The sequence below is a fragment of the Geotrypetes seraphini genome, chromosome 1, assembly GCF_902459505.1.
Source record: "Geotrypetes seraphini chromosome 1, aGeoSer1.1, whole genome shotgun sequence".
Taxonomy (NCBI): Eukaryota; Metazoa; Chordata; class Amphibia; order Gymnophiona; family Dermophiidae; genus Geotrypetes; species Geotrypetes seraphini.
This window is the reverse complement of record NC_047084.1, coordinates 213,646,648-214,223,363: the sequence shown is the minus strand read 5'-3', so window position 1 is coordinate 214,223,363 and position 576,716 is coordinate 213,646,648. Positions and strand designations below refer to the sequence as shown.

The 576,716-nt window shown below is 42.5% G+C and overlaps 3 protein-coding genes across 11 annotated transcripts; 2 read left to right on the top strand and 1 right to left on the bottom strand.

The window, feature by feature from the left end:
* Window positions 1–5,749: 5,749 nt before the first annotated feature.
* Window positions 5,750–126,115, top strand: DCUN1D4 (defective in cullin neddylation 1 domain containing 4). Of its 2 annotated transcripts, XM_033945718.1 has the most exons (11): window positions 5,750–5,953; window positions 22,115–22,185; window positions 26,941–26,980; window positions 37,090–37,204; window positions 40,468–40,559; window positions 45,953–46,023; window positions 76,390–76,481; window positions 86,016–86,124; window positions 114,704–114,808; window positions 120,540–120,642; window positions 121,775–126,115. In XM_033945718.1, exons 1-11 carry the CDS (start codon window positions 5,803–5,805, stop codon window positions 121,828–121,830), a joined length of 1,005 nt encoding a protein of 334 aa, XP_033801609.1. In that variant the 5' UTR covers window positions 5,750–5,802; the 3' UTR covers window positions 121,831–126,115. The 2 variants fall into 2 exon arrangements, with proteins under 2 accessions (XP_033801609.1, XP_033801618.1); XM_033945727.1 differs by lacking the exons at window positions 5,750–5,953; window positions 22,115–22,185; window positions 26,941–26,980; ... (1 more) ...; window positions 40,468–40,559; window positions 45,953–46,023 and adding an exon at window positions 53,682–54,009.
* A 37,779-nt stretch (window positions 126,116–163,894) lies between these two features.
* On the bottom strand, window positions 163,895–206,590 carry SGCB (sarcoglycan beta). Of its 4 annotated transcripts, XM_033945682.1 has the most exons (7): window positions 206,487–206,590; window positions 205,893–205,979; window positions 183,086–183,295; window positions 180,176–180,361; window positions 177,099–177,290; window positions 169,980–170,111; window positions 163,895–164,291 (listed from the first exon to the last, which is right to left on the bottom strand). In XM_033945682.1, exons 1-7 carry the CDS (start codon window positions 206,574–206,576, stop codon window positions 164,088–164,090), a joined length of 1,101 nt encoding a protein of 366 aa, XP_033801573.1. In that variant the 5' UTR covers window positions 206,577–206,590; the 3' UTR covers window positions 163,895–164,087. The 4 variants fall into 4 exon arrangements, with proteins under 4 accessions (XP_033801573.1, XP_033801577.1, XP_033801586.1 ...); XM_033945686.1 differs by lacking the exon at window positions 205,893–205,979 and having other exon boundaries at window positions 206,487–206,588; XM_033945695.1 differs by lacking the exons at window positions 205,893–205,979; window positions 206,487–206,590 and adding an exon at window positions 196,147–196,234.
* Window positions 206,362–424,458, top strand: SPATA18 (spermatogenesis associated 18). 5 transcript variants are annotated; one of them, XM_033945636.1, is made up of 14 exons: window positions 206,363–206,772; window positions 229,729–229,834; window positions 238,132–238,247; window positions 243,519–243,637; window positions 252,701–252,796; window positions 271,931–272,065; window positions 303,837–303,905; window positions 328,495–328,753; window positions 328,957–329,115; window positions 352,008–352,183; window positions 363,301–363,424; window positions 381,108–381,182; window positions 387,377–387,425; window positions 424,228–424,458. In XM_033945636.1, exons 1-14 carry the CDS (start codon window positions 206,686–206,688, stop codon window positions 424,317–424,319), a joined length of 1,662 nt encoding a protein of 553 aa, XP_033801527.1. In that variant the 5' UTR covers window positions 206,363–206,685; the 3' UTR covers window positions 424,320–424,458. The 5 variants fall into 5 exon arrangements, with proteins under 5 accessions (XP_033801563.1, XP_033801527.1, XP_033801537.1 ...); XM_033945646.1 differs by lacking the exon at window positions 424,228–424,458 and adding an exon at window positions 399,766–402,268; XM_033945662.1 differs by lacking the exon at window positions 424,228–424,458 and adding an exon at window positions 400,014–402,268 and having other exon boundaries at window positions 206,365–206,772.
* The last annotated feature ends 152,258 nt before the right edge of the window (window positions 424,459–576,716 follow it).

The following is a 576,716-nucleotide window of genomic DNA, read 5'->3' as shown; positions in this document are numbered from 1 at the left end:
TTAAGATAATGATAGAGTGAATTAAAACATTAAATACGTGGTTTGCAGTGGGCGAATACTCAAAGAAAAGTTCCCAAACTGAGACATGAGTGTCTCGTAGCAAATTTTCTACAGTTTGTGCAATGTGTCCATTTTCAAAAGTGATAAATGTCTCGTTCCCCATACCAAGAGTTAGTGGATGCACAGCATATGAAATAAAGTCTGGAATGTCCATAGAATCATTAGTAACCAGAGGTGTGGAGTAGGTTGTCCCATTAATGGTGATGGAGGACAGAGGTGAATGACTACACCAGGTATTATTCAGTAAATAGGTTGAACTGTACAGCAAAGCGTTCTTAGGAAGGTGGCTATCATGAATCCATAGATCCAACAAACAGGAAACAATGAACAGGAAACATTGTGTACAGCATGTGTGAGAAGGTAGAGAAGTCTTTGCAGTCAGGGTGCAGGAAGCTGAATTAGCCCAGCAGGAACCAACAGCCTCTTTAAACTGGTGAGATGCACACTTGGGATGAAATGATGTTTGCACAGGATCTGTCAGTCACTGGAAACTAGTGGTGTTCACCCTTGAGATGAAATGATGTCTGTGCATACAGGGAGGGATAAACCGGCTTGAAAAGAGTCCAGATATCATTCAGCAGCTGTACTCCAGTGTGATCCAAATAAGAGATAGAAAACGAGAGAGAAACCATGTTGCCTGTACTGAATGTATATATATATAGAGAGAGAGACCAGGTTGCCTGTACTGAATGTGGCAACATGTAACAATATTAATGCATTTACTTGGTATAGTTATGGCAAAAGAGAGACAATATTCAGGTACTTAAGGTTCTTAATCAGACATTTCAAAAAGATATGTTTTTGTGTGCTGCATATAACTATTATGGCACTTCAGAGAGACCATAATTCTGTACTGAATGTATATATAAAAAAAATTATGTCAGAAATGTGTACTGAATCTAGTGAGGAGCATAGAATAAACACGGTATAAAGTGAAATCTTTACTTAAAAATATAACCCCTAACTACATTTAGGATATGAAACAATAGGTAAAAAGAACCTTGCCCAATTGGGCTAGTTTAAAAAAAAATATGGGGAAAAGAGCTCTAGAAATGGCCAATGTTATGTATCCTGGGGTACCCCTTAAACTAAAACAAATAGACAAAAGACAGACCACATGGCACAGACAAAACATAAAACACAAAGTTTTAGATGTGAAACTATTCCATCTGTCAAGTGTTCAGGGCTGAATTTAACTCTGCAAATAAATACATTGAGTAGTACAAATAATGCATATCATAACCATCTCATATTCAGAAAAGGCATAAAGCTAATATCTTCTTTGGAATGTTTTTATCTCTGCAGTGATAAAGAGGATCCTTGGAAAACACTAGAAATATCTTTGTGCCAAAACTGGTCTGGGATGGCTATGTATATATCCGAACTGCTGCTAAGAAAAAGAAAAAATATTTTAAATTGGCAGCATCCTCAAGGTCACTTAGAGCAAACTTCATCCATGTTCCATTCAAGCCGACCTGGACCACATGTCTGCCACCTGGGTCCCACTGCACTCGGAGGAGTGGGCACTGCGGTGCAGAAGTCAGGTGCAGGCTAGATGTGTCTTCTTTTGTCTGCACTGTCGTGTCCTGGCATTCAGAGGCAAGGGGCAAATTCCGAAAATCATTAGTCATGTCTAGGACAGAGAAAAATGCACATTTAGGGTTAAATTTCACAGTAATGTCAAAGTAAGAGGCTGCCACTGGTGCTACAGGCTTATTTAGGGCCCGAGAGTGTATAGTGAGCCTAACGGAGCCCTCTGGTTTAGCAAATGACCAAGCTGGAGAGCCACATGCTAAAGAGATAGGTCCACTCAGACCCCTCTCCTCCATCTTAGACACTAGTTCTGTTGCTGGAGGAAGTACTAGATGCTGTGTTTGTGGTTGAGGATCTTCGGCCTCAAACAAAATTTCTGTGTACCTTTTCCCACAATCTTGTGCCCAAACTGAAAGATCTGCAGCCTCTGAGTGAGTTACACTACGATCATGCTGCTGTACTGCCATGCTACACTGTGTGGCTAACTGCACAGGAATAAACTAAACTAAACTAGAATAAACCTCGTGAACCAAAGGTTTAGAAGCATTTATAATTCCTGTACCTAATGCAAGACCAGCCACCTCAACTATTTCTTTGCCTGTATTTTGTGGGATAGATACACACTTTGAAGCTTTGTCATTTAGACCCTGAATCTCACAAATGTCCATATTTTTCTGATCTCCAGTAGGAGGCGCTCTATCTGTAAAACTGATTCCAGCCCCTGTATCAATTAAAGTTAATTTATCCTGACCCTCTATAGTTGTATTAACATTGGGGCAGCTGCAAGTGTCCAATATCAAAGGTGCCACATACCTCAAGCTGAATTCTGAGTCTGACTTCTTTCCCTTATCCTGCGTCTCCAAAAGTGAGTCCACAGGTAAGTGAAAGGAGTCCGGCAGGGCTGTGAAGGTTTGAGTGACCTTGGTATTTGGACACAGAAAGTCAGGACATCCCTATGCACTAGCACTGTTGTTCCTAGCTGTTAAATCACTTTTTACTCTGTCCAATTCTATCTGCATTGTGTGCCGATCCTGTTCCCATTTGATTTTCTCTTTTTCTAATGCTTCTGTCTGTGCTCTGAGCTCATGGAAAGGAATGTAAGTGGAGGTATTTCTGTAACTACCTCTGCCATGCCCTCTATTTCCTGTGTGTGGTGTTTTCTTGTATTGGGGTGCTCCCTCAGCACGCCACCTTCTAGCTTCTGAGACTGAAATAATTTGAGTTGGCTGGGTCTTCCACACAGACCCAAACCTGAGCAGTAAAGTGTCAAAAGGGGTAGTTTTAGGGTCCTCCGAAAACAACAGAAGGTGTTTAGTAATCTCGGGGGATAATAATTCTAATAGAAATTCCTTATGTTCTCTCTGACCATAATCTGAAGAAATGGGCCAGTGTTCATTCTCTTTAAGTACAGCGTGTATTACCTACACCCTATATGCAAACTGCTCCAGTGTATCGGTTGGCAGGGGTGAAAGAGTTCTAAGTACTTGCAAAGAGGTGCAGCGAAATAGTTGTTCGATGCCCATCTTTACAAATTGGTATGGATGAACAAGAGATCCAAATTTATAATAATGTGGACCCATGGCTAGGTGCATAAGCTTATCAAAATCTGCATTGTTCCTTTTGTATGTCAGTAGCCCATTTGCACCATTCATTTATGTTAAAAGGCATAGGTCCCACTTTTTGTACTATTATTTCAATGTCACTGTCCTTCATATGTCCCTGCAGCACTACAGTTACTGGAGCTGTGTCACTTATAGGGGTACTATTGGTATTGCTCTGGCCTGGTAATGAATTTTCCTCCTCTTCATTTGTCGGTTCTTCTTCCTGTTCTACATCTGTAGCTAGTTTACCTTTTCGCTGGCCTGCTACAAAAACAGTGTTCTGTATCTCTATAAACTGACTACATGGATTATATGGTGAAGGAGCACATTTTGACTTTAAATACTTTAATTCTGCCTTGGCCTCTTCTAATTGTTCATTTACAGCTAAAAAGGAATTTGTAGCTTGAACAATTTGGGTTCTTAGCATGGATATATTAATTTGTGCCTCATCTAAGTCTTTGGACAGCTGATGGCACTGAGTGTTCAAGTCAGTATTTTCTTGTCTTATGTTACGAAGTCCTCTACATAGCCCCTGAATGAAAAGGCATTTTCGTTTATTTGTTTTCTTTCTAAACTCCTGAGAATGAGAAACCATTTGTTTCTGAATATCGTGCCATGCGTTTTCTGGAAAATTACCCTCATCTGTCTATACATAATCCTATTGCACAGTGCATACAAGGAAAAAAAAAATTGAATTCTACTTACCCAAATGAAATCATCAGGAAGGACCGAGATGAGCCCCCAAAATGTAAGGATTGTTAGTGGCCCCCACAATATATGGTTGCTGGGGTCACTTGAGAGGTGCCCTTACAAATGCCAGGTCCCAGGTTCAGTTCCCTCACAGAAGATTCACCAGGAGTAGAATCCAATAAGAAACACAGCCAGAGGTGATTGCATAAAGAATATATTATAGAAATAGGCTTACAGAAAAGCAATATTTATAAGCATTACAATTAAGCATTACAATTAAGTAGAGAGCAAAGCAGTTTCCCTGCCTTACAGAGTTCAGAGGCAAAGAGACAGAGTCTGAAGTTCTAAGAAGAGCCAGAGAGAGCTCAAGTGAAACAAGAGAGGGCCAGAGGGCCAAGAGAGGGGTGTGATGCTGCGAGGGGGCTTTTATAGTTTGGAAACTTATTCTAAAAACCAGAATCTATTGAGCTTTAACAGAACTTAAACATGCTAGACAGGAGAAGAATAGGCTGAAGTCATATGTGATTTCCAGTATGTCTCTGACAATAGTTTCTGATTAACTTTAGTTATCTGTGCACCTGTTATCTGTGCACCTGGACCCATTGTCCTAAGCACCCTCTTAATCAGACATTAACACCTTTTAGCTAATCATGATTTAATCAGGGCTACTTAAAACAGTCTCCCTGCCCTCAGGGTCTATCTGCATTCACATGCCAGAGTCAGATTGATAGAATTTCCCATAGGCCTTCGCTGACATTAGTTATGCCAACTGAAAATGCTGAATGCTAGCAATAGCTATGCTGACAGTCTGCGCATGTGTTGGGATTGCACACTAGCAATCTGTGCAGTCCGAAGGTGGGGGTGGGGGGGTTCCTCCGATCACCCTCATTTTAATTTTTGGGTTTTGTGAATCGGTCGTCCCTGCATGGATCGGCCATGGATCAGGCACGGAAAGGATGTAAATGAATCTAGCCCTATGTCCCTATCAGCCATATGGCCTTGAGCTCCTGAATAAATCTGTATTTTAATCATATCACTAACTATGTCATAACACAAAAAGTCATTGGGATTCAGTATAAAACACTGCCCTGGATTAAAATAAAGGGCAAAAAATATATTTTACATAAGAACAGCCTTACTGGGTCAGACCATCCATCTAATCCAGTAGTCCATTTTCATGGTGGCCAAATCCAGATCACAAGTACCTGGCATAAAGCCCCAAACAGTAGCAAATCACTGACGGTTTGCTTACCTAATACCCAATCCAGTTTAAAAGGGGCTAGAAAGGGGTAACATCTGACGTTTAGGACATATGCGCTTAGCCCTAAATGATATCAAGGCATTTATAAACCTGAGAAAGGAACCTCTTTAATCGTCCATAAAACTGAGACATTTAAACTAGCTACGAGCCGCTACATCTGCAAGTGTTACTTTAACACATATTATTTCCCACAAAACAAAAGCTTTAATTCTTTGGTTACGTTAGACTTCAATTCTACTGTCAATGTTGCTCCTCAAGGACCACCATACTATTCTTTCTTCCTGCCTATGGTCCTTAGCCTTCCAATGGGTGTGAGCCCCGCCCTTATGGGGGCGGAGCAAAGCGGCTTCCTTTTTACCATTCTGACCAGTCCCGCTTGGTTGGGGGCGCGGCCTTAATACTACTCCAGTCCAATCAGATGCGTCTGCACAGTGTTGCCTAGCGCACGCGCTCGAAGGCTGGTGTAAGACGAACAGCCCCATCAGCCAACCCGCCGGGTTGAGAAGGCGGTGTCCATGGAGCTCATTGATCAATGAAAGGGTTTCCGTGGGTGGGGCCTGTCTCTTGGCACGAGACAAAGAAGAAGGAGGTGGAGCAAGCAGCCAGCTCCGCCCAATGTAGCAGGGGAAGGAGGTGGGATCTCGGCTGCCGGCTCCAATGAGATGGCGCGGCGGGCGGGGCGCCGGGGATGAGCGTGTGAGCCTGTGTGGGATCGGCCGTGCTCTCGCCCTGTGTATTAGAGACGGGAGATCGGAGGCAGCGGAGGAGAGAGGTCTGCGTTGCTCGAAAATGCACTCGGATGCTGTCAGTAAGTGATGTATTGTACTGTGCGATCACTTTTGAAGAGAGTGCAAAAACAGAGCTCTCGTTTGTGTCTGTTTAGCAGGAGCTTTATCCAGTCCTGTGTAATAAAGCCTTTTCATCCCCTCCCCCCACCTCATAATCAAGCAAGTAGTGAAATTTATCTCCCCTTCCCCCCCCCCTGAGGTGACAGCACTGAATTGGTGCGTCTGATCGACCCTGGAGACTTGCATTCGGGCACACCGTAGATACTGCGGTTGAGATTTAGCCCTAGATTCCGAGGGTCCTTTAGAGAGGGGACCCTCTTTTTTTTTTTTCCACCGTGACTGATGCACTCGCTATATTTTCGTATTGTTTTTGCTGGTACCTCGGCGTTGCGGAGAGGGGTCGGTCCGTTCCGATCCAACCAGGCATCCGCAGATGTGGCGAAGAAGCTGTGACGCAGTTTCCTAAAAATGGGAGGAAAATTGGCGGAAGATGCTGGGGGTTTTTGTATTTAGGTTTTGCGGGGATGAAGCTGCGTAGAGGATGGATGTTGCTGTTCGGGTTCTGGAGGGTGGATGGTGTAAATTTAACGGATTCGCTCCATGTTCGGTAGGAGCGGGGACATTGGTTTGGGGGGAGGGGGGTCGGCATGTGGAATTCTGGGAATTGTGGTTGTGGGTGAATGAGCATCTGGATGGATGTCACGAACCTTTATCCCATTCTCAAACTACAAATCCCAGGGCAGTCTATCACTGGTCCGATAGTTCTATCAAGTCTGTGCAACTTGTGCTATTCCTGTGAAGCTTGACAGCCGGACATGCCTCTGAAAAGAGAGTGAGATCCGTTTCATAATGAGCACAAAAGTTGTTATCCCTTCCCCCAGCAACTTATTGTTACAGTGCGAAAGCAATTTGCTTTACAGGCACAACTTTTTTTTTAGTCTGTTTAGGCTTTGCAGTAAATATAGAATATCTTAGATATTAGTATTAAATCTATTGTTTAAACACATTGAATATATCTAACATGAGCAGAACATTGGGGGTAAAGTTCTTGGTGAACAGATAGGATTGTAGATTTTCAATAGATCAAAAGTGTCAATGTGTCAGTAAGTTGGGCTTATTTTCCTTTCTTGAAAATGCGAAAACAGATATGCAGATTTTAGAAGTACCAATCTGTTAATGCTTGGAGATGACAGACTTTCCATCTGTGTAAGGCTGTCCACATTGCCTTTCTTTTGGAGACAAAACAAATTATCTGCAAAGAGTGCTTGCACAGTATAGAGAACATGTAAAAGGGAAATTTACATAGATTGATGTTTAACCGTTACTTTTCTGTCCATGTTGGTAATGTAAGAAAAGTACAAGATCTGGACCAGTAGCTGTATCCACCTTCCATTCAGTTTGTAAGAAAAGCAAGTCCAGGATTTGGTTTAGTAATCTGGGTATGACTTAACAAAAAATCACCATTGTTTTTTCCTGGTATTATGTTCTTTACTAGTTAAATACTTTTATTTGCACTTACCTTGGGCACCAAAGTGAATGGTAGAAAGCTAATGCAATAAGCCCTTCCCTTCCCCCCTATTCTATAATATTGCATGCATATTTTTGTGTTTAGCCTGCAAAATTGCACATGCAGTTTATAGAATAGTGCCAATTCTGCACACAAGTTACTACTGCTATTTATTTTCTATAGTGTTACCAGCTGCAAGCAGCGCTGTACATTAAACATGCAAGAGATGGTCCTTGCTCAAAAGAGCTTACACTCTAATTATGACAGACATACAGGACAAAAAGGGTGAATCTATACACGCTACTCAGGGAATTATTAGAGAATTACAAGGGGAATGAAGGATAGGGTAGGGGACTAAAGAGGGAATGACAAATAGATGTGGACTCTGTATAGAAGAAGTGGTAGCCACTGGGAGAGAGCAACAGCTGCAGTTGAGTCCTTAGGACCAATCCATGACTCAGAGCAAGCAGGTGGCGGGACTAGAAGACAGAGGTCATGAATGTAGGGCAATTTGTTGGAGGCAGAGTGAGCATTCCATAGGGCACATGAGAAAGGGAGAGAAGACTGAAGGAGAGGAACAGGTATAAGGTTAGTGAGGTTCCACACATCAGGAAGCAGATGGCATGGAGGACCAGGATTGGGATTAACATCCCCAGCAGTGAGCAGAAGGAGTAGGAGAGTGCGCCGAAGCAAAGGGGAATGATGATGGCAATGAAGAAGGCGAGAAGTGCTCAAAGAGAAAGAAGATGGATGAATGGAAGGGTGAGAATGTTGAGAGCGGAGAATAAAGTAGATAACAAGATGGATGGTGAGGGGATAGGAAAAGCAGAAAGATAGTGAAGACCTATGGTGTGGAGAGGAGAGGGAAAAGGTGTGACATTGGGAAGAGTGAGAATGAGAAACAGAATGTGAATTGGAGTCATAAGGAGAGGAATAGAGAAAGGAAAAAGAAATACAGTAAAACCTTGGTTTGCGAGTAACTTGGTGTTCAAGTGTTTTGCAAGATGAGCATTGTCTTGCAAAACGAGCATGTCAAGTACACACAATATACACACATCGCTGAACGTATCACACACAATTCACCCGCAGTTCGAGTGTGCACAACATATAAGCACAACGTAAAGTGCCCCAAAAACTGATTCTTCTCCATGAAAGGTGTCTTAATTCCTTTGTCTTGCCTCTTAGTGCTTTAATTTTCCAACCCTGCCGCCCCATGTTCTTGGTGACGTGCTCGGAGGTGGGCACTGGGACAAACTCATTGGTGATGACGCTCTTTCTGCGTAGCAGCTAGGCCTTTTCTACTTCTACACCACCACCGTTATAGGCCTGGGAAAGCATGGCAAATACCACCTGTGGGTTCGCTGCCTCTGTTCCGCACAGCAATGCCATGCCAGCTTCTTGCACCTTTGAAGGCGATGATGGCGGGCTGCAGCACTACCGAGCCCAGCCCCAGAAGCAGCGGCGGCTGCTGAGACAGGAGCAGCGGCACGGGGAGCCACCCAGGCTGTAGCTCTTCTCCTCTTCCTCCTCCTGTGGGGGCTCGGCGTCCTTCTCCTTTTTATTTTATACAGTACAGTATTTTGTATTAAAGTTTTTGGGTTGTGGACAAATCGTCTTGAGTTTCCATTATTTCCTTTGGGGAAATTCGCTTTGATATACTAGTGCATTACAAGCATGCTTCTGAATCTAATTATACTTGCAAACCAAGGTTTTACTGTATACATGAAGTGAAGTAGAATAGGGAGGTGCCCTCTGGAGGCACATGAAGGAGCACGTTCACACTCCTTCGTCATGCGATGCGTCATGCGCCTTTGGCCTGTATCACCCAGAGAGAGTTTAGCTTAAATAGATAACAAGGCTAGTCACCTGAGTGCTTGCTTGGGAGGGGCTACAGCCAGCCAGCCAGAAGCAGTGGTGGAGGGTCTAGAGGTAGGCAGCAAGAAATGGAAAGGTGAATTTGAGGGCAGATGTTCAGTTTGAAAGGCAGCATTATACACATGATAATTTTGTTAAAGCAACACAGAGCTTTATATAAATGACCCCTCAATGGACGTTAAGTTGTATTTATTGCATGCAAGTGCAAAAGTATCCCAATTGCATGAAACTGTAATATCGTATTGAAATTTTATTTTTACTCATTTATTTTTTAAAATCTCTAGACTGCTTAAACCTAAGCGGTTTCCATACAAAACATACATAATATTTCATCAAATAATACATTGCATGTCATGTTAACAGTGTGTTGAGGCAGAGATTTGGGGAATGTGCCCTGGCCTGTGACACCATTGTGCCCTTTATGGTACAATGGCTGCCTTGATGGACAGGTTCTGGCCCAACCTGATGTTTTATTTATCTTGATGAAACCATGACTTAAGCATCCTATTTCCATTTGTTCCTTTCTGCAGAATAGCTGGGGGGTATTCAGCAAAGCCTTTGACACAGTTCTTCATAGGAGGCTCTTGAACAAACATGACTGGCTGAAGTTAGGATCCAAAGTGGTGAACTGGATTAGAAACTGGTTGACGGCTAGACGTCAGAGGGTGATGGTAATGGAATTTGCTCGGAGTAAGGAAAGGTGAATAGTGGAGTGCTTCAAGGATTGGTTCTGGAGCCGATTCTGTTCAATATGTTTGTGAGCAATATTGCCAAAGGGTTAGAAAATAAGGTTTGCTTTTTGTAGATGATACCAAGATTTCTAACAGTGCACACCCCGAAAGGAATGGAAAACATGAAAAAGGATCTGTAAAAGTTGGAAGAATGATCTAATGCCTGGCACAACCAAAATTCAATGCAAAGAAATGCAGTGATGCATTTGGACAGTAGAAATCCGAGGGAGTTGTATGTGCTGGTAAGCGAGAGGCTGATATGCACGGATGATGAGAGGGACCTAAAGGGGTGATAGTGTCTGAGGATCTGAAGGCGACAAGACAGTTTGAAAAGGCAGTTGCTGTAGCCAGAAGGATGCGAGGCTGTATAGAGGAGTAGCCAGCAGAAGAAAGGAAGAGGTGATGTCCCTGTACAGGTCATTGGTGAGGTCCCACATGGGCTATTGTGTTCTGTTTGGAGGCCGTATCTGACCGAGAATATAAAAGACTTGAAGCAGTTCAGAGGAAAGCAACAAAAATGGTACCAAAAGATGTATGAGAAGAAGCTAGAAGATTTCAACATGAATACTCCGAAGGAGAGGAGGGACAGGGAAGATAGACATTTATCGTATATACTTTAATATAAACCAAGATGTTTGGGCCCAAAAATGGGGGGGTCTCAGTTTATATTCAGGTCAGCGCCCACCTGCCCTCCTCCCAGATCTGTTGCAGGCCTCTGCAGGGCCTGATTGTCCAGCAGAGGGCTGGGACAGGAGGGATCCCTCCCTCCTCCTTTCCTGGCTGATTCTGAGGACTTTTACCTCCCTCCCCTCTACACCCACCCCCACCCTCGGCATAACTTTTAAATGCCTGGTGGTCTTGTAGTGAGCAGGAATAATCTTCCTTTGCTCCTGCCCCAAGAAGGGCCACTTGCTGAATGGCTACTGCGAGTTCTTGCAACAACCTTGCGAGTTCCTGTGGTCTCACGGTTGCCATAAGAACTTATGGCAGCCATTCGGCTAGTGGCCTTCCTCGGGGCAGGAGCGAAGGAAGATCACTCCTGTTCCAGTTCAACGCTGGACCAACAAGGATTTAAAAGGTACACTGGAGAGGTGGGAGGGAAGGTAAAATTTTTTTTTTTTAAGGCAGGGAGAAGGAGGGCTGGGTGCAGAGCCTGGTAGGGAGGGAGGAGAAACATGGTGCAGAATTTGACTGCGTACTTTCACTTGAATATTAAACCCCCTGGTATGTATTTGAGTCAACCTTTTTTCCTCCCTTTTGGGGGGGAGGGGGAAAGGTTACCTTGGTTTATATTCGGGTCGGTTTAGATTCGAGTATATATGGTGAATATTTGGAAGGTATTAATTTAGAGCCAAATCTTTTCCAGTGATGGGTTACATTGGGAAATTCTTTTTCACAGAGAGGGTGGTGGATGTCTGGAATGCCCTCCTGAGGGAGGTAGTGGAGAGGAAAACAGCATAAGAATTCAAAAAAGTGTGGGATGAACACAGAGGATCTCTAATTAGAATACAAATGGGCAGCCTTTCATGGTCTAAATCTCACAAATGAAATGTTTTGGATAGGCTGGAGTGAGATTCAACAGCAACTCCAGTAGTTGGAAACTAAGGACAGTTCTAGGTGGACTTGCAAAGTCTATAGCTCAGAAATAAAGACTTTTTAATTTAATCATGAAATTGTATGCATGTAATTAATAGGGCAGACTGGATGGACCATTCAGGTCTCTATCTGCTGTTTATTATGTTACTATGTTGCTTAAACAACTGGACAATTTTTTCATCATTTATCTCTTTCTAATCTGCTGGTTTATCAGAAACTTATCTATGGTGGTTCCTGGATAGTTGGATTTTTTTCTTTCTTTTAGGTAATATACTGTGAATACGTAATGTATATATGATGTGACTGAAACACTATCTTGGACAGATAATTCTGAAACTAGCACAGGAGGATGGTGATCTCAAAGGTGTATATTTTCCAGAATCCTTTAGGTTGTTGAGAGATTCCCCTAAACAGAAAAGTCAGTGCTTTTATTTTATTCTTGATACCATTTCTATTTATTTAGCATTACTCATTGTATTCAGTACTGTCCAAAAAAGGAATATTTGCTTGTTTCAGCTCTTTGGCTTCCTTTTATCAAGCTGTGCAAGGGTTTTTTATTGTGGGCCGCTGCGGTAAAAGCTCCGACGCTCATAGGAATTCTATGCGCGTCAGAGCTTTTACCGCAGCAGTCCACAATAAAAAAAACCCTTACACAGCTTGATAAAAGGAGGGCCTTTATTTCTTAATAAAAAATGACGGTAGCATGCAGTAATAATAAATATATTTTTTCTCAAATATGAAAATTCCTCAAGGCAGTTCAAGCATGTTTTTTGTCATCTGCATCAAAGCACTTGTCATAGTTTATAGTTTATTATTTATATTCTACCTTTAAACAAAGCGGAATACATTTGGGCCATCAGGCCTTGCATTTTTTTTTTTTTTTTTTTTTGCAGTGTTTGTATTTTGTATGCATTCCTGTCTTATCCATAGGTAGAGGAACTTCATTAAAATATTCCCAAATTGAATCTGTCTTTCGTATGGCCTGCTGCTATTATAGGTTTTCTCCTCCAAGGAGAGAATAATGTGATAAACCTCAGGCTCTATACACAAAGACTTGTGGAGCATTCTGCTCAGGTTTCACTTTCATTTTTACCACTTGCCCTTCCTTCCTCCCACTTGGTTACTTGTGCAGATATATAAAGGTAAGGGGTTGAGTCTGTACATTGATTGTAAAAAAATAACAACCCAAGGAGCTAAGGTCTTTTTCTTAACATTGTGGGGCTCATAATTGAAACAAAAATGTGTAAAAACCGGCTTAAATTGGACAATCTAAAAGACAAGTCATCCAAGTGCCAATAATCGAACCGGGTTTTAGACTTATTTAAAAATGACCTAGGCCTTCACAGTGCTGCTGAATGACCAGAGCTAAAAGGGGCATGTCAGGAGGAGTGTCAAGAGCGAGATGTGGGCGGGACATGGGCATTCCTAGACTTATTCGTACTGCATGTATAACTGAAAGTTTTACAACACTGCCTAGATGGAATCTGGATGCTGTGATTGAGGCCATCTAAAACCAAGTCTAAGTTGCAAGAAGGTATCCAAAGTGACCAGATAAGTACTGCAGGCACAAAGTACAGACTAGAGGTCTGCATGGGAACGGGGATCGCGGGAATCCCTCCCTAACTCACGGGACTCCCACGGGGACCCCTCTCTAGCCAACGGGACTCCCACGGGGATGGAAGGCTTTGAAGCAGGGTTCGTCCATATAATAACACTAGTCTTTAAGCCCGTTACATTAACGGGTGCTAGAATACTGTTCACCCTCTATGTTGCCCCTTCCATTCACTGCCCTCTCTTCTCTTTCCATCCAGTGTCCGCCCTCTCCCTCTCTGTCCCATGTGGCCTCTCTCCATCTCCTCCTTCCTTTTGCCTTGGTCTGGCATACCTTCCTCCTTCCCTCCAAGTCATTCTCTCCCCCTCTGCTCCCTTTCCTCATTTAACTACTTCATTGGTCAGCAGCAGCATTGACAATTCATTGCTGTTGCTGGCTTCAGGTCTTTCTCTCTGGCCGGTCCTGTCTTCATGAAAACAGGAAGTAGGCAGGACCGGCCAGAGAGGAAGGCCTGAAGCCAGCAACAGCAGTGAATTGTAAACGCTGCTGCTGCCTGAAGCACCCGAGGCAGACGCTTCTCTCCCCTCCCAGCCCAACCCCCGCTGACTCTGCGACCCTCCCAGCAAGATGACTTTAATATCAAACCTCCCTCCAGCGTTGGCAGCTGCAGCACGCTAAACAGGCTGCTTCTGCTTTCTTCTGCCGTTGAGTCTCTTTGTTGCATCATTGATGATGTAATCAGTGACGCGGCAAAGGGACTCAACTGCAGGAGAAAGCCCGAAGCAGCCTGTTTAACGTGCAGCGAGTGCCAACGCTGGAGGGATGTTTGTACCGGTGCAGAAGCGATATGTCTCTCCCCCTCCAGTACCTGTGCAGCACTTTGCTGCGGCGCATCCTCCCATGGGGGAGGGGTTTGCATAGTGGGAGCCGGGTGAGAATGGTGATCTCCAGTTGGGTTTTTTTTTTTTTTTTTTTAAGTTTAAAGCCGGCGCTGCAGCTCCTCTCTCGATCCTGGTGCAGTTCGAGAGAGGAGCCGGTACCATTCATGGTGAAGAAGGCCGCCGCAGCTGTGTAATTTTTTTTTTATTATTTGAAAGTCGCCGTGAGCAAGTGGTGACGTAAAATCCGCGCATGTGCAATCGTGTTTTCGCGACGGATCAGGGAACACAATTTTTTTAGTGCGCATGCACGGCCTAGCATTTTATTATATTAGATAAGAAGCGCCTTCTCCAGATCGGACCTTCGGTCCATCTAGTCTGGCGATCCGCACACGCGGAGGCCCTGCAAGGTGTACACCTTGCATAATTTTTAGTCACCCATATCCTTCTATGCCTCTCGTAAGGAGATGTGCATCTAGTTTGCTTTTGAATCCTAGGACGGTCGATTCCGCAATAAACTCCTCTGGGAGAGCGTTCCAGGTGTCAACCGGCCTTAGTAAAAGAGGGGGTTTATAAGTTAATTACCTGAACAGAAAACAAAAAAAAGGGTTCCACCAAAGAGATTTCACAAGGAAAACAGCAGCACAAACACAAAAGAAACTGTGGAACTGATGATCCTGTCAAAAGTAATTGCTGCTTTTTATGGGGACGGGCGGGGATGGAGGTAATTCCTTGCGGGGTGGGTGGGGACGGAGAGGATCCTGGTGGGGAAGGAGAGGATCCTGGCAGGGACGGGCGGGGATGAGAGAGATTTCTGTCCCCGTGCAACTCTCTAGTACAGACCCCCACACACTGCCCCAGTGATCACTGACCCGCTCCCCATAAAAATCGTAATAACAACTTTACATATCTATCTCCAGAACATCAGCACTTGGCAGCCTGGCATAGGAAAGCCTAGTAGAGCTGCACAGAGGTGGCTTAAGTGGTCTTGGGGGTGGGTTAGTGAACCATAGAGAAGAAGGACCCAGGCCCATAAGTTACTCTAATCACTGCATTCATGGTGAAAAATGTGCACCACCCAAAAACCTCCCTAACCCTTTTGTACTGCCATATAAGTGGCTCCTGCAGCCATTAGGGCTATTAGGGTGGTAGATAGGTTGGTCTAGTAGATTCTGGAGGTGTTTTGGGGGGCTCACCATTACCTGTAAGGGAGCTGTAGTGAGATGTTTATGTGGAACTCTTTTTGTAAAGTTTACAGCAGTGCCCTGTAAGGTACCCCACTATGGTGCCATGTCTGGGTGTTCAGTCCATCATTTTTCTGGCCCCTCCCATGCCCAAAAGGTGTTTTTCTAGCCTTTTGTGACTTGGACGAAAATGGGGTATAAAGATGGACAACTTAACGGTCTGGACGATCAGACGGCTGGATGTACAGTTAGACGATTTAAAAAAAAAAAAAGTTGGACATATTTTTCAAAAATGGACCTTTTCCCATGTCTGACATTTGTCTGACATTGGGTGACTTCCGACTTAGGCCCAAAACGGACTTAAATGTTTCTTTTGATTATGCCCCTCTGTATATTTTATTATATTTTTGCTGTAAGAAGCATGATCTTTGCTGACACAAATTCAGTTTGAGAAATGCAAAATCAAGCATCTGTGATATCTTCTAGATTAAAAAATTTACTTGTTATATTATGAATTGGTTAATGGAATTCATTTACCAAAAATTTGTTTTTAAATGTGTGAATATGCAGCTTCATGCTACATAATTAAAAACTAATCTTTCAAAAAAGCATTTTATTTAAAAATCTGATTAAATTTTTAAAAAATCTTAATTAATTTTTTAAAAATCATTGGTTTTGTCCACCCTGAACAGTAGCTTTCCTGGGTCAGTCTTAACAGTTTATAGACCTACTAGTGTTTAAGCCCGTTACATTAACGGGTGCTAGAGTAGATGTCTGTGTGTCTGGGGGTTTTTTTTTTCTTTGTCTCTCTCTCTCCTTGCATGCTGCCTGTCTGTCATTTTTTCTGTCTGTGTCTCTTCCTATGTCCTTAGTGTCCTCAATGCCTCCTTCCTGTGTCCATAATGCCCCCAGTGCCTCCTTCCAATGTCCTTAGTGCCTCCTTCCTATGTCCTTAGTGCCCCCAGTGCCTCTGTCCTACTTAGTGCCCTCAGTGCATCCTATGTCCTTAGTGCCCCCAGAACCTCCTTCCTATGTCCCCATCATTATCTTCCAGACTTTGTCCCACCCCCCGATGCCAGCCTACCTTCCATCTCTCTGAGCAGCATGTTTCCATTTAACCCCCCCACCCCCGATGCCAGCCTGCCTGCCTGCCTCCCATCCCCCTAAGCAGCATGTTTCCATTTAAACCCCAAAATAATAGTTATCACAATATTCCCATATGTATGAAAAAGTGTATATCACTTATATATTAGAAAGTGTCTGTGTAGGAAGAGGCCTCAGTAACGGATCCCACGCACAGTCGTATTCACAGACTGAGATATTCGGCGTGGTTATGCTGCTCCTTAACTCCAATCATCGGCCTTCTTCCTATGTTTATGCGTGTATTCTATCTATAATTACTCGATAATAAATATAATAAAAGTAGGTATTCTTATTAATATCATGAAAATAAATATCTTTTTTTAGCTTTTTTTCGATGCTAATATCTTTTTTCTTTTACAATATATCTACACTCTTTCATCTCGTTACATTCAATAGAGACTAAACTGACAAAAATTTCCAACAAGTCTAGTTTAGTTGTTGTTAAACACTTTGGTAATGAAAAAAGTACTTAGCTTTAACAGTGCTTGTGTATCAGAGAGATACCAACGTGGCCAGCGTTTCGTGGAACTCAACTTATGTCCACTGCTTCAGGGCCATTTTTACATGTACCAAGCCACTGCAAAAAGAGTCCAAAATTAGTGCAAGATAGTCTACTCAAAAGTCTCATATTGTAGCAAGTTCTTACTTACTTTTGTGTAACAAACTAACAGCAGTCTCCGTGGAGCTGAAAATGGCGACAGCCTCTATTTCACAGGCTAGATGACGTCAGACCGACTGACAGCTTGTAGTGAAGCGTAACTAATTGCCGTCTTAGTAACTTAAACGCACACAAACTGAAGTTGGCAATCAGAATAGTTAATAGAAATGTTGCCATTCTATGTGTTTATTCAACCCGTTAGGATATAAGGTATTCAAACGATTGATCCAGCGTTGTTCATGCTGGGCTAAAGATCTGCGAAAATCTCCCCCTCTCGTGTTTGGTCTAAGCACTTCTATAATGGTGGCCCGTAATGTTGAAAAATCATGATTTTTAGCTATATAGTGCCTAGCTAATGGGGCACCCAAATTGTGGTTACTGAGGCCTCTTCCTACACAGACACTTTCTAATATATAAGTGATATACACTTTTTCATACATATGGGAATATTGTGATAACTATTATTTTGTGATATTTTTCCCATTAGGGGACTATACCCTAGTCCATTTAAACCCCCCCCCCCCGAAGCCAGCCTGCCTGCCTCCTTCCAATCCCCCTGAGCAGCATGTTTCCATTTAAACACCCCCCCACCTCCGGTGCCGACCCTACCCGGCACACCCGAAACACCCGTTGACCCTCCCAGCCGACCCTCCCACCGCTAGATGGCCGACAAACCTCCCAGCTCCAGCAGCATCTGAGGCACAGTAAACACGCTGCTTCGCAGATTCTACTGCCCTAATTTCCTCTGCCGCTTCTCTGATGATGTCATCGGGGATGTGGCAGAGGAAATCAGGTCAGTAGAAGGATGCGAAGCAGCGTGTTTACTGTGCCTTGGACGCTGCTGGAGCTGGGAGGTTTGTGTTCGTCTCGCGGTGGGAGGGTCGGCAGGGAGGGTCAACGGGGGTTTCGGGTGTGCTGGGTAGGGTCGGCACCGGGGGGGGGGGGGTGTCACGGTGTGTTACCTGCCACCGGTCGTTAGAATAGAACAACAATGCGCACATGCGTACTCTTACCTGCCACAGACCTACAAATCAGGGAACACGGTGGTAAGAGTGCGCATGCGCGCTTAGCGTTTTATTATAATAGATTTTTCTCCGGAAATTGTCCAAACCTTTCTTAAGCCCAGCTACATTTTTACTGCTTTTACAACTTCTTCCAGCAGAGTTTTTTTAACTATATGCTGAGTGAAAAAAATATTTTTCTTATTTTAAAAGTGCCACTATAACTTCATGGTGTATCCCCTAGTCTTTATTCTTTTTGAAAGAGTAAACAGTTGATTCACGCTGTTTGATGCCAAGACTTCATAGACCTTAATCATATTGCCCCTCGGCTGTCTTTTCTCCAAGCTGAAAAGCCCTAACCTCTTTAACCTGTCCTGCTAAATCATTAATAATTTTGGTCACTCACCCTTCTCTGTACTTTTTTTTTTTTCCCCAGTTCACTCCATATAATTATTTTTTTTGAGATGTGGCAACTAGTATTACACATACTATTCAACGTACAGTCTCGCCATGGAGTGATACAGAGTGAATATATTATAAGATACATTCATGAATCAATCTCCACATGTAGTCTTCCATCATGTTCTCATTATATTGTCCTTGGTAACGGCGTTCAAACTCTAGTATATACTATTGTAAGCACTCACCTTGCTCCTCTGAGTATGCTCCCACATATTCCATGAATGTTTCAAGAATGAGCATCAAGGACATGGACTACAGCCCATTTTACTGTAATTCTTTACCATATTCTCAACCAACTCCAAGTAGTTTTCGGTTGTGTGATTGCCCAGGAAGCCCCAAATCACTGCAACAAAGCTGTTCCATGCCGCTTTCTCCTTCCTAATTAGCTTCTTGGGAAATTCCTTGCACTTCAGGATCTTCTTTATCCGTGGTCCAACGGCAACAACAGCTTTGACCTTTACCTTGGACAGATTAGGGAAGATGTTTGAAGGAACTTGAACAAGGCTGCCGACTCCTTACTTTCTGGGTGTGCACTGAGTGAGTCAGTGGAAGAGATGGGTACTTGTTCCCGTTATGGACCAGCATGGCTTTTATGTTCCTGGATGAGCTGTCAATGAAGAGATGCCATTCTTTCAGGTTGCTGGCAATTCCAATTGAATCAAACGGATTGGTCACATTGTGGCAGAAACAGAGCCCATCTTGATGGGTGAAGAAGGTGAAAAAAGCCTGGTGACGCTTCCTGTGATCTGTGACTTGCACACTTTCATCCAACAAGTTCTGCTGCTTGAGCCTAGACGGCAAAAGCTTGGCATTGGACTAGGTGAGACCAAGATCTTTAATCAAGTCGTTGAAGTCTTTGTTTGGTTTGGAAGTATAGATTTCTCTCATCAGCTGCATCATTGATATTGTAAACTGGATCTATAACATCTCCTTCACTCTCTGACTGGCTTCTCTCTTTGGGAGAGTGGGTATGGAGAGCTCAGGGCAATGTGGCACCACGTTAAATGATGAAGGAATGTCTATGTGATTGCAGATGCATGCTTGCCAGTTTGATGTTTGGAAGGGTACACTATGCAGAAGTAGCAGTTGCTTGAATGGTCGGTGGGTTCCTGCCAAATTCTTGGAATAGCAATCTTCATGGCTTTCTTTTCCCCTCGTGTTAGATTGTTTTGTATGTGCAAGTGATCTTGATATGTATGTACTTTGCTTTTAAATTATGAAGTTCTGTTTCGAGTTTCTATATATATTTTACCTTTGTATATTGCTTAGATTTGACTAATGTGATTTAGTGATTTTATCAAATTTGTAATAAAGATAAAGGATAAATTTATTTCACCTATGACTGTGTATGAGATTCTTTGCAGCATATTTCATTTATGATATATTTTCAAATAACAATGAAAATTTTTTTAAAAATTTAAAAATATATTTTTAAAAATTAAACATTCTAAGAAATTTTATATCAGAAAATTCTGCCATCCTAGTGAGAAACAAAATTGTCTTACCTTCCAGAGTTTTTTTTGGCAGTACTCGCATCTGAAGTGAGGTGCCCAGGGTTTGTCTTGAACCCCAAGAGGTATGCTGAAATATGCTTTGTATGCATTGCACGTCTTAGCAGATGCTTCTATGAAGTATTTTCCTTTTTTTCTTGATAAATTGGCCACATTCATAGCAAAATGCATCTGCTAGGTGTTTGCACCTTGGTAAAAGGGCCACTAAGTTCACTCAGCTTGGAATCAATCTGGAATGCTCTGCAAAAAAAGGTAAATTTCAAAATATCAATGTCCTGGTCACAAAAGCAAAGTTTGAGGGGAATGATATACTGGTACTTGTGGCTGAAGGAGAAACTGCGAAGTCGCATTTTCAATTCTGGTGATAAAAGTAAAGGAAGCGGTGCTAACCTGGCTTTGGGAGCAACTGGAAAACTTCTTTGCAGGAATGCAGAAGCTAGTGAATGCTATAACAAGTGCATCGTCTTGTATGGGGACTGTGTGGAATTGCTCACAGTTACTTCTGTTAAAGCCCTTAAATGTATTTTGCCTTCTTTGATTTCTTGTATAAAAAGACAGATTTCCTTCTGATTCCTCCACAGTATTGCTCACAAAGACATTGAACTTTGTACCATTGACCCTGTGACTGATCCCTAAGGCATTCCACTAATCATCTAGTTTTCCTTTGTGAATTCTGTTTGCTAACTACTGCTTTTCGTGTCGCTCAACCAGGAGTGGAGAAGTAGCCTAATGGTTAGTGCAGTGGATTGAGTACTAGGGGAGCTGGATTTGATTCCCACTGCTGCCCCTTGTGACTCTGGGCAAGCCACTTAACCATTATCCCAGTACCTGAATATAATACGAGTATGTAAATAAGTACCTGTATATAATATGTAAACTGCTTTGATTGTAACCACAGAAAGCAATATATCAAATCCCATCCTCTTTCCCTTACTAATTTAGTCTACCATATTAAGACCCACCCCCGAGCAGCTCAGTTTATTCAGGATCATATCAAAAAGAGTGCTGAATTTTAAATGCATTCAGTATTTGTCCTTGATCTGTCAGACTTGTTTGATATGGTCTCCCTCTTTGTGAAACAGTTATGCCTTTAGTCATCAGCTTGCTTTTTAGGTAATCTACTGTCCTTTCATTTAGTATAGTTGCCATTATGGTTGGTCTATGTTCTAGGTCAGTGTTCTTCAACCTTTTGACACCTATTTGACCAGCGGAAATAAAATTATTTTGTGGACCGACACCAGTCCACGGACTGGCAGTTGAAGAACACTGGGCTAAGTCGTGCCCATCTCCGCCCCAGACCTCGCCCCCATAATAGTACTAATTGTAAAACCATTTTTTTCCATTCATTTTTCATATATACACACACACAATATAATCGTATTAACAACACATAATGGTTAACCACAAAATTAAAATACACAAAGCACACTATGCTTTTCAGCATTCATTCCTACCAGAAAACAGATAATCCCACGCAAATGCAGGACTAAAAACTAAAAGTATTAATATTTACAAAGAAACCCCAAGATGCAAGACTCCGCAAGCAGTACAACCCCCAGAGGAAAAGAAACAAATGCATTTCTTCCTAAACAGACAGCAGATGTAAATCAATCAATCACTAAATAAAAAAATAAAAGCATTCCCTCTACTGTTGTTGTCTCGCTCCCTCCATGCTGTGTAGTGCCTTGCCTTCTGGCCTGCCCTCCAGTGTTATCTTCAGGCTGGTCCAAGGTGCAATCAACTTTGGGTCGGCTCCCTGAGTGCTGCAGTGCACAAAGCTGTAGGCAGCGGCTCCTTGCTCACGTCCCACATCTCATCTGGAAGCCTTTCCTCTGACATTGCGACGTCAGAAAGAAGGCTTCCAGTTCAAGCGCAGGACGTGTGTAGGAGCCTTTTCCCTCGGCTTTGTGCACTGCAGCACTCGGGAAGCTGGCCCGAAGCCGCAACGTTGATCGCACTGTGGACCGGCGACTGAAGAACACTGTGGACCAGCAGAAAATTTCTGCGGAACGGTGGTTGAAGAACACTGTTCTAGGTGGCAATACAAAATTTGTAATGTAAAATTATTTTTTTCTCTATATAGATTTTCAGCTGAACTCTCATCTATCAACACTGGCAAACATTCACAAGATTTACCACACTCTCAACAGGCTGGTAATGTCTGCACACTTTCATTTTAGTCATTGTCTGTCTTTTATATACTATTTGCATTAGAGTGTACTTATAATTTTCTGAATTTGAAAGTGAATAGCTAAGCCAATTGACTCCTGAGAACAATAATTAGTGAAGTGGCCAACCAAAGATTGCTGTTTTCACTTTACATTCCTTTTCAGAACCCAAGAAAACAGTACTTTTCAAAGTATCTGTGATGCTAATCTTTATCTTGACACATTTACTTGGGTACAAAGTGTACTAAATATAAATGACAATGGTCAGATCAAGATATATGGTAGACCAAAAATGAAGAATAATTACACATTGGGTAAGTAACAAACACACAGTCCATATTCTTTCTTCAGAATAACAGTTTTAAGATAAAGGATCCAATCTGTTTGACTAAATGTAGGGTCTTTGATATGTTTGTATTGCGGACCCTTAAAATAGTACAAACTGATTATTTCTTTAACAGCAGGCATTGGTTTTGTGATTACAGTCAAACCTCGGTTTGCGAGTGTTTTGCAAGACGAGCAAAGCATTCTCGCAAAACTTGTCTCGTAAACAGAGTGTTGACTCGATTTGCGAGGCCCCCCCGCGTGAACTGGCATCCCCCGCCTGACAGGCATTGGTTTTGTGATTACAGTCAAACCTCGGTTTGCGAGTGTTTTGCAAGACGAGCAAAGCATTCTCGCAAAACTTGTCTCGTAAACAGAGTGTTGACTCGATTTGCGAGGCCCCCCCGCGTGAACTGGCATCCCCCGCCTGAACAACTTGAAACTTACCCTCCGTCTAGCACCGGCACGCAGCCCACAGGACGTGCCGGTGCCGCTTGAAGAACTTTCTGCCTCTGCCGGGCCTTGACCATGCATCTGCGCATGCTCATGGCCTTCTAATTCTCCCTCTCGCCCCCAAATGCATTTTCATTTTCATAAAGTGCTGTCCTGCATGATAATGGTGGAGTGGGAGAACTGGATGGGTCTCAAAGGAGCTGAACATTTTTTTTTTTTTTTGCCCCCTAGGAAGTGGATAGGTACTGGAAGTACACTCTGTGTAAATGGGGCATGGGTATTCTGCTTTGGACTTTCTGCTGCTTTTGACAGAGGTTTACTGAAGCTTTCCAATAAACAGCAGTCTCATTATACCAGTATTATCACTAAAAAAGATCAGTTTCTCCATCTTCTAGCAGGAATGGATAATATGCTCAAGATGGCACAGCCAGAATAAAGGAAAGGAAATTAGCAGGTAGGACTAAATTTCAGTAGGTTCTAGGAGTTAAACTATTTTATTGATGATGGGTGAAGGCATACAATACAAAAATTGGTCAACTGAATAATAGAGAATCAAACAAGAAACAAAGTATTAACAAACCAAATGAGAAATAATCATCATCAGTTTTACAAAATAAAGAATGTTACCAGTTTGCAGCCATCCCTAATTACAACTGCATTATAATACTACGAGCACATCTGTATCAGGACCCTGGACTTTTATGGGCCCTGGAGATCATTATCTCAAGAACCCCACCCTTCCCCCTAAGGCAGAGAAGAAGCAGAACAAGAAAAGAAAGGAAAAAAGAGAGAGAACCCCCACAGTGGGTATGAAGAACTAGATGACAAGCAAAAACTACCTTCCTATCCCAGGGTCCCCACAGCCAACCCAGCCATTAAAAGCTGAAAGTTTCTGAGAATTAAGAATCCAGCTATGAACTCTAGGAGGCAAAGGGATTTGAACCAAAAGGTATGAGAAGAGACTGGAAGAGCTAACTATGTATACTCTGGAGGAGAGGAAGGACAGGGGAGATATAATACAGATATTTAAATACTTGAAAGGCATTAATATAGAACCAAATCTTTTCCAGAGAAGAAATAATGGTAAAACTAGAGGGCATAATTTGATGTTACAGGGAGGAAGATTTAGGAGCAATGTTAGGAAATTCTTCTTCACAGAGAGGGTGGTAGATGCCTAGAATGCCCTCCTGAAGGAAAAGGTGGAGAAGAAAACGATGATGGAATTTTAAAAAGCGTGAGATAAAAATAGAGGATCTCTAATTAGAAAATTAAAGATGTAAATTAAAGAACTAAGGCCGGTATTGGACAGACCTGCATGGGCGAAGAACGTAAGAAGACTTGAAGCGGTCCAGAGGAGGGCGACAAAAATGATACGAGGCATGTGCCAGAAGACGTATGAGGAGAGACTGGAAGCCCTGAATATGTATACCCTAGAGGAAAAGAGGGTCAGGGGAGATATGATTTAGACATTCAAATACTTGAAGGGTATTAACGTAGAAAAAAATCTTTTCTAGAGAAATGAAAATGGTAAAACCAGAGGACATAATTTGAGGTTGAGGGATGGTAGATTCAAGAGCAATGTTAGGAAATTCTACTTTACGGAGAGGGTGGTGGATGCCTGGAATGTGATCCCAAGAGAGGTGGTGGAGAGGAAAATAGTGACTGAGTTCAAAGAAGCGTGGGATGAACACAGAGGATCTAGAATCAGAAAATAATATTAAATATTGAACTAAGGCCAGTACTGGGCAGACTTGCACAGTCTGGATATGGCCGTTTGGGGGAGGATGGGCTGCAGAGGGCTTCAATGACTGGGAGGGTGTAGATGGCCTGGAGTAGGTTTTGACAGAGATTTCAGCAGTCGGAATCCAAGCACAGTACCGGGTAGAGCTTTGGATTCTTTCCCAGAAATAGCTAAGAAGAAAAATTTTAAAAAAATTTAAATTGAATCAGGTTGGGCAGACTGGATGGACCATTCGGGTCTTTATCTGCCGTTATCTACTATGTTACTGTGTCTGTGTTCCATATATGGTGATTCGGTGTAGGATAGGCTGGGGTGAGCATCAATGTGAACTCCACTAATATGGATATTACTGGCCAAAATTTACGGTAGATGTCCTGCAAAGAACGGAATAGTTGAGCAACTTCAGCATTTGGACCCTAGGACAATACAGTCTACGGCCCAGAAATATCAAAGAAGAGACAAGTTAATCTAATCATGTATTTTTTAAGGAGTGTAACTTATGGACAGCCTGGATGGACCATTCAGGTCTTTATCTGCCGTCATTTATTATGTTACTAAGGTCCCTGGACTTGAAGGAAAAATTTTGTTTATCAAAGAGAACCTTGCACCTGACATCTCTCAAAGAGCATGACGGCATGTAAACGATTCCGCCACACCCAATAGGACGGGGAATGGGCCAAAGTTCACTCTCCCAGAATGCCTGGTTTTTGTTTTTGTTTTAGCCATTAGACCAGCCTTCCTAACGAAAAACCTCCCATATCTTGCCGGCAATTGGAAGACCTTGTATTTATCCAAAAGAATGCCTTCATCACAATAGGCTTTGGAGTGTCCCACCAAATGTTCCCATGATCTACCTGGAGTAATAATATGTAATGCCTTATACAACAAGGACACAGTTAGACCCATCTCCACAAATTGAGCAAAACACTCCCGATGCTTACTACTCAATCTAAACCAAAGACCCTCCATGATGTTGTAATTGTAAATAGGGAAAATGGTCAGTGACCAAGATTCACTGGATTCTATATACATAAAATTTTCACTGCTGTGTATCTGCTTTGTCCCTTAAAATGATTTTCTTGTTTTTATCGTAGTCACTCTTATTAGCTTCATAGATTACTGGGTCCCAAAGGTAGAGAATTTTTCAATCCAGAAAGTTTTTAATTTTTACTACTTGATTTCATTGGAAGAGTTGACCATGTGTATGTTGTCAGCTATCTAAAGGAAATATAAAAACAAGGCAAGAGATGTCCTAGTCAACCAGCATACAAGCTTTATTGTTAAAAAGTCCCGATAAGGATCCAGGTTTCGGCATCAAATGATACCTTCATCAGGGGGCAGTGGAGAAGGAAAGTTGCGGGACTAGTGGTGGGTGAGTTCAGCTTTCCCTGATAAAAGCATCATTTGATGCCGAAACCTGGATCCTTGTTGGGACTTTAACAATAAAGTTTGTTTACTGGTTGATTAGAACATCTCTCTTGCCTTGTTTTTGTATTTTGTCTTTACTCTTTCTAAAGGGAAGTACTCTCTTTGCTTGTAAAGGAAATATAAAAAATGTTTCACTTGAATGGAACACAAACAAAGAGAAGACAAGGTGGATGTCTGAATCAACCAATATCAGTCTTTGTTGACGAACAAATGTTAAAAAAAAAAGTCCCAATAAGGATCCTTGTTTTGGCGTTGCAAAATAACGCTGTCTTCATGGGACACTTGCACATAAACCACTGTTCATACAAGCGCTGAAACAGGATCACCAAGCTGATCCTGTTCCAGTGCTTGTATGGACAGTGGTTTATGTACAAGTGTCTCCTGAAGAAGGTGTTATTTTGGGACTTTTTTTTTTAACGTTTGTTCGTCAATAAAGGCTGATATTAGTTGATTCAGACATCCACCTTGTCTTCTCTTTGTTTATGTATCTTTATCCTAAAACAAGGGGTTCTTTTTTGCTCACTTGAATGGAAAGCATGGTTCTTTATTGCTGACAAGTTAAATCAAGTTGCTGGGTTTTGTAGTTCTGCAATCATTTCATAATTAAACTTAAGCTGTTTCTTGAGAGATAGCTATGTCTATATTTCAGAATGTAAATACTTGTGCTCTACTTTTTTGACCTATGAAGTAGCTTATCTGTTTGTAAATATGTTTTTGTACAATGGTGCTTGAAAGTAGATTGGCATCCTTTCTTCTTTGTAGTGGTGGTGTTGATTCATTTATTGTCCCTTACAGAATTTGACAGAAGACATCGGCCAAGACGATCACCAAACAGGTACTTTGTACTGTACTTCTGGCATGTTTTTAGAAGGAATGAATGAGCCTTTGTGTGCAGCAGTATGCTTTTTGTAGTAGCCACTGTTAGCACAAATGTTTTGTGCTATACAAAGTGAAAATGTGTGGTTAGGAGTGGCCTAGTGGTAGAGCTGCTGCCTCTGCACCTAGAGGTTGTGGGATATATACCACTAGGCTGAGAATCTCATTAGAATCTCAGAGAGAGTGGGAGCCAGAAGGTCTTAAGCATGTGCAGATGCTCAAGGCCTAGCAGAGGTTAGAGGCAGGCTTTTTCGGCACTGGCACATCCTGTGGGTTGGTGCTACGTGATGGTGCCCAATCGCAGTAAGGGTTTGGGCGGGTGGATGCTGGTTCTCGAGTTGAGGTGAGCAAAGCCGGTTCCCAGGGGTGGGATGGAAGCGCACCTGGGAGGGGGGGTTGGAGATGTGGAATGAATCGCCCACATTTCCATTCACTCCTATGGGAAAAGTTGCTTTGATATACGAGCACTTTGGTTTACGAGCATGCTTCTGGAACGAATTATGCTCGCAAACCAAGGTTCCACTGTATTTCTCTTGGTACTCAAGCATTTTTCCCTATCTGTCCTAGTAGGCTCACGCTCTTATCTAATGTACCTGGGGCAATGAGGGATTAAGTGACTTGCCCAGGATTATAAGGAGCAGCATGGGATTTGAACCCACAACTTTGGGGTGCTGAGGCTGTAGCTGTAACCACTGCTCCACACTCAAATCTCAGCACTGCTCCTTTTAACCTTGGGAAGTCGCTAAATCCTCTATTGTCCCAGATACAAAATAAGTACCTGAATATATGCAAACCGAATATATACAAGTCTCCTTCCCTTTTTTTCCCCCATATTAAATTAATAGCCTGTCATTTTTATAACTTCCAAATGAGATAAATACAGTTAGTTTTTTCCCTAATTTTTTTTAGTATTTTTAAATGTTTTTCTGTTTATCTCTTTGGTGGCTGTTCTTGTTCTTGTCTCTCTTCAAGCCTTTCCATTTTTTTCCTACTATTTCTTTATATTTCCTTCCCAAACCAGCTGACATCTGTTATTTCTTCTCTGGGACTTTGCCCTCTGATAGGTGGATATCTTCCCTGCATCCTTTTCATTAAAGACCAAAGCACAGAATTCAGTTTTTTACCATTATAGATTTGTCCTCTTGAGAGCCCCTTTTACCCTTTCATCATTTGATGGTCCAACAGACTCCCTCATAAGTGTCTTGCTTCTAATATATGCTGAGACCTTTAGGCTAAAAAGCCCCAAAATTGGTATCTTGGCTTATAGTAGAGTCGGCACACATTTCTGTCCTTCCTCCCTCCCCCTGCAGTGACCGGCATGCCTTTCTCTCTCTCTCCCCATCCCATCCCCCATCATTGCAGGAGTGACAGCCACTTCAGGTATACTCAAGGAGAGCTCCATGGCATTCTGACAATTGAGGCTATGAGCACAATAGAATGGAGGTAACAGAAACAATAATAAGTAAAAAATACAAATATTTGTAAAATAGAATTTCAATAATAAAACTCGCTAAGTAATAAATTTATCGAACAAAGTGGTCTTAATTAATTTCAAAAAATAGCAATAGGATAACATAGCTTGCTGATTACATTTGCCTACCAGCTTGAAATGCTAGGGTCCTATCTAAGAAGATCTTATATCTATATCCATTAATTTTTGGATAAGCAAATAAGTAGAAGTTTCTAGTTTCTCTTGATGGTCTATGCAACACAAAATGAGGAAAAAGGTAAGCTGGAGACAATCCCAATATCAGCTTAAAGCAGACACAGGAAAATCTGAATAATACTCTTGCCTCCAAAGGCAGTCAATGAAGTAAACGATCATATGGACTAATATGGTCGTTCTTTTCTAAACCAAAAATCAGTCGAAAACAGCTGTATTCTGAATTATCCTTAATTTCCTTAGAATTTTTTTGGGTGCTCCTAAATAGATGATGTTACAATGGTCTAAAATAGATAAAACTAATTTGTGCAACAGAAGATAAGTTGAATATGTTTTTTCATCTATCTTGAAATATCTTCCAAGCTAAGCATAACAGCACAGCGCTTGTTTTATTTTAAGGGTTTTTTTAGCCTCCGTTTGAAAATTGTCTTTCAGCCTGCACTGTGTTATCAATATACCATCTGACATAATGCATCTTACCGATGTGGAAGTGTTTTATTAATTACTGTTGGTTTTCACAACATCTGAGTCTTTTTGGTCATAAATTTCCATATACATTTTGAAGATTAAATACTATCAGTTTGGGCATGTTTTTTTAACATTAATACTAGAATATTTTTCCTAGACTCAAGGGTTTACATACCCTACTTAATACCACTCTTCTATCTTGCTTTAGGTACTGTAATTCTCTGTAGTGTTCTATTTTGCTGCCTTTGTCTTCAGACAGGTACAAAACACTGAGGTAAAGTTGCTTTACAATGCTTTAAAAAAGAGGAAGAAAAAAGTGATAAATTTTCACATATTTCCATCTTTGGTGCTTATTCGAATCAATGATTCTGGTGTGGAATAAGGGTGGGGTGCCTCTGCTTATATTCATATGGACTTATATTCGAATATATATGAAACTTGAAAAAAAAAAAAAAAAAATTGGTGTCTGCTTTTATGTCTAACTTCTTGTCAAATTTTCTCATCCTGTTTGATCACTGCTTTATATCTAGTTCACACCCCTATTTTCTTATCGTTTGGGCCTGCTTTCCATTTTTTTTTTTTAATACCATCTTTTTGGCTTTAGTAGCCTCTTCAATCTCTTTTAACCATGCATGGATATATCTAGCCTGGGTTCCAAGTTAGTATTTTTAAACATCCAAGTCTCGCATTACACTTTTTTTTTTCAAGTAATATGCTTTATTTGGTTTGCCTTCATATCTTTGAAGTTTTTTGTTTAAATTTCATTTTTATTATAAATCTTTGTACTGTTTACAAAACTGTAACAGGAATTTGACAACTGTCATGGTATACAGAGTTATAACGCCCATCCCTCCCACCTTCTAAGTAACTCTGAACAGTAAGGCACACCACCGGTTACATCCCTTTCCTCAGAGCAATCTCCATTGACCACTACTCTCTTGTCGCCTTCCGCTGAACCAGTTCCTGACTCAGTCCGTCACTTTGCAGCCCATACTGAGGGCATTCAGTTTATTTATTAGACATCTGTGTGGAATGCTGTCAAAGGCTTTGCTAAAAACCTAAATACACGAAGGGTCAAGATGGCTGCTGAATCTCTAAGCTGAGCGTCACGCGTTGGTGAGCTCTCTACTTACTTTCGATTTCTTGCCGAATTTACTACAGGATGCCCAAACGGAGGGGTCGGAGCACGGCTGGGGCCTCGCGGAGCTCCATCGGACCCGGCTTGGGCAATATCGAGGAGCTGTTCTGCCGCATGCAGGGCTCCCTACAGTCGGAGGCGCTCCCGCTAGAGACGCCCCGAACAGGCAGAACGGAGGCGATCTCTCAGGGACTTGAGACAACGCTAAGCCCCGACACAAGGGCTCCGCCCCCACGCCCTCAGGTTACCAGCTCCCTGCGGGCGGGGGAACTCTCCAAAGAGGGAGTATGTTCTGCCCTGGAGGCCGTTGTAAATCATGGAGGGAGCAGGGATCCAGACTCTACATTTTCAAGAGAGTCTGTTTGAAGAAACAGAGGAGTCGACAGCAGAGGGGAACGGACAGATCCAGGAGAGTGCTCAACAGGCAGTTTCACCAGAGGGAGAAGTGTCTGCAGCCTATTCTTTTCATCTTCAGAGACCCCATGAGGTAACACTTGAAACTATCTGGGACCTGGTTGCCAATATTCCTAATTTGTTAAAACCTCAATTAAATCAAATAGAAGGAAAAATAAAGCATCATGATAAAGAAATACAAGAAGTAAAACAGGAAACAACAGAGCTTAGAAAAGAGATTGTCAGCATTAACCAGGAGTCATTTAAGTCCAAACAAATTTATGAAACATTAATTAAGGATAATACCAATCTTAGAAGAAAGTTAGAATCCTTGGAAAACTTTTCCCGTGGAGATAATTTAAGATTGGTAAATTTTCCTAAGGTCTTAATGATTACACCTCGGGAGATGCTGAAAAGATATATGATGGAAATTTTGAGTCTGTCTGAAAATAAGATACCACCATTTACACAAGTTTACTATCTTCCTATTAATCAACAGAAACAACAGCAAGAGGTTGAACAGGAAAATTTGGATGTGTCTACCATATTGGAATCCTCGAATACTGAAAAGGCAGTCCCAGCAACCCTATTACTAACAGTGGCATTGGCCCCGGACAAAAACTGGTTACTGATACTTTTCTTTAAAAATAAATTGAAAACATTCTTAGGAATGCAGATACAAATGTATCCTGATCTTGCCAGAGAAACCCAGAGGCGTCGTAAAGAATTTCTATTATTAAAGCCAGGGGTGTTGGCCCTGGGGGCAACTTTTTATTTACGTCACCCATGTAAATGCATAGTGTATTATTCTTCTCAGAAATTTGTCTTCTTTGATCCTTCACATCTGGTGACCTTCCTGTCGCTGTCTCGCTTGTATAAAGAAAAGGACAATAAGATCTAGCCCTAGATGGGAAGTTATTAGGGAACTTTGAGCTCAGCTTAGATTAATTTTAGCATTTTTTGTTTCTTTTTCTTAATTTAAACTGTCCATTGTACATCTAGATCCTCAAAGTGGACTTGAGTTAAAAATTTAAGTAACATAATGGAGTTTTCTTTCTGAAAATATGGATATGTATTATTCATTTGCTTCTTTGTTTTTTGGACTTTAATATGATGATCACGGCTATGTATCCTTAAACTTAAATTTGTACAAGTTTATACTTGATAATTATTTATAAAATGATAAATAAATAAATTAATTAAAAACAAAACAAAACAAAACCCTAAATACACTACATCTAGCATACTCCCTCTATACAATTCTCTGGTCACCCAGTCAAAGAAATTGATCATATTTGTCTGACAAGACCTGCCTCTAGTGAATCCATGTTGCATTGGATCTTGTAATCCACTGGGTTCCAGAAACGTCATTATTCTGTTTTAAAAGCATTTCCATTAATTTGCATACCACAGAAGTCAGACTTACTGACCTGTAGTTCCCTACTTCTTCCTTAATTTCACTTTTGTGGAGAGAACATAAGAACATAAGAAAAGCCCTCACCGGATCAGACCGAGGTCCATCCAGTCCGGTGATCCGCACACGCGGCGGCCCATTTAGGTACTCCTGATTGGAGACCCAGATATACCATAGCCCTCAATACGATTTGCAAGAAGGTGTGCATCCAACTTGCGCTTGAATCCCAGAACAGTAATCTCTGTCACAACATCCTCCGGGAGAGCATTCCAAATTCCCAGCACGCGCTGTGTAAAAAAGAACTTCCTGACATTCGTCCTAAACCTGCTGCCACTCAGTTTCAGTCTGTGACCTCTTGTCCGTGTCACATCCGAAAAAGTTAGCAATGCTTCTTCTTGGTCGATTTTATCAAATCCCTTTATTATTTTAAAAGTTTCTATTAGATCCCCTCTCAGTCTTCTCTGCTCGAGGGTAAGCAATTCCAATTTCCTAAGGCGCTCTTTGTAGTTCAAATTCTCCAATCCCTTGACAAGTTTCGTGACTCTCCTCTGTACCCTTTCCAGTAGAATTATATCTTTCTTTAGGTATGGAGACCAGTGTTGGACACAGTATTCCAATTGCGGTCTGACCATTGCTCTATAAAGTGGCATTATTACATCTTCCGATCTACTCGTGATCCCCTTCTTAATCATGCCCAACAACCTGTTTGCTTTCTTCGCCGCCGCCACGCATTGTGCCGAAGGCTTTAGGGTTCTGTCAATCAGTACCCCCAAATCCCTTTCTTGTTCGCATTTTGCTAATGTCACCCCCAACATCTTATACTCGTGTTCTTTGTTTTTTTTCCTAGATGCATCACCTTGCATTTGTTTATGTTAAAATCCATCTGCCACTTTGTTGCACATGCTTTTAGCTTGTTCAGATCCTTCTGGAGTTCCTCGCAGTCCCTTTGAGAGTCAACAGCCCGACATAGTTTTGTATCGTCTGCAAACTTTATTATATTGCAAGTTGTTTCCTCTTCCAGGTCGTTTATAAAAATATTGAACAAGATAGTCCCAAGAACCGAGCCCTGGGGCACTCCGCTAGTCACTCTCTCCCAGTCCGAGAATTTCCCATTTATGCTAACCCTCTGCTTTCTGTTCTCCAACCACTTGCCGATCCATCTGTGCACTTCTCCTCCTACTCCATGGCTTAGTAGTTTCTTCATAAGCCTTGCATGTGGAACCTTGTCAAACGCTTTCTGGAAGTCCAAGTAAACTATGTCCACTGAATCTCCACTATCCACTTGTTTGTTCACTTTCTCAAAGAATTGTAGTAAATTCTTTGAGAAAGTGAGCAAACAAGTGAATAGTGGAGATTCAATGGACATAGTTTACTTGGACTTCCAGAAAGCTTTTGACAAGGTTCCACATGCAAGGCTTATGAAGAAACTACTAAGCCATGGAGTAGGAGGAGAAGTGCACAGATGGATCGGCAAGTGGTTGGAGAACAGAAAGCAGAGGGTTAGCATAAATGGGAAATTCTCGGACTGGGAGAGAGTGACTAGCGGAGTGCCCCAGGGCTCGGTTCTTGGGCCTATCTTGTTCAATATTTTTATAAACGACCTGGAAGAGGAAACAACTTGCAATATAATAAAGTTTGCAGACGATACAAAACTATGTCGGGCTGTTGACTCTCAAAGGGACTGCGAGGAACTCCAGAAGGATCTGAACAAGCTAGAAGCATGGGCAACAAAGTGGCAGATGGACCACATCCACGTTTCTACAGTCCTCCGGGACCATTCCTGACTTTAAAGAATCATTGAAAGTCAGCCAGCAGAGCCCTCAGGACTTCCCTAAGATCCTTCAGTGTCCTTGGATATACGCCATCGAGCCCCATTGCTTTGTCTACCTTTAGTTTAGCTAGCTCCTCACAAACACAATCCTCTGAAAATCGATCAGGGTCTACCACACCTCTGCTCTCGAGTGTCACCGCTGGTCTCATCAGCTGGGAGCCTGCCTCCAGGCTAGCTCCCAGAGTCACTCCTGCCGATTTCTTGCAGTATCAGCCCCTTGGATCAGGGTTTCCTTGGCGAGATTAGTTTCACAGGGCTCCTCGAATTGGTCCACGAATGGAGTAGGGTGCTGTGGGGGAACATCCTCAGGTGGGGAGAAGGAAACCTCTAAGTCCAAATCTTTGGCCACTTTTCCTGCCGAGGACAATGCAGACTGCCCTCCACCTTCAACATGGGGACTTGTGGTGGTGGCGAACTCCAGTATTGATCACTGTGCTGGGGAAGACGTCCTCGTTGCAGAGGTGTCGGGTCAAGACGCTCCCTTTGTGCTTTGAATGTGGCATTCCGGCTCAAAAGGTAACATTTTCAGAAGGTTTGGAGGTCATGTTAGAGCCATCATCATGCTGCTGCCATCTTGGACCGCCCCCCCCCATATCAAAGACCAATATCTTATCCTGTCTGTCCATCAACACCAGCTGCTCATCTCTATAATATCAGATCTCTTTCAAATTTGTGCTTCTCATGCTTTCTTGAATTCAGATATTGTCCTTATTACCTCCACTGAGAGGCCACCACTTGCATCTTCTACCATCTCTGAAGAAATACTGTACTTGAGAGTAAAGCAGTGTTCACTGTTTTTCTGACTGAGGCCATTTTGGCAAAAAAAGTTCATCATGAAAGCCAAGATTATTGCTAGACAAAGCAGACAGCACACTGGTCTTGAGGGGAGCAGGAAGGAGAGTCCTCCTCTACTGATGTAACTATCCATAGAGGTTCCCTGTTTGATAAGGTCAGCCCAACTGCTTAGATGCAATTGAAATAATTTGTGTAACCAAAATGGCTCCTTTCCACACATTTTTCCCCTAAGCCTGTCTCCCATACAATCCCTATCCCTGTGTCCCAGTTTTTTCTATAACTCCTTCTCAGCTAGTCCTAGTCCCCACTCCTACCTGTACCAATCGCTCTTCACCATCCTGTCTGTCAGAAGCTATGTCAAGCTGGTTCTCTCCCTCCCCACATCATTTTAATCCTCCTATAATTTACTCCATAGATTTGATGGTAGTGCCACATCTGGAACAGCTGTTCAATTTTGTTCTGGCACCCCATGACACTCGGCAAGTTTGAGCTGCTCGGTGCCTAGTGAAATAGAATGACTTGATTGTTTGTTCTGTTAAGTTCTTTGATGTATTGTCTTTCACAATAAAATCAAAGCAGTTTTACAACCAATATAAATTTAAAAGAAAGAGATGAGCTCCATAAAATAACAGGATATGGATGTAGTGCCATTAGCAAGATTTTGGAGAGGGGAAGAGTCGGGGGGCCAGCATTGGCTTGTGAGCCTTGCAATGAAGAACACTGATCTGAAGAAAAAATTCCTTTCATTGTCATCCTATGATCACTCATTCCTGGTGTACCCCAGGGTTCTGTCTTAGGATCTCTTCTCTTCTCTCTCTACGCCTCTTCCCTCGGTGCCCTGATCTCCTCCCATGGCTTCCAGTATCATCTTTATGCTGATGACTCCCAGCTCTACCTCTCTACACCTGAAATTTCACCTAAAGTCCAAGAAAAAGTCTGCTTGTTTGGCTGATATTGCTGCCTGGATGTCCTGCCTTCATCTGAAGCTAAATATGTCCAAGACTGAGCTGTTCCTCTTTCCTCCTAAACCCTCTGCTCCTCCTCCTTTCTCCATCTCAGTAAATAACTGTCATTGTTCCAGTCTTCTCTGCTTGCAACCTTGGAGTCATCTTCGATTCTGACCTCTCATTTTCTATGTATATCCAACATGCTGCTAAGACCTGTCGCTTCTCTCTCTTCATTATCACCAAAATTTGCCCCTTCCTCTCTGAGCACACTACCCGGACCCTTGTCCAAGCTCTCATAACCTCATGCTTAGATTACTGCAATCTACTCCTAAATAGTATCCCTCAGTGTCGCCTCTGCCCGTTGCAATCTGTGCAAAACTCTGCTGTGCGACTCATCTTCTACTAACCTCGCTATGCTCATGTCACCCCTCTCCTTAAGTCACTTCACTGGCTTCCTATCTGCCAACGTATACAGTTCAAGATCTTATTGCTGACCTACAAGTGTGTTCATTCTGCTGCCCCTCAATATCTCTCCTCGCTTCTCTCTCCTTATACACTTCCCAGAGAACTCCGTTTCTCAGATAAATCAATCTTAGTGTTACCCTTCTCCTCCACTGCCAATTCCAGACTTCGTTCTTTTCATCTAGCTGCCCCCTATGTCTGGAATAAATTACCCAAGTTTGTCCGTCAAGCCCCTTCCCTTCCCTTGTTTAAAAGCAGACTGAAAACCCACTTTTTTGACATAGCTTTCAATCCTTAACCCTACTCCTCTGCTCTCCAACCCAACCAGCTGATTAACCGTTCCCCTTAACTGTATCCATGACATTTTGTTTGTCTTGCCTGTTTAGATCATAAGCTCTTTCGAGCGGGGACTGTTTTCTTACTCTTTTTGACTCTGTACAGCGCTGCGTCTAGTAGTGCTATAAAAATAATTAATAGTAGTAGTAGTAGATTCTTTTGTATTGGAAAAGGTCTTCCTCATGCTTGTTTATAACTTGGAAGAATTTGAATGCCTCAAATTTCCGCTGTTCTACTTTTTCAAGTTTGTCTCTCTGTTTCATGATCAAGACCTTGGCTATTTTAGTAGCTGCTCTCTGGACTGATTTGGTCCTGTTTAAACCTTTTTGTAAGTGTGTTCTCCAGAATTGCATTCAGTGCTCCAAATGAGATTTCATCAGACACTTGTACAGAGACATTGTCGCCAACTTTTTCTGTTGACCATTCCTCTGCCTTTGTACTCGAGCATCATTCCAGCTTGTGGTTTTGTCTTTTTAGGTGTTTTGCCACCTTAAGATTATCAGATATGATCACAGATTGTTACTGTACTCCTAGTTTGATTGTGAGGTAAAATGTAATTCCTGTGGCTTTTTTTTCTTTTAAATATAACCTTGCTTGTCTTACGTTGTTCATTATATGTAGGAAGTCTGCGGTCCTGCAGTTCATCGGACTGCTTTAGTAAAGCAATGCCACCGAGGAAAAAGAGGAGACCTGCTGCAGGAGACGACCTCTCTGCCAAGAAAAGTAGACATGATGGGTATGGTTTCACTTTTAAGAATATATCATCTCTTAATGAGAATACCAAGATACCCTGCATGCTGAAATTGTAGGAAATTGGCATAGAAACTTATTTTTTTTTTTTTTTTTTTGTAGTTGACTGGGCCAAAGGATGTAAGCTAAGCTATACTGTAGGTCTGATTTATTTTGGGGTGCTTAAATTTCCAAGGCATTTTAAAATTGTTTTATTTAGTTCATAGTACTTTTACCACCAGAATCTTTGCACCAAGACTTGGGGCTCCTTTTACTAAGCTGCGTTAGGGCATTAACACGCAGAATAGCGCGCGCTACAATGCTGCGCGTGTTAGACGCTAACGCCAGCATTTTTGCTTGCATTAGTTCTAGCTGCTTAGTGCAGGGTTAGCGCGCGCTAATCTGCTGTGTGCACTAAAAATGCTAGCGCACCTCAGTAAAAGGAACCCTTGGTGTCTTTTCTTAATAGCTCATGCTATATTAGTAAGAACATGTACCTTTTTGGGGCCATTGTTAACACAAAAGGTCAAATTGTTAGGTAGACTTGACTGCCTTGCCTTTACCTTTGTCCTTCAGTTGTTCAGTCAAAGTTTTATCAAGAACTTAGGAAAGTTCAGCTTGGCTATGTCCAGCCTGCTCCTTGATCAATCCAGCTTGAAAAATTGAAGATATTCTATGCTCTTTTCTTTCAGTAATAATTCCATTAATTTTCCCTTAAGCAGGTTGTTTTGACCTTTTTCACAGTATAGTGATATTATAATTTCTTCTTTTTTAAATGTGGTATACTATATTTAATAAATACTAAAGTGAAAGATTAGGAATCTCTTATGATAAATATAAATGTTATTCCCATGTGCTATGTATAGGGTCTTCTATGGCAGTTATCCTTGGACAAGCAGGCAGCATATTTTCATATGTCACTTGGGGGTGAGGTCATCCATGGAGCCCAGTATGGACAGTGCTAAAAGTGTACTGTCACTTTAAACTTCTTAAGAAGTTTCAATACTGCCTGCACCGCACACGCATAAGTGCCTTCTCGTGCGACGTTGGCTTACGGTTCCTCAGTTTTTCATTCTCCGCAGAGTGAAGAAGTTGTGTTTTGGACTCTGTCCAAATCGCGTTGCCTTCCCAGTTAGCATATTTGTGCCTTTAGGCTTTTTTCTTTTCTTTTATCTCTAGAATCATGACTACCTTCTACATTTATCCAACTCTGGACTTAAAGACCACTTCAGTCAAGAGGTCACCTCAGTTCTATTAATGCTTACCAGGCTCCTTTCAACTCATCTGCTTGTTTCCTGGTTAATGAAAGGACTCTTGAACTCGAAACTTCCACAAAAACTGCCTCCAGTTATCTGGGATCTCAATATAGTTCTCACCAGTCTGATGAAGCCGCCATTTGAACCACTTGCATCTACTCATCTTAAAGTTTTTAACTTGGCAAATGGTCTTCTTGATCTTTGCCACTTCTGCTAGTCGATTGAATGAACTTTAAGCACTTGTTTGCGACTCACCTTTTACAGTTTTTCATCATGACAAGGTGGTTCTCAGAACTCATCCTAAATTCCTTCATCACAGGATTTCATCTGAATTAATCATTTGTGATTCCTGTCTTCTTTCCAAAGCCTCATTCTCACCCTGGAGAAACTGCTCTTCATACATTGGACTGTAAACATGCCTTGGCTTCCTAGTTACAAAGAAATAAGCCACACAGATCTTCACCTCAACTGTTCATCTCTTTTGACCCTAACAGGTTGGGCCTGCCTGTAACCAAGTGAACTGTTTCCACATGGTTAGCAGCTTGCATTTCCTTCTGCTATGCTCAGATTGGGCTGCAGATCAAGGGCTATGTTACAGTATCCAAAGTCTGAGCTGTGGCAGCATCAGTGGCTTTTTTGCGATCCATTCCCATTTGAGATATTTGTAAAGCAGATACTTGGTCCTCAATTCACATATTTACATCTTGCTACTGTCTAGAATCCTATTCCAGATGAGATGGTCATTTCGGCCAAGCAATTTTATAGAATTTATTTTCTTCCTAATGGCTTAATTCTCCCACCATCCCAATCAGTAAGCTAGGGAGTCCCACATGTGAGAATATGCTGCTTGCTTGTCCAAGAATAAAGCACAGTTATGTAACAGGTGTTATCTGGGGACAGCAGGAAGATATTCTCACATCCATCCCACCTCCCCTGGTTGGCTTCTTAGCTTGCTTACAAAACTGAGGAACTGCGAGCCAACATCTGGTTGGAAGGCACTCGCGAGTGCGCAATGCAGGCAGTCTCAATGCTTCTTAAGAAGTTTAAAGTGACAATATACTTAGTACTGTCCATACCGGGCTCCTAGGATGATATCACCCACATGTGACGTGAGAATATCTGCCCTCTGTCCCTGGATAACACCTGTTACGATAAGTAACTATGCTTTTTCAGCAGTGGCTTAGTAAGGGTTGGGGGCGGACTGCCCTGAGCACTGTCTTGGTGGAGCACTGTCGTCTTGTATATCTTTTTTTTTTTTTTAAACTCTTCGCCAGGAAGAGCAGTATGTCCAACCTGCTGCTCGCACTGGCCTCGGTTCTGCCTCTGAAGTCACTTCCTGGTCACTGAACCAGGAAGTGACCTTGGAGGGAGAGCCAAGGCTGGCGCAAGCAGCAGGTTGAAGATGCTGCTTGCACCAGTGAAGAGTTAGAGGTATTGTGGTGGGGGGGGAAGGGAAGGCACAGAAGTGGAGGGGAGGGGAGCCACTGCCCCAGGCACCTCCTACCCTCGCTACACCATTGGTTTTCAGCTTGGTATCTCCTCAGCTTTTGCATTAGATTAGGTAGCTGTTTGAAATGAAAATGAGAATTAGAGTAACAGGGGCTTTTTCTAGGGCTCAAAAATAAGAAAAGGCTTGCAAACTTGTGAGGTGTTTCTCTCTTCTCTTCTTGCCTATGAAAATTTCAATATATCAAAATAGATTGTGATCTTTGGGACACCATTTGCAGCTTTGATAAAACCAAGGTTTTGATAGCTGTCTGATTTACTTCATTCAAATTTTAGCCTTGGCTCCTCTTGCACTGATGATGGAAGTTCAGCTCTTCAGAGCAAGATACAATTAAAATATTTTATGAGCAACTTGTTTGACCTCTAATTTATACAGGAAGATAAAAACATGTGAATGAATGGACTACTATTAACGATTTTTCAAAATGCATTTGTATTTGTTTTTATAATTTTGCTAAAATCTGCAAGTAGTAGTTCTGCCAGTTATGGTTTGTTTATTTGTTTGTAGCATGTATAGAAAATATGATTCATCTAGATTAAAGATGGAGGAAGATGTGTTCTCTAGCAAGCGGTGCCTGGAATGGTTCTATGAGTATGCAGGTATGTGACTGGGGGGGGGGGGAACTAAAAGTAGAAATTGTTCTCTTTTTCTTCTGGTCTCTGTCGAATTGCCTTATAATCCGGGAAGATTTTCAATTGTTGCCATCTAAAAAAATCAATTAAGAAAATGGATATTGCTATATAAGATACAACAAAGAAAAAAAATTATTACTAAAAATTCATCAAGCCTTTACTAAGAGAGGTTATTACCTAATTTAATAGAAAATAACAGAAAACAATAATTAGGACTAAATATCCTATTACTATATAACAGCGTTATGCAATGGTTTATATTCCTGTAGAGCAGGAGTGTCAAAGTCTCTCCTCAAGGGCCGCAATCCGGACGGGTTTTCAGGATTTCCCCAATGAATATACATGGGATCTATTGGCATACAATGAAAGCAGTGCATGCAAACAGATCTCATGCATATTCATTGGGGAAATCCTGAAAACCCAACTGGATTGTGGCCTCGAGGAGGGACTTTGACATCTCTGCTATAGAGACTGTTTATTCTCAGTATCTTTCAAAAACTGTTCTAGCTGCTGTGGATCCCAAAAATCATAATCTTTATTCTGAAAATTTAACAAAACAAGGAAATTTGAGAAAAAAAAGATAGCTTTCAGGAATATAGTTCTTATTAGCAGAGACAAATCTCATTCTTGCTGCTGTGGGAAGTGGTTTTCAGAAATGGGATCCAACTGGGTGGTCTTCCTGGCTATAAGCCTGTAAAATCAGAACTCTGATATAGAACAATATCAGGTCCCATGCCCTCACAACCTGGAAGTTAAGAAGGTAACCATAACTACGCTGATTCTGTCTGATAACCTGCTGTAGGTCTTTCTGGCTTCTAGAATAATCTCCAGTAGAAGAGAAATTTTGTAGCTTGACTTGAAAGTAAGGCCCTAGATCTATTTTCCTATCCCATACAAACTTTTGAATACCTTTTGCATATTGGTAAAGCATTAATAAAAAAAAAACCCAACAACCCCAAACTCGGGATTCAGCTGCACAGAGAGAAACTACAGGAATCGCCATAATGTACAAGGTAAATCCATCTCTTTCTACAGCTCTATTTTGCTAACTATATGTGGTGTATTGCTTTTATTACTTTTAACTCTGTTTTTAGCACAAATTTATGCATGGGTGTCACATTGGTCAAAATTTTCAAATTCTTACATAATTACTAGATTTCTTCTACTTTTTTACCTTAAAAATAACAAAAATGTAAATGCAGGCAGTTATAGTGGAAGTGTAGCAATAGGCTGAGAAACCAGGATTCAAATACCGTATTTTCGCGGATATAACGCGCACCATTGTAAAACGCGCACAGGGGTATAGCGCGCAGAAATCACGATGATATGTACAAAAACTTTTCTATACCGCGCTCAGGCATATAACGCGCATGCTGCCCGACTCTCCTTTCGCCCGCCCTGACTTTCCGTGCGCTGTCCCGACTCTCCGTTCACCCCCCCTGACTTCCGTGCACTGCCCTGACTTTCCGTGCGCTGTCCCGACTCTCCGTTCACCCCCCCTGACTTTCCGTGCACTGTCCTCCCTTGAAGTCCTGTCCCCCCTTGAAGGTCTGTCCCCATCCTGAAAGCCTGATGCCCCCCCCGACGTCCGATACATCCCCCCCCCCCCCGGCAGGACCACTCGCACCCTCACCCCGAAGGACCGCCGACTCCCCAACAATATCGGGCCAGGAGGGAGCCCAAACCCTCCTGGCCACGGCGACCCCCTAACCCCACCCCGCACTACATTACGGGCAGGAGGGATCCCAGGCCCTCCTGCCCTCGACGCAAACCCCCTCCCCCCAACGACCGCCCCCCCCCAAGAACCTCCGCCCGTCCCCCAGCCGATCCGCGACCCCCCTGGCCGACCCCCACGACACCCCCACCCGCCTTCCCCGTACCTTTGTGTAGTTGGGCCAGAAGGGAGCCCAAACCCTCCTGGCCACGGCGACCCCCCTAACCCCCCCCCGCACTACATTACGGGCAGGAGGGATCCCAGGCCCTCCTGCCCTCGACGCAAACCCCCCTCCCCCCCAGCCGACCCGCGACCCCCCTGGCCGACCCCCACGACCCCCCCACCCCCCTTCCCCGTACCTTTGGAAGTTGGCCGGACAGACGGGAGCCAAACCCGCCTGTCCGGCAGGCAGCCAACGAAGGAATGAGGCCGGATTGGCCCATCCGTCCTAAAGCTCCGCCTACTGGTGGGGCCTAAGGCGCGTGGGCCAATCAGAATAGGCCCTGGAGCCTTAGGTCCCACCTGGGGGCACGGCCTGAGACACATGGTCGGGTTTGGCCCATGTGCCTCAGGCCGCGCCCCCAGGTGGGACCTAAGGCTCCAGGGCCTATTCTGATTGGCCCACGCGCCTTAGGCCCCACCAGTAGGCGGAGCTTTAGGACGGATGGGCCAATCCGGCCTCATTCCTTCGTTGGCTGCCTGCCGAACAGGCGGGTTTGGCTCCCGTCTGTCCGGCCAACTTCCAAAGGTACGGGGAAGGGGGGTGGGGGGGTCGTGGGGGTCGGCCAGGGGGGTCGCGGGTCGGCTGGGGGGGCGGTCGTTGGAGGGAGGGGGGTTTGCGTCGAGGGCAGGAGGGCCTGGGATCCCTCCTGCCCGTAATGTAGTGCGGGGTGGGGTTAGGGGGTCGCCGTGGCCAGGAGGGTTTGGGCTCCCTCCTGGCCCGATATTGTTGGGGAGTCGGCGGTCCTTCGGGGTGAGGGTGCGAGTGGTCCTGCCGGGGGGGGGATGTATCGGACGTCGGGGAGTCGGCCGGGCAAGAGGGCTTGGGCTCCCTCTTGCTCCGATCGTGGATGCGGGTGCGGGTGGGAGCGCGTGCGAGCGGTCGTTCGGGGTGGGGGTGCGAACGGTCCTGCTGGGGGGGTGAATCGGGCGTCGGGCGGGGTGGGAACTATGTTTAAAAACTTTTCTATACCGCGCTCAGGCATATAACGCGCGAGGGGTATGCGCGGTACGTAAAATCACGTATAACGCGCGCGTTATATCCGCGAAAATACGGTACTCATGATCATCACTGACTCTTTTTTTGTGAGCTCTTGCAAGCTATTTTACCTTCTTCCTTAGGTAAAAGCTTAAATTTTAAGCCACCTATGATGGAGAATTTATCTACTGTACACAAAATGCAACTTGGCTTGATTTCAGGTTTGTAAAGGAAAGTAGTAAAAAAAATATATCGCAAGTTATATAAAGCTTTCCATCCCAGTGTCAGACAAGTATACAGTATATTGATCTACCTACAGAGCTGATGATCATGCTGTTGCTTCCTTTTCCTGTGTGATTCAAATTTCTCATTGAATCATGCGGGGGGAGGAGGGGTCAATGTGTTCAGCAAAAAGAAAGGCCCCTTAGATGGAATACACATTTTAGTTGAGCTCTGTTCCAGCTTATGTGCTATTATGCCTTCTGTAGAAATTGCACGTTTGATGCTGTTGCTACTACTGGTCTTCAGGAATTGAGTGAATGCTTGGGGATGTCCTTAGGAAATGGGTGAGTGCTTTTAGAGGGAATCACCAATTGAGATGATTTGGGGGATTGGATGAGTGTTTGGGAGGGGGGTCAAAAGAACTTGAGAGCAGGGATTAGGTTGGAGATTGAAAGAACATGAGACTTGGTAGGAGGGTGAGTGGGTTAATGGGTATTTGGTTTGGATGCGTGGGAAATAAGAGATTCAGTATGTACCCAGGAAATTTAAAAAAAAAGAAGTTTTATTGAATTAAATTATCCAAATACAAAAAGTACAACAAATCCAATAATAGTACAGACAATGTAAAGTCATCCACATGGTTTCTTCACGAAAACTTAAAGCTACAAAGTAAGACAAAACAGAGAAAACAAACCTCCCAGCAAGAATTCAGCAGAGCACTATGGCCTCTATGTGACAATTCATCCCAGACAGGAGCCAAATGGAGACCTTCTCCATTGACCTGGTGTTCCCTTTTTTTTTTTACATCCAAATATTCCAATTTTATCAGTGTTCACATTTCATTTCTCCAGAGGGTGATGATAGGTGTTTCAGATTGCCTCCACAGTAAGAGAATACATTTTCTAGCCATTAAAACTTTTTGCAACAACAAATTTCCCCCCCCAAGACAATCTTTAGAGAGTGAACCTGGGAAAAATGCAGAACATCCGCCCTCAAGGGGATCCTTTTATGTAAAATGGTCTGTAAATATAATCTAACAGAGGACCAAAAGGTTTGTATCCTCTCACAAGACCAAAACATGTGACTCAGACCAGCTGGAGTAGAATGACATTTAGGCCATTGAGCATGAGAAGCAAAGCCTGAAACATAGGCATGATATGGAGAGGAATTTATAATGCTGATGTTTAAGATGTTTCATAAGCAAACGTAGACCATCTCCCGAGATCTGTTCCAGAGAGGGAAGGTCCCTATTCCAGACCATAGTCCCAAGGGGTACTAAAATTGCCCAAACTGACCTGATAAAAAGACAAGCTGGCTTTAGTTTGGTGAGATGGAGGAAGGAGTGGCCTAGTGGTTAGCGCTAAAGCCTTAGCACCCTGAAGTTGTGGGTTCAAATCCCACACTGCTCCATGTGACCCTGGGCAAGTCACTCAATCCTCCATTGCCCCAGGTACATTAGAGTTTTGATTTGAAGAGGAGGGGTATGGAGGGGGGTCTGGGTGGCTGAGGCAGGAGGGTGTGGATTTCCCTCTTGATGGAATTATTTTTATTTTAAATTCTGGGTTATGGGCCATTGTCAGGGGGGGAGTCCCAGCATTTTTATGAGCACAGATGTGTATGTGTGTGTGTAACACGCCCACATCTGTGCCCATTAAAGAAAAAAAGATACTACTATTCCTGCTTCGAGCAGCTGCGGCAGGAGGCTATTTCAGCGCTTCTGCCTTCTCTGCGTATGTGTCAGGTGGTTTCTCCAACAACTGATGGGATGGGATTGCAGCGGAATTGCATGTGGAATTTGTTTGAACATCAATCGCCGTTTTCAATTTGGACTTTTACTGGCCCCATAGCGACCCACTGGTTTTTAACTTCAATTTTAGAGTATCTGGGCCTCAGATTCTTAATGGCAGAGACTTTTAAAAAATATGTAGACTGCATAAATAAGTACTTAAAACATTATGCAGTAGTTCAGAGTTTTATGAGGAATCTAAGTTTTCAGTAGCTGCAGAATAATATAGTTTAGGTGTGTTAAACTCATTGTAATGTAGGGCCTTGCTGGGGGGGGGGGGCATGGGTTGAATTAAGAGGTGCAGATCTGCATAATTTTCTATATATTTGCATATAGAATTTAATAAAATGTGTAGCCAGTTTATTTCAGAATTGGTCTTACTTCACAGTTACATTCAAATTAGACTGGGGACTTGCTAAATCATGTTCTTTCTGTTGCAGGTACTGATGATGTTGTAGGCCCCGAAGGCATGGAAAAATTTTGTGAAGACATTGGTGTTGAACCAGAAAATGCAAGTTCTGAAACTTATTCTTTAAATTTCAGTCCTGATGATCCTGTCTCAATTTCTTTTTATCATCTTATGCTGCTTTAATTAACTAGTAGAACAAAATGGTTTACAATTTTAACAAGTCATATTAATTAGTAAAAAATGCCAGAAAAAAATCAAAGGAAGGAACACTCGCACAGAAAGGAACAAGGGGGGATATAGTAGGGGATGGAAGGGAACTAGGAGCCTGAAGTGTATCAAGACATGTCTCTTTTACTGAAATTTGAACACTAATTTGAAAAAAATGAGTTTTCAACATGGTTTTAAAATTTCTATCCAAAAAGTAGGCTGATGTTAGACCTTTTTGGAAGGGAATAGTGTGTTACACAAGTTTTTTGAAGTGACGTTTTAAAATTTCTGTGACAGCATAGGCTGGTAGAAAACAAATTCCATAAAGATGGTGCAAGAAAATAAAATGCAGAATGACACATGGGTTCCCATCGAGCATATTTTAGTGAGGGAAGGACTAATCTGCGAGTCAATATAGCATGATGTTCTTGTGGAAGTGGGGGAGTTATTGTTTCTGACTCACAAATTGTATTACATTATCTTAAACTTAATCCTGAATTGGATAGGGAGCCAGTGCAGTTTGAGTAGTGGTGTCAGGTGGTTTTACCTTCTGGCATTCAGTAAGAGGCAAGCAGCTGTTTTCTGAGGCATCTGAATACATTTCAACTGGAACTGATGTGTTCCATTTCATCCTGCTAGACTGGTCCAGACCAATTGGTTATGTTTTCCTACCAACAGATGAGTGTAGAAAAGCTGAACTCTTCAAATAAAAGGTGTGGTACAGCCTGAATTGTAAGTACCTTTTTTGCATGCAGGAGATGGTGCAGGTTGGACTAGTGCTGCAGGATTCTTTAGCATAAGCCTCTGGCCCAGGACTGTGTTTCTAGAGGTTGAGTTCCTTGGCTGGTGTTCATCTCTTGGGTTGGTCCACGAATCTTCTTCTGTTTCAACTTGAGGAGGTCTGACCCTCTATAGCAATGGTTCCCCAAACCTTTCCTGGGGAAGACCCCAGTAAGATTTTCAAGAATATCTATGATGAATATTCATGAGACATTTGCATGCAGTGGAAGAGGTGCATGCAGGTCTCATGCATATTTATTATGGATATCCTGAAAACCTAATTGGCCAGGGCAGGTTTGGGAACAATCAGGTTTATTCAAAAATTTGATTTACCACCTTATCAAAATTCAAAGCGGTTTTACATAATATAAAAACAAAGTATAAAAAGAACGTACGTTAAAAACAAATTACAAATAATGCTACAAACAATCAAACGCACTGACAAACATTAACTTACCGGTACGGGATGGAAAAGGGCAGAAATACAATTTGTAAAAAGAGAAAGCAGGGGAGAAGGACCAGAACAAAAGGAAGGAGAACAATAAAATAAATAGTCTAGTATTTTGTAAAATAGGCTAAAATGATTAAAAAATGGCATGGAACAGGTTTCCATTACCATCCTTAGAAGGACTATTATACACCGAAAGCATCTTTTAAAAAGAAAGGCCTTCAAGTTACTTTTAAATTTATCAAGGGATGTAATTTCTCTTATATAATTTGGTGCTGAATTCCAGATAGTATGAGCCATAACAGATGGATAGCAAGTTTTGGTTAGATGAACGTAATGTACGATGGGGGGTATGGGGGATAAGTAGCCTGTCAATAAAATCAGGTTGGCCGGAAGTTATGGTCAACTAGCTTGCCCTTCCAAGTGAGAGCCTAAGGGGGTTCTGCCAGCAGGCAAGTTCTTTTTCTCCCAACCCCCCTTGCCATTTCTCCTTCTGCAGACTTCAGAGGAGTTTTTAGGAGAATCATAAGGAGCTGCCTACTAGCAATAAACTTGCTACAAAACCCTCTCCACAAAGGAACAATTCTTAATTGGAGAGGGGTGACTTGAGAGCTGGTGGGTCTGCAGTGCTGCAGCTCCTACTGTCCAGATATGATGGGAGAGCATTGGAATCTGTGTTAGATTGCTTCAGGAGCTGGTTTTGAAGGGGCATGGTGTGGATGAATTTTAGCAGGAACAGCAACCAGTGTGCTGCTGGACTTCCAAAATTCCACACAACAGTACCAATTGGCATTGGCAGCTAGAAAGGCTCTCCCACCTTGCTGGAGTGTAGGCCCATGGGAGTAGTTGCAGAGGGCCCCTCAGTGGTCCTGGTATTTCACTTTTTATTCGTCCCTTGCGGAATTCACAGAAGGGGCTCTTTTTGGGGCTCCAGGCCCTAGTAGGGTCCATGATGGTCTAATAGTGCAATAGGGGATTGGATGCCTTGTCTGTGGAGGCCATTGGCCAAGTGATGGCTCAGATGGTGAGCAGGACCTAATCCTGCCTGTGTTCTCCATGGAAGAAACCTGGGGGTTAGGGAGGGAAAATGAGCAGTTGGCATTCAAATAGAGGTGCTGTTGCTGGGAGATTTCAACTTGCTTGATATGGATTGGAAGATCCCATCTGCAGAATCAGAGAAGCAGTGAGATCATAGATGCCTTTCAAAGTGCTTTGCTCAGACAAATGGTGATAGAACCCACAAGGAAACGGGTGACTGGATCTAGTGCTCACAAATGGAGAAAAGTGATCATCATACTATATAGTTTGATATAAGAGTAAAAGCAGAGTGCAGATGTACAAAACTCAAAGTACTGGATTTCAGACATGCTGATTTTGGTAAAATGTCATTGTCAGCTCATCAACAGTTTGTTGTTTGTGCCTGAAGTTTGGTCTGCGGACCTGCAAAGCACGCAACTAACCACTGACTGACTTCCAACTGGGTGTGGAAGCACTCAAGCTGGACCTGTAAAATGTGGGAAAAGGTGCTTTTCAGTGATGAAGGCCTTCTGCCTGTTTCCTGAGTGCCTCAATCTCACTGTGAAGCATCTTTGAAGGTTGTGGTCTGGGGCTGCATAGCTGCCATTGGCATTGGATGTCTACACATCATTGATGGAATGGTCAACGGGAACAAGTACTTCACAATACTGCAAAAGTGCATGGTGCCATCACCTCAGCAGCTGTTTCCTGACCCAAGATAATGCACCTTGCCACCACTCCAAACAGTTGATCGACTGGAAGCATCAGAACAACATTGAGTCATTCATCGACAGGCTTGCCCAATCTCCAGATCTGAATCCGATCGAGAACTTGTGGCATAAAGTGGCCTGGAAGATATCCAAGAGACATCCAACATCAAAATGTGGGTTGAGTTTCAGTCACTCATTGCTTCATGATCACCTTATCAAATTGGTTCATTCAGTGCTGACACAGTGCAGAGAGGTGATCAAGAACAGATGGTGGCCCACCAAATACTGATTAGTATCCAGTGCACAAATGATTAGTGATCTTTTAATTTTTCAGGACACACACCAAACTCAACATATATCAAATACACTATGTGTCCCTATATTTTATAAGAAGTATTTTAGGATCATCAGAGGTATCCATTGTGAGCCATTTGTATCAAATTCTTGAAACCAGATTCACCAGCACTTTTTCATCGATCCCCTTTATTTCTTTTTTTATATATATCTTTTTCCTATTTACTGCATCCCTGTATCATAATTTTCACATTATCTCATATTTGGGGGCTCTTATTCACCGACATGATACACGTTTCACGACTAATTGTCTCAAGGTATTAAACCCTACAAAATAAAAGGCGAACAGCCTTACATTCACCTCGTTATAGGTATATAGGTGTGTGTATGTATGTATGTATGTATGTGTATGTATGTATATATGTGTGTGTGTGTATGTATGTGTATGTATATATATATATATATATATATATATATATATATACTAGTGTTTAAGCTCGTTAGATTAACGGGTGCTAGATGACCGCCTCTCCTGCTTTTGAACCTGGGCAGAGGCAGAGCCGGGGCGGGAGGGAGTGACGGTGGGAGAGCAATTTTAAAGCCTCGGCAGCGGTGGCTCCTTGACCAATCCGCGCTTACAACGTCCCCACAGTCGCAGTCTGGCTAGCTCCCCCACCAAAGCCCTTCGCAGCGGCAGTCCCTCCCGCATCCGTCCCCGCGTCCCAAGCCTCTCCGAAGGGCGGCTCCCACGAAAATGGTGGCCCTCTGTCCAAAGCCGCGGCAGCAGCCTCCCTCAAGACACATTTCAAATCTGACATATTGTAATCACAAAACAGAAAATAAAATTATTTTTCTTACCTTTTGTTGTCTGGTCATTATTCATACCATGTAGGGGTCCCAGGCTATGGTTGGCTTTTGATAACTCGCTTGCCAGGGCCCCTTCTTTCTTCTTCCCTCCCTCCATCCCTGCAGCTGAAGCCAGGCACCTCCCCCCAGTGGTCTGAGACAGGAGGGAGCAGTTAGGAGAGGGTCTGAGGGCAAAGAGGGGCTCAACAGCGCACAACCACCTTTTCTTCCCTCCCTCCATCAGGTGCAGTGAATCCACCAATGTTAAAAGGAGCCGCGTCGAAATCGGAGGCCTGCCACTGCCGTAGCACTTTCCCCTCTGCCTTGGTCCCGCCCCTTCTCTGACATATGGGACCACGGCAGAGGGAACGTGTTACGGTGGCGGCAGGGCTCCAATTTCAAAGCAGCTCCTTTTAACATAGGCGGAGCTGAACTGTACCTGATGGAGGAAGGGAAGGAATGGTGGGGCAAATTTCGGCAACGGCAGGAATTGTTTGGCGGGCCAAGCACCGTGAAACTTTGTTTCTTTAGGCAGCCCCAGTTGTTTACTTGGATTCAATGTCAGCATTAGGGTTCGCCGGCCGCCGGGTGAGGAAGGCCGCCACCGCAGCCTCGCGGCTAGGTAGGGGGACAACAATGGCGCTTATGCTCAAGCCCCCGCCGCAGCTCCTCTCTTGATCCTGGTGCGGTTCGAGAGAGGAGTTGTGGCGGCGGCTTGAGCATAAGCGCCATTGTTGTTCCCCTACCTAGCCGTGAGGCTGCGGCGGCCTTCCTCACCCGACTCTCACGGCTGGCGGCCGGCGAACCCTAATGCTGACATTGAATCCAAGTAAACAACCGGGGCTGCCTAAAGAAACATGGTAATCATATTCTGTCCTGAAAGCCCCCGCTGCAGCTCCTCTCTCGATCCTGCTGCAGTTCGAGAGAGGAGCCGTGGCGGCAGCTTGAGCATAGTGCACAGTGAGAGCCAGGGGCGCGCATGCGCAGTCGTGTTTTCGCGACGGGATCAGGGAACACGTTTTTTTAGTGCGCATGCGCGGCCTAGCATTTTATTATATTAGATATCTCAATCAGCTTATGTTACATTTATTTATTGGTACATACCACTTCTGCATCCTGTTTCATTCATCTGAATAACAAGTAAACATGGCGAGGTGTTCTTTTGAAACTTTCAAACCACGCCTTCGGCCATGATGTAATAGAGTGGGCAGTGCTAGTCTGATCCAATGAATGTTGAGAAATCTATCTCGTTATTGAGCCCTGCCAGTTCCACAGCGTTTAGTCTAAATATCCCCAACTCTTCTTTATAGTTCAATCTTTGTAAAACATTGCCACCCTTCCACCCTCTTTCCACTGAATCTATGATCTGCTATTGAATTTGATCTGTTGAATGATTACAATCAAACCAGTGCTGTACCAATGGGGCATCCATTACCTTAGTGGTAATTTTTAATTTATGCTCGGTAAGCCTGACACTTACCGTTCTGTTAGTTCTCCCCACGTATACCTTCAGGCAAAGACAACTATAGAGAAGTGAACTATAGAGAACAGTTGTGGATATTTAGGCTAAATGCTGTGGAACCGGCAGGGCTCAATAAAGAGAAAGAGTGAGCAATGCTAGTCTGATGGCCGAAGGTGGGGTTTGAAAGTTTCAAAAGAAAGCCGTAGCCCTTGTTCAGATGAATGAGACATGACGCAAAAGAGGTATGTGATGAATGAGACATGACGCAAAAGAGGTATGTATCAACAGATAAATGTAACATAAGCCGATACATTCACCGCATTATAGGTATATATGACAGGTCTCCTTTTATTTTGTAGGGGTTAATATCTTGAGACAGCTAGTCGTGAAACGTGAATTCATGTCTGTGAATAAGAACCCCCAAATATGAGATAAGTTGGCTACTTTAAATATATTAAATGTGAAAATTGTGACACGGGGATGCAGTAAATAGTAAAAAATAAAAAAGAAGAAAAAGATAAAATAAATAAGGGGATTGATGAAGTGCTGGTGAGCCTAGTTCCACCAAATACTGAGCCATCCATCACTTACACACAAAATAGCTACTTAAAGAATATGAAAGATAGATGACGTTCGTATGTACTTTTTTGGGCCAGTGAAGTACATTACTTGATTTAAGCAGATAAACCATTAACATGGCAACTTTAACAAACTCAGAAATTTAAGGCCAAGCTAGAATAAAAAGTTGATTTTAATAGCCAAATGTATCCCTTATAATGTGGGTCAACAAAAAATTTAATAGGTCAGAAAGTTGAAAGAATACAAAATTCAGAAGGTGTTCCAGACTTATACACATCACTGTACATTGATATGGCTTATCTTTCAATGTTTATGATACCTATAAGTCTACAGTAGCTTGTTAAATTTTTATCCTTATTTTATTTGGGAGTTTTTTTTCTGGTGTTTAAAAACAAAACCATCTTTTTCATGAGTTTGAAAAATGCTCTTTCTAATAGAGTTGGTTTGAAAATTTTTCTAGATGACATTGTTGTAAAAGCTGGTTAAAAATATCCAATTTTTCATGTTTTTCAAAAAATCACAAAATCTAAAGTGAAATTGTAAAGTAACAAGATTAGCCTTTTACGTGTGTCTGTTCAAAAAATAAAAATCTATATTAGTTCTTTTGAATAGATAGTAAAAGGTTGTATAAGATCGACTTGTTTCATTTGTTTTCCTAATATAACCAAGGAAATATTTTGACTCAAATTTGCAAAAATTTTGCAGGGTCGAAGTATGGCATCAAACAAAAATGTATATCTCCACAAGTATTCCACTGGCGAATCTTAAAACTTTACCAAAGTTAGTTTGAGCCATGTAAGATTCAGCATACAAAGTTTCTTCAAAATCTGTAATGGTGAGGTGGGGCACTTTTCTAAAATTAAACCACTTAACATGGAATGACCCGATTGGGAAATTTTTTAAAAAAGCCAGATGACTTCAGATTAATCTTGCAGTCAGTGCTAACTGAAAATCCACGTCTCTCATGCATGCAAAACACAGACTTTCGTCCAGTATAGAATAAATACAGGCAGTCCCCTAACAACGAGTTATGTTTTTAAAGCTGTTCTTAAGTAGGATTTGTATATATCTCAGACTGTAGATTTTAAGATTCTTGCTGCTTATCTCTTCTCCCAGCTGATTAAAGGACCAACTTTCCCTTCCACACACTGTTCTTAATGTGACCATGCATCATCCCTGAATCTGCTGCTGGAGAAGTATAGGAGTCTATGCCAGTGGAAATACTGCCGAGTCCCCTTCTTTGTCTGCACTTGTTGGCAGAAACATTCACAGCTTTCTCGCAATGAACGAGATCAGTCTAAGGAAATGCTTACCACAGCTTATTCTGTATGTATGGGTGTATTTGCTTTATGGTGATGTTTTTGTTGATGTGGTATTGAATGTAAACTGTATTGTGATGTTGATGTGGTATTGAATGTAAACTGTACTGTTACATTTTGTATGTAAATGTGTAACTCGCCCTGGATAAGGGCGGGGGATAAACAAACAAACACAGGTCTAAGCTCACTTGCTGTGCAGGCACACAATGGAGAAGAGACGACTAAGGGGGCATATGATACAGGTTTACAAAATACTGAGTGGACTAGAGTGGGTAAACGGTTGATAAAATAAGCTTTATCCGTTATTTAGCTCTCAGCTGTGGCAAAGGCAGTGGTGGCAACGTTCCTCTGACATCATCTTCAACCTGCCTTAATTACCAGAGCGCCCGGAAGTGAAATCAAATGACGTCGCGACTGCGTTTTTAAGTACGAGTCATACTTAAGTCAGCATTTGTAACTCGGGGACTGCCTGTAACCATGAACTAAAAATTAAACTGAACCCCCAAGAAGCCAGATTCTGCAAACAGTGCAACACTAGAGAGAAATAAACTGTGCATGTTCCCCTGTACTTTGCAAAACATAAAGATAATTTTTGAAATTTACATACACTGATATATTCCAGACACGCAACATTACAAACTAACAAATAAAACAAAAAATGGAAAATACAGTAAATGCTGTATATCCTGTTCTTTCCTGAGGAAAGTGGTTTTGGCATCTTTTTATTGGACCCATTTCAATAACACTTCATTTCCATTTTCAGTTATTAACTTTGTATTATTAACATCTACACTATCTTAAATGGAAAATAAAATTCTTTTTTTCTACCTTTCCTTTTTTTTTTTATTGGGTTGGTTTCAGTCTCTGGCTTCTGCTTTCCTTTTTTCTCTTAACTCTTGCCAGGATTTCCTGTCTGTCCTTTTTCTCTAATCCTTTTTCTTTCAGCTTTCTTCAGTTTATTTTCTGCCTCTGTCTATTTCTTTCCACCCAGTCCTCAATTTCCCTCTTTTCACTGTCTACCTGTAGCATGCCACTTCTTTCCTTCACGCCATCTGAGCTGAAGCTTATCCCAGAGGATCTCGGAGAGATAAACTCACTGAACTTGTAACCTGTAATATTACCAGGCTGGACTCTGTGATTCTTTAAACAAGTTTTCTTTAATAAAACTTAAAGAAATAATAAACTTAAAATTCTGATGACCTCCAAGGATTCCTTCTCTCACAGAATCCTCGCTTCATCCAGCACTTCCTCTGATAAGGCAAGCTGAAAGTGTTTTAGCACAGACTCTGCTGGGTAATACTGTACTCTAACTTATTCAACCAAGCTGTAATTAGACTAGCAGTTACAAAGGTATAAACTTGATGGGACAACAGTTCTTTGTAAGCCATGTGCTAGCTAACAACGGAGTCTTCTTTTCTACACACACACACACACAAGAAGAAGCAGGAAAAGGGAGGCCGCAGCAATGCACAATGGGAGCATGGGGGCTTCAGCTTACTGAGCCCACAGCAGTACACACTGTTTAACTGCTCTTGTGAATGTAAGGGCAGAACACCAGCTCTCTCATTCCCCCAGTATCTCTCTAACTCTATCCTCTTCCTCCCTCCATCCAGCATATGCCCATTTTTCTTTAGCCTCTCCTTCCATCCAGCATGCACCCTCTTTTTCTCTACTTCCTTCCATCCAGTAACTGCCCCCTGGCATTCCCACTGTTGCTTTTCCAAAACAGCAGCAGCAGTGGCAAATTCAGATACAGCTATCATGGGACCTCCTTGTACATACCCATGGCTACCAGCTCTGCCCTGGAACAAGAAGTGATATCAAAGGTGGTGAACTGACAGTCCTGGATATATACAGGAAAGTTCTGGGCAGCAGCAGTGATGGAAGATGGCAGAATGGTGGTCCCAGTGTTCTGGCTGTGTGACTCTACCAAAAGATGCACACCTATTCAGCTTAGAGGAAACAGTGCTCTTGACTCTGATCTTAGAGAAGACCCTATATCAATTGTATTTCCTACCCATCTACCTATCGCTTCCTGTTAGTCTAGCCCAACATGTCTTATATCTGTTACACCATTTGTTTAAAGTTGTTTTATCTTCCTTTTTTTTTTTTTAATAAGATTTGTGTTGTTATTGGCGGTTTGATTTTTATTCCCCTTTATATTTTATCTGTAAACTTGCTTAGAAGTTTGATAAGCGACAGAATCAAATTTTAATGAAAACTTGAAAACCCTCAAAACTTTTGGTCTAGGCAAATTAGGTTTCCCCTTATTCAAAATATTTCCATAAGGTGGCCAGTCAGATTCTGAAATTCTAATTTTAATTGTGCAGCAAATCCTGTTGCATCCCAATATCAGGTCCCCTAGCCTCTATAGCATGGATGGTAACTACAACTACCTTGAATCTGCCTAATAGTGTGTTGCAGGCCTTTTTGGCTTCAGCTGGAGGATGTCTGTAGCTTAGTGTGGCAGTGAGCACCTAGTTCCCTTTTCTTGACTTGCACAAACTACTTGAATACCTTTTGTCATTTTTGGGAACTTAGTATGTATCACCAGCACAAAGAAGGTAAACTTATCTTTTAAACCTTTAGTTTGTTGGTATTCACTGCCAGTTCTTAAATGCTGTTAATGGATCAAGTTTTCAGAATACCATATCAAATATGCATCAGAGACTTGCATGCTTATGATCTCTCATGCATCTTTGTAGAGATTTCCTGAAAGCATGATTTGTTGGTGGACCCCGGAGTTGTCTTAAAGGGCTGTGACACCCTGAGCCAACTATCGGCTTGGCTCCCTGGTTCAAATTTTGATTCAGGAACGCCACATTCCCTCAGTCTACCTTTTAAATGTAGTTGTCCCCTCATGAGTACCAGCAGCATTTTACTTAATGCTGTCTACACAGCCCTGAAGTTATCCTTTTGCCATGTCCAGCCCCCTTTCATGTAACTTCTGTTTCTGCAGAGGCACAGATGAGGGAAGATGCCAGGGCTGGTGCTCGGGGAGAACAATCGCATATAAAGGTAGACTAGGAGAGATGGCCTGAAAAAGAGGGGGCTTGTCTGAACTGGGGACTGATGAGGCAGATGTTGATGCTCTGAACTAGTGTTTTGAGTCAGCCCTGGTGGCCCCCCCCCCCAAGGACTGGGAGTAAATAAGGCTTTAGTTCTTTTGTGAAGGGTTTGCTGTTCACTTTCTAGCAAACCACTTGTGGTGTCTTAGAATCCTCTGTGTTCTAACCCAGCTGATGAAGGCTCCCTTTTAAGCTGCTAGATTCCTATGAACGGAATGCCTGACCTGGGAGATCTTATTTTGGTGACGGTGAACTCTGTCTGCAGAGTTCATGAGCTCCAGGCTTTGGAGACTGATCACACTATATGAAATTTTCCTTTATTGGGTAGTTTTGTAGTACCTCCAGAAGATTCACCTACCTTCCGATAACCTTCCCCCAAATTACCCACCTTAACACCTTCCAATTAAACAAATACCATAAATAGATTGTAACCTACCCTCTCTAACTGCATTCCATATGTATTTTTCATACAGTTCTTCACTGTCAGTTTAATTTCCATCCTATAAGTTCACATAGAATTTTTCTTTTTTCAACCATCTTTATTTTCTCTTCTTTATTAATTTCCAGGTACTTTAGTTAGATTGTGAGCCTTCGGGACAGTAAGGGAATTTTTTAAGTACCTTCTTACTTCTCATTTATAATCTTAATGTATATTTTCTTCAAACCGCTTAGAACCTAACGGATGTAGCGGTATATAAGAAATAAATTACATTACATTACATTACATATGTGCCATAATTCCTGGCCAGTGCAATGTTAGATTTCTACCTTAAACAGTTTGTGCTTCCCCAAGTCACATACTGCAACATGTACTTTGAACAGTTTGGATTGTAAAAAAGCTTAGCATTCTGTTTAGAGTAGACTAAAGTCCTTAGAAAATCAATCTAGCTTTTGTTGTTTGTTCCCTACAAGCCTGGGCTTGCCATTATCAAATACTAATTGGCTAGAGCAGGGTTTCTCAACTCGGTCTTCAGGGCACACCATCATCAGGTTTTCAGGATATTCAGAATGAGATTTGCATCCTGAGGAAGTACATGCATATTCATTGTGAATATCCTGAAAATCTGATGGGACTTGATTTGCCCTAAGGACTGGATTGAGAACTCTTGCTCTAGCCAATTAGTATTTTTTTTTTTTTTAATTTTAATCTTTATTCATTTTATAAACCAACCCAAGTGCATCATATTATCAACAGTTAACAATATAGACAGCACTTAATGCCATCAAATGATATAATAAGTACATATCCCCAGCACACCCACCCTTTCATACAGTATAAGAACAATACAAATGATCAAGGTAAACAAATTACAACAAATAATTAATTAAATACATATCCACCCACCCTTCCTGGATAATCAACGGGCAAAACTAGTAATCGATCTTTACAAAATTTTGTCAATGGGTCCTAAACCTCCTTGAATTTCTTATAATGTCCCAACTGTATTGCACTCATACGTTCAAATGGCTGCCTGATGCCCCAGCAAATCTGTCTGGAAGCACAGACCTGTACTGAGGTTTTAAATTGTGCCAATCGGGGAACCCCTTCTGAATGGCCTGCTTCAACTGCAACCACTTATACTTGAGACTTTGTGATACCAAATGCTTGTTGCAATTGTGAAAAGTCAAAGCATCTTTCCATCTAACAGCCCGCCTGCAGCCAGTGCTTCCAGAGGATCTTAGACTTGCCAATTTGAATTTTGGAGTTCAACCATAAGGATTGACACGTGAATAAATGAATCGGAATAGGTATTAAGTTATTAATAAATTTCAATGTCTGCCATGTAGCAAATAAAATTCTATTGTCCTTATAAATCCTAGGTAACTTGATGCTTAAAATGTGACACAATCACAATGGGGACAGGAGTTGCCATTCTAAGTAAAGCCAATCAGGGAGATGTTCCTTGAGCTCAGGACGGATCCAATACATACCCTGATGCAGTATATAGGCCTGATGGTACCTATAAAAATTTGGGAAATATACCCCACCCGCCACAATTGGTTTTTGTAAAGATACTAAAGCAATTCGAACAGTTTTACCCAGCTAAATAAATTTAGTAAGAATACTATTTAATTTCTTATAAAAGGATCCCTGAAAATAAACTGGCAACATACCCATTTGGTATTTAGTATTTGACAATGGCAGTCCCAAGTTTATAGGGAACAAAACAACAAAAGCTGAATTGACTTTCTATGGACTCTAGTGCACTCCATAAGAGCATAAGAATAGCCTTACTGAGTCAGACCAATGGTCCATCAAGCCCAGTCATCCATTCTCACCGTGGCCAATCCAGATCACTAGTACCTGGCCAAACCCAAATAGAAGCCTAAACTTGCTCACTCTTTCTTTCTTTTTTTTTTATAATCCAGAATGTGTAAAGTACATGTTGCAGAAGGTGACTTAGTTCTGTAATTATTTTTCCCTAACTGGTTATGGTAGACATCTAATATACTACAAACCCACCCAACTTCACTTATGGCTAAGCCGACCTAACTTCTCTGAGTGTCTGAGCTATAACCACTGCAGCTGGCGCTAAAAAATGCTAGCGCAGCTTTGTAAGGGGGGGGTTTAGAGCAGTGTTTCCCAAGTCTGTTCTTGAGTACCCCCTTTGCTTGTCAGGTTTTCAGGATATTCACAGTGAATATGCATGAAAGATTTGCATACAATGAAGGCAATGTATGCAAATCAATGTTATGCATATTCATTGTAGATATCCTGAAAACCTGACTGGCAAGGGGATACTCCAGAATTGACTTGGGAAACACTGACTTAGAGCTGTGGCATCCTACTTAGGCTTTGGTCCATATGTTCACATCTTATCCTTTGGAAAAGGAATCATACACACCCCTCCCCCGCAGACATTATGATGTCCAGATAGTTAAAATTGGACAACACCTAAGGATTCGCACATGTGAAAACTTACATTGGTAAACCTCTGAGAAAGCAAAGCAGTTATTATCTGAGCAGTATCTTCCATGGGCAGTAGGCTAAGATATTGTGTAATCTTCCCTTTGGCGTTGTACTTCATATTAAGAAGTAAAAACTGGGGGGGGGGGGGCGTGGCTTGGAGCACGCAAAATGGTCGCATAGCAACAGAGCTCCCTGAACTCAGACAACTAAAGGAAAGGAAACAGCTGCTAAGAATCGCTCACCTGCGTTATAAAAACAAAAAATAACTTCTGAAATGGCTACCACAAGGCAAGGCAAATCGGAGAAGCCGTGCACTTCCGGTGTATCGGCAAAAAGATCTAAAGTGACTCCGGTGTCGCCGTCGAGTGTCCCGATCCCGTTGGAAACAGAGGAATTCTCAGATAAAGCAGATATAATGGCAGAGCTATTTAAAATTAAATTAATGCTGACAGACAACGCTGGCAAAATTTCAGAGGTAAAGGAGGAGGTGCTGGGTCTGAGGCAGGAGATCCAGACTGACAGGCAGAGGATGTCTGTGATTGAGGAGAGAATTGAACTGATGGAAACTGTCACACAAAAGTGTGACAGTGAAAGACAAAATGTAGAAAGCTTGAAAAATCAGCTGATAGATTTGGAGAATCGGGGGAAAAGGAAGAACATCAGAGTGCTTGGACTGGCTGAAAATCTTGAAGGGGGAGACACTGTACAGTTTTTAGAGAACTTACTACCTAAACTGTTACAGTTAAACTCCAAGTGGCCGTTGGAAATAGAACGGGCACATAGAATCCCTTCAAAAAAACCAGTGAATCAGAATGGCCCCAGACCCTTGATTTTTAAAGTTTTGAGATACCAGCAAGCTTTAGAAATCCTGAAAGTAGCAAAAGCGAACAAAAATTTAAATTATAAAGGGTCTAAATTGTTATTGGTTCCAGACTTTGCAAAACATACTGCAAACATCAGAAAGCAGTTTCTTATGCTGAGGCAGCAGTTGAAAGAAAAAGGTTACATGTATGGCTTGTACTATCCATCTACAATGCGAATATCTACTGGAAATAAGTCCTGGTATTTTCAAGACCTTGCAAAACTTAAAGAATTTCTATCACAAGAGGAACCGATGTCTACATAAAGGAAAATTGATTAAAGGAAAAAGAGAAAATGGAGAAGACTCATTTTGAAGAGAAGAAAAGAGGGGGGGAAAAAAAAGGAAGACAGAAGGAAAAAAAAAAAGGAAGTGGATTGATACTGGTCCAAGTTATTTTTACTGCATTTTATTGCAGATGAAGAGCTTTTGACTAATTTTTCAATATTGTGAATTTACTGATACATTTTTAATTTAACAAGAAATTAATTATCTATGAGAGATATTATAAATATAATATATATATTTACCTAACTACTAATTACTAACCATCCTGAATACCAATAATTGATTAATATGAGGAAATAAATATAGGATATTACATATGTCAAAAGGGATTATTAATAAAATAGGAAATAATTTTAGACTTTTATTAATAAATATGAAAATATATATTTTATTCAAATATTTATTTATATTGAATATATTATGATTGATTTTTAAATAAGAATGTTATAAATAAATTGGTTAGATGCTAATATTAGTAATATATTAACGCTATGAATGAATATATTTAAATTAACAATGAATATTTAATATACATGGAATTATAGTTAAAATTGAAAATGTTAACAAAATATTAAGATAGGATATATATACTTTGAAAGGAAGATATATTTATAATTTATATGAATTAATTAAGTATGATTCTTAATATAATGATATATTTTACCTAGATACTAATTGATATGAAATACAAAAATTATTAAATAAAGGGTTCAGTCTGGGAATTGGGTTTTTTAAAGAAGAGATAATTACTAAGGAGATAAAGATTTTTAAGATACTATTATTTATATGAATAATTTATATGAATGAAAATTTATTTGAATAGTTATATTTGAATTCATTATAGATAATTTTATGTTATTTGCTACAATGAAATATTAATATTAATGATAATAATTATTAATTGAATGATTGAATATGTATGGATAGAAATAATGAAATATTAAATATGTGGGGGAAAAAAGAATAGCTGAATTTTTGAGAGATATTCATTCAATATGGAGGGATATTAGTTGTCTGGGGGAGGGGGTTTAGGGTCTGCTATACCAATGTGTGTTCCAGATCAGACAATGATTATGGGGGGGAGGGGAGGGAGCATAGAGAGAGGGAGGGGGGTTCACAGTAATAATATATTGATGAGGATTGAAAATGGGATAAATGTAAAATTTGAATTTTTCTTTTATAATCTTATTTTAGGGGGGGAAAGGGATGGGGGAATTGGATGAATGAATTATATTTACTTAATGTGCTGAGGTCTGGTCATCTTTTTTATTTTAGAAATATTTGCTAAAATTTAATTATAAAATAGATGGATATAAAAATTTATTCTATTAACGTCAATGGTTTAAATCATCCTATTAAGAGAAAGAAAGTACTAACGTTCCTTAAAAAGCAAAATGCGGACATATATTTTATTCAAGAGTCGCACCTTTCTGATATTGAATCTAAAAAGTTATCTGGGGGTTGGATTTCTAAATGCTTCTTTGCACCTGCAATGGGGAAAAAAGCTGGGGTTGCTGTCCTGATAAATAGGAAGTGCAATGCTGATTTCAAATTAATAAACTATGATCCTTTAGGAAGATGGGTGTATATCAAAATGGTTCTGGGAAATACAACCCTGGATTTATTAAATTTATATGCTCCTAATTCGAATCAAATGGAGTTTTTCAAACAAGTTCAACAATTACTGTTACCACTGGCTACTTCTAATTTAATCGTAGCAAGGGATTTCAATGCTGTAATGGATCCAATTTTGGATAAGAGACCAAGTAGAATTATGAAATCGTTAGGTTTAGATAATTTGGTTCAATCTTGTAATTTAGTTGATATATGGCGTCTTCTTCATTTTAATGATCAGGAATTCTCTTTTTGTTCTCAGGTCCATAAATCTTTCTCACGAATTGATTATATATTCGTGTCTAATAATATAGCGCAGCGAGTGATGAATGCAGTTATTGATCCCATTATAATTTCAGACCATGCTGGTGTGTGGATTGACTTTATGAATAATGATATAGTACATTTCGATCCAATTTGGAGATTTGATAATGCTTTACTTGCGGATTCGAACTTTCTGGAAGATTTTAAATTAAAGATGAATGAATTTTTTCAAATAAATAATTCGGACAATATTAATGCTGAGATTTTGTGGGACGCATTTAAAGCAACAATAAGAGGAAATATTATTTCATATTCAGCATTTATCAAAAAACAACTTAAAAAACAATATGTTGATCTGGAAAACCAAATTAAAGTATTAGAAAATAAATTAATTAAGAACTGGGAACATAATACATTACAAAGTTTATTAAAAATAAAAGCGAAATATAATAAGATTTCTTCTCAATTTGTGAGGAAAGATATCTTCTATAAGCAAGTTCAGTACTATGGTAATTCAAACAAAGCTGGAAGATTATTAGCTAATTTTCTTAAAGCAAAAAAAAGGGAATCTAAGATTATTGCAATTAAAGATACACAAGGCAACACACACACTAACACCAAAGATATTTTAATACAATTTCTTGATTTTTATAAAGATTTATATTCTTCTGAATCTTATGAAAATAAAGAACAAGAGGGATTAAATTTCTTAAACTCATTTATTGGACCAAATGTTCCGGATCATATAAAACGAAGTTTAGAAGATCCTATATCTTTAAAAGAAATAGAATCAGCATTGAAGTCTCTTAGAGTTGGATCCGCTCCGGGTGGTGATGGATATACTGTTGAATTCTATAAAACATTTCAAAATATCATCTTACCATATTTATTAAATTTGTATCAATATCAAATAAATAATGGGAATATATCAGGTACTATGGCTGATTCGGTAATTATTGTCTTACCAAAACCAAACAAGGATCCTACCTTGGTTTCAAACTACAGGCCTATCTCTCTATTAAATGTAGATGGTAAGTTGATTGCTAAAGTATTAGCAATAAGATTGGCAAAAGCTCTTCCTTTTATTATTGATGTACACCAAACAGGATTTATTGCTAAAAGACACTCATCAAACAATACTAGATTAGCATTCCACTCTTTAAATTTAGTGAAAAATATGAATGATCCAGCTTTTATGCTATCTTTAGATGCAGAAAAAGCATTTGATAGAGTGGAATGGAATTATATGTATCAAGCTCTGGAATGGTTTGGAATAGGCCCCGGTTTTATTAAAATGATTCAGACATTGTATAGCTCTCCTGATGCAAGATTATATATTAATAACAATTTATCAGATAGATTTAACTTGCGTAGGGGAGTTAGACAAGGATGTCCTTTGTCCCCCTTACTTTTTGATATTGTTTTAGAACCCTTATTAATTGCAATTAATCAAACTAAGGAGATAAAGGGAATCCCATTTTCTTACTGGGAATTTAAACTTTCTGCATATGCAGATGATATATTATTATATTTAAGAGAACCGGGGAATACTGTTCCAAGTTTACTTAATCTTCTAGAGAAATTTGGGAAATTTTCTGGATATAAAATTAATTGGAGTAAATCGGAAATTCTTCCAATTAATGTTCATTGTACCAAAGGATTATTTGATTTATATTCATTTATTTGGAAAGAAGAAGGATTAAAATATTTAGGTGTTATTATCAAAAATACAATTGAAGATACAGTAAAAGAAAATGAAAAACTTTTATTAAAAAAAATAACAGAAATGTGTGAGCAATGGAATCCTTTACATCTTTCTGGGTGGGGAAGAGTCCAAACAATTAAAATGATGATATTGCCTGTGGTTTGTTATCAAATGAGTATGATACCAATATTTTTTCAGGGGTCATTTTATAAAAAGTTAAACAATATTCTTACAAAATTTGTTTGGTTTGGGAAAAGACCCAGAATTGCTTTAGTATCTTTACAAAGACCAATTGTGGAGGGAGGGGTAAATTTTCCAAATTTTTATAGGTACCATCAAGCCTATATTCTAAGACAGGGTATGTATTGGATCCTCCCAGATCTCATGGAGAATGTACCAGATTGGCTATATCTAGAATGGCGGCTCCTGTTCCCACTACATCCAGAACATCTAATTAGTATAAACATGCCAAGAAGATAAAGGATAACAGAATTTTATTGGATACTTGGAAGACGTTAAGATATGTTAGTAATCTATCACCAGAACCAATTGCTAAATCATTAAATCAATCAATTTGGGTAAACTCCAGGATCAAGATTGGCGGATACAAAATCGTCTGGAAACAATGGATAATTGCAGGTATACGAACATTGAATGATGTTATTTCAGAAGGAGCAATGCTTAGTTTTTCACAATTGCAACATAAATTTGGATTAAATAAAACACAATATTTTAAATGGTTGCAATTGAAGCAAGCTATTCAGGCAGGGTTCCCTGAATGGAAAGCTCTTAATACTCAATATAGTCTGCAGGTTCTATGTTTCAAGGCGGATTTTTTGGGTCACCAAGCCGCAAAATGGTATAAATTGTTAAATGGATTTTTAAACAAAAAAAAAGAAAACTGGACTTAGGGATATTTGGAGTATTGAGATTGGTCAGACAATTTCTGAATCTCAATGGCCACGATTTTGGACCTGGAGATTAAGATCTACAAAGTCAGCATCTATGAGTCAAACTTGGTTGTTTTTGTTACATAGAACTTTATGGACCCCTACGCGTTTACAAAAAATAGATAGTACTAGATCTAATAGATGCTGGCATTGCAAAGTAGAAGTTGGGACATTAGATCACTTAATTTTTTTTTGTCCCTGTATAAATGCATTTTGGAAACTAATTTGGCCCCAAATTAATGAATTACTAGAAAATCATGTAGGACTCTCATATGATACTATACTATACAGCAATGAGAACTCAGAGTCCGATTTCAGCAAACAATAACAAACTATTATTAATATTGACAGGGGTCGCCATGCAACAAATAACTCAAAATTGGAAGGACTACACCAAATTAAATTTTACATTTTGGTGGAATTCAGCCTGTCATATATACAAAATGGAAAAAACAATAGCATTACAACAGGGAAATATTCATAATTTTAAGAAAATTTGGGAACCATTGACTCGATATTCCAGTGATCAGGTTTCATAGCACATTAGTAATGGATATATTAGATTGGGGAAGGGTGGGAATGTATATTATATGGATTTAAGAAATGAAGAAAGGGAAGGGTTATATTTTATGTGATAAGATGAATTACTTGTAATCACAATTTTTCATGTATTAATTGAAGTTTATGTAAAATTAAATTATTGTAAGAATGAAAAATTTATAAATAAAATATAAAAAAAAAAGAAAAAAAAAGAAGTAAAAACTGAGGTAGCCTCATATGACACTGCAGTTTGGGACATATACACAATAGAGCTAAGACGCTTGGCTGGAGAAGTGTTGTTGTTTTTTTTTTGTTGTTGTTGTTCTATGCACACACTTTGATTGTGTTTCTCCCTTACAGGTGAAGGCTGCTTATCCTACTGTATATATTTTTCTTAATAGTGTTAGGAAATTTTCAGCATGAGTGTGTGTACTTTGAAAATTACTCCAGGGAATCTATATGCACTTATTTATACCTGTTTGTTACCATGTACAAATTTTCTAAGTTAATTTGGCAATGTATGGTCCTCGACTTGGCAACTAAGCTTCAATGCCAAAAAGTTTAAGGTCATGCACCTAGGCAGCAGAAATCCGTGCAGAACTTACACCCTAAATGGTGAGACCTTAGCTAGGACTGCAGCAGAACGAGACTTGGGAGTGATCATTAGTGAAGACATGAAAACTGCCAATTAAGTGGAGAAAGCTTCATCCAAGGTTAGACAAATGATGGGTTGTATCCGTAGAAGTTTCGTCAACCGTAAGCCCAAAGTCATAATACCGTTGTACAGATCCATGGCGACACCTCATCTGGAATATTGTGTATAATTCTGGAGGCCACATTACCAAAAAGATGTGCTGAGAGCTGAATCGGTTCAGCGAATGGCCACCAGGATGGTCTCAGGACTCAAGGATCTCCCGTATGAGGAAAGGCTGAGTAAATTGCAGCTATACTCGAGGAACATAGAGAGAGGGAAGACACGATTGAGACGTTCAAATACATCATGGGCCGTATCGAGGTGGAAGATGATATCTTTTTTCTTTAAGGACCCACGGCCACAAGAGGGCATCCACTGAAAATCAGGGGTGGGAAATTTCATGGCGACACCAGGAAGTATTTCTTCACCGAAAGGGTGGTTGATCATTGGAATGATCTTCCATTGCAGGTAATTGAGGCCAGCAGCGTGCCAGATTTTAAGAGAGAATGGGATAGGCATGTGGGATCTCTTGGGGGGAAGAAGTTAGGGGGATGGGTCATTAGAGTGGGCAGACTTGATTGGCCGTGGCCCTTTTCTGCTATCATTTTCTATGTTTCTAAATGTTTGAAAGTGTATGTGTAAATGCAAATCTTTCCCCAGCACTTTCCCTGGGAATGCCTCTCCCTCAATCCAGGTCAAGTTAGCATTTCTGTTCTGTTCTGTTTGAACTTTGCCCGCTAGGGCAGTGGTCTTCATTAATTTTTAAGCTGGGGCCACTTTGGATTCTAATGAGCTGAAGGAGAGCTGCCAAATACCTTCCCATGTAGAATCACAACACTGCTGACCAGTGCCAATGACATCCATTTCCATTAGCTCATCTTCAAACTTCATTGGGGTGTATCCTCAATGGTTGTGAGCATTCCCAAATGCATTCTCTTTTGTCTACAGGCAGTCCCCGGGTTAAGAACGAGTTTGTTTTTTTAAACCGTTCTTAAATTGAATTTGTATGTAACTTGGATCCTGTACAGTACACAGTCTATAAAAACATTATACATTAAAGAAACAGTCCTCAAAATAAAGTACTGTAGTTTAAATAGAAAGAAAATATAGGAAGTTTACACATACTTTTGTTCTTCATCCATCCCACTGTTCCCACCACCACATTCAACATTTCTCCCTCTCATCTTTCTCTTCCCCATGCATCTGTACCTTGAGTCTCTCCCATCACCCTGTCCAATAGTTGTCTCACCCTCTCTATGCCCAACAATTCACCTTTCTTCATTTCCCCATATACACCATTTCTTTCCCTCTCACTCAGACACCCATGCCCAACAATTCTCCCTTTCTATTTCCTCCCATCAGCATCTCTTTCCCTCACTCCCTCCATTCTTTCATCCTGTGTCCCGGGTTCATGCTCCACCTTACATTCTGTGTCCCATGTTTATGTTCCCTTCCTCCCTCCTTCCTTCCATCCTTTGTCTGAAGTTTGTACTCTCTCCTTTCCTTCTGTGTCTCAATGCGCCCCCTTTTCCTTCCTGTCTCAATGCGACCCTCCTCCCTTCCATCTCCCAATGTGACCCTCATCATCCTTCCCTCCATTTTACATCCCAAATTCATGCTTCCCTCTCATGGGTGTTTACTTCCTTTGGCCAGCTTCCTCTTCCTAGCTGCACTTCTCTTCGCAGTGCCGCAACCGCGGTTCCTGCACGTGGCCTGTGGCTTACTGGAAACCTTCCCTCTGATGTCAGAGGGAAAGCCTCCAGGTCCTTCAAGCATGCATTCCTCCCCCTCCCCCCCAAAGCTACTTTTCCCTTTCTGTCCTAAGCCTGGGTAAAGAGGCAAAGTAGCAGAAAACCCCCAGAAAGACTATCAGGGTCATCAAAGAGGTCCCTGAGGGTTGTCATTGGCCCCTGGGTCTTGAAGAACACTGCTCTAGGGGATAATTTTGAAAGGCATTTATATGTGTAAAATGGCTGCTTATAAAATTGTTTACGGACGCATGCATAAAAATATGCACTGCTGTCATAAAGCACATACTTTTATGCACTATATGCATAGGCATTTCAGAGAGAAGGGATGGCGGAAGGGCAGGAGTGGCACTTGATTTGTGTCATAAGGGTATTTCTGTTACGTCCCTTCCGGATTCCATATGTTCAATCCCAACCCGCAGTCTGGGTGTTGCAGAAATGCACATCTTTTCTGAGCACATGTTCCACCCCTTTAGCCTGAGAGTTGGTAAACAATCCCAGTTTCAATTTCTGCAAGCAGTCCTTGCGGAAGTCTCTTGCAGTTGCTCTGCTTCTGTTTCTTCGCTTAAAGTTTGTTTTGGTGGTTTCAGTGCCTTGAGACCACTCCCCGGTGGTCCCCTGTCAGAGAAAAGGAAGCAGTCTCATGGTGCCGGACTGCAGCTTCACAGAGAGAAACTGGTGGATCTGTAGAGCCAGCCTGCTGTGTGACACCTTATTAAAGTACCCGGGGTCCCTTCCCGTCGGAGTCAGCTGGCTGGTGACTGTCACAGTTTCTAGCGCAGGCTGTGTGCTTCTGGACAGAAACCCACCCAGATTTCAAGGAGCAAGCTGCCTTTCCTGCCCACAACCATGTAGCAGAGGATTCGTGGGAGTGGAGGTTGTAGTTGGTCTCTGTCTGGCTGGCAGTCCAAAGATCTTCAATTTTGTGCATTTGGAGCTGTTTCTAAGGCAGAAAGTCCTTTTCCTCAGCTGCTTTAAAAACGCTGACAGGCAAAAGCACTACAGAGAATGTGAGTACCTCCATTATTTCTTGTGGGAACTTCAGGGGTAGTTTGTGGATCGATTTTAAACTTCATTTTTCACAGTTTGTGAGTAGGGTTCAGGTCCCCTACCTCCCCAGACTCCAAATTGCTATTTTTTATTTTAATTTTTAATTTGTTTTTGGCGTGAATTTGTGGTGATGGTCATTGGATTTTAAAATTGATCTTTTTTTCTAACTTCTATTTCTGCCTCACAAACCCCTCGATTTGACTCAAAAATCTATTGGATGTGGACATTGCGCCAGATCAGTGATTTTGTACTGTGTGCCATAGCACGCTGGGAGAGGGGGAGGGAGCTGCGGACTTCGCCTTGGGCTGGGGAGCTGGCCTGGATCCAGGCCTTCCAAAGAAAATCTTGCCCAGGGGCTGTTCTAGCGTATGGCGCAGTATGCCTACGTTCTGAGTCTGGGGACACTTTTGACGATATGCATGTACCTTAACAGAGTGGGCCTTTTCACCGGATTTTATTTGGCTCTTTTGAATGGCGTAACCTCAGACCCTGTTTGTTTGATGCAGCCAGCGGGCGCATTGGGGCCTTTTCGGTCTATGGCGTCTGTGGCAAAGCTTCATGTTTGGGAGCTCTCTTTTCCTGCTGTGCCAGACCTCGATTGCAGTAGTTGCCATGCAGATTTTATGATGCTTCTGTTTCCTACCACTGTATTTAATTTGGATCCAGCTGATGCCTTTGCTAAGACTGGTCTCCTTGGCTACCCTGAGCATCTGGTTTGGAGATGCTGATCCTTCTTCACATTTTCAGTGGGTTTCTATCCGCCTCTTTACAGCTGATGTTCTGAAAAAGCTCCATTTGGATTTTCCACCTTCTCATTCTCTGGATTCGGTTCTGGTCTGTTCTCCTGTGCCTTTTTCATGAGTGGTGTTCCGCAGGAGTCGGTGCTTGGAGCGCTGCTATTCAATATATTTATAAATGAAATAGAAACAGGGACGAAGTGTGAAATAATAAAATTTGCAGATGACACCAAACTATTTAGTGGTGCTCGGACTAAAGAGGACTGCGAAGAATTACAAAGAGACCTGAACAAATTAGGGGAGTGGGCGACGAGATGGCAGATGAAGTTCAATGTAGAGAAATGTAAAGTATTGCATGTAGGAAGCAGAAACCCGAGGTACAGATATACAATGGGAGGGATGTTATTGAGTGAGAGTACCCAAGAAAGGGACTTGGGGATAATTGTGGACAGAACAATGAAGCCGACGGCACAGTGTGCAGCGGCCGCAAAGAGCGAATAGAATGCTAGGTATAATCAAGAAGGGTATTACAACCAAAACGAAAGAAGTTATCCTGCCGTTGTATCGGGCAATGGTGCATCCACATCTGGAGTACTGCATCCAATACTGCTCGCCGTACCTTAAAAAGGATATGGCGATACTCGAGAGGGTTCAGAAGAGAGCGACACGTTTGATAAAGGGTATGGAGAACCTTTCATACACTGAGAGACTGGAGAAACTGGGGCTCTTTTCCCTGGAGAAGAGGAGAATTAGAGGGGATATGATAGAGACTTACAAGATCATGAAGGGCATAGAGAAAGTGGAGAGGGACAGATTCTTCAAACTTTCGAAAATTACAAGAATGAGAGGGCATTCGGAAAAGTTGAAAGGGGACAGATTCAAAACCAATGCTAGGAAGTTTTTCTTCACCCAACAGGTGGTGGACACCTGGAATGTGCTTTCAGAGGGCGTGATAGGACAGAATACGGTATTAGGGTTTAAGAAGGGATTGGACAATTTTCTGAAGGAAAAGGGGATAGAGGGGTATAGATAGAGGACTACTACACAGGTCCTGGACCTGTTGGGCCGCTGCGCGAGTGGACTGCTGGGCACGATGGACCTCTGGTCTGACCCAGCAGAGGCACTTCTTATGTTTTGGAGCTTATGCTCTTTCGTGCAGGGAACCCTTTCTCTGTATTAAGGCTGTACCTTCCTTCTGGCCAAAGGTGGTCTTGGCTTTCCAAGTCCACCAGGAAGTTAGGTTGCCTGCTTTTTCATCCAACAGGTTCTTAGCGCAAAGATCAGATTTTACATGAATTAAATGACTGGAGGGTCTTGCTCCTTTATTTGGAAAGGACTATTGAGTTCAGGCTGTCTGATTACTTTTTTATTCTCACTGTTCTCACCATGGTAGGTCAGCATACAAGTCGTTGATCATTTGATGGATTAGAATGGCCATTTCTGCAACTTCCTTTGCCCACGGCAAGCAGCTGCCAATCTCGCTTAAAGCCAATTTGACGGGACGGGTGGTTGGTGGGGAATCTCGCACGATTCATCCTGATGCATTTTGAAGGGTGGCTTCTTGGTTCTCTCTATATACTTTTTCCCGGTTTTACCGAGTTGTTGTGGCAATGTGTTCTGATGCTGTTTTCAAGACCTTGGGTTTGAGGGCAGGCTCTTCTGTCCCTCTCTAGCTGCTGTGGCTTTGGTACATCACCTAGTGTATGGAATCTGGAAGGGACGTAACAAAATGGAAGATTAGGTTTATACCTTGGATAATCTTTCTGTTAATCTCTGGAGGATTCCATACAACCCGCCCTCTCTGTCTTCACTCAGTTGTTTGGAGTAGCCTGTTCCTTTCTGCCTTGGTCACTCTCATTACAGGTTTGAAGCTTTTCCAGCCAGTTGGCAGAAACTGGGGGGAGTTTTTATAAGTATACACATTGCCAAAGGCCTTTCATGGTGTTCTCACTGCACACTGCAAGTTAGTGCTACATTGTTCCACAATGTTTTTTCTGAGTTGCCATTGTGCCTGTTATCACTTATTATTTTGCAGAGCAAATCAGTTCATGAATTACTTCTGTTGATGGGGATTTTCCCCCCGTACCTCCTTGTCCTGAATTTACAGGTATGTAACTGTATGACAACCTACTTGCTACCAGAGCAGCAAAACTGGACAGACAACTCACCAATCTGTTGTCATTGACCACAAACTACAAAACCTTCAAAAAAGAAACAAAAACCCTACTCTTCAAAAAATACATAAAACCTATATAACACAACCAGATTATCTCAGCAAAAAAAAAAAAAAAAAAGTTCAATCTACTCCTTATATATTTCCAAATATCATGACAACTCTTATGTTATCTGCCTTATTTATTTAGCAATATGACAATTCTTATGTAATCTACCTTATGTATTAGCAATATCATGACAATGCTTCCTCGCAAGTCCCAACCACAAATTAACGACCACCACCCTGCAATTTAACGGTCTAACCTACCCTATCAATTCCACCATCAAAATTCTTGGAGTCATGCTGGACCGCTGCCTGACTTTCGAAGACCATACCAATGCCCAGGTCAAAAAATGCTTTCACACCCTCTGGAAACTCCGCACCATCAAACATTACTTCGACTTCCCCTCCTTCAGACTGCTGGTCCAATCCCTAATCTTAAGCACCCTTGACTACTGCAATATCATATATTTGGGCTCCTACAAGAAAACCATTAATCGCCTGAGGCTCATCCAAAACACCGCTGTCCGCCTCATCTACGGCCTCAAAAAGTCAGACCATATTAGCCTTTTCTACAGAAAACTTCACTGGTTACCTATAGAAGCAAGGGTCATCTTCAAATTCGCCTGCCTCTGCTTCAAAACCTTAACTGGCTCGTCCCCAATATACCTGTCACACCACTTTGCATTCCCAGGCGCCAATTGCACACGCAATACCTATCTGTTTACCTACCCATCCCCAAAGGGATGCATCTACAAAAGATTCCTTAACAAAACTCTCTCATTCCAAGCTGGCAGATGGACTGATTGCCTGACCACCCTCATCTCATCTGCTCCATCCTATCCATCCTTCAGGAAATCTCTCAAATCTTACCTCTTTGATAAATTTCTCTAACCCCTTCCCTCCCCGCCTAATGACCTATCTCTAACTGCCTCCCTTCCTCCCCGATCTTCCCCTTCCTCCCCCTCCGGCTTCTCCTTCCCCTCTTGGTACTCTCCTGTAATTGAAATTGGTTCCATTATACTTGTCAATCAATTCTCTGTATCCTCGCTATATATGTATAGTCTTTTGCACTATATCTGAGCGGCATATGTACAGTCTCTTTGCATTGTAAACCGCTTCAACTGCATTATACAGTCTCTTGCATTGTATCTTCGCTGTATATATATCTTCGCTGCTTATGTACAGTCTCTTACATTGTAAACCGCTCTCAATTGCATTGTTCAGTCTCTTGCTTTATATCTTCGCTGTATATGTACAGTCTCTTGCATTGTAAACCGCTCTGAACTGTTTGTGGTATTGCGGTATACAAAAATAAAGTTGTTGTTGTTATTATTATTATTATTAATCTGCCTTGAACTGCAAGGTAATGGTGGAATAGAAATCACTAACGTAATGAAATGTTTGTGCTTGGCTCTTCTACCACTACTACTACTATTTATTATTTCTATGGCGCTGGCTTTGGGACTTAAATTAGATTGTTTACTAACTCTCAGGCTAAGGGGGTGGAGCATGTGTTCAGAAAAGTTGTGGATTTCTGCAACACCCGGACTGCAGGTTGGGATTGAACACCTAGCATATGGAATCCTCCAGGGACTAACAGAGAGAAGATTATTGCAGGTTTAAACCCTAATCATCCATTGTAAGTGCCTGTACCAATATAATATAGGTACTTGCATTCTGCATATTATCAAAATGTTTAGAGGAGTTTTCACAAAGAAATTTCATAAAATACCAGTCACAAGATTTAATATGATTAAATGTAATTGTGCTCCAAAGTAACATAGCAGAAATCTTTTAAATAATGGTTTTAAAGACTTCTAATCAGAGTAGGTGTAACTTTTTGAATAGGAGCTTACAGGTAGGCATTTCTACAGAAGCACATAGGGATTTTTTTGCTCTATAAATTAAGTATCATATATGTGTTTCTATGAAGCCTAGGTGCCCTGTTATAAAATTACTTTCCCAATGAGCAGCATTGGAACAGTCCTGATAAAGATTAGGTTCTTATCTCAATAATCTTCTTTCTTGTAAAGAGGTGTGTCATTCTGGATGGATAGTTATTCAATCTGAACTCACAAGCTGTGTAGAAGGTATCAAAGTTTTCAACTCCTCCTTATCCAGAGTATTGTGCTGCCCCCTTCAGTTTGTACCAAAGCAGGCAATAGTCCCTATAAAGATAAACATAAGAGAGAATGGGAAATCCCTAAAAACACAGATGAATTCTGTTCTGCTCTTAACAGAGGTCCAACAACGATGCCCTTTGTAATGGCTCATACAGAGCCTTAGTCAAGCCTTGTAAGACAATGTTCAGGTTCCTGAATGGGAAGGGCTGTCATACCAGTGGGCATAACTTGGATCTAGATTACCTTGTTTCCTACACCAGAGCTGAAACTTGGAGATGTTTTGTGAAGACCTTAGGCCTTAGTCTAGACCAGGACTGCCCAAGTCTGGTCCTCGAGATCTACTGGCAAGCCAGGTTTTCTGGATATCTGCAATGAATATGCATGAGAAAGATTTGCCTGCACTACCTTCTATGTATGCAATTCTCTCTCATGCATGTTCATTGTGGCTATCCACAAAACCTGGCCTGCCGGTAGATCTCGAGGACTGGACTTGGACAGACCAGGGGTAGGCAATTCTGGTCCTCGAGAGCCACAGGCAGGTCAGGTTTTCAGGATATCCATAAATGCTTGAGTACCTGATTGTAAACCGCTTAGATAACCTTGATAGGCGGTATATAAAATCCTAATAAAACTTGAAACTTGGATTTGCATGCACTGCCTTCTTGAGATGCAAATCTATCTTATGCATATTTATTGTGGATATCCTGAAAACCTGACCTGCCTGTGGCTCTCGAGGACCGGAATTGCCTACCCCTGGCTTAGGCCTTAGCATAAGCTGAGATTGTCGATGGCCTTTTGACTCTAAGGCAGTGGTTCTCAACCCTGTCCTAGGGGACCCCCCCAGCCAGTCGGGTTTTCAAGATATCCCTAATTAATATGCATGAGAAAGATTTGCATATTCATTCATGAGAAAGATATCCCTAATGAATATGAGAAAGATTTGCATATTCATTCATGAGAAAGATTCATGCATATTCATTAGGGATATCTTGAAAATCTGACTAGCTGGGGGGTCCCCCTAGTTCGGGGTTGAGAACCACTGCTCTAAGGAGAGTGGTAATAACTATCTCCAAATATCCTCTGTGCTCTAATGCCTCACGCTCAAGAGCCAAGCCATAAGACCAAAGTGTTCTGGATCTTCTAGAAGAACTGGTCCATAAGACACAAGATCTGGGTGTACTGGCAACTTGAGGCTTTTGTCTGTCTGGAGATTGACTAAATCCATGTACCAAGGCTGACATGGCCAATCTGGAGCTACTAAGATTACGTTTCCATGGCAGTATGCTATCCTGTGGATCACTCGAGCTATCATGTGCTATGGAGGAAACGCGTATAAGAGTTCCCTTTCCGGACACAGCTGAATTAAGGCACTCAAGCCCGTGCTTCCGGGCTTGCATCTTTGGCTGAAGAAGCGCACCCCTTTGTTGGTTGCAGGACTGTGGAATCGGTAGCTAAATCCTTCGACTCAGACTCCTCAGTTTCTGGTACCCATGACTCCGACGACATGTACCCAAAATTGTCTCCGACCTTGAGCTCCTTAAATATTTAAGCAGGCTGGCTGAACATGTACCCAAGGGATTGGCCTGCCAGCTGCAGACAACTAGTCTGCTGCGTCTTCCAGGCAGAGTTGCCCCAGAAACATTGGGGACCTTGAGCACTGAAACCTCCAAAATTCAGACTAAAAGCCTGAAAATAAAAAAGTTTTAAACAGAGCACTTCAGAAAGATACCTTCTAGCTTGCAAATAGAAGGAAAAACTGAAGGGGGGTGGCACAGTACATTGGATAAGGAAACAAAGTTGAAAGCTGTGATTGATACCTTCTGCACAACTTGTGGGTTCAGATTGAATACCAATCTGTCAAAAATGACACACCTATTACATTAGAAAGCCAGATTCTGAGGTAATCGTTTTTAGATAATTTTTTTTTCTATCTAAAATGGCTTACTATACACTAGGTTTAGGAATTTGGCATTTTTTATAGTTGTATCTTAAGTGGGCAGAATGCTCTAGTGATATGCTTTCTGTTTTTCCCTACAGGTAGTAATGCTTGTTCTAGCCTGGAAATTAGATGCACAAAATATGGGATATTTTACAATGCAGGAGTGGTTGAAAGGAATGACATCACTTCAGTAAGATTTTTTTTCTCCCCAATCCATTTTGCTTATATTTTTGTATAGCAGTGATAAGCATGCATTTTTCTGATTTATTTTGTCATGTTTTTCCTCATTTGTATTTTTTGTCATATTGATAATCTCTAGTTAACTGAGTCTGGTCCTGTAAGATGATACCATTCTTGCCTTAATCTTTTTTCTTGCCCGTCATCTCATAACTGTCTTCTAAAAAGGTAAGAACAGGTCCTGAGGAGATCTGGATATTTATCAGCTGTGGAGGAGAAAACCAAAATATGGGGGAGTGTTCCTTTCCCAGAGATATCATGAAAACTTCAATCGGAAAAAATGAATGTTCCAAGACTTTTGTCTTGTCTCAAACACTGTAAAATTCCTGTGGTAGAGGTTTGAAACAATTTTTTTTTTTTAGCAATGAGGGGGAGCATTCCTTAAAAATACAGCCACTGTATATATCTGTTGAAATGGAACAGGTAGCAGGGCCTTTATTTTTTTCTCTTTTCATTTAAAAAAATATGCAAATTAATAATAGGAAAAAAAACAAATTCTCTAATTGAGCAAACTTTACTCTCACCAATGGTGTATCCAGACCGGCCATTTTGGATGGGCTCACAGTTAACTTGGGTTGATCTTTCCAAAGCCACCCTTCCCCTTTTAGTCCTGCATCTGTCACTCTCTTCCACCTCCACCTGCTCTGAACCATCAGCAGTGTCAGCAGCAATTCATATCTGCTGCCTGTGCTGGCTGCACAGGTTTCCCTCTGTCTCATTCTGTCTGAGAGGAAATAGGAAGTGATGTCTCTGAGAGTAGGATGTGGCAAAAGGAAGTCTGTGGGGCTGGTTCAAGCAATTGATATGAATCATTGCTATCTCTGGTGACAGGGTAAGGTAGAGTGGGGAAGGTGGGGTTACAGAAAAAAGGAGAGTTGCCAGGCTGAAGGTGGAGAAAGGGACAGTTGCTGGATCTGAGGGTGGAAGAGAGGGAGATGGGAGCGAGGTTAGGTTTACCATATTTTGTTCGCTAAAATCCTGGATGTATCGCCCCCGTTCCGCCTCCACCTTTAACCCATTCCACCCCACCTCCGAAAACCACATTGTTTAATCTCTGGGCCGAGTCTAGGGGCCTCCAAGCATCATCCGCACATGTTCAGAGGGCCCTCCAGACATGGCCAGAGCTTTCCAAAACCTAGACAACCACTGGGTTTTGGAAAATCCGTCCAGGCACCCGGATAGCCCAGGTTTTCCCGGACATCTGGTAACCCTAAGTGAGGTGGCTTCTGCTGAAGTGTTTGGGGACCTCACCACAAGACAAGGTGGACCTGAGACCAGCCAGACCCATGTGAAGGTGCACTCATACTGTGGAAGTCTGCTACTAGCAGGATCAGTCCCTTAGGGACCACTAGCTAGCCAGCCTGCTGAGTTTATTTTATAGCTCAGGGGTGGTCTCCTGCATAGCTGCTTGCATTCCTGATTTAGTCAGGAGTATGAGCACAGGCTGTTTGGGCTCCTTTTCGACTCGGTCAAGATTAATAGTAGGCCAGCTGTGTGGTCCTCCCTCCCCCCCCACACCATACGATGAGATTTTCTGGGGGTTGAGGTTCAGTCCAACCTCAGTCTGACTGGCAGCCCGAAGACCAGGTTCATCCAGCATATCTGTGAGGCAGATCTGTTCTCCCATTTGTTACAACTGAGTTCCTATTCTGAACAGTCAGGCACCACAAGGCACAGATGAGTAGAGTTAATATGTATAGCCTATGGGAAAAATCTGGAGGGGGGTTGTCTTCAAAAGTTGATTTGTTTCTTCAACTAGAGCCTAGGCCCCCTCCTCTAAAACCCCTTTCCCTGTCTTTTTTCTTTTTTGGCCATCAGGGAAGTCTCCACATTTTTGATGTGATTTTCATGGTGGTGGCCATCTTGAATATTAAAAGATCTTTTTTCTAAAGCTTCCAACTGCCTCAGAACCCCTTGATTTTGCTTAAAATCGACAGGGATGGACTCCTCAGGCATTTTTACCCCTATATCATGTCAGGCTTGTGATGGCTGGCTGGCCGAAGAGCGTCCATGTACAGCATATTGTGCAGGGGAGGGACGGGATCCTCGGGCTTAGTCCTCCAGGGCTGGGGCTCTGCTGGGAAGAGGCCCTTTCCAGAGCCGTCCAAAGATGCATTGCCCTAGGGCAGATACATGGGGGCCGCAGAGGCCAGAAACCAGTAGGGGTCCCTGCCAATGTCCTCGAGACCCCCAGTACAAGGCTTCACCCTGTATTTTGTGAGCCTCAAGTACAACGCCTGTTTGAGCTGCCAAGGTTCTCAGCATCTGTGGGCAGTGCACCAAAGACAGTGGTGCAGGAGAGCTCCCTCAGTCAGGTATCTCGGCCAGTCAAAGACAAAGACTTGGACCAGGAGGTTCAGTCTGACATAGACTGGGAGGATGAAAAGTCAGATTCCATGCCACTGTTGTCCCAGAATGAAGTTTCACTGGTATAATCTGACTCGGTGCAGGAGAATGGCTGTCCAGAAGCGGCAGTGGGCCCTGGCCCAGTGGGATGAACCCATGGTGCGCCAGCTTTTCGAAGCCTCTGTGCTTTCTAGCATTAGTTTTACCTTGGTGAGAGAGCTGAAGCTGAAAGTTCCTCCTGCTCTTTTGTCTCTGTGCTCAGGTATTACTGGATGGCTTTGCATTTCCAGTAGCTTTTTGTTCATCCGAAGTTTGATTTGCTGGTGGCATAGGTCACCAAATGCACCTACCTGCCTAGTGAGGGTGATGTGATGATAAAGGATTCACAGGACCATAAAGTGGACTTGCTCTTCAAGTGGCAATGTGAAGTTTTAGCGTTGGAGATTAAGGCATCAGCTGTGACTTCCTTTGTGGCTTGTGCTTGCCACACACATCTGTCTCGAGCATCTATCCTGGAGGAAGACGAGGATCCCCAAATGCTCCTAGCTGGGGTGAATTATATAGCAGATGCTCTGTATGATTTCATCAGAGTTATGAGCAAGGTGTTGCCTATGTGATCTCTGCCTGGCAGATGCTCTGTATCAAACAGTGTTGAATTTTGTTTGTTTTTATTTAGCTCTCCCAAGTCATTTTTTGGCGCCAAAGCACTACTGCAGTGGCCATTTTGGATTTCCCGATTTGATTTTAAAAGGCTCTTACCTTCCTCAAAATACCTAGATTTTGCTTAAAATTGTTCTAGATGGACTCCTCGAGCTGTTTTAATATGGATTCATGCCAGATTTGCGTTGAATGGCCAGCTGAGGAGCACCTATGTTCCACGTGTTACGAGGCACGTGAAGAGGGGGTGGGAGCACTGGGCATAGCCTCCTCTGGTCTCTACCTACATAATGTAAATGTGCATGAGTTGAGTCTCTTACATTTGAAAGGAAACTCTGGAATGAGAAGGCCATAGGATGAAGTTAAAAGGTGATAGGCTCGGGAGTAATCTAAGGAAATACATTTTTTACAGAAAGGGTGGTAGATGCATGGAACAGTTTCCCGGAAAAGGTGGTGGAGACGGAGACTGTGTCTGAATTCAAGAGGGCCTGGGATAGGCATGTGGGATCTCTTGGAAAGAGATAATGGTTACTGTGGATGGGCATACTAGATGGGCCATTTGGCCTTTATCTGCCATCATGTTTGTTTCTAGGGCATCCCAAGTGCAGGTGTCTCAGTTTGGGGGTAAAAATATCCCCTAATGAGCCCTCAAGTAGCGACTTCATGGGTTTGGTGAAAATCAGAAGTGTAGATACCTCTGGACCTGCGAGGAGACGAGGTGAGTTCCTTGGGGCTCCCTGTTCAGGGATTTACTTCAGATTTTCTGAGTTTAATGTTCACAGCCTATTTAAATGATCAGGGGCTGTAGGCACCATCTGGGGTCACACTTGTGATTGCGCAGGGAGTTCTCCTGCTCAGAGTATGGTTCTCCCGCCTAAGAGTCATCTGCAGGACACAGGTCTAGTCGTGGAGGACTGGGGATCAAAGACAACGCCCTTAATACCCCAGTTCTTCTTCACCCAGAGAGTGGTGGAGAATTGGAATGCTCTTCTGGAGTCTGTTATACGGGAAAACACCCTCCAGGGATTCAAGACAAAGCTAGACAAGTTTCTGCTGAACCAGAATGTACGCAGGTGAGGCTGGTCTTGGTTAGGGCACTGATCTTTGACCTGGGGGCTGCTGCATGAGTGGTCTCTTGGGCGCGATGGACCACTGGTCTGACCCAGCAGCGGCAATTCTTATGTTCTTATGTTATGTTCTCAATCTTGGAGGGTGCAGGGTCTCAGACAGGGGCCACCATCCAGGAGCCTGTTGCAGCCCTGGATCAGGGGGAAGATCCGACAGTGTGTTACGTTTTTAAGCCAGCAGCATTGCTAGAGATATTACAGAATCCTTGCAGGAATTAAAGCTTGAGCCCCTGCAGACCTCTGAGGCTCAGCTTTCAGTTATGAGCAGCTTTAAGGTCTCAGACCACATTATTTTTCCCTTCGCATCCAGATATTACCATGATGCTGACAGAGCATTGGGAGACTCCTGAAGGTTCCTCATGGGTTGCCAGGACAGTGACAAAGCTGTATCCGATGGCTCTGGATTTTCATCAACTGTCCCACCTAAAGTGAATTCGCTGGTACGTCTCTGCCTAGTGAAGGAGGTTTAACTTTAAAGGATATGCAAGACCGCAGAGTGAATTGAGTTCTCAAAAGGCAAATTTGAGGCCCTGGCTTTGGGTCTAAAGTAGAGAATGACGAGGGGAAAAAAATTTGTCCCTGTCCCCACAAACCATCTGATCCCATCCGCACAAGCCTCAAATAGTTATGATTTTATACTGAACTTTATTAAAGTATAAAAAAAACAATATTATGTATAAATGTCATTTTATAAATCACAAATAATACAGAGCAAGGATTTTTAAAAAACCCTGTCCCCCTTCACAAATATCCCCTCCACTATCAAGAAAACTGAAGTCAAAGTACTACAGAATGCTACGTACAAAAATCAAGCTAACACAAGGCAGGAATAGTGTTAGGGAAGTGCAACTGCCCCTGGTCAGAGAGAGAGCCCTAAGCAAGCTGGAAGCTAGAGAATCATAGCCTAGGCTTTGTAGTCCCAAGTTATGTCTTGCACCAGCTCTAGCAGGATACATATTTCAAATCTGATATATTCTAATCACAAAATAGAAAATAAAATTTATTTTTTTCTACATTTTATTGTCTCGTCATTTTATTCTTCAAATCATGTTGGTCTCAGGCACTGGTCTCCATTTTCTTTTGACTTCTCTTAACTTTCTTGTCAGGGTCTCCTGACCATTTGACATTTCTTCTTTCTCCATGCTTTCATTACATCCTCTGTCTCTGTGTATGTATTGTTCCCCATGTTCAGCGTCTCCCTTCTCTGTCTCCTATACGTCCTTTTCTAGTATTTCCCATGTGCCCATCTCCCTGCCTTCATCTCTCCTTTCTATGAACCCCTTCCCCTGTGTACAGTATCACTCCTCTACATCCCCCCTATCCAGCATCTTCTGCATTCTTATTCTCCCCATGTCTAACCATCTTCTCTCTGTGTTCATATACTACCCTCATTCAACATTCCTCTTTTTGTCCCTGTTCCTATGCTCCCATCCATGCCCACCATTTCCCCTCTTTTTGTATATCTCCCTGTATCCAGCTTCTCACCTCTCTTACTCCCTTACACCAATGTATCTCTCACACTCTCTCTTTCTTTCCTCTCTCCCTCCACTATATGCAATATTTCACTTACTCTTCCTTCATCCCCTTGGTTCAGCTTTTCTCTTTCCTTTTCCTTCTCTCTCTTCCTCCCTGCAGGTCCTGCACATTTCTCCCTTCCATGGGTCCAACACCTCTATCAAGTTTCAAGTTTATTAAAAGTTTGATATCCCGCCTAATCAGGCTTCAAGATGGTTTACATAATTAAAACAAAGGGGAATACATAAAATATAAAAATAAACAAATGGAACACAGTTAATCATGAAAAACAAATCAAAACAGAGACTGAAACAGAAACATAAGGGAAATAGGGGAAGGAACTACATTATTGCGGATCCAACAGCTCTCACACCCTCCCTCCCTGAACGCCGATACAAAAAAAAAAAACCCACAACAAACTCGTGGCTTTCCTGTGTTGGCCCTTTCGTGCTTCCTGGGGCAACCTACCAGCCAGTTGGAAGCTTCCTACTTTCAGTGCTGCTATGGGAACTTTCATGCCACCGAGACCCTCCTTCTGATGTAATTTCCAGTTTCACCGGAAGTTACATCAGAAGGAGGGATTTGGTGGCAAGAAGGTTCCTGGAGCAGCGCTGCTTGTGCAGGAAGCTTCCAACTGTCTGGTAGGCCATCCCAGGAGGCGGAAGGAGCCAACGCAGGAGAGTCGTGAGTTTGTTGTCTTTTTTTTGCCATCGGTGTTCGGGGAGCCAGGGAAGGAAGGTGCGAGGACTGTTGGATCTGCAAGAGGGAGGGGGCTGTTGACCGTGAGGGGTGGGAAGGTAGGCAGCTTGTGGCTGATCCTTTACTGCAGGGACTAGGCCTTTCACCACTCTACAAGGCGATGAATGGCCTTGTTCCTGTACCCGTGGCAACCAATCGATTTCTCCCCCCTCCCCCTTTCCTGTGGGTAACCCGCGGCTAGCCACTGGAAACGGTCGCCGTGTCATTCTCTAGTCCAGGGGTAGGCAATTCGGTCCTCGAGAGCTGGAGCCAGGTCAGGATTTCAGGATATCCACAATAAATATGCATGAGATAGATTTGCATCTCAAGGAGGCAGTGCATGAAAATCCATCTCATGTATATTCATTGTGGATATCATGAAAACCTGACCTGGCTCCAGCTCTCCGAGGACCGGAATTGCCTACCACTGCTCTAGTCTAAAGGCAGTGGCTGCAGCTTCTTTTGTTGCACATGCCTAGCCTACCCTACCAGACTGCGTCAAGCCCCGTTGGTGGAGGATGACACATAGTCTCGTTTCCTAATATCAGGGAGTGGATTATGTCACAAGAGTTATGAGAAGTGTTTCTGCTTATTCAATCTCTGCCCACAGAATGCTTAGGCTTAGACCAGCAGTTCTCAACCTGTGGGTCGCGACCCTTTCACAGGAGTCACATATTTCCGATGTCCGCAGGGCCGGCACGTCCATCAGGCCAAAGACAGCGTTCTTCAGCCGCCAGTCCACGGTGCGATCAACACAGCGTCTTCGGGCTGGCTCCCTGAGTACTGCAGTGCACAAAGCTGTGGGAAAAGGCTTCTACGCGCGGTCTGCACCTGAACCGGAAACCACCTCTCTGACATCGCAATGTCAGAGGGAAGGCTTCCAGATGAGGCGCGAGGAGCCGCTGCCCACAGCTTTGTGCAATGCAACACTCAGGGAGCCGGCTTAAAGGCGCCGCATTGATCGCACAGTGGACCGGCCCAAAGATAACACCGGGGGGTAGGCCAGAAGGCAAGGCAACAATGGTATGGGAAATGCTTTTATTTTTTTAATTTAGTGATTGATTTGTCTGTTCAGGAAGAAATGCATTTGTTTCTTTTCCTCTGGGTTGTACTGCTTGCAGAGTCTTGCATCTTAGGGTTTGTTTGTAAATATTAGTACTTTTAGTTTTTGGTCCTGCATTTGCATGGGGTTATCTGTTTTCTGGTAGGAATGAATGTTGAAAAGCATACAGTGTGCTTTGTGTATTTTAATTTTGTGGTTAACCATTATGTGTTGTTAATACAATTATATTGTGTGTATATATGAAAATGAATGGAAAAAATGGTGTTACAATTAATACTATTATGGGGGCATGGTCTGAGGCAAAGATTGAGTGGAGATGGGTTCTTCAACTGCCGGTCTGCAGACTGGTGCCAGTCCACAAAATAATTATTTCCGCCGGTCCATAGGTGTCAAAAGGTTGAAGAACACTGGTCTTAGGAACCGAGACACCGCTCCTTTATCTGTCTCCAGGTGGGTCCGCCCACATGCAGATACGCCCACATACATTTATTTGTAATTAGAAATAAATATTTCACAATATATAATTACATATTGTTTTTGTGATTAATTACTATGCTTTAATTATGTTCAATTTGTAACAATGAAAATACATCCTGTATATCAGATATTATTTACGTTATGATTCATAACAGTAGCAAAATTACAGTTATGAAGTAGCAACGAAAATAATTTTATGGTTGGGGGTCACTACAACATGAGGAACTGTATTAAAGGGTCGCGACATTAGGAAGGTTGAGAACCACTGGCTTAGACAATAGGCGGGAGATTAACATTATGTTTCAATTGCACAGGTTGGCAAAATGATTTTAAATTGTTGACAAGTAGTTTTGTGTTTTTGTTAGAATTAAATAGTTGGTCAATTTATGCCTAGAGGGCATCAGATATCTGATCTTCAGATAATTTCAATGAATATTTTAAGTCCCACTTTTGTATATGCAAATGAAAGTAAGATTGAGATTAATATACTCCTGCTGGTTGTTTTAAACCAGGGTTCTTAACCCAGTCCTTGGAACATAATGCTGCCTCCTTGCATGTGAATATTTTATGCATATTCACTTTGGATATTCTGGAAATTCTACTTTACGGAGAGGGTAGTGGATGCCTGGAATGCGCTTCCGAGAGAGGTGGTGGAGAGTAAAACTGTGACTGAGTTCAAAGAAGCGTGGGATGAACACAGGATTTAGAATCAGAAAATAATATTAAATATTGAACTAGGCCAGTTACTGGGCAGACTTGCACGGTCTGTGTCTGTGTATGGCCGTTTGGTGGAGGATGGGCTGGGGAGGGCTTCAATGGCTGGGAGGGTGTAGATGGGCTGGAGTAAGTCTTAACAGAGATTTCGGCAGTTGGAACCCAAGCACAGTATCCTAAAAACCTGACTGGCTGAGTAAATTCCAAGGACTGGGTTGAGAACTACTGTTTTAAACCAAAAACAGTTGTGGCTCCAAGAACCTTTAATTGACATATCTAGGTTATTCTAGTGTTATAGAAGGCAAACAGCCGCTTTATATCCTACTCCATGGCATACAGATAATGTATTTAAAATTTGCTCTTGTGATAGTGTTTTGATGATTTTTTTTTGAGATACGAATGGTTAATTTCTGCAGTCAAACGTATTCCAGTTGACTTTCCTAATGTCAGGGTTTTAACAGAATAGTTAGTACGAGTATATATACCATTGTTTCATTATCACTACTACACCGTGCTAATCTTGCAAGTTTGAAGGAAACATTAGGGTTTGCATTTGGATCTTATTTCAAGTTTACAGGTTTGTTTGGGTTTTTTTTTTTTTTTTCAGAGGCAAACAAAAAATCCAATAGGACTGCAGTGATAAAACGAACAACGAAAAAAGAGAAACTGCAGGAATGGTGTACAAGATGACAAGACTTTTATCAATAAACGTAAATACGAACAAACTGTTTTCTGTTCGTATTTATGTTTATTGATTTTTTCTTTTTTCGTTGTACAGTTTTTTTCATCAAGATAATCTTGAGCTGCTGGAATATAAATTTCTCTTGCTCTTTTGTTTTTTTCCCCCTAGATGTGATACTACAGAGAAGTTGAGGAATTCCTTGGACTACTTGAGATCCTTATTAAATGAGCCTACAAGTTTTAAACTTATTTATAGATATGCATTTGATTTTGCACGGGTGAGTAACCTGGAAACAGGTGTTTTGGGTTTTGGCCTTACAATATTTCCTTACAGTTGCTACTTTACGTATAGTTTTACTCGTAAGTAGAAACCCTTGTAGGCTCATACATGTCCTTTATAACTGTAGATTCCCTCTGGAAGAACAGGGCTATATCAGCTAAACACACGGGTGATAGTGATAGCAATGTGAATCTGGATTCCCCATAGACTTTTGGAAGCGCATGGGGGTTTTCATGGTATGTCTTTTTTGTTTACTTCCACAGATTTGAATTTTGGATTTAAGTAATAATAATAATAATAACTTTATTCTTGTATACCGCATTACCATGGAAGTTCTATGCGGTTTACAGATGAAGAGACTGTACATTTACAGCGAAGTTACATTTTCGGCGATGCTACGTTTACATTTTTGGCGATGTTACATTTACAGTGAAGTTATTTTACAGCTAGGTTACATTTGCAGAGAAGTTACATAGAGCGGTGTTACATACAGCAGAGTTACCTACGGCATAGATACATACTGCAGTGTTCGATAAGGCAGAGCAGAGGCATTTGGTATGGGGAGTAACGAAGACAGGGTAATTAGTTGGATAGAGTGATCCATTTTGTTAAGCCATTTAGTGGCTGACAAGATTGGAGGAGTCGGAGAGTCTGGAGGTAAGTCGAGGTCAGAGGAGGAGGTCAAGGAAGAGGTGGGGAGAAGTTAGAGGAATTTGTCAAACAGGTAGGTTTTGATTGACTTCCTGAACATTTGGTAAGGGGGGGAATTGGAGATGAGGGCTGTGAGGCATTTGTTCCATTTGCCCGCTTGGAATGCTAGGGATCTGTCAAGGAATTTCTTGTAGAGGCAGCCCTTAAGGGAAGGAAAGGAAAACAGGTAGGTGTTTCATGTACGAGAGGGGCCTGCAATTTCAAGGTGCTCAGACAGGTAGATTGGTGAAGAGCCTGCTAAGGTTTTGTAGCAGAGGCAGGTGAATTTAAAGATGATTCTTGCCTCCACCGGCAGCCAGTGGAGTTTAGTGTAATAGGGGCTAACGTGGTCATATTTTTTGAGGCCGAAGATGAGGCGGACGGCAGCATTTTGAACTATTCTTTCCTGGTCATAGTGTAGGCTCCAGTGGAAAGTGTGTTCAAGGTGATTTCTTCTGTGCAGTTCTCAGTGAGAAGAATTCACATTTCACGATGTAGTTACTTTGCTCTTGTTCAGCTTCTTCATTACCAGTGAAATATCTGAGGGAGATAATTTTGGGGCTTTTAAGCTTCTGATTAGAGTTTTTTGGTGTCTTCCTCTGTGTCCAAAAAGAAGTTCAGTAGTCTAAAGTGCTGTTGCTTTTGTAATTTCAAGATGTCTGCTTGTCGGTAATCCTCAAACTTACATACAATGTATAGAACGTGATGTTCTGTTTTGATATCTGCTGAGAGATATAACCTGAGGTCATTGCTTTCTGGAGATTTAGATTGACAAGGTAATTTGGTGCATCTGCACCAGCCTGAAGATAACAGCATTGAAAACCATAGAAGCTGTACTTATTTACTTACTTAATTTTCTATACCTTTCTCCCAAGGGAACTCAGAATGGTTTACATGAATTTTATTCAGGTTCCCTGCCTGTCCTGGTGAGCTTACAATCTATATAATGTACCTGGAGCAATGGGGGGGGGGAAATTAAGTGATTTGCCCAGGGTCACAAGGAGCAGCGTGGCTTTGAACCCACAACCTCAGGGTGCTGAGGCTGTGGCTTTAATTACAGTGCCATACTCTCCCCTCCCCTCTATTGCAGCTGATACCTTGCTGAAATCAAGATATAGGTCTATTGTAGGAAACTGTCTTGGTTTTATTGCTCTATTCTCAAGGAGGTTCCTTGGAGTCAGACTTGGATCCAAGGAGACATATCAAATGGAAGCCTCGAAGTTTGGGTACTGTATTGCTATGGGCACAGAAATCAGAGTGCAAGAAGTCTGTAGCATTGTCTAGTCTCTCAAGGAATTGTTAGGAGGCGAGCTCAACATCCCAACAAGAGATACTTGCAACAATTACTCCTAGAGGAATTCTGTGAAAAAAAAAATTGAAAATTCTGCAACTTTTATTTGTAGTGTTTTGTATAGGAATTCCTCCATCATAAGGCCTGAAATCCTTTCCTGCCTTTCCCTTTCTCAGGCTCCAGCCTTCTCAGGTTCTTCTCACTCCAACTTCAATTCTCCTTTTAAATCCCAACATGACTTATAATTCTGTCTGCCCCTAAAGTCCTCCTGCATGCATTACCCCGACCTCACATTCTTGTTCCCACGTCATAGCACACTCGCCTTTTTACTGTGCTCCAATCCACCCCCATGGCACACGCAACCTTTTAATTTTTTTCTAAGCCCCTTATTTTCAGCCACTCTCTCTTCCCCTTCCTCACTTAGCTCCCATGGCAAAGAGGAAATGACCCGCTGAACAAAAGGTCACTTCCTCCTGTGCTGACTTAGATCCAACTGTTTATGTGAACTGCAGGATCATGGTTCACATAAACAGTCTGGTCTAAGCCAGCACAGCAGAAAGTGACTCACTGTGTAGCAGTTAACTTTCTTCTCTTCCTGCGGGAGCTTAGCGCTGGAGGAGAAAAGTGAACAGATCTGCTTCTGTTCATGATTGCACTGAATTCTACACAACATGTGCAGAATTCTGCGCAAAATCTGTGCACACAGAATTCTGCCAGGAGTAAACAGTCTAGGAGGGCTATTGCTGTTAGAAAAATAGAAAACAGCAGATAAAGGCCATATGGCCTATCCAGTATGCTCATCCATATCATCTGCTATCTCTTTCTTCCCCTAAGAGATTCAGTATCCTTGTTCCCTGCTTTCTTGAATTCATATAGCATAAAATAACTTTATTCTTCTATACCGCCATAACATAACTTGAAATGCAAGAGTCCTGCCCACAAAAAGGTCTTATATTTGCAGCCAGTAATTTTTGGATAGGCAAATAAATTGGAATTCCCAGTTGGGCTATTAACACAAAATGAGATAAAAAGTAATTTGGGTCTGTATAGCACAAAATGGTCTACATAACACAAAATGGACTATATCAGGTTTCAGATTTATTTAAAAATTTGATATACCGCCTTATTAAAATTCAAAGCGGTTTTACATAATATAAAAACAAAGTATAATAAGAACGTACATTAGAAACAAATAACAAATAATGCTACAGTCAAACGTACTGACAAACATTAACTTACTGATACAGGATGGAAATGGGCAGAAATACAATTTAAATAAAAAGAAAGAGAGGGGAAGAAGGACCAAAACAAAAGGAAGGGGAACAAAATATAAATAGTCTAGAACAGGGGTGCCCAATATGTCGATTGCGATTGACCGGTCAACCGCTCAGGCAACCCCAGTCGAACGCAGAGTCGGGTTCCCTTCCCTTCTGTTTTTTTTCCCCTCCTGACTGGCCCGCCTCTTGAAAAACGCAGGCCAATCAGCTCGTTCAGTCCCCGCCGCCCTCCAGGCTGCTGCTGCTGGTGGAGGAGGAAGAGGAGTCCTTGGCGCAGAGCAGGCGGCAGAGGGGCGTAACGCGCTCTCGTCCTTCTTGCAGTAGATGTGCTTGAAAGAGTGGGGAAGGGAGTCGGGTTTAGGTAGCAATCGGGAGGGGTGCTGGTCGTGGAGCCGCTGGCTGGGGACATGTTGATGTAGCCGCACAGGGCAGCTTACCCTCGTTGCTCTCCACGGAGAGTTTGGGGTTGGCCCCGTTGGTCCACATCTTGCTGTAGCCGTCAAGTGAGCAGCTGCCGCTGGGTGACATCCGGCTTTCTTCCTGGCCTCCCGGTACTTTAGCAATTCTTGTAGATTGCCATTGGCCTCAGGAGCTGTCTTCCCTCTGCTATGGTCCAGCCCCTCCTCTGAGTCAGAAGCAGGATCGGGGCAGAGGGAAGACAGTTCCTGAGGCCTATGGCAACCTGCATGGATTGCTAAAGTAACAGCGATCCTCTCTGCAGGCTGCTCCCTGCAGGAATTAGGTAAATGGATGTGGGAGGGCAGGGAGGAACACGCAGGCCTTTGGGGGGGTCAGGGGCAGGCCTTCAAGGGGTAGTACAGGCCTTCAGGGGGGAATGTGCAGGCCTTTGGGGGGGTGCAGACCTTCAGGGGGACAGGCAGGCCTTCAAAGGGTGGGGTGCAAGCCTTCGGGGCCCTGGTGTAGAAATACACGGACGGAGGGAGGGAGGGAAGAGGGGTTTAAAAAGACGTGCATATGCCGGACTTTGGGGGGAAGAAATAATGGGTCTAAAAACAGAGGAGTGGGAGAGAGATGGTGGATTTAGGGAGGGAAGGAACAGAAAGGGAGAGAAGTTGGACACAAGGGATGGTGTGGAGGGGGGGAAAGAGATACTGGATAGGAGGGTAGTTGGGAAAAGAAAGGGACAGATGGTAGACCCTAGGTTGGTGGGGAAGGAGGGAGAGATGCTCGATGAAAGGGTAGTTGAGAAGGGTGGATCTGTGGATGGAGATGAAAAAAAGGAAAGATGCCAGACTTCCAGGGGAGGGAAGGGAAATGGAAGGGGAGGACAGAGATAGAAAATGGATGGTTAGCACAGAGAAAGAAAAAAGAAAAAGAAGGAGACCATGGCAAGCAAGTTATCAGAAGACGTCCAACAAGATTTGAATAATGTCCAGACAACAAAGGTAGGAAAAATGATTATATTTTCAATTTAGTGATCAAAATGTGGCCAATTTGAGAATTTATATCTGCTGTCTATATTTTGCACTATGGCCCCCTTTTACTAAAACGCAATAGCGGTTTTTAATGCAGGGAGCCTATAAGCATCGAGAGCAGCGCAGGGCATTCACCGCAGCTCCCTGCGCTAAAAACCGCTATTGCGGTTTAGTAAAAAGGGAGGGGGTATTTGTCTATTTTTGTATGGTTGTTACTAAAGTGAAAAGTCATTACTAAAGTCGTCTGCCTTGATCTCTTTGAAAAAAACCCCAGAATATAAATAATTAACATTTTCTCTGCGTAGTGTGCTTTGTGTGTTTTTTTAAAATGTTATTGTTGTTAGATCATTTTGATTTGGTCATTTTTAAAGTAGCTCGCAAGCCCAAAAAGTGTGGGCACCCCTGGTCTAGAATAATGTAAAATAAGCTAAAGTGATTTAAAAAATGGCAAGGAACAGATTTCCATTGCCTTCCTTAGAAGGACTATTATACAACATATGCATCTTTAAAAAGAAAAGCCTTCAAGTTACTTTTAAATTTGTCAAGGGATGTAATTTCTCTTATATAAATTGGTGCTGAATTCCAGATGGTAGGGGCCATAACAGAAAAGATGCTAGTGCGCATGGTGTTAGTGTATGTTAAAGAGGGGATGGATAGCAAGTTTTGATTAGATGAATGCAATGTACGATAGGGGGTATTGGGGATTAATAGCTTGTTAATAAAATCAGGTTGGCTGGAAGTTTTGGTCTTGTAAGTCAGCAACATTATTTTATAGGTAATTCGATGATCTATAGGAAGCCTGTGAGCTTTGATCAAAAGAGGTGTGACATGATCGTATTTATGTGCTTTTGAAATAATTTTAATGGCAGTATTTTGAATAATTTGAAGATGTTTTATTTCTTTCTTAGTGATTCCTTTGTATAGTGCATTACTGTAATCCAAGCTTGAAATAATGAGCAAATGAATAAGAATATTTAATGATAATTGATCTAAGACGGTAAAAACATTTAACTACTGAGCTTATTTGTTCATGGAAAGAGAGTTTTCCATCGAAAGTAACACCGAGAAGTTTAATAGATGTGACTATCTGAACAGAGACTGATTTTATTGTTATGGGGCAGGGAAGGGTAAGGCCTTCCTTGACTGGAAAAATCATAACTTTGGTTTTGCTGATGTTGAGGGTTAGCATATTTGTGCTTAACCAATGGCTGATTTGTTCCAGTTTCAATTTAATGGATGAAATATCTGCAGGTTTGTCCAGATCAACAGGGTGAGTAAGTTGAATATCATCCGGGACTATATAACACAAAATTAGATAAAAGGTAATTTGGGTCTATATAACACAAAATGAGATAAAAGGTAATTTGGGTCTTCAGCCACAAGAATTCATATACAATCTTCATTTCTACTGCCTCCACTGGTTGGTCATTCCACACATCTACCACCCTTTCCGTGAAGTATTTCGAGTCTAACTCCCTTCATCTTCATCTCTACTACCTCCACTGGGTGGTCATTCCACACATCTACCACCCTTTCCGTGAAGTATTTTGAGTCTATCCCCCTTCATCTTCATCTTATGCTCTCTTGTCCGAGAGCTTCCTCTCATTTGAGGAAAGCCTAAAAAGGTTAGGGCTCTTCAGCTTGGAAAAGAGACGGCTGAGGGGGCGATATGATTGAAGTCTACAAAATCCTGAGTGGAGTAGAACGGGTACAAGTGGATTGATTTTTCACTCTGTCAAAAATTACAAAGACGAGGGGATACTTGAAGTTACAGTGTAGAGAAGCAGCAGCATTCAGAACAGTGCAAAATGTTTTGCAATGCTCTGAATGCTGCTGCTTCTCTACACAAGAGCACTTTGGACCTGGTGTTCACCAACCAAGTGTTCCCTGAGGAAGGCGTTTTTTTACATTCTGAAACTGGGATCCTTGTTGGGACTATTTGATTCAAATAGACTTTCTGTTTTGTCCCAAGGCGAGGTGTTCTTCTGTTTGCCTGTCCCTCTTGCTTGACTACTTTGCCATCTTCATCTCTTAGCTTTTTCAGATAGCCTGCCGTCATCTTTCTGTGATACTTTGTAATTTATGAAGACTAACCTCTTTTCTGTTACTTTTGAAGCTGCCGCTTTAGAGAACCAAAGCGGCCTTCTATTCCTTTCAGTGAGTGGTGGTCAAAGCTCTGAAGGTAGAGAGTTGTTCTGGAATGACTGAGGTACTTGATCAGGTTAGGTGCCTGTAAGGAATTGACCTTCTGGTGGTGGCTATGGAACTGTGCCTCTGTTATTTGAATTAATAACCTGCGTTTCAAAAATATATATGAGGGTATGTATCCAACAATGCTAAGGGGGTGGTCTATCTTTGACCACCTCTTAATTACCCTCACTTTTATTATTAATCTTCAGACCCTCAGAAATGCCACCAAATACTCAAGTGCATTTCATAGTATCTAGCTTTATGCATTAGATCTACACCGGGTCACTTATAACGATTTTTCGTTTTCTAAATTGAATGTAGTGAACCTTTTAACCATTCATAATTATTTAGTGAAACTAAGAATATTAGTATCAATAATAATAAAACGCAAGAGCGCGCATGTGCTCTTGAAAAATCATGAGTCCTGGCGCCGTGAGGTGTGCTTCTGTGGCAGTATTCTAATTGACACCTCACGGCGCTTTCAGGGGCTGGAGGCGCGCGACTGTGGAGTTTTGTCAGCGCAGTCGTCTTCAGGAGAATTTGCTGTTTGTGGACCGGCAGGTGAGTGGGGGTGGCGGTTTCAAGTGGCAGCGCCGGCATTTTCTCTCCTGTTAGTGGAGAGTGGCGGTTCCGGGGAGTGCAGCCGCTGTTACAAAGTTAAAAAAAAAAAAATACGGCTCAGGGAAGTGGAGGGGGAGAGGGAAAGGGGGCTACTTTGGAGGGAGGGGTGTGCTGGGAGGCCAACAGAGAGAAGGGGGCCAGAAGAGACAGAGAAATACAGGCAGGGGGCCAGGCAGAGAGACAGAGAGAAAGAAAAACAGGGAGCCAGGCAGAAAGACAGAGAGACAGACAAACAAAAAATGGGGGCCAGGGAGAGAGTCAGCCAGAAAGATAAATAGGGGGCCAGACAGAAAGAAAGACAGCCATCCATACAGTGGCCAAGGAAAGAGAGAGAGACAGAAAGAAAGGCAGGGGTCAGACAGAGAGACAGAAAAACAGGGGGCCAGGCAGAGAGACAGACAAACAAAAACTGGGGGCCAGGGAGAGAGACAGGGGGCCAGGCAGAAAGAAAGACAGCCATCCACACAGCGGCCAACGAAAGAGAGAGAGAAATAAAGAAAGAATGACAGACAGACAGTGGGCCAGAAAGACAGCCAGCCAGCAGCCAAGGACAGAGAGAGAAAGAAAAATACCAGACAGATAGACAGCGGCCAAGGAGACATAGAAACATAGAAATAGACGGCATATAAGGGCCACGGCCCATCCAGTCTGCCCACCCTAATGACCCTCCCCTACCTTTGCCTTGTGAATAGATCCCATGTGTCGATCCCATTTGGTCTAATCACCTCCAGTAGAAGACTATTCCAGCGATCAACTACCCTTTCAGTGAAAAAGAATTTCCTGGTGTCACCTCGTAGTTTCCCGCCCCTGATTTTCCACGGTTGCCGCGGGTCCCTTGAAAAAGAAGATATCCTCCTCTGCATCGATGTGGCCCGTGAGATACTTGAACGTCTCGATCATGTCTCCCCTCTCTCTGCGCTCCTCGAGCGAGTATAGCTGTAATTTATCTAACCGTTCTTCGTACGGGAGATCCTTCAGTCCCGAGACCATCCGGGTGGCCATTCTCTGGACCGACTCCAGCCTCAGCACATCCTTACGGTAATGCGGCCTCCAGAATTGCACACAGTATTCCAGGAGTGTGTGGCGCAGTGGTTGGATCTACAGCCTCAGCACCCTGGGGTTGTGGGTTCAAACCCCGCGCTGCTCCTTGTGACCCTGGGCAAGTCACTTAATCCTCCATAGCCCCAGGTACGTTAGATAGATTGTGAGCCCACCGGGACAGAGAGGGAAAATGCTTGAGTACCTGATTGTAAAAACCGCTTAGATAACCTTGATAGGCGGTATATAAAATCCTAATAAACTTGAAACTTGAAACATGGATCTATACAATGGCATAATGACTTCCGGCTTACGGCAGAGACAGAGAGAAAGAAAGAATGACAGACCAACAGAGGGCCAGAGAGACAGACAGAAAGGGAGAAAGACAGACAGAAGGAAAGACAAACAGACAAGGGGTCAGAGAGACAGATAGAAATAAAGAATGACAGACAGACAGGATGTCAGAAAGACAGACAGACAGAAAACCAGACAGCCAGCAGCCAAGGAGAGAGAGAGAGAAAGAAAAAAAAATACAGAGATAGACAGCGGCCAAGGAGAGAGAGAGAGAAAAAAAAAGACATACAGACGACCAGCGGCCAAGGAGAAAGAGAGAAAGAATGATATAGGGACAGAGAGACAGACAGAAAGGGAGAGAGATAGACAGAAATAAAGACAAGACAGCCAGAAGCCAAGAAAAGAAAGAGAGAAACAAAAAAAAAATAAGACAGACAGTGGGCAAGGGAGAGAGATAGAAAGAAAAGGGCCAGGGAGAGAGAAAGAAAGACATACATCCTATATAATGTTCCTTGCTGCCGTGTTTTCTGATCTGTGGCCGGATTCCATTTTAGAACGCGGCAGCAGGGAACACTCTGGCCACTCCACTCCTCCCGTCCTCGCTCACCAACCGCTGGAGGAAGCACAGGCAAGCTCTTTCCCAGCCCGCCGCCCTGTCACTCCTCACACGCGCACGACGCCGAGTAACAGGTCACTGCCCAGCAGAAGCCCCAACACAGCGCCGACCATAAGGGAATTGTGCACAGGAGCCCCGCCCTGACACAACCCTCCAAGACAAGCAGCACGGACATGGAGCCCCGAAGGCAGCCTGAGAACACGTGCCGACTCTGCCGAAAAGGCCCGGCGCATAGCTTCACCCGTGCAACCACCGCGCGCCAACTGAAAAAAACGCCACGGACGCCCACCCGCAAGGCAGGCTTTCAGGACGACGCCTGCAGCTCCGAGCAGCCAGCACTCCTGACTTGCAGCCCGCCAGGAAGAGGTGCTGTTGGACCGGGGGAGCAGGGAAGAGGTGCTACTGGACCATGGGAGCAGGGAAGAGGGACAGGGGGAGCAGGGAAGAGGTGCTACTGGGCCGGGGAGCAAGGAAGAGGGACAGGGGGAGCAGGGAAGAGGTGCTACTGGGCCGGGGAGCAGGGAAGAGGTGCTACTGGGCCGGGGATCAAGGAAGAGGGACAGGGGGAGCAGGGAAGAGGTGCTACTGGACCGTGGGAGCAGGGAAGAGGGACAGGGGGAGCAGGGAAGAGATGCTGCTGGACAGGGAAGTGTAGTGGGGAGGGAAATGCTGCTGGTGAGAAAAGGGGGCTCGGGCTGAAAGGGAACAGAAGAGAAGGGGGCTGGGGGGGTAAAAATGGGTTTGGAGCTGGGGCTGAAAATATGGGACATGTGAGAGAAGGAGGCTTTACTAGCACCCGTTAATGTTAACGGGCTTAAACACTAGTTATTAATAATTTATACTTAACTTAGGTGGTCAATTCTAAGGGATAAGTGCGCCAACATGTTTCACCCTGGGGGGGGTTTCTTCAGGGCTACAATCCCTAGAACCATAAAACCCGTATTGTTAATAATAAAATTTTTTAACCTTAAGAATCCAAGACATTCTAATTTGTATTAAAATAATATATCAAACGGTTCTCACCTTAGTTGAAACTTGTTACCCGCAACGCGACCACCAAATCCCTGCTACCAAGATGGCCGTGGCATGCTGCTCTTCTTCCTAAATACCTCCCCAATCAGCTGTCAATGACGCCACAGGGCGGAGCCTACAGCGCAGCTGTCGGCGGCGTCACAGGGCTGCCACCAATGACCGACAGGGGAGGTTTTACCAACTATTCAATGTTAGAGACAAGTGATTAATATTAAAGCAGGGTGAAACATGTTGGCGCACCTATCCCTTAGAATTGACCACCTAAGTTAAGTATAAATTATTATTAATAATACTAATATTCTTAGTTTCACTAAATAATTATGAATGGTTAAAAGGTTCACTACATTCAATTTAGAAAATGAAAAATCGTTATAAGTGACCCGGTGAAGATCTAATGCGTAAAGCCAGATACTATGAAATGCACTTGAGTATCTGGTGGCATTTCTGAGGGTCTGAAAATTAATAATAAAAGTGAGGGTAATTAAGAGGTGGTCAAAGATAGACCACCCTCTTAGCAATGTCCATTATTTGAATCGCATTAAAGTTCTTTTAAAACCATTGGTTATTTTGACCACCTGTTCCATGTTAACCAAGCCTCTAATGATGAACTGGTACAAGTTTTCAGACTATCCTGTGAAGGCTAAATGGTACTTGTAGGATAAGAATACTTGCCGAGGTTTGGATGGCTGCAAGAATTAGGACTGGCATGCACTGGGAGTGCTGAAGTAGGAACCGAGGAGCAGGACTGGAGAGCAGGCCATAGAAATGGAACTAGTGAAACTGCAGAATAGCTGGACAGATTCCAGTCGATGTATTCCAGGAATCTCTTGTACTAGCACCAATGTATTTTCACTGATGCTCTATATACTGCTTCTAATCAAGACATACCTTGTTGAAACTCACTGGGCTATAACCTCACCAATGAATGACCTGCACAGGGACAATATCACTTCCTGCTGGTTATACTGCTGTATGCAGCCTAAGTTGATACATTTTATTGCAATTTTACCACCTTCTTTCTTCATTCATTCACCACAATGCAGTTTTAACCAGAGACCTCAGAAACACCACTCCACCATCCCATATACAAATTTTATCAATGGGGAGAACCCTGTGTTAAATCCTCATCGGTCAAGGCATACTGCTTTTATAGTTTACTTTATTCTAAAACTTCAGCGTTTAAACTCGCAATAAATATTATCCTTTAATTTTTTTTTACTTAGCTTGGCAGTAGTCAACCTTATATGTTTATTAGTAGACTTAGCGATAGAACCCAACATGTTTCGCCTTAGCTTCGTCAGGGATCCATTCACTGCCGCTGTCATCTGACTCCCATACTATTTTGTGTGTAAGAAGGTGGTAAAATTGTAATACAACGTATCAACTTAGAGTGTTATGTGAATTGACTGAGAAAATCTCTAAGTGACAACTGAGAGCTTAGCCATTTGGCTGTATGCAGCCTAGCATCCTTCTTTTGGTCTTGGCTCTTGTATTATGACATTGTCTGATCATCAGAGAGTAGCAGTCCAATGTCATATGCTTCAGGCTCTCCCTTCTTCACATGGTCAGTTCCTTTAGGATTTCTGCACACCAAATACATCTTTGTACTTCATGCTTTAAAGCTTAACTGCTAAGCATTTGTCAGTCTAAATTTTATAGATCAGTGTTAATGCCTGCTTTCTGAGGTATCTACTGTGCTGTAGATCTTCAAGTCACCTGAAAAAAAAATATTTTTTCTTCACAAATGTTGAACAGAATCTGTCTCTGGACCAATTCCTGAAGTACTTTACTACTCTCCTTCCTTTACTTAGCAAATTCCATTATCACCCTTTTTCTTCTGTTAACTAGTTCAGTGGTTCCCAACCCTGTCCTGGAGGACCACCAGGCCAATCGGGTTTTCAGGCTAGCCCTAATGAATATGCATGAGAGAGATTTGCCTATAATGGAAGTGATAGGCATGCAAATCTGCTCCATGCATATTCATTAGGGATAGCCTGAAAACCCGATTGGCCTGGTGGTCCTCCAGGACAGGGTTGGGAACCACTGAACTAGTTTATAATGCAGTTCACTATCTTGGGACCCTCTCCCAGGGGGTTCAGTGAGAAACGATATCAAAAGCTTTGCTGAAATTCAAATACACCTTATCCAGCACATGTCCTTGCTCTAGTTGTCTGGTCATTTAATTTTTTTTAAAAAAATCTTTTTGGTATGATCTTCCTTAGGTAAAATTGTTGCCTTGGATCTGTTGGTTTGTAGATAATAGAAAATGACATGGTGATTGTTATGCGCAGCTAGCTGTGGGTAACCCGCAGGAATGGGGGAAAGAAAAGACTAGTTGCTGCGAGTACAGGGACAAGGCCATTCATCATCCCCGGAGTAAAATATGTGCTGCAAGTTGCTTCCCTTCCCACCCCTCCCTGTCAGCAGCCACCCCCCTCGTGAGTCCATCAGCCCCCTCCCTCCCTATTGCGGGTCCAACAGTCCCCCCACCCTCGCTCCTGAAGGTGGGTGGGAAAAAAACCAACCAAACAAACCTGCGACTTTCCTGGGTTGGCCCCTTCGTGCCGCCCGGGGCAAGCCTACCAGCCTGTAAGAAGCTTCCTGCATGCAGGACTGCTCTAACTGGAACCTTTTTGCCACCAAGTCCCTCTTTCCGATGTAACTTCTGGCCGGATGGGTAACTTTAGATAGCTGGCCAGAGGGATGCCTACTCCTTCCAGCCAGCTGGCCCTCCTCTTCAAAATGGTGATCTTTCCCTTCCTCAGTGCATCCTGGAGGGGCCTGATGTGCAGATTGGCCCAGTTTGTTTATTTTGTTTGGTTTGTAGACTCCTTAAGGAAGGTACTTTTTTGTACCAAAATGCTGTGCTGATGGTGTTGAGTCTGAGTCTTTATTTTTCAATTAAGATCCCTTTTAGAAGCATCTTGTCTTCTCTCGCTGTTTGTACAGTATTTGCATCGGCGTGAAAACTCTGTTGTTTTCTGCGTGCAGAGACACGTTACATTAGCCATCTTTTTTTCTCTTTGCACAGCCTTTTCTGATTTATTCCTTTCTGTATTTCTCAGCTGCTTGGGGGCTTGAGGGAGGGGGGATTTGCAGCTCAGGCACTGTTGCGCTGGTGCTTTGGGTTGGGAGGGAGGTGGCGTTCTCGGCTCAGGACTGTTGCCACTGGTGCTTCCTATTGAGATTAAGCAGGTGTCTGGTGTGTTGCAATTTAGAAAATTGCTCAAGACCCGATTCTTTGAAAAGAGTGTTCTCTTAAAAAAACCCATTCATTTCTTGTATGACTTGATTATGTTTGTCTATTATATTATGATTTTATTGTGTGTGTTACTGTACCTCACACAGAATTGTTTGATGATGTGGGCAATACATCTTTAAATAAACATATTCTTAAGTCCATTTTATTAACAGCTTATTTAACTTTTCTTTTAGGAAATTATCCAAACTTTTTTTTAAACTCTGCTAAGCTAATTGCTTTTACCACATTCTCTGGTATTGAATTCCAGAATATAGTTACATGTTGAGTGAAGAAATATTTTCTCTGGTTTGTTTTAGATTTACTACTTTAGTGGCTTCATTGCATGCCCTATAGTCCCTAGTATTTTTGGAAAGGGTAAACAAGTGATTTGTGTCTACCCATTCCACTCCAATCAGTATTTTATAGACTTAAAATGAAGACTGGAAGAATCCTTAAAAGAAGGAACTTGAATCCGGGGGGGTGCCCCTGTTGCATTTGCCCTGGGTGCCTGGGAGGATACGGCCTGAGTGAGGGTTGTCATCGGTTGCCACGGTCTTGCGGGTTTGATATATGACCCGGAGCAGTTTGTTGCTGGGTAGGCGCCATTCTTGGTATACGCCGCTGCGCCATAATGTGGTCTTTGAGCCTGGTCGGGGTGAGGGTGTGTTTGCTAGGTGGGAGGCTCATGGATTGGTCTGTGTGGGTCAATTGTGGGATCCGCTCTTAGGCAGTATTAGGTCTTTTGCTGAACTTCAGGATCGTTATGATCTTCTGGCTCGGGATTTGTTTCCCTACTTGCAGGCTGTGCATTACTTGCGGGCCTCAGGGGCCCTACGGGACATACGGGCGGGTAAGACCCCCTTTGAGTTGTTGTTGGGCCCGACTCTCCGGAAGGGTGCCTTATCTGCTATCTATCGGTGCCTTAATGGTCGGGGGGTTACGGCCCTTGCCCTACATGTTAGCTTGGGAAGGGGATTGGGCATCAGCTATTTATCTGGATACTTGGGATATTTGGAGAGAAGTTGCTTCGGCGGGCATTGCAGCATTGTTGGTTGAAAATGGGTATAAAGTTCTTTTCCGGTGGTACTATACTCCTCAGGTTCTGGCGCGGGGGGGGGCGAGTGCTCTTTGTTGGAGGGGCTGTGGGGAGGTGGGCACCTACTTGCATATGTGGTGGTATTGTGGGCGGGTGTGTGGTTTCCTGAAGCAGAGAAAGTGTTTCCAGGAGAAATAGAGGACAGCCTCACCACAGTTGAAGTGGACTTAGACCAGATATACTATCAGATCGACAAACTTAAAAGTGACAAATCCCCTGGACCGGATGGAATTCACCCGAGAGTCTTAAAGGAATTGAAGGTTGAAATCGGAGAGTTATTGCACAAACTTGCAAACCTGACAATCAGAACTGGACAGATACCGGACGACTGGAGGATAGCGAACGTCACGCCAATTTTCAAAAAAGGATCGAGAGGGGAACCGGGCAACTATAGGCCTGTGAGTCTTACGTCGGTCCCCGGCAAGATGGTTGAAGCACTGATCAAGGATAGCATAGTCCGGCACTTGGACGCACACGACTTGATGAAACCCAGTCAACATGGATTCAGGAAAGGGAAATCATGTTTGACGAATTTACTCCAATTTTTTGAGACCGTAAACGAGCAAATTGATAGTGGGAAGCCTGTGGACATAATATACTTGGACTTCCAGAAAGCGTTCGACAAAGTTCCACACGAAAGACTTCTCAGGAAACTACAAAGCCATGGCATAGAGGGAGATATACAAAGATGGATAGGCAAATGGCTGGAAAACCGAAAGCAGAGAGTGGGCATAAATGGGAAGTTCTCCGACTGGGAGAAAGTGACTAGTGGTGTACCCCAGGGCTCGGTACTTGGGCCGATCCTTTTTAATATTTATATCAATGACCTGGAGGAAGGAACATCCAGTGAGATCATCAAGTTTGCAGACGATACAAAACTATGCCGGGCGATCAGATCGCAGGAGGATAGAGAGAAACTCCAGAGCGACTTGTGTCGGTTAGAAACATGGGCGGAGAAATGGCAGATGAAGTTCAATGTGGAGAAATGCAAGGTAATGCATTTAGGCAATAAAAATAAGGAATACGAGTATACAATGTCAGGTGCAACTCTGGGGAACAGTGAACAAGAAAGGGACCTGGGTGTACTGATAGATAGGACCCTGAAGCCGTCGGCACAATGCGCGGCAGCGGCAAAGAAGGCAAATAGAATGTTGGGCATGATAAAGAAAGGAATCTCGAGTAGATCGGAGAAAGTTATAATGCCGCTTTATAGGGCAATGGTCAGACCACACTTGGAATACTGCGTCCAACATTGGTCTCCCTACCTAAAGAAGGATATAAAACTGCTGGAGAGGGTGCAGAGATGAGCAACAAAACTGGTGAAGGGTATGGAGAGACTGGAATATGAGGATAGACTTATAACACTAGGATTGTTCTCCCTTGAGAAAAGGAGAATGCGTGGGGATATGATCGAGACCTTCAAAATACTGAAAGGAATCGACAAAATAGAGCAGAGAAGATTATTTACACTGTCCAATTTGACACGGACTAGAGGACATGGAATGAAGCTAAGGGGGGACAGGTTCAGGACTAATGTCAGGAAGTTCTGCTTCACTCAGAGAGTGGTTGACACCTGGAATGCCCTCCCAGAGGAGATTATTGCGGAATCGACCGTCCTAGGCTTCAAGAGCAAACTAGATGCATATCTCCTTAAGAGAGGCATATAAAGATATGGTGGACTATAAATTACGCCAGGTGTACACCTGGTGGGGCCTCCGCGTGTGCGGATCGCCGGACTTGATGGACCGAAGGTCTGATCCGGAGATGGCAGTTCTTATGTTCTTATGTTCTGGACTGAGGTGTTCTCTCGAGTTTCCCGGATTCTCACTTTGCAGGTTCCGGTGGACTGGAGAAATGCCCTGTTGTTTTGGCACCAATTGGATCTTGATTGGGGAGACTCTCTATTCTGCAAGTTAGCTTTTACTGCTGCCCGGCTGGCCCTTGCATCTTTGTGGAGTCAGGGGCGACCCCCCACTTGGCATATGGTGGAACAGCGCATAACTAACTGGCAACTTCTTTATCAGTTGACGGCTTTAAGACATGGCAAACATCATGGCTATGCTCATATTTGGCGTAGGTTTCGGGCTTCTATAGGGATTAGTGGGAGGGGGGAGGGGGGGTTGAATTGGATGTTTAATTGGGAGTCTGGGACTGGAAGAGACCCTATCATGCCTATTTTTCTTGGTGGGGTTAGAAGATCTTTTACCCAACGGGGTGGTGTGGGCATTGTGCTTTATCCCTGGGGGGGGGGGTGGGAGGGGGATTTTGCTGTGGTTTTGATGGATTTGTGGTTGGGTTTTTGAACTGTTGGGGTTATAACTACTGTTTCATTTGCTGACAGCAATGTTGATCTTTTTCTTTGTGCTTTGCTGTGTGTCATTTCTGTATACATATGTATATTTTTCAATAAAAGCTTTCATTTAAAAAAAAAAAAGAAGGAACTTGAAGAGAGAGAAAAAAAAAATCAAGATCAAGTAGATACAAAGGACAGAAATTAAACCACAGATGCAAAGATTGAAAAATTGTTTATTTTTAGAAAAAATTTCTGTGGTAGCTGGGCTGGATCAAAGCAATAGCTATATTTTGTCCTTCTCCTCCAGTCCTGTACTTACCAGAATTAATGCAGTATGTTATTTACTAGAAGGGCATAGGGCAGTAGGAGGGGATTGTGTCAGTATTTGATACCATAGTCTGAAAAATATCTTTAAAATTACATAGACATAAAAACATGATGGCAGATAAAAGCCAAATAGCCCATCCAGTCTGCCCATCCATAACATCCACTAGTCCCTCCTCTAAGAGATCCCACATACCTGTCATGCTTTCTTGAATTCAATCTTTGTCTCCATCACCTCTACCGGGAGACTATTCTATGCACCCAATATGCATCTCTTTGGCTGCTCTGAAATACAGAGACCTATGATTCTCAAATTGAAAGGTAAATAGAATGCAACACCATCTCCTTTTTTCACAAAAATAAGTAGTTCCCTTGTTGCATCTTATGGGAGACAGTGGTGTTTGACTAAGTGGGCTTATTATAATATATCATGCCAAAGAAATAGCATGGCAGTAGAAGGAACAGGTTATAGGAGAGATCGGATAAGTTGACAGGGGGTAAGGTGTTCACTGCCCTCCAACTATGTGCTTCTTGGTTTGGTTTCCCTTTTGGCAGAGCTACTAAGTCCTGGCTTTCCAATCTCATTCCCAGCACAGCTCTGCTATAGGATGGTTTTTGGGGTATGTGATCTGCGTGGCTGTGCAGGGCACCATGAATGAGGGGATAATGCTATAGTGGTGTGCCACCCATATCCTTTCCACATCATATGAGCCAAGGAAAGAGGAGGGTGGGGGATGGTAATGGTGTTGGCAGAGAATGGATGAGAAAGAAAAGGATGTTTGATAAAGGAGAGAGTAAGAGGGATGTTATACTGGAGTCATCAGTAACAAAGGAGGGGGCATTGTGCCAAAGCTATTACCACCAAATGAGGTGCCACTTTCCCTCAGCCATCTGTTCTTCAAGCTAAAGAACCCTAGCCTCTTTAGTCTTTCCTGATCAAGAAGTTGTTCCATCCCCTTTATCATTTTCGTCACCCTTCTCTGCACCTTTTCTAAATCCACTATATAATAATAATCATCAGTTTATATACCGCAAGGCCGTAAAGTTCTATGCGGTTTACAATAGTTTAAAATAAAAACCCCAATAAAAGAAGTTGAATAGAGCTAAAAAAGTTAAAAGCCAATAATTAGAGACATTAAAATGATCAAAATAGTGCATAATAAAATTTTTACGAATTAGCTGCCTAAATACTTCAAAAACAGATATGTTTTTAGATGTCTCTTAAATTCCCCATAAGTGTCAGTAAGCAACAGCAATTGTTCTAAATCCTTACCCCACAATGCTGTTTGATATGAAAAAAGATTTTGGTTATGTTTTTTAAGTTTATATCCTCTAACAGGCGGAAAAACAAAATTCAGATGTGAGTTTCTCTTACGTCTGTTGGTTGCAAAAGAGAAAAGCTCAATTATATATTTGGGAGCTAAACCAAACAAAGCCTTAAAACAGAAGCAACCACACTTAAACTTCACCCGTGCCTCCATTGGTAGCTAATGCAATACTCGAAAGGAGGGTGTTACGTGAACATATTTCCTCAGCCTAAAAATCAACCTAACCGCCGCATTTTGTACTATTCGCAATCGTTGCATATTCTTCTGGCTTAGTATGAGAGAACTCTAAGTGATGAAACATCAAAATACACCCTAAAGGACCGAAGCTTCCAAAGAGTAAAGAAACCCTTTCTGACCAAAGAGTCCATCTGGTTCTTCATAGTCGAGCCCTGGACCAGTAGTATTCCCAAAATCTTAATGGCAGATTTTAATAGGATAGCTGAATTTATTTATACACAATGATGTTTTAGTATCAAACGGGCGTGGTGAAGCTACAAAAAACTTCATTTTTTCTGAGTTAAGCTTCAGTCTAAATTCAGCCATCCATTGCTCAATTGACTCCGGATAGGTGCATGAGCTGCTGTAGAGGGGGTACTAGATGTCCGGTTTTCCCGGATAAAAGTTATAAAATTAAAAAGCCGCCCGGACTCCCTGCACATTCCTCAAAAAGAGAATATGTCCTGGGAAATCTGGACATCTGGTAACTCTATGTGCTAATATATTCAATTTTAACAAAACCCTTTACAGGAAGTTTGCATCTCCATTAACTACTCTCATACGCATGGCTACAAAGCTCCTGGGTTTCTTTGTATACATCTGGAAAGCACATTCCTTTTCTTAAGAATAATGTTCTAGTTTGTATTTCAAATATATCATACAGATAGATATTGTATTAGTATATTTCTAATTAGACTCAAAAGCAAATGACGCAAAGTACCTCGTTCTTCCACTGTGTCCAAAGATGTTTTCAGTATTTCAGATACATTGAGACTATCTGGTAACCCTAGTGAAGAAGCAAATCTCTCTTCTCCATCCACTTGAGTCTCCAAATCTTTTTCCTATAGGTGAGATAATACAACCTTGCCATTGGAGGAAATACTTCGTTTTGGCAGTTCTAAAATCTCCCTCATATATCCTATATAATAAAAGACTAAGCGCACATGCGCACTTAGGATTTCGTGTTGCCTGCCGCTGTGGTGTGTGATCCGTGGCAGCCAACCCAGCAGCAGGGAACATTCTGGCCACTCCCCTCCTCCCGCCCTCACTCACCCTGGAAGCCAGGCAAGCTCTCTCCCTGCCCGCGTCCTCGGCAGGGAACACACCTCGGCCCTCACTCGTACCCCCGGCGCTGCTGCTGATTCTCCTGTAAAGAGCAGCCTGCGATGGTGGGCGGCTTTAGCGAACCTCTCAGGCTGCTCTCCAACTCGGTAGCACGTTCCCTCTGACGCGATCCCATGCGTCAGAGGGAACGTGCTACCGATGCTGGAGAGCGGCCTGCGAGGTTCGCTAAAGCCGGCCACCATCGCAGGCTGCTCTTTACAGGAGGATCAGCAGCGTGAGAGGAGCCGCCGCCGGCACTTTTAAAGCTTAAAACAAAATCCTTCGGCAGCAGCAGGCCAGCCCGTGGGAAGGGAAGGGGGAGGGGCTGAACGGAGCAGGCCAGATCGCAGGGAGGGGCCGAACGGAGCAGGACAGCTCAAGTAAGAGAAGGGAATTGCTTCACAGGGACCTGGAGGGGAAGGGAAATACCGCTGCTGCTTCTGCAAAGGAAAGTGGGGAGGGGGGAGAGAAGGGAATGGGTGGGTGGGGAAAAATGCTGCTACTACTTCACAGGGATCTGGAGGGGAAGGGAAATATCACTGCTGCTTCTGCAAAGGAAAGTGGGGGGGGATGGGAATGGGGGTGGGGGAAAATGCTGCTACTACTTCACAGGGATCTGGAGGGGAAGGGAAATATCACTGCTGCTTCTGCAAAGGAAAGTGGAGGGGGAGAGAAGGGAATGGGGGTGGGGGAAATGCTGCTACTACTTCACAGGGATCTGGAGGGGAAGGGAAATACCGCTGCTGCTTCTGAAAGGAAAGTGTGGGGGGGGGGGGAGAGAGACAGAAAGAAATACAGACAGACAAAGGAGGCCAGGGAGAGAGACAGACAGAAATAAAGACAGACAGGGACCAGAGAGACAGACAGAAAGAAAGACAGACAGACAAAGGGTGCCAGGGAGAGAGAGAGAAAAATAGCAGGAGGGAGAGAGACAGAAAGAAAGGAAGAAAGAGACAGGAGCAGGGAGAGAGACATAAAGAAAGAAAGATAGACAGGCATATATTCTAGCACCCGTTAATGTAACGGGCTTAAACACTAGTTTCTTTAATAAGTCTCTTGCTGACAAATATGAAATCTGTGGAAAGTTAAGAAATCTCAAATGATTCTTTCTCAGATTGTTTTCAAGATGTTCTCATTTTCAATGAATATTAATAAAGAACTATAAGAGATTTCTGTAGTCTTTGGAAACCCCCAGACTTATCCGGTTCGTTCCCTGAAGTTGACTTCCGAATATATATGAAGGCTAATCTAAAAGTAATGAGACTGCCTCCGTTTTTCTTAGTAGAAGATGTGGCAGTGCTGTCCTGGTTCTTTAAGATTATGAACCTTCTGTTGGACTGCTGTAATCTTTATTGTTGGGTTACAGTGAGAGGAAAAACTTCGTACATTTAGTCATGACAGATGAGGAATATGTGCGAGTATGCTGCCAGTGGTGTAGTAAGGGAGGTGGGGGAGGCGGCCAACCCGGGGTGCCATCTTTGTGAGGGCGCTGGCACCTCTTTGCCCTGCCACACTTGCTCGTACTCTCCTTCCCTTCCCCTAGTACCTCTTTAAATCTTTGCCAGTGTGAGCAACTACTCTGGCCTGCTGCTCACAGAGCCAGCAAATGGCGTCAGAGGGAAAGCAAACACTGGCGCGAGTAGCAGGCTGGAGAAGTTGCTCGCGCTGGAGTACATGTAAAGAGGTATGGGGGGAAAGGAGGGTGTGATTGTGGCATGGGGGGCAGAGAGGAGGGTGCAAGGGGGGGATGCCAGCACCCCAGGCACCTCCCACCCTTACTACGCCACTGAATGCAGCATGACTAATTGTTTCACCACTGTAACATTTCAAGAGTTTCATTGTGCTCTTTCCAAGTTTAAAAAAAATTTCAGTCACACACCTTTGTACTCTCACAGACACGTCTTCCTCATCTTTGACTCAACAATGAAGACTATGGCAGTTCAACTGCAGGTTCAGAAATGTTGATGTATAAGCTTCACAAGAATCAGGACAGTGTTAACGTATCTTCTACTTGGAAAGAAAAACAGGCGCTCTCATTATTTTTAAATCAGCCCTTTATATACAGTGTGTGTGTATGTACATATAGCTTTTTTAAGCTTATGGCATATATTTATGTGTGTTTTGTTTTTTTGTTTTTTGTAATTTGTACACACAGACACACATTATAATATTGTGTGTGTATAATATAAATACACACATACAGGTATATGCTATAAATAAAAAAGCTAACACATTCTCACCACTTCCCAAGTATAACCAGTTTTTCAAACAACTTTTTCAGAGCTTTTTTTCGGGCCTCCACCACTCCACCACTGTCAAATTTCTTTAGCGGGAAGAATTGCGTAAGAGATCCTCACTGGCCCATATTATTCATTTAAATATTTTCACTATTTGTAATACTTTAACTTTCTTTCATAAATATAAAGTGCAAAGTGCTTTATTATTTCATAACTTATCTTTTTAGTTGCTTTTTATATTCAGACCTGGGAGAGACAGATCCAACATGTTTCGCATCAAAATGCTGTTTCAAGGGTCTCCCGTGGCCGATTTTGTCATCTGACTACTGCTGAAATCCTTTGAAATCAGTAGGCGTCGGATGACAAAATTGGCCGCGGGAGACCCTTGAAAAAGCATTCTGATGCGAAACATGTTGGGTCTGTCTCTCCCAGGTCTGAATATAAAAAGCAAAAAAAAAAAATAAGTTATGAAATATTAAAACACTTTGCACTTTATATTTATGAAAGAAAGTTAAAGTATTACAAATAGTGAAAATATTTAAATGAATAATATGGGCCAGTGAGGATCTCTCACATAATTCTTCCTGCTAAAGAAATTTTGACAGCGGTAGAGTGGTGGTACTGAGGCGCAAAAAAAAGCTCTGACATAGTTGTGTTTGAAGAACAGGTTATACTTGGGAGTGATGAGTATGTGTTAGATGATTATTCCCGAGTAGAGGAGTGTTTAAAAATACATCATTTATATCTGAATAAATAAAAAAGCTATATGATGTGGTAGCCATTCTGAACTTAGTATGTGATGGAGTATCAGTTGGCTTCTGCAACACTGATCTAAGATAACTCTCTGAGATAAGGACTTAACTTATGGAATAATTTTATAAAAGTAATATTAAACTAAGTGGAGAAAAAAGATGTCGGTCGTAAGGTACCCTCCTCTTACACAAGGCATTTAAAGGCAGGGACATACAACATAGAAACATGATGGCACATAGAGGCTAATTGACCCATCTAGTCTGCCCATCCACAGTAACCACTATCTCTTTCTCTCTCTGAGAGATCCCACGTGCCTATCCCAGGCCCTCTTGATAGAAACATGACAGCAGATAAAAACTCCACTTATCTTGTATAGCTTCCAGGTTCAGAAATCGACCATCCTCCAATCAGCAAGAACATTTGATCCAAATCCAAAGTCAATTCTCTCCATAACTTGTCGCCATTCTTGAAACTGAAATATATATCTACGAATATCCAAAGTTCTTTTACACCCCAACAGGGGGGAGGCTTCTGCTAACAGCCCCTCATTGGAAACAAAATGGCACACACAGTCCATTTAAAGAGGCCACAAACACCGCCTCCTTCAAGATAACCAATCAGTCCAGTCCTCTTCTCCTACGTCAAATGTGATTTGCTCCAGTCAGCGGATTTAAAAAAAATGTTGACCATTCAGTGCGGACTTTCAAACTGATAGACTCTACTGTTTGTAATTGGAATATCCATTTTTGTCTCGTTGCCTCAAAATTATTTTCAAATCACCCTCTCTTTTAGACAAAGCATCTGCTCTAGTACAGTACAATGGAGGGAGTCAAATATGTGGACATGCTGGAGACAGTGGCCCCACCAAGAAGGCTTCTAGTTTTCCCATCTTTAAGCATAAATAATGTTCTATTAATCTCGTTTTCAGACCTCTTGATGTTTGCCCAATGTAACATAGTTTAAATGGGTATTGAATTAGATATAGCACTCTTCTATAATCACACGAGGATGTTCCTTTGAGATCATACATTTTCATCATTCGATGAGAATAACAAGTAGATCCCTCCAACATAATGGAACAAACTGAACAGTTCAAACCACCAGGGGTCAAACATAGAGGGATCCATTGTGGTAAATATATCCAAACGTGTAGTTAGCCCATTAGAAGAGAAGGTACTCTAGAAAGGATTGTCTTTTGGACCAGTGACCTCTCATGATCCATTTCAAATTAGAATGGAAGTAGAGAAATTTACTAGAGTCTCCAGCTCAAATCTAATGGTGGAAACAATAGTTTTGACAGATCAATAGTCTGATGCTTCCACCTGGTCCTCACTGTATCGATGTTTAAAGCGTTGGTGTTGAAGAATATAGAGAAAATGGATCAGAATGCATGTTTTCACAGATCTAATTTGTCTAAAGAAGAAAGAGAAGCTTTGATACAGTTATATAATGATGAAACTATTGTCATCTGCGGGGTGGATAAAGGGGGTGTAGTTGTGCTATGGGGAGAGATCAATATATGGAGGAAGTCCGATGTCCACTTTTGGATAATGCTTGCTATCCAATGGAGTTAAGGAAGATCCTTCTGACAACATAGCACATCAAATTTTGGTGTTAGCAGAAAAGGAAGGCATGAAGGATTCCTGACTGATAAGGAGTTCATATTTTTGAATTGTGATCGGTTCAGGGTTTCAATTTTTTTCCTTCCCCAAATTCAATTTTATTTCCTTCCCCAAATTCATAAGATTTGAAGTGCTCTTCCACCCCCCCCCCCTCCTTTTCCAGGTAGTCCTTTTGTGGCATCAAGGGTTTCCCTATTGGAGAGGGCTTTGAAAATTGCAGACAAATATATCCTCTACCTCCCATGCCCTACAACCATAACAAAACAACTACAAACTATCCAAAACACAGCACTAAGACTCATCTACTCATTAAAGAAACATGATCACATTACAGAAGCATATCTCCAATCGCACTGGCTTCCGATCCCAGCAAGAATACAATTTAAATTCTACTGCCTACTATTTAAGACTTTATACGGAGACAGTCCAAACTACCTGAATAACCGCCTCATCCACAACACCGCAACCAGACATAGGAAAACTCACACCCCATTCTCATACCCCCCAATTAAGGAGGTCAAACGGAAAAAACTATATGATGGCCTCCTGGCCACTCAAGCAGCCAAACTAGACAACCAAATCGCCAATCTACTGACGGCATCCCTCAACTACAAGACTTTTAGAAAAGAAATAAAGACCATACTCTTCAAGAAAACTCTGAAAAAAGAAATAATACCGCAAGTCTCAAACTCCACCTCTCACTAAAGCCAACTACCCCAAACAAATAACTTTACCCATTTCTTACTCTTTTTGAAAATGACCAATTTTTTTTTTTTTGTAAGTTCTTGTTGTAATACATCTTGGATAATTCTTTTGTAATCCGCCTTGAACAGCAAGGTAATGGCGGAATAGAAATCCCTAATGTAATGTAATGTACCGTATTTTCACGCATATAACGCGTGCATTATACACGATTTTTACAAACCGAGTATAACCATGCGCATTATATTCGTCAGCGCGTTATCCCCTTTTTTTTTTACATAGTTCCTCCCCCCCCCAATGTCCAATTCACCCCACAGGACCGCTCGCACCCCCACCCCGAAGGACTGCTTGCGCTCGAACCCGCACCCCCACCCCAAAGGACCGCTCGCATTCCCACAGCCTCCCCACCCCCCCCATCATGTAGAAGCTGCCTACCGTTGTCCTGCTGCTTCCTCTGCCGGCGGTCCTGCCCCTTCTCTAAGCCCTGCGTCTACGCTGCTTCCTTTTTCAGCGGTCCCGCCTTTTCTCTGACGTCAGAGAAAGGGCGGGACCGCCGGAAGAGGAAGCAGCGTAGACGCAGGGCTAAGAGAAGGGGCAGGACCGCTGGCAGAGGAAGCAGCAGGACAACGGTAGGCAGCTTCTACATGATGGGGGGGGGAGGCTGTGGGGGTGCGAGCGGTCCTTCGGGGTGGGGGTGCGTGTTCGAGTGCGAGCGGTCCTTCGGGGTGGGGGTGCGAGCGGTCCTGCGGGGGGTGAACGGACGTCGGGGGGGGCATCAGGCTTTCAGGGTGGGGACAGGACTTCAAGGGGGGACAGGACTTCAAGGGGGAGAGGAGAGTCGGGGCGGGCTAAAGGAGAGTCGGGCTGGCCAGAGGAGAGTCGGGGCGGGCTAAAGGAGAGTCGGGCAGCGACGGGAGAGTCGGGGCGGCATGCGCGGTATAGGGGTGTGCGCGGTATATAAAAATTTATTTACATAAATTACAGTTTCCCGCGCGCTATACCTGTGTGCGCGTTTTACACGGGTGCGCGGTATATGAGTGAAAATACGGTAATTCAACTGTATTTGGGAAATGTGAAGTCATTCCTTAAAGACGTCACACATTTTCTGGCAAGTATTAGAATCAATAGAAGGGGTTTTAGCTTCTTCTGCCTGCACATTGGTGACATTTGATGTAAGCTCCCTTTACACTAGTATACCTCACGATGAAGCATTCAATTGCTTTGAAGAAGCTTTGGAGATGTTACCATGTCCTCAACAGTTGCCTACTGAATTCATAGTTGGATTTCTATGAAATTGAATTATTTCTATGAAATTGAATTATTTCATCTTTGAGGATAAATTTTATCAGCATAGAATGCTGCTACTCTTTGTGTTTTTGCTAGATACTGAGAGACTTGGCTCAAACTCCATGAAGATGGGATACTGGGCTGGATGGACCAGTAAGGTTATTCTTATGTTCTTAAAGCTCTGGAGTTGCGATGGGGGTGGATTTTGCTCCCACCATGGCTGATTTGATTATGGCACAATTTGAAGAAAGGTGGATATATTCTTCAGTGTTCTGGAGATATGTGGCTTGCTGGATGTGATTTATTGATGACGTGTTTTGCCTCTGGAAAGGTTCTGTTTCAGAATTGGAATCTTTTTTGATATTTTTGAATCATTGTCATCTGAATATCAAGTTTGAGATATAGTTAATGAATATCAGATATCCTTTTTGGATGTTAAGATAGAGATCATTGACAAGAAATTTGTCACATTGATGTTTTCTAAGAAGACTGATAGGAATTCTGTACTCCATTTTTCTAGCATGCATCCTTTTACACATGTAGAACAACATCCAGTTTGCTCCATTTTTGCAATGTAGAAGAACCTGCAGTACAAATGAGCCAATTGCAATAATAAACTCTTTCACATGGGTAGTGCTAAGTACATAATATGCAACAGAACAGGTTGAAACAAAAATATCAGAGGAGGAAAAAGCCTCAGAATCTAGCCTTTCCCACCCCACAATGGTGGTTCAAAGTGTTTGGGGTGATAACCTCATTGGCATAAAAAAACCTCCCCTGGTGTCTGAAAAAGCTCTGTGCGGTGCAATAAACAGCTTAATGCTGAAAAGATAGATGAAAAGATCAATTTATCTGATGAAGACGATTGGCACGCCAACGGTGGCCAGCATTTTACATTTCTACTGCCTCAGGGTGGCACAACCGATCGAGGGCTTTAAAGTGGAACGCAGTCAACACGTCTCCCTGCACTCAAAAGATTGCAAACAGCGGAGCCTATTGGCTTGAATGTCTGCATTGAATGATCAGTGTGTAGGTTGTTATTTAAGTCCACTGATTGGAAGACATCATCAATATTGCATAAGTTCACTGATTGGAACAAATCACGTTTGACGTAGGAGAAGAGGATTGGACTGATGAAGGAGAGGCAGTGTTAGTGGCCTCTTTAAATGAACGCTAGCGGTTTGAACTCTGTGCACCATTTGTTTCCAGAGAGGATCTGCTAACAGGAGCTCCTCCTCTGATGCAGCAGTAGTGAAACAGGGAATCCCTGTTGGGGTGTAAAAGAACTTAGGATATCCATGGATTATATATTTCAGTTTCAAGAATGGCGACCACTTATGCAGAGAAGTGACTTTAGATTTGAATCAGAGTTCCTTCTGATTGAAGGATGGTCGATTTCTGAACCTGGAAGCTGCAGTACAAGATAAGTGGAGTGTTTTTTCTGACTTGATGGTGTTTGTGTGCCTCTGCCTTTAAATGCCAACTGAGGTCTTTTTTTCTCCACTTAGTTTAAAATTAGCATTTCCAGTTTCAGAACAGAGTGTGTTTTGTTTCTGAATATAATTTTATAAAAGGCCGTTAAGTGCAGAAAATCTTATGAAATTATTTTCCACATGGCTCTCCAACACATACAAGAATACTTCATGCATGTTGGTTAGGTTACCCTGAAAACCAAATTTAACATGGGGTCACTTGGCTAGGTATGGGAAGTCCTGTCCTAAACATATCCAGCTAGAAAAATGCACTTGTGTCTAAAATCCTGTGGTTTTTACTGGGATAGAAATCCTGTGGATTTCACTTTGTTCAACATTTGATCTTGTTTGCTTTTGTTTTGAATAGTTCATTTTGTAATTTTATTTATTTTTACTGATTTTCCTCTTTAAATGCAGGAAAAGGACCAGCGAAGTCTAGACATTAATACTGCCAAGTGTATGTTAGGACTCTTATTAGGAAAATCGTGGCCCCTTTTTCCAGTTTTCCACCAATTCTTAGAGGTATGAGAGAGTTTTCATATATTCCGCTTCTTAACTGTACATGTAAAGGAAAAGTTTTCAAAACCATACAGGTAAGTGCAGTGCCCAGGGTTCTTTTGTGGTCTGTGCACAGATTTTTAAAGAGAATACAAGTATGCTTTCCTTAAAAAAAAAATTCCTAAACAAAAAGTAGCCACACATTTATCCCAATGTATTTTTTCTGTGGAAAATATACACACTTTTGAAAATGCAAAATGTTTGGTGTTGCCTTCCCTGATTGAGCCCTACCCACGAGCCTGCCTGTATTTTGTCTTTGTAAAAGTATTCACATTGATTCCCGTGTGTGCTTTTACCTAGGAACTGAGGAAATGGTTGTTGGAAATTGCCTTCTCCTTGATCAGTCATTTGAACCATTGTTCCAAATTTTACTGCCTATTTTTAACAATTGAAAAATGTTTTCTGGTTTCTAACTTACCCCCTCTTTTATGAAACTGCGAAAGCAGTTTCTAGCGCAGAGAGCCACGCTGAATGGCCCGCTCATAGAGTTCCTATGAGCATCGGGAGCAGCGCGGGCCATTCAGCGCGGCTCTCTGCGCTAGAAACTGCTTTCGCAGTTTCGTAAAAAGAGGCCTTAAGCTTTACAAGAAAGAAAAGGTATCCATCAGTAGAGTCGCTTAATTGTTTTAAAGTAAAGTTTTTGCTATGTATGACCTCTGAATTGATAAATTTGTTTGAATATTTGAAAAAGTTGATATTTGAGTTTGAGAAATTTGCTGCCTTTTTTTTTGTGTGTGTGTTCTATATGTGAAACTAACACCCCCTTTTACAAAAGTGTGAAAGAGGTTTTCCAGATATTTTCAATGATATTTCTGTTCTGGAAAATAGGTTTATGCCAGAGAGAACAAAGATGGATTCATAAGTTGAAAACAACTGAACTATAGGGGTTGAACCCATCAGTTGAATTTGCTTTTCAAAAAACTAAATTCAGCTTTTTAAGTCATAGATATTTTTAACCTATGATATTAATTATGAAATGATGCCTGTTTAGAATAGCCCATAGTTTTCATATGAAAAGAAATAGCCAGTAGGCTAAATAGGGCAAAGCATGTTGGAGTTGGTAAACACCAAAGTGGGCACAAACGAATGCATAGCTTTAAAGTAGTATGTTAGTTTTAAGAACTTATATACAGTACAATTATTTTGCTAAAGTAGTAATCTAATTGGAGAAATCAAGATTGGCAGAAGTAGTTAAAAATATACAATTAGAGAATGACATGGCGACAAATTTTTTCCCCCGTCCCGCGGGAGCTCATTTTCCCATCCCGTCCTTGTGAGTTTTTTTTCCTGTCCCGGCCTCATTCTGCAAGCTCCATCCTCATTTGCACAAGCCTCAAACACTTTTAAATCATAACTGCACAAGCCTCGAACACTTAAGGCAGAGCTTACCGGAAGGGGATGGGGACAGTAAGAAAACTCATGGGGACAGGTTGGGGAAATTGAGTTGGGACGGGGACAAATTTGTCCTCATATTCTCTATATACAATCTGTTTGGGCTCAGGATAGTCTTGAAATAAAACTTGGTGTTTTGAATAAAAATGGCATTATTTTAAACTGCAGCTGTGCTACCGCTTGTCACTACTGCAGCCACCTGTTGCCTCAGCTTTAAAATTGTAAGCACATTTTAAATTTTATACTAGTCCTGTAAGATTGCTAGTAATGAGGTGTATCAGCTGTAGTTATCTTTAGGAGAGGGGAAAAGGTATAAGAAAAAAAGGAACTAGTAAAAGTAGCAGATCCTAAGCACTGAACAGTTTAAATAAAGGTGAAGCAGGTTACAGAATTGCTGTCAAGTTCTCAACTTAGGGCTTTGTGATATGAGTTAACTTATACCAAAGAAGTAATTAAAGTAGAGCAACACATTCTCTGTAAAAGCTTTCTTAATGCTTATTTTGAGTTAAGCCAAATGATCAGGTTTGGATTTTTAACACAACCAGTTAATACATAGAAATACCTTGTTTAGTAATAAAGTAATAAGTGGAAAGTTGGTTGATTTTAAAAGTACAAGTAAAAGCTGTTATTTTGGTCACATAATATAAAAGGTTAAAGACTGAGCAAACTAGTTAATTTTGTTCCTTCATAAAGTAGAAACCCTGAAGAAGCCATAATGTTACAAAGGCAGCCATTATTGGCATGAACAACCAAAGAAGGTAATGATAAGCAGAGACAGTATAAATATTAAAACAAAAGGGAGAATGTTCTACAATGTATAAGATAAATGTTGATCACAATAGAAAATATGAAGGAGGTTTTTTAGATGGTACACATCTATATTATGCTGAAAAGACCAAAATGCAGTTTCAGCTAATACCTCCCTCCACCCACTCCCCTTTGCCAGGCTTGAGCTGATACCAATACAGCAGTAGCAGCAAACATAAAATAGATAATTCCAAAAGCAACAGGATCTTCAAATGCAAGATAAGGTAGCTATAAAACCTCTTGGCTGAATGATCAGCCATAAAAGAGTTTTGTCTAGGGGGGAGGGGGGACAATGAACTTATTCAAATACACAAAGACCTAAGGGCTTCAGTAGTAAAGATTTTCTCCAATTTTTCTATTGGAAAGATACGTAGTTGATGGTCTGGATGAAGGGTAGTTCATAATTTAAAAAAAAATAGATTCTGACAACAAGCAGAATGAAAGCTTAATGATGGCAAAAAAAAAAAAAAAAAATGATGTTATAGGAAATGCTTCTCAATGTCCATTCTATAGTAGAATATCAGTTGTCAATGGCTGATATAACCTCAGAAATACCAATAGTTCACTTAAATCCACTTATTCTAAGGTGCTCATATATTCTTCAACTCTTCCACCTTCCTTCTTTAAATAATATCATTCTTTAAATAATATATACTGTTTTGCCACAAGACCTCAGAAACACCACTCCTCTGTCCCACTCCGGGTGTCAATTTCCGTGGAGATTCATGTGTTAACTGCTCACCGGTCTAGGCTCCAATTTAACCATTTACTTAAGCCTCTTATTTTTTTTATTTTTTTATTTTAGTTTTATAATTTACTTATCTTGGTAATAGTCGACCATTATTTATCTTTCAGTAGACTAAGCAGTTGGACCCGACATGTTTCGCTGTAGCTTCATCAGGGATCCACTCATAGCCGCTAACATCCAACCCACACGTACACTTTTGCTTGTTAAATAAGGAAGGAGAGAGTGTTGAACCCTGTGGTACACCACAAGAAGCATTCCAAGCTTGGGATTTCCTATGTACTTTTCTTCGTTTGTTCTGTTGCATACAAATTCCGTGAAACATTTTAGCACAACTCTATGTATACCTAATTCGCTAAATCTAATCCCTGGTTATTTCTACTGTCTAGTTGTCTCAAGGAGAGGAGTGATCTATAAAGTAGAAGTAGGCCCCCATCGCTTTAGTTTTCTGGAACAGCGGATCAGCTTGAAACCCAGCAGACAAAGTTCCACAAGAACCAGGGAATCATCTGGAATCCATGTTTCTGCGATACATACTATTCCTGCTTGGCAACTAGGTATCAGAACTCTTAGAATGAGGAGTCTCTCTTATGTTCTGACCTACAGTCCTTAGTCCTCATGACCTGGAAGTTGAGAGGTTAGAATGAATTCCTTGAACTTGCCAGACAGTGCTGCTTATGTTCTGCTTTTTTCTAAGAGATATTCTACTAGGAGATCATATGGATTCATATGGAAGAGGTTTTGTCATATGATGTCAGGACAAGGCCCTAGATCCCTTTTCCTGCTCCACTTTAATACCTTCTATACCTTTTCAGAATCAGATCTCAAAACTAACTTTATGAGGGTAACTCTCTATACAAAAAGCCCCAGTTGCACTGAGGTGAAGACCATCTCTGTTCAGCCTTTAGTTGCTTGCTTCATGCAGAGTTTGCATCTGCTAAAACCTCTCATGGAGCAGCCTCCTTCCTCACACTCCCAGTGTCTTGGGATCTCAGTGTTGTCCTTACCTACCTTTTGAATCACTTGATAACTGTCACCTGAAATTCCTAACCAGGAAGGTCCTGTTTTGGTATGAGTTCCTTTGGTAAACCGGATCAATGAGCTGCAGGCCTTAGCAGTTGATTCACCTTATACTAAGTTGTGGTTTTTTTGAACAGTTTTGTGCCCACATCCTAAGTTCCTTCCTAAAGTTGTGTTGGCTGTCCATCTTAACTTGTCAATAGTTCTGCCAGCACTTTTCCCCCAAAACTATATGCTCATCAAGATGAAAGTGCACTGTACATTGTGGACTGCAAGAGAAGTGTTCTAAAGCCCATAGAAAGTCCACCCAACTTTGTTTTTGGGGTTGAGGTTTTTTACCCAAACAGGATGGGAGGCTACCATTGGTAAGCACAGTCTCTTGAATTATCTAGAACAGGAGTGTCTGACCTGCGGCCTCGTGAAGTATTTTGTGCGGCCCCAGTCGTGGGCAATGCAGTGTTTTCCTCTGCTGCTCCTGGGTGTTTACCGTCTTGCCAGCTCCCTCCTCTGTCTTGCTGCAGCATTTGTGCAGCCCCAGAAATATTTTTTTCAGCTAATGCGGCCCAGGGAAGCCAAAAGGTTGGACACCCCTGATCTAGAAGATTGCATCTGTTACTTTTGTTCAAGCTGGGTAGACTCTGGCTGCTTCGGTAGCCCACTTGAAGTCAGCCTCAATAATGATCTGCAGAGCTGCAATGTAGATTCAGTCCACGTATTCACAGTCTATTACTACATCGAGCAAGACTCCTGATATGACAGCAGATTTGGCCAAACAGTCCTTCAAAATTTATTTGATGTCTAGAATCCCAATCTACCCTCAGGCCTGTTTGCCTTCTTTTACAGATTCTCTTATACAGTTCTTATATTGGGGGGGGGGGGGGTATGTTAATGTTTATTCAGTTTGATTAACACTCGGCAGGATGAATATTTTATTGCCTCATCCGCTTCCCCTTGAAGTTGAATTTTGTCAGCTATTGCACCAGACAGAGCTGGTGATAGCAGGTAGGAAGGCCCGAGCATAGTGAGCCACTTTCAAATGCTTTTAGAATGATACTCGGTATCATTAAGGATGTTGCCCATCACTGAAAATATTCATTCTGCTGTCCTTGGAGAACACCTACAGGTCAGTAACTTCACTTTATGGGGGGAAAATGTCCACTCACCAAAAAAAGCCGTAGAAACGAGCTAAACAACTTAGATGTATTCAGGGGGAAACCCTTTAACTAGAACGGGCAGGTTAACTTCATAGGCATAAAAACCTCCATTAAATACTAAGCAAAGTCACTGGAACATTTAAACTTTAACTAAACTTATCTTTAAGTGTACAAGACAGCACAGGTGGGGGTGGGAGCCTGTGCTGCCTTGCACACTTAAAGATAAGTTTAGTTATCTAGCTGTTTCAGCGACTTGCTAAGTTTAAATGTTCCAGTGACTTTGCTTAGTATTTAATGGAGGTTTTTATGCCTATGAAGTTAACCTGCCCTTTCTAGCTAGTGGAGTGTTTCCCCCTGAATACATCTAAGTTGTTTAGCTCGTTTCTATGCTATGAGTGGTAATCCCATTTGTTTGCTCTATAATTCTGTTGGCTGTATGTTTTGCTCCTTCCTTCTAAGATAGAGCTTCTAACATTCTAATCCATTGTGTTGTGTTGTTTTATAATGCATTCTGGAATAGAGGTTGAATGAAATGTAGTCAGATAGTAGAAGTAATGTATGCTTTTGTTCTGAGCAGCAATCCAAATACAAAGTGATTAACAAGGACCAATGGTGCAATGTGTTAGAGTTTAGCAGAACAATTAACCTTGACCTCAGCAACTATGATGAAGATGGAGCGTGTAAGTATTGGTCATTTTGTTTTTTTCTTAAACATGATTTTATCAACAGGTTGTAATTCTGTTCTCCCAAACATTTGAGACAAGGTTAAGTAAGGTAGTGTAGTGGCTGTTAGTCCACTTGGATATATAGACATGAAGATGAGCCAGATTGATGCCTTCTTCATTAGGATAACTTACTATGTTTTTAGCTAGTTTTTAAAATGCATGTCTCTTTCAAGATAGAGTTGTTTGCATTAACTAAGATGAAAGGAGGCCCTCTGGACAGCTAGTCAGTCATAGTAAGTTAGTCCAATAAGTTATCACATGCAGTGGTGTTACCTTTTTTATCTCGATGATAAAACATTGGTAACTATAAACCCTCTTAACATGTTTGAGATCAGCTGGTATACAGTACATTGGCAACTTTGTATATGCAAAAGATCAATTCATGTATACACTTCTCCCTCGGTATCCACGGGGGATAGGGGCAGAGCCGGACCGTGAATTGAGAAAAAACTCGAATAACTTCTCATCCAGCTCTGACCCACCCCTGCCTCCTTCCCGCCTCCCCCCCCCCCCCCGGCATCCCGGCCTTACCTGGTGGTCTAGTAGGCTTTCGGGGCAGGAGCGATCTTCCTACATTCCTGCCCCTTGCAGATCACCAATAGGAAATGACTGCTGTGAGTTCCCGTAGTCTCTCGAGACTACGACGGGAGCTCATGGCAGCCATTTCTTATTGGTGATCTACACGGAGCAGGAGCATAGGAAGATCGCTCCTGCCCCAAAAGCCTGCTAGACCTCCAGGTAAGGCCGGGATGCTGGGGGGAAGGCGGGAACGTCCTAAACTATGGGGGGGGAGTCCCCCCTCCCCCCAAAAATTGCGAATATGTGAAACTGTGAGTGTTGAAACCGCGAATAGGGAGGGGGAATTGTAATTAGTTTTCAGGACATAACAGATTTGTAGGATCCCTAGAATGGAGTTTGGAAAGTCTACAAGAAGGTGTAAAGCAAACATTACAGTCTGTATGATAAAGGTTTTTAAAGAATTGGACAAGCCATATACATTTGGTTAAAATGTTGAGACCTAAAAAGGGTCTTTCCTTGGAAATACAATCCTAAATGCTAACTACTTTTTACAATTTTTCCTTCTCAGGGCCAGTGTTGTTGGATGAATTTGTGGAATGGTATAAAGAGAAACAGATGACATAGGAGATTAACTATGCACAGCAGCTCAAGAGTCATTGTTACCAGTTATGTCAACCATTAGCCATATATTGCTATTTGTATTGAAGTGCATGTTGCTTTTCTGCACTGTGTTCCTTGGGCAGGGAACCTTGAGTGTTTGCTGTTTAACAGGCCAGCTCTGCTTACTGTAGCACTGTCCTCTTTGAAGGCTGCTTTGCATTTTGTATTGACACTACAGATTGGTGACTTTGCCAACGTCTTCACTGTGATTATGTGTATATTGCTGTCTAAATTTTTGTATATGTGTATAAAAATGCTTCACTTAGAGATTATTTCTGCAGAAAACATTGTAAAAATAACTTGGTGGCATATTTCTAGTCACTTTTTTCAAGAAACATGTAATTTCTTTATGCTAGGTCTCAAATGTAGCATTTCCAACCACAAATGAAAATCCTGTCTGGATATTGTTACCGCGAGCAACTGTTACCTGTTTAATGTCATTATCTGGACTTGTGACAAAAAAGAGGAATTTTCTTCCTTGCAAATGTATGCCAACAGAACTTTTTTGTGAATTTATTATTTTTTCTTTTGATTGTAGGGGTTGTAAATTTTGCTGGTTTATCTCTGATGAAGAGAAAACAGCTTTTATAATTTTCAAGCTGGTGAAGAGAAATCCGCTTTTATCATTTTCAAGCTAGAACAAATTGGCTATAATGAAATATTGTGAGAAACTAAATTTTAATATTTACTTAGATTTTCAGGTATTTGTGGCAATTTAAATGCTTTATATGGAAACTTTTGATTTTACACTGCTTCATGAGCTATGAGTAAACATAGCAATTTTATCACTAATTGGTAGCTTGCAAAGTTATGGATAATATAGCAACTAACTTTTCTAGCTTTTTTTTTTTGCTTACATTTATTCCCCCTCCTTCATTCAAATTGTTAATTTGAAGAAGTAGTGTTTAATGTTATAATACTTTAAAATCTCTTCCTGACAGTCAGAAGGAAAAGCAGGGGTATATTTTAACACACCTATCATCAAACCTATAAGATATTTTATAAGAAACAGCCTGAGACTTCCAATTCCCACATTTTCCTCCACTGTTTACTAGCAGTTAAATAAATTTTAAAAACTGTTGTTCTGAGCATTTTTCTGCTATGTCTAGATACATAATATGCTTTCTATATCCTTCAGGAAGGGAAACAAATCCCGTCTCAGAAATGTACAAGCAAAGCACTGTGCAACTTTTGGGTAGAAGTCCTCATCTACTTTCTGCAGTGTTTCATATTTTTACCTGCTTCTGGTATGTGTGAATTTGAAGGCACATTTTTTTGAGTGAATTTTTGAAAATTGTGTTGCACATGTTTTGTAATCTTTTTTTTTTTTTTTTTTCTTTCTGAACTGTAGGAAATTAAATCTAATGTTAAGAAACTTGCTGTTTCAGAATTGTGAAAGCAACCCAATTTTTCAGGCATTTTCACTTTGTTCCTATTTTTTGTTTTAAATGTAAAATTGCTATGTAGTGTAATGTGTCTGTTTAGACCAGTAACAGGTTATGTTATGATTTGCTCACAATTGGCTTAGTTACATCTAGCAGTCTTAATGATATTTCTCTGTCCCCTACCATATCACTATGAAAAACAGCCTTTACTATTTTCTGAGCTAACAATAACTTATAGCATCCTTGTGGCATAAGGTGGGGTATGGATTTCCAAGAGTTACGTTGCATGCATTCTTACAGTCTATAATGCTGAAATAGAGAGTATGCTGGAGGAATTTTTGTAGTCTGTGCCATTCTAGGGTTTTTTTGGTTGTTGGGTTTTTTTTTTTTTTGTTTTTTACTAAATATAAAAACAAATACATAAGATGTTGGCAGAAAAGAACCTTTTGATCTGCTCTGTTCTAGTTTTGGCTGTTGGCCTGTATCTGTACCTCTTTGCCCACTGCACTGAGGACTCAGGAGAAACTAGATAGAAATGCTGCTGATATAATTGATCGTGACTAGAATACTTCGGGGGGTTTTTTGTGTCCAAAGGGAGCACACATTAATATCTGTACACTGGAGGCGTTACAAATGTTGGTATTTTCACTGAATATATTTCATTCAGGATTAGGTTAGAATATTACACGAGGACTCCACAATCTTCATTTTGTCCTAGCCTATTCCTTCGTTAGCAAAACACATCAGTGGTTTAGTTTCAGCATTAAACTTGATATCTGTTTTAATGATTTGGTGCTATCAAAGAAAGCATACTGTTCAGGCTGCTGGCTGCATACTACTGGTCAGGCTGTTCAGGAACTGTACATCTACAAAACAATGGGACCGTTGCATATACATAGGGGGAGTGGGGCCAAAAGCAATAATGTGGTGATAGGTTTTGCTGCACCTGACAACTAGAAAGATTAAGGAAATGATTGAATGCTATTGTAACAGCTTTGAAAGTTCAGTGGGATGGAAACCAGCATAATTATTTCTGGTGATGGGCTACAGTTGGCTTCAAAATGAACTCTTATCACACAGATTTAGTTCCTCAGATAATAATGTTACAGTTCCATTGCTGCTTTTTAAGACCATTAAACATGAGGTGAGGTGTGGTTCTTTAAAACTGTTTAGTTAATAAGACAGGTGTTAACATAAGTATATTCTGCATGCAAGAAGATAGTATTTTAAATTAGTGCCACTAACTTAAACCCACTGGTTCCTTAAGAAATAAGTCACAAATGCTTTATCTGTTTTATCTTGGAAAAGTCTTTGGTTTGGTGGCCTTGCCATAGTAACACTGTAAAATGTAACTACAGTAATCCTCATCAGAAAGCTTATAGAGTTAAAATGTAATTACTTCTAGAAGATGGTATCAAAGAGGATTAATATAGTTTGGTGGATTCGTTGACATTTGTGAATTCTAAAAAAAACATCTGTGGAAAATATGTTGCTTTTCTTGCCAAATCAGTTTTGGTCCCTTGTAAAAAAATATATATATATTGAAATTTTAGTTGTTCAGCTTGTATAAATGGAATTGCTTTATTGTCAAAGTATCACTTAGCACAAAATGGTAAATGAATAGCATGGTAACAGATGTTACAGTAACCATTCCCCCACCCCCTTTCTGCCTGCCTAGCAAAAAAGAAATAATTCTTTTATGAGGTGTGTATGGAAAGCTTTTATTACAGGGTTTCCTCTCACAGATACAGTGGCTATAAACAAATGACTTCTGTATTTAGATAGTTTTCTAAAGAAGCAGCGTGTCAAGATGCAGAATGAAGAGTAGGACACTTGCTGGTTGTAATTCTGAAGTTTCCACACAGTTTGAGTGCAGAACATTATATTCCAAGAAGAAAGTTTTTCATAATTACTAAAATGGGTGTCACTTGCTCTCATCAATGGAAGCTAAAGACCTGAAGAAATTACTTGTTCTCATAGCTATACGATGTCCACAAGTCCAGCAAAACCTTGGTAGAAATGCATTTAAGACTAACGGCAAAAGTAAACTTGTGCTCCTGATTTAATTCTTATAGCTGCTAAAATACCTCTGTAAGCCTTATACTTTATCCTTGTGCATCTTGTATGAAAATGTATAGAATTCATCCACCAGCCAAACAGTTGGTTATCTGTAAATGAGACTAAAATGTTGGTTGGGGTTTTTTGGGGGGTGGGGAAGGGATTGGGGAGCATAAATACAATCATTTCTACTGGAAGCTGTTGTCACTTTGTTCTTTGGACAGCAGTTCACCAATAACTGTGAATGCTTTTATGTCTTAAATATTTGCATTATGTACACAAGGTGTGCTAAAGCCACATGAGTCGCAGCTTGACTGAGTACTGTTTAAACCACCTGCCTTGAGTTGGGGTGGTTGGTTTTGTTTGGGTTTAAGTGGAGTTGTCATAAATGGTATCCCACAAATAAAAACAATATTTGTGTTGTTTTACAGAAATTTGACTTTTGACTCGTCAATGGCTTATTTTAAAATTTCAAGGTCTGTCTCGTTACCCTTTATCCTTTCTAATCAGCAACATACTATTTTGGAATTTTCACATTTAAGGTATATCTCAGAAACACAGCTAGGATCATTTTAAGACTGTTTTGTACTTCCACTTTTGTGTACAGTGTACATACTATAGAATGCAGAAGAGTGTTGTGAGAATATTGGAATGTTCTGTGTTGGTGTACACATTTGCAGTACCCTCATTTACTACATCAGTAAATAATAGAAAGGAATATTGCTTGAGGAATAGACCTTAGTAGCCTTGAACAACTTGCATTATAAGACATTTAATGATCCTAATAAAAGTACCATTACTACTAATCTACTTTTTGTCTTGTCTGTTTTTTTAACAAATTGAATTTCTGATGTTGGAACATTTGAGACTTTAGATAACCTTTGACTCAATCCAAAATGGAAGATTTCTAGACTTAGGGCTCAAGTTTCAAGTTTATTAAAATTTGATTGATCGCTTATTACAAGCTAAGCGATTAACAATTTATATAAAATAAGTAGGATTTTAAAAAGTAAAACAATAAATAAGGTTCAGATACAAACAGACAAAACAGACTAACATGATACATAAGGAAGGAGAAAAATGGAAGGGAATAGTTACAATATTTAATCAAGAAATGAGAAAAAGAGGGGGTAGGAAAAGACATACGGAAAGGGAATGTGAAAAATTGGATGAATAGTAATTAAATATAGAGCATTCTTAAACGTTAAAAGCGTCTTTAAATAAAAAAGTTTTTAAAATAGTTTTAAATTTATTGAGATCTTTTACTTCTCTTATATATAGTGGTAAATTATTCCAGGTTTGGGGGGCCATTACAGAAAATATGTCATACCGTCTGGTGCCAATTATCTTCAAGGATGGAATCATTAAATGTCCTTGTGATGAAGAGCGGAGGGATCGTATTGCATTGTAAGGAATGAGTAGCCTATCTATGAATTGTGGTTCATGCGTAGTTAATGTTTTAAATACTAATAGAGAAATTTTATAAGTTATACGGTAGTTGATAGGCAACCAATGCGAATCAATAAGGAAAGGAGTGACATGATCAAATTTTTTGCCATTATGAATAATTTTAACTGCGGTGTTTTGTATTATTTGTAGTCGTTTCTTTTCCTTTTGGGTAATATTCAGCAATAGTGAATTACAGTAGTCGAGCTTCGCGATCACTAAAGAATGTATTAAAATATTTAAAGATTTGGGTTCCAAGAATTTTGACACGGATCGAATCATTCGTAAACGATAAAAGCAACTTTTGACAATATTACTGATATGATCGTGGTATGTAAAATTTTGATCAATTATGACTCCTTTTATCAAACTGCGGTAGGCGGTTAACGCACAGAATACCGTGCGTTCAACCACCTGCCACGCTAGTCGCTAACGCCTCCATTGACAAGGCGTTAGTTTTTTGGTGTGACGCGGGAGTTAGCGTGTGATGAAATGTCCGACGCGCTAACCCCCGTAGCACACCTTGATAAAAGGAGCCCTAAGTCTAGAAATCTCCCATTTTGGATTGAGTTGACAGAGTAATGCTGATTCTGCAGTAGCAAAGAAAAATATCACAGGTTAAGTAGTGATAATATACATAAATACACCCAAGTAATAAACAAAAGAAAGGTTAGGTTCTTACCTTGGTAATTTTCTTCCTTGTAGATGTGTCTAGTGGTCCTGAAACGATAGGGTTCTGTATTCCAATTCACAAGTTGCTTTCAGAAAACTTCCAATTATGTTTTCAACTCAACCTCTTTACCAAGGAGCTGCTCCTGCCCCCACAGTTCATTGTATATGAAAAAAAATAAGACATCCCGATGCATATTTTGGACCCAAAATTAATAAAAGATATGGTCTTATTTTTGGGGAGACATAGTATAACCCATGTGGATCTAACCTAGTTCATGAAAGCTTCCTTGATCCTCTGACCTCTCTTGAGCTGAAGTACCTTACTCCAAGGTCATGTGGAGGAACATAATAATTAAAAAAAGTCTGTCCCCTTTTGGCTTAACATAGAAACATAGAGTATAGAAACATAGAAGATGACAGCAGAAAAGGGCTACAACCCATCATGTCTGCCCACTCAACTGACCCATCCCCCTGTCTATGCCCTAATGACCCAATTTCCTTAACTTGACCCTCGTAGGGATCCCATATAGTCATCCCATTTATTCTTAAAGTCTGGCACGCTGTTTGCCTCGATCACCTGCACAGGAAGCTTGTTCCAATGATCAACCACTCTGTGAAGAAATACTTCCTGGTGTCGCCATGAAATTTTCCGCCCCTGAGTTTGAGCGGGTGCCCTCTTGTGGCCGAGGGCCCTTTGAGAAAGAAAATATCATCTTCCACCTCAAAACGTCCCGTGATGTACTTAAATTTTCAATCATGTCTCCCCTCTCCCTACGTTCTTCGAGAGTTTAGAGCTGCAATTAGTTCAGTCTCTCTTCGTACGTGAGACCCTTGAGCCCCGAGATCATTCTGGTGGCTGTCCGCTGAACTGATTCAATTCTGCACACATCTTTACAGTAATGTGGCCTCCAGAATTGCACAGTATTCCAGATGAGGTCTCACCATTGCCCTGTGATAGTGTGCAATTCTGGAGGGGGCTCAACAAGTCTGCCCACTATAGTAACCCTCCCCCCTAAACACTCCCCTGAAGTGACCCCACATGTTTGTCCCATTTTTTTTTTTTTAATCGAGCACGTTGTTGGCCTCAACTACCTGAAGTAGATCATTCCAACGATCAACCACCCTTTCGGTGAAGAAATACTTCCTGATGTCACTATGAAATCTCCCACCCTTGATTTTTAATGGATGCCCACTTGTAGTCGTAGGTCCTGTGAGGAAAAAGATGTCTTTTTCTACCTCAATACGGCCAGTAACATATTTGAGCGTCTCTATCATGTCACCCCTCTCTCTGCGTTCCTCGAGAGTGTATAGCTGCAACTTACCTAGGCGTTCTTCATATGGGAGATCCTTGAGTCCTGAGACCATCCTAGTGGCCATTCGCTGAACCGATTCCATTCTCAGCACATCCTTTTGATAGTGTGGCCTCCAAAATTGCACACAATATTCCAGATGTGGTCTCAACATGGACCTGTACAACGGCATTATAACTTCAGGCTTTCAGATGACAAAACTAGACGCTGAACTTGGCAGCAAGGAAATGTCCATTCTCAAAAAAAAAAAAAAAGTCAAAAATGAGGTTGGGTTTTTTTTTTTGTTTTTTTAGAATGGCCTACCTACACATTTAGCAATCTACTCACCTAGATTGCCACTATGTCTAGCCCTACAACACATTCCTGCCCAAAAAATTGCCCAAGTCCCCAAAAGTCCAAACCCAGACCTTTAGATGAAGAAGGGGCCAGTCCTTCGCCTAAAAGTAGGATTACAAAAAACTGTGATACCAGACTCCTGTAACTGCCCCCCCTACCGCAACAATCACAGCAGGAGAGATGCCTAATCTCTCCTGCTGTGATCCCCCACCAAACTGGCACAAACTGGCCCTCCTGCTGGCACCCTCCCCCCCGACAAACCTGTGATTGCCGGCAGGATGGATCCCAAGCCCTCCTACTGAAGATGCACCCCCTATCCCCGTGAATGCCCCCCACTACCCCGGACCCTCCCACTAACCTGTAAGTTGGCTGGACGGGTCCCCAGTCTGGCCAGTAGGCCCCCATTCTTGGAATGGTGGGCCTGCCCTTCACGGTGCATTGTGGGATGCACCGATGAGGGGCCTAGGGTCTGATGGGCTCAGGCACCTAAGGCCCGCCCATAGGAGGGGCCTTAGGCAACTGGGCCAACCGGAATTGGGCTAGTTGCCTAAGGCCCATCCTATGGGTGGGGCCTTAGGCACATGGCCCAATTCAGAATCCTTGGTTGGCCCATGTGCCTAAGGCCTTGCCCATAGGAAAGACCTTAGGCAACTGGTCCAATTTCAGTTGGTGAAGAAGAACTTCGTTACGTTTGTACGGATCTATCCCCTTTTAACTTTAGAGAGTGCCCTCTCGTTCTCCCCACCTTGGAGAGGGTGAACAACCTGTCCTTATCTACTGAGTCTATTCCCTTCATTATCATGAATGTCTCGATCATGTCCCCTCTCAATCTCCTCTTTTCAAGGGAGAAGAGGCCCAGTTTCTCTAATCTCTCACTTTACGGCAACTCCTCCAGCCCCTTAACTATTTTAGTCACTCTTTTCTGGACCCTTTTGAGTAGTACTGTGTCTTTCTTCATGTACGGTGACCAGTGCTGGATGCAGTATTCCAGGTGAGGGTGTACCATGGCCCGGTACAGCGGCATGATAACCATCTCCGATCTGTTCGTGATCCCCTTCTTAATCATTCCTAGCATTCTGTTTGCCCTTTTCGCTGCTGCCGCACATTGTACAGATGGCTTCATTGACTTGTCGACTAGTTCTCCCAAGTCTCTTTCCTGGGGGGTCTCTTCAAGTTCCAGAAGCATGCTTGTAATCCAAAGCATCGTATATCAAAGCAAATTTCCCCATAAGAAATAATGGAAACTCAGATGATTCATTCCACAACCCAAAAACTTTAATACAAAATACTATACATACTTGTATTGAAAGACCTCGCTCATTTAGAACAGTCAGTACACTCCTGCAGGATCAAAGAGAGAATCATCGGCTCAGTTGTGATGGTCTAAGCTGAAAGGAGCGATAAAAATGGCTACGGACCTTTATGTGAAGAAAATCAATAAAAACAAGAGAAAAAGGAAGCCGATATGGTTCTCCAACCTAGTGGCTGAGAAAATAAAGGCGAAAGAGTTGGCGTTCATGAAATATAAAAAAACCCAAGAAGAGGAGAGCAGAAAGGACTACAGGGTGAAACTGAAAGAAGCCAAGAGAGAGATACGTTTAGCGAAGGCACAGGCGGAAGAACAAATGGCTAAAAATGTAAAAAAGGGAGATAAAAATTTTTTCAGATATATTAGTGAAAGGAGGAAGATAAAAAATGGAATTGCTAGGCTAAAAGATGCTGGGAACAAATATGTGGAGAGTGATGAGGAGAAAGCAAATGTGCTAAACAAATACTTCTGTTCTGTGTTCACAGAAGAAAATCCTGGAGAAGGACCGAGATTGTCCGGCAAAGTTACACGAGAAAATGGAGTAGATTCTGCGCCGTTCACGGAGGAGGGTGTTTATGAGCAACTTGAAAAACTGAAGGTGGACAAAGCGATGGGACCAGACGGGATCCATCCCAGGATACTAAGGGAACTCAGAGAGGTTCTGGCGAGTCCTATTAAAGACTTGTTCAACAAATCTCTGGAGACGGGAGTGATTCCTGGGGATTGGAGGAGAGCGGATGTGGTCCCTATTCATAAAAGTGGTCACAGGGATGAAGCAGGAAACTACAGGCCGGTGAGCCTCACTTCAGTTGTTGGAAAAATAATGGAAGTGTTGCTGAAAGAAAGGATAGTGTATTTCCTTGAATCTAATGGGTTACAGGATCCGAGGCAACATGGCTTTACAAAAGGTAAATCGTGCCAAACGAACCTGATTGAATTTTTTGATTGGGTGACCAGAGAGCTGGATCAAGGACATATGCTAGATGTAATTTACTTGGATTTCAGCAAAGCCTTTGATACAGTTCCTCATAGGAGGCTGTTGAACAAACTTGAAGGGCTGAAGTTAGGACCCAAAGTGGTGAACTGGGTCAGAAACTGGCTATCGGACAGACGCCAGAGGGTGGTGGTTAATGGAAGTCGCTCGAAGGAAGGAAAGGTGACTAGTGGAGTCCCTCAGGGTTCGGTGCTGGGGCCAATCCTGTTCAATATGTATGTAAGTGACATTGCTGAAGGGCTAGAAGGAAAAGTGTGCCTTTTTGCAGATGATACCAAGATTTGTAACAGAGTAGACACCGAAGAGGGAGTGGAAAATATGAAAAAGGATCTGCAAAAGTTAGAGGAATGGTCTAATGCCTGGCAACTAAAATTCAATGCAAAGAAATGCAGAGTAATGCATTTGGGGATTAATAATAGGAAGGAACCGTATATGCTGGGAGGAGAGAAGCTGATATGCACGGACGGGGAGAGGGACCTTGGGGTGATAGTGTCCGAAGATCTAAAGGCGAAAAAACAGTGTGATAAGGCAGTGGCTGCTGCCAGAAGGATTCTGGGCTGTATAAAGAGAGGCGTAGTCAGTAGAAGGAAGAAGGTGTTGATGCCCCTGTACAGGTCATTGGTGAGGCCCCACTTGGAGTATTGTGTTCAGTTTTGGAGACCGTATCTGGCGAAAGACGTAAGAAGACTTGAGGCGGTCCAGAGGAGGGCGACGAAAATGATAGGAGGCTTGCGCCAGAAGACGTATGAGGAGAGACTGGAAGACCTGAATATGTATACCCTAGAGGAAAGGAGAGACAGGGGAGATATGATTCAGACGTTCAAATACTTAAAGGGTATTAACGTAGAACAAAATCTTTTCCAGAGAAAGGAAAATGGTAAAACCAGAGGACATAATTTGAGGTTGAGGGGTGGTAGATTCAGGGGCAATGTTAGGAAATTCTACTTTACGGAGAGGGTGGTGGATGCCTGGAATGCGCTCCCGAGAGAGGTGGTGGAGAGTAAAACTGTGACTGAGTTCAAAGAAGCGTGGGATGAACACAGAGGATTTAGAATCAGAAAATAATATTAAATATTGAACTAGGCCAGTAACTGGGCAGACTTGCACGGTCTGTGTCTGTGTATGGCCGTTTGGTGGAGGATGGGCTGGGGAGGGCTTCAATGGCTGGGAGGGTGTAGATGGGCTGGAGTGGGTCTTGACGGAGATTTTGGCAGTTGGAACTCAGGCACAGTACCGGGTAGAGCTTTGGATTCTCGCCCAGAAATAGCTAAGAAGGAAAAAAAAAAAAAAAAAATTTAAATTGAATCAGGTTGGGCAGACTGGATGGACCATTCGGGTCTTTATCTGCCGTCATCTACTATGTTACTATGTTACTATGTATACTGTATGTACTCGTATTGCAAGACTCTTGCAGTGTCAGAGAGAGAAGAACCATCGGTTCAGTTGTGATGTGTGTATACTGTATGTACTTGTATTACAACACATTGTATATCAAGTTAAAGTTTAATAAAATGTTTTGCTTCTCTTGGAGAACACTTGCAAACCAAGTTACTTGCAATCCAGGGTTTTACTGTATAACAAAGCACAAATACCAAAATTGTCCTTCACAGCAGTATAATGCTTCCTATATCACAGTCTGAAAATGTCCAGTGGACTAGGAAAAAAATTGTAAATATATACAGTATCTGTCAGATTAAATAAAATATATCATGACCTTAATAATCATATTATGAACTAAAATTATCCCGATTGTTGCTGTTTTCCAGGTATCGCCACCTCTGGGTAGGTAGAACTGATGTTTCAGTCATAAAATTGTCCTCATTATATGGAAAATGAGCAAATATAAAAAGATACTTATAGCAAGCAAGCACTCAAGGACAGCGGATTCATCTCTCCATCCCCTATCTCTCTTGCAGTCCACATCTAGGCCCTTCCCCCGCTCAGGTGACCTCACTAGCCTTGCTATTTAATCTGAACACTCTGGGCGGCATGTTGATCGGCATATGATGCATTGCGTGATGAAAGTGCAAACAAGCACGTGCTCCTTATGGTGCCTCCATATTCTCACTACCTCTTGTATAGCTCCATTTCCTTTCTCTGTTCCTCTCCTTATGGCTTTAATTCACTTTCTGCTTCTCATACTCACTCTCTCCAATCTTACACCCTTTTCCTCTCTCCACACCAGAAGTTTTCACTATCCTTTTCCTATCCCCTCACCAGCCATCTTGTCACCTATCTTATTCACTGCACTCAAGCTCAAGCATTCTCTCTCTTCCATTCATCCATCTCCTTGAGCCCCACCCATCTTCGTCATTTGTTGTCATTATTCCCCTTTGCTTCGGTACACTTACTCCTGCTCACTGCTGGGGAGGTCAATCCAAACCCTGGCCCTCCATACCATCTGCTTCCCCATGTGTGTAACTACACTAACTTCATACCTATTCCTCTCCTTAATCATCCTCTCCCTTTCTCATGTGCCCTGTGATATGCTCATTCTGCCTCCAACAAACTTCCCTACATTCATGACTTCTTTATCTCCCAGTCCCTCCATCTGCTTGCTCTAACTGAAACATGGATTTGCCTTGAGAACTCCACGGCAGCTGCTGCCCTCTCCCATGGTGGCTACCACTTCTCCCATACACCTCATTCTACTGGTCGAGGTGGAGGTGTTGGGCTTCTCTCCTTGCAGATTCCCACCTCTTTCCCCTCTATCCCACAGCCTTTCCTCATTTGAAGTCCATTCTGTCTGCCTATTCACTCCTTTACCTCTGTGGACAGCGGCCATTTATTGTACCCCTCCCCCCCCCCAACAAATCCCCTTTTTCCTTTCTCATGGAATTTGACTCGCGGCTTTTGGGCTTCCTTGATTCATCTCCCTCATTCTTGGGGATTTCATCTTTCAACCTGATCCCACTAAGTTTCTTGCCTTAACCTCATTTGACTTCCAGCTTTGCTCTTCTACCCCCACTCACCGGGATGGCCACTGCCTTGATCTTGTCTTTTCTCCAACTGCTTTCTCTAATTTCTCTACCTCACTGCTCCCCATCTCTGATCTGATAACCTTCACCATTACTCCCCCTCTGCCAAGCACAGTCACCAACAGGTTCCAAAATCTTCAAGCCATCAACTCTATTCTCTCCTCCGTGCTGCACACCCTTACTCCCCCTGTTCCTTGCTGTGTCAAGCATACCAAACCTCAACCTTTGTTCACTCGTGCTGACTTTCTTCACTTTAAATTTATGCTGACCTGTCATTCTGTGCTTACACAGATCAAGCAAGGCTACTACATCCAACTAACTCCCTTTCTTCCAGCCCTTGTCATCTCTTTGCCACGCTAAACTCCTTCAAAGCACCCCCACTTCCAACCCCTACTCTCTCACTCCAGACTATGACTGATTACTTCCATGACAAGATCCACAAGATCACCCTTGAATTCACTACAAAGTCACATCCTTCTCCCCTACCCACCATCCACTCCTCCTGAACTTCAAACTTGCACCACCCCTTCAACCTTCACCCAAACAACTCAGAAAGCTTCTCCTGTCTGGTCCTACTATCTTGTCCCTCAGTCAACTGTTGCTGACTTTTCTTCCTTCTCTGAAATCACATAGGAAGAAACTGCACAACTTCTGCCTTCAGCCAAGCCTACTACATGCCCCTCAGACTCTATTTCCATCCCTATACCCCATCTCACATACTGTTATCCCTCCTATATTCTCAATCTGTTTCCAGTGCAGCTGTCCCTACTACCTTCAAACATGCAGTAGTTAAGCTGCTTCTCAAAAAACCTCGCTGGACCCCACCTGCCCATCCAACTATCACCCTGTCTCCCTTCTGTTCCTATCCAAGCTACTTGAGCATGTTCTCTGTTACTGTGTGGACTTCCTTTCAACTCGACAGGTTCTCGATCCTCTAGAATCTGACTTTCACCTCCAACACTCCACAGAGACTGCCCTTGCTAAACTCTGCAGTGTCTTGTCCATAGCCAGATCTAAGGGCCTTTACTCGATCCTCATCTTTCTTGCCCTGTCTGCTGCTTTTGATACTGTTAATCACATCTTACTCCTTGATATGCTGACCTCGGTGACGGGATAATCGCGTGCCAGATGCCAGTGCGCCGACAATTCGGCGGAAGACAGAAGCGCAAGGGGGAAAAATAATTTTTAAAGAGCTCCGACTCGGGGTTTGTGGTGGCAACACCCCCCCCCCACTTTATTGGTTAGTGTTCGCGCTGCCATTGCGGGGGAGTGTGGGGGTGAAACCCCCCACATTACAGAGAAAACAACTTTTTCAAAAAAAAAATCTGAAAAAGTTCTGTTTCGCTATAATGGAGGTTTCCAACCCCCCAAACTCCCCTCCAACAGCAGTGCAAACACTAACCAATAAAGTGTGTGTGTGGGAGGGGGTTTGCCACCCTAAACCCCCTGTCGGAGCTTTATAAAAATTACTTTTTCCCCCGCGCGCTTCTGTCTTGCGCTGAATTGTCGGCGCTGGATTGTCAGCGCACTGACGTCTTGCGCTCCACTGTCTATATGAACCGCTGACCTTGCTTGGATTCTGTAAATCTGTCCACTCCTGGTTTGCCTCCTACCTCTCCCAATGAACTTTTAGTGTAAATATTGGTGGGTCCTCTTCTGCTGCTACCCCGCTAGCTGTTGGTGTACCCCAAGGTTCTGTCATAGGACCTCTTCTCTCTCTTCAGTGCCCTGATCTCCCATTGCTTCCAGTATCGCCTATATGCTGATGACTCCTGTCACCTCTCTACACCTGGAATTTCACCTAAATTCCAAGATAAAATCTCTGCCTGTTTGGCTGACATTGCTGCCTGGATGTGTCCTGTCGAAGGAGGACACCTCAACAATACCTGAAGCGGAGAAAGTGTTTGCAGGAGAAATAGAAGACAGCCTCACCACAGTTGAAGTGGACTTAGACCAGATATACTATCAGATCGACAAACTTAAAAGTGACAAATCCCCTGGACCGGATGGAATTCACCCGAGAGTCTTAAAGGAATTGAAGGTTGAAATCGGAGAGTTATTGCAAAAACTTGCAAACCTGACAATCAGAACTGGACAGATACCGGACGACTGGAGGATAGCGAACGTCACCCCAATTTTCAAAAAAGGATCGAGAGGGGAACCGGGCAACTATAGACCTGCGAGTCTTACGTCTGTCCCCGGCAAGATGGTTGAAGCACTGATCAAGGATAGCATGGTCCGGCACTTGGACGCACACGACTTGATGAAACCCAGTCAACACGGATTCAGGAAAGGGAAATCATGTTTGACGAATTTACTCCAATTTTTTGAGACCGTGAACGAGCAAATTGATAGTGGGAAGCCGGTGGACATAATATACTTGGACTTCCAGAAAGCGTTCGACAAAGTTCCACATGAAAGACTTCTCAGGAAACTACAAAGCCATGGCATAGAGGGGGATATACAAAGATGGATAGGCAAATGGCTGGAAAACCGAAAGCAGAGAGTGGGCATAAATGGGAAGTTCTCCGACTGGGAGAAAGTGACTAGTGGTGTACCCCAGGGCTCGGTACTTGGGCCGATCCTTTTTAATATTTATATCAATGATCTGGAGGAAGGAACATCCAGTGAGATCATCAAGTTTGCAGACGATACAAAACTATGCCGGGCGATCAGATCGCATGAGGATAGAGAGAAACTCCAGAGCGACTTGTGTCGGTTAGAAACATGGGCGGAGAAATGGCAGATGAAGTTCAATGTGGAGAAATGCAAGGTAATGCATTTAGGCAATAAGAATAAGGAATACGAGTATACAATGTCAGGTGCAACTCTGGAGAAGAGTGAACAAGAAAAGGACCTGGGTGTACTGATAGATAGGACCCTGAAGCCGTCGGCACAATGCGCGGCAGCGGCAAAGAAGGCAAATAGAATGTTGGGCATGATAAAGAAAGGAATCTCGAGTAGATCGGAGAAAGTTATAATGCCGCTTTATAGGGCAATGGTCAGACCACACTTGGAATACTGCGTCCAACATTGGTCTCCCTACCTAAAGAAGGATATAAAACTGCTGGAGAGGGTGCAGAGACGAGCAACAAAACTGGTGAAGGGTATGGAAAAACTGGAATACGAGGACAGACTTATAACACTAGGATTATTCTCCCTTGAGAAAAGGAGACTGCGTGGGGATATGATCGAGACCTTCAAAATACTGAAAGGAATCGACAAAATAGAGCAGAGAAGATTATTTACATTGTCCAATTTGACACGGACTAGAGGACATGTAATGAAGCTAAGGGGGGACAGGTTCAGGACTAATGTCAGGAAGTTCTGCTTCACTCAGAGAGTGGTTGACACCTGGAATGCCCTCCCAGATGAGATTATTGCGGAATCGACCGTCCTAGGCTTCAAGAGCAAACTAGATGCATATCTCCTTAAGAGAGGCATGTAAGGATATGGTGGACTATAAATTACGACAGGTGTACACCTGGCAGGGCCTCCGCGTGTGCGGATCGCCGGACTTGATGGACCGAAGGTCTGATCCTGAGATGGCATTTCTTATGTTCTTATGTTCTTATGTCATCTGAAACTAAATATGTCTAAGACTGAGCTGCTTCTTTTTCCTCCTCCTCCTTTCTCCATCTCGGTAAATAACACTGTCATTGTTACAGTCTGCTCTGCTCGCAACCTTGGAGTCATCTTCGATTTTGACCTTCTCATTTTCTACGCACAACCTGTCACTTCTATCTCTTCAATATCACTAAAATTTGCCCCTTCCTCTCTGAGCACACTACCCCAACTAGTGCTGCCCGATTCAGAATCATTCAGCCTATTGAATCAATTTTTCGATTCGATTTTCCTGCCCTATTGGGGTTTTTTTCCCCAAACATCCTGGTGAGTTTATTTTATAGCCTCTTCACCTCCTTTGCCCTCTACTATCCACACTGGTCCTGTGTGTAAACAAAATAAACCAACAAAAAAGACTTTTCCTCTCTATTAAATCCTAGCTCACGTTCGCAGACTAATACCAGCTCTGGCAGAATACAAATTTCAAAACTGACACATTGTAATCACAAAACAGAAAATTAAATTATTTTTTTACCTTTTGTTGTCTGATCATTTTTCAAATCACGTTGGTCCCAGGCTCTACAACAAACGTCTTCTGATAACTTGCTTGCCAGGGTCTCTTGCCCATTTGTTGTTTTCTTCTTTCTCTGTGGTAATCATCCATCTTCCATTTCTGGAGGTCTGGCATCTTTCCTTTTTTCCACCTCTATTCCCGTAGCTGCAGCATACCCAGATCCACCATCTCTGCTTTTCTCAACTACCCTTTCATGCAGCATCTCTCCCTCCTTCCCCCCTTTCTCTTTCTAACTGCCCTCCTATTCATCTCTCCTCTTCATGATCTCTCCCAAGTCCATCTCCCCCCCTCCACCATCCATCTTCCCTCCTCCACCAAGTTTATTTCTCCCATTCATCTTCTCCCCATCTCTTCTCCAGTCCATCAACTCCCCCAAGACCATCTACCTTTATTTTGAATTTACAACGTGTTGCTGGTGGCGGTAGTTATTTAGCGATCCACTCCTTGCATCACTGTGGCCCGCCCTCAGTGAAAACTTCCTGTTTCTGCTTGGGCGGCCTAATGGAGAGAAGATGCCCAGAGTAGCGGCAGGGTAGTGAATTGCATTCGCTACCGCCACTTTTGCCTGGCCAGGGAGGAGAAATACTGTAAAATCTATCATTACATATTAAGGGCAAATGCTGAGCCCAAAAATACCTTCATTTAAGGCTATTTCTCTTTAAAATAAAAATGGTTTTACATTTGGAACTGAAAGCTCAGATCCCTTATCATGTTCAATATATGCCTCCCTTCAGCTTGTTTAGAGGACAGCTCTGAGTGGACTCCACCATGTGCGGGTGAAGAAAGTGCAGTCAACCCACTATGTGCCTGTCTGCTAGTCTTAAAGGCTCTGCGGAGGTCGGAAGGAGCGGGGGAGAGGGGGCAGGGGGGGCGGTCTTGATCCACTGTGCAGCTACTGGACGTTTGAATATCCCTGGTCCTGCCTGTTCTCAGCTCCTTTCTGCATCGAGCCCTAATGATCTGCTTGTCTTTCCTTCTTGTTCCTCCATCAGACTGGAATTAAGCTTGGGCGGGAAGGAGAGAGCCTTGTTGCCTCCGATCTGCATGCTGAGACCCTTTCGGGATTTCCCTCTGCCACCGGAGTCCTTGCTTCGATGTAACTTCCGGTTTTGCAAAATTGGAAGTTACACCAGAAGCAAGGACTCTGGTGGCAGACAGAAAGCCCAAATGGGTCTCTGGTGCAAATCAGGGCAGCAAGGCTCTCTCTTTCCCGGCAGCAAGCTTCTCTCCTCTCTTCCCTAGCCAGGCAAAAGCGGCGGTAGCAAGGGGGCCAACAAATTGGTAAGTCCAATTTTCTTCAATAACAAACCGATTACAATCGATTCACCCAAAGTGAATTGGTGAATCGATTTGAATCGGGCAGCACTAACCCCAATGCACCTTGTCAACGCTCTCATAACTTCACACTTAGATTACTGCAATCTACTTCTCCCTTGCAATCTGCAAAACTCTGCTGCACAACTCATCTTCTACTAACCTCACTATGCTCATGTCACCCCTCTCGTTAAGTCACTTCACTGGCTCCCTATCCACCATCACATACAGTTCAAGCTCCTATTGCTGACCTACAAGTGTGTTCATTCTGCTGTTCCTCAATATCTCTCCTCACTTCTCTCTCCTTATACACCTGCCAGAGAACTCTGTTTCTCAGATAAGCTGCTCTTAGCTGTACCCTTCTCCTCTGCCAATTCCAGACTTTGTTCCTTTCATCTAACTGCCCCCTAAGCCTGGAATAAATTATCTGAGTTTGTCCACCAAGCCCCTTACCTGGGTTAAAAGCAGACTGAACATAAGAATTGCCACTACTGGGTCAGACCAGTTGTCCATTGTGCCCAGAAGTTTGCTCCTGCGGCAGCCCTTAGTCAAAGACTAGTGCCCTGAGTCTATCCTTACCTGCGTATGTTCTGGTTCAGCAGGAACTTGTCCAACTTTGTCTTTAATCCCTGGAGGGTGTTTTCTCCTATAACCACCTCCGGAAGAGCGTTCCAGTTTTCCACCACTCTCTGGGTGAAGAAGAACTTCCTTACGTTTGTACAGAATCTATCACCTTTTAACTTTAAAGAGTGCCCTCTCGTTCTCTCTTCCTTGGTGAGGGTGAACAACCTGTCTTTATCTATTGTCTATTCCCTTCATTATCTTGAACGTTTCGATCATGTCCCCTCTCAGTCTCATCTTTTCAAGGGAGAAGAGGCCCAGTTTCTCTAATCTGTCACCTTTTTTTATATAGCTGTCAATCCTTAACCCTACTTCTCTCCCCACCATTCAGCCAGTTGATTAACCGTTCCCCTTAACTGCATCCATGACATCTTGTTTGTCTGTCTTGGCTGTTTAGATTGTAAGCTCTTTTGAGCAGGGACTGTTTTCTTCTTTGTGACTCTGTACAGCGCTGTGTAGATCTGCTAGCATTATAGAAATAATTAATAGTAGTATCTTAATGAGACACATAAAAGTGTAATAAATGTGTTTATTTAATTTTGCTATGATGTATTAATATACCCAAGAGCCATCGTGATTGCATAAATTATGTAAAAAGGTGAGTATTCATAAAAGCACCAGAAGTATCATATAGTATATGAAGTGGGAAAATAAAAGGGGAGAAATGTAATGAGCAATGGTGATATTGTATCTTGCAAGTATAATAATAAACAAAATAACTCTCACAATTCAGCAACAAAATGTATCATAAAAAAAATAACAATCTTGCTTGTGACTTATGTTCATATTTGTAAAATAAAACAAAACAACAAAAAACAACACCCTAAACAAAACGACTAATATTTTTAAAATATGCTGCTCTTGTGGCATATCTAAAAGATGGACTAAAAAAATGGGAGTACATTACCCCTTTTTATCAAAAACTTCATTGGTTGCCAGTAGAGTCCAGAGTTCTGTTCAAGTTTTCCTGTTTTTTGTTACAAAGCAGTTTTTGGGATGCTACCAGATTATCTTGCTTCTCAGTTTTCTTTGAACTATTCTAATAAGAGTACACGTAGAATAAATCTATTTAAATACCCTTCTCTAAAATCATATCAATATAAGAAGTTTTTTGATAGAATTTTATCATTCCAGGCCGCTAAATTGAATACATGGCTTGGAAAACCTATATTAGAGGCTAATTCTTATTCTGACTTTAGAAAATCACTAAAGACATGCCTGTTTGACATGTTTACATATTAGTTGTGGTATTGTTCAACTTTTCCTTGCTTTTTAACCGATGTATTCCTCTTTTTGATTGTTTTAGTATGTATTTTATATATATTGATTGTATGTTTTTTACTTTGTTGTGAACCGCTTTGAACTTTTGGTATAGTGGTATACAAAAAACAAATTATTATTATCTTTCCTACTTTTGTCAAGCTCCATTGATCAAAGGTGGTTTTAATGTTGCTGAAGAGAGTCACCTTGCTGCAGCAAAATAATTAGCAGAGAGAGAAGGAAAGAGTCCTGTCAGGAGTGAAGCCGGTCTGCTTTCAGTGTGTCCAGTCCACTGCTACTCAAGCACATTAGCATGTTTCTAGACCAGTGGTTTTCAACCCAGTCCTTGGGGAACATCCAGTTATGATTCTATTACAGAATACTAGCTGTCATCGTTGCCGAGCCCTCTTAAGATATATTAGTGATTTGTGCACCTAGGTATGACAAGAGATGCACATAATGTCCAGAACCCAGCAGTCCAAAGGACTATGCTACAATATGTTGTGGCAGGCTTGTGTCAGAAAGGAGGCGGCCACTGCCACTTTGATACCCAAAGTCAGTGCTTCATCTGTCTTTTAAGAACCACGTCCACCTTGCAATCCTGTGTCCTTCAGCATCACCCCTCCCTTGCAAGGAAGGGAGGTACGCTTAATCATGTGAGCTACTGCAGAATCCACTTTCGGCTGCCAAAAGAGCTATTGGAATTCCAGGGCCATAGATGGAGCCTGGACATAGCCTTTGCCACCTTCAGGGAGCCTTCTTGGGACTCCCATTGGTCAGTGACGAGATGATATCCAGATGAGCCAGAAAGAAGGTAGTCTGTGATGGCAGACTTCATCTAAATGATTGTTTTTCTAGTCAGAACCTTTTAAATTATCTTTTGCTATTTTCTGATTGTTAACCCAATTCTGTTAATTTCCTTTAGGAAGTATTACTCTTCTTGCCTGTTCAGTTTTTCCATGTATACAGCACTTTTTGTAATTTTTAGAGTGTGTTGGAGTGCTAAAATCTGTGTGATTAAATCTATCTGAACTGCTGTTAATAACAGACTGTTTGCCCTGCAGCAGAAGCTGAGAACTGTTCGCTGGCTCACTGCTGAAAACTAATTGAATAAAGTTGGAAGAATGTCATTGACACTTTCTAAATTTAAATTGTCTGTAATCCAAGTCCCTATTTGCACCTCAGAAAAAGTATTAAAATCAGAATTTAGATATTCAAGTCAGGACATCTTAAGTTCCCTGATATCTTAGAAATATCTGTGGACATAGATCCTGATCTTAAATAGTTGATGTTGGTTGCAGTACATTTGAATTGCAATGTATACTGTATAATGTGTGCTCTATGTAAATCTGTTGTTTCATCCAAATAAAAATTTAAAAATCATACCTTTTGAAAGAAATTCTAAAACAGCGTCTCCATGCACTCAAAGATGGCCAATCATAGTGTGGGTTTGGATTTAGCAGGCCCAGTATATGACATCAAGCAACAGAAGTGGCGGCATGGGAGAATCAAACGCCCCTCCGTCATTCCAATTGCGCCACAATTGTGGCACTAAACTTCTGTCCTGACATTCATGAACCCCCCCTCCCCCCCGATCCATGTTGAGACCTTTAATGGATTTTAGCTCTTCAATAAATTTATACTATTTAAATCCTAAATGTAAGATGTTCGGAAAAATTGACTCCACTCTAACCTCTGGTTGAGACCCTCTGGCTCCTCACTACTTAAAACATGTATCCAAAATTGCTCAAGTTGTAATAAGCCTTTTTTTCTGTCAAATAAACCCTCAGGTACATGGTCAACAATAAAAAATTGTAAATCATCAAATCTGTGGATATGTTTTAAACAATGTGTCACCAAAAGGGCTTGTATTCTGTTATGCGACAGGCAGCTTTTATGTTCAGTAACCAGCGTTTTAAAAGAGTGGGTGGTTTGTACTACATAAATCCTTGGGCACGGACCCATGAAAACAAACCACAAAGAAGTGGTACATGATGTAATATGTTTGAGACCAAAGCTGTTGCCAGTGTGTGGATGTAAAAAACTGCCTGTTAATTCCAGAATGATTTTACATGTCAAACACCCTGAGCATTTATAGTGGCCTCCAGTAGAGTCCTTGGAATTGAATGCATTTCCAATGTCTGAGGGACTTAGAAGTTCTTTAAAATTCCTTTGTTGGCGGGGTGTAAACGCCTGGCTATTGTTAATATGAACTCTAAGTATATGGCTCTCTTTATCTACGCTGTTGGTTACCCTTTTGTTCTACTCTGACACCCACTGTACGCAGTAGACTGTTGAATTGATAAGTTACATATAAGACTGGCTGTTCCCATGGGTGGGTGGGGAGGATTTTCTTGTGTGCTGGTTTACTATACGTTTGTTACTTTTTATGATTCTTCTTTAAAATCAATAAACAGATTTAAACATAAAATTCCTTTGCCTCATAAATGTGATTTGAAAGTGAGAATCTCTGAACGTTGGATGCATTTCCATAATATTCCAATGCTTCTGAAGTATTCTTGTCACATTATCGATTTTAGGAGAATATTGTAGAATGCATGTAGCCACATCCTCATCAATGTTTTTGTTCCAAGGCACAAACAATAAATCTCTGTCTCTGGATTCAAGAGGGCCTGGGATAGGCACGTGGGATTTCTCAGAAAGAGATAATGGTTACTGCAGATGCCATTTGGCCTTTATCTGCCATGTTTCTATGTTTTATATGCTTTCTACAAGGTGGCGTGAGGATAACCCCTATCTTTGAGACGAGAATATAATCGCTTTCTTTGCTTTTTATATTCTGAAATATCTGAGCACATTCTATGGTATCTAAAGAATTGAGAAATAGGAAGGCTGCGATTACTAATAGAAAATTGAAAAAAAGCATTTCTAAACACTGGTTTCAATAGAATCTGAGCCCTTCGTGATTAACACATCCAAAAACAAGATCTAGTGTGGATCACTGGAAATACTGAATTCTTATCTCAGAATGTCTTGAATTGAGCCACACATGAAACGATTCAAGCAGTTCCATAGAACCTGTCCAGAGGACAAAAATGTCTAAGTACTTTGGGTATGGATTATTGTGAAAAATGTTTTTAAAAATGTGCATTTTAGTAAAAAATATTTAAAGCCTATGAAAAGTTAGGTGAATCACAGGCAGAGTGGCTCATGTGAAACTAGTTACCACTGAGGCTTTTGAAGATTATATCCTGCATAAAGATTGTAGCTGTGCTGTTCATAATTATACACTGAGAGCTGAGTACATGTATAAGTTTTGGAAGTAACTGCTCCTGCAAGTAAGAAAAATATTTGACCTGATCAACTTATATCTTCCCATCTAGGCACAATTTCTACCACTTTCCTCTTAGTTCTTGATGCGGCTTTCTAAAATACTATGTATCTTTACAAAACAGACTTGAAATAGGGGTTATGTGATGATCAAACTATCTGCATATTAAACAAGTACAATAACTAAATTTTTTTAACTATAAAGAAGCAATGTACTGACATCACACTGGTATAAAGGATGAAACAGTGAAAATTAAGAATTAACAATTGCAGTACTTATATAGGAATGGGGTGGGATATGCATAATTTTTAGAATCATTAATTGTAAAATGGGGAGGGATTTATAATTTTTGATTATATATAATTTATAATATATACTGTTTATAAATTAAGTTGTATTAATGATAGATACAATGATATATAGTAATTAATTATATTACTTGAGATTCAATTATTGTAAAAATTGAAAATTTAATAAATAAAATTTAAAAAAAAAAAGAATGGATTGTGTCAATACTTTATTTTAAAACCCATGATTTTTTATCATCAGGTTAATACTTTAAAATTTATTTCAAAATAAAAATTTAAAATGTATGCAACAGAAATATAGATCTACCCCCTCTTCTACTAAACTGTGCTAGCGGTTTTAGTGTGGGGAGACGTGCTGAATGGCCTGCGCTGCTCCTGACGCTCATAGAACTCAATGAGCATCGGGAGCAGTGCGGGCCATTCAGCGCGGCTCCCTGTGCTAAAACCGCTAGCGCGGTTTAGTAGAAGAGGGGGCTAGTTTCTGAAATACAACTATAAAAATAATGTCACTATAAATTTTAAACATTTAATACCTGATAGTGTAATTCGATTCAGTTAGTAGTTAAATGAATTAAAAATTGCAGCTGTGTTTGGTTTCCAAAGAGTCCCAGCCTCCTATTTAGACAAGCACAATCTTAGGGCCCCTTTTACAAAGCACCAAAGCCTATAGCATTTACTGTGACTTTGTAAAAGACTTCATTAGTAATTAAGCAGCCTTTTTTAAAAAAAAAAAAAAAAAATTAAAGCTTAGTGCTTGCTAATGAAATTACTCATACTAAATTCTTCATGCCCTATTTTATATTTATGGGACACCTGGCACACTAATGTCTGTTAGAATGCACTAAGCTTTAGTAAAGGGTCATGGATTTGATATACTACCTTTCTGTGATATAGCCAAAGCTATTTTCTCTGTCCCTAGAGGGCTCACAGTCTAGGTTTTTGTACCTGGGGCAACGCAGGGTTGGAGTGACTTGCCAAAGGTCACAAAAAGCTACAGTGGGAACTGAACCAAGTTCTTCAGGTTCACCGACTACTGTAATCTAATCTAGTATTTGTTTGTCGCACAAACCTAAACAGGGTCTAGGCGACTTGTAAAAGAAGAAGGGAAGCTTGGGCAAGAGGGGAGGGGAAGAAGAGCCTAGTCATACTAAGTAAAAGAACATGTGCGAGGGAGATCTTGTACTGTACTAAACTAAACCTTAAATTTATAGACTGGGTCATCTTCAAAAAAATGAAGCTCAACTCAGTTAACAATCATAAGGTGAACCAGTAATAATAAAACCAAAAATAAAACGAAAAAAAAAAAATGAGATAAAACTAAATATACAAGTAATGATAAAATGAAATTTAAACATAGCACATTGCTAAATGCTTAGAAAATAAAAAGGTTTTTAGTGCTTTATGAAATGAAGGGAGTTCAAGTCTCTTTTCATAGGCTATTCCTCCACTCCACTACGTAAATCTGGGAACTGAAATACTATTGCTCAGTAAAGCCCTATATATGTATCATATTGATAAGTGTGAAGCTAACCCTCTTTTACAAAGGCATAGTACGTGATTTAGTGCTGGCAGTGGTGGTAACTGCTCGGACGTTCACAGAGTTCCTATGAGTGTTGGAGCAGTTGCTGCCGGCACTAAAACCTGCGCTATGCGTTTGCAAAAGAGGTGCTTTATTAAGAGTAGCTGGAGCCTGGCGTCAGGGAAATATTTTTAAAATTAGTGTGTGGCTATATTAAAACCTCACCCTTTAATATAAAGAAAAGCATCACATAAATAAAATGATTAGAAAAATAACTGCACAGCTTTAAAACCAATATTGGTAGTACACTCAAGCAGTCTGTCTTTTTTTGAACCTGACCATTACTTTGCTTCTAGCTTCTCTATGCAGCAGTGCAGACATCTATATATTAGCTTTATGCAATAAACAGCTCATTTGGAACTTGTCTCCAAACCACAATCTAGGACTTTTAGACAAAAACAAGCCATAGGCCCTCATTTGAGATTAGTATTGTGGGGGGGTTTCCCACCTTTAATTCTGCTCCATCTTAAAGCAGCAATATTGTGCTCAAGAAACACAGAACCTAACTCTCTCCACAGTTGGCACAAAAGAGCCATCAGCTGGGAGTCACCCCACCTTGAGAAGGGGCCAGTAAATGCTGCTTCTGCAGCCACTCCAGTCCCTGCTGGCTGAGATGCTGAGTCCTATGACTGAAGCTGAATCTGTTACTTGTAACCAACCTTTGCATCTTATATTCAGACTTTCAACAGATGGAATGAATGTCTGAATGTTGAGATCAAATGTCACTTCCTGTAGGACAGTATAAAAAATATTTTTAGACAAATTGCAAAATGACTGAAGAAATGAACTAGGACAAAAATGCACCCAGTCAGATGATCTGGATAAATATTGAGGAAGTTAAAAGTAAAGGATCAGAAAAAGTGATTTTAAGGTACCTAGCTAGGATTGCTTTTTTAAAACTTTGAATGAGGTTATCACAACTTTCAGCCCTGAGTGCTGTAACTTTAGATACACTGACAAATATTCATGCAAGACTCCTTCTTATGAGAGTTCATTAATACTGTTTCCAATTTCCTGGCCAGATCTGCACTCTAGGCATATCAGGGCCAGAGACGTGAAGAGGTACAGCTGCAGTCCAAGGGAAGAGAGACTCAAACACTGTACAATGGATTTAGGGTTCATGCTTGCACATTGGAAAGAATAACCCAAATTACAGGTACCAGATGCTAGGGTCCACCTTGGGGGTTAGCGCTAGTGCTGCCCGATTCACAATTCAAATCGGTTCACTGATTCACTTCAGGTGAATCGATTCAAATCGATTTAAATTTTAAAAAAATCAGCTTCCCGATTCGGACCATCTCCCCTTGCCCCCTAAAGCAGTAGCGGCAGCGCTGCTCTTGCTGCTGGCCGCTGCCACACCTGTTTTAGAGGGCGAGGAGGGAGGGTCAGTCAGGAAGTGCTGCTGTCTGGCTTACCTCCTGGCCTCCCCGAAGGACTGCCTCCCCCCCTGAAAGACTGCGCACCCCCCCCCACGGGAAGGCCTCCGTGTTCCCCCTGGCCTCCCCGAACCGTTTACCTTATAGCTTCAGCCTACAGCCAAAGATCGCGGTTATAGCATCTTTGCAGTGTTTTGAGCTGTTTCCTCTGCTGTGATCCCGCCCTTCCTCTGACGTCAGAGGCAGGATCGCGGCCCGATCCTATTCAACATCTTTATAAGAGACTTGGCAGAAGGGCTTTGCGGTAAAATAACATTATTCGCCGATGACGCCAAACTAAGTAATATAGTGGGCAAATGCACAACGGATGAAGATTCAATGCCCAACAACATGATGCATGACCTACTCCTACTAGAGCGCTGGTCTAGGACCTGGCAACTCAGCTTCAATGCCAAAAAATGCAAAGTTATGCACCTAGGCAGCCAAAATCCATGCAAGACTTATACCCTTAATGGTGAGATCCTAACTAGAACGGTAGCAGAACGAGACTTGGGGGTGATCGTCAGTGAGGACATGAAGGCTGCCAGTCAGGTGGAGCAGGCTTCATCCAAGGCAAGACAGATCATAGGTTGCATACGCAGGGGTTTCGTCAGCCGTAAGTCATTATGCCATAGTATAGATCCATGGTGAGGACCCACCTGGAATACTGTGTGCAATTCTGGAGGCCGCATTATCGCAAGGATGTGCTGAGACTGGAGTCGGTTCAGAGAATGGCCACCCAGATGGTCTCGGGACTCAAGGATCTCCCGTACGAAGAACGGTTAGACAAAAAATACAGCTATACTTGCTCGAGCTCAGAGAGAGGGGGAACATGATCGAGACGTTCAAGTATCTCACGGGCCGCATCGAGGCGGAGGAGGATATCTTCTTTTTCAAGGGACCCGCGGCAACAAGAGGGCATCCGTGGAAAATCAGGGGCGAGAAACTACAAGGTGACACCAGGAAATTATTTTCACTGAAAGGGTAGTTGATCGCTGGAATAGTCTTCCACTGGAGGTGATTGAGGCCAGCAGCGTGCCTGATTTTAAGGCCAAATGGGATCGACACATGGGATCTATTCACAAGGCAAAGGTAGGGGACGGTCATTAGGGTGGGCAGACTGGATGGGCCGTGGCCCTTATCTGCCGTCTATTTCTATGTTTCTAGCTGCAGGCTGAAGCTATAAGGTAAACGGTTCGGGGAGGCCAGGGGGAACACGGAGGCATTCCGGGGGGGGGGAGGGGAAGGGTGTGTGTGCAGTCTTTTGGGGGGCAGTCTTTTGGGGGGGCAGTCTTTCAGTGGGTGGGTGCAGGCCTTCAAGGGGGGAACAGGCCTTTAAGAGGAGGTGCAGACCTTTAAGGGGGGGAAACAGGCCTTCAAAGGGGGGACAGGCCAGGGATGGTGGCATAGGCCTTCGGTGGGGGGGCAGTCCTTCAGGGGGTGGGACAGGTCTTGGAAGGGTGCAGGCCTTTAAGAGGGGGATGCAGATCTTTAAAGGGGGGGGACAGGCCTTCAAACGGGGGACAGGCCTGGGATGGTGGCATAGGCCTTCAGGGGGGACAGGCAGGCCTTCAGGGGAGGGGGGCCCTGGTGTAGAAGTACACGGAGGGAGGGAAGGGGGGTTCAAAGAGACGTGCACATGCCAGACTTGGGGGGGGGGAAGAAATATGGGTCTAAAAATAGAGAGGGAGAGAAATGATGGACAATGGGATTTAGGGAGGGAAGAAACAGAAAGGGAGAGAAGTTGGACACAAGGGATGGTGTGGAGGGGGGAGAGAGATACTGGATATGAGGGTAGTTGGGAAAAGAAAGGGAGAGATGGTGGATCCTAGGGTGGTGGGGAAGGAGGGAGAGATGCTGGATGAAAGGGTAGTTAAGAAAAGGTGGATCTGTGGATGGAGACGAAAAAAAAGAAAGATGCCAGACCAATGGGGGAGGGAAGGGAAACGGAAGGGGAGGACAGAGATGGCAGATGGATGGTTAGCACAGAGAAAGAAGAAACAAGGAGACCTTGGCAAGCAAGTTATCAGAAGACAACCAGAGCCTGGGACCAACAAGATTTGAATAATGACCAGACAACAAAAGGTAGAAAAACTAATTATATTTTCCATTTTGTGATTACGTGTCAGATTTGAAATTTGTATCCTGCTAGAGCTGGTGTTAAACCGCAAACGTGAGCTAGGATTTGACAGAGAGAGGAAAGGTCTTTTCTGTTTGTTTATTTTGTTTACACCACAGCACCAGCATGGTTAGGAGAAGGCAAAGGGGGTGAAGAGGCTATAAAATAAACCCACCAGGATGTTTGAAAAAACAAACAAACACCCAATTGGGCAGGAAAATCAAATTGAATCGAAAAACCAATTCAGTAGGCTGAATCGAATCAAATCTTTTTTCCTGAATCTGGCAGCACTAGTTAGTGCCCAAGAAAAGGATTTGGGTGTCATTGTAGACAATACGATGAAACCTTCCACCCAATGTGTGGCAGTGGCCAAAAAGTAAACAAGATGCTAGGAATTATTAAAACAGTGATGGTTAATAAGACTAAATGTTATAATACTGCTGTATTGCTCCATGGTGCAGCCTCACCTGGAGTATTGCGTTCAATTCTGGTCTCCTTATCTCAATATATAGCGACACTAGAAAAGGTTCAAAGAAGAGTGATCAAGATGATAAAGGGGATGGAATTCCTCTCATATGAGGAAAGACTAAAAAGGTTAGGGCTCTTGAGCTTGGAAAAGAGATGGCTGAGGCGAGATATGATTGAAATCTACAAAATCCTGAATGGAGTAGAACAAGTACAAGTGGATAGATTTTTCTCTCCCTCAAAAATTACAAAGACTAGGAGACACTTGATGAAATTACAGGGAAATACTTTTAAAACCAATAGGAGAAAATATTTTTTCATTCAGAGAATAGTTAAGCTCTAGAACACATTGCCAGAGGTTGTGGTAAGAGCGGATAGCGAAACTGGTTTTAACAAGGGTTTGGACAATTTCCTGGAGGAAAAGTCCATAGTCTGTTATTGAGAAAGACACTAAACTGGCTGGAGCTGGTTTAGGGCTCGATTCACTAAACCTTCTAATCCTGTACCAACGATCGCAAAACCAGTTTTACTGGATTAGCGATTGTTCCCCGACCCGATTCACTAAACTGCTGCCCGATCAATCTCCTACCTGATCCAATCCACTCATGCAAATGAGTAAAACCCCATGCAAAATAGCCAAGTGATTGATTCACTAACAATTGCTTGACTATTTACTATCCTAAAACCAGACTGCTGCAGACCTGTTGGTAACTGGTCTGCCGGTGGGGTTTTTAATGGCAGATATTTTGCATGTATTACACAAGCAAAATATCTGACCATTAAAATAAATGAACCCTCCCCACACTGCTGCCAACGGCCCTCCCAAGATAAACGCAGCAGTCCCCCCAAAAAGACTGGAGGGATGCCCACTCTCTCCTGCCGTCGGGCCTGGCTCCCACTCCCCCAAAGGAAACCCCTCCCCCAAAAAAACACAAACAGCAGGAGGGATGCCCACTCCCTCCTCCCACCCCCGGCAGGAGGGATGCCAACTCCCTCCTGCCATCCGCCTCCCCTCCCGTATCTTTTCTTTGGGAGCAGGAGGGGTCAATAAGGGACTTCCTTAGACTCCTACCTAAGGAAGTCCCTTGATTGACTCAGGTGCCACGGGCTCCTCCTAAGGGGGGAGCCTGAGCCAATCAGGGTCTTAGGCCCCCCATGCATCACATGATGCACTAGGTTGGGGCCTAAGGCCTGCAGTGTGCTCCAGGAGCCGGAGGCACTTCTCGTGCTCCCAAAGAAAAGATATGGGAGGGGGAAGGGAGGCAGATGGCAGGAAGGAGTGGGCATTCCTCCTGCCGGGGGTGGGGGGAGGTATTTGCCAGCAGGAGGGAGTGGGCATCCCTTCTGTCTTTTTTTGGGGCTGCCGCAGCCTTTTTTTCATTTTTTATAAAAATTGGCCAGATATTTTGCATGTGTAATACATGCAAAATATCTGGCCCATTTGGAGGCTGCTTCTCCTGTCACTACTGTAAGGTCTGCCCCGACTCAATCGCTCACTGCAAAAACGATAGTGAATCAATCGCTGTGTTAAAATCAGTCAACAGCAATTGAATCGCTATCTTCAGTGAATCTGGGCTTTAGTGACCATTGTTAAAGGCATGGTAAGTTTTGAGAATCCTCCCCTTAGCTCTGATAATTGGCATCCTAATAAGCAATTATTAGTGCTAATAATTGGATTTAAGTAAAAGTTGCATGGCTACATTTCCAAAAAGGGGGCATTCCTAGAATTTACAAATGTAATTGTAGAAGGGAGATCCATGCCTAATTTAAGCATAAGAATTTAGGTGCGATTCCTGGGCATAAGCAACACTAACTTTAAGTACCATTTATAGAATAGTTTTGAGCTTTTTTCAGCACTATTTTTTTTAAAGGTGCCATATATAGAATTTACTCCATAACAACTAACCTCTAGACCAGGGGTGCCCAATACGTCGATCGCGATCGACCAATAGCTCAGGAAGGCAACGTGAGTCGATCGCGGAGCCCATCCCGGGCTCCGTGATAGACTCGTGTTGCCGTCCTGATCTACGGGCCGAACAGCCTTCCTCTCCAGTGTTCTCCCTAGGGCCTTTAGAAAAAAACAAAAAAACCGGCTTGGAGATTTCAGCCCGTAGCGAACTTATGCTCCGAGCTCTAACGTGTGCGTACCGGCTTCTCTTCCCTACGAAACCGGAAGTTATGTCCGGGGGGGGGGGAGAGAAGGGAAGCCGGCACGCACATGTTGAGAGCCCTGAAGCAAGCGTTCGCTACGGGCTAATGCGGGAAACAGGTTAGTGAAGCATTTGTTCTTCTTCCTGCTGGGTCCTGCCTACTTTCTGTTTCCGCGAAGGCAGGACCCGGCAGCATTTCCCCCAATAGGTTGATCACGATCTTGGGCTGATCAGCCTTCCTCTTCCCGACGGCAGAATTGACGTCGGGGAGAGGAATGCTGGTTGGCCGAAGCAGGGAGAGCTTGGGGCCTGTTATTGGTGGCGTTTGGGTCCTGATCCCCGATGGCAATGGCAGTGGCAGTGGCTTGGGGGAGGGCAGGGAGAAAGAAAGAAAAAGGGCAGGCAGGGAGACAGAAGGAAAGAAGAGAAACAGAAAAAAAAGAAAGGGAGGCAGAGAGAAAGAAAGGGCAGGGAAGAGGAAGGAAAAGTTGGGGGAAGGAATGAGGTCTGGAGGAGAGGAAGCATACAGGCTAAAAGAAGGGAAGAAAGATTGTATGCACAGTCAGAAGAAAGTGCAACCAGAGACTCATGAAATCACCAGACAAGGTAGGAAAAATTATTTTATTTTAAATTTAGTGATCAAAATGTGTCTGAATTTATATCTGCTGTCTATATTTTACACTAAGGTCCCCTTTTACTAAACCGCAATAGAGGTTTTTAGCGCAGGGAGCCTATGAGCGTCGAGAGCAGCGCTGGGCATTCAGCGCAGCTCCCTGCGCTCTAAAAACTGCTATCGTGGTTTAGTAAAAAGGGAGGGGGGTATATTTGTCTATTTTTGTATGGTTGTTACTGAGGTGATAGTGCATAGAATCATCTGCTTTGACCTCTTTGAAAAACCCTGGAATAGGAATGATAATTAACATTTTCTATGCGTACAGTGTGCTTTGTGTTTTTTTTATTTTTATTTTATTGTTGGTAGATCATTTTGACTTGGTCATTTAAAAAGTAGCTCGCAAGCCCAAAAAGTGTGGGCACCCCTGCTCTAGACAGTACCTTTCAACCCTCTCCTAGAAGTACACATAGTTATAATGAATATGGAGACAGATTTGCATATATATATATATATATATATATTTAAAAAAAACCCCAACCCTAATGTATGCTAATCTCTCATGCACATTCATAATTTAAGTATACAAGGGAAGGAATACTCTTTTCTGAATTTGTTGAAAAAGGCAAATTTTGAGAAAGCCACTGCTTATTGCTGGGGCTAAGCAACATGGAATCTTGCCATTTTTTCAGTTGGAAACAAGAGACCCCTTTTGTCAAGCTGTGCTGGAGGTTTTTAGCACAAGCCGACATGGTAAATGCTCCAACGCTCACAGAATTCCTATGAGCATCAGAGCACTTGCCTCACCAGCCCGCACTAAAATCCTCTAGTGCAGCTTGATAAAAGGGGGAAAGATTATTAGGCTTGATGGTTTTGGTCTGACCTATCACAGAAATTCTTATGTATTTTTAAAAAATTATTTCTCAAAATAATAAATAAAATATTAAGTTATACTGTTAAGGATAAATAATCCTACATAAGATTTAAAACAGCATTTTATACAATAGTTTAATGCACCCTATCAGTACTTTTAACAGGAGCTTATATTTTATATTAAACTTTAATATTAAATTCCCACTATTTTACATGAGCGAAAGGAAACTTTCTCTGATTTGAATCATTTGCCTGTTTGCTTTGATTGAAGACTAAACCTTAAGGTTCCTCTACTCTCTTGTTTTAGAGTCAGAAAATTGTAATTCTCTTAAATGTTCTGTTTGCAATGTGTGACAAACCCCATGCCAAAAAGTCAGAGTTTAATAACCTGTACAACTGACTTTTTCAGCATTTTTCCACTGTAGAAAAAGATAGCTTAGAATTAAATCAATGGAATAAGGCAAATCCATACTCATGAGAGGGAAAAGGCATTCATCAATGACTGGACAACAGACACTGAGGGTGTAATTCTAACAAATTTACATAATCGGGTACATACTTACATGTTTAGAATATTAGCATATATGTGTGGATGTGTGCACATACACATATGAATATAAAAAATGCACTCAAGTATAATGCTGTAAAAATGTGCATATCTTTCATAGCATGTATTTTACAGGTAGGATCTTGGCAGGAATCACACTTAACATACAACTTATGAAATACTATAGGTTAGAGGCATAATGCCAGTATTTAAGTGCAATTGATGTAAATTATTTAGTCAAGAAAGTCTATTTAGATGGGAAATACATATCAACAGAAATTATGAAAGGTTGGTCAATGTTGAGACCTCCTTGTAATTTTCCCAAATATTCTTATAAAAATAGTTGGGAAAATTACAAGGAGGTCTCAACATTGACCAACCTTTCATAATTTCAGTATTTAAGTGCAAGCACTTACGCTAGTTCTATGCCTGGCATTACTGCCTGAGCTAAAGTATTTATTTATTCATTCTCAAACTTGCCATACTGCTTCAACTGTCAAGCAGAGCGAAGCGGCTTACAAGCTAAACAATATCAGAAGCAAAGAACTCCAAAAAACAGGAAATAAATATTCATACTAGACATGCAAAGACTTCCAGGTGACTGGAGGGCAGTAGTAAACACTAGCCAATGGTTGGGTCAAAAGGTAAAAGCTTGATTGAATAGCCAGGTTTTTAACATTATTTTAAAAAGTTTTAACTGAACATTCACTTTGCAACACCAGAGGCATTGAGTTCCATAATGCAGGGACTGAAAAAAAAAAAAAAAGGTGTTATGTTGGGTACTCTCTAGCTATGCCAAGCAAGGCCCTGGCAGGACCATACAAAGTCATCCAGGGACAAGATATGTACCACAGAGTACAGGATAGTCAAAGATGACAAATACCGTGTTTCCCCGAAAATAAGATAGTGTCTTATATTCATTTGGGGCCCAAAAAAGGCACTAGGTCTTATTTTCAGGTAGGGCTTATTTTTTTCATGTACATGATCATCTCTCCCTTCCTCTCCTTCATCCCAATTTTTCCTCTTTCCTTTCCCCCAGATGTGCAACATCTTTCCTCCCCTCTCTCTGCAGCATCTTTCTATCCCTCCATCCCTCCCATCCCCCTGTGCAGAACCCTTGCCCAGCTTCCATCTTTCCCTCCCTCCCATCTATCCCTTGTGTAGAACCCTTGAGCACCCGCCATGCAGCCGAACCTCCGCTGACCCTCCATCCTTCCCTCCCAATCAATCCCCACCTACTGCAACCATAAATATCTTTCGGCAGAGGAGCGCTGGGCTAGCAGCACTCACAGGCTACTTTACGGCCTTCTGTGTGCCCCGTTACTGATGACATTATCAGTAACATGGCACACAGAAGGCCCCAGCGAGAAGGCCTTTTATTCAGTGCAATCATTGTGGTGCTTTAGTTACAACGCATACCATCTGGAGGCTTAAGGCTTGCACCATCTGTCTTCAGCTTGCTAGTATTATAGAGGAGCTCTGTAAACTTAAGCAAGAATTGGATGGGATTAAAGTAGCTATGATCACCAACATAATCAAACCAATTTACCACCACTGCCTCAAAGAATGAAACAGGAATAAATAGGTCAAAGTAGGCTCAGGTAGACTGCAGCATGCGAGACAAACATCCACCCTCACAATTGTTGGCTCTACGGAATTCCTTTGCTCCATTGATGCTCAAGAAAAAAAAAAAAAAGAGAATTGAGGATGAGCATGGCTGTTTTCTGCATGCAGGCTTCTTGCTAGTCGTCTCTGCTTGCCGGTGGAGGGGCCTTGCCAGCGATTTCATCTTTCACCCGCTCCACAGAACGCAGTCGTGTGCCCATGGGTACTTGTCCGAAGGGGTGTGTCCTAAGGGGCATGCACCTTAGGAGCATTGAACTCTGCTCCATTATTTGAATGGGGAAGAGGAAAGGAGGAGTAAAAGGGAGAAATGGACCGAGTGATAGCAAAGGTCCAATGGACAAACATCTGATACCGACTATGTCATCTTTACCGGTATGATCTCCCAACCTCCCATAGACTTCCCTATCTTTAGGGGGATCTACCCCAACCACCACAACCCACAGTTGGAAGACTTGAACCTTCTCAATTAGATTTAAGTTTTTCTTCTCAAGAATTATCTAAAGTTCAAGAACTAGATATAGTGCAGTCTTCCCAGGCTACAGATCCTCAGATTTTGCCGATTCCCCAACTAATTGTCTTTTCTCATCATACTTTGGAAGATTCTTTGCTAGATAATAAAGAGATATCATTGAAAGATATAATGAAAGCAATTATGAAAATGGATAAGTCTTTGCATGATAATTTTCAGAGTTTCAGCAAGTATACTGAAATTTCTTCAGTAAAACTTAATGAACAAAGATCCTAGATTGAAAAGCTTAGAAAAAATCAATGGATAAGTGTGAAAATGAAATTAAAGTTTGTCAGTCAGCACAGGTTTCAGCAATAAAGAATAACCTTATGATACATTCTAAATTGGAAATCTTTGAAAATATTTCTAGAGCATCTAACTTAAGAATATTGAATTTTCCAGTTACACATTTTCTTTCTCCTAAAGAGTTTTTCAAACTATATCTGAAAGATGTCTTACAGTTGCAGATTGATGAGATAGACTGTGAGCCCACCGGGACGCATAGGGAAAATGCTTGAAGTACCTGTATGTAAAGTGCTGTAAAACTATAAAAAATAGTATACAAGTCCTAATCCCTTTCCCTTATCCACCTTGAAACAAATGACCTGGCCAATAATACCCCACTTGCAGTGCAGAAAGCTTTTCGGAAGCTGAAGGAGAAGTTAAAACCTTTTATAAAGATGAGCTTTTTTTGGAAGTCTACTTATGGAAAAGGGAGTGGAAAGCCTGGTGTCATCAAGAAGGCTTTAGGTGCATGGGAGGATGGGGGTAATACATGGAAACACAAGAGATACTATATTGTAATGATGGGTTGTACCTTACTATGGCAGGAAAAAGAATCCTAGCTGAGAAATTCAAGCAACGTGTTTATAGGCATTTAAACTAGAAGATGGGGATGGCCTATGTATACGGGTCACTTCCAGTGGCTACCTCCAGCAAAAGACAGGATATGATGGTAGTAAAGATATCAATGAAAACAATATTAGCAATTCACTTCATATCAATGCAAAAGGAAATGAGATGAGAAACTATACAAAAATGAGACTGCCACAGAATGGTAGCTGGTAAAGTAAATGCTGCTTTGTTTACCTCATTGGAATGACTACGAGATGGCATTGTATTTTCCTGGGTTAGCATTTCAAAAGATACATGTGTTCACAGACAGCAAGGTACAGACTGGGCCAGGCTATGGGAAAATATAGATCTGTAGTGTCCAGCATACACAAGTGAGGCCAGTATGTCCAGTTTATCCATTTGTATGTCCAGGTTATCCATCTCACTGGAAAGAAATGATCACAAATGTTCCCTAAGCAACAAAAATCAGGATCTGCAAATCCTGATGTTAGAGGCAGACTTGGATATTGGTGCTATCAGAGCGAGATGGTTTAGTGATTCCCATGGATGGGATACAAACATACTAGGCTATAATCTTTTTAGGAAGGACAGAGATGGTCAAAAAGACGGTGGAGCAGCTCTCTATGTAAAGACCAATATCCAAGCACTGAAATGCAGGGGTTCTGGGGAAAGGAAGAAGCAATATGGATCACTCTGAAAAGACAATATGGAACTTCTATCTACATAGATGTCATCTAGAAACCTCGCAAATTGATAAAGATCTTGTTGCAGATATTCAAAAGTTGTGAAAGAAAGAAAGGGGAGGTTCTGTTACTGGGCGATTTCAACCTGCCGGATGCAGACTGGAAAGTTCTGTCTGTAGAATTGGAAAGAAGTAGAGAGATTGTGGATGCCTTTCAAGGGGCTATGCTCAAACAAATGGCGACGGAACCCATGAGGGAAAAGGCCATACTGGATCTGGTGCTCACAAATGGGGAAGTGTTTCTAATGTCCAAATGGGTGTCCACCTGGGAAATAGCAATCAAACGGTTTGGTTTGATATAACAGCTAAAATGGAGGGCGACCACACAAAACTTCAAGTTCTGGATTCAAGTTGTGGACTTTAGTAACACGGGGGAGTACCTGAAGAAAGAGCTGAAAGGATAGGAGGACATAAAAGAAGTGGGAAAAACAGTGGTTCAAGCTGAAAGGAGCAATAAAAATGGCTACTGACCTTTATGTGAGGAAAATAAATAAAAACAAGAGAAAAAGGAAACCGAAATGGTTCTTCAAACTAGTGGCGGAGAAAAATAAAAAGCAAAAGAGTTGGTGTTTGTGAAATATTTTAAAAACTCAAGAGGAGTACAGAAAGGAATACTGGATGAACCTGAAAGAAGCCAAGAAAGAGATACATCTGGCAAAAGTGCAAGGTGAAGAGCAAATGGCTCGAAATATTAAAAAAGGGAGACAAAATTATTTTTCAGGTATTTTAGTGAAAGGAGGAAGACAAAAAAAAATGAGGAAAAAGCAAACATGCAAAACAAATGCTTCTGTTCTGTGTTCATAGAAGAAAATCCTGGAGAAGGACCAAGATTAGCTGGCAAGGTTACATGTGAGAAAGGAAGAAAGTGTTTACAAACATGAAAAATTAAAGGTGAACAAAACCATGAGACCAGATGGGATCCATCCCAGGATATTTAGGGAACTCAGAGAGATTCTGGTAGGTCCTCTTAAAAGATTTGTTCAATAAATCCTTAGAGCCAGGAGAGGTTCTGTGGGACTGGAAAAGAGAGGAGGTGGTCCTTCTTCACAAGTGGTCTACTGCCATTGCATTGTCCGAGAAAACTCATACTGCTTTGCTTTGCAGCATGCTCCTGAACACCTCAAGTGCCAGGCAGATGGCTCAAAGTTCCAAGCGGTTGAACTATCACTTCCTTTGGAGAAGGGGGCCAGCGATTCTGGACCAGACGCCCTTTGCAACGTACATCCCAGCCATATAGGCTGGCATCTGTTATCAGGATCACCCATGCAGAAATGCGAAGGAGAATTCCTCTGGTTAGAGACTGATGCTCCAACCACCAGGCTAAATTGCAATGTGCTCAGGAATCTAAGGAAATACTTTTTTACAGAGAGTAAACTAAACTAAACTAAACTAAACCTTAGGTTTGTATGCCGCGCCATCTCCGCAAGCGCAGAGCTCGGCACGGTTTACAGAGTTAAGAGGAAAGGAACTACAATAAGGGATAAAGGAGAGGGACAAGAGGAAAGAGAGGGACAGAATACTAGAGAATGGGAGGTGATTAGATTTTTGCAAAGAGCCACGTTTTCAAATGTTTGCGGAAGGATTGGAAGGAGCTTGAGTTTCTGAGTGGGGATGAGAGGTTGTTCCAGAGTTCTGTGGTTCTAAAGGGGAGAGATGTTCCAAGTTTTCCTGCGCGGGATATACCTTTTATAGAGGGGAATGATAGTTTCAGTTTTTGGGAGGGTCTGGTGGAGTGTGGTTTTGAGGAATTCCAAAAGAGTGGGATAACGGGAGGAAGGATGCCATGTAGGATCTTGAAGGCTAAGCAAGCACATTTAAAGAGGACTCTGGAGTATACTGGGAGCCAGTGAAGCTTGGAGAAGAGTGGGGAGACATGATCGAACTTGCTTTTTGCGAAAATAAGCTTAGCCGCGGCGTTCTGAATAAGCTGAAGTCTATGGAGGTTTTTCTTAGTAAGGCTTATATAGATGGAATTGCAGTAATCCAGTCTAGAGAGGATAGTAGATTGAACGAGGACGGTAAAGTGAGAATGATGAAAGCAGGATCTCACCTTTCTCAACATATGAAGGCAAAAGAAGCATTTTTTTATCAAAGAGTTGAGGTGATCGTTGAAGGAGAGAGAGGAGTCTAGGACTTTGCTTGAAAACTCAAGCTGAAGAGTGGGTCCAGAAGGTAATGGGATGGAGGTGGGTAAATGATCTAATGTTGGGCCGAGCCAAAGTAGATTTGTTTTGGACTCGTTCAGTTTCATTTGGACAGATTGGGCCCAGGATTGGAGATTCGTAATATAAGTGGATATGTTCTCAGCGAGGTACGAGAGGTTCGAGTCGGTCTCGAGGAGGATGAGGATGTCATCGGCGTAGGTGTAGAGAGTTTCCAGGGGGGATAGATGAAGGAGTTTCAGAGAGGACATGTAGATGTTGAAAAGGATAGGAGAGAGGGGGGAGCCTTGTGGGACTCCGCATTTCGGTTTCCAGGGGGAGGATGAAGTACCGTTTAAGTTAACGGTGTAGGAGCGGAAGCGTAGGAATTTCAAGAACCAATCTAGGACTGTGGAGCTTATGCCTATTTCGGAGAGTTGGAAGATAAGGATATCGTGATGGACGACGTCGAAAGCTGCGGAGAGGTCGAATTGTAGGAGAACAGCGAATTTGTTGCGAGAATGGAGTTGTTGCACCTTAGAGATTAGTGAGGCCAGAAGGGATTCGGTGCTGAAGTTGGGTCTGAAGCCAAACTGGTGGGGTAGGAGGATAGAGAATCTTTCTAGGTAGGATGAAAGTTGAGTGGATATGATGGATTCTAATAACTTGGTTAGGAGGGGGATATTTGCTATTGGGCGGTAATTTGATGGTATGGAGGGGTCAAGGTCGGCCTTTTTCAATAGAGGGGCCAATGAAATATGTCCCATGTCAGAGGAGAAGAGGCCCGATGTTAGGGCTGAGTTTATAAGTTCGGTGAGGGAGGCGATGGCCTGTGTAGAGGTGTTCTCGAATAGGTAGGAGGGGAAAGGGTCCAAGGTGCACTTGCAAGTTTTTAGTTGCAAGTGCACCTTGCAACTAAAGAGAGATTAGTAGATGCGTGGAACAGTCTCCCGGAAGAGGTGGGGGAGACAGAGAATGTGTTTGAATTCAAGAAATCCTGGGATAGGCACATGGGATCTCTTAGAGAGGAGAAGAGATAATGGTTACTACAGATGAGCAGACTGGATGGACCATTTGGCTTTTATCTGCCATCATGTTTCTATGTTTCTATCTTGCGGGAAGAAATGGAGGCAACAGACATTTTGCTCACGACTCTGAAAAGCATCAGCTATATTATCCACTGGTATGTGGGACACGGACTATCACACCATCTACCCCTTTCAACTCTAAAATGTTTCTAATTTCCCAACATATATCACCTCAAGTTCCCGACAATTCTTATGTAATTCCTATGACAATTATGTAAAGTTACAATTCTTATAACCTCCTGATAAATCTTATGTAATCCACCTTGAACCGCAAAGTAATGGCAGAATAGAAATCACTAATGTAATGTAACTATCCTCAGACAGACATCCAGCGCAAATCTGACATGAATCCAAGGAGTCCATCACACCTGTTTTTGATTAAAATTGAGGTGTTTTGAAGCAGAGAAAAGTTTCTGTTTTCAAATTAGGAAATCCAAGATGGTCGCAGCAGCAGTGATTTTAGTACCAAAAACAGTCCGTTGGAGCTACACTGGGTTGAAAAACTAGAGATTTGGGGATTTTAGAGGAGGGAGACCCAGGCTTTAACTCCAGATCCCTGAAAATTCCACTTTTAAAGAACCCCCCAATTTTATTTTAAAGGCTGTTAGCCTGTTACGCACTGTGCCATGCTGTGTGCTGGGGGCTACTTGTGGTGAAACTGCAGACAGCTTATGCGGAGAACTTCTGCCTCAAACAAGCCTGGAATCCAGACTGCTTGTCTCTTTAGACTGCCTCTCGGGCCCAATGACTGGCTTGAGACTTCAACCCCCACCTGAATATCTCGCGCGCAATCAGGAGGAGGAAAGCAGTCGGCCCCAGTCCTCCTCAAAAAACTGCCATGGAGCCACTCAGTCTGAGCTCAAGCCCACTGCAGATGGAACCTGGGACAAGCTTTGCTCCCAAAGGTCTGGTCCCTGAGCTCCTGGACTATTAGTACAGGCTGTCTAAGTGGGTGCACTAAAAGGCAGTATTCCCCTTGAATGCAAACCTCTGACCTTAAGAGTCTGTGCTTTCTTACAACCAGAGATGTCCCAAGATTGTGTCTGAATTCAAGAAAGCGTGGGATAGGCATGTGGGATCTCTTAGAGAGAGGAAGAGATAATGGTTACTGCGGATGGGCAGACTGGATGGGCCATTTGGCCTTTATCTGCCATCATATTTCTATGTTTGGGATCCTCTGCAGCACTGAAAAGCCTCACAATCAGTAAGCACAGAAAAGAATTTAATGAAAAAAATTAAACGTGAGCAGTAAAGACAAACTTATACCATTTTGCTTGTAGAGAGACAACTAAGGAATTGGAGGACAGCCAGTGATATGGGAGATGGAGCAAAAAAATGCTAATGAGGCTCTCTACAACAATTCTCACGGGAATAGATTTGATTACCCAAAGGCTCATGAATAATGTGTCTGTCGCACCAGAACATGAATTTATAAGGTGTGTAATTAATAAGAAGTCTTTTTCTGCTGTCATTTTCTATGTTACAGATCACGGTTGGTTGTCTAGTATGAATATGGGAGAGCAAAAGCATGTTCAGATTCAAAACACCTTACTACCTCCCTAGCAGCGTTCAAATCCAAGCTAAAAGCCCACTTTTTTTAATCTGTTTTAAACTCCTAACTCTCACTCACGGCTGTCAGATACCTATACCTACTGTATCATTTCCTCTACCATAATCTCCCCAACCCTGAAATGTTCTGTCTAAATTAGATAAGCTCTTCTGAGCAGGGACGGTCTATTGTATGTTAAAATGTATAGTGCTGCGTACGCCTTTCAACGCTTTAGAAATAATAAATAGTAGTAGTAGTAGTACCATGTTAGATGAGATTTGTTTCATACCGCATGGACATCATTTGGTTTAGTGATAGATACAAAGCAAGTAAAAGCCAATACCTCTTAAGTTATGGTTTACTGTAAAAATTACCTAATTTTGTAGTAACATGATAGAAGTGGTGATATTCTATATAAATAATTAAAATGCATAATTACAAAATGCTGTAAAACCTTTCAGACATGCATTGTTAAATTTGTATATGTACACAGATGAATTCTCTTCCTGAGTGCTTCCTTACAAGGGAAGCACTTAATACACGGTTCCACATGGATTGTCTGATGTTTGGCAACCCATGTTCCGGTTTTTCACTTGGACTCTGAATAATGTTCCATCAGCACACATACACAGCTTATAGCGCACCCAGTCATCAACGTACAAAAATTCCCCAGTAGATGAACTTGGTAGGCGGGATGTGCTGATCATCACTGTTCCATTAAGGACAATCATGTGTTCCTAGTGAGAAAAACAATGCTAATTAATTTCAGCAACCAACTGGATTAGTGCATTACTTCAATCATTGCAATTAAACATAAAATAGCAAAACATTTTTTCATCTGTAGTAGGCATTCTCCAGGAACAGGAGGCTGCATATGTTTACAGATGGACAACAACTGATGGGGCCTATGCCGTTAATACTCCCTAGACACTTCTGGAAGCACTGCACTGCACATGCGATATGCTTTTTCTTGTCTGCTGCTGTCACACGGGACCTGGTCAGTATAAATTCAACTCTAAGGGAAGGTGGGTGGGTATGTAAGAATATACATCCTGCTTGAACACCTGCTAAAGGTAATTGTTTTCTCTGAGCACAAGCAAGATGCTATATTTTTACAAATAGGAATCCAGGCTGCCTTAAACAAAAATAGCGAACAACAACAAAATGCCAACAGAACTGTAGAATTAGTTACCAACTAATGTTGTATTTACTTTCCTTCATCATTATTTTAGGAAACATGGATATGAAAGAAACGGGCTTAGGGGGATGGAGTTAGATTCTAAATCATAACTATAAGGTTGAGTCACATTATTATGACCACTGCCTACTTCAGGGACACACAGCCAAAGAACGAATGCATGTGTCGTGTGCAGACTTCACGAGTATATAAGGTAGGATGTCAGCAAGTTGCCAATATAGCAACCGTGGCATGTCATGGGTAAAAAGCGTGATTTATCAGTCACTGAAAAAGGCATAATCATTGGCTACTGGGCCAAGGGCGGCAGCATTTTGGAAACGGGGGAGTTTATGAATTGTTCATGGGCTGCTGTGATTAAAGCGTACTGTGAGTGAACAAATGGAACCTTTTCAATGACCTGAAATGGTAACTTTGGGGAAGCACAAGCCATTGATGCAAGAGGAATGTCAGCTGCGGAGGTTGATGCAGGCCAATCGGCATGCTACTGTGGAGCAACACACCATCCAAACGAATCAGGTGGCTTCCAGATGTGTGTCCAAAATGACCGTGCAGTGAACCCTGTTGTAAATGGGGCTCCAAAGCAGACAACTGGTGAGTGCACCCGTGCTCATGAGGTTTCATTGCAAAAACAGCTGCAATTTGCACAGAAGTACCGACTTTGGACTTACACTGACTGTGTCAGGCGTGAAACTGATGAGAACAAACACCCAGTAACCACTGTTGGACGTACACAAGCTGTGGCGGCAGCGTTATAATCTTGGGAATGTTTTCTTGGTATGGTCTGGGTCCCTTGATACTTCTGGAAGGCACTTCTCAACTGTTATGGGTATCTCTCCATACTTGCTGATCAAGTACATCCATACTAGAGAGTTGCACGGGGACAGAAATCCCACCCGTTCCCGCCAGGATCCTCTCTGTCCCCACCCGTCCCCGCAAGGAATTACCTCCATCCCCGCCCGTCCCCATAAAAAGCAGCAATTACTTATGACAGGATCTATGTTTCTATGATCATCAATTCCACAGTTTCTTTTGTGTTTGCGCTGCTGTTTTCCTTGTGGAATCTTTTTGGTGGAACCCTTTTTTTGTTTTCTGTTCAGGTAATTAACTTATAAACCCCCTCTTTTACTAAGGCTGACGTGTCCATTATATAATATGGATGAACCCTGCTTCCAAAGCCTTCCATCCCCATGGGAGTTCCGTTGGCTAGAGGGGGGTCCCCGTGGGCCAGAGGGGGGTCCCCGTGGGAATCCCCTGGGTTGAGGGGATTCCCGCGGGACCCCCACGGGACCCGCAGGATTCCCTCGATCCCCGTTCAGACCTCTAATCCATATATCTTCCCTATAGCCAATGGGATCTTTCAAAAGGACAATGTGACATGTCATACCACCAGAATTGCTCATGAGTGGTTCATAGAGCTGACCAAGAGTTCCAGCTACTTCCCTGGCCTCCGAATTCCCTAGACCTTAATGCAATCGAGCACATTTGGGATCACCTTGCTAGACAAATTCGACAACTGGATCCACCACCATACACCCATCGGCAACTGTCAAATACACTGCAGTTTGCATGACTCCAGATACCTGTAGCAACTATCCAGCATCTTACTGAGTTACTCCCAGTGTCTGGCTGCTGTCTGTGAAGCCAGAGGCAGCTATTCTGAATATTAGCAGGTGGTCATAATAGTGTGACTCAACCATGTAGATTCTGAAGGTCTTTCTAACCAAACTGACTGTTATTTTGGGAATCCTGTACCAAACAGTAATGATATGTGAATGTGTGAATTGAAGTTCATGCTGCAGTTCAGGAGATTTCTTCTATAGAGGCTGATCTCAAGTAGGCTACTGAAGCTGCCATGGTTCTGACATTATGAGCAATGACATGACCCTCCAGAGTCAGTCTAGCCTGGTCATACTGTAAATAAAGGAAACTGTCCACTAGACATTTTGAAAGATCAATGGCAGCTCCCATCCTATTTGGGTCACAAGAAGCAAAGCTTGATGAATTTTCTATAAGAACTTGTGCAATGCACTTTCATTTTTGTGGGCATGAGGTTTTGGGAAAAAATGTTGGTAGGACAACCAACTGGCTAAAATGACACTATCTTAAGGAAGGAACTTAGGATGGATATGTCTAAGATGGATCAGGCACTAAGGCCTGGAGTTTACAAACTGCAGGCTGAAATGATCCTGATTGGTTACTTCAGCTGGTAGGTGTCCAGTGGGCCCAAAAAAGCTTTTATCAGTTGGGTTAACATGATGTTGAGATCCGATGACACAGGCTGGGGCTTAATGAGAGGCTTTACTAGAAGCAAGTCCCTCATGTATTGAACTAAGGGCTGATCAGAAATGGGTTTAATCTTCTTCTACTACTACTTATTTCTAGAGCGCTACCAAATGTATGCAGTGCTGTACAGAGTCACAACAGAAACAGTACGTGCTCAAAAGAGCTTATAATCTAAACAGACAAGACAGAAACAGGATGCCAGGATGGGGAATGGTTAACCTGCTGGTTAGGGTGGTGAGCAGTGGGCACCTTATGGACTGAAAGCTTATATCAAAAAGGTGGCTTTTTAGTCTGCTTTTAAACAAGGTAAGGGAAGTGGTGCAATTATGGTAGGCACCAACTGCACTGAGCTGAACCCTAGCAGAGCTGGCCTTATCTGACTGATGTTTGTGGAAATTACTCAAGCAGTTTTTGTGTAGGACAGTAAACAGGTTCTAGGGCAGGGCTGCCCAATTCTGGTCCTCAAGATCTACTGGCAAGTCAGGTTTTCAGGATATCTACAATGAACACGCATGAGAGAGATTTTCATACCAAGAAGGCAGTGCAGGCAAAACTCTCTCATGCATATTCATTGTGGATATCCTGAAAACCTGGCCTGCCAGTAGATCTCAAGGACTGTAATTGGGCAGCCCTGTTCTAGGGCCTTGCCTTCACACCAGATGACAAACCACTTCTATTTGAAACCATAAGACCTCCTAGTTGAATCTCATCTGGAAGCCAGCACAGCCTAAGAAGACTTGAGTACATTTTTAAAAGGGAAAAACATGCATCAAAATCAACTAATTTGACTGTGAAAAAATCTACCCAGCCAGTTGCCCAGAGTATAAAAAGGCCATGAAAAATAAAGAAAAAAAAGACAGGAAAAACCAACAACCAAGAACCAAAATTGTACTGGGTGACAGAACTAAAATTGCAGAAGACAAATTCCACAGTTATGGAACATCTTATTAGGGATGCTTAGGTTGTGTTGCAGTGTGGGACAATTTAGGAAGATGCTAAAGACATCTTTTTGTTCAGGCTTGTTTTTGCTGTACGATGTAATTGGAGACAGATGCAGGAATAAGAAAAAGTATTGGGATGAGAAATACTGGTGGCTGTTTTTTTGGTGTTTGACAAATTTTAATATGTACATATTTTTATTGTACTCTGCTTAGATTTTAGTTGGAATAGAAATTTTAAATAAATAAATAAAGACTTAAGTGACAAATAGTGATGTTAGCTGATAGAAGGATTATGAAGCACATCTGTACTGCTCCAAAGAAAATTGACCATGCCCAACCCTATCAAACAGAATTTAGATGACCTCCTCAATATACATTATGGAACCCCGCAGACCCTCCCAACAATAAGAGAGTTCAGCTGTAAGAACATATTTATTTATTTAACAATTTATATCCGCATAAAACTATGCGGTTTACACATTGACTACATACATATTATCCTGATTACTCTTTAGTCGCTAAACATATGATACAAACAAAGGACAAACATAAATTTCCCATCCCCCCAGGGAAAAATAATACAATATCAACACAAGTATTATCAAATCATATAACACCAAGCAGAAGCCCCCAAGAATCAAAAATGAAAAAACAAATAGGGCACCTCTGGCCTAAAACCTTAACACCTCAGCTGACCTCCCAGGACATTCAAAAGTTGACTCCTACATCTGGGTAATAAAACTTGAACATAAACCTCCCAGACCATAAACCTTCTGACGCATATAATTACCGCGCACCCCCTGAACTTACAAAGTGCACAAAGTGTGGATTCAAAGTGTGGATCCTTCCCAAAAAGAAGGAGCAGAGGCTAGGGTCCAAGAACAAAGAATGCATATCAAAGCAACCACTCTAGCTCTTTGAAGCAATAATTTATGATGGCGGTCCTGAACCCCTAAAAAATAATATTAAATGAGAACTTTTGGAGGCACTATAAATCCAAAAAGTTAAAGTAGCACACTGACATTCAATTTACTAGAACATTGGTCATAAAATCAATGAAATAGCAATCTGGACCAAATAATAAAAAAATCAAATCTTTCAATTATAAATAATCATTGCTATAACTCAATCCTCCATGCCCACAGCACCACAAGAATACTATCAGAGATGGTGGCACTTGGCTTTGGAATCCACTCTGGATGAACTAGAACCCCTTCAAATAGTGCACAGTACTGGGAGGAGACATAGGCCCTGGTACTCTGTGGAGGTGCGAAAGGCTAAAAGGGACCTTAGGAGATTAGGATGCCAGTGGAGCAAATATCCCGATTCATTTACTCGGGAGGCATATGTTGTAGCTTTAGCTGGCTGTAAAGAATTAGTGTTGTCTATAAAAAGAATACATTTTGATGAGCAGATTGCTGCAGCATCTTCAGGGTCTAAGGAGCTGTTTTCAATTATAAACATGTTGATTGCTCCTAGCACACCTTGCAGATGAGACAACTTGTAAAGCGGTGGTGTCATTGTTTGGTTTGCATTGACTGACTCGATGCTGTAGAGACTTGTGATGCTTATTGAGAAGTGGAAGGCTTCTTAGCAGGCTTCCCCGATGCCGAAGTCAATGCCTTTGGCGTCTGCGAAGACTTGGCACCTTCCATGAATGCGCTATAAAAACTGCGCTTGGAATGTTAGACTCACAGTGTGCCACAACTATGCAGGAATGTTTCAACATGCTTGCTACTTGATTTCCTATTCAGGTAGATAAATTATTGAACGCCCCTCGTATCTGCTTCTTCAAGTGACTTAGATTGGCCATTTCAGATACAAGATGCTGCACTCAGTAGACCCAAGCTGACATCTCATTTATAAGTATGGTTAATATGCCTGTGCTCACAGATTTACTATCATAATAAATTTATGTAGCTTCTACTTGCCTCGGTCTTATTTTGGAGTGCATAGAATCTTGATGTCTACAACAACAACATATACTTTATAAAAATACTCACAGCCTTTAGTTCCATATCACTCTTCATCCGAAATTCAATAGTTTTTCCCATAATGAACACACCTTCATTTCCTCGTACAATGGCACGTTCACCAACTTTAATATTTAGGTCACTTGTAGCATTACTGGTGATCTGAAATATTTTTTAAAAAATCCAAATCAAAACAATTGGAATTACAAGTAATAATTACATGTGAATACTGCAACAAGCATCATTTTAATTATAGGAACAGAAAAAATTATAACAGCCTTAAAAGCAGCTGAAGGCTCAGGGCAAAATAAAGAAACAGAAAAGGCTCATGAAAGAACTACTTATTATTTTTTTTTAGGTAAGTATTGTCTGCTAGAGAAGTGCAATAGATGAGTAACTGCGTGAACCTGCTGAGGCTTCTGAGACAAACCACCAAGGGAAAATGAGGTTCTTACCTCAATAATTTTCTTTCCAGTATAAAGGAATACGAGTCTTAACCAGTTATTCACTTCTACCTATGAGTTTTTGCAGAGGGAATCATCTTCAGCTTCTCAACTTTGCCTCCTTGTGTCAGTGGGCAGTTCCCATCTCTTTAGTTCATACTAGATAATGATGCGGGGAAAAAATTTGTCCCCGTCACCGCCCCGTGACCACCGTCCCTGTCACCACTGTCCCTGCCCCGTGACCACTTTCCCCGCACCGCGATTACTATCCCCGCAGCATCCACACAAGCCTCAGTACTGCAATATTTAGCTTATTCCTTCCTTATAAAATCAAAGTTCTGGCTGCTGAACTAGAGAAAGAGATGTTCAGCTGGCAGGGCTTTGTTTATAAATTTTTATCAACACAACTAATTTACTACTTTATCCTAAAGCCAAAAAAAAATTTTTTTTTCCCCTAACTTTATTGTCTGGTTTCTGCTTTCCTCATCTTCTCACTCAATTCCTTCTCTCTGAGTCTTCCATTTGCTCTGTTACTGTGCCTCTCCCTTCACCCCCCCCTCAAATTGGTCTGGCACCCATCTTCTTCCCTCCGCTCCCCCCATAGTCTGGAATCTGTCTTCTTCCCTTCCAGCGTCTTCTCCCCACTCTCTGTTCCCCATTTCCATTAAGCGTCTTCTCCCCATTCTGTCATCCCCATTTCCCTTCAGCGTCTTCTCCCCACCACCACCACCCTTCCCTCTTGTCACCTCAACACCCTTCAGCACCCCTCGCACGGCCTGAGAATCTCCCTACCTCGTACCTTCGCGTCACGTTAGTAAAGTAACTTGCTCAAGCCATCCGAGCCTGCCAGCAGTCGCGTGCGTCTGTGGGCGGAAGCTTCTCTTCTGACGCAACCGGAAGTTGTGTCAGAGAAACTTCCACCCACAAATGCACGTGACTGTAGGCAGGCATGGCCGGCTTGAGCAAGTTACTTTTTTTTTTTTTTTTTTTAAATCTTTATTAATTTTCAAACTTTTACTAACGTGCCGCGAAGGTAAGGGGCGGAAGGGAGGGAGATTCGGCCATTAGGTGGGAAGGGACCACGCGCATTTCCTCCCTTAACTGCGGGGACAAGGCCATTCACATCTCCACGGGGCGTTGGATGGCCTTGTCCCTGTGCCCGCAGTGAGCAATTCCCCCCCACACTGTTTCGGCAGGTTACCCATGGGTAACAGCCACTGTGTCATTCTCTAGTTCATACCAAAGTAGTTGATTACCTCTCAAAGAGGAGAAATAACAAGGAGGCACAGGGAACTCCCCGACTAAGTCAAGTCTTTTCTGCTTTGCAGAAAACTCATATCCTCAAGTATTATACAGATTGCAAAACCGAGGGAGTTGTTTATATGATCATTTGCCCTTGCCAATTGTTTTACATAGGCTACACTATGAGATCTATCAGGGTGCGGGTTTCTGAACATCTCAGTAAGATTCAAAGGGGGGATATGGAAGCCCCTCTTTTACAGTATTGGCATGCACAGTCACATACTCTGGAGGATCTTAAATTCACGATCTTAGAAGCTCTGCGACTGAAAAGAGGTGGAAATATGACAGCCTATTTGTGGAAGAAGGAGCAGTCATGGATATATCACTGGCAAACGGTAACTCCGAATGGGCTGAACCGTGAGGTTGAGTGATGGGCGTTCCTCCACAAATGAGTGACAGCTTCAATGATAGATATTCTGGGGTAACAACTGTGGGTGACGTCATCTAAACCGGAAGACAGAGAGTCAAGAGAGATATGCAAGATATCCACCACCAGCACTTTAGGTTTGTGTTACATGATGTTATTTAACATTGTGAAACGGCTTTTCTATCTTTTATTTGTTAGGATGAAGTTTTTCTCCCAAGTGTCATCCAGCGAGAGTAGGTTCTCTGAGGAAGCCGTTCTGGCAAAATGCATCAGAACCCGCTGCAGTGAGACAACTTCAGATACGTCTAGACATGTTTTTCACTTATTTAAGCTAAGTTATATACTTTTTTCAAATTTACACGATTTTGAAAAGGACTCTTGAGCCATTAAATTATTTTGAAATTATTTGAAAAACCTTCTAATTAACTAAAGATGGAGCAATGATAGACATTACGGAAATGCATTGTCCCTGCTTGTGATTTCTACACCATCTATGGTTCCAAGTTCCACCTGTTAGTTTTATAGTTCATTTAAGTTGCAAGTGTTCCCCCTTTGTTTTTTTATCACTCCTTTGGGACACTTCTTATTGGATTATCCATTACCCAGTAGTGTGTTAGAGAATCTGACACACTGGCCATAACCCTTTTCCAATATCCCCGATGTCTAGTGGAGTCAGGCAGGAGTGACCCTAGTTATTCCTGCCATAGCTGGCACCAAGTTCAGAGTCGTACTGTAAACTCCTAGCATTATCTCTTCTCTCTATAGCCTCGTTTTTATCCTTCATCTCTTCCTTATAAGAGCCAACTCTCCTTCTAACAATGTAACTTCAAGAACTTGATCTAAATCTTATTGTAAACCGCATAGATGCCTTGCAGAAAAAATTGTGGTATATAAGACACTGTATTGTATTATAGTACAGTGGTGGAGAGGTAGCTCCAGGGAACACCTAAAGGTAACTGTCTGGCTCCTGGGATGGTAAAATAAATCCAGCTTTTTACAAGCCATGTTATGGAATTTCCATAGTAATGAGGTATTTTGTATGCATCTGCATGCTTTAGCATCTCATTACTAATTTACCCCACCATGACTCCACTAATCCTATGTTACAGCAATCTAACCTGTGTTAGTGCCCTTTAACAGGCATTAAGGACAAATAACGTGTGTTAGGGATACTAGTTTATCTATCTTCTCTTCTTTGCCCTTATAAACCCTGTCACCACTTATACTCTTTAAATGAATTGCTACTGTCCTTTGTTAATCCTTTCCTGTGCCTGTTTAGAGTCCACTCGCTGGTCTGCATTATTCTTTTTCACCTCCACATTTGTAAAATCCCTTACCTTGTGATCTGAGGGCAGAACCCTCTTTATAAAACTGCTATAAAGATATTGTATTTTTCTTTAAATCCGATGTTTCTCTAGCTAATGGTGCAGATTAATGTGCTCTGTTCTGAATTTCAACCTTACAGTTCTGGGATTCCTTTTCTCACTATTTTTAAGGAATTTACATTGACTTTTTCCTTTGATGTGGTTCTTTCCTTCCCTATGCAAATTATGGCATTTTATTTCCTGCTTTGCATTATAAATTTTGTACACCACTTTGTGGTGCTTTGTATGAAAAAGCAAATTATGTTATGTACTTAATAAACCATAAACCAACACAAATGTGTATATTATTTTGTGTTCAAGTTGCTCTTATTGGCTATCAGATTCTATGATCACAATAAATTCTAAATCAATAAGTCTATAATGTGTAATCATATATCAATACTGTATACCTTCAAACCTTCTCTTGGATCATCAGAGTTTTAGCCCAGCTGTTCCTTCACATTTTTGTATAGAAGAACTGCTAAGTCGTCATTGATCCTATCTTTTTTGTTTTTATCAATTTTTTTTTCAAATTCTTTATTCATTTTTCCATCTAACATCAAGAACATAATATTACATCATTTAAACCCTATAAACATCTCTTGTATTTCTTTTAACATCTTCTTAAAAACACATTTCCCCTCTCCCACAAACATTTCAATCAAAAATTTCATATAAATATTATCAATTGATCAAACCTTAATATAACTTTATACCTTCTCCCCTCCCCCCTATGTGCAAGTGTACCTTCAATGAATAATGGTGTCTAATCATTGCAATAACTTGTCAATGGCCCCCAAATCTTTTTAAAATTATTATAACTTTTTTGTTTTTATCAATTTTTTAATTTAAATTCATTTCATAACTTAATTAACTTATCTTAAACTTATTGTAAAAGTTTCTTTATCACTCATCTTTTCTTATTTGAAGCTTTGTTGGCCAGGGAACTCTGCCGACATGTTTCGCCATTCAGGCTATTTCAAGGCTGTCCTCTATGCATAGAAAATAGTGTTCATTATAGTAATAATCAAACTTTTCCCAACTTTACTTTCACACATGAGAAATAGTACTGCTAAATTAACAATTTTAAAACTTCCCCGTTATTTTGTAACTACATATATTCTCATACTTTTATTACTTTGTTGCTTAAAGTTTTGTCTCACACTCCCCCAATCAAGTCCGTGTAGTTCTGTTGACAAGATGGCAGTGGTGTAGCTCTTTGCCTATTTAAATTAATGACATTGTACCCTGTTGTTTTAACCTCATTTTCTTATTTCACCTCATCCACTATGCTTAATTCATACCTAATACTCTCCATTCTCTGGAACTAAAGTGCAAATTGTTCTGGTAAGTTTTTAGTTTATGTTTTATAGCATCTTTGCTCTTTTTCATTGAGGATCCATTCGTAGTTACCTCCCTCCCACCCTTCTTCAATCTGATCTACTATTCTTGATTTAATATCTGTCCAACTGTGATTAAACTCCTGCCAATGTTGTACAAGCAGAGCTTGCACTGCACCTGTTGTTATTCTAGATTTGTGCTTGTTTAATCATATATGCACTGGTCTACAGCTCCTGCCTATATACACAAGATCACATGTACATTAACTCATATATACTATTTATTTTGTTTTCTATCCCGTTCTCCCAGAAGCTCAGAACGGGTTACAAGTAGACATTCACAATAGTTTGAAAACAGACTAGTCATAACAACAAATAAGTTACAGTAGACAATAACAGAGCTTATTCTAGAGACCAGACTGGTCATAGCGAAGAGTACTAGGAGAAGTATATTGAGGAGGCAGTTTTTAATGGCCCGATTGGCGGAAGAGGAAGGTCTTTACTGCTCTGCGGAAGGTCATTAGCGAGTCTAGCGACCTGATCTGTGTGGGTAGTCGGTTCCATAGCTGAGGTAGGAAATGGCTATAGGATCTTTTGTATGTTTTTACTTTTACAGTTTGTTGACCTCCTTGCTCTAATTACCTTTTCTGTACCTGGCATTCGCCATTCGTGTCCCTCAGTGATAAACTGACACCATTGACAAGATCAATAGCTTACATGAGAGAGTGTTTTATTTCATCTTTTACTTGCCCACTGTATCTATTTTTCGCCAGTATTTCTCCTGTATTCCTATTTCTCTCATATGCTATCACTGGTGGTGTGGTAAATTCTTCCAAACTTAATTGTACTATATTCCAATGATCCAAGATTACTGATTTTAGCTGTTGAGCTATTCTATTATAAGGGAGCACACATATCAGCCTTTCTTCTTGTACCTCAACATTTTTTTCTCTGAGCATATTGTGCTCTCAAATATGCCTTTGGAATCGCTGCTAGGGTATTTCCTATCAAGAAGTCTTTTTTTGTATTGATACAGTTCAATGGTTGAGCAAGTCCTTCTTAATCTTAGGAATTGACCTTCTGGAAGGTTGTATCTTAATGAATATGGATGGGAGCTATGGAACTGCAGAAGGGTGTTTCTTTCTGTAGGTTTCCTGCATGTCTCAGTGTATAATTCATTACCTCGTCTCATTATCAGTACGTCCAGGAACTCGATGTGGTATCTCTGTATACAAAAATCCCGCAGGAGGACGCTTTGGATATCATCAATACAACTTTAGAGAAGAGAAACCCACAGGAAAGAATATCAACCAAGTTTCTAAATGATCTAGCAAGAATAGTGATTACAAAAGTGTTTTTCAGGTTTTCAGGCAATTATTACCATCAAGTATAGGGAGTAGCCATGGGGGCCATAGTGGCCCTCGCCGGTGACAACACTGTACATGGAGCAGTTTGAAGAAAATAACTTATATCCATCAGTAAAATATGAATCAACCCTACTGTAGAAGTGCTATCTAGATAATGTCTTGATAATCTGGAAAGAACTAGTGGAATTTGTTAGTATTTGAAATGCATGTGATCCTAATCTCCAATTTATCTTATAATATAAGGATTCACAAATACAGTTCTTCAATAAAGATAAGACTTTTATTCCTTGTACATCGTTTCTGCAGTATATTCCTTTGGTTTGGTTGTTTGACTTCTTTACTGCAGATCGGTTGGATTGCTGTTTGTTAAATGTGTACATACACACCCCACTCAACCTCTCTCATCAAGCCACGCCTTCCCAACCCACACAGGCTGTAACAAGTGAAAAACAATTCTGAGGCACAGCATGTACTCCCTTTCACCCTCTTTTACAAAATTACATTGAAAAGTATTCAGGCCACTAGGCCTCTGCAGGTTTTCCATACTTGTTCATTTGAAGAACATGGTTTCCCTCCCTTGTCAACTATTCTGTAGTTGTAAGAACACCCCCCAGAATGAATATTACAGAATCTTTTGCATTTCTCTGGTGCTAGACAATACAGGCAGGGTATACACCAGGGGGTCTCAAAGTCCCTCCTCGAGGGCCGCAATCCAGTCGGGTTTTCAGGATTTCCCCAATGAATAGGCATGAGATCTATGGGAATGCACTGCTTTCAGTGCACATTCATTGGGGAAATCCTGAAAACCCAACTGGATTGCGGCCCTCGAGGAGGGACTTTGAGATCTATACAATCAGATCCTTTAAATATACCGTTTTGTACACTGTTACCTATAAAGCGTATGCCAGCAGTCATTATAGTTATGAAATTATAGGAAGAACACAGTAGCAGTATAACAAATCATACCCTTTCTGTAGCTGCTTTCTGGACATTTAGTGTTTTCACGCCAGTTGGTAAATGAAACTCATGAGTTGCGTAGTCTGTGCTGAACAATGTCTTCTGAGTGCGTGGATCAACAAATTCCATTCCAACATCACTAGTGATGGAGGTTTTATCCTTTTCTACACTAAGTTTTGTTGTTCCTTGCTGAAATATGACCTTAAAAAATGATACATTAGAAAAATAGCTCAGAATAAATTGAAGACAGTTTTAAGAAGCTACTGATCTAAGTACTGCCTATCTTAACCTGGCTAAAATAAGTAAAGGATTCCACAACACATGCACTTTTAACAGACTTGGAGAAGGCATTACCAGAGATGCATTTAAGCAGGAGGAGAAAAATATACAGACAACATTTTCCAATTTATACAGGCAGTCCCCGGGTTAAGAATGAGTTACATTTTTAAAGCTGTTCTTAAGTCGGATTTGTATGTAACTCAGAACTTGTAGATTTTAAGATTCTTCCTGCTTACCTCTGCTCCCAGCTGACAAAAGGGCCAACTGTCCCTAACCAGTGTTCCCTCTAAGGTACAGCTTGCACAACCACACACTGTTCTTAATGTGACCTTACATCATTCCTGAATCAGCTACAGGAGAAGTGCAAGAGTCTATGCCACTGGAAATACTGTTCAGTGAAATCATATGAAGCCACAACCACTTTCTTAGGTACGAGTTGTACTTAAATCAGTGTCTAACTCAGAGACTGCCTATACGTGCTATTTTTCCACTGAAAAAGTAACTGCAGCTATTTTGCAACCATAGCAATTTCAAATGAAAGTTTGTGTATACTTTCCCTTTAAAAATTTGTGTAAAGATGGTGAGTAAAAAGTACACAAACATACTGCAGCAATGCAAGCTGTCTGAACATACCAAGCAAACAGGTTATTTGCTTGAGGGGCTTAGGTTGTGGTTTGGTGGCTCAATTTTTGATAATGTGGACAAATGCAAAGTGATGCACATTGGGAAGAATAACCTGAATCACAATTACCAGATGCTAGGGTCCACCTTGGGGATTAGTGTCCCAGAAAAGGATCTGGGTATCATCGTAGACAATACAATGCAATCTTCCGCCTAAAATGTGGTGGCAGCCAAAAAAGCAAACAGGATGCTAGGAATTATTAAAAAAGGGATGGTTAATAAGACTAAGAATGTTATAATACCTCTGTATTGCTCCATGGTGCGACCTCATCTGGAGAATTGCGTTCAGTTCTGGTCTCCTTATCTCATGAAAGATATAGTGGTGCTAGAAAAGGTTCAAAGAAGAGCGACCCAGATGGTAAAGGGAAAGAACTCCTCTCGTATGAGGAAAGACTAAAACGGTTAGGGCCGAGGGGAGGGGAGATATGATTGAAGTCTACAAAATCCTGAGTGGAGTAGAACAAATACAAGTGGATCGATTTTTCACTCCGTCAAAAATTACAAAGACTAGGGGACACTCAAAGTTACAGTGAAATACTTTTAAAACCAATAGGAGGCAATTTTTTTCCCACTCAGAGAATAGTTACGCTCATAAGCTCCGGAACACATTGCCAGAGGTTGTGGTAAGAGCGGATAGCGTAGTTGGTTTTAAGAAAGGTTTGGACAAGTTCCTGGAGGAAAAGTCTATAGTCTATTATTGAGAAAGACATGGGGGAAGCCACTGCTTGCCCTGGATCAGTAGCATGGAATATTGCTACTCTTTAGGTTTTGGCCAGGTACTAGTGACCTGGCTTGGCCACCGTGAGAATGGGCTACTGGGCATGATGGACCATTGATCTGACCCAGTAAGGCTATTCTTATGACCCGCCATCCCCACTGATACTATATATGTAGTGAGTGTGCTAAATGTTGGGAACCGCCTCTGGATTTACTTCACCCGGTATGCATTTTCCATGCAATACTTTGGACTACTAATGCACGGAAAGTGAAAAAACTGTATTGTTTATTAGTAAAAGGGCTTCCAAAATGTACTATTTTATTATTCCTATAAATTCTTAGTGGCTCTCCAGAGCGTTTAGAGCAGGGGTCCCCAAAGTCCCTCTTTGAGGGCCGAATCCAATTGGGTTTTTAGGATTTCCCCAATGAATATGCATTGAAAGCAGTGCATGCACATAAATCTCATGCATATTCATTGGGGAAATCCTGAAAACCCAAATGGATTCGGCCCTCAAGGAGGGACTTTGGGGACCCCTGGTTTAGAGTAACAAGAAACCATCAGGGGAAAGGTAAACAGGGGCAGAATATATATTACTCTTTCAGTAAACATGTCACTTTAACATTGATGCTTAGTTACTGTAAAAGTTAACATACCTCCAGATTAGAAAAACTGAACCCTCATACAACCCCTTTTGGACCCCAATGCTCATTTGCTTAACATACTATTGTTTTTGGCTATCAAAAATATTTTGCACTGTTGGAAAAATCTATCCAAAGTAGAATTCATGGCATGGTGGAACACTGTATTACTAACAAATATGAAAGTGTAATCGCAGGAAAACATCATTCCACTAGCACATTCCTCAAAATATGGAGCCCTGTTCAAATTTATTGTGCTTTAGACCATTGACAAACAGAGTTTCAGAATATATTGCCATTTTTAACTTATTTAGATAGTGATTCCTCTTGAAAGTTCCATTATATTTTAATATGATTGTTGCGTACCATATGCCGACAATATATGTTTGGTCCTATATATATATATATATATATATATATATATACATACATACATATATACACATACATACAGTACACAATGACTTGTACATATGATATATTTCTTCTTATTTGACATTTGTATTTCTTGTTTTGTACATATGATTTGTTTCTTGTTTGAGTTAATATTTGTACACTTTGTTCATTTATCTTATAAAATTGATAAAAATATTTGGGAAAAAAAAAGAAAAACTGAACTGTACCCATATGCAGCAAATCTGTGTTATAACATATCATGGTCAGGTGCAGAAAGCCAGGCTTGCAAAGCAGAGATATCAGCATGCAGTGAGCTGGCAAAATAACACAATCTGTTTCTTATATGCTGTAGTATTTTAAAATTGTAAACTTACAGGCTGGTTGTTGCCAGTAATAGCCAAATCTTCATTACGTCTTCCTCCAACAGTACTCTTGTATAAAGGATGTATCACACCCATGTCAGATACTTGTTTAAACCGCAGCAATCCAGTATCATGAAACTCCATGCTCTCACAGCCATTAGGACCAATCCGGATTACAACCCAAATAACTATTGTAATCTAGAATAATAACACACATCCTATATCGAATTTGGAAGGACAAAGTACATTACACAAAATAATGAAGTGCTAATAGAACTCTTTAAACAGAAAACAGAAGATCATTTTATGATCAGCATTTACACAGTTAATATATTGAAGTAACGTGATATCTTTTTTATGGACTAACAATGCATTTTTTGATTAGCTTTCCAAGGTAACCCTTCTTCTTCAAATCAGAAATAAGCAAATGTACACACAAATTACCCCCATAGGGGGTAATTCTCTACAAGGCACAATAAACACACTAAACGTGAATTCTCTCTCTCAACAATAATGTGCATAATTGCTGTTATAGAATACTTGTAAAAATCCATATTTGCATATCTAACTTTAGGCACGACTACTTACACTTGTCAAAGGCTGGTGTATACATGTGCCTTAATGCTGTCAGTTATCCACAGAACTAACAATTGGAAGATTAGGTTCTTACCTTTAGTAATCTGTTAGTCCCTGACTGAGGCCAGGCTTTTCAAAAACCCATGTTAAAAAGCGACAGTCTGCTAAGGCAGCAGCTTTCATACTGAATCTAAAAACCCGAGGCATTCTTAAAAAAATTGTGCATGCAAATAAGATCGCTGGACAGCAGCGAAGGTTTCCTACATTTGCATGTGCCCAATTCGAGGAGGCTGCCACCAGCGAAGGAGGTGTGGCCAGCCTGTAGGCAAAGATCGTTCCTGCTCTGCTCCTCTGGTGGCGTGATTCGAGAAGGCTGCCGCCAGCAAGGGGAGGAAGGTAAGGGAGGGTGGAGGGGTTGATTTTTAAATCTTGTATAGGCCACCCCAGATATGCAAACCGCATCCACTGGGCCGGCTTGCAAAACCCATATATAGGCCATGGCCTATATATGGGGAAATACGGTAACTGTAAAACTAATCTGAAAAGTTATTTTTCAAAAAACAAAACCTTCATCTGATTGTAAATACCGTATTTCCCCAAAAATAAGACAGTGTCATATTAATTTGGGGGCCAAAAATGCACTAGGGCTTATTTTCGAAGTAGGTCTTATTTTTTTTCATGTACAATGATCAGCTCTCCCTTCCTCTCCTTCACCCCAATTCTTCCTCTTTCCTTTCTCTCCCCCACATGTGCAGAATCTTTCCTCCCCCTCTGACCCATCCTCTGCAGCATCTTTCTATCCCCTCCCTCATGCAGCAGAACCCTTGCACAGCTTCTATCCCTCCCTTGCAGCAGAACCCCCACTGACCCTCCCATCTTTCCATCTCTACCTCCCATCCGAACCCTGCCAACCCTCCCACCGCAGAGACCGTCGGCAGCATTTTATAAAGGGCTGCTTCATGGCTTTCTCCTGCCGGGGCCTTCCCTGTGCTGCGTCGCTGGTGACATCATAAGTGATGCAGCAGAGGGTATGCCCCGGCGGGAGAAGGCCGCGAAGCAGCCATTTTAAAATGCTGCCGACGCTGCTGTTAGGAGGTATGTCGGTCTTTGAGGTGGGAGGGTCGGCAGGGTTCAGATGGGAGGGAGAGATGGAGAGATGGAAAGATGGGAGGGTCAGTGGGGGTTCATCTGCATGGCGGGGGTGGGGGGAAGCACTGCTGCTGGCGAATCCAGGGACATTCGGGTTAGGCTTATGGGGTCGCTATAACTAGGGCTTATTTTGGGGTAGAGCTAATATTAAGACCTACCCCGAAAATCATGCTAGGGCTTATTTTCGGGGTAGGGCTTATTTTCAGGGAAACACAGTATTAAGATTATACAAGCAAGAAAAACCATAATTTAAATCAAATCCATCTTGCGCAAAGTGAATTCCACAGTTGAGAGCACAGCATTTTTTAGGTACAACTTTTTACCTCCTAATAAGTCCCCTCACCCATTGATAATTCCTTTTTTCTACCTATCCACAACAATTCAATTTTGCTAGAGTTCAGATTTGACTTACTAGCTGTCATCCACTTATCAATGACTGCCAAACTAGGATTCAATATGCCAAAAATTATTTTGATTTGATGCTTAGCTATAGCAAGATGTTATTTTCATTTCTAGTGGATTCCTTCTGCACACCTCGCGGGCACTGGGATATTACATGTTCAATCCAGAATGACACATCTATCTACTAGAAAAGATATTAGCAAAGTAAGAACCTAATCTCTTTTTAAGATTTTTTGGGATCTGAATCTAAGAGCCATTAATCCTATACAACAGTGTATCGCAAACTGTGTGCCTCCTGAGATTTCTGGTGTGCTGCGGTACACTGGGGAAGAAGAGAGGTGCCGGATGACTGTTTACAGGACATGCCTCGTGAAGAGAGGCACATCCTGTAAGCAATCTCCCGACGCCGACACCTCTTCTCTCTGCCGGCCCTTCTCTCCAGCAGGTCTTTCTGCACAAGGCCCATTTGAAGGGCCTTTGCGCATGCGCTGAGGCGGAGCACTGACATCATCACGCCGACACCAGCGCACTTCCAGATATCTCGAGCTGGGAACACTAGGTTTAGTGTGCCCCGGCTCAAAAAAGTTTGCGAGGCACTGCTATACAATATAAAAATATCCAATAGGCTTTTCTGCATCATCGTGGAAGTATTTCTGAGGCAAGATTAGGTCGGGAGAGAAACTAAACACATAGGGGTTTTTTTTTCCAATCAAACCCCATCTATAAATATTGCAAGTCCTAATTTACAAAATGATCCAAATACTGTATCTTTTACATACTTTAACTTATACCTACAATCAAGTTGATGACAGCCAGAATAAATAGGAGAACAATTACACAGATAGCCAAGTTGCCTTTTCTTCCCCTCAAGCCAGTTTTATGAAGACGATCTTCATCGATTGGAATATATCCAGCTTTAAAGTTACTGTTATGTTCTTTATTTACATTTCTCTTCTCCACGGCTTTTTCACGCATAGACTTCTTCACAGGGCCATTGGAACTTTGCTGAAAAAAGGCAAAAGAACATGAATATTCCATAATATAAACCTAAGCTAACGGGTTTCATTCTGATCGAAAGGTAATGTATGGCTCTAAGACAACAAAGCATTCAACTGTCACTATAGCAGTCACTTTGGCAATATTTTCAGGTGGCAGTGTTCAAAGAGCTCTTTGATTATCTGAGACTAACTGAACACTGAATTAGAGGTCTGCACAGGAACGGGGATTGCAGGAATCCTGCAGGTCCCATGGGATTCCCACGGGGATCCCCCCAGGCCTACGGACTCCCGCAGAGATGGAACTGGGGTTCCCGAGGCCTGGAAAGAGAATTAGTAGAAGATAGACAAAATGATGGAAAAACAAAATGTCCCACCAGCTACAACAAGGGAGATGTTCATTTTGAAGGGGGCTAAGCTCAAAGTGTGAGGCCCAGCCTGTCAGTATAGCTATTGTTAGCAATCAGCATTTTTGGTTGCCCTAACCAATGTCAGCAAAGGCCTATGGGAAATTATATCAATCTGACTCTGGGATATAGATGCAGATAGACCCTGAGTGCTCATGCACAGAATTCACATACAGAAAGCATCCAGGTAGACTGTTTCAAACAGCCCTAATTAAATCATGCTTAAAAAGTAACAAACCAACTTGCAGCTAAGAGATGCTAAGAAGATGTGTTAATGTCTGATGCTTAGGATGGACAGCTCAGGATATACAATGGATCCAGGTGCACAGTCATTGTCAGAGGCATACTGGAAATTACATGTGACTCGTCTATTCTTCTCCAGTCTAGCACACTTCATTCAGCTTCCTGGTCAGTGAAACTAACTATTGTTTTAGACAGCATACTAAGGATGGGGATGCTTAACTTCAATAGATTCTATATTTAGAATAAGTTTCCAAGCTATAAAAGGCTCCCCTTGCAACACCCCCCTCTCTTCCTCTATCTCTGGAACCTGAAGCTGGGAACATCACCCCCCACCTTTCTCTCTATACCTCTCTGTCCTCACAGCACCTATTCTCTCTCATTCACAAGAGCACAGAAGCATTCTCTGTAATTGTAAAACTTATAAAGTGGTACCTTGGATTACGAGCATAATCCGTTCCAGGAGCATGCTCGTAATCCAAAATGCTCGTTTATCAAAGCGAGTTTCCCCATAGGAAATAATGGAAACTCGCTTTGATGCGTTCCCCCCCCGAGAACCGGCATTGCTCCCCTCGAAGGCCCCCCCTGCGATCAGGCACCCCCCCCTGTGATCCGGCACCCCCCACCACGATCTGACCCCCCCGACGCGATTGGGCACCCCCCCGCCACGATCCGACCCACCCCCCAACACGATTGGGCACCCACCCTGACACGATCCGACATCCCCCCGACACAATTGGGCACCCCCTGCCGCTTCTTACCCTCATCTGGGCACTCTTGAAGATCGGCCTACTCGTCTGCTGGGCCTTGAGCATCTGAGCATGCTCAAGGCCTGCGAGTTCACGTTCTGAACGTGAACTCGCAGGCCTTGAGCATGCTCAGATGCTCAAGGCCCAGAAGACGAGTAGGCCGATCTTCAAGAGTGCCCAGATGAGGGTAAGAAGCGGCAGGGGGGTGCCCAATTATGTCGGGGGGGGGGATGTCGGATTGTGTCAGGGGGGTGTTCAATTGTGTCGGGGGGGGTGTCGGATCGTGGCGGGGGGGTGCCCAATCGTGTCGGGGGGGTCGGATCGTGGTGGGGGGGTGCCGGTTCGAGGCAGGGGGGGTGCCGGATCGCAGGGGGGGTGCCGGATTGTGTGTGTGGGGGGGTGCTCGTAAATCGAGCCATGCTCGGTTTCCGAGGCACCGATTTTGCAAATGTTTTGCTCGTCTTGCAAAACACTCGCAAACCGGTGCACTCGTAGACCGAGGTACCACTGTATATCTCTCTCTATCTCTTGCTCTCTATCTCTGGAACTTTGCTCTCTCCTTAATTGTAATGTTTATGAATATTGCTTTTCTGTAAACCTATTTCTATAATATATTCTTTATGCCATCACCTCTGGCTGTGTTTCTTATTTGATTCTACTCTTGGTGAATCTTCTGTGAAGGTACTGAACTCGGGACCTGGCGTTTGTAAGGGCGCCTCACTTATCCTCTCCAACCTTAAGTTGTGGGGGCGCGACCAATCTTACACAGCCCCCTCTCATGGTTATGCTACCAATTGTGTTTAGTACAAAATGAAGTATTTGCTGAGTTTGTTTTGGGGTTTCCAGTTCAGTTTTGGCACATTTTTCTTATGCAACCATTGTCCTGAAAAGTGCCTCTCTCAATTCTGCTTTAAATTATTTTGATGCTGTATTGTTTGATTCTTTACTTATTGCTGCATTAAAAATCATTTGTGTATCTTGGAAAGACCTCACACAAGTTACTTATGCCAGATGGTAGAACCAGATTTGTTTGCTCTACAGATACGAGCTTTATATTGCCAAAAAATCCAACTCTTATTTCTTTTAACAAGAAATGGTGGACCCTAGAGTCACATGACCTAATGTCTATTCTAATTCTTTCCGGTGATGTATGCATCTCTTATTTCTGTTCACTGTTATTTGTTTATATTGTATTTTATTGTTGGTTTAAATAAACTAAGACTTAAAAATCAAAATTATCAGAAGTAATTGCTGCTTTTTATGGGGACAGGTAACTTTTATGGGGGGATGGGTGTTGACAGAAGAGATTTCTCACGAGGACAGAGGGGATTCCTCGCGGGGATGGAGGAGATTCTGGCAGGGATGGGAGAAGACAGGCGGGATACTGGTGGGGACAGGCGGGATTTCTGTCCCCGCACAACTCTTTACACTGAATCTAGCTTGAATTCATTATTAGGAAGAGGAAAAATGCTATAAATTATGACAGCCAATATTTGATTTCTAGTGGTCAATTTCTAATCTGCATTTTATGAACTGGTCCAAAAGGTTCCCAGTACAATGCCCAAGTTGGGCCTTCCATACTCAAGGCTGGCTAGGGATGCATTCACAACAAGTTCTGGGGAGAGGGGTTATGTTTATATATTTAAATGATTTCTATTCAGTATCACAAGCATCAATACAGTCAAGTACCAAAAATCAAACAATGGATAAGATACAACACTGTATGTTACATATAGACTATCCCAAAGATCAAATGGCTCGTACTGTGACCAAAAGAATACATCCCCCACCCTTCAACTGTAAAAATACCTATATCGGCACAGAGAACTCACAACAGGCAAAGTTTAACTTCAATATCTCACAGACCCGACGAAAAAAAAAAAAAAAAGGTAAATTCTTTGCTACCAACAAACCTATGGTGCATATGGAATGTCATTGCAAAAAAAAAAAAAAAAAAATGGCAATCAAAAATTATATAACCCCCAAATCATGAATGATTAGAATGATTGATGGCTTGGGCTCTTATGGCCTTAAACTATCCTTACTAATTACTGGATATATGCCACTCCTTTCCCAATCCAGCAGAGTAAAATCTTATATGAACCCACAAAGTAAGCTACAGCCTTAGCACTTTGGGGTTGCGAGTTCAAACCCACACTGCTCCTTGTGACTTTGGGCAAGTCACTTAATCCTCCCCATTGCCCCAAGTACATTAGATAGATTGTGAGCCCAGTGGGCCAGACAGGGAAAAATACTTGAGTACCTGAATAAATTCATGTAAACCATTCTAAGCTCTCCTGGGAGAAAGGAATAGAAAAATGAATGAATAAATACTATGGTTACAGTTAAGTCCTATTGCATAGGAAATTCAAAACAAGACTACACACCTGAGACAACAGATCCTGCAAATAATCCCAGAAGGTAAAATACCTTCTGTTGTCTGGGAGCTCTGAATATACTCTGAGCCTCCCATATCATTAGAGCATGGAATGTGTTTCTCCAATATCAGTGGAAGGGGTCTCCTGAAACCAGTGACAAAGAATACATGTTCCCGCCACTTTACACGTTTTGCCAAAAAGGAAGGGTTATGTTGGAAGACTAGGTTTCTACCTATAATCTTCTTTCTGTTAGTCCCTGTAGGATTCCATATGCTAGGTGTTCAATCCCAACCGCAATCCGGAAGTTGAAATCCAAACACTTTTTTTTTAATTTTTTTATTACTCATTTAATAATTACAATATCAGATGATACCAGGAAAAAAAGGATACATGCATATAATTAAGAATAATTAAACATATAAACAAAATTCCTTTCCAAGCCCACAAAACATGGAAAGACGTACTACTAAATTAAACTACAAAAATAAGAAGAAAATTAAAGAATTGGTTCTTGATTCATCCTTGTGAATCCTAAACCAATCCCTACTATTTATGGGACTAACACTTTTCTGAGCACATGCTCCACCTCTTTAGCCTGAGTGCTAGCAAACATATCCAGTTAAGTCCCAAAGCATGAACAAATCCATGATAAAGAGCAAGGGAGAAGATCCATAGCAATAAACAATCCTTGAACTGGTCTGCTCTGTGAAACATGAACAAGTAATAAACTGCACAAAGGCAATCCAGCGAAACATTGAGGAACAATGTAGAACTAACCTGCTGCATGCAACGAGCACCCACAGAAGACAGCCTTCAGGAAAGCATACTCACAGAAGTGGAAAACTGCACACAGGATCCGTCAACTGTCTAGAAAGACGTCAAGTCTGAAAGGAGAACAATTGAGGCAGAAAGAAGCAGGCTAGTCAACAACTGTGTGCATTCACAGAGGCTGGGTTGTATTGAATCCTACAGTGACTAACAGAAAGAAGGTTATTGAATGTGCAAGCTTAATTTTCCATTCTGTTATATCTTTTCCTGATTCCATACGCTACATGACGTACCAAAGTAATGGTAACAGCTAGGGAGGGACAGAAGAGCCAACCCTCAACACTGAGGTCCCAAAAGAATCAACACGAGTTGCCACAGCCACTCTGTAAAACCAGGTAAATGAAGAGAGGACCACTTAGCCACCCTGCAAAGTTCATCAGGAAGAATTGTGTGAGACTCCACCCATGACGCAGCCACACTTCCAGGCGAGAGAGCCATAAGTGAAATTGGCGGCTGCTTGCCACGGAAGATGTAAGTCATGGAAATGGCCATTCGAATCCATCAAGTGATCGAGGACTTGGATGTCGGCTGACCACGGTGAGCTGCAGCAGGCAGGACAAAAAGGTGATCAGACAGCCCAAAATCATTCGTTCTCTCCAAATAGTGGAGCAAATCTCCTGACATCCAACTTGCATAAGATCTGATCTTTGCGCTCTGAACCTGTGGAATGAAACGCAGGCAAACGAACCTCCTGGTTGACATGGAAGGCTGAGACCACTTTCAGTAGAAAGGAAAGTACAGTATAGAGGACAACTCCTGCGACCATAATACAGAAAAAAGGTTCTCTGCAGAAAAGAGCCTGAAGCTCTGAAATACGCTGTGTCGAGACAATGGCAACTAAAAAGACAGTCTTGATTGTGAGATCCAGAACAGAAGCATCCTTTAGCAGTTCAAAAGGAGCATCACTAAGGCCCTGTAGAACGATGCCAAGATTCCACAAAGGGAAAAGACATGCAAGGGAGGTCTTAAACAAAGAGCCCCTCTCAGAAATCTGGTCACATCTGGATAAGCGGGAAGCGAACTAGGGTCTCTGAGGGCTCTAAAGCAGGAAAAGCCTGCAACTTGAACTCTTAAGGGAGGCCACTGCGAAACCTTTGTCTAGGCCAGGATCGCTGAAAAGGGAGCCCTCTCAGGCTCCACCTGATCCTTAGCAAACCACTATTGGAAAGCCTTCCAGGCTTTGGCAGAAGAAGCCATAGTAGAGGGCCACTTTTAGTGCAAAAGAGAGTCGAGATAACTACATTTGAATAACCGCGCTTCATCAAGGCTGAACGCTCAAGAACCATGCCATAAGACCAAAGTGCCGAGGGTTCTCCTTGGGCACCGGCCCCTGACTGAGAAGGTAGCGATGAAGAGGGAGCTGGAGTTTCTCATCCTACTAAAGACGGATGAAATCCACAAACCACGGGCCACGAGGCCAATCTGGAACTATTAGAAGCACAAGGCTGGGATGCGTTGCTATCTGGAGGAGTACCCAACTGACCAGAGGCTAAGGAGGTAACACATACAGGAGCTCAAGAGCCGGCCAAGGCTGAACTAAGGCATCCAGCCCTAGGCTTACATGCTGTGTCTGTTGATTGAAAAAGTGCCTGGCCTTTGAGTTCTTCTCTGATGCCATCAAGTCTATCTGGGGCGGACTCCAGCGCTGTACGATCAGACGGAATGCTTTCTGTGAGATGGACCATTCTCCTGGATCCAGGACCTGGTGGCTGAGGAAGTCTGCCAGAACACTGCCCACTCTGGCCACGTGGGCCACTGAGAGAGACAGAAGATGAGTTTCTGCCCAGCGAAATAGCATGCAAGCTCAGAACGTTTTAAATGAGTTTATTCAGGCACTCAAGCATTTTTCCCTGTCTGTCCTGGCGGGCTCACAATCTATCTAATGTACCAGGGGCAATGGGGGGATTAAGTGACTTGCCCAGGGTCACATGGAGTAACGTGGGTATGAACCTACAACCCCAGGATGCTGAAGCTGTAGCTTTAACCACTGCACCACACTCTCCCTATCCCGGCATCCGCCTTGGAATCATGGTGCAATTTGGAGTGGCAGGCGCATGCTACATAAAATGTTGCTGCCACTGCAGCTTTCCATTCCGCAGCCCCAGTCTCAAATTGTTTCTTGAGAACTACTACTACTTCTAGAGCGCTACTAGAGGAACGCAGAGTTGTAGAAAGTCACAAAGGACAGTCCCTGCTAGAAAAAGCTTACAATCTAAGCAGACAAGACAAATAGGATGCCAGGGTAGGGATACAGTTAGGGGGGGATGGATAATCTGCTGGCTAGGGTAGAGAGAAGTTTGGCAGAAGGGAGTAGGATAATGGACTGAAGGCTAAATCAAAAAAGTGGGTTTTCAGTCTGGTTTTAAACAAGAGAAGGGGTGTAACGGACAAACTCAGGTAGAGAACAAAAAATACAGCCAGCAGTACTGGGTATCTCAATGCCTTCGCTGGGGAGACGTACGTTTGGTTATCTGCGCCATCAGGGAACCCACCCTCTGACGGGACAAATAACTGGTTAAAATCAGCATCCATTGGATAAAGCTTTGCAATGGTCTGTTAACATCTTAGTAATGTTCTGATATGAGGGAAAGCATATGATCTGAGCCTCAGCACTGCTCATATGTGAGCACTATGTAGCTGAGGACTAAGGAGTCTTTATCTTTAATTCTTGGAGAGACGTTGTACTTATCTCTGAATGTGCCAAGGGCTTAAATAGCCTGCGGAGAGTCAGGTCCTCTCCAAGATCCAGAGTAAAGAATGACACGGGAAAATCTGTCCCTGTCCCCATCCCCACGAGATCTGTCGCTGTCCCTGTCCCATTCCTGTAAGCTCTGCCTTAACCGCACAAGCTTTAAACACATGATTTTAGAGTGTTTGAGGCTTGAGCAGATGAGGACAGAGCTTGAAGGGATGGGCCACGGACAGGAAAAGAACTTGCAGGGACAGGACGAGAAAATGAATTCTTGTGGGGACAAGGAAAAATTTGTCCCCGTGTCTAATCCACAGCCTGCACCTGTTCAGGGTACGGTTCTCCCAGACATGAAGCAGAATCCTCTGCTACTGAAGACCCAGACTGGAAAAGCAAAGACATGGAAACTGAATCCATATTATCCCAGTCTTCTCCCGACTCAGCTCTCATCTCTTGCGCATGGATCTGCTGAGGGGTAAGTGCACCCCTGCTGCCAGCATCATCGTGAACCCCGAGGGTTTCCTGTGGCTGCTGTTAAACAAATATACTTCATACAGCATATTGATGAATTCTGGAGCAAAACCATACCCAGGACATTATGGTCACTCCCATGACCCTTTTTGGGGTTTTGTGACAGGTTTGTGGCTGCATGTTCACTCTTTCGACCTTGAACTGAGCCATCTGGGATCTCACATTCCCCAGAGAACTAGAGGGGCTAAGCTCATGGCTCCCGAACATGTGCTGTGCAGCGAATGGAACATGGATGGTCCTAAGCTCACCATCCAGTGCAGAGCTGGCTTGAATCCGATGTATTCTGGCCTGAGAAGTCCATCCCACCTGATTTTAAGCAAAATAGAGGTGTTTTGAGGCAGACAGAGGCTTTTATTTTCTTTATTTTTTTTTGTGATCGAGGCTTTTATTTTCAAATCATAAAATCTAAGGTGGCCACTGTGGCAGCGATTTTAGCACCAAAAATAGCCCATGGAGGCTACACTAGGGGTAAAAAATTAGTGATTTTAGAGGTAGGAGACCCTGGCTCTAACCCAGACTCCAAAAGAAAAAGAAAAAAAAACCCCCCCACTTCCAGGATCCTCCACCCCACCCAATTTTTTTCCCCCCAGGTTGTTAATCTTGTACTCACTGTGACATACTTGTGCTGGGAGCTGCCTAGGCTGAAACTGCAGCCAGAATGATGGGAGAACTTCCGCCTCAAACAAGCCTGAATACTGGAATGATTGCTTCTTCTGACTGCCTATCTGGCCCTCTGACTGGCCAGAGACCTCAACCCTCAGTGGAACTACAAGAACGACAACTACAAGAATGAGAAGGCATTCCGAAAAATTAAAAGGGGACAGATTCAGAACCAATGTTAGGAAGTTCTTCTTCACCCAATGGGTGATGGACACCTGGAACACGCTTCCAGAGGGAGTGATAGGTCAGGGTACGGTATTGGAGTTCAAGAAGGGATTGGACAATTTTCTGAAGGATAGAAGGGTATAGATAGAGGGCTACTATACAGGTCCTGTACCTGATGGGCCGCCACGTGAGTGGACTTCTGGGCATGATGGACCTCAGGTCTGTCCCAGCAGAGGTATGGCTTATGTTCTTATGTAACCCACATGCGCAGCAGGGGAGAGGAAATGCAGTTGGTCTCGATCCAGGTATAAAGAACAAACAAACAAAAAAACCCACGGAGTCACTTAGCCTGTACTCAAGCCCACCATGGACAGAACCTGGGGCAAGCCTTGCTCCCAAAGGACCGGTCCTTGAGCTTCTGAATTGTTAGTGCAGGCAGGCCAGGTGGGTGCACTGCAAAGCAGTCTGCCCCATGGCTACAGATTTCTGACCTGCAGTCAGAGATGTCCGAAGCTGGAAGCCTCTGCCACACAAACCAAAAGCCTTGAGACTGGATAAAAACTACCAAATTAAATGAAAAATAAACGAGCAGAACAGACAGGCTTCTACATCTCACAAGTAGAGAGACAAACTGAGGAGTTACAGGGCAGCCCAGATTGACTAGATGCAGAGGGGAGAAAATGTTAATGAGAAACCGACAAAAAGCAAGATGTCGGATTGAAAGGAAATGCCTGAGTTGCTCTGGTTCCTCCTTAATCTTCTATATCCTAAGAGGCAATTTTTCCTTAACCCATGCCTAAACGAAGGGAAAAATCAAGAGCTTATCTTGCAGCTCTTGTTCCTGTATTTGTGGAATCTATGGATCGATTTGCGGTCCCGGGCTTGTTATTGGGTGTGGCGTCTTCGCAGCGGGAGCAGGATGGATGGAAGAGAATTGCCATCTCTGCTTGAAGCTGACATCTCTTTGAGCCCTGATGTTCAGAGAACCCCGACGATGCCAGCGGCCATGCTTAAAGATCTTTTTGAGCCCTTTTCTGATAAAGATTTTTTGACTCTGGCTGCAGGGGTAGACCACAGCAATTGACTGCTGAGAATTACAATGCAGGGTGCTGCGGTTAGCACTTCTATTGGGCTGTTCAGTGAAGTGGACAGAAAGCAAGGAGAGCAGGCTGAAACCATTAAAGGTGAAACTTTACTGCAGTTGAGTAAGTCTTTGCCTACTAAACCATCACATATTACTTTGGATTCAATTTGGGACGCTTTAATGGGTTTGGAGGTTTCCTTTTCTCAGAAATTATCCACTGTAATGGCTCAAGTCCAATCTTCTTCAGGCAAATTAAATGGAGTTGAAAATAAGTTACAAACTTTAAAGGTAATGAAAACAAAAAATAAATCTGAAATTTTGAAGCTTAAGGAGGGACAAGTGGCTCTGATCAAAGAAAATGGTTTGCTGCAAAGGAAAATGGAAAACTTAGAAAACCAAACAGAGATTGAAGACTTTGCGATTTATTAATTTTCCTAAACCTCCTTCTATAGCACCACTTATAGGGCTCCTTTTACAAAGGTGCGTTAGCGGTTTTAGCGTGGGCTTAGCACGCACTAAAATGCCGTGCGCGCTAGCCACTACCGCCTCCTTTTAAGCTGGCGGTAATTTTTCTGCTAGTGCACGCTAATCTTGTGCGTGCGCTAAAAACGCTAGTGCATCTTAGGAAAAGGAGCCCATAGTCTTTAAACCGTACCTGACTGAAATAGTGAAGATTCCTAAGCAATCTTATCTTCCATTTTCAAAGATTTATTATTTACCACTATATATTAAAAAAAAAAATCTAGAGAACAAACAATTGCAGAAGGATCAGCAAGTTTTTGATAATTTAACCTATACTCAAAACACTTGAGAATGAAATTTAGGGGTACAGACTGCAACATTGATAGTATAGAAATAATTAATAGTAGTAGTCAATTTCATGTTACAACCTGATAAAGATTGGATATTGAAAATGATTTTTCGTCATCGTCAAGGACCTTTTCTGAATCATAGGATTGGAGTCTTTCCTGATATTGCCAAACAAACCCAGAGACGGCGTCAGGCTTTTCTGAAATTACGTCCCAAATTTTTGCAATTAGGTTTATTTTGGCTCAATTTCCCTTGTAAATGTGTTATTAAATTATAATCAGTGAAGTATGTTTTTTTTAAAGCCTCAACATATTAGTTCTTTTTTGGACTCAAGAATGCTCGTTGCCTCTCATCCACAAGAAACTTAACTTTTTACTTCTACTCCATAAATCTATTTAGCCTTATGGAACTTCCATTCTAAAACAGAGCTACATAAATTTTTTCCTGGAATTGTGCTTTGCTTTCCCTTCTTTTTGAGGACTTGAGAGATTTGTATAAGAAATGTTTATATTTTTCTTTTCCTTTTTTTTAACTTGAAGGATGATTTGTTCTTTTTTTCTTCTATATTTATTTCATTTAATGTATGTATTAGGCTCCTTCAAGAAATTTTTCAATCGTTGCTATTCAAGATTGTAAAATATATTTAAAAAAAAAAATAAAATGTTAATGAGGCTCTCTACACAGAATCTCGCCGGAAGAGATTGACTACCCAAGAGTTCAGGAATGATGTGCATATTACATTAGTAAAACTATTAGTTAACTATTCCAAAATATACCCACCCTCCCCATTTTAAGCAGAGCATGTCAACCGATATTTCTGTAGGCAACTGACAGAGCCGCTGTTCAGGCCACAGAATGACATGACATGGACAGGTGTCGACTTGTGCCCAGTTTAAGTAATGATAGATTTTCTCTGAGCTCATAGCTGAATGTATGTAACACTGTACGCACTCTGTGCCTGGCCCCCGTCCATTACAAGAAGATCCGGGATTTTAAATCTGGTAAACTGTACTGGAGTGCTGCCACTCTGTATTACCGAATTCAAAATCATAGTTTCCAAAGAAACACAGCAATAGAATGGAAGATCTGATCTCGGCTGCACAACCTCCCCCACCTCCTTATTACCAGATCTATTTCAGTCCTTACTATGATCTGGAAAAAGACATTAAATTGGAGGCTTCTACCAATCCAGCCACATCCTCCCACCTCTTCCGCCGTTTCTCCCTCCTGCTTTCCTTTCTTTTACACACTAGCTCTTCACCAAGCAACAGCTATATAATGTGTGTGTACAGTATGTATATTAAAAAAAAAAAATGCAAAACGGTTAACGGACCTGTTCAGTCGCACCCGCCATCTTCACATCACAACAAACCTTCCACCACTCCCTCCGCTTGCAGTACCCGCAGCTGACTGGAGAGCTAGAGCTCGGCCGGCACGAACCACCAGCACTCCGACTAGGAGGGGAGTCTCAGAAAAGTCACCGCCCACAAATGGAGGGCTCCGACCTCCTCCCCAGTTATTCACCCTACCGTTACTCTTAATCTGTGCTAGGGCAGGAGCTTTGGGAGGACCATTATAAGGAGAAGAGGTCGTTGCAGAAGTTTATTTATTTATTTTTTCCACCACCACCAAGAAACACGTTGAATGGTAGCATCGAAAATTTTGCAAAAAAAAAAAAAAAATAATAATAAATTAAAAGAGCAGTCAGAGGATGGGAATTTCGCTGTAGGACGAGCTACGTTCATGGTCAGTTAAAGTGACGAAGTTCATTATAGGACGATTATAAACTTCAAAATCACAGGGTGTATAGAAGCCTCCGATAGTGAACAAACTCTTTGACTGTGTCCAGGAAGAGGTCATTTCCGTTGAGTTTAGTATTCCAAGTAATTTTTTTTTTTTTAAGTTGGCTTATATGACAGGGCGCTCTTTTTCAATAGTTGATTTTAATTTGAGAAGGCATCCATAAAAATGGTCGGGACCTATTCTGAGCTTCAGGCTACGAATTTGTGAACCCTAGGGCAAAAAGAACATAAGAATAGACTTACTGGGTCAGACTAATGGTCCATCTAGCCCAGTAGCCCTTCACAGGGTGGCCAATCCAGGTCACTAGTACCTGGCAAAAAACACAAATAGTAGCAACATTCCATGCTATGGATCCAGGGCTTTCCCCATGTCTATCTCAATCACTGGCATAGCGAGGATGAGAGGCACCCAGGACAGTGGTGCCCCTCCCCTGCCCTTTTTTTCTGCCTCCCCCCCAACCTCCACATGTTCCTTCCCCATCCCCTTCTGCCACGCATGCTGCTTCTCTTCCCCATACCTCTGTAACGTTTGTGGTGCAAGTAGCAACCCCCAAGTTGCTGTCGCGCCAGCTTCGGTTCTTCATCTGATGGCTACGGGTCCAGTAAGTGACGTCACAGGAAGAGCCGATGCTGGTGCAACAGTAGCTTGTTTTACAGAGGTACAGGGAAGGGAAGCGGTGTGGATGTGTGGAAGGGGGAGGGGGCAGAGAGAAGGATGGGTGCCTGCACCAAAATAGACCCCCCCCCCACTACACTACTGGTCTCAATATCAGACTATAGACTTTTTCTCCAGGAATTTGTACAAACATTTTTTAAAACCAGCTACATTAACTGTTCTTCCACTGCAATAGGTGTGTCATTCTGGACAAGCAGGTAATCTTCCCATGGCTGTGAGCCTTTCCCGAAGGAATCCACTCTGAATTTTTTCTGTAACCCTCCTACCTCATAGAGAGCTCTACTGCCACCTATTTTTCCCTTGTGCACGCAAGCCTGAGTGTTTCTGTTCTGCTATGAATTAGAGGTCTGCATGGGAACGGGGATCACGGGAATCCCCCCTAACCCATAGGACTCCCAAGGGGACCCCCTCTGGCCCACGGGACTCCCACAGGGACCCCCCTCTAGCCAACGGGACTCCCACGGGGATGGAAGGCTTTGGAAGCAGGATACATCCATATAATATAATGGACAAGTCAGCCTTAGTAAAAGAGGGGGTTTATAAGTTAATTACCTGAACAGAAAACAAAAAAAGAGTTCCACCAAAGAGATTCCACGAGGAAAACAGCAGCGCAAACACAAAAGAAACTGTGGAATTGATGATCCTGTCATAAGTAATTGCTGCTTTTTATGGAGATGGGCGGGGATGGAGGTAATTCCTTGCGGGGTTGGGTGGGGACGGAGAGGATCCTGGTGGGGATGGGTGGGGACGGAGAGGATCCTGGTGGGGACGGGTGGGGATGGATCCTGGCGGGGCGGGCGGGGATGGGTGGGATTTCTGTCCCTGCGCAACTCTCTACCTGAACTACTCTACACTGTCCTCCAACCCAGCCAGCAGATTAACTGTTCCCCTTAACTGTATCCATGATAACCTATTTGTCTGTTTAGAAAATTAGATTGTAAGCTCTTTCGAGCAGGGACTGTTTTCTTTGTGACTGTACAGCGCTGCGTGCGTCTGGTAGCTCATTTTTTCCTTGCTTCCCTGTTTGTGGGTTCATCTCTACCTGCGGGGAGAAGCAGATGGTGGTCTGCAGTTGACAGGCCAATCCCTTGTACCCGTTAGCTAGCCTGCAGAAGCATTTTTGGAACTCGGAGCCATCCCTGGTTAGTGTTGCTCACTACTACTTGGCAGGAGTTTGAATGCAGGCTGTCAGACATCTGTAGGAGGTTCAGCGGTGTCTCGCAGGGTGCTGGTTGCATTTTTGCCCCCTCTTCTAGCTTTGCGCATCTGTCAGTCCACAGGGGTGAGAGTGGTTGGGATTTCAGTCAGACATTGAGTTCAACTGGCAGCCCAAAGATTCCGTGTTGGAAATTCATTCTGGATGAGGCAGTGATTTCTTCTATTGTACTTTTCCAGCGACCTTAGGGAACTGAGGCAGGCTGCATCACAGGACACACAGTGAGTAAGGCTGCGGGGGGTGGGGGCACGCATCTGTAAATTACACATTTGAACATTTCTGCATATTTGTATAGGTTTCCCCACCCCTAAAATCTTAAATTTGATGGGTTTTGATTTTTAATATTGCTGTTTTTAGCTTTTTGGCCAAAAGTCTGCCAGTGGCCAGCTTGGATTTTAGGGATCTTTTTTTTCCCCCAAAAGTCTCCTGCAACTTCAAATCTCATTTGGAATATGTTTGGCTTTTATATTTTGTGAAACATTACATGTTCAAGATATTAATAAACTTTACTAATTTTAACTCTTAGAAGTCCAGGATCTGGTTCCACATCTTTTCTTTGCACTCTTTTACCCTTAGTACATGCCAGGATTGTGCAAAATGTGTGTCAGATGAGTGTCCTTGTGCCATGTGCTGTGTCGCACAGATGGGGGAGGCAGCCATTCAGAAGTGGCAGCATCCATGCAGCAGTGCGCTTGTGTGTCGCTGGCTCCCACATACCAGTAATCAGCATGCAGCTGTCCAGCAAAGCACCAGCGACCAGCACAATTAGGAAGTGTCATGGGCCCAGGCATTAGCATGATTGTGCGCTGTGGGCCATGACAATCAGCAGGCAAACAATGTAAAGGTACCGCCAGGGGTGTGTGTGTGTGTGGGGTGGTATATATGCTTCATAAGACGCACCCTTATTTCCACCCACTTTTTTGGGGGGGAAAAAGTGTGTCTTATGGAGCGAAAAATACAGTGCATCAAAAGCAGAAAACCTGTGAGGGAGTCCGTGGGACCTTTGGATGATCAAGGAGTAAAAGGTGCACTCAGGGAGGATAGAGCCATAGTGGAGAGACTGAATGAATTTTTTGCTTTGGTCTTTACAGAAGAAGATGTAAGAAATCTACCTGAACTGGAAATGGTTTTCAAAGGTGATGAGGTGAAGGAATTGAAAGAAATCTTGGTGAACCTGGAAGACATACTAAGCCAAATTGACAAGTTAAAGAGTGATATATCACCTGGACCGGATGGTATACATTCCAGGGTACTGAAAGAACTCAAATTTGAAATTGCTGACCTGGTGTTAGTGATCTGTAACCTGTCGTTAAAATCGACTGTAGTACTTGAAGATTGGAGGGTGGCCAATGTTAGGCTGATTTTTTAAAAAGGGTTCCAGGGGAGATTAGGGAAATTACAGACCGGTAAGCCTGACCTTGGTGCTGGACAAAATGGTGGTAACAATTATAAAAAATAAAATTGTGGAACATGTAGACAAACATGATTTAATGAGACAGAGTCAGCATGGGTTCAGCTGAGGGAGGTCTTGCCTCACCAATTTGCTTGACTTCTTTGAAGGTGTAAATAAACATGTGGATAATGGCGAGCCAGTTCATGTAGTGTATCTAGATTTCCAGAAGGCTTTTAACAAAGTTTCTCATGAGAGGCTCCTGAGAAAATTAAAGTGTCATGGGATAGGAGGCAATGTTCAATTGTGGATTAAGAACTGGTTATCGGACAGAAAACAGAGGGGAGAGTTGAATGGCCATTTTTCTCAGTGGAGGAGGGTAAATAGTGGTGTGTCGCAAGGATCTGTGCTGGGACCGGTGCTATTTAACTTATTTATAAATGATCTAGAAACTGGAACTATGAGCAAGGTGATTAAAATTGCAGATGATACTAAACTGTTCAAAGTTGTTAAAATGCAAGCGGACTGTGAAAAACTGCAGGAAGACCTCAGGAAATTGGAAGACTGAGCATCTAAATGGCATATTAAATTCAATGTGGATGAATGCAAAGTGATGCACATTGGGAAGAATAATCTAAATCATAATTATTGGTTGCTAGAGACCACCTTGGGGGTCAGCACTCAAGATAAGGATCTGGGAGTCATTGTAGACAATATGCTGAAGCCTTCCACCCAATATGCGGCAGCGGCCAAGAAGGCAAACAGGAAGCTAGGAATTATTAGAAAAGGTATGGTTAACAAGACTAAAAATACCTCAATATCGCTCAATACTGTGACCTCACCTTGAGTATTACGTTCAGATCTGGTCTCCTTATCTCAAAAAAGATATAGCGGCACTAGAAAAAGTTCAAAGAAGAGCGGCCAAGATGATAAAGGGGATGGAACTCTTGTCGTATGAGGAAAGACTAAAAAGGTTAGGGTTCTTCAGCTTGGAAAAGAGACTGAGGGGAGATATGATTAAAGTCTACAGCCTTCTGAGTGGTGTAGAATGGGTACAAATGGATCGATTTCTTACTGTATCAAGATTTACAAAGACTCAAATAGGCGGTGCTGGGATTGCCTAGAAGAATTGGATGCAGGCAGGTATTCAGACATTGGATGATGTTATGTCTAATGGAAAACTGCTTGATTTTTCACAACTGCAACAATCATTTGGCATTTTAAAGTCTCAACAATATAGGTGGTTGCAGTTGATGCAGGCTATTCAGAGTGGGTTCCCTGAATAGAAAAGCTTAAAAACTTATTATAGCTTGCAGATCCTTTGCTACCAGATAGATCTAGTAGGACATCAGGCCCCCCAGTGGTACAAATTGATTTCTGGATTTTTAAATAAGAAACCAAAAAATAGTCTTAGAGATATTTGGAGCATCGAGATAAAACAGTATATTTCTGTGTCTCATGGCAGAGGAATTTGGCCACAAATTTGGACTTGGAGATTAAGGTGCACAGCGTCAGCATCTATGAGACAAACATGGTTATTTTTATTGCATAGGATTTTTTGGACCCCAGTTCAATTACAAAAAATAGATAATTCTAAATCTAATAGATACTGGCATTGTCATATTAATATAGGGATTTTGGATCATCTGTTATATTTTTGTCCATTGATACTTTGTTTCTAGAAGTCAATTTGGGGACAAATTAATCTCATTCTTGAAGCAGCTATTCCCTTATCTTATGAAGCTGTAATTTGTGGTACATCACTACATATTAAGTCTACTTTAGATAAGTATAAAAGTCGCCTTTTCCTGATCTTGACAGGAATAGGTGTTCAACTGATTACTCATAATTGGAAAAACCATGATAGGATCAATTTCACTTTTTGGTGGGTAAATGTGTGTACCACATATAAGTATGAAAGGTGATTTGCAGAACGTTTGAGGACTAGTAAATCCTTTAATGATGTATGGAGTCCATTGCCTAATTTTATAGCATTATAATAAGGGTCACGTTTCTTTCATTATTATTAGATTTCCTTACACATCCAGCAAGGGTGGGTGGGGGGAGGGAAATGTATTTTGAATAGTTAAATTATTTATTTATAATTTGTAATCACATCATATATATTATTATATTAAGAATGAAGATGAGGATGGGAGAAAATGATCATTTAATGTAATAATTGTATAGTTAATAGTGTGTTTTGTGCAGTTTTTCTGATTTACTATTTGTATTGCACTATCAAAGTTTGAAAATCAATAAAGATTAAAAAAAAAAAAAAGATTTACAAAGACTAGGGGACACTCGAAGCTAATGAGTAATACAGTACTTTTAAAGCCAATAGGAGGAAATATTTTTTCACTCAGAGAACAGTCAAGCTCTAGAACGCGTTGCCAGAGGATGTGGTAAGAGCAGTTAATGTAGCTAGTTTTAAAAAAGGTTTGGACAAGTTCCTGGAGGAAAAGTCTATAGTCTGCTGTTGAGACAGACATGGGACACTACCTTGGAATGCAGCTACTATTTGGGTTTTTGCCAGGTACTTGTGACTTGGATTGGCCTCCTTGAAGACGGCATACTGGGCTAGATGGACCATTGGTCTGAGCCAATAAGGCTATTCTTATGTTCTTAGAGGTTTTGCTGATCCTTTTATACTTTAATAAAATGATTTCAATATAAAATCATAACTATTTGAGGCTTGTGCAGAAGGGATCAGAGTTTGTGGGGACGGAGTGGATACGGGAATCAAGCTCTCAGGGATGGGACAGGAACATGGGGATGGAACAAAGTTTGTTCCTTTGTCATTCTCTGTGTACCAAAAGAATTGTCTGATCAAAGGAGGCATATCGAGGAATGCAATCATTAACTGATGGACCTGGGGTATAGAACACGTCGTGGATAAGTCAAAACTTATTGGCTCCTTTTTGGTGATGACTGTCAACGGCTAGAGTTGCATGGCTAAAAAAAGTGGTGATGAAAAGGGGTCTGTAATATGGCCAAAGAGATTTCCTCCCCAAGCTTAGACAGGATGACATCAGCCATCTGGATAGAGGAGGAAGAATTGCAAATGTAATTGGTTATGAACATAACTGAAGGGGATTAGGAATCCAAATGAAAATCCCGACAAAAGAATGTGTGTTGCCACTCTGTCAGGATGGCCAGTAACCGGGGCTGTATATCCCAGATTCAAACTGGTTGTTGGGGCTAAAGCAACAATTGTGCTGCTTTCCAGGGAGCAAGCTCTTTCTTGAAGCACTTAGACATGGGATGCGCCACCCTACATCCAGGATAGATGTGCTTAAACTTGAAGTCTGTAAAGGGGCATCCCAACTTGTTTTATCTTCAATACAAGTCTATATTAGGGGAGCCACCTGCAGTTGAGGGTGTGGCTGGCAAAGCACAAAAGCAGTGGCCAACAGCTGTGGTCAGAGTAACTGCAGCTCTAGCAGGCAAGGTTGTATCAGGAGATTTTTGTATGTGCATCAACCACAGGTTGTGTCCCCCAGGGCATGTGGAGGTTTTTCTCCATCTTGTCCCTAAAATCCTCATTGTAGTTAAGCCAACACCAACCCCTTTACTGCTGGTACACTTCAAGGATGGTTTCAGCATACCTAACCAAAAGGCCATACTGGGCAAGATCCTCATGCCCCCAACTGATAGCCAGGCACAGGAACAATGAAACCCAGTTCACTACATTTCTTGATATCATCCAGCTCTTGGAAGCAGAGTCTGACTTGGACTTCTTTTTGGACTTTGCCTTGCGCCTCCCTTGCTTTAACTTGAAAATGTCAAAGCAAAGCCATTTCTTGATTTTTCTCTGCATGGACTTGGGAACAAAATCCCAAAGCTCAGCTAATATTGACTGCATGCAACTGTAGTACTATGAAGCCAGGAGGTCCTCTATTGGCCAGTGTGGAATCTGTGGTGGTTGAATCATATTGAGCTGTGGAGCAAGACATAAGAGGAAGAGAAAGATGAGGAAGCAGAATATGAAGAACATGTTACAATATAGGAAATGACTTAAAAACACATTTCTTTATTAAAGCATTTGCCTGAAGTAAAAAAATGTGTCAAACTATGGCAAAATGAGATCTTTTTAAGAATGTCACTAAGTAGGATAATTTTACTGATATTGTCTATTATGATTGTTTTATTATTATGTATGTTTTTATTGGGAGCCGCTTAGGTTTTTAAAGCAGATTATAAATAAATAAATTAAATAAAAAGAAAAGAAATGAAATAGAAGATCTTCTATGTTTATCACCCTCCCCCCTTACACAAAGAAGCTGTTCTAGATTTTTTTAGCCTTGGATTTATTTATTACATCACCAACAACTGTCCCACCATGGCTGCTATTACCATGCCAACCTCACCCAGTGCTTCAGGTGGAATCACAGGAACAGATGTAGTTACAGCTGAAGACTCTCTTAGCAATGATTGCTGTTGCCTTGCCACGCCACTGAACCCTGCACTGTCCAGCCCATGAGTATGAAGGCAGCACAGGAATCTCAGGATCCTCAAAGCATGCCTGTGGAGATTGACATCCTCAAAGCATCCCGAGAAGAGCAAAGAGGTTGCCTATGTCTTCCCTCTCTTCTGCTCACAAAGAGAATAGCCCTCTTATTGGGAATAGGAGTAATCCTATTTGACCCAGTACCAATGGGGTCTAGGGCATGCCCTCCAAGGTGGGGGAAGGCCTCTTGATACCAGGAGGATGCAGAGGGATAATCTCAGTTGTCCATCATCCTAGGTAGCGACATCAGAATAGCAACTCACGGGCTCAGCATCCACCTCCACCATACCTTTGTTTTCCTCTGCCATGAGGAACCAGGACTGCAGAAGGAGCAGGCTGTGGCACCAGCAACTCCAATCCCTTTCCCAACACTGCAGAGGAAACAGCGGCCAGAAGTGACACATAACAGAGCCCGCTGCCTTCCCTGCCAAAGCCAAAACAACCCTGATGCCCTTTGACCTCCCTGGTTCAGCCTGAACAAATAAGGCTCTTCTCAGCCCACCACTATCGCCCAGGTCAAGGGGGGGGGGGGGAGTTCACCTCCCCATTAAATTTGGGCTCTGAACAAGCCAGTCAGCCTTGTTAGCTCCCTATCTTTTCACTACTTTTTATTCTTGAATTTTTTAGTGCTGCATTTTGATTAAAATTTGTAAATGTGATTAAAAGTATGTTGTTTAGGTTTTCCTCCCCCCCTTCCCCCTTTTACTAAGCTGCAGTAGAATTCCTGTGAGCATAGGAGCAGTGTTGGAGCATTTAGCGCTCCAGGCCGTGGTAGAAACCTCTACCATGGCTTAGTAAAAAGAGGACCTAAGTGACTTGCCCAGAGTCACAAGGAACTGCAATGGGAATATAAATAACATACTTTTAATTGTGAAATTAATTGTGATTACAATTTTAATTGAAATCTTAATTTTAATACATACATTTAAATAATGCTCTTGAGAGTAACCTAAAAAAATATTACCGTATTTCCCCACATATAGGCTGCCCCTCTTTAAAGGCCACACCCATGTATAGGCCACAGAAAAGGGTGGCCTATGTTTAAAAACCAGAAGATAAGCTGCCCCATGGCATTAACTGCGGCTTATCTTCCAGTACCTCCCTTGCCTTTTAAAATCTCCCCCCCACACCCCAGGTACCTTTTTCGGAGCCCCTGGATGGTGGACGGCGAATCTCCAGTGGTGCAGGGCAGCCGCAATCTCTTCAGCATCCGGCCTGCCCCCGCACCACCCGCTGAATAGCCGAAGTCAGCTCTCACGGGATTTGTGAAAACTGACATAAGCCACCCAGTCAAGTGGTGCGGGGGTAGGCCTGGATGCTGAAGATTTTGTGGCATAGGGTGCCCCATATAACTAGGCCGCACCCCATACATGGGTTTGTAAAACCCATGTGTAGGCCGCGGCCTATACATGGGGAAATAAGGTAGTTATGTTCCTTCTAAAAGAATCCTTATTTCAGAATGATTTAAAATGGGGAAGGGGTAAAACGCGGACCTGTCGGACCTTGCGATCTACAACCGCACGTCCTTAAAAATCTGAGGTCCGTGCCACTTGTAGTTAGTCTCTGGCTCTGACAGACCTCGATGACAATTTAGCACTGACGGATCCGTCTCAGCATAGGGAGGGAAAAGTATTAGGATCCGTCAGAGCTAAAATGTCATAGAGCTCTGTCAGAGCCAGAGACTAGTCCTGGAGCGGCTCTAAAACGAATCCTTTAAACCGGTTTCCTGCAGCCCCAGTAAATTTAAAAATCTGAGGTCCGCGGCTCTGACAGACCTCTATGACATTTTAGCGCTGACGGATCCTAATACTTTTCCCTCCCTAAGAGAGCTGACGGATCCGTCAGTGCTAAATTGTCATCGAGGTCTGTCAGAGCCAGAGAGTAACTACAAGTGGCACGGACCTCAGATTTTTAAGGACGTGCAGTTTTAGATCCGCGAGGTCCGTCAGGTCCACGTTTTACCCCCTTCCCTTTAAAATGTCATACTTCTTGTCCTATCTTTCCTGGTTAAAAATGTATCCTGACAGACTTGTGTGTGTATGGGGGAAGATAGATCGAGTAGTGTATTTCTCTCCTTATACACCTCCCAGAGAACTCTGTTCCTCAGATGTCACTCTTAGCATTACCCTTCTCCAATGCCATTTCCAGACTTTGTTCCTTTCATCTAGCTGCTCCCTATGACTAGAATAAATTACCCGAGTTTGTCCAGCAAGCTCCTTCCCTTGTTTAAAAGCAGACTGAAAACCCACCTTTTAGATATAGTTTTCAATCCTTAACCCTACTCCTCTGCCCTCCGCTGATTAACGGTTCTCCTTAACTGTATCCAATCCTGTTTAGCTTGTAAGCTCTTTGGAGCAGGGACTGTTTTCTTACTCTTTGTGACTCTATGCAGCACTGAGTGCGTCTGGTAGCCTATAGAAATAATTAATAGTAGTAGTATGGGGGAAATAAGTTCCTAGAATAGAAACATACCAAGTGGTTAGAGCAGCTGCCACAGAACCCTGAGGTTGTGAGTTCGATTCCCATTGTAGCTTCTTGTGACTGCCGGCAAGTCACTGCCTAAAATATGTAAACAGCTTTGATTGTAACCACACAGAAAAAGGGGTAGACAAGGCCCATCCCTTACCTCCCATAAACATATTGACTGCATGCAACTGTAGTATTATGACGGGGGGAAAAAAACAAACAGCGTAAAGAAAATGATGAACGGCGAGGGTTGGCGAAAAGTTTTCATCGCGTGCGAGGGTAGAGCGCAAATAGCTCCGAATCTATATTTCTGGTGAAAATCATTCTCGTACGCCCACTAGAAGAAGGCTGGGGGAGGGGGCTTAAGGCCCCTTGGGGGGCATCATATGACCAAATAATGTGTTTCCCCCAGGAAAGGCAATCCAGGCTCCTGCCTTTTCTTTCAGGCTGGCCAGGGGCGGAGATGGCAGCCAGGGGAGGGGGTTTGGAAAAGGGGAGGCGAACGCGAAGCGTTGCTACAACGAAAAGGCGCACTTTCGCGCAGTCGCGGCGTCCCTGACACCCGAGCCAAGCAAACGTCAAGGTTTGTTTAATAATCACCCTATATAAGTACACTTCAGGCTTTAAGAGGTTTGCGAGGGAAAAAGGAGGCAGTGGAAAGATAACCTGCACCAACAGCTCGTATGCCATTCTAAATCTCTCTTCACCTGACCGAGGGAGGAAGCTTGCGAATCCTCCACAAGCCCTCCCTAAGATATCGTTTTCGAGCACCCAATCAGGAGCGGTAACAAGATCTGCCATGGCTGACACCCTTAGGAGATTAGTCGGTAGCGAAGCGTGCAAGATTTTGCAGGAAAAGCTGGACGATTGGTACTCAAATTATCACGTAAGTTTCCTATGATCTGGAATGGGAAGGGCTGTGTTTTGTTCTTTTAAAATATATTGTCTGGGTGTTGCCATCAGGTATTGAAATATATAGGCTGGTTTAAAGTTTTAATTCGCCCTAAACTGGAATCTTGAACACAGAAAAGCGCGAGGGCAACATTTATACTGCTCTGGATTTATGGCAGGGGTTTTGATTGTAAAAGAAAATTAAAAAAGGACTGTAATAAAAATCAAAAGATAGCATGTAAGGCTGGGTAACAGCTGTCTAGTTAGTAAATACACAGATACATATTTCAGGGGAAGGATATGCACTGTAATTTCGGCTGATACTGTGATTGTACCTGAAGTAATTTCCCAGAGGGGAAAAAAGTTTGAGTATCCAGGGACGCTTGTTGCTATAGTGACGCAAACTTTTTTTTTTTCCTTAGTAAAATTGCACCACGCCTGCAACAGTTTACAAAACAATGCCCTGCTAGCAGACAGCTTACTCGGAGTCACTGATAATGGAGTTGAGATTGGTGTTTGGAATCACTGGCTTTTACAAAGATGATTTAACTAGACCTAGTTCGCGTTTAGAAAGTTTTTTGTGGAAAAGAGGATTGAAAAGAGAATGCTGATTGCCATTAGTCTACCTGGAAAACTTGGAGATAAGGCTCAACAACCAAGTTGTTGGAAATACCTTTTTAAAGGATAACTCACCAAACTTGTGAAAGTTACATTAACAGAGATGTCAGACTACCCAGTTCCAGGCTGGAGATTTTGGCCCCCATTCTGTATAGGTCACCTAAAAAATTGGTGCTGGCCAGGGCGGTGCTAAGTGTGATTTTATGAAAGTTGCACTATATAGAATTACATTTAGCAACATCGCCTAAGCAGCATTAGGTGTTGCTAGGTGTCCTAACTTTTAGGCACACTGTATTTATGCCAGGGTTTTCTTGACTTAAATGCATCCGCCTAAGTCAAAAACAGGTGCCTAACTGCAAAACACAAAATCCACATTTTTCCCCTAGTCACACCCATTTTAGATAGGTGCTTTGGCACCTAACTTTCAATTTACTCCAATTAATGTCAGTTTAAAGGTGCCAGTTGCCAATTATTGCTGCTGGTTTACCCTATTAATTAAGTTAGGTGCCTACCTTGACTAGGTGCACTTTATAGAATTTGTGGGTTTATATCCCATTTGAAGTCTTAGCTTGAGCTGGGGGGTTCTGACCTGACTCCCACCAGCCCACAAGGACCTTCTCTTGTGGACTTTGTGGGGTGGTGGGGGAGGTCAGAAAGGGGAGGGTCCTTGGTTTTGGGGGAGTGTGAGGGGGTGCAGCTTTTGGGCAGTGAGGGGTGTGAGGGTGGTCCGGGTGGCTAAAGCAGGAAGGAGTGGGCATCCCTCCTGCAAATGATCTTCGCGTGTGTGTTTGTGTGTTGGAGCATGGAGGGTTCAGGTAGCTGTGACTTTTGCACAGGGGGGAGATCAGAAACGTGAGGGGGTTCTGTTAGCTGTGAACTTCACAGGGAGTGGGGTCGTGAGCTTGGAGGATTTGGGCTTCTGAGGCAGGAGGGAATGGGCATCCCTCCTTCCTCTCTCTCTCTCTTTTTTTTTTGGGGGGGGTATCATGGCTGACTATAGCAGACCTGTCAGTAATTTTGGGTCATTTGCAGTGGTTGCTAGATTTAGTGTATGCCTAAACGATGCTAGAGCATCAACTGGTGTGCTCATTTTAATATTAATGACTTCATATTAATACTAATGAGGTAATTTGCATGGCAGAGTCGGAGGCTGCAATGAACGCACAGAAAAGCCTGCAGTTAGCCATAGTGGACTTCAGTCAGTAAATTACATCTGTCACTAAACTGATTCAACTGGTGACCATTAGACGGACTTTGAGTTTAGTGCATCCGAATCATAGTGCGCTTTTTACACAGATTTTTCCCATGTGCTAAGGCTATTTTTACTGTAGCAGGAAAATGGCCAACATGTATTTTTCCTATTAATGGCCTTGTGCTAATGTTTATTATCTAAATATTCCCATATATATAAGAGAGGGTATATGACACCAGTAATTTAAACTATATTTAGGAAGAGACCTCAGTAACGGAGCCCACGCACAGTCGTTTTTCATAGACCGAGAAGTTCAACGTGGTCACATGCTCCTTTGCTCCAATCATCGGTCTCCTTCCCACGTATATTCTATCTTATATTCAAAAAAGTATCTATATATTTTTAGTATTTTATTTTTAGTGAAACATCTTAATAATCCTTACTTTAAAAATGATCATAATTCCTCTAATATAATAAATCAGGTGTCTACACTCACTCATTAGAGACCAAACTGACCTAACTTATACACTCCTCATTTTGAGTTGTTGTTAGGCATTCAAATGGAAGAACAAATGCTTATCAATAATGTTTTTGAAAGAAGTACTTAGCGTTCATTTTTTAGCAGCGCTCGTATATCATGCGATATATATATGGGAATATTTAGATAATAAATATTTGTGATTTTCTTCCCATTAGGGGACTCTACTATAGTGTAGTTCACAAACTTGTGCTAATGTTGTCATTAGTGCACAGCCATCAATAAAAATGATTGCAAGAGCACTAACGAGCACCTGTTTTGTAGATGGTATGGCTTATGAAGTTAGGAGTAATATGGATTCACTGATTAGTACAGGAACATCCATTCTACAGCCTCCCTGACATGCTCCTTCCAAGAAAAAATGTAAAATATTTTTTAGCACAAGAGTAATACATGCCAGTTTGGAATTTACTGCAAAATGCCTGAATGTGTTCTGTAGTAAGTCATTTTAAGCTGTGGTAAGCTTGAGCTAGCACTTACCACAGATAAGAAAAAGAACTTCTAAAGTTTGTTTTTGAACTGTCGCTTTATACTGTTATTGTTTAATGCACTAGGAACATTGAATATAGCACCAGACTTCAAAGCCTATGTAGTAGGCTCAATCTTTTCCCTTCTTGATTTATACACTTATGAACAACTTGATAGAAACATTGAAACTTGAAGGCAGATGAACACTGATCTGGGCAAATTCTATCCTGTTTTAAATCTTTTTGAAGATATAGTCTCCAGAATTGTACACAGTATTTTAAACTAGATCACATCACAGTCTTATACAGGGCCATTATCGCCATCTTCTCCCTATGCATGGAGCATGTAGGCACTGATTCCACTACCTCTGATAGGGGAACATTTCAGTTCAGAGTATTGCTCTTCTGTTTGACAAGGGCTCCCAGGGTACTCTCCAAGGTGTTGGTGATGGTCATAATGTTTGTGTGCAAGGAAGGGATTCGAGTTCACCCTTTTTTTATTTGGATTTTGCTCACACATTTGATCTCAATGTGAGTTACATTCAGGTACACTGGATATTCTACTGACTCTGGAGGATTTACAGTCTGATTTGGCAATGGAGGGTTAAGTAACTTGCTTAAGATCACAAGGAGCTGCAGTGGGATTTCAAGCCCAGTGTTCTAATTAAGCTACTCCTAGAGGAGAGAAGTACTGAAATGGGAATAGAGTTATAGGTAATGCTAAAGGTTGTGGAAAATATATTCTGTGAAATTACATAGTGATGGCACATAAAAGTGCTATTATAAATGAGATGGAGAATGACAAAGAAAGTAGGGGTGTGATGAGGAAAATAGAACGTTTAGGTGAAATGTTGGGATCACATTTCAGTCCATCATGAAAAATGTAAATGGGGTACAAAAGCTTAAGATGTGTTCACTCTGGCAGTCAAGTAGGGTATCCATTTATTCTGATAATGGACCATCAGCTCTTCAAGTGTCTGGCTCTCCGTAAAGAATCCAACAGTTCAATTATGTGATGGTTTCCGAGTCTACAACTCTTCCAGTTTGATGTGCAGTATCAGTCTGGGAGGTGGGTCCCAACTAATCTAGGTGCTCAATAAGGCATGGTTAAGCTGAGGGTGAAGGTTTGTGATGGCACATATAAGAAACTGCTAGTGCTGCTTAAGCAAACACCCTCACAAGATCTTGCTAGAATAACTACATTATGCATGGCTGATTCAGTGGAGAAATTCAACTGTTTGGGATAGATTTCTGAGTGAAGTGCCTAAAGTGGCGTTGGATCTCGAAACAAGATGCTGTGTTGAGCTTGCAAATGGGATTTCTTTAGGGAATCATCTGCTTTAGTGATTGGAAGTGGATTGCTATGTGTCATTGGACCACTTTGAACATCTCTATTTAAAAATAAATAGTTGGTAGGGGGGTTGTTTTTTTTGTTGCACTGTAGGAGAAACATTATGTAGTTGAAATAATTCACAATATATGAGTAGTTTGTAAAATAAATTGCTCACCAAAAAGATCAATCAGTACCAAAAGCAAGCAAAATTGAAGATCACATAGAACAACCAGTATCACAAAAAGACAAGAGAGGAAAAGTCCCTCAATCACCCAGGCTTATGGAAACCTACAGTAACTGCCTTTACTGGGATAATGATTATTATCATCAGTTCCAAAAATCTCGCTATTCTTAATTAAAAAAGAAAGAAAGAAATTAACTGCATATATTGCAAAACTGAAAATGTTTAATTTAAAAGAATACTTAACTCCCGATGGAGAATCTGCCATTTTACTTCCAATAAGCTTCATCAGGGGTTAGTGTTCAATCAGCATCTCAGCCATGTTCATAACAAACTCAGTCTTATTCTTTTATTTTGCAGTAACATAGTAGATGATGGCAGATAAAGACCCGAATGGTCCATCCAGTCTGCCCAACCTGATTCAATTTAATTTTTTTTAAAAAATTTTCTTCTTAGCTATTTCTGGGCAAGAATCGAAAGCTTTACCCTTGTATTCTCAAATTAGTTGTGCTTTTCTAGGAACCTTTCATACCAGAAACAATTGCATTAATCCTAAATCTGGCTGCATGGGATATAACAAATATTGTTTAAAACTTTTTAAAGAGAATTTTCATAAGAAATTTATCCCGACTTGTGAATTGTGATTCACTTCATTTCAGTTGCTATTTGTTTGCAATATGGTGCCAGCTTAAATGAAAAATGCCATCACACTTCATTCAACCAATCACAAACCATACAGTGTCATTTTGACAAAGGGCTCTTTTTACTAAGGGCTCCTTTTACAAAACTGCGTTAGGGCCTTAACGCGTGGAATAGCGTGCGCTAAATTGCCGCACACGCTATCTGCTACCGTCTCCTTTTGAGCAGGCAGTAGATTTCCGGTTAGCGCACGCTAACCTGGTGTGTGTGATATAAAACCGCTAGTGCGGCTTTGTAAAAGGACCCCTAAGGTGCGCTAGGGCTTTAACACGTGGAATAGCGCACGCTACATTGCCGCGCATGCTAGACCTTAACGCCAGCATTGAGCTGGCGTTAGTTCTAGAAGCGTAGCGCGTGGTAATTTCCTGCATGCGCTAAAAATGCTAGCGTACCTTAGCAAAAGGAACCCAAAATCTCAATAAATCCTTAAAGGAACTGCTAGAGATAAAACCCCATTTGTCAACAATACATCACAGAAAAACTTTCCATTCAGTGTGGCTGTTCAGCCCGATGGGTTGTAGTGCTTTTAATCTGTGGATCCAATGCTGTTCTTTTTGCAGTAAAATTAAATCTCGATCTGCTCCACAGATACTCTGTCCCACACTATCAATAACAGTTCATTTTAAACTGTTAAAATTGTGATGATTTTCCTGGAGTTTCAACACAACCTTTCTTTAAACTGGATCTGTAAAAATCTTATAAAAGCTGGCTTTTCTTGATAATGACAGGAATAGCCATCCAGATGGTTACACATAACTGGAAGAGTTATGATCGACTGAATTACACTTTCTGGTGGGCAAACCTATGTTCCAGTTACAAGTATGAAAGAATGAACGCGGAATGTTTGGGATATAATAACGCATTCAAAATGGCGTGGAGCCATTGACTGCATTTATTGAGTCACAATAACTGTCATGTACCTTTCCTTTTATTTGACTTCCTTACACATCCTGGGTGGGTGGGTGGGTGGGGGGAGGGGAATGTATTATTGTTTGCTATACTTAATTATCTATATTATTGAAATTAAATTTGTATTTCTTCTTCTATTAATTATGGGGAGAAGGGGGGAGAAAATGATTGTTTTTTGAATTATTTATGTATTTAAAGTGCATTCTGTGTAGTGTTTATGTTTAAATTCAATGTATGGCACTGATTTATTTAAAAAATCTTATTTATAACTCCTGAAATAGGTACTGTAAAGTAGAGGATTATATACCTATACAACGTTACTATTTTAGGGCTCTTTTTACGAAGCCACGTTAGTGGTTTAACGCGCGTAATAGCGCGCGCTAAACTGCCGGTCGTGCTTGCCGCTACTGCCTCCTCTTGAGCAGGTGGTAGTTTTTTGGCTAGTGCGGGGGTTAGCGTGTGATAAAAAGTCGCGTGTGATAAAGCCGCTAACGCTAATGTTAGATCTATTTGTAACTAAACATTACTGGCTAAGGATTTGGTTGGTGATTCGCAAGTAGGTTTTACGTTTATAGTTGAGAAATGGATTACAGATCTGAATTTCCCAATAGTGTTAGAAATTTGTCCTATAGGATATAAGATGCTACATAGTCCTCGAAAAGATAGGAGGGGAGATGGTTGGCTCTAATCTATAAGGATTTTTGTTCTGTTACTTAGAAACAATTATGGATTCAAAGTTGAAGATAATGATATGTCAAATTTCTGACACAGAATTTGCTAGTAACTTGGGATTAATTTTGATTTATAGACCTCCAGGTACCTGGTTATTCATTTATCAGAATTATATGATAATATATAGAATTATTCAACAATTTTTTTCAAACTTAATTATCTCCCCCCCTTTTACTAAGCCATGGTAGAGTTTTCTACCATGGCCTGGTGTACTAAATGCTTCAATGCTGCTCTGACGCTCATAGAATCCCTTTGAGTGTCGAAACAGCGTCGGAGCATTTAGGGGCAAATTCTGTATTGGACGCTGGTCTCAGCAGCCGCCTAAGAAGTGGCTGAGAATCGTACACCGGCATCCTATACAGAATCACATCTGACCTAAGGGAAAGACACTTAACCCTGCCTAACCACCCCAATTCTCTAACCAGTGCCCATATCACAGTTGCCAGTTAGAGAATTTCCTAGGGATCCCTTGCCATCAGCTGATTTGCGGCAAGGGAATCCCCCATCCATGATCAGCTGAGTGGCCATGGCAGAGACCCCCTCCCTGCAAAGTCACCCAGCAAGAGGGATGTCTACTCCCTCCTGTTGCCAAACCCCCGAACCCCCCTGAAGCATCCAGGCAGGAGAGATACCCACTCCCTTCTACCCCCAAATCCTTTACTTAGATCTGTGAAAAAGAGGATGTGTCTGTATAATCCTCCATTGTCTTTGTGCAATGACATAGACATATATTCATAGACATAGACAAATGGCATAGACATTTCCACACATCATACCCTTCATTCTCCCTACTTTTAAATTAGCAATATAATACAACATGGCTATCTATGCATATATGTCTATGTCATATGTCTATGTTTGTGTCACCCTGGGGCTTACATTGTTATATCTCAATACCATGGTGAATTGATCTTCATCTTCCTGTTTTCTATCTTGGGTAATTAATGATTGATCATGGTCCTTGTATTTTGCTTGATGAAAACATCTTTTTAGAATCTTTTTCTTATAACTCCTCCAAATTCTTAATAATCTGTGGCGTGGTATATAAAATCTTGAGCATCACTACAAATTCTTCTATAACGTAAGAATTGTAAATAGGGCAAGCTGTCTCTTAGATGTTTGGGAAGGCAACTGTCATATGGTAAAAAGGTGTTTCTGTTGGTAGTTGTGTGGAATACAGATGTTTTGAATTCAACAGTTGTTTGTTCAATACATCCAAAAAATAAATGGTTGAAAATGAATAAGTGCAAGTGAATTGTATGCAATGAGAACTCTCGGCAGCCAATCAGCTAGTGGCTCTGCACAAGCAGGAGCGAAGGAAGGTCGCTCATGCCGTGGTTCACAGCTGGACCACAAGGGATACTAAAGGTGCACGGGGGAGATGGTAGGGAAATTAAAAATTCTTAGAATCGTCTGGGACCGGAGGCGAGAGGGATCTTTCCTGTCCTGGCCATCGCAGGACCACTAGGTCTCTCGGCAGGCCCGGTGGAGGCCTGCAAGTCATCAGGGGGGAGTGTGTGTGTGGGGGGGAAACAGGGTACAGAACCTGGCAGGAAGGGAGGAGGGGTGCTGGGTGTACAGAGACGGGCAAGGAAGTGAGTGAGTAAGGGGGGTGGATGCAGAGCCTGGCAGAGCAGTGAGGGAGGGGAACAGGGTGCAGAGCCTGGCAGGGCAAGGCAATGCTCTGCACTTGAATTTTAACCCCCTGGTTTATATTTGTCAACCTTTTTTCCTTTTTTTTTTGAAGGGGGGGAAAGGTTTCCATGGTTTATATTTGGGCCAATTTATACGGTACCTTAAAATCACCCTTATGTGGGGGTTTCTTGCATATCTAAGGCCATTTTTACTGCAGCAGTAAAATGGCTGATTTTCCTTTTCTTGAATTAATGACCACATGCTGTCCTTTAGTGCATGACTATTAAACCTACCAACACCTATTTTGTAGGCAGTAAGGGCTCACTGGTAATCGTTTGCTAATTCTTTAGCTCAATGTGGATGTGCTAACTGATTAGCACAAGAGCACCCATTTTTGTCCCTCTGACATGCTCCCTCCAACAAAAATGAAAAAAATATTTTGAGCAGGTCCCATAATAAACCATTTTTAAACCATGGTAAATATGTGCTAGCATTTATCACAGCTTAGTAAAAGGACCTCTTATTAGCATATAACTTAAAGCTAAGAGCATAAATTCTTATCCCATTCAAAAATAAACATGGAAATATTTTTCTGAAAATCAAGTAATCTAAAATGTTATGCAGATTTGTGCATATGCAAAACAGAATTGTTACAGAATCTAACCTCTGTCACCGAATCTTCCCAGGTGCTATCACAGGAGAACTAGGGTAATTAATTATAGGCTATGTTAATTAATCAATCTATTATAACAACCATTTAAGCAAAAACCTACTGAAATGATACACAAACATAAAGGCAACTCTCATTGTAGCAAAAAAGGAGCTTTCTCAGACCTATCCTTCTAGATTGAGGATTATTTTAATCTCTCCCGATTGCTGGCCTCTTTTCTCCAATAGCAGCCTCTCTGCATAAGAGGAAAAGGAAAGCATTCTGGTAAATTCTTCAGTTCCCATGGCAACCTTGGCATTCCTCACAATGGAACAGTCTTCAAAAGTCATGACACTCGCTTAACAAAGACTAATCTGAAGTGCCTCAATTATCTTTAGTTTCTAATTTTTATATGTTTTCATGATACTATTTTGTAGGCCTAATTTCATATAGGGAAACTACCTTCCAAGTAACTTCTGAACAGTTCATCTAATGTCATTCAAATTTGCAACAGTAGAAGAATCGTGATGTTGCCTCACTCTTTTCATTGACTGTACCTTTGAAGCACTGGTCATTTAGAATCCCTTCTATTTTTTTTTTTACATGGAAACAGACTAATTTAATTAAAATCTTTGGAAAGCAAGCTACAGCATGAAGGCTATAGGGAACAGTCAGGGTTTCTTTTGATGGTGGTGGGGCCCTCTCTAAACATTCAAACTATGATCTTTTCATCTCCATCTCTCCTCTTCTGAGATTCCTTTTTCAGGTTTTATCCCATATCCTCCTTAGACTCCTACCTCCTCTGCTCATATAATCCATTCCTTCCATAGGTGTTCTTTTTCATTTGGTTGGCTTTGACCTATAGTTTGAATATATGAGTCTAGGAGATTGTCTTTTATTATGGACTTTACAGATTCAAACAACAGTGTGAAGACATCTGGCAGATGAAGCAGAAAGTTCCTCTCTACTCCTGCCAACTAGAGAAGGAAGGGAGAGGACTGTGCAGGCTAAAGGAATGTTTTAAAAAGGTGCCCTGATTGACTATGCCTAACCACCCCAGTTCTCTAACCAGTGCCCATATCACAGTTGCCAGTTAGAGAATTTAAGGCCGCATCTAGCTGATCACTGGAGGGGTGAAAGCGTGACCCCCGTTCTTAATCTCCCAGTGGTTACTGATCCCCTCCTACTCCCTTAAGAAATGAAAATGAGAGTGGATTCCAGGGTCTATGACAGCTTCGGGTATTATGGCCATTCCTAATCGAGCAGCAAGCAAGTACAGCGGTGTCTCTAGACAGAAATATTTAGGGTGGCAACAGGGGAGTAAATCTAGGTATGAGTGTGGCAAGCCAAAGTGACATTTCCACACACCATACCCTTCATTCTCCCTACTTTTAAATTAGACATATAATACAACACGACTGTCTATGCATATTCTTCTCCTTCCAGTTTCAACTACCCAGTAAAACTGCCATTATTCAACAAATTCCTTCTGTGTGGAGTAGTCTGGATTCTCTACAGAATTGGATGGAATTTCAGTATAAACCTGGCACCTCCAGTTCTGTAAGATAAACTCTATATTCCCTAACAATGACTTTATTCCCCTTACAACTCACCATACAAAAAATATTGAAGTGTACATGCACCTTTCACTGCCATTTTGTTTAAACCAGATGGGTTTTGTTTGTGTAGTGATTCTATAGGAAGTGGAGACCACTAATCCTGAGCATTTAAAATTTTGAGTGATAAGGACTGCTTTCAGATAGGGCCAGATACCGTGTTTCTCCAAAAATAAGACCGGGTCTTATATATTAATTTTGCTCCAAAAATGCATTAGGGCTTTTTTTTCAGGGAATGTCTTTTTTTTTCCCATGTACAACAATCGTATCTCCCTTCCTCTCCTCCACTTCAATTCTTCCTCTTTTCTTTCTCCCCCCCCCCCCCCACACTTGTGCAGCATCTTTCTATTCCTCCCTCCTACCTCCTTGTGCAGCAGAACCCCACTGACCCTCCCAATGTGAGACTGACATACCTCTGCTCTGAGACCACCAAAAAACAGCAGCGGCGGCAGCGCTCTGAATAGGCTTCTTTGCAGACTTCCCTGCTGGGGCCTTCCCTCTGCCGCATCACTGATGTCCCTCTGTCTCTCCTTCTCTGTCTTCTGCCTTCCTCTATCTTTCTCCTATTCCCTAGTGCCCTATTTTCAACCTTTTTGCTGTTTCTTAGCCCCTCACTAACTCCAGCCTCATCCCTTTCTTTTGCTTCCCTTATTTATTTATTTGTTCATTTTTATAGCCTGTCCTCCCCAGAAACTCAGAATGGGTTACAATAAAATAAAATAAAAATTAGGTACTTGGAAGTTCCCTTAACTGTCCCGAAGGCTCACAATCTAACTAAAGTACCTGAGAAAACAATTATTAAATAGTAAAGATATAATATAAAGATATAATAAAAATAAAATCCATTAAACATATTCAGATAGGAAAGATAGAGATAAAGACAAGAGATGCACATCCCAACAAGTATTCAGTGAGTAAAATTAAATTAAAATTAAAAATTAGAATTAAAAAATAAAATATAGAAAATAAAGTAAATTCTAGTCAGACAATAGGATCTGATGTTAGAAGTTTGAATGCAGGCTAGACATTTGGATCAGAGTCAAGGCAGTGCCAAAATGCAGGCATGTCACTTAGATTAGATGCACTCCACATCAGCCGGACAACCCCCATTATCATCCCGGCACATCAGCTGCCTCAAATGGCCAACCGCCACCATCACCGGACCCGACGGCCACTCCCAAAGATCTCAGGGTCCCTCCAGTGAACAGGCCAGTTCCCAGGCAGGACGACTGCTCCTTCTGCTGCACATGCTGGGATCTCTCCACCAGGGCAATTTCCACTAGCCACCTCCTCTGACATGAAGTGACTCCCTCATCTCGGCTGGCCAAATCATGCTCTCCACCTCAGCGCTGGCGAATATCCGCCCTCCTACAAGATGTCCCATCAAGCCACCTACCCTGACGCCAAGCACCGCTCTCCTCTTGGCTCCTCATCGCCAACCTCCTCAATCACGGCGTGACTGTTTGACCCAGCGCAGCGCATTTCTGCCAGTGGCACAAGGAGCCGGATGAACAGCATGCAGGAGGCCCTTCGACTATTGGACCGGAACCAGCGGTCAAACCGGTGAGACTAGTAAATTTAAATTTAGCTATGTAAAAAATAAGAGTGGAGGCCCTGAACCAAGGTAGCAAAGTCAAATTATATCTAATAAAACAGAAGATCAAAGAAAACTCAATAAAATATAAACAAAGTAAAAGAAAGAACAAAAATAAAAAAGAGGGGTGAGGGAGACAGCACAGCTGATGACCTAACTGACCACCATCTTGTTAGAATGATCTTGTCTCCAGGACATTTTCTTACTCTCTATCAAATTTCCTATTACCTCTCTTTTACTATCTTTTAAACCCCATTTCCATCCTCACTCAGCTCCTTCAGGGACCAATCTCCTTCCTCTCTCATACTTGTCCACAGCAACCCCCCCCCCCCATCCTTTTTCATTGCCTCCAAGTTATTCACACGGGTCCTGAATCTATCAATGGTGCAGTCCGGCCTAGTTGTCAATCAACTACTAGGCATCGTTTATAGAATCGCATCTAGCAGTGCCTAACTCAACTTAAACATCAATAGGTGTCATAATGTTAGCCACTGGTGTATTAGGTCAGGGTTTTCCTACTGACATCTAAGTCATTCCATGCCCATTCTCCACCCCTAACCATGTTCACTTGCAGGTAGGCACTAGTAGACACCTCGATATAAGTGCCTTAGGTGCCTTGCAGAGTTCTGCGCAGAACTTAAATTAATCGTTTTTAAATTTTTTAAACTTGACATTTAATGGCATTTTCAGTTACCACACCATACCATTTAAGCTAGTGGTCTCCAACTCAAACCCTTTGCAGGGCCACATTTTGGATTTGTAGATACTTGGAGGGCTTCTGAAAAAGTAGTTAATGTCTTATTAAAGAAATGGCAATTTTCCTTTTGGTTCCTTTTGGCTAAGGGCTCCTTTTACGAAGGTGCGCTAGCGTTTTTAATGCGCACGCTAGCCGAAAAACTACTGCCTGCTCAGGAGGAGGCGGTAGCGGCTAGCGCGTGTGGCATTTTAGCGCACGCTATTCTGCGCATTAAGGCCCTAACGTGCCTTTGTAAAAGGAGCCCTAAGTCTTAATAATAATATTGTCATTTATAGCTAAAGAGACATATGATCAAGAAATTGCTTTATTTTACTTTTGTGATTATGATAAACATACCGAGGGCCTCAAAATAGTACCTGCCAGTCCACATGTGACCTCTGGGCCGTGAGTTTGAGACCACTGATTTAAGCCAATTAAACAGTTTTGAGTTCCAAGTGGAACTCAGCTAGATGCTGTCAGTCTAGTCTCTTATAAAATCAGGGCCACAATATCTCAGCGTTTCCTCACACTTGCCTCCATTTCACCCACTCACTTATACTCCTATTCCATCTAACTACTCCCATTCATATTTAATTTCTCTAAATTCTTATTAGTCTTACTATGCTTAATTACCCCCTCACCAGCTACTCATAATTTCCACTCAGTCTCTCCCATCCACAATTCCCTGGTCTACACTCAATCACCAAGGGCTCCTTTTACTAAGCTGCGGTAACGTTTTTAGTGCACGCAGAATATTAGTGCGTGATAACCCTGTGCTACGCAGCTAGAACTAACGTCAGCTCAATGGTGGTGTTAGCGTCTAGCGCGCGCAACAATGTAGCATGTGCTAAGCGCGCGCTAAAACCGCTAGCGCAGCTTAGTAAAAGGAGCCCTAAGTTCCAGTTCTTCCAAGTCCAATTATTCTGCTCCTTTCCCTTTCAGCTTATGTTCTCCTTACCCCTCCCTCTAAGTCCTATCTAGCTTCTGCTACCCTTCCCTGTACTTTCCCCCAAGTTATAAGAACATAAGAATTGCTGCTGCTAGGTCAGACCAGGGGTCCATCGTGCATAGCAGTCCGCTCCTGCGGCAGCCCTTAGGTCAAAGACCATTGCCTTAACTGAGGCTAGCCTTACCTGCATATGTTCCGGTTCAGCAGGAACTCGTCTAACTTTGTCTTGAATCCCTGGAGGGTGTTTTCCCCTATAACAGCCTCTGGAAGAGCATTTCAGATTTCTATCACTCTCTGGGTGAAGAAGAACTTCCTTATGTTTGTACGGAATCTATCCCCTTTTAACTTTAAAGAGTGCCCTCTCGTTGTCTTTCTCGTTGTCTCTATCTACTAAGTTTATTCCCTTCATTATTTTGAATGTTTCGATCACAACCCCTCTCAGCCTCCTCTTTTCAAGGGAGAAGAGGCCCAGTTTCTCTAACCTCTCACTGTATTGCAACTCCTCCAGCCCCTTAACCATTTTAGTCGCTCTTCTCTGGACCCTTTCGAGTAGTACCATGTCCTTCTTCATGTACGGCGACCAGTGCTGGACGCAGTATTCCAGGTGGGGGTGTACCATGGCCCAGTACAGTGGCATGATACCCTTCTCCGATCTGTTCGTGATTCCTAGCATTTTGTTCGCCCTTTTCGCTGCCGCCACGCATTGCGCGGACAGCTTCATTGACTTGTCAACCAGTACTCCGAAGTCTCTTTCCTGGGGGTCTCTCTGAGTACCGCACCAGACATCCTGTATTCGTGTTTAAGATTTTTGTTACCAATATGCATCACCTTACACTTATCCACGTTAAACTTCATTTGCCATGTCGTAGCCCATTTTTCGAGCATGTTTATGTCAGTTGCAGGTCTTTGCAATCCTGCGTCTTCACTACTCTGAATAGCTTCGTATCGTCCACAAATTTAATCACCTTGCTCGTCGTACCAATTTATAAATATGTTGAAGAGCACGGGTCCATGCACCGAACCCTGCGGCACTCCACTCGTGACTCTTTTCCAGTCCGAGTATTGTCCATTTACCCCTACTCTCTGTTTTCTATCCGCCAACCAGATTTTAGTCCATATGAGTATTTCACCCTTGATTCCATGGCTCGCAATTTTTCAAAGTAGTCGTTCATGCGGGACCATGTCGAACACCTTCTGAAAATACAGATATACAATGTTGACCGGCTTGAAGGGGCATATACTTCTTGTAAGTCTATTCTATTCCTGCTTGTGTAACATATAAAAAAAATCTGCTGAAACAGTTCTTGTTTGTCAAGAGGCCACAAGGTCTTTTCTTTTTCTGTTCTATAGCTGATTAGTTTCACCAAGGTTACCCCCACATCTTGTGCACATCCTGTGCTATGCTGTGCTGTGCGTCAGGAATTAGAAAAGAAGCATTGCTAGACCTCAGACAAGACAGTATTATATGCCATAGATGGAAACTTCCCCCCCTCCTTATGTTTGCTACCTTTTTCTTGTTGCTTTTATGTCCTGTTACCATATATGGTCTTTCCTACAGTCATATGGTAAAAAAAACTGACCCATGTGAAATGCTATATATATATATATATATATATATATATATATATATATATATATATATATATATATATATGTAGTACTCTGAATAAAAGTGATATCCCTTTGCATATTTGCATGTGCGTTTGTGTGTGTGTGTGATTTCTTTCTAAAGAGGTGTTCCCGGATACATCTGTAGTGAGGACAGCAGAATGAGGCTAATACAAATTGGGACCTGGTCATTTCAGCTGGGGGCTCATCCGGGATTGGATTACTGCCGGGACTCTAGTGAGTATCTGTTTTCTAGTGCTCACTGGTCTCTGCCCTCTTCCACGCCCTTATTTGATTATTGAGGTTTTTGGCAAGTCTCTTGATGCTTTTTGTGAGTTTATATTGGGCTTTTGGGAAGTCCATAGTGGTTGTTTTGGCAGCCCCACAGATTACCTGTCCTTTTGGGAAGGACTGATCTAACTAATTCAAATCTGTACAGACTCGCCTGTTCTGCTGTTCTAGGAAAACTTTCTTGCATGTGCTTTTTCTTTCTATCGCATTGTATATAAGTTAAGGTAAGTAAGATTTGTGTATTACCATGCTGTGTTTTGTAATAGGGAAAGAAAGTAGACATTGTACATTTGTATATATACTGTATATATTAGGGGAAAGAATAGGGTTGAGTCCAGATCTGGCTTGAGTTTCTTCTGTGAGCACCCTGCAATTGTGTGTGTGTGAGACGTGCCAGGGGCACGAAGCGAGAGGGAGTCCTTATTTGCGTTTCCATTGTCCTGCGAAGGGCGTGGCCAGAGACGGACGAAGCAAAAGATTTCTGTTGAATGCGGGGTGGCTCAAGGGGCCAGAATGGGGAGTAAAGCAGAAGTGAAAGACCTCCCCAGGCAGCAGTCCTCTGGAAAAGCCCTTAGAGAGGATCCTGCAGTGATAATGATAGTGTGTCCGATATTAAGAGAAAAGATAAGAAGCAAATGATAAGTATTGAGACTCCACCTAGCTTCTGGCCAAAGTTTAGTGCGGAGGACAAATTGGCTATGTCAAATTTTACATTAGTAGAATTGTAAGCAACACTAAGAAAGCTAGAAATGTTTCCTGTTGAAAAAACAAACAAAGGGGATTGCAAAGAGGTAAAAATCTGCCCATGAGACCCCTTAAACTATTTATCTCCTCCCTGTAAAATCCTCGGGGGAGAGGGGATGTTAGGATAAAAAATAATTTGAGATGGTGCCCCATACACAGAGATGGGAGGAGCTGAACATATTCTCCTCTGCAAAATAGGAAGGGGGAGCAGTAAGCTGAAATAGATAAGACTCAGGAAGAAAGAGAACTTTAGTAGTTGAGCCAGTACGAACAGAATTTCCTAAAGCAAGGAGGAAAGTGTTTGCTTTGGATTTCAATAATTTTTTTACTAGTGCTTAGGACCCATTTTGCATATTTGAAAGGAGATTGTCAATTTTTTGTTTATGTTGTGCTTAGCAGAAAGGAACAAGGAATTATAAGCAAATACTGCTTGGGTAATTATGAAGAATCAATGTTAACTGAGTTTGAATATTAATAATAATAATAAAAATAAACAAAACCCAACATTCTGTGTGATAACTTAACTAGGTAGACCTGTGGTTGTAGGAGCCAAGAACTAGTTTTCTGATCTACATAAACAATTTATGAATTAATAGTTTTAGGATATCTTTTGGCTTTAGGAGACATTAGAAATCTTTTATAAAGCAGTGGATATGTGACTTTTGCTAGCACCAATTTAAGGTGGCAGACCTTTTTGCGTTGGTTATAAGAAATACTGTGCATTGTAATGCATGTTTTTATTTAGATTAGATTTTGATATGACAGGAAAAACAAACACTATCGCCTTAATATAAAAAAATCTAAGAATAGGATTATTGCCAAAAGTTACAGCACCGTGCACATTTTGAAGTTTGAAGAGGAATAGGAGCCAAGCACATTGTTCTTAGTTTATGGTTTTAGGGATTGCAATGTATTTTGCCTAAACTAAAAAATAAGGTATGCTAATTAGTTCTGAATTGGTTCAGGCTTTACACAGTCATGCTTGGACTGGATTAACTCTCCTAATCTTATGGTTTAGCAACATTTAGGTAAATTCAAGGAGCTTTAAACACAAAAAAACTCCCCAAAATATTTTCCCTTTGCCCTATTGTTTTCTTCCATCTATGTTTTCTTTCCTTTACTCCTTGTAGTTCTTCTTTCTCTCCTTGTTTCTTATATGTGTAATTCTGCGTTTGTACGTTTTTGAAATTTTTAATCTTTATTGTTTTCATTTGTCTTTACCCTTCTTTTTATTGTTGTCAAAGGCTTAGTATTTGGAATTTAATAGAGTTTTAACAAGCTTGGAAACTTGGTCAAAGAAAGCACTGGGGAAACAAGACAAGATACAGAGAAAGAGAAATTGGTGATGTTGAGAAATTACCAGGGGAGATGGAAAAAAATAATTTGAGTTAGAAACATGGGAAAGGTTGCAGATTCAGGTTTGCTTTGTGGCTAATGTGGATTTGGTGAAGCAAGGAAGCATGATTGTTGCCGAACGTTGCAGACAGGATAGTCTACGTTGATAAACAGGGTATGTGTCACGTGTTTGAAAGTATGTGCATGTATTATGTCCTTATTATAAGGGACATTCTAGTTGGAATAGGCAGGTGTGAGTAAAGTTCCAAGTTATTTTTGTTTAGGTATGAACTTAGAGATGCTGGTTCTGGTTAGGGTGGCAAAGCAGATTTTTGGGGTGGCCTCTGTGTAAGTATAAGGAGTAGCCTAGAGCAGTAGGCTTGTTGGGGATATGTGGGCTAGCTGCCACCCGGGATCACACCCTGCCTGCCCCCCGCTGAAGCTATCGCTGATTCCTCCCTGCCACCCGATTAGCTACATCCATCCCCCACGTCCGCCGCTGCACCTGCTGCCACTACCCGACATACTCCATCCAATCATCCCCCACCGCAATTCCGGGCAAGGAAGGGCCAGGCACGTGCAGCAATTGCACGCCACCAGCCCACAAGCCTTCCCCCGACGTGAATTCTGACATTGGAGAGAAGGTTCCGGGCCAGCCAAGCAGCGATGGCAAAGAGAGATGCAGATTCCACTCAGGATGACAGTGAGAAGCAGAAAAGGAAACGTTTATCTCTGTCAATAGCACAGAAAGTTGAGGTATTGAAGAAGCTTGATGAAGGCATGTCTGTAAGACGGCTGATTGAAGAATATGGTGTGGGAACAACCATATAAGAACATAAGAATAGCCTTATTGGGTCAGACCAATGGTCCATCTAGCCCATTCTCATGGTGTCAATCCAGGTCAAAACCCCCAAAAGATTCATGATGTAAACACTTAGCTATGTCACGTTAAATAAACTTCAGAACCTTCAACTAACTTAACTACAAAGTCTCCAGCCACAGGGTTTAAATGTAGCTATCGACTTGCAACCTCAATACATATCTTATCTTAGGACAACGTCATCCATGAGGGCGACTAAACTGATAAAAGGTATGGAAAATTTCTCTTACGCTGACAGGTTAAAAACGCTGGGGCTATTCTCTCTGGAGAAGAGGAGACTTAGAGGGGACATGATAGAAACCTTCAAAATCCTAAAGGGCATAGAGAAGGTTGACAGGGACAGATTCTTCAGACTGTGGGGAGCCACAAGCACTAGGGGTCACTCGGAGAAATTGAAAGGGGACAGGTTTAAAACAAATGCTAGGAAGTTCTTTTTTACCCAGAGGGTGGTGGACACATGGAACAAGCTTCCGGAGGAGGTGATAAGCCAGAACTCTGTACAGGGGTTCAAGGAAGGTTTGGATAGGTTCCTGGAGGATAAGGGGATAGAGGGGTACAGATAGAACTTGAGGTAGGTTATAGAAGTGGTCAGTAACCTCTTCACAGGTTGCGGACTGATGGGCCGCCGCGGGAGCGGACCGCTGGGCAGGATGGACCTCTGGTCTGACCCAGTGGAGGCAACTTCTTATGTTCTTATGTTCTTATGGAGCCTGGTACAGACAGTATGAAAAGTGTACTGTCACCTTAAGTCTTAAGAAACTTCATGACTGCCTGTACCGTACATGCACGAGTGCTTTCCCGCCCGATGCCTGCTTGTGATACCTCAGTTTTTCATTTTCCATGGAGTGAAGAAGTCTGTGTATGACTGAACTCTGTTCAGTCGGCATTGCCTTCCCACTTTGCGTTTCTTCTTTTTTTAGTTTCTAGTTTTTACTTTTGTTTATATAGTTTCTAAAAAAATTAGTTTTTCTTTTATCCAATCTCGGGCTTCGGCCTTGAGGTTCTTTTCCTGGTAGGACTTTGTTCACTATTGAGTTTAATCTCGCAAACTAGATTTTTCCAATGTTGAAATCTACAACAGGATTTAAAAAGCACTGCAGGTACCAGAGGCCTATTTATTAACTGACCCACATAATTGGTGTCTTCAATATTTGAGCCCTAATCATCAAACTGAATCGTGTATTAAGTGTTCCACCTTGTACAAGCGTTCTATTAAAGCCTGTCATATTCAACGGGAGAAGCTGTTTGGCTTCGCTATGGATATCGGAAAAACTTCAAAAAAACTTTGAAAATTCCTACATTGGCATCAATATTGGGAAATCTCTTAGCATTGGGGCAAGCCAGTTTCTGAGTCATCCTCTTCCCAGCAAACGTTGCAGGTCTCTACAGCATCGAGTCTCTTGATGCAGACCGCACATCAAGTCATCGATCTAAGGATCTGCAGCTTGTCTCTCCTCCTAGGTGTGCATCCTCGTTGAGGTCACCCTCTCTGAGACAATATGCTGCATTGATAGTACTGGCTTGTGAGCCCTTAGTACTGGTGCATACTGCTCAACAGGCATCGCAGGCCTTGATGGCATTGGGTCTCTTGATGCAGGCCAAAAGACTTTGTCATCGTTCTGCTGAGCTGCAGGTTGTTTCTCCCATATGGGGTGCGTCTTCTGCTAGGTCATCCATATTGAAGCAACCTGCTGCACTGATGGTACCAGCTGTTGAGCAATTGCTACTGGTGCATTCTTTTTGAGAAAAGCTTGATGAATTCTTTCAGTTTTTTAGGTCACATTATATGCGCCTCCTACACTCAACTCCCTTGGTATTGGCCCAACCTGATCATATCAATGTGAGGCATCAAGGTACTGATACCACCGATCCATTGGAGCATCAAAATACTGCTCAGAGATCTTCTATGAGGTGTCATGGTTCTATCTATTGGCGCCGATCTTGTTTCAGGTATGGTTCTTCACTTAGAAGTTCTACTTCTTCTCAGTAATGCTCCCCTTTGAGACTTTGAGCTGCTACTTTGGGCCATAAGTCCTCTTCTGTGAGGCATTCCAGACCAAGATGTCAGAGTTCCTCTTTTAGTCGTCCTTCTTTTTTGAAGTGGCATCAGGAACTTCATCGATCCACTTCTGCCTCTTCATCAGACTGGTACCGAAAATGTTGCAGGACTTCTAGACATTTTTTCCCAGAAGTTTCTCAGATTCAAAGTTTGACTTGGAGTATGGGGTTTCCCTCTCTGAACCTGAGTCTGTTGGTGCAGCTATTCCCAAAAGAAGATCTTCTCCTGAAGAATTCTCTTTTGCGGCTTACATTAACCGGTTGTGCAAAGATTTGTCTCTTTCATTGGAGACTGATTCTTCATTTAATGTTGAATTCCAAAATATATTGAATTTTTGTGGACCTTCCCAAAATCGCTTCAAATTACCATTGCATGAACTGTTTAAACAAATCTGTTTCAGAAATTGGGAGATGCCTGTAACTGTCAAGGCTGCTCCAGGGAAGATGAATTCGCTTTACAGAATTTTCTCTACTCCAGGATTTTATAATCCACAACTTCCACATCATTCATTATTACTGGAATCGACCCTGCACCTCCCCCTTCATGGCTCCCCTCTGCCGTGGTGAAGGTGGCTGCAGCTCCTGGGCACTGGGGTGGCTGGCTGGGAGAGGGCCTACTCCCCTTGACAAACCACTTGGCAGGAGCTGGCTGGTGCTGCTGAAGTCAGGCTAGTGGAGGTGGGGGAGGGGGAAAAGGCTTGGTGGGTGCTGGGACTTGGCATGCATGTGACAGGTGAGGGAGGAAACAGAGGAAAGTCAATTTGGCCCACAGGTTAGGCAGGGGTGGGCTTGGGATTGTGGAGGGACAGCTAAGGGAAAGGGAGAAGGAAGTGACAGGCAGACCAGGGTGAGGAGAAGAAAGAGTGAGAACTAGCATGAAGGGAGAGAGTGAGGTGGCAGGGAGAGGGGGGGGGGCACAAGATAGCAAAGACAAGTAGGCAGGCAGTATGGCTAAAATGAGAACTAGCAAAAGGGACAGGTTACGACCATCATGAGGGTTAGGGGAGAATGAGGCAATGGTGACATGGAGCATGGGATGACAGGTGGCTAGAGAATAAAGTGGCAAAAAGGCCAGCCAAGGTGATAGCCTTCCACCTTGGGCAGAGGTAGGGAGAGTGAAGTGGCAGGCTGGATGGGGGGAAGGGGAAGGGAGAGAATCTGGTGACAGGAACAGGCATAAGGGGTACAGAGATGATGGTGACAGGATCAGGGGTAGGGAGAGTTGGTGATGGTGACGAGGAAGCAAGTGAGCCAGTGTAAGGGGTAGGGAGGTTGTGGTCTGTATGTATGAAAAGGACTATTTTTTTCTTTTAGCGTTGACTGTGCAGGATCAATCTGTATTAATCTGGCTTCAGTTTAACAATGGGTATATTGATGTTCTAATGCTCACTGCAGTGTTTATGATGCTCCCCTTTCCTAGGTGCACCCTTGCTTTGTGACTCATGGATTATTACTAAATATTTTTTTTTATAGAGAGGGGGGTGTTAAAAAATGATTGCATTTTATTGTTAGTTTAAATAAACTAAGGCTTAAAAAAAGCGTAAAACTTTCTGAAGTAATTTCTGCTTTTTATGGGGACAGCTAACTTTTATTGGGGGATAGGCAGGGACGGAGAGGATTCCTCGTGGGGATAGGTGGGATTTTGGCGGTGACGGGTGGAATTTCTGTCCCTGCACAACTCTCTAGACTAGGGCATATCTCTTCCTTCATAGGTTATGATAAACACTGCCTCTACAGCACCCCCAATCTTGCCAGGGAACAGAAAACTTGACCTGGGAATTAAAAGCAGGTCTTCAATTGGTTGGCTATTGGGCTGGTCACTACTTTCTCTTTTCAAAAAGTTAGCTTGCTGCCTTGTAAGTAAGATATGAGTTTGGTTTCAGGCTCATTGTTTTCATAGGGTATATTAGATTTAGCATTTGTGTTAACCAGAGGTCTGAGAAAAATTTCAGAGTAATTTTCAAACATTCAAAGTTAGGCACTGTTTATAGAATAATGCTTAGCACTGGGATCTGTGCCTAATTTTATGTGCAAGGATTTATACAATAATTTGGTTTGCCCATGTTTTTAAGGAAATCAGACTTTTAAAGATATGTGATATATTAAAATTGAAGCTTTATGTACTACTGATAATTACTTTATAACTACATAACCCAAATTATGCTAAAGCTTTGTGCTTTTTAACAGATTAATTCATGTGATCAGAATCTGAGCCAGTGCTGTGAACTAATTGAACTGAACTCAAAAGTTCAAGGACAGCTTTTCACAATCCTCAGTGTAACAGCCAGACAAGGTGAGTAAGAGTTGAGCCCTGTACATGTGATAATATTTGAGTTCATTTGACACTATTCCTTCTCTGCTTTTGATATATATGTGAGTAGAAGTAGGGTTGCCAGCAGTCTCGTACCATGTGCACTTCAATCTTTGTGGCTCCGTGCGTCCGTAGCTCCATGGCAGGCAGGAGTGCGCATGCGCACTTACAACGGCCCCACACTCGCGGACCCCAAGATGATGTTGTGTGGTCTGGCCGGCTCCCTTACACTCCACGCCCAAAGTTTATTTTTAAGTTCAAAGTCGTGCGGGGGTGGCTCCTCTCATGAGCCGCACCTGCGTTGGAGAAGGCTTCCGATGCAGGCGGAGATCATGAGAGGAATCGCTGTGGCAACTTTAAACTTAAAAATAACTCCGGCAATGGACTAAGGGAGCCAGCCAGACCGTGGGAAGGGAGGGTGTGGAGAGAGAAATGATGCTGCTGCTGCACAGGAACGTGGAAGGGGAGGGAAATAACGCTGCTGCACAGAGAAGTGGAGGGGGAGGGAATTCTGCTTCGGTTTCTGCACAGGGAAGTGGGGGTAGGGAAATGCTGCTGCACTTGGAAGTGGGGTGGGGAGGGAAATGTTGCTGCACAGGGAAATGGAGGAGGAGAGAATGCTGCTGCGGCTGCTGCACAAGGAAATGGAGGGGGAGGGAATGCTGCTGTGGCTGCTGTACAGGGAAGTGGGGGGAGGGAAATGCTGCTGCTGCATAGGGGGCAGGGAGAGAGACAGATAGAAAGACAGACAGCGGGAGGGAGGGAGAAGTAAAGAAAGATAGACAGCGATAGGGAGACAGAAAGAAAGGAAGAAAGACACAGGGACAGGGAGAGAGACAAACAGACAGACAAAGGGGGCCAGGGAGAGAGACAGACAGAAAGAAAGACAACGGGAGGGAGAGAGACAGAAAGAAAGAAAGACAAACAGATATATATTCTAGCACCCATTAAAGACTTAAAGACTAGTCATACTATATTCAGCATGAAAGTGTGACTGTTGTTTGGAGAGGGTCAATTTGTGTCTGCCTGTCTTTGTTTGTTTATCTGTTCACCTGTACACATATGGAGTAGAAAAAGTACAGCAAGAAACGGTGAGCTTCAGGGTACAGAAAGTCTGAGCCTGCCACCAAAGGAATGGAAGAGCTGGCCTGGGTGCAGAAAATATGGCATGGTGATAGAGACCTTGGGCCACTTGGGCAAGTAAGTGGGAAGAACAGCAAAGCAGCATGCTGGTGGTGAGTTTAGGAAAGAGGAAAAGCTGAAAGCCCGACCCATGGAAAAAGTGACAGGGAGACTAGGCCCCACTACCAGATGATGAGATATTGGGCCCCTTTTACTAAGGTGCGCTAGGGCTTTAACACACGGAATAGCACGCGCTACATTGCCCTGTGCGATAGACCTTAATGCCAGCATTGAGCTGGCGTTAGTTCTAGAAGCGTAGCACGCGATAATTTCCTGCATGCGCTTAAAACGCTAGTGCACTTTAGTAAAAGGAGCCCATTGTCTGCTAAGGCAGTGGGAGAAGAAACATGGTGGCAGAGATCCCAGACCCTCCCCCCTGCAAACCCAGGTTATGGAAAGAAAGCAGAAGACTCAAAGGGCTAGATTCACTAAGCAAACCGATCATGTATCCTGTCACTGCTGTCAGGGCTTCTGCCCTTTGTTTCATTTTTTTTAATGGCATTGATATTTTGCATGTTTTACACATGCAAAATATCTGCCCAATTTTAAAAAAAGCTTCCCAACAGCACTCCCCCCTGACAAAGCGCACCCTTACTCCCTGAACCCAAAAAAATGACAGGAGGGATGATGTTCACGCCCTCCTTCCACCAGACGCTCCCCCCTGTGCGAATATGGCAGGAGGGATGCCTACTCCCTCCTGCCATCGCCAAACTTAAATATGGCAGGAGGGATAGCCACTCCCTCCTGCCATCGACTGCCCCCCCGCCAAAAATAGATATGGCAAGAGGTTTGCCCATTCCCTCCTGCCATTGGCCCACTTCCCCCCCCCGCCGACCCCCCCCTGCTGAACTTGGTTATGACGGAAGGGATGCCCACTCCCTCCTGCCGTTTGGCCCCCCCCGCCGTCAACCCCCCACCCTGTCGACCCCCCCCCTGTACCTTTAAGTCGGGAGAAGGAGAATTGCCCAGTCAGACCCTCTTGCTTCTCCAGCCTGCTCCTGTGCAATGCCGGCATTATGCCCCTCCCTGGTGCATCATGTGATGCACAGGGAGGGGCTAAGGTCCTGATTGGCTCAGACACTTCAGGCCTCTCCCAAGAGAGGAGCTTGAGGTGCCTGAGCCAATCAAGGACTTCCTTAGGGAGGAGCCTAAGGAAGTAGCTGCCAAAACAATGGCCAATCAGGGACTTCCTTAGGCTCCTCACTAAGGAAGTCCTTGATTGGCTCAGGTGCTTCAGGCCCCTCCCAAGGGAGGAGTCCGAGGTGCTTGAGCCAATCAGGGCCTTAGGCCCCTCTCCATGCATCACATGATGTATCGAGGAGAGGCCTAAGGCTCCCATTGCACAGGAGCAGGCTGGAGGGTCTGACTGGGCAACCCTCCTGCTCCCGACTTAAAGGTACAGGGTCCATGGAGGGGCCCATGGCAGGAGTGAGTGAGCATCCCTCTTGTCATATCTAAGTGCAAAGGAGTTTGGTGGGGGGTGGGAAGAAGTGGGCATCCCTCCTGCCATATTTAAGATCGGCGGCAGTGGGGGATGTCTGGTGGCAGGAGAGAGTGGGTATCCCTCTTGCCATATTCACACGCGGGGAGGGGGAGGGAAGTTACGCTGTCGGGAGGCTTTTTTCATTTTTTTTTAATGGGCAGATATTTCACATGTGTAATACATGCAAAATATCAATACTATTAAAAAAAAAAAACAACAACCAGGCAGACCTGTCGGTAACACAGGTCTACAGCAGTCAAGTTGTAGAATCGTAAAACCCGATGCAAAATAGGAGAGTGGTAGAAAACTGGAATGCTCTTCCGGAGTCTGTTATAGGGGAAAACACCCTCTATGGTTTCATAAAGTTGGACAAGTTCATGCTAAACTGGTGAGACTGGCCTCATTTGGAGCACTGGTCTTGAGCTTGGGTCCGCCGCGTGAGCGGACTGCTGGGCTGGATGGACCATTGGTCTGACCCAGCAGTGGCAATTCTTATGTTCTTAGCCCTTTGTTTTACATTCATTCACCATATCAACCTGAATATTAAAATCTTCCACTCTCATTAACCTTGAGAATCTCACTGATAAGTCCTCTGTATGATATTGATGGAGCACTTGTTTGTTGGGTACTAACTGCAGATGGCAGTAGAGCTCTTAGTGAAGTAGGAGGGACACAGAAAAAATTCACAGCGGATTCCTTCTGCATATAGTTTGCTAAGGTTACCATATTTTTCTCTGTGAAATCCTGGATGCATGACCCCATCCTGTTCCGCTGTGGCCATGCCTTGTTATTCCTTCGGCCTGTCCCATTCTGCCCCAAGCCCTGCCCTGTTCTGCTTTTGGCCCCCGTCCCATTCTGCCCCCCCCCCCCCAAGCCTCGTCTCATTATTCCTGACTTCTGGGCTGTGTCTGGGGGCCTCGAGCATGCACAGATACATGTGATATCATCCGCGCATGCTCAGAGGCCCTCCACACATGTCCAGGTTTTGGGAAAGCTCTAGCCAACTGCTGGGTTTTGGAAAGTCCATCTGGGCACCTGGACAGTCTGGTAACTAGAGAATAACATGGTGAACAAACACCATAGCAAGCCACGGTGGGCTGTGGTTTGCCCATGGCTATGGAGATGCCAAAGCTTGACTCACTGCAGACATGGAAACAAAATTTTCACCACCGCGAGAATGATGGAAAGCTTTGTCCTCACAGTTGGAAGCACACCCCTCATTTCTTACCACCATTAACTGTGGCGTCATGGTCCCTCCAAGTTCCGAAGGCCATATTGTCATTGTCCTATTCTTGACTGCTCCCCCTAGAGTGTGACGCTGAGCCGGCAGGACTCCCAATCAGATCTTCACTCTTCTCCTCCCCCCAAACTCTGATGTAAACCAGTATTTCTCAACATGCGGTATGCGTACCCCTAGAGGTACACGAGCTGCTTGTGGGGGATACGCGAGCTGCTTGTGGGGGGTACGCGGCACTGCGCAAGTCTCCCACCCCTTCCTCTCCAATGTGCAGCCACTGTTGTTCATCACCGCTGGGGATCCCATTTGTAAACAGGCCTCCTTCCTGCCATCCAGCTGTATGCTCCCTCCGCTGAAGCCGGCCCGGAAGGCTTCCCTCCAATGTCAGAGTTGATGTCGGAGGGAAGCCTTCCGGATCAGCTGGGGATCCCAGTTACCTAAACAGTCATTCTTCCAGGTGGGCTGCTCTTTCCTGCTTTCAGCTGCACTTGTTCTTTGTGGGGATGCGGGCAGCGGCTCTTTTACACTGCATGTGGCTGACCTGGAAGCCTTCCCTCCGACGTCAGAGGGAAGGTTTACAGATCAGCCATGTGTAGCGTGCAAGAGCCGCTGCCCACGTCTCTGCAAAGAACAAGTGCAGCTGAAAGCAGGAAAGAGCAGCCCACCTGAAAGAAGGACTGGGTGATTTTTAAGCTGGGATGCTTATACTATAAAGTTGCTTTTGGTGTTGCTTTTGCTTTTGCTTTTGGTGTTGCTCCATCTTTTGGTGTTGCTAAATCTTGTCAACAGATTTAGGTTCATGGCACATGAAAATAGTAGAAAATCTCATGCCCTATTTACATTCCCTCCAGCTAAGGGTTGTAAAAGTAAAAAACATCATGGGCATTGTCTTTCCTACCAAGCAGCTTATTATGACAAGATTTCCGTCCATTATTGATTAGATCCACATTTTATGAACATTACAGAAAACTTTTGAAGACTTTTCTTTTTCCAAATTCTTGATCAATTAAATTTCTGTATATCATGTTATTCCTGTATTTTCTCATAGCATAATTTTTTGTTAACCGCATTGAACTTATGGTTAAATCTAAAAATCTAAAAATCTAGAAATCTAAAAAAAAAAAAGTATGACTGAAGGCAGGATGGAGCAGCCCAACTAGACAGCTCTGAAGGGAGTGAATGTGGCCCTGAAGGGAACAAGCAAGGGAGAGAGGGGATATGAACGTGGGACAAAGGGAGAAAGGAAGCAAGGAAGGAGCGTGTTGGGACATGGGAGGGGCACAAATCTGGGTCAAAGGCTGGAAGGTAGAGGGGAGCATGAATTCGGGACACAGAAGGGAGGGGGCATGAACTTGGGACACAAGGGAGGGAATAGAAAGGGAGAATTGTTGGGCTTGAATGTGTGAGTGAGAGGGAAAGAGATGGTGCACATGGAGAAAGGAAGAAAGAGGAAAATTGTTGGACATAGAGAGAGAGAGAGATTGGAGTGAGGTAGAGAAGGATTAGAAGGAAAAATGTTGGATATGGTGGTGGAGAGGGAACAGAGGGACCAGATTGAAGGGGATGCAAGGGGGAGAAATGTTGGACATAGTGATGGAGGGAGAGGTGTGGCATGGTTCTGGAAAGGGGTGATAGAAGGAGAAATATTGGGCATGGGGCTGGTGGGCAGTGGTGAAAAATACACATGATCAAGGGGATGAGAGAGGGAGAAATTTTGGATGTGGCAGTAGAGGGAGTGGGATAGATGCACACTGGATCTCTCTCTTTCCCCACTCCCTGTACACAGGGAAAGGGAATCATAGAATGGTGAGATGATGAAGGCAGGGAGATAGGCACAGGGGAAATACTAGAAAGGGATGTATAGGAGATATAGAGAAGGGAGATGCTGAACATTGGGAACAATACATACACAGAAATAAAAGATGGATGGTGAGCATGGAGAAAGAAGAAATGTCAAGTGGTCAGGAGACCCTGGCAAGTGAGTTAAGAGAAGACAAAAGAAAACAGAGACCAGCACCTGAGACAAACATGATTTGAAGTTTAAAATGACGAGACAACAAAATGTAGAAAAAAATGATTTCATTTTTGTAAGGTTTGTTAGTAGCCCCCACAATGTATGGTTCCACCTGAAATTTACAGGCAGAAGTTTAGCAAGAAAAAATATAAGAAGTCTGTTAGAAGAGGACAGATGCCAGCTGCCAGTTCCAGTCCAGTGTGTACTGGGCCTTTCACCAGGGCAGAGACTGACAAGAAATAGAATTAAAAGCACAAGGTAAAAAAGTAAAAGTTATTAGTACAGATGTGGCGTGTCTCAATTGAGTGACTGTTTTAATTTTGGACCATGCTTTTCTTCAGAGCAGCTCAAATATTCTTACATGCAACACCCTAGCAAGCTTATAATAGCAAATCATACAATGCAAACTGGCACTGGTAACACTACAAAGCTTTTTGATAGTAAAATCTCACCAAATATAAAACCCAAAATATTACTAGAACTTTTCACAAATGTGTCATCCAGTCTATAACAATTTAAGGGTTCCAGAAGGTCTTTTGATTTCTATCTCAGTCTGTCTATCAATCAAAAATACAAAGTCAATTGATAAAAAAAATCTCACCAAGTATAAAACCCCACAATATTGCTGGAACTTTTCACCAGTGTGTCAGCCAGTCTAACGTACGATCAATCTAAGGGTTTTCCAAGGTCTTTTGATTTCTATCTCACTCTGTCTATGCATAATCCTATTGCCCAGTGCATACAAGGAGAAGAAAAAAAAAATTGAATTCTACTTACCCAAATGAAATCAGGAAGGACTGAGATGAGCCCCCAAAATGTAAGGTTTGTTAGTGGCCCCCACAATGTATGGTTGGTGGGGTTATATTAGAGGCGCCCTTACACACGCCAGGTCCCAGGTTCAGTTCCCTCACTGAAGATTCACCAGGAAGTAGAATCAAAAAGGCACAGCCAGAGGTGATTGCATAAAGAATATATTATAGAAATAGTCTTACAGAAAAGCAATATTCTGAAGCATTACAATGAAGCATTACAATTAAGTAGAGAGCAAAGCAGTTTCCCTGCTTTACAGAGTTCAGAGGAAAAGAGAAACATAGAAGCCTGAAGTTCCAGGGAAAGGCAGAGAGAGAGAAAAGGGGGATGGGGTGATGGTTCAAGCTTTGTGTTCCATAGATAAAGAGAAGGATAGACAGAGAAAGAGAAAGCGAGAGCTGCAGATGTGTTGCAGAAAGGAGGCTTTTATAGCTTGGAATCTTATTCTGTGTATAGAAACTATTGTATGTCCCAGTATCTTTCTGTTTAGAATTTGTAAACTGTTTGAAACAATGGTTAATTTAATTGATAAGGAGGGTGTGATACTTGCAGGCATGGTAGATGGGATTAGTCTCTGGCTTCTTTGTCCCATTCAAGCAGCCTATCTTCTTGATAAACAATCCAGTCTGGCTGAATGATGAATGTATGTGAATTCTGTGCAGGAGCACAGAATTCTGCATCCAGAGTCAGATAATTTCCCATAGGCCTTTGCTGACATTAGTTATGCCAACTAAGAATGCTAGCAATAGCTATGCTGACAATTTTCTGTTTTGTGATTAGAATATATCAGATTTGAAATATGTATCCTGCTAGAGCCGGTGTTAAGACATAACTGGGGACTGCCCAGGCTGTGCTTCTTTAGCTTCCAGCTGGTGTAGGGCTCTCTCTGACCTGGGAGTAGTTGCCCTAGTTGCATTCCACTAACACTATTCCTGTCACGTGTGACTGCGGTATTCTGTTAGCATGATTTTTCTGTGTAGCATTCTGTAATAATTTGGCTTATTCAGTTTTTTTGCTAGTAGAAGGTATATTGGTGGAGGGGAGGCAGGGATTGTGTTGATCCTTGCTCTGTATTATTTGTGTTTTATAAAATGCCAATTATACAGAATATTGTTTCTTTTTATACTTTAGTAAAATAAGTTCAATATAAAATCATAACCATTCGAGGCTTGTTCAATATAAAACTATAACTATTCGAGGCTTCTTCGGATGGGATCAGATGGTTTGTGAGGATGAGGCAGTGACCGAGCTCGTGGAGACGGGGACACATTTTTTCCCCATGTCATTCTCTATCTGGTAACCCTATTGTTCGCGGCTATGGAGAGATAACCCACTTGTCTAGAATGACACATCTATCTACTGGAAAAGATATCAAGGTAAGGACATAGAAAAATAATAAAGCAAATAAAAGAGATTATCTATAGTCTACTGCTTGGTATTGCCAAAACAAGTGGTATATTTTATATGAGAGCTAAAATAGAAAACATTTACTATGTTTTTAGAAAACATTAGCTTGCTTTGGATTCATGTTCTTGTTTTCTGCATTATATTAGGTGGACACTATGGTGGTATTGACACAATCAAATCTCGTTTCCTACCATGGCTGGGGACTTGTTTTTCCCTTTCTTCTCCAGAAGTGTCACCTGACACCAGCTTCTCTATTCTTCAGGTATGACAAGCTCTTGATTATTTTGTTTGCTTCTTTTTTTTCAGTACCTATCCAAATTGCCCAAGTATTGTTCCAGTCATTGTCACCTATCCTATCTTTCTAAAAAAGAACAGCAGACAGCACATTTAAAGGACAATCCTATAACTTGCACATACACTTAGACATTACTTGTAAAAGTCAGAGGTGTCACTCAATAAGTTTACACCTAAATTGCTATTGTAGTACAACAGGAATATCAGTCTTGACCAATGGGTATTACCCTCCTTTACTGCGAAGTCTATAGAGAGCCTAATTTACATATTCTTTTGCTCCTCCTCCTCCTCTCACTCTGGGCTGTGCTGGATTTCCTCAGGCTTGCTCTCTACTGTGAAGTTGTAGGACCTTCTCTGTTCTGCTTGCATTTATTTCTTTATTTTTTTTGGGGGGGGGGGTTTCTTCCATAAGTAGGACTTTTTGGTGTTACAGAGTCTTTCGGTTTCCCAAGGCATCTCTCACTGAGAGAACATACAGACTCAGGGCAGAGGTCTGTAGCCTGCAGTCACATGCTATGCATGATTTCTGTGTGGCCGGCCTGCATTAACAGTCTGGAGGCTCAGGGACTGTTCCCTTGGGAGCAGGCTCACCCCAGGTTTCATCTGCAGTGGGCTTTGTGCACTTTTTGTGCACTTTTTGAGTGCAGGTTTTGTGGCTTCCATGGCGGTTTTATACCAGGATCTGTGCTGACTGCATTCCTCCCCACACAACGTTGTATATTCTCCGGTGGGGGTCTGAGGGTTTGGTCCCACGGGGAGACCAGTCTGAAGAAACAAGCCGGTTTTCCTTTTTCAGGCTTGTCTTCTCAAACCACTGACCAGAGGTTCTCTGTGAGCAGTTCCTAGCATGGCACAGTGAGTAAGGCTGTTAGAGTATGGGAAAATTAGTGTGTGTGTGTGTGTGGGGGGGGTTAAAAGCTAGTTATATAGGTTTATAGGTTTATGAGGCTAGGGACAGGATTCCCTACCTCCAAGAGCCTCTTCCCTGGATTTTTTTGTTTTCATTTTTGCCTCCATGGGTCATGTTGACCATCTTGGATTTCCCAATTTGATTTCAAAAGCCTCCATCTGACTCAAACCCTCTCATCTTTGATTAAAAATAGCATAGATGGACTCCTCAGGTGAAAATCCTTTGGATTCATGTCAGATTTGCAGTGGATGCCTGTCCAAGGGAGGTATTTTTTCCACATGAGGCATGGCCTATGAGGGGGTGTGGGAGCTTCGTACTTCACCCCTTCTCATGCATCTGGGGTGATTGGAGCCCATATGGAACATTTCCTGGGCTGTAAAAGTTCAAGAGTTTGTGTCCTCAGTGAAGTGCAGCTATGTGCCAATAGGGAAACCCCATAAGGCATCATGGGAGTCTAACCAAGACACTCCGGGCAATCTGGTGGTGCTTCGCTCCCAAATTCATACTTGTGATGTATGAAGCTTTTTGAACTACAGAAGCTGGCCTGGCCCCTCGGGGGAGGGGGGGGGTGTCGGAGACAGTTGTGCTAGGCTTCTCCCTGCTAAGGGCATGGGGTCCCCTAGTTAAAGCCATGCTTAAGTGTTGGGAGACCCAGGAAGTGCAGGATTCAGATGAAGATGGTTCGGAGTCCATGCCACTGCTTTCTCTGTCGGGGTCCTTCGTACTTGGAGATTCAGCATCTCAGCTTGGTGGGCTAGACCATGATCAGATGGCAGCCCTGGACCTCAGAGAAGACTTGAATGTGCACAGGCTGTTCAAACCATCCACTCTGCAGGGAATTATTACAGGATCACTCCAGGAATTAAAACTGGAGCCACCCCAGACCTCTGCTATGCTGTGCTCACTCATGAGCAGCACAAAGGCGCAGGTGACATGCTTTCCCTTGCATCCAGACATTACCAGGATGCTAACTGACCACTGGGAGGTCCCTGAGGTGCCCCTGAGGTAGACATTACCAGGATGCTAACTGACCACTGGGAGGTCCCTGAGGTGCCCTGAGGGTAGCCAAGCTCTACCCATTGGATGCCGAGTTCCAGCAGCTGTTTAATACACCAAAGGTAGATTCCCTAGTGGTGCAAGTTACTAAACCTACTTTTCTTCCCATGAAGGTGGAGTAGTTCTGATGGACTCCCAGGACCACAGACTGGACTTTGTCATTAAGATACTTAAGAACATAAGAATTGCCGCTGCTGGGTCAGACCAGTGGTCCATCGTGCCCAGCAGTTCACTCATGCAGCGGCCCTTAAGTCAAAGACCAGTGCCCTATTTGAGTCTAGCCTTCCTGCGTACGTTCTGGTTCAGCAGGAACTTATCTAACCCTTTCTTGAATCCCTGGAGGGTGCTTTCCCCTATAACAGCCTCTGGAAGAGCGTTCCAGATTTCTGCCACTCTCTGGGTGAAGAAGAACTTCCTTACATTTGTATGGAATCTATCCCCTTTTAACTTTAGAGAGTGCCTTCTCATTCTCTTCACCTTGGAGAGGGTGAACAGCTTCTCTTTCTCTACTAAGATACAATTTGAGGCCGTGGTGCTGGGTTTAAATGCAGCAGCAGTGGCGTCTTTTGTAGCCCAAGCATGCCATTCAAAGCTTAGCCGGGTGGGAGACTCAGACGACAGCAGTGAGCCACAATTCCTTCTGGGCAGGGGTGGATTATATAACAGATGTGTTATATGATTTTTAGGGTCTTGAGTAAGGTCTCAGTATACACCATCTACGCCTGCAGAATGCTCTGGATCAGGCAATAGGCTGTCGAATGCTAGGTCCCTGTGTAGCCCAACTATGTACCAAAATACACAAAAAAGATTTCAGTTGTAAACTTCAGTTCAGCAATTTTTATTGTAGCCCCCAGTATGGGCACAGTTCAAAAAGTAAATCAAATCTGCACTTGGCGGAGAAAAGAAGAAAGGGAAAACAAAACACTCTTTCCCCTATTTATTAACAGCAGACTTTAATTCTCCCCTTACACCTGGGCTTTCTGGCTCTAAAGTCCAAGGGCTAGATTTTCAAAAGATCATTCAAAAAACACCATCTTTATCAGATGATGTGGTTGGAAAAGTTGGTGTGAAATTAGTAGGTAAGGTGTAAAGATTCTTTGTCCCTCTAATAGGTTTGGTTACTTTATAGTTTTAAATATAGTAGCTTTGTAGCCCGATTTTATCCGAAGGCAGGAATGTTAATTTATATATTTTTCAACTTAGGGATTTGAGCCTTGAAAAAAAACAGGGTGAAACATGGCAGCAAATCTGTCCCTAGCTTAATGACCACAAAGAATAAAATATAAACACTATAATTTTTGGATTTAAAGAATATATACTGATATACGATCCAGTGACTAGTTGACACGTGAATCACCAGGCAAATGAAAATCTTTGAGTGTCGCTGAGGATCTGGGTTGAAATTTCCTGTGAAGAGGTCTTCAATGTTTGTACTTAAATTAGTACAGTACCCCCTCCGAATCCGCAGTTTCAATACCCGTGGATTCGGTTATTCGTGATTTTTGTTAAAAAAGAAACGCTGCATTCTGGACCTTCCCCAGACCTTATCTGGTGGTCTAGCGGCAATGCGGGGCAGGATCGATTGTCCTACGCTCCTGTCTCGTGCAGAGCCGTCATCAAAATGGCTCGAGACTACAACGGGAACTCACAGCAGCCATTTTGATGATGGCTCTGCACGGGACAGGAGCGTAGGACAATCGATCCTGTCCCGCGTCGCTGCTAGACCACCAAATAAGGTTTGGGGAAGGTCCGGGACGCAAGAGGGAGGTGGGGGTGGGTCAGAGCTGGCCTTGAAAGTTATCCGCGATATTTCAATATTTGCGGGCTGGCTCTGCCCCTAACCCCTGTGAATATTGAGGGTCTGCTGTACTACCATAATTGGTAATCAGGGATGTAGACAACAGCTAATATCCCACAGACCAACCTATTTCAGCTCAATGTTGAAACAAGAAGACATCCTTGGTCAGAAAAACTCCCATCTTATCAAAACCTTTCAATGACTCACTTTAAATTTTTCAGAGCACTATTTATCATAATTGGCAAAATATCAAAAGCAAAAAACCAAAAAATGTATCTGTTTGAAGTCCATTACATCATGGCGCTGAACAGAGGATAGCAGAGTCTTAAAGCCTGGAGTGTGCACAAAAATCTTTGCGGTTAATAACCTCCGCTGCCATTAGATTAGTCCACTCCACAAAATGAGATTCCCAACAGGGCCCCTGTTTCACCTGAACTTCATCAGGGAAATCGCTATGAAAACAAAAATAAATTCAAAAATGAATAACCCCCCCAAAAAACAAAAACTTAACTTTCAGCACAACTTATTCTGCTTCATCATCTGTTGCAAAATGGCCTCTTGACAGAAAGAAAAAATGACAGACAGACAGCGGCTAAGGAGAGAGAGAGAGAGACAGAAAGAAAGCGCTACTGCTGGACAGGGGGAGCAGGCAAGGGGTGGTGGTGGACAGCCGAGGAGAGAGAGAGAGACAGAAAGAAAGACAGACAGACAGAAAGCGGTCAAGGAGAGAGAGAGAGAGAGACAGACAGACAGACAGAAATCAGCCAAGGGGAGAGAGAGACAGAAAGCAGCCAAGGGGAGAAAGAGAGAGAAAGAAAGACAGACAGAAAGCAGCCAAGGGGAGAGAGAGACAGAAAGAAAGACAGACAGACACATCTATTCTAGCACCCATTAATGTAACAGGCTTAAAGACTAGTAACCTCATAAAAATCTTAAATGGCAATAAAGGCTCCTTTTACCATGCCGCAGTAGTGATTCTGGCGCGGCAAATACTCTGAAGCCCATTCAATTCTTAAGTGCTTTGGAGCATTTACACTGGCAACATCACTATCACAGCTTTGTAAAGGAAGCCCTAAGTTAACCTGCTTTCAATTATTACTGATCTGCTTATAATTGAAAATGTGTACCAGAAATGTTTGCAAGAGTTGACTGGACATTCATAAAAGATACTGAGAAATTGGACTGTGTTTTTAATTTTAGTTTCGTTTACTGAGGGATTTCTCTAGACTTCCTTTGGCAAACAAATACAACAAAATGATTTACAGTTTCACATTACATAATAGGGGGTAATAGGGGAATAATTTCAAGTGAAGTTAGTTTGTCATCTCTAAATATACATAGTACAGCAGGATTTTTGAGAAGAAAATTTACTGGTGATATCTTTGCAGCATCATTTCAAATATTCGATCCATTTAAATGTCTGACAAAATTATTAAATAATGAAACTATTTTAACCCAACCATACTCAATTGCAGGAATCAATGGATAAGGAAAAGAGACTACGAGAGTTGACGTCTACCCAGGAAAAGGAAATACAGGTGATAGAGGCACAACTGACTTCAACTCGATTAGAGCTGGATAGAGTAAAAGAAGAGTAAGAGACCAACTGTGTACTATTTATTTATATTTATTATACTTTCTTGATCTAATAAAAAAAAGTTAAATAAGCAAAAATAAAAAAAGAGAAGGTAGAGATAGTGTGGAGAACAAAATTAGTGGTCTAGAGCAGTGGTTCCCAACCCTGTCCTGGAGGACCACCAGGCCAATCGTGTTTTAAGGCTAGCCCTAATGAATATGCATGGAGCAGATTTGCATACCTGTCACTTCCATTATATGCAAAACTCTCTCATGCATATTCATTAGGGCTAGCCTGAAAACCCGATTGGCCTGGTGGTCCTCCAGGACAGGGTTGGGAACCACTGGTCTAGTGAGAGGATGAGGCAGAAAGGGTTGAGGATGGGTTAAGCATTGGTAGTGGGGGTCTGCTAGAAAAGCCATGTCTTAATAAAGGTCTTGAATTTCTAATAAGTGAGCTCTAATCAAATTTCTAATAGAAGGTCATTCCACAGTTTGGGATCTAGATAGCTTGGGCCTGTTTCATGGCTGAGATGAATGTCTGAGGGAGGTGGAAGGTAAAGGAGATATTTTTGCATGGAGCGTAACTGTCAAGTAGAAGTATATGGGATTAAAGCCAAAGATGACCTACTTAAACTTGTAACTATGACCTAACTGTATTAATAACTGTACTGATCTACCTGTACAAGCAACTCTATTGAATGTCCGTTTCAAACTGTCCATTGTAACTTCCTGGGTAACTGACCCAACCTCTTGTAATCTGACCTTCAATTGAATAGGTAAAGGTGGAATAGAAAACCTGATTAACATAACTAAACATAACATTGTTTCTGTAGTCCACCAGACTATTTACCATCAAACACCATGGTACTTTGAACAAGTTGTGGCACTTTATAAGGCTAATAGATCTTTACGATCCGAAAATCAAAAGCTATTAATTCCAGTAGTGCAGGGAAATTATGCAGACACTAGAGCGATGACTTTCTGTATTGCTGGTGTCAAAATGGGCCAATTGTGACTCTGTGTAAACTGGTTTCAATGTAAGAAGCAGTTGAAAACTCAGCTGTTTGTTACTGCATTTTTGTTATTTATTAGTCGGCATTTGAAGAAAATAATTTGCGTAACCATGTTTGCTATTGTACTCTTGCAATTTATTAGTTGACAATTGAAGAGAAGAAATTGTTTAAGAACATAAGAATAGCCATACTGGATCAGACCAATGGTCCATCTAGTCCAGTATCCTGTCTTCGCAGAGGCCAATCCAAGTCACAAGTACCTGGCAAAAACCCAAATAGTCATTTGTCATTTGAAGCTGTTTGCGAGAGGCCTGACTACGCTGCACTTTGAGTGATACATTGGATTTGTGATCGCACAGTATTTTTTCCATAGATGCAAAGTGTTCCAATGCCATCTAGTGGATTATTTATCTATACCCTGACATAGGCTTCAATGTTACAGTCGAAACACGGACTGTGTTGGGTACAAGAGAGTCTGAAAAGACCCACAACAGGATATGTTATATGGACTGATATTTATTTATATATGTGTTGTATTGAATAAATGATTTGAAACTCAACACTGTCATAGGTTGATGTGTAAAATTACCGCCCCACTTTCTCTCTTTTTTTTGTCAAAAACCCAAATAGTTACAGCATTCCATGCTACCGACCCATGTCTGTCTCAACAGCAGACTGTGAACTTTACTTCCAGCATCTTGTCCAAATTTTTTTTTTAAAACCAGCTACATTAACTGCTCTTACCACATCCTCTGGCAACGCGTACCAGAGCTTAACTATTCTCTGAGTGAAAAAATATTTCCTCCTAATGGTTTTAAAATTATTACTCTGTAACTTTGAGTGTCCCCATGTCTTTGTAAATCTTGATGCAGTATAAAATTGATCCACTTGTACCTGTTCTACACCACTCAGGATTTTATAAATTAAATTATATCTCCCCTCAGCTGTGTTTTCCAAGCTGAAGAACCCTAACCTCTCTAGTCTTTCCTCATACGAGAAGAGTTTCATCCCCTTTATCATCTTGGTTGCTCTTCTTTGAACTTTTTCTAGTGCCGCTATATCTTTTTTGAGATAAGGAGACCAGAACTGAACACAGTACTCAAGGTGAGGTCACACTATTGAGCGATACAGAGGCATTATAACATTCTTAGTCTTGTTAACTATCTCTTTTCTAATAATTCCTAGCATCCTGTTTGTCTTCTTGGCTGCCACCGCACACTGGGCAAAAGGCTTCAGCATATTGTCTACTATGACACCTAGATTCTTTTCTTGAGCGCTGACCCCCAAGAAGGTCCCTAGCATCCGATAACTATGATTCGGATTATTCTTTCCAATGCGCATCACTTTGCATTTGCCCATGTTAAATTTCATCTGCCATTTGGATGCCCAGTTTTCCAATTTCCTAAGGTCTTCCTGCAGTTTTTCACAGTCCTGCGTTTTAACACCTTTGAACAGTTTAGTATCATCTGCAAATTTAATCACCTTGCTCGTAGTTCCAATTTCCAGATCATTTATAAATAAGTTAAATAGCACTAGACCCAGCACAGATCCCTGTGGCACACCACTATTTACCCTCCTCCATTGAGAAAAATGGCCATTCAATCCTACCCTCTGTTTTCTATCTGATAACCAGTTCTTAATCCACAATGGAACTTTGCCTCCTATTCCATGACTCTTTATTTTTCTCAGGAGCCACTCATGAGGAACTTTGTCAAAAGCCTTCTGGAAATCTAGATATACTACATCAACTGGCTCGCCTTTATCCACATATTTATATTGAATTTTTATTGTAAACCACTTAGATCTGTGATATGCTGAAGCGGTATAACAAGTTTTAATGAAACATAAAAACACCTTCAAAGAAGTCAAGCAAATTGGTGAGGTAAGACCTCCCTCAGCTGAACCCATGCTGACTCTGTCTCATTAAATCATGTTTGTATACATGTTCCACAATTTTATTTTTTATAATTGTTTCCACTGTCAGGCTTACTGGTCTGTAATTTCCCGAATCTCCCCTGGAACCCTTTTAAAAAATCAGCATAACATTGACCACCCTCCAATCTTCAGATACTACAGATGATTTTAACAACAGGTTACAGATCACTAACAGATCAGCAATTGTTCTTTCACTACCTTAGGATATATACCATCTGGTCCAGGTGATTTATCACTCTTTAACTAATCAAATTGGCTTAGTACATCTTCCAGATTCACTGAGATTTCTTTCAATTACTCTGCCTCATCACCTTTGAAAACCTTTGAAAATTATTTCCGGTTCAGGTAGATTTCTTACGTCTTCTTCTGTAAAGACCAAAGCAAAGATCATGGGAGCCCTTACTGCCTACAAAATAGCTGGTAGTAAGGGCTCTTCTGTGACGTCCCTTCTGGATTCCATATGTTAGGTGTTCAATCCCAACCTGCAATCCAGGAGTTGCATAAATCCACAAACTTTTCTGAACACATGCTCTGCCCCCTTAGCCTGAAAGCTAGCAAACATATCCAGTTGCAATTTCTGCAAGCAATCAGTGCAGAAGTCTTTGCTCTGCTTCTTTTTCTTATTTTTTTTTGCTTAATGTTCATTTTCTTGGTGGCTTTAGTGCCTTGAGAGCCCTTTCAGGTGGTCCCCTGTCGGAGGGTGACAGACTGCTGCTTCACAGAGAAACTCTGGTGGATCTATGGAGCCAGCCTGCTATGTATGTACCACCATTTCTAGATTCGGGCTCCTTTTACTAAGGTGTGGTAAGCATTGTAGCGCGTGCTAATTACATGCTAAACACGCGCTAAAACGCTTAGCGCACCTTAGTAAAACAGGGGGTAAGTGAGATGAAATAAGGTCAGAAATGCCAGTATAAAAAAAGTTGCCGACAGTGTTAAGATCAGAAAGCCAAGGAGAAATAGTATGCCTTTAATTGCATCTTAAAAGTCACAAATTATATTTCTAAATGGAGATAAAGAAGCAGAGAGTTCCAGAGAGTGGGAGCCATGACAGAAAATGATGAATTCCTATGAAAGTCGAGGAAGAATTTTTGAAATGAGGGAACAACTAATAACGGTTGTGAAGAACGTAGAGTTCTTTGTGGCGAGTATGGTACCAAGAGACTATATAGAAGGGAGGGAAGACCACTTGATAGAATCTGATGAGAGAGAATATTATATTTAAAAAGAATGCGATATGACACTAGGAGGATATGTTCTGATTTTAGAAGCGGTGTGACGTGATCAAACTTAGAACTGTGGTGAAGTAATGTTCTGAACTAATTGTAATTGATGTAGTTGATATTTCAGGAGTCTGATGAGGATGGAATTGCAGTAGTCAAGTTTGGTCACAACGAGGAAATGTATAAGAATGCGAAGTGAACTATGATGAAGAAATGAGCGAATGGATTGGATTTGACAGAGAGCGTAAAAAGAAGAAAATACTATCTTAGAAATATGTTAATGAAAGCTTAAAGTATTGTCTATTGCAGTGGTTCTCAACACTATCCTAGGGGACCCCCAGCCAGTTGGATTTTCAGGATACCCCTAATGAATATGCATGAGAAAGATTTGCATATAATGGAGGAGACAGGTATGCAAATATATCTTATGCATATTCATTAGGGATATCTTGAAAACCTAACTGGCTGGGGGTCCCCCAGGACAGGGTTGAGAACCACTGATCTATTATAACGCCTAGAATTTTGGTTTTAGGTGAAAATTGTAAGGGCACTCCTTTCATAGTGAAATTTAGAGTTTGGTCTGGTGAATATTTTGAAGAGAAAAGTAACACTGCTGTCTTTTGAGAGTTGACCTTGAGCTTGTTTACATAAGCCAGACTGCAATAGTGTCCAACCTTGCAGAAATGGATGAGTAGGATGCAGGAGAATGCGTATCTAAAGGAAGAATGAGTGAATGTCATCTGCATAAATACAGAACGTGAAACCTAGTGACTATAGGATGAAAGTGAGCGGTGTCAGTGCTTATGTCTCTCTTTATTTTCTTCATTGGGATACTTTTTCCATTTTTTAAAATATGTTTTCTTGGCTGTAATAGCATCTTTCACTTCGCCTTTAAACCATGCCGGCTCTCATTTTCTCTTTTTTCCACCTTTAATACGTGGAATACATCTGGTCTGTGCTTCCACGATTGTATTTTTAAACAACATCCATTCCTGGTTTACACTTCTGATCTTTGCCACAGACCCTTTTAGCTTCTTTTTAACCATTTTCCTCATTTTATCGTAGTCACCCTTGTGAAAATTAAATGTAGATTTTATGACATGGTTTATATTTATCTTTTGTATGTTTTAATTCATATAAACCATTTAGTTTTTTTGTAAATGGTATAAATAAATAACATAACATAGTCGAGATGTAATCAGGTGGTGAGAGTAAGTGGCCTTTGTAAACTAGTTTCAGAAGTTTGTGCTTATTGCTAGCAGTGACAGGGAGCTAATGTTAATATTAACTGAAGATCCACATCTCTATGGAAACACATTGCTTTCTAAGCATTATTTTGTTTACACTCAAACATGGAGTAAATCTGAAGTAAATATCAAGAGCGATATCCCACTGCAAACACACACACACACTCTCTCAAGACATCTCAACATTTTTGACAATTATTATTCTTTAAAAGCAAAAAATTGTTCCATATGTCTGTCTGATTAGATTGTTAATTCTGTCGACCAGGGACTGTCTCTTACATAGTTAATGTAATATACAGCGCTATGTGTGTGTGGCAGCACTATAGAAATGATAAGAAGTAGTAGTAGTAGGAAATACCATTTAAACTAAAAGCTGTACAAAAAAGCCATAAAATCTTTCCATAATGTACAACCAAGATCTTTACATGCAAATAAGTGATTGTCTGACAGTAAGACCACAAATTGTTCATAAATATAATAAGCCCTCTTTTACTAAGCCACGGTAGAAGTTTCTACTGCTGTCTGGGGCGCTAAATGCTCCGATGCTGCTCCAAAGCTCATATCATTTCTACATTGCATAAATGCGCAAGAGGCGAGGCTCATTTGAAAGGAAGCTCTTGAATGAGAGGGCATAGGATGAAGTTTAAAGGTGATAGGCTCAGGAGTAATCTAAGAAAATACTTTTTTGCAGAAAGGGTGGTAGATATGTGAAATAATCTCCCAGTAGAGGTGGTGGAGACAAAAACTATGTCTGAATTCAAGAAAGCGTGGAACAGGCAGGTGGGATCTCTTAGGGAGAGGAGGAGATAGTGGATGCTGCAGATGGGCAGAATGGATGCTCATTTGGCCTTTATCTGCCATCATGTTTCTATTGGGCATATAGTAAAATAAACCAAGCAGAATATCCAAAAAAATATACCACCACCTAAAGATATTCTTACAAAAAGACCCGTTATCAGGGATTATTCAATGCAGGATCCTACTACGGAGAAAAGACCTCAGTGTTCTCCAAGAACAAACCTGGGAAACTACTATGACAATTACTAAGTTGTCATAGGTAGCACATCCTCGGTCAAAGAAAAGCTCTGTATCAAGTGCAATAAGAGCTCAAAATTCTAAATAAATATATTTTTTAAAAGTCTCTTTGCATATAAACCATTTAGTTTTTGTAAATGGTATGCAAAGAGACTTTTAAAAAAATATATTTCTTTAGAATTTTGAGCTCTTATTGCATTTGATACGGAGTTTTTCTTTGACCGAGGATGTGTTACCTATGACAACTTAGTAATTGTCATAGTAGTTTCCCGGGTTTATTCTTGGAGAACACTGAGGTCTTTTCGGGCCATCCACTGAGGCCAAATGACCATCCATTCTGCCCATCTGCAGCATCCGCTATCGCCTCCTCTCCCTAAGAGATCCCACCTGCCTGTTCCACGCTTTCTTGAATTCAGACATAGTTTTTGTCTCCACCACCTCTACTGGGAGACTATTCCACTATCTACCACCCTCTACTGGGTTTATTCTTGGGGAACACTGAGATCTTTTCTCTGTAGTAGGATCCTGCTTTGAATAATCCCTGATAATGGGTCTTTTTGTAAGAATATCTTTAGGTGGTGGTATATTCTATTGGGCATATTCCATAACAGTACACCTAATATTTAGGAACTCCAATGATCTGCCTCTGGTCATGCCCCCTTTTCTAATTCACGCACTGTACTGGTACATACTTTTTACAGAATCACACTTTCTGAATTGTGCATGTAATTTTAATTTGTTCCAATTAGCATCAATTACAAGGTGTTCAGGTACATTAAATAGATTGTGAGCCCGCTGGGACAGATAGGAAAATTGCGTGAAGCACCTGAATGTAAACCACTTTGAATGTGGTTGTAAGACAAAAAGGTGGTAGACAAGTCCCACTCCCTTTCCTTTTCCCTTACTTGCCAATTGGTGCCAATTAGGCCAATTAATGAAGTTGTGCATGTACATCAACTACACACACTGATGTATGCATACAACTTTAGGTGCCATATAAGGATTTGGGGAGGTGTTAAAAAAATATACAAAGCTTGTTTTCTGCATAACTGTCAAAACTTGACCAAGTTCAATAAATTTACAATGAACCTACAGCAAATTTTCAAAATGGCCCTATTGGCACACAAAAATGCTTGGAGTTGTTTTCTCCATTGATCAACCACAGCATCAATGACATCCTGGCTCAAGCTGGCCCCCACCTCAGCCAGATGCTGGTTGAGGTCGTCATGTTGCTGAATAAGACCCTAAATCCAGTAATCAACATGGGTCACAGCTGCACTGTTAGGGGGCCTTGAGTCCGGTGAAATGATGAACAGGGGCACTGTCTTTATTTTGATTTTAGTATTTATACACTGCTTTTAACCTAAGCAATTTACATTCAGGTACTCAAGTTGTCTTTCTCCCTATCTGTCCTGGCGGGCTAACAATCTATCTAATGTACCTGGGGCACTGGAGTGTTAAGTGACTTGTCCAGGGTCTCAAGGAGCAGTGCCAGTGATACACTGAATGGCCAGTAGCAGTTGCTGTGATAGTAAAACTTCATGATAGTACTCGTCATTAATCTTTGCACCTAGGTTCACGAGAAACTGTGCATCCAATTTTGGGCACTCCAACAGAGACCATAATTGATTGCTGAATATCGAGTGAGTAAATAGAAAACAATTGGCAGCAAAATCATAGTTCTTCACTGCAGCTCATTCATAAAGTTGTCCATTTTGGATATTGATAGGTGACTCAACCATGAACGTGTTCTCATCTGTAAACCATTTGAAATTGACTGCATGTGGGGGAAACATGCGAATGAGTTGCTTGGACTGTGTCATACAAGCAATGTGGTTGTTCTTTGTTAGCTGTTATGCTCGCCTCCGTTAAGACATTGTAGGTCAAGATCACTGGATGAATTGAAACACCATTGACTAAGAAATGCCAGATGGACTTGTGACTTTTAGGTGTATTCTCTTAACATATATTCTTTAACTTCAGGCCAAGTCTTGCCGCTTCCTGATTTGTGATCATTGAACCCATTTCTCGTAATTTCTTCAAAATGCTTACCCTCTTCTACCTGTTTTCTGAAAACTCTTGCACATCAGTCTATGATAACCATAACCTTTCTCCAGATACAAATTTTAATAAGGATCAGATCCCCCTGACTCAAAACCATGATAGCTGTTTGTTTAAAACAAAATGGCGTCTTCGAGTATCACGATGATGATTGCTAGAGAGTGGTGATGTTATTTAGATGAGGTGGCTGGTATGAGTGTAGGTTTATTGCACATTTATTCAAGATGATATATCCTAAATTTTATTGAAATTGGTCAAGTTTTGACAGAGTTATGCAGAAAACAAGCTTTGTATAGTTTCTTTTGAATTTGAAACTGTAATATTTATAAATATATATCAAGTGCTGTACACTGCTTCGAACAGTTTACACAGTCTGAGGAGACGGTTTATAAATTAATAGATGAAAATATATGTGTATGTGCATTGTGGTGATTTGTATATAGTTCTTGAAGCTGGACGCATGTAATAGTACTATAGAATATTACATGTTTCATTTGCTAGGAGATATAGATATTGGTATTTTAGTTTCAAAAGATCATCTCTTGCTGTTGCTTTCTCCTGTAAGCCTGACAGAAACTCAAATGGAACTTGAGGATACAAAGACCAAATCAGCAACTACCCTTTTGGCAACAGAGGATGAAATACTTCAGCTAAGAGCAGAGTAAGGAAAACTGTGCTTTTATCCTGTTATAAATGTACTTCTGAACCAAAAATATCATTTATGCAAATTCTCACAAAAAAGTTGTTTGTTTCAGACCAACTTCAATCAAAAATTCTTATTCAAAAATGAGTTATAAAGTCAAGGCTTTAGTCAACAACTTATTAATATTGTTGGGAACCCCCCCCCCCCAGTATTTTATATGGGTATATATGGGTTTAAAATAGTGTCCATAATATTGATGTAACAGACCAAATCTAGCAGCTCCCAAGGTTGCAGTGGTAGAGTTTTATTTACTCCAAACGCCTTATGCATACAGTACAAGGCTCAGTTTTCAGACTTAACTGTTTTGACCTCTCCTTGGGGCTTGTCAGCCAGTTTAAACCCTGTACTGATGGGGGCTCGGGTGTTTTCTCTGGCTTTTGCTTTGCTGTACATGACTGTTTTTGTGTTTTCACCTTTGCCTTGTATTGTGCCCTTTGTGGCCCTTTCCACTTATAATAAACATATGTTTAAAAAAAACAAACAACCAAAAAAAACCCCTATACTGCAAGCATATAACATCACAATAATAGACTCTTAGCCAATTCATCTTTAATGTAGTAACTCAAACATGGAGAAAATGACTTACAGTTCAGTTGCTTGGAAAGAATTGTAGCCTCTCCTAACAAAGTCCTAATTCAACAAGCTCTCCCTAGGATTCTGTGTATATTAGAATTTGTAGTTTGTGGAACTATATTTGCATAGGATTTATCTGTGTTCTGCATTGTGTGACCAAGGCCAGGTGATCTGGTAGGAATGAATGTCAAGAAGTGATATTGGCATCATGGCCCCAAGTAGGAAGAAATTTGTCAGCTCTCCTTCAGCTCTTTTGGACCTAAAATGGCCCTCATCTTAAAAATTATCAAAGACCACTACTAAAGACATACATGCTTCCCTTAGCTCATCCATACTTGTTTGAATACCTGCATTATCAGGGTCCATCTCCTGAGATAAAAAAAAATTTAGCCTTTGCATGATCTTGGCCCACCCAATGTCGCACCTCAATGCTGAAGGACTGGAATCTAAGAAACTACTAGGGAGGGTACTGTTCTCTCCTGATTTTCATCCTATCTTTTCCATCACGCTTTTTGTGTGTATGCAATGGGGGATCATCCTCCACTGCTATTCAGATGTCAATCGGTACACCTCAGGGCTCTGCCTTGGGACCTCTCCTTTTCTCCATATATCTGCGTTCCTTCGTTGCACTGATCTCCTCCCATGGTTTTCAGTATCACCTCTATGCTGATGATTCCCAGATCCACTTCTCTACACCAGATATCTCTACAGGAATCCAGGCCTGAGTCTCAGACTGCCTGTCTGACTTTGCCACCTTGATGTTACACTGCCATCTAAAACTGAATATGGTTAAGACTGAGCTCCTTATCTTTCTGCCTAAACCCACTTCCCACCTCCCACCCCCCCACCCCCATTCTCTATCTCTCCTCCTCCCTGTCTCGGCTCACAACCTCTGCGTTATCTTTGACTCCTCTCGCTCCTTTTCAGCTCAGGTCCAACAGACTGCTAAAGCCTGTCACTTCTTCCTCTATTGTATTACCAAAATCCAACCTCTCCTTTCTGAGCACTCTATCAAAACCCTTATCCACACACTTATCACCTCTTGCTTAGACTACTGCAACTTGCTTCTCTCAGGTTTTCTGCTCAACCATCTCTCTCCCCTTCAATCTGTGCAAAATTCTGACCCATGACTTCAATTCTGTGAGAGCTTCCACACATTACCCCTCTCCTCAAGTCACTTCACAGGCTTCCCATCCATTTCCAAATACAGTTCAAGCTCCTCTTACTGACCTACAAGTGCACTCACTCTGCAGCCCCTCAATATCTCTTCACATTTCTCTCCCCCTATGCTCCCCCCGTGAACTTTGTTCTTTATATAAGACCCTTCTATCCGTACTCTTCTCCTCGACTGCCATCTCCAGACTCCACCCTTTCTATCTTTCTGTGCTGTATGCATGGAATAAACTGCCTGAATCATTACATCAGACGTCAACTCTGGCAGTATTCAAATCCAAGCTAAAAGTCCACTTTTCCGATGTTGCCTTCAACTCCTAACTCCCACTCAACTTAAATTACCTATGTCCATCCTATCATTCTCTCTGCAAAATCTCCCCAACCCCTATATCTCCTGTCTGTCTGGCCAATATAGATTGTAAGCTATTCTGAATAGGAACTGTCTATTACATGTTAATTGTGCAGACCTGCGTACGCTTTTCAGTGCTATAGAAATGAATAGTAGTAGTAATCAGTGCTCCTGTGCAAAGCAACCAAAGACTCAGAAGTCAATCTCAATTAAAGCAGCAGTCATCTATTTGACTCTTTCCTAGACAGCATTGACAACATCCCTCTAAGTCTTCTTCCCAGTCTCCCCATCAGAGGCAGTTTGCTCCTTTTTCACCAATGTTGGACTCTATTATAACAGACCACAGGTGCTTTGAGTCATCTTTAAGGTCTATGCCCTACGTTGGGTCAACAAACCTCCAAGCCACCCACCAAAAAAGTCTCTTTTCAAATCTCTCCAGAAGACTCTCCTTCACGAAGAATTCTTGGCCCTTCTCCAGCAAAACACAATAGACCCTGTTCCTCCAGGAGAGAGACTGGGGGATTCTACTTGAAATATTTCCTCATACCAAAAAAGACTGGAGGCCTTTGACCCATTCTAGACTTCTAAGGCCCAAACAAATACCTGATGAAGGAGAAGTTTCACATGGTATCTCTGGGAACCCTCTTACCCCTGCTGGAAAAGAGAGATTGGGTTTGCTGTCTTGATCTAGCAGCTAGCCTCATACATATAGCAACACTCCTGCCTTCATACATCCTAATATGGCTTCCAAAGAAGGCACAGCACCGAGCTCCTTATCATCAAGTTTCAAGTTTATTATAAATTTGATTGATCGCTTATTCAAAATTCTAAGCGATGAACATATCAGTAAAATTACAAAATTAAGGGGGCAACAAAACAAACAAAGAACTAAACCTTACGAAACATATTGAAGACTAACTTTATAAACATATTAAAACAAGAAGAAAGGATGGGAAAATAAATACAAATTGTTGATAGAAGAGAAGGCAATTATGGTAAAAAACAATTGGAAGGGAAAGAACAATGAACCTCAGAGAAGTTATGGAATTGGAATGAAATTCCTAGTCAAGCTTTCTAATTATCAAATGCATCCTTAAAAAGAAAGCTTTTTAGTTTGCTCTTAAATTTATTCAAATTGTTTTCTTCCCTTAAGTAAATAGGGAGGGAATTCCATGTTTGAGGAGCTGTAACAGAAAAGATGAAATGCCGCCGTGTGTTAATAATTTTAAGTGAGGGAATAACCCTAATCACTAAAATCACTCTAATCACTAAAATCAAACAGTTGCTAAGCTCAGGTCATCAGGCAATATTACTCCAATTTGATATATCCGCGGCCTTTGACTCGGTGGACTCCTAACCAATCTCTCGGAAATCAGAATAACAGGTATTCTCCCCAGTCCTATTCAATTTATTCATGAGCTCGCTGGGACACATCAAAATGAAAGACGAAACTGTACTATCCTATGCCGACGACATCCTCCTCCTCATTCCCATAACCAATAACCATCCTAATATTGCCGAAAAAAATCTCAAACAATATAGATAAAATCCAAACCTGGGCAACGAACAACAAGTTGAAACTGAATGCCACCAAGACCAAAGCCATTGGTTTCTGCACCTCACAACAGAATATCATATCTAATCTCACTCTTTCATCAGACATCACTCTCACAATCGAAAAATCCACCAAGGTACTCAGCTGCATCTTAGACGACACTCTCACAATGGAAGCACAAATCTCTAACCTTCGGAAAAAGACCATATACACTATGCATCAACTGTGACTCACAAGACCATACTTCCACCCACATCACTTTGCTTTGATCGTTCAGATGATGGTCTTACTTCAACTGGACTATTGCAACTCTGCCTACCTTGGCATCAACACCACTCTTATCCACAAACTGCAGCTCATCCAGTACACAGCCGTTAGACTAATCTACAAATTAAAGAAATATAATTCAATCACAACCTTTATCAGGCAACTACCCTGGCTCCCAATATTACCCCAATTATTTTCAAAGCTTCATGTATCCTACACCAGATTCTGTACAGAAACTCAGCAGCCCCTCTCATCCAACTATTCTCTACTGTTTGGTCGACATCAAGAAGAATTCTTAACAGAGTGCTCAGGGGGGAGTGTGGGGAGAGATGAGAGAGGAAAGATACTGAGCAATGGAATTACTAGAAGGTTTTTGTCCTCTGATCTCAAACTTCTAGTAGGAATATATGGAATAATGTACCTTTCTAGGAATGATGGGGTTTTAGTTGTTAATATTTTGAATGTTAATAATGCTATTTTATAGGAGATTCTGTGAAAAATTGGAAGCCAATGAGTTTCTTTGAGAAGAGGAGTCACATGATCAAATTTTTTCCAGTTTGTTATTATTTTAATTGCGGTGTTTTGAATTAGTTGTAGTCGACGGATTTCTTAAGAGCTACTTCTTTATAGAGCAAGTTGCAATAATCTAACTTTGAAATGATCAGTGAATGTACAAGGATATTCAGTGATGAGTCCAAGAAAGGAGCAATTGATCTGATCATTTGTAACCTCTGAAAACAACCTCTTACTACTGCACTAATCTGATTGTGATATGTCAATTTTTGATCTAGAATAACCCCTAAAACTCTAATCTTAGGGACTTCCTGCAATTGGATATTATTTATGTTGATTGGTGAGGAAAGTTTTAGTCCTTCTTTCAAAGGGAAGTGTATTATTTTTGTTTTGTCTCTGATCGCTTCTTTCACCGCTGTAGTGAACCACGCTAGTTCCTTGTTCTTTTTCCTCTTGGATCCCTTGTTGATACGCGGTATATATAGATTTTGCGCCTTGGTGACTGTGTCCTTAAAAAGGGACCATACTTGCTCTTGTGTTTTTACAGTGCTTATCCTCTTCTTATTCTTCTTCCCCACCATGAGTCTCATCCTTGCTCTAGTGTTTTTACAGTGCTTATCCTCTTCTTATTCTTCTTCCCCCACCATGAGTCTCATCCCTTTGTAATTCCCTTTTCGGAGGTTCAGTGCCGTGGCTGTCGTTCTGGATCAATGTTTTGCCCCTGTGTCCAGGTTGAGGTGGATCATATTGTGATCACTCCTTCCCAGCGTCCCTTCTACTTCTACACCTTGCGCTGGTCCTCATAGTCCATTTAGAATTAAGTCCAGAATTGCATTTCCTCTTGTATTTTCCTTGACAAGTTGTTCCAGGAAGCAATCGCCTACAGTATCCAGGAACTTGGTCTCCCTACCGCAGCCGGAGGTGCCTAGGTTCCAGTCTATCCCCGGATAATTGAAGTTGCCCATGATAACTGCGTTGCCTTCCTTGCAATTGCGTTTAATCTCGTCCATCATTTCGCCATCAGTTTCTTTGGACTGCACTGGGGGTCAGTAGTAGATGCTGATCTTCGTTTCCATTCCATTTGTTTCGGGAATTTTGGCCCACAGAGACTCTACCTTATTTTTTGTTTCCGGCGTGTTCTCTCTGGTAGACTCAATTCCCTATTTGAGGTATAGGGCAATACCCCCACCTTTTTGACCCACTCTGTCTCTGCGGTATAGCTTGCATCCCGGTAGCACAGTATCCCAGAGGTTTTCCTCGTTCTACCCTGTATCTGTGATGCCGATGATGTCAAGGTTATCTTTTTGTGCCATAGCTTCCAATTCCCCCAACTTATTCTTTAGGCTTCTTGCGTTCGTGTTCATATACTTGAGTTTGCAGCCTGTTACTTTCTTGCATTTCCTTCCCTCTTGTGTCCCTTTAGATCCCCGTAATCTTCCTGCACAGTATCTTCTGGGTATACCTGTTCCCGAACCATCGACTCTTGGTCGACTGTCGGCTTTCCCCTTCTTCCTAGTTTAAAAACTTCTCAATTTCTCGCTTGATGTTGCTTGCAAGTAGCCTCGTTCTGTCTCCGCTGAGGTGGACCCATCTTTCCTGTATAGCTTGCTCTTCCCCCAGAACGTCATCCAATTGCACACAAAGTGGAATCCTTATTCCTCACATCAGCGCCTCATCCACGCATTGACTGCTTGCAGCTCCATCTGCCTCTTCTCATTGGCCCTGGGTACCATCAGGATCTCATAGGTTCAAGTGATTTGATCATGCAGTTCGATCTTAGCAGTGCTTTTGATTTGGTTGACCATCGTATCCTTTTGGGATGTTTGGAAGCTATAAGACTGACTGGCAATGTGTTAAATTGGTTTAAAGGTTTCTTAGAGTCTCGATCTTATCAAGTATGTTTGGACAATCTTTTTTCCCATAAATAGAAAAACGTATGTGGGTACTGCAGGGTTCCCCTTTGTCTCCTGTTTTGTTCAATCTTTATCTTGCTTCCCTTGGGTTTCGAATTTCTCCTTTGGGGGTAAAATTATATAGCTATATGGATGATATTACCATATTGATACCTATAACAGCTTTTATAAAGGACATCTTATTGCAGTGGCATACCTAGCATATGTGGCATCCGGGGCCCATCATTTTTTTTGACACCCCCCCCATTTGTATGAAAAACATGATTTTTAGTAAAACTGAACAAGCCAGACTAGTACAGATCAATCCTACACAGTCAATCCTAACAGAAAACCATGTCTTTTTGAACACAGAAAAATACCTTCACCTAATATGTAATCAAAAACTAACCCCTCCCCCTTTTACAAAACTATAGTGTGGTTTTTAGCCATGGTGGTAACAGCTCAGATGCCAACGCTAAAAAACGCTCTACAGTTTTGTAAATGGGGAGATAGAATAAAAATACGTTGACAAAGATTAAACTGAAGCATCAAAAAGCTAGACTCTGCATACAATGCAACACCACAGAAACAGCAATGCATCTTCCCTAAAGCAAAAAAATAAAAATAAATAGAATTTTTTTCTACCTTGTCTTCTCTGGTTTCTGCTTTCCTCATCTTCTTGTCACTCTCTTCCTTACATCCACTGTCAACCCTCTCTCTGCCCCTTCTATATGGCATCTTCCCTCCTTCTATTCACCTTCCAGAAACTTTATGCCTCCCCCTTCCATCTCTCCCACACCCCCAAGGTCTAGCATTTCACTCTCTCCTCACCCTCACCCCACTTCCATCAGCATCTGCCCCCTTTCTCACCCTTCACCATGCTTCCATACCACCCTGACCCCCTTTCTCTCCCTTGACCACCCTTCCATACCACCCTGACTCCCTTTCTCACCCGTCACCATGCTTCCATACCACCCTGACCCCCTTTCTCACCCTTCACCACGCTTCCATACCACCCTGACCCTCTTTCTCTCCCTTCCATATCACCCTGACCCCCTTTCTCAAACATCACCACGCTTCCATACCACTCTGACCCCCTTTCTCACCCTTCACCATGCTTCCATACCACCCTGGCCCCCTTTCTCACTGTTCACCACGCTTCCATACCACCCTGACCCCCTTTCTCTCCCTTCACCACACTTCCATACCACCCTGACCCCCTTTCTCTCCCTTCACCACGCTTCCATACCACTCTGACCCCCTTTCTCACCCTTCCATACCACCCTGACCCCCTTTCTCACTCTTCACCATGCTTCCATACCACCCTGACCCCCTTTATCTCCTTCCACCACCCTACTATGCTTCTTTATCTCTCCATTGAAATCAGCAAGGTCCCGCGATGACGACTACTGCTGCCTCTGCTCTGGAAGAGGTAAGTGACGTCGGAGGGGAGCTAGGCCGGCAGACGCAGGGAGTTGCAGCTAGCTCCCGCGATGACTGTGGCTGCCGGTTCACCACCCTCCGATGTCACTTATCTCTTCCGAAGCAGCGGTAGCAGTAGTCGTCATCGCGGGACCTTCGTGCACTTCAGCATGGCTGCCGTATTTATGCTCTGGAATAAATACGGCAGCCTCGCTGAGGTGCTGTTTTCAGCAGCGAGCTTCCGGACCTGGCCGGCTGTGCACCCCCTTGGAGCGTGCACCCGGGGCGGACTGCCTCCCCCTTGGTATGCCACTGCCTTATCGTTTATTCAGTTGATCCATGAGATTGTTGAAATATAGATGAAGGATTTTAGATTGAAGCTTAATCCAGATAAAACAAAATTTTTCTTGGCTTCTCCATCTGATTCGATCAAAGATGACTCTTAAGACTGAATGGCACAACTTATTCTATCTTACCGATTGTAAAAATCTTGGGAATCTATTTTGATTGCAAACTTTCTTTTCATTTTCATATTAATTCTTTAGTTAGGAAATCTTATTTCTTACTCTGGAAACTGAGAACAATTAAGTTGTATTTCAACTTCTTCTTTTCATTTAGATTGCTGGTTCAATCTCTTGTTCTTAGTACATTGGATTATTGTAATGTGCTCTATCTTTCAATATCCAAGAAAAATTTAAAAAGGTTGCAGATTATTCAGAATACTGCTATGTGTTTGATTATTGGACTGAAAAGAACTGATCACATGATGCAATATTATCTTAGATTGCACTGGTTGCTAATAGAGGCAAGAGTGATCTTTAAGTTTGACTGTATATGTTTCAAGGCTCTCAGTGGGTTATTACCTAGTTATCTTATGGATCATTTTAAATTTGCCAATAGAAAACATCTATGTGATCTTCGACTCTTTGATTTTCCTTCTGTAAAAGGATGTGTGTATAGGTGCTTCTTTAGTGTATAAGGCAGCATTATGGGATAAACAATTTAGTATGTATTTTTCTTTCCTTACTTTTTACCTACCATTTAGAAAATCTATGAAAACTGTATTATTTGGGAAATATTTTGATTAACTGTGTTTATACCATGTCTGAGGAAGTACGACCACGTAACTCTCTATTACTGTGAGCTGCATTGGCTTCTGGTTGAGACCCGGGTGATCTTTAAGTTGGGATGTTTATACTATAAAGTTGCTTTTGGTGTTGTCCCATTATATCTTGCCGACAGATTTGTTACCGTGGAACATGAGAATAGTAGAAAATCTCATGCCCTATTTACGTTCCCTTTAGCTAAGGGTTCTAAAAGTAAGAAACATCAGAGGCATTGTCTTTCCTACCAAGCAGCTTACTATGACAAAGATTTCTGTCCACTATTAATTAGATCCACGTCTTATGAACACTGGGTCTGATGGCAGAGGAGTGCTGGGGCGCTCCCTGTACCAGGCTAAGGTACAGGGCTGGCAGGTACGGACCGGGTGCGGTGACTATTTCTTTAGCAAATGCTCTCTTTAAAAAATAAAAAAATAAAACTTAAGGGTTAGTGTTAGGCAGGGGCCGGTCAAATTATTGTACTTGGGTCTCGGGGGCATTCTGGGGTTTGTAGTTTTAGTTTCCTCAGCAGTGGGCAAACTCTGGCCTGGCTCTGATGACCTGATAGTTGTTTTCAGAGCTGTGTAGTCGGTATACAAAACCTTCCAACTTCTTTATGGTATTTCCACTTTGACTCCGATTCTGATTCCCATTCCTTTTTTATATATCTATACAGTATAGGAGTTTGTGGGAACGAGGACAAAGCTCGTGAGGATGGGATGGGGGACAAACTTTGTCTCTGTGTCATTCTCTAGGTGCCACTTTCACTAATATGGATATCATAAAATATATTGCATTGTAATCATCCAAGAACTTGATATGAAAATATAATCTCAAAGTAAAACATATCCTGAAACAAATGGGTTAATCAAATTATCTGTGAAATGAGACATTTAAGCATTATAATATTTGCATGATACAATTCAAATTCTACTGCCTACTATTTAAAACCATAAACGGAGACAGCTCAACCTACCTAAACAACCACCTAATCCAAACTACCTCAACCAGACATAGGAGAACCCATAAACCGTTCACGCATCCCCCAATTAAGAGACATCAAACGAAAAAAACTATATGATGGCCTTCTAGCCACACAAGCAGCAAAACTGGACTACCAACTCTCCAACTTACTGATAAGGACCCCAGACTACAAATTGTTCAGAAAAGAAATAAAAACCATGCTATTCAAGAAATCCTTGAAGACAAACTAACACTGCAAGACTCTTCTCAATTCTCTGAAGCAACTCGCTCTTCTCTTCAATTCCTCTGGAAATGGCCAGATAACTTCTTTTGTAATCTGCCTTGAACCGCAAGGTATTGGCGGAATAGAAATCACTAATGTAATGTTGTCCTGCTATGTCCAGATTGAGTCTGGTGCAGAGTCTGAGGTCAACAGTCATAAGGTTTACCGTAATGTGGTAAGGCTGCAACTTTATCTTTGGATAACTAGTGGACTTTAATGAAAATGAAAACTGGATTTACTAGAATAGGTAATCTTTGCTCAGCAATGGCAAAATGTAATTCTAATTTGTTGATACAATGTGACTATTTGAAAAATTCAATCAGGCAAAGAATTTGCATCTCATTAATTTTCCTATAAAGTCTGGGGTTTCACTAGATATATTTAAAGAAGTTTATGCTGAAGCACCTGCAAATTCGTATTCAGTCATTATTGCCTGTACTCCCGAGCCTCATCTGATGGAAAAATCTCCATCAATTTCTTCCGGGCCTCATGGTTCTAACAAGAGTCATCTGAGCTGCACTCTTACCCTCTGCAGGTAAAGGGGAAGTGCAGTTGGTCTTCAGTGTCTGCATTCCTGCAGTGCTGGGTTTGTTGGCGGGGCCTGTTCTTTGGGGGGGTGGGTGGGGGGGATGTTGGTGAAATGCTGCATTCAAGGGGACCTCTAGCAGTCCCTAGCAAGCCATCTCCAGTCAATAATTTTACACCACAAAGGCATCCATTGTTGATGTACCTAGGAGAAGGGTAAGCAAAACCATAAGAATAGCCTTACTGGGTCAGACCAATGGTCCATCAAGTCCAGTAGCCCATTCTCACGGTGGCCAATCCAGGTCACTATTACCTGGCCAAAACCCAAGGAGTAGCAATATTCCATGCTACCGATCCAGGACAAGCAGTGGCTTCCCCCATGTCTTTCTCAATAACAGACTATGGACTTTTCCTCCAGTAACTTGTCCAAACCTTTCTTAAAACCAGCTACGCTATCCGCTCTTACCACATCCTCTGGCAATGTGTTCCAGAGCTTAACTATTCTCCGAGTGAAATTTTTTTTCCTCCTATTGGTTTTAAAAGTATTTCTGTGTAACTTTGAGTGTCCTCTAGTCTTTGTAATTTTTGACAGAGTGAAAAATCAATCCACTTGTACCCATTCTACTCCACTCAGGATTTTGTAGACTTCAATCATATCTCCCCTCAGCCATCTCTTTTCCAAGCTGAAGAGCCCTAACTGTTTAGTCTTTCCTCATACGAAAGGAATTCCATCTCCTTTACCATCTTGGTCGCTCTTCTTTGAACCTTTCCTAGCACCACTATATCTTTCTTGAGATAAGGAGACCAGAATTGAATGCAATACTGCCACAACAGAGCTAGACTTCTCTTTCCTTTTCTTTTTTCATAGATATATTTCTCAAGCAGAAGTAAAAATGGCAGCATCCTCCCTCTAGGGCACAGGTGTCAAACTCAAGGCCCGGGGGCTGAATCCGGCCCACCTGGCCATTTTATGCGGCCCCCGGTGTGATGCCGCCGGTGTTATCTTCTGGCCAGCTCCCTCCTCCTCCTTTTCTCTGGGGTTGCACTGCATGCAGTCTTGAATCTTAGGGTTTCGTTTGTATACAGTATATTAGTACTTTTAGTTTTTGGTCCCGTATTTGCATAGGGGTTATCTGTGTTCTGGTAGGAATGAATGTTGAGAAGCATACAGTGTGCTTCGTGTAGTTTAATTTTGTGGTTAACCATTATATGTTGTTAATAAGATTATATTGTATGTGTATATCTGAAAAATGAATGGGAAAAAATGGTGTTACAATTAGTACTATTATGGGGTTGGGGTCTGGCCCACGACTTAGCCTGTGTTTTGGATTTCGGCCCCTTAATGTGATTGTTTGACACCCCTGCTCTAGGGCATCACCTTGCCATGATTCACTTTTCTAAGTTTCAGGCTGGTCCAGGAGGAAGTATGGGATAGTGTGGGCATGCGCCTGGAAGCAAGAAGGGAAGAATGGGGGGGGGGGAGAGATGTCAAAGGGGAAGGAGATTCTGGTTACCTTGGTGGGGTCAGGTAGAGAAGAAGAATGGAGATATTGCTATCTGGTGTGCCGCCAGTGGTCATGTAATCTTCGGGACAGCTAGACTGTCACGGGGTTATTCTCCCCCCAGTGAACCTCCCCCAGTTCAATTCAGTCAGAAAACAAAGAATAAGTTGTTAGAATGGTCCAAGGCAAAGGTCTAAACAATTCATTTTACTTCCTGTGCAGAAAAACCCCAAATTTCAAAATAGGACCAGAGCAACACAGTGGGTTACCAGTATGAATTAAAGTCCAAAACCACTTTTAAATCATCAAGACATTGGCAAAAAGAAAACAAACTTTCTTCAGTTCACAAAATAGGAAAGAGTAGCACAATTCCCTTTTAGTGTTCTGGCATAGCCTTTCCTTGCGCTCCCAGCGCCTCACTGCTTAATCAACTAGGTTTTCTCCCTCCTTCCTGGAAAGGAGTTTAGCATTTTATAGACCAAAACAACAAATCGGGTTTCACATCAAAAAGCACTTGTTAGCTTTCTGTTTCTGTACTTTGCACCATTTACAACTGGCTGGAAAAGTCTTACTTTTATTTCCTTCAGCCTTCTTTCCAGTCAGAGGCTGTTACAAAACTCCCAGGTCAGGGCAGAAGGGTATAGAATTTAAACCCAAGCTTTAAACTTCCCACCAGCCCATACTGAATTGTTTCAGCAGTTCTAGCCCCTTCCCCTCCTTGGTGCATGCGCTGCAGCACATCTTCACTGTGTGGAAAAAAAATAAACCACTTCACTTAAAAAAAACCCAAAAATTATAAATTTATTCATTTGTTACATCATATAACGAATACAGGAAATACAAAAAATTCATAATAAAATACAGTGGAACCTTGGTTTACTAACATAATTCGTTCCAGAAGCATGCTCGTAAACCAAATTACTCGTATATCAAAGCGAGTTTCCCCATAGGAAGTAAGGGAAACTCGCTTGATTGGTTCCACCTCCCTCCCCCCCCGCGGCCACCGGTGCTGCTCCACCCCACCCCACCCCACCCCACCACATCCCCAAAAGACCCTCCCACCCCCGAGGCCACTGGTTTGCTTCCATATCCCCCCCCCCCCACGAACCGGCATCGCCTCCCGCCCGCAAACGCTGCCCCTCGCGTCAACTGGCATCCACCACGTGCCCAAATCTGTCACCAGCACGAAGCACCAACCCACAGGAGATGCCGGTGCCCGAAGATCTTGCCTCTTGCTGGACTGGGCCTTGAGCATCTGCGCATGCACAAGGCTTTCTGGCTCTTGTTCTCTCCGAGAATCTCGGAGAGAGGCGGGAACCAGAAGGCCTTGAGCATGCGCAGATGCTCAAGGCCCAGTCTGGCAAGGGGGGGGGGGGCGATGCCGGTTCACGGACGGGGGGTACTCGCAAATCGAGTCAACGCTCAGTTTATGAGTCACAATTTGCGAAAATGTTTTCCTCGTCTTGCAAAACACTCGCAAACCGCGTTACTCGCAAACCGAGGTTTGACTGTAATTACAAACCATTTCGATTTTATCCACATTGTTGGGACTGATTCATCACCAGAAGGCGGTCACTTAATTAAATTAGGAAAAATAAAATGAATCCTCATATAATCAGGCTAAATTTATATTGTGCTACATCACTTATTCTCAACCTCACCAATTTTTTCATTAGAATTTATAGGAGATTTGTCTTGAAGAAAATTTTCCAGTTGATTTGGATCAACAAAGACAAACTTAGGGCTCCTTTTACAAAGCTGTGTTAGGGCATTAACGCATGGATAGCGCACGCTACATTGTTGCGCGTGCTAGACGCTAACGCCTGCATTGAGCTGGCGTTAGTTCTAGCCACGTAGTGCGTGGTAATATCCTGCGTGCGCTAAAAACGCTAGCGCACCATAGTAAAAGGAGCCCCAAGCTGTGCTAGCAGTTTTAGTGCGCGCTAGAAGCTAATGCCTCCATTGAGCTGGCGTTAGTTTCTGGCGCGTAGCACGTGCGGCAATGTAGCGCCCGCTAAAAACGCTAGCGCAGCTTAATAAAAGGAGCCCTTATGGCCTCTTTTACAAAGCCGCGTTAGTGGTTGCGCTGCGCTAACGTCCCCGAAACCCATAGAGATTTAAAGGGCTTCGGGGCTGTTGCTGCGCAGCTTTGTAAAAGAGGCCATTAGTGTTCTCATAAGTCACTAAACACTTGCAGGGAAACTTTAGAAAAAATAAAGCTCCCACAGCTAAGAGATGAGCCTTAAGCTGCAAAAATTGTCGTCTTCTATATTGTGTCTGTTTTGAAACATCAGGGAATATATTCAGTTGCTGCCTACAAAATAGGGCCTTTTTATTTGCAAAATAAAGTTTTAGAATGGCTTATTTTTCCAATTCGGTTCTAAAAATAACCTATAATGTCGCTCTCTTAGCTATATAGTCTTTGGATGATTCTAGAAACTGAGATATATTTAAACTATCAGGAGATACCACTTGATCTATTCCACTGTCCTCTGCAGTAATCTTAGTACCAGTAGGAATATAGTAAAGGTTATCAAGTATAAAACCTTCAACCTATGTGTAATGAATGTACATGTACATTTTTAACAATTCCAAAGGTGAAAGAAAATGAGATTTAGGAAAATTTAATAATCTAAGATTCTTACATCTCATAGCATTTTCCATTTGTAAATGCAAAACAGTTTTATCTTTCATACTGGATGTTAAACATGATTTCATTACTGAGACAGATTTATCCACTCTCTTCTACTAAAGCTAATTGAGCTTCATGGTCAGTTACTTTATTAGTATCTCAGTTGCAAATTGGCATAACTTAACAACTGTACCCTGTAGCGAGTTCTCTATTCTATTCACCACAGTCCAGACATCCTGAAGTATTATAACTTTATCACTAGTAGCAGAACTAACAGTAGGCACTAAAGGCATTGATACTGGAGATAGTGGTGTAGACCGTTTTCCCCCAATTAATCTCTTTGAGTCCAATTCAAATATTTGAGGAGTAGTTGATTCCAGTTCTTCTTTAGGAGAAGACTCATCTTGCACCAGGGAATTTTAAAGCTGGTTGAGGTGGAGGTGTAGGTTCACCAGAGGAGAGAGGCTGATTGAGAATATAAATCAGGCTTACCTACAAGAGGTAATGAAGATCCTGGTTGCAGATGGCGATCTATCGGGCCTGGTAACAGATGTTGGAGTATTCTTGGCCTTCCTCTTCCCATAGTCGCCTCCTACCTGCTCCTTGCTCCTCGTGGTGCTAAAGGAGCGCAGACCACATCCCTTCGGACACACGGCCTTGGGCACGTGGCCGTGGGTCACGTACCTCGGCTCTCAGCTGTTTAAATGTCATGAGAAAGGACCTCCCCAGTCCCCTCATGATGACAGCTCTTGCCGGGTGATGGCCGCAGGGGTACCTGATTAGATGTCAGCGTCTTCCTGGTGAGTGAAATCAGCCCAAAGCTCTTTACTTTTAAACTTTAAACAGATCATAGCAATCTTCAGTTCTACCTTTTACTTGTCAAACAAACTTCCAAGGGAATTCTTTCTTCCCCGTTTTGGTTGCTATTCCCACACTCCATAGCAACTCCCTCATGAAAGGCTTCATCTGATGAGGATTACACAGCACTTTCAGGAGCTTCAATCATCTCCTCGTCTGTCTGCTCAGGAAGGCTGTTGCTCTGTCCTAGATCCTTCCTCCTGAAAGCATTAGGCTTACATTTAAGTTCCTTCTCAAGGGTGTAATGGGGTACTGACTGAAAAGGCTTACCTTTTCTCTCAGTCTCAGCTGTGAATCTGACTTTGCTATTCACCTCTTTGGGCTCAGGTGTTGCTCTTTTTACCTTCCCCTGGAAAACTGCAGTCCAAGTTTTGATTTGACAACTAACCTCTCTTCTGTTAATTTGAGAACCTTTACTTTTGCCCATCTGATTTCCCCCATGTGGCTTTGGGATGCACTGTCATCATCTGGTCAAGGAATATAGATCAATATCTGGGTCTTGCCAGGGGATACGGGCAGTCTAGACTAGAGGTCTGCATGGGAATGGGGATCGCAGGAATCCCACAGGGATCCCCCTGAGGTCAATGGGACTCCCTCGGGGACCCCTCTCAGGCCCACGGGACTCCCAAGAGGACCCCTCCAAGGCTGATGGGACTCCCATAGGGATGGACCCTGGGTTCCTTCCTATCTCGAGGCCTATCTAATTTCCGTTCCGGGTCTGGCGCAGCGCTAAGCTCCCAATGAATCATGTAGGCATGGAGCTCAGCACGTAGGCACACAGACTCTACGTGCTGAGCTCACTGACTACGTGACAGAGACTGTTGCTGCTGATTCTTCGGGAGGTGTCACGAGCAGGCTAGAATGGGAGAGCAGCCTGCATAATGCTAGAGTGGGAGGACAGAGTCCTCCTCCCCCTCCTGGACAAGGTCGCTGCACGAGCAGAAAGCATCAGCACAAGCTCTGCCGAAGTAAGTCTATTATAAGTAGGAGTAGAATTGTTTATTGCCTGTTTTCATTTTAACCCCCCCCACCCCCATCTCCAGATTTGTGTACTATAAATATACAGCACCTTTTCAGAACCTCTTCTGTTTGCCTAAGGCTTGATGGTTCCCTGGAGAGAGCAGTACAGTGCACTTTCCTATGAATTTTTGCAGTGATTTGCAAACCTTTTTTTTTTTTTTTTTTTTTCCAACCATAAAATTTGCTTCAGTTAGTTCTAACCAAAAGTTTAAAATCATAGGCTGAGAGGAGAGCAGCATCTTATTGGAGTGTATCTGTGTTCTGTATGTATGAAAAGGACTGTTTTCTTTTAGCGTTGACTGTGCAGGATCGATCTATATTAATCTGGCTTCACTTTAACAATGGGTATATTGATGTTCTAATGCTCAGGTGCACCCTTGCTCATGGATTATTACTAAATATTTTTTTATAGAGAGGAGAGGGGTGTAAAAAAATGATTGTATTTTATTGTTGATTTAAATAAACTAAGACTTTAAAAAAAATCAAAACTTTCTGAAGTAATTGCTGATTTTTATGGGGACAGGTAACTTTTTATAGGGTCAGGTAACTTTTTTTATGGGGCTGCTTTTTATGGGGACAGGTAACTTTTATAGGTGATTCCTCGTGGGGATGGGCGGGGATGAAGGGGATTTTGTTGGGGGTGGGTGGGATTTCTGTCCCCGCACAACTCTCTAGTCTAGACCGCCCATGCGCTTCCCTGCCCATGACACTGGGGAGCATAGGGAGGGGAAGAAGAGATGTTGAATTCTGGGTAAGGCCTTGAATCACTCTGGTAGGGGGTAGGGGGTAGGCGTGGGGATATGTGACTAAAGGTTTACCTAGGGTATCTGATGTCTTTGGGCCAGTCTTGTGTCTCTAAAAGCAATACACAATATATTCAATGAAACCATTCACTACATTCACTGTTAAATATAACACTTTCAGTAGTTTCTTAATTTCTGGGTAATTCTAATGCTTAGAACCAGAAGATTTTTACTTGTGTCCAGATGGAGACAATTGTTACTAAGAGATTAAAAATTTTTTTTGCTAGTACTTTTGTAGGTATTCAGTTCAATTTAATAATTATGCTGTGTATCCTATTGATGTTAAATAAACAGTTAAAAAAAATTACCATTTGTACTGAACTGCCAGTCATGCTTTTTATGTATTAATTTGTATTGTGCTGTATCTTTGACTGGTTATAATGCTAGTTAACCCTGACATATAACATATTTCTTTTATTCTTTTTCTTTCTCTTACTACTTTGCTTTGTAAATTATGTTATGTAACAGACGGTATTTCAAATGTTGCAAATCTTAGAGTTAAAACATTTTTATTGAATTTTTGCATTGTACCACAAATAACCAGCAATTCACCAGTGATCAAGCAGACAAATCTTAAACTTTAATGATGAGTTATCAAATCTATCACTGGGAAAAATGTGACTTCTGCAGAATGGCAGCAAACTTTCTGAGCACTTTTAACAAATTACCATATTTTTCGCTCTATAAGGTGCACTTTTTCTTCTCTCCAAAAGTGGGTGGAAATAAGGATGTGTCTTATAGAGTGAATACCCAACCCCACCCCCCCACCACCTATTACCTTATTTAGTTCCTCCGGTGGTCCTACTGTTCCCTCCAGCTGACTCCCGACAGAGCAGCGCAAAACCAAGAATAGATGGCAGCCATTCATGTTGCAGCGCGGGACAAGGCAGGCATGCGAAAAGCAAGCGCCTGCCTTTTGTGCTGCTCTGATATGAGTCAGCTGGAGTGAATAAGTGCCGCTTTTGCGCCGCTCTGTCAGGAGTCAGCTGGAGGGAAGGGCAGGACTGCTGGAGGAACTAAAATAAGGTACGGGGGGAGTTCAGGATGAGTATGGAGGGGGGGGGGGCCCTGCCTGCCTGCCTCGGGGTGGGAGGCCCTGCCTTCCACTAGGCCTGCCTGCCTGCCTGTCACTAGGCCACTAGGCCTGCCTGCCTGTCACTAGGCCACTAGGCCTGCCTGCCTGTCACTAGGCCACTAGGCTTGCCTGCCTGTCACTAGGCCACTAGGCCTGTCTGCCTTGTGCCCTGTCCCGGCCTACCACTAGACCACCTACCCTGTTCCCTGTCCCAGCCTACCACTAGACCACCAGAGGGGGAACAGGGTGTAGAGCCTGGCAATGAATGTGGGGTTGGGTGCAGAGAATTTGATTCAGAATGTTTTTTTCCTTGTTTTCCTCCTCTAAATCTAGGGTGCGTCTTCTGGTCGGGTGCATCATATAGAGTGAAAAATATGGTACTATTGAACAATAATATGTTAGTAATGCCTCCCAAATAAAGATTCTAAGTAGGCTTTTACTGCATTGCTAGTTTTCTTGTGTAAAAAAAAAATTTCAATAGGAAATGTTCACAGTCTCTCTTTATCAGTGATAAAAGTTTTGAAAATAGGCCTTACAGATTATGTGCCACTGTGCTGCAGTTAACCTATTTCTCTGGTATTAAGTTTAAGGGCTTCCAAAGAAATGGCCGCAGTTAATGAAAGAAAGTTAAATATTCTGAATGAACATGAACGACAGATTCGACTACTTAAAGATGAGATTAATCTCCTGTCTACTGAAAACTCTCTTCTTCAGAACAGGTATGAGAGTTACTCTGGTTCCAATTAGTAAGAGCAGCTCTAACAGTGGAACGAAATCCTCTATAATCTATCTTATTCCATACAGTTACTTTATGATGTGCAGGTTTCCTTGATCCCTTTCATTTTGCATTATCAGATAGTTAAAGAGTACTTAGGTACTACAAAATTCTTTCAAAGCAGCAAATATGTGAGTTATTTGTGACTGTCATGTACACAATAAATTTTTAGGGTTGCCAGCTCGGTCCTGGGAAAAAATGGCTTCCCCTAACGGAGAAAGAAGAAAAGCACCAAGGACCTCATAGAATGGGACAATGAAATTCTCTTTATTAATTGACCCAACACGGACCATGTTTCGCTGCAAATGCCTTTATCAGGGTTCTATACAAAGTGATAAATGTATAAATAATTAAGACATATGTGTTAACTAAGCATGTTTGTATACATATTGGTTTTATTATGTCATCATTTTTTATCTGTCCTAATAGTACATAATTTTTCATTTGTCTTAATTATTTATGCATTATCATTTTGTAAAGAACCCTCATGCAGATGTTTGCATTTATGTTTGTTTGTTTATTCATTTATATCCCGCCCTTACCCAGAGTTTGCATTGTTCCATCTGTGACGCTTTTGGTGCTTTTCTTCTTTCACTATGTGGTGTGTACTTTGTTTCCCTCTCTCTTTGTTGTCTTCTTCTAATAGAGATCAGTTCTGCTTTATCTTCTCTCCCTCCTCTCCAAGATCACAACTCCCCTGCTGCTCCCAGCCAGATATTATGTTGATTCCTCTTTCCTCCCAGCCTCATCTCACCTCACCTCCTTTGTACCAGCTGTGTTCATTTCCCCATGCTTCCCGATCTCCTTCTCAGTGTAGCAGCTAGAAGAGAGTATCTGCATCAGTAGCAAAAAATGGCATTAGGTAGAACATAAGTCAACATGAGGCCTATGAACTTATTCCACTCACAAGCTGCAATAGCTCCATTCTATTCTTGTCTGCATAGATTTTCTGTTTAAAAAAAGATGGAGCAACTGTGAAGTAGAGAATGATATGGGGAAAAAATTTATCCCGTCCCCGCAAGCTCGGTCTCTGTCTCCGCCCCATCCTTGCAAACCATCTGATCCCATCCACACAAGCATCGAATAGTTTTATACTGAACTTATTTTATTAAAGTATAAAAAGAAAATATTCTGTACAATTGTCATTTTATAAATCAAAATTCTGGCTGCCGAACTAGAGGAAGAGATCTTCAGCTGGCAGGGCTTTGTTTATAAATGTTTATCAACACAACTAATGTACTACATTATCCTACAGCAAAAAAGAAAAGAAAAGAAATATAAATTTTTTTTCTACCTTTGTTGTCTGGTTTCTGCTTTCCTCATCTTCTCACCATTCTATTCCTTCCATCCACTGTCTGCATTCTCTCTGCCTCTTCCATATGGCATCTGCTTTGTTACTGTGCCTCTCCCTCCCCCTTCCCTCTGGCACCCATCTTTTTCCCTCTGCTTTCCCCATAGTCTGGCATCTATGTCTTCTTCCCTTCCATCTATCCTTCCCTCCCCAGGTGGTTTCTAGCATCTCTCTCCTCTTTTCCTCCCCTCATATCTGGTATCTGTCTCCCAATTCAAGAATGTGCCTTTTTTCCTTTATCCCCTCCTTCCATCCAGTATGTGCTCCCCTCTGTCTCTCCTCCCCACATCCTTTCAGCATCTGTTCCACTCTCTCCCCGCCCCACTTTCCTTCAGCATCTTTTCCCCTCTCTCTCCTACCCACTTTCCTTCAGCATCTTCTCACCACTCTCTCCTCCCCATTTCCCTTCAGCATCTGTTACTCTCACCCCTCCCCTTCTCTGTCCACTTCCCTTCAGTGCCCTTCTTGCAATCCTGAAGCCATCTCCCTTCCTCCCAATTGCCATGGTCCAGGCATCTCCCTCCCTCCTTTCCCCTCACTTTCGCTGGCGATTTTCATTTTCTCCGAGTAGCCCGAGCCTGTTTCTCAAGTCGCATGCGGCTGCCCAAAACTCCTCCTCCTGACGCAACTTACCGTTTCCGGTTGTGTCAGAGGAGACGTTTCAGGCAGCTGCGTGTGACTTGTTTAAAGGCTCGTGCCGGTCGGAGACAATGAAGATCCCCAGTGAAGGTGAGGGGAAGGGAGGGAGAGAGGGAGATGCCTGGACCGTGGCGATCGGGAGGAAGGAGGGAGATGGCTGCTGGACCGTGTGTTCCCTCACTTAACTGCAGTGACAAGGCCATTCACCACTCCACAGGGCCTTGTCCCCCGTACCCGCAGTGCCCGTTTTTTTCCCCTCCCTGTTTCAGCGGGTTACCCGTGGCTACCCATGGCTAGCCACGGGTAACAGTCACCGTGTCATTCTCTACTGTGAAGCCTGTGAGTGCACTGTGCTTACAGGCTTTGTGCTAACTTCCCACCATCAACCAAAGCAGACCCTGGGCAGGGGACATGGGGAAATGACTGTTGCATTAAGGAATCTAAGGGTATTGTGAGAGTGTATATTGCCTTAAAGGTAGATGACAGAATGCTGACATTTAAACTGATGACCTGTTGTACAGAAAACAAGTTGAAATTACTGAATCCTGACTAGTCGGGTTACCAAATGTGAGTGGCTGTTGGGAAGGATCTAAGCCATGCAGTACAAATTAGTGGTACAGTCCTCTTCCAGACCTTACTGGTTGACCATTTTTTCATGTGCATTCTCACCTGTGTTGTCCTGAAAAGTGACAAGAAAAGAGGTATATTTTCCCCAAAATTCTATAAATGGTACCTAAAGTTGGGCGCACAAATGCACACCCTCTTATAGAATAATAGCCATTATTAAAATAACATAGGGCCCCTTTTACAAAGCCATGTTAGGTTTTTTATTACTGGCCATGGCAGTATTAGCTCTGACGCGCATAGAATTCCTATCTATGAGTGTTGGAGCAAATACCACCATGGCCGGTGATAAAAAAACAAAAAAAAAAAAAAGAAAGCCTAATGCGGATTCGTAAAATGAGGGGATAATTAGCTAATTGGCACTAAATTGGAGGAGAGTGTGGTGCAATGGTTAGAGCATCAGCCTCAACACCCTGAGGTTGTGGGTTCAAACCCTGCACTGTTCCTTGTGACCCTAGACCAGGGATAGGCAATTCCAGTCCTCAAGAGCCGGAGCCAGGTCAGGTATTCAGGATAGCCACAATAAATATGCATGAGATAGATTTGCATCTCAAGGAGGCAGTGCATGCAAATCCATCTCATACATATTCATGGTGGAGATCCTGAAAACCTGACCTGGCTCCGGCTCTCGAGGACCGGAATTGCCTACCCCTGCCCTAGACAAATCACTTAATCCTCTATGGCCCCAGGTACATTAGATAGATTGCGAGTCCACAGTGACAAATAGGAAAAATGCTTAAAGTACCTTTATGTAAACTGCTTGGTATGATTGTGAAACTACAAAAAGGCAATATACATAAGAACATAAGAACATAAGAAGTTGCCTCCACTGGGTAAGACCAGAGGTCCATCTCGCCCAGCGGTCCGCTCCCGCGGCGGCCCATCAGGTCCGCGACCTGTGAAGTGGTTTCTGACCATTTCTTTAACCTACCTCAAGTTCTATCTGTACCCCTCTATCCCCTTTTCCTTCAGGAACCTATCCAAACCCTCCTTGAACCTCTGTACAGATTTCTGACCTATCACATCCTCCGGAAGCGCGTTCCATGTGTCCACCACCCTCTGGGTAAAAAAGAACTTCCTAGCATTTGTTCTAAACCTATCCCCCTTCAATTTCTCCGAGTGACCCCTAGTGTTTGTGGCTCCCCTCAGTTTGAAGAATCTGTCCCTATTCACTTTCTCTATGCCCTTTAGGATTTTGAAGGTTTCTATCATGTCCCCTCTAAGTCTCCTTTTCTCCAGGGAGAACAGCCCCAGCATTTTTAACCTGTCAGCGTATGAAAAATTTTCCATACCTTTTATCAGTTTAGTCGCTCTCCTCTGCACTCCCTCTAGTACCGCCATGTCCTTCTTTAGGTACGGCGACCAGTATTGAACACAGTACTCCAGGTGCGGGCGCACCATTGCGCGATACAGCGGCATGATACAAATCCCAATCCTTTTCCCTAAATTGACACTAAATTGGAGATAGATAAGAACCAAATGATGTTAACAAGAACTGATTGCTACTAATTTGCAGATGTGAATGTGACTGACTTATTCTTCCATTCACATCCCCATCGGGTCCTGTTCCCTTACCTACTTTGTAAACTGAGCATCTAACTTCTCTCATGTGCAATTGCAGAGGGACAGATTTCACTTTTTTTTTTTTTAATAATGGCGGTATATGAAATAAAATATCTGTAACTGTAATGGGAGGGGCATGAGTGGGTCAGGGGCATTGGAGGAAATTAGGTATGATATTATAGAATACCTGCATTTGTGCTCCCAACTATCATCAGCTGGACATGCCAGTTGTAGGTCAGAAAACTTCTTAGAGTAGGATCACTCTTAACTTTAGCCACACACATAAGTATGTCCTACTATACCAGGGGTGTCAAAGTCCCTCCTTGAGGGCCGCAATCCAGTCAGGTTTTCAGGATTTCCCCAATGAATATGCATGAGATCTATGTGTATGCACTGCTTTCAATGCATATTCATTGGGGAAATCCTGAAAACCCGACTGGATTGCGGCCCTCAAGGAGGGACTTTGAGATCCCTGTACAATACCAACTTAAATGCTCTTTTTAAGGACTTCTCAGATGTGACCATTGTTAGTAAAAGTTCATACAGACAAATCTGATCAAATATCAATTCCTCATGCATCCAAAAAGCATAATGAGTTCATCATTTTGTTTATCAAAATTAATTTTGTACTTCATGTGCTTTAAACTGAAATATTCAAGAATAGCAAAACTTATCTTATTTCATCATGGGAAAGCCATTTGCCGACATAGCTATGTTTTGAATGATGCGTCAGGGCAAACAGACTCCTTCAGCTCTGAGTTGGTGTCCTCAGCTCCTGCTAGAGCCGCTGAAGTTTATGTTTAAAATTGTTTAGATTACTTATGAAAACATGAACATCTGCATATTTTCATGCACAAGTATATAACTGATATATAGGGTCTGATATTTAGCAGCACTTATCTAGGTAGGACTGGCTCCTACCAGTAGCATAGAGAGAGTGAGAGGCGCCCCTCCCACGCCACACGTGTGCTCCCCTTCCCTTCCCCGTACCTCTTTAATTCCCTGGCATGAGCAGCATCACCAACTTGCTGCCTGTGTTGGCGTTGGCTCTCCCTATGCCCCCACTTCCTAGGCATGGGACCCAGAAGTGACAGAGGGAGTACTGATGCTGGCGTGAAGTATGGTGTTGGTGAGGGGGAAGTGAAGGTGTGTATGCATTGGGGGGAGGAGAGGAGGAGTGGGTGCCGGTGCCCCCATCATGATGGTACCCCCACCTCCTTACTATGCCACTGACTTCTATTTGAATAAGTGCCACTCAGCAAAGCTGTATCCAGATATTTAGCACATTATCTGGCAATGCTGCTGGAAATCTTCATTGACTCCTCAGTACTATCCAGGTAGCACCAATACAGTCTGGGTTGAGAGCCAAGATGGAAATAGAAATTATCTGGGTACCAATACTGAATATCATTAGTACCTAGATAACTTCTGGTGTATAGTCTATGCCTAGATATTGAGCACCGTTGTCTTGGTATTGGCCGGCGCTGAATATTTGGGCATAGATTAAAACCTTGCAGTTAGCCTTTAAATCCAAAGCTCATGAATTGTTTTCATTTAGCAAGTAATTTGTACGCTTTTCCTCCATTGCTAAATCCTTTCTCTGCTCTTTCACCCTTTCATTTCCCTGAAACAAACTTCCTGAATTGGTGTGTTATTTCCCCTCTCAAATCCTGATAAAAACTCCCCTCTCTGAGTTTGCTTTTACATCTAGACCACTTTTCTAGAATACATTCTCTTAGGACCTGTTTGTCATGTATTTTTTTTTACTAGATTATTCTCTGTATTGTATATATCAGGGGTGTCAAAGTCCCTCCACGAGGGCCGCAATCCAGTCGGGTTTTCAAGATTCCCCCAATGAATATGCATGAGATCTATTTTCATGCACTGCTTTCGTTTTATGCTAATAAATCTCATGCATATTCATTGGGGGAATCCTGAAAACCCAACTGGATTGCAGCCCTCGAGGAGGGACTTTGACATGCCTGGTATATATGATGCTCAAAGTTGCACTTGCAAATTTGGGTGTACACCCAATTCGTGCATGCAATTTAATTAACAACCCAATTAATGCCAAAAATTGGGTGATAACAATCAATTATTGGCGTTAATGGGCAACAATTTGGATTTGCACATGCATCTTGCTTGGTGCTATTCTATAAAGGTGTGCATACAAATGTTTTAGTGAGCAACTGAAAAGGAGGTGTGTCCACAGGAGGAGCATGAGCATGACAGGGGCATTCACTAAAGATATGCGCAGTATTATAAAAATTTAGAGGATCCATACCTAATTTATGCATGAGAATTTACTCTAGCTTTCAATTGATATAAATCCTCATGCCCAAAGTAAATCTCAGTGCTATGCACTGTTCTATAAATGGTGCCCAGCTCGGAGCACCGTTTAGAGAATAGTGCTCAATGTGCATTTTTTTCGCTGCCCAGTTTGGGCACCATTTACCAAATCTAGTCCTATGTGTCTACAGAGCTGCAAGTTCTGGTAGTACTTTAGAAATTAGTAGTTGTAGGATTTGAAGAAATTTCTAGTGATTCTTCTTGTGAGCTTGGGCAAGTTACTTCACCCTCCATTGGTTCAGGTACATACAATTTAGATTGTAAGCCCTTTTGGACACTTGTGTACCTCTTTGTAACACACTTTGAACTAAGATTTGGAAAGGCAAGTAATTAAATCTCAAATCCAAATATTTACCTATTAGTTTTAAAAAAATGAAATAGTAATGAACACTGAATTTGTGACTCATTATACACCTACTGTTCACAGAGCTGGTGAGGTGCTACCTTAATATCCTGCTCACTACTATTAATATGCTATCATCTTTTTTTTTTTTTTTTTTTTAATCTTTATTCATTTTAAAGCCAAAAATAAGTGCAACATATTATACAGACATTTTACATTTTAATAGCATTAAATTCAATCAAAATTATATTCTATGACAAATACATTTATCATCCCCCCCTTTCTACATATACAACAATTGCACTCAAATTAAAAGTATCTTCCAACCCCCCTCCCTCCCACCCACCCAACCTGGACGTGTATGATCAAAGGCCAAAATCAACATTCACTCCTTACAGAATTTTGTCAATGGCGCCTAAATATCCATAAACTTCCTATAACGTCCCTGTTGTATAGCAATCATATGTTCCATTTTAAACGTGTGGCATAGAGATTCCCACCAGAAAGTATGATTTAACCAATCCCAATTTTTCCAGTTCCTTATAATAAGTTGTATGGCAACCCCTGTCATAATAAAGAGAAGTTTATTATTCTGGGAAGATATTTGGCTTTTAGCCCTCATTAACGTGCCAAATAGCATCTTCTTTTTTAATATGGAAGTTTTCTCGGCTTTAGCTCATTCTGGTGTCAAGAGCCTTTGGCAGGATGAGAATATTCTTACATGTATAGAGTGACATCATCTGATAGAGCCCGTGTGAGAGCATTCACCAGTGTATATTGTGGAAGCATATGAAAGTGTCACTGCACATGTGCACCTTCCCACTGTTGCTGTCATATTGGACCAGTTAAATTTCATTTTTCCATGGAGTGGCATGGATTTGCTTTGGAGCTTTCCATCAGTTCACATCACTTGCAGTTCTCTCTCCCTTCACTTTCCTTTTCTTTGCTCTATCTTCTATCAAACCCTATCGTACTTCCCATACGTTTTACTCTTTTGAACTTTAAAAATCAAATTGTAGTTCCATCCCTTCTACCCTTTTGTATTACTTTGTATGTCAATTTAGTTTACCCTATTTTATATTCAGTTTTTAAATTGTAATAGTACACTTTTTTTGTGTGTGTGTGTGTGTGTGTGTGTGGGGGGGGGGGGGGGTTTAAATGACTTTTTTTACTATTGTACTTTACTTAGTAAAACAAGATAAGTGATTATATAAAGTTTTAATAAAAACTTGAAACTTGAAAGTGTGATAGTGTATAAGCCCTGTCACAGGCCTCTTCACTCAGTATTTTTCCTTGAATAGATGGATCTTTTTAGGTGTTGGGCACTTCGCCAAGTAAATTTTGTTCAAATCGAGCTGCTTGATTTCACCGTGGCTATTTTTCCAGTTATATCCCAGAAGGGTTCCCAGTGGCTTAAAAAGTGCACAAGGTGGAACAGGACCATGTTGCTCAGGGACATACATATCTGGTGCCTGGATCCTAATCATGATTCCTCCTTTTGTAAACTCTATCTGTAGATGTCAAGGAAAGGAATCAGAAATTGTAGCCGATTGATGCTGGTGAAATGGGCGTGCCCTGTGCTAATTGGTTAACATGCGGCCATTGCTACACGCTAACTGATTAGCACAAGATTAGCATGAGAGCCCCTACCACCTACAAAATAGGTAGGGCTCGCATGCTAATTTCAAAATTAGTGCATGGTCAGTAATAGGGAAAATGGAAATTGCAGCTATTTTAGAGTCACATTAAATGATGGCTTCAGCGTGCAGGAAACCCATGCACGAATAATAGCAGCTGCAACTTTTGTAGCAACTTAATAAAAGGGCCTCTAAGTTTTTTCTTATATTTTATTGTCCTATAATTGCTGACTCCCCTATTTTCATTTATTGGATTCCCTTACGATAGTGGTCTTGATATAAGATACACATTGTTTAATTCTTTTTATTGTGAACAACAGCATAACAATATAGCATACAAAAGTACAATGGGTCAGATTCACTAAACTCCCCTACCGATCCAATCCGGGTCTGATCCGTGGCCAGGGGACTGATTCACGATGTGTCCTCATGCAAATGGGGACGATTGGAATCAAGCCCCCAACCAATTGCATGGATCGCTGAATAGCGATCCCGACGCATGCGCAGACCATCTGTAGATGGTCTGTGCATGCTTATAGAGCAGCAACCTTTATTAAAAAATTTTTTTTTTTAAACTTATACAGTGGTACCTTGGATTACGAGCATAGTCCGTTCCAGGAGCATGCTCGTAATCCAAAATGCTCATTTATCAAAGCGAGTTTCCCCGTAGGAAATAATGGAAACTCGCTTTGATGCGTTCCCCCCCTCCCACGAGAACTGGCATTGCTCCCCCCCCTGCAATCCGGCACCTCCCCTCCCACGATTGGGCACCCCCCGCCATGATCTGGCACCCCCCCGACATGATTTGGAACCCCCTGCCACGATCCGGCACCCCCCAACGTGATTGGGCACCCCCCCGCCGCTTCTTACAGCATGGGGGGTTCCCGATCGCGGCAGGGGGGTGCCCAATCGCGTCGGGGGGGGGTACCGGATCGCGTTGGGGGGGTGTGCCTGATTGCGGGGGGAGGGTGCCGGATCACGGGGGGGGAGGGTGCCGGGTTGCGGGGGGGGGGGCGCTCGTAAATTGAGCCATGCTCGGTTTCCGAGGCACCGATTTTGCAAATGTTTTGCTTGTCTTGCAAAACACTCGCAAACCGGTGCACTGGTAAACCGAGGTACCACTGTACTTCGCAAGCCCGTGGTTTTAACCTGTGGGTTAAAAGCACGGGCTCGCACTGCAGGGAAGGCAAGGAGAGTTAGGGCAGAAGCAGGACGGCGAGTCGGGGAAGAAGCAGGGGGGCGATCGGGGCAGAGAGCAGGAGAGTCAGGGGAGAGAGCAGGAGAGTTGGGGCAGAGAGCAGGAGATTTAGTCTGAAAGGATGTGAGTGACTGGTCCATAGCAGTCGCTTGTTTCTTGATCGGCCAGCTCAGTCGGTGATCCAGTTTTTTGTTAGCGAATTGCTGCCTGCCTACTTTACATGCCATTTCCCCTCATTTGCATGCGCGGATCAGATTGGATCAGAGGATGATCGGCCACGAGGTTAGTGAATTGGGTCGGAGGAAAATCAGGTCGCAAAGTGGTCAGGACACGACCGGTGTCCTTAGTGAATCTAGCCCAAAGTCTGTTCCAGGAAAAGTAAAAGTAGTTTGCAAAAGAAGAGCAAGAAAAAAAAAAAAAGAACCATCATCTCCCAACATAGTATTATTGTTTATCTTCCTCCCTTTTATTCCACAACCTTCCCTCCCCCCATGTTTCTCTGGGTCCACACAAACATATGGAGTCCATCCCAGCAAAATAAAAGAACAAGCATGAAGCACGAAGTAGAATATCGGTCGAGCTATACAACACACAAGCTATAAAAACAAACAATATCTTTTCGGGTGAGAACACTCTGTATGTTTACACAGATACACCAAAATGGATATGCAGCATGAGAAATATACTGGTATGGGAAACTGTAATACAAAGGGTTTTTCAACCCCATAGAACAACTGCATAAGGAAGAAAACCATAACAAAAAACAGTTCCCTCCACTATAAGAACAAAAACAGCTCAAGGCCTGTACTCTTATAGCCCTGAGCCCAACTTTCCCATGAGGCTGGGGTACCACTCCTACAGTCACCCAACCTCCCCCACCCAACCATATATCCCCTTTCCTGGTAAGTAAAGCTCCTAGAAGCAGAGTCTCAAGATCTCCCCTAAAAATCGTTAAGAGCCAGACCATAGGCTCTTGGGAAGATATTCTGTAAATATATATACCAGACTTCTAGAAATGCTCATTGTTGCTTAGGTGAGTGCCTGGTATCTTGTAATGCCAAGAGTATTAAAGGATGAAGTCTAATCTTCCAATACCAAAAGGAAGGCCCGGCCTCCGGAAACCAATGGTGTAGTAGACATTTTTTTCCCCAGAATATAGGCTTTGCCTAGTAACAATTTGGCTCCTCTACTGTGTATCCCATACACTACCATTTTATTAAAGAGCACACTTTTCCAGATATAGTGGAATCCACAATATAATAAGCTAGCCAAATAGCCATGAATTTGTTCCCAGAAGGTCTGTATAGAAGTGCACTCCCAAAATGCATTTAAGAAAGTATTATCCACTACAGCGCACTTAACACACACAGCTGTATTTGTATAGCCTGCCCTATGGGCTTGTTTCTGGGATACATATGCTCTACAGAGAATTCGATATTGGCATTCTTGCAGTTCAGTACTATATACAGTTTGAGGGATTTCCTTTATCAGTTTCAGAAAATCTATCCACTCCAATAGATAGTTCAATTCTCTACTACAGGCTGCTGTTAAACTAGAAAAATCTTTACCAGGGATTAAACTAATCAAGGCCTTATGGTGGCTAGAAACCGAAACGGAGGTCTACAACATCCTCTTATAAAAATAGCCTAAGTTTAGTACCTAAGTGTTAATATAACCCAATTTGATCCAAGCCCACTACATAATGGTAGAGTTGGTGATATGCAAAGTGATCCTCCCACCTGAGTGTCATACGCTGTTGCAAGTCTAAAAGAGAATAAAATTTACCACTCTCACCAATAACAGAACAGGTCAGACCAATGGTCCATCTAGCCCACTGTTTCTAACAGTGGCCAATACAGGTCACAGTACCTGACAGAAACCCAAATAGTATCAATATTCTTTGCTACCGATCCAGAGATAGCAGTAGCAGTAGCAGTAGCTTCTCCCATGTCTGTCTCAATAGCAGACTATGGACTTTTCCTTCAGGAACTTGTCCAAAACTTTCTTAAACCCAGCTATGCTGACCACTGTAACCAAATCCTCCAGCAACGAGTTCCAGAGCTTAACTATTCCTTGTGTAAAAAAAATATTTCCTCCTATTTGTTTTGAAAGAATTCCCATATAATTTCATTGAGTGTCCACTGATTTTTGTACTTTTTGAAAGGGTAAAAAAAAATCAATTCACTTTTACCTGTTCTATACCACTCAGGATTTTGTAGACCTCAATCATACCCCTCCAATCATCTCTTTTCCAGCCTGCCTGGATGATATTGCTACCTGGATGTCCTGCTGCCACCTAAAACTAAACATGTTCAAGACCTGAACTAGTACTACTACTTTATCATTTCTATAGTGCTAAAAGATGTATGCAGTGCTGTACATTTAACATTCAATAGACAGTTCCTGTTCAGAAGAGCTTACAACCTAATTTGGCCAGACAGACAGGACATTTTAGGGTGGGAGAGTTTCTAACAGAAGGAATGATACAATGGGTGTAGGTATCTGACAGTGAGTGGGAGTTAGGATTTGAAAGCAGTTTTTAAAAAAATGGGCTTTTAGCTTGGATTTCAATGCTGCTAAAGATGGAGCATGATGTATTGACTCTGGCAGCCTGTTCCAGGCATATAGTATGGCAAGAAAGAAGGGATAGAGTCTGGAATTGGCGTTAGAGGAGAAAGGTACAAATAAGAGGAACTTACCTGATGAATGGATTTCACAGGGAAGGATCATAGGGAGAGATAAGTAATGAGAGAGATTGAGGGACTACAGAGTGAATGCACTTGTAAGCCAGTAAGAGGAGTTTGAACTGTATTCAGAAATGGATGGGAAGTGACGAGGAGAGGGGTAATGTGAACAAGGCAGCTCTCGCAGAATACGAGTCATTCCTCAGCATTTTGAACAGATTGAAGAGGAGAGAGACACTTGAGCGAAAAATCTGAGAGAAGTGCATTGTAGTATTCTTAAGCGAGAGGTGATGAGAGCGTGGATAAGGGTGCTCAGAGAAGAGTGGTCAGATTTTGGCAATAATATAGAGGAAGAAGCGACAGGTTTTAGCTGTTTGTTGGATCTGAATGGAGAAGGAGAGAGAGGAGTCAAAGATTACCCTGAGGTTATGAGCTGACAAGACAGGGAGGAGGAAAGTGTTATCCATAGAAACAGAGAACGGTGGGAGGGGGGAGGTGGTCTTAGGCGGAAAGATAAGCAGTTCGGTTTTAGCCATATTCATTTTTAGATGGTGGTGAGATATCCAAGCAACAATGTCAGACAGGCAAGCTGAGTTTCGAGCCTGAATTCTTGTAGAGATGTGGAGAGGTAGATCTGGGAATCATCAGCATAGAGGTGATATTGAAAACCATGGGAAGAGATGTGTACTGAGAGAGCCGACATATATACAGAAGAGAAGGCCCAATACAGAGCCTTGAGGTACATTGATAGACAGTGGGATGGCAGTGGAGGAGGATACACTATAACTTACACTGAAAGTATGACAGGAGAGAGAGGAAGAAAACCAGGAGAGAACAGAACCTTGGAATTACAGCGAGGTCATTGTATCGAGGAGTAGGTGGTGATCAACAGTATCAAAGGCATCAGACGGATTGAGAAAGATGAGGGTAGAGAACAGACCAATAGATTTAACCAGGAACAGGTCATTCGACACTTTAGCAAGAGCAGTTTCTGTAGAATGGAGAAGGTGAAAGCCTGATTGAAGTGGGTCAAGAATATCTTGACAAGAAAAGTCCAGGCAATGGCGGTGAATAGCACTTTCGAGTAGCTTGGATCAGAAGGGCAGTGAACAGCATGTTTGAGTAGCTTGGATCATAAGAGAAGGAGGGAGATGGGGCGATTAGTTGGAGGGGGATGGGGGGGTCTAGTGAGGGTTTTTTCAGGAGAGGTATAACCATGGTATGTTTGAAGTCATCAGGAACTGTTGTAGTGGAAAGTGATGAATTGAGGACCGATGGGAGGGATGACGGTGGGAGTGATAGCTCTGAGAGTAGGCGGGTGGGAATTGGATCAGAGAGACAGATTGTGGGTTTGAAGGAGGGAGAGAAGGTGAGCAGTTTCCTCTTCAGTGACTTCAGAAAAGGAGGAAAAGGTGACAGGGTTGTTGAAGAGAAGTTGGCAGAGTAAACAGCTGGAAGGGGTGGTGGGGGAGGTGACTTGGTTGATAATTCAAGGTGGATCTTGTGAATCTTGTCATAGAAGAACTGCCATCATCTGGGTGCAAAGTAAGGAGGGGATACTCTGAGTAGAGAGTTGAGTGTGGCAAAGAGACAGTGAGGGTTGCCACTAAGAGAGTTAAATGGTTGTATTCTTGTTTGGCAAGTGAGAAGGTATATTGGAAGGACATCAGCATGAATTTGAAGTATATGAAGTAAGCATGTGTGCAGGATTTAAGCCAAAGGTGTTCAGCAGTTAATGGATGGGGATCAGCCAGGGCTGGGATTTGGCATATCTTACAAGAGATGAAATGGAAGGGGTAAGGGTATCAATAGCAGAAGAAAGAATGGAGTTATAGGAGAAGACACCTTCACCGATAGACTTGTGTGACATAGTAATTGAAAGGAGGGCATCACCAAAATTCGCCCATTCCTCTCTGAACTCACTACCCATGCTCTTGCCACATTCTAGGAACCTCATGCTTAGACTATTGCAATATACGTCTAACAGGGCTCCCTGAACCGCCTCTCCCCCCTGCAGTATGTACAAAACTCTTCTGCATGACTTATCTTCTGACAACCTCGCTACACTCACCTTACCCATATCCTCAAATCACTTCACTAACTTCCTGTCTGCCTTCACATACAATTCAAACTCCTATGACTAACCTAAAAGTGTGTTCATTCTGCAGCCCCTCAGTATCTCTCTTCTCTCTCCTTATATATCTCCCTGAGAACTCTGTTCCTTAGACAAATTGCTTTTATGTAATGTAATTTATTTCTTATATACCGCTAAACTCCGTTAGGATTCTAAGCGGTTTACAGAAAATAGACAATAGGGTGCATTAAAATTATAAGTAATATAGGTTACAGAGAAATATACATTAAAGCAGTGTTTTTCAACCTTTTTTGGGCAAAGGCACACTTGTTTCATGAAAAAAATCACGAGGCACACCACCATTAGAAAATGTTAAAAAATTTAACTCTGTGCCTATATTGACTATATATAAAGTAATTCTCTTGAATAGGAATCAAATAAACACAAATAAAGTATTTTATAATGCTGCCGCTGCCACTGCCGCCATCGGGAACAGGCCGGCACCGAGTTCTCCCTGCTTCTCTTCCCCGCGGGGCCGACCAACTCTCGCCACCCGTCATCAATTCTAACGTCGGAGAGGACGTTCTAGGCCAGCCAGGCAGCGATTGGCTGGCCCAGAACGTCCTCTCCGACGTCAGAATTGACGCGAATGGCGAGAGTTGGCCGGCCCCACAGGGAAAAGCAAGGAGAACTTGGCGCCGGCCTGTTCCCGATGGCGGCGGTGGCACTCAAGTGGCTAAAGAGCCGCAGTTTGCCGGCCTAGGGACAACACTGGAGGGTGGCCAGCTGTGCACCCCCTTGGGACGTAAACCCGGGGTGGGGCAGACCGCCCCCCCCCCACCCTGGTATGCCACTATCTGTACCTCACTCCCTCCCTATGACCAAAAATTCTCCTTTCTTCTATTCCCCGTGTACACAACCATCTCTTTCCCTCCCTTCCTCTCTCCAAAGTCCATGCCTTCTGTGTCCAAACACTCATTCCCTCCCCCACCTCAGCATCTCTTTCCCTCCCTTCCTCTCTCCCAAGTCCATTTCTTCTGTGTCCAAAAACGCATTCCCTCCCCCACCTCAGCATTTTTCCCTCCCTTCCTCTCTCCCAAGTCCATTTCTTCTGTGTCCAAAAACCCATTCCCTCCCCCACCTCAGCATCTCTTTCCCTCCCTTCCTCTCTCCCAAGTCCATTTCTTCTGTGTCCAAAAACCCATTCCCTCCCCCACCTCAGCATCTCTTTCCCTCCCTTCCTCTCTCCCAAGTCCATTTCTTCTGTGTCCAAAAACGCATTCCCTCCCCCACCTCAGCATCTCTTTCCCTCCCTACCTCTCTCCCAAGTTCATGCCTTGTGTCCAAAACGCACTCCCTCCCCCCTTTTGTGTTCCGTGTTTGCCTCCCAGCCCATCTTTGCAACTTTCTCAGCAAAACGAAGCTCAAGCCGCGAGGCTTGTCTTCTGCTTCCTGCCTGCCCTGCCACGCACAAATAGCCGAACGGAAGTATTCTCCGACGTCAGCACTGACGTCGGAGGGCAGGCTTTGCTTAAGCCCTCCCTCCGACGTCAGCGCTGACATCGGGGAACGCTTGCGATCGGCTATATGTTAGCTGCAGGGCAGGCAGGAACAGAAGACGAGCCTCGCGGCTCGAGATGTATTGAATTCCGCGGGTCCCCCGTCCAGCTCTCTCCTGTCCACGTAGGGCAGACCGCCCCTCTTCCTAGACTGGTGGTACTGCCCTGATGGCGGCCCTGACCGTACGGCACACCAGGCAACATCTCGCGGCACACTAGTGTGCCGCGGAACAGCGGTTGAAAAACACTGCATTAAAGGATACAATAAAATAAGATAGATAAATAAAGAATAGGTACTTTGAAATTCCCTTACTGTCCCGAAGGCTCACAATCTAACTAAAGTACCCTTCTCCTCCACTTCTAATTCAGACTTCGTTCCTTTCATCTTGCCACCCTGAATGCCTGGAATAAAATACCTGAGTCCGTATGCCATGCCCTTTCCCTTCCCTTGTTCAAAAGCAGGCTGAAAACCCACCTTTTTGAGACTGCCTTCTACTCATAACTTTACTCCCCCCTGCTTGCCACCCTAGCCAGAATTTCCCTCTTCCTGGATAGCTAACAATTACAAAATAAAAGAGTTAAAGTGGAACTTAAACCTGAGTCCTTGGCTCATACTTCACTTACTTCTAGGCTGCTTCTCTGCTCTGTGTAGACATTTGTGTGGCCATTTGCTAAGATTGCTGCTGATTTTTTTTTTTTTTTTAATTTTAAAAACTTTATTTTATTCAACAAAATGAAGAACAATACACAGGCAGAATGCTAACAGCAGATCAACAATCCCCAACAAAAACACCCCCTCCCCCAACCGAGTGACAGAGCATAATACAAAAACAAAAGAGGAATAGAAAATCAGGTAAAAAGCAAAACATATGCAAGATTCAAAAAAGGCCCCTCCAGGAGCCATAGCTATGCCAAATACGATGAAAAGCACCACAGGTGTCATTGTTCAAAGCAGTCAATTTGGACATCAAATAAATTTGATCTACCCTAAGCAAAAGATCAGAACGAGTGGGCAAATAAGTACGTTTCCAATAAGTGGCCACACAAAGTCTAGCCGCCGTAGCAATCAGGGCCACAAAGTGGGCCTGATCACTATCAAGGCTCCCCAAAGGATAATTAAGTAAAAACACTTCTATGCGCAATAATATGGGTATATGCAGTACATCAATCACCAGTTGTTGAACCATCTTCCAAAAAAGGCACAATCTTAAAACAATCCCACCAGACATGCTCAAAAGTGCCCAGACCTCCACAATTACGCCAGCAGCGCCCATCTCCACAATGATAGAAACGGTACAACTTCTCTGGCGTAAGGTACCACTGAAATAACATCTTATAACCCTGCTCAATTAAGGGAGATGCTAAAGAAATCCTAAGTAAAGTACCATAAAGGCGGTCCCATTGCTGAAAATCAAAGGTCTTACCCAACAAGGTTTCCCACCGATGTTCATATGTGCGAGCCTGAGGCCTGGTATATAAAAGAGCCCTATACAAACGGGAAATAAGGCCCACCCCAGATCCCATCCTAAAGACTTGAAGGAAGGCAGAATCCGCCCCATCCCATTCAGGAATCACCCTTTTTTTCAGAAAGTCCCGAAGCTGAGCATAAGCAAAAAAATCCGTCGCCGGAAGGTCATATAAAGACTGTAATGCAGCAAAGGGGATCAAGTCTCCACCCAATACTAATTGACCCAGGACCCGGAGGCCCTCCAATTCCCAACGTCGAAAAATCCCAGTATCTCTGGCAGGCAAAAAACCAGGGGCAAATCTAATGGGAGTGGCATAAAAATAACGCTGACGCGGAAACCAAGTCCATCAGACCTGGCACCAAGCCTGCAGGGTACACACCATCCCATAGGAAGCCCTTTTCTGCAAATCCTGAAGGATCTCAAAGGGAAGCCAAGGTAGGGCTGCTAATGGATAAGTCGGCTGCAGGGCCTGTTCTAAAGATACCCAGCGTTGAGAGGGATAAGCCCAATGGAACAACACCTGCAATTGGGCAGCATAATAATAAGTGAAAAAATCAGGAACACCCATTCCCCCATGTAACCTGTCCCAATACATACGTTCCCTCCGTACCCTAGGCGGCTTATGTGTCCAAATATAAGCAAAGGCCCGCCGTTGAAGCCTAAGTAAGAACTGTTTAGGAATTGAGAGAGGCAGGCAGGAAAACAAATATAAAAAACGGGGCAACACATTCATACGCAAAGCATTAATCCTGCCCATCCAAGATAACCGTAAACCTTCCCAGCGATCCAGATCCGCAAAAATAGTCCGCAACAACGGAGGGTAATTCAGTTCAAAAAGATCAGAGAGCCTCTGAGAAATACGAACACCAAGGTACCGAATAGACTTAGCCGCCCATCGAAACGAAAAAGTGGTACGCAAGACAGCTACCAATGAATCCGGAAGCGAAACATTAAGCAATTCAGATTTGTCGATGTTAACTTTAAAGCCAGCCACCTTACCGAAGAGGTCCAAAACACGAAGCACCACGGCCAAAGACTGAAGCGGGCGAGTCAATGTAAACAAAATGTCATCAGCATACAATGAGATCTTATGTTCTTCACCACCCACCACAATCCCCTTAATACCCACATGTGCACGAATAGCGGCTGCTAAAGGTTCCAAAACCAACGCAAAAATCAAAGGTGACAAGGGGCGGCAGCCCTGTCTGGTACCTCGACGAATCGAAAAAGAGGCAGTATATCTCCCATTAACCCGTAAGCAAGCCTCCAGGTCAGTATACAATAAAGTCACCCAATGTAAAAAAGCCCCCGAAATTCCCTTCCGCTTCAAAACCGCTAGCATAAATGGCCAATAAACCCTATCAAAGGCTTTTTCAGCGTCTACTGATAATAAAACAGATGGAACAGAAAACTGATGGGCCACTCCAATAAGATCTAACACCTTTCTAATGTTGTCACCAGGATGCCTCCCCGAAATAAAGCCACATTGATCACCATGAACTAGGGAAGGCAAAAAACGTTGCAAACGGACTGCCAAAATACGGGTAAACAGCTTATAATCAACTCCTAACAATGAAATAGGACGGTAAGATCCACAAAGGAGGGGATCCTTACCAGGTTTAAGAAGAAGAGAGACTGCTGCCTGCCGGAATGAATATGGCAAACACTCCTCCTCCAAAAAAGAATTAAACAACCGTATATAAGAGGGTCAACAATATAAGTCTCCATTTTCTTATAAAATAAAGACGAGAAGCCATCAACACCCGGAGCCTTTGAAGTGGCCAGATGACGAATAGCTGCCACCACCTCAGCGGGCTGAATAGGGGAAGAAAGCCAGGCCGCATCAATCTCCACCAAACGAGGCAAAATTACACCAGAAAGAAAAGTATCAATCTCCCCCTCCGTTGCTTCAGACTCCGGAGTGTACAATAACTGATAAAAAGACAAAAATGCCTGATGAATAGCCGCATCATCTGAGCAAAGCTGTCCCGACGCGTTGCGAACCCGCGTGATGGAATGCTGCGCCTGCGTTTGCCTAAGCTGTGTAGCTAGCAAGCGGCCCGCCCTACCACCCCATTCAAAATACTGTTGTTTCCGCCATTGTAGGGCCCAAGCCATTCCCTCCAGATCAAGCTCCTGTAAACCCCTTCGATACGCCGCCAGTGCCACACCACCAGCCACCGACGGGGCTCTTTTATGAGCATTCTCCAATCGTCGAAGACGGGTTAATAACTCCAACCTGCGAGCAACCCAACAGTGATTGCGGTACGACCCTCTCGAGATACAACAACCACGAAGAGTGGCTTTAAAACTTTCCCATAGCACAGCTGCACTAATGCCGGCCACATCATTAAAAACAAAAAACTCTTTAACATCAGTCTCCAACAGAGATAAAGTAGAGGGATCTTTCAACAAAAAATCATTCAAACGCCACAGACGACGACCACCCCTATCCAAGCCAACCTGTAACTCCAAGGTCAGGGGAGCATGATCAGACCACACACGTGATTCAATACGGGAGTCTAAGACCCGCAGAAGAATAACACGAGGCAGCATCCACATATCAATCCTGGTATACGAATCATGCTTTGACGAATAGAAAGTATAGTCCCGATCACCTGGGTGTAAATAGCGCCACACATCTATCAAATCCTGCCGACGAAGAAAGCGTAAAAGAGCCCGTCTATCACCTCTAGCATAATGGATGGAAGAATTAGAATTATCCTCCTGAGGATAGCAGGTAAGATTAAAGTCCCCTCCCAAGAGGAGAGTACCCTCAGCATGATCCAACAGCACACGTTCTAACAAAGTAAAGAAAGCCCCCTGACCAGCATTAGGTGCATAGATATTCAATAAGCTATATAAGTGGCCATCCAACTCAGCTTTGACCAGAATGTAGCGTCCCTCAACATCCCGCACAACCTCTCTCAATACTACCTGTATATGTTTGTGAATTAAAATACCCACCCCCTGAGTTTTTTTTCGGATCTTGTTAGAGGAAAGAAAAACATGAGGATAACTTTTATGGGTAAGCAATTTCTCATAATGGGACTGAAAATGGTTTTCCTGAATAAATCCAACGGCAATATTCAGGCGACTCAATTCCTTAAACAACAGGCGTCGTTTTTGTGGAGTATTCAAACCATGAACATTATAAGACAGCAAAGGAAGCTTAGCCATTCATACAGAAAAAAGAAGTGCTCAACAACTCCAGACCCTTACCACATTCCAGAACACCCAAATCATCCAACCCATTCAATCGCACCCCGAAAGAAACCAGTATACAAACACACTTCCAAACATCCATACTCAAAAGCACTCGGCCATAACCCATCCCACCACCCCTACACCCCCCACCCAACCCCCCATCAACACCCCACATGGTCCAGCTACCAAAGCACCTAGAAACACGGTACAGGAAGTGTAGAAGAACAGCTCCAAAAGGACCCCCAATACAAACCTAAAACAACCCCTGCAGAAGAAATCACACTGCAAAAATAAACATACACATCACAAGAACCCAGGAACAAGTCCCACATATGCAAGAGTTCAGTGAGATGAGGACGAAGCTGCTTCCAAAGGACGACGAGCAGCGGCCGACCTAACCACTCTCTGCCAGCCTAGCCCTCGCACAGATTTGGTAGCAGGAGACCTCTGTGGAAGCGGAGCCATCTCCGAGGCCGACATCATCCCCGCCTCCACCAAGCGAGATTGAACATCAGCCACCGTTATCGCTGAATAGTTCTTGCCTGCATGAGTAAAGGCCAGCCCTATAGGATAGAGCCAGCGATATCGAACATTGCGCTCCTATAATATTCGGGTACAATCTCGATATGTGCGACAGCGGGCCAAAGTCGCAGGAGCCACATCAGGATAAACATCAATGTCAGTGTCCTCCCATTTAACAGCTCCTCCAGAACGCCGCACCGCCCGCAGCACATGCTCTTTGTCCACATAGCGATGAAAACAAGCCACAACATCACGGGGGCGGTTGGCATCACGAGGTCCAGGAATACGATGGGCCCTATCAAGCAAAGGTTTCCCCACTTCCACAGGTAAGCCAGCAGTCTCAAGTGCTTGAATGCAAATAAGATCAATCACTTCCATGCAACGAGAGTCGGATACAGTGTCCGGCACACCCCGAAAGCGAAGGTTGCTACGCCTAGAACGATTCTCCAGGTCTTCCAGCTTTAGAGTGCTTACATCAGCTCGTTCCTCCAGCGTGACAATCCTGCCTCGCAGCTGGGTCAACTCAGCACTATGAGCCTCCACTGCAACTTCTGCTTCTCCCACATGGTTCCCAATCTCTCCCACCTCATGTTTCAGGTCAGCGACGACGCTATGAATATCAGCCCGAACCGCTGAGAGTTCTGTTTTCAATTCCTGGAACCAGCCGCACATCTCCTTTTGAAAAGTCGGCATCGCGGTGTCAGGAGGAGAGCCCACAGCAGCTGCAGCCAAGTCGGGCGCCATCTTGGAAACAGCTTTAGCCGGCCTGTTCGAAAGCGGCGACGAAAAAGCCTTTATATCAGTTTGTTTTTTCCGCGTCGCCATCAGAACCCTGCAGGCTGACGCCACAAACAAGCAGAGGGAAGTGGAAAGTGCAGGCACTCGAATTCGCGCAGAAGTAGCAAAAAACAGCACCGGGGTCCACGGAGCTATTACTCTAGGCTGCCATTAGCCACGATGACGTCACTTCCCCCCAAACTGATTTTCATGTCCCTTGTTTCTTGCTATTCATAATTTGGATGTCACAGTTTATGAAATGTCTGATAATGCATATTTTCAGAGAAGAAAGCTCAACATATTTCCTGCTTAGAAATACCTCTTGTCAGCCTTACATTACTGAATGCTGCTTGCCAGCATGTGAGATGGCCTAACCAGTATGTCAGCAAAGGACTCTGGGATATTATTGAACAACCTGACTTGAGAATATTAATGCAGATAGACCCTAAAAGCCTCTGTCCAGAATACACATAGGAAAATCTAGCCAGCCTGGATTTCCCAAGAACATATGTTAACTGCACTACTTGAATGGAACAAAAGATATTGGACAGACTAATCAAATCTATCATTCCTGTAAGAGTGTCACACCTTCTTTATCAATTAAGGGTCATTGTATTAAATCATGGCTAGAAAATATGTACTTGACAACAATAGATACTATTTTTTTAGAACAAGTCTCAAACCTATAAATACAAGCTAAAAGCCCTCCCCCCTCTCTGGCTGCCTCCTCTCTTGCTTATCTCCCTCTCTCTCTCTCTCTCTCTCTCTCTGCCTCTTCTCTTTCTCCTTTTCTGCCTATTCACACCTATATATCCACTCTTCAGGCCCAGACACACATACACATTCATTCAGGGACACCACATGCTCTCTCTATTTGGGGAAAGCCACATGTTTTCTTTTACACACATAGAAGCAGTTTTAAATCCAACTGTTCACTCGATATTTATAATATTATTCCTATCAAATATATTTTTTATACAACTACTCTTGGCTATCATTGTCATTAATTTATTTCCCGCTGCTCCTCTTGAGGCCTGAACCCAGAATCTCACGTAAACACACAAAAGACTAGCCCAAAACACATGTGTACACAAAAGATTACATATGAGTTCTACCTCTGACATTTTCAAGGCTTGCCTCAGTTCCTCAAGAGGGTCTTCAGCTGGGTAAGTAGAATTATGTTTTTTATTGTTGTGCACTAGTTATGATGTCTGCTGCATAGACAAGGTGAGAGTTTGTATTTTACACTCAAAAGTCCTTGTGCAGTTTTGATTGAAGATTTGATATAGACAGAGTGAGATAGGAATTAATAGACCTTATGTACCATTAAATTGGGGATTTAGACTGGTTGACACAATTTAGTGAACAGTCTCTGTGCACTAGGCAGAGTGACACGCTTGAAAAGTTCCAGTCATAAGAACATAAGAATTGCTGCTGCTGGGTCAGACCAGTGGTCCATCGTGCCCAGCAGTCCGCTCCCGTGGCGGCCCGTAGGTCAAAGACCAGTGCCCTGACAAGAGTCTAATCTTATCTGCATACTTTCTAGTTCAGCAGGAACTTGTCTAACTTTGTCTTGAATTCCTGGAAGGTGTTTTCCCCCATAACAGCCTCCAGAAGAGCGTTCCAGTTTTCCACCACTCTCTGGGTGAGAAGAACTTCCTTACATTTGTACGAAATCTATCCCCTTTTAACTTTAAAGAATGCCCTCTTGTTCTCTCTACCTTGGAGAGGGTGAATAACCTGTCCTTATCTACTAAGTCTATTCCCTTCAGTACCTTGAATGTTTCAATCATGTCCCCTCTCAGTCTCTGCTTTTCAAGGGAGAAAAGGCCCAGTTTCTCTAATCTCTCACTGTATGGCAACTCCTCCAGCCCCTTAACCATTTTAGTCGCTCTCCTCTGGACCCTTTTGAGTAGTACTGTGTCCTTCTTTAAGTATGGCGACCAGTGCTGGATGCAGTATTCCAGGTGGGAGTGTACCATGGCCCGGTACAGCGGCATGATAACCTTCTCCGATCTGCTCGTGATCCCCTTCTTAATTATTCCCAGCATTCTGTTCGCCTTTTTTGCCACCGCTGCACATTGCGCAGATGGCTTTTATCAACTTGTCGACCAATACTCCCAAGTCTCTTTCCTGGGGGAGTCTTTCCGAGTACTGCACCGGATATCCTGTATTCGTGTATAAGATTCTTATTAGCGACATACATCACCTTACACTTATCCACATTAAACCTCATTTGCCATGTTGCAACCCATTTCTCAAGCGTGTTTATGTCACGTTCCAGGTCTTCGTAATCCTGTGTCTTCACTACTCTGAATAACTTCGTACTTTATTTAATTTTCTGCCTGTAAAAGGTTGTAAAAATAAGAAATTCCTTAATCATGTTCTAGCATTCCAGGCAGCTTCTCATGAAAAGGAATTTCATTCATTGTTGCTTTCCATTGATTCTTACAAACATTTTAGGAGAAAATTGAAAATCTATTTTTTCCTTAAATATTTGACTAATTAATCCATTCTTTCTATGTAATATGTTATAATTAATAATTTTTTGTAAACCGCATAGAACTTTTGGTAATGCGGTTAACAAGTATAATGTAATGTAATGTATCATCTGCAAATTCAATCACTTCGCTCGTCGTTCCAATTTCCAGGTCGTTTATAAATATGTTGAAGAGCACAGGTCCATGCACTGAACTCTGCGGCACTCCACTCGTGACGCTTTTCCAGTCCGAATATCGTCCATTTACCCCCACTCTCTGTTTCCTATCCGCCAACCAGTTTTTAATCCATGTGAGTATTTCACCCTCGATTCCATGGCTCGCAGTTTTATGAAGCAGTCGTTCATGCGGGACCTTGTCGAACGCATTCTGAAAATCCAGATATAGAGTGTCGATCGGGTCACCCTTGTCTATCTGCTGTGTACTCCTTCGAAGAAGTGCAGCAAGTTACTGAAGCCGTGCTGGCTGGTCCTCATTGGATCGTGTCCGTCAAGGTGGTCAACGATGCGGTTCTTTATCAGCGCCTCTACCATCTTTCCTGGTACCAAGGTCAGACTTACCGGTCTGTAGTTTCCAGGATCTCCCCTCGAACCTTTCTTGAGGATCGGCGTAACATTCACCACTTTCCAGTCTTCGGGAATCCTTCCCAATTTGATCGACAGATTGATTATTAGTTGAAGCAGTTCAGCTATAACTCCTTTTAGTTCCTTGATTACTCTCAGATGGATGCTATCCGGTCCAGGGGATTTATCATTTTTAAGCTTATCAATCTGCCTGCATACCTCTTCTAGACTGACCGTCAACTCAGTCAGTTTCCCATCTTCGTTTCCTGCGTATAGCATGTCGACTTCCGGTATGTTGTGGATATCCTCTTCGGTAAATATAGATGCAAAAAATGTGTTCAGTTTGTCAGCGATGGCTTTGTCCTCCTTTAGCACTCTCTTTATTCCATTGTCATCCAATGGCCCCACCGCTTCCTTTGCGGGTCGTTTCCCCTTAATATATCGAAAGAACGGCTTGAAGTTTTTTGCCTCCTTGGCTATTTTTTCCTCGTAGTCTCTTTTGGCCCCTCTCACCGCCTTATGGCACATGCTTTGATGTTGCTTGTGCTTTTTTCAGTTTTCATCTTTTTGACCTTTTCCATTCCTTAAACGAAGCCTTCTTGTCTCTGATAGCTTCTTTCACCGCTACAGTGTGCCATGCCGGTTCCTTGTTATTTTTCCTCTTGGATCCCTTGTTGATATGCGGTATATATAGATTTTGCGCCTCGATGACCATGTCCTTAAAAAGTGACCATGCTTACTCAGCGTTTTTACAGCGTCTTAATCTTCTTCCCCACCATGAGTCTCATCCCTTCATAAATCCCTTTTTGGAAGTTCAGTACCATGGCTGTTGTTCTGGATCGATATTTTGCCCCCGTGACCAGGTTGAGGCGGATCATATTGTGATCACTGCTTCCCAGCATCCCTTCTACTTCTACACCTTGCGCGGTCCTCGTAGTCCATTTAGAATTAAATCCAGAATTGCATTTCCTCTTGTATTTTCCTTGATAAGTTGTTTCAGGAAGCAATCGCCTACAGCTTCCAGGAATTTGGTCTCCCTACCACAGTTGGAGGTGCCTAGGTTCCAGTCTATCCCCAGATAATTGAAGTCGCCCATGATAACTGCGTTGCCTCCCTTGCAGTTACGTTTAATCTTGTCCGTCATTTCTCCATCGGACTGCCCTGGAGGTTGGAAGTAGATGCCGATCTTTGTTCCTGGAACATTGCCATTTGTTCCTGGAATTTTGGCTCATAGAGACTCTACCTTATTTTTTGTTTCCGGCGTGTTCTTTCTGGTAGACTTAATTCCTTCTTTGTCGTATAGGGCAATAGATAGGACCCTGAAACCATCAGCACAATGTGCGGCGGTGGCAAAGAAAGCAAATAGAATGTTGGGCATGATAAAGAAGGGAATCATGAGTAGATCGGAGAGGGTCATAATGCTGCTTTATAGAGCAATGGTCAGACCCCACTTGGAATACTGCGTTGGTCTCCCAACTTAAAGAAGGATATAAAACTGCTGGAGAGGGTGCAGAGACGAGCAACGAAGCTAGTAAAAGGTATGAAGAAACTGGAATACGAGGATCGACTTAAGATAATGGGATTGTTATGAAGAAACTGGAATACGAGGATTGACTTAAGAGACTGGGATTGTTCTCCCTTAAGAAAAGGAGACTGCGAGGGGATATGATCGAGACCTTCAAAATACTGAAAGGAATCGACAAAATAGAGCAGAAAAAATTATTTACATTGTCCAATTTGACACGGACAAGAGGACACGGAATGAAGCTAAGGGGGGACAAGTTCAGGACAAATATCAGGAAGTTCTGCTTCATGCAGAGAATGCTCTCCCAGAGGAGGTTATTGTGGAATCGACCGTACTAGGAATTAAAAGCAAACTAGATGCACATCTCCTTACGAGAGGCATAGAGGGATATGGGTGACTAAAAATTACAAAAAATTCAGAAGTTATATATATTACTCGCCAGAGGTGGGCTAAACACTCCCGATAAGCATTTCACATAAAAGGTGCAGAAAAAGCCTCAAAATTCAAATTAACAGCAGTCCACAATCAAAACTTGATAAACATTCAATACTGCTTTATTTCTTATCATAGGCAAATTAATTTATCAAAGGATGAAAAAACCCATCACTGTGCACAGGAAAAGAAAAAACAAAACAGTTTACTTAGCTTTGGAAACATGGTCGAGAACACGCCATAGATGAAAACATCTGGACAGAGAAAATATTGGTGGTGCTCACTAGATGAACCTTTCACAAACCATGTCCTCTTTTAAATTCCAACAAGTCCTTGTTTCGCCTCACACAAGGCTGCGTCAGGGAATATAATACAGCTCAAAACTCTGTTCTCATTCCGTGCACTTCGGCACTAGAATGGCTGTTGCTTAAGAAGCCAAAAAATTACACTTCCGGGAGCAAATGAGCAGTATTGAATGTTTATCAAGTTTTGATTGTGGACTGCTGTTTTGAATTTTGAGGCTTTTTCTCTACCTTTTATGTGAAATGCTTATCGGGAGTGTTTAGCCCACCTCTGGTGAGTAATATATATTACATTACATTACATTAGTGATTTCTATTCCGCCTGTGCCTTGCGGTTCTAGGTGGATTACAAATTATAAGAGATCTGGACATTACCGAGAGAATTGCGTAACAAAGATTATCTAGAGAAATTACATAACAGTGATTCATGTACTTTACATGGTGTGGTAGAGGATTCAATTATAAGAATTACATATATAACTTCTGAATTTTTTGATTTAGTTATTACTCTGGTTTTTTTTCTTGTGTGACTAAAAATTACACAAGGTGTACACCTGGTAGGGCCTCCACGTGTGCGGATTGCCAGACTTGATGGACCGAAGGTCTGATCCGGAGATGGCACTTCTTATGTTTTTATGTTCGTTTGACCTACTCTGTCTTTGTGATATAGCTTGTATCCCGGTAGCACAATGTCCCAGACATTTTCCTCATTCCACCATGTTTCCATGATGCTGATGATGTCGAGGTTATCTTTTTGTCCCATAGCTTCCAATTCCCCCATCTTATTCCTTAGGCTCCTTACGTTCGTGTACATACATTTGAGTTTGCGGCCTGTTACTTTCTTGCTTTTCCTCCCCTCTTGTGTTACTTTCGATCTGTCAGGATTTCTGTCTTGCCTATGATCCGGTAAGTCTTCCCTGCTATCTTCCTGCAAGGTATCCTCTGGGTATACCATTTCTTGAACCATCGACTCTTGGTCGACTGTCAGCTTTCCCCTTCTTCCTAGTTTAAAAACTTCTCAATTTCTTTCTTGATGTTCTGTCTCTGCTGAGGTGGAGTCCATCCTTCCTGAATAGCTTGCTCTTCCCCCAGAACATCATCCAGTTGCGCACGAAGTGGAATCCTTCTTCATCCACGCGTTGACTGCTTACAGCTTCATCTGCCTCTTCTCATCGGCCCTGAGACCGGTAGGATCTCTGAGAACGCTACCCTCGGCGTTCTGGTCTTCAGCTTTCTTAGCATCTGGAATTGGTCCTTCCCTGCTATAGTTCCTGTTGCTCACGTTGTTTGTCCCCACATGAATCAGCACCGCCATATCTTCCTCTTCCACGCTGTCGATGATCCTGTCGATGCGGCTCACTATATCTTCTATCTTGGCTCCTGGTAGGCAGGTCACCAGCTGATCCTGTCTTCCTCCCGCTATGTGGCTGTCAACTTGTCTGATGATGGAGTCCCCCACGATGATTGCTGTCCTCTATCTTTTCGTGTCTCTCTGGCTACAGGTTCATGTCCACGATGTATGTCCATCTCTCCAGCTGTAGGTCCGCGTCCTCTGTGCACTTCCATCTTCCCTCATCCTATGTATGGTGGGTTTTTAGCCTTCGTGAGATTTTCCTTGTCAAAAGGATCTGTATTAATCCTTGATTTTTATTTTTACCTGTGCCTGATGCAAGTATATGAGGTGGTTTACCTTTTCTGATCTGCTGTTATAGGCTTGTTAAAGTGGGTTATATGTCACAGAACTTGGTTTAATGTTTGAGCTGCTTAGAAGAGATTTCTAGTAAATACAACTTTGCTTTGTATGTGGTACTAAATTAAATAGTCCCTCATTTAAGACACCCCACATCTGTCCCTGGTAACAACTTTATTTTGTAACTTTGTCCTTTTATTTCTCTTTCCTGTCAGTATCTGCGCTGGTGAAAGACCAGTTCAGACTGGGCTGGAACTGGCAGCTGGCAACTCTAATCTTCTAACACCTTTCTTATATTTTTTTTTTTGCTAAACTTCTGCCTGCTCCAGGTAATACTCTTTTTGCTCAAAGTGTGGGCATAGGCATGGCCTTATGCTGGCAACTCTTGTCTAACATACTTAACCTCCACTTTTCTACCCATCACTCTAGTCTCCTTCCTTCGTAAGTGGGAACATTTCTTCATCCAAGGTTACACACTTAGGTCTATATATAAAGCAATATAAATATATGAGTTGGGCCCCAGGACTAAGGCAGTCGTCTGCAGCCTCAAGTATGGATGCTTTTGATTTTAAAGAACTAACAGCTGTTGTACAGAAATAGTTTGAGAAAAATGGACCAAAGGGCACATGGCACACCATTCTCAAGAATTCAGAAAGAAAACAAATAAAAGAAAGTGCCTTTTCATCCAATGCATATATGTAGGGGACTCATTAGATAGACATCCATTTTGGATGTTCTGACCTGGACATTCTTTTTAAAATTCCTCTCTTTTTTACCTATATCAATTATTGTTACAGAATTCTGTAAATAAATACAGGCATAGGAACCAGCACTGTGGGTGCTTGAGTCCCCCTCCCCCCCCAAAAAAAAAAATAATAAATTTGAGTAAACTCCTTATCTGTGTCCACAGAGGGGCAATTTCCATTGGGTTTAGCACCCCCAATCATTTTGAAAAGTTGGCTCCTATGAATGCAGGCAGTTATAAAATCAGACCTACAAGGGCAATTTTCAAACAGGACAACAATTTGAGAAGTTAATAAATGTACCTATTTTATAAAAGCAATATGGGTGCCCCCATTTTTAGCCCATGGCCTCCTCATGCTCATCCCTCTCTGTGAATGCTTCCTTATATTTATGTGATAAGATAGTCATGCACATTTGTTATAGAATAACACTAAGAATACAGCTAGTACTTAAGGGGGTAATAATAAAAAAAAACCCAAAAATGTCTAAAAAGTGTCCTAAGTGGCTACTTGGATGATCAAAATGCCTGATTGTCCAAGTACCCATAACCAAAGCTGGTTTTTAGACGTATCTAAAACCAACTTAGGCCTTTCCCCTGCCTCTAAACGCACAGAGAGAAAAGAGGTGTGTTTAGAGGAGGGGAATGGCGGGCAGTGGGCGGGAGGTGGGCCGACCTACACCTAGGCATACAACAAGTATAACCAATACAGTTTAGTCGGCACTTAGACCTTTTTCACTTAGACAAAATAAAACCAAGTCTAAGTGCCGAAAAACGGGCCGCTGAGCTGATAGCTGTTGGCGCCATCAGTTCAGCGGCCCGGCAACCTAACCATCGCGGCAGGAGAGATGCCTCATCTCCCCTACCACGATGCTATCACTCTTCTACCTGAACTGCCGCCTAAAAGCCCTTCTGTTGGATGTTTGTGGCTTAGGCGTTTGTTTGTTTCATTATGGCTGAAAAGCGTAGACGTGCTATGGGGGTACTTTTAGACGTAGTGGAGATTGGGCATTTAGGCAGAGGAAGGCCATAATCAAAACATGGACGTTTGTTTTGGTTATGGACACTTTCCTTGCTTCTGGGTTGAACGTTTAGGGACTTAGGCCAAAAGGGGACTTAGACGCTTTTTTTGATTTTGCCCCTCCACGTGTATAACTGTAATAGTCACACACATACTTGCTATTATTATTAACTTAAACACACAATTGGCAGCTTACTTCAGGTGACCTAATGCTTAGGTAATTCATTATCAATTAAAGGGTGACCTAATTTTGAGGTATACATACCAACCAAGATCTCTCTCTCACTCTCTCTCACACACACACTCTCTCTCTCTCTCTCTCTCTCTCTCTCTCTCACTCTTCTCTTTCTCTCTCTCTCTCTCACTCTTCTCTCTCTCTCTCTCACTCTCTCTCGCTCTCACACTCTCTCTCATACACACACTGTCTCTCTCTCACTCACTCTCACTCTCACTCACTCACTCTCTCACTTTCACTCAATCACTCTCTCTCACTCAATCACTCTCTCTCACTCTCACTTATTCACTCTCACTCACTCAATCAATCTCTCACTCATTCACTCTCTCTCACTCACTCTCTCACTCTCACTCATTCACTCTCTATCTCACTCACTCACTCTCTCTCACCCTCTCTCTCTCTCTCACCCTATCTCTCTCACTCTCTCTCACTCTCACTCTCTCACAATACAAAAAATTAAAATTTCATTCATCCTCGTTAACAATACATTTAGGAAAACCTATCAATTCCTGATCTCTTGAATACAAGCTTTCTAGAACTGGTGCATCTTTAGTTAATTACAACCTGGGCCTTCTCTACCAATCAGTAAAAGGTGAGTGGAAAGTTCACAGTAAGAAGATTAATGTTACAGTCGTACCCCTGCCTTGCCTTCTGAAAATTCTCCTCCTTAGTATAGATTCAGTTATTGACTTTTTTTATGACATACTGTAGAAATCCGTGGTGTGAGAACATGCTGAAGAAAGTTGAGCAAAATGAGGAGGGAGAGGACACTTTTATCAGGTAAAATGTTAGGAATAATTACAAATAAATACGCACAAACCTGGTACAAGGGATCACATTTATTAGATTAACAATACACTTGTGACAAGTTTTCAGAAGTTATAGTCCCTTCATCAGATCAATGTAGAATGATCTAAGGCTATTGCTTCACAAATACATAAGTAAACTCCCATAGGTTGGATTCCACAGATGTGGGGTTTTTTTTTCTCCAAATCAATTAATATGGCAAACACATTACTGTATTCAGGAAACTAATTGCTGGAAATAGTTTGGGCAGAAATATGAAACACTACAATTGAGAAAGGCATAAAAGTTAAGGATTGGAAGATACTTTAAGCACGCATAGTCTGTTATTTAGTTGGTGTTTCAAAACAGATACATAAAGTATCACCTCTTTATGTTTCTGTTTTGTGTATACCATTAAGCTCATATTAGATGCAATGTACATTCTTATGTACGATGCTACTGTTCAACTCATGGGATTTGGCAAATGCATATTTCAGTAGTATTTACACCAGACCAGTCCAGGATATTGTGGGTGGAGGCAAATAAGATATGATGTGATACGGTACTTATAGTCCACCAACTCCCAATATTAGGTTCAAAGCGGATTACAAATCCAAGTAAGAAGGAAAAAAATAAAATATTATTTTAAAGATTGTAGATTACAACAAATTACAAAAATGATTTCTTAAATAAATAGGTCTTCAAACTTGGAGAAATATGTAGGCATTGTCCTAAGTTTAATTATAATGCAATATGTCTAGTGGTCATGAAAGTTAGGGTTTTGTATCTGAACTAGCAAGTTGCTTGCAGAAAACTGTCAATCAAGTTTTCCAACTCCACCTCCTTCTAAGGGAGCTGCTCCTGCTGCCTCAGTTTGTTTTCTGCAAGCAAGTTGCTCAGAAGTGTTTTTGATGTGCTCTGTGGTTTTATTGTTTTTGGATATTTGCTCAGTGTTCTTTGAAGGCTCAGTGCCTGGAGGTTCCCATTTGAGTCCTCGGCCTATGAGAAGATGCAGACTCACAAGGTGGAAGTCTGCTGCTAGCAGGATCAGCCACTCGGGGACACTAACTAGTCAGCCTACTAGAATATTTTAGCGCTCAGGGGCCATCCCCTGCATTGCTGCTGGCATCCTTTATTTAGTCAGGAGCTTGAGTGCAGGCTGTGCATGCTCCTTCCTGGCTTGGCCAGGACTAACAGTGGGCTGGCTGCGAGGACCTCCCCTCTTTTGCGGCGTGGCTTTCTGGAGGTTGAGGTTCAATCCAATCTGGGTCCGACTGGCAGTCAGAAGACTACATCTCTTTGAAATAGAGAAATTTCCACATTTAGGCCTAGATTCAGTAAATGACACCAAATTTGGGTGCCAAAAAAATGCACACTGAGCTTTGTTCAATAAACAGCATTCCAAGTTGGGTGCTGTTTATAGAATAGCATGTAATGTCGGGATCCATGCCCAAATCTATTAAACCCTAGTGTAAATCCTCACATGTAAATTAGGCACAGATACCCTGAATTCTATAATGCTGTACAATCTTACTGAATGCTCTTACCCACCCATGCCCTTTCATACCACACCCCCTTTTCAGTTATGTGCTAAAAGATTTGCATGTACATCTTTATAGAATGGTGTATAGCAAGATGCATGTGCAAATCCAAATTGTTGCCAATTAACACCAATAATTATTTACACTAATTGGCTTATTATTCAAATAAATTGTGCATGCAAATTGGGTGCCATTTATAGAGTCTAGGGATTAGTTACTAAGGGCCTGATTCTATATAGTCTGCCTAAAAAATTCAGCACTCACCAGAATTTCCACATGCAACTTTGAGTGCCATTTATAGAGTCTAGGGATTAGTTACTAAGGGCCTGATTCTATATAGTCTGCCTAAAAAATTCAGCACTCACTAGTATGGTACTAAGTGCAATTCTATAAAAGGCGCACTGCATAGAATCATGCTTAGTGCTGCCCAAGTGGGCTTAGGTGTCGCTAGGCGTCTTAACTTTAGGTGTACCCAATTTATGTCAGAGTTTTCTTTGCCTAAATAAGAACATAAGAATAGCCTTACTGGGTCCATCAAACCCAGTAGCCCATCCTCACGGTGGCCAATCCAGGTCACCAGTACTTGGTAAAATCCCAAAGAGTAGCAACATTCCATGCCTAAGGCGCCTAACTTGAAAACATGCCCACAATCCACCTCTAACCACACCTACTTATAGGTAGGCGCTTTGGATTTGGCGCCTACTTTTTATAGAATCATGTTTTTCAAGTCAGGTGTCTACATTTCAATTAGGTCCAATTAAAGCCAATTAGCGCCGATTAAGCCTATTAACAAGTTAGGCACCTACATCACTTTATGCGGATTGTATAGAATTTGCCAGTAAATGTCTAAAAGCTTTCAGTCTTTGTCCTGCCAAAGGGACTCCATCAAGAGATGTATTAGAGGTCCTCCTATAGCTTTTCTTGTGCAAGAATATTTTAAACTTGATCTCAGTGAAATGGAAACTGCCTGGTGCAGGTCTCAAAGTTGGGAGAACAATGTTTCATCTCTATCCTTCCTTCAGAAAAAGAGAAATTTCAGCTTTCTAAAATTGATGGTGTGGTTACAGCTGTCACTAAGAAGACCAATATTTCTGTTGATGGTGTGAAGGGTACACAGTTGGTAAAAGATAAGGTAAAAAAAAAAAAAAAAAAGCCCAACAAGTTCAGGGGTTGTTCACAAGGATTTCTTCATCTTTGCCAAACTTCTGCTAAGCAAGTTGCTTAGAATTCTGTCAGACAGTACCACTGCAATAGCATGTCAACAAACAGAGAGGCACTATGGTCTATAAGTTAGCTCAGGAGCGCTCCCGAGAGAGGTGGTGGAGAGTAAAACTGTGACTGAGTTCAAAGAAGCGTGGGATGAACACAGAAGATTTAGAATCAGAAAATAATATTAAATATTGAACTAGGCCAGTACTGGGCAGACTTGCACGGTCTGTGTCTGTGTATGGCCGTTTGGTGGAGGATGGGCTGGGGAGGGCTTCAATGGCTGGGAGGGTGTAGATGGGCTGGAATAAGTCTTAACAGAGATTTCGGCAGTTGGAACCCAAGCACAGTACAGGGTAAAGCTTTAGATTCTTGCCCAGAAATAGCTAAGAAGAAAAATTTTAAAAAAAATTTATATTGAATCAGGTTGGGCAGACTGGATGGACCATTCGGGTCTTTATCTGCCATCATCTACTATGTTACTATGTTTCTTTTACTCCGGGTAGAAAAGAATCTAGCTAATTTCTCAGGACTCAGAATCTGCAAGCAGACTTTCTCTGCAGACACTGCTTAAACCCAGCAGAGTGGGAACTATCCTGGGAAGCATCTCAAAACCTAGTAAGCTGTTGGGGGAATCCAATTCTAGAGCTTATAGCAGTGGTCTCCAATCTCTTTCATATAAAGGGCCACAGTGTGAATACGAGAAAACTCTGAGGGCCATCATAAGATTTTACACATACTAATTTTGTAAACGTCTATGTCCTGTTTGTTCAGACTGGGTATTAAACAAAAATTAATCCTAATATTGATTCTACAGCACTTCAGGGATATAGTTTAGACACTCACTGTATTTTGGATTGTCAAGAATAGTAAATTTCATGAGACACTTGAGTAACACACTTAAGAGATTGCAGTTACTATATCAAGTGATTATTAAACATGAAGTACTTGTTCTACTGCGCAAATAGGATATATTTAAGCTTGCTTAAACTGTGACTTGTCAACTATAGCAAATATCATAAATGACATACCCGAGTCTGTATATTGTTTACCAGCATAGCAAATTGTGGTTCATAATTTGTCTTGCACATTTGTAATAGACTTAAGAGGCTGTTTGTAGTTAGTCTTTTCCTTAGTTTTGACTTTAAAATGTTCATAGTTGGAAAAAGTCTGTTCATGCAGATAAGTGAAGCCAAAAAAAATGAAGAAACTTTTCCTGCACATACATCTAAATATGAATCTTAGTACTGGAATTTCCTACAGCTATATGTACTTATGCATATATGGCGCAAGCATAATAGATCCTACGCCTGCCCTACGGTGACCTCCATACATGCCCGGCCTACAGCAATCCTTTTTTGTAAGACATTTCTTGTTCTATCTGAATGGGCAAGATTGAAATTAACACATTTATTTACAGGATTTAAAGAGCATTTCAGCTGATTCTTGGCTGCAATGGAGGACTTCAGGGGCTGCATATAGGCCATGCATTGGAGACTGCTGGCTTATGACAACAAGAAAGAATGCCAGCTTTTCCAGATTTTTCAGCTGCAGAAGAGAATTCAGCACAGAAACCCTAGGTGCTCTGCTGCAACCATGGTTTCAGGAGAGCCTTCTGTATGTTTTAACTCCATGTCCAATGATAGGTAGAATTTTTTGAAGTATTGCATTTCATCCAGGCAGGATAATATGATAGCTCCAAATTGGCCCAGTAGACTATGGTATGTAGATCTTGTCCGTCTTTAAAAAGATTGACCCATTCTTCCTCGCCAACAAAAGGGTCTGCTGCATCAAGGTCCACTCTACTTTATGCTAGGAAGAGGTCTATTTTAGCAGCCTGTGAGAGTCTGAGGAATATTTGTTTGTTGGTATTTTGAAAGATCCATTTCCCATTTTTGCTCTTCAAATTCAACATATTAGTCTTTTTGCAGGATGGTCTTTAAATAAATCTGGTCTTTGGGTCATTGAAAGTTCAAGTGGAGTCTTATACTTGTTTCAGAGGTTGTTTAGAAAATTCTTCTATAATAATAATAACTTTATTTTTATATATCGTAATACCACAAATAGTTCAGAGTGGTTTACAGAGGAAGAGACTGTATACAGTCAGCAATAATACAAAAAACTTTTGAAATTACATTAGCATGTTAAGATTAATCGAGTTTATCTGGGAGAGTTTTAATGTTCCATCAAGATGTGGTGCAATTCCTTTGTAAGATTATTCTAGATTAGAATTAGAATTTTGCACTTCTCTCTCTTTAATATTTTCTAGCTAGAAAATGATGGCAGATAAAGAGCGCATATGACCCATCCAGTCTGCCCATCCATATCATCTGCTATCTCTTCTCCCTCCTAAGAGATTCCACATGCTTGTCCAATGCTTTCTTGAATTTAAATAGAATTGTCAACTTCATTAGCCAGGAGGATTTCAGAACTTTAGACCTTTATTTGTAGGAAACTATATCTATCCATACAGTTCTTAATTTTTTTCCAAAAGTAGTGTCTGGTTCATTTTTAAATTAGGATGTTAATCTTCCTTCATTTGGCAGAGAGGATTATGGCTCTGAATTCTTCTCTCTCTTGCGTTTGTTACATATCAAAAGAGTGCTGAAGAGATATTTGGAAGGTACTAATGAATTTCATAGAACTGATAAATTTCATAGACCTGCTTAGGCCAAATAAGGTAAAGCAGCTCAGTGGTTGAAAGAGATGATTTCTTTTGCTTATCCTTTATCAGAGAAACAGCCTTCTGATTACTTGCAATATAAATCTATCAAGGCAATGGCTTTCACCTTTGGATATTTGAAAGGCTGCCAATTGGCCCTTTCTTCATACCTTTTTAAAACATTACTGTTTAGATGTTTTGGCTAGGGAGGAAATATCTTTTGGTGCTTTGGTTATCAGAGCAGGGGCATTTGCTTCCCTCCCGTCTTGAAGTTGTCTTTGTTAGATCCCACAATTTCCTAACCTGGTCTGTTGCTGATGCTAAGGAAGGAGAAATTAGATCATACCTGCTAATTTTCTTTCTTTTAGTCACACCAGACTAGTTCAGCTAATGCCTGTAAATTTGCATACCTAATTGCTTATTTTCTCTGAGGACAAGTAGGTATAATATTCTCACATGTGGGTGATGTCATCCTCAGAATCCAGTCAAAAAGTGTACTGTAACTTTACTGTAAATCTTTTTAGGACCGTCTGTACCACATGCATGCTGGTGCCTTCCCACCTAATATTGGCTCATGGGACCTGCAGTTCTTAGTTTTCTGAAGAGCTGAGAAACTGTGTTCTCAGAGTTCTCCTAACTGTGTCAAACAATTGCCCTTTGGGTGCTTCCCCTTTGTTTTTTTCCTTCAGTTTTCTCATCATTTCTTATGGAGAGAGTGATTGTGAGTTTGAGTCTCACTGCAGCTCCTTGTGACTCTGGGCAAGTCATTTAACACTTCAATGCCCCAGGTACAAAATAAGTATCTGTCTAAAATATGTAAACTGCTTTGATTGTAACAACACAGAAAAAGTGGTATATCAAGTCCTATCCCCTTTTCAGGTTTTCAGTTCAGTCAAGTTTTCCCCAATTTTTTTTACTTTTTCTTTTCTGGGTCTTCAAGCCACCCCAAAACCTTTTTCCATTCCAAGAGTACCAAGTCTTTTTCAGGTTGAGTTTTACTCGAGCTCTCATGACCATTGAGCCCTTTGACTTTGCGTTGGTGGTTTTTCCCTCGATGTCCAGGGTGCACACAATGTAATAGGACCATTTCAGGCACTGATCCGCACAACTGGTGTGTGCAGTATCTTGATACTGACCATTGAGACATATGTTAGGGAGAAGAGAAGATAATTATAATGGATGGTGGGGAAGGGCAGACTGGATGGGCCATTAAGCCTTTATCTGCTGTTATGTTTCTACATTTCTATGCACCCTCTGCTCTCATATATAGAAAAGGTCGCCTAACTTCAGTTTGAGAAGCTCTTTGGTACAACTTCAGGGACAATGAGCATGGCTGAAAAGTCTGACCCCAATGCCCAACCTTGATCTACTCCTGAATCGACACCTGCACCGATTGCATCATTGTGCTCATTGTCACAGCTACCGACATTGGGAGAGCCTCGTAAGAGAACTAAGAAGCACAAACGTGCCTCAGACAGGACTCAAAGACCTTGATTTTCTATTGCATTACAAACCATTGAATTTTACTGCTTTGTCACCATATCACTTATCCATATCTCTCTATCTCTTACCCACCCAGCCCTCTTTGTCTTTCACCTTGCCCACTTCTCCCTCTTTCTGTGAGACTATCAATTGGAATACTTTTATGTTGCTCTTATATACTGTATACTGGCATTTGTCAACATTTGCTTATTACTGATCTGAGGAATAAGGGTTACCTTCAAAAGCTAATCAAACAATGCACTACATTAGTCCAATAAAAAAGGTATCACCTTTTTTTCCTTTTGTTTTGTTTTATTTCTGTGTTATCTTAAAAAGTAGGCTAACATGGCCACCACACCATTTCACCAATCATGAAGAGCCTTTACTATACCAAGCCTCCTGCCATTGCCTGGGACCTCAGTGTCATTCTCTCCACACTGATGAAGTGTCCTCTCTAGACTTCTTCCCTCAAATATCTGACTTGGAAAGTGGTCTTCCTCATAGCATTGACTTCTGCATGCTGGGTAAGCAAACTTCAGGCACTTTTATCGGATCCACCCTGTACAAGATTCTTTCATGACAAGGTTGTTCTTCAAACACATCCAAAGTTTCTTCAAAGGTCATCTCCGAATTTCATCTCAACCAGTCCATAGTTCTACTTGCCTTCTTCCCAAGACCACATTCTCAACCTGATGAAGCAGCTCTTCACACCTTAGCCTATAAATATGCACTTTGATTATTATTTAGATTGAACTAAGCCTCATAGAACTACCACTCAACTCTTTGTGACATTCGACCCTAACAGACTTGGTGATCCTGTCTCCAAGAGAACCCATCTCCACTTGGTTAGCAGACTGTATCTCCTTTGCATATGCCCAGGCTGAACTGACGCTAAAGGGCTGTGTCACTGCTCATAAGGTCCAAGCTATGGTAACTTCAGTAGCCCATTTATGCTTTACTCCTAATCTAAAACAGTCATTTGTCCTTAATCTGTACCTTCACTTCACACTACTGTTTGGAGGTTTATTGAAGCTGGGATAGTCTGGGCAAGCAGCTCTGCAAAATGTATTCGCTTTCTAAACGCTAACTTTCCCTCTAGCCCTTTGGGTTTTACTAGTCTCATGTTTGTTAATTATAACCCTCTTCCTAGAGGCATGATCCTTGGCAGCTTGCGAGTCCCACATGTGAGAATATTATACCTGCTTGTCCTCAGAGAAAGCAAAGTTACTCACCTGTAGCAGGTGTTCTCGGAGGACAGCAGGTATATATTCTCATAACGTGCCCACCTCCCCTAGTTGGCTTCTTAGCTTTCTTCATAAACTGCAGGTCCCGCGAGCCAACGGGTAGAAAGGCACCAGGATGTGTACAGTGTGGGCAGTCCTAAAATATTTAAAGTGACCATACACTTTTTCACTGTCCATACCGTTTTCTATGGATGATGTCGCCCACATGTGAGAATATATGCCTACTGTCCTCGGAACATCTGCTAAAGGTGAGTAACTCTGCTTTTCTACAATCCTTTATTCTTCAGTTTCTGGGCTCTTGCTCATTAAGTGTTTCATTAACTGTTTTTTTCCAGCAAAAAAAGGAATTTTTTAAACTGTTTTTACAGTTGGTCATGTTTCTACTGCTTTGATTTTAAATACTGAATTGTTTAGACTGCTTAGGTTCCTAATAAGGCACAGCACAGTTTTATAGTCTCTATCTCCACCTGCTGGTCAATGGACAGATAACCCACAAGTTCTTGGACTGGTCTGGTGCAACTAAAGGAGAGAAAATTAGCAGGTAAGGCCTAATTTCTCCTTTCTGAGGAATCTATGGTTAAAATAATTTTTGATGGGAATATTTATGTTCTTTAAGGAGGTCAATAAAACACAATAAAAAACAGAATAATAAATAAAAGACCACCCAATCAAATGTAATCTAATAAAAAAGGGATAGTCAAAGAGTGATAACTTCAATATCTACAGCATTCACTCATACAAAAAAATGTATGGAGGACATCATAAATAATATAGCTTTATTGTACAGGTCAAGACACCTCATATAGCACATTATTCCAGGTCAGGACCACCAATTGTTATTTCAATAGTATATACCTCCATTATATTAAATAAAGTGTCCATATACCACTTTCGTGATTAACTGAATTTAGAAAATTCTTCCAATATCAGAGAGCTACATTATCTACTTTAAAAGTCCAATGCTACATCAAACAAACACACGCAACACCCTCAAAAAAAGAATAGATGTAAGATGGCATTTTGGCTGCAACAATGTGCCTGCTTCCAAAAATGTACTGTCACTTTAAAATTTCAAGATCATCCCATACCACATGGTTGCTGGTGCCTTCCTACCTGTGGGAACATCAGTATTTAGTTTTCCGTGGAGCTGAGAAGCTGTGATTTAGATTCTCTCTTACATCAAACTTTTTCTATTTTTTGTGCCTTTCCATCATTTTTTTCTTTTCATTTTAATCATAACTTATAGTTTTATTTTTATTTCTCTGCCATTCGGTTGAAAATCTTTCACTTTTCACCAGGTTTGCATTTCGGGCCTTTGGGCTCTAGTCAGCCAGTTTTCAGGACAGGAGCTTCAACTTTTTATGGGCATTCCATCTACTCAACCTTTCCAGCCATAGAACTCTTTCACTTCATATCGGCGGTTTTTCCATTGATGTCCAAGGCTCTTAATGGTGTCGAGTGGTGCACTTGACGCCAAAAGACCAGGTATAGACCCACATAATTGGTGAGTTCAGTGCCTAGGTTCTGACCATTGAGACATTTCATGCATGCTCTACTCTTGTATGCAGAAGAGGTCGCTTAAAGCCAGGAAGTTGCAATTTGAGAAACTTTTCAATACAAATTTGTGAACATTAAGCATGGCTGGAGACGCTGACGTACAGCCATGTGCTACTCCAGCACTGACTGCATCGACCATCCATTCCACTTCTACATTGTCAGTGCATCCATCATTGGAGGAGCTTTGTAAAAAATCTAAGAAGCATAAACTTATCTCCTACTCGAAGCATTCATCAGCATTGTCTCTGGCGTTATCTCCATCGATATATTCTAAATATTGATGCACCAATGCCAGATCGCCATTGTTACAGCTGGTGTCTCTTCTGAGGCTTGCCTCAACATTGAGGTCCCTGACGCCTCAACACCCAACACAGCCACGCCTAATGTACCCTTGCCAATATCAGTACCAGCACCATCTCTTTAAGAACAGCTTCAAGTGCTTTTGCAGAAAGAACTAGCTGGGATGCTACAGTTGTACACTGTGCAACCAACTGCAGGGGTTCCCAACCCCCGGTCTGCGGCCCACTAGCAGGCTGTGGTCATCTGACAGCTGGGCCGCGAGAGATCCCTTTGTGCAACATCTTTCCATCCTTCCTTCCAATTCCGCACGGCAGAACCTCATCAGTGATGCAGTGGCAGAGGGAAGGCCCTAGCAGGGAAGGCAGTAGTAAAGCAGCCTGCTCAGTGTTGCCGCTGCTGCTGTTTCGAACGGAGGCATGTTGGCCTCGCGGTGGGAGGGTTAGCGGGGTTCTGTGTGGGATAGGATGGGAGTGAGAGATGGAAAGATGCTGTGCAGGGGGATGGGTTGGTGGGGTCATTGGGGTTCTGAGGCATATGAGGGATGGGAGGGAGAGATGGAAAGATGCGCAGGGGGATGGGTTGGCTGGATCATCAGGGTTCTGCAAGCTCAGGGCTCCCACTGATTTAGCATTATGGTAAGTTATATAATTTCTATTATGATATTATAACTTAATAATAATAGAAATGTAATGTATATTGTGTATAAAACTGCCCTACAAACCTGCCCTGAATCTTCCTTCCCCCCCCCCCCTCTTAATGGTCCATGGAAAAATTTGCTTCTATAAAAATGGTCCTTGGTGTCAAAAAGGTTGGGGACCACTGGCCTACTCATTGACATGCCCACTCTCAGCCCAGTCTGAGTACCGCCCACGCAGTTTATTGAGACATCATTCTCAGACTCCATGGTTTTGAGCTTTTAAATCAAACAACAAAAAGAGGCACTGGAGATGTCTAATCCAACTTGTGGTCACCATGTCTTTTATTAATGGTTTGTACCAAAAAACAAAGATAAATTCCCTAAAATTGCTGAAACAAATAAAGTCCCGACTTGGATCCAAGATTTTAAAATTAAGCACATATAGGTCTCATGCATCCTCTTCCAGAGAGCACAGCATACCAACTCAGTGTTCAACATCTCACTCTTGACTCTTTCCATGATGTTCTCATTAAAGCTCTTCTCAACATTCACCTTGAAGCTCACCTCAACAATTTATATCTGCAAGGGCTGATTTTGAGAAGTATGACTCAGACTTGTCACCAAGTTATTCCAATGACTATCCAGATATCTCTGCAGATTAATTTTATGGAATTCCTTCTGATCCATCTCCTCCACCTCCTCATCGAAAGTCACTTCCTGAAAGTCTATCTTTTATAAACTTTATAAGACATATGGGAGAAGTACTTCCTATCAAAATGGAGTCTGAGGCAGAGCCTTGACTAGAACTCATGGAAGCTCTAAACTACAAGAAGTGATCTAAAGACTGCATAAAAGTTCCATTACAAAATCTTATGAAGGATGCCTTATTTAAAACCTGAAAATCTCCACTCTCTATCCTAGTGGCTCCACACTAACTGGACACTCTTGTCCAGGTTTTGATAGACCACAATTACAACACCAATCTAAGATGTTACAGAGAGATTACTGAGATTCATCAAACCTGATGACTATTATCCGATACGGCACAAATTATACTGCCAGGTACCCTGAGAACATATCAAAAGTGACTTTGTGGCTCTTGGAGAGAAGGTAAAGCAGTCAGGTGGTATTCTTGTCCATCCTCCCTGTTGAGGGTAAGGGCCAGGTCAGAGAAACATGCATCCTGGAGATAAATGCATGGCTATGTGGATGGTGTTGTTGAGAGCACTTTGGCTTCCTGGAACATGGGATGATTTTCCAAGGGCTGCTGAGCAAGGATGGTATACATCTATCAAAGAAGGGAAGAAGTGTCTTCGGTGGCAGGCTGGCTAAATCTACAGAAGAGAGCTTTAAACTAGGGAAGGATGATCAAAGCAACCAGGTGAGTATAAGTCCTCAGGTAAGTAGATTACTGAATACCTCCACATGGATGGGAAAAGGGGATAATGTCTGGAAAGCAGTATATATTAATGCTTGAAGTATGGAAAACAAAATTTTGGATCTAGAAGCAGTGATGGAAGAAGATGAGTTGGATATAGTGACGATCACAGAGACATGGTTCACAGAGACCCATGACTGGGATGCAGTTATACTGGGCTATAATCTGTTCAGGAAAGACAAGGATGGGGAGCATTATCTATAATAATAAAACGCTAAGCGCGCATGCACACTCTTAACACCGTGTTGCCTGATCTGTAGTTCCGTGGCCGGCAGAGTGCACATGCGTGCTTACCACGCATCTCTCTGTCTCGCAGCGGGCTTGCTGGCTCCAGCCAGACAAAGTTCATTTTTTTGTTCAAAGCCCCCGCTATGGCTCCTCTATCGAACCTCACCAGAGTCGGAGAAGACTTCCGACTCTGGCGGGGATCGAGAGAGGAGACGCAGCGTCGACTTTGAACTAAAAAATTAACTTTGTCTGGCCGGAGCCGGCAAGCCCGCTGCGAGACAGAGAGATGCATTGCCAAAATTCAGTCGTAGGAGTCAAGCTTACGTCTGACCGGCTCCCTTACTGCCCCCCCTCTTCCCTTTCCGCAGTCCTGACTACAAACCTGCCGATTCCAGCAGCGTGTGCACCACTCTACACACGCTGCTTCGGGGCCTTCTACTGCCCTGATTTGCTCTGTCGCGTCTCTGATGATGTCATCAGGGACGTGCCAGAGTAAATTAGGGCAGTAGAAGGCCCTGAAGCAGCGTATGTACAGTGCTGCACATGCTGCTGGAATTGGCAGGTTTGTCAGGATCGCGGGAAGGGAAGAGGGGGCAGTAAGGGAGCCGGCCAGACCGTGGGAAGAGAAAGGGGAGGTAGGGGAAATGCTGCTGATGCACAGGGAAGTGGTGTGGGGGGAGGGAAATGGAGGGGGAGGGAATACTGCTGTGGCTGCTGCACAAGGAAGTGGGGGGAGAGAAATGCTGCTGCATAGGAGGCAGGGAGAGAGACAGCTAGAAAGAAAGAAAGACAGCGGGAGGAAGGGAGACAGAAAGAAAATAAGAAAGACACAGGGGCAGGGAGAGACACAGAAAGACAGATAGACAAAGGGGGCCAGGGAAAGAGAAAGACAGCGGGAGGGAAAGAGAGAGACAGAAATAAAGACAGACAGACATATATTCTAGTACCCGTTAATGTAATGGGCTAAAATACTAGTATATTAAATATTCTATTAAAGCCACACAATTGCAGGATCTCCAGGGCAAGGAAGAGGCACTGTGAATCAATTTAGAAAGAGGGAATGGTAAATATATTTACATTGGTGTGATATGCAGACCTCCTTCACAGATGAAAGAAGTGATCAGAAATTTAATAGTAGACATTCAGAATATATCTAAAAAAGGGGAAGTTTTACTAATAAGTGATTTTAACATGCTGGATGTTGATTAGGGTATCCCTATTGCAGGGTCTTCTAGAAGTAGGGAGTAGTTGGTAATGGAACCCACGCGGAAGGGGGTCATACTGGACTTAGTGCTTACAAATGGGAAAAGTGTTTCTGATGTTACAGTGGGTGATAATCTGTCATCCAATGATCACTGCATGGTAAGGTTTAATATTAAGATGGGTATAATAATAATAATAATAACAACAGTTAGAGAGGGCTTATTCAAAAGCAGTGGCATACCAAGAGGGGGGGCTGAGGGGGGGGGAGTGGTCCGCCCTGGATGCACGCTCCAAGGGGGTACACAGCCGGCCGGGTCCGGAACCTCCGCGTTGCTCTAAACAGCACCTCAGCGCGGCTACCGTACTTATTCCAGAGCAGAGTCAGCAACTGCGCTGAAGTGCAGGAAGGTCCCGCAATGACTGTGTCTACTGCCTCTGCTCCAGAAGAGGTAAGTGTTGGAGGGGGGTGGACCGGTAGCCGCAGTCATTGTGGGACCTTGCTGCAACTCCCTGTGTCTGCCGGCCCACTCCCCTCTGACATCACTTACCTCTTCTGGAGCAGAGGCAGCAGAAGTAGTCATTGCGGGACCTTGCTGATTTGGATGGAGAGAGAAAGGAGCATAGCAGGGTGTTGGAAGGAGAAAAAGGGGGTTGAGGTGGTATGGATGGGTGGTGAAGGGAAAGGGGGTCAGGGTAGTATTGGAAGGGTGTGGAGGGTGAGAAAGGGGGTCAGGGTGGTATGGAAGCATGGTGGAGAGAAAGGGGGCAGATGCTGATGGAAGTGGGGGGGGGGGGGGGAAGGGAGAGGAAAGAGTGAAATGCCAGACCATGGAGGTGTGGGAGAGGGAAGGAGAGGAGAGAGATACCAGACCATTGGAGGAGAGAAGGGAAGAAGATGGATGCCAGACCAATGGGGGTGAATGGAGAGATGAAAGGGGGCGGCATAAAGTTTCTGGAAGGGGAATAGAGGGAGTAAAGATGCCATATAGAAGGGACAGAGAGAGGATAGACAGTGGATGAAAGGAAGAGAGTGACAAAAAGATAGGAAAGTAGAAATCAGAGAAGACAAGGTAGAAAAAAAAATCTGTTTTTTTTGTTTTTTTTTTGCATTAGGGGAGATGCATCACTGTTTCTGTGGTGTTGCATTGTATGCAGAGTCCAGCTTCTTGGTACTTCAGTTTAATCTTTGTCTACGTATTTTTATTCTATCTCCTCATTTACAAAACTGTAGAGCGTTTTTTAGTGTTGGCCGTGGTGGTAACAGCTCTGATGCTCAGAATTCTATGAGCATCTGAGCTGTTACCACCGTGGCTAAAAACCACACTACAGTTTTGTAAAAGGGGGAGGGTTAGTTTGTGATTACATATTCCATACTAGGCGAAGGTGTTTTCTGTGTTCTGTGTGTTTGAAAGACATAGTTTTCTGTTAGGATTGACTGTATAGAATTGATCTGTACTAGTCTGACTTGTTTAGTTTTACAATGGGTGCATTGATGTACTGCTCACTGCAGTACGTAAGATGCTGCCTTTTCCTAACACTCTTGTGTGACGTATGAATTGTTACTAAGAATCATGTTTTTCATACAGATGGGGAGGTGTCAAAAAATGATGGGCTCCGGGTGTCACATATGCTAGGTACTTACTAGCTACAAAAACTCAGATATATTGAAAACCAATGTATATATAACCAACACTTTCAATTGGAGACAATTGTGGTCATAAGATGTTATAGTGAGAATATATTTTGCAGAAGCACTGTGAAGTGAGTAACAGCTCTAAATCCGCTCTAAAAAGAAGGAAAAAGCCTCAGAAAAGGCCCTCCCACCGCCACAAAGGTGGAATAAAGGTGGTTAAGCGGTAACCTCACAGGCAAAACCTTCGTTTCAACTTGAGCATTTCGAGCAAATAACTATTACTTCACATATGCAAAAATTCTTGATAGAGGATAAAACCACTTATCTTAAGCTGATCGGCACACCGACGGAGGCCAGCGTTTCACGACAGGCTACATCAGGGTGTGACCCGACCGATCAGTCTACAAAACAAACAAGAAAACAAAAGGAACTATAGCAGTTTCACATAAAGTTTAAACTTCTTGCTATAACAATACTAAAACGTACCTTATAAAGAGCGAAAACAAACGCTTCCAAAAAATCCAAGAAATGGCTTCCATGGGGTAGCTCCGGGATTCTGGGTTTAAATCCTCCCGGTGTCTAAGAAAGACACAGAAAACTTTAGAATCGATTAAGAGCATAAGAAAGAAATAGAAAAGAAAATACAAAAATTTCAAAAGAAAGAAAAATCCTTAAAAATTTCAAAAACACTAAAAATGAACAAACATCCTTAAAGGTTTTGTTTAAATAAAAACGTTTGCACATATATTTTTCTTTTCCTTTTTCAAGTTTTGTTGTTCTTTCATTAACAAGAAATTTCTTTTACCATTTTTCACTACACACACGGTTTTTGCCGGCTGACTCTGTCAGATTCTCAATCTCAGCTCTCACGTCATCATTTTTTGACTCACTTCCGGTTGTGACGTTGTCCACCGGGAGGATTTAAACCCAGAATCCCGGAGCTACCCCATGGAAGCCATTTCTTGGACTTTTTTGAAGCGTTTGTTTTCGCTCTTTATAAGGTACATTTTAGTATTGTTATAGCAAGAAGTTTAAACTTTATGTGAAACTGCTATAGTTCCTTTTGTTTTCTTGTTTGTTTTGTAGACTGATCGGTCGGGTCACACCCTGATGTAGCCTGTCGGTGAAACGCTGGCCTCCGTCGGTGTGCCGATCAGCTTAAGATAAGTGGTTTTATCCTCTATCAAGAATTTTTGCATATGTGAAGTAATAGTTATTTGCTCGAAATGCTCAAGTTGAAACGAAGGTTTTGCCTGTGAGGTTACCGCTTAACCACCTTTATTCCACCTTTGTGGCGGTGGGAGGGCCTTTTCTGAGGCTTTTTCCTTCTTTTTAGAGCGGATTTAGAGCTGTTACTCACTTCACAGTGCTTCTGCAAAATATATTCTCACTATAACATCTTATGACCACAATTGTCTCCAATTGAAAGTGTTGGTTATACATATGCTAGGTACGCCACTGTTCAAAAGTAAAGGTTCTAGAAATGCAGTGGGCAAAACTAAAAGCAGTTATTGTAAGGGTGACATCTTTTTGTGAGGCAAGTAAGTAAAAGTAAGAGGAAAAGAAGGTTGCTTTGGTTCTCAAAAGTAGTAGCTGAGAAGGTAAGGAATAAGAGGCTAGCTTTCATAAACTACAAAAAGTTGGAAGATGGGCAAAAATATCTGGAAAAGTTAAGAGAGGCTGGTCAAGAAGCCAGGGAAGCAAAGATACAATGGAAGAAAAATCGCTGACATGGTAAAATGGAGAGACAGGACATTTTTTAGATATACCAGTGATAGAAAGAAGTGCAAAAATGGCATTGTGAGACTCGAAGGTGAAGGGGAGGAATGTAGAAGCTGATAAAGAAAAAGCTCAATTGCTTAACAAATTTTTCTGTTCTGTGTTCATGGCTGAAAATCCAGGATCGGGACCACAGAAGACAAATACGAATAGAGATGGTGGAGTGGTAGACCTCGATCAATTTTCAGAGGACTGTATTCATGAGGAACTAGCTAAATTAAACTTAGACAAAGCTATGGGACCAGATCATGAACATCTGAGGATGTTGAAGGAACTTAAGGAAGTTCTGGTTGCTCTGCTGACTGATCTTTTCAATGCTTCTCTAGAGTCGGGAGTGGTACCGAAGGACTGGAGAAGGGTAGATGTGGTTCCTCTATACAAAAGTGGAAGTAAGAAAGAAGTAGGGAATTACCGCCAGTAAGTTTGACTGCTGTGGTAAGCAAATTAATGAAAACACTTTTAAAACAGAGAATGGTGAAGTTTCTGGAATCCGATGGATTACAAGACCAGAGGCAACATGGATTCACTAGAGGTAGGTCTTGTCAGACAAATCTGATCAATTTCTTTGACTGGGTGATCAGAGAATTGGATAGAGGGAGTATGCTAGATGTGGTGTATTTAGATTTTAGCAAAGCTTTTTACAGTGTATCACACAGATGTCTAAAACATTGTTTTTCATCGCCAGACCGCAGAAAATTCCTGCCGGTCCGCACAAGGCTGGCAAGATCGGATTGGGGCCATCGGCAGCGTCTGGGCTGCAACGGCAATGAGCGGCATCGGCTCCCCCCCCCCGCGACGCAATTCATGTTCGACAAGGGCCTCCTTCTCCCTCCGGCATCAAGAGCAGTTCAGATCGGCAATGCAGTGCTCAGCCCAAAGCTTCCCTCTGAATCAGCTTCCTGTTTCCGCCCAGGCAGTTTGAGAGAGGGAAGCTTTGGACTGAGCACTGCATTGCCGATCTGAAGTGCTGTTGATGCCGGGGGGAGAAGGAGGCCCATTACCGATCTTGAGTGTCATCGCGGGGGGGAGGGGGCGTTGCCGATCTTGTTGCCAAAATCAGAAAGAAAGGTGAGAGGAAGGAGAGAGATGGAGAGATTGAGAGAAGGGGGCAGATGATGGAAGTGGGGGGAAAGAGAGAGAAGGGGCAGATGATGGAAGTGGGGATAAGGGGGAGAGAGAAGAGGGCAGATGATGGAAGTGGGGGGAAGAGAGAGAAGGGGAAGATGATGGAAGTAGGGAGAAGGGGGATAGAGAAGAGGGCAGATGATGGAAGTGGGGAGAAGGGGCAGATGATGGAAGTGGGGAGAGAGAAGAGGGCAGATGATGGAAGTGGGGAGAAGGGAGAGCAAATGCTGAATGGAAGTGGAGAAAGAGAACACATACTGGATGGAAGGGGGATAAAGAAAAAGGACATATGCTGGATGGGGGAAGAAGATAGAGTTAGTGAGATAGTGGAGGGGTGAAGGAAAGGGGTGGCATGCTGTGGGTAGACACAGTGAAAAGAGGGAAACTGAGGATTGAAAAGTAAGAAATAATTTAATTTAGACAGAGGCAGAAAATAAAAAAGGAAGACCAAAGAAGGAAAGGGAAAGAGAGAGGAGAGAGAGATGCCAGAGAATGGGGAAGGAGACAGAGATATCAGATCTGATCGGAGGAAATGAGAAGAGAGAGATGCTAAAAACCACAGGGGGGAGGGAAAGAGAGATGAAAGGAAAAAGATGCCAGACCATGAGGGAACAGAAGGAAGATGATGGATGCCAGACCAAAGGGGAGGGGGATCTAGAGGCAGGGGGGGACAGACAGTTTCTAGAAGGGCAGACAGTGGATGGAACGAGCAGATGCTGGATTGAAGAGACAGGGCCGGCGCTGGAAGAGTGTAAAGAAGATGAAAGCAGAAACCAGAGACAACAAAAGGTAGAAAAAAAATCATTTTATTTCTATTTTGTCATTAGAATATATCAGATTTGAAATATATATCCTGGTAGAGACATAACTGGGGACTGCAAAGCCCAGGCAGTGATTCTTTAGCTTCCAGCTGGCTTAGGGCTCTCTCGGACCAGGGGGCACTCCCCTAACACTATTCCTATCATGTGTGACTGCAGTATTCTGTTAGCATGATATTTCTGTGTAGCATTCTATAATAATTTGGCTTGTTCAGTTTTCTTGTTAGTAGAGGGGATATATGTGAAGGGGAAGGGAGACAGGGGTTTTGTTGGTCCTTGCTCTGTATATTTGTATTTATAAAATGACAATTGTACAGAATATTGTTTCTTTTTATACTTTAATAAAATACATTCAATATAAAATCATAACTGAGGCTTGTGCGGATTGGATCAGATGGTTTGTGGGGACCGAGCTTGCGGAGACGGGGCGGAAATGTGATTTTTTTATTTCAGTCTTAGTAGTTTGCTGGTCCACAAAATAATTCTTTTATTTCTGCCGGTCCATGGGTGTAAAAAGGTTGAAAAACACTGGTCTAATAAATAAACCGAGTTCTCTTGGGATGATGACAGAAGGTAGTGGTCGATGGAGATTGCTCTGAGGAAAGGGATGTTACCAGTGGTGTGTCTCAAAGTTCTGTTCTTGGGCCTGTTCTTTTTAACATTTTTATAAGTGATATTGCTGAAGCGCTGTCAAGTAAAATTTTCCTCTTTGCAGGTGATACAAAAATCTGCAATAGTGTAGACACCCTGGATGATGTGAATGACATGAAGAAAGACCAAATGAAGTTTGAAGAATTGTCTGAAATATGGCAGCTAAAATGTAATGCTAAGAAATGCAACGTCATGCATTTAGGCTGCAAAAACCCGAAGGAATGGTACAGTTTAGGGGGTGAAGAACTTTTGTGCACGACAGAAAAGCAGGACTTGGGTGTGATTGTATGTGGTGATCTTAAGGTGGCTAAACAGGTTGAAAAGGTGGTAGTGAAAGCTAGAAGGATACTAGAGTGCATAGGAAGAAGTATGGCCAGTAGAAAAAGGAGGTATTGATGCCGGTGTATAAGACTCTGATGAGACCTCATTTAGAATATTTACAATTCTGGAGACCGCACCTTCAAAAAGATATAAAAAGGATGGAGTCAGTCCAGAGGAAGGCTACTAAAATGGTGCGTGGTCTTCATCATAAGGCGTATAGGGACAGACTTAAATATCTCAATATGTATACTTTAGAGGAAAGGTGGGAGAGGGGAGATAATGATAGAGACGTTTAAATTGAAAGGAAGCTCTGGAATGAGAGGGCATAGGATGAAGTTAAGAGATGATAGGCTCAGGAGTAATCAAAGGAAATACATTTTTACAGAAAGGATGATAGATTCGTGGAAGAGTCTTCTGGCAGAAGTGGTGGAGACAGAGACTGTCTGAATTCAAGAAGGCATGAGATAGGCATGTGGGATCTCTCAGAGAGAGAAAGAAATAATGGTTACTTTGGATGGGCAGACTAGATGGGCCATTTGGCATTATGTGCCATCATGTTTCTATGCTTCTAATCTTTGGTCATAGAGTCTGCCTTAAAGTGAATAAACAGTACCAGAACTTACGCCAGTACTCCACTGGCAGAGAAGGCAGAACCTTGGCTAGATTTGGAAGGAGAGTATTGTAAGGTTCCATGCTCACTAATAGAATCTATATGAAATTACTCATTCAAAAAATATATTCCATCAGAACATCTCAAATCTTACCAACGTTTGACCAATGATCTCCTAGAAACTAGAAAATACACAGTACAGTCTATATTTGATGTCTTTGATATCACCTTTTGCATCTCAGCAGTATGCATTATGATTCAGAAGCAGGCATGACTGCGAATTTCTGACCGAGACACCATTGTTCAAGACCATCTTTCTCACATACCATGTATTAGAGATTATATTTTTGGAGATTGCATAGAAGAAAGAACACAAAAGATCAAAACATATAATGACAGCATGACAACTTTGTCAACTTCCAAATCCACGTAGTCTCAAACCTTGAGGAGATATCCAAATACTTCCAAACACTCTTCTGATTATTCTAAGCAGAGGTATAATTAATCTTTCACATTATCCTGAACAATGACTCAGAGGCATCCCAGACAATAAAAGTAGCAAAAGACTCATTCTCAGCCTCAATCCAAACATCAACAGTCTTTTTGACTCCCTTATAGAGAGCATGCTAGCGTATCTTTCTCGTTACCTGAGACTCTTTCCATAGGAGGTCTTCTTCACCACTTTTACCATCGATGGACCCCATAACAACAGATCACTTGGTCCTTCAAGTGGTGAGTTAGGCTATGCCCTAAATTTACAGTGAAAACCTCTGAACCATCCTCCAAGAGTCTCTTTTCAACTCTCTCCAGAAGCCACTTCTTCACCTAAATCTCTCAGCCCTCCTCCAGTTCAATGCTATAAAACAAGTTCCCCTCAGGAGAGGGGCCGAAGGTTCTAGTCCAAGTATTTTCTCATACTGAAAAATACCAGAGGTCTCCATCCAATTCTGGATCTCCATGCACTCAAAAAATACTTAGTGAAGGAGACATTTTGAATTGTCTCTCTGGGAACCTTTTACCACTGTTATAACAGACCGGCTGGCTCTGCTCTCAAGGAAGTGTACACCCATATTAACATTTTGCTTGCCCACAGGATATATTTTCAATTTTGTCTGGGAACACGCCACTTCCAGTACAAAATGCTGCCATTTGAGCTGGTGTCAGCACTGACAGTGTTCAAAGAATGCTTGGTAGTAGTAGTTGCAACCCTCTGCTCATGCGGCTTTCATGTGTTCCCTTACCTAGAAGACTGGTTAATCAAAGCCTCGTCATCGCAACAAGCTCACCAGGCTATCAATTCTGCAGTTAATCTATTGGAACTTCTTGGATTTCAGTCAACTACCAGAAATCTCATCTTCAACCAATTCAAACCTTAGAATTCATAGGAGCTGTCCTGGACACAGTTCAAGCTTAAGATTTTCTACCACAACAGAGTTGAGACAACCTTATTCACATGTTAGAAAGTTAGAAAGTCTTCTCTCTGCAATGCATTACTGTGCGCCAAATGTTATGTTTCCTGGGTGACATGGCATTTGTGGTTCACATGACTCTATTTGCCCAACTACATCTTAGGGAACCTCAGTTGACTCTCGAGACCCAGTGGTCTCAAGCCACCACACACTTTCTCAACAGATACAGGTGACCACAGACCTTCATCAGTCTCTTCAGTGGTGGATGTTACCGGCCAAACTTTCCAGGGACTTTCTTTTCCACACTCCACCACATCAGAAAATACTCACAAAGGAAGCTTCCTTGCTCAGTTGTAGAGCCCACCTCAATGGCCTTCATATCCAAGGAAGCTGGATTTCTCACGAAAAACTCTCATGGAACTTCAAGCATTCTGCAATGCTCTCCACACATTCCAAGATTGCCTTTTCAATCATGTAGTCCTAATTCAAACAGACAACCAAGTTGCCATTTTCTACATGAATAAACAAGGTGGCAAAGGGTCTCACCCACTTTCCCAAGAAGCCATACAAATTTGTTTTTGGGCTATTCCTTGTAGCATATTCCTCAAGGCAGTTTATCTAGCAGGAAAACAAAACATCTTAGCAGACAAGTTGAGCAGACTCCTTCAAGCTCATGAGTGGTCACTCAACTCAACCATCTTACATCAGATATTCGTAGATTGGGGGACCTCAGAAATAAACCTCTTTGATTTCCCCCCTCAACCACAAACTTCCACTCTTCTGTTCCAGACTATACACAACCGTATGGAGTCGGACGCCTTCTTCCTTGACTGGCTTGTCAAGTTTCTTTAAGCTTTTCCTCTAGTCTGGAAAACTCTACTCAAACTTCACCAAGAACAGGCCACTATGATTCTCATAGCTCCTCAGTGGCGATACCAACTGTGGTTCCCTCTCCTATAACTCAATATACAGGAACCCATCATGCTTCAAATCTTTCCAGCTCTGCTGACACAGAACGAGGGCATTCTCCTTCATGCATAGTATCTCTCTCCCAACATGGTATCTGCTTAGCCATGATAAAAGCTCCTAGAAAACCTTCCACACAACGCTGTTACCATTTCAAGTGGACTCGCTTCACAGTTTGGTGTAATCTCTACTTGCTAGATCTGATCATTTGCCCTGTCCCATCGGTTCTAGACTATCTTCTGCACCTTTTCAACTTTGGTCTCAAAACTACTTCTCCCAGAGTTCATCTCAGTTCTATTAGTGCTTTCCATACTTCACTGGACAAAAAGCCATTATCTGTATATCCTTTGTTTCTAGATTCATGAAAAGACTTCACCATACCAAATCACTTCTCAAATCTCCTCCTGCTACTTGGGACCTTAATGTTATACATTCCACTCTGATTAAGCCTCCATTTGAACTACTCTCAACTTTATTTCTCAAGCATTTCACTTGGAAAGTACTCTTCCTCATATCTCTTACGTCTGCATGTCAGGTCAGTGAACTTCAAATGCTCATATCAGATCCACCCTATACAATGTTCTACCACAACAGTGTTGTTCTTCACATGCACCCAAAGTTCCTCCCAAAATTTCATCTAACCCAGTCTATAGTTCTTTCTGTCCTCTTTCCAAGATCACATTCTCAGCCTGGTGAAGCAGCACTCAACACATTAGACTGTAGATGTGCTCTTGCTTATTACTTAGAATGGGCAAAACCTCACAGAACTTCCACTCAGCTGTTCATGTCATTTGATCCTAACAGATTTGGGAGTTCCTGTCACCAAGAAAACCATCTCCATATGGCTGGTGGACTGTATTTCCTTTTGCTATTCTTGGGCTGATGTTTGAAAGCCATGTCACTGCAAATAAAGTTTAAGCAATGACAACTTCAGTAGCCCATTTCAGGTCCACTCCCATTGAGGACATCTGTAAAGCATCCACCTGGTCCTCAAATCATATTTTCACATCCCACTATTGTTTGGAGAATCATACCAGACAGGATAGTTGGTTCGGACAGGCAGTTCTAGAAAATTTATTCTCCACTGAGATGCCAATTTCCCTCCAACTCTTTTGGTTTCACCAGGCACATGATAGTTGTCAATAACCCTCTTCTCAGAGGTATGACCCTGGCAGCTTGGGAGTTCCACATATGAGAATATAATGCTTACTTGTCCTCAGAGAAAGCATAGTTACTCACCTGTAGCAGGTGTTCTCCAAGGACAGCAGGCATATATTCTCACAACCTTCCCACCTCCCCTAGTTGGCTTCTTAGCTTTGTTACTAAACTGATGGTCCCACGAGCTGACTTTGGATGAGAAGGCGCCAGCATGCATGTGGTATGGGCAGTCTTAGTTTTAAAGTCACAGTACAGTTTTTGACTCTCTGTGCTAGTTACCTGTAGCAAGTGTTCTCCAAGGACAGCAGGCATATATTGTGTCATAACCCTCCCACCTCCCCTAGTTGGCTTCTTATCTTTGTTACTGAACTGATGACCCCACAAGCCGACATTAAATGGGAGAGCACCAGCATGTATGCAGTATGGGCGGTCTTGATAAGTGCACTTCATGACTATCCGTGCTAGGTTCAGTGGATGATGTCACCCATATGTAAGAAAATATGCCTGCTGTCCTTGGAGAACACCTGCTACAGGTGAGTACCTATGCTTCCTGAAGCTACAGATAAGAAATCTGTAAAGTAGGAATTGTCTTGACACATTTTCTTGTCTTTTTAGACTTTCCAGAAGTCGTTCAACTAGTCCACTGCCACTGTCAAGCAAGTCACCTAGAGCTAGCAGGCCTTCCAGTCCCTTTCCATCTTTGAGGAGTGAGTCGCCTACCTCTGCCAGACATAGAAATGCTTCCCGCCAATCTCGCCTTATTTCTTGTTTTAATGATATTTATGTCAATGATCGTCTGGATGCACAGAACCTTCTGAGACGTTACATAGATGACTTGGAGATGGTTCAGCGAATTATATTTATTGCCACAACGGTATGAAAATACATTTATGAGCTAGATTACTTTCATGAAACTCTCAACAGTAGTTTTCTTTAAAGATGTTCAAAATGTAGAAAGCTGAAAGATTTCTTGTGAGATCATACACTTTTTATCATTATAGAACAGTGGTGTTCATTTGACATGAAAGCTGTATATTCTTCAAAAGCTCACAGGAGTTTAAATTATGTCATATACAGGAGTCTTTCCATGCAGCTAAGCTAGCCTTCAGACAGTTCAAACTGCGTGTGAGGAAGTCCTTGTCATCCTGCCACACAGGAGCCGAGTCACTTGAAGATGCTGTCATTGATTACCTAGTTCGCAACTTGGATCTGTATGATGTTCAGTCAAGTGTTAATGTGAGTTCTAGGAATACTTTTAATCTCTTGTGATATTCTTATTATCACTGATGCTTATAACTACACCTAATATGTGCCAACTAGGATGAAAACTTACATTGTAATCTTGTACTGATATTATGTATGTTTAACCTGTAACCCGTTCTGCGCTCTTTAGGGGCAATGGTTCCCAACCCTGTCCTGGAGGAAAACCAGGCCAATTGGGTTTTCAGGTTAGCCCTAATGAATATGCATGAAGCAAATTTGCATGCCTATCACTTCCATCATATGCAAATCTCTCTCATGCATATTCATTAGGGCTAGCCTGAAAACCCGATTGGCCTGGTGTTCCTCCAGGACAGGGTTGGGAATCACTGCGATAGAAAACGAATTAAATAAATAAATAATTGCTGTTTTATTAGATTACAGGTTGTACAAAACCATAGGTGGAATTCTAGTAGCCATACTGGTCCTAGAGAAAACTGGAGTTTATGATAGGTTTTTTAATATGTTGGATATCTTTGGATAGCCTTTCTATGTAGATATAAAATTTTCCTGCTTATGTATTGCAGTTGCATCTGTAGAAGGCTTTGTTTTTGTTTTTCAAGTTATCACAATCTATTAGCATTACACAGTGTGCAAACTTGGAGACATGTAGTGGATCATTACTAACAGCTAACACTCGTCAATGCCATGAACATGTATTATATTTCATGGCTTATAATTTTTAGGGCTGCACATTTAATGCATTAATAATATGATTAACATGTTAAATGTTTAACATGCACTAAAAATTTTAATTCATGTTAATACAATATCTCTCCCGTGGGGCTTTTTTTTTGTGCTGAATCCACTCTTTACCTTGTTCCTAGCTGAGGGAGGGTGCAAGGAGAGTAATCGCACATGGGCCTTTCCCCTTCCACATGTTGCAGCCAAGCGAGGAAGCCCCAACCTGATTGCTGAAGTGAGTTGGTCCAAGCCCCACTCCTAAGCAATGTAGCAAACTGGAACTGCCATCTGAAAGCCACCCGACCCTTTGCCAGATTGGCACCTCCTCTTGATTCCCTTCCTCCTTGTGGCCCTTTAGCCTCCAGGTAACTTCTTGGTGATACAACTGTGGGACTTAGCCAAGCTGCTTACTGTAGTCTGAATATCGGCCCCCATATCTCTTCTACTCGTCCCCCATGTTTTATTTTTCTTCCCTAGTTCACTCAGGGTTGCTGAATTTCAATATTGTGAAACTAGAACTTTAGGGTTTGTTATATCATAAACATTTTAAGCTGTAATTCAGCAATTAAAACAAACATTTCATTGGTAATTAATATGAAATTGAAAAAAAATCCAAAATGATTATTAACATATAGAGCCCCTTTTGTAAAGCTACAGTAGCAATGCTGCCACAGTAAATGCACTGAAGCCCATAGGAATTGAATGGGCTGCGGCACTTTTAATGTGGTGTGTTGCTACCACAGCTTTGTAAAAGGTAGCCCAATGTATTTAAGATGTAGGTTCTCTCACACATCTGTATTTGATACTTGTATGTTCAGCATAATATACTAACTCATCAAATTTAGAATGAATCTCTAGAGCTAAACAAATACTATTTAGCCAGGTACACTGCACTGCTGAGTCCCTATATTCTTCTGGTCACTGAGAAGATAATTTTCAAATAGTCCATGTAGCTATAATATATATGAATCATTCTACTACACATACATGCACAGAAACCTATGCTTGTAGTTTGTCTTTGAAAATCGGCTAGCATTAAAGTGTGTTGTGTACTTTGCTCTTGCTATTTGTATGAGTAGCCAAAAAGCATATGCACTTTTGAAAATGTGAGGAGTGGTCTAGTGTTTAAGACTGCAGCCTCAACACCCTGACATTGCAGGTTCAAACCTAGCACTGCTCCATTGCCTCAGGTATGTTAGTCAGATTGTGAGCCTGCTGGGACAGATAGGGAGAAATACTTGAGCACCTGAATGTAAACTGCTTAGCATAAGCAGTACAGGCAGTCCATGGGTTAAGAATGAGTTACATTTTTAAAGCTGTTCTTAAGTTGAATTTGTATGTAACTCAGAACTTGTAGATTTTAAGATTCTTGCTGCTTACCCCTGCTCCCAGGTTATAAAACATAGAAACATTATGGCAGATAAAAGCCAAATGGCCCATCTAGTCTGCCCATCCACAGTAACCATTATCTCTTTCTTTCCCTGAGATATCCTAAGTGCCTATCCCAGGCTCTTTTGAATTCAGACACAGTCTCTTCTGGGAGACTGTTCCATGCATTTACCACCCTTTCTGTAAAAAAAGTATTTCCTTAAATTACTCCGAAGCCTATCACCTCTTAATTTCATCCCTCTCATTTCAGAGTTTCCTTTCAAATGAAAGAGACTCGACTCATGCGCATTTACATTACATAGGTATTTAAACATCTCTATCATATCTCCCCTCTCCCGCCTTTCCTCCAAAGTATACAGATTGAGATCTTTAAGTCTGCTCCTATATGCCTTATGATGAAGACCACATACCATTTTAGTAACCTTCCTCTGGACCGACTCCACCCTTTTTATATCTTTTTGAAGGTGCGGCCTCCAGAATTGTACACAATATTCTAAATGAGGTCTTACCAAAGTCTTATACAGGGGCATCAATACCTCCTTTTTCCTACTAGCCATACCTCTCCCTATGCAACCTAGCATCCTTCTAACTTTCGCCATCACCTTTTCAACCTGTTTGACCACCTTAAGATCATCACACCTAAGTCTCACTCTTCTGTCGTGCACATAAGTTCTTCACCCCCTAAACTGTACCTTTCCCTCGTGTTTTTGCAGCACAAATGCATGACCTTCCATTTCTTAGCATTAAATTTTAGCTGCCAAATTTCAGACCATTCTTCAAGTTTCGCCAGGTCTTTCTTCATGTTATTCACACCATCCGGTGTGTCTACTCTATTGCAGATTTTGGTATCATTCGTAAATAGGCAAATGTTATCTGACAACCCTTCAGCAATATCATTTAGAAAAATATTAAAAAGAACAGGCTCAAGAACAGAATGTTGAGGCACACCACTGGTAACATCCCTTTACTCAGAGCGATCTCCATTGATCACTACCCTCTATCACCTTCCACTCAATCAGTTCATGACCCAGCCTGTCACCTTGGGACTCGGTTTATTTATTAGATGTCTATGTGGAACACTGTCTAAGGCTTTGCTAAAATCTAAATACACCACATCTAACGCACATCCTCTATCCAATTCTCTGGTCACCCAGTCAAAGAAATTGATCAGATTTGTCTGACAAGACCTACCTCTAGTGAATCCATATTGCCTCCGGTCCTGTAATCCACAGGATTACAGAAACTTCACTATTCTCTGTTTTAAAAGTGTTTCCATTAATTTGCTTACCACAGAAGTCAGACTTATCAGCCTGTAATTCCCTACTTCAATCTTACTTCCACTTTTGTGGAGAGGGACCACATCCGCCCTTCTCCAGTCCTTCGGTACCACTCCTCACTCTAGAGACTCGTTGAAAAAGTTAGTCAGCGGGGTTACCAGAACTTCCCTAAGTTCCTTTTAGCTACCACCCCATGAACACAACCCTCTGAAAATTGATCAGGGTCTATTGCTCCTCCATCTTTATTCACATTTATCTTTTGCGGTCCCCCGTAAACACAGAAGAGAAATATTTGTTAAGCAATTAGGCCTTTTCTTTATCAGCTTCTACATATACCTCCCCTTCACCTTTGAGTCTCACAATGCAACTTTTGCACTTCTTCCTATCACTAATAACTTTTGCACATCTTCCTATCACTAATATATCTAAAAAATGTCTTGTCTCCCCATTTTACCGTGTCAGCTATTTTTTCTTCCATTTGCATCTTTGCATTCCTGACTACACGACCAGCCTCTCTTAACTTTTCTAGATATTTTTGCTTGTCTTCCTCTTTCTGCGATCTTTTGTAGTTTATGAAAGCTAACCTCTTATTCCTTACCTTCTTAGCTACTACTTTTGAGAACCAAAACAACTTTCTTTTCATGTTACTTTTACTTACATGCCTCACAAAAAGTTTTGTCGCTCTTACAATCACTCCTTTCAGTTTTGCCTACCGCATTTCCACTCCTTCCAGATGTTCCCATTCAGACAATAATTCCTTGATGTAAACCCCCATCTGAACAAAGTTAGTTTTTTTAAAAGTCTAGAACTTTTGCTTTTGAATGAGCCCTCTCTATACCCATTTTAATATTAAACCGTACCATGCAGTGATCACTGGATGCCAGATGATCACCCATTGTAACATTACATTACATTACATTAGTGATTTCTATTCTGTCATTACCTTGCTGTTCAAGGCGGATTACACAAGAGTTGTCAGAAAGTTACAAGAGTTGTAACATTACATGAAAATTGTCGTAAGTCTTACATAAGAATTGTCGAAAACTTAAGAATTACATAAGAATTGTTGAGAAGAGGGGGAGGAGCTTAATCAAGATGGCGACCTGAAGCTCTTGGACTGAACGGAGGATGCCGTCGAGCCCAGTTTTTTTCTTCACTTACCATAACTATGGTGAAGTGTAAATCCAAGACCCGGGTCCATTCTTTGGAACCCAGGCCACAGTCAGTGTCTGGTCTGATGGACGTGTTCATCCAACGAGGACTCCAAGAGGAACCGGGAGGAAAGTCCTTGGCGCGAGGTTGGGGCACGTTGGAGAGCCCCGACACCTCTTTCGAGGCAACAACTCTCTCGCCGGAAGAGCGAAACACGCTGGCGCAGCCAGTCCCCCGAACTGTGTTGCAGGACACGGGACGCGAGGGAAGTTATGCTGCTCCCTCTGAGAGCTGTGGAGAGGAGGCGGATGAAGATCTCGCAGTCCGGAGAATCTCTGCCGCTTCAGTATCATCATTGCTGCCCAGCGGAGTCCAGGAATTGGCAGGGGAACTGCAAGAGTTACCTTCAAGTAAAACAACAGGTACTGTGTCCCTTAAAGACTTGAAAATTAACTTTTCACTAACTCCCTTGGAAAAGCCACCAGTAATTGATTTGAATTCTATTTGGGATGCGATTTCATCTTTACAAATCTCCCTGGGAACTCAAATTCAAACTTTATCCATACATTGTGCTGGGATATTATCTGAAACTGTGATTCTACAATAAAGAGTGGGCAAATTGGAGAAAAAAATAAATTGGTCAAGAAAATAAATTGGAAATTTTAGGAGCACAGAATCAGCTCCTTATAAAAGACAGTGGAAATATTAACTTTAAAATAGAAATTTTGGAAAATTTATCAAGGAGACAAAACCTGAGATTAATTAATTTTCCGAAATCAATGATTACTTCAGCATTGGATATGCTTAAGAGATATTTATCGGAGGTACTGAAAGTCCCACAAAACTCTTTTCCTCCTATTTCAAAAATTTACTACATTTCCTAGGGAAAGAAGAAACCTCCGGAGGCTCATCAAGAATTACCAATAGATGTTTTAGATTTAACAAATATATTAGAGAAGACAGAATCAGAACAGTTAACTTCTGCTACACTCTTTGTTCAACTAGCTTTAGATTCAGATAGGGAATGGTTGTTAAAGTTGTTTTTTAAATATAAAGATGTTTTGTTTCTGAATCAGAAAATAAGAATATACCCAGATGTCTCCAGGCAAACACAAAAAAAGAGAAAACAATTTCTACTTTTGAGACCCCAGGTATTAAAAATGGGTGCTACATTTGTATTAAGATTCCCATTCAAATGTTTAGTTAATTACAAGGGAGCTAGATATATATTTTTTGATTCCACACAGTTGTCGAGATTTATTTTGGATAAAGAAGTGACAACTGCAAGTACTCCAATCAATATCAAGGAATAATGCTCATAGATAGATACTTGGGTTCAATTCAGGTCGCCTGCCTTTAGTTTCCTTTAAAGTTATTATGGTGTAAATTAGTCTTGGATATTATTGATACTCCTTCCTCAATGTGTGTGGACTAATTAACAGTTGAAGGACATATGTTTAATTTTCTCATTATACTAATTACTTTATGATATTGGTTATTTCTTGGAAACTGTTTATTTTCATTATGACTTTATTGTTATTAAAAAATGGAAATCTAATAAAGATAAAATTACAAAAAAAAAAAGAATTGTTGAGAACTTAAGAATTACATAAGAATTTGTCGAGAACTTAAGGAGTAACATGTTGGGTAATTAGAGACATTTTAGATTAGATATGGGTGGAGTGTGTGGTAGTTGGAGTTAGGGAAGAAACTGGACGTGTTAAACAGGTTTTATGTGTTTTTTGAAGAGTAGGGTTTTAGTTTCTTTTTTGAAGGTTTTGTAGTTTGTGGTCGTAGATAGCAGATTGATTTGTCTTTCTAGTTTGGCTGCTTTGGTGGCCATTAGGTTGTCATAAAGTTTTCCTCTTTTGACATTTTTTTGTTTGTGGGTGTGTGAATAGTGAGTGGGTTCTCCTGTGCCTGGTTGAGGTGGATTGGGTTAGTCGGTTGTTCCAGTAGATTGGGCTTTCTCCATTAATAGCTTTGTATAATAGGCAGTAGAATTTGAAGTGTATTCTTCTTGTATTGGGAGCCAGTGTGAGTCGTGGTATGCTTCTGTGATGTGATCATATTTATTCAATGAGTAGATGAGTTTTAGGGCTGTATTTTGAATTGTTTGTAATTGCTTTATTATGGTTGCTGGGCAGGAGAGGTATAGTATGTTGCAGTAGTCAATTAGTCCAAGGATAAGAGATTGTACCAAAAGTTGGAATTGTTTCCTGTCGAAGAATTTTCGGATATGTCTTAGGTTTCTCATAGTTACGAATGATGTTTTTATAACTTTGTTGATTTGTGGTTGCATGGTACAGCCTCTGTTGATCAGAACTCCAAGAAGTTTTACTGTGGGTTGAATGGGGTATGATATCGAGTTTTTTACTAGGTTTGTTAAGGTTGGAGTTTTGCTGTTTTCTAGGAGGATGAATTTTGTTTTGTCAGAGTTAAGTTTTAGTTTGCGATTTGTCATCCATGTTGCTACTGTTTCGAGAGTTCTGTGTATTGTGCCTGTCATGGCACAATACACAATACACAGAACACACATGGCACCGTGTGGGTTCCATTACCAACTGCTGGAACAGTTCTCCTTATAGAGAATCCAAAATCTCCCTACTTCTAGAAGACCCTGCAATAGGGATACCCCAATCAACATCCTGCATGTTAAAATTACCTATTAGCAAAACTTACTCTTTTTTAGATATATTCTAAGGCCTGGATTCTGTATAGAGATGCCCGTCCCGGGAGTCCTATACAGAATCGGGCCTACATCTGCCCAAACTAAACCTGATTCTGTAACTGACGTCCATGTTGCAGACGCCGGTTACAGAATTGGATTTGTTTAAGCGCATCCGCTATACTTAATCGCAGCAGGGATCTCCTTGCCGCGATTAGTATAGCGGCTGCGGCTAAGGGTTGCCAGTCTCCCCTCTCTCTCCCAATGATTGCGGCAGGAGGGTGCCCAACTCCTCCTGCCCAGAGAATCCACGATCGCTGGCAGGCCACGATTGCTGGCAGGAAAGTGCTCAACCCTTCTTGCCAGTAGGCCCTACCTCCCGAAGATCACTAGCAGGAGGGTACCCAATCCCTCCTTCTGGACTCCCCCAACGACCTGCCCATCAAAACGCCACAACCCCCCTCCCCGGACCCCCCCCCAACAAAACCCAACACTCCGAAACCCCCCCTTAGGCTTACCCGCAAGTTGGCCGGACGGGTCCTCGCACCGTCCAGCCAGCAGGCCCACCTCCGTCCAAATGAGGCGGGCCTGCCCCTCCCCTGCCCCTTCCCTGCCCAACCCACAGGATCCTAGGGCCGGATTGGCCCAGATGCCTATGGCCCCTCCAGCCATAGGAGGGGCCTTAGGCGCCTGGGCCAATCAGGCCCTAGGATCCTGTGGGTTGGGCAGGAGAGCAGTGGGCCCGCCTCATTTGGACGGAGGCGGGCCTTCTGGACGGATGGTGTGAGAACCCCTCCAGCCAACTTGCGGGTAAGCCCAAGGGGGGGTTCTGGGGTAGGGGATTTTGTTGGGGGGTGTACAGGGAGGGAGGTTTGGGTGTTTTGATGGGGGGGATCATTGAGGGAGTCTGGCAGAAGGGATTGGGTACCCTCCTGCCGATGATCTTTGGGGGGGCGGAGCACCTTCCTGCCGGCAATCGTGGGTTCTGTGGGCAGGAGGGGTTGGGTACCCTCCTGCCGTGATCATTGGGGAGGGAGAGGGGAGACTGGCGGCCGTAGCCACGGCCGCTATACTAATCGCAGAAGGGAGATCATTTGCCGAGATTAAGTATAGCGGCCGCGTCTACTCTACTAGGGAGATGCATAAGGCCGCCTAGGTTTGCCTAAGGCTACCGCCTAGCCTTAGGAGGGCATGCGGTCCTCCTTAGGCTCCCGGAGGCACCTTAAATATAGGCGACCTGCCTGGGGAGCATTTTTTTAGAAAATGTGCCTCCCTATTGACTGATTAGACAACTGTAGGATGCCTACAGCTGCCTACAATTGGGATGCACTTTGCAGAATCGGGGCCTGAATGTCTACTATTAAATCTCTATCTACTTCTTCTGTCTCTGGAGACCTATATATCACACCAATGTAAATATATTTACCATTCCCTCTTTCCAAATTGATCCACAGTGCCTCTTCCTTGCCCTACAGATCCTGCAATTGTGTGGCTTTAAAATAATCTTTAACAAAAGGGTCAGCTGTCCCTACCAGTAATCGTTCTTAAGGTACAGCATGTACAACCATACACTGGTCTTAATGTGGCCATTCATCATTTCTGAACCTGCTACAGGAGAAGTGTATGAGTCTGTGCTACTGGAAATATTGCTCAGTGAAATCAAATGAAGCCACAACCTCATTCTTAAGTATGAGTTGTACTTAAGTCGGGCATCTGTAACTTGGGGACTGCTTGTGTATAAAATACTAAAAGGGAAGCTATCAGATCTTGAGGGAAAATAGATGTCAAATCATTCTGGGAAAAGATGGGATATATATTTTACAGACAATTAACTCAAACCCTAACCTAAATCACATAGAATGGGTGAAATCAATAGAAACAACATTAGGCTCTGTGGCTCAACTAAGGGCTCATTTTACTAAGCTGCGATAGTAGTTTTAGTGCGCGCTTATCAAGTGCTGAATTGCCCCGCACGCTGGACCTTAACGCCAGCATTGAGCTGGCGTTAGTTCTAGCTGTGTAGCGCGGGTTTAGCGCATGCTAAAATCCTGCCTGCGCTAAAAACGTTTTAGTAACTTAGTAAAAGGAGCCCTAAGTTTCAAGTTTATTCTTAATTTGGTATACTGACCATCACAAGTATCTGGCCGGTTTACAGTATTAAAAATTTTAAATATCTTAAAAAAAATAAAATAGAAATAAAAATAGGGCAGGTTGAGGTCAAGACAGAAAACTACCTAGAAATGTAAAAAAAAACCAACCCCCATGGTATTCAGCTGACTTGAAACACTTGAAAAGAGGATGTCGCAAATTAGAAAGAGCTTGGAGAAAGTCAAAGAATCAACTACTTAGAGATAAATGGAGGAAGCTACTTGCACAGTACAATGGCCAAATTAAACAACATAAATGTACATATTTCTCAGCCAAGATTGGGTGGATAAACCAGACCTAAGGAAGCTGTTAAAAACTTTGAAAAAAAGTAACCAATTGCTGCTCCGTAAATTCCTCAAATATGGATAAAAATACCTTAGCACTATGGGCTCCTTTTATCAAGCCGCGCTAGCGGGGTTAACGCGCGTGACTTTTTATCACGTGCTAACCCCCGCGCTGGCCTAAAAACTACTGCCTACTCAAGAGGAGGCGGTACTGGCTAGCTCGGCCGGCGGTATAACGCGTGCTATTACACGCGTTAAACCGCTAGCACGGCTTGATAAAAGGAGCCCTATATTTTTCAAACTAGATTAAGATTATACTTGACCAATTCGGAAACACTACAGAAAATCTATTAGAAGATTATGTCCCTAGAAAAAAATACAATAGGTGTACCAACGGATAGAATATGAGCAATTTTTAATACTGTTACAACAACCAAAACAAAAGTATGGGTGAACAGAAGATCCAAAATGGGATGTCAACTAGACCTATGCCCGTCTCATCTGTATAGGGATATGTCAGAAAAAGTGCTCAACCAGTTAGTCAAGATGATTATTAACTCCACACTATCACAAGGATGACTCTCAGAAGAATTTGGGGAAATACTACTTTCACCAATCCCAAAAGGAGAGAATTTAGACCTATCTCAAGATGCAAACTATAGACCAGTAGCAAGCATACCTTTCATGTCAAAACTGATAGTTTGTAGTTACCTAACAACTAAAATATTCTATTACAAGTTGGAATATACTATTACCATCTCAACATGGATTCAGGAACTTACACAAAAACATGTCTGGCCAAACTGGTTTCCAGAGTGAGATTAGAGTCAAGTATAGGCCGTCAAATGCTACTACTACAATTCGATGTCTTGGTGGCATTCAATAAGGTAAACCAAACTATATGAAATAGGAATCTCTAAACATGTACTAAAATGGTTCCAAGGTTTCTTAATCAACAGACAATGTAAAGTTCTAAAGGATGACTCTTACACTGAGTAAAAACCAACTCTGTTCGAGTACATCTCAGCGCTATTGGTGCATTACAGTCTCTTCTGGACAAGAAACCTCTATCTGTTCATCCCTTAATAGCAAGGTTCATGAAAGGAGTTAACCAAACCAAATCATCTATAAAGCCCTCCACCTGTTGCTTGGGAACTTAACATGGCACTCTCTACACTTATGAAGTCTCCCTTTGATCCACTTACAACTTGCTGCCTCAAACTTCTCACTTGGAAAGTTGCTTTCCTCATTCCCATCACCTCTGCACACCATGTGAGTGAACTTCAAGTTCTTATGTCAGGTTCTCCTTACAAAAGATTCTACCACAACAGGATAGTGCTCCGAACTCATCCAAAATTCCTTTCTAAAGTCATTTTAGAATTCCACTAATTTGCCTGCTTTCTTTCAAAAGGCACATTCCCATTCTGGAGAAGCAACTTTTCACACCTTGGACTGCAAACATACTCTAGCATACTACCTGGACAAAACTAAACCTAATAGAACATTCTTCCAGCTCTGTGGCTTTTGACCCTAACAGACTCAGAACTACTGTTAGCCATCTCCACTTGGCTAGTGGACTGTATTTCTGGGCTAACATTGCAGAGCTGTGTAACAGTCCACAATGTCTAAGCAATTGCTGCCTCAGTAGCTCATTTCCACTTTACATCTATTGAGGACTTCTGTAAACTAGCTACTTAGTCCTCTGGAAAAAAACTCCAGAAGTGACGGTTGGTTTGGACAAACATTTCAGCAGAATCTTTTTACTTCCTATGTGCCAACTTTCCCTCCGACCCTCTTGGGTTTCACCAGGCTCATGTTTATATATCCATAATCCTCATCCAGAGTCATGATCCTGGCAACTCGGGAGTCCCACATATGAATATAAGAATAGTCTTACTGGGTCAGACCAACAGTCCATCTAGCCCAGTATCCCATCTTCACGGTGGCTAATCCAGGTCACAAGTACCTGGCAAAAACCCAAAGAGTAGCAACATTCCATACTACCAATCCAGGGCAAGCAGTGTCTGTCTCAATAACAGACTATGGACTTTTCCTCCAGGAACTTGTCCATACCTTTTTTAAAACCAGCTACGTTAACCACACTTACCACATCCTCTGGCAATGCACTTTAGAGCTTAACTATTTTCTGAATGAAAAAATATTTTGTCCTAGTGATTTTAAAAGTATTTCCTTGTAACTTCATCAAGTGTCTCCTAGTCTATGTAATTTTTGATTTAGCAAAAAATCGAGCCACTTGTACCCATTCTATACCACTCAGGATTTTGTAGACTTCAATCACATCTCACCTCAGCCATTTCTTTTCCAAGCTGAAGAGCCCTAACCTCTTTAGTCTTTCCTCATTCGAGAGGAGTTCTATCCCATTTATCATATTGGTTGCTCTTTTTTGAACCTTTTCTAGTTCTGCTATATATTTTTTTAGATATGGCGGCCAGAATTGAACGCAATACTCTTTTTGCACCATGGAGTGATACAAAGGCATTATAACATTCTTAATCTTGTTTAACATCTCTTTTCTAATAATTCCTAGCATCTTGTTTGCTTTTTTGGCTTCTGCCACACATTGGGCAGAAGGTTTCAATGTATTGTCTACAATGACACCCAGATATTTTTCTTGGGCACTAACCCCCAAGGTGGACCCTAGCATAAGGTAACTATGATTTGGGTTTTTCTTCCCAATGTGCATAACTTTGCATTTGTCCACATTAAATTTCATCTGCCATTTGGATACAGTCTTCCAATTTCCTAAGGTCTGCCTGCAATTTTTCATAGCCTGTATGCATTTTAACAACTTTGAACAGTTTAGTGCACATGTGTCAAACACAAGGCCCGCGGGCCAAATCCGGCCCGCCAGGCCTTGCAATGTGGCCCGCACCGCGCTGTCATCACTGCACGCCGCTGCGTTCCATCACAATGACGCGCGGTGACATAGGAGGCTTGTGATCTCGCCGGCTGTACTTGCTATCTATCTCTCCCCATCGACCGCCCCCCCAAGAACCTCCGACCGCCCCCCCAGCCGACCCGCGACCCCCCTGGCCGACCCCCATGACACCCCCACCCCCCATCCCCGTACCTTTCTGTAGTTGGCCGGACAGACGGGAGCCAAACCCGCCTGTCCGGCAGGCAGCCAACGACGGAATGAGGCCGGATTGGCCCATCCGTCTCAAAGCTCCGCCTACTGGTGGGGCCTAAGGCGCCTGGGCCAATCAGAATAGACCCGAGAGCCTTAGGTCCCACCAGTAGGCGGAGCTTTGAGACGGATGGGCCAATCCGGCCTCATTCCGTCGTTGGCTGCCTGCCGGACAGGCGGGTTTGGCTCCGGTCTGTCCGGCCAACTACAGAAAGGTACTGGGAAGGGGGGTGGGGGTGTCGTGGGGGTCGGCCAGGGGGGTCGGAGGTTCTTGGGGGGGGGCGGTCGATGGGGGGAGGGGGGTTTGCGTCGAGGGCAGGAGGGCCTGGGATCCCTCCTGCCCGTAATGTATTGCGGAGTGGGGGTAGGGGGTCGCCGTGGTCAGGAGGGTTTGGGCTCCCTCCTGGCCCGAACAACTAGCGGGGGGGGGGGGGGGTCGCCAGGGCCAGGAGGACTTGGGCTCCCTCCTGGCCCGATATTGTCGGGGAGTTGGGGAATCGGCGGGGCAAGAGGGCTTGGGCTCCTTTTTGCCCCGATCGTGTCGGGGATTCAGGGGGGCAAGAGGGCTTGAGCTCCCTCTTGCCCCGATCGTGTTGGGAGTCGGGGAGTCGGCGGTCCTTCGGGGTGGGGGTGCAGGTGCGTGCGAGCGGTCCTGCTTGGGGTGAATCGGACGTCGGGGGGGGGGGAACTATGTAAAAAAAATACACAGCAGAAGCTGCCAGTTCCTGACATAAAGTGTAGGCATAAAAATCGCAACAGAATCTGCTATCTGTACCCAGCCAGGCATTTATTGACTGACTTTTTCATTCTAACGCAGATTTCCAATAAACTACATCTTTTACTGCCAATATTGATCCCAAAATGTCCAGGAAAAGAAAAGTTGACGGTGAAGGCAGACAATTTAATGACAAATGAGAAAATGAATACGTTTGTGCTTAGTGAGGACAAACCAGTGTGTATATTGTGTTATGAGACAGTGTTGGTGATGAAAGAGTACAATATACGTCGTCATTTTGACACCAAACATAATGTTAAGTATGGCAAATATACTTTGGAAGAAAAGCATAAAATTGTTAAAGAACTAAAAGGCAAACTACAATCACAGCAGCAAATGTTTACAAAGGCTACAGCGAAAAATGATGCTGCAGTGAAAGCAAGCTTTATAGTGGCTGAAGAAATTGCCCGTACTTCAAGGTGTTTTTCAGAGGGTGCCTTTTTGAAGCAATGCATGCTAAAAGTGTGTGAGAAAGTATGCCCAGACCAGATACAGAGTTTTCAAACTGTCAGTTTGTCAAGAAACACCATTGCAGACAGAGTTCAAGAACTCTCAGGAAATCTATCATCACAGCTGGCCGAACAGGCATGCAGTTATCTCGCTTTTTCACTTGCTATCGATGAAAGCACAGACAACACTGATACAGCGCAGCTGTCCATCTTTATACGTGCTACAAAGACCGACCTCTCTGTCACTGAGGAACTTTTGGATGTAGCTGCCATGCATGGGACGACGACTGGTAGAGATATATTTGAGGCTGTGGAGAAATCTATAAATAATTTTAAATTACCCTGGGAAAAGTTGGTGGGGCTAACTACCGATGGCGCACCTTCAATGTGCGGAGAAAAGAAAGGCTTGGTTGGACTAATGAAGGAAAGAATGCAAAAAAGTCACTGCCACACACCCTTGGTTACTTATCATTGCATTATCCACCAAGAGGCTATGTGTGGAAAAGTTCTGAACATGAATGACATAATGACCACAGTCATTAAAACTATTAACTTTATAAGGGCACGTGGCCTGAATCATCGCCAGTTCCAGCAGTTTTTACAGGAGGTGGGTGCAGAGCATGGAGACGTGCCATACCACACAGAAGTAAGATGGCTGAGCAAGAGCGCAGTCCTCAAAAGATTTTTTGAGCTCAGAGAACAAATTGCTCTTTTCATGGAAAGTAAAGGAAAGCCCTTGCCTGAACTGTCGGATCCCGCCTGGCTATGTGATTTTGCTATGATGTGTGACATATGCGAGCATCTCGCCCAACTGAATCTGAAGCTGCAGAGACGCAAACAAGTCATCACGAAGATGTCTGACATGATCACAGCATTCCAGCGTAAACTTCAACTATGGAAGTCCCAACTGGAACAGGACAATCTTGCCCACTTTCCCGTTTGTTTGAGTATCTCAACCACTATTTCTGGTACTTTTCCTTGCAGTCAGCTGGCTACCAAAGTTAGCCGTTTACTAAGTGAATTTGAGCGGCGCTTCTCTGACTTTAGAACACAGCACTCAGGCTTTGACATCTTTGCCAATCCTTTTACAGTTGATGTCAACAATGTGCCCCATCACCTTCAGATGGAGATAATCGAGCTTCAGTCTGACAGTGGCCTGAAATCAAGGTTTCAGGATGTTGAAATTGAGGACTTCTACCCTCTACTGCCCCCTGACTCAATGCCAGAGCTCCGACTTCATGCTGCCCGTATTCTATCCATGTTCGGGAGCACCTATCTTTGTGAACAGATGTTTTCAATAATGAATCTGAACAAAAACAAGCACAGATCACGCATTACCGATGACAACCTCCATGCTGTTTTGCGGGTTGCTACAGCCCAAGAAATAAAACCGAACATTGACTCATTGATACGGGGAAAACGGTGTCAGACATCTAGCCAGAAAACAAAACAATGAGCATTTTAGGTACATTCCAATATTACTGTTTTGCTTGATACCAATATTACTGTTTTGCTTGATAGCATGTGAGTTGGTTAACAGCACTGTTAAGGAAAAGATTGTTCCACTCATTTTAAATTCACATTTCTGGTTAACATTGTCAGTTTATGACTGTTCAGTAAACCATTCGGCCCGCGATTTAGGCTGGATTTTAGATTTTGGCCCCTTCTCTGATTGAGTTCGACACCCCTGGTTTAGTGTCATCTGCAAATTAAATAACCTCACTCATCATGCCAGTTTCCAGCTCATTTATAAATAAGTTAAATAGCACTGGTCCCAGTACAGACCCTTGCAGCACTCCACTGTTTACTCTCCTCCATTGAGAAAAATGACCATTTAACCCTAACCTCTGTTTTCTGTCCAATAACCAATTCCTAATCCACAACTGAACATTGCCTTCTATCCCATGACTTTAATTTTCTCAGAAGCCTCTCAAGAGGAACTTTCTCAAAAGCTTTCTGAAAATCTGGATACATTACATCAACCAGGTCACCTTTATCCACTTTAGGCTGCCTAACACCACTTCTGGCACTTTTGCATTCAGTGGCCTAAAGCGTTATGTAGGCACAATTCTGACGCTTTTTATTTAGGTGCTGGTAGACTCTTCAACCTTGCCATTTTTTTTTTTTGCCGTTTCTAATGGCGTTCTTCAATTAACTTAGCGGCACCTATCTTTAGGTACCAGTTTTAGAATTTCCCGCATTATGCCTGCTTGTCATTGGAGAAAGTATGGATACTTACCTGTAGTAGGTGTTCTCAGAGGACAGCAGACCTAAGTTCTCAAAACCCGCTCACCTAGTTGGCTTCTTAGCTTTGTTACTGAGCTGCAGGTCCCACAAGCCGACGTTGGGTGGGAAGGCGCTGGCGTGCGTGCAGTATGGACATTGCCTAAAGATTTAAAGTATACTACTACTCCCAAACTAATGGAACAGAACCTCTTCAAAATCCAAATAATCAATACAGGTTCCACATACAATTGGCTTGTACTTGTTCAAGAGGGAAAGACCTCAGTAACCTGCTCCATGCACCGAATAAGCAATTCAAGCAATGGTTTCTTCAGCAGGACAGAACCACCATCATTGTTCATAAAACCCTCACAACCAACCGAAACAATTTTTTATAACAGTGACTATAGCACCGTACTCTTTAAATCGGTAAGTGGTTGAAAAAAGTATATATGCAATGCACTTATCTGTTCACAAATAAGAGCCCGACGGGACCCGTTTCGCCCTCCTCTTGGCTTCTTCGGGGGACTTTCTGACAGTGCATTCAGTTTAGACTCTCACTCATCAGACCGGCGCCATTTTTCTGATGAGTGAGAGTCTAAACTGAATGCACTGTCAGAAAGTCCCCCGAAGAAGCCAAGAAGAGGGCGAAACGGGTCCCGTCGGGCTCTTATTTGTGAACAGATAAGTGCATTGCATATATACTTTTTTCAACCACTTACCGATTTAAAGAGTACGGTGCTATAGTCACTGTTATAAAAAATTGTTTCGGTTGGTTGTGAGGGTTTTATGACCAATGATGGTGGTTCTGTCCTGCTGAAGAAACCATTGCTTGAATTGCTTATTCGGTGCATGGAGCAGGTTACTGAGGTCTTTCCCTCTTGAACAAGTACAAGCCAATTGTATGTGGAACCTGTATTGATTATAAAGATTTAAAGTGACAGTGCATTTTGGTAGTGATGTCACCCACATATGAGAGAGTATGTTTGCTGTCCTTGGAGACCAACAAAAGATTTCAGAAACAACTGCCAGGAAACTTTATAGGGATGCAAAATAGAATCCACAAGTAACATCTACTGAAATACAGGCGTCTCTGAAACAAAGTGGTGTGATTTTTTTTTTCCCCCAGAATGCTTGCAGTGAAACTACTAAGTAATAAATTTAAAACAAATCAAAGAAAATATGCATTTCTTCACTCATCGTACAACTAAACTCTGGAATTCATTACCAGAGAATGTGGTGAAAATAGTTTGCTGAGTAGGGTTAAAAAAAAGGTTTGAATAATTTCCTAAAAGAAAAGACCATAAGCCATTATTAAAATGGACTTGGGAAAATCCATTGCTTTTTTCTAGGATAAGCAGCATAAAATCTGACCTAGATTGGCCACTGTTGGGAATAGGATACTGGATTTGATGAACCTTCAGTTTGTCCTAGAATGGTAACTTGTACATTCCAAGTGAACATAAGATTTGCCGCTGCTGCATCAGACCAGTGGTCCATCGTGCCCAGCAGTCCGCTCATGCGGTGGCCCTTAGAGACCAGTACCCTACTAGAGTCTAGCCTTACCATGTAACCGAGTACCCTGCATGCACTCCTCCCAGACCCTGCCCATGTGTACACCCTCTTTCAAACCACATGCAATTGCATTTTGCATATTTTATAGAATAATGACTAGCCGATATGTTGGCAATTACACATGTGCACATGCCTGTATTCTAATCATTTATGCTGGTTCTTGGCTCCTAAATGTTGACTCCCTTTTTCTAGAATTATCCCCTAATTGATGTAGCTTACATTAATTCAGAAGTTAAGGCGTATCAATGGGATCATTTTATGTATTTAAAAGTTTATAAACCATCTAAGGACTAAACGGTGTACAGCAATAAAAGCACTTAGAGACACAATGTACCATAGGTTATTATGGTACTGTGAGGAGCATTTTTGATAGGACGTCTAAGTCTGTGTTTGGATGTTTTGGGAAAGATGTCTGGAAATCCAAAAAGACATTAATTTTCAAGACTGCAAGACTTTCTTTTTTAAAAATAACTTATCTAGATATTTTGACCCTTAGTACATCTATGTTCACATCACACCTTACCTTCAACAATTACACTGGCTGCCAGTTGCATTCAGAGTCCAGTACAAAGCAGTGATGATTTGTCATCAATCCCTGATCTCTATGTACCAACCGAAAATTCAGCGCTATTGAAGGTGAATTTTTACCCAAACCAGCGCAATGACCTTTTTGCTGCGCAGGGGTAAAATTGTGGAACTCACTTGTGGGGCAGATATGGCAATGTGGTAATAGAGTTGCATTCAGGAAACTACTTAAAACACAATTGTTTGTAAAAGCTTTTTGTAGGCATTGATTTTTCCTGTTTGCTGATTTTCTGTGGATCTGATTATGTTTATTTGGGTTTTATATTGTATTTAAACTTATGTATGTAAGATTTTGTATAGAAAATTTTAAAATAAAGAAATAATAAATGTCTGTATTACCATCTGAAGCTGTAGGAAGGGGTGCTGAAAAGTTCTTAGCCCAACCAAGAAGAGAATGGCATAGATATGGTTCAATCAATGATCTGAAACAATGTCAAAAAACATAGAATTTTGTTTCTGCAAATTGGCACTTAACAAAATAAGATAACACACTTTACAGCTATAGTGGCAAAATAACACTCAGAATTTAGGAAGTTGGTTGCTTGGGCTGAGAACTTTTCACATCTTTGGGTGATGGGAGGAGGTCAGTGACCACTGGGGGTGTAAGGGGGGGTCATACCTTGATCCCCACCAGTTGTCATCTGCTCAGTTTGGGCACCTTTTTGATCCTTACTCGTTTTTAAAACAGGTCTAGCACAAACATCTAAATGGTGCTCCGGACGTTTTGTTCAAGGTTTGATTATCCCTGCAGGATGTCCAGGTTCTAAACCTACCCAAAACATGCATCTAATACACTCCCTTACGATTTAGACGCACTGGAGAGAAATAGACCAGAAAGCCATCTGGAAAGTCTGTTTTGAGAATGCCCACTTGGACGTTTTGACTAGTAAGACATCCAAGTACTGGTTTATGCTGTCTTTTGGATGTCTGTCTTTTTTGAAAATGAGCCTGTATGTCAGTAGCGTACCAAGGGGGGGGGGGGCGGGGGCAGTCCGCCCAGGGTGCAGCCTTAGGGGGGGGTGCACAGCTGGCCCGGTCCCTATCGCGCTCCCACCCTCCCAGCGAAAGCAGCATCGCCATTACCGACCCCCCCGCTGACCCTCCTATCTCTCCCCCCCCCAAAGTGAACCTTTCCGACCCTCCAAGCGAAAGCAGGAAACCTCCGTCCAGTAGCGTCGGCTGCTTCTCTGCTTTCTCCTCCCTCTGCCGCATCACTGATGACATCATCAGTGACGTGGCAGAGGGAGGAGAAAGCCGAGAAGCAGCCGATGCTACTGGAAGGAGGTTTGCTGCACTCGCTGGGAGGGTCAGAAAGATTCACTGGGGGGGAGATAGGAGGGTCAGCGGGGGTTCAGCTGGGAGGGGGGAGAAGCGGTCTGCCTCGGTGCTCCATTACCTTCTTCGGGCAGCAGCAGCTTTTACAATTCGCTGCTGTTGCTGGCTTCAGGCCTTCCTCTCTGCCGGGTCTTGCCTACTTTCTGTTTTCATGAAGACAGGACCCGACAGAGAGGAAGGCCTGAAGTGGGCAACAGCAGTGAATTGTGAATGCTGCTGCTGTCTGATGAAGTTCAGGACATCAGGACATGGGGGAAGGAGCAGGGAGAAATCGGCTGCTGGCTTGGGGGTGAGGGTAGGGAAAGAATCGTGGAAGTGGAGAAATTGGCACCATGGCTTTGTGGGGGCTAGGGGGAGAGAGAAAGAAAGGCAAAAATAAAGAGGGAGGCCAGGGGGAGAGAGAAAGAAAGACAGAAATAAAGAGGGGGGCCAGGGGGAGAGAGAAAGAAAGGCAAAAATAAAGAGGGGGTCAAGGGGGAGAAATAGAAAGGCAGAAAGAAAGAGGGGGCCAGGGGGAGAGAGAAATAAAGAGGGGGGCCAAGGGAGAGAGAAAGAAAGGCAGAAATAAAGAGGGGGCCAGGGGGAGAGAGAAATAAAGAGGGGGGCCAGGGGGAGAGAGAAAGAAAGGCAAAAATAAAGAGGGGGTCAAGGGGGAGAAATAGAAAGGCAGAAAGAAAGAGGGGGCCAGGGGGAGAGAGAAATAAAGAGGGGGGCCAAGGGAGAGAGAAAGAAAGGCAGAAATAAAGAGGGGGCCAGGGGGAGAGAGAAAGAAAGGCAGAAATAAAGAGGGGAGCCAGGGGGAGAGAGAAAGAAAGAGGGGGGGGGGGGCCAGGAGAAGAAAGAAGAAGGACCAGAGACTCATGAAATCACCAGACAAAAAGGTAGGAAAAATGATTTTATTTTCAACTTAGTGATCAAAATGTGTCCGTTTTGAGAATTTATATCTGCTGTCTATATTTTGCACTATGGCCCTCTTTTACTAAACCGCAATAGCGTTTTTTAGCGCAGGAAGCCTATGAGCGTCGAGAGCAGCGTGGGGCATTCAGCGCAGCTCCCTGCGCTAAAAACCGCTATCACGGTTTAGTAAAAAGGGAGGGGGAATATTTGTCTATTTTTGTATAGTTGTTACTGAGGTGACATTGCATAAAGTCATCTGCCTTGACCTCTTTGAAAACCCGCGGAATATAAATGATAATTAACATTTTCTCTGCGTACAGCGTGCTTTGTGTTTTTAAAATTTTATTGTTGGTAGATCATTTGGACTTGGCAACAAAGGTAAGGGGAGAGAGGGAGGGGAGCTGCTGAAAGACATCTAGTAATCCTTGCAGGCTTGACTGTGCAGGGAATTATTTTTGTAAAATCATGTTTTGTTATGTTACTGGCATTATCTAGACTTTAATTTCTATGAATGAATAGAATGAAAATGATATAAAATTACTTGCTTGTTTTTATGTGCGTGCGCTGAAGGAAAGTGGAGAGAGAGTGGGCTGAGGATGCTGAAGGGAAATGGGGAAGAGAGTGGGGAGAAGACGCTGATTTATAAATTGACAATTGTACAGAATATTGTTTCTTTTTATACTTTAATATAAACAATTCAAGGCTTGTGTGGATGGAATCAGGTGGTTTGCAGGGATGGGGACCGAGCTTACGGGGATTAGTCCAATAAAATGGTATTTTTTTATTTCTCATTATTTGTTTTATTTTTATTTGTTAATTTGTAAAGTGGTGATTGTTATGTATCAGTTTTTTCAAATTTACATCTACTGTCTTTATATTTTGCACTGTATTAGAGGACATGTGTTACTGTTTTTGTGGTGTTGCATTGTATCCAGGGTCTGGTTTCTTGGCGGTTCAGTTTAACTTTTGTCTACATATTTCTATTTTTAGTTTGTGATTATTCCATATTGGGCGAGGGTGTATCTCTGTTCTGTGTGTATGAAAAGAACATAGTTTTCAGTTGGCATTGACTACAGGATCAATTGACTGTGCGGGATCTGGCTTGTTTAGTTTGTGTTGGTGTTCTAATCTTCAGCGCGCACTAAAAACGCTAGTGCACCTTAGTAAAAGGAGCCCTAGGTCTTATAGGCATTCTAAGGAAGTCTACTTTTGAGCATAGTTTAGGCTTCATATAGACCCGAGTTCTAAGGACGGAATTTAGGCAGTTTGGACATCCTTAATGCGATCTGCTAAATAGCTCTCTGGGTTTTTATTTTTGCTTTATTAATGGTATTTGCTAATTAGAGGAAGCAGAGCACATGAAAAAAAACAGCTTTATGTTTCTTGCTAAAAAGCTACCCTCTTTTTCTCACTAAAGATTGCTCCAATGAGGTCATTCTTGAAACAGGTGGATTCAGCAAATAAAGTACATGACAAAAATATATAGATTGCATACATAACTTCATTTGCAAAAGGTTAAAAACAAAAAAAGCCCCAGATACAGACCTTAGCATGGCTTCTACTTCATTGCAAATGGAAGTTTGCAGCTGCACAATGGTGACCTCATTGTGTGATCATCAGTGTGCACTTACAAGGTAGAATGCCACAATTAAAATATGTGCTGGGGAGCTGGTTGGGATTCAAACCCATGACCTCTGGAAGATGAGCACAGGGCTTTTACTTATTGAGCTATAACAGCTTCCAGGCAGGTGTCTCTGACTGCCCTGTGATATGATAGCTTAGCTGATCCCTAAGCTATCATATCACAGGGCAATCAGAGCCACCTGCCTGGGGTCTACGTCCTTTGGACACCTAAGTACCAATTATCATTTGTTAAGACCCTTAATTGGCTCATTAACCACTTAGATTGCATGCCTAAATGTCTTAAGGTGTGACAAAGAATCCAATATACACTAATGAATGAACATTTCTAATAGGCTATATTATTTCAAACTACAGAAAATTTAGCTTGCTGACTTTATTTTTAAAAAAAATATATCCTGTAAGCTGCATTCTCAGATAGGGTAAAACTTGATCTAAGCATTCTTCCATTCAATGGGCCTGATTTCTAAAAGTGATTTCCTGAAAGTGACAAATAGGAGAAAACCTCTTTTAAATCTGGTTCAATTTTTTTTACTCAAAGCAAAAGTCTTTGAGAAAAGATTTCAGAAAATGGTTTTGTACTGTATATATTTTAATAACTATTTTAATGTATTTTAACAAGTCCTTTTTTTAACCAGGATGTGATCCGTGCCATGAATGTCAATCCTAAAATTTCATTTCCACCAGAAGTGGACTTCATTCTGATCAGCAGCTTCATTCGGGAAGTGTGTCGCATAGTCTTTGCCATGCAGACCCTCGATCCACCCTTGGACATAGCTTTTAGTGCAGATGGGGAGCTATTCAATGAAAGCAAGTAAGAAGATATATATAAATATATATATATATATATACTCTGTTGTAGACCTACAGATATGTGCCTGCATTTGATTCAATTATAAGATAAATAGTTCATGATAAAATTGTAAAGATAAACTGAATTAGAGATAAAGTTATTTTGGGGGACTTTGCTTTCTCCTACCGTGTTTCCTCAAAAATAAGTCCTACCCCAAAAATAAGCCCTAGCATGATTATCAGGGTAGGTCTTAATATAAGCCCTACCTCCCAAAATAAGCCCTAGTCGCCGGCAGCAGCGCTTCCCCCGCGCCCCCCCCTGCCATGCAGCTGAACCCCCGCTGACCATCCTTCCCTCCCAACCGAACCCCGCAGACCACGAGCCATACCTCCCTCCAGAGCAGCATCGGGCTGGCATCACTCTAAACAGGCTGCTTCATGGCCTTCTCTCGTCGGGGCCTTCCTTGTGCCGCGTTACTTATGACATCATCAGTGATGCAGCAGAGAGAATTCCCTGATGAAGGCCACGAAGCAGCCTGTTTAGAGTGATGCCTGTCCCAATGCTGCTCTGATGGGAGATATGGCTTGCAGTTGGGGGGGGGGGTTCGGGTGAGAGTGAAGAATGGGGATGGTCTGCGGGAGTTCGGCAGCATGGGTGGGGGTGCTCAAGGGTTCTGCTGCACAAGGGATGGGAGGGAGGGAGGGAAGGATAGAAAACTGGGCAAGGGTTCTGCACAAGGGATGGGAGGGAAGGAAGGATTGAAGCTGGACAAGGGTTCTGCTGTATGAGGGGGAGGAGGGAGGGAAGGATAGAAGCTGGGCAAGGGTTCTGCACAAGGGATGGGAGGGAAGGAAGGATAGAAGCTGGGCAAGGGTTCTGCTGCATAGGGGGATGGGAGGGAGGGAAGGATAGAAAAATGCTGCAGAGGGAAGGCACAAAGTGATGGCTGAGAGGGGTGGAAAGATGCTGCACATGTGGGGGAGAGAAAGGAATGAGGAAGAGTTGGGGTGAAGGAGAGGAAGGGAGAGATGATCATGTACATGAAAAAATAAGCCCTACCCTATAAATAATACCTAGTGCCCAAAATTAATATAAGATACTGTCTTATTTTTTGGGAAACATATCCATGCTAAATACCTTATGTCATTTTAGCACAATCTGAGGGCCTATTTACTAATCCGAGTTTTTACAGTCAAACTTAACATTTGTTAGATACAAAACCTCAGCCAACAAAACCACACAATAGTAGAGAGTTTTGCGGGGACAGAAATCCCACCCGTCCCCGCCAAAGTCCTACCCGTCCCCACCCGTCCCCGTGAGGACTCCCACCCGTCCCCACCCGTCCCCGTGAGGAATCCCTCCATCCCCACCCGTCCCCGCGAGGAATCCCCTCCGTCCCCGCCCATCCCCGCGAGGAATCCCCTCCGTCCCCGCGAGGAATCCCCTCCGTCCCCGCGAGGAATCCCCTACATCCCCACCCGTCCCTATAAACTACAGAAATAATTATTTCATTTAATTATGCTACTGAATTAAAGGCTCTGGTAGAAACCCATTTAAAAATAAGCAAAAAGACTTTATTAATTTGGAAATATTAATTGGGAAGAATACATACTTTGTAAACGGGTTTCTACCAGAGCCTCTAATGTTTATAAATTTTTATCAACACAACTACTTTATCCTTAAGCAAAAAAAAAAAAAAAAAGAATTTTTTTCCTACCTTTGTTGCCTGGTTTCTGCTTTCTTCATGTTCTCATTCAATTCCTTCCATCCACTGCCTCTCTTCTCTCTGTGTCTTCCATTTGCTCTGTTACTGTGCCTCTCCCTTTCTCCCCCCTCCCAAATTGGTCTGGCACCCTTCTTTTTCCTTCCGCTCCCCCCATAGTCTGGCACCTCTGTCTTCTTCCCTGCCAGCGACTTCTCCCCATTCCCTCTTCCCCATTTCCTTTCAGTGTCCTTCTCCCCCATGTCCTGTCAGGCAGCATCCTTCTCCCCCCTCTGTCTTCCCCATGTCCTTTCAGCGGCCTTCTCCCCCCCTGTTTTCCCCATGTCCTTTCAGCGGCCTTCTCCCCCCCCTGTCCTTTCAGCGGCCTTCTCCACCCCTGTTTTCCCCATGTCCTTTCAGTGGCATTCTCCACCCCTTTGTCTTCCCCAGTGCTTTCAGGGTCCTTCTCCCCCCCTCTGTCTTCCCCATGTGCTTTCAGCATCCTTCCCCACCTTCCTCCCGTTTACCCCATGTCCTTTCAGCGTTCTTCTCCACCCCTTTGTCTTCCCCAGTACTTTCAGCGGCCTTCTCCCCCCTTAAGCGTCTTTTCTTCTCCACTCCACCTTTCCTCCCTCCCTTTGTGGCGCTTTCGCACCCGACCGACAACAGAACAGGCCCGGTTGGACAAATCTCCCTGTCCTGTAGCCGCGAATCTAAATTACCTTCTTACAGCAGCTGGAGTAGTGAAGCTGCTGTAAGAGGTAATTTAGATTCGCGGCTACAGGGCAGGGAGATTTGTCGGCCGGGCCTGTTGTCGGTCGATCGGGGGACCTGACCGGCTGTGCACATTCTCCGGGGCGGACCGCCCCCTCCCCCCTCTTTCGTACGCCATTGCCTTCTTCCTACCTGCCCTGCCACACACAGCCGACCGGAAGTCTTCCTGATGTCAGCGCTGACGTCGGAGGAAGGGAGGGCTTTGCTTAAGCCCTCCCTCCGACGTCAGCGCTGACATCGGGAAGACTTCCGTTCGGCTGTGTGCTGCGACAGGGCAGGTAAGGAGGAGGAGACTACCCTCGCGGCTCGAGAGCACTGCGATCCAACCCCGCAGGAACCCCGCGACCCTCGGAGGCGTCCCCACGGGATCCCTGCGACCCTAGGGGGCGTCCCCACTGGATCCCCGCGACCCTAAGGGGCGTCCCCATGGGATCCCCGTGACCCAAAGGGGGAACCCGCGGGATCCCCGTCATCCCCGTTCCCGTGCAGCTCTCTACACAACAGATCAAAAATATAGCAAACAAGGAAAAAGTTTTAAAAATGTATGAGCGTAAGAATTGTCACACTGGGACAAACTGAAGATCCATCAAGCCTAGTATCCTGTTTCCAACAGTGGCCAATCCAGGTCACAAGTACCTGGTAAGATCCCAAAAGAGTAAAACAGATTTTATGTTGCTTATCCTAGAAATAAGGAGTAGATTTCCAAAGTCCATTTTAATAATGACTTATGGACTTTTCCTTTAGGAAATTTTTCATACCTTTTTAAAATTCTGCTAAGCTAACTGATTTTACCACATTCTCTTGGAATGAATTCCAGAGTTTAATTACATGTTGAATGAAGAAATATTTTCTCCAGTTTGTTTTAAATTTACTATTTAGTAGCTTCATTGCATGCCCCCTAATCCTAGTATTTTTGAAAATAGTAAACAAATGATTAATATGTACCTGTTCTACTCCACTCCACTTACTATTTTATAGACCTCTATCATATCTCCCTTGAGTCGTCTCTTCTCCAAGCTGAAGAGCCTTAGCTGCTTTAGCATTTCCTCATAGGGAAGTTGTTCCATCCCCTTATCATTTTCGTTGCCTTTCTGCTATATCTTTTTTGTGATGCACTGACCAGAACACAGTATTCAAGGTATGGTCACAACATGGAGTGATACAAAGGCATTCTTATTTTTGTTTTTCATTCCCCTCCTGATAATTCCTAGCATACTTTCTAGTGCAATAGGTGTGTCATTCTGGATGGACAGGTAATATCCCTATGCTCACAAGCCATGCAGAAGGAATCCACTCCAGCTTTTGAATCCCTCCTCCTTCACTAGAGAGCTCTGCTGCCTGCTTCAGTTTTTCTTTGTGCACGCCAGCTGGAAGGATTCTTTCTGATCTGCTTTGTATATTTCTTTATTTTTTTCTGTTCTTTTCACAAATTTTTGACAGCTTTTGGTGCTTTGAGCTCCCTTCATCGAGAGTTCAGCTCTGCCTGCATGAAAGAGAAGCAGACTGAGGTCTGCAGCGGACAGACTGATTCCTCTGTGGTACCTGTTGGTCAGCCTGAAGAAACTTTTTTGGACCTTGGGGTCCGTTCCTCTTGTTGCACTACTTACCTACTGCATTGCAGGGGCTTGAATGCAGGCTGTCCGGTACCCATAGGAGGTTCAGTACGGTTCCACAGGGTGTCGGCTGGGTTTCACCTCCACCTTTCGGGTCCACAGGGATTTGAGACTCAGTCAGACACCGGACTGACAGCCCGAAGATTTAAAATTGGAGGAGCAGTCTGTTTGAGGCAGTGATATCTTCTTCCAGATCCAGCTACCTTTGGAGCTGAGGCAAGCTGCAGCATATTTTCCACCTATGAGAAAGATCAGGGAGGTCTTTAAAACTTTTTTTTTTTTTAAGATTTCTGCCCCTTCCCTTAGGTTTCTCCACCTCTAAAATCGCTGTTTTTTAAAATTTCAGTTAAAGCATTTTGGAGCCGTTTTTTTGTTTGTTTGGGTTTTATTTTTTTTTTTGGGGGGGGGGGCACCAGAATGCTGCTACTGAGCAGCCATCTTGGATTTCCCAATTTTTTTCAAAATTCTCTAGAACCTTCAAATCACCTTGTTATGCATCAAAACTGGTTTTGATGGAGTCCTCGGTCTTCTTTACCCCTAATTCATGCCAGGTTTGTGCTGGATGGATGCCCAAAAAGCGCCCTTGCACCTCATGCCTCGCAGCATGTGAAGGGGGATGGGAGCAGTTGGCTTAGCCTCCCCTTTGCTCTCTAGGGTTGAAAAAAGTTTTTTGGGGGGTCTGTTGGTGGGGAGTAAATACCTTTCAGAGCCCTGGAATGGCAATCCTTCTAAATGCTAGAGCGGGGAGAACACAAAGCCCAAGAGATGTAAACTGGAGTCATCTAAAGGAGATTCTGCACTGCCTAATACTACATTTTCTTCAGAATTAATCAGTCTGATGTGGAGAGCTTATCTGGATAGACGAGATCCCCAGGGAATTCTAGCAGTTTACCAGGAGGCACGGGAGGGGGTTTGGGCTCCCCAGGCATATCTACCACAGTATCAGAGCCTGGCCAGGATCCAGTGGGCCTTCTGAGAGAGTCTCAGATGATGAGGGGTCTATTTGTTTGCCTTTACTGTCACAGAGCGAGCCCCCTCTGTCAGGAGATGCAGGATTGCAGGTTGGTGCAAATGCATAAGATACCATGGTGACCCTCGATCAAGGGGATGACCCTACGGTCTGCCGGCTGTTCAGACCCGTCCATGCCAATTGAGGGAGGTGTGGTATTAAATGATATGCAGGATCGCAGAGTGGATGTGTGATTCTTAAAAGACAATTTGAAGCGCTAGCCTTGTGAATCAAGGCAGCTGCAGCAGCTTCCTGTGTCACACGCGCCTGTCATATCTGGTTGCAAAGGCTTGAGATGGCCAATGATGAGCCTTTGCCCCAGCTCCTATTAGCAGGTATTGATGCCCCTGTATAAGACTTTGGTGAGACCTCATTTAGAATATTGTGTACAATTCTGGAGGCCACACCTTCAAAAAGATATAAAAAGGATGGAGTCGGTCCAGAGGAAGGCTACTAAAATGGTATGTGGTCTTCATCATAAGGCGTATTGAGACAGACTTAAAAATCTCAATCTGTATACTTTGGAGGAAAGGCGGGAGAGGGGAAATATGATAGAGACGTTTAAATACCTAAGTGACATAAATGCGCATGAGTCGAGTCTCTTTCATTTGAAAGGAAACTCTGCAATGAGAAGGCATAGGATGAAGCTAAGATGTGATAGGCTCTGGAGTAATCTAAGGAAATACTTTTTTACAGAAAGAGTGGTAGATGCATGGAACAGTCTCCCAGAAGAGGTGGTGGAGACAGAAACTGTCTGAATTCAAAAGGGCCTGGGATAGGCAAGTGAGATCTCTCGGAGAGAGAAAGAGGTTACTGTGGATGTGCAGACTAGATGGGCCATTTGGCCTTTTTCTGCCATCATGTTTCTGTTTCTATGTAATCAATGCTCTCTATGACATTATGAGCAAAGTTTTGGCTTATTTTATCTCAGTCCACAGAATGCTCTGGATCATGCAATGAGCTTGGAGATTTCTCCTCCAAGGCTGCTCTTAGCAGACTTCCTTTCAAGGGACAAATGTTGTTCAGAAAGGGTCTGGATGATGTCATGGTCAGCATGGCAGATCATTGGCTGAAATCTCTACCTGACAGCAGACCACAAGCCTCTAGAGGTCCTGGGTGGTCAACTGTTCATGGTTCTATCGCTTTTGACAGTACTCTGGTGAAACCTCCTCTCACAGATCCAGACAGAAATTCTCAGGTCCCAGGCGAATCCAAGCCTCCAGTTCTCGTTCCACTCAAACCTCCAAGAAAGCACAATGATACCAAGTCCCAAGCAGTTCTCATGAAGATAGGGGGACGGCTCTTGGAGTATGTGGAGGCCTGAGCACAGATCTCATCAGAGATGGGTGCTGGAGATCATTCAGAGTGGTTAAAAGCTCAAATTCGCCCAGCTCCTAACAGACTGGTTTGTGGACTCTATTGGGGGATATCCAGAGAAAGTGAGCAAGGTCGCAGCTACAGTTAGACATTCAGGCCACAGAGTTTTTGCCACCTGAAGATTCGGGCTCAGGCTGATACTCCATATACTTGGTCTTGCCCAAGAAAGGTTTAGATGATTGGAGACCCATTCTGGATCTTGCACACATTAATGTGGTGTTGAAAGTGCTGCAATTTCGCATGGAGACTGTTCAGTCATAGCAGCAGTAGCACCAGTGAAATTTCTGGCCTCGCTGGATTTGACGGAGGCCTACCTTCACATTTCCATCTTTCCGGAACACAGAAAGTTCCTGAGTTTTCATGTCCTGGAAAACCATTACCAGTTGTTGTTTCTTCCCTTTGGGCTGGTGACAGCTTCTCGCCCCTTTACCAAAGTGATAGTGGTAGAGCTGCCCATCTAAGCAAGATGGGCTTGCAGGTTCATCCATACCTGAATGATTGGCTGATCAGAACTCCATTGTTCCTGGAAGGAAAACAAGCAGTGGCTTATGTGGTCCAGGTCCTGCAGAGCCTAGGCTCGATAGTGCTGGTTCCGTCCCAATCCCTGGACTACCTGGAAGTCTTCCTCAACACAGCAGAAGGTTATGTCTACCTTCCAGAGGCATGCAGACAGAAGCTTTGCACACAAATAACAAGCTTGTTGGCCAAACCAGCTTGTCGTAGCTCCAAATGCCCATGGCTGCCACGATTGACATGGTCCCATGGGCAAAGGCTCACATGCATTTTTTTCCAGAGTGTGTTGCTATCGAGGTGGTCTCAGTTGGACCCCCTGCAGATGTCCCTGCCAGGGCCAGTATGAGCTGGTGGCTCCGTCCACAGATATTATCAAGGGGCAAGCCCCTCAGAATTGCCTTGTGGGTAATTGTGACAATGGATACCACTGCAGTTCACTGCAACTGACACCTGATCCAGGGTTGTTTGCCCCCCAAAGGAAGTGGTCAATCAACAGATTGGAACTTCTTGCCATTCAGTTGGCATTGCAGAGGTTGGGGAATAGTCTGGAGAGACAGGTAGTCTGTGTCTTTTCAAACAATGCTACTGCAGTGGCATAGGCACCAAGAGTGCACAACTGAGTTTGGAGGCCTGCTTACAATTCAAGTGTGAGAGTCTCACCTTCAGGCTCTTTCAGTGGCATGTGTAGCAGGAGTGATCAATGTCCAGGCCCATTTCTTTAGCAGGCAGACTCTGGATCCAGGAGAATGGACGCTGTCTGTAACAGCCTTCCAATCTATTGCTCAGCATTGGGGTCACCCAATGTTCCATCTGATGGTGACAGTAAAAAATAAGAAGCGCAGGTCTAGATGCTCTAATCCAGCCTTGGCTGAAGAGCAAGCTCTTGTACATGTTTCCTCTGTGGCCTATGATAGGCTGGATACTTCACAGGGAGCAGTCATTCTCATGGTTCCAGATTGGCCCTGCAGACTGTAGTATGCAGACCTAGTGTGTCTTCAGAAGGGCACAAGTCTCAGACTGCAAGTTCAGCTGGATCTTCTTTCTCAGAGACCTGTGATCTGCCTGTCTCTTCAGACTCACTTTGCTCTTACAGCATGGCTCTTGAGTGCACTGTGTTAGTGCGCAAGGGATACTCAGAGGTAGTAACTGCTACTCTGCTCAGTGCCAAAAAGCCTACAACGAGCTCTGTTTATGCTAAGGCATGGGAAACTTTCCAGCACTGGTGCATTAGAGAGAAGGCAGAGCCTTTCTTTGCTCCAATCTCCGTGGTCTTAACCTTCCTTCAGGCTGGCCTTGACAAGGGATTTACAGTGACATCCCTCAGAGTCCAAGTAGTGAGACTCCTTTTTCAGGATTTGAATGCGTAAGGCATCGTTGACGTCTCATCCAGACATTGCCAGATTCCTAATGGAGATAGTTCAGCTCAGGCCACTGGTAAAACACCTGTTTCCCTCATGAAACCTTAACGTGGTTTTGCAAGGTCTCAGTCAGGCCTAGATGCACTAAAAAGGGTCGGTAAAACCGTGTGGGTCTGCTGTGGTCCGATTTTTGGGCCGATTCCAAAAGAGTGACTGATGTGCAAACAAGTTTTCTTTCTAATGATTTGAGCAGAGGTTTGTTGTATTCCCTGTCCGATCCCACCGATGAATCACTGTTAGAGTGACTCTCACACATGCGCAGAGCCTGCAGGGGAAGCCCGAACAGCTGAAAGGCAGAAGAAACCCTGAAGCAGCCTCCTGCCACTCGGCTGTTCAGGGGACACAGATGTTGTGCATGTTGCCCACACTCAATATTTGCTTCTATTTTTTTAAAAAAAGCCATGCATACTACAGCCATCACACCTCCCCCCCCCCACCGCGGATCTCTGAACTCCCCAATGATGACTGAAACCTCTGCGTCAGCGATGCACCCAGAGAGACAGGAGTGATGCTCACTCCCTCCTGTGTATCCGGGCCACCTGGACACATCCCCCTGCACCCCTCCACCCTAAACAAAGATCCCCCTCCCACCACCCCACCAACAAAACCTCAAAAGACTGGGGATGGGGTCACCTTCCCGGTGCATCCTGAGATGCACTGGGGAGGGGCCTAAGACTCCGATTGGCTTGGGTATCTAATGTCCCTCCCATAGGTGGTGAATGCCTGGGATGCCCTCCTGAGGGAGGTGGCAGAGAGGAAAACTGTGATGGAATTAAAAAAAGCATGGGATGAACAAAGGATCACTAATTAGAATATGAATGGGCTAACTTTCATGGTCTGAATCCCACAAACGAGATGGTTTGGAAAGGCTGGTGCGAGCTTCAATGGCAACCCCAGTAGTTGGAAACTAAGGTCAGTACCAGGTAGACTTCTAAGGTCTATGGCCCAGAAATATCAAAGACAAAAGGCAATTTAATCATGAAATTGTGATTACAGGGCAGACTGGATGGACCATTCAGGTCTTTATCTGAAGGCATTTAATATGTTACTATGTTTTTTTGAGGAGTATGTCTTCCTTCTTTAGCATATTTGAGTTTGACAAATATTGACTAGAGGTATCCAGAGGAAGCAGTTCTCTTCTCTAGAGTCTTTCGCTCGTATCTTTTCTCCTTACTTTCCAATTTACACCTGAATAGCCATCACAATTTAGGAAGTTTATTGATGTGGAATCCTGTTGAAAATGCATTTTGGAAAGTAAGAAGACAAAGGTTGAGAGTTATTTTTCATGTTTTGTGGAGGGTTTTTTTTTTTTTTTTTTTACAGATCCATGGTGAGTGTAGACTCCATTTGACACCTTGTGAGTCTGGGAGTCTGGGAGCCAAGTTATTGAGGTCTGTTTTTCTGTACTTTATCTTTATAATTTTCTTGTTATATTTGTGGTCTTGGGTGAATGGTGGTCCCAACTATACTTCTATAGCAGTACGTTCAGATTAAGATTGGTTTTATCTTGATAATTAACACCCACCTGAGATTTGAGATTAATATTCTATCCAAATGTCTTAAATTTTGGTAACACTACTACAACACTTCATGAGTTCAGAAGAGATTTTGCTGATATTTAGTATATTCTGCAGCAGCTTGTTGCTTAGATTAATAGGCTTATTCATTTAATAAGTATAGATTGTGATGAAGGCATCTTCTATATCCCATGAAATCCCTTATGCCAGAGATCAGTCTATAGCAGTGGTTCCCAAACCCTGTCCTGGGGGACCCCCAGCCAGTCGGGTTTTCAAGATATCCTTAATGAATATGCATAAGAGAGATTTGCATATAATGGAAGCGACAGGTATGCAAATCTCTCTCATGCATATTCATTAGGGATATCTTGAAAACCCGACTGGCGGGGGGTCCCCCAGAACAGGGTTTAGGAACCACTGGACTATAGCCTTTTTTGATGCAGGAAATAGTAATGATTCACTATTTGCAATGCCATGATAAAAGCCAAAAATAGAAAATACAAATAAGATAAACATAATTCTACCATGGTCTTCTTACTTTTGGCTGAAATCTCTCATCAGCCCCAGGGACCTCTTTACAACAACATTGATTAATACTTGCACCAAATACATGAATCAAGAGGAAGAGCTGTGGCTCACTGGTTGAGCTGCTGCCTCCATTCCCAGAGGTTGTGAGATCAAATCCTGGTGCTGCTCCTTATGACCCTGGGCAAGTCACTTAATCCTCCAGCGCCCACTGCTTTGAAATGCCAAAGTGACAAAAAGGCAGTACACAAGTCCCTTTCCTATTACTCCATGTCTGATCTGGATTTAAATTTCTGATCTAAAGAAACAACAATAAGCACTGCAGGGTTTAATGCACCTCCCTAAATTAGGGAGTAATACCTAATCCCTTCTTTTGTATGGGATCAATATGTACCAATTTTAGCAAACATATTTACTTTTGCTTTAGTTTACTTTTCTGTGCTTAAAAAAACCTTTTTAAAATTGGAGGTAAATTTTAATGCACCAGAAGGTGTGTAAGAAGGTGTGTAAGGTGCACTAAAGAAGGTGTGTAAGAGTGTGTTAATGTTAATGAATCTCATTTAAACATCAGCCTCAGCATGTCCAGTATATATGCCACAGTACATTGTATCAAACAGAGAGCAGACTTTTCAATTTCTAAACATTTTATAAGAAAGATCATTCATACAGTGTTTTTCTCGATTTACATAGATACCGTCGCAGTTTTGACTCTGAGTTCTCAGCTCCTCTTGTGGTATACCATGTATGGCCTGCTTTAATAGAAGATGATTGTGTTGTTATGAAGGGAGAGGCAGTTACAAAGAGAGGTTCCCTGGTAAGTGATCTTGCAAAATTCAAACATGAAAAAAAAAAAAAAAATTGAAACCCTTTTTTTTACTTCTACAAAGATATTTCTAGTGACAAATTTCTATTGAGTTGAGTGTTTGGGCAGCTCTGTGGTAGTACTTAAGAGATCTTCGTTCCATTCCTGGCTGAGGTCTTCTGCTCCTTGGGTGAGCTAGGGCTTGGATGCTGCAGAAGTGTCATTCACAGTCCTGTGGGAGGAAGTCCTAGACATCATGCTCATATGTAGGGACCAGAATGTCGCAATCCAGAAGCAGCCTTGTTGCATGGCTCTTGCCTAAGGGTACATATAAAATATAGCCTAAAGGTACATATAAAATATAGCAAAAAAAATCATGGATAGTCATGAATAAAGGCTTATGGACCAGGGACATATTTACCATTGAGCAAGACCCGCAAAATTCCCAAAACTGCACAATGGTAGGGGCTGCCTGCTGCCCTTTGCTCTCCATCAAGCTTTGTCACATCTCTGTCTCCCTTCCTCGATACCTCACTATGCTTCCCCCAGGTATTTGGCATCACTCCCTTTTATTGCATTTGTGTGTGTGGGTCGGCATCACCATGCAGCCTCCCCAACTCAGGTCCTTCAGAATCCCGATAGCTGATGGTAGAGGTAGCCTGTGTGTAGGTCTGCCAGTACTTTTCTTTTGCTGCCCTGCTTCCTTTGATGTCACTTCTTGTGGCAGAAGCAGCAGAGAAAAGATCCTGGCAGGGCCAGGTACAGGCAGAAGTATTTACATTGCTGCATCTTCTGCTTAGCCGCCAGGACTCTGGAGGACCTGGGGAAGGGGAGCTTCAGGGTAATGCGGACCCCTGAGGGGGAAGCAGAGGGACACTGGACTTGAGGGGGGAAGAGAGAGATGGGGGATATATGAGAGGGTAGGGGGAAGAGAAAGAAGTGCCAGGCTCATATGGGGGAGGGAGCAGCAGAAAGAGATACTGGATCTGCATGGGGATAGGGAAAGAGAGAGAGAGAAGAGATAATGGATCCGTGGGGATGTGGAAGGAAGACAGAGACCAGGCCCAAAAAGGGGAGGAAGAGAGAGTGAGAGATGCTTACCCTGGGGAAATGCAGGAGGAAAGGAAGAAGAGAGGTGTAAAGTTAGACATGGGAGGCACAGGGACACAGAGAAGGCACAGGGACACAGAGTTGAGATACTAGGCATGGAAGGAGCATAGGGACCAGGAACACATAAGGGCAGTACTGGATGTGGGGAGGCATAGGGACACAGAAGGGAGAAGGTGCATAGGACAGATAAGGGATTCAAAGGGAAGGTGGATAGTGGACATATTAAAAGGACAGATGATCCTAGAAAGAGTTAAGAGAAAAGCAGAAAAGAGACACTGGGACAAAATCAATACTCGGACAACAAAGGTAGACAAAGTAACATAGTAAATGATGGAAGATAAAGACCTGCTTGGTCCTTCCAGTCTGCCCAATAGTCACACTCATCATCAAGAAAATGTTGAACCAACAATTTAGTATTCATTCATTTTATGTTTATTCAGAATTTGATATACCGCTCCCGCATTTTACTGACTTAAGCAGTTTACAATGTAACACTTAAAACAGAAAGGAACTCCATAGATAGGAAAGGTAGAGATAGAGAAAGATAAAAGATATATACATAATCCTAACAAGTAATCATTATGGGTGAAAACAAAAATAAACCAAAAATTACTTTAAAAATAAAAATAAAGTAAATTTAAGCAAATTAGAAATTTTAAAATAAGGCTCAGTCCTATGCAAGGCAAAGGCAGGACACAATGGCCGAGACGAAGGTGAGGTAGAAGAGGCAGGAGGGTCCCACGGCTGGATCCATCATGCCAAGGAGAGCTAGATTACCAGACAAGCCATGGTAGGTCCCTTGATGTTAAGCCACACAAAGTCAAAGCGAAATCAGGCAACAAGGAACCACTGATTTCTTTATAGGTCACCTCCCCAAATGTGAAGCGTTGCACTCCTCTCAGCTGACTCTCCATCAGCACACTATTTTACTTACTTAGTTCTACTGTAAGATGTCCTCCCCTCTCCTCCACAATAGGCAAGACCTGTATTCAGATAATATGAATGTGGTATAAAATATGCATACTTACTCCTGACCCATCTGTCATATCAGGGACACAGGCTGTAGAAGTCTGTCCAGCAATGACCATATTCTTTTTCTGAATTTATTAATTGCAATATGTAAGCTTTAGGAAATGTGCATCTCTGTTATCTTATATTTCAGTTTCCATTTCTATGACATGTTTTCTGTATAGTTCTGGAATGTGTTTGATTTTGCAGGATTTGTTTACTAGAGCTTTGTCTGAAGTGGTTTACCCTCCCCTCCCCACCCCGTACCCACTACCTTGGGAGAGATATGGTGTTATAGGGGGCCCATCTTACTTTTTTCCATTTGGGGCCCATTCATTCATAGCTACACCACTGCTTATGGCACTAATCATGACTTATGGAAATGAAAAAAGAAGTAGGACATAACTGTTCATCAATGTCTACTCCCAGAGATGCCAAGAGTGAACCATCCCAAAAAGTGAGATTTCTAGTGCAATAGGTATGTCATTCTGGATGGATAGGTAATATCCCAGTGCTAAAAAGCCATACAGAAAGAATCCACTCCAGCGTTTGAATCCCTTCTCCTTCACTAGAGGGCTCTGCTGCCCTCTTCAGTTTATCCTTCTGACCGCGAGCTGGAAGAAGTCTTTCTGATCTGCTCTGTATATTTCTTATTTGTTTCAGTCTTTTGGGGAGGGATTTGATGGATTATAGTGCTTAGAGCTTCCCTAGTCAAGGGTCTAGCTTTGCCTGCATGAAGGAGAAGCAGACTGAGGTCTGCAGCTGACAGGCCAATCCCTCTGTGGTACCTGTTGGCCAGCCTGCAGAAACATTTTGGAGTTTGGGGTCTGTTCCCCTTATAGCATTGCTGTCAGGCATTACCTCCCCCCTTTCGTGTCCGTGGGTCTGCAGGGGTTCGAGGCTCAATCAGCACATTCCCAGCACAAGTCACAGTGAGTAAGGCTGTTACAGCCTATTAGGAAACCTTTTTTTTCTAAGTTTCTGCTCCTTCCATTTAGGTTTCCCCACCTCTAAAATCCTAAAATCACTGGGTTTTTGCTTAAATTAAAGCATTTTAAAGCTGTTTTTTTTGCGTCAAAATGCTGCTGTAGTGGCCATCTTGGATTTCCCAATTTTTTTTTTTTTAAAGCTTCAAATCACCTCTTTTTGCCTCAAAACTGACAGGGATGGAGTCCTCTGGCTCCTTTACCCCCCAATTCATGCCAAGTTTGCACTGGATGGGCTCTCAAAGAATATCCTTACACCACATGCCACGTAGTACGTTAAGGGGGGGGCAGGAGCAGTTGGCTTAGCCTCCCCTTTGCTCTCTAGGGGTGAGAAACGATCGGGGGGGGTATCTTTTGGTTGGGAGTAAATCCCTTCCAGATATCTGGAATGCCGCTCATCCTAAATGCAGAGGCATGGAAGGCCATGGAGCCCAAGAGACGCAAATTGGAGTCCATCTAAAGGAGATCTGCGCTGTCTAATACAGCATTTTCTCTAGAATTTGTTAATCTAGTGTGGAGAGTTTTTCTGGATAGCTGAAATCCCTAACGGATGTCAGGAGATGCACGAGGGGGCTGGGGCTCCCAGAGTGCGTCTGCTTTAGTATTAGGAATGTTACTTTTTTCCTTTTATTTTCTAATTAAATTGAGTTCTTTTCACAATTTTGATTGAATTATATTGTAAACCGCTCTGATCCTTTTTTGGTTATATATGCGGTATATAAAGGTTTTAATAACGGGGGGCGTGGCCTGATGAACATGGCGATCTGATGCACAGACTGAGCTCTCCCGAAGGATGGTGCTTCATATAGACAATCGAGATCATCTCTGACCAATCTGATGAAGCAAAATCTATAAATGGCTGCAGCAAAATCTTCTAAATCTGAGCAGCAACTCTACACTCCCAAGCGGTAAGAGGCCTAAACATGAACCTTGATCACCAGATAAAATGGCGCCAAAATCAATCGATTAACAGAGGAAAAGGATAATTTATGATATTCACATTAAACAATCTTCTTTTGTACATCAGTGTCTTAATTTATTTATATTAATATTTCATTCTTATTCATCCACTATTCTAATCATTTAGATAGTACCCTAATTGAACAATAGAACTCATCTCCAAATTTAATTGAGGTTGAAGTATCATAAAATATGCATTGTTCTCAGTAAAGAGACCTCTTATAACAGATGGATTTTAAGGTTTGATATCACAATAATAAATGAAATAACATTAAAAAAATTAATTAAAGGGTTGCACCCCCAGTTAGTTAGACCGCTCTTTTAATTAATTTTAAAAAAATAATAATTAGGGTTAGGAAGGAGATTTTGAAGTAAATGATTACACCACATGCATTTAGAATGAGGATTTGAAATAACATCTAAGTTATAAGAGGTCTCTTTACTGAGAACAATGCATATTTTATGATACTCCAACCTCTATTAAATTTGGAGATGAGTTCTATTGTTCAATTAGGGTACTATCTAAATGATTAGAATAGTGGGTGAATAAGAATGAAATATTAATATAAATAAATTAAGACACTGATGTGCAAAAGAAGATTGTTTAAAGTGAATATCATAAATTATCCTTTATACCCCCTTTTTCTCTGTTAATAGATATTTAGTTGCGGGTTGGATAATCTAAAAGTTGATCTGTGTGTGTTATTGTGAGGGCCAAAATCAATCGAGGCGCAATTGGAGCTCTTACTCTCAGATATGAGATCCTTTAAAGGTATAATGTCAAAACAAGTTGAGGAAACTCAGATTAGAACAGAAATTGAAATGATAAATGCACAATTTACTGATGCTCGACACAGAATTGATGCACTAGAACAGGGGTGTCGAACTCAATCAGAGAAGGGGCCAAAATCTAAAATCCAGCCTAAATCGCGGGCCGAATGGTTTACTGAACAGTCATAAACTGACAATGTTAACCAGAAATGTGAATTTAAAATGAGTGGAACAATCTTTTCCTTAACAGTGCTGTTAACCAACTCACATGCTATCAAGCAAAACAGTAATATTGGTATCAAGCAAAACAGTAATATTGGAATGTACCTAAAATGCTCATTGTTTTGTTTTCTGGCTAGATGTCTGACACCGTTTTCCCCGTATCAATGAGTCAATGTTCGGTTTTATTTCTTGGGCTGTAGCAACCCGCAAAACAGCATGGAGGTTGTCATCGGTAATGCGTGATCTGTGCTTGTTTTTGTTCAGATTCATTATTGAAAACATCTGTTCACAAAGATAGGTGCTCCCGAACATGGATAGAATACGGGCAGCATGAAGTCGGAGCTCTGGCATTGAGTCAGGGGGCAGTAGAGGGTAGAAGTCCTCAATTTCAACATCCTGAAACCTTGATTTCAGGCCACTGTCAGACTGAAGCTCGATTATCTCCATCTGAAGGTGATGGGGCACATTGTTGACATCAACTGTAAAAGGATTGGCAAAGATGTCAAAGCCTGAGTGCTGTGTTCTAAAGTCAGAGAAGCGCCGCTCAAATTCACTTAGTAAACGGCTAACTTTGGTAGCCAGCTGACTGCAAGGAAAAGTACCAGAAATAGTGGTTGAGATACTCAAACAAACGGGAAAGTGGGCAAGATTGTCCTGTTCCAGTTGGGACTTCCATAGTTGAAGTTTACGCTGGAATGCTGTGATCATGTCAGACATCTTCGTGATGACTTGTTTGCGTCTCTGCAGCTTCAGATTCAGTTGGGCGAGATGCTCGCATATATCACACATCATAGCAAAATCACATAGCCAGGCGGGATCCGACAGTTCAGGCAAGGGCTTTCCTTTACTTTCCATGAAAAGAGCAATTTGTTCTCTGAGCTCAAAAAATCTTTTGAGGACTGCGCTCTTGCTCAGCCATCTTACTTCTGTGTGGTATGGCACGTCTCCATGCTCTGCACCCACCTCCTGTAAAAACTGCTGGAACTGGCGATGATTCAGGCCACGTGCCCTTATAAAGTTAATAGTTTTAATGACTGTGGTCATTATGTCATTCATGTCCAGAACTTTTCCACACATAGCCTCTTGGTGGATAATGCAATGATAAGTAATCAAGGGTGTGTGGCAGTGACTTTTTTGCATTCTTTCCTTCATTAGTCCAACCAAGCCTTTCTTTTCTCCGCACATTGAAGGTGCGCCATCGGTAGTTAGCCCCACCAACTTTTCCCAGGGTAATTTAAAATTATTTATAGATTTCTCCACAGCCTCAAATATATCTCTACCAGTCGTCGTCCCATGCATGGCAGCTACATCCAAAAGTTCCTCAGTGACAGAGAGGTCGGTCTTCGTAGCACGTATAAAGATGGACAGCTGCGCTGTATCAGTGTTGTCTGTGCTTTCATCGATAGCAAGTGAAAAAGCGAGATAACTGCATGCCTGTTCGGCCAGCTGTGATGATAGATTTCCTGAGAGTTCTTGAACTCTGTCTGCAATGGTGTTTCTTGACAAACTGACAGTTTGAAAACTCTGTATCTGGTCTGGGCATACTTTCTCACACACTTTTAGCATGCATTGCTTCAAAAAGGCACCCTCTGAAAAACACCTTGAAGTACGGGCAATTTCTTCAGCCACTATAAAGCTTGCTTTCACTGCAGCATCATTTTTCGCTGTAGCCTTTGTAAACATTTGCTGCTGTGATTGTAGTTTGCCTTTTAGTTCTTTAACAATTTTATGCTTTTCTTCCAAAGTATATTTGCCATACTTAACATTATGTTTGGTGTCAAAATGACGACGTATATTGTACTCTTTCATCACCGACACTGTCTCATAACACAATATACACACTGGTTTGCCCTCACTAAGCACAAACATGTATTCATTTTCCCATTTGTCATTAAATTGTCTGCCTTCACCGTCAACTTTTCTTTTCCTGGACATTTTGGGATCAATATTGGCAGTAAAAGATGTAGTTTATTGGAAATCTGCGTTAGAATGAAAAAGTCAGTCAATAAATGCCTGGCTGGGTACAGATAGCAGATTCTGTTGCGATTTTTATGCCTACACTTTATGCCAGGAACTGGCAGCTTCTGCTGTGTATTTTTTTTACATAGTTCCCCCCCCCCCCCGACATCCGATTCACCCCAAGCAGGACCGCTCGCACGCACCTGCTCCCCCACCCCGAAGGACCGCCGACTCCCCGACTCCCAACACGATCGGGGCAAGAGGGAGCTCAAGCCCTCTTGCCCCCCCGACTCCCCGACACGATCGGGGCAAAAAGGAGCCCAAGCCCTCTTGCCCCGTCGATTCCCCAACTCCCCGACAATATCGGGCCAGGAGGGAGCCCAAGTCCTCCTGGTCCTGGCGACCCCCCCCCCCCCCCGCTAGTTGTTCGGGCCAGGAGGGAGCCCAAACCCTCCTGACCACGGCGACCCCCTACCCCCACCCCGCACTACATTACGGGCAGGAGGGATCCCAGGCCCTCCTGCCCTCGACGCAACCCCCCCTCCCCCCATCGACCGCCCTGGCCGACCCCCACGACACCCCCACCCCCCTTCCCCGTACCTTTCTGTAGTTGGCCGGACAGACCGGAGCCAAACCCGCCTGTCCGGCAGGCAGCCAACGACGGAATGAGGCCGGATTGGCCCATCCGTCTCAAAGCTCCGCCTACTGGTGGGACCTAAGGCTCCCGGGTCTATTCTGATTGGCCTAGGCGCCTTAGGCCCCACCAGTAGGCGGAGCTTTGAGATGGATGGGCCAATCCGGCCTCATTCCGTCGTTGGCTGCCTGCTGGACAGGCGGGTTTGGCTCCCGTCTGTCCGGCCAACTACAGAAAGGTACGGGGAAGGGGGGTGGGGGTGTCGTGGGGGTCGGCCAGGGGGGTCGCGGGTCGGCTGGGGGGGCGGTTGGAGGTTCTTGGGGGGGGCGGTCGATGGGGGGAGATAGATAGCAAGTACGGCCGGCGAGATCACAAGCCTCCTATGTCACCGCGCGTCATTGTGATGGAACGCAGCGGCGTGCAGTGATGACAGCGCGGTGCGGGCCACATTGCAAGGCCTGGCGGGCCGGATTTGGCCCGCGGGCCTTGTGTTTGACACATGTGCACTAGAAGATCTCACAATTAAACATTCAAAAAGTATTGTGCTGGTGTCTAAACATGATCAAGATATTGCCCACCTGAAAAATGATCCGGAGTACCTGGCTAATAGAAGCCGCAGAAAGAATATATGTATTCTGGGCATACCTGAAAATTCCGATGGCCCTGATATGATTATTTTTCTCACAGATCTCATTCCATCACTGTTGGGCCTCAAGTTCGCTGAGCCACTGGAGAAATAGAACGAGCGCATCGAATGCCTTCGAGACCATCCACGAGTTTAAAAAGCCCACGTCCAATTGTGGCAAAAATACTAAGATATTAGCACACTCTCCTAATACTTAATGCTTTGAAAGAGAAGAAACACCTTTTATATCAAGGGAGAAAAATCCTCTTCATTCTTATCTAGTGAAAACGACTGTAGCTCGACATAAAATCTTCCTACAGCAGCATCAGAATTTGAAAGACATAGGTGCAAGATTTGGGCACTGATATCCTACGCATATGAAAGTCATCTATAACAATAAAACATCTATGTACTCGGATCCTTCGGATCTGTAAAAATTCATTGACTCCATCAAAATGCAGAGAGGACCATCATCCTGCACAATATCCTATGATGGGAGCTCCGTAAAGTCAGAATGTTATTGCACGTTGCTTCTCATCTTGCCGTTTGGTGGAACTGGCCATCTGTGCTGATGTCAGCCAATAGTGGTTTTCAGACCCACCCGATCCTATTTCTCCTTCTTTCAGAAGGCACATCTTTGGCTTTTTGAGCCTCTCGTGTTGTGCCACCTTGTTATGTTCATTACTTCAAGAAGTCATTTATCTTTGTATGTTGTACTTTTCATGCCTAATTTCTCAGATTTATTATTGTTATTACCCTTGAGCCTTATCCAGATTATTCTGTACACCTGTTCTAACTGCTTTTAAATGTTGAAATTACATATAATTTCCTTTAATGTCAAAGGTCTAAATCACTGTATAAAATGTAAGAAGGTATCAAAATATTTATGATCCTTTAATCCAGATATTTTAATGCTTCAAGAGACACATCTCTCATCCACAGATAGCTCCAAAACTTTAATTAAAGGGTACTCCTCTCCATACTTTTCACCAACTAATAGGGAAAAAATGGTGTTTCAATTTACGTAAAATCCTCTCTGCAATTATCTATCATATCCCAGGATAATGATACTGAAGTTAGATGGTGTCTTATTTATGCCTCACTTCAAAATACTTCCTTTATACTGCTGAACATTTATGCCCCAGTTACGGATTCCACTGAATTTTTCAGAGCTTTACAGAAATCTTTGGGGAGTAGCGCGGGCCATTCAGTGTAGCTTCCTGCGCTAGAAAACTGCTAGCTCAGTTTAATAGAAGAAGCACTTAGTGATCTGGAATCTAACATTAAAAATGTTGAAAGTCAATACATGTTAGACCCCAAAAGAAATTCACTCTTGTATACTCAACTGCTGAAAATGAAATATGAGTACAATTCAATACTCTCTTGTATTGCTAAACATGATATTTTTATACAAAAATCAGGACACTACCTTGGAGATAATAAAATGGGTACATCTTTGGCAAAATATTTAAAGAGTAAAAAAGAAAAATTTCATATCTCCTCAATTAAAAATTCAAAAAATCATACTCTTACAGATCCTAAACAAATTCAGACTGAATTTGAACAATTTTATTCCCAATTATATCAATCTGAAATTTCATCATCTGAACAAGCTAATTCTCAATTTTTAGACACTATAGGCTCCTTTTCCTAAGCTGCGCTAGCAGTTTTAGCGTGCGTTTAGTGCACGCTAGATGCTAACGCCAGCATTGAGCTGGCATTAGTTCTTGGCACATAGCGTGTGCGGCAATGCAGCGTGCGCTAAAAACGCTAGCACACCTTAGTAAAAGGAGCCCTATCTCTCATCCTGTTATACCTTAACACCTTAAACAAGAACTAGATTCCCCTATCACATCCCAGGAAATTTTAACTACCATATCTAAATTAGCCTCAAATAAAGCCCTAGGTCCAGATGGCATAACCAGTGAATTTTATAAAAAATGTAATTCCCAACTGACTCCTCATTTAATAACTTATTATAACTAATAAACATAAACATTTCTATGTCCTTATTGTCACAGAGTGAGCTCTACCTGTCAGGAACTGCAGGGTCACAGGGCAGGTGTGTGTGCGCTAGATACAGTGGTGACCCTCAATCAAGGGGATGACCCCCATGATCCACCTGCTGTTCAGACCCTCAGCTCTGTTAGAGCTCATCAATGACTCATTGTGGGAGTTAAACTTGGTCTCCCAGCAAGTTTCCTCTGCGCCCTGCTCTATAATGAGCAACGTGAGAGCCCAGTCTTCTTTGCATCCCGGCATCCTGATATCATTGTATTGATCACAGAGCATTGAGATGCTCGTGAAGGGTCCCTTAAGGTAGCCAAGACTATGGCTTAGCTGTATCTGATGGCATAGGAGTGTCAGCAACTGTTCGCTCAGCCCAAGGTAGATTCCTTGGTAGCGCAGGTAACTAAGCACATATCCCTATCAAGTGAAGGAGGCATGGTATTAAAGGATATGCAGGATCACAGAGTGGATGTGATTCTTAAAAGACAATTTCAAGCACTATCCTTGGGAATCAAAGTAGCCGCAGCAGCTCCCTTTGTGACATGCACCTGTCATACCACGTTGTGGGGTCTTGAGCTGGAGGAGGGCGAGCCTTTACCCCCAGCTCCTATTAGCTGGAGTGCATTATGTAGTTGGTGTTCTATACAACATCATCAGTGTTAAGAGCAAAGTTTTGGCTTATTCAAACTCATCCTTAAAAGGGACAAATGTTGTTTGGAGAGGGTCTGGATGTTCTCATGACCAGCATAGCAGATCATCAGCCAAATTCTCTACCTGATAGTAGACCTTGAACCTTGACAGGCTCTGGGCTGTCTAATTTTCGTGGCGGCATGCACTTTCGGCAGTTCTCAGGAGTCTCCTCTTGGAGATCCTTCTACGGATACAGACAGAGATTCTTGGGTCCCAGGTGAACCAGGTCTCTAATTCTAGTTCCACTATATCCTCCAATAAAGTACAATGATACCAGATTCAGAGCTCCCTTGAAGATAGGAAGATGGCTCTCAGACTGTGTGAAAGCTTGGACAAAGTTCTCATCAGACTGTTGTGTACTGGAAAGAGGTTACAAGCTGGTTTTTACAAAACTTCACATCTAATCTAATCTATTTGTGTGTCGCTCATACCTACGAAGGCTCAAGGCGACTTAAGGGAGAGGTGAGAGGGAAGAGGAAGGAGAGGGACAGGAGCAGGGCAGGATTAACCAATAGGCCAAGTAGACACGTGCCTAGGGCCTGAAATGGTCAGCATTGATCTCCCCCCCTCCCCGCGATTGGCAATGTGGTCCCCACCCCAATCGGCAACGCAGCCCTCCCCCATCGACAGAAAGTAAGACAAGCAAGCAATGCGGGTAAGAAAGGCAACGGGAACTGTAATTGTGCAAGCGGTGCTGCTTGCCCAAAGCTTCCCTCTGACGCAGCTTCCTGTTTCCGCCTGGGCACCTGGTGGGGTGGGGCGGGGCACGGGTCCCAGTGTACTTGTGTGCCTAGGGGCCTTCGACAAATTAATCCTGCCCTGGACAGGAGAAAGGGAGAGGAAGAGAGGATACAGGAGATTAAGTGTTGAACAGATGGATTTTCAGAACATTTACAAGAACTTTTTGTAAAAGTAAGTTTTTAACAGTTTCTTAAAATTCTTGTAGGATGTAGAGATGGAGAAAAGCTGACAAAAATCAGAATTCCAAATAGATGATATGATAGCAAATGGTTGTAGTAACTTTTATATTGACAACCCCTAACCAAAAGGAATTCAAACAATGATGAAATGCGCAAAGAACATCTTGAATTTGGAAATTTATAATGATCTCTCAAATAACCAGGAACGAAACCATGTATACTTTATAAGAAAAACATCCTAGCTTGTAAAACACTCTGACATAATATATGACATATGAGGGAGGGTGGGGGAAGGGAAAATTTGATTATTAAAGAAATAGATCATTATATATATATATATATATATATATATACTAGTCTTTAAGCCCGTTACATTAACGGGTGCTAGAACATATGTGTGTGTGTCTGTCTTTATTTCTTTCTCTCTCTCTCCTTAGCCGCTTTTTTTCTTTCTGCCTTTCTTTTTCCTTGGCTGTCCATCACCACCCCTTGCCTGCTCCCCCTGTCCATTTTCCCTTCCTTTTACCTCCCCTATGTCCACCACCACCCCTTCACTGCTCTCCTTATGCAGCAGCAGCCCTTCTCCCTTTGTTTTACCTCCCCCCTGTCCAGCAGCACCTCTTTCCTTCTCCCCCTGTCCAACATTAGTCCTCCGTTCCTTTTCTTCAACCCCCTGTCCATCAGCATCTCTTTCGTTCTCCCCCTGTGCAACAGGTGCTAGAGTAGACGACTGTTTTTTTTTTTCCTTTCTCTCTCTGTGCTTGGATGCTGTCTGTCATTCTTTCTGTCTGTGTCTCTGTCTTGCGCCATGCCTGCCTATCTCTCTGTGGCCCCCTTCTCTTCCCCGGCATGATTGGTGTGTGCCCACAGAACACCCTTCCCCCCAAAGCAGCCCCGTTTCCCAATGCCCCTGCCCCCTTTTGTGCCATGCCTGCCTGCTCCGTGGCCCCTTTCTGTTTCCCCCCTATGATTGCTGTCTGGCCCAGGAAACCAAAGTAGCCCCCTTTCCCTCTCACCTTGTTGAGCCATGCCTGCCTGTTCTGTGATCCCCTGCCCATGACTGCTATGTGCCCCCAGCACACCCCTACCCCCAAAGCAGCCCCTTTCCCTCTTCCCCTGCTTGCCTGCCATGCCTGCCTGCTCCCTGTGCATCAGCATCAGCATTTCCCTCCCCCTCACCTGTTCCTTCGTAGCAGCATGGAGATAAAACGGCTCCCTTAGTTCTTTGCTGGATTTTTTTTTAAGTTTAAAGATGCCTACGCGGCTCCTCTCACGATCCGGCCTGCGTCGGAAGCCTTCTCTGACACAGGCCGGGATCGTGAGAGGAGCCACGGCGGCAGTTTTAAACTTAAAAAAAAAATGCAGCGAACTAAGGGAGCCGTTTTCAAAGCCGCCGCCGCGGCTCCTCTCATGAGCTGCACTTATATTATGTCGGAAGATGAGAGAGGAGCCGTGGCGACGGCGGCAGATTTCAAATTAAAATAATTTATGCGGCCAGCCAGCTCCCTCGAAACCCTCCCCCCCTTTCCCTTCCCGCGGTCTGTCTGGCTGCGTTGTTCTCTCCCTCATTCTCAAACCGTCCGTGCCAGCTGAAGTGGGAGTGGGGGGGACTCAGCACCGGCTGGGTGACTCGAGCCGCCGGCCCCCAGGAGCTCGAGGCCGACGGCGGACATGGCTTGCGTTGCCGAGTTTGGTGACGTACAACCCGCGCATGCACACTAAAAAAAACCCGACAGATCAGGGAACACGTTTTTTTTTAGTGCGCATGCGCGGCCTAGCATTTTATTATATTAGATATATATATAAATAAATATATATAAAATGAGGGGGGTATAATATTTTAGAATGATACGATCAAATGTAAGAATTCAAATGTTTTTAAATGAAATGAATAAAGATTTATTAAAAAAAAAAAAAAAGTAAAAGGCACTCTAACTTTTTCAATCTAAAAATCAGATGAACTTAGAAACATAGAAACATGATGGCAGGTAAATCCAAATGGCCCATCCAGTCTGTCCATCCGCAGTAACCATTCTTCTCTCCAAGAGATCCCACATGCCTATCCCCCACTTTCTTGAATTCAGACTCAGTCTGTCTCCACCACCTCTTCAGGGAGACTGTTCCACGCATCTACCACCCTTTCTGTAAAAAAGTATTTCCTTAGATTACTCATGAGCCTATCACCTCGTAACTTCATCCTATGCCCTCTCAAACCAGAGTTTCCTTTCAACTGAAAGAGACTCGATTCATGTGCATTTATGTCACTTAGGTATTTAAATGTCACTTAGGTATTTATGTCACTTAGGTATTTAAATGTCTCTATCATGTCGCCTGCTTTTCCTCCAAAATATACATATTAAGATCTTTAAATCTGCCCCAATATGCCTTATGATGAAGACCACACATCATTTTAGTAGCCTTCCTCTGGACCGACTCCACCCTTTTTATATCTTTTTGAAGGTGCAGTCTCCAGAATTGTATACAATCTTCTAAATGAGGTCTCACCAGAGTCTTATACAGGGGCATTGATACCTCCTTTTTCCTACTTGCCATACCTCTTCCATTGTACCCTAGCATTTTCACCGTCAACTTTTCAACATGTTTGGCCACTTTAAGATCATCACATTCAATCACACCCAAGTCCCACTTTTCTGTCGTGCACATAAGTTCTTCACCCCCTAAACCAGGGATATCAAATGTAGGTCCTCAAGGCCCGCAATCCAGTCGGGTTTTCATGAGATCTATTCGTATACAATGAAAGCTGTGCATGCAAATAGATCTCATGCATATTCATTGGGGAAATCCTGAAAATCTGACTGGATTGTGACACTCGAGGACCGACATTTGACACCCCTGTCCTAAACTGTACCGTTCCTTTGGGTTTTTGCAGCCTAAATGCATGACCTTACATTTCTTAGCATTAACTTTTAGCTGCCAAATATCAGACCATTCTTCAAGCTTCACTAGGTCTTTCTTCATGTTGTTCACCTCATCTGGGGTGTCTACTCTATTATAGATTTTGATATCATCCGCAAAGAGGCAAATCTTACCTGATAGCAATATCACTTATAAAAAAGTTGAAAAGAACAGGCCCAAGAACAGAACCACTGGTAACATCACTTTCCTCAGAGCGATCTCCATTGATCACTACCCTCTGTCATCTTCCACTCAATCAGTTCCTGACCCAGCCTGTCACTTATGGGCCCACTGTCAGAGGTTTTGCTACAATGTTTTACTATTGTTTGTATATGGAGCTTGTTGTTTTATGCAACTCTTAATAAGATATCACAACAGTAAGTAATCTAAATTCTAGCCCCTAAATGAGGAAGGACGCTTCAGATTAGCTCATTTAGAACCCTTGACAAAGCCTATGTATGGTTAAACGGGTCCCATCGGGGCAGTTTGGGGCAGGCTAGTGATTCTGCATATTAAAGATAAGTGAAAATACTGTTGTGATGTCTTATTAAGAGTTGCATTTAACAAGTTAACAACAGCAAGTTTTTAGCAAAACATTAAGGAGGAGGTGGTAACAAGGGCCAATGATTAATATTCTAATCCATGATGCTATGATAATACACATTAATATGTTTAACCAACGGGTTTCTGAGACTCTTTACCCTCCTTTCTTATATTGGACACTCTGACGTGGGGTGGTTTGTCTTTGTGGATGGTTCTAGTTAACCTCACTTCACCATCTTCCATATCCTATTAGTGATTCACTGCTTTTGTACATCCCTTCTGTCCAGAATGACACACCTATTGCACTAAAAAAAGAGATTAAGTTCTTATCTTGCTAATATCTTTTCTAGTAGATAGGTGTTTAATTCTGGAGCACTTCCCTATCAGTTATCTCCTATGCTTACCTACTATCTCTATCAGAAAATTTGAATCCAAACTGATATTTGCATGTCAGTCAGTCTTTAAGGGTATAAAGACCAAACTATTGCTATAACACTTTGGGGTTATACTTGTGTCACATAAATGTTTCTGTTTTGATTGTTTAATGGCAATGTTTAATATGTTTATTATGATTTCAGAGCAGAACGGAGTTTTCCCATACCCCTCTATGGGGCCATTGCCTGCTTTGGTACAAACTGAAGGGGGCAGTAGAGCTCTCTAGTGAAGGAGGAGGGATTCAAAAGCTGGAGAGTATTCTGTCTGCATAGCTCGCTAGCACTGGGATACTACCTGTATGTTCAGAATGACACATCTATCTACTAGAAAAGATATTGGCAAGGTAAGAACCTAATCTCTGTATACTAACTAGAATTTTAAGTTTGAAAGCCAAAAAGTGAGATTTTTCAGATAGTATACACATGGTATAAAACTAGAAAACTGTATCATATTGCTTTGCAAATGAAAAAATTGTCAAAATATTTGTTTCTCATTGGGGCCTCTGAAAAGAAATTTTCCCACATAATTAAACTGTTACCTAAATAAATGTTCCAGGCTGAAAACTGCATCCACTCTATTGCCAAAAATATGCAACAAAGGTTTCACAGCATGGGGGGGAGACATTGTATGCAGGAAGACATGCTTAGATTTCTTTTTACTGGTGGGACCACTTGGCTGTTATTAAGATTTTGTTGGTGAAATCCACTGTTTATTTCTAAAATAAGCAGTATAAAATCTGTTTTACTCCTTGGGATCTTGCCAGGTACTTGTGTCCTAGGTTGGCTGTTGCTGTTGAAAACAGGATACTGGGCTTGATGGACCTTCGGTCTGTCCAATTATGGTAATACTTATGTTCTTAATTTAATGTGACGCAGTCCTAATTAATGAGACTTGGCATCCTTGCTGCCCTTGCCCCTGCCCAACATTTCATTGAGTTTAAAGATGTAATTTCATAAAATATCCTAATTGCTCATCAGCCTTTTTTCTTAACTATGATATCCTGTGCAAAGATAAATAATTTCTGTGCATAAAAGTTCAAGTGGTATCTGATGTACTGACATGCTACAAATTATGTAATTATTTCTTTATTGAATTTCAAGTTTTCATGATCATAACCAATCATAAACATAGCAACTGTACAATGGAAATTATAACACCACAAAAAAAATTATTACAAAATGAAATAATAGGAAACAATCCTTAGATTGTACAGATAATTAGTCCCTAATAATAGAGAGGGGCGATGATATCAACGGAAATTTTATACACAAATTTTTTTTTAAAAGGTAAAGAAAAAAACAAGTGCTTTACTATGGGCTAACCTTTCTTTTCTTACGAAGTTTATACCTGAAGATCCAATGGGGTACTAGAAGAAGCAACTACTTTACCCGCTATAAATTTAGTTAATTGTGATGTTTCAAAAAATATGTATTTAACACCCTGAAGATTAATTAAACATTTACAGGGATACCTGAGAGTAAAAATTGCCCCTAACTTTATGACCTGGGGTCGCAGAAGCAAATATTGCTTCCGTTTTTTGGGGGTAACCCTCGACACATCTGGAAACATTCCAGTTTTTCTATTCATAAACAATTTATTCTGATATTTAAAAAACATTTTTAACAGCCATTCTCTATCTGAATCCAACGCAAACTGGACGAATAGTGTGGCCAAGATTATGACTTTTGTCTCAAATTTTTCCAAAAAGTTTGTTAGGTCCAAAGTATCCATTGAGAGATCTTGCTGACCCCGCTGACCCTTCTCTGATTTCTTCTTACCAAATGGTAGATACTGACATGCTATAAATTAAGCGTTTGTTGGAGCCTAGATGTGACCTAAGGAGTATGCCTTTGTCTATATTTTTGTGTTTAATACTAGTTTGAGTAATAATCTTATTTTATTGTAGTGGAGTCCTGGGAGGAGCAAGAGTAGAGGTTCAAGCCCTGTTCGAGCTCGCTCTGCTAGCCCTGGTCGAAATATGGTAGGCCACATTTATATTGGTTTCTATATCTTAAATCTAGATATTTGGGGTGGGGGGGGCAGTTTCCAGTGCAATTTATTTATTAAATTTTCTATACCGTTCTCCCCAGGGAGCTCAGAACGGTTTACATACTTTTTATTTTATTTTTTTAATTAATCTTTATTCATTTTTAAAGCTCCCAATAAGTGTAATATATAATACAATCATTTATACTTAAATAACATTTAATATATCATCAAATTCTAAACTACATCAAATAATCCCTCTCCCTTGTATCCAATAGTTATTCATAAGCAAAAGAAATCATAAAATTTCCCCATCCCCCACCCCACCCTGGACATATATGAACCAAAGGGGAAAAAATAATGTTTATTCTATACAATACTTTCAATATTTGCAATATTTTGTTAATGGCTCCCAAATAACCTGAAATTTTTAAAATTTCTCTGCTGTATAGCATTATCCTTCCCATTTTGAAAATGTGGCATAAAGAGTTCCACCAAAAGCTGTAATTCAGCCTCTTCCAATTTTTCCAGTTATTCGTAATCTGTTGTATGGCAACCCCTGTCTAATGAGTAGAAGCCTGTTATTATTAGAGGATATTTGGCTTTTAGCCCTCATTGACATACCAAACAATATAGTGTCATAGGATAATGCCACTGGATTTTCTAACAAATTATTTATTTGACCCCATATTGATTTCCAAAAAGCAAGAATGAATGGACAATAGAATAACAAATGATCTAATGTCCCAGCTTCAAGATGACAGTGCCATCTATTAGATTTAGAGCTATCTACCTTCTGTAACCAAACCGGGGTCCAAAAAGCTCTATGTAACATAAAAAACCAAGTTTGTCTTATAGATGCAGACACTGTACATCTCATCCTCCAAGCCCAAATACGTGGCCATTGAGATGCAGTAATTTAATGCTTGATCTCAATGCTCCAAATGTCCCGAAGACCAGTCTTTGGTTTCTTATTTAAAAATCCAGATATTAATTTATACCACTGAGCGGTCTGATGTCCCAGGAAGTCCACCTTAAAGCATAATTTACATAAATTTATTCAGGTACAAAAGCATTTATCCCTCTCTATCCCGATAGGCTCACAATCTATCTAATGTACCTGGGGCAATAGGGGGATTAAGTGACTTGCTCAGGGTCACAAGGAAGCAGCATGGGTTTGAACCCACAATCTCAGGATGCTGAGGCTGTAACTTTAATTACCTCGCCACACTCTTCCTAAGTACTCTATTAAAGATCAATTGTTAATGTAATTTTAACATACAGAGGCTAATTTTCATTGGTCCAAGGACTACCTAATATCACTTAAAATCTACAAATAAACACAATGGGGTAATTTTATATAGGTTACCCAAATAGATATTTGGGCTCAATTTCAAAACAGAAAGACATTTAAAAAAAAAAATCATCATAAAGTGGCATTTGGACGTGTTAATTGCCCAAACATCTAAATTGCCATTTCCAAAACTTACTTCCTAGACATCTTGCTAATCTTTTTGCCTGCAGTGTGTCCAAAGTTCAAGGGGGCATGTTAGAGGCATGTTATGGGTGGGCATAGCGCTTGGATCTCTTGCAGCGATAATTGAACATTTACCAAGACATCCAGGATACCATTTAGACATTCAGAGCTAAACCTGCTTTTAAAGAATCTAAGGGCCAAGAAGGTACCCAAACTGACCAGATGATCATTGGAGGAATGAAAGCATGACTCCCCACACTCCCCCAGTGGTCACTGACTCCCTCCCACCCCCCTAAAGATGTGAATGAAACAGTACATACCTGTCTCTATAACATAAGCACCTGGTATGGGGCATCCTAGTAGAGTAGGTGTCTGGAGTAACCTGATGGGTGGTATAGTGAACCATAGAGAGGGGGACGCAGGCCTATATCCCATTCTACATTTATGGTGGAAAGTATGAGCCTACTAAAACCCACCAAAATCCTACTGTACTGCCATATAGGTGAGATCTGCAGCCATAATGGGTGTTGGGGTGGTGGACAGATGGGTATAGTAGACTTGGGGACATTTTAGAGGGCTCACCATAATTATAAGGGAGTTATGGTGAGATGCACTCCTGGAACCCTTTATGTAAAGTTCACAGCACTGCCCTCTAAGGTCAATGTGGCCAGTCTGCTAAAAAAATGCTGGTCCCTCCTACGTCCAAATGGCTTGTTTTGTGCATTTTTCATTTGGACGCCTGTGTGAATGGGCAAAAAGATGGCAGATGAGCTTCGACCTGAACAAACTGTGTGAATGGGCAAAAAGATGGCAGATGAGCTTCAACATGGAGAAATGTAAGGTCTTGCACATGGGGAAAGGGAACCCCATGTACAGATATACGATGGGAGGAAGGGTGCTGGGGAAAGGCACCCTAGAAAAAGACCTAGGGGTATTGGTGGATACAACAATGAAGCCAGCGGCGCAATGTGCAGCGGCCTCAAAGAAAGGAAACAGAATGCTGGGCATTATCAAAAAAGGTATCACTACCAGAACGAAGGAAGTTATCCTGCCATTGTATCGAGCAATGGTGCGACCACATCTGGAATACTGTGTCCAATACTGGTCACCGTACCTTAAGAAAGACATGGCGATGCTTGAGAGGGTCCAGAGGAGAGCAACTAGGATGATAAAAGGAATAGAGAACCTTTCATATTCTGAAAGGTTAGACAAACTGGGGCTCTTTACCCTGGAAAAGCGGAGACTGAGAGGAGACATGATACAGACGTATAAAATCATGAAAGGCATAGAGAAGGTGGAGAGGGGCAGATTCTTCAGACTAGTGGGGACAACAAAAACAAGAGGTCATTCAGAAAAACTGAGAGGGGACAGATTCAAAACGAATGCAAGGAAGTTTTTCTTCACTCAGAGGGTGGTGGACACCTGGAACATGCTTCCAAATGAGGTAATAGGACAGAGTACAATACTGGGTTTCAAAATGGGGCTGGATGACTTCCTGGAAGCGAAGGGGATTACAGGGTATAGATAGAAGGTTATTCTACAGGTCATAAGCGAAAAGCGTATGACAGTTTTAGGGTATGAGCACTATCAGGTCTTGGACCTGAGGGGCCGACGCGTGAGCAAACTGCTGGGCACGATGGACCTCCGGTCTGACCCGACAGGGGCAATTCTTATGTTCTTATGGTCAAAAATGGCCAAAAAGATAGATGCACTGAGGGCGCAAGACATCTAGCAGATAAATGTTGAAAAAAAGTTTTCTTAGGATTTTATATACCGCCTATCAATGTTTTACAATCAGGTACTCAAGCATTTTCCCTATCTGTCCCGGTGGGCTCACAATCTAACGTACCTGGGGCTATAGAGGATTAAGTGACTTGCACAGGATCACAAGGAGCAGCGCGGGGTTTGAACCCACAACCTCAGGGTGCTGAGGCTGTAGCTTCAACCACTGTGCCACATGTCTGTGGTTTCAAAAATAGACATTTTCTCCATCCAATTTTTGGATGCAGTTCTCAAGACGTCCAAAGTCAGACTTAGACGCATTATCCAAAATGCCCCTCATTGTGTCTTGAAAATGGGCCACTTAAATATTTGCCTGTAGTTTATATACTGTGTAGAAGAAGCTGCACAATTCATAAAATATATGTATCTCAACCTCTGACATACATGCCCATATCTACAAGACTTAGGGGTGATCGTCAGTGAGGACATGAAAGCTGCCAATCAAGTGGAGCAAGCTTCATCCAAAGCAAGACAAATCATAGGTTGCATACGGAGGGGTTTCGTCAGCCTAAGTCGGAAGTCATTATGCCATTGTATAGATCCATGGTGAGGCCCCACTGGAATACTGTGTGCAATTCTGGAGGCCGCATTATCGCAAGGATGTGCTGAGACTGGAGTCGGTCCAGAGAATGACCACCCGGATGGTCTCGGGACTCAAGGATCTCCCGTACGAAGAACGGCTGGATAAATTACAGCTATACTCGCTCGAAGAGCGCAGAGAGAGGGGTGACATGATCGAGACATTCAAGTATCTCACAGGCCGCATCGAGATGGAAGAAGATATCTTCTTCTTCAAGGTTCCAGTGGCAACAAGGGGGCATCCGTGGAAAATTAGGGGCGGAAAACTGCATGGGGACACCAGGAAATTCTTTTTCACTGAAAGGGTGGTTGATCGCTGGAATAGTCTTCCACTTCAGGTTATTGAGGCCAGCAGCGTGCCTGATTTTAAGGCCAAATGGGACAGACACGTGGGATCTATTCACAAAGAAAGGTAGGGGAGGGTCTTTGGGGTGGGCAGACTAGATGGGCCGTGGCCCTTATCTGCCGTCTATTTCTATGTTTCTATTTCTATCTAGAATAATAAAACCCTAAGCTCGCATGCGCACTCCTATCTGTGTGTTCTGTGATCTGTATGGCCACGGAGAGACAGGCAGGCATGGCACAACAGAGAAATACAGGCAGGAGGAGGCCATGGAGACAGAGACAGAAAGAAAGACAGAAAGACAGGGGGCCTGGGAGAGACACAGACAGAAAGAATGACAGACAGACAACGTCCAAGGAGAGAGAGACAAATTTTTAAAAAAACAGACAGACAGACATCTACTCTAGCACCCGTTAATGTAACAGGCTTAATTAAACACTAGTCTATACATATACATTTCAGAAATAGAGTTTTCAGTAAGGATTACAAAGAGATGGTGTAGCATAAACTGTGAATCATTTATGAAGGTTTTTTAATGTCTATGATGAATTGCCCATGAAGTCTTACTAAAATTTACTGCTGGAGGTGGGGCTTTTTCCTCCATTTTAGTGTTTAATTTTTACTTTTGTTCTGTTTCTGCATTGTGGTATTGAAAATAATGAATGTGGACAAATTACTAGGTCTCATCTAGCTTGCTTTTTGATGGTATTGGGAGAGTTTTGTTGGAAAAGGGAGGGGGCACAATATTTACAACTGGAAGGTGGTCTCTTTGGGGAGGTGAAGGGGAGATGCTGGAACTATGTAGAATTAAGTTTTAATCAGCTTACATTGTTTATCATATATTACAGACTGACTCTTCAGATAATCTGATTTTGCTTTTTTCTCATTTGCATTATTCGTCCTCCAGATTAAGTGGTACTTTATTACTACATTTTCCACAGATTAGAGCAAGGGTCTTCAAAGTCCCTCCTTGAGGACCGCAATCCAGTCAGGTTTTCAGGATTTCCCCAATGATTATGCAAGAGATCTATGTGCATGCACTGCTTTCATTGCATATTCATTAGGGAAATCCTGAAAACCCGACTGTATTGCGGCCCTCAAGAGGGACTTTGAAGACCCCTGGATTAGAGGGTTACGATATAAACGACAGCTCACCTCCTCTTTTGCTTATGCTGCCATTAATTAGAATTTGGAATAATCTCCCTGTTTACATTAGGACTGATATCAATTGCTTAAAGTTTCATAAAAATGAAACTTTAAGCAAAAACCTTTTTATATGACTTGTAGTATTCATGTTGTGATGATATTTTAATTATTGGAGCTCTTTTCCCTGGAGAAGCGGAGACTTAGAGGGGACATGATAGAGACTTACAAGATCTTGAAGGGCATAGAGAAAGTGGAGAGGGATAGATTCTTCAAACTTTCGAAAACTACAAGAACGAGAGGCCATTCAGAAAAATTAAGAGGGGATAGATTCAGAACCAATGCTAGGAAGTTCTTCACCCAACGGGTGGTGGATACCTGGAATGCGCTTCCAGAAGGTGTGATAGGACAAGGTACGGTATTGGAGTTCAAGAAGGGTTTGGACAATTTTCTGAAGGAAAATGGGATAGAAGGGTATAGATAGAGGGTTACTATACAGGTCCTGGACCTGGTGGGCCCCCGCGTGAGTGGACTGCTGGGCATGATGAAACTCTGGTCTAACCCAGCAGAGGCACTTCTTATGTTCTTATGTTGTATTTTCCTGTAGATTTTACAGCCTTTTTGAATATAAATCGCCTTGAACCTTTTTGGTATAGTGCGATTAATAAATTGTGTATTAGATTAGATTAGAAGGTAAAGGACAGAGTGACCTCTATGCAAGTCATCCCATGGACATAGAAATTAAGGTAAAAAGTGTGGGGAGGGGGAACCTATGCATTGGGACGACTTATAAGGGAGTGTATATGGTAATTCCTGTAGTTGAGAGTGATAAGCAGACTTATTTTGTCTACTCTGTGTCTTGCAGTCTTGCAGAAGTCGCAGTCCTTCCCCTGTCAGGAGAAGTGGAACTCCAAGTAAGTGCTCAGTGCTTAATGCCCCATGTTTAAGAAATGCTTGAACCTTCAGGTAAACATGGATTATGTAAACTGTGGATTATGTGTTTGCAGACACAAAATCTGTCAGTCCGATATGCAAACGGCCTTATCTAGTTAACAGAACCTACTAACCAGATAAGTCCCAGTGAACCCAATATTCAGCGGTACTATCCAGATAGTTTCACTGAATATTTTTTCTGATCATTCCAGAACTGTCTGGATAGGTCAGAAAAAGGCTGTCCTAAGTGTATGTGGAGTAGCAATCTGGATAGTGGTTGTATATCACTGCTATCTAGGCATTCAGCAGCAGCCAATCTCCAGATACTGCCGCTGAATATTCATATTATGTACATATTTGTGTTGAACAGCATTTAATAAAGTTCTAACTGCCATGGGCTCGTTATTAATTTCTTTGTGTCTACTGAATAATGACTAGGCTTTCACATAATTTATTGAACCTCACTCCCTCTGAACCTAGAGTCATGCCCTTATTGATACCTAGTTCAATTTAGAAATCAGTGTGGAACTTCTGTATTCAGTTCACTAAACTTTAACCTGGAATCTTTGTGGGTAAAGATATTTGTTCCATGTAACTATTAATGGTACTTTTCTAGAAAAAAATTACCCCTGACTGTAGCCTAAAGTTGTGGAAGGTTTCTGTTTCAAAGTTAGTAACTAACAATGGAACCGATATATATTTAGCAGTAAACTATTCTACTGCCAATAATTACCAGTATGAACAATATAAAATACCTCTATTGGATCATTATCTTTATCATTGCACCCCATAGTCTTTATGGAGCCAGTGATGGGAATTGTCCTTTTTGCCTAAGCTCCTTTCCTGTCCTGAGTTACACATATTGTACTTTGGATGTCTAGTCCAGTCTAGTATACCCCTAGATATTATCCAGTCATCCAGTTTGTTTTCCTCACTCATTTGGCACTTCCAAGCATCACTGTTTTGATTAACCTGTCATCTTCCATGCTACAGATGTGTCCAAATCTTACCAGTTTCCATTGGTTAACAGACAACAATACTCCTACAGACTGAAGTAGATGCAATTAGAATACGTATGCCATTTAAAAGTATTTACCATTTCATAAAGGATATAAGGGATAGTTTATATGCAAAACTGAAACATTTGGAAAGCAGAGGATTCTGCTGTAGGCCCTATTCCAGTATAATAGGGATGGTATGCTAAACCATAGGGTTATCCATCTGTGCCTTCAAGCATACTGCAGAAGATGTCAATCACAGCTTTTCAACTTCTTTTCCTCCCCCACAGTCTCTGCTGCCCCCTTCAGCTCTTCCTTCTTCAGGTGAGCATGAAGGTGTCTATCTGATCTGCTGCATATATTATTGTATTGTACTAAGAGCAGGCTCATTTATCCCACCCTGGAGTTTGAGGGCTGCTTAGGTACGTCACTATGGTTCAGCATATCATCCCTATTGCATTGGAAAAATATATTAGGTTCTTACTTTGATAATATCTTTTCCAGTAGATAGGAATGCTATGCAGAACCCCCTACATAGCAATTTATTTGATGTGCTTGCTTTCTTACTTAAGCTTAATAGTTGGCTCCATAGCTAAGATTTCACTGTCAAGTCGGACTATTGGATTAAGAAGAGACTATATATAGGATTACAAGGGAGGAATAGTTGAGCTCCATATGTGTCTTGCTTACCTAGTGTTTTTCTTGGATTTATTGTTGCTCTCAGAGACTTGTTAATGTTTTAACTACATTATTGTTTCTTCAGTGATTGTTTTAACTTCATCTGAGCAGATCAGACACCTGGTTTCGGGAAATTTCTTGTACCCCTCCTTTTCCTGTCTTCTTCTATCATCAGCTTTGGTATGAACTGAAGGGGGCAGCAGATACCATGGAAAAGGAGGAGGAGTTGAAAAGCTATTAATCCGGATATTAGAGAATGACACATGGATAAATTTTTTCCCATCCCTGCGGGAACTCATTTTCCCAACCTGGCAAGTTCTTTTCCTGCCCCTGCCCCATTCCTGCAACCTCTGTTCTCATCTGCACAAGCCTCAAACACTTTTTTTTTTTTTTTTTTTATTCTTTATTTATCATTTTAAAAATTTTAACAAAATCAAAACATTTTGTACAGAAAGATTGTCAGATCGAACACAAAATAATAAGTAAATCATTAACATAATAAGAACAAAATTCAAATCGGACAATCTCAAGTCCTCAATAATTATGTGATCCAAGATATATATAAGAGTGAACTTTTAAGGAAATCAATTATAAATTCTATATAATAAAGAACAGTATCATGTGTCTGACTTGAGGAATTATTCTATTACCAAGTCCAACAATTACTTAGTTGTTATTGTGGTAGTTGTTGTTATACCCTCTTTTTCCAGACGTTTCAGTGTCAGAAAAGCTGTAAGTTGAGATGGCTCAAAAAACACATACTTATTATCTCGATATCTTACTATACATTTACATGGGAAACGTAAAAAGAAAATGCCACCCAGCTGTGTAACTCCTGCTTTCAACAAAAGAAACTGACGTCTACGATTCTGAGTTTCTATACTAACATCTGGAAACATTTGAATTTTCAAACCCAGAAACTCCTTACTCTTGTTCCTAAAGAACATTTTCAAAATCCAATCTTTATCCGGCAACAATGCCACAGATAGTATAAGAGTTGCTGGTTTAACCAAATCTTTATCTGATGTTTCCAAAATTGCTGTCAAATTTTGTTGAAGGTCTTGTATTTCCTGTCTCTTATCCTCCGAATGTTGACCCTTTACGTTCATAGGCAAATAATATACTCGAGTGAGAGGAGGCAATGATTCCTCAGGAATATTAAATATCTCCATGAAGTACCTTTTTATCATCTCTCTCGGGTTTACTGATAAGATTTTAGGAAAATTCAACAGTCGTAGGTTATTAGTCCGATAGTTATTTTCCATAATTTCCAATTTTTTTCTAATACTTTGATTATCTTTTATTATTGTAGATTGAACTTGTTTAATCATTTTCACTTCATTTTCAATACCTCCCAATTTTTCTTTGACATTAGAAATTTCCTGTTTATTTTCCTCTATTGTCTGTTTTTGAATTTTTATATTCTTTTCACCTTCTTTAATTTGTTTAGTTAGTGAGTCTCCCAGTTTGGAAACTAAGTCCCAAATTGAATCAAGAGTCACTTCAGCTGGTTTCTCATATTTAAAGAAAGTCTCATGTAAAGTTGGGGAAGACTCACCTTGGCTGCCTTCTGTCTGTTGGTCTGGATTTTTTCCTCCTTCTGCTCTATCCGCTGGAACCATCTCTGGACTTAACAAAGCCATAGAGACTTCACCTTGCTGGCTCCCTGATGTTACAGCCTCATGATCAGAGAGTGCTGCTACTTCTGGCCCACTCCTTTCACATGGGGAACTCGCACTCAGCGGTGGGGGAGGTGGACTCCTCTGGTCGGGGCTCAGCGTGTTATCCAGCCCAAGGACTTCCGATCCGGCGTCACTCCACGTCGCAGAGTCCAGCGGGCGATTCCCCGAACCTACTGACTCCCTCTGAAGACGCTGAAGAAAATGTTCAATTGAAGCGAGAGGGGGGTGTTCAAGACGTCGCGAGGCTGCAGCGGCGCTCTTACCCCGTCTCTTCGGCATCGCGACTGACAAATAGTCTGATCGCTGTTGAAATATAAACAATCGTACCCTCAGCGTCTCACCAGGCACTGGTACAAATCAAATCATATATCCTGGATCTGGAGATCTCCTGTATTCGTTCCTATATTCCAATAGGCAAATCAATAATCTCCAACTCCCTGGCTCCTCGTGGCTCCAAGGGGCTCCCAAGGGGCCTGGCGAGCCCCTTAGGGCACGCCCCTTCGGCCACGCCCTGCGGCCGCAACCGCGGCAGCGTTCTGTTTTTAAATTGTTGGAGACGGACCCGGTGACGTCAGGGGTCCGTCTCTGAAGATGCCTGCTAGGAACAAGTGGTAAGAAGCAGAACCGCTGCTGCAGGAAGCCAGGGAGAGAGGCACAATCCCCTCTGATGAAATACTCCGATGCAGGAGATCTCCCGAGTCTCCTGCGGCGGCGTTCTGTTTTTAAATTGTTGGAGACGGACCCAGTGACGTCAGGGGTCCGTCTCTGAAGATGCCTGCTAGGAACAAGTGGTAAGAAGCAGAACCGCTGCTGCAGGAAGCCAGGGAGAGAGGCACAATCCCCTCTGATGAAATACTCCGATGCAGGAGATCTCCCGAGTCTCCCGCGGCGGCGTTCTGTTTTTAAATTGTTGGAGACGGACCCGGTGACGTCAGGGGTCCGTCTCTGAAGATGCCTGCTAGGAACAAGTGGTAAGAAGCAGAACCGCTGCTGCAGGAAGCCAGGGAGAGAGGCACAATCCCCTCTGATGAAATACTCCGATGCAGGAGATCTCCCGAGTCTCCCGCGGCGGCGTTCTGTTTTTAAATTGTTGGAGACGGACCCGGTGACGTCAGGGGTCCGTCTCTGAAGATGCCTGCTAGGAACAAGTGGTAAGAAGCAGAACCGCTGCTGCAGGAAGCCAGGGAGAGAGGCACAATCCCCTCTGATGAAATACTCCAATGCAGGAGATCTCCCTGCCTCAAACACTTTAAAATCATAAGTGTTTGAGGTTTGTGCAGTTAAGGCAGAGCTTACAGGAATGGGACAGGGATAGCAACAAAACTCATGGAGATGGAACAGGGAAATTGAGTTCCTGCGGGAACAGGGTCAAATTTGTCTCCTTGTCATTCTCTAATTGATATCTTCAGCAGTATACTCACAAGCAGAGATGGTTGCGCTTCTATCTACTGGATGGTTCAGCATACCATCCCTATCTACTGGGAAAAATATTATCAAGGTAAGAACCTAATCTTTTATATACAGAAAGTTGAGATTAGAATTAAAATGTCTGCATTGGGCATACTCACTTTCAGCAGTATCTTTAAAAAAAGCACTGCTAAATATGGAGCTTTTTATAAACGATAGCAACATAGTAGATGATGGCATAAAAAAAGACATGTATGGTCCATCTAGTCTGCTTGCAGGCTCGCCACTCTAAAATCGCAGGCCTTCCCTTTCCCAGTGCATCCTGAGATGTACAGGGAGGAGCCTAAAGCCCTAATTGTTTCAAACACCTAAGGCTCCTCCTAGGGGAGGGGCCTTAGCCATATGCAACAAAGATTTCACAGCATGTGTACTTTTAGGTACAAGGAATTTAAGCGATGGGGTGGGGCAAACAATGTATGCTGGAAGGCATGCTCAGATTTGTTTTTACTGGTGGAGCCACTTGGCTGTTAAGATTTGTTGAGGAAATCCACTGTTTATTTCTAAAATAAGCAGCATAAAATCTGTTTTACTCCTTGATTGGCTCAGATGCCCCCTAGGAGGGGCTTTAAACGTCTGAGCCAATCTGGGCCTTAGGCCCCCTTGCCCCAATGCATCCTAGGATACAGAGCTAGGAGCCTAAGGCCCTAATTGGCTCAGACGCCTAAGGCCCCTTCCCTGGGTAGGCTCAAACTGTTAAAGTGGGGAAGGGGAGGGGAGGGGTTAGTTCAGAAGGGTCATGGTGGGGGGTGGGGGGGGTCATGGCATCAGGAGAGAGTGGGCATTCTTCCTGCCAATTTTTATTGAAGAATGGAAAGAGAGTCCTATAGGAGGAGGGGTCGGTTCAATACTGGGGGGGGGGGGGTTTACAGTGGCAGGAAGGAGTGGGTATTCCTCTTGCCTCTTTTTTGGTTCTGGGGGTCATCATGGGGGGACCATCATCGGGGGTAGAGGAAGGCAACAGCTCACTTTTTTTTTTAATGGGGACAGATATTGTGCATCTGTGCCATTAAAAAGAAAAAAGCCCCAACAGCTGACTGGCAGGAGGTTGCTTTGGGGCTTCTCCTTCCATTCAGCTGTTTGGGCTTCCCCAGACTGGCTCTGCAAATGTGTCAGTCACTCTCACAGCGACCGATCAGACAGGATTATGGTGAACCTCTGCGAAAATCATTAAAATACAAACTTGTTGGAACATCGATCGCTGTTTCAGAATCAGCCAAAAAATCAGCCCACAGCAACCCACACAATGAGTTGTACAATCAAGAATGAACATCTTGTCAACATAAAGAACAACCATCTTGTTTACTCCCCTCCCCTTTCAAACTAAATGCCCAACCACTTCTATCTCCCAAAGGATTTGTGTTCTTATAACAATTTGTGTAAAATAACCCATAACCACACAGCCCTTCCATCTCTCCCAACCCCATCCTGGATATCTTCATTGGGATTTCATCAATGACCCACCCTAAGTAAAATATTGCAGCTTATAAGGTATCCAAAATAAAACTCCTCCCCCCTTTGGGACTTAGACTGAAGATAGGGATTCCAAAATGTAAGCGATCATTCCAAAAATGATCTCTTATATTTAAAGGACACTCATACATCCCTCACTTTCCATGGCATTGACGGCAACCGTTCTCTTCCAAGTGGCTGCTCAGTCCAAAGCTTCCCCTTTGATGCGAGCTGTTCAGGCGGAAACAGGAAGCTACGTCAAAGGGGACACTTTGGGCCAAGCAGCTGCTTGCAAGAGAATGGTTGCCGTCGATACCAGTGCCCGTCTGAAAAAGAAAACATTGTTTTTGAAATGGAAAGGTGACTGAAGGTGAAGGGAAGGGAGAGAGATGGGCCAACTAGGGGAAGAGATTGAGTAGTGCTTGAGGTTTATTATCTTCAGCCATCAGGAGCATGTGGGAAAGTAGCAGCAGCATTGAGGGGCAGGATAACTCGATGGAATTAGGGTAGAGGGAAAGAGAGAGAGAGAAGCAGGCAGGTGGTGGAAGTGGAGTGAAGGGAGAGAGAGCAGAGGGCAGACATTGGATGTCAGTTGGGAGGGGAGAGAGGAAGGAGCAGATACTGAATGGAAGTGGAGAAAGAGAACACATATTGGATGGAAAGAGTAGATAAAGAAAAAGGGCATATGCTGGATGGGGGAAGATAATAGAGTTAGTGAGAGGAGGAGTGTGTGGCGCAGTGGTTGGAGCTACAGCCTCAGCACCCTGGGGTTGTGGATTCAAACCCCGTGCTGCTCCTTGTGACCCTGGGCAAGTCACTCAATCCTCCATAGCCCCAGGTACATTAGATAGATTGTGAGCCCACTGGGACAGAGAGGGAAAAATACTCAAGTACCTGATTGTAAAACCGCTTAGACAACCTTGATAGGCGGTATATAAAAAACCTAATAAACTTGAAACTTGATATTGGAGGGGTGAAGGAAAGGGGTGGCAAGCTGTGGGTAGACACAGTGAAAAGAGGGAAACTGAGGATTGAAAAGTAAGAAATAATTTAGACAGAGGCAGAAAATAGAGAAAGAATACCAGAGAAGAAAAGGAAAGGGAAAAGAGAAGAGAGAGAGATGTCAGAGCATAGGGGGAAAGAGACAGAGATATCAGATCTGAGTGGAGGAAATAAGAAGAGAGAGATGCTAAAAACCACAGGGGGCAGGGAAGGAGAGATGGAAGGAGAGAGATACCAGACTATAAGGGGAACAGAGGGAAGAAGATGGATGCCAGAGCAATGGGGGGGGGGGGGGGTCAGGAAGAGAGATGGAAGGAGAAGGCAGACAGTTTCTGGAAGGGACAGACAGGATGACAAGAAGATGAGGAAAGCAGAAACAAGATAACAAAGGTAGAATTTTTTTTTTTTTTGCTTTAGGATAAAGTAGTATTGTAGCTGTGTTGATAAATGTTTATAAATAAAAAATGGAAATATGGTGATCCTTTTATTGGACTAATTTTAATACATACTTGACTAACTTTCTGAGACCGAATTCTCCTTCCTCAGCTCAGGACAGGGTACTGTAACAGCAGTATACTTTACTGACCTGAGGAAAAAGGTTTTGACCTCTGAAAGCTAATTAAAAAAAATATATTAGTCCAATAAAATAGTATTATCTTATTTTCCATTTTTTAAAAATTTTTATTTGTTAATTTGTAAAGTGATTTGTTTTTTCTCTTTTTTCAAATTTATATCTGTTATCTTTATATTTTGTACAGTATTAGGAGCTATCCACCACTGTTTCTATGGTGTTGCAATGTAAGCAGAACCTGGCTTCTTTTTGGCCCAGTTTTTGAATACATATTTCTATTCCCCCCACCCTTTACAAAAGAGCGGAAGAAACATAGAAACATGATGGCAGATAAAGGTCAAATGGCCCATCCAGTCTGCCCATCTATAGTAACCATTATCTCTTCCTCTCTCTAAAAGATGCCACGTGCTTATCCCACACTTTCTTGAATTCAGACAGTCTCTGTCTCCAGCACCTCCTCTGGGAGATTACTCCTGAGCCTGTTACCTCTCAATTTCATCCTATGCCCTCTCATTCCAGAGCTTCCTTTCAAATGAAAAAGACTTGACTCGTGCATTTATGCCATATAGGTATTTAAATGTCTCTTATCATATCTCCCCTCGCCCGTCTTTCCTCCAAAGTATTTATATTGAGATCTTTAAGTCTGTCCCCGTACGCCTTATGATGAAGATCACGCACCATTATAGTAGCCTTCTTCTGGACTGACTTCATCCTTTTTATATATCCTTTTTGAAGGTGCGGTCTCCAGAATTACACACAATATTCTAAATGAGGTCTCACCACAGTCTTATACAAGTGCATCAATACCGTACTTCCTTTTTCCTACTAGCTATACCTCTTCCCTAGCTTTTGCTATCACTTTTTCAACTTGTTTGGCCACCTTAAGATCATCACATATAATCACACCCAAGTTCCACTCTTCTGTTGTGCACATAAGTTCTTCATCCTCTAAACTGTACCTTTCCTTCGGTTTGTAGCACTGGCTGGCATGCTGAATGCTTTGCGCTGCTCTGATGGTCAGAGTTCCTATGAGTGTCAGAGCAGCGCAGAATATTCAACGCTAAAATCAGAGCTAAAAATCTCTTCTGTGCTTTTGTAAAAAGGGGGAGGGGGGGGGGTTAGTGTGTGATTACTTATTCCATACTGGGTGAGGATGGTTCTGTAATCTGTATGTATGAAAGACATGGTTTTCTGTTAGCATTGACCAGCCTTGTTTGGCAAAATGAATCGGGCATGGTTCTTGGGAGCACCTTGAATAAATCTGATTTGAATTCCTTGGTGGACCAGTTGCCTTGTTGTTTCTTTACAAGTTAACATGCATGGAGTGGAACGTACTAGAGGAGTTAGGTTGTTTATACATACTTATAGGTTATTGTTGGATGACATAGAATGAGGCAGTTGAGAGGAGTTGCAAACTTGTTATTAATATTATGCTTCGAATAGTATTACTACTTTACAATACATTTGAACAATGTGAAAAATTCTAGTTGTAGACCTGATGATGAATCAAGGTTGAAGTACACTTTTATATAAGTATTGAAAGGGTTCAGAGTTTAAGGGCTCCTTTTACGAAGGTGCGCTAGGACCTTAACATGCAGAATAGCACACGCTAAAATGCCACGCGCGCTAGCTGCTACGCCTCCTCTTGAGCAGGCGGTAGTTTTTTGGCTAGCACGCACTAATCCGGTGCATGCGCTAAAAACGCTAGCGCACCTTCGTAAAAGGAGCCCTAAGTCTTAGTTAAGTAGGTGAGAAGGGAAGGAAGGGGGATTTGGTCTGAGACAGAAAATATTACCTAAGCAGAGGGAGTGGCTCCATGTGCAAGATGTCTACAGCTTGAATCTCTCATGAAAGAAGTAAAGAAACTTCGAGAGGAGGTGGCAAGACTGAGTAGCATCCACAAGAATGAGAGGTACATTGATGAAATGGTTCATGAAACATCAAAGATTTCCAGCAATGGGGAAGATGAGGCTGGACTCAAATTACAGAACACTGTAAGATTGGTACTGTGACTCCTCCCGTACTTGAACTGAAGAACCGGTATGCTGTTTTAGAAGTGGAGGAGATGAGAGCATCCCAAGCAGAGGAAGAACCAAAGTTGAAATCCCCAAAATTACTGGATCCTTGACCACTAGGAGGCATAAGGTAGTGGTAGTTGGCGATTCCCTTCTGAGGGGTACAGAAGCATCCATCTGCAGACTAGAGATGATGTCACGAGAGGTATGCTGTCTGCCTGGTGCTAAAATCCAAGATATTACAGAGAGATTGCCAAGACTCATCAAGCCTGATGACTATTATCCGATGCTGCTCATCTACATTGGCACTAATGATACTGCCAGATACCCCTGCAAATGTATCAAAAGTGACTTTGTGGCTTTGGGTAAGAAGGTGAAGCAGTCAGGTGGTATTCTCGTCCATCCTCCCTGTTGATGGTAAGGGCCAAGTCAGAGAAGCATGCATCCTGGAGATGAATGCTTCATCCTGGAGATGAATGCTTCATCCTGGAGATGAATGTGTCATTGAGAGCATTTTGGCTTCCTGGACCATGGGATGATTTCCCAAGGGCTGCTGAGCAGGGATGTTATACATCTATCAAGGAAGGGTAGAAGTGTTTTCGGCAGTAGGCTGGCTAATCTACTGAAGAGGGCTTTAAACTAGAAGTGATGGGGAACGGTGATCAAAGCCACTGGGTGAGTATAAGCCTTCAGGTGAGTAAATCACTGAATTCCTCTACATGGATGGGAAAAGGGAACAATGTCTGGAAAGCAATGTATACTAATGCTCGAAGTATGGGAAACAAAATTCTGGATCTAGAAGCAGTGATGGAAGAAGATGAGTTGGATATAGTAGCGATCACAGAGACATGGTTCACAGAGAACTATGACTGAGGTATAGTTAGACCGGAACCATAACTGGGGTGTAGTTAGACCGGGCTACTGATCCAGGGCGAGTGGAGGAGATACATACATCTTAATTGAGTTTGAATTGTAGATCCTTTAATCCAATAAAATTGAATTGGACCTGCCATTTTACCTCATCACTTGGGAGCAGCAGTTTCTTTTCCTCTGGTGTATAAGACTCTGTTTAATACTGAAAAAAAAAAAATTGATTTATGCTGTAGTAGCTGCCTTCTCATACTCAATATCTGGTTAAAGATTATAATTTGAATATTGTTAACTGGAAGAACTGACCTACTATTATTAAGCATACCAGAATTAAGAGCAGGCACTACAACCGTGTTCTAGTGTAATAATAAGAAAACAAAAACTGTGTTCTAGTTCAACAATAAGAAAGTAATTATGGAAGCGTGCCAACATATTTGCAGACTACACCATTAAAATTCTACATTGAGGCATTCCAAACCTGTCCTGTGGCCTCCATAGCCAGCTGGATTTTCAAGATATCCCAATTGACTACACTTAAAATACAATTTCATATGTTGGTTTTCCATTGTATATGGCGATAGCTTACACATGTTCATTGTGGATACACTGGAAAGCCCACTGTACTCTGGGGTCTCCAGGACACTTTTGGGAAACCTTGTCCTGTATGGAGACCATACATTCCCAAGAGATCTCTGTATAATTCATTTTTTCTCCATAAAGAACAGCTTCTATAATGGAAGCTCCTGGCTTGACTGTTCATAGAAGTTTGTAAAGTTGAAACAGCACATACAAATTTGCAGGTGCTATTTAGGCCATGTCATAAAATTCTTTGCAAAAAATATGCAGTGGGAAATTTAGCATCATTCAATATGTTGGGCTCTGTGTCTATTAGGACAGCAGACTGTCATGGATGCTGTTGAAGCATAAATATTTAGTGTGATCCCTCCGCCTACCTTTTCTGATCACACTTATCTTTGCCTGGTCTAATTTATGCAGGGATGCTCAATTTAAATCCTGGAGAGCCAGAAAGAGATCTGATTTTAGGATAGCTAAAATATGCACATTTACCTTGCATTCCTAGATCAAATCTATGTAATTGTATCTTATAAATATATTTTTTGATGTCCTGGAAACTAAAATTGTTTGCACATCTGAAGAATGGTGCTATGTACTCTTGCTTATATCAAAATCTAGACACGGAGGGTCAGAGCAAAATTAACAGTGACTTCTTGATATGTATATTGTTGATACTCTAGAGCAGGGGTAGGCAATTCCAGTCCTCGAGAGCCGCAGGCAGGACAGGTTTTCAGGATTTCCACAATAAATATGCATGAGATAGATTTGCATCTCAAGGAGGCAATGATTGCAAATCCATCTCATATATATTAATGGTGGATATCCTGAAAACCTGACCTGCCTATGGCTCTTGAGGACCAGAATTGCTCTAGAGCTTCACTATAAAAATTATACTCAATAATATATTGACCTCAAAGAAATGTGCTTGCTAATAATTGTTATAGAACATTTCTCTTTGTTTTTTTTCCACTCCCATTTTTTTCTTTTTGTTCACTATCTTTGTGTCTGTCTAGTATATCAGTACAGAACACAAGAAGCTCCTCTCACAAATGATGGATCTGGTTGACAGGATTTGGTACTCAGCATCGTATCCCTTCCTTTTTAATGTGGAGGCTAGGCTATGTCTTGTGATGTTCCCCTAGCACTGTACTTTGAAAACTCAGTGTATGAAACTTCTAAATATTAAAGTCATCTCTGGCATTGAAGAGCATCCAGGAGAAACTTTAGTGTGCCATAATAAATTTATATTTTTCTTTAATAGGATTCTAATAAACTGGACATGTATATGACCCTGTTCATCGGGATCTGTCAAACTTCAGTGGTGCTTCTTTCTGTTTTCACGAGTACCTCAAACAAACCTCACTTAATGTGAATGGCAGTTATCTTTCATTTCAAATGAAGAGCCCAATATTACTAGGGCTTAGTGTGTTTTTATAGTGTCTGTAATATTGTGTATGTGTGTGTGTGTGTTTTTACAATAGACATTAATTCAACAAATTTGATAAGAAATTGCATGACCTTTTGTAATCATATTCATTTGACATTTTATGTACAATTCTTTGTATCCTATGCCGTTACTGTTGTATTGTACAAGCTGAGAAATCATGTACTGTATAACGTTAATGATACCAAATGAATTCTTCATTTTTATAGGATTCTGTATGTAACTTGAAATACCATTATCAGCTTAAGAATACATGGTGTTACATGAACTTTTAAAGGCTATGAGCCTGAATCAGTCTTACCCTTAGGGCATGTATGTCTAAATGTATAACTGCACACCTGCATAAAATGTTTATGTATTATTTTCTTTGGACCATCTTTGCCAAATTTTCATAGTGAAAGTATGCCCACATATTTACATCAACACAGGTTTTCAGAGTTAACTTATGCCCATAAGATATGCATGTAAATGCAAACTGTAAACCTGCCCCTGGGAATGCCTTTGCTCACTCTGGGTAAATTTACATACACATATAAGTTTAGCTGCATTTTGGGTGTGCAGTTTTATAAAAGCCTATTTCCACACATAAAGCATTGTCATACCCATGTATGGTAAGTGCTTTTGGAAAATTATTCTCAGAGGAATTGTGCACCAGCAAAAATTGAACTAGCCAATGAGATCAGCTTTTTCAGTCTTTTTCTAGCTGCAACACACCTGCAAAGAAAGCCGGATCTGGGCCCTATATGAAGAGATGGTATATTTTTCCATCAGTCCCTAATACACTGGACATTACTGACATTAGTATGTGAGAACATAAAGTTAATGGGTAACACAATTTTGTTTTTACATGTTTATTTAGAAGGTATACTTTCTCCAACAGCGGCAATAACCAAGCCATTTTCTTGGGCAAAATGGTGTTTTATCTGCAGAAATAGGTGGTTTGAAAATTGGTCTTAATGTGGTTAAAATTATGTGGTTTACTGTATAATCCCCCAGATTCTATATATGGTGGCATGTGCCCAATTTGCTCATGAAATTTAATTAATGAGCTAATCAGTACCGATAATTGGCCACTTGAAGCAATTATTGGTACTAATTAGAATTTACACTTGCATCTTCTATACAGAGGTGCACATAAATTCTAGTGTGTAGAACCAAAAGGGAATGTGGCCATGGGAAGGGCATGGGTGGGTCAAGGGCATTCTGAAAATTTACAGGCACTGTTATAGAATATGCCCATCCATGCCTAAGTTAGGCTTGGGAATTTACACCAGGTTATAGTTGGTGTATATAGTCGTGAGTGCTGACAGGGCACCAAATATAGAATTTCCTCCAATGTGCATAATTCTACCTGCAAAGACAGATGGCATTCTAGAGGGCATAATTACATTAGAAGAGAAAAATAACACACATTCCTCCAGATTCTTTAAAGGTCATCCAAAATTGTGCATGGAGCCCAAATTCGCATGCAACTAATTAGTTAACAAGCCGCTAATAATTATTGACAGTAATTGGCACTAAGTAGGACCTGTGCATAGTTCTGCCTACAGCTATTCTATCACACTGCACGCCTAAATTGTCTCACTTGTACAGCAAAGGGGATGTGGCCATGGGCATGACATAGGTGGGTCAGGGACATCCTAAAATTTAGGTGCAGTGTAATAGAATACCAGGTTACACACCCAACTTGCAAGCCTGGATTTTCACCAGTTTTCATCAGGCCTAAAAATTAGGCATGATTAGTTCAAAGTCTAATAGATGCTGGCACTGTCATCTTGATGTAGGGACACTAGATCATTTGTTGTTTTATTGTCCCTTGACACTCAATTTTTGGAAATCAATATAGTGACAAATTAATAGAATACTGGATACATTGATTCCATTGTCCTACAATGTGGTCATCTGTGGGACATTGGTGAATGCTAAACCTCCATTAGGCTTCTCATCATTATGACAGGGATAGTCATGCAAATGATTACCAAGAATTGGAAAAATTGGAACAGGCTTAATTTTTCCTTTTGGTGGGAAACTTTATGTTTATGTTATCGATATGAAAAAATGAATTCAGAAATATTGGGTCGTAATAAACTATTTAATATTACATGGGGTCCATTAACGAATTTTGTTAACTCTGATTAGTTGTTTATTGCCTTTATTTCCTATTTGATTAGCACACACATCCAGGGAGGGGAGAAAATATATCTTGTATTATTCCTTCATGGATGTAGTAGAAGGGAGGGGGGGAATATATTTTGTATTGTTATTGATTGATTGTAAGTGCTGTTTATGATAATAATTGAATGTAAAATTTAGTGCACTTTGCTCTTGAATTGAAAACTAATAAAGAATATTAAAAAAAAAAAAAAAAATTGGGCATGAAAATCTGCACTAAGCTCTATTGTAGGAAGGGTGCAAAGCCCAGAGTGCCCTTTATAGAATAGCACTTAGCACTTGATTTTGAATGCCGTTTACTGAATCTAGCTCATTATTTCCAAGGGAAAAGGTCCCTTCAGAAATATCAGATGCATATCTCTGAAGGTGCTATACCCAAGGCAATAATTTAAGCAAAACTGTGTCTAGTTTTGATTTGTTTATTGACACAAACCCCATAGATAAAATGTTTGCTCCTGTGTGGGTTGTTTGATTATTTTCCCTTTTATTCATTTGATTTTGTTACAGTAGTGCAGAAAATGTACAAGGTGCAGGAATTTATTCAATTAAAAGTAATTAAAAAAACATGTCTAATAGCATCAATAAAAGTAATAAAAATAATAATTATTATAATATCCAAAAGATGGTTCTTGTGGTAAGGCGTACTGGACCTGACACTTCTTCCTCAAGGGTCCTATGTAAAATGGTGATATGGTACGGTGTAAGATAATGAGTATGAGAATTGTACTAAACCAGTAATATGAAAGTGACGTGATGAATCAGAATGAATGGTGACAACAATGGTGTAGATTAAAATCACTGGACAGCAGAGAAACAGTGGTGAAGTATTGGTGAGGAAAAGCTTGATAAAGTATGTCCAAGAAGAAACCACTCAGGAAATGAAAAAAACACTAATGTGTCTGTGATCAAAATAAGAACAAGAATTGCCATCTCCGGATCAGACCCTAGGCCCATCAAGTCCAGCGATCCGCACACACGGAGCCCCCGCCAGGTGTACCCTGGCATAGTTTTAGTCCCCATATCACTCTAAGCTTCTCATAAGGAGATGTGCATCTAGTTTACCTTTACCCGTATCACTTTATGTCACTCATAAGGAGATGTACATCTAGCTTACCCTTAAATCCTAGAACGGTGGATTCCTCAATTACCTCTTCTGGGAGAATCTATAAATGGGGTAGGGGGTGTTCAAGCAGAAATTAAGCTTGAACACTGTGTAGGTGGGCATGCTTCTTTGCATGATAAACCTAATAAAAGAGATGTGGACTGCAAAAAAATAATAAATAAAATATAAAATAAACAATAAGAAATAAAAATAGACATACATACCAGAATGTTCAATACAAAAATTTTTCAAGAACCAATAGGGTGGAAATAATTATGCAAAAATCCTACAAATAGAAAACAAAAATTAATGAATGATGATATAATGAAGCTGGTAAAATTAGAGAACAGGAATGTGTGAATGGCCTATGATAGGATCTATGGTGGATTCTTATAGGAAATCTATAGGATCTGTACTAAATGACATGCACATGAATATGTCTCAAGGATGGCAAGAGGGAAACCTACCCCCTCTTCTACGAAACCACGCTAGCATTTTGTAGTACAGAGAGCCGTGCTGCTCCCGACACTCATTGAGTTCCTATGAGCATTGGGAGCAGCGCAGGCCATTCAGCACAGCTCTCTGCACTAAAAACCACTAGTGCAGTTTCGTAAAAGAGGGGGCTAATGCCGCCCATATGGTGATGTAACAGTATCGACAGCAGCTATGTGCAGACTCAGTAAAAGAAGAATATGTTACCACAAAAACCAGCCTTTGCATATAATAATTATTATTTTTATTACTTTTATTGATGCTATTATACATGTTTTTTAATGACTTTTAATTGAATAAATTCCTGCACCTTGTACATTTTCTGCAGTTTGGTTTTGGTTTTTTGCGTTGCATTTTCACTATAGTACCTGTTGGTTCCTTTTCTGCTTTGCCTTATGTTACAGAAGTTGCATGTGTTTCCTGTCTCCTTCACCTGCTTTCAGCAATTGATTTTCTTGTTTTTCCTGCTGCCTAAGTGACACCATTTAATTTAAAGCACTGTTGAAACTTCCTTTGCTGTTTAACATAAGACACACATCACATACAACATGCGTAATTAGCTGACTTTCTAGCTTGAAGCTTCAGTGTATGGGAGAAAAGGAGGAAAGGGTGCATGCACGCACAGATTTGAAAATTCCATTTTGCACACATTCTCTGCTCCCCTGACCTGAATACTCTTAATGTAGCAGCAAAGACATGTTTGGTGAACCCTACATGTTTAGTCATTTTAAGCAGGGCATTTTCAGACAGCCCAATTTACTAGGCAAATGACTTTGAAAATTGTCCTCCATGAGATTATAGCATGTGTGTGAAAAAGCAAATAAATGGAATACACCAGTAATATAGATTTCTCAAATGCCACACCTTAATTGCAAAGGCAGACACCACACACTGATGAATGGTAACCCTATGTACTGTTATTGTATCCTTGTAAGTGATATCTGGAACCTATATACTGTAGCTCTATGAATGTTAAATGTAACCCTATATGTCTGACTTTACAGTCTACATCCCAGAAATATCAAAGAAGAGACAAGTTAATCTAATCATGTACAGTGGTACCTCGGTTTACGAGTGCACCGGTTTGCGAGTGTTTTGTAAGACGAGCAAAACATTCGCAAAATCGGCACCTCGGAAACTGAGCGTGCCTCGATTTGCGAGCGCCCCCCCCTGAGAACCGGCACCCTCCCCCCCCCCCGTGATCCGGCACCCCCCCCCCCCCCCGCTGCCATCGGGCACCCCCCCCCTGCCGCGACCTGAGGTCCCCCCAACCCACCCGAACCCTCTTCTTACTTTAGTGTAGCCTCCGCACTGGCACCTATGTGTGTTCTCCGCACTGGCACTGTGCATGTCCTGTGCGTTGGTGCCGGTGCCTGAAGATCTGCCTCCTGTGCTGGGCCTTGAGCATGTGCGCATGCTCAAGGCCTGAGAGTTCACGACGCACAGGACATGCTGGTGCTGGTGCCGGTGCGGAGGATACACTAAAGTAAGAAGAGGGTTCGGGTGGGTTGGGGGGACCTCAGGTTGCGGCGGGGGGGGTCCTTTGGGGGGAGCAATACCGGTTCTCGTGGGGGGAGGGGGAGCAGCGCTGCTGGCCTCGGGAAGGGGGGGAACATATCAAAGCGAGTTTCCACTATTTCCTATGGGGAAACTTTCTTTGATAAACGAGCATTTTGGATTACGAGCATGCTCCTGGAACGGATTATGCTCGTAATCTAAGGTACCACTATATTTTTAAATTATAACTTATGGGCAGACTGGATGGACAGTTCAGGTCTTTATCTGCCGTGATTTACTATGTTACTATGTATATAATGTAATATTGTAACACTGTGAATGTTAGTTTGTAACCCGCTCTGAGCTCTCTAGGGAGAATGGGATATAAAACCAACCAACCAAATAAATAATAATATGAAAACAAGAAGAGTAACACCCAAGGATAGGACTGTATATTTGGTTTGCGGTTTCAGTTCAGAAAATTTGTTGTGCATCAAGAATATAACCTAAATCATCTTTAAGCGCACACAGCTCCAAATTAAAGTTAATTAACACGTGACAACAAATTTTTATGTTTAGTAACCAAATTGGACAAGCATTAATTAAAAAAATGAACTGAAGAACACACACACACTTTTCTGTGGAGGAGGGCAGGTGTGATAAAATCTACTAAAATAAAGACTGACCAAATGGGAAAATAAATAGCACCTCATAATGCACACACATAGCTCACAGGTATTTAAGTTTGCCTCAAATTTGCATAAATCCAGCTTTTAGGCAAAGGAAGGGCCCCTCCTTCGCCTAATTGGTTCAAAAGCAGTCTAGTTAGTAGTTCAATATAACAATTAGCAGCAAAAGATGTCATTGTACAGGCTGGAAATTTAGCAGGACGACATGTCAAATGAAGCAAAATGACTGCTAAGAGTGGTGTACCAAGGGTAGGGCAGAAGGGGCGGTCCACCCTGGGTGCAAGCCATGTGGGGGTGTTCCTGGCCTTGGAGTCATGGTCCAGGAACTTCCCCTTCTCACGGCTTGGTCCCAAAGCTCTCGGTGGTCCCCGTGGCCTAGCATGATTTCCCTCTTCTCTCTGCGCCGGTCTGATGTTATGCTGAATCACTGCCGGCCTCGGCAGTGATTCAGCAACATTGCCTGCAGATCCTCTTCCTGCTTTCCATCAGCTGCGAGTGGAAACAGGAAGTTGCATCATTGGAGACAGACCACGGCAGATGGAAAGCAGGAAGAGGAGCTGTGGGCAACATTGCTGAATCACTGCCGAGGCCAGCAGATTTTTCAGCGTGACAGAAGGTGAGGGTGACATCAGATCGGTGCAGAGAGTAGGGTGAGAACGTGCTGGGTTGAGGAGGAAGCCTCCTGGACTAACAGAGTAATTTTTTAAGTAGGAGGGGGGTGGTGGTGGTATTAATTAAGAGGTGCCAGATTGGGCATGGGGAGAGCTTATGGGGCCAGAAACAGAAGACAGAGAGAGAGAGAGAGATGGTGGATAATGGTCTGAAGGAAAAGAAATTGGACCTGGGATGGTGTGGAGGAAGAAGGAAAGAGATACTTGAAGGGAGAACTTTTGGGAGGAGAAATGGTGGACCTGGGGGAGGGAGGCAGGCAGGGGGAGAGATGGGATGGGGGGCAGTTAGGAAGAGAAACGAAGGGAAGTTGGATCTGGAGATGGAAGGGAGAAATGTTAGGCCTGGGGGTGGAAGGGAGAGAGAGATGCAGCATCTTTTATTTTTCTTCCATCTCATTATTCAGCATCAAGGGGTGAGGGAAGAAGAACAACAACAGAAAAGAGATGGAGCATGGGGAGAGAGGAAGAGAAATGGACCCTTGGGAGGGCAGGTGGGAAGAGAGCTGGGATAAGAAGATGCTAAGGAATGAAGAGAAAGTAACAGGGTGATATATATAGCTTGACCAGAGGATTCTGAAAATGAGCCTTGTGGATGAGGTCAAAAGGGAGATGAAAGATGAGTGAGAGAACAGTGGTAGAAATGTGGTAATGGGAAGTATATAGAAGGAAATAGGAGGCTGGGAAAGGAGTGAGATAGGAAATAGGAAAGCTAGCGACTGAGAGGAGATGGAGAATTGTCAGTTGGTGAGGCTTGGGGATCTCTACCAGCTACAGCAAGGGAGATGTTTATTTTGAGGGAGCCTAAGCTTAAAGTGGGAGGCCCAGCTTCCTCTCATGGTTATACTATGGATTGTGTTCAAAATGAAGTACTTGCCGAGTTTAACTTTTTCTTTTCTGACCATTCATTTCATGGTTATTACTAAAAATATTTGTTTACATGTGGTGTGCGTGTGTGTTAAAAAATGATTGGTCCTGGGTGTCACATGCTGGAAGTTGCAAATGAATTTGATTAGTGGACTATGTGATGTGTGATTATTGTAATATGATCAAAGTGATAATAAAATCATTTTCTTGTGTGTGAGAAGTGTATGTTTTATATCCTTTCTAAGACTGTAAAAAATGCATGTCCTGCACAGCAGCACTTTCATCACTGGGTTGAAGTGGCTAAATGAAGGGTGGAGAGGTCATATCATGATTGTAATTTATGAATTTCATTTCTGGGATTAATTTATGCTTTGTATTTGTTTTGTTTTCACATTGAGGGTGGTCTCCAGCACATGTTTCACAGTTTAGACTTAGCTCATGGGTGGAGCGATTGGAAAAGAAAGGCTAGGAGGGGAGGAAATATAGATATGGGAAGGTCTTAGTGGGAAAGGACTTGCTACCATTAGTCCATCCTGAAGCTGTCTCTGTCACCACAAGAAATCATCCACTGAGAACAGTGAACACTTCTGGAGGTCCAGCTCAGCAAAGGCTCACATTCCACCTCTACAAATATGGATAGAGACATTGTTTCTGCTGTTCTTTGGGGAGTACAGTTGAAATATCTTGCTGCTTTCCACCCCTTGTGGAGTTTGGCAACTCCTCAACTGATAACGTATGCATTGTATCTCATCATTGCACACTTAAAGGTCCATTCCCAAAAAGGAGTATAAGCGTGCATGTCTGCTAAAAGTACCATTCAGGTGATTTCACTGGTAACCATTCCTTTTAACTTGTCTCAACAAATTTATTTGTTTTTATTCAGTGTGGAGATTTGGGATTTCTATGTGGCAAGAGAACTGATCTCTTGAGTTTGGTGTACAAGAGATCAAAGTTTTAATGTTTCATTGTAAAAAAAATATATATATGGCTTGCCTTTCTGGGCTATAGATTGTAATTGTTCAGTACACCAGCTACATTATTTATTAGTGTTGTACTTTAGCTCCTCTTTTTGGAATATAAATGATTCTGCATTTAAATAAAACAAATGTGCAGTTTTCCACAGTTAAAATCTGAGAGTGACCCATAATCTTTTTGAAACTGAAGGATAGCATTTGAAAGGAAGGGGATCTCACCACATTGTGCTGTTATGATCTGGTCTTTATTTGGAGGTGCTAGGATGTGGTCATATTACACTGCACAACAAAGTTTTTGCTTCCTGAACACTGCTGGGTGTTTCTTATAGAATTTTGGGTGCTGATCATGAATATTACATCAAAAATTACCCATCACGTACCATTTCAGAGAAATCTTCAATTTTGTCGTGATTTTTTCTTATATTTGGATGCAAACAATTTTTTCTCCCATAAGTGTCTTATCAACAACGGTTTGTGCCGCCTGGGTATGTCCATGCATAAAATCTAGCCAGGTTGGAAGCTGTTTTATGGAAGATGACATCCTGGGCATGTCTGGGCAGGTCTGAACGAGCTTGCGCTGTCTCACCATGCTATAATGGTGGCTTCCATACACCGATCCTGCTCATTTGGTTAATATAGATAGTCCGTGTGTGTATATAGTATCAGTATAGTAAAGTATAGTAGTATAGTAGCTGTAGCAATATAACAGTAAGTAAGCTTGATGCTATAGACGTTTTGGTGTCGGGCAATATGTCTCGTCGGTGTCGTAACAGCCGCGACACATTCTGCTATATCTGTGGGGAATATACACTTACGCCTCAGAGACGTTCGATGACTGCCCTTGTAAAGAAAGCCTATCATCTGTATTTTGGCTGCAAAATAGGTGATCAAGACAAGCAATGGGCGCCTCACATTTGCTGTGCGACATGTGCTGTTAGTCTGAGAGCCTGGCTCAGAGGTACTCGAAAGACGATGCCATTTGCTGTTCCGATGATATGGCGAGAACAGAAAGACCATGTGACGGACTGTTATTTCTGTTTGACTAATGTGTCTGGTTTCTCTGCCAAAAACAAGAAGTCAATTGAATATCCTAATCTGCCTTCAGCAATGAGACCCATGCCACATGATGACAGTCTTCCAGTTCCGAAACCACCAGAGGATTGGACCTTAGACGAACCAGATGAAGAAACTGCAGTGCAGGGTTCTAACAGTGACATTGACCCGGATTTTGAACCATCCTCATCAGGCGATCCACATCTGATAACACAGTCCGAATTGAACGATTTGGTCAGAGATTTGGGTCTGTCAAAAGCAAAAGCTGAGCTGCTAGGTTCGAGACTGCAGGAATGGTGTTTGCTATCACCAGGTACGAAAATTTCTGTGTTTCGAGACCGGCATCATGATATAACCAAATTTTTTGCACAAGTCGACAGTCTCTGTTTCTGTTGTGACATTGAAGGATTGTTCTCGGTCTTTGGTTGTGATCACAACCCGGAAGAGTGGCGTCTTTTCATTGATTCGTCAATGTTAAGCCTGAAAGCTGTTCTGTTGCACAATGGCAACGTTTATCCTTCAGTACCTGTTGGCTATGCAGCACATATGAAAGAAACATATGAGAATATGGAAATGTTACTAAAGTATGTCCAGTATACCAGGTATAACTGGAATATCTGTGGAGACCTCAAAGTCGTTGCTCTGTTACTAGGACTGCAGCTTGGCTATACAAAGTACTGCTGTTTCATCTGCGAATGGGACAGCCGAGACAGAGAGTCGCACTATTCTAGAAAGAACTGGCCACTCCGTAAAAAGTTAGTTCCAGGACAGAAAAATGTAGCACATGAATCGCTTGTTGACCCGACAAAGATATTTTTGCCTCCTCTTCACATTAAACTGGGACTCATGAAGAATTTTGTGAAAGCAATGAACAAGGAAGGGGAAGGTTTTCGTTATTTAAGACAGATGTTCCCAAGAATAACTGATGCCAAGATCAAAGAGGGTATTTTTGTTGGCCCCCAGATCAGACATGTTATGAGTGACAAGCGATTTGAAGATCTGTTAGTTGGGCCGGAAAAAATTGGCTGGAAAGCCTTGAAAGACGTTGTTGACAATTTTCTGGGCAATTACAGAGCCCCAAACTACATTCAGCTGGTAGACAAACTTCTCAAAGCATACAAGAGAATGAAGTGCAATATGTCACTCAAGATTCATTTCCTCCATTCACACTTGGACTTCTTCCCCGCAAATCTCGGTGCTGTGAGTGACGAGCACGGTGAAAGGTTTCATCAAGACATAGCTACGATGGAGAAACGATACCAGGGCAATTGGAATCCGTCAATGCTTGCCGACTATTGTTGGATGCTACAACGTGATGCACCAGACACTGAATATAAAAGAAACTCGGGAGCAAAACACTTTTAATTCTGTTTCATTTAGTCGCTTGTGCGAAACGTAAACTTGACTATATATTTTATTGTCAGTAAACATAAAAATGTCTATTTCTCATAGTTCTTACGTGATGCAGTAAAACCAAAACCATATTTGAGCATACCAAGTTGGTACCTGTCATAATCACCAAAAACTTTTCAGGAATCAAGACTTAACCAAAAAATTGTTGTGCAGTGTTATAGGTGCAGAAAGAACAGCAAACCACCAAAGATGAGAAATAAAGGCTTTAATTGCAGCAAGAAACACAATGCCCAACATTGCCATGTTTCACCTATAAGGCTGCATCAGGGGTAATAACTAGAGGGAGATACAGAAATCCTATATAATAAAAGCTTACCGGCGCATGTGATGTTAAAACAGCATGATCCCTGCCGCTGTGGTGTGTGATCCGTGGCCGTGTTCCATTTTAGAACCCGGCGGCAGGGAACATTCTGGCCACTCCCCTCCTCCCACCCTCACTCACCAACTGCTGCTGCGAGGAAGCGCAGGCAAGCTCTCTTTCTGCCTGCGTCCTTGGCAGGGAACACACCTCCCGCTCTCGCTCACCGCTACCGCTGCTGCCGCTGATCCTCCTCATCAGAGCAGCCTGCGATCGTGGCTGGCTTTAAAGAACCTCGCAGGCCACTCTCCAACCTCAGTAGCATGTTCCCTCTGATGCACGGGATCGCGTCAGAGGGAACGTGCTACCGAGTTGGAGAGCAGCCTGCGAGGTTCGCTAAAGCCGGCCACCACAATCGCAGGCTGCTTTGCTGAGGAGCAGGCCAGAAGATGCCGGGATGGAGGGAGGGTAATAAGGGGATCAATAAGGGGCCAGGGGGAGAGGGAAAGGAGGCTGCTTTGGGGGAGGGATGTGCTAGGGGGAGACAGTAAGGGCCATGGAGAGATAGGGATAGGGAAAGGGGGCTGCTTTGAGGAGGGGGAGGTGTGCTGGGGACAGACAGCTTTGCTCTGGGGGGAAGACAAGGGGCCATGGAGAGACAGGGAGAGGAAAAGGGGGCTGCTTTGGGGGGAGGAGTGTGCTTGGGGCAAACAGCTTTGCTCGGGGGGAATACAGATGGGGCCATGGAGAGACAGGGAGAAAGAAAGGGGACTGCTTTGGGGGAGGGGTGTGCTTGGGGCAAACAGCTTTGCTCTGGGGTGAAGACAGAAGGGGCCATGGAGAGACAGGGAGAGGGAAGGGGGCTGCTTTGAGGGGAGGGGTGTGCTTTGGGCAAACAGCTTTGCTCTGGGGGGGAAGACAGAAGAGGGCCATGGAGAGACAGTCAGGGAGAGGGAAAGGGGGCTGCTTTGGGGGGAGGGGTGTGCTGGGGGCAGACAGCTTTGCTCGTGGGGGGGGGGGGGGAGGAAGGCAAAAAGACACAGACAGCGGCCAAGGAGAGAGAGATAAAGAAACACAGACAGACACATCTAATCTAGCACCCGTTAATGTAACGGGCTTAAAGACTAGTTCTATATAAAGTGCTTGGAGGCTAACTGCCTTTGACTAGCTCAAGAAGGGAAGTATATATTTACCCATCCTCCTCAAGTTACTGCTGCTAAAGCAACCTTGTAGGTGAAATGTGGCAATGTCAGGCATTGTGTTTCTTGGGGCAATTAAAGCCTTTATTTCTCATATCTTTATTTGATGGTCTGTTCTTTCTATTGTTTTAAGCATTGCGTATTTTCACCTCTGGGGTTTTTTTTTGTGTGTGTGTTGCACTTCGGTTTACACCCACATTATAGGTGTTTCAACACATTGCTTCACTCCAGCAGTCAATTCACAGATATGTCAAGTGGTTCATATGGGGAGCTTACTCCTGATTTAATGCCGTGGACAAAAAGAGGATAAAAGAGTCAGTTCTCAAAGTGTTGTTGTTGTTCAATACCTTGAAAACAAAAGTGTGGCAAGTGGAGGATAAGAGCTACCTATTAACCATTGCGTTCTGTCAGTAAAAGTAATACACTTCTGAAGCTGAGAGAAGAAACAAAAATGCCATACAGTGGCATCAGCTGTACTACACAGTCAGGCTGTCCGTTGTAATTCCCAGATTGACTAGATCAGTGGTTCTTAAACCTGTCCTGTGAGATACCCAGCCAGTCGGATTTTCAAGATATCCCTAATGAATATACATGAGCCAGATTTGCCTATAAAGTAAGTCAGTGGTCTTCACTAATTTTTAAGTAAGGGCCATTTGGGGTCCAAAAGAGATGAAGGAGAGCCTACAAATATCTTCCTACTTGGCCAATAATGCTTCTCGACATTCATTCTACCAGAATACCTGACCTTGGCCACACAATGCAGAACACAGATGAATCCAATGCAAATACCCATGTTGCCAGACTGCAAAACCAGAGAAATAGAAATGCATTTCTTCCTGATCAGTGCAAAAATATAGACAGCAGTGATGTATCAAGGAGGAGGGGGTGCAATCTGCCCTGGGTGTAGCCCATAAGAGGGTGTTCTGAGCGAGGGGCCAACATAATGGTCTGATTCTGGGTACATCTTGTGTCAGTATTCAGAATTCACTGCCAGCATTGAGCCTTCCTCTCTGCCAGGTCCTACCTTAGAGGAATAATCATTGGACATGGGCTGGAGAAGAGGAAGGGAGATGCGACAAAGAGATAGAAAGGGGTGAGAAGGATAAATCCTGCATATGGTGGAGGGGAGGGAGACATGCATGGAGCAGAGAGAGGGAGAAATGTTAGGGTGGAGAACAGGGAGAGATGGTGCATGGGGAGAGAAAAAGAAATGTTGCACATGATAATGGAGGGGAGGAAGGGAGAGATGCTGCATGGAGAGAAATAGAGAGTTTTAACCTAGGGCACAAGGCAGGGAGAGAGAAAGAGAGAGAGAGAGAGAGAGATGGTAGGGACCTCCCCCCCCAAAAAAAAAATCTAAATAAATAAATAAATAAAATGTTGGATTATAGCAGTGGAAGGGAAGGTACAAAGATGGAAGATGTTATGGTGAGCATGAAGAAAGAAGAAAACATCAAATGGACAGGAGACCCTGGCAAGCAAGTTAACAGAAGACAAACAGAAAACAGAGCCTGGGACCAAGATGATTTGAAAAATAAAATGACAACAAAAGGTAGAAAAAATAATTTTGTGATTACAACATGTCAGATTTGAAATGTGTATCCTGCCAGAGTTGGTGTTAGCGAGCGTGAGCTAGGACCTAAGAGAGAGGAAAAGTATTTTTATTTTGTTTACACCCAGCAAGTCGGGTTTTCAAGATAACCCTAATGAATATGCATGAGAGAGATTTGCATACCTGTCAATTCCATTATATGCAAATCTCTCTCATGCATATTCATTACGGATATCTTGAAAGCCCGACTGGCTGGGGGGGTCCCCAGGACAATTACAAATCATTTAAAACCAAAAGTGAACCAAAGGACCCAACACGGCTCCAATGTCACACAACCGGTGATGGCCCAGCTATGGGTTGCCTTCACCAAACGTGCTGTGAAACATATTTGCAACCCACAAATAAAGGAATTGAAGTACAAAATATTTGTTCACCATAAACAAAATGAACATATTTGCAAAATAAAATTGTAATTAACATGGTCTATGAGCAGCAACTATAAATAACAATTGTTTTATTGAAAAAATAAATTAATTAGACAATTACAAATGATTTAAAACCAATGAACCACTTTTCTTATGTTCTTATGAGAAAGGATTATCCAAACAAATGTTTAGCAAAAACATGAAATGATGACTATGTGATCGCTTTACATATTTCTTCCATAGACACATTATTAATCTGTGTCCTAGATATAGCCACTGCTCTTAAAACTATGCACCATAATTCTTCTCCTCCCCTCCCCCCATTCTTCTATTGCTTGATAGCAGAAACGAATGCATTTTGTTATACAAAGTTCTTTTCTTTACTGGATGGATAGAACCCTTATTGTGGAATGGCAAGAACAGTTGAGAGAGTCTGTTTGCATCCCTGTATGGAAAACAGTTTCATGAGGAAGAGGGTACAATTCTGGCAAAACTAAAGGCTCATTCATATGATACTCTGATATCATCTTGGGAAGAAACTTCAGATGAGTTCTCAGAACTACTCTATCCAAAATAACTTGAGTAAAGGGGAAATAGTATACTAGTGCTTGAATCTCACTAATTCTCCATGCAGACACAATAGTAATGAGGAACAAAGTTTTCTAAGTCGGATACTTAACCTGAGCCAACCCCAACAGCTCAAACAGTGGCTTAGTCAATTGAAACAGGACTAAACACAATTCCCATGCCAAAAGAGACAGTTTTAACAGTGATCTCTGCAGAATCAAAACTCTCATAAACCTTTTAATAATTGGATGTGCTGCAAAAGAATTGCGGTACACCTTGGCTTGGAAAGTGAAAACTGGATTCAGATGCACATGAACCAAACAGAGACTCAACCCCAAGTTAGACACAGCAAATAATCTATGTAAAATGACCACAACATCACAAGTGAATGAGTCCTACTTCCAAACCCCACACCAAGCAGAAAATCTTTACCATTTAAAGTTGTAAGATTTTTGGTGGAATCTTTTCTAGACATGAAAACTATATCACACACTCTTGTCAAACAAAGTGCAACCTTTCAGCAAATTACTCTCAATTTTCACGCTTTCAATACTAGAGAAGTTAGGTCTGGATGTATTGTAAATCCTGATGTTTCCCAGGGATACAAAGGGAGGAGCCTTAAGCATCTGAGTTAGTCAGGTACTTAGGCCCCTCCCCATGCATCCCAGGATGCACTGGGATGGGGAAGGCCTGTCATTTTGCAGTGGTGGGCCTGAGGAGCAGGAGTGAGTGGGCATTCCTCTTGCTGTCTCTAATTTATAGGTAAGGGGGGGGTTGGGGGAATCCCTCCTGAGGGGGGTTGGGGGAATCCCTCCTGATGATTTTTTCAATTTTTAGGAAGGGGAGCAGGGAGGGGAGGGGTCAGTGCAGGAGGGGGGATTGCAGTGGGCAGGAGGGAGGGAGTGAGCATCCCTCCTGCCGATTTTGGCTGTCACGGGAGGGGGGTCGTTGGGGAGGGCCACAACCGGGATGGGGGGGGGGAGCTGGCATAACATAACATTTTTTTTATGGGCCAGATATTGTATGTGTGTAGAACACACACATCTGTGCCCATAGAAAAAAATGAAAAAACAGGCAGACTGACAGGTTAGAACTGTTGGCTTTTCTGGGTCATTTCTAGCAACCCGATTCTGGCATGCAAGTTTAGGGCATTGATCAGATGCCTGGTTTTAATATTAATGACCTCATTTGCATGCCAGAATCAGAGAATGTAGGACCAAATGGAAAACCATGTGGTTAACCTGATTAGAGCACAGGGACTTAGCAATCACGGGGTATGGAGGGCTATGTATGTTAATGCACACAGTTTAGGCAATAAGATTCTAGAATTAGAAACCGAAATAATGAATGCCGACCTTGACGTGGTGGTTCACAGACTCTCATGGGTGGGATATGGCTATACCGGGATACAACTTATTTCGTCTAGGCTTCACTGCTCCACCGCCCACCCCTACCCACGAAAAGGGGCACTCCATTGACATCATCAGCTTTCTTGACCTGACTGAGCACAAAACTTCCACTGATGAGACCCGTTGGGAACATGTCCCCTGCTCTGATCACCTCCTAGGCTCGTTCTGCCTCCCTATCTTCATGTCAGTCCCCTTGAGCCACATACTCTATTACCTACCGCAAAAAAATCACAAGTGAACTATTCTGGTCCCAGTTTCTCAACAAACTCCCTCCTCTTCCCAAACACATGGACCCAGACTCAATCTGGCACAACTGGGTGACTCTTTCCAAAACCACGTACCGTGCCCTTGCCCCTCTAGCCACTAAACCCATCTCCTACTCCCATAAGGCTCTCTGGTATCTCCCATACCACAGGGAATTAAAACAGAAATGACGGGCCATGGAGCGAAAATGGAAAAAATCGAAATCCCCTTCAGATAGACAATCCTGGAGAGAAAACATCAAATTCTACAACTCCGTACTAAAAAAAGCTAGGAAGAATTTCTATGGAGATAAAATCTCCAGGTCAAAAAACCAAAACAGTACACTGTTCCACATCTGGCGAAACCTAACTTCTAAAAATGACTCCTCCCCCTCCCCCTCCCTCCCATCTCCAAATGACCTAGCCAAATTCTTCAACGAGAAGATCACTACCATAAAGAGTTTGTTCCCCCCAGCTATCTCTTACAACTTTCTTCCTCCGAATGACTCTGACCCTATCCCTGCTGACAGATCATGGACTACTTTCAAACCCGTATCCAAAACCCAGATCTCTAAACTTTGCCTCAAACTTAAATCCTGAAAATGCATCCTAGACCCTTTCCCATCCTACCTTTACGAAAACATCCCTGCGCAGGCCATCTCTTCCCTTACTAACCTTATAAATAAAGTTTTACTATCGGGCCTGTTCTCCACAGAAATGGGACACATTGCCTTATCCCCTCTTCTGAAAAAAGCCGATCTCGACCCTTCCTTACCATCGAACTACCGCCCCATAGCAAACATCCCTCTTTTAACAAAACTTCTAGAGACCATAGTCGCTACTCAGCTCTCCTCTTACCTAGAAAGATTCTCCATTCTCCAACACTACCAATACGGATTTAGACCCAATTTCAGCACCGAGTCCCTCCTAATTTCCTTAATTTCAAAGGTGCAACAACTACACGCTCGAACCAAATTTGCTGTTCTTCTACAGTTCGATCTCTCTGCGGCTTTCGACGTCATGCACCATGACATACTAATCTACCAACTTTCTGAGATAGGAATAGACTCCTTTGTCCTAAAGTGGTTCTCAAACTTCCTTTGCGCTCGTTCCTACATTGTCAACACAAACGGCTCCAAATCTTCTCCGTGGACACCATCCTGTGGTGTCCCACAGGGCTCTCCCCTATCCCCTTCAACATGTAAATGACCTCCCTGAAGCTCCTCTATCCCTCCTTGAAACAATATACACATACGCAGACGATATACTTATCCTCCTCGAAACAGACCAGAACCTCACAAACCTCCAAGAGAATATCACTTCATGCATAATGAGACTTCACGCCTGGTCCCTCTCTGCACAGATGAAATTAAATGAATCAAAAACAAAATTACTCTGGCTCGGCCCAAAATTAGTACACCTGCCCACCCTCTTCACACTGCCCACAGGCCCTGCTCTGCACCTTGAATTCTCAAGCAAGGTCCTCGGCATCACTATCGATTCCTCCCTCTCTCTCAATGATCACCTGAATTCCGTGGCAAAATCATGTTTTTTCAGCCTCCACATGCTGAGGAAAGTAAGATCCTACTTTCACCAAAAACATTTCACCGTCCTTGTTCAAACCATCATCCTATCCAAACTCGATTACTGTAATGCCATTTATTTATGCCTAACAAAAAAAAGTCTTCGCAGACTCCAGCTTATCCAGAATACTGCAGCCAAGCTGATTTTTGCTAAACGCAAATTTGATCACATCTCCCCACTACTTACCAATCTTCACTGACTCTCAGTACTTTCCAGAATTCATTTTAAATGCTTCTGCCTGGCTTTCAAGATCATTCAAGGCATCCTTCCGCCCCTAATCCCTCTATCCTTCCTCGTCCGGACGCCTGCTACCACCAGATCCGCTCACAGATATAAACTATCCTTCCCCTCTCTACACGGCATCCTCCACGCTTGCAAACTGGGAAGATCCCTCCAATCCAAAATCACGGGCCTTTGGAACGATCTCACTATCCCGCTGCGGAACCTAGGCTCCCTCCAACTATTCCGAAAACAACTGAAAACCTGGCTTTTCTCTAACATATAACATCTCTTCTCCTGTTTACATCCACTCTATTCATATGCTCTTGTAAATCTTTCTCCTCTCTCTACCTACATTTTTAAGCTTTGTAAATCGTGTCGAGCTCCACTTCTGTGGAGATGATGTGGTATATAAACTTAAGGCTTAGTTTAGTTTAGAGAGGGAAAGTCAGGGGGAGGGGTGGCACTATACATTAAAGAAGACATCAAAACTACCAGAATCACAGATGTCAAGTACACCGGGGAATCCCTCTGGGTGAACCTGGCCAGAGGCAGGGAAAAATGCCTGTATCTTGGTGTAGTATATAGACCTCCAAGACAATTGGAAGACAAAGACTCTGAATTAATTGAAGATATAGAGAATATCACTCTACGGGGAGACGCTGTTCTGCTAGGGGACTTCAACATGCCTGACGCAGATTGGAACTCATACTCAGCAACAACCAGCGGCAGCAGGAGACTGTTAACATCCCATAAAGGGAGCACGACTCAAACAAATGGTATTGGAACCCACTAGGGCCCAGGCGATCCTGGACCTGGTACTCACCAATGGGGATAGTGTCTTGAAGGTCTCGGTAGGAGATATGCTAGCCTCCAGCGACCACAACATGGTGTGGTTCTACCTCAGGAAAGGTTTCCCTAGATCAAACACGAAAACAAAAGTACTCAACTTCCGAGGCACTGACTTCGAACGCATGGGAGATTTCATCCACCGGACACTGCAGAACCAAGCTACGACCAATGATGTGGAAGCTAATTGGTCATCCCTGAAATCTACCATACATGAAGTGACAAGCCTCTACATTAAATTAGTACACAAACGGTGGAGAAACAACAAACCCCAATGGTACTCCGCAGAAATCTCGCATCTCGTCAATGAGAAGAAAAAAGCATTTATTTCCTACAAACGAACAGAGACTAGGGAAGCTAAATTAGAACATAGGGCGAGGTCTGCAGCGGTCAAAACGGCAGTCAGGGAGGCCAAACTTCGAGTGGAAGAGACTCTGGCAAAGAACATGAAGAAAGGGGACAAATCCTTCTTCAGGTATATTAGTGATAGGAAAAAGAACACAGACGGGATAGTACACCTTAGAAAACCAGATGGGAACTGCGCAGAATCAGATTCCGATAAAGCAGAACTACTGAATGAATACTTCTGTTCGGTCTTCACCTGCGAGGCACCGGGACATGGTCCGCAGTTGCAGGCAAGGCCCAGCGTGTAAGACCCATTTCAGAATTTTGAGTTCACACCTGGCGATGTCTACTACGAACTGGCAAGACTCAAGGTGAACAAAGCCATGGGACCGGACAATCTACATGGGTGCTCAGTGAGCTGCGTGATGTCCTGGCAGAACCGCTATCAGGACTCTTCAATCTCTCCCTAAGTTCGGGGAGAGTCCCCATAGACTGGAAAACAGCTAACGTCGTTCCACTGCACAAAAAGGGTTGCAGGGCAGAGGCTACAAACTACAGACCAGTGAGTCTCACATCAATAGTATGCAAACTCATGGAAACACTAATCAAACATAAATTAGATGCAATCTTGGATGAGGAGAATCTACGGGATCCCAGTCAACACGGATTCACCAAGGGTAGGTCCTGCCAATCCAATCTCATTAGCTTCTTTGACTGGGTAACAAAACAGCTAGACTTGGGTGAATCCATGGACGTCGTATACCTAGACTTCAGCAAAGCTTTCGATAGTGTCCCGCATCGCAGGTTGTTGAGCAAGATGAAATCAATGGGGCTGGGAGAAACACTAACTACATGGATCAATGACTGGCTGAGTGGCAGACTTCAGAGGGTGGTAGTTAACGGTACCCTCTCTAAAACATCGGAGGTGACCAGTGGAGTACTGCAGGGCTCAGTCTTGGGCCCGCTCCTTTTCAACATATTCATAGGGGACCTAACTCAGGGGCTTCAAGGTAAGATAACGTTATTCGCTGACGACGCCAAACTATGCAATATAGTGAGAGACGGCAATTCACCCGATAGTATGACACAGGACCTACATTTGTTGGAGCTTTGGTCCTCGACCTGGCAGCTGGGCTTCAACGCTAAGAAATGCAAGATCATGCACCTCGGCAGCAGAAATCCGTGCAGAACTTACACCTTGAATGGTGAGACCTTAGCTAGAACTTCAACAGAACGAGACTTGGGAGTGATCATCAGTGCAGACATGAAAACTGCTGGTCATGTGGAGAAGGCTTCATCTAAGGCAAGACAGTTGTTAGGTTGCATCCGCAGGAGTTTCGTCAGCCGGAAGCCTGAAGTCATAATGCCATTATACAGAACCATGGTGAGACCTCATTTGGAATACTGTGTGCAGTTCTGGAGGCCACACTACCGAAAAGATGTGCTGAGAGTAGAGTCGATGCAACGGATGGCCACCAGGATGGTCTCGGGGCTCAAGGATCTATCGTATGAGGAAAGAGGGAGAGAGGAGACATGATTGAGACGTTTAAGTATATTACCGTCCGTATCGAGATGGAAGAAGAGATTCTTTTTCTCAAAGGACCCTCAGCCACAAGAGGGCATCCGCTCAAACTCAGGGGCGGGAAATTTCATGGCGACACCAGGCAATATTTCTTCACCGAGAGAGTGGTTGATCCTTGGAACCAGCTCCCGGTGCAGGTGATCGAGGCAAACAGCGTGCAAGAATTTAAGAGCAAATGGGATGCCAATGTGGGATCCCTTAGAGGGTTAATCCAAGGGAACCTGTCACCAGGAGTGGGATCCCTAGGATAGTAGACTTGGGGGTGGGTCAGTAGAGTGGGCAGACCTGATGGGCTATGGCCCTTATCTGCCGTCATCTTCTATGTTTCTATGTTTCTAATATGTTCGGTCGCTAAACCAGTCAAACTGGTTTAGCGATGATCATTAGACGATTGGAGGCTTTAGTGCATCTAGCCCCTAGACTCCATTCAAGGGGGTCCAAAACACAGCTGAGACTGTCTGCCAAAACATTGTGTTTTCCTGGTAGAAATCTGGCTACAAGAAATTTTTCATGCTGCAACACTTAATTCTAAATCAACATTGCCTCTCTGCATAAGTGGTAAGATCCCAAATTGCCTTGGTTGAGTATGTAACACATGACAACTTGACTGTATGAACATTTCCACTACGGACTCCCTCAGCACAAACTGAAAAGCCTTCAGAGCATAGCACATTACCCCTAACTAGCAGATTTACGTATATGCAGATTTAATTTTACATGAGACCAAGAATCTTGTATCCTCCGCCGCTGACAATGGGTTCCCCAAATGGAAGCATCTGTGGTCTCAGAGATGTTGACTTGCAAAAGCCCCAACTGTTTATCTTGCAGAACATTTCCTAGGTTCCCCTACCACATAATTCCATGTTTGAAAGCTTCTGTGAGGGGCATTTGATGAAGAGGGGTATGTTTTTTCTGAGACCACAGGCACTCTATGGTGCAACTTCACCTTGAGTATTGAATTCAGTTCTGGTCACTATATCTCAAAAAGAGAAAAGGTTCAAAGAAGAGCGACCAAGATGATAATGGGGTTGTAATTCATGTCATATGAAGAGAGACGGCTGATGAGAGATATGATTGAGGTCTACAAAACCCTGAGTGGTGTAGAGCAGGTACAAGTGAATCAATTTTTTACTCCATCAAAAATTATAAAAACTAGGAGGCTCATTTTCAAAGCACTTAAATACAAAAAGTATCATAGAAAGTATCACAAATTATCATGGAAACCTTTGTGTGCCTAAGTGTTTTGAAAATGAGCCCCTAGGTAACACGCAATGAAGTTACAGAGAGATATTTTTAAAACCAATAGGAGGAAATATTTTTTCACTCAAAGTATAATTAAGCTCCGGAACTTGTTGCCAGAGGATGTGGTAACAGTGGTTAACATAGATGGGTTTAAAAATGATTTGGACAAGTTCCTGAAGGAAAAGGTCCATAGTCTACTACGGGGAAAGCCACTACTTGTTCTGGGATTGGTAACATGGAATGTTGCTCTTATTTGGGTTTCTGCCACATACTTATGACTTGGATTGGACACTATTGAAGACCAATGGTCTATCTAAGGGGTGGTTTTTATTTTTTTTTGGGGGGGGGGCTCACAATGACCCGTAAGGGAGTTGTGAGATGTTTATGTGGCACCCTTTTTGTGAGGTTCACAGCAGTGCCCTGTAAGGTGCCCCACTACTCTGTCGCCGTGTCTGAGTGGCCAGTCCATCACTTTGCTGGATCCTCCCACGTCCAAAAGGTCTTGTTCTAGTCCAGTGGTCCCCAACCCTGTGCTAGAGGTCCACCAGGCCAGTCAGGTTTTTGGGAAAGCCCTAATATACATGGGACAGTTTGCATGCCTATTACCTCTATTATATGCAAATCTCTCTCATGCATATTCATTAGGGCTATCTCAAAAACCTGACTGGCCTGGTGGTCCTCCTGTACAGAGTTGGGAACCACTGTTCTAGGTGTTTGGGACTTGGACGATTTATTAGACAAGAATGTAGTTTTCTTACATACAATTTTGCTTTCCTGGCTTATTGGGGGGGGGGGGGGGAGTCTGTTTTTGATAAACTACCTAAATAGTGCTGCCAGTTTTTTGGGAGTACACCATTTTTTTCCTACATCAAAGTGTGCTCTTTTTTCTGGCAACACCCGCCAATGATAGTTTTCTGTGCGCCAGAAAAGCATAACTCATTTGGACAGGTTTCTGCTCTCTATGCTTGTTGAGTCTTTGAGGCTGTTTTTCTATATTGTTATAAGCATGTGTCACACCCTCAGCAGGAAAGGAAAAGAATCAAATACACACTAGTTGCTGTATACAATTGTTAGTTTGAAGGGTGTTCCCTCATTTTTTGTGGATATTTAAGTTGTGTCAGGCTAGGCAATTAATGAGATCCAAAACAAGCAAGTTGCATTAGGGCCCAAAAATCATGGTGAAATTATCACAACTTTTTGCTGGAGTTATTTCATCGCCCGCGAGCATTGAGTACATAGAATTACGCTGCTTGAGAGGTGGCTTGCAAACTGCATTTGACTTTTACCATGGGATACAGCAACCTGCAATACCAGGATCCTACAGGTTGCAGAATCCCACAGGGAATCAAGGTGCAGTAAAAGGCGATCTTTTATCACACTTTGATGAATTCCCACCTTAGCATTTAGCGTGTGCTAACAGAATTAGCACACATTAAGCTTTAATAAAAGGGCCCTGTACTTTGGAACAGGAGATGCCAATTATGAATGCCCCATAGATTTCTTATCTTCAGTAGCCTAACACAAACCCAATTTTGGAATCGTAGGACATTTGCATCATTTAACCAAAATCATTTTTTTTTTCACTTTTAAGGTGTAAAAACACCATGTGGAAGCAAAGACACCAATAGACCAACCGTGATCTGCTACAATCAGTTGTGTGATCCAGGCCAACTACTCTCATGAGCTTCATCTGTAATAGGAACACTGCAGGAGCAACCTAATTTTTCAGAAGGACACATAATGGAGCCCTACTTAACTGAAGACAAGGCCTATTTCAATCGGTTCAATAAACAAATGATAAACAATCTATTAACTTTTTTTGTTCAGATTTCAAAATGTGCAGTTTCTTTGCAGTGAGGTAGCTTTTAAAAAATGCTTTTTCTAAGTAAAGGCAGAGGATTATAAAGCCTAAAAGTCTGTTGATTCATTTAACAAGCGACTCCTGTATTCACAATCTCTGAGCAGCCAGGCTTTCTAATGATCAAATGCATTCCATGTCATAATACAAATGCACTCATCAGTTTTACATACTTCAAAGTAATGAACAAGCAAATCACAGTTCCACAAGAACATGTTCATACTGCTGAAGGCCACGTTTTGGGTTCTGTCTACATTCAGAACAGACTAATGTCAATAATACACTCAGTAAGCAGGAAACTTAAAAGGGGATGAACCAGAGCTTAGGTTATGTACTCCTACACTGATGAAATCCAGTTTCAAGTCTATATTCAGAAATCTGAGCTAAAACAAAGGAATATTTTAGTAATTTCTTTATGCTAAGAGTGGAATTTTATTCATGAGGGAGGTTAGGCAGAGATTTCTGGGCACATGAAAAACCTTGGAGGGAAGGAACAATTCCCTTTTGGAGTGGTGGGTGTTCAATTCAAATTGACCTCAGAAGTGAGAATAAAGAGTTTGAATATAATCCTTGACTCTTCACTATTCCTGGAACTTCGAATGAATTTGCCTCCTCTCCCCACCCCAGTTCAGCATATCCTCCTTTGTCTTAACCCATCCCACTGACAACATTAAAACAGTTCCAGGGGACCCCGATGACCTCGCATCTCTTCCCTTTCTCTCCATCCCAGTCTGACACTTCTCAATGTACTGTACCTTACAATGCATTTTTCTTTATGATATGATATGGCAGCGATTCTGATGTGACAAGGATGAGACCAAATGGTTTATTTTTTCCTTGCTTATAAAAAAAAAATGGTATTTAGAGTGCAATAAAAAAGTTCAACGTTCCCCCACCTTGTTTTTCCTCAACAATTACAGTGGAATTTAGAAATCAACCTTGCTTTTTCAATTCTCATCTCACACCAGCATTATCACCTTGGACCTTTTCTGGAATGGAATGTCACTCAAGAGGCATATTTGATAGTCTACACCCTTGGCATAGTTTGCATTCCACTCAGATAATAAGAACACATTGATTTATTTAAATTTTGCTGCAATCAGGTTTTTCAAGATGGGGTACAGGAGGCTCCACAAAATGGGAGATGTTAAGGACAGTTTTTTAAATAACACATCCATCCTTTCAGTTTCATTAGTTTCATGGCCAGAACCTGCTATCTGTGGCCATTCTAACTTCAGTAAGGTACTGGATATGGAGGTTAGACTCATTTCTCAGCCTGGAAAACTCCCTCTGTGCTTGTCCCTCATCCAGAGATTTATTTATTTATTTTTTAAAAAAATATCTTTATTCATTTTTAATACTTTCATTAAGTGAATACAAGAAAAAATACATCCAGAGATTTCTTTAAGTAAAAAATTTATAAACCGCCCAAGAGTCTAGGCAGTTACAAGCAATATACAAAATACTTAAAACAGTACATCACATCTCCAATAATAAAAAAAACCCTGCCCTGCTTGAGTCCTACCCTGCCAATAATGCCTGTTTCACTCACATAAAGGCATCAACAAATAACTGTGTCTTCAGAAGTTTTTTTAAAGGTATCTCTGGTCTTACTTCAACACAATTGGCCTGTCAGTACATTCCAAAATTTCACCCTTGCTACAGAGAACATCAAATTTCTAACCCTTGTATGCATCGCAATCTTTTCTCTCTCCGTTGATAATTTCATACCACTTTCAGATCTTAATTCCATTCCTGGGCAGTACAGCTTCAACAACTTGAAAACATCCAGGGGCTTTGCGATATAAAACCTGGTGTACTATCGATACCACTTTATATTGCATTCTTTGCTGTATGGGAAGCCAATGCAGCTGCTTCAAGATTGGCTTCATATGGGCCAAACATGAAGCGCCCACAATCAATCTTGCAGCAGAGTTCATCAAAGCCTGCAATGCCCTACTCTTCATTATCACTACACCCAAATAAGAACATAAGAACTGCCATCTCCGGATCAGACCCATGGTCCATTGAGTCCGGCGATCCGCACACACGGAGGCCCAGTCAGGTATACACCTGATGTAGTTTTAGTCACCCATATCCCTCTATGCCTCTCGTAAGGAGATGTGCATCTAATTTGCCTTTGAATCCTAGCACAGTGGATTCCTTAATAACCTCCTTTGGAAGAGCATTCCAGGCGTCCACCACTCGCTGTGTGAAGACATTTGTCCTGGACTTGTCCCCCCTTAGCTTCAAACCATGTCCTCTTGTCCGTGTCACGTTGGACAATGTAAATAATTTATTTTCCTGCTCTATTTTATTGATGTCTTTCAGTATTTTGAACGTCTCGATCATGTCCCCTCGCAGCCTCCTCTTCTCAAGGGAGAACAGTCCCAGTTTCTTGAGTCGTTCCTCATATTCCAAGTTCTCCATACCTCTTATTAGCTTCGTTGCTCGTCTCTGCACCCTCTCCAGCAGTTTTATATCCTTCTTTAGGTTGGGAGACCAATGTTGGACACAGTATTCCAAGTGTGGTCTGACCATTGCTCTATAAAGCGGCATTATGACTTTCTTCGATCTACTCGTGATTCCTTTCTTTATCATGCCTAACATTTTGTTTGCTTTCTTTGCCGCTGCCGCGCATTGTGCCGATGGCTTCAGGGTCCTATCTATCAGTACACCCAGGTCCTTTTCTTGTTCGCTCTTACCCAGAGTTGCGCCTGACATTCTATACTCGTGTTCCTTATTCTTACTATCTAAATGCATTACTTTGCATTTCTCCACGTTGAACTTCATCTGCCATTGCTCTGCCCATTTCTCTAACTGATACAAGTCGCTCTGGAGTTCCTCGCTATCCTCCTGCGATCTGATTGCCCGGCATAGCTTTGTGTCGTCTGCAAACTTAATGATCTCACTGGATATTCCGTCTTCCAGGTCATTTATATAAATATTAAATAGGATCGGCCCAAGTACCGAGCCCTGGGGCACGCCACTAGTCACTTTCTCCCAGTCTGAGAGCTTCCCATTTATGCCCACTCTCTGCTTTCTGTTTTCCAGCCATTTGCCTATCCACCTTTGTATATCTCCCTCTATTCCATGGCTTTGTAGTTTCCTGAGAAGTCTTTCATGTGGAACTTTGTCGAATGCTTTCTGGAAGTCCAAATATATTATGTCCACCGGCATTCCACTATCAATTTACTCGTTCACGGTCTCAAAAAATTGAAGTAAATTCGTTAAACATGATTTCCCTTTCCTGAACCCATGTTGACTGGGTTTCAGCAAGTCGTGTGTATCTAAGTGCCGGACTATGCTATCCTTGATCAGTGCTTCAACCATCTTTCCAGGGACAGACGTAAGGCTAACAGGTCTGTAGTTGCTCGGTTCTCCTCTCGATCCTTTTTTGAAAATTGGCGTGACGTTCGCTATCTTCCAGTCATCTGGTATCTGTCCAGTTCTGATTGTCAGATTGGCGAGTTTTTGCAATAACTCTCCGATTTCAACCTTCAATTCCTTTAAGACTCTCGAGTAAATTCCATCCGGTCCAGGGGATTTGTCACAACGCATTACAATAATCTAATCTACCTAACATCAATGCCTGCACCACAGTGTGGAAATCAAAGGGCATTAACATTGGCTTCAACTTATACAATGTGTGCAATTGCGCATAGCCCATCTGGATAGTTTTCAAAATTTGATATCCCATTGTCAATGCTGAAGCCAACCAAACCCCCATCACCAACATTTCTTTTTTCACATGGAACTGAATCTCCATCACGTTAACACACTCCAAATCACTCTTCCCTTTATCATTCCCCACTATCGTAACCTTAGTTTTATTTATTTTCAGTTGCAATCCATGCAGAGTCATCCATTTCAAAACATTCTTCATATCAAGGTTCTTAATAGCATCCGAGACAGGTCAACTGCCTTCCAACATTCATTTTTCAACATTCTCACATGCTTAGCATCCATTGTTTCCCAATCTGCCAGTCCTGTTAATAACTTAAGCAAGTTAAATACCTGGGGGTGCTGAAAAGTTCTCAACCCGTCCAACCAGCTTCCTAAATTCTGAGTGTTATTTTGCTACTGTAGCTGAAAAGAGTGTTATCTTATTTCATTAAGTGCCAATTTGCAGAAACAAAATTCTCTGTTTTGACATTGTTTCAGATCATTTATTGAACCCGATGGCTTAGTAAGGGGAGGGGGGAAGTCAGTAGGGGAGTCGGGAGGGGGGGGGGGAGAGGCGGTCTGCTCTGGATGCCATCTTGGAGGAGGACGCTGGCACCTCTCCGCTCCCCCGATCCTTCCTATTCCTCCCCACTGTGTGTGCGCCTTCATTTCCCCCCCCCACTGTATCTCTAGCTGTTCGCTAGCGTGAGCAGCAGCTCCAACCTGTTGTTCGCGCTGGCCTCGATGCTCCCTTCAGATGTTACTTCCAGGTCTAGGAAGTGACATCAGAGGGAGAGCCGACGCCGGTGTGGGCAGCAAGTTAGAGATGCTCCTTGCGCTGGGAAAGCTAAACAATTATGGGTGAAGGGAAGGGGAGTGTGCATGGCAGAGGGGGCAGGGAAGATGCATTGGGGGGCTGGAGAAGGTGAGGGGGCACCACCCCCCTGGGCATCTCCCACCCTCGCTACGCCACTGATTGAACCATATCCACATCATTTTCTTCTTGGTTGGACTGAGAACTTTTCAGCACCCCCTCGTACTGCATGTCATGGGCATAACATATAGGGAGATATTTTAACTTTGATATGTCCATTTGGCACGTCTCTTCAAAGAACTAGCAGATTCTGGGGCCATTGTTGGTAGTGAAAATGAGTATCGATATACCATGCATTATCACACTTGTACAATTGTAGCAAACAGCCATCCATGATACATTTCAGGATCTCAATCGCCTCCCCCCTTTCAATAAATCTGAGCCACAGTAAACAATAAGTGTAGCGTCTGAACTAATTTTATCAAACAGCAGTAAAACATGGCCTTAGCATGCACTTTTGCAGGTCATTCCGGTGTGTGAAGCCTATTTTTACCGCTGGGTAAAATGACTGGTCTGCCTATATTTAGTATTTCCCATTATCGCATGGCTATTAGCATATGAGCCCCACTACCACCTATTTTGTAGGTGATATGGGCTCATATACCTAAACCTGCACTAATTGGTTAGAGCAATGCCCATGTGCTAACTTATTGGCACAAAATATGCCCACTCTCCACCTCCAGACCTGCCCCACAGAATGCCTCAGCAAGCCCCATGGTAAGCCATTTTTTGCTGCAGTAAGCACACATTAATACTTATTGCAACTTTGTAAAAGGGCCCCAATGTTTGTTAAAGAATATTTCTGTGTGGTAACAATAGGACCATGGTGGGCATGCCCCCAAAAGTTAATACACAAACTTTGCACATGCCACAATTTTGAGCCTTCAGCCCCTCCCACTGCATCCCAAAATGCAGTGGGAGGGGGAAGCCCCATCATTTGCAGCATACAGCCCTGTAGGCTGGAGGGAGTAAGGGAATCCTATGGTTTTTGGGGTTTTTTTTACGCTTTTTGGGTGGTGGGAAGGGTTCATGCTTTAAATCCTCCAGTGGATCTTGTCATTTTGGGCACCATTGTGGAACTTAGACACAACTCAAACAGGTCTAACTGCCAGCATCTAAGTTCCCTCTAGGAAAGCTTTGATTATGGCTGGGGTATGCCCAGGTTGAAGCTTGCCCAATTCCTGCCCATAACACACCTCTAAACATGCCCCTTTGCTCTCTGGATACACACCAGCTTAGAAGTACTACTGCACATCCAGAAAGTTGGTTTTGATTATTGGCACTTGGACTTCCCTGCTATTGGGATGTCCAAGTGCAGACTTAGGCTAGTTTTTAGACATTTAAAAGTTTTGATTATGAGATCCATAATACAGCAAACCCTGTGAATTTGCGGTTCGCAAATTGTGGATTCAGTAATTTGCGGAATTTTCCAACCGCCTCTTCCTGATACTAAAGCCATGGTTACACCAATCAGGAACTGCTTTGACACGCTATCTGGTGTATCAAACAGCTCCTGATTGGTGTAACCATGACTTTAATACCAGGAAGAGGCGGTGGGAAAATGTGCCCGGCTTCGTAAGTACAATTTACGGTGCCCCAGCTGCCCTCTCCTGCCTTCGATCAGCTGAAAAACTGTATTTGCGGTTTTTCGAAATTCACGGGTGTTCCTGGAATGGAATCCCCGTGAATTTCGGGGGAGTACTGTATGCAGTTTATAGATTAAATTTGTCACAGTTACAGTGCAAGATTTTTCAATACAAGTTTTTATCCTAATGCAACACATTCCGAGGATCTTGTGTAAATGTACATTTCTTTGTAACCTATCAGTCGTGGGTGGGATAGTTAGGTGAAAAGGTATGTGGGAGGTAGTTGATTCCAGTGAGTTGGTATGAAGTGGCAGTAGGAATGTCGTTTGGCAGTTTGCAGTTGAAGGGCATGGCCAGGGGGGGGGGGGGGGCGTTTTGAGGCTGTCACCAACCCTCCGTAGTGTAGGGCTGCCAGGTGACAAACACAGGGATTCTGGCGTGTCCCCTACAACCAGGGGTACCTTCAGGACTTTTTCAGGTGGCCCTAGGCAATTGCCTGGGCCTAAGAGATGCAAGGTAAGTAACAAGGTTTCACCATATTACCAGCCAACACAAGTTCTTTAGGAAAGAATAAGTTGTTTATTCTGACCCACAGGTCAAAAGTATGCAACAGAAAACAAACATCACTTTTGCAGGTCATTCAACAAAAATAGTAGATTTGCAAAAATAAAGCTTTACTGCAAACTCAAAATAAATCAAAACTCCTTAGGCAAACATAGCCACAGCAAACTCTGGTAACAGTTCAGCTTTTCTCTCAGCTCCCACATGCAGGCAAAATCACACAGCTGAGACGGTTAATCTAATTAGCTCCCTGCAACGGGAGTCACAGTAACTTTCCTACAGTTCCAACAGCACTTTAAACAGTTCAGCCTGCATCTGGTTCACAAACTTGTCTTTGAATGCATAACTTGATTCAGACTTCAGGCAAGTATTATTCTCCAACTTCCTATGCTTATACAGCTCAATATATATATCCCCTTCTTCAGATTTAACTTGGGCAGCAGAGAGAGAAAAAAAAACGATATGCAAAAAGAAAACACAAAGCACAAACAGTTTCCCTGTTGCTGCATTCTTTCATTCAGAATTCCATACCTTCTAACTGGCCTTCTACCCTAGGGCCAGCTATTTCTATCTCCATGCCTTCTACCTGGTCTGGCACTGGATAGTTTGAAGGGGTTAAGCCTTCCTCCAAATCCTGCATGGGATAATCCAGCACGTTCTCCTCTGCTGCCCTGTTCCACAGCTCCTCTCCTGCCTTGGGCTGTGGGAGTGACTCGCCCTCGTCACTCGCTCCTCCCCCTCCTGTTTGTCTCAGCCTGCTTTTAAACAGATCAGAGCCAATCCCCTTCAGCCAGTAGCGGGGGATGGGTTTTGGCTCTACAGCAGCTTTTCTCTGTCTAGGTTTTTCTATTGCAGTTACCTTCCTCGTGGCTTCACTAGCTGCTCTAAAGCCAGGAGGCTGTTGTTGCCAATCTGCCTGCCTCTGTTCCAGTTCACTATCTCTTTGGTTATGGGGGCAAGGGAGGTCAGCCTCAAGGTGAGTGCCAGAATCGATCTGGTCTGCTCTTCTGCATCCGATCCTATCAGGGACCGGACTAGTGCTGGTGCTGGGTTTGTCACATTCCCCCACCCTTAAAGGATGACCCTCGCTTGTACCCTGAGGAGTCCCTATATTCTCGGGGATGCGTGACAGAATATCTACATTGGTGTTAAGTTTTCCTGGCCGATGCACCACCTTAAATTTGAACACCTGAAGGGCTAAATACCATCGTGTAAGTCTAGCGTTATTGTTTCGCATGGTATTTAACCATTTCAGGGCTGCGTGGTCCGTCACCAGTGTAAACTCCCTGTCCTGTAAATAATGCTCAAGAGTCTGAACAGCCCATTTTACCGCTAAGCACTCCTGCTCCACCGTTGCATAATTTTGTTCATTAGGATGGAGCTTCCGACTCAGATACATAATGGGATGTTCTAACCCTTGGCTTTCTTGACTTAGGACTGCTCCTAATCCAGTGCCAGAAGCATCAGTTTGTAAGATCAATGGTTGGTCAAAATCAATAGCTTTGAGCACGGGCCTTTCACACAAACTAGCCCTCAATCTTTGAAAAGCCTGTTTACTCACATTGTCCCAACACAGTGTCTCTGGGCTCCCTTTTTTCAACATGTCAGTCAAGGGTCCTGCCTGGGACGAAAAGTGCGGGATAAACCTCCTGTAGTATCCTACCAATCCTAAGAAAGCCCTGAGTTGTTTTTTGTTGTTAGGAGCCGGGTATCCCCGAATGCATTGCACTTTATCCACTATAGGCTTTATCTGCCCCTTTCCCACAATATATCCCAAGTACTTTACTTCTTGTTGACCTATAAAACATTTTTTTGGATTTATTGTGAGGCCGGCTCCCCTCAGAGCTTCCAGGACCGCCTTAAGGTGTTGCACATGCTGTTCCCATGTACCCGAATGGATCACTATGTCGTCAATGTAAGCGTCCGCGTACCCATGGTGATCCCGTAGCACCTCGCGGACTAGGCGCTGGCAAGTAGCCGCCGCCCCATGTAAGCCAAATGGCATGCGCCTAAATTGGAATAGGCCCCGTGGCGTGCTGAATGCAGTTTTAGGCTTAGCCGATTCGGTAAGCGGTATTTGCCAGTAGCCTTTTGTAAGGTCAATGGTAGTTAAAAACTGGGCTGATCCTAATCTATCCAGTAATTCATCTACCCGTGGCATTGGAAATGCATCAAACTGAGACACCTCGTTTACCTGGCGAAAGTCAATACAAAAACGTGGTGTCCCATCAGCTTTAGGAACAATCACAATAGGGCTACACCATGGGCTTTGCGAGGTTTCTATAACCCCTAAAGTCAGCATCTCTTGTACTAACTCCTCCACCAGAGCTTTCTTTTCCTCTGACAGTCTATAGGGGCGTACCCGTACCACCTTCCCTGGTACTGTTATAATATCATGGGATACTACCCCCGTTTTCCCTGGCACCGAAGAGAACACATCCCCAAACTGTCGGACTACTTCCTTCACCTGATGAACTTGTATCTGTGTGAGGGCAGTTCCTACATTAACTTCCCCCTCAGCCTTGAAGTCCGTAACCTGAGGTCCTAGGTCATCTTCCTGCCCTTGTTGTGCCACCAAGGCCAACACCTCCCGATCTTTCCATGGTTTCAATAGGTTGACATGATAGGTCTGCAGTCTCCCTTTATCATCCTTGACCCGATAATCCACCTCACCTATCCTTTCCACAATGGTGGCCGGGCCCTTCCATTGTGCCAAGAATTTGTGCGGATCAGTGGGTACTAATATAAGGACTTGATCACCTATCTGTAATTCACGTTCTTTAGCCCTTCTGTCATAGTAAGTCTTTTGCTGTTTCTGACTCCACTCCAAGTTTCCTTTTCCGAATTCCAGGGACCTCTGCAACCTATCCTTAAGCTGAGCTAAATATGTGATAACATTACTCCCCGATTCCTCGGGAAACACCCACTTCTCTTTCAACATGTCCAGCACCCCCCTAGGTGGTCTCCCAAACAATAATTCGTAAGGACTAAGTCCCAAAGAATTCTGCACCTTCTCACGCGCCGCAAAGAGCGCAAAAGGAATAAACCTATCCCAGTTCTTAGAGTCTCCTTCTATGCCCTTTTTCAGCATTTGCTTAATTGTCTGATTAAAACGTTCCACCATACCATTAGCTTGAGGGTGGTAGGCAGACGTTTTAATATGACGGATGCCAAATCCCTCATAAAACATCCTCATTTCGCTAGATAAAAAATTACTACCCTGGTCCGTAAGAATCTCCCGGGGAAACCCTACCATGCAAAACAATCCTAACAGTTCTTTCATAATAATGGTAGATGTGGCCTTCTTTAATGGAAAAGCCCAAGGGAACCGTGTGGCTACGTCCATGACTACCAAAATGAAATTATTTCCCCTAGGTGTTTTCTCCAAGGGTCCCACAATATCCATGGCCAACCGCCTTAATGGTTCCTCCACCACAGGTACAGGAATGAGGGGTGCCCTGGCCGGTTTCGCCAAAGACAGTTTTTGGCACGTGGAACAGGACTGACAAAAATTTATCACCGCCTGCCTTAATCCCGGCCAGAAAAACCGTCTTTCTATCTGTTTGATAGTGGCTTCTGCTCCTTTATGACCCGATAACGGGTGATCATGGGCTATCCTGAGTATCAGTTTTCTAAACCCTTGGGGAATCAATAACTGTTGTACCATTTCCCCTTCTAGGTCACCCGGGCCTTCTCTATACAACAAGCCCTGTTTCTCGACCCAGCGTTTACCTTCTGTACGCTCCTTTCCTACTCTCTGCCATTCTTCTTTCAGGGTTGGGTCAGTTTTCTGCTCCTCCCGAAATGTAGGAAAAGTATCCATAACATCCTTGGGGAGCCATGGGACTTCTCTAGTTTCACCCGCCCTATTCATGGCTCTACTTCTTCCTTGCTGTTGTCTCTTGTTCTGGGCCCGGGTCCTACGCTCCTGCCTTTGTTCATATTCCTGAAAGGCTTCTCCCGTAAAGGGAAATATCCTGCCTAACCTCCCTTCAGGTTCAGGATTAGAGGATCCATGTGATCTTGTGTTAACTAAACACTGTTTTTCCTGTAATGCTACAGGGAACCCTTTCCAATCTTTCCCCAGTATCACATCATAAGGTGCCTCCGGCACTAACGCAAAGGAAGTTTGATACACTCTATCTTTATACTTCACTGTGGTAGGCCTCAATGGGTATTGTTTCGTGTCCCCATGAATACACTTGATTCTTACTCTCCCGATAAAATCATGCCCCTTTTCCCTAGGAAATACTGTGTTCCAGCACCGGTGGGCTAACATTGACTGGTCCGCCCCTGTATCAAGTAAGGCCTCCATGTCCTTGCCTCCTATTGATACCACCACCAGATATCTCCCCCCTGGTGTAATCTTACCCTTTTCTAGGTCACAGGTTACCGTAAAACCTTTTCTTTCAACACACTCCCCCTGTCGGTGACCTTTTCCCCCACACCTGAAGCAATAGATGGGAGCTGGATTAAAGGGTTTCTGTATACGATTCTGAGGGTTCCTGGGTGGCATGTTATTATTAGTAGGAGCCTGAAGTGTAGTGTCCCTCTGGAACTGTGTCTGGGGTCTATAACTTGGGCCTGGTTTCTCGGGAAGTCCCTGGGCGTCCAGATAAGCTTCTGCCACAGATAATGTCTGTGTCAGATCCTGGCATCCTTGTTTCTGGGTCCACCCCTTTATGTTCTGGGGCAGAGCTTCTAGGAATTGTTCCCTGACTAACTCAGCGAACATCGCTCGTGGGTCTGCCAAGAAAGGCTGTAACCACCTCTCTGCAGCTTTCGTTAGGCGTTGTAACAGCGCCTTAGGTCTTTCTCTAACCTTTAACTGGAGAGCACGAAAGGTTTGCCTGTAATATTCTCTTGTATACCCCAGAAAGTCTAGGATATGTGCTTTCACAGCTGGGTAACTACTGGCCTGATCCGCAGCAATGGTCTGAAAAGCCGCAAGGGTCTCGCCAGCCAAACATGGCAGAAGGCGCACCGCCCACTGCTCTGGAGGCCAACCTGCTGCAGCAGCTACCCTCTCAAAAGAGTTTAAAAAATCATCTGGGGCATCCTGTGGTGTTATTTTGTTCAAATTCAATAAACCTAGAGAGTTTTGCCCTACCACAGGTAGATTACCCCCAGTCCCCAATACCGGTATAAGCATCTGTCCACCAGTCGTAGGCTTCAATAGCTGCGCCATTAATTGAGACTGCTGCTCCATGGCTCGCATAAAGTCACTGTGATGACGTTCACTAGCCTCCTGGCTTGCTTGCCATAGTCCGTGGCTAGTCTCCAGGCCCTTCTTTAAGTCCTCATTCTGCCTCTGACGTTCTCCCGCAACCACTGCTAACGCCGCCGGCTCCATGCTGACTCTGTAAAAAAAAATGAAAAAACACACACTCCAAGTGCGATACCACACAGTTCTTTCTCCCCGAAACTATCTTCACCAGCCCCTCTGTTGTATATGCTTACCAGAGGTACTGATGCATCATCGCCTGCGTGCTCATTACAGGGTGCACCACCCTTCTTCAGAGACCTATTGGTCCCCCTTTTGTTCCTCGCCAGCTCAGGATGATGGCCTTGACCCCCGGTCTGCTATCCGCACCTCCTGCAGCCGCCAAACTCAGGACACTGGAACCGATATCCTTGCACTGTTTAAGCCGCTTCCCTTCAACAGCAGTTGTAATCCTGGTTCCGTTGAACCACACAATTGTAGAAAGTAAATAAAAAAAAAAATTTTCCACCTTTGCACTCCCTAATCTTCACCTGAAGAGGTACCAGATCCGCACTCCTGATACCAAATTGTCACCAACCCTCCGTAGTGTAGGGCTGCCAGGTGACAAACACAGGGATTCTGGCGTGTCCCCTACAACCAGGGGTACCTTCAGGACTTTTTCAGGTGGCCCTAGGCAATTGCCTGGGCCTAAGAGATGCAAGGTAAGTAACAAGGTTTCACCATATTACCAGCCAACACAAGTTCTTTAGGAAAGAATAAGTTGTTTATTCTGACCCACAGGTCAAAAGTATGCAACAGAAAACAAACATCACTTTTGCAGGTCATTCAACAAAAATAGTAGATTTGCAAAAATAAAGCTTTACTGCAAACTCAAAATAAATCAAAACTCCTTAGGCAAACATAGCCACAGCAAACTCTGGTAACAGTTCAGCTTTTCTCTCAGCTCCCACATGCAGGCAAAATCACACAGCTGAGACGGTTAATCTAATTAGCTCCCTGCAACGGGAGTCACAGTAACTTTCCTACAGTTCCAACAGCACTTTAAACAGTTCAGCCTGCATCTGGTTCACAAACTTGTCTTTGAATGCATAACTTGATTCAGACTTCAGGCAAGTATTATTCTCCAACTTCCTATGCTTATACAGCTCAATATATATATCCCCTTCTTCAGATTTAACTTGGGCAGCAGAGAGAGAAAAAAAACGATATGCAAAAAGAAAACACAAAGCACAAACAGTTTCCCTGTTGCTGCATTCTTTCATTCAGAATTCCATACCTTCTAACTGGCCTTCTACCCTAGGGCCAGCTATTTCTATCTCCATGCCTTCTACCTGGTCTGGCACTGGATAGTTTGAAGGGGTTAAGCCTTCCTCCAAATCCTGCATGGGATAATCCAGCACGTTCTCCTCTGCTGCCCTGTTCCACAGCTCCTCTCCTGCCTTGGGCTGTGGGAGTGACTCGCCCTCGTCACTCGCTCCTCCCCCTCCTGTTTGTCTCAGCCTGCTTTTAAACAGATCAGAGCCAATCCCCTTCAGCCAGTAGCGGGGGATGGGTTTTGGCTCTACAGCAGCTTTTCTCTGTCTAGGTTTTTCTATTGCAGTTACCTTCCTCGTGGCTTCACTAGCTGCTCTAAAGCCAGGAGGCTGTTGTTGCCAATCTGCCTGCCTCTGTTCCAGTTCACTATCTCTTTGGTTATGGGGGCAAGGGAGGTCAGCCTCAAGGTGAGTGCCAGAATCGATCTGGTCTGCTCTTCTGCATCCGATCCTATCAGGGACCGGACTAGTGCTGGTGCTGGGTTTGTCACAAGGCGTATTTCATCCTGGGAGTGGAGAGACCTATTAGGCACACAAGGAAGAAGCTTGGTCATCATGTAGCCCAGTGCCATGTCTTGTAAGGATTTGAATGCTAGCATCAGGCTCTTGAAGACACAATGTTTGGCTATGAGCAGCAAGTGAACTGATAATAGAGCCTGGGAGAAGGGGCCCTGAGCATGGATAATTTTTAGAAGTCTGATTGCCACATTTTGTACATTCTGAAGATGTATGTTCTTAAGAGATGCCACCATATATTATATATAAAAAAGACACTAATAAAATTAAAATACAAAACAGAGACTATCACTGGATTTCCTTCTTACTCTACAATGAATTGTACATTTCACTGTGTAGTAAAATCAGCATTTTTGTTATGTAAAAGTGAAGTCCATGCTTTTCACCACTCGATGTCACCCTTGCATAAAGAATTCTTAAGACAAAACTGCAGACATAGGTTAAAAATATCAGTTTTAGAACATTAAACTTTGCACGCAGTACATGTTAATCTCCTAAGTGCCTTAGGTTCACTGAGCTCATTACATGTATTTATTTTCATCTGGGTGGTGGTGGGGAAAAGTGCATGGGGAGTGAAGAAAGCATTTGATAAATACAGAGTAACCTTAGTTGCAAGCAAATGAAGTAAAGCCAGAGGTAGGGTGGTCTCTGTAGCACTGCACATGAGAGGGTAATAGGTAGACAAGATGGGCCTTATGGTCTTTATCTGACATCATATTCTGTAATTTTCTGCTTTAATGCCAAGAGCATAGTTATATAATGATTCAGCTGAAAGATCAAAGGTCCACTGAGTTAAATTCACATCTGTAATCCAGAGGCATCTGAAATAAACTTATTTTGCATCTGTAGTCAATCTGAGTGCATACAAATTGTTGCTTTACATTCATGTTGGTTTTTATTTCTATAAAAACATTGAGAGTTGTGGATATTAGGAATTCAGAAAAGATTACCTTCAGAGCGGTCTTTTTTTCAAAAATCAACAATTCATAAATGGCATAAAGTGGCATTTGGTTGTTTTGCTAGCTTCGATGATGGACTGGTTAACAAGTGAGGTGGAGGCTATTAGAGCTAAATGAAAATCCTTCAGAAAGTGGAAGAAGGATGCAACTGAAAAATAATTGCAAACAGCACAAGGAATGCCAAGTTAAATGCAAGGCGCTAATAAGGAAGGCCAATAGAGACCTGGAAGCAAAAATCACACAGCAAAAACTTTTTTTAGGTACATTAAAAGCAAGAAACCAGGAAGAGAATTGGTGGGACTGCTAGATGACTGAGGGATAAAAGAAGCTCTCAGGGAAAACAAGGCCATAGCAGAGATTAAATTAATTTTTTGCTTCATTCTACACTAATGAAAATGTGGGAGAGTTACTGGTGACAGAAATGGTATTAAATTCTGATGAATCAGAGAAACTCAAACAAATCTCTATAACACTGAATGATGTAATGGGTCAATTTGACAAAATGATCAGTAGCAAATCACCTGAACTGGATGGTATACATCCCAGAGTGCTGATAGAATTGAAAAAGGAACTTGCAAAGCTATTGTTAGTAATTTGTAATTTTTCTTTAAAATCCAGCATAGTACCAAAAGACTTTAGGGTGGCCAACATGACGCTGATTTTTAAAAAGGGTTCCAGAGGTGCCGGCAAAATGGTAGAGAATATTATAAAGAACAAAATGACAGAACATATACGTAAGCATGGATTAAAGAGAAAGTCAACATGGATTTAGTTAAGGGAAATTTTGCCTCATCAATCTACTGCAATTCTTTGAAGGGGTGAAAGAACATGTGGATAAAGGTGAACTGGTTGATATTGTGTATTTGGATTTTCAAAAGGCATTTGACAAAATAACTCATGAAAGACTTCTGAGGAAATTAGAAAGTCATGGGATAAGAGGTAATTTGCTATTATGGATTAAGAACTGGTTGAAAGACTGAAAACAGAGAGTAGGTAATGGTCAATTTCTCAATGGAGAAGGGTAAATAGTGGGATTCCCCAGGGGCCTGTGCCGGGACTGCTGCTTTTTAACATATTTATCAATGATGGTGTTTTTGGGTATAGAATTGGATTCTGATCGGATAGAATCTTGTTTGCCTGATTTTAAGGTTCAGGCTTTGCATAGGGAGATCAATAAAGCTCTTATGAAGCACAAGTTGACCTTGGTAGATGTTCAGTCTTTGGTGGGCCGTTTGGAATTTTGAGCCCCGAGCGATTCCTATGGAGCGTGTTTTCACCCGTTGTCTCACTTTATTGACCAGAGGAATTTTAAGGAAGCATTATCGTATTCGCCTTTCGTGTGGTGTGCGGGATGATTTGTTACTATGAAAGCCTTTTTTGGCTAATTTTAATGGGGTGTGTGTATGGCCTCAATCTCCTGTGTCTGCTGCTGATTTGCAATTATTTACCGATGCAGCAGGAGGGTCTGGCTTTGGTATTTATTTTCAGGGAGCCTGGTGTGCCTGGCCTGATTGGTGGCGGACAAATGGTTGGTATACAAATGTGGCTTTGCTTGACTCATTTCCTGTGTGGGAAGCGCTGGAGTTGTTTGGTGACCGTTTAAAGAATAGGCGGGTGGTGCTGTATTCTGACAACGTAATTGTATCTCACAATAGCTCCTATTAATTTATACAAAACTGGAGTCCTGGTATCTGCTCCATAGAGTCTAATCTTCAGAGATAGAAGGTAAGTATTTAATAAAAAATTTTTGTCTGGACCTTCAGAGTGCAGCCGGGTACTGAATACTACTGGTTGGTATCGTCTTCATCGGTCCAATTTTTATTGATTTTTATAAATACTTCTATTTTTACTCTCAATTTTGAAATTTTGACTTAAAATATTATTATCACTTATAATCTAACTAGAAGAGAGCCACATAACTTATAGTGGACTGAATCTCGGTCTTGCTGCTTTGGGTATCAACATTCAGTGGCTGGGACATTGTGGGATGCACTGGAATCAACTTATCACCCATTTTGTTTGCAGCGGAATGTTCCTCCTATCCAGATTTGATTTTAGTGCATTTGGATGGGAATGATTTATGTCACATGAAAGGTATAGATTTAATTAGGCAGATGAAATGGGATTTTATGGTGCTTGCATGTCATTTTCTTTTAACTCTTCTTGTGTGATCCCAGATTATTCCTAGGTTGGTGTGGAAGGATGCAAGAAGTGTGCCTGCAATTGAGCGTTTAAGGAAACGGGTGAATATAGAAGTGTCACGTTGGATTGGTGTGTTGAGGGGTATGGTGCTTAGTCATGATTTGTTGACTGTAGACTGTCCAGGTCTTTATAGGCCAGATAGTGTGCATTCATCAGATATAGGTCTGGATATTTTTCTCTCTACGGTTCAGGATTTGTTGGAATCTCTTTATGGGGATTCTTGTGGCTGCAGTTAAGTGGGGGAACGGTGACAAGCTATGGCTGACACCGCTTTGGTGGTAAAATGGGGGTGGGGGTCCTTCCAGGCGGCCACAGGTTGGGTGAAAGGTGTAATAAGTATTCTAAGGTTTTTATACTGTGTGCGGCACTGCCACAGATAACTGTGAGGCCTGGAGACACTGCAGGTCTGGCAAATGGGATATGTGAAAGTGAACATGATTACTGGAATTTGGTGGAAGAGCAGCTAGGTTATGACCGACTAGCTGATGGGTGAAATGAGAGGTGGAAAGGGGGAGTGGCCGCCTAGGAAGAAGGGTGATAAATTGTAGAACACTGTATTGAAGTCTTGAAGTAAAATAAAGCTGTGGCCAAGTTATTGCCAATACATGAGTTGGATCATTATTTATTTAGTGGTGTTATTTGTGGAGTGCAGTGGTGCGAGTGTCAGATGTTATGCCTTTGTATCACTCTATGGTATGGCCACAACTTGAATACTGTGTGCAGTTCTGGTCGCTGTATCTCAAAAAAGATATAGTGGAATAAGAAAAGGCACAGAGAATGGCAACGAAAATGATAAAAGGTTTGAGATGACTTCCCTATGAGAAGATGCTAAAGTGGATAGGTCTCTTCAGCTTGGAGAGGAAATGGCTCAGGGGTGATATGATAGAGGTCTATAAAATACTGAGTGGAGTGGAAAAGGTAGATGTGAATTGCTTGTTCACTCTTTCCAAAAATACCAGGACTAGGGGGCATGCGATGAAGCTACTAAGCAGTAGATTTAAAACAAACCAGAGAAAATATTTCTTCACACAATGTATAATTAAACTTTGGAATTAGATGCTGGAGAATGTGGTGAAATCAGTTAGCTTAGCGGGGTTTAAAAAAGGCTTGGCTAATTTCCTAAAAGAGACGTCCATAGGCCATTATTGAGATGACTTGGAGAAATCCACTGCTTATTCCTAGGATAAGCAGCATAAAATCTGTTTTACTACTTGGGATCTAGCTAGGTACATGGGACCTGTGTTGGCCACTGTTGGAAACAGGATACTGGGCTTGATGGACCTTCGGTCTGTCCCAGTATGGCAATTCTTATGTTCATAAGGCATAGGATGAAAGTAAGAGGTGATAGGCTCAGGAGTAATCTAAAGCAATGCTTTTTTACAGAAAGAATAGTAGATGTGTGGAATACTCTCCCAGTAGAGGTGGTTGAGACAAAAAGGCTGTGCCTGAATTCAAGAAAGCTTCAGACAGGCAAGTGAGATTTCTTAGGGAGAGAAGGAGATAGTTCATGCTGAGGATAGACAGACTGAATGTGTCATTGGCCTTTATCTAACATCATGTTTCTATATGTTGATTTTATTATGTTTGTTATTTTCATACCTCACCTAGGATTTGCTTTTCACTGCCTAACTTTATCCGGACACTTGGTTTGAACTTTGTCACTAACAGGGTAAGCCCTAGCTATGTCCTGACTCTGCTTCTGGACAACCCTCATACTAAATGGATAGTGCCATGGAGGTCTGTGTTGATATTCAGTGGCATTAATGAGTTAGGTATCGCTGAATATGAGCAGTAGAGGTGACCAACAGGATTTAATCAGGTAGAAACCTTCCTACTCGGTTAAATACCGCTGAATATGTACTGCAGAATGTCCTACCATGCTGCACAGACTTCACCAATATATATGCACATCTGTAAAATTTGTGCTATGTAAAATAGTATTTAGATGGAATTTTGGCATTTACATGTGTAAGTGCACATACGAACATAAGAGTTACCATACTGGGACAGACCAAAGGTCCATCAAGTCCAGTCACTGATTATTTGATTGTTGAATATCCGGATGTCCAATTATCCAGATTGCTTCGGGGGTCTCAGCTTATATTCATGTTCTCCCCTGAAGTTCCATTCCTAACATTCTCCCTCCCACTAGTGTTCCTTCTCTGCTAGTACCATGAGTGCACCCCCCCCCCCCCAAACCAGGAGACTTTCACCTGCTGCTAACATGCCCTTGTAGAGTATTCCCCTTTCTTCCCTGAACAGACACCACCAACCCCCTCATGGACCCAGAGGAAGGACCCTAGGCCTTCCTTATTTCCCTAGCGGCTCACTGGGGACAGGAACAATTCCCATTTGCTCCTATACATGCTCTATCAGCGATGAAAATGGCTGCTGAGACTTCCAGCAGCAGTCTCCTTCCTTTTTCTCCCTCCCTCCCTCCTTTCCCCCTGCTCTAGCATCTGTCTCTTTCCCTTCCCCCATGCCTTGACATCTCTCCCTCCCCTTCCCCTTCCATGGTCTGGCATCTCCTTTCCTTCCTTCCTTTTCTTCCCACTCTCCCTTCTCCAAGGTCTAGTATCTCTGTTTCCTCTCCTTTCCTCTCTCTTCCCTGGTATTCCTTCTCTCTCCCTCTTACCAAGCGGGTGCACAATTTCTCTCCCCATACCTTCCACTCCCATCCTCTCCCCTTCTTACCTCTTTATTACCTCCCCCCATTGGCAGCACAGCCTTCACAACTCACTGCTCTTACTGGCTTTGGGTCTTCCTCTCTGCCAGGACCTGCCTACCTTCTGTTTTTGTGAAAGCAGGATCTGACAGAGAGAAAAGACCAATGCCAGCAGAGCAGTGAGTTGTGAAGGCTGCTGCTGCCGGAAGGGGAAGACACTGGCTCTCAGAGCATTCCCTTATGGGCTGCATCGGAGCAGATTGCCCCCTTTTGGTATGCCATTGAGTCTAGTATCTTGTTTCCAACAGTGGCCAACCTATGTCATAAGTACCTGGCAAGATCCCATGGAATAAAACAGATTTTATACTGCATATCCTAGGAATAAGCAGTGGATTTTTGTGGCTTATGTACTTTTGTTTTAGGAAATTATCCAAACCTTTTTTAAACCCTGCTAAGCTAACTGATTTCACCACATTCTCCAGCAGCAAATTCCAGAATTTAATTGCACATTTTGTGAAAAAATATTTTCTCTTGTTTGTTTTAAATCTACTACTTAGTATCTTTATCGTATGCCCCCTAGTCCTATTATTTTTGAAAAGAGTAAACAAGTGGTTCATAATCTACCTGTCAGTATTTTATAGACGTCTATCATATCTCCCCTGAGCTTTTTCTTCTCCAGGCTGAAGAGCCCTCGCTGCTTTAGCCTTTCCTCATAGGGAAGTCATCCCGTTCCTTTTATCATTTCCATTGTACTTCTTTGTACCTTTAATCTGCTATATCTTTTTTGAGATGCTCAACAGAATCGCACACAGTATTTGAGGTGCAGCCGCAACATGAAGTGATTCAAGGGCATTATAACATTCTCATATTTGTTTCCAGACATAGGCACATATATGTCATTGTGGCCCGGATTCTCAATAGGGCACCAATATCAGCAGCCGCACAATGGTACCCTAAGGAGAATCGTGCCTCTGCAAAAGATGAGCACCAGAAATGTAGGCCAGGGTTTTCTGGGCCTACATTTCTGGCCCCTATCTATGCCGCGAATCACACCTAAGAACATAAGAATTGCCGCTGCTGGGTCAGACCAGTGGTCCATTGTGCCCAGCAGTCCGCTCAAGCAGCGGCCCTCTGGTCAAAGAACAGCACCCTAACTGAGACTAGCCCTACCTGCGTACGTTCCAGTTCAGCAGGAACTTGTTTAACTTTATCTTGAATCCCTGAAGGGTGTTTTCCCCTAAGATAGATTCCGGAAGAGCGTTCCAGTTTTCTACCACTCTCTGGGTGAAAACGAACTTCCTTACGTTTGTATGGAATCTATCCCCTTTTAACTTTAGAGGGTGACCTCTCATTCTCCCTACCTTGGAGAGGGTGAACAATCTGTCCTTATCTACCAAGTCTATTCCCTTCAGTACCTTGAATGTTTTGATCATGTCCCCTCTCAGTCTCCTCTGTTCGAGGGAGAAGAGGCCCAGTTTCTCTAATCTTTCGCTGTACGGCAACTCCTCCAGCCCTTTAACCATCTTAGTCGCTCTTCTCTGGACGTTTTCGAGTAGTATCTTGTCCTTCTTCATGTACGGTGACTAGTGCTGGACGCAGTACTCCAGGTGAGGGTGCACCATGGCCCGTTACAGCGGCATGATAACCTTCTCCGATCTGTTCATGATCCCCTTCTTTATCATTCCTAGCATTCTGTATGCCCTTTTTGCCGCCGCCATACATTGCGTGGATGGCTTCATCGACTTGTCGATCAGAACTCCCAAGTCTCTTTCCTGGGAGGTCTTCCCAAGTACCGCCCCAGACATCCTGTATTTGTGCATGAGATTTTTGTTACCCACATGCATCACTTTACACTTATCCACGTTGAACTTCATCTGCCATGTCGATGCCCATTCCTCGAGCCTGATTATGTCACGTTGTAGATCTTCGCGTCTTCACTACTCTGAATAACTTTGTATCGTCCACAAATTTAATCACCTTGCTCGTTGTACCTATGTCCTGATCGTTTATAAAGATGTTGAAGAGCACGGGTCCAAGCACCGAGCCCTGCGGCACCCCACTGATGACGCTCTTCCAGTCCAAGTATTGTCCATTTACTCCCACTCTCTCTTTCCTATGCTCCTATGCTCTTACTTTTGTAACTGGGACAATGGAGGGTTAAGTGACTTGCCCAGGGTCACAACAAGCAGCAGTGTGAATCGACTTCATCGACTTGTCGATCAGAACTCCCAAGTCTCGATTCCACGGCTCGCAATTTTCCAAAGTAGTCATTCATGTGGAACCTATGTAGGTGCTTTACAGTGCCTAATGCCACTTCCAACAATAGCCACACCCATAATGGCATTAAGCACCGTAAAGTACCTACTTAGGTGCAATTCTGGCACCTTTTGAGGCGTTTTATTTTTACCTTTTATTGCCATTTTAAATATCATTTCTCAAATAACTTAGGCACCAGTAGGGCACCTACCAGCATCTAAGTTTCAGTGTCATTTATAGAATATCCCTTTACATGCCATTTTGTGAATGAATTACATGTTTAGTCAGTATGTAACTGTTAGTGTGTACTTTATAAAAAATCTCTGGATTCTGTTGTTCTGCCTGTGTTCAACCAACCAAAATCGAGTATAACTTGGCATACACTGAATGGTTTTGTTGAAAGCCTTTCTAGTAAAAATGTAAAATGTGCTTTAAGTTCAGCTTTCTTTTGTGGTTCATTAAAAGTGAGGATGAAAAGAACTGTATTTGGTTTTGTCATGTGTGTGTATGGTTTTTTTTTTTCAATGTTGAACAAACCACTGAAATAAGACTTGAAGTGTATGGTACCTATCCAGGAAGCAGTCATAAAGTGAAGACTAGAAAATATTTTAATTACAGAACTATCCTGTCACTGAAATGTGTTTATTTCATAGAAATAGAAGAAAAAAAAAAAAAGAAACAACTGACATCTTCTGCAAGTTGTGCCAAAAGAGACATTTGTTTCCTGTTACAACTGGCATATCTCTCCTTTCTTACACTATTTCAGAATTGTGATTTGCAGCTCTGCGACATGGCTGGATATAATCCAATTTAGAAATATGTAACACATTTCTGATAAAGATAAAGCTGTTGTTTGATTTCTGATGATATCTCTGCTTTTAACATCCAAATGCCATTGTATCAAACTAGCACAGTAAATAGCAGCTAATAAAGACCAAGAGGCTCCATCCAGTCTAATTAGTGAGGTGCAGGTTTATATGGTAACTACTGCTCAGTGCAAGCTCCTTCCCTCAAGCTGTGCTTTTTTGGTAGTTCAGTTAGTACAATCATTTCAGTGCTGTTTTGGGCTAAACCACGGTTCCTTGCAGATATCCTAGTGCTTCTTCCCACCATTTAGGGATCCTTGGTGTTTGTCCTGTTAGCCTTTCAAATTCTCTTTACCATTTTTGTCTTCCCCTCTTTCCAAGGAAGTCTGTTCCATCTATGCACTACCTCTCTGTAAAAATATATTTCCTGATATTATTCCTTAATATTTCTCCTTGGAGCTGTGAGTAAAGAAGTAGCCTAAGAACCAGAGGAGTTGGGTTTGATTCTGACTGCAGCTCCTTGTAACACTAGGCATGTCACTTAACCCTCTGTTACCTCAGGTATAAAATGAGTACCTGTATAAAATGTGTAAACTACAGAAAGGCAGTATATTAAATCCCATCCCCTCGGCCTTTTAGGTATTTGAATGTCTTTATCATATCTCTCATGTCTCTGATCTCCTCTAGGGTATTCATATTGTTTTTTCACCTTGAGGCCATCTGACACAGTTTCTCCACTATCTTTCTCAGTTATCTTAACAGGGTTTAAAAAATGTAAAAAACAAACAAACAAACAAACAAAAAACCCCTAGTGGAGATGTGATGCAATTACATTACAATTTAATTATAATTTAATGTATGAGATGTTATAACCACGGTCAGATGTTTCAATAGGTTTTCCCTTTAATTCACATCAACCCAGAGGTTAAACATTTAAATATTTGTATGTATTTATTTGTTGCAACTTAACCCCCCCCAATAACAATTGAGGGTGAAAGAAAACTAAATTGGTATGTTCAACAATTCTTGTTATGAGATGTTGTTTAAACAAGGTAAATTAAATTTAAATATAAATTAATATCAAAGCTAATATACCATTCGCATGTGACCAAATTTACAATGATACCATTATAGCTAGTGATAATATTCAAACCTCAAAAATGTCATGCCTTTCAGCTTAATACCAACTTTATTCCAGGATATACAGAACCACAAGTAAGTATTTGACTAGGTAACTCTTAAAACCAGAATGTTTCTCAGTCCCAAAGTTCAATAAAATACCAAAAGTATATATATACTGTATACGTGTACATAAATATAAAGTGTTAAAAAAACCCTTTTTTACCAGTATTGCCACTTTCTTGTGTTAAGTACTGCTGCATTTTTCTGCCACCTGTCTGGAATCAGCAGGTCCTCTGGAGATCTGGATGGTTGCTACTATCCTATCTGTAAACAAATGAAAGGAAGCAAAAACCTAACTTCCCTAGATGACCTCAGGCTAAAGTCAGTTTCTTTTTAGGCTAAGGCCATGTATTTCTAACCAAATGTGCAAAGGAACAGATAATTCTTCAATCCCTAAGCTGATCCTCCTATGAAAACAAAAAAAAGTTTCTTATATGAAATCAGTTCACAGAATTTCAATATACACATTCACACAATATCTGAGCAACCTCAGCTTGATCTGTATATCCAAATATCTTTGATTCAGAAATAATGAAATTCCTCAGTAATTATCTCAGTTTTGCAGCTTCCTCGATTTTTCACTCCATCAAAAATGACAAAGACTATGGAACACTCTATGAAACTGCAGGGAAATACTTTTAAAACCAATAGGAGGAAATATTTTTTCACTCAGAGAATAGTTAAACTCTGGAACGCATTGCCAGAGGTTGTGGTAAAAGTGGATAGTGTAGCTGGTTTTAAGAAAGGTTTGGACAAATTTCTGAAGGAAAAGTCCATAGTCTGTTATTAAGACATGGGGAAAGCCTCTGCTTGCCCTGGATTGGTAGCATGGAATGTTGCTACTCTTTCAGTTTTGGCCAGGTATTAGTGATCTGGATTGGCCACCATGAGAACGGGCTACTGGGCTATTCTTATGTTCTTATGACCCTGTTAGTATATCAGGAATTCTGAGTGGAAATAGGTCTCTACCATAGAACTTCTTAGAATTCTAAGACAAGAGCTCACTCTTAAGACTTTAGGACGATAATAACAATACTTTTAAGATGACATTTTTACTTTTATTCGCTTTTTTATTTTATCCTACCTATTGTTCTTGCCCTGTTTATTTTCTATTGTTTCCAGTAAGTCATTATGTTATGTTTAATGTTAATAAATATTTGATTTTTGTAAGGCTACATGCTAATTTTAAATGTAAACTGCCTTGAAACTACGTATAGGCGCTATATCAAATTTTAGATAAACTTTGAAACTTTCTGTTCTCAAAAGAATATTTAGTTTAAAAAAAAAAATAGTTTCAGATTCTCCAAGCTTCACACAACTGTATATACTGGTTAAGATCTCAGCAGATTAGTATTCAGAAAAGACTGTAGGAATGCACTCCAACATTGCAGCAGAAAAACAGCTGGATACTAAATTAAATATAAAATGTTTGCTTTAAACATCAATAACATTAGGCAATCTGAGTTGAATTGGTGGTCTTACACAGTGAAGGGATTAAAATTCTCTATTTCCCAGTACTTCTTTTAAGCAACAGGAGTCACAAAAATCCTGTTTAAATTCTGAAACACACTTTAAAAGTTCTTATCAATTTTCCTTTGAAATATAACTGCAAACTTAATTTAGAAATCTCAGTAAATCATGCGAACCAGCAGGTTTCAAGTTTATTTTTAACTTAATGAATCGCTTATTAAAGTTTACTAAGCGATGTACAAATTAAAACAAATGAAATATAAATTTATATCAATTTAATCGATAAATAATATGGGTTAAACAGACTGACATACAAACTTACAGATACATAAGGAAAAGAAGGGCTGAACTACAATTATTATTATTAGGTATAGAAGAAGACATAAACGGTAAAAACAATAGGGAAGGGGAATAAAGAGTTTTTTGTTTTTTTGTTGTTTTTTTTTAAAAAGGAAAAATGAACGTTAAATATATTTATAAGTTAAAAGCGTCTTTAAAAAAAAAGCTCTTCAGATTGCCTTTAAAACGGTTTAAGTCATTTTCATCTCTAAGATACTGGGGTAGGGCATTCCACAATTGTGGAGCCATTACAGAAAAAAATGTCATGACGACGCGTTCCAATAATTTTCAGTAAGGGAACTGCTAAAAGGTATCATATAATTGTTGAAGTTGTCTGGGTCTCACTGTATCTGGGTAGGTAGAACCGAAATTTCAGTCATCATACTGTGGCTTTCTTCAGTGCAGCCGTACCATACAAGGGCATTATAACATTTTCATCTTTGTTTTCCATTCCTTTCCTGATAATTCCTAATGTTCTATTTGCTTTCTTAGCTGCTGCCACACACTGAGCTGAGGGTTTCAACATATCTTCAACAATGACACCTAAATCCTTTTCCTGGGCAGTGACTCTTAACATAGAATCCAGCATCCGTAGCTATGGTTTGAGTTCCTCTTTCCCACATGCATCACTTTGCACTTGCTCACATTAAACGTCATCTGCCATTTTGATGCCCAGTCTTCCACTCTAACGAAGTTCTCTTACAATTTTTCACAATCATCTTTATGATTTAACAACTTTGTGTCATCAGCAAATTTAATTATCTCACTAGTTATTCCCATCTCTAGATCATTGATAACTACATTAAAAAGCATCAGTCCCAGCACAGACCCCTGGGGAACCCCACTATTTACCCTACTTCATTCAGAATATTGACCATTTAAACCTACTCTTTGTTTTCTGTCACATTGGCCACCCTCCAGTCTTTCGGTACTATACTGGATTTTAAAGAGAAATGGTAAATTACAAACAATAGCTCTGAAAATTCATTTTTCAATTCTATCAGCACTCTGGAATGAAACCTCAAGTTAGATACCTTAATGCTGCGCATTGAGTGTCAATTTTATATCAGCATCTGTGAGCCAAGAAGCCATTAGAGAATACAGGTACAGTACTAGCATAAACCCAAACTGGCATACATGGCAGGTGTAAATGAGGGTATCTATTTGCAACAGGCATCAAACTTATTATACTACAGTATAATTTAATTATAACGGATTCGCTTATAACGGAACCTCGTTTATAGCGGACGAGGTCCACTGGTCCCGACCGTGCGCCTTTATAAACATGCAAAATATCATCACTTATAGCGAACTCGTATATAACGGACTTTTGGATATAACGGACAACCAATTTGGTCCCCAGAGCTGCTTTTAGCTGTAGTTTTGTTCGGCTATAAAGGACATGCAAGCTCCGCCTACAAGGCGCTTGGCATGCCAGTGATATAGTATCAAAATGCAGCCCAGAAAAAAATGACAGATTATTTTTCTTTCCAGCACAGTACGACATAATGCTTTAGAACATCTTTTAATATTCTGGTTTTGCAATCATTTCTGCCATACCAATGTTTTGCTGAGTTTTGTTATTCATGTCGCTGATATGCTTGTGCGGTGACTGTTCATTGATTGTATGTTGTTTCAAGCTGACCTAAATAAAGTTTTTTAAAAAATGCAGCTCTGGATATAACGGACTCTGGATATAACGGACTGTTTTTCCAGGTCCCTTAAAGTCCATTATAACGAGATTATGCTGTATTCTGTAAAACACCTGCATAAGTTTGAGACGCTTTCCTATTTCCTATGCAACACCCACATGTATGTCCTCCTTGCACTTACATACTAACCACCAAATTCTACATATTTATTTAATTTATTTTCTTTATAACCCGCTTAAAACCTAATCAAAAAAACAAACCTAATAGAAACAGACATGACAATCATGATATACAAAATTAATAAAAAATTAACCTAGACAGTATGGTACTTCACCTGTTCTCAAAAAGTCTTATGAAAACAAGTACCGACTATCCTAAAATTACATTGTGTGTGCAGATCAGTTCATACAATTTTCACATTCAGCTTAATTGTTTAACGTGCCTAATTGGTGCTGTTAATTGGCAATTAATACCTCATAATTGATGCTAATTGTCACTAATTGAAAGTTGCATGCACAGCCTGGTCAACGTGTTCTATAATATGCCGCGTATCAGTTGTAGTGCGCAAATCTGAAAAGGTTGCATGGCCAAGGGAGGATCATGGGCATTCCTCAAAATTATGCATACTGTTATAGAATACACCTGATGAATGCCGAAATTAGGTGCAGGTATTTATTCTGGGGTTTACTGTCCTAAATGGGTGTGCCTAAAAGTTATGCGACACATTGGCGCTTAGTGCGATTCTATGAGGTGCATGTACCTTTTGTAGAATTGCGTTAAGCAGCATTCCAGTTGGTGCCAATTTTTTGGGTACAATGTATAGAATATGGCCCTAAGGCATTTATGCACTACTTATAGAATATTCAAGAATGTAACTGCCAATTTTAGCACATATGTTTAAGTGTCAAGTTATAGAATTGCTCTGTAGGTCTGTATGAGATAAACATGAGCCCCTTTTAGGTCATGAGGCCCATGCTAAGGTGGATAAGGGAAACCTTACATATGTAAGCATAGTGATGTGGAAGAGATTTGATCCCTACTGATTTCCCCTTTAAAAAAATCATTTATATTCTGCATATCCTACAATTCTATGCGGATTACAAATTATTCAGGTACTCAAGCATTTTCTCCTAACTGTCCCGGTGGGCTCCCATTCTATCTAACGTACTTGGGGCAATGGGGATTAAGTGACTTATCCAGGGTCACAAGGAGCAGTGCAGGATTCAAACCCACAACCTCCGGGTGCTGAGGCTGTAGCTCTAACCACACACTCCTTTTACTTTATATATATCACACTGAATGATTTCTGATCTTTAAACAAAGTATAATATTAGACAAAGGGAACATGAGTACACACATAACATTTTTACATCATTTATTTAAGAAACAAAGAGGCCCTTTTACTAAAGCTTAGTATGCTCTAAATGCTACATGTCCTATTTTATACCTATGGGCCATTTAGGGCTCATAATAAAAAAATTAAGAGGTCCAAAAACCATCATAAGTTGGCACTTGGACATCCTAATTGCCGGGATTTTCAAAACCATTTTTCTGGATATCTTGCAAGGCGTTCTAGCTGCTCTGCATCCAAAAATCCAGGAGGCATGTTGGAAGGCGTGTTATGGGTGGGTTTTGGGCTTGCTTAGACTTGGACGTCCTGCACCTATAATCAAACCTTTCCCAAGATGTCCTGGATGGAACTTAGACGTTCTGAGCTAGACATGTTTTCAAAGCATTTAAATGTCATAACGGTACCTAAACTGACTAGATGACCACTGGAGGGATTAAGTAATGATCCCCACACACTCCCCCAGTGGTCATTATCCCCCTCACCCCCCCAAAAAAAAGAATGAAACAGTACATACCAGTCTCTAGAACAGCAGCATCTGGTATGGGAAAAGTTAGTGGAGCATCACACAGTGTTATAACTAGCCTAGTAGATAGGCTAATGAACCATAGAGACCCATAAGCCCTTCTAACCAGTACATTTATGGTGGAAAATTTGAGCCCACCAAAATCCTACTATACTGCCATATATGTGCTACCTGAAGCCATAAGGGCTTATGGGGTGGTAGACAGGTGGGTATAAATGCATTTGCCAATGCGGTAAATCAAATACTAAATAAACTTGGAAACTTTGGGGGCATTTTGGAGGGCTAACCATAAATTATAAGGAGGTTATGGTAAGATGTACACATGGCACCCTTTATGGCCCCAGTGCTCTATTGGTCGTCTACGTGGCCAGTCCATTACAATGCTGGCCCCTTCCATGTCCAATAGACTAAATTTGGACATTTTCAACTTGGATGTTTCTGTGGTTGAAAATGGAGAATAAAGTTAGGCGTCCTAAGGTTGGATGTCCCGGTGGCCAAGATGTCCCAAGTAGATGATTTTCGCTAAAAAATGTTAGACATCCAGCGGTTTAAAAAATAGACCTATCTCCACCACCTGACTTTGGACACCTTGCAGGTAATGTCTACGTTGGGCTTAGACATCCTTTTTGAAAATGGCCCACCACAGCACTTAGCGCACACTAATGTCCGTTACCATTTGCTATGCTTTAGTAAAGGACCCCAGAGTTACTCAATACCAATATCATCCATGTGAACAAGTAACTTGTCCCTTTGTTAATCAGCCAATTGACCAAATTTAATTGATAATCAGATTCAACTGAGTGATGAGAAAAGCTGATATCAAATTATAGGCAATATTTGGTTGCAATTATTGTTGCTAAACACAGTGCAGCCAGTTATTACGTTTAAGGGACTTTTGCATATGGGTGACATGGGCGGGGTATTGGATAACTTTGATCCTTAAATAAATGAAGTACTGTAATAATTTAAAAACTGTGTTATGTGTTTACTCAGGTTCCCTTTATCTAATATTAATTTGGTTTAAAGATTAGAAACCATTGGTTTGCCATATATGAAATAGGGGAATATCAGGAAGAGGCAAAAACTGTTTCATCTATTTCATTCACTTGATTTCGGAAAAAGATCTGTTATGCAAACTTGTTGGTAGAGATATTATGCAGTGAGGTCCTGGAGGTTGTAGTATGAAGGGGAAAATATGCAGAGGATGTTTCTTTCAATATTAGAAAAAGATTTAGAGATCCTACTCCACATCTTCAGATTCCTTGCCTTGGTGGAGCTTTTTTGAGTCATAATACCCTGAATTATTTGTACTTTAATGCACACTCAGTCATAAATAAGGCTCTTATTATTCATTATTTTATTATAAATTTAAGACCTAACATGATTTTCGTTGTTGAATCTTGGCCAACAGAATTAGAGGGACATCTGCTTGCAACATTTTGGCCATTGACTTAGGTAATAAATCATAGATTCAGAATGAGAGAAAATGGAGAGGGGTTGGCAACTGAGCATTGAAAAAAACAAAACAAAACCCCACAATGGGAAATTTGTTTTATACAGCTCATATATCCAATGAAAGGGACTGAATGTATGCTGATTATGATGAGATGTTACTCAATATTATTTAATCCCCCAAATTCTATCCACTGAGTTGGAGGAATGAGTAAGATTAACATATTATCTGATGCTCCCAGGGAACTTCTTAAAGGGACTCTTGAAAAAACCTAATAACTCTGGTTCATACGCCTATGCCCATTACAAGGGGTGGGGCCATAGGTGGGAGGGGCATAGACATCTGAACCAATCAGGCTTAGGTACCTCCCTCTATATCCAGGATACTGAGGGAGGAGTCTAAAGCCCTGATTGGCTTGACCAATTGACTTGACCAATCAGAGCCTTAGGCTCCTCCCTCAGTATCCTGGATACAGAGGGGGTGTCTCTTTCATTTAAAAGGAAACTCTGCAATGAGAGGACATAGGATGAAGTTAAGAGGTGATAGGCTCCGGAGTAATCTGAGGAAATACTTTTTTACAGAAAGGATAGTAGATGCATGGAACAGTCTCCCGTAAGAGGTGGTGGAAACAGAGACTGTGTCTGAATTCAAGAGGGCCTGGGATAGGCACGTAGGATCTCTCAGAGAGAGAAAGAGATAATGCAGGGGTGTCCAATGTCGGTCCTCGAGGGCCGCAATCCAGTCGGGTTTTCAGGATTTCCCCAATGAATATGCATGAGATCTATTAGCATACAATGAAAGCAGTGCATGCAAATAGACCTCATGTATATTCATTGGGGAAATCCTGAAAATCCGACTGGACTGCGGCCCTCGAGGACCGACATTGGACACCCCTGAGATAATGGTTACTGCGGATGGGCAGACTAGATGGGCCATTTGCCGTCATGTTTCTATGTAATCCATATATGTATATAAATTCTCTGCAACATTTATACTATTTTTAACCCACTTAGAATTCCTTTCTGTGAAGATTTGGCATGATATAAGACTACATATAATATAACGTAACATATTGATAAGGATCAGCCAGCATCATTTTAAAAGACACAGCCACCAGGGCTGGAGCAAGTGGGGTCATGCCTTCCTTCAACTCCTCTGAACACCTAGAGGTGATTCGGGGTTCTGAAGAAGGGAAGGAATGGGTTTTAAAGGAAGAGGAGTTGTAATTGGAAGGACCCCAAATGAGAGGAGAAACAGATTGGAGAAATAAGAAGGTAGCAGTTGCCTCTGGGGAAACTCTGTATGATAGAAGAAGGAGAGTACAATGAATCGAGAATTGCAAATACAAACGCAGCACTCTCAGAAATAAGATACGTTTTTTCTATGCAATACTAAATGCGCTTTAAAGGGAATACATATAGAAGTTTGTTTGCTGACATTTTTGAATTTAGGATGTTACTAGAGCGCTAAAGAATTAGAAATATAAAAGAAAACATTTTTATAAAAATTAATAAAAGAATTTATAAGCAATGTTATGGCATCGGTCGAAGTGCTTGTTTTAATATTAATGACCTTGTTTTAATACTAATGATCTTGTTATACTACATTTGTATAGCAAAGTCGGAGGCAGCAATGAACCCATGGAGAAGCCCGTGGTGAGCCAGTTGGTAAATTACTTTGATACTAAACTGGTTCAATCTGGTTTAGCGTCAATCGTTAAAGACATGGTGAGTGTAGAGCATCTGGGCCCAAGTCTGAAAGAAATCCAGTGGTTAGTGGGGCATTTCAATTTTGCAGCTCAGGCTAGGTTGTCTGTTGGGCTGCGATGGTCTCATTTTTGGGTGCGGATCTCCTGGGAAGACTAGGGGGTTTGGCCATAGGAGCATTTCTGGAGTTTTTTAATGGAGTGTGTGTGTGTGTGTGGCAATAGCCCCAAGTCTTGTCTGTGGATTTGCACCTGAGAAGTGGGATTTGGTGCTTATTTTGGGGGAGCTTAGTGTGCTGCCACATGGCCTGAATGGTGGAGAGCAAATGGCTGGAATGTAGTGCTCTTGGATTTTTTCTTCCTCTGTGTGTGTGGTTCTCTGGATTTGGGGGCATGGGCTGAGTGGTATTGTTGTCTGACATAGGGGGGTTTAGTCTGAGTGGTATTGTTTTCTGACAATGTGGTGGTAGTGTATGTGATTAATCATCAGTCCTTTTGTTGTCTCCTTATGGTAGAGCTGTTGCATTTAATTATGTTGCACTGCTTATACTTGAATGTGCTTTTGGCTGTGAGGCATGTACCTGGTATTTTCAATGAAGTAGTGGAGGCACTTCCTTGTTTTCAGTGGGCTCGCTTCAGAGCATTGGCTCTGGCTGCGGAACTGTACCCAGTGGAGATGTTTAGTTCCTTGTACAGTATGTACTTTTTAACCTTCGGATGTACAGTACACCGCCTTGAAATTTGATTTGGTAGTATAAAAATTTTTTAATAAAACTTGAAGAAGAAGATATTATAGTGTAATTTAGGAGACTAAGAACTGTGGTTTTAGTTTCTTTGTTTCTCTACAGTTTTTACTTTGACCAGGGAAAGGGAGAATTTTATGACACTGACCTCAGGGATCCTGACAATGTAGAATGCTGCTTGAAGCAATAAGTCATTCTACAATGAGCCTTGTTTTTGTTGGGAATACCGTAAGCATACACGTAAGATAAATTCTAATAGCTTTTGACAAAGTAATTTTATTTGGCATCTCTTTTAACATAGTGATTATACGCTGCCATAGTCTATGTTTCCTGGGGATGTCAAAAGACCACTTCTTCTCCACTGATTGACTCGGGCCCTGGATCTTGCAATTGGCAACCCTGAAGGTTCTGTTGGGAAATCATGAATAAGGCCAACACTTTTCCCTAAATGTGGTTGTTGTTAGTTATTTAAGCTCAGTACTGTGAGTTTTGTGCCAAAGCAAAATTTGTGAAATTATATTTTAATTTTTGTGCTTTTGCTATCCCAGTGGCAGCCACGGAAATAATAAAAGCAGCTTGATCTTGGCACAAAAGTGCTCACTTGAACTTTTTCTCCTACAAATACCTTCTGGAACCAATATAAATTTGTGGTACAGGACCACAATCCAGTTAAAAAAAACCCCAACTTATCAAGAAGCAGACACCAAACGACCACTTTCGTACAAAATCCATTTTGGACTTTAGGGGGCGGTGATTGGCCGGCGCTGAGGTGGAGATCGTGGTCAGGCCCGCCGAGAGAGGAGAGATGCTTCTCTTCGGAGGAGGAGATGGCCTGCAGAGATTTTGGCAGAAGATTGAATGTGAGGTGGAACGACGCTTAGCATCGGAGGAGGTGGCCTGCGGGGGTGTCCGATTTGCTGACGAGGGCCTGCAAGGTTGGTGGTGGCAGTTGCCCGGCTGGTGATGGAGATGCGGCTTCATGTGTGATTCGTTCCAGCGATGGGCCGATTTCGTTGCGGCTGTCAGCTGTTCAAGCAGGCAAACTACTACTACGGAAGTATAAGGCAACTGGGGAACAACCCTGTCGAGGACGGCTGACTGCTGAATCCTCTTCTTCTATTTCTTTCTCTCCTTTGGCTTGTCATCTATGCAGACTTCTAATATCAGGACTTAATGTCTGACTTAATTACTTAATATTTAATTTTTTTTTAAGGTAATCCTTATGTTTATCCTCATTGAATAATTGTTGGATTGTACATATCTTGTCTCTATCTCTATTTTATCTTTCCTATCTGAATATGTGCTATGGAGTTCCTTTCTATACTGAATTATTACATTGTAAACTGCTTAGGTCAGTAAATGTGGGAGCAGTATATCAAATGTTTAATAAATATAATGTGCTGTTGCTAAATAAAGGATTATGGTATACACTATTTTTCTAATAATCTCCATCTTCGGTCCAAATGACAACCTGTGACAAGACAGCAAGGTTCATAGGCTAGCCAGGGGCACAGGGTTAAAAATTAGCTTTAAAATTTCAGAAGTAACTTTCACATTGAAAAGTTATTTTTAATAAAATATTTTTTCAAGAGTACTTTTCGGCTCGGTAATGTCAAATTGCTTGTCTAAAGTAATGGGGAAGAGGAGAATAATTTAAGCCTAGAAGTACATAATAATACATTTACAACATAGCATTTCATGGTGAACTGTGAAAGCTATAGACGTTTCTTTTCATTTCCTTCAAACTAATAATTTAAAGTAAATGTTTGTTCTTTTCATCTTGCTTAATATAGAAGCTTTTGATGTGCTTTACCCTATTCTTCCTGTTAATACTACAATCCTGTTACCCGACATGTGAAGGAGCTACTGTAGAATGACAGGCCTCCAGAGGCTGTGCTTTGGATTAACCACGCATTGGCTTCTTTAGGATATTTTTAAACTGTTCTATTAAAGTATATTTTTAAACTGTTCTATTTTGCTATAAGTTCATTAAAAAAAAAATCTACAATCTGATAGTTAAGCCAACAGTGAATGGAATAGGCGGAGTTGGTCCTTGCTGTTTTGTCTGCCTGATTAATTGCACTGTACAGTGCTTTTGGCAAGGTTTTAGTTCAAACTGTTGCAATGTTCTTTCATTCATCTATATCAGGGGTCTCAAAGTCCCTCCTTGAGGGCCGGAATCCAGTCGGGTTTTCAGGATTTCCCCAATGAATATGCATGAGATTTATGTGCATGCATTGCTTTCAATGCATATTCATTGGGGGAATCCTGAAAACCTGACTGGATTGCGGCCCTCAAGGAGGGACTTTGAGATCCCTGATCTATATGCTAGAGGTTCAAGAAAGAAGAATAGAAAAGGCAAACAACATTATTTTAGTGGCTCTACAACGATTTCTCTACTAATTATTTTCATGCTATACAAATAAGGTCAGGTGCCAGGAATGCTTTCCAGCCTACTTTTTCTTCTTTAATGAGAGAGACTTTCTTTTGCTTGCATATTTTCCCCTCTGCATACGGGAATCACTGTGAAGTAAGATTTCCTGCTGGTCAAGGGCTGAAAATATAAGCTTTTCTCAAGACTGAAACAATCACTTCCCTCTTTTTCCTACAGAAGTCACTTTTGTAGCGTGTGTTCATTCTTCATATAGGGTTACCATATAGCTCCTGAAAAAAAGAGCACGGATTCAGGTTTCCGGATGGCAACCCTCCCTTCATGGGGACCATTCCATGTCTCCTCTGAGATTTCAAGTAGTAGAGGGTTCTGGATCTTCTTAGAGGCAGTGTTCAATTCTTCTGCCAAGCCCTGAAGTAAACTAACCTTTATTCCTTTCCTACAAAATGTTTTTTTTACTGAGTTAACTTTAACACCATAGAGGAGAAATGTGTGCTTGAGATCACAGCACTTCAGGCCGCTACCTGGAAGTTATGCAGCCGCTGGTCAATATTCAGTGCTGGCACCTGCGTAGCTAAGAGGGCAAAGCTAGGACTGAGGTACTATTCAATCATTTCCACTTGCTTGGTTTGCTATGTAGGTGCTGGCACTGAATATGAGGGGGTGCTGAAAAGTTCTCAGCCCAACCAACCTCCTGAATTCTGAGCACTATTTTGCCACTGTAGCTGAAAAGAGTGTTTTATTTTGCAAAGTGCCAATTTGCAGAATTGTAATAGGGACAGAGGTGGTGTAATTCAATTTTGTCTTGTCTCACTTGCCTCCTCTCAAATGATCCTGCATTTTCCTCTCTTGCCTCCCCTTGCCACAGGCATCAGTCCCTCCCCTCAAACCCTGATTTGCATTTCCAGGTCCCTCTTTCTACTGTCAGCATTAGCAAGTACAGTGCCACCGTGCAGAGACTCTCAATCATGCCTGTGTAAAGTGGAGAAGCGAGGGTAGGAGGCACCTGGGGCAGTGGTAACCCCCATACCATCCTGTCTGCCCTCCTTTACACCCCATTCTCCTCCTATGCACAGTCATATCCTCCCTTCCCCCTTACCTATTTAAATCTTCATCAGCACAAGCTGCTTCTCTGGCCTGCTGCTCACACTGGTGTTGACTTTCCTTCTGATGTCACTTCCTGCCCCTTGACCAGGAAGTGATTTCAGATAGGAGCCAGGCCAGCGCGAGCAGCACGGCAGAGAAGTTGTTTGCGCTGGTGAAGATTTAAAGAAGTACAAGGGGAAGGGAGGGTGCAAGTGTGGTGTAGGGGGTGGAGAGGTGCCGGTGCCCCAACCAAAACAGTGACCCCTATCTCTGCTGGTTCCTGCCTCTAATACAACAGAAACTGCATGTCAGAGAGGGAAGGACCTGGCTCAACTCAACCATGGTTTCTGCTCAACCATTTTTCTAGGTGCCGACCAATTTAGATGCTGTTTGCAGAATCTGGCCCATAGTGCATAATATCATCTATAGTGCTTGTTTCATATGAATAATAGTTTGTGTATTGGGATCCTGTGTCTTTTCAATGAAATTCCATGTTTAAGTTTGAAACTTACTCAATGCTTCGCTTTTCACTTACTGATATCCCAGATAAGCCACTGTGGTACAGTATACTAAGGCATCCAGATGGACAAGGGGGTGAAGGAATGTATCATGGAAGAAGTAACTAACCTATGAACCTGTAATAATGATCCCTTTGTGTTTAAGAAGCCAAATTTCCTATATAAGGGGCTGGCTTCTAACTTAGAACATAAAAGTCTTAAAAGCAGACAAGGTATGTCTTCATATATCAATATATTAATAAACAATTGTTAAACTGAGCACAGGTTAGTGTATATTTATTTCCACAAGATCTCTATCACTAATGTCACTCTGATTCCACTTATTCCTGCACTCAGTGGTGTAGCGAGGGTGAGAACTGCCCAGAGCGGTAGAGCCCCTCCCCCCAATCTTCTCCACCTCCCCCCCCCCACTGCTGGGCACACTGCTTTTCTTCCCCCGTACCTCTGGAACATTCCTGGCACGAGCAGCAACCCCCAACCTGCTGTCATGCCTGCATGGGCTCTCCCTCTGATGTCACTTGCTAGGCATGGGTCCAGGAAGTGACATCAGAAGGAGAGCTGATGCAGGTGCAATAGCAGGTTGGGGGTTGCTGCTCACATCAGGAACTTTACAAAGGTATGGGTAGTGTGACCATATGGCTCCAGAAAAAAGGGGACGGATTGAGACATCCGGGTTTTACTTCCATTGAAAGCACGTCTCAATCTGTTCTCCTTACTTCCATTGCTTTCAATGGAAGTAAAACCTGGATGTCACAATCCGTCCCCTTTTTTCTGGAGCCATATGGTCACACTATGGGGGAAGGGAAGTGGTGTGTGCGCACGGCAATGGGTGGGGGAGGAGTGGGGTGGGGGAGGCAGAGAGCAGGATGGGTGCTGCACCCCTACCAAGATGGTGACTGGGGCGGACTGACCCCTTTTACTAAGCCACTGCCTATATTAAGCAGCTAATACAGGATTTTTACAGCAGCAGTTGCCTTTTTAACATCGGAGACAATAGTGTGGGTCTGCACTAATATCGACTGAACAGTAAACCCGTGGTGGCTGATTACTTTGTTTTCTCATTACCATACTTTTTGTATGTTTCTGTTTTCTTCTCTATTCCTCTCCTTATGGCTTCAATTCACTTTCTATTTCTCATGCTCACTCTCCCCCTATCCCCTTCCACTCCACCCCAGTAGTCCTCACTATCCTTCTCCTTTTCCTATCCCCTCACCAGCCATCTTCTCATCTACCTTATTCTCTACTCTCAAGCTCAAACATTCTCTCCCTTCCATTCATCCATCTCCTTTCTCTTTGAGAACCCCCCCATCTTCGTCATTGCCGTCAGTATTTCCCTTTGCTTCGACGCACTCTCCTACTCAGTTTGAATGTTAAAATCCCCACGAAGGAGGAAGGGAGACGAAAAGCCAGGAGTCAAACTCAGTGAGAAAGGAGGAAAAGTGGCTTGCTCCTTTGTGACTCTAATATAGGGCTGCGTACATCTGGTAGCGCTCTAGAAATAATTAATAGTAGTAGTAGTAGTAGTATTTCAGCTTAGTAAGAAAGAAGGCCTTAACTCTTCCTTTCTTCAGATACAAATTTAGGGTTAGATTTACTAAAAGGCATTACTTCATTCTAATGTATTATTTACCAGGTCCCATTTTATGCAATAGGATCAATTTACTAATAATGCACATTAACTGGATTATTGCATGCTAACATACAAATACAATTTAGAACATCTAGCCCTAAGATTGTAAGAAATACCTAGAGAAATACCTAGGGCTAGACTCACTAAGGACACCGATCGTGTCCTGACCACTTTGCAATCACTTAACAACCCCGACCCGATTCACTAACCTTACTTCAGATCTGATCTGCACATGCAAATGAGGGGGAATGCATGGAAATACAGGCAGGCAGCGATTCACAAAAAAAAAAATGAGAGACACCGACTGGGCTGACCGATTGAAAAATAAGCGACTGCAGAGGACCAGTTGCTTAGGTCCGTTCTGACTGCCCTGTTCTCTGCCGTCCTGCTCTCTGCCCTGACTCTCCTGCCCCTCCCCGCAGTGCAAGCCTGTGGTTTTAACCCATGGGTTTAAAGCGGGTTAAAACCATGGGCTCGCAAAGTAAAAAAAAAAGTAAAGCAAAAAAGTTTTCAGCTCTGCTGGGCATGGAGAGCCAGCGCATGCGCAGACCATCTACAGGCAAAGAAGATGGTCTGCACATGCATGAGGACGCTTTGTCAATCAGTCCCCCCGGCCACAGATCAGATCGGATCCGTGGCCTTAGTGAATCTAGCCCCTTGTATACCAGAATGTAACTCTCCTAGAAATACCACTGAATAAGGTGCCCTTTTATGAAGACACGTTAGGTTTTTTTATCACTGGCCTCGGTGGTAATAGCTCTGACGCTCATAAGAATTCTCTGAGCCTTGGAGCTAACACTGCCGTGGGCGGCGATAAAAAAGCCTTCGTAAAAGAGGGCTTAAATTTCAGCCAAATCTTAATAAATATTACTATTTCAAAACCCATTGCTAATTTATTCCTCTAAACCCCATAAATGAGGCTCCAGTAGTTCTAGATGGAAATTCTTGGACCTTATAAATGGAGTTAGGAATCCATGACTCTGACATAGTGCAGTGTTTTAAAATCCTTCCCCATTTGTAAGGGTGGGACTGATTAGCACATTCCTTCTCAGACATCTCGGAAGGGTCTTGCAAGCAACACTGCACACCACCTGCCAGCTGTGCTTTGCTGTTTCAGTAAATGTGAAAACACATAAATCTTCACTGCTGAGTAAAAGATTTTGCAAGAGTCAGATCCGGTGAGACAGCACAGATCATCAGAGCCATGAAAGAAAAATCGAAGAGGAGACCACATATACAAGATATAAATAAATACAGGCAAATACATTTCAGTTTGTTACTAAGCATGGAATTTCCCATGTCGACATTTAAAATACTTTTTTTTTTTGCATTGTAAAGTTCCAAGAATCCCAAGTTGTCAGAATAATTTCTTGACTTTGTTTCTGTAACTCTTCATATTTTCTTTGCTCTTAATCGTTCACAGTTGATGGCTACAGAGGAGAGGTTAATGACTTCTAATGTGAGCAAAGCATGATGTTGAAAAAGCCTCACTGTATTCTTCACTCTTATGAAATTAGCCATTTCATGTTGATCTGGGCAAATATTGTACATTAGGTGTAGGAATATAAGATGCAGATATTTGCCCCGATAGTAGTGGTATAAAGGTTCTGTTCTCTGGGTGTCAACAATGTGGGTGCAATCCCTAATGTTAAGGGCTGCCTTGAAGTATAGTGGTTTTCGAAAACATCTTCACTGCTGTCTTTCAGAGGAAGATTCTCAAAACTTGCCTGTAAAATCCGGTGAGTCGATATAGTACCCGTAGAGGATTCTCAGCATAATATAGCATGCAAATGATATTTGTGTGGAGAATCCCCAGTAAGGAGTGGGAAGAACTGTGCCTGGCGTTTTCTCAGAAGAGCAATCGTTAAGCACAGCTCCTCCCTCCTGTCAAAGCTGCCCTCCCTGCCCCAATCAACTGAGATGCAGGTCTCCCCAAGTCCTGCTGGCTCAGCTGATTAACTGGCAGCGAGAGCAGTAGAAAGAAGTGACCCCCCTCGCCCGCTGCTACCTGGATCACCCCCAACATACTCTGACCCAATATTGGCAGGAGGGATGCCCACTCCTTCCTGCTGATGCTGCCGCCACAGGGTCCCAACAGGCCCCCAACACTTCAACAAGGGGGGGTGCCCATTCTCTTCTGCTGCTGCCGTCACTGGACCCTGACAGCCCCCTGACACTCCCAGCAGGAAGGATGTCCACTCCCTCATGCCGCTGCCGTCACCACCGAGCCCTAAAAATCCCCCCTATACCTGGCAGGAGGGATGCCCACTTTCTCCTGCCGCAGGGTCTCCTGCTCTCCAACACGCCCTAGACACCCTCTAGACACCCCTCATACCTTTCAGATGCTGGCTAGCCAGAGGGATGCCTACTCCCTCCGGCCAGCAGGCCCGCCTCTTCCAAATGGCAGGCCTTCCCCTTCCTGGTGCACTTAAGGCAGCAGCAAGAAGACGTGGACATCCCTCCTGCCGGGGGTGTCAGGGGTTGTTGGGGGGAAGGGGGCATCCCTCCTGCTGTCTTTCAATTCAGGGTTTGTTTGTTTTTAATTTGCAGGTGAGTGTGTGTGTGTCTGGGCTGTGAAGCCTTACTTTCCTGAGCCAATCAGAGCTCAAACACTGATCGGAAAGTAAGGCTATGACAGCTCAGATCCTGTCGGAAAATTTGGACCACAAATGTGGCACAATGAGGTTAGGGAATCACCTGGTGATGATAGAGAATCGCTCGGAGTGCTCCTTTTACTACTATTTTAACCTCGTTGTACTACATTTGCATGGCATAGTCGGAGACTGCTAGGAAGCTCGGAAAAGGCTGTTCTGATAATCAGCCGGTAAAATTACTGGTACCCTAAACTACCTAGGACCGGTTTAGTGACCATGTTAAAGGCACGGTAACTTTTGAGAATCCTCCCCTCAGTCTCAGGGATTGCAAGGATTGGTGACAGTTGGGTTTTGAACAGAATGCACCTGGCAAGGAGAAGTTATCATAGGAACAGAGGTTTGTGAGTAGACTTACTGGCTCCTGTGAAACTGACAGTCTCCATGTTCAGTGGGGACTGGGAGTTTCTAGAAGCTCAGCTTTCTGAGAGACTGACAACTCTTGGACTCCCTGGGGAGTGGTCTTAAAAAATGATCTCAACCAGAGAAGATTTAAGATCTGTTCTTGGGTGGGAGTTTTGTATTCTGGTTGATCTCTTGTTCTGAATGACCAAGATCCAATTCCAATACAGAGGATCTATATAGAAATTTATCAGCTTGTTCAATTGCCAAAAAGAAGCGACTGTATGAGGGGGCCACTGAAAAGTTCTCAGCCCAACCAACAAAGTTGGGGCAGTCTCCACTGAGGGCTATACACGCGAGTCCAGTACTTTTCCACTTATGTCATTCTGCCGGAAAAATATGGAATGAAAAAAGTGGAAAAATCGCTGGCTAAATGTATAGCCTTTGATGGAGACTGCCCCAACTTGGTTGGGCTGAGAACTTTTCAGCAGCCCCTCATATAAATAGTTGGAGTTTGTTAAAGAAAACTGGGTTTTGTTCAAGCAAGTGCCCTTTCTTACATTGAAAGAGTAAAGTTAACAGTTTGGATTTTAACCTTTTGGTGTGGTTTGCCTCTTCTTGAAAGAGCAGAGAACTGTGGAAGTGTACTTGCTGTGGCTTGCCAGTGCAAAGTTGGTCCAAGTCCATAGCCCAGAACTAAAAAAACGTTTTATGTGACCCCCCTTCCCAGCAGCCGGGTAAGCAAGGGGCTTATATAAATACCTTATTTGTGTTCTCTCAGCTGTGTACTGACTATATTCTCTTTTGCATCTCATTAACTCATTCACTTTCCAACTGCTTAGCCAGCCACACCATCACTGATACAGACTTTTGTTTTTCACAGAAAGATATTGGCAGGAGATGATAATACAAGTAGTTGCAGGGAGCTGTTCTTGGGGTTAGGGCAGTTTTCGGGATGGTGGTGCATTTGGGCGGTCTATATGGGGGCGAGGTAGGTTTATGGAATGGGGATAGTTTGGAGGTTGGTGTTATAAGAAGAGGGAGAGGCAGTGTGAAATGTACAATTTCCCAAACTGCTATGTTTCACTTCTGTAAGCTTCTGTGCTATGGAAGCAGAATTCCTTTTCCCACAGAACTGCATTGGATTGAGGGGGTGCTTATTTCTCTGGAATTCCCTGGGTCCAATTTGGCCCCTTTTTGAACCCAGTGTGTCTTTTTACCAGTTTTCCCCACTTACAAATTTTCATGTAATTCCATTACATTTCCAGAGTTATTTTCCTGCAGAAACAGATAATTCTCAACCCTTTTGTATAATTCGTTCCAACTTCCATTGAGTTGGAAAGAATATAAATGACTTAACTTGGTGCTCTTTGTACTGAGTAAGATTGATAGGGATCTTATTTTTGTGCTATCTTCTTTCTGCGTAACATAATTCCCACTGCAACTCCTTATGAACCTGGGCAAATCATTTAACCCTCTATTGCCTCAGATACAAAAACAGATTGGGAGCCCAGAGAAAGCTTTGGTTGTACACAGAAAGGTAGTACTGTATATCAAGTCCATGGCCCTATGTATAAAAAAAGACATGATTTTCTGTTAGCATTGACAGTGCAGGATCAATCCTCTACCATAATCTCCCCAACCCTGAAATATCCTGTCTAAATTAGATTGTAAGCTCTTCTGAGCAGGGTCCGTCTATTGTATGTTAAAATATACAGCGCTGCATATGCCTTTCAGTGCTTTAAAATAATAAATAGTAGTAGTATTCTGGAATGTTTGGTTTTTCAATAACTTTATTGATGTTCTAGAGCCTGCCCACTACAGTATTTGTGGTGCTGTGTTTTCCTAGGCATGTCTTTGTTGTATGCCCATATTATGGTATGGTAGAACTGCTCTGTGGGTTGTGTAATATTTTGTAGTACCGTATATACTCGAATATAAACTGTGGTAACATTTCCCCCCCAAAAAAGGTTGACTCGAATATAAACCAAGGTCAGAAATTTGGGTTATGTGAGTGTCATTTGTCAGGGATCATGCCATAAGTAATTATCATTAATTTTTCAGTTGTGGCTGTTTGGAGTCCAGAAAAGCTGAAGGAGAGCCAACAAATATTTTCCTACTTGGGGCCACAACACCAACCAAAGTTTCTGGACTTTTATCCCCACCAGAACACCTTGCCTCAGTCACATATCAGAAAACAGAAAAAAAAAAATCCTTTTCAAATATAAACCCACAAATGACACCCTAATATGCCAGACTCTGCACACAAAAGAAACAGAAAGAAATGCATTTCTTCCTGAACAGTTCAAAATATAAAAACATATGTAAATATTCAAAATTGACATATTTCAATCACTAAATTGAATATTAAAAACATCTTTCCTACCTTTATCTGGCAATTTTATTTTTCTGATCATCATGTTCCATCTGTGTTCTTAACTCTGTTTCCAAGGCCTCTTTATGCATTTGTTTCTTTCCTCTCTTGCCTACATTCATTTTTGGCACTAATTTTCATGTTCAGTTTTCTTCTTCCATGTCAAATCTATCTTTCCAACTCTTCCCTTTCCCTCCATTCATGTGCACCTTTTCTTCCCCATCCTTCCATCCATGTGCCCTATCTCTTCCCATTCCCTCCATCCAGGTGCCCCATCTCTTCCTCTTCCCTCCATCCATCCATGTGCCACCATCTCTTCCTCTTCCCTCCATATATCCATGTGCCATCATCTCTTCCTCTTCCCTCCATCCATGTGCCCCCATTCCTCTTCTTTTGCCCCTCCCATTCAGCATCTCTGTCTTCTTCCTCCCCCCACCCTGGTTCCACCAAATGTTCTCCCCACCCAGTTCTGAAGCCCTCTTCACCAAGAAAACCAAGGTCGTCAGCATGGGAGCGATTCTCTTGGACTGCCCGGGCCTCCTCTGTACTGTTCCTTTGCTGCAGTCCACCTAACTGGAAACAGGAAGTTGCTTCAAAGGTGGGTGGACCGCGGCAAAAGAAAAATACAAAGGAGGCCATTGGTGGTGCCGAAGAATCAAAGAATAGTGGCATAGGTACTCCTATCCTCCAATACCCGCTCCCCCCTGCCCCAGGGGGGCACTTATAGGCCTGATGCTCTAGAAACTGTCACTGGTGCTCTGTGCTCGTGAAGGGCCTTGAGCATCTGTGCATGCTCAAGGCTTGCTGGACTCCCTTTGAGAATACCAGAGAGGGCGGGAGCCAGCAAGCCTTGAGCATGTGCAGACACTCAAGGCCCTTCAGTCCAGCACAGAGCGTCAGTGTCAGCTTCCAGAGCAATGGGACTGTAAGTGCGATGTTGGGTCTGGGGAGAATAAGAGTGCTGGTCATTGGAGGGGAGTGTGTGTGTGTGTGGGGGGGGAAGATAGCAATGTCAGTCATTGGGAGGATAGCAGTGCTGGACATCATAAAGGGTGGAAAATAGCAGTGTTGGTCATTGGGTGGATAGCAGTGCTGGACATCATAAAGGGTAGAAAATAGCAGTGTTGGTCATTGGGTGGATTTATACTAGAATATAAACCGAGACCCTCATTTTTGGACCATTTTTTTGGCCCACAAATCTCGGTTTATATTATACTTCATAGTATGCCTGATACTGAATTTTGGATTTAGATCATACCTTTCTTAGTAATAGCTCAAGGCAAGTTACATTCAAGTACAGTGAGTATTTTCCTATTCCCTGGAGAGCTTACAATTTAAGTTTCTTTCCTGAGGCAATGGAGGGTTAAGTGATGTCAAAAATTTCAAGGAGCAGCAGGCTTTGAACTTTGACCTCCCTGGTTTTCAGCCTGCTGTTCTAACAATTAGGTACAGGTAATGTATATTATCTGTATTGGCGTACCTAATGTTTGGTAATTGAACATCAAACTAAAGTCTACAGAGCTGAAGCCTGGTGGCCATTTGGCAACCTACCAAAAACACTGATAGGTAACATAAACATTGTTTGTCCCAAAATGGTGATGCTTATGCTCTTATGTTCTTATTTTATGATTCCATGAATAGATTATATCACAGAGAACTAAAATTATAATTATTCATAAACATATCAACTAAAAACACGTAAGTGCTTAAAGTGCTTAGACCAAATCACCAATGTGCTCAAGGGTACGAGCATCGGTAGCTACGGGACCATCATCGCACCTCATCAGTCCCGCACTGCCAAAAGATATTGGTATACAGAAGCATACACCCCACGTATAGAACTTATCAGAATGACGTAAGTTGGAAAATCCAAGCTGAACACAGCCAGGTGGTGTTGAATTACTGCTACCTGATGATTGACCCCCAGTGTGATGTGATAAAATAAAAAATAAGCTTTCCCAGCAGTGTTAACCCCTAGACCAGGGTTTCGCTAAGCTTCTTCAGGATGGGAACTCTTAGCAGCTACATAGGGAGAAACACCCCCAACAAAGCCAATAACCCTGTCAGGAATGAGCAGCCCCGCCCATGGACAAAACAGTGTAGGGGATGCCAGTAACCTCAGGATTTCTGTTACAATGCTGCCAACAGGAAGATGGTGGATTGAGAAGCTAACGCTGACTGGGAGTCAATATTTAAGTACTTGCATATATATATATATCTATCTATAATACCACAAATACTATTCCATTGTATTTTGTCATGCATGATTTTGATTTTCCTCTGGAGTGCATACAGTGTGCATAGAATACTATCAGTATTTTTCATTTATTTATTTATTTAAAATTTTTATCACCTACAATTATCCGCTAGTACCGTATTTTCACGCAAATAACGCGCACCCGTATAAAACGCGCACACGGGTATAGCGCGCAGAAATCACGATGATATGTACAAAAACTTTGGTATACCGCGCTCACGGGTATACCGCGCATGCTGCCCGACGCTCCTTTCGCCCGCCCTGACTTTCCGACTCTCCGTTCACCCCCCCTGACTTCCGTGCACTGTCCCCCCTTGAAGGTCTGTCCCCATCCTGAAAGCCTGATGCCCCCCCCCCGACGTCCGATACATCCCTCCCCCCGAAGGACCGCCGACTCCCCAACAATATCGGGCCAGGAGGGAGCCCAAATCCTCCTGGCCACGGCGACCCCCTAACCCCACCCCGCACTACATTACGGGCAGGAGGGATCCCAGGCCCTCCTGCCCTCGACGCAAACCCCCCTCCCCCCAACGACTGCCCCCCCCCAAGAACCTCCGACCGCCCCCCCAGCCGACCCGCGACCCCCCCTGGCGACCCCCACGACCCCCCCACCCCCCTTCCCCGTACCTTTGGTAGTTGGGCCAGAAGGGAGCCCAAACCCTCCTGGCCACGGCGACCCCCTAACCCCACCCCGCACTACATTACGGGCAGGAGGGATCCCAGGCCCTCCTGCCCTCGACGCAAACCCCCCTCCCCCCCAACGACCGCCCCCCCCAAGAACCTCCGACCGCTCCCCCAGCCGACCCGCGACCCCCCTGGCGACCCCCACCACCCCCCCCCCCCCCTTCCCCGTACCTTTGGTAGTTGGCCGGACAGACGGGAGCCAAACCCGCCTGTCCGGCAGGCAGCCAACAAAGGAATGAGGCCGGATTGGCCCATCCATCCTAAAGCTCCGCCTACTGGTGGGGCCTAAGGCGCGTGGGCCAATCAGAATAGGCCCTGGAGCCTTAGGTCCCACCTGGGGGCGCGGCCTGAGGCACATGGTCGGGTTGGGCCCATGTGCCTCAGGCCGCGCCCCCAGGTGGGACCTAAGGCTCCAGGGCCTATTCTGATTGGCCCACGCGCCTTAGGCCCCACCAGTAGGCGGAGCTTTAGGATGGATGGGCCAATCCGGCCTCATTCCTTCGTTGGCTGCCTGCCGGACAGGCGGGTTTGGCTCCCGTCTGTCCGGCCAACTACCAAAGGTACGGGGAAGGGGGGTGGGGGGGTCGTGGGGGTCGCCAGGGGGATCGCGGGTCGGCTGGGGGGCGGTCGGAGGTTCTTGGGGGGGGCGGTCGTTGGGGGGGAGGGGGGTTTGCGTCGAGGGCAGGAGGGCCTGGGATCCCTCCTGCCCGTAATGTAGTGCGGGGTGGGGTTAGGGGGTCGCCGTGGCCAGGAGGGTTTGGGCTCCCTTTTGGCCCGATATTGTCGGGAAGTCGGCGGTCCTTCGGGGTGGGGGTGCGAGTTGTCCTGCCGGGGGGGGGGGGGTGTATCGGACGTCGGGGAGTCGGCCGGGCAAGAGGGCTTGGGCTCCCTCTTGCTCCGATCGTGGATGCGGGTGCGGGTGGGAGCGCGTGCGAGCGGTCGTTCGGGGTGGGGGTGCGAGTGGTCCTGCCGGGGGGGGGGGGATGTATCGGACGTCGGGGAGTCGGCCGGGCAAGAGGGCTTGGGCTCCCTCTTGCTCCGATCGTGGATGCGGGTGCGGGTGGGAGCGCGTGCGAGCGGTCGTTCGGGGTGGGGGTGCGAGCGGTCCTGCCGGGGGGGGGATGTATCGGACGTCGGGGAGTCGGCCGGGCAAGAGGGCTTGGGCTCCCTCTTGCTCCGATCGTGGATGCGGGTGCGGGTGGGAGCGCGTGCGAGCGGTCGTTCGGGGTGGGGGTGCGAGCGGTCCTGCTGGGGGGGGTGAATCGGGCGTCGGGCGGGGTGGGAACTATGTTTTAAAACTTTTGTATACCGCGCTCACGCATATAACGCGCGAGGGGTATGCGCGGTAGGTAAAAACGCGTATAACGCGCGCGTTATATGCGTGAAAATACGGTACTGGGGAAGACAGTGAAGGGGTCCTTCCCTGCTATGTTCAAAAGTGCCCCTATTCTTTTTTTAAAGTAGTATTCATACAGGGGGAGCATAAGAACATAAAAATTGCATACCGAATCAGAGTAATGGTCCATCTAGCCCAATTCAGGTTACAAGTACCTGGCAGAATCCAAAATAGTAGCTAGATTTCATGCTTCCTACAACAAGGAAAAGTCTACTTTAATAGAAGTTAATGGGCACTTCCTGCAGGAACTTGTCCAAATCTTTTTTGAATCTAGATAGGATAACTGCTTAAATAGTTTCTTTTGGCAACAGAGCTTAAATATTCATTGAATTTTTTTTTTTTTTTAGAAGTTCTCTCATTTGTTTTAAATTTATTACTATGTTTCTTTAAACTGCGTTAAATATCCTGTAACTGAGTAAAATTCAGAGTAGCTATAACCATAAACTACAGGTGAATAAGTAGGGAAAGCATGCAGAGCATGGCTCGAGGAGTTTTTTTCCTACTGTCCTGCTAGTGTTTATGTATATTTGTGTGTGTGCATGTTTTAAGAAAGGTTTGGACAATTTCCTGGAGGAAAAGAAATTGAGAAAGACATAGGGGAAGCCACTGCTTGCCCTGGATCGGTAGCATAGAATGTTGCTACTCCTTGGGTTTTGGCCAGGTACTAGGGACCTGGATTGGCCACCGTGAGAATGGGCTACTGGACTTGATGGACCATTGGTCTGACCCAGTAAGGCTATTCTTATGTTTTTAATTTATCTCCTTTCTTCTCATTTTACTAATTCATAACTGAGCAACGATAAGAATATCACTCTCTTTGAAAATTTTCATCCAATCTATATGCTATGCAGATATTGCTGACAAATCTGCCCTAGAAGCAGTTGCATATTTCTGTAATATGAAATTGTAAGGAATGATGCGATCCTCAGAATATAGTTAGTATTAATATGCCTCTAGATGTCACCAAAACTCCATCATTCCCTTGCATGACTAAGTATTATTAGTCTTTATGGTTAAATTCCTAGACAAAACTTAGAGTAAACACAATGATTTTACGGGTTGCTAATTTCCCCCCCCCCCCCCCATTTATAAAGGCGCAGTAAAGGCTGCTGCGTGGCAAACACTCCGACACCCATTGAATCCCTATGGGCGTTGGAGCAATTACAGCGGCCTGCCGTGATAATCATCTTTGTAAGAGGAGGCCTTTAATTTTTCTATTTTTTTCTACAAAATGGAATATTTTGATTCTTTCTGTCTCACTTTGTGGTGACCACTACTGTGCCTGGCTTGCAGAAATATGCCGTAATTGCACTTAAGAATCCTCCTTTCTTCTAAGACTGCAATTCTGAGAGGATATTGATTTTATTGTAGCGTGTCTGTGATAGTCTGAACCTAAGCACCCTACAACATGTTAGAGACAGATTCACTGAAAAACTTACACTCTAACCCTCACATTCTGTGTATGATATCGGTGTGCAGAGCTGATTTGTACGCACAACTTAATTGTTTAAGAAAAGCTATCGGTGTTGAAAACTGGCAATTATCATCTAATATTTGACACTAATTGGCACTCATTAGAAGTTATGTGCACAACTTGGTAGACGCATCATTTCTAATATGCAAATCTGAAAAGGGGGCTTGGACAGGGGAGCAGCATGGGCGGATCGTGGGCATTCCTAAAAGTTAGGCGCTCTGTTATAGATTATGCCTGATCCATGCCCAACTTAGGTGCAGGTATTTAGGCCAGGCTTTTCTTGGCTTAAATGGGTGCACCTAGATGTTATGCTCAAATGTGTGAGAAGTCCTGGCATGCTCAGTGCAGAAAGGAAGCAGCAAGGAGCAGCAGCACTGTAATAATTTGGCTGGCGCTCAGCATCCCTGCCAGTAAAGGTACTATTAGCAAGCTGGGGTGGGGGGAAGAGGCATATGTTGCCCCCCCAATCCACCGCTGAGCCCTCCGTAAGTTGTAGGTCTGGATATGCTACTGCATAGATGACCCTAGAAACCTGTAATCAATCTGCCTCTTCCTCTCTCTCTCACCTCCCACCTGCCCGTAGCCTGTCTGCCCTATTCTTTCTCTCTTTCACTTTCCGTTCACTTTTCGTTCAAATTCCTCATTTGACTCATGCAGAAGTGAGGCAGGACACAGAGGCAGGAGGCTTGGGAGAAAGTTATAAGTGGCAGTTATAAGTAGTACCAGTCGTCTGTCAGCTGGAAATAAATCAAAAGGGATGTAAGAAGTGAGGGAGTTGGGCAGAACTACAAGCCACTTTATGTCATTAGTGAAGGGGCACTTTTGAACAGAGCAGCCATCCCTTAACTGGGTGGATCTGATGCAGCTGCACCAGTTGCCTTCCCCGAAAAACCTATGCTACTGATGATGAAATAAGCATACTGCATACACTCCAGGGAATTGTACACCAAAATAATACATGATAGTAGACAAAATAGCATTTGCAGTATTCTAGTTTAAGGCATCAAACATAGAAACAAGGCCGAATGTCTCATCCAGTCTGCCCCTCCACAGCATCCATTATCTCTTCCTCTCCCTATGAGATCCTACCACCTCATCCACCGGGAGATTATTCTACACATCTACCACCCTTTCTGTAAAGAAGTATTTTCTTACATTACTCTTGAGCCTATCACCTTTTAACTTCATCCTATGCCCTCTCCTTCTGGAGTTTTCCTTCATTAGAGAAAGACTCACCTCCTGTACATTAGTGCGTAAGAGATATTTAAACATCTCTATCATATATGATATCTCCTCTGTCCCTTATATCTTCCAGAGTATACATATTAAGTTCTCTAAGTCTGTCCCCATATGAATTATGTCAAAAACCACTAACCAACGAAGAGATATCTAATATTTTTGTTGTGTTACAGTATGTAAAAAATGTGTCACACATCTATTGTAATGCAAACACAATAAATGAGGGGAAGATAATTCAATAATTATATAGAATGATTAAATCGTTAACTCTAACAACATTCCTAATTGAAATCAAAGCCATAATAACATCTAATACATCAAATCTAAATAAAAAAATTCTAAAAATATCTTCATAAATATTAAGATTTAAAAATTAGACATATCATAAATTATACAAACTTCAGTCTTTGGAACCTCTTATGATGTATATCATTCCAAGTTCCTGTCTTGTATATTGTTGTAATCATCTATGTCCACCATCCCCTACTGACAAAACGATTAATTTACTTAATTTAATTTAAATCCCTATAATTATTATGATTATTATAATCACTAAATTTATTTGACTATATTATCAGCACTAACTTTATTGCAATAATACTTTTAAAAATTAGAAAGTAATAAATCCATCCTGGCTTCTGTATGGGAGATGGGGCTTGAGAGTGACATGCATACTGGCTCTGTTCCTGGCCTATACTCTTGCTGCAAACACTAAGTCTGTTGTTGGATCTTGAATCAGCCTCTGCTTCAAGAAGAAAATATATGTGGGATCCATCTTTGTTTCCTCCTCTGGCCTGCAGCGGGAGGTGCAGCGGGAGGAGCGAAGTCTCAGCTGAAGAAACTGGCTGCGCCTCTGGACCACCAGGCCAGAGGAAGAAACAAAGATGGATGTAGGGCAGAAAGTGAAGGAAAGAAAAACAGCAAATGGATAAGGTACCCTGGATACACAGTTAAGAGCACAGACAAAAACTGGGAAAGATGATTTGAAAAACTTAATCACCAGACAACAAAGTGATAACAAGTATTAACCACTCTGGTCCTGATGAAGCTCTCCTATTGTAAATGAGAGTGAAACGGAGTTCTTCCGTCATTGTTTTGTCCAGAGGTCCGGGTACAAAAAACACATACCCGAACTAAGTATTATCATGGTTACATTATAAAGTTGAAATAAGGATAAATATGAATTCAAGAACTGAATCATATTAGAATGATATAAGGAATGATGTAATACATAAATAGTATATAAAGTAAATGAAACAGAAAATTTGCATATTAAATTGAATAATAAAAAGACGTAAGGACTGATGATAGTTCGCAAAACAGTTATGAGCCAAGACTAGTTCTAAAAAGCTTGAGTGCTTGAGATCCCTGGTCATTATTTCAATTTAATTTGAATCTAGTGTATGGGCTTTTGGATTTAGCATCAGCCTATTTTTTGGATGGAATAGTGTGTTTCACAAGTTTTTCGGAGGGACTTTTTTTCCCCCAACATGTTAAAACTGTGAAAGAGAATAAATTTAGGGCTCCTTTTACTAAGCTGCGATAGTGCACACTAAACCCGCGCTACATGGCTAGAACTAACGCCAGCTCAATGCTGGCGTTAGCATCTGGCGCGCATGGCAATTCTGCACACGCTAAGCGCGTGCTAAAACTGCTATCGCAACTTAGGAAAAGGAGCCCTTAATCTAACCTAATCTTTGATTTTTTAATATCGACTCATCCCAACAGGAGCACTCTCCTCGGTTAACAAAATATTAATAAAATCATACAGGCGATTAGAACAGAAACTACGAGTCTTTTAGGCCAGAATTTTATCTTTTATGATTGATTATTTGAAAAAGAAAGATCATTAGTAAATTTCTGAAATAAATATGTCTTCAGTACTTTATGAAAAGTGGATAGATGAGAGAGAACTCTAAGGAAGGTCATTCCAAACTTTTAAGAATAAGAAATAAAAATGATCGACAAAAATTGGCCATAGTTTTTATTTCTTTAACAGTGGGAAAGCCAAGTTTATATTTCTGAGAGCTCCTAGAATTAGAGATTTCTTGTGAATTAAATGAGACAGGAACCAAAGGAGAACCCCCCCCCCATATAATACCATACATACCATATAATTTCATATATTATGAAATTATTAAAATCAAGAGAACTCCGTACAAGCAAATATGTGAATAAGTGAATCGCACCTTTAAATTTAAATTTATGCAATTAAATAATTGAGTATTATACTGCTTCACTGCAAGTATTCTTATGGACAATTAACCGTAACGACTAGCAACTAATTTCCAGATTCAATTTAAAGATTAGTCACAGTGCCAGAGCTACCTACAACTCCACGAATTGACACTGTCAATCGAGGCCAAACAAGTATGAAGAAATAATTCGAAATATAAAATTACGATTTAGTATTAAATAAAGTTGTGAATAATATTAATATTAACTTGATATAGAATATCAATAGATTTTGAACACAATTTTAATTAATGCATTCGAAATCTACCAATACCCCCTTTTTTTTTGCAGATTGGAAAATTAGTTCAATTAGCGCATTTCCGCACAATTATTCCATGGGCTGGATAAAATCATATTGTAGGCCAGATGTGGCCAGTGGGCCGTACTTTGGAGACCCCTGTTCTAAAAGAACACTTTCACACTCATTCATCTTTTTCTCCTCTAAGCTTTTCATCTCTCCCCTCCATTCCTGTTACCCTTAAATTCACTTCCACAAACTGACATAAATAAAGGCAAAAAGAGTAGTAATCACCAAGCACACAGGTAAGAAAAATGATTTATTTTCATAAGAACGTAAGAATTTCCGCTGCTGGATCAGACCAGTGGTCCATCGTGACCAGCAGTCCACTCATGCAGCAGCCCTTAGGTCAAAGACCAGTGCCCTATTTGAGTCTAGCCTTACTTGCGCATGTTCTGTTCCAGTAGGAACCTAGCCAACCTTGTCTTGAATCCCTGAAGGGTGCTTTCCCCTATAACAGCCTCTGGAAGAGCGTTCCAGATTTCTACTACTCTCTGGGTGAAGAAGAACTTCCTTATGTTTGTATGGAATCTTTTCCCTTCTAACTTTAGCGAATGCCCTCTCGTTCTCTTCACCTTGAAGAGGGTGAACAGTTTCTCTTTCTCTACCAAGTCAATTCCCTTCTATATCTTGAATATTTTGATCATGTCCGCTCTCAATCCCATTTTAGTAACTAACAGGGCCAACCTAAGAGGGTAAATTGGGGGAGGGCAATCAGAGCGGGCAGACTTGATGGGCTATGGGATATATAGGAGGGTAAAGTTAGGGGGGTGGGTCATTAGTGTGGGCAGACTTGATGGGCTTTGGCCCTTTTCTGCCGTCATTTTCTATGTTTCTATGTAAAGCAACACAAGTTTTGGGGTGGAGCTGATGCAGTAGTGGCAACACAAGTCATACACAATTTTTGGCTATGAAACTGCTGGGAGCAGTTAGCCATTGAGCCAGTGCTGGCATCAGTGCACTGCCAGCAGCCACATCCTTTGGCTCACTCTGGGCAGACAGCCAACACCCACTCCTCCTCACAGGAAATGACATCAAATGCAGCTACTGTGCCAGTAGAGGGAATGCATGTGATGTCCCTTCTACTGAGTGACAAATAATTTCTCTAGTTGAGCGGTATAACAAAGGCAGCAAAACAATTTTAGTCCACTGTATATGGTGGTGGGGAGGGGACACATGACTGAAGATTTACCTAAGGTGTCAGATATCCTTGACTTGGCTCTTGGTATGACCACCAAAGGAACGATGCGGTGAGATGACAAGTCAGAAATAGATGAACTCTTTTAGCCCACCGAGAGAGAGAAATTCTTCCTGTTTTCAATAGGTTTCTGTGCTGTAGCATACATGGGTCTGCTTAACCTTAAGAGACAACTTCTGCTCTCTGTAAAAGAAGTTCCCATCCTTCTATGTGAGAATAATGGGACGCTTGAGACAGTGCACATTGAAACATTTATTCTATTGGAAACTTGATGAAAGCTCTTTGGAATCATAGCTGTGCTGGATCTCAGATCAAGCACTGGAAGATGTGAAATGCCCAAGGTGTACACCTGCTCTCAATCCATATTTTCCTGCCTTATATAATCCTCTTCTTTTACAAGACTATTAAACATAGACACATAAACCAGATGTAGCTTTTCTTTTAGGGATACGCGGTCATTTATTTGTTTTTTCATTCAAGTCTTTATATGCAACATAAAATTATTAGGGCTGCACATCGATTAATCACGATTAAACACAATTAAAATTTTTAATTGCATAAAGTGTCCCCCTGCCTCAAATTTCCTTCTATACTCGTACAGTGGCAAATATAGACAGCAGAAGTAAATTCTCAGAACCGAAAGTTTCTCAGAACCAGAGAGTTTCTCAGAACCAGAGAGTAAATTCTCAGAACCAGAAAGTTTTAATTACTAATACTTGTCTTCTGAAGTACTTGATCTGAAAGGTCTTATTTTTGATGGCGGTCATCACTGGCATAGTAAGGTAGAAGGGTTGAAGTCTGGAGCTGGCAATGGAGGAGAAGGGTACGGATAAGAGGGACTTACCCAATGAACGGAGTTCATGGCGGGAGCATAGAGGGAGATAGGAGAGGAGAGATATTGGGAGGCTGCAGAGTGAATGCACTTGTAAGTCAGTAAGAGGAGTTTGAAATGTATACGGAATGGATGAGGAGACAATGAAGTGACATGAGGACAGTGGTAATGTGAGTATGGCAGTTCTGGCAGACTATAAGTCATGCAGCAGAATTTTAACAATTAAAAGTCCAGTTTTCTCTGTCTTTGAAATTTGATAAAAGGCAAATAGCCTTAACCTTCTGTCTGGAGCAGATTAAAGCACTTAGAAAGTCCACCAACTTCTTTTTTATTTTTACTTTGTTAATCTTTATTCATTTTTAAAACTCACAATAAGTGTAACATATAATACAATCATTTATACGTTAACATCAGTTAATATATCATCAATTCTAACTTGCATCAAATGTCCCCCCTCCCTTATACCCAACCCCCTAAATATTCCCACCCTGGACGTGTATAAACAAAAGGGAAAAATTAATATTTGTTCTATGCAGTAATTTCAATCTTTACAATATCTTGTTAATGGCTCCCAAATAACCTGAAATTTCTTAAAATTTTAAAAGTATAACAAAGGGATTCCCACCATGGTGATTGTTCTAATAGGAGAATTAGAGAATATTCTCTTGGTACTCAGGAAAGCAGATGACCGAGATGGTTCAAAAAAGACATATTTAAGAGACTTCCATTTAATAACACATTTGCAAGGGTGTGATTTTTAATTTTTAAGAGTGCATCTATCTGACTCAAACCAGGTTTATCCATTAAGAAACTTTTCTTCCTTTTCTGGGTTTCCTTACTCAGGTTAGGAAGCATTCTAACCTGACAATCCAGAAAGGAAGTACTGTACATCTTTTCTTGAAGAAAACATGCAGAAGCCATTCCTGATCTGACGGTAAAGCCAAAGAAACAATTAATGTGGCTTTAGCTACTGCACTGCATTAGAGGTCTCCATTATCTCAGAGACACTTAAAATGCCAGCCTCAGATTTCAATGTAAGACCTGGGTATTGATTGCACTGGTTTCTTCTTTGCCAATGGCAAATAATACAAATATGTCAATTGTGATATAGACTCCTGTGAAACAAATAACACTTCTTTCAAACAATGATTATCTGAATATCTAACAGTATTTTCCAAGATTTTCAATCACAGTAACGTAGTAACTGAAGGCAGATACAAAGACCTGTGTGGTCCATCCAGTCTGCCCAACAGTCACATTCATTCTCAAGGCAATGTTGAAGCAACAAACTTATTCATTTTACTTGCTAAGTTTCAGCATGTCTTCCCCTCCCCTCTGAGATAGATAAGATCTGTACTCAGTTCATTTGAATGTGGTTTAAAATATGCATAATTGCTCCTGATCCTTCTTGCCACATATAAAACAGCAACTTTAGAAGTCTGTCTGGCAACGGCAACACCGCCCAACACTGCCCCACTGCTGGAGTCGTCGTCAAAGCTAACTCCAGCCCCTCCTGATCCATTTTGACATATTTGGGACACAAACCGTAGAAGTCCATCCAGCATCATCTTCACTTCCCCTTTGCTGGGCTTCCATTTAAGCACCATTTCTGTGGATCGTAAATGAAGTTATAGATTTTGATCTATCGAGTTTTGCGTCCTATACAGAATTGGGCCTACAGCCGCCCAAAGATAACCCAATTCTGTAACCGACGTCCATGTTGCAGATGCCGGTTACAAAATTGGGTTTAACATGCCCAACCCCCCTCCCCGGACCCCCCAACGGCCCCCCCCAAAGATCGCCGGCAGGAGGGTGCCCAACTCCTCCTGCTGGACCCCCTAACGCCCCCCCCCAAGATCACCAGGAGGAAGGTGCTCAACCCTTCCTGCTGACAGAACCTGCCCCCTGACGATTGCCGGCAGGAAGGTGCTCAGCCTTTCTTGCTGACAGAACCTGCCCCCCAATGATCGTGGCAGGAGGGTACCCAAACTCTCCTGCCGACCCCCCCCCCACTGGCCCTCCCGAAGATCGTGGCAGGAGGGTACCCAACCCATCCTACCGACCCCCCCCAATGGCCCTCCCGAAGATCGTGGCAGGAGGGTACCCAACCCCTCCTGCTGACCCCCCCAATGGCCCCCCCTAAGATCGCCGGCAGGAGGGAATTTTGAATGGCAGGCCCTTTTCGAAGTACATAGGAAACCATATGTTCTATGAGGGAAGGAGAAGGCTGATTAAAAGTTCAGAGGGAAAACCCCTCACTTTTCCCTTCTTCTTTACCATAGCAAAAATCGAGCCTAACGTGGACCAGCTATGCTGCTGCTGCCATCTTGGATCCACTCCCATGCTTTTTGGCTTTCCTCATTCTTAGCCCAATGCTCTAACCACTAGTCTAGTTACTCTGTGCATACGGCTTTAAAATCCATTAATAAGAACATAAGAATAGCCTTACTGGGTCAGTCCAATTGTCCATCAAGCCCAGTAACCGGTTCTCATGGAGTCCAATCCAGGTCACTAGTACCGGGCCAAAACCCAAAGAGTAGCAACATTCCATGCTACCGATCTAGGTCAAGCAGAGGCTTCCCCCATGTCTTAATAACAAACTATGGACTTTTCCTCCATAGTAAACACATATTTCAGCCCTCTGACATTTCATGTACTGCAATCATATAGTCAAATGCTATTTTTCATTATATCTTGTAGTTTTTGATGAGTGAATCTGTGATGTAGTTTTTAGCCATTTCTCAACTTGAAAACATGAGTATGTCATTTACTTAAATAATTTTGTGGAATAAAAGCTATTTTCAGGCCATAAATATATTTGATTGATTCTGTCCACCTTTTTGCAAGAATTCATCCGTTCTGCTCTGCCAAAAATCTTTGGCCAAATAATTTGAACTGTACTGCAGCAAAAGGAAAGCAGTAAAACACCATGACTGACAACTTAATTATCAGCACAATTTTCTTTTTGGAACAGGTATTAGCCCAGATGAGCTCTTTCTGATCGAAAACAGAAGCAGAGGCCGCAGCAAACTGGTAGCTCTTCCATTCATCAGCTGGCCCAGACCCAGGAAGGATGTTCACTGTTCAAAATTAGCTGTGGTGGTTTGGTGTGCTTTCTGTTTCACAGAAACAGAGAGGCTCATCCTGAAGCTTGACATTTTTCTATGCCAGAGGCAATTTTATAAAGTGTTTTCTGTGATTAAAGCATGTCTCACATGTTGAAAATGACTCTTATGAAATTATGCAGCTGAATATTTACATATGCAGAGATACTTACAGTACCTCTTCCCATAAATCCAGTCACTCCCTTCAAACCATATGTATTCTAATATATGCTGAACTACATCCACTTTGGTTGTTAACTGAAGATGGAAATAGCCGTATGTTAACTTAAAGACCAAATTGTAAACTAAATATGTCTCTGTATATCTAGCATTACTGTACAAATGTAAATTCATGATTTGTTTGTCTATGCTTTGTGCATGTCAATCTTGTTACCCGTTCTGAGCTCGTTAGGGAGGATGGGATTTAAATTAACTAACGGGGTCTTTTACTAAGGCGTGCTAGCCAATTTAGCGCGTGCTAAATGCTAACATGCCCATTATATTCTACAGATGCATTAGCACTTAGGGCTCCTTTTATGAAGCCGCGTTAGCGATTTAACGTGTGTAATAGCGCACGCTAAACTGCCGGATGCGCTAGCCGCACCACCTCCTCTTGAGCAGGCGGTAGTTTTTCGGCTAGCGCAGGGGTTAGCGCGTGATTAAAAGCCACACGCGCTAAAGCCGCTAATGCGGCTTCGTAAAAGGAGCCCTTAGCGCACGCTAAATCGGCTAGCGCGCCTTAGTAAAAGACCCCCCATACTAGCTAACTAACTAAATATATGCACCCCACCAAGATCACTTGAAGGGGAAAGCTGCATTGTTTCCTTGCTCCAAGAGTTGTCCTTCTACTCTGGCCTCAGCCGCCTCAGTCTTGTTTTAAGTTCACTCTATTTCCTCCTAGACATGAACTGGAAGATATATGGACATGAATCTACCTAGGCAGATCACCATTATGACTTCTAAGAGAGATAAACTATGAGGGCAAGTGAAAGTAAAATGGTGGATGTTTCAAAAGTCGTGCAGGTGGTGAACAATTCATTGATAGTGCAACTTAAGGATTCAGTAGTTCAGGCACTGCAGGTTGAAAAAGCCAAAATAAGGGGATTATAATGAAGCAGGCATCAACATTTATTTCAGTATTTTTATATACCACTTATAACCCAAGTGTTTTACATTTAGGTACTCAAACATTTGTCCCTATCTGTCCTGGTGGGCTCACACTCTTCTCTAATGTACCTGGGGCAATGGAGAATTAAGTAACTTGAAAATATCAATTCTAATAGCAACACCCCACTCAAATTATCACACAAGTATCTCAATATGTTATAATAACAGCCCACACTTATCAACATTCTAGCAGGCAGCTCTGGCCTGACGGGACCCGTTTCACCTCAATTCACAAGCTTCGTCAAGGGTTTACACAAGACTGCTATGTGGCTTTCTTCAACACCACCACCGTTGTATGGGCTGCTGCTGACACTTGTGTGATAATTTCACTGGTTTATTTTATAAAGTAGCATATACATAAAATGCATAAAAAGTAAATAAGTATGATAAATTTTGAAGAGGATTTTTAGGATCTACGATAGAAATGTGGAACCTTGCAAGACTTGGGGCTCCTTTTACAAAGGCGTGGTAGCAGTTTAACGCTCATAATACCGTGCGCTAAACCGCCGGCCACGCTAGCCGCTACCACCTCCTCTTGAGCAGGCGGTAGTTTTTAGGCTAGCGCGGGGGTTATCGCATGATGAAAAGTCACACCCGCTGAAGCCGCTTCGTAAAAGGAGCCCTTGGTCTAGGTAACAGTTCCTGACAACCAAGCTGGTTTCTGAGATCCTTTTCCTCTCCCATATAGTAATTTATTGTACACTGATGAATGGGGTGTTGCCATTAGAATTGAAATTTTCAAGTTGATCCCACAAACCATCTTGAAATGACTGAATATGATTAAGTGACTTGCCCAGGATCACAAGGAGCAGTGAGGGATTTGAACCCAAAACCTCAGGATGCTGAGGCTGTAGCTCTAATCACTGCACCACACACTTCCTGGGAAAGTGTATAAATAGCAAATACAGCAACAAAGGTGACCAATTGGTGTTCAGTCTCTTTTATTGTAATGGACTCGACACGATCGTGTTTCGGCCCACTAGGGCCTGCTTCAGGAGTCTAAATATAAAATTTAATAAATAAATGAAAATTTACAATTGAAAAATGCAATTATGTCAACAATTATAAAGAAGAAGAAGAACAAAGATCAAAACATGTAAATGGACCATATACAATCTACATATATGTGTTCATCATGAAATCATAAAACATTACTTATGGACATTGGAAAAAATTCAAAATAAAGCCTTGTTGTGCACACAACTTAGACACATGGTTTAGGCCAGGGATCTCAAAGTCTCTCCTTGAGGGCTGCAATCCAGTCGGGTTTTCAGGATTTCCCCAATGAATATGCATTGAAAGCAGTGTATGCACATAGATCTCATGCATATTCATTGGGGAAATCCTGAAAACCCGACTGGATTGCGGCCCTCAAGGAGGGACTTTGAGACCCCTGGTTTAGGCCAATATAATCCTGGCATAAATAGGGTGCACCTAAAAGTTAGGACTTCTGGAGGGGCATTTTCAATAGGACAGCTAAGTCTGACTTTTGTCATTCAAAAAAAGAGAGAAAGTTCATGTACTACCGGTGTTTAACATTTATCAAAAACAAGGAAAAGAAACCTCAAACACCCAACTTATAATTAAGTGCCTTTGTGGATTTCCACAATGAATCAAGTGTGTAGCATGAAAAATATCAAACGGCTACCTCATAAATGCTAATTTTATAGAAATAGGAACTTCTTCCTAGTTTCAAATAGCAGCCTCATTCACAATCTTCTCAGACCCTCAGCGTCACCACTCAGAACTCAACGTATCATTGTTCTGAGCTTTACGTGGCAAATCGTCACTGGATCTGTATATATTATTTTATGTTATTTTTTAAGAGCTTAATTTATAGTTTTAAATAGTATTCAATAACTTTAAATTGTTTTTCAATAGTCTTGAAATAATGTACTTAGCTTTATATGCTGTTCTTCATTTAGTAAATGTCTATGGTAAACAGGGTGTCTTAGCTGACATGTTTCGCGGGAAACCGCTTTATCAAGGCTTCACCCCTATTAGAATGCAAAGAATAGACAATACTTTAGTGCCAACTCTTATTTAAGAAACCCGAAATATATTCAGACTTTAAACATATAAGACAGGCTTTAGAAATAAATTCTTACTTACTCTTTCACTGTCAACTTCCTCGAATACTCTATAAAGGAGCCAGCAGCGTACTACTGATTAAATAATCGGGGAAGACAAGGAAGCCAGGCCCACTTGCTGACGTGGGCTCTTGACATCACAAGCCCCGCCCCTTACAGTAACTTTAAATCATTTCTGCGACTCTTCCCCCTAGCTGATTATAGACCAGGATTAAACTAAAGACATCCACTCTAGTTCGATATTTAACCCGTTAGGAATAACAGTATTTAAAGAGTAAATCCAACGTTGTTCCTTGTAATTTAAACTTTCTTCTAAATTTATCCTACCCACCTTCCCTACGTCTACCTGGTCGATCACTCTCCATTTCAGTTGACTTATTTCATGCCCAAATGTTATACAATGTTCCACTATAGGGGCTTGCAAAGATTTAGTTTTAATGCGGGACTTATGCTCATTTAATCTCACATGGATAGGGCGCTTAGTGCGACCTACATATACTAGATTACAGGGGCATATCAGAACATATACAACCCCTGTTGTTTGACAGTTAGTATTAGTTGATGATGTTATAATTCGTTTGGTTTGAGGATCTTTCCATGTCTCACCTTCAATGGTGGTAATGCACCATTGACAATGTCCGCATTTATTATGTTTGCCTATGGTCCGCTCTTGTCTCCGACCAGTCTTTTGATTAATTAAGACTTGACCTATAGTTTTAGCCTTCCTAAAAGAAAACATCGGGATCTCTGCAAAAACATGGTGGAGCTGTAAGATGTGCCAGTATTTCTTCATTTGGGATATCAGTTCCTTTGCAGCTTCTGAGTAGGGGAGTACACAAATTAATCTATCGGGTTTCTTAAATAAGAGTTGGCACTAAAGTATTGTCTATTCTTTGCATTCTAATAGGGGTGAAGCCTTGATAAAGCGGTTTCCCGCGAAACATGTCGGCTAAGACACCCTGTTTACCATAGACATTTACTAAATGAAGAACAGCATATAAAGCTAAGTACATTATTTCAAGACTATTGAAAAACGATTTAAAGTTATTGAATACTATTTAAAACTATAAATTAAGCTCTTAAAAAATAACATAAAATAATATATACAGATCCAGTGACGATTTGCCACGTAAAGCTCAGAACAATGATACGTTGAGTTCTGAGTGGTGACGCTGAGGGTCTGAGAAGATTGTGAATGAGGCTGCTATTTGAAACTAGGAAGAAGTTCCTATTTCTATAAAACTAGCATTTGTGGATTTCCATGCATATGTGGATATAGTTTGTAATCCTGGTGAAAGAATTCACTTGATTTTTGCAATTAATAAATTAAATGAATAAAATAATTAAAAATTAACAAGGTTTTTTGGACCGACGATAAAAACCATACCCCAGTAAGACTCTCATTAGAGGGTGAGGGTTGGGTGTTTGAGGTCCTTTTCCTTGTTTTTTGATAAATGCTAAACACCAGTAGTACATGAACTATCTCTCTTTTTTTTGAATGACATTTCTGTACTTTGTGAGGTTGTAGAACTCTTCAGCAGTTTAAGAGACATTTGAAAACCTATTTATGTACAGGGCAGGATTAACCAATAGGCCAAGTAGGCACGTGCCTAGGGCCCGAAATGGTCAGGGGGGCCCGATGAAGGAGGGCATCAACATTGTTTTTTCCAAACGGCGATGGGCCCATTCAGCATTGATCGGCAACACGGGCCCCCCCCCCCGATTGGCAACGCAGGCCCCACCCCAATCGGCAACGCGGGCCCCCATCGACGGAAAATAAGACAAGCAAGCAACGCGGGTAAGAAAGGCAACGGGAACTGTAACTGTGCAAGCAGTGCTGCTTGCCCAAAGCTTCCTTCTGACGCAGCTTCCTGTTTCCGCCTGGGCGCATGGTGGGGTGGGGCAGGGCATGGAGTCCAGTGTACTTGGGTGCCTAGGGGCCCTCGACGAATTAATCCTGCCCTGTTTTTGTATGCAAGATTCAGTTCCATAGTTTTTATGGGGGAAAGATGATTTTGTTTCCTGTTTTCATTTATTTCTGTAATTTCTTTTCAAAGATGATTCTTTCAAAGATGATTCTTTGAATTTGTACATTTCAAAACTAATGGCCCCTTTTATCAAGCTGAGCTAGAGTTTTTTAGCTTGGGCCAGCTCGGTAAATGCTCTGATACTTATAGAATTCCTATGAGCGCTGGAGCACCTACCTCATTGGCTCGAGCTACAAACCTCTAGCGCAGCTTGGAAAAAAAGGGGAATAATTAAGTAAAAGGTAAGTTCCACCTACAGATTTGCAAAAGGTAGTCCAAAATTTATTTTTAAATTTGCTAGCTGTTGACTTTCTGCCTGCAATTTCTGGACAATTCCCTACTAGCGTTATGTGCTGTAGATGGAGTAAAAAAAAAAAAAAAAAGGAATTTTGAAGAAATACTAACAGCTAAGCTACACTTACCCCCCCCCCCTTTTACTAAGGTGCGCTAACTGATTAGCATGCGCTAATCAAATTAGCACGCGCTAAACGCTAACGTGCCCATAGACTAACATGCACGCATTAGCGTTTAGCGTGTACTAGTCGGTTAGCGCACCTTAGTAAAAGAGGGCCTGAGTTCTAATTGCTGTGTTCAATATTGTTCACATGCTAGACAGATACTGGACTCTTTACAGCTGGAGGTTTGTGAGCCAGCAACAAGCTCCAGGGAGAAAGGCTATAACTGAACCTCATGTCCAAATATTACATGTAAAAAGAACATTCATGTGTAGCACTGAAGGAAAAGCCGCCAGGAGTTCAACATCTGGTTTTGAAAGAGTCCTCGTGGACCCAACCCTTCTAGGATGGTGTAACAGAAGAAAACAGGAAGGTCTATTTATCTTACTGTCTCTCTCCTTTCCAAGTACAGTCTCCAGCTGCTTACATCAACTTCTTTTCCCTGGGAAGGACCATCACATAGAGCCTTACAAAACCATCACCACTCCTCTTTAATGTGACTTTCTTTTTTTGGTTTGAAAGTTGAAACCTTGTCTCAGGTTGTCCTTTGACAAAACACTCAGGCCTAAGTCTCCTTCTTCTTCTCCCAAAAGAAACAGGACTTTCCTGACTTCCTTTCCACAGATGAAAGGAGGAAGTGGGGGCAGTAATTAAGAGCCATGAACTTGTGATGCTGAACATGGAGATCCTGAGACATATTAAAAAAACAAAACAGTAAGATTCTGTTGTCCAGGAATGTGTGTGCTGAAGAATAAAACAAAGTGCTCAGTGTTGGCTGCATTCTAAGAAAAGTCTTATTTGCTCTTAATCTGCATAAAATTAAGCACGTTTAACAGGCTGTAGCTGTGCTTCAAAGTATTACACAGACTGCAGTACTGCCCTTGTGAATCATTTTGACAGCTTTTCAGAAACCATATGTATCCTTTCTTAGTACTTATCATTTTCAGCATAAAAGGACAAATAAAAAGGACTACTGTTATATGTAGATGTGGAGGTGCATTTTTGGTATCACATCTAAATCAGAGTTTAGATGTTTTCGGAAGTATGTCCAAAAATCAGGTAGAGAAAATGGCCATTTTCGTAAAAGCAAAATGTCTATCTTGTTTTTTCAAACATGACCATTTCTAGATGTGGGCGCCCTTAGAATGTCTTATCTTTCTTGTCCATTTTTAAAGAAAAACGCACAAAACAAGCCATTGGGATGTAGGAAGAGCCATCTTTTTTTTTAGTAGACTGGCCACGTAGACATCCCAGCAGAACAGTGGGGCATCCCAGAAGGCATTGCAGTGAACCTCACATAAAAGATCCCAGGTACACATCACAACACCCTTATATTGTATGATGAGCCCTCCAAAACCCGCCCAAAACCTACTGTACCCAATGGTATACCACACCAATAGCCCTTATCCCTGCAGGTAGCACACACAGTATATCTAGGTACAGTGGGATTTGGGTGGGTTTTAGTGGGCTCATATAGACCACCATAAGTGTAATAGTTAGAGTAGGATATGTTCCCCCTTCTCTGCAGTTCACTGCATTGATCACCAGGCCTACTCCAGGGACCTGCTGCTGCTCTAATAGTCTGGCCATACCATCTGAATCTGTCATACAAGCAGGTACGAGTCCCGAAAGTGATGACAGAGAGAGCACCGATGCTGATGTGGGCAGCAACCTCGCCCCAGGGAAGTAAAAAAGGTATAGGGGAAGGCAAGGGGGGCCTTCGCATGGCAAGGAGAGGAGCTGGGGAGCAGAGAGGAGGAGGGGTACTTTGCCCGGGGTGGACTGCCCCCCACAGCACCCCCCTTACTGTTTGGATGTGGTAATCCGTTGGATATGTTTCCATCTGAGATTATTCCATCTTCGTTTTTTACCGCAGGCCAGCGTGCTGAATGCTCTGCGCTGATCTCGACGCCAGCCAGCGTTAAAATCTACTTTCATGGTTTTGTAAAAAAAAAAAAAGGGGGGGGGGGATGGTATGTTTGATGATGTGAAGATTCCAGTATTTAACCAATGGAAATACTTAGGCATTATTCCTGACTCTTAAACCACAAGTTAAGGCTGGGGTGTCAAAGGCTTTTTCTTAAAGATTCGTTTACTACAAAGATTGAGGGATTTTCTCTCATTGGATAACTTTTCTGCAGTGCTAACTCCTGTGTTTGATTATTGCAATTCACTTTGGTCCTCTTTTATTAAGGTGCGCTAAGCATTTTAGCGTGCGTTTATCATGCGCTAAATCAATGCCTGCGCTAAATGCTAATGCGTCAATAGGATAGCATGCAGCTCCTCTTTAAACCCGTGGGCTCGCACTGCAGGGAAGGCGGCAGAGAGAGTCACACTTCCTGCCTTCTCTTGTTAGAACCGGCTCCAAAGCAGAGCTCAGGGCAGAGAGCAGAGCAGGGACAGGAGCCACACGATTCCCCCGGTGCCTGAAACCTCTTCCTACACAGCAAAAGATCGGGGCAGAGAGCAGGGCAATGGAGCAGGAGAGTCGGCAGAGACCTGTGCGACTGGTCCCAAGCAGTCGCTTCTATTTTTGATCAGCCAGCCCAATCAGTGTCCCAAATTTGCATTGTAAATTGCGTCCCTGCCTACTTTCCCTGCGTTTCTCCTCATTTGCATGCACGGATTTGAATCGGATCGCTGGAGAGGATAGTGAATGGGGCCCGAGGGAAATCTGGTCACAAACCGATTGGTTTGCTTTGTGAATCTAGCCCTAAGGCCTTACAACTTGCACAGAATGCTGCTGCACGGACTATTATGCGTGCTTATAAATGTGATCATATTACACCTATTTTGCTTGATCTGAATTGGTTACCTGTTTCATCTTGCAGTGAATTTAAAGTGTTATGCTTGATTTTCAAAGTATTGAGTGAAAATGGTCCTGTTGTGTTACGCTCATTATTTCAATCATACCAGTCATTATGATCACTACATTCCGAGAGCCAAATGCTGCTTGAAATTCCTTCATTTAAATCTGTGACCCATTCAATTTTTGGACGCTCCATGATATCGGTACAGGGTGTGGAATGCATTACCTGCTGAGGATATGGGGAGCTTCTAGTGTTTTGCAGTTTAGGAAACTTATGAAGACAATTTTATTCAAGCAAGCATTTCCTTGAATGTTATTTTTATTTTTAAGGTTTGATTCTGTTGTTTTGTGATTATGTCTTGATTTTATTGTTTCCCGTACAGAATTGTAGGATACTGCAGATAAGAAATTGTTAAATAAATAAAATATTGGACAATCACATAAGAACATCAAATAACAGGCATATTTTATTCCACCTACATTCATAAACCAATATTCAGCATCTCTCGAAAAAAAAAAAATAGGACATCAGTCCAAACCAAAGGCTTTTCCAGACAAAAATTCCCATACTATCTGTATTGTGTTGAACAGAAAAGGCAGCAACAGGCCCAGGCAGAAGTTAGTAAAATGCAATTATTTTGTTCAGATGAAACCCAACATGGCCCATTTTCGGCAACAGTGCCTGTGTCAGGAGTCAGTACTTTCCAGATCCCAATACAGAGCAAACATAGAACTTTTCCCTCTCCCCAGCTGGTGGCTGGCAAGCTGTACAAATTGCTGTCAGTGCCAGTGATGTCAAAGATAAGTTTGAAGGTGTGTCACTTGTTCATTAGATGTGTTTGCTCTGCCGATCATTGCACTGGTTGCCAGTGGAGGCACGAGTAATGTTTAAATTCTCATGCCTCTGTTTTAAATCAGTTTGGGGATTGGCACCTACATACCTGCTATCTCATTTTGTGTGGATAACCAGGAACTGCAACCTATTTGCTTACCCGAAGATTTTAGGCTGTAAACTCAGGTCTTATTTAGATAGGATGCTTGTTTTTCAAGCAAGCAAACAACAGTCCTGGTTGGGTAACTAAATCAGCGGAGCCATGTTGTCTTATGGCGCTTTTAGAAAAGAAATCAAGACAATATTATTTGATAAATTAATCTCTTAATCTGTGCTTTTATCTCTATTTTTTAAACATAATTTTATTCCATCAATTTTATATTTTTAATGTTTTTTTAATACAACAGGTTGTATTCATTTTTTACTATTTTGTATTTCACTGATTGTCCAGTTTTTCTCTTTTGTGGAAACCGCCTAGAATTCTTTTGAATAAGGCGGTATATAAAAATAAAGTTATGTTATGTTATGTATACATGCATTAGAGAAAGGGAAGGGGATTTGATATACTGCTTTTCTGTGGTTCCATTGATTCAAATCAGTTTACATGTTAAAAGTTAGGTGTTTGACTCCTAGCAACTTGATGAATTACGGATCTAAAAAGAAATCGGTTTTGTGCTAGTCTGGTAAGGTCCTCCAGAAGCATCCCCAAGGCTGTTTTTAACATGTCCAGCCATCTGATTGCAGGTCACCCTCTTCACCTAGTTCCTTCGATCTTCCTTAACATTACATCCTTCTCCAATGATCTTTCTCTTCTGACGGTGTGACATAGCTGGTTTCATTTTTTCCAGAATTGATTTGTTAGTTTTTCTGCGATCTGTGGCACACATAAAATCCTTCTCCGGCACCAGGCCCTTATTTTGTGCCTGGGGAAACGGAGAGTTAAGTGATTTCCCAGCGGGAATTGGACCTAGTTCCCCTGGTTTGTAGGTCATTCCACTAGACATTAGGCCATTCCTCTACTCCAATTAACCTTTTTCCCACCACTATCTTGCAGTGGTGTCATTAAGTAGGAAAACTGAAAATCTTGAATGATTTATATGTTACCTGTACAGATATTAGTGTAATGTATGTAATACCCACTGTTTGTTCATTTGTATGACACTGTATTTGATTAAAAATCAATAAAGATTAAAAAAAAAAAAAAAAAAAGTTTTCTCACAATTGCATAGCTATGAGGAAGTCACTGCACTATGGACTAGATCAGGGGTCTCAAAGTCCCTCCTTGAGGGCCGCAATCCAATCGGGTGTTCAGGATTTCCCCAATTAATATGCATGAGATCTATGTGCATGCACTTCTTTCAGTGCATATTCATTGGGGAAATCCTGAAAACCTGACTGGATTGCGGAGCCTCAAGGAGGGACTTTGAGATCCCTGGACTAGATGCTGTAAACGTCACCCAAATTTGGGCCTGATAAAAAATGAGTGCTGAGCTCTATTCTATAAACAGTGGTCCGAGTTGGACGCCATTTATAGAACAGCACAAAATGCCAGGATCCATGCCCAATTTTGGGCGTGAGGATTTACATCAAATGAAACCTGATCTAAATCCTCATGTGTACATGAGCCCCCAGATACTACGTCTTATCTTTAGTGAATGTGCCTGACCCACCTATTCTCCTCCCATGGCCATGCCCCCTCTTGAGTTGTACGCTATAAGATTTATAAATTGGGCTTAGCAAGATGTGCATGTAAATCCCAATTGTTGCCAATAATCGATTGTTAGCTAATTGGATCACTGTTTAAGTGCTCTGCTCACACTTTTGTGGGTAGTGTACACTTATACGTGTAAGTGCTAGTATTCTATACATTTATGCACATAAGAGGCACATAAGTGCGGGGTCCAGGTTATAGAATTGTCCTTTATAGGCAGAAATGAGTTTGGCAGCTCATTATTCCTCCTTTGTAGCAACGTCACATTTTCTGGCGCAGCCCAAAAAATGAGCAATCCTTACAATATTTAGAAGCTCTTTTATTAAGCAGTGGTAAGCATTAATGTGTGCTTACTGCCGGTTAAAAGCACTACTGAGAGTGTCCTGTGGTAGTTTTTTTTGGGGATCCGCGCACACTTTCCACACTGGGAGCCTGTTTGGGGCAGGGACGGGCATCGGCGTGTTCCGTGCTAATCAGTTAGCGAAACTACTTTGCCGCGTGTCAACCGATTAGCGTGTAATTAGCACAAGAGCCCCTACTGCCTAGAAAATAGGCGTTTTTAAGTGCTCGCAGACTATTGGGGAAATTAGCATGTGGCCACTAACAATTGAAATGGAAAACGTGGCCATATTGCAACCACGCTGAGTGGCCTCAGCATGCGGGAAAGCCCCGTGCTAGTGATAGCGCAGGCCACCTTTTGGCGCAGCTTAGTGAGAGCGAAGTTAATGTAACGTAAGAATTAATGCACAGTAAATTGATTTGCACACTTTAACGCTATTTTATTATAATTAATGTGTGGATCAAACAAAAAGTCCAAAATGAACCAAAAAAGAATCACAGCTTTTGCCGTTGCACATCCTTGACATGCACATATATGCCTCAGAAACAGGCATAAATTAGTGGAAGAGCAGCTGTGTGGTACCAGGGTTGCTTCTGGTTGCTTAGTTCGTAGGGGCACAAAAAAGTTAACTGCTCTGATTCTGACTTCTCTAATAAATTCGTCAAATCCAACACATCTATTGCGGGTTCATTTTATAGGGGAATGCCTATAAGAATATCCATAAAGCACCTATGGGCTCCTTTTACCAAGGTGCGCTAGCGTTTTTAGCACGCGCGCTGCATTGCCACGTGCACTAACCCCTCACTACGCACCAAGAACTAATGGCAGCTCAATGCTGGCGTTAGCGTCTAGTGCACGCGGCAATGCAGCCCACGCTAAAACCGCTAGCGCAGCTTAGTAAAAGGAGCCCATAGGTGCTTTATGGATATTCTTATAGGCATTCCCCTATAAAATGAACCCGCAATAGATGTGTTGGATTTGATGAATTTATTAGAGAAGTCAGAATCAGAGCAGTTAACTTTTGCTACACTTTTTGTTCAATTAGCTTTAGATTCAGATAGAGAGCGGCTTTTAAAGCTGCTTATATTTACGTATCATACACTTGTTAATTCTTGTTCTTATTCTTTTGAAACGCAATAAACATTTTTGAACTTAAAAAAAAGCTGTTTTTCAAACATAAAGATGCTTTGTTTGTGAATCAAAAGATAAGAATGTATTCAGATGTATCCAGGTGAACACAAAAAAAACTGGAAACAATTTTTGCTTTTTAGGCCTCAGGTTTTAAAGATGAGTGCTACCATTGTATTAAGATTCCCATGTAAGTGTTTGGTGAATTTCAAGGGAATTAGATATATATTTTTTGATTCTACACAGTTATCAAGATTTATTTTGGAAAAGGAGGTGACAGCTGCAAGTATCCCTATCAATAGCCAGGAATAAAGCTCGTAATTAATAACTTGGGTCCACTTCAGGTTGCCTGATTTCTTTCCTTTAAAAAGGTGACGGAGTAAAATAGTCTTCGATTTTGTTGATACTCCTCCCTCAATGATTGTTGACTAACAGTTGGAAAAAAAATGTTTAATTTCCTTGTTTAATTATTCCTTATACAGTGCTCTCCCATGAATTCACGGTCTGCGATTCGCAGTCCCAGTCATTTGCGGTATTTTCCGACCGCGAATGACTGGGCAGGAGAGGATAACCAAAGCGCTGGCGAATGAAGGAAATCATTTGTGGTATGCTCCAACCGCCTCTTCCTGTACTAAAGCCGGGCCTCACCAATCAGGAGCTGCTTTGACACACACTTGCCGAGTCTCTGGCTGCCCTCTCCTACCTTTCCAGCTGCCCTCTCCTGTCTCCCCTACTAAAAACCGTATTCGCGTTTTTTCAACATTCGCAGGGGTTCCTGGAACGGAACCCCCATGAATATCGGGGGAGTACTGTATAACTAGTTATGTAATTGGATATATGTTGGAAACTGTTTAATTTCATTAAGATTGTTATTATCATAAAAAAATTGAAACTCAATAAAGATTAAATTACAAAAAAAAAAAGAACCCCCCTGCAGTGTTACAGATACAAATATTTATTATCAACAGCAGCTAATAAATTCTAGAATACTTAAGCAACACATGAATGCAGTAATATTTGAAGCAAACAGGAAGGTTTATTTTTTGATAAGTCTCATAGGGGTTCTTTTATTAAGGTGCGCTAAGGATTAGCGCACGCTAAACGCTAAGATATGCATAGGATATAATGGATGCCTCAGCATTTAGTGCTTCTTAAGAAAAGGACCCCATTGCCTTAGTCTTCTATTCCTTGTTGTTAATTGTTATGTGTCTTGTTTGTGGTTATGTAATAATAATAATAATAATAACAACTTTATTTTTCTATACCGCCAGAATCAAACGACTTCTAGGCGGCTCACATTGAAAGAAGGCTGGACAATCAGCGAATTACAGAATGCATTAAGAGGAAATGTTACATAAGAGATTGGAGTTCCAGAATTACAGATGCATGGAGAGAAAAGTTACCTAAGAGAAAGGGGTTATATGGGGAAGGAAAATATGAGAGGTTGGAGATACCTGAGAGATTTCATCAGGGATTGCAGCGGGGAAATAACATAGTGAGAAGGTCATCTGTTTAGGTAATAAATTTGTCGAATAGAGTGGTTTTAATTGTTTTTCGGAATGCGTTGTAGTGCTTTTTGGCTTCATTTATGCAGTTTCCCAGCCAGGATTACTGTCTGTTTGCTTGGTACATGAAGGTTCTGTCCAGGAAGGATTTGTATTTGCAGCCTGTGATCTTTGGGTATGCAAAGATGTTTTGTGTGACCTGTTCTGGGCTCCTTGGGGAGGACGGGAAATAAATTGAATTAAATAAATAGTCGGAACCTTCAAACCAGTTCTTTAATTTCAGGGCTTGTTTCTTGCCCAGAAGAATTTGTAATTATCGTGTCAGCAGAGGGCAGCAGCAGACAGCATAAAAGATTTCTGCAGCCATGCAACATCTACGTTTTCACAAGTTCTCTCTCCCCCCAACCCCACCCCGAGTTCAAGTGGAGTATGATCAAGTGTGGTATGATGCAATCTCAAAGGTACATTGTGTCCACAGATGTACTGCACAAGAAACACATTATGTGCATTTGCCAGCTATAGTAAACCTAACAAACTGAGAACACGATAACCAAACTCTCTGAAATACAAGGTTGAGTTGACAAAAAGAGCTGAATACACTTGTATATGCCTCTTTACATATAATTTTTTAAAATCTTCTTTATTAAGAACATTTGCAGATTTTAAATATAAAAACAAGGTGGCCATAGTCTCCCCAATTATGAGGATGTAAAACAAGAAGAATCCTAGACCGTTAAGGTTCAATTAAGCCTTACTTATTTTTATATTTTTACAATGCATCCCAGAAAAAAAAACATGTTTACCACAGCATCTCATTCATTTATTCATGATTTGTGGTGAAGAAGGAGCAGCATGTTTGGCTTTGAACAAAGCTTTTTTGAACTGCATGACTGTTAACATAAGATTTGGGGAAGTTCCTCTTTGTTGGAATTGCCATCAACACATGATTTTTGGGCTCATTTTTGTAAGTTTGGTGCAGTTGGGTTTTTTTTCAGCTGATGATTGCAATAACTCCTTTTAAGTGACACTCTGGGGCTCATTTTCAAACAAGAAAAATGGGCCAAAAAGCAGCATAAAGGAGCAGATGGATGTTTTACTCAACAAACCCTTCCAATTTGCTATTCTCAAAACCCATTTTGTAGACGGATTTCTATAGTGATTGTCTGTAGCGTATCTAAATCTGAAGGGGGCATGTTGGAAGAATGGTTTGGGTGGGACTAGGGTGATCTGGAGGTTCTTCTGCAATAATCAAACATTTTAGAAAACGTCCAGGACAGTGAATCTTCACCGGTGCAGGGCAATTGCGATCACATCGGCATCCGGCCTGCCCTTGAACCACCCGCTGAATGGCCGACATCAGCTCTCGTGGGACTCGTGAGAACTGATGTCAGTCACTCAGCAAGTGGTGCGGGGGGCAGGCTGGATGCCGAAGAGATCGTGACTGCCCTGCACTGCTGGAGATTCGCAGTCCGCCGTCCAGGAGACTCCAATAAAGGTTCCAGGGTCTCGGGGGATGATGTAAAGTCTGTACAAAGGCCGCCCCATATAACTAGGCCGTGGCCCATACACGGGTTTGTAAAACCCACGTATAGGCCGTGGCCTATATATGGGAAATATGGTACTTCCAAAGTACTCAGGATATACTGTCCTTGTGTAGCTCATGAAACTAACTGTTTTATGCAACCCAGCATATTTTTCTTTCTGATTGAGAGGCTTAACCAAACAACTTGATGGTACAGACATGGCAACTCCAGTAATTGGGAAATAAAATCACTGCTGGGCAGTCGTATTCAGTCAGTGACCTGAAAATGTCATGGAAAAATCAAGATCAAGTATGCCTATGTAATATCACATCATAGCATATGCTATGAGTTAAACTAATTGGGCAGGCTAGATGGACCATACAGGTCTTTATCTGCCATCATCTATTATGTTCTGCCGCCTTATTTCACCAACAACCACCAGCTCATCCATAATAATGACACCTAAGTCTCTTTCCCATTTGACAACTATTTTCCTCCTAACCAAATCATATTAAGAAATATTTTGCACTCTAGGGGGCTCTTAATCGAAAGAGAAAGACATCCAAAAACCGGCCTAATTCGGCACTTGGACTAACATTGTCAAAATATGTCCAAGTGCCGATAATAAAAACGGGTTTCTAAACAACCTAGGTCTTCATAGTGCCGCTGAACAACCATAGCTAAACGGGGCATTTCAGGAGGAGTGTCGAGGGCAGGAGTTGGGTGGGACATGGGCCAGCTTAGACTTAGTCATACTGCATGTATAACCGAAAGTTATACAGCACAGGATCGATGGAACTTGGACGTTGTGACTTAGACCATTTAAAACATGGTCTAAGTCACAAAAACCCACCTAAAGTCACCAGATAAGCACTGCAAACACATAACACAGACCCCCCCCCCCCACACTACCCCAGTGATCACCAACCCCCCACAACCCCATAAAAAAATCATAATCACACCTTTAAAATTCAGCCTCCAGCCCATTATCACCTGGTAGCCTGGCATAGGAAAGCCTAGTCATCCTGCACAGAGGTCGCTTAAGCCATCTTGGGGGTGGGTTAGGGACCCATGGAGAGGAGGCCCCATGCTCATAAGCCCCTGTAATCACTGCATTGATACTGAAACATGTGTACTCCCCTATACACCCCCCAAACCCTTTTGTACTGGAATATAAGTGGCTCCTGCAGCCATAAGGACTATTAGGGTGGTAGATAAGTGGGTCTAGAGGATTCTGGAGGTGGTTTGTGGGGCTCACTGTGACCTATAAGGGAGCTGTAGTGAGATGATGACATGGCACCTTTTTTGTGAAGTTCACAGCAGTGCCCCTGTAAGGTACCCCACTATTTAGGTGTCATGTGTGGGTGTTCAGTCCATCACTTTGCAGACCCCTCCCACGTCCAACAGGGCATGTTCTAGGTGTTTTTGTGGTATAAAAAATGTGGTATAAAAAATGTGGTATAAAGATGGACGATTTAGCGACTTGGACGATCAGATCTGCAGGACGTATAATTAGACGATTTTTGAAACAAAAAAAATTTGGACGTATTTTTCGAAAATGTGTCCTAGGCTGTTTTTTACTTTGGACGACTTGCGACTTAGATGAAAACGGACTTAGACGTTCCTTTCGATTATGCCCTTTCAAAATCCTTGAGCAATTTGGGCTATTCTCCCTTTTATTTACTTAGCCCACCTGGTGTGTTCACACTTTACAAATCTGTATGTCTTATGCAAACTGTCATAATTTTTTCTTTAGCCCCTTCTTAAAGCTTTTGATGACGCTGAACAATTGGCGATCAGCACAAAAACTATACGCAATTAGGGAAAGCCAATGGCAGTGTGAGCAGCCGATGATTAAGGACATGTTGCCTTATTGGCTAAAAGTACTTGAAATTGTATATTCAGTCAGTGTGTCGGAGGCTCGTTTGACAGTTCACAGGGTAGTGATTTTTTTTGTCTAATAGTCATATACCTACAAAGTAAAAATTTGACAAAAAAATCCCTTTACAATATGTTGCTAAGAGTGTGAGCAGCAGGCCAGAGAAGTTTAAAGATTTAAAGAGGTAGGGGGTGGGAAGGGAGAGCGTGAGAGTGGCACGGGGACATTGAAAGAGCGGGGAGGGGGGTTGGTGCAGAAGGAGCAGGGGGGCGGGGAGGAAGGCACGGTGGGTGGGGCCTTCCATCCTCACTACGCCACTGCATAGATATAGGTACTTATTTTGTACCTGGAGCAACGGAGGATTAATTGACTTGTCCAGGGTCACGAGGATCAAGAGTGTGAGGAGAAATAGTTCTGATTCTGAACCACTTCACTTTACAAACGACCTCCTTTTATAGACCTCTGTAAGCTTCCATTAACATTAGGGAAAATCTTATAAGTGCTTGTTTATTCTCTATTGTTTGCTTTCTTGAGGGTAAATTGTAGGATTGCACAACTTGATTTGCGCCCTCGAGGACAGCGTGCTGGTTAAAGGTTCTGAGTCATTCTCAAACAGCAAGTTCACAAAGTTTATTATTTAACAGTTCTGAATACTACATTGGTTCTTGCAACCCTATAATTCCACTCCTCCTGAAGAGGTTTTTGTAGTAATCCCTTATTATAGGCAACTGGTCCTTCGTTCATTACATTGCAATTGCCATAGTACTTATGAGCAATATTTGACTTTGATCAAATCATTTGCATATCTGCTCAAACCCTGACCGCTGTCATGATGACTGAGATTAGAGAATGACACGGGGGTCAAATTTTTCCCTGTCCTTGCGGGAACTCATTTTCCCTTCCCGGCAAGTTGTTTTCCTGTCTCTGCCCCGTTCCTGCAAGTTCTGTCCTCAAACACTTTAAAATTATAAGTGTTGGAGGCTTGTGCGGTTAAGGCAGAGCTTGCAGGAATGGGGCAGAGACAGTGACAAAACTCACGGGGAAATTGAGTTCCTGTGGGGACGGGGACAAATTTATCCCCGTGTCATTCTCTAATTGAGATACGGTGGTAGATGATTGTGTGTATTCAGACTGAAAGTCCAGGATCTTTACTCTGTAAACCGCCTAGAACTGAGAGGTAGCTGCAGTATACAAGCATATTGTTATGTTATGTTAAAGTTGAAGGTTCAGGTCAATTGGTACCAAACATTTCACTTCCTGGAGCACTGTACTGTTTCAGCCCGTCCCTCCCCAAACGTCTGGTCACATGACAGTTTGATTGTTGGCCTGTCGTCAAGAGCTTCCCAGAGCACTGCCCTTTTGAATCCACCCCCACCCTCCGACTGTCTGGTCATGTGACACCACTTAAGAAGCACTTGGTTCAGAACTACCGCTTTCAGCACCAATTTATTAGACTCTCTTTATAACCACTTGGTGCAGGGTGGCGAACTCTGACATTACTTTTCACTGCAACCTATATCCACTCAGCATCTTTTATGTTCTGCTACCATGGATTCCTTGTAAAAATAATAAAGGGTTCAAGGACTGTTTGAAATATTGGGAATAGACAATCAAATTGAGTGAAAGGATGACCAGAATGGACCTTCATGCCTCCACTTTGTTGGGCTACTGTAGGTATAAGAGGATACCTAGAGGTTTAAAGGCTACATAGCAACTTAAAATGTTTGTGGATATTACACACTTTATAAAACAATAGGAAGGAATCCTTAACAAGTGTTCATCCTATTTGATACGTTAATGAGAGCTAAAAGTCACATATCTGCTAGGAATAACAAACTTCTCTTTGTAATGACAGGGGTTGCCATCCAATTTATTTTGAAAAATTGGAAGAACTGGGATAGGTTAAATTATACTTTCTGGTGGGGAATCCCCTTTGTTATACAGCAGGGAAGATACAGGAAATTTATGGATGTTTGGGAGCCGTTGACTAAATTTATTTATGTTTACTCAATTTACTGGTAATGATGGTTTTTGTCTCAGGGTAATATTGCCAAATGGGTTAGTTTCGTGCCTACTATGACTGCAATGAACCTCATTCCTAAGCCAGGGCGTATGAAGTATAATCTTGGTCTTTCAAATATACTGCTATTGCTCACCATAATAATTACATCATGCCAAAGAAAGCTTCCCTCGAGTTTATAAGATGTAATGTGTGTAGGCAATCAAATGTACTTGCAAATTTCTTTTAATCAAACCTTTGGCACGTAAAATGAAGGCCGCTGGCCATGGCCAGAGGAACATGCCATGCCCCTTGGGAGCCATGAGGAGTCCTGAAGAGTATTCATGACTGCCGGACTGTTAGAAGTTGTTCTTTTAAGGCCCTCTGAAAGCATCACAACCAACATGAAGAAAGGCGGTGGCAGTGCTGATCATAGGTTGCTGCCCTGGAGAAACCCGATCCAACATCTTTGCTTACTGAGTCGATGGTGATATGGACTTAAGGCATTTTTTTGGTAGTCCTTGTAGTTCCTGTTGCAGTTGGCATTTTTGTTAATCATAAATGGCTAAAGTTATCCTGAAGGTATCAGAAGATTTCATCCATAATAGTGCTGGTTATCATCCAGTACCCCACATCTGGGACCCCTGAGGAAGGCTATAATAGCCGAAACATGGACTGTGTTGGTTCTGCACTACTATTGCTTTATGTGGATGAGTCTGTATTTGATGAACATTTAATAAACGCTTGTGACTTTGTTCCGTCTTGTAGATGAGTGTGTATCTTGCAAGACTTTTATCTAGAACTGCATCAAGAACATCAATTTCACATTTTTTTCTTGGTTTTTGGGGGACCTAAAATGAAGGGAAATATTTCTGTACCTTTCAGTCACATTTTCTTAGTCTCTGACTATATTTCTTGAGGACCCTCTCTCTGCATAATTCAGAGAGTAATCACTTGGGACTGACACCTCTGTGATCAATGCCACTGAAGTCTCTCTTGTTCACTCCTATATCTGGTTTCTTTGCGTTCAGCTTTTTATTAGTCAGAAAGAGAATGTCCTAGGTTATCTTCATCTCTTCACTCTGTAGGATTCTTTTAGGATTGTGATCCCAGTGCTTTTCTGGTACAGCGTGTTTTAAAGTTTACAAAGTTCCCAATGGATGAGATGTGCCAACCTATTGTGCCTTTCTGAATAGAAATTTTGTGCCATCAGAACTTTGCATAAACTATGAGATGAGAAAACATTTTTAGCTCTTTCTCAGAGAATCTAAAGATCTCTGTATCAGTTTTTTCTGTGCTTGCCATGAACCATCTCATCTCTAATCCACTATTCTGGACTGCAACTATCAATCACTCATTCTTAGGTTTCAATTCACCTCTCCTTAACTATTCATGGATCTAGTTTTGATCAATAATTGGTAGCTGGAGCATCACTTTTTATCTCCCATTCATTGTACTTGTACATTTTCCACTTGATTTTCCTCATTTGCTGATCTAATTCTATGAAGAACTTCCCTATATAACCCAGTAGATTCTCATTCATTCCTTCTAGTTTAATGATGGAGATGGATTCTGGATGGTTTCATTCATATTTCAACATATTTTGTATATTTGGATCTGATGACGCTGTTAAGTAAGCCATTAGGCCTATGATATTATTTCTATAGGCCCAGTCTTCCTTCAGGTCAGGTAATGTACAGTCTTGGCATATACTTTCTGGGGAATTTTTAAAACACCAAGATGTCCAAAAAAAACCCCAGCATAAATTAGCACTTGGATGTTTTTCTCACCAAAATGTCCAAGCCAACTTTCTGGATATCTTGGTAGACTTCTTAGCCACTGTGAATCCAGAAGTTCATGGGGGCGTATTGGAGGTGTGTTATGGGTGGGCTTTGGACATGCTTAGCACTTGGATGTCTTGCAGTGATAATCAATCTTTCCCAAGACGTCCAGGATGAAACTTAGACAGCCGAAGCTAGACATGTTGTAAAAGCATCTAAGCGCAAAAAAGGTACCCAAACTGACCAGAGGACCACTGGAGAGATTAAGTAATGACTTCCCCTCCCCCACACACACTCTCCCAGTGATCACTGCCCCCCTCCCACACCACAAAAATCTGAATGAAACAGTACATACCTGTCTCTAGAACAGTAGCACCTGGTATGAGAAAGCCTAGTATAGCAGCACACAAGTGTCTTAAGTAGCTTGGTAGTGGGCTAGTGAACAATAGAGAGGAGGAGCCAGGCTCATAATCCATTCTAAACACTACATTTATGGTGGAAAGTGTGAGTTCACAAAAACCTACGAAAATCCTTCTATAATGCCCTATAGGTGCCACCTGTAACCATAAGGGCTATTGGGGTGGGAGACAAATTGATATAGTAGGTTTGGGGGGAGTTTTGGAGGGTTCAGCATAAATTATAAGGGGGTTATGGTAAGATGTAAATCCAGCACCCTTTATGTTAAGTTCTGATATTCAGACTATGGGAGGCAGCCCGGTTACCTCTGGTAGTCAGCAGAAATCCTGGATATTCAATGATGAACTGTATCAGACCACTAGCATTGAATTTCTTGGTTACAGTTAGCTGCTTTCAACTCTTAACTCCCTCTCACTGTAAGATACCTATACCTATTGCATCATTCCTCTTACCAGAAACTCCACAACCCCTAAATGGCTTGTCTGTCTGTCCAAATTAGATTGTAAGCTCTTCTGAGCAGGGACCAAGTATTGAATGTTAAATGTACAGTGCTGCATATGCCTTTCAGCGCTATAGAAATAATAAATGGCAATAGTAGTAGCTGCTGTGGACTTATGTGGCAAAGCCGATATTCATCAGCTGGATGGATAAATCCTAGCGGCCAGATAGACCTGCTTTTTAGGCAGGTCTATGTGGCTGTATGCCTTAGCTGATGAGCCAAAGAATATTAGCAGTGACTGGCTATGTTGCATGACATAGCCAGTCACTGGTCAATTTGCTGAATGGGATATTCAGTAGGAGATAGTTGGCTATCTCCCACTGAATATTGGCAGTTAGCCGGTTAGCCTGTCACGAGCCATTCTTGGTTGGATAAGTTCCACTGAATATTGGGTGGATATTATTTAGAAGGATATAGAAGATTCAATACAAGTATTCAAATATGTACTAATATTCAATGGATGGATGGATTATGCCACTGAGTTGGCCACCAACTCATACTGTAGGGTCATGAAATAGTTAACTGTTGTTTAAAATATTGCTCTGGCCTACATAGCTGAAAACAGTGTATAATCTATTGACTGCATCTGCCTAAAATGTATGTCCCTACCTTACCACATTGTAAGCTGAATAGATAAGAGTTTGAGCCATGATGTACCCTGCCCTTCTGTACATTTAACTGTTAGAGTTAGATAGGTGTCCTGCTAGTGACCTGCTAGTGTGAGCTTAGAACCAATGAGTGTTAAGAAAAGTAACACGTGAAAAGCTTTTTCTAGAATTCAGTTTTATAGCCAGAAAAATGAATAAATATCTCTGTAACTTCCTGGTTTCGGCACTTCTGAGCCAGCTTGGAGCTCAGGGGTCCAGCATGCATGCTGTGAATAAAACTTGTACTTCTTCACGCCTCTGACTTTGTGTGTCCAAGTGACCTTTCATTTGGCTTCCGAACAGGGACTTGAAGGTCTCTTGACCACTGGTTACTCGATTGGTCACTTGTCTCTGGTCCTACGGCTGATATGTCTGCTTAGCCGGCTGCCTTCCTTTTGGGGGGTTGGCAGACCTCAGGACGTTGGACCACTTCAACTGACTTATCTAGTCTCAGTTTAAAGTACAAGAATCTGTATCTGTATCTGTACCTGGAGTGGCCACTATCTGGTAAGTGGGGATTGATCATCCCTATCCTGTCTCTCGTCTCCTGCCTAGTAAGCCACGTGATCTGTCGCTGAAAAGTTGTGGGAAAGGGATTTTAGGAACTGTTATTTTCTGGTTGAGTAACTGAACTGAAATCTGTTGTGTTTTGTGTGTTTGAGAGTGTCTGAGACGTCCTTGAGGACGAAGCGAGTGTGGACCTGTTAGTACTGCGTTTTCCTAGTCCGGAGACGGGCGGGGCCAGGAATTCAGGGAAGTGTTTTTGTCCTCCATTGCACAATGGGGGGATGTCTGTCTACCTGTGGGGATCCCTTGATATGTTAGCTAATTTTAAAAAAGGAATTTGTCTTTGATTATACTTAACAAATCAACCCTTATTTGTCTGTGCCAGTTAGAATGGCCGATATTTGGTGTGGGCTGGCCCCCTCTGGCTCCCTGGAAGAGGACATAACTCGTCAGGTTTTTATGCATTCGTTTGCTGTCAGTTCCTCTTCCAGTCAGCCAATTTTTGCATTCCAATGGGAAAACCCTTCCACTGGACAAACCTCCTAAGTAACCTGGACCCGTCTACCCCAGGGCTTTAAAATTAGCCCCTCTCTATTCAGCACTGCCCTTGCTTCAGACCTTGCCAAATTCTTCCCTTCATCTGATTCCCAAGTCCTGCAGTATCCCGGGTTCTTTATGACTTCTGTCTGTTCAAATGTATCAGTGAAGTTTAAACTGTCAGTTGTTCACAGCATGAGAGGAGAGTACTTTTCCTTTTGTGCTGATAAGGGCCATGAAGTGTGTAGCACTTCCAATGTAGTTTCTCCTGAAACAGATAAGTGGTTTTGCATTTGAAGTTTTTGGCTATGTTATAAAATGTATATGCATATTCAGAAATGCATATAAATGAAAAATATGATTTCTGGAACTTATATTCCATGCTAAAAAGAAGTTCTTTGTCCAAATTTAGTAGTTATTTGTCTAAATTTAAAAGTTCTGAAAAGGACTACATCTGTAATTTGATCTCTTTGATCTTTAAGCAACTCTCTCTCCTTTGTGAAATTCTGTAGGAAGGGGGAGTAAGTCTCTACTGAGACCCATGTTGATTGTAAAAAAAAATAAAAATGAACAATGTTTAAACTTGTGAGTACAGTAAAACTTTGGTTTGGGAGCATAATTTGTTCCAGAAGTATGCTTGTATTCCAGGGCACTAGTGTACAAAAATATACATACTTGTATTGCAAGCCCTTGCTCGTTTGGAACAGTCACTGCATTCCTGCAGCGTCATATAGAGAGGAACCATTGGCTCAGTTGTGAAAATGTGATGTTTCTATACTGTATGTACGTGTATTGCAAGACGTTGCTGGTATAGCAAGTTAAAATTTAATCATTGCTTGTCTTATAGAACACTTGCAAACCAAGTTATTTGCAATCCAAAGTTTTACTGTATATTCCAATCTTTGTTTTGTATTTCTGTATATAAAAAATGTAAGTTTAGGTATAACAATGTAATTTTTAGGAATGCTTTTGTATTGAAGTAAATATTTTTGCCAGTCAGCTGATAGTGAAGGGACTGCTGCTTTAGAGAGCGCTTGTGTCAGACTACCCTGCTTAGTGGGTGGATCCAGAACTGCTTTTAACTTAATTTTATAAGTCAGCTCTTTGGGGTAGGAACCTGATATAGAATAGGGATTGAGAACAATTCTTATGTGTTAGTACACATCTTAAGTTCAATTATTTTATACCTTCTCTAATCTTTTGTAAACCACATAGCTCTTCACGGTATTGCGGTATATAAACTGTTATTATTATTATTTATCTGAGTCTTTCAGATAGTGGGTCTGCCTTTTAAATTTTCCTGTGGCCATATTTACATTGATTTCAAGTATGCCTTCCTCGTGTCACCTACCTTGGCTTTCAAATCTCCAAGGGTACCAGGTCCCTTCCTACACCGAGGTCTAGGCTGTCTGTAGTCTCCCTGTCCTTGATAACTGCAAGGCTCTGAGCACCTTTCTCAGTATTGCAGGATACTGTCCCATCTGGATCCCTGATTTCTCTACTATTGCTCGTCCTCTGTATGATTCCACCAAAGGCGCTGACTCAGCCCCTTTTGTCTGGACCCAACTTCAGGAGCGGTCTTTTCGCTGCCTCCAAAAACTTCTGACTCAGGCCCCTGCCTTCTGGCCCTTCTGCCCAAGAAGCTGAGCTTTATGCCCTCACTTTTGCCCTGCGCCACTCTGCCTCTCAGTCTTGCAATATATATACTGACTCCAAATATGCTTTCCTTAACTAGCATTCCCATAGGGCCATCTGGAAATATCGAGGTTTCATTACAGCTTCCGGCCGACTGATCCATCATGCTCCCCTCATTCTTGACCTTCTTGAGGCCGTACAACTACCCTCACGTGTTTCTGTTATGCTCTGCCATGCTTACAGACGCGTGATGGACCTTGTCTCTCGTGGCAATGCCCTTGCCAACCGCACAGCCCGAGCTGCCAGTCTCTGCCCCCTCTTTCGGCCCCTCTGTATACAATCATTCCTTTTCTGGATTCCCTTACACCCCAGTACGCTTCTCAGGAACAGACTTGGGCATGCATTATTTTGGGCCAGTCTGTCCTGAAAGGGGGGTGGATACAAAATGCGCCAATTCAAGTGCCAATCCAGACCCACACACTGATACTTCAAACGCAAGCACAACACCCTCATAGTTATTCCTCAACACCTGGCCCTCACGATTGTCAAAAGATGCCATGATCTGGCACACTCTGGAGAACCCGCTATGAAAATTGACTCTCAAGAGACATTTCTTTATCAATCACCTTGATCAGCTAGTCCGGAATATGGTCCGACAGTGTGTTGTCGGTTCTAGAATAAAATTCCCAATCAGATGACTGCCACCTCTTGGATACCAACCTATTGGAACATATCCGATGCAGGTTCTGTCTGTAGATTTTACCCACATGCCCATTTCCCGTTCCCTCAGTCACTTCCTAGTCTTCACAGACACCCTGACTAGATGGGTCAAAGCCTTCCTTACTTGCACTGAACGCACCAGGGAAGTAACCAAACACCTCCTGAATAATTCCGTGCTTTGGTCTCCCTGTTTCTATAGGCAGTGACAACGGCCCTGCTTTCATTGCCGATGTTGTCCAACAAATTGCTCAGGCCCTCCAAATTGAATAGAAATTATATGCTGCTTACCATCCTGAGAGCTCTGGTCAGGTCGAAAGAATAAATAGAACTCTTAAGACCCTTCTCACAAAATGAATTGAAGAAACTAATCTGTCCTGGCCTGTCCTGCTGCCTTCTGTTCTTTTTCAGATTAGATGCATCCCATCTAAGCCCCATTTGAGCTCATGTTCGGCCGGCAACCACCCATTGTGAACCCAGATCCTGGTTCCTTTGCTACTCTGGGATCAGATATCCTCCAGAGTCAGGTCCAGTCTTTAGCTAAAGCCCTTTAAGAGCTCCACAAATGGGTCCTGGAAAGGGCCCCACTATCGATAGCTACACAAGTCCATGGGTATGTCCCTGTAAATACAGTATGGCTAAAACTTGGAAGTCAGACCCCCTGAAACCTAGGTGGATAGGTCCTTTTACTGTCCTAATTTCTTCTCTTACAGTTGTCAAAGGTGTCCGGACATGAAACTTGGTTCCACTACAACACGAATCTTCAGCTGAAGCTTTCTAAGACCTCAAAAGTTCTGAATATTTACCACTGTACTTAGCAGGTGTTCTGAATATAATTCTTTATAAGTGTTTGAGTTTAATTGACTGCCTGTGGTTCACACTGCCTTTAGCAAGTGTCTTGAGTATAACTGTTTGAAGTTTTCTAAGTTGTGCCTGAAAGAAAAATGAGCTTCCTATGTTAGTATATATAGATATGATATTTGTGTTGCCCTCACTTATGTTTCTTTCTTCTGTATTTTGTACTTAACAAGTGCAGCCCCTTTGCCTGATGTTTGTTTGCATGAAGGAGTTAAGTACAGAAAGTGTCAAACATTTGAGGGTATTTTCTGTTTCCAACCTACTGGTGATGAAGTTTAAAAGTGGGCGGAAATCTGCATTGATGATGTTGAGGGTCCACTTATCAACTAGACTCTTATTGTAGACCCCACTCACCCGGTGTCTTTGTATTGTGATACATGTGTGCTATTTGATGTTTCTCAAGGTCATGGTACTACCCCTAATTCAGTTTTGTGTGGCTCCCTAGATTGACAGCGTTATTATACCAAATGTGCTAAGTATATAGGTCTGTATAACCTGATGCCTTTAAGAACTGCCCCTATGAGGAAACCTTCACTAATGGTGGAGCCTGTCCTTTATGAGAAAGAATACCCCGCCTGCCTCCCTTACTATAGGTCCTAGCTCCGGCCCCTTGTGTACTACAGGCTACTGTAATCCTATGGTTTTCACTATCACTGACCCATATAACTGGAATGCCAATGTCCAAGTCCAGAAGGCCAGAGACTGCATGGCATTGTATATTGATGGTAAAAGGTGAGACCCAGGTACTGATGTATATGTCCGAATTGTATCCCACTCATGTGCTCCTGTCTATCACTCTGTGGTGTTTCCCCAGTTTTATGAAATTATGAAAGTAGATACTAATATCCTGTAATCACTAGAAATCTGTTTATATAGTTTGCTGAAACTATAGGTCAGACTCTTAATGCTAGCAATTATTTTGTTTGAGGAGGGACTGGTATGGGAGAACAGTGGCTATGGGAGGCAATGCAGCTGGACATGTTAAACCTGACTTCACAGACCCTCACTTTTACGTCAGGTCCACGACCTTCACGATGGACCTTGTGAACCTCCATTGTTGCTTCCCACTGTCTTCAGCCCTTCAGACACTGCTTAATGGAACTTCCTATGAATTATGGTCAGCTCCTGATAGTTGATATTGGCTCTGTGATCCGTTTGCCTACTCTTGGTTGCCTGCTTAATGGACTGGTACATGTGTGCTTTGCATGATCCGTCCCAGCTTCTTCCTGTTACCGCTGGCCGATGGTGAACACCTGGGAGCCCCTGTATTCAACACCAGAGGTCGCCAAAAGCGGTCTACTTCCACCAATTCCCTTAAAATAGGTGAATGGGGTGATGACTGGCCTGCAGAACGGATCATTGCTGCTTATGGACCTGCCACATGGACCGAGGATGACACCTGGGGCTATCGGACCCCAATCTATATGCTGAACTGCATTATTTGTCTATAAGCTGTACTTGAACTGATAACCAATGAGACCTCCCGAGCTTTGAGTACCATTGGCAGAGCGAATGCTAAAATGTGCACTGCTATTTATCAGAATCGTCTAGCTTTGGACTATTTACTAGCTGCTGTGCCTATGATAAATTCAACCTCTCCAACTGCTGCCTTGAACTTGAGTAAAGTGATTGAGAACGATGTGGATCGTATCACCAAACTGGCTCATGTTCCTGACCAGACCTGGTGTGACCTTACTGCAGACTGGATCTCTGGTACCTTCAGCTCCTGGTTGCCCTCTGGTTCAGCATTGAAGATCATCTTGCTGGTTGCTGCCCTGTCTTCTCTGCTCCTTTGCTGCCTGCCCTGTATGGTCCCCATAGCCATAAAGCTGCTCCACTGAACTATGGACTCTGTTGTCAAACGTTCCACTGCTGCATTGGCCCTCTCCCAGTATCGTCCCTTACCCACTGGGGACCCCGACTTTCCTGACCCCTAACTTTATTTTGTCAGGCTTGGCTCCTTAGGTACGCCAGCCTGAAAGGGGGGAATGTAGGGTCATGAAATAGTTAACTGTTGTTTAAAATATTGCTCTGGCCTACATAGCTGAAAACAGTGTATAATCTATTGACTGCATCTGCCTAAAATGTATGTCCCTACCTTACCACATTGTAAGCTGAATAGATAAGAGTTTGAGCCATGATGTACCCTGCCCTTCTGTACATTTAACTGTTAGAGTTAGATAGGTGTCCTGCTAGTGACCTGCTAGTGTGAGCTTAGAACCAATGAGTGTTAAGAAAAGTAACACGTGAAAAGCTTTTTCTAGAATTCAGTTTTATAGCCAGAAAAATGAATAAATATCTCTGTAACTTCCTGGTTTCGGCACTTCTGAGCCAGCTTGGAGCTCAGGGGTCCAGCATGCATGCTGTGAATAAAACTTGTACTTCTTCACGCCTCTGACTTTGTGTGTCCAAGTGACCTTTCAATACCAACACACACAGTGATGAATCTACCCTGTGATGGTTTGCCATTGCCTTCCCCTGTGCAGCTCCACTATGTCATTGTTGCCCAACTTGGTATCCCTTGGCCTACAGCACCTAGTATTCCAAGATGGCCTCCTATCCAGGTATTAGCCAGGCCTGACCCTGCTTGGCTTCTGATAATAAGAGTGGGCCTGTTCGGAGCGGCCAAGCTGCAGGCCTCAGTAATATTTAAGGTAAAAGAATGTAGCATATTTCACATGCTGAGAAACTGAATGACTAGGGGTTCTCATATGCAGCTGAGTGAGGCTCTGAGAAGATACTTCACTGTGAATTTGGTAGACAGTTTGGAATAAACATCCAGCAGAGATGGAAGCAACTGAAACAACTGACAATATTCAACTAGCATGGGATCTTAGTCAAAGGAGTTTAGTGATCGATAAGATCTGAGTCAGTACAGTAGCCAGGTAGAAAGGGCCATACAACAGGGACAATTTAAGAATTTTATAGAGGTGTGGGAGCCATTGACTAAATACTGTAAAGAGGAATAATTTATTATTATTATTAACTCAATTTTCTATACCATTCTCCCAGGGGAGCTCAGAATGGTTTACATGTATTTATTCAGGTACTCAAGCAGTTTTCCCTCTCTGTCCCGGCGGGCTCACAATCTATCTAACATACCTGGGGCAATGGGGGGATTAAGTGACTTGCCCAGGGTCACAAGGAGCAGCGTGGGTTTGAACCCACAACCTCAGGGTGCTGAGGCTGTAGCTTTAACCACTATGCCACACTCTCCCCTTTAATTTATTTTATTAACAAGTAAACATACACATCCTGGGGGGAGGGGTAAGGGAAGGGAATGAAATTGGTCCAGGGATTTTATGAGTGGTTTCATGAAGGTTTCGATTTTTTTTTTTTTTTTTTAATATTAGCTGGGAGGGAGGGGGAAAAATTATTTGTTGTAGTAATATTTGAAAGTTTGCTGCGCCTATTATACATGTGATTCATTTGTTACGCATTTGTAGTTTGAAAATCAATAAAGAATAAAAATTTAAAAAAAAGAAAAGGGAAAACTGAGAGAACCAAGTCTTTTTTCTGCTTCTGTCATTTTTAATGCTCCAGACTAGAAAAATGTAGCTGCTAATAAATTCTGGGCATGAAGGAAAAAAAATTTCTTTATCAACAATCAGAAACATGCATATGCACACGAGAAGCTGTGGAAGCTTTTGGTTTTCTTTTTTAAACTCTTGTCTTTGAAATGTTATATCATTCTGAGACAGCATATGAATTTCTAGGACCAGTGTGAACTGCAGTTACGACAGAAAAGAGCAAAGTAAACATGGCCACTAGATTCAGAAAATCTGGCTTGTTTATGACCATCTGGATGTAATTACAGAGCAGTTGCTACAGGCTCCATAGATAATCCTAGCTAGCTAAAAATAACAAACATAGGGTCTAATTTATCAAGGGTTCTCTCCTATGCCATTTCCATGGGGGAAACAGTGGATAAAGTAGGTCTATAATTTCATACACTGGCAATTTGTCAGTGCAGCAACCACATAGTCATTAGCTGGCCCAGATTAAGTAACGAACAGACCTTATTCAGTTTAGCAAGCAATCTGTATCGCTATTATTATACAAATGTTATTTATTGACAGTCAGTCATTGCTGAGGCTGCAATAGGGACTTTTTATCTCGTATCATCGGGGTAATATTATAAGTTCCTTGAGTGAGTAGAACAGTGCTTCACATAAGAACATAAGAAATGCCTTCACCGAATCAGACCTTTGGTCCATCTAGTCCGGTGACCTGCAAACGTGGAGGCCAATCCAGGTGTTCCCTGTTTAAGACCTAGGTGTTCCCTGATGAAGACCTTATTTTCCCGTATCCCTCAATGTGATTTGCAAGGAGGTGTGCATCCAACTTGCACTTGAATCCCCTAATGGAGGTTTCCGCACTACCTCCTCCGGGAGAGCATTCCAAGCGTCCACCATGCTCAGATGGTTTCTTCAATATTGTCCTGGGGGCATACATGCATGTGCGACCCTCTTCCTTCCAAAGAATGCCTCTGCTGCAGACTGCAGAGCAGGAGGCACAGGATTCTTTGGGGAGTCACTGTTTTTGTTACAAGGTTTTATATGGTGCAGCCCCTACTTATCTGACAAAGAGTATTTCCATAGCTACGCACAAATGCAGTAGAAAAACTCATGCTCTGTTCAATTTCCCTTCTGTAAAAGGTTGTAAAAGCAAGAAATTCCTAAATCACTCTTTAGCAGTGGTCTCAAACTCAAACCCTTAGTGGGGCTACATTTTGGATTTGTCAGTACTTGGAGGGCCGCAGAAAAAATAGTTAATGTCTTATTAAAGAAATGACAACTTTGCATGAGGTAAAACTCTTTATAGTTTATAAATCTTTCCTTTAACAGTTAAAGGAAAGATTTATAAACTATAAAGAGTTTTACCTTATGCAAAATTGTCATTAACTATTTTTTCTGTGGCCCTCCAAGTACCCTATTTTTTCTGCAGCCCTCAATTTAAAGTTTAATATCTTTCCTTTCTCAAAACTGGCACATTTCAATCACTATATTGAAAATAAAATCATTTTCCCTACCTTTGTTGGCTGGTGACTTTATTTTTCTGTGCATTTAACTATGTTTCCAGGGTCTTCTTGTCCTTTGACTGATTTTCTCTCCGTCTTCACTTTCTGTCTTGCATCCATCTTTGGCATTAACTTAATGTTCAATTTTTCTGCTTTCTTTTCAAAATCTACGTTTCCATGTCTTACCATCCCTTCTATCTCTCTCTTCTTCTGTCCCTATTTCCATGGTCTGACATCTCTTTCTTTCCTTTCTCTCCCTCCCTCTTTCCTTCCTTTCCCCTGGTCTGGCATCTGTCTCCTTCCCTCCCCCAACTTTTTATTTCTTTCACCCTGCCCCCTTCTTTTTTTCTCTCTCTATCCATGCCCCCATTCTTTCAATATGTCTGTCTTTCTCTCTCTCTTTCCATGCCCCCTTTCTTTCTTTTTTTCTTTCTCCATGCCCGCCCTTTCTTTCTGTCTTTCTCCATGCCCCTTTCTGTCTGTGTCCTGTTTCCCTTCTTTCTTTCTGTCTCCCTGTCCCCCCTTTCTTTCTTTACTTCTCCCTGCCCTCTCCCAAGCCACCACCATTGGGGAACAGGCCGCCACCGCTGCAATTGGGAAACAGGCTGCCGCCGCCACAATCGGGGAACAGGCCAGCGCTGAGGTCTTAACTCTCCCTGCTTATCTTCCCCAGCGCAGGGCCGACCAATTCATGCCACCTGACGTCAATTCTAACATCGGGGAGGAACTTCCGGGCCAGCCAGGCAGCGATTGGGGAAGGCAGTGGGAAGGGAAGCAGATTGGGGACCCCTGCTTTAGGTGAGGACAGATCGTGGGCCACAAAATAGTCCCTGGGGGGGCCGCATGTTTGAGACCACTGCTCTTTAGCATCTCAAGCAGCTTCTCATGAAAAAGAATTTCGATCATTGTTGCTTACAGCTGTTTCTTACAGACATTTTAGAAAACAGCTAAAAACCTTTTCTCCAAATACCTGACTAGCTGATTCATTCAAATATACGATTATGTTTAATGTTTATAATCTTTTGTAAATCGCGTAGAACTTTTTGGTAACGCAGTCTATAAGTATAATGTTATGTTATGTGTGGATAGAAAAGCTGTGGGAGGAGTTGGAGGACCCTAACCAGAGTGGGAGAGGAGCGTGGTATAAAAGAGAGATGAGGAGGGACAGCAGGGCATTTGGTCATCCTGATTCTTCCACCAGAGTCATAGTACTGAAGGAGACCCCTGAGAGTGCTGACAACTTGTGGAGGGAAAGTCTGTGAGGATTTACCAGAAAAGCAGATAGCAGAGTGTTTCAGCTTGGCAGGAAGATATCACAGTCCCGGGCTGAGGATCAAGTGTGGGACCCAGAGTGGCTCACTGATGCAATGAATTCGGACTTGACCTCCTAAGGGTGTCATCAGAAGAGGACTGCATGGAGACCCATCTCAGGGGGAAGACAGGAGTATGAGAGACCCTGCTTACAGCAAAGCCTATGTGGAGTATTTCAGCTTGGCATGGTTCCAGGCTGAGGGTAAGACCTGGAGCAGCTCACCCCGTATGTTAAGGAAGATGCATGAAGAGTTTGGGAAACACATTGGAGGAAATATTTGCATGTTTAATGTACAGTGTTGCATACATCTGGCAGTGCTATAAAAACGATATGTAGTAGTAGGGTTACCATATTTGAAGACAGAGAAACCCGGATTCCACCTCCAGCCCCACTCCCAAACACCTCATCTCCTTTTTTATGACTTCCAGGCCAAGTCTGGAGGGCCTCCAGCATGTGTGGATGCATGTGATGTCATCCGTGAAGGCTCTCCAAACGCAGTGGAGCGCGGGGCTTTCCAAAACCCGGACAAACTTCCGAGTTTTGGAAAGTCTGTTCGGGAACCCAGACAGTCCTCCAAACAGAGGACATGTCCAGGCTTCCCCAGATGTCTGGTAATCCTAAGTAGCAGTATAATGAGCGTCTGATAAGACAAGAAATCTGTTATTTGAGGGTAGCACTTGATTCTTGATGTTTAAATCGCACATTGGATAATTAAGCAGGCCTTTTAAAGGAGAGCTTATTAAAGATTGAAGACATATTTACCTGTAGAAGAGCTCCCTCTAGTTATGAATTACAGTCAAACCTCGGTTTGCAAGTAACGTGGTTTGCGAGTGTTTTGCAAGATGAGCAAAACATTCCTGCAAATCGTGTCTCGCAAACCAAGCGTTGACTCAATTTGCAAGCCCCCCCTCGGCGACCTGGCCTCCCTCCCGCTCGCATCACCCCCCCCCCCACCGCGATCCAGCATCCCCCACTCACCCACCCAAACACAATCTCTTACCCTGATCTGGCACCGGCACCAGCACCAACAAACAGGACATGCTGGTGCCAGTGCCCGAAGATCTTCCCTCTTGGTAGGGCTGGGCCTTGAGCATCTGCGAGTAGAACCCTCCCCTGATCCTCTTCCTCAACCCCCCCTTCCTCCATACCTTTTAAACTTCTCCGGCGTGCGCAGCATGCTGCCCATGTCTGTGTTGGCTTGCTTTTGAACTCACCTCCTAGAAGTGACGTCAGAGAGAACACCAAAAAAGTATGGGAGAAGGCAAGCAGCAAGGAGAGAAGCGGGGAGTTAAGACTGATGTTTAAAGTGTGATTGTCCAAACCCTTACCATTGCTTGAATATTTTTAGTCTAGAACATTTTTAGAAGTACCTTCTTTAAGAAAGCAGGAACATGTATAACCAGTAGTGTTCAATTATCCAGGCCAAAAAAAATTTTTTTTATCTTGGCGCCTTTGGTTTTTGGACCTATTCCTGGGGTTATTTGGGACGCTGATTCAGAAGATTGCATTAATATACTGCATCAGCTTTAGGGCCTCTTTTATAAAGCCACGCTAGTGGCTGCCACAGGGCAACAGCCCCAAAGCCCTATAAATCTGTATGGGCTTCGGTGCCGCTAGTGCAGCTTTGTAAAAGAGGCCGTTAGTTTCTTAGATATGGTTGAATATTAATTATTATTATTTTTTTTTTACTGCTATTTAAAAGATCTCTTCTTCAGAATCAGGATGTCATACCAAGCTTTCTTTTTTGATTGGGAAATGTATGATTTAAATTACCCACATATGTTTTGTGTACCTTTGTTTCACAACTATTTGTCTAATTCCTTTCCTATAATGCACACTAGCATAAAAATGTAAATAATTTGTAAAGGCTCTGAATAAAGATGGTTCATGCATTGAATACATGGAGGGGCATAATCAAAACAAACGTCTAAGTCCGTTTTGGGTCTAGGGTGCTAGTTGTCCAAAGACGACAGCATCCAAAGTCCATTCTAAAAAATACGTCCAAAATTTTTTTTTACCAAAAATCGTCTACACTTCTCCCTCCGTATTCGCAGTTTCAGCAATTGCAGTTTCGATTATTTGCGGTTTTTAGCTTGCTGGCTCCCCCCCCCCAAAATTACATCAGCTTGCATAGAGAAATCGCTAATTCCAAGCATTTACAGAGAAAATAACAGATTCCCAGCACTTTCTTCATTGTGTTTTGCCTCTCCTTCAGGAACAGGCCAGATCTCCCACCATGTTATTTCGTGGTTTCACCATATTCACGATGGATTTTAATAGAAAACAGCGAATAAAATATGAAAAAGTTATTTGTGGTTTTTCTGTATTCACAGGTCTGTTAATCCCCTATCACAGCGAATATGGAGGGAGAAGTGTACTTCTACATCCAGCCGTTTGATCATCCAAACCACTAGTACGTCTATATTTATACTACATTCTTGTCCAAAAAATCGTCCAAGTCCCAAACACCTAGAACAAGACCTTTTGAATGTGGGAGGGGCCAGAAAATTGATGGACTGGCCATCCAGACATGGCAACAGAGTAGTGGGGCACCTTACAGGGCACTGCTGTGAACTTCACAAAAAGGGTGCCACATTGACCAGACCAAATATGCAGTTTTGTCTACAATTAAGATTTTAGGGGTACAGATTAATCAAACATTGTCTCAAGATCTCGATCCAAGATGGCCGTGAGTGGCTGAACTTCGGAAGCGTTCATCAGAGGCTCGGGGAAAATCGAAATTTACCTTTTAGTTTCTTTAGCTTGGCTGAGTGACTATTCCTCATGCCGAAAAGGAGAGGGAGAAGTGCTGCAGGAGCCTCGCGGCGCTCTGAAAATCCCCCGACTATCACCATCGAGCAACCCATCAGAGAGGGTTAACGGCATCAGGAAGTCGCCTGTTGGAACCGGCGACGCAGAGTGACGTCGCTAGAGGGATCCCTGGGCTGGTGGTTACGCTCAGCCCTGATGAAAGAGATACTCCTCCTCAGCCGCAGCGCACCAGCTCACCATGGGAACCAGACCTGTCCGGCGAGATAGGGTCTGTTATCCGGGAGGCTCTTTCATCGGTGAGTCTGGAGACAGATATCCCCCAGGACTTTTTGAGTCTAGGGAGAGATACAGAAGCGCTGGGAACATCGGAGAAGAGAGAGGAGGAAAAACAAGACAAACAAACTACATCTTTGGAAGGTGAGAATGGTTCCTTTGTGGTAAAAAAAACCCCACTGAAATCACTATGGAGTCTCTTTGGGACTTAGTAATAAAACTGGGAAATACTTTGACTCCACAAATTAGAGAAATGGAAAAGACAATATGCAAACAAGAACAAGAATTAAATAAAATACAAGTGGATATGACTTTAACTAAAACAAAGTTGGAAAAAAATGAACTTGAAATAATTGAGGTTAAACAAGTGCAAGAAATAGTGGTTAAAGATTGTGTGAATATTAGGTGGAAACTGGAAATGATTGAAAATGGCCAATAATTTAAGATTCCTAAATTTCCCCAGGGTCTTATCTATGACACCTAGGGAAATGCTAAAGAAATACTTTTTGGAAGTTTTTTCAGTTTCTGAGGAATTAATTCCGCCCTTTTCCCAAGTATATTATTTGCCTGCTAGAAAAATGGAACAGCAATTGGGTAATCAAGATCAGCAGGAATCACAATTGGATATCTCCATTTTATTGGAATCTTCTACAAAGGATTTGGTTACACCAGCAACATTGTTAGCTACTGTTGCTTTAGCACCAGATAAGAATTGGATTATGAAGTTGTTCTTTAAAAATAGAACTAAAGAGTTCCTGGGACAAAAAGTACAGATTTTTCCTGATGTTACCAAAGAGACTCAAAAACGGAGAAGGCAGTTCTTATTGTTAAAACCAGGAGTAATTTCAGTGGGGGGAAAGTTTTTTCTTAGATTTCCCTGTAAATGCATTGTTCTTCATGGTGTAGATAAATATGTTTTCTTTGATCCAATGCACCTAACAAATTTTGTGGCTTTGAAACGTCTTGAGAAAGAAAGAACAACTGGAATAATAACTGACCCATGATTAGAAAACTCCCTTTGATTTCAGCCACTTTGATTTGCTTATTATTGTTATTTTCTTTTTAATTTGTAAGTCACTCTTTGAAAATCTTGGATTCAAGATTGGGGACTACAGATTTGCTTAAGTGTAAGAAAATATGTTATATGTTTCTTCTTATTATATATGTATTAGGATACAATCTTACTGTACAAGATATAATGCTTGAAAAATGTTTTTGTGTAAAATGATAAATAAACAAATAAAAAAAAAAAAACATTGTCTCAAGAAGTTCAAGTTAATGCTACAGTGGAAAGCTGTTTCTTTTTGATGAAAAAACTGAGATAAATCATCAAATACTTTCAGTTGGACCAATTTAGGCTAATTGTTCAATCTTTATTGTTGTCCAAATTAGATTACTGCAATTTGTTATATTGGACTTTCTAAACAACTATTAAAAAGATTGTAGACCATGCAGAATACTGCGATATGCCCAGGGCCGGATTTTCCTATAGGCTAACTAGGCTTCAGCCTAGGGCCTCAAGATCAAGAGGGGCCTACATTCAAATTGTTAGCAAAATTAAAATTACACTATTCTAAAAACAGTGAACACTAAAACACTGAACCGAAAATAAGGAGAAATTCTACACTTCGGGATCGGAACCTGCTCCGGCCGCAACGGGGCACCGACTCAGCTTCTCCCTTTCTTTTTCTCACCCTGGGAGGAGGATCGGGGAGGGAAAGATGTCAGTCCGGAAACAGCTGGGCAAAGTCCAGCCCCGCGGGGAGAGAGGCAAAATGTGGATCTGTCAGGACAGGGCGGCCCAAACTGGCATTGGGGGTGGGGGGGGGGGGGTGGGGGGTTTCAGTGGAAGGGGGATGGGAGGCAGGCAGGCTGGCATCAGAGGTGGGGGTGGGGGGATTTAATGGAAGGCAGGATGGCATGGGGGGTGTTCAATGGAAGGGGGATAGGAGGCAGACGGGCATCGGAGGGGGGGGGGTGAGGTGAGGAAGGATGCACTGGGGGCACTATGGACATAGGAAGGGGCAATGTTGTGTGTTATGTTTGATTAGTTATTGTTACAAGTACTATATATGGTGCTGAGAATAAATGTCCAAATAAGTGTTCTCGACTTTTTTTTATTTATTATCCGTGTCACATTTTTTATAAAGGTTAGTACCAATAACAACATGTTTCATTTAACATATTAATATATATCACAGTAATGATGTATTTTCTTATCTCTCATGTAATTTACAAACTTAAAAATGGGAGGTGAAAGGGCCTCATAAGTGGAATAGCCTAGGGCCTCTTTTCATCTAAATCCGGTCCTGGATACGCCTAATCTACTCATTAAATAAGAATGAAAGTATTACAGAGCATTATGTTAAGAACATAAGAATAGCCATATTGGGTCAGACCAATGGTCTATCTATCTCAATATCCCATCTTTACGGTGGCTAATCCAGGTCACAAGTACCTGGCAAAAATCCAAATAGAAGCAATATTCCATGCTACTGATCCTAGGGCAAGCAGTGATTTCCCACATGTCTGTCTCAATTGCAGACTACAGACTTTTCATCCAGGAACTTGTCCAAAACTTTTTAAAAACCAGCTATGCTAACAGCTTGTGACTGCGCAGAGTGGTCACTACCTGTCACTTCTCCACTCCCCAGGTGCTTCTGGTCTTCCTTATCTTCACTGGGCTCTGTTAAAACAACAGCACAGAACACACTTCATTCACACACTCTGTTATAACATATGACCAGATCCCTCCAAGCACTTCCTGGTCATCTCTGGGTCCTCCCTCGCTCTCCATTCCTCTCCAGGTCCACTCCAACCCTTCATTGGCCCTCCAGGTCTTCAGGCAGCTCCCGGTACCATTTACCAGTCTCTCTGCCGATTGTCACTGCCCCTCGGTCCCCCCTCCCCCAGTCTATCAGCTGGTCACCTGCTAGACCTCCTTAGCCTTGGACCTCAGACTCCTCCAGCTCTTCTAGCTGCTTATTGGGCCATTGCTAATCCCCTAATCCCCAGCCTCTTGGGTCCCACAGGTCCCTCCACCAGTCAACAAGCCTGAGCCCTCCCTGGACTCCAAGCTCTATTGGGCCCTCTGACTACTCCTTCTTGCAGACTCTTCCAAACCACTCAGCTCTCTCTGTGAGAGCTCTCCCTGAGAACTCCTTCCAGTTGCTCAGTTTTATGAGAACTCTCCCTGTTACTAATACTGCTGATCACATACACAACTCCACCAGACCTCCTGCTGGTTGTCAAACTTGAGCCCCCTGTGGACTTCAGGCTCTTCCAGGCAGGTTGGTCTATTAGGCTTACCAAGGGTTAAGGCAAAGCCAGCACCCCTTGAGAATTGCTTGGTTCCTAAATGAGCTTCTGTTCTTTCCAGCTCTTTGCTCTAGAACTATCATTTTCAGCATCCTACTTCACTCAGGGTGAATGGACAGCTCCCAGCAACCTTAGTAGGATCTTTATGCAAATGAGCTCCCCACTACACTGCTCAGGCTCCCTCTGCTTGCTTGTGACAGGAACTTCACCCTGTCACATGTTCTTACCACATCCTCTAGCAATGTGTTCCAGAGCTTAACTATTCTCTGAGTGAAAAAATATTTCCTCCCAGTAGTTTTAAAAGTACTTCCTTGTAACTTCATTGAGTATTCCCTAGTCTTTGTAATTTTTGATGGAGTAAAAAAATTGATGCATTTGTATCCATTCTATACCACTCAGGATTTTGTAGACTTCAATCATATCTCCTCTCAGCCATCACTTTTCCAAGCTGAAGAGCTCTAACCTCTTTATTCTTTCCTCATACGAGAGAAATACCATCCCCTTTATCATGTTGATTGCTCTTCTTTGAACATTTTCTAATTCCGCTACATCTTTTTTTAGATATGGCGGACAGAATTGAACGCAATACTTAAGCTTCATTGGCTCCCTATGGAAGCCAGGATTTTGTTTATTACATTACATTACATTGGTATCTTTTATTCCACCAATACCTTGCGGTTCTAGACGGATTACAATAAGAGGAGATTCTGGTCATATCCAGAAGATTACAAGATAGCTTTTTGGTTGGAACATTTAGGCCCTGATTCTCCAAAGTGCGTCCCGATTTTAGGCAGCTGTAGGCATCCTACAGCTGTCTAATCAGCCAATCGGAATGCACGTTTTAAAAAAAAAAATGCTCCCCAGGCAGGCCTGAAGGCACCTCCGGGAGCCTAGGGAGACCCGCAAGATGCCTAAGCTCGCCTAAGGGCCTTAGGCGAACCTAGGCGGCCCTACGCGTCTCCCTAGTAGAGGAGAAGCTTAAAATGTAGGCCAGCAAAATGCTGGTCTACATTGTAAGTAGACGCGGCCGTTATACTTATCGCAGCAAGGGATCTCTCTGCCGCTATAAGTATAGCGGGCCGCGGCCTGTCCGATCGCTGGCAGGAGGGTGCCCAATCCCTCCTGCCCGAAGACGCACCTGGCCAATCAGACCTTAGACTTAGTGGGGATGGGCGGACCCGCTATGCCTAAGGCCTGATTGGTCCAGGCTTCTAGAGCCTGGGCCAATCAGGCCTTTGACTTCGGCGGGATGGGCCAGGAAGGGGCGGGCCCACCTCATTTCAACCAGGCGTGCCTGCCGGCTGGATGGGCAAGACCCATCTGGCCGTAAGAACAGGTTAGTTTGGTGGGGTGGAGGTTTGGGGGTTGTTAGCGCTGGGGGGGGGAGGGTGCATCTTCGGGCAGGAGGGATTGGGCACCCTCCTGCCAGCGATCGGACAGGCCGCGGCCCGCTATACTTATAGCGGCAGAGAGATCCCTTGCTGCGATAAGTGTAGCGGGCCGTGTCTAATCTAACCCGATTCTCTAACCAGTGTCTATAACATGGATGCCGGTTACAGAATCGGGGTTTAGTGTAGGGCGATTCTGAATAGGACGCCTCTCCCGGGCGTCCTATACAGAATCAGGGCCTAGGTGTCTTGCGGGCCTCGCCTTCAATATAGGCGGCCTGCCTGGGGAGCATTTTTTTTTTTTAAAACGTGCATCCCGATTGGCTGATTAGACAGCTGTAGGACGCCTACAGCTGCCTAAAATCAGGACGCACTTTGAAGAATCAGGCCCTTAGAGTCTGGAGATAGATTGAGGTAACCAGTTATATCATGAGCTTGTCTTGATAAATTTTCTACATTACAAGGTTTTGATTTCTCTTCTGAAGGTTTTGTTGTTTGGTGCTGAGGTCAGTAAATCGGCGGGGTGGCTGTCTCCTTATAAGGTCTTACAGGGTGCTATCACATTTTCAGTTTTCCACTGTTTATGATAATAGGAGACTGAAAGTTCATTTCCCCTGTTTGCTTTTCCCTTGGCAAGAAGTAGAAAGAGACTTAGGGCCTGTTTTACAAAGCCGCACTAGTGGCTGCCACTAGTGCAACAGCCCTGAAGCTTTTTAAATCTCTATGGGCTTCGGTGCCGTTACCATGCTGCAACCGCTAGCTCGGCTTTGTAAAACAGGCCCTTAAAATATTTGATACCATTTTAGCATATCAGATTCCAAAACTGTGGAAAGAAGTTTCCAGTTGTTTTGCTCAATCACATGCTTAATTATTTTAGAAAAGTACACTGCTCGACAGTACCTTTGTATAAGTCCACCTGTGTTATTTAAGAAATATTTTTTTATGATGTATTATGTTTTTTTTGAAAAATATTTTCATTGGTATGTAATTCCCAAGGATTCTTGGTTGTTTTTGATACATGAACTGCTTAGAACTAGACACAGAGGTGTCAAAGTCCCTCCTTGAGGGCTGCAATCCAGTCGGGTTTTCAGGATTTCCCCAATGAATATACATGAGATCTATGTGCATGCACTGCTTTCGATGCATATTCATTGGGGGAAATCCTGAAAACCCAACTGGATTGCAGCCCTCAAGGAGGGACTTTGAGATCCCTGACTGGTATAATGGTTCTAGCAGTATTTAAGCACTATAAATGTATATTCTTAAAAAGACAAGGCAGAGGAAAAAGGCACTATAAAAGTGTGAGTGAAATCTTAGATACCCATACTAAAACAGCAGACCAAATATACTCTGAGATGTACAGTCCATACAAAAATCAAAGCGCCCCTCTAACTGTAATGAGGTCAAGCAGTACGATATGAGGCTGAGTAGGGACATTGAAAAGCTATCAAGCAATGTTCTCTATCTTTTGTGTCAGTATTTTTATTGATTTTTTTTTATAGAAACAGTAAAAATCATAAGAACAGAAGTTTCAAGTTTCAAGTTTCAAGTTTATTTAATCTTTTGATGGATCGCCTATAACAATTTCTAAGCGATGTACATAATATAATAAAAAGAGATAAGAAACTTAACATAGTAATTATATTAACATAACAAAAAAACATTTAAAACGTACTTGAGGGGAAAGGGAAAGAATAAAAAGTTACAATTTCGGGTTTTGTAAGAAAAAAGGGAAAGTACAAAAGGTAGGGTAAAAGAGGTAGCACAAAATGGCTTGATCATACTTCATAAATAATAATACTAAAACGTAAGAAATTTAAAGGAACTATTAAAAATCAAAGGCATCTTTAAATAAATATGTTTTTAAAAGTTTTTTAAATGTTGTGATATTTTTTTCCATTCTAATAAATTGAGGAAGTTTATTCCACCTTTGTGGACCGGCGACAGTAAAAATATCTGCTCTTCTGGTGCCTATGATTTTTAGAGATGGAACTGCTAATAAGCATTGATCAGTAGAGCGAAGAGATCGATGAGGTTTATATGGGATTAGAGATTTAGAGATAAATTGAGGTTCATTGGATGTTAAAGTTTTGAAAATTAGGAGCATTAGTTTAAAACAGATCCTATGATTTACTGGTAACCAGTGTGCATCTATCAGTAGTGGAGATACGTGGTCAAATTTTTTAGAATTATAAATTAATTTTATTGCTGTATTTTGAATTATTTGTATTCTTCTTATTTCTTTTTGTGTGATGTTTAAGAATAGGGCATTACAGTAGTCAATTTTCGCTATTATAAATGAATGGATTAGTATGTTTAAAGAAGAAGGAGTGAGAAATTTGGCAATAGATCTTATCTGCCGTAATTTAAAAAAACAATTTTTAATCATATAAGATATATGTTCATGGTAGGATAGTTTGTCGTCTATGTAAACGCCAAGAATTTTTGTTGAAGATACCATATTATTATTATTAAGGAGAAAAGGTTTAGAAAGAAAAATATCTTTTTTCCAATTGAATAGGATGGATTGAGTCTTATTAATATTTAATGCCAATTTATTTGTGTTTAACCAATTTTGCACGTGCTCTAGCTTTAGATTTATTGAGGAAATATCTGTAGTGTTTTCTGGGTCTAAAGGATGTATGAGTTGGATATCGTCTGCGTATGAATAGGGGATGAAGCCTATGGCCTGACAAAGTTCTAATAGAGGTGCAAGGAAGATATTAAACAATAGAGGAGACAAAATAGATCCTTGTGGAATTCCAAATGTTGAAGTGTAAGGGGCGGATTCCTCATTATTAAATCTAACGGTAGAAGTTCGGTTAGTGAGGTAAGATTTAAACCAGTCTAAGACTTGCTCGTTAATTCCTTTTTCTTCTAGTCTTCTTAAGAGAAGGTCATGATCAATGGTATCGAAGGCGGCGGAAATGTCTAAGGAAAAAAGTATTACTGATTTGTGTTGATCGAGAACATTCAAAAGTGTGGGGATATGAAAATCAGTTATAAATCCTTGGCCACATGATGTCTTCAGATATGGGCATGTAGGAAGCATCTGTTCTATAGACACTGCTGCCGTGCCACAGGGCCAACATAAATTGCTGGATGTCAGGTAGGCCTGATGCACTTTGGCTAGATTCCCAATCAGTTCTGTACATTATAAAATACAAAGTTTGTGTTAGGCTGATGGGCCCAGTGATCTTAAAAAGATTAATTCAACATCTAGAACAAGTCTTTGCAGGGAAGAAACATAATAACAATTTATAAAATGCAGAAGCTTCATGACCTGAACTTACAATTTTCCTCATTATGTCCATCAGATTTCTTGCATTAATTAATTAATTAATTTCATTAATTTAGTTTTTTTAGTCCATCCTCCCCAGGATCCCAGAACGGGTTACATCGATACATTCACAATGTTTTCGAGGCATAAAAATAAGGGTACATTCACATTATATTGGCATAGGACTAAGTATAGAACCCTTCATAGCTTTTCCTTATATGAAGGGTAATTTGCAACCAATAGACAAATTGGGTTTGAGGAAGATGTCATTTAGAAGAAAGTTTCGGGAAAGATAAAAATCTTATCCTTGCAAAATAAATCTCCAACTTCCCAGATATGTGCCTTTGACCACTCCCTCCAAGTTATGACCTTATGTCCTTATTGTCTGCTTGAAAATGAGGATTAAGTCATAGAAGATTTCTGGAAAAACAGAACCAGGAAACTCCTAGCGTACCATCTACATCTCATAAGGCTACATGAGTGGCTTGGATACAGGATAAAATCAAGAATTATTTTTGTTGGGGTAGGCCTATAAGTCTCTCTAACTGCTGAAGTTTAATTAGCTCAGTTACTATTTCTAGCCAATAGGAAAGCCTCATATTCCCTTCTTAGTGCACCCAATAACACCCTGGATGAAGAAGAAAAGCTTGGAATTCCTTTGGCGTGCAACTTTACCATATTGCTTGGGTGCCTTGAGTTTCTGAAGAGTGAGTTCTGGTAGTTTATGCCTTCTATAAAAAATGTTAAGCATTTTAGCAAACAATGGCTTACAGAATGGGATTAGTCAAATTCAAAGCAGATTAATGTGAGGAACAGTTGTCAAAAAACAGAGAGGGGACCATTGGATGAAAGTATATCACACCTGGGATATAGTTCTATTAATATTATAAGAAGCATAGATTCCAGGGCTTAATTTGAGGGGGAACAGCCTGAACAGAGTTCCACCACTTAGAACTTCTTTTACTAAGGTGTGCTAGCATTTTTAGCGCATGCTAACCCCCACGCTACATGAAAAATACTAACGCAAGCTCTATGGAGGCATTAACGTGTAGCACATGTGGCAATGTAGTGCACGCTAAGCTCTATCTCCTTCCTTCCAAGCAGCTTGCAGGGAAGAGGAAGTAAGTTGGTGAGCCTGGAGCATAGCAAAGAGCAATTGCTACTCCCTAATTCAGCCCCTCTTCGCCTGTTGCTCCGTGCCCACCAAGACACTCCCGGCTCCACAGTTCCACTTCCTTTTTATCTACAAATTAAGTCCTGATCGATTCTACCTCTGATCCAAAATACCTTCCTCCCCCTCAGCTATTTCACTAATGAAGTAGTCCACTTAAAAGGAAAGGTATTTAACATCTCTCAGGGTACTATAAAGTACACATCTGAAGGAGGCACTTTCAACTTTTCCTGACTGATTTTGTACAGTTAAAAAAAAAAAAAAATCTCTCTGAGGTCCACATTCTATAAAACAAATACTTCTGTACTGCATGTGTATAGTAAGAAATCAGCCATGCATATTCTTCTTACCTGCACAGAACTGAAGATTAGGCTATATCTTAAAGTGCAACCCATATTGTTAATGAAGAACACTTCATTAGCTGCCTGCTTTGCAATCTCAAGTGTAACCTAGAAAATATCAATTGTTATATCATAAATGAAATGTCCAATACAGAAGTACCATATAAAATTATTACAAAAATGCTTTCAATGTTTTTTTTTGTCCTCCAGTAAGCAAAACAAAAAGAAAAGAAACTTAATCCATGTTGTGCGGACGCTTTTAGAGCAGAAATAATGTTAGCCCTCATGCTACACTATTAAAACTTTGTTAGCCTTTTTGCTATATTGCTTATGAAAAGAAGTACACATTTGTGTGGTCTATAAGAAGTCACAATAGAAGGCAGGTGAAGTGGGACAGGTGGATGTGATTAAAACATGGCTTCAGGATGTGGACCTGGAGTAATATATAAATTATAAGAGGTCTTATGATCTCACCCTCTGTAATTATGATACACCTGTCTCTGTTTTAGTTAGTTGTATAGAAAAAGTATATATTGGATACAATTGAAACCATTATATTTTTGAATAAGTAATTTTTATTGAAGGTGAAGGTTTTTTCTAATCATAGCTAATTATTTTAAAATAAATATAAAAAAATTTTCTTCTTTGAACCATCCATGTTTACTCTACGGTTCTATACAATATTTATATTTGGGTAGGAGATTTTTTTTTTCTATATTACGTTACAAAATCACGGCAGTAATCCACAACTCACTGCCACAACTTCCTATCAATGCTTGAACCTAGGGTTACCAGATTTTTGTCCAGAGAAGCCTGGACACATGGCCCTGCCCAGCTCCACCTCCATTCCCGTCCCATTCTATCTCTAGTCCTGCCCCCACAAAGTCTCATCTTTGTTTTTTGACCTCCAAACCATGTCTGGAGGGTCTTCAAACATGCACAGATGCGGCTGGGAGGTCAGGGCTTTCCAAAACTCAAACAAACTACCGGGTTTTGGAAAGTCCATCCGGGCACTCAGACATGTTCTCTATAAAGAGGACATGTCTGGGTTTTCCCCAGACGTCTGGTAACCTACTTGAACCAAGATTAAATCAAGCACCACCAGAAAGGCTGACATTAAAAAAAAGTACCAATAGTCCATACAGCCCCTGATCTTTCTGCCTGATTGACCTCACTCCACATTCCTTCCCCCCCTCCCCCTGATGGGACCAGTACTAGACAACCTCCCTCCCATTCCCCCCCTTGGGCAGGACCAATGGGCCCTCTCTCTCCTTTCTTCTATAAAACTGTGTCTATTGACACCCCTCCCCCATTTTCTGTACACTGCTGGAAACAGGAATACAGTTTCAACGAACTTTGTAGGCTTGGTTCCGAATGAGTTGCACCTCTACATAGAGGGGGTGACAGATGAAGGATTTTATTGCACATGGCCCATTGGTATATAATAGGACAAGCAGTATTTAGTGTACACTAATGTCTGTTAACAAGTAGACCCCACAATATTTTATAACATATATATTTAAATGTGTGTTCTTTTATTCTCCACCCAAACTCTGCCTATGTGAATGCCCACCTGCAAAGTACACACCATCAAATACTGGTACCACATAACCTGCAAATGGTCATTTTTGTCTGCATGTGTTCATATATGTGCATAAATAACTAGAATACCAGCATTTGCACACATTCTTGCTGCATAAAAATAAATGGTTCTTTATAGAATTACCCCCTAAATACCACAATAGTGCACTCTATTGCAAATAATGCAAATTGTGCTAGCTTTAGTGTATGGAGGACTATTTATATAGTTTTCTATCGCACAGTAATTGCTAGGAGAGCCCACTAGGTGGAGTCAGTTTTCCTTTGCTTGCAGCAGCCCTTATGTTGCATTTTTCCATACTTCAAGGAGATTTCTTGGCTGGATGCAATTTGAAGTGAACATTTAGGCCCAGAGTTTCCAGAATGGGCTATTTTGAATTATGGAGGCCCATGTAGTCCCCCAAGACCCATCAGCTCCACTTGTAGAAGAAAGTAGATAGAAGAGGAAGCAGCAGCATAGAGGATTATAAAATACAGGGTCATGTGTTTGAAATACCACCTTTCTGTGGTACAAAATAAGTGGTTTACTTTCATTATAGGCAGGTACTTGCCCAGAGTCACAAAGAGCCACAGAGGGAATTAAACCCAGTTCCCCAGGCTCTCAGCCCACTGCAATAACCATTAGGTTATGCCTCCACTCAGGCTGGAGGTACACAAAGTCACTCAGTCTATCATTAAGTATAACTTTGGTGTGTTGAAAAACTGTTCAGGTATCTGGATTGGACAGTGGATGCTTTGAAGAGTGTGGAAATAGGGTTAGCCTGTCGCATATTATACAACTTTGCTGTGTAGTATTGGGTGGCAATCAACATCAACTCTGAACTGGAAAAGGATCCCTATGTCCCCCTGCTTATGGCAGGGAGAGTTTAGTAATTAGTCCAGGAACATTTCTCATGTCTCTAGTAAAACCATCTTGTCAGGCCTCAATGATTATTGACTGACTCGGGGAGGGGGGGGGGGGGATGCTGCTACCAGTTTACAATGCTGGGATTTGCACATCTGAAACCCAAATGTATGATTTATTTTGCTTATGGCTAGAAGATACACATTTATTTCCCATTTCAGAAGGGAAATAAACATTGAAGTCCTAACAGATTGGTGTCAGGATTTACACCTGCTATCAAGCACCTTTAGGATTTTACAAACTGCTCTGATTGAACAGCACTGCACTGGACAGAATAGGGAAGGTACTCCCTTAATCATCCAGTGGTTTTTGCCCCTCCCCCCAAAAAAAAAATCCAACATGGCAAAGGATACCGGTCTGTATGACACTTCAGGAAAATACACATGTATATTCCTGAACAGGCTAAGATAAATGTGTAACTGCTGGTTTTCATTCAACTTGGCATTTTTTACATTATTTTTCTAAAAATGTATGTTTATGCCAAACACACTAAGAAGATAAACCTTCATTTCTGCTGAATTATAAAACAGCCTCTGTCAGCAGACTGTTCTAAAATATTGCTGAAACTTGTGATGTCCTGACCTGGATGTCTCAATTCTGACTTCTAGCCTTTCTAAAATGGGGCTGTACTGTATATGTAACAGGCTTCCAAAAAGCTCTTTCTTGAGCATTAAAACATTCTGGGCCCCTGCTGCAAAGAAGTTGCCAATCAAACCTAAATACTGGGCCCAATAACATTAGAATTTAAGATCTTGGAGAAAAGTATAATAACCTGAGTGTGGAACCAGATCTTCCTCCCGCAGAGGATGACCAACCCAGCCCAAGGGCCCACCGGTGTCGTGGAGGGGCATTTTCGATAATGCGTCTAAGTTCATAGAAACATAGAAACAGAATATGACAGCAGAAAAGCAGGAAACCCAGCCCAAGGGCCCACCGGTGTCGTGGAGGGGCATTTTCGATAATGCGTCTAAGTTCATAGAAACATAGAAACAGAATATGACAGCAGAAAAGGGCCGATGGCCCAACAAGTCTGCCCACTCGAGAACCCTCCCTCCAACTAGTCTGCCTGCTCAAGGACCCTTCTCCCCTGGAGTATCTATCGATTGAGCATAACTCCGCAGTACTCCCACCTGTTTGTCCCATCGACTCTTGAAGTCGAGCATGTTACTGGCCTCGACCACCTGGTGGGGAAGATCATTCCATCGATCAATAACCCTTTCAGTGAAGAAGTATTTCCTGGTGTCAGTTCGACTCTGCATTTACCACTAGATGTCCAAAGTTGGATATGGAAAAATAGCTATTTTTTTAATGTCCTGGATGTCCACATTTTTTTCTTAAATTCGTCTACTTGGATATCTTGGCCAACAAGACATTTAACTTTATGCGGCATGTTCAGCCACAGATGCGTCCAAGCTCCAAACATCCAAATGCAGACCATTTGGATGTAGGAGGGACCAGCAGAGCAATGGGGTATCTTAGAGGGCACTTCTGTAACTTCACTTAAAGGCTTCCACATGTATATCTCACCAAAACCCCCTCATAATTTAGGGTGAGCCCTCCAAAACCTAATATACCCATCTATCTACCACCCCAATAGCCCTTATGGCCACAGGAGGCATGTATAAGGACGCAGAGAAGGTGAAGGAGACAGGAGGTTCGGATGGGAGTGGAGCTGGGGGCAGAACGGGGCAGATTTTGGTGGTTTTTTGTGGCCTCACTCTTTCCAACATAAATGTAGTGATTAGAGTATCTTATGGGCTTGGGTCCTCCTCTTTATGGTTCACTAGCCCATCCACCAGGCTACTTAAGACACCTGTGTGATGCTGTACTAAGCTTTCTCATACCAGATGCTGCTGTTCTACAGACAGGTATGTACTTTTTAAATAGGATGTTTTGGGGGTGGGAGGGGAGTCTGTGAGCATTAGGGGAGTGAAGGGAGGGTCATACCTTAATGTATGCAGTGGTCATCTGTTTAGTTTGGGCACCTTTGGGGCACTAAGACGCATCCAATCTAAAACAAGGTCTAACTCCGGGCATCTAAGTTCTGTCTAGAACATCCTGGGAAAGCTTTGATTATTGCTGCAGGACATCCAGGTCTAAGCCTGCCTAATGCTCTGGATGCACAGTGGCTTAGAAGTCCTTTTGGACATCCAGAGAGTTGGTTTTGAAAATCAGCACTTGGACGTCCCAAGTGACGACTTAGGCAGGGTTTTGGACATCTGGATGTTTTGATTATGAGTCCTTTAGTTCCCTGTTGAGACTAAGGGAAAAGAAGGGGGGGGGGTGCAATCAAGAAGAGAACTGATCAGGGGAGGTCAGCCTGACTCAGAGCTGCCCCTCTGAGCCACAGCATACCCTGTGGAAGAAGGTCTGGAGTTGTCATGGGGAGAAAGGACCTTGAATCTCAGTCAGAGAGAACACTGAATGAAGCTGTTAAGAACATAAGAATTGCCGCCACTGAGTCAGACCAGTGGTCCATCGTATCCAGCAGTCCGCTCACGCGGCAGCCCTTAGGTCAAAGACCAGTGCCCTGAGTCTAGCTGTACCTGCGTACATTCTGGTTCAGCAGGAACTTGTCTAACTTTGTCTTGAATCCCTGGAGGATGTTTTCCCCTATAACAGCCTCCAGAAGAGCATTCCAGTTTTCTACCAGTCTCTGGGTGAAGAAGAACTTCCTTACGTTTGTACGGAATCTATCCCCTTTTATCTTTAGAGTACCCTCTCGTTCTCTCTACCTTGGAGAGGGTGAACAACCTGTCTTTGTCTACTAAGTCTATTCCCTTCATTATCTTGAATGTTTCGATCATGTCCCCTCTCAGTCTCCTCTTTTCAAAGGAGAAGAGGCCCAGTTTCTCTAATCTCTCACTGTACGGCAACTCCTCCAGTCCCTTAACCATTTTAGTCGCTCTTCTCTGGACCCTCTCAAGTAATACTGTGTCCTTCTTCATGTACGGCGACCAGTGCTGGACGCAGTATTCCAGGTGGGGGCATACCATGGCCCGGTACAGCGGCATGATAACCTTCTCCGATCTGTTTGTGATCCCCTTCGTAATCATTCCTAGCATTCTGTTCACCCTTTTCGCAGCCACTGTGTATTGCACAGACGGCTTCATTGACTTGTCAACCAGTACTCCCAAGTCTCTTTCCTGGGGAGTCTCTCCAAGTACTGCACCAGACATCCTGTATTCGTGTATAAGATTCTTGTTACCGACATGCATCACCTTACACTTATCCACGTTACACCTCATTTGCCATATCGTGGCCCATTTCTCAAGCGTGCTTATGTCACGTTGCAGGTCTTCGCAATCCTTCTGTGTCTTCACTGCTCTGAATAACTTTGTATCGTCTGCAAATTTTATCACCTTGCTCATCGTACCAATTTTCAGGTCGTTTATAAATATGTTGAAGAGCATGGGTCTAAGCACCAAACCCTGCGGCACTCCATTCGTGACGTTTTCCAATTTGAGCATTGTCCATTTACCCTCACTCTCTGTTTCCTATCCGTCAACCAGTTTTTAATCTACGTGAGTATTTCACCCACGATTCTATGGCTCGCAATTTTTCAAAGTAGTCGTTCATGCGGGACCTTGTCAAACACCTTCTAAAAATCCAGATATACAATGTCGACCGGGTCACCCTTGTCTATCTGCCTGTTAACTCCCTCAAAGAAGTGCAGTAAGTTCGTCAAGCAAGATCTTCCTTTGCTGAAGTCGTGCTGGCTGGTCCTCATCAGATTGTGTCCATCTAGGTGATCAATGATGCGGTCCTTTATCAGCGCCTCTATCATCTTTCCCGGTACCGAGGTCAGACTCACCGGTCTGTAGTTTCCCGGTTCTCCCTGTGAACCTTTCTTGAAGATCGGCATAACATTCGCCACTTTCCAGTCTTCCGGAATCCTTCCCGATTTGATCGAAAGGTTGGCTATTAGTTGGAGCAGTTCAGCTATAGCCCCTTTCAGTTCCTTGATTACCCTTGATGCTATCGGGTCCCAGGGATTTATCAGTTTTAAGCCTATTAATCTGCCTGCATACCTCTACTAGACTGACCATCAACCCAGTCAGTTTCCCGTCTTCGTTTCCTGTGTAAAGCCTATTGGCTTCCAGTATGTTGTGCATATCCTCTTCGGTAAATACAGATGCAAAAAAATGTGTTCAGTTTGTTGGCGATGGCTTTGTCCTCCTTTAGTACTCCCTTTATTCCATGGTCATCCAACAGCTCTACCGCTTCCTTCGCGGGTCGTTTCCCTTTAATATATCGAAAAAACGGCTTGAAGTTTTTTGCCTCCTTGGCTATTTTTTCCTCGTAGCCTCTTTTGTCCCCTCTTACTGCCTTATGGCGCCTGCTTTGATGTTGTTTGTGCTTTTTCCAGTTTTCGTCCATTTTTGACCTTTTCCATTCCTTAAATGAAGTCTTCTTATCTCTGATCACTTCCTTCCCCGATACAGTGAGCCACGCTGGTTCCTTGTTTTTTTTCCTCCTGGATCCCTTGTTGATATGCGGTATATATAGATTTTGCACTTCGGTGAGTGTGTCCTTAAAAAGGGACCGTGCTTGCTCTAGTGATTTTACAGTGCTTATCCTCTTCTTAATCTTCTTCCTCACCATGAATCTCATCGTTTTATAATTTCCTTTTCGGAAGTTCAGTGCCCTGGCCATCGTTCTGGATCGATGTTTTGCCCCTGTGTCCAGGTCGAAGTGGATCATATTGTGATCACTGTTTCTCAGCAACAGACAGTTCCAGATGGGAAAGGGGCGTGAAGCTGGAAACAGTGGAGTTGGAGACTTCAAGTAACAGGGCATAATGCACCCACCCAGGGATTTATCTTTAACCTGTTTAACAAAGACAAGACTTACAGCACTCAGGAACACAGAGAAACCACCATAGATAGTTATCTGACACACTAAAGAACTAAGAGCAGAGAAAAGCATGGTACCATTTACAAAGAGATAAGGAGAACTACAGGGCTTAACCTTTGACCCTAAGAGATACCAATTTAATGAGGGAAAGGGCTACAGGGAGTAGCAGAGAGAGAGAGAGAGAGAGAGAGAAAAGCTAAAGGCAACATTATCGGCAGTGAAGGGCATTTTGCAGTTTATATTCTGGGCACAAACAATACACTCCAATGCTGCCAAAAACCCTAAATTAGCAATAACACAAAAAGGCAGACCTAGTCACAACAAGGTTCATTCAGAGGACGCTCAGGGACATAAACTATACACGCAATCCACTTACAGTAACGTGTGAATGAAATCAATATAGAGGGTGCTCTCAGTGTGAACCATCAGCGATAGGAGTCCAGCTTCAACACTTCACTTCTAGGTCGAGGCGATAAGCCCCCACCCGCACACCATCATAGAGCACCCAGGGTGTGCTGAGAATCAAAGCAAACTTCACCAATTAAACCAATAAATAAACGAGTAAATAACTCAATATACGGTAAATCAAACAATGTGACCTGAGCGACCCCCGAACAAACCCTGGCAGCCAACCCCCCGAAAAATGCGACTACAAAATCAAAAAATCACCATACAAAAAAAGTAGTAAATAAATACTTATCCAAAGAAGAAATCACAAACTGCAACGCAAAAACCGCGCCAGGAGTGCGCGGTTGAACCTTTTCTCCTGGCGCGGTTTTTGCGTTGCAGTTTGTGATTTCTTCTTTGGATAAGTATTTATTTACTACTTTTTTTGTATGGTGATTTTTTGATTTTGTAGTCGCATTTTTCGGGGGGTTGGCTGCCAGGGTTTGTTCGGGGGTCGCTCAGGTCACATTGTTTGATTTATATTCAGTTATTTACTCATTTATTTATTGGTTTAATTGGTGAAGTTTGCTTTGATTCTCAGCACACCCTGGGTGCTCTATTATGGTGTGCGGGTGGGGGCTTATCGCCTCGACCTAGAAGTGAAGTGTTGGAGCTGGACTCCTATCGCTGATGGTTCACACTGAGAGCACCCTCTATATTGATTTCATTCACACGTTACTGCACGTGGATTGCGTGTATAGTTTATGTCCCTGAGCGTCCTCCGAATGAACCTTGTTGTGACTAGGTCTGCCTTTTTGGTTTATATTCTGGGAGCAGGGGAGTATGATGTTGGAGTTGGAGACTTCTCCAAGGAGAGTTAGAACTGTTAAATCAGTTAAGTTGCTTGATCATTTTTCAACTGTTTTACCTTGTTTTTATTGACAATTTGTCTCATTTTCATCCTCTTTTTGCCCATTTTCATATTGTGTCAACTAATCATATTTCCATCTTAAGCAGGGGTTCTAAACCCAGTCCTTGGGTCAAGCTTAGCCAGCCAGTTTTTCAGGAAACACATTATGACTTTGCATGCGATTTGGATTCAATAGAGGCAGTGCATGCAAATTTATCTCATGCATGTTCCTTGCAAATACCCTGAAAACCTGACTGGCTGGATGTGTCCACAGGACTGGGTTGAGAACCCCTGATCTAAAGGGTCAAACTCACTAGAAGGGAACTTTTTACCATCTATGGGTCATGAATCTGAGAGAAGAGTAGAAGTTAGGGTTACCAGACGTCCGGGAAAACCCAGACATGTCCTCTTTTTAGAGGACTGTCCGGGTGCCCAGAGGGATTTCAATAACCCAGCAGTTTGTCCAGGTTTTGGAAGTCCTTGAGCTCAGAGCAACTTCTGAAGGTCCTCTGTGCATGCGCGGATGTCGACACGATGATGTCATATGCAAATGATGTCATCGCATCAATGTTGGTGCATGTGCAGAGGCCCTCCAGACCTCGTGGATGGAGGTTTGGATGGGGGCGGAGCTGGGGGCAAAATGGGGCACAGCTGGAGGCGGAACAGGGCAGAGTCAGGTGTCCTCTTTTTTTTTAAGAGGAAATCTGGCAACCCTAGTAGAAGTGCAACTTTGACGATAGACACTGCTTGTTACATACCAACTTCTGGGGTATCCCTTTGCATCAGTGAGCAAAGGGGCTGCTACATATATTTATGTTTTATTAAAATAATTGATATCCCACAAATGCAAAAAGATCAAAGAGGCTTACAGTGATAATAAAACAAGCATAAAAAGAAAGGAATGCCAAATAAAAACAGGAAAGAAAAGAAAATCACTCAGTCAAGATGACCCCCCCCCAAAAAAAAACAACAATCATACAGTAAGTAGTTACATGCTACGCTGTCCGTGCTGGGTCCCCACAGCATCCGGCTCTGCATGACTGGACAGTAGCTCATGGCAAAGAACTGTTACATGCCAGTTGGAAGAAATATGCCTTCAATTTTGAAAAGGCCAGCTCTCAGTGAAGATATGGAAGGAGAGGCTATTCCAAAGTGAATGGGATAGAAAAAATAGGCCGCAGAACAGGTGGATTCATAGTGTGCCATCAGGAGAAGGGAGAACCAATCTATGAGAATCCAGTGAGTGCACAGAGCATGATGGTGTGTAGGGAATAGGGACAGAAGACAAATATGAAAGTGGTAGAAATCTGGAACGCTCTTCCAGAGGCTGTCATATGGGAAAGCCCCCTTCAGGGATTCATGAAAAGGTTGGATAAGTTCCTACTGGAACAGAACATACGCAGGTAAGGCTAGACTCAAATAGAGCACTGGTTTTTGATCTAAGGGCCACCGTGTGAGCGGACTGCTGGGCGCAATGGATCACTGGTCTGACTCAGCAGTGGCAAATCTTATGTTCTTATGATGATATACCCATATGTAAGGCCTTGAATGTCAGACCCAGATTTTTAAATTGGCATCTGTATTAACAGGCAACCAGTGCAATCTAATCAAAAGTGACATGATCATAATGCTTAGCCTTACATAAAAACCTAACAGCTGAGTTTTGTAGGGTTGGAAGACGACGATGTAATGAGGGTTACAGTAGTCAATTCAGGAGATAATAAATGAACGGAGAAGAAGAAAAAAAAACCCAATGAATTTTTAGATTGAATCAGGTTGGGCAGACTAGATGGACCATTTGGGACTTTATCTGCTGTCATCTACTATGTTACTATGTTAACGGAGGAGAGTATGAATGACAGAGAAATCCACAGAAGAAATGATGGAGCATATACGTGAAAGCCAAAAAAAACCAACACCCTGTCTTTAACACCTGTGAGGCCTGTGCTTCAAATGACAATGCAGAATCAAAGATGACCCCTGGATAACAAAACGATTTTACAAGAACTAAAGAAGCGTAACCAATGAAATTGGGACAGAAAGCGCGCCAGTAATCCAGCATGCAGTTGTCTTAGCTGGGTTTAGTACCAATCCGCGCATCGTCAGCCAGGATGCAACAGAGTTCACACAAAACTGAAGTGGTGCTAAATCAAGTCAATAAGGAGAAACCAGAACGATCAATAAAATATTGTCAAAATATTGTTGGCATAAATAAAAGTGCCTAAAGTTTAAGCACTGCCTATACATACGAGGTCTGTTCAAAAAGTTCCAGGACTGATTTTATTTTAAAAATTATTCAACTTATTCCTTTGGGTTCCCTTCAACGTACTCCCCTTCCCTATGTATACACTTTTCCCAACGTCGTTTCCACTTCTGGAAACAGTCCTTAAACGCATCTTCAGGATCATCAAAAGTTGCTGCGTCAAATTTTGCTTTATGTCTTCAATGGTGTCTAATCGTTTTCCTTTCAGCGTGGATTTAAGTTTAGGAAACAAGAAGAAGTTCACAGGGGCCAAGTCAGGAGAGTAAGGTGGCTGAGGAAGAACTGTCATCACGTTTTTGCGTAAAAGTTGCAAATTATGACACGTTCAAAACAGCTTCCACGACTCATGACATGTTCCCCACAAGCCACTTTCAACATTTCATAAGTTTCTGTAGTGGTCTTACCCAATTTAAAACAGAACTTCATGCTGTAGCACTGCTCGTTGAGGTCACACATGATGAAATATAGCCGATCACGAAAACACACTTTCAGAAAAACTGCTATAGTTTGGAGACAAAAACAGATATCAACAAACAGAAGAAAAAGAGGTTACTTGTGAGGTTTCAAGCTACTCAGCGCCACCTAGTGTGTCTCAAAAGAGCTTCCTGTTGGTACACAATTCAAACAATCCTGGAACTTTTGAACAGACCTTACAAATAACTGCTATGTAAGTTGAGTATTTATAGTCATCATTCTAAACATTTACAATTGTAATTGGTACATAAATGTTAGCACCTAAGTTATAGAATTACCACACCGTGGGCTGTTATGTTCATTTTAACACATGCAGGATTTTCTCTTGCGGGTTAGTACATCAGTTGACATCAAAAAGAATCCTTAACAGAGTCCAACTAAACCTACTATCCACTAGAAATGAATTTTCCACTCTATGCTAACCTATCTGGGTGTAAAAATCTGGAATGACCTACCAGGAGCTATCAGGAAAGAAACAAATTACACTAGATTCAGAAAAAACCTGAAGACTCACCTTTTTGACAACTAACTATCTCTTTTTCTGTATAGCATCCCTTACGTCTAAGTCCCTCCTCTTATCTCTCCACGTCCTCTTCCCCTCCTTCTTTTCCCCCTTCCTCTTTGATCTGTCGCCTTGAGCCTGTATAGGTATGTGCGACTCACAAATGGAAGATTAGATTAGATAAGTATTGGATAAATGGAGTTGATAGCAGAGCAACTGTAGCATTTGTGAGGCCCTGATAATGCAATGGAAGCCTATAACAGAAGAGCTAATCAAATCTTTTTAAAGTACTTTATGAAATGGTTTGGAATAGGAGGATATATTGAAAATACGTTTTGTCAAATTCAGTTATAAGCAGGGATTCATCCAGACCAAAAAACATATAAATAAAGCTGACATACTAAAAATCAAAAAGATGAAAAGGAGAAAAATAAACCTCAATTGAGGGTTGTTGGGACTACACAAGTACCCAACCATCCACTCATCATCACGGGTTTATAAAAAACTCCAAAACATGTATAGATAATCTTTTCACATCTTTCATTCACACGAAATCTTCTTTTTGTTATCTTTCACAGTCTTTTTTATATGTATAATTTCAGTTTAAATGTCAAGCAATGAAAAAGGCCCGAATCCCAAGCTTAACTACATTAATTGGCGAGGACTACAGCTGAATATTATCAGTATAAGCAGTTTTTAGAGATATGCAGCATATATCTGAAATCGTGAAAAAATACACTCATCTGAAATCGAGGATTTTCACCAAAAGGCTTCCAATTCAAGATCCCGACAGAAAAGGCTTTCTGTTTCGCCCGACGAGGGCTACTTCAGGGGAACAATATCAACTCCAATATCTCTCTGCTTCTAATTATCTGCTGGAAATAGAGCCGACTCCTCTCAAGACGGTACAGCTTTATTTATATGTTTTTTGGTCTGGATGAATCCCTGCTTATAACTGAATTTGACAAAACGTATTTTCAATATATTTACTATTAGTCTCACGTTTTTGCCTCAAAATAAATTATTATTGGAATAGGAGGAAACAGCTGACAAAAAAAATCTGTTATCTGTAGACAGAAACTAAGGCAATTAACAACCTAGCAACCACAAAAGTAATGTTTTGTAATGGCATGACAGTGTTAGGAATATATTCCAAAGTCACAACAAACAAAACTCTCACATAAGTATGTTTTACAGTTAGGTAAAATAGCTTGCTAAAAATATCTAAGCTATTTATATAATTCTTTGTTGTGTTTTTCATTTACAAAGGTTTCTAAGGGATTATTTTTAAGCTGAGTTACATTAGCATTTGTTTTTATCTCTAGGCTTTTGCATTTCTGGAGAACAGCGTAAAATGCACTTTGAGTTACAATTGAGCTATAAACAAAGACCAGAGAATCAAAATACACGTGCGTGTCTGAGTAATGCTAATTTTGTCCAGGGATAAACTAAACAATAAATCACGATTTTATAGCTGGTAAAATTAAAAGAAGATGAGGGGGCCTTTCACATCCATATTTCCAATCACCTAACAGCTTGCTCCATGTGGTAACTCAGAGGAACGTGAAATAAAACCTGCATACTTCTAACTAATTCTGAAATAGGGTAAAAACTAATTTTGCGACCTGACATGTTTAGGCGACCTGCACAGATGGCTGGACACGTTGAAAACAATCATGGGGATGATGCTGGAGGACCTTACCGGACTAGTACAAAACCGATTTCTTTTTAGATCTATAATTCATCAAGTCGCTAGGACTCGAATACCAGAGTCGATGGCACCTAACACACTTGTTTAGCCTCTGTAGACTATGCCATGTGTGTCCCTCAAAGTGTGCTCTTTTTGAAAAGTTTAAGCATGCAATAATAAATTTAAAATTCTACCTTCTTCCCTTTTTTATCTTAATGCGCTATTGGGAGTAATTCTCTATACCAGTGCCTAAAGTTAGGGGGTCAGTTTGATATGTGCTAAGTGTGACTTCTTTAATGCAGTTGTGCATTCAACTCAGTGGTATAGCCACAGGTGGGCCCTGGCCCACCCACCTTGGGCTCAGGTCCACCCAGTAGCAGCTCATCTATGAGGTAGCTGGTGGGGATCCCAAAGCATTGTCTGCTAAAATGTCCCAAAACCTCTCCTCCCGCGTACCACGTACACATCTATTAACAAAGTGCATGCTATGTAATGGTGCACATTTTTACACTATGTAATATTTTATAAGAGCTCATTTGTGTGTAAATCAGCAGCATTTTACCCACAAAACACCCAAGCTCCCTTCCACCAGAAAATATATGCCCAGGCAGTAGCCTAATGGTTAGCCTAATAGTAGACTGAGAACCAAGGTAATGAGGTTTGATTTCTACTGCTGCTCATTGTGACTCTGGGCAGGTCACTTAACTCTCCATTGCCCCAGGTACAAAATAAGGGCTAGATTCACTAAGGGTACTGATCGGTTTGCGAGCCCTTTGCGACCCGATTTCCCTCTGACCCGATTCACTAGCCTATGTACCAATCCGATTCCGATCCGTGCATGCAAATGAGGGGAAACGACATGCAAAGTAGGCAGGGACGCGATTCACTAAACAAATCTGGGACACCGACTGGGCTGGCCGATCAACGGAAGAAGCGACTGGTGGGGACCAGTCGCTCACGACCTTTCCTGCTCTCTGATGACTTCTCCTGCCCTTTTCACCCCGACTTGAGCCCCGACTCCCCTCTCACCGCCCTGTGCCCCGGCACGCCGCCCCGACTCTATTGCCCTTCCCCCCATACTGCAAGCCCGTGGTTTTAACCTGCAGGTTTAAAGTGGGTTAAAACCATGTGCTCGCGAAGTAGTATAAAAACCCAGTAAAAAGCAGCTTGCAGCTCCGTAAACATGTGCAGACTATCTACAGATGGTCTGTACTAGTGCTGCCTGATTCATGATTCGAATCGGTTCACCGATTCACTTCGGGTGAATCGATTGGAATCGATTTAAATAAAAAAAATTGGCTTCCCGATTCGGACTCTCCCTCCTCAAGCAGGAGCGGCAGCGCTGCTCTTGCTGGCTGGCCGCTGCTGCATCTGCTTTAGAGGACAGGAGGGAGGGTCAGTCAGGAAGTGCTGCTGTCAGCTTCCCCCCTGGCCTCCCTGAAGGACATTGCATCGAATCGCATCCCCCCCCCCCCGGGAAGGCCTCCGTGTTCCCTCTGGCCTTCCCGCAGCGTTTACCTTATAGCTGCAGCCTGCAGCGAAGATCGCGGTTGCAGCGTCTTTACTAAGTGCTTTCAGCTGTTTCCTCCACCCCGATCCTGCCTCTGACGTCAGAGGAGGGGCGGGACCGCAGCAGAGGAAACAGCTGAAAGCACTTAGTAAAGACGCTGTAACCACGATCTTCGCTGCAGACTGCAGCTTTAAGGTAAACGCTGCGGGGAGGCCAGAAGGAACATGGAGGCCTTCCCGTGGGGGGGGGGGAGGGTCAGTCCTTCAGGGGGTGGGATAGGCCTTGAGGGGTGCAGGCCTTCAAGGGGGGGGACAGGTCTTCAAAGGGGGGACAAGCTTTTAAGGGGGGTGTAGACCTGGGGACAGGCCTTCAAAGGTGGGACAAGCCTTTAAGAGGGGACAGGTAGGCCTTTAAGAGACCTTCAAGAGGGGGGGGACAGGTCTTCAAAGGGGGACAGGCAGGCCTTTAAGGGGGGGGGACAGGCCTTCAAGGGGGGCACAGACCTTCAAGAGGGTGACAGATCTTCAAAGGGGGGACAGGCAGGCCTTTAAGGGGGGGACAGGCCTTCAAGGGGGCATAGGCCTTCAAGAGGGGGGGCAGGTCTTCAAAGGGGGGACAGGCCAGGGATGGTGGCATAGGCCTTCAGGGGGGACAGGCAGGCCTTCAGAGGGGAGGTGCAGACCTTCAGGGGAGGGGGCCCTGGTGTAGAAGTAAACAGAGGGAAGGAAGGGGGGTTCAAAGAGACGTGCATATGCCGGACTTTGGGGGGGGATGAAATAATGGGTCTAAAAATAGAGGAGAGGGAGAGAGATGATGGACAATGGGATTTAGGGAGGGAAGGAACAGAAAGGGAGAGAAGTTGGACACAAGGGATGGTGTGGAGGGGGGGGACAGGAGGGTAGTTGGGAAAAGAAAGGGAGAGATAGTGGACCCTGGGGTGGTAGGGAAGGAGGGAGATATGCTGGATGAAAGGGTAGTTAAGAAAAGGTGGATCTGTGGATGGAGACGAAAAAAAAGAATGATGCCAGACCTCCAGGGGAGGGAAGGGAAATGGAAGGGGAGGACAGAGATGGCAGATGGATGGTTAGAACGGAGAAAGAAGAAAGAAGGAGACGCTGGCAAGCAAGTTATCAGAAGACAACCAGAGCCTGGGACCAACAAGATTTGAATAATGATCAGACAACAAAAGGTAGAAAAACAAATTTTATTTTCCATTTTGTGATTACAATATGTCAGATTTGAAACATGTATCCTGCCAGAGCTAGTTTTAGACCACACACGTGAGCTAGGATTTAACAGAGAGAGGAAAGATCTTTTTTGTTTGTTTATTTTGTTTACACCACAGCGCCAGTGTGGTTAGGAGAAGGCAAAGGGAGTGAAGAGGCTATAAAAGGGGTGAAGAGGATGTTTGAAAAAAACACCCAATTGGGCAGGAAAAACCAATTCAGTAGGCTGAATCAAATTGAAATTATTTTTCCTGAATCGGGCAGCAGTAGTCTGTACATGCTTCAGGATCGCTCACTAGTGATCCGTGTGGTCAGTGGGGGTGTTCCTCTGATCTCCCCCATTTGCATTCTGAGCCTTGGTGAATTGGTCGGCCTGCCGTGGATTGGGCACGGAGAGGCAGGTTAGTAAATCTAGCCCAGACATGGGCAACTCCGGTCCTCGTGGGCCGGAATCCAATCGGGTTTACAGGATTTCCCCACTGAATATGCATGAGATCTATTTGCATGCACTGCTTTCAATGCATATTCATTGGGAAAATCCTGAAAACCTGATTGGATTCCGGCCCTCGACCAGAGTTGCCCACCCCTGATCTAACCCTAAGTACCCATATAAAGAAAAAGTTCCTGAAATCAAGCATAAACCACTTGTTCATTTGTAGTTTCCTGTCTATCTTTCACCTACTATCTAATACACAATTTCCTTCCTCTCTACTCAAGCTCTCATCCCTCACCAACCTCAACTCCATCCTAGTCTCTCCTTTCTTTTGTCTTCAGGCCAGTATGTCTCCCATTTTCTTTTTCTTTCACTCAGCCCTCACATCTAATATCTCCCTCCCACCCTCTATGCATCCAGTCTCCCTCTCCTCATCTTCAATCCCCTCATCAGATTTCTCTCATTCCTCTTCACCCCTTCTCAAGTCCAGCATCCCTCTCTCTTCCCTTGTCCCCCAATGCAGCACCTCTCTTCCTCTTTGCTTGATGATATACTCCTTCCAATTCAGCACCCCTCACCCTCCTTATCATCACCCCCTACCCTGGTACAGCACCTCTCTCCCTCCTTGTCTTGCTAATTTCAGTGCTTATTTCTTTCCTTGTTCCCTTTTCTCCAATACAGCACCTCTCTTGCTCCTTGCCCCCAATTCCAGTGCTTCTTTCCTTCTCTATGTCTCCCATTCAACACCTCTTTCTCCTTCCTTGCTCTGAGTTCAGCAGCACTTCTCTCCCTTGCCTCCCCATGTAGCACCTCTCTCTCCTTGAACTGCTCAATGCAGTAACTATCTACATCCTTGAACCCCCTCCCCCCTGCCACGCCCAGAGAATCAGTGGGTCCTGACCAGCTTTGGAATATAAGTTTAATAAGAACATAAGAATTGCTGCTGCTGGGTCAGACCAGTGGTCCATCGTGCCCAGCAGTTCGCTCCCGCGGCAGCCCTTAGGTCAAAGACCAATGCCCCAACTGAGACCAGCCCTACCTGTGTTCGTTCCGGTTCAGCAGGAACTTGTCCAACCTTGTATTGAATCTCTGGAGGGTGTTTTCCTCTATAACAGATTCTGGAAGAGCATTCCAGTTCTCTACCACTCTGGGTGAAGAACTTCCTTACATTTGTATGGAATCTATCCCCTTTTAATTTTAGAGAATGCCCTCTCCTTCTCCCTACCTTGGAGAGGGTGAATAACCTGTCTTTTATCTACTAAGTCTATTCCCTTTATTATCTTGAATGTTTCGATCATGTCCCCTCTCAGTCTCCTCTGACAGGACAGGACTCCCTCCTGGTTCTGGGTAACTTGGCTATTCCTTGAAGCAGAAGCCAAAACATGATCTGACAATTCTATACAGGATAAGTCACTTGAATAGAGCTCTATAGTAATTTTGAGGAATTAAGTATGTGTATACAAGAGTTAAAAGAGAAAATATGGATGTATGAAAGGGAAAATAATAGCAAAAAATAGTTTACATATCACAGTCTTATATGAAGCCAATGATGAAAGCGAGTGAGCCACAGACTGTGTACCTGTGTGAAAAAAGTCACTTCTGATGGTCTTCATTGTGACATTTGTTAGAAGACTTATGTTGAGTGTTGGGTTCATACAGAGATTTAAAAAAAATATAGCAGATTGGTGAGTTAAAGATTCCACTGGCTAAATCCATGTTGACTCTGTTCCATTAAACCATGTTTATCCATGTATTCAGTCATTTTGTTCTATCATTTTGCTGGGCACTAATGTCAGACTTACCGGTCTGTAATTTTCTGAATCTAATCTAATCTAATCTGGGATTTATGAGTTGCACTAAATAGTTTCAAGGTGACTTATATTACAATTTGAAGAGATACAATTTAGTGCAGTACAAGGATGCTACAGGAAATACATTCCAAATTTCAGGTTCTGTGGATGATTTTAATGATAGGTTAGAGATAACTAACAGTAGATCTGCAATTTCATTTTTTTTATAGTTCTTTCAGATTTCCTGTTATGTAGGTTGTTGATTTTGGCTTATTATATCTTCCAGGTTCACCGAGATTTCTTTCAATTCCTCTGTATTGTCACCTTTAAATACCATTTCAGTAAAGAATGAAGCAAAGAATGAATTTAAGGGATCTTTTACTAAGGTGCGCTAGCCGATTTAGTGCGGGTAAATGCTAACGTGTCCATAGAATATAATGGGTGCGCTAGCATTTAGTGCACACTACGGGCTCCTTTTATCAAGCTGCACTAGTTGGGTTAACGCGTGCGACGTTTCATCATGCGTTAACCCCCGCGCTGGCCTAAAAATTACTGCCTGCTCATGAGAGGCGTTAGCGGCTAGCGCAGCCGGTGGTTTAGCGTGCAGTATTAACGTGCATTAAACTGCTAGCGTGGCTTGATAAAAGGAACCCTAAATCGGCTAGCGCACCTTAGTAAAAGACCCCCTTTTAGTCTATATGCCATGGCCTTGTCCTCCCCGAGTGACGCTTTTATGTCTTGACAATCTAATGGTCCAACTAATTCCCTCACAAGCTTCATACTTCTAATGTACCTGAAAATGTTTTTACTGAGGTTTTGCCTCTATAGCAAGCTTCTTTTCAAATTCTCTTCCTTATCAATGCTTATGTCATTTCCTCTTTTCTTGATCTGGATCCTTTTTCCATTTTTTGAACAATATTAGTCTCTTTCACCCCCACTTTATAACTATGATGGCTGTCATCTGCCTTCCACCACTTTTTTTTTTAATACATGAGATATATCTGGTCTGGGTTCAATTCCCCCTTTAATGTATAATGCCAACCCCTCCTCCTCCCAATTTGATTTGCTTTCTGGTTAGATATGCAAGGCAGTGATGGGGATGGGGTTGGAAGCTAGAGTAGAGATCAGAGGAGGTGGAGAACTGGTGTTGAGTATGAGAATTTATATACAGTAAAACCCTGGATTGCAAGTAACTTGGTATGCAAGAGTTTTGCAAGACAAGCAAAACATTTTATTACATTTCAACTTGATATACAAGCAAGGTCTTGCAATACAAGTATATACATTATACACACATCACATCATCACAACTGAGCCGACGGTTCTCTCTCTCTGACATCCAGTATTTTGTATTAAAGTTTTTGGGTTGTGGTGTTTCCATTATTTCTTATGGAGAAATTTGCTTTGATATACGAGTGTTTTGGATTACAAGCATGTTATCGGTATGAATTATGCTCGCAAACCAAGGTTTTACTGTACTCAGGTATCCAAAGCAGAAGAATCATAACTGGGCATTGAGAGGGCCAATCTGGTGGTCTTCTGCCACAGTTTATTATGTTACTATTTTAACAACCTAACAACTACACTAATATATTTTTTTAAACATATAATGCATGTTTTGCAGTTAGGAAAAATAGCTTGTAAAAATATATTCATTTAAATTGTTTAAATACTCAGGTTAAATTATTTAAATACTCAGGTTTTGTTTAGAAGGGTTTCCTTGAGAAATTTATTAATAGATTCACTTTAGCACTTAGCTTCCACGTGTTGACATTTATATTTCTGGAGAAGAGTAATTAAATTTGCAGATGACACTAAACTGTTCAAAGTTGTTAAAATGCATGCGGATTGTGAAAAATTGCAGGCGGAAATTGGAAGACTGGGTGTCCAAATGGCAGATGAAATTTAATGTGGACAAATGCAAAGTGATGCACATTGGGAAGAATAACCCGAATCACAGTTACCGGAGCTAGGGTCCTCCTTAGGGGTTAGCGCCCAAGAAAAGGATCAATACGATAAAATCTTCCGCCCAATGTGCAGCGGGGGCCAAAAAAGCAAATAGGATGCTAGGAATTATTAAAAAAGAGAGTTAACAAGATTAAGAATGTTATAATGCCCCTGTATCGCTCCATGGTGTGACCTCATCTGGAGTATTGTGTTCAATTCTGGTCTTCTTATCTCAAGAAAGATATAGGGCTCCTTTTACTAAGCTGCGATAGTGTTTTTAACGTGCGTTTAACGTGTGAATTGCCATGCATGCTAGACATTAACACCAGCATTGAGCTGGCATTAGTTCTGCGCGCGCTAAAAACGCTATCGCAGCTTAGTAAAAGGAGCCCATAGTGGTGCTAGAAAAGGTTCAAAGAAGAGCGACCAAGATGGTAAAGGGGATGGAACTCCTCTCATAGTAACATAGTAACATAGTAGATGACGGCAGATAAAGACCCGAATGGTCCATCCAGTCTGCCCAACCTGATTCAATTTAAATTTTTTTTTTTTTTTCTTCTTAGCTATTTCTGGGCGAGAATCCAAAGCTTTACCTGGTACTGTGCTTGGGTTCCAACTGCCAAAATCTCTGTTAAGACTTACTCCAGCCCATCTACACCCTCCCAGCCATTGAAGCCCTCCCCTGCCCATCCTCCTCCAACGGCCATGCACAGACACAGACCGTACAAGTCTGCCCAGTAACTGGCCTAGTTCAATCTTTAATATTATTTTCTGATTCTAAATCTTCTGTGTTCATCCCACGCTTCTTTGAACTCAGTCACAGTTTTACTCTCCACCACCTCTCTCGGGAGCGCATTCCAGGCATCCACCACCCTCTCCGTAAAGTAGAATTTCCTAACATTGCCCCTGAATCTACCACCCCTCAACCTCAAATTATGTCCTCTGGTTTTACCATTTTCCTTTCTCTGGAAAAGATTTTGTTCTACGTTAATACCCTTTAAGTATTTGAATGTCTGAATCATATCTCCCCTGTCTCTCCTTTCCTCTAGGGTATACATATTCAGGGCTTCCAGTCTCTCCTCATACGTCTTCTGGCGCAAGCCTCCTATCATTTTCGTCGCCCTCCTCTGGACCGCCTCAAGTCTTCTTACGTCTTTCGCCAGATACGGTCTCCAAAACTGAACACAATACTCCAAGTGGGGCCTCACCAATGACCTGTACAGGGGCATCAACACCTTCTTCCTTCTACTGACTACGCCTCTCTTTATACAGCCCAGAATCCTTCTGGCAGCAGCCACTGCCTTGTCACACTGTTTTTTCGCCTTTAGATCTTCGGACACTATCACCCCAAGGTCCCTCTCCCCGTCTGTGCATATCAGCTTCTCTCCTCCCAGCATATACGGTTCCTTCCTATTATTAATCCCCAAATGCATTACTCTGCATTTCTTTGCATTGAATTTTAGTTGCCAGGCATTAGACCATTCCTCTAATTTTTGCAGATCCTTTTTCATATTCTCCACTCCGTCTTCGGTGTCTACTCTGTTACAAATCTTGGTATCATCTGCAAAAAGGCACACTTTTCCTTCTAACCCTTCAGCAATGTCACTTACATACATATTGAACAGGATTGGCCCCAGCACCGAACCCTGAGGGACTCCACTAGTCACCTTTCCTTCCTTCGAGCGACTTCCATTAACCACCACCCTCTGGCGTCTGTCCGACAGCCAGTTTCTGACCCAGTTCACCACTTTGGGTCCTAACTTCAGCCCTTCAAGTTTGTTCAAAAGCTTCCTATGAGGAACTGTATCAAAGGCTTTGCTGAAATCCAAGTAAATTACATCTAGCATATGTCCTCATTCCAGCTCTCTGGTCACCCAATCAAAAAATTCAATCAGGTTCGTTTGGCACGATTTACCTTTTGTAAAGCCATGTTGCCTCGGATCCTGTAACCCATTAGATTCAAGGAAATACACTATCCTTTCTTTCAGCAACACTTCCATTATTTTTCCAACAACTGAAGTGAGGCTCACCGGCCTGTAGTTTCCTGCTTCATCCCTGTGACCACTTTTATGAATAGGGACCACATCCGCTCTCCTCCAATCCCCAGGAATCACTCCCGTCTCCAGAGATTTGTTGAACAAGTCTTTAATAGGACTCGCCAGAACCTCTCTGAGCTCCCTTAGTATCCTGGGATGGATCCCGTCTGGTCCCATCGCTTTGTCCACCTTCAGTTTTTCAAGTTGCTCATAAACACCCTCCTCCGTGAACGGCGCAGAATCTACTCCATTTTCTCGTGTAACTTTGCCAGACAATCTCGGTCCTTCTCCAGGATTTTCTTCTGTGAACACAGAACAGAAGTATTTGTTTAGCACATTTGCTCTCTCCTCATCACTCTCCACATTTTGTTCCCAGCATCTTTTAGCCTAGCAATTCCATTTTTTATCTTCCTCCTTTCACTAATATATCTGAAAAAATTTTTATCTCCCTTTTTTACATTTTTAGCCATTTGTTCTTCCGCCTGTGCCTTCGCCAAACGTATCTCTCTCTTGGATTCTTTCAGTTTCACCCTGTAGTCCTTTCTGCTCTCCTCTTCTTGGTTTTTTTTATATTTCATGAACGCCAACTCTTTCGCCTTTATTTTCTCAGCCACTAGGTTGGAGAACCATATCGGCTTCCTTTTTCTCTTGTTTTTATTGATTTTCTTCACATAAAGGTCCGTAGCCATTTTTATCGCTCCTTTCAGCTTAGACCACTGTCTTTCCACTTCTCCCATCCTAACAGCTCTTTCTTCAGGTACTTTCCCATTGCATTAAAATCCGTACGTTTGAAATCTAGGACTTTAAGTATCATGCGGCCGCTCTCCACTTTAGCCGTTATATCAAACCAAACCGTTTGATGATCGCTACTACCCAGGTGAGCACCCACTCGAACATTAGAGATACTCTCTCCATTTGTGAGGACCAGATCCAATATCGCTTTTTCCCTTGTGGGTTCCGTCACAAGGAGTAGAGCCTCTTGAAAGGCATCCACAATCTCCCTACTTCTTTCCGATTCCGCAGACGGAACATTCCAGTCCGCATCCGGCAGGTTGAAATCTCCCAACAGCAGAACCTCCTCTTTCCTTCCAAACTTTTGGATATCCACAATCAGATCCTTATCAATTTGCTGCGATTGAGTCGGAGGTCTGTAGACTACACCCACGTAGATAGAAGTTCCATCTTCTCTTTTCAGAGCAATCCATATCGCTTCTTCCTCTCCCCAGGTCCCTTGCATTTCGGTCGCTTGGATATTGATCTTTACATAGAGAGCTACTCCTCCACCTTTATGACCATCTCTGTCCTTCCTAAAAAGATTATATCCCGGTATGTTTGCATCCCATCCATGTGATTCACTGAACCATGTCTCTGTGATAGCAACAATATCTAGATCTGCCTCTAATATCAGGGCTTGCAGATCATGAACTTTGTTGCTTAGACTGCGAGCATTTGTGGTCATCGCTTTCCAGCTATTTTTCAGCGATAATCTCCTTTTTCATATGGATTTTTGTGTCGTTTCACTTTCTGTTGCAATACTAAGAAATGAGTTGCTGATATTGCTTATGTTGCAGCCTTTACTACTATCACATCTTTTCTTTTGCCGGGGGTGATCTCTATAATTGTCCTTCGTACATACACCACCCCCACCTTCTAGTTTAAATGCCTAGAAAAATATTGTCTAAATTTCTCTGCAAGGTTTCTTTTTCCTGCTGTAGTAATATGTAGCCCATCAGTGCAATATAGCTTCTTGTCCTTCCATGTATTTCCCCATCCTCCTATGTACCTGAAGCCTTCTTGATGACACCAGGCTCTGAGCCATCTATTAAAGTCCTCTGTGTTTTTCACTCTTTGCTCTCCTTTTCCATATGCAGGCAGTATTTCAGAAAAAGCTAAAGTCTTTACAAAAGGTTTCACGCCCTCACCAAGCTCCCGAAAAGCTTTCTGTGCTGCAAGTGTGGAGTTGTTGGCCAGGTCATTTGTTCCCAGATGGATAACAACATCAGTGTTAAAATCCTTAGTTTCTTCCTTAATTATAGTCAGTATTTGCCTGGAACTCCTGGTAGCTGAGGATCCTGGAAGACATTTCACTATTTTGGTCTCCTCGCACTGTGTTCCAAGGTTAATGCCTCTGATGATGGAATCCCCCAACAGTAATAGTTTTCTGTTTTTGGCTTTTTTATTTGTACTTAGGGTGCTCTTGTTCTCTTGAGTTTCCTTCATTGGTTCAAGTCCCACCTCCCTTCTGTTTTCCTGAGTATCGCAGTGCACTAGTGGAGCGAAGGAATTCTGTAGAGGTAATATTAGTGAAGGTGGATGTTTCTGTGTTACATGTCGCATTCGTATAAGGAAAGACTAAAACGGTTAGGGCTCTTCAACTTGGAAAAGAGACGGCTGAGGGGAGATATTATTGAAGTCTACAAAATCCTGAGTGGAGTAGAACGGGTACAATTTTTCACTCCATCAAAAATTACAAAGACTAGTGGGCACTCGATGAAGTTACAGGAAAATACTTTTTAAAACCAATTGGAAGAAATTTTTTTTTTCACTCAGAGAATAGTTAAGCTTTGTAATGCATTGCCAGAGGATGTGGTAAGAGCGGATAGCGTAGCTGGTTTTAGGAAAGGTTTGGACAAGTTCCTGGAGGAAAAGTCCATAGTCTGTTATTGAGAAAGACATGGGGGAAGCCACTGCTTGCCCTTGATCGGTAGCATGAAATATTGCTAGACCTTGGGTTTTGGCCAGGTACTAGTGACCTGGATTGGCTACTGTGAGAACGGGCTACTGGGCTTGATAGACCATTGGTCTGACTCAGTAAGGCTATTCTTATGTTCTTATGTGAACTTGTATCCCGTTCTGGGCTCTTCTGGGAGGACGGGCTTGAAATTTGACTAAATAAATAGTATGGGCTCCTTTTACTAAGGTGCGTTAGGGCATTAGCGTGCGGAATATCATGCACTACAATGCTGTGCGCGCTAGACGCTAACGCCTCCATAGAGCTTGCGTTAGTATTTTCATCTATCGTGCAGTTTTGCCCACGCTAATCTTCAGTGTGCGCTAAAATCGTTAGCGCACCTTAATAAAAGGAGCCCTATGTTTTAATATAAATTTGTAGAGGGCTATAAATGAAAATTAGAGAACAAAAGATCCTATGTGTACCTAGTAATAAGAACATAAGAATTGCCATGCAGAGACTGATCGAAGGTCTATCAAGCCCAGTATCCTGTTCCAACAGTGGCCAACCCAGGTCCCAAACACCTAGCTAGATCCCAATTAGTAAAACAGATTTTATGCTGCTTATCCTAGGAATAAGTGGTGGATTTCCCCAAGACATCTCAATAATGGCCTATGAACTTTTCTTTTAGGAAATATTCCAAGCTTTTTTTTTTTTCCCAAAAAAATCTTTATTCATTTTTAAAACTCACACTAAGTGTAGCATAGAATACAATCATTTTATACTTTAACAACAATTAATATATCATCAAATTCTAACTCGCATCAAATATCCCCCTCCCTCATACCCAACAATTATTCGTAAGCATAAGAAATCATAAAATATTTACACACACCCCAACCCACCCTGGACGTGTATGAACAAAAGGAAAAAAAAATCTAATAGGACATCATCAGTAACGCGGCAGAGTGAATTCATGGGCGGACAAGGCCAAAGCAGCCTGTTTAGAGTGCTGCCGGCCCAACACTGCAGAGGGAGGTAAGTAGGGCTCGCGGTGGGGTTCCGATGGGAGGGTGGTAAGGATGGGGATTCGGCTGCGCGGTGGGTGCCAGTGCTGGGGGGGGAGGGGGCATGCTCACTCAAAGGTTCTGCAGCAGGGAGGGAGGAAAGGAAAGCTGGGCAAGGGTCCTGCTATGCAAGAGGTGGGAGGGAGGGGAGGAAAGATGCTGCACATTTGGGGGAGAAAAAGGAAAGAGGAAGAATTGGGGTGAAGGAGAGGAAGGGAGAGATGATCATGTGCATATCCCGAAAATAAGACCTAGTGCCTTTTTTGGGCCTATAATTAATATGACACTGTCTTATTTTCAGGGAAACACGGTAAGAACTGCACAGACTTTGTGTGTGTTAATTGTAGCAGTTAAAGTAATAACCTTTGGGATAATGATGCCTAGATATAAAATGTAGGAATAATACCCAAGCTGCTCAGGGCATGTGACCGCCATACAAGATAGCGAATGTTGTTCATGTTTATGGATTTTATAGATATGCAGATAATGAATGTTGTCTATGTTTGTTGATTTTATGGACTCTGGGTAAATTTTGGGCGTGGTTTGACATAGGTGCATTCATTTAGGCCAAGAAAACCCTGGCATAAATGAGAGTGCGCCTAATGTTTCAACGCTTACCAGTGCCTAAGAATGCTTAAGCACCAGTAGAAACGATTCTATAAAAGGTGCCTAGTGAATGATTGACAATTGCGCTCAAAGGTGCTTTCAAGTTAGGCACTGTTTATAGAATCAGGGCCTTAGTAGAAGAGTAGCCTGAAGGTTAGCAGAGTGATCAAAGAACTGGGCGAAGCAGGTTCAATTCCTACTGCAGCTCCTTGTGAACTCAAGCAAGTCACTTAACCCTTCATTGCTCCAGGTACAAAACAGACTGTGAGCCAACTAGGAACAGAGAAAATACCTACTGTACCCTGATTTAATATATAAACTGCTTTGGTTATACCACAGAAAAGTAGTATACCAAGAATCTCATTAAAAAAACATGTCAATAGCAGGAGTATGTGAGTGCCAGTGGCATAGTTGGGGGGTGGGGTGGATTGCCCTGGGCACCTTCTTGGTGAGGGTGCAGGCACTTCCCCACCCCCACCCCCCATGCCATGCTCACGCTCTCCCTGTCAACCCATTGTACCTCTTTAAATCTTTGTCAGTGCAAGCAACTTCTCTGGCCTGCATGTGCCGCCATAGCTCAACTCTGAAATCACTTCCAGGTTGCAGGGCAAGGAAGTGACACCAGAAAGAAAGCCAATGCAGGTGCGAGCAACAGGCATAGAAGCTGCTTGTTCTGGCAAAGATTTAAAGAGGTACAGGGGGAAGGGAAGGCAAGAGTATGTCGTGGGGGGCAGTGTGGGTGTGGAAGGAGTGGTGAGGAGGGCGCAGGAGGGGTACCACTGCCCCAGGTGCCTTCTACCCTCACTACACCACTGCAGCAATTTAGCATATAATAATAATCTTCATAATAAACAGGATTTTTTAATACTCTCTACACCTGAATAATTGAAGAATGATTTACAAAAGGAGCAATAGCTCTTACATTTAAAATGATAACACTTTACAACATAAAAGATTTAACATACCATTAACATAAGTATTTGGTAAATAGCCATGTCTTTAACAGGTTTTGAAACGCAGCTGGAAAAGTGGGCCGAAAAATGGCAGATGAGCTTCAACGTGGGGAAATGCAAGGTCATGCACGTGGGGAAAAAGAACCCGATGTTCACATACAAAATGGGGGGAACACCACTAGGGGTTAGTAACCTGGAGAGAGACCTGGGAGTGATGGTAGACGCAACACTGAAGGCATCGGCGCAATGCGCCACAGCCTCTAGGAAAGCAAACAGAATGCTGGGTATCATTAAGAAGGGTATTACGACCAGGACGAAGGAAGTTATCATGCCGCTGTATCGTGCAATGGTACGGCCGCATCTGGAGTACTGTGTCCAGTACTAGTTGCTGTACCTCAAGAAAGACATGGCGGTACTTGAGGGAGTACAAAGAAGAGCAACCAAACTGATAAAGGGAATGGAAAATCTCCCATATACCGACAGATTGAAGCAGTTGGGACTTTTCTCCCTGGAGAAGCGAAGACTTAGAGGAGACTTGATAGAAACCTTCAAGATCCTGAAGGGCATAGAAAAAGTAGACCCTGTTTTACTATGCTGCCTAATAAAAGTACAGTAAAACCTTGGATTGCAAGTATTTTGCAAGCCAAGCAAAACATTTTATTAAATTTTAACTTGATATACAAACAAGGTCTTGGAATACGAGTACATACAGCATCTTGTATTAAAGTTTTTGGGTTGTGGAGTTTCCATTATTTCTTATGGGGAAATTAGCTTTGATATACAAGTATTTTGGATTATAAGCATGGTTTCGGAACAAATTATGCTCACAAACCAAGGTTTTACTGTAATTACTTTACTTATGAAAGAGGATTACTCATCCTAGACACAGGGATTAGCAGCTTTTTATAAGGTATAAGTGCAAAATAAGCAACATGCTCACCTCCAAAAGCATCTGCTCTGCAATGAGCTCGATAGCTCGATTAGAACCCGTTTCCTGCATGACTTTGATGACCATTTGCTTTTGTCCGTAAGGCTGTCTAAAAATAATTTCATCAAGGAAAACAGGAAACAATTCAAGGCATCATGCATTAAAGAGGGCTATTTTGAAGCCTCTTGCAGGGTTGCAGCCCCATGAATGCATACTTCCACCAAAACTACAAGTTCATATTCAGAGAAAGATCCTCCTCCCCCCACCATGGAGTTTTCCTTTGAAAATATAGACAGCCACAGGAACAAGACTTGCTTATCAGCATGTGCATTTGTGATTGCAAATATACCCACAGGAAAGTGTAGGTGAGGCTTTCAAATGAAATTCTCTGATCAAGGCATTGGGTGCTTTAGCTAAACCTCCAGACTTATTCCCCCTCACCCCCAAGCAGTGGTGTAGCAAGGGTGAGAGATGCCCGCGTCGGTGGCACCATTCACTTGCCCTTTTCTCTGTCCTCTAATAATAATAACTTTATTTTTATATCCTGCAATTCCACAAACAGTTCAGAGCAGTTTACAGAGAAAGAGACTGTATAAGGACAGTGATATTACATAAAACTTTCAAAATTACATTAGCATGTTAAGAGTAATCAAATTTATCTGGAAGTGTTTTAAAAATACATCAAGGCAGATATGGAGTCAGAGGAATTTATCAAAGAGATAAGTTTTGATTGACTTCCTACAAATTTCATAGGAAAATATGTTTGAAATAAAGTTGGTTAAATATTTATTCCATTTGCCTGCTTGGCGCAGGTCCAGGAAGTGTCATCAGAGGAAGAGCCGATGCTGGCACGATCAGCAGGTTGGGGTTGCTGCTTGTGCTGGGAATATTAAAGAGGTACGAGGGAAGGAAGGAGCATGTGCACATGCGGTAGTGGGGGATGGGGAAGGAGCAGGGGGGCAGAGAGGAGATAAAGCGGCACTAGAAAAGGTTCAAGGAAGAGCGAACAAGATGATAAAGGGAATGGAACTCCTCTCATATGAGGAAAGACTAAAAAGGTTAGGGCTCTTCAGCTTGGAAAAGAGATGGCTGAGGGGAGATATGATTGAAGTCTACAAAATCCTGAGTGGAGTACAAGGGTACAAGTGGATCGATTTTTCACTCTGTGAAAAATTACAAAGACTAGGGGACATTCGATGAAATTACAGGGAAATACTTTTAAAACCAATAGAAGGAAATTTTTTTTCACTTAGAGAATAGTTAAGCTCAGGAACCCATTGCTAGAGTTTGTGGTAAGAGCAGACAGTGTAGCTGGTTTTATGAAAGGTTTGGACAAATTCCTGGAGGAAAAGTCTATAGTCTGTTATTAAGAAAGACATGGGGGAAGCCACTGCTTGCCCTGGATCGGTAGCATGGAATATTGCTACTCCTTGGGTTTTGGCTAGGTACTGGTGACCTGGATTGGCCACCGTGAGAATGGGCTACTGGACTTGATGAACTATTGGTCTAATCTAGTAAGGCTATTTCTATGTTCTTATGCCCCCACCAAGACGCTGCCCGGGGCGGACCACCCCCTGCCCCCCACCCCTTACTATGCCACCTCAGGTCAATTAACTTTCATACCACTAATATGCTCCTCCCCCCAGACATCATGTTTTCAAATATTAAACTTTGTTTGGAGTGTGTATTGCACATACACACAGGATGGCCCACCATTCCTGCAGATAAAAGTGTGCATTGTTTTACTTTGACAGCAGACCTCTTTCCACCAAGAAGCTGCTACCCTAGGCATTTGTCTAATCATGCCTAAGGGTTATGCCAGCCCTGCCCCCGACCTTGACCTAACCTCACTCATTGTCAGCCACAGAGAAAAATACTCATGTTGGTACCAACATGAATACTCTTATGCTTATTGATAGAGAGCAATTTTTAGTGGGTCTTTCCTGCAGGAAAATGTAGCACCCCCTCCAGAGTGTTCCCTGGATTTGGGGGGAAGGAGGCTTGCCTGACAAATGCCCATGGACCAACTCTGTCATTTCCACCCTCCCCTTTATACACGCATGCATACACACACATAGATAGATATAGAGAGAGTTACCATAAGGCTCCAGGTCATGGAGAACAGATTGAATCAGTCCAGTTTTTACCTCCACTAAAGGCATTGGAAGTAAATCAGGACTGGCTCAGTCTGTTCTCCATGACCTGGAGATAGACCCTGCTTAATAGAATTTATTCCTAATACACACATGTCCTATTATAGAATTGCCTCCTAAATGAATAAGCCTGTTACATTAACGGGTGCTAGAATAGATGTGTGTGTCTGTCTTTCTTTCTCTCTCCTTGGCCGCTGTCTGTCTGTCTTTATTTGTCTCTCTCTCCTTAGACAGTGTCTGTCTGTCTTTTTTTCTTTGTCTTTCTCTCCTTGGACACTGGCTTTCTGGCCCCCTGCCTGCCTGTATTTCTCTGTTGTGCCATGCCTGCCTGCTCCATAGCCCCCTTCTGTTCTCCCCCCTCCCAGAGCAAAGCATAATTGCTGTCTGCCCTCCAGCACACCCCTCTTCCCAAAGCAGCCCCCTTTCCCTCTCCCCCTGGCCGCCTATTGTGCCATGCCTGCCTGCTCTGTGGCCCCCTTCTGCTTCCCCCTTCCCAGAGCAAAGCATGATTGCTGGCTGACCTCCAGCACACCCCTCCCTCCATAGCAGCTCCCTTTCCCTCGCCCCTGCCCCCTGTTGTGCCATGCCTGCCTGCTCCACGGCCCCCTTCTGTTCCCCCCACTTCCCAGAGTAAAGCATAATTGCTGTCTGCCCCCAGCACAACCCTCCCCCCAAAGCAGCCCCCTTTCCTTCTCACCCTGCCTGCCTGTATTGCTCCCAAACCCGGCTTCCTGGTCTCTTCTGGCCCACCAGCATGAACCGCTGCCGCCGTTCTTCAAAGCATCTTCAAAGCTGAGGATCGCTGGCCGGCTGTAGCGAATCTCGCAGGCCACTCTACACCTCGGTAGCATGTTCCCTCTGATGTGATCCCGCCCCTCGGGATCACTTCACAGGGAGCGTGCTACCGAGGTGGAGAGCAGCCTGCGAGGTTCGCTACAGCCAGCTGGTGATCCTCAGCAGGCTGCTTTGAAGAGGAGGGCAGACAACGAAGAGCAGCAGCGGTGGCAGCGGGCCTTACAGTGAGTGAGGCGGGAGGGGGGAGTCACCGGTGTGTTCCCTGCGTCTGTGTTCGAAAACAGAATTCGGCACAGAGGGATTCATCATACTGTCAGGGAACACGCCGTCCTAAGTGCACATGCACACTTAGGGTTTTATTATAGAGGATTCAAAAGTTATCTAGGTACCTGTATTTAAGTGCATTCTTACAGAATTATCCCCCATGTTCCCCTTTTTTGTGAGATGTAGGTACTGTTTTCCCTGAAAATAAGACGGGACAGTGTCTTAAATTAATTTGGGGTCCAAAAAACTCACTAGGTCTTATATTCGGGGTAGGTCTTATTTTTATCATGTACAATGATCATTTCTCCCTTCCTCTCCTCCACCCCATTCCTTCCTCTTTACTCTCTCTCCTCCACATGTGCAGCATCTTTCCTCCCCTCTCACCTATCCCCTTGTGCCTTCCCTCTGCAGCATCTTTCTATCTTTCCCTCCCTCCCGTCCCCCCCCTGTGCAGCAGAACTTTTGCACAGCATCTTTCTATTCCTCTCTCCTATCCCCCTTCCGTGCAGCTGAACCCCCACTTACCCTCCCATCTTTCCATCTGTTCTTCCCATCCATACCCTGCCAATCGCAAGACTGACATAGTGGACATACCTCCCTCCAAACGGCAGCACTCTAAACAGGCTGCTTCACGGCCTTCTCCCACCAGGTCTTTGCATGTGCCGCATTGCTGATGACATTATTAGTGATGCGGCAGAGGGAATGCCCGGGCAGGAGAAGGCAATGAAGCAGCCTGTTTAGAGTGCTGTCATTTGGAGGGAGGTATGTCCACTATGTTGGTCTCGCGGTGGGAGGGTCGGCAGGGTTCAGATGGGAGGGAGAGATGAAAAGATGGGAGGGTCAGCGGGGGTTCGCCTGTGGGGCGGGGAGAAGCGAATCCAGAGATGATATAACTAGGGCTTATTTTGGGGGTAGGGCTTATATTAAGACCTACCCTGAAAATCATGCTAGGGCTTATTTTTAGGTATGTCTTATTTTCAGGGAAACACGTTATTATCCTTGTTTGGAAATCTAGTAGCACCAGGATCACTAACATCAGAGCCCAAACTTAAGAAGGCAAAGGGAGAAATTATGCAAAAAAAGAGTGGAATTATGTACACAGTAAAACAAATGTCCTTCAGCTCATCTGATGGTTCAAATAACTTTATTCATCCAATAACTCAATGACTTGACATGTACATGTTTCAGCCACACAGACCTTCCCCCTGGAGTCTTGAGAGTCTTCAAAGTTATATCGAAAAACGTTATGAATGAATATGTAGTCGCTCATATGTTTGCTATGGAATGAGAACTTCTGCATCAGAGCTCGGAACTAGGGAGAAATTATTCAGCTTTTGGGTCTGATCTTAAATCATCTTGCTAGTTAACAAACAAGGTAAAAGAGCAGCCTTGTAAAAGACTTGTGTCCTCTGTAGACGTCAACAATAAATTAATTTGTAATTTTGACTATCTTCAGTGGTAGAAGGTACCCTTGGATAAGGAACTGGGCATATTTTCAGGATGAGACAAAAGAGAATCCGGAATGGGACAGCACTAAAATGAAGCAGATATTAATTTCCACCTGAAGCAGTCACCTCAAGGTGCTGGCAACTACCAGGCCCTTGTTCTACAAGGTCTCTGCCGAAGCTTTAGGACTGGACAAAGCAGAAACATAGGCACATACATAGGAAAAGCTAAAGACACAACAGGAGGGCCTGTTCTCTGGATGGAGCAGATGGAAAACATAACACAAGCCAGGGCAGGATTAACCAATAGGCCAAGTAGGCACGTGCCTAGGGCCAAAAATGGTCAAGAGGGCCCGATGAAGGATGGCATCAACATTGTTTTTTCCAAACGGCGATGGGCCCCTCCAGCATCGATCGGCAATGCGGGCCCCCCCCCCGATCCGCAACATGGGCCCCCCCCAATCAGCAATGCAGCCCCCCCCCCAATCAATGGAAAGTAAGACAAGCAAGCAATGCGGGTAAGAAAGGCAACGGGAACTGTAATTGTGCAAGCGGTGCTGCTTGCCCAAAGCTTCCCTTTGACATAGCTTCCTGTTTCCGCCTGGGTGCATGGTATGGTATGGTGGGGTGGGGTGGGGCGAGGCAGGGGGCCCAGTGTACTTGTGTGCCTAGGGGCCCTCGACGAATTAATCCTGCCCTGAACACAGCAGGGAACCAAAGTCTGGAAAATACCAAGCTCACCATAAGGAACCAAGAGTTGAAGACTAGCAGAAAGTCAGTCATGGTACATGCTTTCGCAAAGGAGACTTGTAAGGTTTAAACATATATACTGTATGTATATACACATGATGATAAGTTGTTCTCAGCTATGATGGCCCCTGAAAGGAAGTGGGAACCATAGAGCAAGTAAGATTGATCAAACCAGCCAGAAGAACCACACTAACACCTGCCAGTGCAGGGGTGGACAACCACAACCCAATCCAGCTATTCAGATTTCCAGATACTAGAAAGCATATAACATACAAAGCATTTAAACTGATTTATATAGCCAGTGGCCTAGCAACAGAGAACTATTTCACTGTAGTTTTAAAGGATACTGTGCATTGTCAGAGCTTTCAGGTTCTCTTTTTAAGTAGTCATCCATCAGCTCTTCTACCATTTCATCGAGTAATGCTCGAACCTCAAAGAAAGGACATTTTATTAAAGGCAAAAAATACTAACAAACATAGATGAATAATGGGAAAATATTTTACCGGTGAAATGAACACACTTTATTTTCCCCATTCCTATTATTTTCCCATTACATCAGTTGATCCTGTTATAGGCAAGGTTAAGATATCTAGCCCAGTGGCGTACCAAAGGGGGGGGGGGGAGGGGTGCCTACTGCCCACCCCAGGTGCAGCCCATAAAGGGATGTTCCCAGGGCCAACATCATCTGGGAACTTCTTCCAGCAATGTTCACAATTCACTGCTCTGCCGACGTTGGGTCTTCTGCTCCTAGTCTTTGTAATTTTTGATAAAGTAAAAAATCAATTCATTGTATCCATTCTATATCACTCAGGATTTTGTAGACCTCACTCATATCTCCCCTCAGTCATCTCTTTTCCAAACTCTTTAGCCTTTCCTCATACTAGGGGAGTTCCATCTCCTTTATCATCTTGGTTGCTCTTCTTTGAACCTTTTCTAATTCCGTTATATCTTTTTTAAGATACGGTGACCAGAATATGTGAATGTAATATTCAAGATGAGGTCACACTATGGAGCGATACAGAAGCATTATAATAGTTTTGGTCTTATTTACCATCCTTTTTGTAATAATTTCTAGCATCCTGTTTGCTTTTTTAGCTGCCACCACACAGTGAGGAAAGTTCCATTCAAATTTGAGAACAGTGATAGAAATATTAACTGAAATGGTTTAATATAAATAAAGACCAAGATTTAAAACAGTTAAAAATACACGTGACAATGAAAAGAAAAAGGAAAAAAAAAACCCTAAAAAATGCAAGCATACCATGTTAATGTCTCGAATCTGATAGGGTTCAGCTCCCACAAGCAGAGATTCACCCAGATATGGTCTTAGCTTCTGCTCAGTTTTTTTGTTAAGCTCTTCTCTGAAAAGCAACACCACAAAGACTCATAAAGCAGGCAGGGGAATCAAGGAAACTTTATCATATATGGTAGAAAATCTTGAAAATGCAGGTAGAGCACTGAACTTAGGTGTATCATCATTTTCTGGGTCTTCTTCTATTACACCTATTGCTACTCTTCATAAATATTTAGTGATATGCTTTAAAAATTCCTAAAATTGGAGGAGAATGTGGTGCAGTGGTTAGAACTACAGCTTCAGCACCCTTAGGTCGTGGGTTCAAACCCTGCATTGCTCCTTGTGACCCTGGGCAAGTCACTTAATCCTCCACTGGGCAGATAGGGAAAATGCTTGAAGTGTCTGTATGTAAACTGCTTTGAGTGTGGTTGTAAAACTACAAAAAGGCAGTATACAAATCCCTTTCCCTAATAAAAGGGTAGTTCCTTCAGTGAATAGGGCCTACCATGTGCCTTTCCTACTCTAGGAGGAGAGCTGTCGGAGCTTCAGATTTGGAAAAATCTATAAACAACTTGGATATCTCTACTGCTCTGGAGAGATCTACTGTTGAAATGCAACATAGGGGACTTTGCTTGTGACCATGGTCTTTCTAAAGAGCCAGGATTATGTTCTCTACTTGTTTTTTGAGGACTCAACAGCCACTGACATGGTGACAAAATTCATCACCGTTCCTGTCCCCGTGGATAACCGCAGGAAACAATCCTGGGTAAGAAGCTGAAGCAGATGGAAGCACAGGTGGTCTTCTCCTCCATCCTCCCAGTGAGAGACAAGGGGAGAGCTAGGAAAGAACATATCCAGAGGACTAACGAGTGGCTACGCGGATGGTGCAAAGAGATGAATTTCGGCTTCCTAGACCAAGGAGAGGCACTTCAAAGACTACAGGGATCAGACGGGCTACACTTGACCAGAAGAGAGAAGAACGTCTTTGGACGACGTCTAGCTCGCCTACTCCGGAAGGCTTTAAACTAGGTGAGCTGGGGGAGGGGACCCACTCTCATCCTCATAGGGTAAATAATTCCATCTTAGAGTCTGAGGTAAGTATCTGCATCAAAGACAGTACTGAGGGAGACAAACTAACTCGAATGGGAAAATCTCCATGCAGACCAGACAAACATAAAGAATGGAAGGCTATGTATGTTAATGCACGTAGTTTGGGCAATAAAATTCTGGAATTGGAAACAGAAATGAGAAATGCCGACCTGGATGTGGAAGCGATAACGGAAACCTAGTTCTCGGAATTCCATGACTGGGATATGGCTATACCAGGATATAACTTGCTCCGTCGAGACAGAGAAGGCAAGACTGGAGAGAGGACATCAAAGTTACCAGGATCATAGACATCAAGTATATGGGGGAATCACTCTGGGTGAACCTTGCCAGAGGCAACGACAAATGCCTGTATCTTGGTGTTGTATACAGACCTCCAAGACAACAAAACAACATAGACAAAGAACTAATCGAAGACATTGAGACCATCACTCTGCGTGGAGACACTGTGCTGTTGGGGGACTTCAATATGCAGACTGGAACAAACTTTCTGCTACGACCAGTGGCAGCAGGAGACTACTAGCCTCCATACGAGAAGCACACTTCAAACAGATGGTACTGGAGCCCACCAGGGATTAGGCGATCCTGGACCTGTTGCTCACCAATGGTGACAGTGTCACAAAGGTTTCGGTAGGTGAGGCTTTGGCCTCCAGTGACCACAACATGGTGAGATTTCACCTAGGTCAAATACATCAACAAAGGTACTTAACTTTAAGGGAGCTAACTTCCAGAGCATGCGAGATTATGTCTATGAGGCACTGCAAAACCGGGACACAACAGACAGTGTGGAGGTAATGTGATTGGCTCTGAAATCTACCCTGCAGGAATCAATCAACCTCTACATAAAGACTGTGAGTAAACGACGGAGAAATAATGGACCCCAATGGTTCTCCGCGGAGATCTCGGAACTAGTTAAGCAGAAGAAAAGAGCATTTGTATCCTACAAACAACGACCGGAAGCTAAAGAAGCTAAAAAAGCCTATCTGGTGAAATCTAGAACTGTTAAAACAGCAGTCAGGAATGCCAAACTCCGGATGGAAGAGAATATAGCTAGGCATGTAAACAAAGGGGATAAATCCTTTTTCAGGTATGTTAGCGACAGAAAAAGGAACACAGACGGGATTGTGCGCCTAAGGAAACCTGACGGTAATTATGTAGAATCAGAATCAGACAAAGCCAAACTACTCAATGGATACTTCTGCTCAGTCTTTACCTGTGAGGCGCCGGGATCCGGACCACAGCCGCAAACAAGGGATTGCTCGGAGGACCCATTCCGGGATTTTGAATTTACCGCGAGCAATGTATACCATGAGCTATCGAGGCTAAAAGTGAATAAAGCAATGGAGCCGGATAATCTGCACCCCAGAGTACTTCGGGAACTGAGAGATGTCCTGGCAAAACCGTTATCTGCACTTTTCAATCTTTCCCTAAACAAGGGAAAAGTCCCCTTGGACTGGAAAACTGTTAACGTCATTCCGCTCCACAAAAAGAGATGCAGGTCAGAGGCTGAAAATTACAGACCGGTGAGTCTCACATCAATAGTGTGTAAACTTATGGAAACATTGATTAAAAACAGATTGGATACAATTCTGGATGACGAGAAGCTGAGGGACCCTCGGCAGCATGGGCTCACGAAGGGAAGGTCTTGTCAATCCAATCTGATAAGCTTCTTTGACTGGGTAACAAAACAACTGGACAGGGGGGAATCCCTGGAAATCGTGTATTTAGACTTCAGTAAGGCTTTTGATAGTGTTCCAAACCGTAGGTTATTAAACAAGATGAAAGCGATGGGATTAGGAGAAACTTTGACTGCATGGGTTAAAGACTGGCAGTGATAGACTTCAGAGGGTGGTGGTAAATGGTACCCCCTCAGAAACGTCGGCTGTGACCAGTGGCGTGCCGCAGGGCTCGGTCTTGGGTCCGATACTGTTTAATATCTTTGTACGGGACCTGTCTCAGGGACTTCGAGATAAAATTACACTATTTGCCGATGACGCTAAGCTATGCAACATGGTTGACAGCGCAACCATGCCCGACACTATAAGGCAGTACCTACTTTTACTGGAACAATGGTCTGAAACTTGGCAACTGAGCTTTAATGCCAAAAAGTGTAAGGTTATGCACCTTGGTAGCAGTAACCCCAGCAGAACATACACCCTGAATGGGGAAACCTTAACAAGAACTGTCGAAGAACGGGACCTGGGTGTAATCATTAGCAAAGATATGAAGACAGCCACTCGGGTGGAGAAAGCTTTGGCCAAGGCTAGACGAATGCTGGGTTGCATCCGAAGAAGTTTTGTCAGCCGAAAGCCTGAAGTCATAATACCATTGTACAGGTCCATGGTGAGACCTCATCTGGAGTACTGTGTTCAGTTTTGGAGGCCACATTATCAAAAAGATGTGAAGAGAATGGAATCGTCCAGCGAATGGCCACCAAGATAGTCTCAGGACTCAAGGATCTCCCATATGAAGAACTTCTAAGCAGGCTGCAGCTATATTCTCTCGAGGAACGCAGAGAGAGGGGAGACATGATAGAGACGTTCAAATATCTTACAGGCCGTAATGAGGTGGAGGAAGATATCCTTTTTCTTACGGGTCCCATGGCAACAAGAGGGCATCCGCTCAAACTCAAGGGTGGGAGATTTCATGGTGACATCAGGAAGTACTCTTCACCGAAAGGGTGGTTGATTGTTGGAATGACCTTCCATGTCAGGTAGCTGAGGCCAGCAACGTGCTCAACTTCAAGAAGCGATGGGATAAACATGTGGGTTCACTTCGGGGAATTGCTTAGGGGAGTGTTCTTTTAAGGGGAGGGTTCTTTTGAGTGGGCAGACGTGTTGGGCCGATGGCCCTTTTCTGCCATCATATTCTAATCTTTAGTGTCTATCTCAACCTCAGTCATTCTACAACAGCAAGGCTTGAGGGTCAGTGGTTGTGCCCATTCATACTCTGATTCTTCCCTCTCTCCTTAAAGAATGACATGGAGATGGTTTCCCAGGAACAGTGATGAATTTTGTCACCATGTCATTGTCTAGGGCCCAGAGCTAAAGTCGGGATGATACCTGAACTGGGTATGGCTAAACAGATCTGAAGGCTTTGGGGGCATCTTTTATCCTTTGGTATCCTTGTATCTCGTATTTAGGTTTTAGAATATAAGATATGTCATTTTTTGAACCATCCCAATTACTTTTTTCCTGGATTCTGGATCTTTGATGGAGGAAAGTGATTCATCTGGCACCTAGAAGCTGAGGGAGCAGAAGTTTGAATCCGCCATAATGAATCCCCCTTTTATGAAGCTGAACTACAGGTTTTCAGCATGGGCCGTGAGGTAAGTGCTCTGAAGCTCATAGGAATTCTGTGAGCATCAGAGCATTTACTGCTCCTGCTCATGCCAAAAACATCTAGCATAGCTTGATGAAAGGGACCTTGAATTTGTTAGGATGTCTTCTGTCTTCTCTTTTTCTTTAACTAATCATCCAATCACCAGGTTGTTTATATAAATTTCATATAAATTTTAATTGTGATAAAAGTGTTCAGTACCTATTTTCCCGCATTGGAGCCGCATGAAGAACATAAGAGACCTTCATTGCACTTTTTATTCCCTCAGGGGCTCATAATGAAAAAATAAATACATCTAAAAACCCACCTAAATTGGTACTTGGATGATCTAAAAGATAAGTCATCCAAGTGCCGCCAATTAAAATGAGTTTTAGACATACCTAAAATCAACTTAGACCTTGTCAGTGTTGATTAGAGATCCTCTGTGCTCATCCCCACTTATTATCACTCCATATCTTTGGAACCAACCTGAGGTTTTGTACTTTCATCTCTAGGTCAGGTAGATGCTTCATAGTAGAAATGATCCGACTCTGTAGCAATCGTTTATTTTCTACTTGCTGAGAGGACACTGTCTGCACTAAACATATCAAATGCATTTATATTGTAGTTGAACAAAGAGCAGGGTTCATTCAAATGACAGGATGCATGCTACAGGCAATTCACCAACAAACTAAGTACTCCTAAGGCCTTTCTTAGGTATAAAATCAGTCATTACAGTCACATAACACACCCTTTCTATTTTTGCTTCCCTAATGCACTTCTAAAGTTGCTGACAAATCAAACCTACAAAAATCTGGGATGCGTTCAATACTAAACTTGACTATATACAGTAAAAGAGAAACCAAGATGATCTGCAGACTACAAAATTTGACTTCGATTTGGCAGCTCAGTAGTACATGCCAAAGATAACAACTAGACTAACCCTGCCATGTTTACAGAGGTGTTGCATTTTAAAAGATGGTCTCTGGAGTCAAGGCCCATTTGTAAAAGCCAATGGGAAAATAGTCTGTGGGTGTGTATTTAATCTCCAAATAGAAGCTAAATGGGTAGTTTCACTTTTGACAACCGCCTGAACCATCTGTCAGTCAAAAGTACCATAAACTTTGCCTCATTTTTTTGTGCAGGATATTTTTGGCTGGAAAATAACTAGGCTGATATTCTAAAGTATGTTTAAAGTTTGCATGGCAGATAAATGCTTTTTGATGATAGCTTTGTGGAAGCTAACAAACACAGGGACCTTTTTTATCAAGTTGCGCTAGAGGTTTTTATTGCGAGCCGGCATGCTAAATGCCCCAATGCTCATAGAATTCCTATGAGCGTTGGAACACTTACCTTGCCAGCCCATGCTAAAAACCTCTAGCGCTCCTTGATAGAAAGGAGTGGGGGGGGGGACATTTTGGACAGACAATATGATGTCTGGTGTAAATGTATCTGTATAAAACTAGGAGACAGTGGCATAGTAAGGGGTGTGCAAGGGGGCGGTCCACCCCAGGCGCCCTGTTGGTGGGGGCGCCGGAAACCCTCCTCCTCTCCATCCCCTCTACCTCTTTCCACACCCCCCTTCCTCGCGACTGCATCAGCTCTCCCACTGATGTCACTTCCGGGTGCCCCGCATAGGAAGTGATGTCTGAGGGAGAGCTGCCAGGGTCGCGAGGAGCACATTGAAGTTGTTACTCGCGGCGGTGGACAACTAGCGGTATGGGGGAAGGGGGCTCATGCACTGCAGGGGGGTTCGGGGAAGGAGCGGGGGCAGAGATGAGGGTGGGGTGAGGGGTGCCTCTCACCCTCGCTACACCACTGCTAGGAGAAAAGCCAAAATGCATTTGGATAACAGCAGCACTCATCCACTATCCAGGTGAATATACTATAATCTAATCTAATCTTTGGTTTATATACCGGGTCATCTCCCAGAGGAGCTCGACTCGGTTCACATATAATTAAGACTAGAGTACATGTTTAGACGACCAATATGACAAGAAAATATCCCCGGGGGAGGGGGGGGCTGCTCTCGTTGAACAATGTTAAACTACGTTGCCAAAAGTTAAATTTTAGTTAGTGTTGTGAATTCTCATTGTGAGGTTGTAAGCTCTAAAGAGTAAGAACCTGAATCAGGAACCAGCTGCCAGAAATATCCTAGCTAGATATTTGGAAAGAGGCTTTCCCCCTACTAAATTGGTTTTTAAAAAAAATATCACTGACTTCTGCTGTTTTGTTGTATACTATACATATAAACATAAAGGTAAGTATTACAGAGAGAAACCAGGGGTCTCAAGTGCTCCCAGCCAGAAGCCCGATATATGTTACAGAGCTAATGGCTAATGTGGTGAGCTATCATCGTTCCCGTTTATTTTCTCTGTAAAATTTTTAGCTTATTTTTTGCTTTTTAACTTTTTTTGCTTTTTAACTTTTTTTGTATTGTATATACTTTTTACTACATTTAGCACGGCTGTGTTGCTGATCTATTACTCTTCCACTTTATGCATGAGTAACTATTGAACAAACTTAGGCAACTTCACTTAACTTAACAATATGAAAGTTAAGTGAAGTTGCCTAAGTTTGTTCAATAGTTACTCATGCATAAAGTGGAAGAGTAATAGATCAGCAACACAGCCGTGCTAAATGTAGTAAAAAGTATATACAATACAAAAAAAGTTAAAAAGCAAAAAAAGTTAAAAAGCAAAAAATAAGCTAAAAATTTTACAGAGAAAATAAACGGGAACGATGATAGCTCACCACATTAGCCATTAGCTCTGTAACATATATCGGGCTTCTGGCTGGGAGCACTTGAGACCCCTGGTTTCTCTCTGTAATACTTACCTTTATGTTTATATTTGTGTGACAGCCTACCAATACAAGATTTTAGTGTGGTTCACAAGGTTTGGAAAGTATACTATACATACACCAACCTGAGTAGACTTTTTTGAGGCTTGGAAGGTAGGTAGTAATTTTCTAAATAAAGAAATAAATTGGAGTGCTCATTCTATGTGAAAATATGTTTTATGTGTCAGTAACATGCACATTTCTATGTGTATATGTATGGGTAATAATATAAGAGGCTAATATTCAACCCAGGTCAAACAGCCGTTTCCGGCTGCAGGCTGAGCTGAACCCGGATATTCAGTGCTGGGTCATGTCTGTGCGCTAGCACTGAATATCCATGTTACAGCGGACACCTAGACGCTAACAGAATACTGGCCGATATTCATACCAGTGCTTGGTTACCTTGGCAGATAAAGTTAGGAAAGACTTTTTGCTGTCCTAACTTTATCCATTTACTTAACTGCTTAGCAGACTGAATATTGTCCCTAGCTAGTTAAATACTGCTCTTGTGCTGATGGACCAATCTGACACAAACTGGACAGTGCTGCAACAATCAGAACCAATATTCATTGGCACTACTTGGTTAAGTGCCATTGAAGATCGGTAGAGTCAGTTCAGCGGGGTTTAACTGGGCAGGAACCTCTCTTGCTTGGTTAAACCCTTTTAAATATTGAGTCCTAAGTTTCTATTTCTGCGGGTTTAAATGCTGCTTTACTTACAAAAAGGTTTTATAAAATTACTCCCATTATGTGCTGTATTGAGCAGAATAAAGCATGGTACAAGACTACTATCTTCACAGATGTGATCATACCTTTTCGAAAATGCTTCTTTTGCAGCTGTAATTCTTTAAGCGCTTTCTTTAATAATTCCTTGCTTTCATTCAGTTTCCTAAAAAAAAAAAAAAAAATCGAGTTAGAGAGCATTGTTACTTTCATATATTTGCCCAACAGTTTTGTGAAAACATTAAGGTGTGTTATGGCAATAATGCGCGATATGCATCTCTCCCTTGATAGCGCTCCCACTCCGTCACAGTATCAAAGCCAGCTTAAAACTTATAGTCCCACCCAGGGAGGAAGTGACAGGGAAAGTGTGAGCCAAGAGGGCAGGGTCAGGGTTGCCAGATTTTCCAATCAGAAAATCCGGACCCCCTAGACCCCCCCCCCCCAGTTCCACCCATCCCCGCCCTGTAACACCCTAGTCCTGCCCCCAGTTCCACCCTAGCCCTGCCCTCCAGTGCCTGCTCTTATCGGACAGGAAGTCCACGCATGCGTGGATGCCACACGATGACATCACACGCACGCACACGTGCGCATGATGCCATTACGTGGCATCCACACATGCGCAGATTTCCTCCCTGCTCGACGCAATTTGAGGAGACTTTTCAAAACCCAGACAAAGTGCAAGTGTCTGGACCCACAGACATGTCCTCAAAAGGAAATGTGTGGGGAAATCCGGACGTCTGGTAACCATAGGCAGGGTCCAGGAAGTATAAAGGCCCAGGGGCACAACTAGGTTAGAGAGGCCCAGAGGGAAGCAGCAACTGTGAATTGCAACCACAGTAATCAGGTAGGCCAGGTTCAACTTGGGACCCTGCAACATGATATCTTTGACCCAGCTGGATGCAGGCCAGCCAACATTGATTGCTAAAGATTGAAGGATTGGTTGTGTTCAGGGGGAATGGGAAGCAATTCTTTTTACATGCACTGGCCCCTTTAAGGTGCCACGAAAGCATATCGATGTGTGGCCATATCATAGATCGATACAAGGGCTTTATAACATTTTTATCTTTGTTTTCCATTCCTTTCCTGATAATTCTTAACATTCTGCTTTCTTAGCTGCCGCACATTGAGCTGAGGGTTTCAACATATCCTCGACTACTTAGATCCCTTTTCCTGGGCAATGATTCCTAACTTGGAATCCTGCATCATGTAGCTATATTTCAGGTTCCTCCTTCCTACATGCATCACTTTGCACTTGCTCACATTAAACGTCATCTGTCCAGCTTTTCTTGATGTAAACCATCTAGAACTCATTGGCATGGCGGTATACAAAAATAAAGTTTATTATTATTATTATTTTGACGCCCAGTCTCATAAGGTCCTCTTGCCATTTTTCACAATTCTTTTGCAATTTAACAAGTTTGAACAATTTTGGGCTCCTTTTACTAAGGTGCGCTAGCGTTTTTAGCGCACGCAGGATATTACCGCGCACTACGCAGCTAGAACTAACACCAGCTCAATGCTGGCATTAAGGTCTAGCGTGCATGCTATTCTGCGCGTTAAAGCCCTAACGCAGCTTTGTAAAAGGAGCCCTTTGTGTCATCAGCAAATTTAACTATCTCACTAGTTATTCCCATATCTAGATCATTGATAAATATGTTAAAAACCAGCAGTCCCAGCACAGATGCCTAGGGAACCCCACTATTTATCCGTCTCCATTGAAAAGTTTTTTTTTAAAAAAACACAACAAAACAAAACCCCTAAAATAAACAAACAGTAAAGTCAGTAAATGGCATGGAAAATGAAGCAAAATTTTTAAAAAATGTTTTCACACCCCTAATTTGTGCCTGCTTATAAAATGCCTAAGTTAGGGCTACCTTGCATTTTAGGATCTGGTAGTTGCATGAGTGATTTGTGCTGGATTGCTGCTTGTTAGTTTTATTCTTTTTTGCCTTCCCAGTCCTCTTACCTGCTTACTTCCAAGTTTTTCTTTGTTCTGGCTAATGACAGTCTCTGTATTCTCTGTTTGCTTGCTCTTTGTGTATGTGTTTCTTTATGACTTAATATGTGTGGCTAGATCTGCCCACATTAAATTAATATGGGGGAGGGTTATATACAGTTTGATCAGAAAAAACCAGGAGAAAAATCTCCACAATCCAAAACAAGATCAAACAAACCACAGTGGAGATATGCAGTAGTGTTGGGGTGCAGTTTTATTCAACAGTCATAAAAAGTCTGTGCGATGGCTCGACACGCACGTGTTTCGGCCAATATGGCCTGCCGCAGGAGCCTTATTCACAATATTCAATTACTTGAGTGATGCAGCCTATAATGATACACCTCATTGAAGTGTCATGGATTCAAATGAAAACAGTACTGTTTGTGTGTGCAGAGACTGGAACGGTGTCTTCATTTGAATCCATAACACTCCAATGAGGTGTATCATTCATTATAGGTTGCAATACTCAAGTAATTGAATATTGTGAATAAGGCTCCTGAGGCAGGCGATATTGGCCGAAACACATACTTGTTGAGCCATCACACAGACTTTTTATGACTGTTGAATAAAACTGCACCCCCAACACTACTTCATATCTCCACTGTGATTTGTTTGATCTAGGAGGATTATATACAGCATATATCTATCTAGGTGTGTGTATATATGCCTACAGGCATGGGTGGCTATAGTATTGGTGGTGAGCATATATCGATGACGAGTCTGGGAATTACAGGGTAAGCTGCAGTCTTTGTTTGGAAAGCACATGCGATGCCAATGCATTTGAAGGTCATCACAGTCCTCACATTGTCCACACTGGAAGCTTCCATATTATTGAGGTGGCTAGTGCAGGAATAAGAACATAAGAAGTTGCCTCCGCTGAGGTAGACCAGAGGTCCATCTTGCCCAGCAGTCCGCTCCCGCGGCGGCCCATCAGGCCTACTTGCCTGAACAGTGGTCCTTGACTAATTTTATAACTTACCTCTAATCCTCTAATCCTATCCCTATAACCTACCTCTACTCCTATCTGTACCCCTCAATCCCTTTGTCCTCCAGGTACCTATCCAAACCTTCTTTGAAGCCCTGTAGCGTGCTCCTGCTTATCACATCCTCCGGTAGCGCGTTCCATGTTTCCACCACCCTTTGGGTGAAAAAGAACTTCCTGGTGTTTGTTCTAAACCTTTCCCCTTTCAATTTCTCTGAGTGCCCCCTTGTACTTGTGGTCCCCCATAATTTGAAAAATCTGTCCCTGTCTACTTTTTCTATGCCCTTCATGATCTTGAAGGTTTCTATCATGTCTCCTCTAAGTCTCCGCTTTTCCAGGGAGAAAAGCCCCAGCTTTTTCAGTCTGTCAGTATATGAGAGGTCCTCCATACCCTTTATTAGCTTAGTTGCTCTTCTCTGGACTCTCTCAAGTACCGCTATGTCCTTCTTGAGGTACGGCGACCAGTACTGGACACAGTACTCCAGGTGCGGGTGCACCATTGCATGATACAGTGGCAGGATGACTTTCTTCGTCCTGGTCGTGATACCCTTCTTAATGATACCCAACATTTTGTTTGCTTTCCTTGAGGCTGTGGCGCACTGCGCCGACGCCTTCAATGTTGTGTCTATCATCACTCCCAGGTCTCTTTCAAGGTTGCTCACCCCTAGCGGTGATCCCCCCATTTTGTAAGTGAACATCGGGTTCTTTTTCCCCACATGCATGACCTTGCATTTCCCTATGTTGAAACTAACTGACCGACTCACTCTGCATTATAGTTTTTGAGTGCTTTTCTTGGGAAAACCAACTAATACATTTCTTTTTCTGAGGATATCACCAGACACAGCTAACCATTACACAAGTGTATGATTATGGTTTGCTTTTCATTAACTTTAATGTCATAGATTTCACATACATTGCTATCAGGCCACTTTCAGGGAGTAAGGACAATTAAAGGTTGCTGGGCTTGATGGACCTCTGGTCTATCCCAGTATGGCAATTTTTATGTTCTTATAGTTTTTTTCCCCTCCACATAAGCCTCTAATTCCTTTTGGAGCTCAGCCAAGGAAGCTCCAGGGGAGTCATAGTAAAGACTAACAGCCTAATATAC

Coding starts and splice junctions, on each gene's coding strand:
- SPATA18 (XM_033945636.1), top strand. CDS start 206,686: ATGGCTGACACCCTTAGGAGATTAGTCGGTAGCGAAGCGTGCAAGATT. Junction 238,248..243,518: donor CCAGCTTCTCTATTCTTCAG/GTATGACAAGCT, acceptor ACTCAATTGCAG/GAATCAATGGATAAGGAAAA. Junction 352,184..363,300: donor GAGCTATTCAATGAAAGCAA/GTAAGAAGATAT, acceptor CGATTTACATAG/ATACCGTCGCAGTTTTGACT.
- DCUN1D4 (XM_033945718.1), top strand. CDS start 5,803: ATGAGATGGCGCGGCGGGCGGGGCGCCGGGGATGAGCGTGTGAGCCTG. Junction 37,205..40,467: donor AAGAAAAGTAGACATGATGG/GTATGGTTTCAC, acceptor ATTTGTTTGTAG/CATGTATAGAAAATATGATT. Junction 46,024..76,389: donor TTGGTGTTGAACCAGAAAAT/GCAAGTTCTGAA, acceptor TTTTCCCTACAG/GTAGTAATGCTTGTTCTAGC.
- SGCB (XM_033945682.1), bottom strand. CDS start 206,576: ATGGCATACGAGCTGTTGGTGCAGGTTATCTTTCCACTGCCTCCTTTT. Junction 205,980..206,486: donor CTGAAGTGTACTTATATAGG/GTGATTATTAAA, acceptor TACATATTTTAG/GCAGTGACTTGCCGGCAGTC. Junction 180,362..183,085: donor TGGCTGTCATCAACTTGATT/GTAGGTATAAGT, acceptor TTATTATTCTAG/ATTACAATAGTTATTTGGGT.